The 533,692-nt window shown below is 52.9% G+C and overlaps 173 protein-coding genes and 2 non-coding genes across 175 annotated transcripts; 83 read left to right on the forward strand and 92 right to left on the reverse strand.

Annotated features, from left to right (window-relative positions):
* Positions 1–6,818: 6,818 nt before the first annotated feature.
* Positions 6,819–8,392, reverse strand: J4E78_006439 (uncharacterized protein; the record flags this gene model as incomplete). The annotated part of the gene is made up of 4 exons (XM_049367051.1): positions 6,819–7,390; positions 7,440–7,818; positions 7,867–8,365; positions 8,388–8,392. 4 exons carry the CDS (start codon positions 8,390–8,392, stop codon positions 6,819–6,821), a joined length of 1,455 nt encoding a protein of 484 aa, XP_049220798.1.
* Positions 8,393–9,634: 1,242 nt separating this feature from the next.
* On the forward strand, positions 9,635–11,108 carry J4E78_006440 (uncharacterized protein; the record flags this gene model as incomplete). The annotated part of the gene is made up of 3 exons (XM_049367052.1): positions 9,635–10,127; positions 10,179–10,244; positions 10,294–11,108. The coding sequence occupies 3 exons, from the start codon at positions 9,635–9,637 to the stop codon at positions 11,106–11,108; spliced, it is 1,374 nt and encodes a 457-aa protein (XP_049220799.1).
* Positions 11,109–13,058: 1,950 nt separating this feature from the next.
* Positions 13,059–13,470, reverse strand: J4E78_006441 (uncharacterized protein; the record flags this gene model as incomplete). Its single annotated transcript, XM_049367053.1, has 2 exons — positions 13,059–13,116; positions 13,169–13,470. The coding sequence occupies 2 exons, from the start codon at positions 13,468–13,470 to the stop codon at positions 13,059–13,061; spliced, it is 360 nt and encodes a 119-aa protein (XP_049220800.1).
* A 774-nt stretch (positions 13,471–14,244) lies between these two features.
* J4E78_006442 (uncharacterized protein) lies at positions 14,245–16,151 on the forward strand (the record flags this gene model as incomplete). The annotated part of the gene is made up of 4 exons (XM_049367054.1): positions 14,245–14,565; positions 14,756–15,130; positions 15,182–15,268; positions 15,327–16,151. The coding sequence occupies 4 exons, from the start codon at positions 14,245–14,247 to the stop codon at positions 16,149–16,151; spliced, it is 1,608 nt and encodes a 535-aa protein (XP_049220801.1).
* Positions 16,152–16,582: 431 nt separating this feature from the next.
* J4E78_006443 (uncharacterized protein) lies at positions 16,583–18,340 on the reverse strand (the record flags this gene model as incomplete). The annotated part of the gene is made up of 6 exons (XM_049367055.1): positions 16,583–16,647; positions 16,704–16,820; positions 16,998–17,361; positions 17,564–18,138; positions 18,188–18,245; positions 18,293–18,340. The coding sequence occupies 6 exons, from the start codon at positions 18,338–18,340 to the stop codon at positions 16,583–16,585; spliced, it is 1,227 nt and encodes a 408-aa protein (XP_049220802.1).
* A 730-nt stretch (positions 18,341–19,070) lies between these two features.
* On the forward strand, positions 19,071–21,332 carry J4E78_006444 (uncharacterized protein; the record flags this gene model as incomplete). The annotated part of the gene is made up of 2 exons (XM_049367056.1): positions 19,071–19,170; positions 19,219–21,332. 2 exons carry the CDS (start codon positions 19,071–19,073, stop codon positions 21,330–21,332), a joined length of 2,214 nt encoding a protein of 737 aa, XP_049220803.1.
* A 3,136-nt stretch (positions 21,333–24,468) lies between these two features.
* J4E78_006445 (uncharacterized protein) lies at positions 24,469–25,462 on the reverse strand (the record flags this gene model as incomplete). Its single annotated transcript, XM_049367057.1, has 2 exons — positions 24,469–25,205; positions 25,297–25,462. The coding sequence occupies 2 exons, from the start codon at positions 25,460–25,462 to the stop codon at positions 24,469–24,471; spliced, it is 903 nt and encodes a 300-aa protein (XP_049220804.1).
* Positions 25,463–29,275: 3,813 nt separating this feature from the next.
* On the forward strand, positions 29,276–34,841 carry J4E78_006446 (uncharacterized protein; the record flags this gene model as incomplete). The annotated part of the gene is made up of 4 exons (XM_049367058.1): positions 29,276–29,473; positions 29,525–29,613; positions 29,665–30,605; positions 31,111–34,841. The coding sequence occupies 4 exons, from the start codon at positions 29,276–29,278 to the stop codon at positions 34,839–34,841; spliced, it is 4,959 nt and encodes a 1,652-aa protein (XP_049220805.1).
* Positions 34,842–34,980: 139 nt separating this feature from the next.
* On the reverse strand, positions 34,981–38,283 carry J4E78_006447 (uncharacterized protein; the record flags this gene model as incomplete). Its single annotated transcript, XM_049367059.1, has 3 exons — positions 34,981–37,884; positions 37,944–38,184; positions 38,279–38,283. 3 exons carry the CDS (start codon positions 38,281–38,283, stop codon positions 34,981–34,983), a joined length of 3,150 nt encoding a protein of 1,049 aa, XP_049220806.1.
* Positions 38,284–39,096: 813 nt separating this feature from the next.
* On the reverse strand, positions 39,097–41,739 carry J4E78_006448 (uncharacterized protein; the record flags this gene model as incomplete). Its single annotated transcript, XM_049367060.1, has 1 exon — positions 39,097–41,739. The coding sequence occupies one exon, from the start codon at positions 41,737–41,739 to the stop codon at positions 39,097–39,099; it is 2,643 nt and encodes an 880-aa protein (XP_049220807.1).
* Positions 41,740–41,984: 245 nt separating this feature from the next.
* On the forward strand, positions 41,985–43,081 carry J4E78_006449 (uncharacterized protein; the record flags this gene model as incomplete). The annotated part of the gene is made up of 2 exons (XM_049367061.1): positions 41,985–42,777; positions 42,858–43,081. 2 exons carry the CDS (start codon positions 41,985–41,987, stop codon positions 43,079–43,081), a joined length of 1,017 nt encoding a protein of 338 aa, XP_049220808.1.
* Positions 43,082–43,750: 669 nt separating this feature from the next.
* Positions 43,751–45,619, reverse strand: J4E78_006450 (uncharacterized protein; the record flags this gene model as incomplete). The annotated part of the gene is made up of 2 exons (XM_049367062.1): positions 43,751–45,134; positions 45,183–45,619. The coding sequence occupies 2 exons, from the start codon at positions 45,617–45,619 to the stop codon at positions 43,751–43,753; spliced, it is 1,821 nt and encodes a 606-aa protein (XP_049220809.1).
* Positions 45,620–46,846: 1,227 nt separating this feature from the next.
* J4E78_006451 (uncharacterized protein) lies at positions 46,847–48,493 on the forward strand (the record flags this gene model as incomplete). The annotated part of the gene is made up of 1 exon (XM_049367063.1): positions 46,847–48,493. The coding sequence occupies one exon, from the start codon at positions 46,847–46,849 to the stop codon at positions 48,491–48,493; it is 1,647 nt and encodes a 548-aa protein (XP_049220810.1).
* A 3,527-nt stretch (positions 48,494–52,020) lies between these two features.
* Positions 52,021–52,857, reverse strand: J4E78_006452 (uncharacterized protein; the record flags this gene model as incomplete). The annotated part of the gene is made up of 2 exons (XM_049367064.1): positions 52,021–52,649; positions 52,701–52,857. 2 exons carry the CDS (start codon positions 52,855–52,857, stop codon positions 52,021–52,023), a joined length of 786 nt encoding a protein of 261 aa, XP_049220811.1.
* A 1,795-nt stretch (positions 52,858–54,652) lies between these two features.
* On the reverse strand, positions 54,653–55,663 carry J4E78_006453 (uncharacterized protein; the record flags this gene model as incomplete). Its single annotated transcript, XM_049367065.1, has 1 exon — positions 54,653–55,663. One exon carries the CDS (start codon positions 55,661–55,663, stop codon positions 54,653–54,655), a length of 1,011 nt encoding a protein of 336 aa, XP_049220812.1.
* Positions 55,664–56,559: 896 nt separating this feature from the next.
* Positions 56,560–58,504, reverse strand: J4E78_006454 (uncharacterized protein; the record flags this gene model as incomplete). Its single annotated transcript, XM_049367066.1, has 4 exons — positions 56,560–57,995; positions 58,045–58,265; positions 58,313–58,382; positions 58,432–58,504. The coding sequence occupies 4 exons, from the start codon at positions 58,502–58,504 to the stop codon at positions 56,560–56,562; spliced, it is 1,800 nt and encodes a 599-aa protein (XP_049220813.1).
* Positions 58,505–59,989: 1,485 nt separating this feature from the next.
* Positions 59,990–61,526, reverse strand: J4E78_006455 (uncharacterized protein; the record flags this gene model as incomplete). The annotated part of the gene is made up of 3 exons (XM_049367067.1): positions 59,990–60,796; positions 60,844–60,983; positions 61,034–61,526. 3 exons carry the CDS (start codon positions 61,524–61,526, stop codon positions 59,990–59,992), a joined length of 1,440 nt encoding a protein of 479 aa, XP_049220814.1.
* A 3,619-nt stretch (positions 61,527–65,145) lies between these two features.
* On the reverse strand, positions 65,146–66,405 carry J4E78_006456 (uncharacterized protein; the record flags this gene model as incomplete). The annotated part of the gene is made up of 1 exon (XM_049367068.1): positions 65,146–66,405. One exon carries the CDS (start codon positions 66,403–66,405, stop codon positions 65,146–65,148), a length of 1,260 nt encoding a protein of 419 aa, XP_049220815.1.
* Positions 66,406–70,402: 3,997 nt separating this feature from the next.
* Positions 70,403–73,779, reverse strand: J4E78_006457 (uncharacterized protein; the record flags this gene model as incomplete). The annotated part of the gene is made up of 2 exons (XM_049367069.1): positions 70,403–71,231; positions 71,285–73,779. The coding sequence occupies 2 exons, from the start codon at positions 73,777–73,779 to the stop codon at positions 70,403–70,405; spliced, it is 3,324 nt and encodes a 1,107-aa protein (XP_049220816.1).
* A 583-nt stretch (positions 73,780–74,362) lies between these two features.
* Positions 74,363–77,615, forward strand: J4E78_006458 (uncharacterized protein; the record flags this gene model as incomplete). The annotated part of the gene is made up of 3 exons (XM_049367070.1): positions 74,363–74,689; positions 74,737–77,409; positions 77,466–77,615. The coding sequence occupies 3 exons, from the start codon at positions 74,363–74,365 to the stop codon at positions 77,613–77,615; spliced, it is 3,150 nt and encodes a 1,049-aa protein (XP_049220817.1).
* Positions 77,616–78,296: 681 nt separating this feature from the next.
* On the reverse strand, positions 78,297–79,028 carry J4E78_006459 (uncharacterized protein; the record flags this gene model as incomplete). Its single annotated transcript, XM_049367071.1, has 3 exons — positions 78,297–78,545; positions 78,595–78,829; positions 78,877–79,028. 3 exons carry the CDS (start codon positions 79,026–79,028, stop codon positions 78,297–78,299), a joined length of 636 nt encoding a protein of 211 aa, XP_049220818.1.
* A 130-nt stretch (positions 79,029–79,158) lies between these two features.
* On the forward strand, positions 79,159–82,150 carry J4E78_006460 (uncharacterized protein; the record flags this gene model as incomplete). The annotated part of the gene is made up of 4 exons (XM_049367072.1): positions 79,159–79,162; positions 79,298–80,500; positions 80,868–81,192; positions 81,250–82,150. The coding sequence occupies 4 exons, from the start codon at positions 79,159–79,161 to the stop codon at positions 82,148–82,150; spliced, it is 2,433 nt and encodes an 810-aa protein (XP_049220819.1).
* Positions 82,151–82,574: 424 nt separating this feature from the next.
* On the reverse strand, positions 82,575–83,504 carry J4E78_006461 (uncharacterized protein; the record flags this gene model as incomplete). The annotated part of the gene is made up of 1 exon (XM_049367073.1): positions 82,575–83,504. The coding sequence occupies one exon, from the start codon at positions 83,502–83,504 to the stop codon at positions 82,575–82,577; it is 930 nt and encodes a 309-aa protein (XP_049220820.1).
* A 4,587-nt stretch (positions 83,505–88,091) lies between these two features.
* On the forward strand, positions 88,092–88,755 carry J4E78_006462 (uncharacterized protein; the record flags this gene model as incomplete). The annotated part of the gene is made up of 2 exons (XM_049367074.1): positions 88,092–88,271; positions 88,447–88,755. The coding sequence occupies 2 exons, from the start codon at positions 88,092–88,094 to the stop codon at positions 88,753–88,755; spliced, it is 489 nt and encodes a 162-aa protein (XP_049220821.1).
* Positions 88,756–92,800: 4,045 nt separating this feature from the next.
* On the forward strand, positions 92,801–95,174 carry J4E78_006463 (uncharacterized protein; the record flags this gene model as incomplete). The annotated part of the gene is made up of 6 exons (XM_049367075.1): positions 92,801–92,804; positions 92,924–92,958; positions 93,214–93,345; positions 93,392–93,729; positions 93,783–94,991; positions 95,039–95,174. The coding sequence occupies 6 exons, from the start codon at positions 92,801–92,803 to the stop codon at positions 95,172–95,174; spliced, it is 1,854 nt and encodes a 617-aa protein (XP_049220822.1).
* A 1,642-nt stretch (positions 95,175–96,816) lies between these two features.
* On the reverse strand, positions 96,817–100,992 carry J4E78_006464 (putative NRPS-like protein biosynthetic cluster; the record flags this gene model as incomplete). Its single annotated transcript, XM_049367076.1, has 5 exons — positions 96,817–98,566; positions 99,071–99,398; positions 99,458–100,164; positions 100,212–100,506; positions 100,554–100,992. 5 exons carry the CDS (start codon positions 100,990–100,992, stop codon positions 96,817–96,819), a joined length of 3,519 nt encoding a protein of 1,172 aa, XP_049220823.1.
* Positions 100,993–102,566: 1,574 nt separating this feature from the next.
* J4E78_006465 (uncharacterized protein) lies at positions 102,567–103,949 on the reverse strand (the record flags this gene model as incomplete). The annotated part of the gene is made up of 2 exons (XM_049367077.1): positions 102,567–102,935; positions 102,990–103,949. The coding sequence occupies 2 exons, from the start codon at positions 103,947–103,949 to the stop codon at positions 102,567–102,569; spliced, it is 1,329 nt and encodes a 442-aa protein (XP_049220824.1).
* Positions 103,950–104,581: 632 nt separating this feature from the next.
* J4E78_006466 (uncharacterized protein) lies at positions 104,582–105,823 on the forward strand (the record flags this gene model as incomplete). Its single annotated transcript, XM_049367078.1, has 1 exon — positions 104,582–105,823. The coding sequence occupies one exon, from the start codon at positions 104,582–104,584 to the stop codon at positions 105,821–105,823; it is 1,242 nt and encodes a 413-aa protein (XP_049220825.1).
* A 381-nt stretch (positions 105,824–106,204) lies between these two features.
* On the forward strand, positions 106,205–110,246 carry J4E78_006467 (uncharacterized protein; the record flags this gene model as incomplete). Its single annotated transcript, XM_049367079.1, has 3 exons — positions 106,205–107,153; positions 107,206–107,442; positions 107,497–110,246. The coding sequence occupies 3 exons, from the start codon at positions 106,205–106,207 to the stop codon at positions 110,244–110,246; spliced, it is 3,936 nt and encodes a 1,311-aa protein (XP_049220826.1).
* A 47-nt stretch (positions 110,247–110,293) lies between these two features.
* Positions 110,294–111,053, reverse strand: J4E78_006468 (uncharacterized protein; the record flags this gene model as incomplete). The annotated part of the gene is made up of 2 exons (XM_049367080.1): positions 110,294–110,846; positions 110,905–111,053. The coding sequence occupies 2 exons, from the start codon at positions 111,051–111,053 to the stop codon at positions 110,294–110,296; spliced, it is 702 nt and encodes a 233-aa protein (XP_049220827.1).
* A 1,434-nt stretch (positions 111,054–112,487) lies between these two features.
* NPS6 (NRPS) lies at positions 112,488–118,453 on the forward strand (the record flags this gene model as incomplete). The annotated part of the gene is made up of 2 exons (XM_049367081.1): positions 112,488–112,982; positions 113,030–118,453. The coding sequence occupies 2 exons, from the start codon at positions 112,488–112,490 to the stop codon at positions 118,451–118,453; spliced, it is 5,919 nt and encodes a 1,972-aa protein (XP_049220828.1).
* Positions 118,454–119,947: 1,494 nt separating this feature from the next.
* J4E78_006470 (uncharacterized protein) lies at positions 119,948–121,321 on the forward strand (the record flags this gene model as incomplete). The annotated part of the gene is made up of 1 exon (XM_049367082.1): positions 119,948–121,321. The coding sequence occupies one exon, from the start codon at positions 119,948–119,950 to the stop codon at positions 121,319–121,321; it is 1,374 nt and encodes a 457-aa protein (XP_049220829.1).
* A 452-nt stretch (positions 121,322–121,773) lies between these two features.
* Positions 121,774–122,918, reverse strand: J4E78_006471 (uncharacterized protein; the record flags this gene model as incomplete). Its single annotated transcript, XM_049367083.1, has 2 exons — positions 121,774–122,226; positions 122,286–122,918. The coding sequence occupies 2 exons, from the start codon at positions 122,916–122,918 to the stop codon at positions 121,774–121,776; spliced, it is 1,086 nt and encodes a 361-aa protein (XP_049220830.1).
* Positions 122,919–125,400: 2,482 nt separating this feature from the next.
* On the reverse strand, positions 125,401–126,942 carry J4E78_006472 (uncharacterized protein; the record flags this gene model as incomplete). The annotated part of the gene is made up of 1 exon (XM_049367084.1): positions 125,401–126,942. The coding sequence occupies one exon, from the start codon at positions 126,940–126,942 to the stop codon at positions 125,401–125,403; it is 1,542 nt and encodes a 513-aa protein (XP_049220831.1).
* A 1,223-nt stretch (positions 126,943–128,165) lies between these two features.
* On the forward strand, positions 128,166–129,404 carry J4E78_006473 (uncharacterized protein; the record flags this gene model as incomplete). The annotated part of the gene is made up of 3 exons (XM_049367085.1): positions 128,166–128,720; positions 128,791–129,291; positions 129,339–129,404. The coding sequence occupies 3 exons, from the start codon at positions 128,166–128,168 to the stop codon at positions 129,402–129,404; spliced, it is 1,122 nt and encodes a 373-aa protein (XP_049220832.1).
* Positions 129,405–129,779: 375 nt separating this feature from the next.
* On the forward strand, positions 129,780–130,242 carry J4E78_006474 (uncharacterized protein; the record flags this gene model as incomplete). Its single annotated transcript, XM_049367086.1, has 2 exons — positions 129,780–129,891; positions 129,947–130,242. The coding sequence occupies 2 exons, from the start codon at positions 129,780–129,782 to the stop codon at positions 130,240–130,242; spliced, it is 408 nt and encodes a 135-aa protein (XP_049220833.1).
* Positions 130,243–130,633: 391 nt separating this feature from the next.
* J4E78_006475 (uncharacterized protein) lies at positions 130,634–131,287 on the forward strand (the record flags this gene model as incomplete). The annotated part of the gene is made up of 2 exons (XM_049367087.1): positions 130,634–130,982; positions 131,034–131,287. The coding sequence occupies 2 exons, from the start codon at positions 130,634–130,636 to the stop codon at positions 131,285–131,287; spliced, it is 603 nt and encodes a 200-aa protein (XP_049220834.1).
* A 426-nt stretch (positions 131,288–131,713) lies between these two features.
* Positions 131,714–132,646, reverse strand: J4E78_006476 (uncharacterized protein; the record flags this gene model as incomplete). Its single annotated transcript, XM_049367088.1, has 1 exon — positions 131,714–132,646. One exon carries the CDS (start codon positions 132,644–132,646, stop codon positions 131,714–131,716), a length of 933 nt encoding a protein of 310 aa, XP_049220835.1.
* Positions 132,647–133,401: 755 nt separating this feature from the next.
* CPC2 (cross-pathway control WD-repeat protein cpc2) lies at positions 133,402–134,658 on the forward strand (the record flags this gene model as incomplete). The annotated part of the gene is made up of 4 exons (XM_049367089.1): positions 133,402–133,481; positions 133,540–133,666; positions 133,740–134,057; positions 134,233–134,658. The coding sequence occupies 4 exons, from the start codon at positions 133,402–133,404 to the stop codon at positions 134,656–134,658; spliced, it is 951 nt and encodes a 316-aa protein (XP_049220836.1).
* Positions 134,659–135,011: 353 nt separating this feature from the next.
* Positions 135,012–136,075, reverse strand: J4E78_006478 (putative secondary metabolism biosynthetic enzyme; the record flags this gene model as incomplete). Its single annotated transcript, XM_049367090.1, has 2 exons — positions 135,012–135,750; positions 135,969–136,075. The coding sequence occupies 2 exons, from the start codon at positions 136,073–136,075 to the stop codon at positions 135,012–135,014; spliced, it is 846 nt and encodes a 281-aa protein (XP_049220837.1).
* Positions 136,076–139,088: 3,013 nt separating this feature from the next.
* J4E78_006479 (uncharacterized protein) lies at positions 139,089–141,145 on the reverse strand (the record flags this gene model as incomplete). The annotated part of the gene is made up of 2 exons (XM_049367091.1): positions 139,089–140,922; positions 140,979–141,145. 2 exons carry the CDS (start codon positions 141,143–141,145, stop codon positions 139,089–139,091), a joined length of 2,001 nt encoding a protein of 666 aa, XP_049220838.1.
* A 334-nt stretch (positions 141,146–141,479) lies between these two features.
* On the forward strand, positions 141,480–142,283 carry J4E78_006480 (uncharacterized protein; the record flags this gene model as incomplete). Its single annotated transcript, XM_049367092.1, has 3 exons — positions 141,480–141,564; positions 141,629–141,745; positions 141,793–142,283. 3 exons carry the CDS (start codon positions 141,480–141,482, stop codon positions 142,281–142,283), a joined length of 693 nt encoding a protein of 230 aa, XP_049220839.1.
* Positions 142,284–142,798: 515 nt separating this feature from the next.
* Positions 142,799–144,001, forward strand: J4E78_006481 (uncharacterized protein; the record flags this gene model as incomplete). Its single annotated transcript, XM_049367093.1, has 1 exon — positions 142,799–144,001. The coding sequence occupies one exon, from the start codon at positions 142,799–142,801 to the stop codon at positions 143,999–144,001; it is 1,203 nt and encodes a 400-aa protein (XP_049220840.1).
* A 1,960-nt stretch (positions 144,002–145,961) lies between these two features.
* Positions 145,962–146,786, forward strand: J4E78_006482 (uncharacterized protein; the record flags this gene model as incomplete). Its single annotated transcript, XM_049367094.1, has 1 exon — positions 145,962–146,786. The coding sequence occupies one exon, from the start codon at positions 145,962–145,964 to the stop codon at positions 146,784–146,786; it is 825 nt and encodes a 274-aa protein (XP_049220841.1).
* Positions 146,787–146,986: 200 nt separating this feature from the next.
* J4E78_006483 (uncharacterized protein) lies at positions 146,987–147,910 on the reverse strand (the record flags this gene model as incomplete). The annotated part of the gene is made up of 1 exon (XM_049367095.1): positions 146,987–147,910. One exon carries the CDS (start codon positions 147,908–147,910, stop codon positions 146,987–146,989), a length of 924 nt encoding a protein of 307 aa, XP_049220842.1.
* Positions 147,911–148,716: 806 nt separating this feature from the next.
* J4E78_006484 (uncharacterized protein) lies at positions 148,717–150,651 on the reverse strand (the record flags this gene model as incomplete). The annotated part of the gene is made up of 2 exons (XM_049367096.1): positions 148,717–150,299; positions 150,351–150,651. 2 exons carry the CDS (start codon positions 150,649–150,651, stop codon positions 148,717–148,719), a joined length of 1,884 nt encoding a protein of 627 aa, XP_049220843.1.
* A 5,723-nt stretch (positions 150,652–156,374) lies between these two features.
* J4E78_006485 (uncharacterized protein) lies at positions 156,375–157,752 on the forward strand (the record flags this gene model as incomplete). The annotated part of the gene is made up of 3 exons (XM_049367097.1): positions 156,375–156,725; positions 156,777–156,860; positions 156,910–157,752. 3 exons carry the CDS (start codon positions 156,375–156,377, stop codon positions 157,750–157,752), a joined length of 1,278 nt encoding a protein of 425 aa, XP_049220844.1.
* A 3,558-nt stretch (positions 157,753–161,310) lies between these two features.
* J4E78_006486 (uncharacterized protein) lies at positions 161,311–164,292 on the reverse strand (the record flags this gene model as incomplete). The annotated part of the gene is made up of 1 exon (XM_049367098.1): positions 161,311–164,292. The coding sequence occupies one exon, from the start codon at positions 164,290–164,292 to the stop codon at positions 161,311–161,313; it is 2,982 nt and encodes a 993-aa protein (XP_049220845.1).
* Positions 164,293–164,480: 188 nt separating this feature from the next.
* On the forward strand, positions 164,481–164,959 carry J4E78_006487 (uncharacterized protein; the record flags this gene model as incomplete). The annotated part of the gene is made up of 2 exons (XM_049367099.1): positions 164,481–164,672; positions 164,747–164,959. The coding sequence occupies 2 exons, from the start codon at positions 164,481–164,483 to the stop codon at positions 164,957–164,959; spliced, it is 405 nt and encodes a 134-aa protein (XP_049220846.1).
* Positions 164,960–165,287: 328 nt separating this feature from the next.
* On the reverse strand, positions 165,288–165,947 carry J4E78_006488 (uncharacterized protein; the record flags this gene model as incomplete). Its single annotated transcript, XM_049367100.1, has 1 exon — positions 165,288–165,947. The coding sequence occupies one exon, from the start codon at positions 165,945–165,947 to the stop codon at positions 165,288–165,290; it is 660 nt and encodes a 219-aa protein (XP_049220847.1).
* Positions 165,948–166,828: 881 nt separating this feature from the next.
* J4E78_006489 (uncharacterized protein) lies at positions 166,829–167,489 on the forward strand (the record flags this gene model as incomplete). Its single annotated transcript, XM_049367101.1, has 2 exons — positions 166,829–167,054; positions 167,143–167,489. The coding sequence occupies 2 exons, from the start codon at positions 166,829–166,831 to the stop codon at positions 167,487–167,489; spliced, it is 573 nt and encodes a 190-aa protein (XP_049220848.1).
* Positions 167,490–167,989: 500 nt separating this feature from the next.
* On the reverse strand, positions 167,990–168,688 carry J4E78_006490 (uncharacterized protein; the record flags this gene model as incomplete). Its single annotated transcript, XM_049367102.1, has 2 exons — positions 167,990–168,467; positions 168,519–168,688. The coding sequence occupies 2 exons, from the start codon at positions 168,686–168,688 to the stop codon at positions 167,990–167,992; spliced, it is 648 nt and encodes a 215-aa protein (XP_049220849.1).
* A 482-nt stretch (positions 168,689–169,170) lies between these two features.
* J4E78_006491 (uncharacterized protein) lies at positions 169,171–169,848 on the reverse strand (the record flags this gene model as incomplete). The annotated part of the gene is made up of 2 exons (XM_049367103.1): positions 169,171–169,651; positions 169,700–169,848. 2 exons carry the CDS (start codon positions 169,846–169,848, stop codon positions 169,171–169,173), a joined length of 630 nt encoding a protein of 209 aa, XP_049220850.1.
* Positions 169,849–171,669: 1,821 nt separating this feature from the next.
* On the reverse strand, positions 171,670–173,618 carry J4E78_006492 (uncharacterized protein; the record flags this gene model as incomplete). Its single annotated transcript, XM_049367104.1, has 3 exons — positions 171,670–171,838; positions 171,890–173,070; positions 173,121–173,618. 3 exons carry the CDS (start codon positions 173,616–173,618, stop codon positions 171,670–171,672), a joined length of 1,848 nt encoding a protein of 615 aa, XP_049220851.1.
* Positions 173,619–174,982: 1,364 nt separating this feature from the next.
* Positions 174,983–175,999, forward strand: J4E78_006493 (uncharacterized protein; the record flags this gene model as incomplete). The annotated part of the gene is made up of 3 exons (XM_049367105.1): positions 174,983–175,078; positions 175,130–175,835; positions 175,884–175,999. The coding sequence occupies 3 exons, from the start codon at positions 174,983–174,985 to the stop codon at positions 175,997–175,999; spliced, it is 918 nt and encodes a 305-aa protein (XP_049220852.1).
* Positions 176,000–176,831: 832 nt separating this feature from the next.
* Positions 176,832–180,551, forward strand: PAN2 (poly(A)-specific ribonuclease; the record flags this gene model as incomplete). Its single annotated transcript, XM_049367106.1, has 7 exons — positions 176,832–176,852; positions 176,905–177,012; positions 177,069–177,244; positions 177,306–177,432; positions 177,479–178,074; positions 178,123–178,539; positions 178,589–180,551. The coding sequence occupies 7 exons, from the start codon at positions 176,832–176,834 to the stop codon at positions 180,549–180,551; spliced, it is 3,408 nt and encodes a 1,135-aa protein (XP_049220853.1).
* A 248-nt stretch (positions 180,552–180,799) lies between these two features.
* Positions 180,800–182,170, reverse strand: J4E78_006495 (uncharacterized protein; the record flags this gene model as incomplete). Its single annotated transcript, XM_049367107.1, has 6 exons — positions 180,800–181,183; positions 181,259–181,374; positions 181,429–181,606; positions 181,663–181,822; positions 181,882–181,938; positions 181,989–182,170. The coding sequence occupies 6 exons, from the start codon at positions 182,168–182,170 to the stop codon at positions 180,800–180,802; spliced, it is 1,077 nt and encodes a 358-aa protein (XP_049220854.1).
* Positions 182,171–184,077: 1,907 nt separating this feature from the next.
* Positions 184,078–185,161, forward strand: J4E78_006496 (uncharacterized protein; the record flags this gene model as incomplete). The annotated part of the gene is made up of 2 exons (XM_049367108.1): positions 184,078–184,193; positions 184,252–185,161. The coding sequence occupies 2 exons, from the start codon at positions 184,078–184,080 to the stop codon at positions 185,159–185,161; spliced, it is 1,026 nt and encodes a 341-aa protein (XP_049220855.1).
* Positions 185,162–185,414: 253 nt separating this feature from the next.
* Positions 185,415–187,465, reverse strand: J4E78_006497 (uncharacterized protein; the record flags this gene model as incomplete). Its single annotated transcript, XM_049367109.1, has 5 exons — positions 185,415–185,801; positions 185,854–186,051; positions 186,095–186,122; positions 186,692–186,934; positions 187,029–187,465. 5 exons carry the CDS (start codon positions 187,463–187,465, stop codon positions 185,415–185,417), a joined length of 1,293 nt encoding a protein of 430 aa, XP_049220856.1.
* A 2,765-nt stretch (positions 187,466–190,230) lies between these two features.
* J4E78_006498 (uncharacterized protein) lies at positions 190,231–191,789 on the reverse strand (the record flags this gene model as incomplete). Its single annotated transcript, XM_049367110.1, has 2 exons — positions 190,231–191,546; positions 191,594–191,789. 2 exons carry the CDS (start codon positions 191,787–191,789, stop codon positions 190,231–190,233), a joined length of 1,512 nt encoding a protein of 503 aa, XP_049220857.1.
* A 291-nt stretch (positions 191,790–192,080) lies between these two features.
* Positions 192,081–193,122, forward strand: J4E78_006499 (uncharacterized protein; the record flags this gene model as incomplete). The annotated part of the gene is made up of 2 exons (XM_049367111.1): positions 192,081–192,426; positions 192,482–193,122. 2 exons carry the CDS (start codon positions 192,081–192,083, stop codon positions 193,120–193,122), a joined length of 987 nt encoding a protein of 328 aa, XP_049220858.1.
* A 726-nt stretch (positions 193,123–193,848) lies between these two features.
* On the reverse strand, positions 193,849–196,547 carry J4E78_006500 (uncharacterized protein; the record flags this gene model as incomplete). The annotated part of the gene is made up of 3 exons (XM_049367112.1): positions 193,849–194,939; positions 195,203–196,256; positions 196,539–196,547. The coding sequence occupies 3 exons, from the start codon at positions 196,545–196,547 to the stop codon at positions 193,849–193,851; spliced, it is 2,154 nt and encodes a 717-aa protein (XP_049220859.1).
* Positions 196,548–197,894: 1,347 nt separating this feature from the next.
* Positions 197,895–198,755, reverse strand: J4E78_006501 (uncharacterized protein; the record flags this gene model as incomplete). Its single annotated transcript, XM_049367113.1, has 1 exon — positions 197,895–198,755. The coding sequence occupies one exon, from the start codon at positions 198,753–198,755 to the stop codon at positions 197,895–197,897; it is 861 nt and encodes a 286-aa protein (XP_049220860.1).
* Positions 198,756–199,246: 491 nt separating this feature from the next.
* J4E78_006502 (uncharacterized protein) lies at positions 199,247–201,431 on the reverse strand (the record flags this gene model as incomplete). Its single annotated transcript, XM_049367114.1, has 2 exons — positions 199,247–199,653; positions 200,210–201,431. 2 exons carry the CDS (start codon positions 201,429–201,431, stop codon positions 199,247–199,249), a joined length of 1,629 nt encoding a protein of 542 aa, XP_049220861.1.
* Positions 201,432–202,866: 1,435 nt separating this feature from the next.
* On the forward strand, positions 202,867–202,958 carry J4E78_006503. Its single transcript has one exon. It is a non-coding gene; the product is annotated as a tRNA-Glu (tRNA).
* A 439-nt stretch (positions 202,959–203,397) lies between these two features.
* On the forward strand, positions 203,398–205,258 carry J4E78_006504 (uncharacterized protein; the record flags this gene model as incomplete). Its single annotated transcript, XM_049367115.1, has 3 exons — positions 203,398–203,587; positions 203,636–204,585; positions 204,632–205,258. The coding sequence occupies 3 exons, from the start codon at positions 203,398–203,400 to the stop codon at positions 205,256–205,258; spliced, it is 1,767 nt and encodes a 588-aa protein (XP_049220862.1).
* A 399-nt stretch (positions 205,259–205,657) lies between these two features.
* Positions 205,658–207,280, forward strand: J4E78_006505 (uncharacterized protein; the record flags this gene model as incomplete). The annotated part of the gene is made up of 2 exons (XM_049367116.1): positions 205,658–205,738; positions 205,793–207,280. The coding sequence occupies 2 exons, from the start codon at positions 205,658–205,660 to the stop codon at positions 207,278–207,280; spliced, it is 1,569 nt and encodes a 522-aa protein (XP_049220863.1).
* Positions 207,281–207,834: 554 nt separating this feature from the next.
* On the reverse strand, positions 207,835–209,735 carry J4E78_006506 (uncharacterized protein; the record flags this gene model as incomplete). Its single annotated transcript, XM_049367117.1, has 3 exons — positions 207,835–208,781; positions 208,838–209,451; positions 209,506–209,735. The coding sequence occupies 3 exons, from the start codon at positions 209,733–209,735 to the stop codon at positions 207,835–207,837; spliced, it is 1,791 nt and encodes a 596-aa protein (XP_049220864.1).
* Positions 209,736–212,391: 2,656 nt separating this feature from the next.
* Positions 212,392–213,610, forward strand: J4E78_006507 (uncharacterized protein; the record flags this gene model as incomplete). Its single annotated transcript, XM_049367118.1, has 4 exons — positions 212,392–212,726; positions 212,782–213,065; positions 213,113–213,192; positions 213,248–213,610. The coding sequence occupies 4 exons, from the start codon at positions 212,392–212,394 to the stop codon at positions 213,608–213,610; spliced, it is 1,062 nt and encodes a 353-aa protein (XP_049220865.1).
* A 3,811-nt stretch (positions 213,611–217,421) lies between these two features.
* J4E78_006508 (uncharacterized protein) lies at positions 217,422–218,313 on the reverse strand (the record flags this gene model as incomplete). The annotated part of the gene is made up of 3 exons (XM_049367119.1): positions 217,422–217,571; positions 217,630–217,871; positions 217,950–218,313. 3 exons carry the CDS (start codon positions 218,311–218,313, stop codon positions 217,422–217,424), a joined length of 756 nt encoding a protein of 251 aa, XP_049220866.1.
* Positions 218,314–220,553: 2,240 nt separating this feature from the next.
* On the reverse strand, positions 220,554–222,063 carry J4E78_006509 (uncharacterized protein; the record flags this gene model as incomplete). The annotated part of the gene is made up of 2 exons (XM_049367120.1): positions 220,554–220,690; positions 220,740–222,063. 2 exons carry the CDS (start codon positions 222,061–222,063, stop codon positions 220,554–220,556), a joined length of 1,461 nt encoding a protein of 486 aa, XP_049220867.1.
* Positions 222,064–222,815: 752 nt separating this feature from the next.
* On the reverse strand, positions 222,816–224,303 carry J4E78_006510 (uncharacterized protein; the record flags this gene model as incomplete). The annotated part of the gene is made up of 1 exon (XM_049367121.1): positions 222,816–224,303. The coding sequence occupies one exon, from the start codon at positions 224,301–224,303 to the stop codon at positions 222,816–222,818; it is 1,488 nt and encodes a 495-aa protein (XP_049220868.1).
* A 1,364-nt stretch (positions 224,304–225,667) lies between these two features.
* J4E78_006511 (uncharacterized protein) lies at positions 225,668–226,611 on the reverse strand (the record flags this gene model as incomplete). The annotated part of the gene is made up of 5 exons (XM_049367122.1): positions 225,668–225,816; positions 225,867–225,957; positions 226,007–226,093; positions 226,148–226,501; positions 226,558–226,611. 5 exons carry the CDS (start codon positions 226,609–226,611, stop codon positions 225,668–225,670), a joined length of 735 nt encoding a protein of 244 aa, XP_049220869.1.
* A 1,370-nt stretch (positions 226,612–227,981) lies between these two features.
* On the forward strand, positions 227,982–229,380 carry J4E78_006512 (uncharacterized protein; the record flags this gene model as incomplete). The annotated part of the gene is made up of 2 exons (XM_049367123.1): positions 227,982–229,129; positions 229,182–229,380. 2 exons carry the CDS (start codon positions 227,982–227,984, stop codon positions 229,378–229,380), a joined length of 1,347 nt encoding a protein of 448 aa, XP_049220870.1.
* A 549-nt stretch (positions 229,381–229,929) lies between these two features.
* Positions 229,930–230,518, forward strand: J4E78_006513 (uncharacterized protein; the record flags this gene model as incomplete). Its single annotated transcript, XM_049367124.1, has 2 exons — positions 229,930–230,337; positions 230,369–230,518. 2 exons carry the CDS (start codon positions 229,930–229,932, stop codon positions 230,516–230,518), a joined length of 558 nt encoding a protein of 185 aa, XP_049220871.1.
* Positions 230,519–230,817: 299 nt separating this feature from the next.
* J4E78_006514 (uncharacterized protein) lies at positions 230,818–231,578 on the forward strand (the record flags this gene model as incomplete). The annotated part of the gene is made up of 2 exons (XM_049367125.1): positions 230,818–230,982; positions 231,039–231,578. 2 exons carry the CDS (start codon positions 230,818–230,820, stop codon positions 231,576–231,578), a joined length of 705 nt encoding a protein of 234 aa, XP_049220872.1.
* A 499-nt stretch (positions 231,579–232,077) lies between these two features.
* J4E78_006515 (uncharacterized protein) lies at positions 232,078–232,893 on the forward strand (the record flags this gene model as incomplete). Its single annotated transcript, XM_049367126.1, has 2 exons — positions 232,078–232,287; positions 232,339–232,893. The coding sequence occupies 2 exons, from the start codon at positions 232,078–232,080 to the stop codon at positions 232,891–232,893; spliced, it is 765 nt and encodes a 254-aa protein (XP_049220873.1).
* Positions 232,894–232,966: 73 nt separating this feature from the next.
* J4E78_006516 (uncharacterized protein) lies at positions 232,967–234,152 on the reverse strand (the record flags this gene model as incomplete). The annotated part of the gene is made up of 2 exons (XM_049367127.1): positions 232,967–233,919; positions 234,002–234,152. 2 exons carry the CDS (start codon positions 234,150–234,152, stop codon positions 232,967–232,969), a joined length of 1,104 nt encoding a protein of 367 aa, XP_049220874.1.
* Positions 234,153–237,565: 3,413 nt separating this feature from the next.
* J4E78_006517 (uncharacterized protein) lies at positions 237,566–239,425 on the forward strand (the record flags this gene model as incomplete). The annotated part of the gene is made up of 1 exon (XM_049367128.1): positions 237,566–239,425. One exon carries the CDS (start codon positions 237,566–237,568, stop codon positions 239,423–239,425), a length of 1,860 nt encoding a protein of 619 aa, XP_049220875.1.
* A 589-nt stretch (positions 239,426–240,014) lies between these two features.
* Positions 240,015–240,956, forward strand: J4E78_006518 (uncharacterized protein; the record flags this gene model as incomplete). The annotated part of the gene is made up of 1 exon (XM_049367129.1): positions 240,015–240,956. One exon carries the CDS (start codon positions 240,015–240,017, stop codon positions 240,954–240,956), a length of 942 nt encoding a protein of 313 aa, XP_049220876.1.
* A 72-nt stretch (positions 240,957–241,028) lies between these two features.
* On the reverse strand, positions 241,029–241,787 carry J4E78_006519 (uncharacterized protein; the record flags this gene model as incomplete). The annotated part of the gene is made up of 1 exon (XM_049367130.1): positions 241,029–241,787. One exon carries the CDS (start codon positions 241,785–241,787, stop codon positions 241,029–241,031), a length of 759 nt encoding a protein of 252 aa, XP_049220877.1.
* A 922-nt stretch (positions 241,788–242,709) lies between these two features.
* Positions 242,710–243,427, forward strand: J4E78_006520 (uncharacterized protein; the record flags this gene model as incomplete). The annotated part of the gene is given in 3 exon segments (XM_049367131.1): positions 242,710–242,713; positions 242,728–242,740; positions 242,785–243,427. 3 exon segments carry the CDS (start codon positions 242,710–242,712, stop codon positions 243,425–243,427), a joined length of 660 nt encoding a protein of 219 aa, XP_049220878.1.
* A 625-nt stretch (positions 243,428–244,052) lies between these two features.
* Positions 244,053–245,081, reverse strand: J4E78_006521 (uncharacterized protein; the record flags this gene model as incomplete). The annotated part of the gene is made up of 1 exon (XM_049367132.1): positions 244,053–245,081. One exon carries the CDS (start codon positions 245,079–245,081, stop codon positions 244,053–244,055), a length of 1,029 nt encoding a protein of 342 aa, XP_049220879.1.
* A 348-nt stretch (positions 245,082–245,429) lies between these two features.
* On the reverse strand, positions 245,430–246,122 carry J4E78_006522 (uncharacterized protein; the record flags this gene model as incomplete). The annotated part of the gene is made up of 1 exon (XM_049367133.1): positions 245,430–246,122. One exon carries the CDS (start codon positions 246,120–246,122, stop codon positions 245,430–245,432), a length of 693 nt encoding a protein of 230 aa, XP_049220880.1.
* Positions 246,123–246,914: 792 nt separating this feature from the next.
* J4E78_006523 (uncharacterized protein) lies at positions 246,915–251,903 on the reverse strand (the record flags this gene model as incomplete). The annotated part of the gene is made up of 4 exons (XM_049367134.1): positions 246,915–248,340; positions 249,105–250,962; positions 251,172–251,795; positions 251,900–251,903. The coding sequence occupies 4 exons, from the start codon at positions 251,901–251,903 to the stop codon at positions 246,915–246,917; spliced, it is 3,912 nt and encodes a 1,303-aa protein (XP_049220881.1).
* Positions 251,904–253,510: 1,607 nt separating this feature from the next.
* J4E78_006524 (uncharacterized protein) lies at positions 253,511–254,099 on the reverse strand (the record flags this gene model as incomplete). The annotated part of the gene is made up of 2 exons (XM_049367135.1): positions 253,511–253,600; positions 253,656–254,099. The coding sequence occupies 2 exons, from the start codon at positions 254,097–254,099 to the stop codon at positions 253,511–253,513; spliced, it is 534 nt and encodes a 177-aa protein (XP_049220882.1).
* A 1,452-nt stretch (positions 254,100–255,551) lies between these two features.
* Positions 255,552–255,971, forward strand: J4E78_006525 (uncharacterized protein; the record flags this gene model as incomplete). The annotated part of the gene is made up of 1 exon (XM_049367136.1): positions 255,552–255,971. The coding sequence occupies one exon, from the start codon at positions 255,552–255,554 to the stop codon at positions 255,969–255,971; it is 420 nt and encodes a 139-aa protein (XP_049220883.1).
* An 87-nt stretch (positions 255,972–256,058) lies between these two features.
* On the reverse strand, positions 256,059–256,631 carry J4E78_006526 (uncharacterized protein; the record flags this gene model as incomplete). Its single annotated transcript, XM_049367137.1, has 1 exon — positions 256,059–256,631. The coding sequence occupies one exon, from the start codon at positions 256,629–256,631 to the stop codon at positions 256,059–256,061; it is 573 nt and encodes a 190-aa protein (XP_049220884.1).
* A 180-nt stretch (positions 256,632–256,811) lies between these two features.
* J4E78_006527 (uncharacterized protein) lies at positions 256,812–257,980 on the forward strand (the record flags this gene model as incomplete). The annotated part of the gene is made up of 2 exons (XM_049367138.1): positions 256,812–257,022; positions 257,073–257,980. 2 exons carry the CDS (start codon positions 256,812–256,814, stop codon positions 257,978–257,980), a joined length of 1,119 nt encoding a protein of 372 aa, XP_049220885.1.
* A 675-nt stretch (positions 257,981–258,655) lies between these two features.
* J4E78_006528 (uncharacterized protein) lies at positions 258,656–259,953 on the forward strand (the record flags this gene model as incomplete). The annotated part of the gene is made up of 3 exons (XM_049367139.1): positions 258,656–258,706; positions 258,762–258,974; positions 259,153–259,953. 3 exons carry the CDS (start codon positions 258,656–258,658, stop codon positions 259,951–259,953), a joined length of 1,065 nt encoding a protein of 354 aa, XP_049220886.1.
* A 2,305-nt stretch (positions 259,954–262,258) lies between these two features.
* On the reverse strand, positions 262,259–263,314 carry J4E78_006529 (uncharacterized protein; the record flags this gene model as incomplete). Its single annotated transcript, XM_049367140.1, has 2 exons — positions 262,259–262,914; positions 262,978–263,314. The coding sequence occupies 2 exons, from the start codon at positions 263,312–263,314 to the stop codon at positions 262,259–262,261; spliced, it is 993 nt and encodes a 330-aa protein (XP_049220887.1).
* A 685-nt stretch (positions 263,315–263,999) lies between these two features.
* J4E78_006530 (uncharacterized protein) lies at positions 264,000–268,868 on the reverse strand (the record flags this gene model as incomplete). Its single annotated transcript, XM_049367141.1, has 4 exons — positions 264,000–264,350; positions 264,398–264,977; positions 265,026–268,581; positions 268,670–268,868. 4 exons carry the CDS (start codon positions 268,866–268,868, stop codon positions 264,000–264,002), a joined length of 4,686 nt encoding a protein of 1,561 aa, XP_049220888.1.
* A 487-nt stretch (positions 268,869–269,355) lies between these two features.
* On the forward strand, positions 269,356–270,600 carry J4E78_006531 (uncharacterized protein; the record flags this gene model as incomplete). Its single annotated transcript, XM_049367142.1, has 1 exon — positions 269,356–270,600. The coding sequence occupies one exon, from the start codon at positions 269,356–269,358 to the stop codon at positions 270,598–270,600; it is 1,245 nt and encodes a 414-aa protein (XP_049220889.1).
* Positions 270,601–271,054: 454 nt separating this feature from the next.
* On the reverse strand, positions 271,055–271,414 carry J4E78_006532 (uncharacterized protein; the record flags this gene model as incomplete). The annotated part of the gene is made up of 1 exon (XM_049367143.1): positions 271,055–271,414. The coding sequence occupies one exon, from the start codon at positions 271,412–271,414 to the stop codon at positions 271,055–271,057; it is 360 nt and encodes a 119-aa protein (XP_049220890.1).
* A 212-nt stretch (positions 271,415–271,626) lies between these two features.
* On the forward strand, positions 271,627–273,201 carry J4E78_006533 (uncharacterized protein; the record flags this gene model as incomplete). Its single annotated transcript, XM_049367144.1, has 1 exon — positions 271,627–273,201. One exon carries the CDS (start codon positions 271,627–271,629, stop codon positions 273,199–273,201), a length of 1,575 nt encoding a protein of 524 aa, XP_049220891.1.
* Positions 273,202–273,245: 44 nt separating this feature from the next.
* On the reverse strand, positions 273,246–275,121 carry J4E78_006534 (uncharacterized protein; the record flags this gene model as incomplete). The annotated part of the gene is made up of 5 exons (XM_049367145.1): positions 273,246–273,621; positions 273,692–273,971; positions 274,051–274,240; positions 274,319–274,827; positions 274,992–275,121. 5 exons carry the CDS (start codon positions 275,119–275,121, stop codon positions 273,246–273,248), a joined length of 1,485 nt encoding a protein of 494 aa, XP_049220892.1.
* Positions 275,122–275,543: 422 nt separating this feature from the next.
* J4E78_006535 (uncharacterized protein) lies at positions 275,544–276,581 on the forward strand (the record flags this gene model as incomplete). The annotated part of the gene is made up of 1 exon (XM_049367146.1): positions 275,544–276,581. One exon carries the CDS (start codon positions 275,544–275,546, stop codon positions 276,579–276,581), a length of 1,038 nt encoding a protein of 345 aa, XP_049220893.1.
* Positions 276,582–277,257: 676 nt separating this feature from the next.
* Positions 277,258–278,870, forward strand: J4E78_006536 (uncharacterized protein; the record flags this gene model as incomplete). Its single annotated transcript, XM_049367147.1, has 3 exons — positions 277,258–278,115; positions 278,204–278,652; positions 278,702–278,870. The coding sequence occupies 3 exons, from the start codon at positions 277,258–277,260 to the stop codon at positions 278,868–278,870; spliced, it is 1,476 nt and encodes a 491-aa protein (XP_049220894.1).
* Positions 278,871–284,489: 5,619 nt separating this feature from the next.
* On the reverse strand, positions 284,490–286,529 carry J4E78_006537 (uncharacterized protein; the record flags this gene model as incomplete). The annotated part of the gene is made up of 5 exons (XM_049367148.1): positions 284,490–284,559; positions 284,611–285,293; positions 285,425–285,594; positions 285,644–286,078; positions 286,442–286,529. The coding sequence occupies 5 exons, from the start codon at positions 286,527–286,529 to the stop codon at positions 284,490–284,492; spliced, it is 1,446 nt and encodes a 481-aa protein (XP_049220895.1).
* Positions 286,530–287,681: 1,152 nt separating this feature from the next.
* VPH1 (H(+)-transporting V0 sector ATPase subunit a) lies at positions 287,682–290,377 on the reverse strand (the record flags this gene model as incomplete). Its single annotated transcript, XM_049367149.1, has 3 exons — positions 287,682–288,019; positions 288,072–290,163; positions 290,249–290,377. 3 exons carry the CDS (start codon positions 290,375–290,377, stop codon positions 287,682–287,684), a joined length of 2,559 nt encoding a protein of 852 aa, XP_049220896.1.
* Positions 290,378–291,201: 824 nt separating this feature from the next.
* Positions 291,202–293,313, reverse strand: J4E78_006539 (uncharacterized protein; the record flags this gene model as incomplete). The annotated part of the gene is made up of 2 exons (XM_049367150.1): positions 291,202–292,621; positions 292,676–293,313. 2 exons carry the CDS (start codon positions 293,311–293,313, stop codon positions 291,202–291,204), a joined length of 2,058 nt encoding a protein of 685 aa, XP_049220897.1.
* A 941-nt stretch (positions 293,314–294,254) lies between these two features.
* Positions 294,255–297,563, reverse strand: J4E78_006540 (uncharacterized protein; the record flags this gene model as incomplete). Its single annotated transcript, XM_049367151.1, has 3 exons — positions 294,255–296,740; positions 296,798–297,014; positions 297,066–297,563. The coding sequence occupies 3 exons, from the start codon at positions 297,561–297,563 to the stop codon at positions 294,255–294,257; spliced, it is 3,201 nt and encodes a 1,066-aa protein (XP_049220898.1).
* A 1,082-nt stretch (positions 297,564–298,645) lies between these two features.
* On the forward strand, positions 298,646–301,078 carry J4E78_006541 (uncharacterized protein; the record flags this gene model as incomplete). The annotated part of the gene is made up of 7 exons (XM_049367152.1): positions 298,646–298,676; positions 298,732–298,753; positions 298,800–298,956; positions 299,125–300,495; positions 300,547–300,625; positions 300,675–300,880; positions 300,932–301,078. 7 exons carry the CDS (start codon positions 298,646–298,648, stop codon positions 301,076–301,078), a joined length of 2,013 nt encoding a protein of 670 aa, XP_049220899.1.
* A 1,508-nt stretch (positions 301,079–302,586) lies between these two features.
* On the reverse strand, positions 302,587–304,842 carry J4E78_006542 (uncharacterized protein; the record flags this gene model as incomplete). The annotated part of the gene is made up of 1 exon (XM_049367153.1): positions 302,587–304,842. One exon carries the CDS (start codon positions 304,840–304,842, stop codon positions 302,587–302,589), a length of 2,256 nt encoding a protein of 751 aa, XP_049220900.1.
* Positions 304,843–305,816: 974 nt separating this feature from the next.
* J4E78_006543 (uncharacterized protein) lies at positions 305,817–307,874 on the reverse strand (the record flags this gene model as incomplete). The annotated part of the gene is made up of 4 exons (XM_049367154.1): positions 305,817–305,985; positions 306,035–306,096; positions 306,154–306,926; positions 306,977–307,874. 4 exons carry the CDS (start codon positions 307,872–307,874, stop codon positions 305,817–305,819), a joined length of 1,902 nt encoding a protein of 633 aa, XP_049220901.1.
* A 981-nt stretch (positions 307,875–308,855) lies between these two features.
* On the reverse strand, positions 308,856–310,000 carry J4E78_006544 (uncharacterized protein; the record flags this gene model as incomplete). The annotated part of the gene is made up of 3 exons (XM_049367155.1): positions 308,856–309,293; positions 309,347–309,682; positions 309,734–310,000. The coding sequence occupies 3 exons, from the start codon at positions 309,998–310,000 to the stop codon at positions 308,856–308,858; spliced, it is 1,041 nt and encodes a 346-aa protein (XP_049220902.1).
* Positions 310,001–310,623: 623 nt separating this feature from the next.
* Positions 310,624–311,147, forward strand: J4E78_006545 (uncharacterized protein; the record flags this gene model as incomplete). Its single annotated transcript, XM_049367156.1, has 2 exons — positions 310,624–310,689; positions 310,941–311,147. The coding sequence occupies 2 exons, from the start codon at positions 310,624–310,626 to the stop codon at positions 311,145–311,147; spliced, it is 273 nt and encodes a 90-aa protein (XP_049220903.1).
* A 1,113-nt stretch (positions 311,148–312,260) lies between these two features.
* Positions 312,261–314,082, forward strand: J4E78_006546 (uncharacterized protein; the record flags this gene model as incomplete). Its single annotated transcript, XM_049367157.1, has 3 exons — positions 312,261–312,789; positions 312,836–313,271; positions 313,317–314,082. The coding sequence occupies 3 exons, from the start codon at positions 312,261–312,263 to the stop codon at positions 314,080–314,082; spliced, it is 1,731 nt and encodes a 576-aa protein (XP_049220904.1).
* Positions 314,083–315,944: 1,862 nt separating this feature from the next.
* Positions 315,945–316,691, reverse strand: ERV25 (vesicle coat component; the record flags this gene model as incomplete). Its single annotated transcript, XM_049367158.1, has 2 exons — positions 315,945–316,394; positions 316,482–316,691. 2 exons carry the CDS (start codon positions 316,689–316,691, stop codon positions 315,945–315,947), a joined length of 660 nt encoding a protein of 219 aa, XP_049220905.1.
* Positions 316,692–317,072: 381 nt separating this feature from the next.
* Positions 317,073–318,045, reverse strand: J4E78_006548 (uncharacterized protein; the record flags this gene model as incomplete). Its single annotated transcript, XM_049367159.1, has 3 exons — positions 317,073–317,252; positions 317,317–317,651; positions 317,706–318,045. The coding sequence occupies 3 exons, from the start codon at positions 318,043–318,045 to the stop codon at positions 317,073–317,075; spliced, it is 855 nt and encodes a 284-aa protein (XP_049220906.1).
* Positions 318,046–320,493: 2,448 nt separating this feature from the next.
* Positions 320,494–321,330, reverse strand: J4E78_006549 (uncharacterized protein; the record flags this gene model as incomplete). Its single annotated transcript, XM_049367160.1, has 1 exon — positions 320,494–321,330. The coding sequence occupies one exon, from the start codon at positions 321,328–321,330 to the stop codon at positions 320,494–320,496; it is 837 nt and encodes a 278-aa protein (XP_049220907.1).
* A 263-nt stretch (positions 321,331–321,593) lies between these two features.
* J4E78_006550 (uncharacterized protein) lies at positions 321,594–322,758 on the reverse strand (the record flags this gene model as incomplete). Its single annotated transcript, XM_049367161.1, has 3 exons — positions 321,594–322,324; positions 322,371–322,602; positions 322,753–322,758. The coding sequence occupies 3 exons, from the start codon at positions 322,756–322,758 to the stop codon at positions 321,594–321,596; spliced, it is 969 nt and encodes a 322-aa protein (XP_049220908.1).
* Positions 322,759–323,323: 565 nt separating this feature from the next.
* On the reverse strand, positions 323,324–324,059 carry J4E78_006551 (uncharacterized protein; the record flags this gene model as incomplete). The annotated part of the gene is made up of 3 exons (XM_049367162.1): positions 323,324–323,603; positions 323,651–323,828; positions 323,996–324,059. 3 exons carry the CDS (start codon positions 324,057–324,059, stop codon positions 323,324–323,326), a joined length of 522 nt encoding a protein of 173 aa, XP_049220909.1.
* An 808-nt stretch (positions 324,060–324,867) lies between these two features.
* J4E78_006552 (uncharacterized protein) lies at positions 324,868–326,498 on the forward strand (the record flags this gene model as incomplete). Its single annotated transcript, XM_049367163.1, has 3 exons — positions 324,868–325,003; positions 325,052–325,143; positions 325,188–326,498. 3 exons carry the CDS (start codon positions 324,868–324,870, stop codon positions 326,496–326,498), a joined length of 1,539 nt encoding a protein of 512 aa, XP_049220910.1.
* Positions 326,499–327,077: 579 nt separating this feature from the next.
* J4E78_006553 lies at positions 327,078–327,186 on the reverse strand. The gene has a single exon. It is a non-coding gene; the product is annotated as a tRNA-Glu (tRNA).
* Positions 327,187–327,875: 689 nt separating this feature from the next.
* On the forward strand, positions 327,876–329,293 carry J4E78_006554 (uncharacterized protein; the record flags this gene model as incomplete). Its single annotated transcript, XM_049367164.1, has 3 exons — positions 327,876–327,961; positions 328,013–328,186; positions 328,237–329,293. The coding sequence occupies 3 exons, from the start codon at positions 327,876–327,878 to the stop codon at positions 329,291–329,293; spliced, it is 1,317 nt and encodes a 438-aa protein (XP_049220911.1).
* Positions 329,294–329,563: 270 nt separating this feature from the next.
* Positions 329,564–331,190, forward strand: J4E78_006555 (uncharacterized protein; the record flags this gene model as incomplete). The annotated part of the gene is made up of 5 exons (XM_049367165.1): positions 329,564–329,650; positions 329,705–329,869; positions 329,919–330,207; positions 330,260–330,531; positions 330,579–331,190. The coding sequence occupies 5 exons, from the start codon at positions 329,564–329,566 to the stop codon at positions 331,188–331,190; spliced, it is 1,425 nt and encodes a 474-aa protein (XP_049220912.1).
* A 729-nt stretch (positions 331,191–331,919) lies between these two features.
* Positions 331,920–332,662, forward strand: J4E78_006556 (uncharacterized protein; the record flags this gene model as incomplete). Its single annotated transcript, XM_049367166.1, has 2 exons — positions 331,920–332,036; positions 332,087–332,662. 2 exons carry the CDS (start codon positions 331,920–331,922, stop codon positions 332,660–332,662), a joined length of 693 nt encoding a protein of 230 aa, XP_049220913.1.
* A 416-nt stretch (positions 332,663–333,078) lies between these two features.
* On the reverse strand, positions 333,079–335,611 carry J4E78_006557 (uncharacterized protein; the record flags this gene model as incomplete). Its single annotated transcript, XM_049367167.1, has 4 exons — positions 333,079–333,111; positions 333,162–334,954; positions 335,008–335,243; positions 335,604–335,611. 4 exons carry the CDS (start codon positions 335,609–335,611, stop codon positions 333,079–333,081), a joined length of 2,070 nt encoding a protein of 689 aa, XP_049220914.1.
* A 1,548-nt stretch (positions 335,612–337,159) lies between these two features.
* On the reverse strand, positions 337,160–339,510 carry J4E78_006558 (uncharacterized protein; the record flags this gene model as incomplete). Its single annotated transcript, XM_049367168.1, has 9 exons — positions 337,160–337,270; positions 337,584–337,609; positions 337,663–337,963; positions 338,019–338,210; positions 338,263–338,299; positions 338,463–338,566; positions 338,616–338,795; positions 338,860–339,004; positions 339,068–339,510. The coding sequence occupies 9 exons, from the start codon at positions 339,508–339,510 to the stop codon at positions 337,160–337,162; spliced, it is 1,539 nt and encodes a 512-aa protein (XP_049220915.1).
* Positions 339,511–344,484: 4,974 nt separating this feature from the next.
* On the reverse strand, positions 344,485–345,391 carry J4E78_006559 (uncharacterized protein; the record flags this gene model as incomplete). The annotated part of the gene is made up of 4 exons (XM_049367169.1): positions 344,485–344,618; positions 344,669–345,087; positions 345,135–345,319; positions 345,368–345,391. The coding sequence occupies 4 exons, from the start codon at positions 345,389–345,391 to the stop codon at positions 344,485–344,487; spliced, it is 762 nt and encodes a 253-aa protein (XP_049220916.1).
* A 259-nt stretch (positions 345,392–345,650) lies between these two features.
* On the forward strand, positions 345,651–347,416 carry J4E78_006560 (uncharacterized protein; the record flags this gene model as incomplete). Its single annotated transcript, XM_049367170.1, has 2 exons — positions 345,651–345,729; positions 345,777–347,416. The coding sequence occupies 2 exons, from the start codon at positions 345,651–345,653 to the stop codon at positions 347,414–347,416; spliced, it is 1,719 nt and encodes a 572-aa protein (XP_049220917.1).
* A 4,462-nt stretch (positions 347,417–351,878) lies between these two features.
* J4E78_006561 (uncharacterized protein) lies at positions 351,879–354,599 on the reverse strand (the record flags this gene model as incomplete). The annotated part of the gene is made up of 2 exons (XM_049367171.1): positions 351,879–353,798; positions 353,850–354,599. The coding sequence occupies 2 exons, from the start codon at positions 354,597–354,599 to the stop codon at positions 351,879–351,881; spliced, it is 2,670 nt and encodes an 889-aa protein (XP_049220918.1).
* Positions 354,600–355,260: 661 nt separating this feature from the next.
* On the forward strand, positions 355,261–355,986 carry J4E78_006562 (uncharacterized protein; the record flags this gene model as incomplete). The annotated part of the gene is made up of 1 exon (XM_049367172.1): positions 355,261–355,986. The coding sequence occupies one exon, from the start codon at positions 355,261–355,263 to the stop codon at positions 355,984–355,986; it is 726 nt and encodes a 241-aa protein (XP_049220919.1).
* Positions 355,987–356,421: 435 nt separating this feature from the next.
* Positions 356,422–358,160, forward strand: J4E78_006563 (uncharacterized protein; the record flags this gene model as incomplete). Its single annotated transcript, XM_049367173.1, has 3 exons — positions 356,422–356,536; positions 356,589–356,905; positions 356,967–358,160. 3 exons carry the CDS (start codon positions 356,422–356,424, stop codon positions 358,158–358,160), a joined length of 1,626 nt encoding a protein of 541 aa, XP_049220920.1.
* A 364-nt stretch (positions 358,161–358,524) lies between these two features.
* J4E78_006564 (uncharacterized protein) lies at positions 358,525–359,053 on the reverse strand (the record flags this gene model as incomplete). The annotated part of the gene is made up of 2 exons (XM_049367174.1): positions 358,525–358,683; positions 358,919–359,053. 2 exons carry the CDS (start codon positions 359,051–359,053, stop codon positions 358,525–358,527), a joined length of 294 nt encoding a protein of 97 aa, XP_049220921.1.
* Positions 359,054–360,514: 1,461 nt separating this feature from the next.
* Positions 360,515–362,702, forward strand: J4E78_006565 (uncharacterized protein; the record flags this gene model as incomplete). The annotated part of the gene is made up of 5 exons (XM_049367175.1): positions 360,515–360,521; positions 360,722–360,899; positions 360,955–361,575; positions 361,641–362,492; positions 362,555–362,702. 5 exons carry the CDS (start codon positions 360,515–360,517, stop codon positions 362,700–362,702), a joined length of 1,806 nt encoding a protein of 601 aa, XP_049220922.1.
* A 755-nt stretch (positions 362,703–363,457) lies between these two features.
* J4E78_006566 (uncharacterized protein) lies at positions 363,458–366,106 on the forward strand (the record flags this gene model as incomplete). The annotated part of the gene is made up of 1 exon (XM_049367176.1): positions 363,458–366,106. The coding sequence occupies one exon, from the start codon at positions 363,458–363,460 to the stop codon at positions 366,104–366,106; it is 2,649 nt and encodes an 882-aa protein (XP_049220923.1).
* A 521-nt stretch (positions 366,107–366,627) lies between these two features.
* Positions 366,628–368,506, forward strand: J4E78_006567 (uncharacterized protein; the record flags this gene model as incomplete). Its single annotated transcript, XM_049367177.1, has 4 exons — positions 366,628–366,743; positions 367,014–367,319; positions 367,431–367,438; positions 367,485–368,506. 4 exons carry the CDS (start codon positions 366,628–366,630, stop codon positions 368,504–368,506), a joined length of 1,452 nt encoding a protein of 483 aa, XP_049220924.1.
* Positions 368,507–369,530: 1,024 nt separating this feature from the next.
* J4E78_006568 (uncharacterized protein) lies at positions 369,531–371,368 on the forward strand (the record flags this gene model as incomplete). The annotated part of the gene is made up of 2 exons (XM_049367178.1): positions 369,531–369,666; positions 369,717–371,368. The coding sequence occupies 2 exons, from the start codon at positions 369,531–369,533 to the stop codon at positions 371,366–371,368; spliced, it is 1,788 nt and encodes a 595-aa protein (XP_049220925.1).
* A 381-nt stretch (positions 371,369–371,749) lies between these two features.
* J4E78_006569 (uncharacterized protein) lies at positions 371,750–372,478 on the forward strand (the record flags this gene model as incomplete). The annotated part of the gene is made up of 1 exon (XM_049367179.1): positions 371,750–372,478. One exon carries the CDS (start codon positions 371,750–371,752, stop codon positions 372,476–372,478), a length of 729 nt encoding a protein of 242 aa, XP_049220926.1.
* Positions 372,479–373,391: 913 nt separating this feature from the next.
* On the forward strand, positions 373,392–376,504 carry J4E78_006570 (uncharacterized protein; the record flags this gene model as incomplete). Its single annotated transcript, XM_049367180.1, is given in 4 exon segments — positions 373,392–374,607; positions 374,661–374,908; positions 374,969–375,824; positions 375,843–376,504. 4 exon segments carry the CDS (start codon positions 373,392–373,394, stop codon positions 376,502–376,504), a joined length of 2,982 nt encoding a protein of 993 aa, XP_049220927.1.
* Positions 376,505–380,196: 3,692 nt separating this feature from the next.
* On the reverse strand, positions 380,197–383,604 carry J4E78_006571 (uncharacterized protein; the record flags this gene model as incomplete). The annotated part of the gene is made up of 4 exons (XM_049367181.1): positions 380,197–381,074; positions 381,117–382,835; positions 382,886–383,072; positions 383,119–383,604. 4 exons carry the CDS (start codon positions 383,602–383,604, stop codon positions 380,197–380,199), a joined length of 3,270 nt encoding a protein of 1,089 aa, XP_049220928.1.
* A 4,606-nt stretch (positions 383,605–388,210) lies between these two features.
* Positions 388,211–389,936, forward strand: J4E78_006572 (uncharacterized protein; the record flags this gene model as incomplete). The annotated part of the gene is made up of 3 exons (XM_049367182.1): positions 388,211–388,222; positions 388,273–388,603; positions 388,750–389,936. The coding sequence occupies 3 exons, from the start codon at positions 388,211–388,213 to the stop codon at positions 389,934–389,936; spliced, it is 1,530 nt and encodes a 509-aa protein (XP_049220929.1).
* A 1,368-nt stretch (positions 389,937–391,304) lies between these two features.
* J4E78_006573 (uncharacterized protein) lies at positions 391,305–393,119 on the reverse strand (the record flags this gene model as incomplete). Its single annotated transcript, XM_049367183.1, has 4 exons — positions 391,305–392,030; positions 392,080–392,427; positions 392,483–392,869; positions 392,925–393,119. The coding sequence occupies 4 exons, from the start codon at positions 393,117–393,119 to the stop codon at positions 391,305–391,307; spliced, it is 1,656 nt and encodes a 551-aa protein (XP_049220930.1).
* Positions 393,120–394,217: 1,098 nt separating this feature from the next.
* On the forward strand, positions 394,218–395,475 carry J4E78_006574 (uncharacterized protein; the record flags this gene model as incomplete). Its single annotated transcript, XM_049367184.1, has 6 exons — positions 394,218–394,222; positions 394,283–394,515; positions 394,661–394,740; positions 394,793–394,946; positions 394,995–395,092; positions 395,158–395,475. The coding sequence occupies 6 exons, from the start codon at positions 394,218–394,220 to the stop codon at positions 395,473–395,475; spliced, it is 888 nt and encodes a 295-aa protein (XP_049220931.1).
* An 805-nt stretch (positions 395,476–396,280) lies between these two features.
* J4E78_006575 (uncharacterized protein) lies at positions 396,281–397,243 on the forward strand (the record flags this gene model as incomplete). The annotated part of the gene is made up of 1 exon (XM_049367185.1): positions 396,281–397,243. The coding sequence occupies one exon, from the start codon at positions 396,281–396,283 to the stop codon at positions 397,241–397,243; it is 963 nt and encodes a 320-aa protein (XP_049220932.1).
* A 245-nt stretch (positions 397,244–397,488) lies between these two features.
* J4E78_006576 (uncharacterized protein) lies at positions 397,489–398,940 on the reverse strand (the record flags this gene model as incomplete). Its single annotated transcript, XM_049367186.1, has 1 exon — positions 397,489–398,940. One exon carries the CDS (start codon positions 398,938–398,940, stop codon positions 397,489–397,491), a length of 1,452 nt encoding a protein of 483 aa, XP_049220933.1.
* A 77-nt stretch (positions 398,941–399,017) lies between these two features.
* On the reverse strand, positions 399,018–402,772 carry J4E78_006577 (uncharacterized protein; the record flags this gene model as incomplete). Its single annotated transcript, XM_049367187.1, has 5 exons — positions 399,018–399,189; positions 399,238–400,019; positions 400,075–402,056; positions 402,416–402,695; positions 402,764–402,772. The coding sequence occupies 5 exons, from the start codon at positions 402,770–402,772 to the stop codon at positions 399,018–399,020; spliced, it is 3,225 nt and encodes a 1,074-aa protein (XP_049220934.1).
* Positions 402,773–402,896: 124 nt separating this feature from the next.
* J4E78_006578 (uncharacterized protein) lies at positions 402,897–404,465 on the reverse strand (the record flags this gene model as incomplete). The annotated part of the gene is made up of 4 exons (XM_049367188.1): positions 402,897–403,121; positions 403,170–404,039; positions 404,095–404,202; positions 404,460–404,465. 4 exons carry the CDS (start codon positions 404,463–404,465, stop codon positions 402,897–402,899), a joined length of 1,209 nt encoding a protein of 402 aa, XP_049220935.1.
* A 5,474-nt stretch (positions 404,466–409,939) lies between these two features.
* J4E78_006579 (uncharacterized protein) lies at positions 409,940–413,123 on the reverse strand (the record flags this gene model as incomplete). The annotated part of the gene is made up of 5 exons (XM_049367189.1): positions 409,940–411,363; positions 411,410–411,587; positions 411,637–411,894; positions 411,944–412,495; positions 412,548–413,123. The coding sequence occupies 5 exons, from the start codon at positions 413,121–413,123 to the stop codon at positions 409,940–409,942; spliced, it is 2,988 nt and encodes a 995-aa protein (XP_049220936.1).
* Positions 413,124–415,153: 2,030 nt separating this feature from the next.
* J4E78_006580 (uncharacterized protein) lies at positions 415,154–417,655 on the forward strand (the record flags this gene model as incomplete). The annotated part of the gene is made up of 2 exons (XM_049367190.1): positions 415,154–415,159; positions 415,244–417,655. 2 exons carry the CDS (start codon positions 415,154–415,156, stop codon positions 417,653–417,655), a joined length of 2,418 nt encoding a protein of 805 aa, XP_049220937.1.
* A 2,037-nt stretch (positions 417,656–419,692) lies between these two features.
* On the reverse strand, positions 419,693–421,078 carry J4E78_006581 (uncharacterized protein; the record flags this gene model as incomplete). The annotated part of the gene is made up of 1 exon (XM_049367191.1): positions 419,693–421,078. One exon carries the CDS (start codon positions 421,076–421,078, stop codon positions 419,693–419,695), a length of 1,386 nt encoding a protein of 461 aa, XP_049220938.1.
* Positions 421,079–422,035: 957 nt separating this feature from the next.
* On the forward strand, positions 422,036–422,547 carry J4E78_006582 (uncharacterized protein; the record flags this gene model as incomplete). Its single annotated transcript, XM_049367192.1, has 2 exons — positions 422,036–422,162; positions 422,216–422,547. 2 exons carry the CDS (start codon positions 422,036–422,038, stop codon positions 422,545–422,547), a joined length of 459 nt encoding a protein of 152 aa, XP_049220939.1.
* A 50-nt stretch (positions 422,548–422,597) lies between these two features.
* Positions 422,598–425,015, reverse strand: J4E78_006583 (uncharacterized protein; the record flags this gene model as incomplete). The annotated part of the gene is made up of 1 exon (XM_049367193.1): positions 422,598–425,015. One exon carries the CDS (start codon positions 425,013–425,015, stop codon positions 422,598–422,600), a length of 2,418 nt encoding a protein of 805 aa, XP_049220940.1.
* Positions 425,016–426,464: 1,449 nt separating this feature from the next.
* Positions 426,465–429,642, forward strand: J4E78_006584 (uncharacterized protein; the record flags this gene model as incomplete). The annotated part of the gene is made up of 4 exons (XM_049367194.1): positions 426,465–426,992; positions 427,041–427,518; positions 427,567–427,742; positions 427,798–429,642. The coding sequence occupies 4 exons, from the start codon at positions 426,465–426,467 to the stop codon at positions 429,640–429,642; spliced, it is 3,027 nt and encodes a 1,008-aa protein (XP_049220941.1).
* A 751-nt stretch (positions 429,643–430,393) lies between these two features.
* On the forward strand, positions 430,394–432,049 carry J4E78_006585 (uncharacterized protein; the record flags this gene model as incomplete). Its single annotated transcript, XM_049367195.1, has 1 exon — positions 430,394–432,049. One exon carries the CDS (start codon positions 430,394–430,396, stop codon positions 432,047–432,049), a length of 1,656 nt encoding a protein of 551 aa, XP_049220942.1.
* A 261-nt stretch (positions 432,050–432,310) lies between these two features.
* On the reverse strand, positions 432,311–433,750 carry J4E78_006586 (uncharacterized protein; the record flags this gene model as incomplete). Its single annotated transcript, XM_049367196.1, has 1 exon — positions 432,311–433,750. The coding sequence occupies one exon, from the start codon at positions 433,748–433,750 to the stop codon at positions 432,311–432,313; it is 1,440 nt and encodes a 479-aa protein (XP_049220943.1).
* A 1,268-nt stretch (positions 433,751–435,018) lies between these two features.
* On the reverse strand, positions 435,019–440,824 carry J4E78_006587 (uncharacterized protein; the record flags this gene model as incomplete). Its single annotated transcript, XM_049367197.1, is given in 10 exon segments — positions 435,019–436,847; positions 437,315–437,693; positions 437,705–437,851; positions 437,917–438,165; positions 438,201–438,551; positions 439,104–439,590; positions 439,642–440,087; positions 440,140–440,234; positions 440,547–440,625; positions 440,678–440,824. The coding sequence occupies 10 exon segments, from the start codon at positions 440,822–440,824 to the stop codon at positions 435,019–435,021; spliced, it is 4,209 nt and encodes a 1,402-aa protein (XP_049220944.1).
* A 1,264-nt stretch (positions 440,825–442,088) lies between these two features.
* J4E78_006588 (uncharacterized protein) lies at positions 442,089–442,448 on the forward strand (the record flags this gene model as incomplete). Its single annotated transcript, XM_049367198.1, has 1 exon — positions 442,089–442,448. One exon carries the CDS (start codon positions 442,089–442,091, stop codon positions 442,446–442,448), a length of 360 nt encoding a protein of 119 aa, XP_049220945.1.
* Positions 442,449–446,605: 4,157 nt separating this feature from the next.
* On the forward strand, positions 446,606–447,766 carry J4E78_006589 (uncharacterized protein; the record flags this gene model as incomplete). Its single annotated transcript, XM_049367199.1, has 1 exon — positions 446,606–447,766. One exon carries the CDS (start codon positions 446,606–446,608, stop codon positions 447,764–447,766), a length of 1,161 nt encoding a protein of 386 aa, XP_049220946.1.
* Positions 447,767–448,690: 924 nt separating this feature from the next.
* On the forward strand, positions 448,691–449,854 carry J4E78_006590 (uncharacterized protein; the record flags this gene model as incomplete). Its single annotated transcript, XM_049367200.1, has 1 exon — positions 448,691–449,854. The coding sequence occupies one exon, from the start codon at positions 448,691–448,693 to the stop codon at positions 449,852–449,854; it is 1,164 nt and encodes a 387-aa protein (XP_049220947.1).
* A 5,188-nt stretch (positions 449,855–455,042) lies between these two features.
* Positions 455,043–455,861, reverse strand: J4E78_006591 (uncharacterized protein; the record flags this gene model as incomplete). Its single annotated transcript, XM_049367201.1, has 1 exon — positions 455,043–455,861. The coding sequence occupies one exon, from the start codon at positions 455,859–455,861 to the stop codon at positions 455,043–455,045; it is 819 nt and encodes a 272-aa protein (XP_049220948.1).
* Positions 455,862–458,756: 2,895 nt separating this feature from the next.
* J4E78_006592 (uncharacterized protein) lies at positions 458,757–459,485 on the reverse strand (the record flags this gene model as incomplete). The annotated part of the gene is made up of 1 exon (XM_049367202.1): positions 458,757–459,485. The coding sequence occupies one exon, from the start codon at positions 459,483–459,485 to the stop codon at positions 458,757–458,759; it is 729 nt and encodes a 242-aa protein (XP_049220949.1).
* Positions 459,486–460,992: 1,507 nt separating this feature from the next.
* Positions 460,993–467,473, forward strand: J4E78_006593 (uncharacterized protein; the record flags this gene model as incomplete). Its single annotated transcript, XM_049367203.1, has 5 exons — positions 460,993–461,179; positions 461,368–465,071; positions 465,235–465,462; positions 465,514–467,307; positions 467,360–467,473. 5 exons carry the CDS (start codon positions 460,993–460,995, stop codon positions 467,471–467,473), a joined length of 6,027 nt encoding a protein of 2,008 aa, XP_049220950.1.
* A 1,614-nt stretch (positions 467,474–469,087) lies between these two features.
* Positions 469,088–474,071, reverse strand: J4E78_006594 (uncharacterized protein; the record flags this gene model as incomplete). Its single annotated transcript, XM_049367204.1, has 2 exons — positions 469,088–470,904; positions 470,954–474,071. The coding sequence occupies 2 exons, from the start codon at positions 474,069–474,071 to the stop codon at positions 469,088–469,090; spliced, it is 4,935 nt and encodes a 1,644-aa protein (XP_049220951.1).
* Positions 474,072–476,433: 2,362 nt separating this feature from the next.
* On the forward strand, positions 476,434–479,289 carry ATG13 (autophagy protein 13; the record flags this gene model as incomplete). Its single annotated transcript, XM_049367205.1, has 3 exons — positions 476,434–476,667; positions 476,720–476,815; positions 476,866–479,289. The coding sequence occupies 3 exons, from the start codon at positions 476,434–476,436 to the stop codon at positions 479,287–479,289; spliced, it is 2,754 nt and encodes a 917-aa protein (XP_049220952.1).
* Positions 479,290–479,802: 513 nt separating this feature from the next.
* J4E78_006596 (uncharacterized protein) lies at positions 479,803–481,345 on the reverse strand (the record flags this gene model as incomplete). Its single annotated transcript, XM_049367206.1, has 4 exons — positions 479,803–480,810; positions 480,858–480,919; positions 480,968–481,152; positions 481,206–481,345. The coding sequence occupies 4 exons, from the start codon at positions 481,343–481,345 to the stop codon at positions 479,803–479,805; spliced, it is 1,395 nt and encodes a 464-aa protein (XP_049220953.1).
* Positions 481,346–481,605: 260 nt separating this feature from the next.
* J4E78_006597 (uncharacterized protein) lies at positions 481,606–482,627 on the forward strand (the record flags this gene model as incomplete). The annotated part of the gene is made up of 2 exons (XM_049367207.1): positions 481,606–481,816; positions 481,876–482,627. 2 exons carry the CDS (start codon positions 481,606–481,608, stop codon positions 482,625–482,627), a joined length of 963 nt encoding a protein of 320 aa, XP_049220954.1.
* A 457-nt stretch (positions 482,628–483,084) lies between these two features.
* On the reverse strand, positions 483,085–486,138 carry J4E78_006598 (uncharacterized protein; the record flags this gene model as incomplete). Its single annotated transcript, XM_049367208.1, has 1 exon — positions 483,085–486,138. The coding sequence occupies one exon, from the start codon at positions 486,136–486,138 to the stop codon at positions 483,085–483,087; it is 3,054 nt and encodes a 1,017-aa protein (XP_049220955.1).
* Positions 486,139–487,588: 1,450 nt separating this feature from the next.
* On the forward strand, positions 487,589–490,764 carry J4E78_006599 (uncharacterized protein; the record flags this gene model as incomplete). Its single annotated transcript, XM_049367209.1, has 5 exons — positions 487,589–487,592; positions 487,650–488,501; positions 488,560–488,712; positions 488,825–489,323; positions 489,435–490,764. The coding sequence occupies 5 exons, from the start codon at positions 487,589–487,591 to the stop codon at positions 490,762–490,764; spliced, it is 2,838 nt and encodes a 945-aa protein (XP_049220956.1).
* Positions 490,765–492,908: 2,144 nt separating this feature from the next.
* Positions 492,909–494,428, reverse strand: J4E78_006600 (uncharacterized protein; the record flags this gene model as incomplete). The annotated part of the gene is made up of 2 exons (XM_049367210.1): positions 492,909–493,893; positions 493,977–494,428. 2 exons carry the CDS (start codon positions 494,426–494,428, stop codon positions 492,909–492,911), a joined length of 1,437 nt encoding a protein of 478 aa, XP_049220957.1.
* A 340-nt stretch (positions 494,429–494,768) lies between these two features.
* J4E78_006601 (uncharacterized protein) lies at positions 494,769–495,317 on the reverse strand (the record flags this gene model as incomplete). The annotated part of the gene is made up of 1 exon (XM_049367211.1): positions 494,769–495,317. The coding sequence occupies one exon, from the start codon at positions 495,315–495,317 to the stop codon at positions 494,769–494,771; it is 549 nt and encodes a 182-aa protein (XP_049220958.1).
* Positions 495,318–498,355: 3,038 nt separating this feature from the next.
* Positions 498,356–500,916, forward strand: J4E78_006602 (uncharacterized protein; the record flags this gene model as incomplete). Its single annotated transcript, XM_049367212.1, has 2 exons — positions 498,356–500,765; positions 500,816–500,916. 2 exons carry the CDS (start codon positions 498,356–498,358, stop codon positions 500,914–500,916), a joined length of 2,511 nt encoding a protein of 836 aa, XP_049220959.1.
* Positions 500,917–503,838: 2,922 nt separating this feature from the next.
* J4E78_006603 (uncharacterized protein) lies at positions 503,839–505,018 on the reverse strand (the record flags this gene model as incomplete). Its single annotated transcript, XM_049367213.1, has 3 exons — positions 503,839–504,693; positions 504,773–504,923; positions 504,990–505,018. The coding sequence occupies 3 exons, from the start codon at positions 505,016–505,018 to the stop codon at positions 503,839–503,841; spliced, it is 1,035 nt and encodes a 344-aa protein (XP_049220960.1).
* Positions 505,019–507,777: 2,759 nt separating this feature from the next.
* On the forward strand, positions 507,778–508,179 carry J4E78_006604 (uncharacterized protein; the record flags this gene model as incomplete). Its single annotated transcript, XM_049367214.1, has 1 exon — positions 507,778–508,179. One exon carries the CDS (start codon positions 507,778–507,780, stop codon positions 508,177–508,179), a length of 402 nt encoding a protein of 133 aa, XP_049220961.1.
* Positions 508,180–508,691: 512 nt separating this feature from the next.
* On the forward strand, positions 508,692–509,696 carry J4E78_006605 (uncharacterized protein; the record flags this gene model as incomplete). Its single annotated transcript, XM_049367215.1, has 1 exon — positions 508,692–509,696. One exon carries the CDS (start codon positions 508,692–508,694, stop codon positions 509,694–509,696), a length of 1,005 nt encoding a protein of 334 aa, XP_049220962.1.
* Positions 509,697–510,898: 1,202 nt separating this feature from the next.
* On the forward strand, positions 510,899–512,242 carry MPG1 (mannose-1-phosphate guanyltransferase; the record flags this gene model as incomplete). Its single annotated transcript, XM_049367216.1, has 5 exons — positions 510,899–510,905; positions 510,957–511,000; positions 511,081–511,227; positions 511,282–512,158; positions 512,223–512,242. The coding sequence occupies 5 exons, from the start codon at positions 510,899–510,901 to the stop codon at positions 512,240–512,242; spliced, it is 1,095 nt and encodes a 364-aa protein (XP_049220963.1).
* Positions 512,243–512,724: 482 nt separating this feature from the next.
* Positions 512,725–513,819, reverse strand: J4E78_006607 (uncharacterized protein; the record flags this gene model as incomplete). Its single annotated transcript, XM_049367217.1, has 1 exon — positions 512,725–513,819. The coding sequence occupies one exon, from the start codon at positions 513,817–513,819 to the stop codon at positions 512,725–512,727; it is 1,095 nt and encodes a 364-aa protein (XP_049220964.1).
* Positions 513,820–514,701: 882 nt separating this feature from the next.
* J4E78_006608 (uncharacterized protein) lies at positions 514,702–515,583 on the reverse strand (the record flags this gene model as incomplete). The annotated part of the gene is made up of 2 exons (XM_049367218.1): positions 514,702–514,914; positions 515,482–515,583. The coding sequence occupies 2 exons, from the start codon at positions 515,581–515,583 to the stop codon at positions 514,702–514,704; spliced, it is 315 nt and encodes a 104-aa protein (XP_049220965.1).
* Positions 515,584–518,694: 3,111 nt separating this feature from the next.
* Positions 518,695–519,446, forward strand: J4E78_006609 (uncharacterized protein; the record flags this gene model as incomplete). The annotated part of the gene is made up of 2 exons (XM_049367219.1): positions 518,695–518,719; positions 518,950–519,446. 2 exons carry the CDS (start codon positions 518,695–518,697, stop codon positions 519,444–519,446), a joined length of 522 nt encoding a protein of 173 aa, XP_049220966.1.
* Positions 519,447–520,385: 939 nt separating this feature from the next.
* Positions 520,386–521,004, forward strand: J4E78_006610 (uncharacterized protein; the record flags this gene model as incomplete). Its single annotated transcript, XM_049367220.1, has 1 exon — positions 520,386–521,004. A coding segment is annotated over one exon (619 nt), but the record flags the coding sequence as incomplete, so codon positions are not given.
* A 6,424-nt stretch (positions 521,005–527,428) lies between these two features.
* J4E78_006611 (uncharacterized protein) lies at positions 527,429–527,966 on the forward strand (the record flags this gene model as incomplete). The annotated part of the gene is made up of 2 exons (XM_049367221.1): positions 527,429–527,635; positions 527,867–527,966. Coding segments are annotated over 2 exons (307 nt in total), but the record flags the coding sequence as incomplete, so codon positions are not given.
* A 223-nt stretch (positions 527,967–528,189) lies between these two features.
* J4E78_006612 (uncharacterized protein) lies at positions 528,190–529,923 on the reverse strand (the record flags this gene model as incomplete). The annotated part of the gene is made up of 1 exon (XM_049367222.1): positions 528,190–529,923. One exon carries the CDS (start codon positions 529,921–529,923, stop codon positions 528,190–528,192), a length of 1,734 nt encoding a protein of 577 aa, XP_049220969.1.
* Positions 529,924–530,216: 293 nt separating this feature from the next.
* J4E78_006613 (uncharacterized protein) lies at positions 530,217–532,218 on the reverse strand (the record flags this gene model as incomplete). Its single annotated transcript, XM_049367223.1, has 2 exons — positions 530,217–531,424; positions 531,474–532,218. 2 exons carry the CDS (start codon positions 532,216–532,218, stop codon positions 530,217–530,219), a joined length of 1,953 nt encoding a protein of 650 aa, XP_049220970.1.
* Positions 532,219–533,692: the final 1,474 nt, after the last annotated feature.

Here is a 533,692-nt window from a genome sequence, read left to right on the forward strand (position 1 = left end):
GAAGTTAGACGCTATAGTAGAGTTAACGCTAAAACTTATTTAGTGTTAAAAGCGTAGATAATTCTTTATATTATAGTTTCTACTCTTCTTAGAGTAGATATAAGTAGAATTAGAATAGATAGTATACGCTAGCGCTAGATATATAGAAAGATACTAAATAAAGTTAAGAGAAAAGCTATTTAGCTTTATAAAGAAGAAATCTATATAGTTTTTTTTAAAGCTAGATATATAGATAAGATTTAGTATCTTCTACTATATAATAGCGTAATTCTTAGATTAGATATTCTTAGAATAATACCTCTAGAGGTGCTTCTTAATAGCTTTAGAGAGTATAATATACTAGTACGTTAGGTAAATAATAAGTCTATTAGTTATATTAATTTAGAAAGTATAGTTAAGAAGAAACATACTAATAGATAGATATAAGTAAGAATATAGTAGTAGATTAAGACAAAATAGAATAGAGAAAGAAAGAAAGCTTAAAAAGAGTTTTTATTCTTATATATTTCTAAATCTATAGACTAAATAAATGCGTAAAAGTAGTATTTAGACTAAAAAGATCTACTACTACGTTATACTAAATAAAAACAGCTTACGTTTCTATCTTTATCTAAAGCTTCTAGAGTTTAAGATAAAAATAGTAAAAACTATATAATAGTAACTAAAGAACTAGAAATTATATCTAACGCGCTCTAAAAGAATAAAAATATAAGTAAAGTAGTGTAAGAGACCTACTAATACGTAGAACTAGATAATATAGTCTATTATATTCTTCTAGATATAGTAGAAAGTGTATAGTTATTTATTACGCGTACGCTAGAGAATACTATATAGTAGCTCTATTAGCGCGTTACAAAAAAGCGCTTAGTGTAGTTTATTAACTATGTTTATAATAACCTATAGTTAAATAAAAACGCCTTATCTAATAAGAAAGAGTTAAATTAGCTATTAAAGTAAATAAAAAAAAAAATAATAATAAAGTAAGTTAATTAATAATTAAAGAAATAGTTAGACTATATGCTAGTAGAAACTATTACTAGTATATAAGACTTAGTAGTAGTATAATAGAATAAGATTATATATTTAGACTATAAGATTAAGTACTATAACTTTATAAGATAGTTAGAGAAGATTAGCGTAAGTAAAGTAGCTAAAATAATAAACTACGCAAAGATAGTTATAATAGTAGAAAGTTTAAAAGAATAGAGAGTAGTATTAGAAATATAGAGAAAGGTAGCTAGAAGTAGAAGATAACTATTTATAACTATAAATACTATAGTGCTAGCTCTAGTATATAGAGTAGAGCTATAAATAATATAGAGAATAGACGTTATTTCTAATTTATAGGCTAGTAAGCTTATTCTTTTATAGTAAAAGAGTAAGCGTTCTAAAAGAGCGCTATCTACTAGTAAGATATAAAGTTTTTGCACGCTACTAGTAACTATACGTTATAGCAAAACTATAGAAATTATAAGTAATATATAGTATTAATAGATAATATCTACTCTTTACTTAGAATATAAATAGCTAGAGAATATTTTAAGAAGATAGAGAAAGCTTATAAGTATAAGAGAGTAAAGCGTAGTAATAGTTACTAGAGAATAACTCTTCTATAAGATTAGTAGTAACGTAGATAAAGAGTTAATATAAGTTAAGTATATAGCTAAGTATTATAACTAGAACTAGTACTTAGAATATAGAAAGCGTTAGTAGATACTAAAGTAAAAGTTTAGTTCTAGTATCTTTGCACTACTACTAAAAGCGTTTATTCTAAATTTATTTATAGAGTAAAAGCTAATTCTAAGACTAGAAAACTAGATAGAGATAGTTACCTAATATAATAATAACGTTAGTAGTTTTTATAAAGTAGTAGAACTATTACTTATAAGCTATATATAAAAGAAACTCTCTTCTAAGTAGCTATTTCTTAAGGTAATCTATAAAAGTAACTTAGAAAACTATCTAGTAGAGTTACTAATAAAGCTAGTAGAGAATAGGTTATAGTTTTTTTAAATAGTAGAAGTACGTAATTTAGATAATTATAAGAGCGTAGATAGTATAGATATAGCTAGTAATAGTAATAAAAGTAAAGAGTAGAGTATAGATAGAGACTAAAGAAAGTAACTACGTAATAAAAAGTACTTTATAATATAATATTATACGTAATATACGCTACGTAGAGTAGACTTAAAAACGTAATATATATAAAGAATAAGAAGTAATAGGCTATAATATAAGTACTATTATTAGAACTAGTATAGTGTAGTTAATAAGGCGCTATATAAGCTAGCGCTATAGAATAGACTATAGAAGTTATAGGCTAAAGAATATAGATAGATAACGCTAATAAAACTAGCGTTACTAGTAATAATACATTATAGTATATAGAACTATAAAAGTAAAATAAACCTAACTTAGACTCTAAGCTTTTATTTAAGTAGATAGATTAGACTATCTAAGCCTAGAGTTATCTAAGATAAGAGATAATAGATATAAAATAGCTACTTTATATATCTCTAGAATAGAATAGACTATATATAACGTTATACACCTAGCTTCTTAAGTAGAAGAGAAATTTACTATATTATATAAAAGAAAACCTATATATAATAAGCCTTTTACTAGTACTTTTTTAAGTAGACTATTAGATTATTAGTTACTATTACGTTCTTTATTACGTAGTATAGCTATATCTTAGACGCCTTTTACTTAGATATAGTAGCCTTCTAATATAGCTTTTTAATATAGCCTTTTAGTATAGCTTTTTAGTATATTCTACCTATCTTTTACTAGAACGTAAAAGCCTTTTACTAGAGCCTTACACTATATAGTATTGTTTAGAGCCTTTTTATAGCTTATTATAATATTATTATATAGCCTAACGCTATAATTTAGAAGCCTTTTACTAGTAGAGTAGAGCCTTTTACTATACGCTATACTATTTTAGATCTAGTATAAAATAAACGCTTTAACTAGTTTTTACAGCCTTTAGATATAGAAGTTAAGATTCTAATATAGTTAGAAGTAGATAATAGCTTTTATTCTTACTAAGTACTTAGCTTATATTTTATAATTTTTAGCTTCTTAGTTATCTACTATTTTATTAATATTCTCTTAGGTTAACTTAGTATATTTACTATCTACTTTTCTTCTAAAAGTAATAATAAAATAGTATATAGTACTAATATTAATTTATATATCTATATATTTCTTTATATATATAGTAATAACTATATAAAGGCGCTAGAAAGTAATAAGCTACTTACTTTTAATATTAGACTAAAGTAGACTACTTATAGTCTATTATAAGTAAAGATTCTAAATATTATCTAAAGTAAAAAAGAAAATAAGTATATAGAAGAAATAAATAAGCTAAAAGTACTATATAAGTAAATAACTAACTATCTTAGATAAAAATTAATAGATAATCTTAATAGACTTATTATAGTTATACCTTTTATAATATTAGAGAATAATAGTAATAAGACTATTATAGAGAAATATATTATAAAGTATACTATTAGATAGATTTTTATAGTAAATACTAAGAAGTTTAGTATCTTATACTAGTAATCTACTAGTAAAATAAACTAAGCTAAGAAGTAGGTTAAAAAGACATTAGATAAGATTATAGTACTACTTAATTTAATAAAAGTTAATAAAATTTATAATAAGTACTTTCTAGCTCTATTATATAGTAGCTAAGTACTAGTTTTTAATAAAGTTAGCTTTTACTTTAAGTAGTATAAACTTATAAAAAAAAAAGCTATAGTCTACTATTTTATTTCTAAAATTCTCTATAAGCTACTTCTAGAGTATAGATAGTAGTTAGTTTAATATTAGTATAGAAGCTAATTAGTATAAAAAAGTAAACGCTTTAACCTCTACGTTATAAACTATATTACTAAAGAAATTAAGTATAGTATAGAACTTTTTTAGTATAATCTTTTTACTATTCTAACTAATAAAAATATCTAAGTTATTACTATAATAGAAGTTACTTAGAATATATATAGTATAGATAAGCGTATCTATTAAAGTATTAAACTTTATTATAAAGTAATTCTATATTTACTACTAGAATAATATAGCTAAGACGTAATTTATTTCTTTTATATTAGTATAAAGTACTTTAAGAAAAATAAGCTTATTAATAAACTTAAGCGCTTCTTTCTTTATTATAGTATTATTAAGTACTTTTTTCTTTATTATAGTATTATTAAGTAAGATTTATATTATATTTAAAGTAGACTAAGTAAAATATTTATAAAAATATTAAATACTTATAAGTTAGACTATTTTCTTAAGAGCTATAATATCTATAGTAAAGTTATAGACTTTATATAAGATATACTTCTCTTTAGAAAGAATAAAAAAGCTAGTTATAATAATAAAAGAGAACTTAAATTTATTACTAATATATATTTATATAATAAGAAATAGCTAGAAGTAATAATAAAAGTTTTTTATAAAGTTTAGCGTAGTACGCGTATAGTTTATATATACTATAGAGTAGATACTATAGTAGTTATATAATATAGTAATAATACTATTCTAAGTTTTTTACTAATTAGAGCGTATAGTAAGTTATAAAAGATAAGGCTAGCTATTAATAAGAGTATAGAAAAAGAATATAAAGATCTTTTATAGTAGTAATATATATAATATAAAAAAATTCTAGTAGACTTAAAGTAGATAGAGTAGAATATAATAGATATTTTTTTATATTATCTAGATATATATATACTATAAGACGCGTAAAGTAGTATTCTACTAACTCTAACTCTAACGCTATAGACTATATAGAATATTATTTTACTATCTAGTAAATTATAACTATCTAACTAAGTAGAATAATAGTATATATACTAAGGTACTAGAGCTAATATTTAGAAATAATAAAATAAAAGTCTAGTTATAGAGTATATAAGTACTTTTTAGTCTATCTATAACTTAAGATACTTAAAAAGCTTTACTAACTAAAGTAACACTATCTAGAATTATAGCTATAATTATACTAGAATTATACTAGAATCTTACTTTATAAATTTAAATAGTCTAACTACTAGTAAGATTATTAGTTATATTATTTATATTAAGCTCTCTAGTTAAGTATATTATATTATATTATCTCTTTTTAGAATATTAACTAATTTTATTAACTACGTTAGCTATAAGTGTCTACGCGCTTAATCTATTACTATATCTATTAAGACTAAGATTAAGAGTTAGACTATAAAGAAAGTAAAGATATAACTAGATATATAAGTAGTAGTATAGATAGTATAGATTAATATAATATTATAAAGTTTTATTAGACTTTAGTTTCTTTAAATAAGTATACTACGTTAAGAACTATACTTAGTAGTAACTTTACTATATATAAAATTATTTTCTAGCTTATATAATTTTATTTTTTTAATTACTTTTTAAATCTAACTCTAATTAGTAAAGTTATAATATATTAAAGATATATTATTATAAAAGTAGAATATTACGTAAATCTATATACTATATATACTAGTAGTACTTTTTAGCTAAGTAATCTTTGTATTAATAATTATATATACTATAATAGATAAATATTAGTATTTCTTATAACTTTTATAATAATATTTTAATATTATACTTTTAGCTACTATCTACTAAGAGCTATTAATAATATATAGCTTACTAAATATATTCTAATAATCTTACTATTTATATAAAGTAACTACTAGAATATATATTCTTAACTTTAGATTAACTACTTAATTTATAGTTTTATTTCTTTAGCTCTAGCTTTCTTTTTAGTCTACTTATATTCTTATAGATATATATTAGCTATTTTATAATAATATACGTACTACTACACTAAGATATACTTTAGACTATTATTTTATAACTTAATATTATAACACTAGCTTATAAATAGATAAGATATAAAAAAATATATAGAATATATTACTATAAACTTATTAGATATATATTATAACTTTACTTATAAAGTTTCTAAAGATTATACTTTATTAGTATTCTTTACTTTATTACGCTCTCTAAAGTCTAATTCTCTTACTACTACTTTAGCTAATTTTCTTCTTTCTTTATAATTTTTCTTTTTTATTTTATCTAATTCTATCTTATTTAATTACTAATTACAAAACTTTTTTTAAAATTTTCTATAGAAAGTAAAGTGCTAGTCTACTTTCTTCTTAGTCTTACGCTAATAGTATTCTTTCTTATTCTTAGTATTATAGAATTCTAGATTACTATTCTTTTTAGAAAAGTAGTAGATAGTTTTAGATAGCTATATATTAATAGAGTACTAGTAATAGCTTTTATCTCTAGCTTTAGTATATTTATAAGTACTATACCTATCTAAGTAACTAAGAAATAAAAAGAATATACAAAAGATATAAAGTCTAAGAGCTAGTATACTACTAATAAAGATAAGATAAATATTTATAATAGAGTTTATCTAAAACATTATATATAGATATATAGAAGAATTATTAATTTTAGAGTAAGAGAAAGAAAAATTATAAGAAAGTAGGTAGTTTTCTAGTTCTATCTAGATAACTAGAGTCTCTAACGTAAGCTGCGCTATACTTAGTTATACTAGATAGCTTAGCTGTTTAGACGAATTGTTTATTAATTCCCGCACGGTAAGCAACGCTACCTTAGCCTAACTAATATAGGTTAGTAGATTATCTAAGATAATCTACTATAGATTACAAGTTGTAAATATATATAGGCTGTTGCGGAAGTGCGTATACACTATCTACTGTTTCTCGAGATATGTGCGCAGCAAGGCGAGCGACGCGATGCGACGCGACAGCTCACACCTTCTTCACTATCCAAACCTGCGCCAGGTATGCGTAGCGCGTCAACGCTCTCCGGTTGAACCCGTACTCTGCCTCTTTACTCCGAACCTTCTTGCCCTCGAACGTCAGGTCGCCGCACTCGTCGCCCAGATCCTCGAACTCAAAGCCCATCTCTTCAACAACGTCGACAATCTCCTCCAAGCTCAGCTGCACGAAAGGCCCGGTGCCGTACAGGAGTGGGCCGAAGTTGATCCATTTACCACCGGGCTTCAGTAGCCTCTGGATAGTGTCGAAATAGGCCATGAGGTTGCGCGCCGTGTCGATGAAGAAATGGGTGACGATGATGTCGTAGTGACCTGGTTGATCGTTGAATGCGGTGTTGAAGTCGCCCTCGACGAGCAGAACACCAGGGTTGGGGGCGATGTTGGGCACCGTTACACTCCGGGTCATGTCGGCCTTCGTAGCATGGTGCGACATTCCGTCGATGAATGGGTGTATGGTCACCGCATGCGCATCCTTTTGCGCTTCCATGTACCGGTATCCCACGTTCATGAACATTGACCACTCATTGATCGTGACCTCGAAGCCTGTCACTGCGTCAGTCGCCGCTCTTCTGCTCTTGCGCGCCACACTTACCTCCGAGATTGGCGACATCGTGGCCTAGCCGGCCGACGCCGGAGCCCGGAAGCAGTACCTTGAGCAGTGCGCTCTCGGCTGACTCTGCTTTAATGGCGCTCAAGGTGCTCAGTATGCATGGGAAGGCTTCGTTTCTCTCTTTCAGACCTTCGTCCGCCCAGTCGCGTACGTAATGCTTCAGCGTTTGAGCTGTCGCAAACTTGTCTGCTTGGCGCTTGTCTTGCTCTGCTTGCTTCATGTGCTCGTCCAGTTCTTCCTGGCCGATGCCGTAGAACTTCATGGCGTGAAAGGCTATACTCTTGGAGACCGCTGCATTCACGTAGATCAGCTCTTCGAGTTCATCGAGCTTCTTCGTGTAGGCGATGGTGTTCTCCAATGTCTGCTTTATTGTGAGCGACCGGTATCACAACGCGCACGTGCGACCGACCTTCTTCTGCTTCTTGCTGACGCTCTTGTACATACTCCGCCAGCGATCCAGCTCAGCCATGTGGCGTTCGCGGTACCTCGTATATGCCCACAGCGCTTCGAGTAGCCGGTAACGCGGATGGCTCGTTCCCCATTTACCGCTCTTCTTGTCCATTCTCTTCAGCAGCTGTAGCTTCTCCCGTCGGTGGCGGGGCGAGGCGCCGTTGTCGCTTGGTGGCATCGCACCCATCATCAAGGGATCTTGCGCGGCTTGCGCATTGTCCATAGCGATGCGGACTTCGTCGGCGTTCGGTGTGTTGCTAGTGGCATGGGCTTGGCTTTCTCCGCTAGGTGTTCCAGCATTAGCCAGAGCTACTGAGCTGAGGCCTGCGATGAACAGCAGCAAGGATGACTTCATTTTCCATGCGACCAGGGCACGCGATTGTTCCGGATTGATGGCCAGACGCGGAGTATCGCAATTCGAGTTTTGCGGCTGAGTACCGTGCTGGCGCCAAGCAGGCCTCGATGTCAAGCGTTAGATACCGCATATTGTGGGGTGTAGTTCGCGAAAGCAACAATCCCAAGAAGAGCGTTTTATACCGTCGCGATGCCATGCCCATGACGGAGCGTAGCAAGACGACGACATGGGCTGTCTTCCATGCTCATGCTCGACGGTATGCCTCTCGTAAGAGCTTACAGGCGTGGCGTCGATGAACATGTCGGGGAGCGGCCTCGAACGTAGACTCATTGTCGGTATCAATTGCTGGTGAATGCGATGCCATAGTTGTACGGTTCAAGGGCGCGCCTGCATGCACCGGCGCGGAAGACGCGTAGAAGGTGCACGAGCCATCGCCGGAGCCACCCCTCGAGCTCTCCTTGGCGGGTGACTCAATAACTTTGACACTCTGAAAGAGCAAGCAGCCTTCAGCCATCCTCAAACCAGAGTATTACGACGGTGGATTCATCTGACTTCGTTCACAGCAGGTCGCCTCTTTGAACATTGCTCGACAGCTGCCTACGGTCTCGATCGACAGGAGACTCCTGGAGATAACGTCATCGTACGGAATGCGCATTCCACGACGATCACGCGTCCGCCGCTCGGTCGATACCATACAAGATGTCGACAGTCCACTCTTACTTCTTCGGCCATCAAGCTTCCTCTGTTTCCTTAGTACCTGGACCTCCTTCTTAGAGACGAAGGCGAGGCATGTCGTTGAAGGTTAGAAGATCGACTGCAACCGCCTGTCAGCGCAATGGTCATCACATAACCCAGCGGTTTCCTGTTGGAATACACGCAGCACCAGGCTATCTAGCATACTGAACTGCTAGCTTGCTGTCAGTCCCTCGCTCCAAACCGAATGTTTGCAAAAGCGCCTCATCATTGGTCGCCCTAGTAGTTGTGTCATTCCTCAATTGAGCCAGTAGAAAGGTAAGAGACTCAGATGCGTTTGATCGTGCAGGTCCGAGCCTTGCGCATCAATTCATGGACATAGCCGCATGCTGTCACAACCGAAATTTGGCATCGTTCGCTTGAATGAAGGGAAGCAATCAGATGGTTGCGCATCATCAAACACCACGACGAGATTGTTTGCGCAGTTCCGTGAAGAGGAAAAGACTCATAACAGCACCGAACGTCATACCAGATCCTCGAATGTTAGATTACTGAGTGAAGTGTCGACGCGTTTGGATCCGTGCGGACTCACCTTCACTGCGACTCTCGCTTAGCAAAGCGCGACAACGGCCATAACACTCTGCAACCCGTTCCCCTCCACTCACTCTACTTCCCCCAGATGTCATCCGCACCACCAAAGGAAGCGCCTGTCAACGCTAAAGACATCGACATGGCTCGTCTCAGCGCTAACGCGACACCGAAAACCGATCGCAAGCCGAGCCGCTTCCGCGGACTATTCAGACAGCAGTCCAGCTCGAGCGCATCGTCCAGCCCCGCTACCCTGCAGAAGTCGCCTCCGCCCGTCGCTTCTAGCCCGTTGGCGTCGCCATATGTGCGCCCAGGATACGAACAGATCGGTCTCCTACCCAGCGAGCAGTCTATGCACAGTCTACAGGGATTTGGTGGGACCGAAGTTGGCGATGGTGAGACGATCGGCTCTACAGCAGTTGAAGGTGCCTCTCCAAAACGCCATGCTGAGGAAGCAGGTCGTGATTCCGTGGAATCTGAGGTCGCCAAAAGCCAGGATACCTCTCCACGTACAGCTGGTGATGCAGACAAGCGACGCGGGTTGCCATTGGATTCTTCCCATAAGATCGCGGAGGCCATGGACAGTAAGTGTCTACCCAGGGCGCTTCGATAATACATGCTAACACTGGAAACAGACGCGAACAGCAGTCATGTCAAAGATGCATGGTTCGCGGACTCTGCAGGGCGGCAGATATCGCCTGGTACGTCAAGTTACTCACGATGTCAACGCACTCATTAACAAGCTTGCAGACAGCCCCAGATATCCCCAGCACGGCGGCCCCGTCGAAGACCCCAGTATGGTGCAGTACAAGAGCACCAGCATTAAGCGCACAAACGACTTCCTCAAGACTGCTCGTATATCGCCACAAACCGCACGTTTCATCGAGACCGCCGACGAACACGGTTACTGTTACTCCAAGCTCTTGGATGAAGCCGAACCCAGCCCCCGCAAGTCTTTCGCGTCAAACATCTTCGACGACGACAGTTCGCTGAGTCAGGGCATCCGCGAGTATGTCACTAGCAAGATCGCCGAAGCGCTGGCCGAGCACAACCGGGAGCGTCAAGGCGACGCCGATGCTACGGTCAACAACATAGGCCCGCTGAACCTCATCATCAAGATCGACGCGGCCGGCCTCGCCAAAGCGAACATCTCCAAGCGGTTGGTCGGGGACGATGGAAAGATCGGCGACTTCCCGGAGCGCCTCACTATCGGTCCGTTCGAGATCTCGAATGCGCAGCTTGAACGAGACATTCAATTTGGTGTCATGGCCATGTACGCGATTGCCTTCCTCAGCGCATCTCTTCTAGGACCCAAGACCCTGCTTCTTACTCTCTGGAAATCGGCAATCTTTATTGGGGTCTACGCCGCTCTGTTGCGTCAGTTGTGCTGGACTGAGAAGGTCGAGCGCGACGTGCTGCTGGCGCCTGTGTGCTTTGTGGTTAGTGTGGCTACAGGTATGAGCGAGCAGCTGCTTGAACAGTTGCGCATGATGATGGTTTCGATACTCGCTGAGGCTATCGAACGCGTCGCTCAGAGCTGTGATGTGCAGGTACATAGCGAGTAGATGTCACCAACAGCATGGTGATACTTCATGTGTCGATTGGTAGCGGTAGTAAGCAGATCTAGGCTCCTCAACTAAAGCCGACAGCTACACAAATGATGACACATCATGATCTTTGATGCCCTCGCAGATCGTGATGTAGTGAGGACGCTGGGGAAGTCGCAGGCTGGATGCTGCAGTAGATAACGCCTCCATACACGTCAAAGCTCGACATGCGACCGGGCGCTGCTTCGTTGCGTAGAACATCCCCACTTACATATCTGCGACCTGACGCCCAGCCGTCACCGTATCAGCTTTCCGCTATGACGTGCTTTCTTCTTCGTGAACCAGTGTATCAACAATCCTTTCAAACCAACACGATAGACTGTTCACGAATGGTGCTGTCTCGAACGGCTTCCCCATGCATATATCCGTCGAAATAACAGTCGCCGATGAACTCATAATAGCCTTCAGGCGGCTTTTCCGACTGACAGTCACCACTGAAGTCGATGTCGCCATCGCTCCGGACTCCATCCGCATCTATGGGTTTGAGTGCTTCTCTTTCTTTAGGTTTCAAATGCGCGGGCCGCAGAATGAACGGTACGTTTCCACCGTCTAGAACCCATACCTCGTCCTCGACACGGACGTGCGGATAGCAGAGGCCCTGACCATTGCTTCCGGTCTTGAAGTAACGACGTCCATGTGTTGTGACGGAGATCATGTGGCATACTGTGGCATTGATCGTATCCTCTTTTCCTTCCACCCATGCAAGAAAGTGTTCGAGCCAAGGCATGGTTGCAGGACTATTTGCAGGGCTAGATTTGAGATCCCACGCGTGGCCTTCTCTATCGACTGGAACGTCCAATCCACCAAGCATCGTTCGCCAAAACGCTATGACTGAATTTGGCTGTCTATAGAGATTGCTCTGCATACTGATCTGAGCTAACGTGTCAGACGCACTCGAGTTGAGCGCGGATAACATCCATCTCTTGAAGACATTTTTATGTCTGATGTCAGCATCGTCTGTCGGGGAGATCAAGGTCTGTACGGCTTCGGATACGAAGGTAACTTTGCCTACACGCCTGCCTATGACCCCAAGTCCCACTCGTCTTACCACCTCACCCGACGACCGCGGGGAAGCTTTTAGCAATACAGCGCTCGATCTATAGTCGTCTGAAGCATTGAACACGCCATTATCGAATAGCTTGTACCGATCGAAAACCACATCGACGTCCATACGATCGCAAGGCGCGTCAAAGTCCCGCACCCAGGACGCCAGTTTGCCCGGCGCTGGGCCATATTGAGGGCCTGTCAGACTCTTCAAGAACCCTTGTTCGCGACAAAGCATTGTGTAAGTAGCCTGAAGAAAAACCTCCTCTTTAGACAAAGTGTAATCCGGGGTGAAGAATCGGTCATCAATGACCCCCAACAGCCCGTAGACCTTGTCGCGCGGGTCCTCACACGCCCGAAACCCGTATACTACATGTTGTGTTTGTAGGTCATGTCGCTTGAGCTTGCCGCTGCCATCGCGTTCTCGATCATAATGAAGGCTCCGAGTCATGGTGCAGAAGTCCTTTAGAGCATTGATCATTGTAATAGGCATTTGTGATACGGGGGGATTGCAACATGGCTTCCAGGCATGTTGGTCATAGTATAACCCGCAATCGGTGACCGTCTGAAGCGATGTCGTCCAGGTATCGAAGTACAAAGTGCCTGTCTTTGGTAAGATGGCTTCTTGTACGGTCCACAAGCGTGTCCACCAAGGGCTTCGATAGACAGCGAGGAAGCCTTCGCACAGCAGATTGAAATTGTCATCGGGCTTGTAGACAGCTGTATCGAGAGCCTGGGGATCAAAACATTGCCATTCATAGACATGGCGACCACTTGCCAGCAACCGTACGATTTCGAATGGATCCGCTCCTTTTGAGTCGTCATTCGCTCCATCGCCAAGGCGGCATTGCGAGGCATCGCAGCCTAGCCAAATCCGTACTTGGGCGCATCCGGAATATATCTTGCCCATGAGGGCCACTTGCTGCGACCGCTCTGTCGTATCCAACTGATTGATGCAAACAGCGTCTACCCACAGCGGAATTTCGTTCTCCGGGTCGCGCATATGGCGGAGCGCCTGTTCGAGGTTGGATGTAACTTCAACCGCGACGCCATCGACTTCGATCAGCTTGGTGGCGTTGGGGTCGCCCCAGGTATATGACAGAGCGTCATAATGCGGCTTCTCGTAGAAGCTGACTGGACGCAGGCTACACCGGATAGGCTCCCACGCGTTGCCAGCGTGCAGGCTGAGAATACGCAGGTACTCGCTCGCATGCGGTAAAGGCTTGTAAACAAGGTGGGCGGGGATTGGCTTGGCTTTGTTGGCGTGCACAACCATCGTGGGTGGTTGTTGCCTCAAGCCTCATCAAAGTGGGAGCTTGGAGCAGCTTACCGAGTGCTTCCTTCCGGCTACATCCTGCGTGCCTGCCAGGTCAACACGGAACAGCGAAGCGAGCCAGATCTGAGCCCCCAATTATCTCAGTCATTTCAGGCTCTAATGAACCTTATGCGCTCACCCTTTGCTTAATCGTCCCCTGCCCTGAAAAGTAAACGTCGAGATGCACGCACAAGCTTCCTCTTCCCCAATCTTATCAACCCTCTCGCAGTCGCGATGCCGATCCCATTGTACCCCGCCTCGCCTAACACCTCTGTTCTGCCAAAAGCAGTATCTTTCCCAGTGCGCACGCATCAGCCGACTCCCGTACCCCAGCGACAACAATGCGCAAGGCTAGTTCCCACGATACAGTTCACCCACCTGCAGGCCAATGTGGCGGCCGACTAGCTTAATAAGACGGCAAGTCCGTCCCGCACCACCCGGCAAGCGTACCCCTTGCCTCGTCGCAACGCCAATAGGCCGTGCAGCCAGCAGGAACCTTGGGAGAGCGCCTGCGTTTGACATGTGCGACTGCGACGCGGAAGCGATAAGAACAACATCAACAACTGCATCAACTTAAGGCGCGCATCTGGGACGTTGGGCATCCAGACATTCCGAGCTATTCTTTCGCAGCGGCTTGCAGCGTTATCATTAGCCCAGCCCTTATTCATCATAAGACGGACACCCTCTTATGCGCTGCGCACCGCGCATGGATTGAAGTCGTTCGCAGTACCCAAAATGGCCGACTTATCGCATACCCGAACGAACGACGAGATGCTTAAGAACGCCGCGCATCTTTCCGAAGACGTCCCACCCGAAGACGACGAAGTAAGCGGGTCCTCTAACATGAGAATAGTCGACTTTGGAAGAGATGGTACCGCCGATCCCGAGAATGGAGTAGTGGATGAAGCACATCAACAGCCGCCAAGACGCAAGAGGAGGAGGTTTGGACTGGGAAAGAAGAAAGAGAGTTATAGCCATACGCATTACAAGGTTTACAAGAGACGGTGGCTCGGGCTGGGCCAGTTGGTGTTGTTGAATATTGTTGTTAGTTGGGATGTAAGTTGACACCTGACACCGTCGCCCGTTCCGTTGTTTGCTTCTGCGGGTGTTGCGAAGGGGTCTTCCGTTCCGAACTTTGAGCAAGTCCCTGCGTTGTCGATCGGTGGTGTTGGGACAACATCGCATGAACATCATTGTTGAGCAGGAAGGCACTGCGAGATTTGACTGTAGCTAACACACAACCTAGTGGCTAACATTCGCCCCCATATCAACAACCTCATCGCAATACTTCCACGTCCCGGAATCATCCATCAACTGGCTGTCAACCGCTTTCCTCTTCTCCTTCGCTGCAACATGTCCATTAACGATTTACCTGCTCCACCGCGGCCCCAAACCATCCATCATCGCCGCGTCCATCTTGTTGCTGATCGGCAACTGGATCCGGTATGCGGGTACCAAGACCAATATCTTCCCCGTAGTCATGGTGGGCCAGATCTTGACGGGTTTGGCGCAGCCGTTTGTTCTGGCAGCGCCGACGCGGTATAGTGATATGTGGTTTACTGAAGGAGGAAGGATTGGAGCGACAGCGGTGGCGAGTTTGGCGAATCCTTTTGGAGCGGCGGTAAGTAATGACGCGGGAAGAGGAGAAGGAAAGATGGCTAACAAGACATAGCTTGCGTCTCTCATTAACCCTTTCTTGGGCGATGTGCCAACTACGGTGTTGATAGTCTCAATCATCGCAACCGTAGCATGCCTCCCGGTACGTCTTCTTATACCTCCAGTCAACCTCCACAACATATATGACTAACACCACACAGTCTTTCTTCATCCCCGCAGCACCATCAACACCCCCGTCTGCTTCTTCTGTCATCTCCAAAACGTCAATCATGACCTCCCTGAAGCACATGCTACGCACCCCCGCCTTCTACCTAGTCTTCTTCACATTTGGCGTCTACACCGGCTTCTTCAACGCCTTCACCTCGCTGCTAAACCAGATCCTGTATCCATACGGCTACACCGAAGACGAAGCGGGTATCTGCGGCGCGGTGCTCATCGTTGTCGGACTGGTAGCTTGCGCTATTACCTCACCCATCATAGACCGCACACACGCCTACCTGCTCGGCATCAAGATCCTGTGTCCCGTGCTATCAGCGGCTTATCTAGCGATGATCTGGGCGCCGGAGACGAGGACGATCGTCGCTCCGTATGTGCTCGGTGCAGTCTTAGGCGCATGTTCGTTTTCGCTGCTGCCGATCGCGCTGGAATACTTAGTCGAAATTACGTTTCCGGCCAGCCCGGAGGTTTCCTCTACGATCTGCTGGGTCGGAGGACAAGTCTTCGGCGGCATCTTCATCGTCATCATGAACGAGCTCAAAGACGGAAGACCCGTGGATCTGGACGCTGTACAGGACGCGGGCAGGGATGAGGCGACGGGTGGAAATAGACCACCTGGACATATGCTTTGGGCGTTGGTATTCCAGGCTGTGGTTTGTGCGGTAGTGTTGCCACTGCCGCTTTTGTTGGGTGTGAAGCGACTGGGCCTCGCTAGTAGAGAGGGCAGGCTGAAGAAGGATGTCGATGGCGATAGCGTTGTTGTCGCGGAAGAGGGGTCCGGTGAGGGCGTGCAGGGACACGAGCAATGACTCCTTGGGGACATGGATTCTGGTGATGATTACGAGGATGATGAGGATGATGACGACGACTAGGGTTTCTTTATAAGCTAGGTGTTCTTACCTAGTCTCTTCGGGTTTATCTTGGGAGGGGAACTGGTTTCCTTGGTTCGTCTTTTTCATTATTATTGTAAAAGGGATTCATGTCCGCGTATAACGTATAACCAACACATTACTTTGGTTCATTCATGATGTTGTGCAATGTCTTGATTTGGATCGGGAGATAGAAGTACAGTGATATTCTAAACACGACTCTAATATGTACAGTCATCCACGCATTTGACATGTCTTGATGCTTGCATTCATTCCATTCCGAAAGGGCTACGTTCCTACTACTTGTCGTGTACCAACATTGTATTGGTATTCGCTCGTAGGAGGACGAGGATCGGCGGGGTCGGGTCTGTTTACTTGAGCTGGGCGAAGAGCTTGGGGGCGGCGCATTGGGACGCGCAGTGGGCGAGGTGGAAAACTGGGATTTGTGTTAGAGGCTGTGGACAGGTGATTGGAGGTGGGTTGTTGACGTACATTCTTCAACGCAGTCCTCGCTGGCCTTGCCGTCGTTCTCGATCTGGCCTGTTACCCGTTGGGCGCACTCGTCGTAGTGGTGCTTGGGGCCGTGGCATTCCTTCGACTCGGCGCATTCTGCATGGGATGGTTAGTCACTGTTCCGTCTGCAGTGGCGCTGTGTGTCTGGTATCGGGCCCTGTCGGATACGGTGGGCTTCTTATCGACACGTCCGACCAAAGCCGAAGCGCCCCAGACACGCAATTGATGTCTCAGGCCGCTGAATTGCCATATTCGTAGTCCGGGATAACTCACCCTGCTCAAGCTTCTCCTTTGGGTCGGGCTCCTCCTCGTCCTCTTCCTCCTCCTCAGGCTCATCCTCGTCATCGCCGCTCGGCTTGTGTCCCTGCTCGCCCGAGTCGCCGCCCTTCTTCGCATCCTGCTTGTTGACCTCGGCCTCGTCGCCGCTCTCCTCGTCGGTGCCGGACGCAGGCGTCTGGGTGCTGGTGCCACCTTGGACGGGCGGTTGGCCCTCGGCGTCGGCCGAGGGGTGGGAGAAGGTCTCCCAGACGTCGGAGAAGAAATCGGTGATACCCATTGTGGTGGCTCCGGGGCAATTGGGGGTCCTCGAGTGTGGGTGCGGGTGGTAGCGGAGGTGTTGGGCGATGGGAAACGAGAGCTGCGAGAGGTGTCATGCCGGGATCGCGAAAATGGGCGGTGCACGGGCCAGCGAAATGGTTAGCGGCGTCATGTAATTCTGAGCCATCTCAGTGGTCTCTTCACTTTGCGATATCGTCCGCCGTGTCTTCCTTCAACAATGTTGTTTTCATATTGTAGTAGAGACACGACTAGTTTCTATGCTTCTTGAACGCCTCCTCCACGCTAATTCCGCCGCCCACATTCGCAATCACCCTCTCGTCCGCCTCGATCAGCTTCGGTAGTAGATCGAGCAGTTCGTCTACTTTGCCCTGTGGCACCGCGACCACGCCATTCTCGAACGGGTCGATCATGATGATGTCGCCGGCTTCGACCACCGTCTCGCCAATCTTCACGGGTACATTGTGTGCATGAAACTTAGTCTCGGCCCCCGCGCCGATGACAGACGTCGCTTTGGACCAGATGGGCAGCTGCGTCTGGTTCAGCGCAGTGATGTCCCGCACGCGACCGTCGACTACGATACCCTCTGCACCGAGATGCTGCATGCGAGCCGCCATGATCCCGCCGACGACCGCGCACGACTGCCCTGGAGGCTGGCTGATGACTACAATGGTGCCGCTCTCGGTGTAGTCTGCATATGGTCGGGAGTCTGCGAGATTGGAAGCTGGAATGCTGTCCGCCATCTTGGGAGGGCTCGGGAACGACTTGGTCGCTTTCGGAATCATGAGGAAGGTCGACGCAGGCGCGAGGACCTTTTTAAGCTCAGGCTTGGGAATGCTGGCTGTATGAAGCAGCGGCCCTGACGAGGTCAATGACTGATGTGACACATTGTCTTCAATTGATCGTACTGATATCAGCGAGGAAACCCGCGCCTGGTACGTGTAGCTTCAGTAGGCCATCAGCGAGCTACAAGAGTTTAGCTACGGATCTGGCTATGGAGAGGGTAAGCGTACGTCACATGCTGCGTATTCATATAGCTTCTTCCATCTGGGTGATGCCATTGTCGTGGTTCTGTAGTATTGATCGCGAGACAATGTATATGATCTAGACGTGCAGCGCGGCAAGCTACGAGGCTCTTTACCCCGCCAGCCGAGGTGCGCCGCGACTATGTCTTCTCCAACATGGAACTAAACGACCCCGAGTGTCGCATGCGTGACCCCGGATGTAGACTTCGCAGTCGATCAGACAGTCGAGATTGATCGGTTGCACTTGCTTCCTCTACGTCATCGGCCAATTGCATCAAGCCCTGGGGCGCGTCACGGAAGAAGACATTTCTGTAGCATGCTGCACTTGAACGGACGCGATAACAAAAATGCATAATATCCTACAAGACGACTATGTGATGAGTCGTGGCGGTGAATATGAGCCAGATGGTGGCGCAAGGTCGAGTTCCGCTGTATCGCCAAGCACACGACAGATGCAAGGGTCTCGGAACTTAGATGCATCTCAGCACTGGCCCATTCTGCCACTTTCCATAGACGTGACGAGTAGCTTTCCGTGGCCTCTCGCCGCCACGCCCAATCCACCGCCCACGCGCGCCTATTCCTTTTCGTTCATCTGGTACTAGACATCGTCACTGCGGCCTCTGCGCTGCGCATTCTTCGCCATGGCCCTCCACGCGGCCGGCGCTGCCCAGGTGCGTTTTGCCACGAGTTCCGACATCGCGTCATTGAACCCCTACTGACTGAGATATAGAAGGTCGCTTCTGTCACGTCGCAACTGTCGCCCACCATGTCTACCGTCCTGCGCTCCCCGTGGCACGCCCTGGGCCGCATGCCCACGGCTGCCGGCGTCAGGCAGCTCACTACCGCATCTTCGTCTTCATGTTCAGGTCAGCTGCAATGAGGCACAGTTGGGGCACAACACTGACACTCTGCAGTACCGCACGTCGGACTATGCAATTCCCTCGCCATGACATCGCCCGTCGCTGCCCTCAGGGCCCGCCAGTTCTCTTCCATGTCGCGCACCGGCCCTCTCTCGCACCTCCGCCAGCTGACCAAGCCCGGCATGCTCGGACTCAGCCTCGTACAACAGCGCTCGCTCTTCGGTGGCCCCTCTCAGGAACAACTCGCTCGCCTCGAACAGGCTGCTAATGCCAGCCCTACGAGCGCCTCCGCCCAGGCTTCCTTCTACTCGGCTCTGCTGCGCGGCAACTACCACCAGATCATCATCGACCGGTACAACACAGGACGCTTCGCCACCAACTCTACAATCGACAAGATGTACAACAACGCCTTGGCAAAGACGGGACAGGACGGCGGCGAACACTCAGGGCTCACTGCGAACCAACGTCAGGCGATTACCCAGGCCATCGGCGCAAACGCTGGCGGTGCTCAGGTCGCCAAGACTAGGGGCGGTGCTGGCGTCAAGGCCGACCCCGTCTACGTCGTTGTCGAAGAGTCTCTGATGAATGTCATCTTTAAGTGGGTCCGCTGGATCTGCGGTTTCGCTCTGGCTGCCTACGTCTCCCTGATCCTCATCACTCTCTTCGTCGAGACCAGCGGCGTCCTCAAGAAGGGCGTTGGCGGTAAAGAGAACGCCGAAGTCCGCCCCGAGCAGCAGAACACCCGCTTCAGCGATGTCCACGGTTGCGACGAGGCCAAGGAAGAACTCACCGATGTCGTCGACTTTCTCAAGAACCCAGACAAGTACAACAAACTCGGCGGCAGACTCCCCAAGGGTGTACTCCTCGTTGGCCCCCCTGGTACTGGTAAAACTCTGCTTGCTCGTGCTTGCGCAGGAGAGGCCGGCGTTCCCTTCTTCTACATGTCCGGTTCCGAATTCGACGAAGTCTACGTTGGTGTCGGAGCCAAGCGTGTCCGCGAACTCTTCACTGCTGCTCGAGGCAAGGCGCCTGCCATTGTCTTCATCGACGAACTTGATGCCATAGGCGGAAAGCGTAGGTCGCGCGACGCCAGCTACCACCGCCAGACCCTCAACCAGCTTCTCAACGATCTCGACGGTTTCGACCAAAGCAGTGGTGTCATCTTCATTGCTGCCACCAACCACCCCGAGTCTCTCGATGAAGCCCTGCTTCGCCCCGGACGCTTCGATCGTCATGTCCAGGTTGAACTTCCTGATGTAGGTGGCCGACTGGCTATCCTCAAGTACCACACTCAGAAGATCCGCCTCTCTCCCGATATCGACCTTTCTACCATTGCCCGTGGCACGCCTGGATTCTCCGGTGCAGAGCTGGAGAACGTCGCCAACTCGGCAGCTATCCGTGCTTCCAAAATACAGGCAAAGTTCGTCTCTCTCGACGACTTGGAGTGGGCCAAGGATAAGATCAGTATGGGCGCAGAAAGGAAGAGCCGCTCCGTACCGCTCAAGGACAAGATTCACACCGCCTACCACGAGGGTGGCCATGCGCTCGTCGGTCTCTACAAGCCTGGCTTCAACGATCTGCACAAGGCGACTATTCTTCCCAGAGGTCACGCTGCTGGTATCACCTTTTTCCTTCCGGAAGAAGAGGGCCACCACACTCGCAAACAATACATACGCCAACTGCAGGTCTCTCTGGGCGGCAAGATCGCCGAAGAGCTTGTATATGGTGAGGAGAATGTATCCACCGGAGCTTCTAGCGACATTTCCAACGCAACGAGAATAGCGTACATGATGGTCACTCAGTGCGGTTTCTCGGAGAAGCTTGGCAACGTCGACTACAAATCTAATTACGAGATGGTCGCACCCGAGACCAAGCGAATCATCGACGACGAGGTGCGGAAGTTGATCGATGAGGCAAGAAAGGATGCGAAGGAGCTGCTGCTATCGAAGCGCAAGGAGCTCGACAGATTAGCCGATGCACTTGTGCAGTACGAGACGCTGGACAAGAAGGAGATCATGAAGGTCATCAAGGGCGAGGACCTTCCTGGCCGGCTGAAGGCCTTGCCTGACGCGCCCATCAAAATCCCAGATAACCCACTCCCCACGGCAATAAGACCAAGGGGTGATGGTGGTGACGGCCCAGAACCTCCCGCTCCCATACCTGCGTAGTTAGCGGGATGGGAATGATGGATGTGCATGAAAGCACGTTGTTTACGAGGTGAATGGCGTTCGTTCGACCTCTTCCCTCTCGTTGGAGGGTTTCGCTTCATTGGTCATGTACAATATTAGGAATACTTTAGCTTAGCGAATAGAGCGAGCTATTGACCACGACGCGCCATTGATCGTGGTGAAAGCTGTATGCGGAGATGATGGAAAGAAAGAGGTAGACTGATGATAGTAAGACAGCAACGAGGAATGAGAACAGACACATCAATACAAGGTGCTGCCGATCCAGATGAAGCGGCTAGGTACGCTCTTAGAGGTCTTACACCCCAACCTTTGTGAATTCAACCAGGTAATCGCTAACGCGATGTATTCACTCATGTCACCAGTTTGAAGACCAGCTTCACCTGGCGATGAGCAAATGAGCAGTGGCGTAGTTCTGAGACCATTCCTCTTTAGTTCTGCTCTTCAAGATCGCGAAACAAGAGCAATCCACCATGTACCTCCGAGCTTTAGCAATCACTGCAGCCAACTCAACTTCTTCACGATCACTTCTACGGCTCCAGCCCCGTACTTCTATTCGACCTTGGAATTACAACATGACCAGCTTCCGTAACAATCGGACTACGCCTTCAGCATCGCGCAACATCACCGGCATTGTCGACAAGTACGCGTCACCGGGTTCAGGTTCATCACTACCGGAATACTCGCGGCGGTCGTATGATCCTATTCTAAGCGGTCGTGGACACGGTGATGTCAGCATGTCTTCCTTACCATCACCATCGCCATACCCCCTTTCAAACTCCAGGCGAGCCTACCTCCATCAACATCAAGCAAACTCCACGCATTCAGGCTATCTCGACCGCGCCCAACTTTTCGGTCGTACACCTATTCCTATCCAACAAATCGCACGTCGCGCCCGCCCTCCTTCAACCTCGAACGAACGAAACATACGAAAGCGATCCTCGCGTACCCCTACGGGTGAGTGGGCGGAAGCCGGCCTTCCTGAGCCGCCTATCGAGGCGAGTAGGGTTAGCGCGGGGAATGCTGAGGGTTTGATTTGTACGCCTAGTGGTATAACTACTCTTGATGTTGAGGAGGATACGCCGGGGCGGTTTTCGCCGACAGCCCGGACGCCTACTGGGAGTAAGATAGAGCCTGCTGAAGATGCGTTAAGGGAGCAGTTTGAGAAGGGTAGGGTAGAGCTGGCTAGGGATCTTGCGTGGCGAAGTAGTTCGAATAGGAAGTCGAAGTGGGCTGGGAGGGGTTTTGACACGGAGCGTGAGGGGCATGTGTCTTCTAAGACGCCTTCTGTTGCTTCTAACGAGGAAGAGGAGGAGTTTGGGTATGTGGATCCGGCGAGTGTTAGGGATGTTCTTGCGCGGGTGAACGCGAGGGGGGTAACTGGACGTCCTCAATCGCTCTTCGATGGTTCGCAGCGTATGAGGAACAGCGATGGGCCGAAAGACAGCTATTTCGATGTGGATGTTCCGCGCCGCAATAGGAATACGCTCATCACCGATTCATCGGATGCAGACATGGCTTTGCCAAAACTTCCGGATCGCCGTGTCTTTTCGAAAGTACAGCGATTAGTCGCACCACCGCCGTCCACGAAGACGCCAACTCGTCGAAAGCACCCATCTCCAGCTATCAATCGAACTGAGCTTTCGTTCTCGCCTATCATGACTGCCATCAACGTGGCTCCCCAGCCAACACGCCATGATTTCGATATCACGCCCGTTTCCACCGATCTCTCCTTCAGCTCCTTCAGCTCCATCACAACAACAATATCTCAACCACCTACTCCTCCACGTAACCGCACCGGTCTCACCTTCTCCTAGGCTACAGCGATTATTTACTGCTGCATGGCTATAACAGCATCACACCAAGCGCTCCTTGGACTCGGCGGAGATATTACTGCTATGGACTTGATCGTGGGTCTTTACGGGGCTTTCCTTTTTGGTGTCGCCATATGTGTGGCTCTACAAGTGCTGTTAGGTGCTGGACTGTGGTAGGTGCCGGGGGACGTTCTGTGATGGTGCGGGCGGGGGCGAGGTTTTGTACGTGAGGTTTTTTTGGGAGGGGTTTGAAGATGGAGTTTGAGAGTCTCGCAGTCAAGTATAGGTGCGCATTATGCATGCTTTTTGAATGACGGTATAAAGAAACCTTGGAAGGTTGTTGTTAACTAAGCGACAAGTTGTTTCGACAACTTTAAGGGACATGATGTAGATATGGGGAATGATGCGCACTACGGTATAGTGAGTAGCTATGTAAGGTTCATGTTGATCGTTGATATCATTCCGTACCAAACCAATAGCCTCTCATGATGTGCGTGAATAAATCGATTTGAACATCAAGATGTTCGCGACCATCACTCCACTCCACTCAATAACCCTTCACCAAAATTTCATGCCGGTACCACATCCACATCCCATCCCCGGTCCCCTCTCTCTCCATTCCCAGTCACCCCTGCGGCCTCCTCCTCCCCTCCTCCGCCTCCCGATCCCCCATCAACGACTCATCCGCATCCCCATACTCCATAACACGCCTCCGCGCCTCCCTCGATATCGCGTCGTTCTCTTCCTGCACGCGACGGCGCTCCGCTTCAGCCCGCGCCTCGATAAGATCCTGGACGTAAATCGTGGCGTCGGTGAGTTTGGTGATGATGAAGTTTGCGATTGCTCGCGGGGAGCCGGGGCCGTTGCTGTCCATTGTGTTTTGGAAGGTGTTGTGGGGTGTGTGGGTTGAGTGAGGTATGTGGGATATGGGGGATATGTGAGATATGTGCGATTAAGTGGTGCAGAGAGTAAGATTTTGAGAGATTAGAATGAGGGAAGGCTAGGGATGTATGGTGGTTGTTTTTGTTGCGGCGATGGTAAAGAAGGGAAGAGGTGAATTGTGCCTTCACCTGCTTCCCATGGTACGTGGTGGACCCTTATCCGCCTTCCACGTTGATATGTCTAACCTGCTGATGCGTCGCTTCGCGAAGTTCACTACCGCATTCACATTCCATTCCAGCCTTGGAATGCGCCCGCTGACCTTCACTCGTTGTGCTGTCCGGATTTGGTGCCCACATAAGCGCAGTACTGGCAGGTTGAGACGAGCGTTACCCTTTATTTCTTGTTATACATCCTCTCCGCTCTTAAAACACCATAGCCCCACCATCAACAATGATATCCGTCCCATTAATATACCTCCCCGCATTACTACACAGTAAGACCAACGGCCCCGTAAGCTCCCACGGATGTCCCATCCTCCCCATCGGATTCCTATCATTCCAACTCTTCCTTGCCCTAATCAATCCATCCCCATCATTCAGTATCGTGTCCATATACCCCGGGCTCAGACAATTAACCCTAATACCATAGCTACTCCACTCTGCCGCCAGACTCTTCGCCAGCGACAACAGCGCCGTCTTGGACGAGTTATACGCGCATTGCGGCTGAGGGTAATTCGTGTGATGCGCAGATATACTCGCCGTAAACGTAACACTACCCCCCGTGCCTTGCGCACGGAATTGCTTCGCAACAGCCTGTGCGCACAAGAACGACCCCGTAAGATTGATATCATGGGTGCGCCGCCACTCATCCGCCGCCATCTCAATCGCGTGTGTGCAGCCTACGACGCCGGCGAAACAGCAGAGCATGTCTATGCTGCCCAGCACTTTTACGCTACTTTCTACGGCTGAAGCAATGGCGTTCTCGTCGCGGACGTCGACGGCTTCGGTTATGATGCGTGCGTGAGGGAACTGGGAGTGCAGTTTCTTGACGCTTTCGAAGGCTTGGTCGGGGTTCATGTCCCAGAGGGCGAGTCCGGTGGCGCCGTGTTCGAGGAGGGCGGCTGCGGCTTCGAGGGCGAGGGTGCCGGCGCCACCGGTGACTATAGTCATGGTGGTTAGTAAGATGGTCTTGGTGTGGGGTGTGTGGATGGGGATGAAGAGGGCGAGGTTACCCTAAAGGCGTTCACGTACTGATCGCGTTGCCCTTGACCTGGAACCTATACTGCGCTCTCTCTGCGGTGGAAAGGTTCTCTGGTGGTGGCTTAGGTGCTGTGAGAGGGTTGTCTGCTGTCGACAAGGTCATCTCTGGGAGCTGTCGGTTGACGAGCGCGGCGCGGTCTTCTGCGTCTCCTGCCATTTTGATTGGATATTTCGCGACGATGAATTGAATGAGACTCTGTGGCGTATGATCTGGCGTATTGGGACTTCAAGATGCCGAATCGGCCTTCTTATGGACGCGTTCGGACGACAGAGGTCCATTTGTTCGGATTGTTGGTGGAGCGCGCCCAGCTCGAACATGACGTCGGAAAGGGTCCGCCCCACCAGCTCGTCAGGAAGGTGTGCCGAGCGCGGGGTGAACTGCGACACCACAACCTTCGTTTCCACGGTGTTGATGTGCGACCATCGAGCGTATATCCATGCGCCTCAGCGACTCGCTCGCAGCACTGTTGTGTTCAGACGCAACATTCCCACAAGTCGCGATGTGCGCACCCGATCCGATTTAGCGATTGCACACAGCGCAACATGTGGAGCGACTAACCACTGAAGGGTGAATGCTTTCATCAATATGGTCGCTCAGTACCGGCATTCTTTTTCACACAGAACCGATAGTGGTTGTGAGTGGATTCTAATCACTTCGAGCATGTAACCCACTCAAGTGTGGGAACAGCAGTCACCGCCATTGTTCATCTTGATCAGTTCAACCATGAAATACTCATCGCAACCAACCCCGTCAACCCTCGAAAGGGACTTCGGACCGGAATGGTCCGACCGCCTTCGCACAACCATCCCATCCAACTCAGAGCTGATGATCGTCGAACAAGAAGCATGGAAGGATCAAGCACATATGAGAGATGATACACTAGCCGACCCAAGACCTGTTGACCCATGGAGGCTATTTACTCCACCGGGGACGCCTGGGCAAGAAGAAGGATATTTAAGAGAAGTGGCGGACGATGGGTTTACGCTCGTACAGAAGTACGATGCCACGAGTTGGGCGCTTGTCAAATACGACTACAATTTCGAAGCTTTCGAGAGAGTCAAAGCGCATCGATTGCGCTGTAGTCTGGAAACGCAAAACTTTGCGAAGAAGATTGTGTGGTATGTCTTCTTAGCTGTCCTGGTTCATGGGATTTGGACGCACTGGAATGAGTCGGAGAAGCGCGGCATGTGCGACTGCTATTGCCCGTACTGTATCACAACACACGAATAATATTTGGGTTTGCTGGACGGAGTCGGATGGAATGAGACAATGTCTGCAATGCTTTCCCAAGCATATCATGAGCCGACCGCGATGTCAGAAAGATATGTGGCCTTCTTTACGCATTCTTGTACGTGCTGGTACTTAAGTAGACGATGAAGTCGCTGTGTCCGCGTGAAATAACTTCTTTGATTCACCGTGATGATCCGTCAGTACTGACTTGACAGCAACTCCGTCCCCTACCGCGCAGCGCGCAATGCAGCTAAGATGTGGGGTCTCCACATCGTACCTCCCACTAGCGATAGCCCGATCTGCATCATGAAAACGTACAACCACCCAGCTGACCATCCGCTCCCCGATCATGACCGGCAGGTCCGGGCTTTTTCCACCCATCTACTTGCGACCCTTTCCAATCCCATCCAATGGCAAATGGCTCCGACCTGGTAAAACGCGGTACCAAAAGAGCAAGAACGCGGCACGGGTCAGTACAATCAACCGCACACCACACAAACTACAACAACAACAAAACACTAACCCGCATCCCCCAGCTGCATCAACTGCAAAGTAAAAAGACGCAAATGCGACGAAACGAAACCCACATGCGGTCGCTGCAGCAGCAAGAACGAAAAATGCAACTGGGCTTCTCGCCTCACCTTCCGGGCCGAGAACGCGCTGGGTATCGGGCCATCATCGCTGCATCGCTTGCCAGAACGACCGCCTGCACGGTTTAAGATAAAGGATGTGACGGAGGAGGTTATACGCGACTATCAGAATTACCATCCAGTAGTGGATGATCTTGATGTACCAGACCATTTCGATCATGAGCGGCAGACTCCGACTTCTGGCAACATATCGCCAGCTACAGCCGACGATCAGATACCACAGCATCAAGCTCACACTCACACATATTGGCAGACCAACACCCCTTTCTCGGCTGCAGAAAGTGGTTTGGATACGCTCCAGTCGTCCCAGTATGTCCCTTTACCCACTCCAGGAGACATCGAATCGATTTGGCACAGTCCTGGCACGACTACGTATCTAGACGACAGCGTCTTCCTACCAGGCTCAGCGTATCTCGATGCGCATTCCACGTTCCGGAGCCATTTGATACAGGAAGTGAGATCTAATGTGCCGACGAGGGAGGTTACACCTGATGCTGCGCGTGTTGGACTGGGCTGGGGAGGGGTGCAAGGAAATTATGCTGAAGATGCAGCTAGGCACGTTACGGAAACCTCTCTTGACGCCACTACTGTTAACGAGCCGGATGCCACAAACATCCCACCACCCCAGCTATCCGCAGAGGAAGAGTTTGAACTATGGAAAAACTGGCTCGACGAAGTAGCACCCTGGATCGATAAATTCGACCCAGAGCGGCACTTCCAACGCACCCTACCCATCATGGCGCGCTCACACGACCACTTGCGGTACTCGATGCTCGCGCTCTCAGCCCGCCAAATAGAGCGGAAGAACAACAGTAAACACACCTCGCGCAGTCTAGCGCTCTACCAAACCGCCATTCAACTCGTACTACCACAACTACACACCCGCAGCACGCCGGTAATAGCATCATGCGTTGTGCTATGTGTACTCGAGATGCTGAGTAGTTCGGCGAAAGCGTGGCATCAGCATCTAGATGGATGTGCGCATTTGCTAGAAGCTGTGGGAATTAATGGGTTTAGTGGTGGTGTGGATCAAGCGCTGTTTTGGTGCTTTGCTCGCATGGATGTTTGTGGCGGGCTTATCGCGTCGTCTAAGACGCTGATACCGGTAGAGCATTGGGCTTCATCGGGGATGGGTCTCGATGCCGACGTGGACCGTTTCCGTTCTGTTGGCGACTACAACGTCTACGCGTGCGAAGCCGTGTATCTCATCGCCCAGATCCTCGATTTGCTGTCTTTCCATTCCAACCTAGCCGGTCGCGTGGGCGTCACACCACGCTTGCCCACAGACACAGATACTGCATACACCGCTCGTTGGACAAGACTCTGGCACCACATATCCACATGGTACACCACGCGTCCCGCAGAAATGCTTCCCATATCCACATTCACCCCACCCACCTCCCCCTTCCCACGTCTCCTCTACACCAACCCCGCCGCCATGTCCGGCACCCAACTCCACCACACCGCCTGCATCTTGATGCTACGTCACAAACCTCCCAACACCACCGTTACACCTAAACCAAACTCGATCTTCTGGCACGCGCGTCAGATTTGTGGGATCTCGATCAGCAATGATGATCATGCTGCGTGGACGAATGCGATCCAGCCGCTGTGGATTGCGGGGCAGTGGATGAGCCATGAGAGTGAGCAGAAGGCGATTTTGGGGTTGTTGGAGAAGATTGAGAGACTCTCGGGGTGGAGTACGAAGTGGAGGGCGGAGGATTTGAAGGAGTTTTGGGGGTAGTGGAGAGGGTTGATGTGAGGCTGGAGTTCAGCCTGGTCTTTTGTAGTGCATGTGGTGGCGGTGTTACGCGAAGCCTTGGGTCGTTTGCCGCTGGAGGCGCATTTGGTATCCTCGATGGGTGAGGCTCCCAATCACGTTCGACGAAATTGGAGGCAGAAATTCAGCTTTCGAAGCTTAGTGTCCAGTCGTGAAAGCCTCTCGTGTTCACGGGCTTGGCGGCATCTTCCGGCCCCCCATGTTCAGCCTCGTGGCCTGGTCTATTATGTTAAAAGCTTTGCTGTTGCCAGGTGTTGGGATGGCCTAATTCATATCGGCATAGCCTTGCTGTAATTCGAATCCGCCGAAATGGGCAACAGCTTCGGTTTCCTGAGAGGCGAAAGCGGAAGTGGGTTTCAGTTCAACGTGGTTGAAGCCTGCAAGGCTGAAGATGTAGACCTCGCTCAGGCTTGTAGCCTGACGTTTGGTGCGGATCGTGACCTGATAGCGATTGGCAATGTTACAAGGGGAGCGATGGTGCCGCAGCCTGGTATAGCCGGGATCGGAGTAAGTCCAGGTTGCTGATCGCAGACATTGTACGTGAGCTAACGTCGCTAGATCTGGATCGCGATGGTACTGTTCTTTGTTGTTGTCGCGATATCTCTCATCTTTGTCCTTATCGAGCTCTGGTCCAGAGCAGATGTCTCGTGAGTAGCTCGAAGCGATTGCTGGATAAGGCTAATCGTCAACGCAAATAGTCAATTCAGCAGCGCCTTCGCGAGTCTCAGGGACAAACCCAATAACAAGACTCCCGGAAATCCGAACGCGGATCCGACATGGAAAGACAAAGTGCGCGCAGCTGGCCGAACGTTCGTCTTGGGCGTTGCAGACACCCAGACTATCTTCGTCGGAGCTTTCCTTCTCGGCTTTGCTGGCCGGAGCAAATGTAAGCTGACAAGTTACCACTTTACAGTCGCCGTCAGTCAGATGATGATTGCGCTGTCCGTTCTCACCTTCTCCATCGCTCTGGTACGGACGTACTGGCGTAATCCACTTGCAGCCGCTTTTCGACTAATTCTCTCGGTTGGGGCCTTCATCGGTGTCGGATTGACCATCTTCAGGGAAGCCAACTATGCCCCGTATGACGCGCTCAAGCACTCGAGCCAAGACAGCGCCATCCTCCTCCCAGTAGCATGTATGCTAGAGATGGACCTACGATCAGCAGCAGAAGAGCAAGCACGCCAGAACCAAGCCAATCTCGGTTTCGGAAACGCAAAAGCCTGGCCACCTGAAAGATCCATGTACATAGTCCTCGGCGTCGCTTTCATCGCCGCCCACATCTCAGTCCCCATCCGTTTTGCCGAATCCAAGGACCGCGCGCCAAAGGTGTGGACGGAGAAGCGGGCCTTCGTCACCTTGATCTACTGGATCTTGGTGTTGCTCACACCCATCGTGACGTCGATGTTTTGCTGGTTCCGCGTATACACAATGCGCGAGTGGGTAGCTGGTTCTGGGTGGATGGAGGATCCGAATACGGAGATGATAGTGTGGGATTCGGGACAGTTGATTGCTATGGGCGTGCTTATTACGGTTGTCATGAATGTGCTTACTGAGGCGAAGGAAAGGGAGAAGAAAGACGCGAAGAAAAAGGATGAAACGGATGGAGAGGCTGGACTAGAGTTGCTGCCGACCGCGTATCGTGGGTATGAGTATTAGGGTGCACGCGTCTTGAGATTGGTGGAGTATGGCGAGCGGCTTGGAGCCAGGAAATGTGACGACATGATCGATGATGAACCTATCTCTGCATCGTGTCGGTTTTTGCGCGTCGTTAGAAGTGAGTTTCGTTTGCGCATGAATTGTGACATTGTGTTGGTGATGGTGAAGAGTGGGCGCGTCGCGATTTCAAAGCGCGATGACGGCACCAGAGTGCACGGACTCTCGGAGGTTGCGGCGATGTCGACCACTGTATGGTTGTCTCCATTACCACCACCATCGCCGCCCGAGACACGCAGAACCCGGTCGAAGGCCTTACGTAGCTTGCGCCTTCTATATACGATTCACGACACCGAGTGCACCTCTTTCCCTACGGATGGGCACACCACCACATCGCCCCCAACTGATCGCTGCCTTGGCTGGTGCCGTGTGCTTTCACTATTACCGTTATACAGCGACATATTCACACCTAATCTAATACCCCCCTGCAGACCCACCCACCACCGAGAGCGTCAGACCCTATCTAAACACATTTGCCCTACACATACACCGATTCAACGTCTCGCATTGGCCGCTTCAACGCCCCGCCACCATGTTCACGAGCTTCACCGGCAACACGCGAAAGGCGCGCCAAGTCAACCTCGGCGGCAAGAAGACGAATCCCTTCGGCCCTCCCGGCTCCGGCGCCGGTTCACAAGCCGCCCTCGACCGCGCACAGCAAGAGCGAGCCCAACGGCAGCGGGAACGAGACACGCTCAATGCGGCCAAGCGGATACAGAAAGTATGGCGGGGTCACTCGGCCAGGAGAGATGTGGCTGACGAGCTACGGGGCGCATGGGACCGGGTAGAAGACGCGAACGGCTCTTCGAGGGCGGCGACATATGACACGGAGGAGGAAGCTCTTGCCCAGCTACAACGGCTGCTTCGATTCGCATCGTCACGGAGCGATGATGATCTGCGACGGATACAGCACTATGCATCGCGGCAGATGGAGACAGTTAAGAAGTTGGGCATCACATCCAGCGGGCCATGGCCGTGGGCATACCTAAGGCTGGAGCGCATCCTACTCGTGGCCATAGAGCGGCAGCTTCAGAAGCACGCGCCGATGCAATGGAATCAGGTTGGGGCCTCTCTCACCGTCTTACAGTTCCTCGCCGACCAGATACCCGCCGAAACGTCCCAGAATGCCGAGCATTACTACCGCACTCTTGCACGCGTCGTGGCCACCTTCACCCCAACACTCGAAACGCAGAGCGAAGGATTGGAGATAAGTGACACCATAGTCAGGGCAGCCCTCTCGCCGATGACGCGGGTCACTGGCTACACACTGGATGCTTATGAGGCTTTTGGTATACATTTCCTGACCCTCCCACTATTAGGCTCGGACTCAACGTCACCACCATTACAAAAGTTCCGCGACTCGCTTGCCGACGCCATCAACTACAAACTACTCGCAAACGCATTGGCGACACTTTCCAAGAGGGCAGGACTGCAAAGCAAATCCGAGCTGAAGAACACATCAAGTAGACTACGTTTACTAGGAAACTTTATCTACTTCCACCGCTACGCCCACAACTTCGACACCCCCGAAGCTTATGCTGTTCACAAAGACTTTGTAGCCGTCGTATCGGTTCTGTTGAACTCTTTACCAATCAACATTGTAGATGATGATCATCCAATCGCCGAGCTTTCCGAAGACGACGGTGCCGACCAAGACTCTAGCGCCGTGTCGAATTTCTTGAAAGAGCAAGTCCGCTCCCTGGTACATCAGGAGGGTATTGGAAGTCTGTTGGCCGGATCATCACAGTCAGCGGAAGCTTCAGATGATGAGAAGGTCGAAGAAGCCCGGCAGCTTGCAAACTACGCGCTTGCATTACTTCGCTTTTTCCCTCGTCGCGGTGATGAGATACGAATGTGGCTCTACATCGGCCCATCAGAGGCGTCTGGCAAGAGCGCAAGGAAGCTTCCAGCGATCAAATACTTCTGGGAAGCATCAAAACGATCATCGGTCTTTACCACCATCTTCAGGGACTCAAGGGCAGCTATTGGACTCTTGAAGCCGAAAGCTTCAAATCTGAACAACTCTGACCGCCCAGGGACGTCCGGGCTAACGCAGCATGGCTTCTGGCAGCCAGCACAACAACAACTTGATCGCGACGCAGTCACAACCGACGAATGGCGGGTCATCCTGGTATTCCTTGAACTATATACCTTTGTACTCAAAGTCACCGACGACGAGGAGTTCTTCACCTCGGGGCAGAAAGACATCTACTCGGGCCAGATCCGCGACAGCGGCTTGCCTCTAAGTGAAGTGAAGGATCTGACGACTTTCCTGAAGAATTTGGGCTTCACACTTTACTTCAACGCAGTAGACATTACAACCTCGGAAGAGGACATGGGAGGCAATAACAGAAGTCTTAGCTACTTCAATCCTGGAGTCATGGACAATCAAGCCCAGAAAGAGCATGCTGAGCCATCAATAGGTGGTGTCGCAGGCTTGAGGATAGATTACGTGAAAGGGCTCGTCACTGGACTACTTCGTATGGTATACGAGCGTGACTCGCGACGCAAGTTTCTGCCTTCGGACCACTGGCTCATGGTCTCCCGCTTTGACATGACGGGGTTCATTCCGGCTGTAGTTGAGGAGGAAGAGTCGCGGCACAAGATCCAAGAGGAAGACGCGGAAGATCTTGACGACTTGGAAGAAGAAGAATTTGACGATACACCACAACTCATCGGCACGAGTCGCACACAAACACAACGACGCTTGGAGAAACTACAACGGCAGCAGCGCAAGGCTTCGCGGAGACGGTACCTACAGGCTGTCGCGCCTCGTCTTGAGATCTTGCAGAATATGCCTTTCTTCATACCCTTCACCACACGCGTTCAGATCTTCCGCGAGTTTGTCAAACTAGATATGATCAAGCGACGAGGATCTGCAGATCCTGAGTTCTGGCGGTTCCGGACTATGCAGCAGCCAAACGCACGCAGCCAACTCGAGAAGCACACGGCTAGGATCAGAAGAGAGAACGAGTTCGATGATGCTTTTGAGCAGTTCTATGAACTAGGCCAGGGCTTGAAGGAACCAATTCAAATCACCTTCATGGATCAGTTTGGCGCCCCTGAAGCTGGTATTGATGGTGGTGGTGTTACGAAGGAGTTCCTCACCAGCGTCACCAGCCGAGCGTTCATGCCAACTGAATACATCGACATGTTTGTTGAGAACGACCAACATCTTCTGTATCCCAATCCCGCCGCAGTCGAAGAGCACAAAGAGGCTCTCCGGCAAGCCGGCATACGCGAGGGTTCACAAGAGTACCGTGCGCAGATCACTGAGCTGCTTCAACGCTACGAATTCCTAGGTCGCATCATCGGCAAATGTCTGTACGAAGGTATCCTAGTCGACGTCAACTTCGCACCCTTCTTCCTACGCAAATGGGCACTAACCGGCGGCACGGGCTCCGCGCCCAACGAATCCGGCTACCGCCCCACGCTCAACGACCTCCGCGATCTAGACGAAGAGCTATACCAAGGCCTGCACAAGCTCAAGACCTACCCTGGCGACGTTGAAGACTTCTCCCTCAATTTCACCGTCACCGACACCGTCATCGTCGACCACACGACCTCGCCCAAGAAAACAAAAGCCATAACCAAGGACCTCAAGCCCGACGGCTCAAACACCCCCGTCACCAACCAGAACCGGCTTGTGTATATTAGTTACATGGCGCGCCACCGGCTGCAAAACCAACCCTACGCCCAAACCACGGCTTTCCTCCGCGGCCTCGCCACCATGATCCAACCCTCCTGGCTCTCCATGTTCAACCAATCCGAACTCCAGACCCTCATCTCCGGTACGCGTACGTCCATTGACATCGAAGACCTGCGCCGCAACACCATCTACGGCGGTACGTATGTCATCGGCGACGACGGACTCGAGCACCCGACTATCCAGCTCCTGTGGAAGGTCATGAAGGAGATGAGCGATGATGAGCGCCGTGCGGTGCTGAAGTTTGTGACTAGCACGCCGCGCGCCCCGCTGCTGGGGTTTGGTACGCTGAATCCGAGGTTCAGTATTAGGGATGCGGGGAGGGATCAGGATAGGTTGCCTAGTACGAGTACGTGTGTTAACCTGCTGAAGTTGCCGATGTATGAGGATGAGAGGACGCTGAAGGAGAAGTTGCTGTATAGTGTTTTCTCCGGTGCTGGGTTTGATCTGAGTTAGGGTGTGGGATGGCGGATGGCTAAGGTTGTGGAAGTTGATAGATTTGCATAGCATGGTATTAGGAGAGCGATTATGGAATAGAATCGCATGATGCGTGTATATCATTCGACTACCGTTAGCAGATCCTGCGGCCGCGAAGCTAGAGTTCTCGTGTCGTGTCCAAGCTACTATACGAAATCAATGAACCGTTGCGACTGAAAACAAGCAACGAAAGGACCGCCGCGAACAACATGAACACAAGCCCAAGCCACTTCCGAGTTTTGCTATCGGTCTTCTTCCATTCCGTTGCGAGTATAGTCTGAGCCTTGTCATACTTCGTGTTGAACTCGTCTAGCTCTTGCTGGGTGCTATCGCTCTTTGCGCTTGGTGAATTTGCGGCCACCACTCTATAATGAAACACTCGGAGCAAGTCTCGGACCTCCGAAGCATTTATGTCAGGATGTAGTCGGAGCTCGCGATCATTAAGGAAAGCAAGGCACAAGTCCATTGTGTTGTTCGCGTTCTGAGACCAGTATGATGGTTCGATTTCACTATCCAGGCACAAAACGAACGTCTTCCAGCACCTCCGTAGATCCATGCGTATTACAGCTTCGGCATCCAAATCAAGGATTTGAAGAATTGCAGTGACCGCTTTTGTTCCTGATCCGTCTTTGCGCATAAAATCCGTTGTCAAGTAGTACCGTATGAGTGCACAGGTCAGCGTACTTCGTTGTTGGGGTGTGATGGATTCTTCCCACGAGGCTTTGTCGGCAACATAGAGATAACAGCCAAATTGCATGGCAAGACTCAAGAACGCAGGGTTCCGCTGGTTATCATGACGCTCGTATCTCCCTGTATTGGCATTGGTTTGTTGTTGTTCGGCGAATCGTTCGAATGTCATGTCTCTCGCTGCGGTCCATTCGTCGTCTAACGCTCGCTTTTTGAACTTTGTCGCCTTCGCCCAGTGAAGCCTCATAGTCTTTTCCATATCGTCCAGTAAAGCCGTATAGGGACGAAGGTTACGTTCTTCCAGGAAGCTGGCATACATGAGTCCTTGCCGCAAGTTCGCAAATGAACGGTCGGCGTCCGCTACAACCGCTCTTTCGGAAGGCAATGCCTTCATTTCGAGCAGGCATGCAGCGAGTAGAGTCAGATCGATGTTGAAGTTAGAGCCAGCCTGTGCCTTCAGTAGGGCCCATATCTCATCAGAGCGGCAGAAGTCGATTGCAGTTTTGTGGTGGAACTCGACCCATGCGTCCATCAAAGACGAGCCTCGTTCAGCGATATTGTCTTGGCGTGTGACTTCAAGCAAGCCTTTTGTATGGCCATTGATCCTTCTATCCATCCACGAGCATAGGGATCGTCGCTTGTTTGGCGGCATGATTCGCATTTCCTCGGTGATAGCCTTTTCAGCAGTAGTGTCCTCTTTGTCGGCTAGAGCTAGTTGAAGAAGGCTCATTGGCTCGGAACTTGGTACTTCTTTGCTCCTCAGCATTATGAGAATCATCCGAGCCGTACTCTTTTGCGTTGCCGGGTCTAGCGAGCTGAACATGCGCTTATACATTTCGTGGAGGTCCGGGGGGAGCGAGTCGAGTTTGCGTTGCAACGTAGATGCCGTCTCACCATTTTGTAGTCCTTCTAGAATCGAATTAAGCGATAACACTACCCAGAGAAAAACGCCGGCTGACATGTCGCATAGGCCACGAACCAAGGTTGAGCGGAGCTCTGGATCCAACTCTTCCATGTCCCTTAAACCCCGAGAGTGATCTAGCCTGTCAGAGACGAACTTCATCATGTCTTGATACGTCAGGTCTTGTAGCCGAAGCTGAGGCATGTTTTCGAAGGCGTCATTGAACGCTACTAAGGGTCGGCTCGACAGCACCAGCTTCACGTTGTCGTAGGAAGACAGTGTTTCGAAAACACGAATGAGTTCACCGTGATCTCCAGAGTACTCGTCCAGTCCATCAATGAAAAGGCAAATTCTGAGGCCTTTGGAGTTTCCGACCAGTAGATGAAGAGCTTCTATAAGCTCTGAGAGCGTCCAGGAGAGGCTCAACTCACGTCCTGCGACGATCTCTGTGCAGATTTCGGGAAAGACGGACGGTATGAGCCGTGGACATAGCGAAAGAAGCGTGTGCAGCAGGCCTCGTAACAGACCTTCGTGTGATGATTGCAGGGTATGTCCGGCCGCCCAAAAGAAGAACCTAGCCTGCAGCAACGTAGAACCACCTCTCCACGAGTCGAGAAGTTCAGTGGTTGTAGAGTTTGAGTAAATGTACTTCATCAAGGTAGACTTTCCGCTTCCGGCCTTTCCTGAGATCCAGTACAAACTGTTTCCGCTACGGAGCCACTCCGCGAAGTCGGACCAACGACGGTCTTTTTCGGGTGCTTTAAATATCCACTCGTATGTGTCACGATGAGCTATGGCTGTATCGCTGAATCTGCTTTGTAGGCCACGATAACTGAGCGCGGCTAAGACTTTGGTCGAAAGCGGCGAGAATCGCTCGTTGGAGACCGTTTCCACAGGCTCTGTGTTGGACTGATCTCTGAACGTGATCACACGCTCGATTGAGTTGCCAGGGGCCGAGTCTTCTTGGGCGGCAAGTGCGAAATGTTGGTCGGCGACTGAAAGCGTGGTGCCATCTTCAAGCCCCAGAATCACGCGGAGCACTTTCTCTCTCCTAGTACTTTCGCTCTTGTTTTCAGGATCCGCCCTAAGATCGCGAGGTGACGCCGATGGTTCTGAAGAACTTTGTGTGAACGTCAAGATCTGCACAATGCGATTGCTCGCCGTCTCGAGACTATCAAGGCGCTGAGTCACTTCTGACGAGTGTACATCCGTCTTCGCGTTGAGCAGGGCAAGGAGGCGTAACGAGAGGTCCTGTTGATAACCTTCAAGCCTTCTGACAAGCCCTTCGATTTCTCCTTTCTTCAGGATAGTCCGAAGCGCAATGTGGAAACTTTTCCATGTAGATTGTTTATTCGCTTTTGGGATGAGTTCCTCAAGATATTTGATGATTTCCGTCCCGACTTCAGAGCAACCTGCAATGATGCGGTCAAGCGCCTTCAACAATTAGCATCTTATCTGCGAATGCAGTTACACGAGCTGGATATAGAATGTACCTCATATTCATCTTTGAGCGAGTCTTTACGACCGCTGATTGGTGCACGCAAGCCATTGACCCAGGATTTGAGTTCCTGCGCTCTGTGCTCGATCTCTGAAACGCCGATGGTGGTGCCTTCCTGATGAACATCGTGGCCGAGGAGTACGACTTTGACAGTGAAGTCGATAAATGTCACAATAGACGTCGCGATGGAGACTGCGCTAATGGGATCCATCGGAATGATCAGAACTGATGACGGGCTGAGAGATCGGCGTATTCGCGCAAGGCCGGAGCCAGTCTTTATGTGAACATTACCGCGCGAAATCAAGAGTAAGCACTGGAATCGATGCCAACGCCATGCGGCCAGGCTGAGGTGTCAGGCCCCGGTGGAAGGTGCATTGTGTAGTGATTCCGACCTATCACACTACCGGCACAGAGCTGGCAGCTGAAGTGGCGGGGGCGAAGCTGCAGCTGAGGGCTGAGCAGCGCGCGCACTGCGTCGGCGTGAGTATGCCTACCGTACACCTGGTATCGAGTAAACCAATAATCATTCCTTGAGGAATTTCTGTGAATGCGTGATGATGAAAGTGGGCGATTTGGAGCTCAGAATCGTGGTCGAAGCGAGGGCGCAGCCTGCAGGCGCGACGCGGGACGTCGCCACTGCCCACATCTGACGAGCGACCCACGACTTCCGAAATCGATGTGTATCCATCCAATCAGGTCCTCTCGGGAAAAGAGGATATTCGCCAAAACAAGAGCTTGTTCTCACCTGTAATCGTGCTCGACTCCTCTGTGAAGCCCGATAAAACCCAATGCCATTAGGTACAATACTTTCAAACCAGCACGATAGACTGTTCACGCAATGTACTGTCCCGGACCGCTTCCCGTGCATATCCCCGAGACGCCACCAAAAGAGCGTCGATAGCAACTCTCGGGCTTTGTAACTAGATATGTAGGACTTTAGACTGCAGGTTTGGTTGCCCGATGGCTTTGACCACACCATCGTCTGACGATGTTGGTTGCTTTTGCACAGGATTAACAAATGTACAGTAGAGGTTGCGGAATCGAGTACGTTGTTATCCATAGCGATAGACATATTCTTTATGTTGCCCTTACAGCTGATGACATTGCTATCCAACTCAATCCCATCCATAACCCACCCCGCCACCGCTCTACTCATCATCCCCATCCCCATCCCCATCCATCCCCGGCGGCAACGGCGGAATACTAAAATCCTCCAAACTCGCCCACTGACTACTCCTCCACCCCCCAGCAGCATGCGTCGCTTGCGTCATCCCAAACATAGGACTACTCCACCCCTCACCCTCCGCAGCAACCTTCTCCGGACTGGGGAAGCTACTCGGTATAAACAACGGCGGCGGTTTCCCCGGCGAGATATTCGGCTGAGAACTAGCGATACGATGCGGTGTTGTGTGCGTGCTGGAAAAGTGCTGGGTCCGCTTACGTCTGGGTGTGCGCTGCGTGATCTTATCTACGGTTGTGGCTTGAGAGGGGTGGTAGCCTGATGGTTGGTGGGTTGAATGAGGTGCTGTGTTTTGGTTTTGGGGGAGGCGGGGCGTTTCGTTGTAGCTGAATGCGTCGGGGGCGGCGCGCATGCTTGAGGAGTCGGGGGCTCGGGCGTTTACGTATTGCGAGTAGGAGAACCATTCGTTGTGAAGTTGCTGTTCTGCTTTGCTGGAGTGGGACTGTTGGGTTTCGTGGTCGGGTGAGGGTGAACGAGGGACTTGGATGGATTCGCTGTTTAGATCTGCGGACTGGTGGATGTCTGTTGAGGTGGACTGCGGTACGTGTGCCTTGCTTGATCGTGGAGGAGTTGGGTCTGGCGGTGGGGCGTCTTCTTCTTCTTCCGATGAATCGTCGTTGATGACCATCGGTGTGGATGGGCAGGTTTCTTGAATGAGGTCCTCAATGACTGGAGGGGTGGAGCGGAGCTGCTCTTCTGGTAAAGGTAGTTCTCCTTCACTACTCGTGGTAGCCTCGCTCTTGACTGGCCTCTCTTCATTCGTCGGATTGGACGGGACTGTGGGCAATATCGTTGCGTCGTCGTCCTCGTCATCCTCGTAGTCGTCATCGTCATATCCGGGCTCCTGCTTAACAGCGACGGACTCGGCTACAGTAGAGGACGATCTGCCACTCGACTGCTTTTGCGGGTCGCCAAGTTCGGGAGAAGGTTCTTGGTCACCTCGGAGCTCAGGTAGATCGCCTGATTCTTGTGATGATGCCGAATCCTCCATAGCTTCTTCTTCGTTTGCATCGGCACATGCCTGATCGATCCTGTCAAGTACTGCCTGGGTATCAGCGCCAACGGTCTTCCCAGTCGCAGCTTCACGGCGCCCGGAAGAAGCTTGCGCATCCCCACCTCCGCGACGTCCAACAGCAGGCAGGTCTTCTTCTATGACACCATCATCCTCGTCTTCAGAGTCTTGTATCGTACTCTCAAACTTCCTCAGTGTTGGTGGTGGTATAGGCGTCTTTGAGGGCATCTTAAAAGCAACCTGCTTGCGTTTCGAAGGTGTCTCTGGTGCAAGAATTGGGTTGTCCGAACGCTGCTTGAGAGGGGATCGATGTAGCTTTTGTGGAGAGACTTGGGTCGATAGTGGTGAGTCGGCGGGTGACTGAGAGGAGGGAATCTCGCGAATACGGCGTTTCTCTGGAGTCGATAAAAGGCTGAAGCGGGCTTTTCGGGTCCTGGCCAGTCCTTGCGGCGCATAGAAAGCTTCTTCCGTGTCTGCGACTCTTGGTCTATTTCCTCGTCTCGTCGTGCGGGTCGTTCTTGTGACAGGCGCTTCGATAAATTGCGTCGGTTTGTAGCTGTCTTCGCAGTCGTCGTCCATCTCGTCTTCCACTGACTGCATCACTAACTCCGGGGTGTCTTGAGAATTCGGTGTGGGCTCTTTCTTTATGTGTTCGTCCTCTAGGCTCTGCTCCACATCGTTTCCAGCTTCATTTGCACCGTTGTCCGCTCTAACACGATTCCCCTCCACACGATAAAGCCCCTGTTGGGCAAGGCGCTGCGCAACAGCATCGCCGTAGGTCTGACTAGCCCTGTGTTCGGCCTCGAAATCGCTCAATATCTCGTCTAGATCCTCATCTGACATTATCTCCTGCGGCCGCATGCCTGGTATCATCTGCGTCAACGTGCGCTGCTTCCTGTCGCTCTTTGCTTCGCTTTTGCCACGCCCACCCCAACTCAGTCGCGAGCTCTGTTTTACGGGCTTGAAGCTGGGCTCTTCGTCGTCGGGCAAAGGCTTTCGTCCATCGACCAGTTGTGTCATTGTTGACTGCCGCCGTAATGTGCGCTCTCGGTTGGTCTTGGTGGCTGTCGCATTGCCGTCGTCATCGGATCCGGCTTCGACGCGCCTCGAGCGGCGAGGGTTCTTAAGCGTGGCTGCCGTCCGTCGGCGTTTAAATGTAGGCTGCACCGGTTCGTCCTCTGCATTATCTTCCTGCTGCACCCCATCGCTGTACCGGTTCTTCCCCTTCCTCTTCGTCGTCCTCACAGGCTGCCGTTCTTCTTCCTCGTCCACCTCGGCCTTGATCAGAACGCCTCCGTCTTCCAAATCCTCTTCCAAATCCGTGTCGCTGTCCTCATCCGAGTCAGCGACAACAGGAGTACCCTGCCTCCTCATCTTATCCGGCAGGAAGACCATTTGCCGCTTCCCATCGTGTACCGGAGTCGAGCGCCGGCGCACAGTCTTGCGCTTGTGTGGAAAGAGCACCTGCTGGGGCGCTTTCTTGGAATAGTAGACCTTGTAGTCGGCGTCTTGGTTGCTGGAACGCGTCTTGGGCGTCATGGTGGGTGGGTGGAGCAATCGATAAGTTGGGGCGTTGGAGCGTTGGTCGACGCGACGCGTTGAGGGGACTAGCGCGTCGGCGAAGACGACAGGGGTGTGCGTCATCACCACTTTCGCTCTTGCAGTCTCCGACTCATACGTTGATCGCCAACATCATACGTGAAGCATGCGAACTGTTAACTCGACTCATGCACAACCACAAGTCTCAGTGAACTCACAGACTCGCTACAACATTGCCATGCGCAATGAGCTCACAGCCATCGTACCTCATCATCGGGGCTGGAGTCTTCGGTGTCTCCACCGCCTACCACTTGATCAAAAAGTACCCCGAAGCACATATACAACTAATTGACCGAACACAATACCCCTGCCCTCTTGCCGCATCCTGGGACTGGAACAAAGTCATCCGTGCAGACTATGGCGACCTCTTCTACATGGAAAAGGCGTTGGAAGCCATACAGTACTGGCGACATGACCCCCTCTTCAGGCAATTCTACCACCAGAGCGGTTTGGTCAATATCGACAATACCGACCTGGGTGGAGAGATCTTGAAGAACTATGAGAAGCTTGGAGTTAAGGTTGATGCGGAGATGGCGAGCCCGGAGCGCTTCAAGAAGATGTACGATTCTTTCTACGATAACACCGATTTCTCTGAAGTTGGCGAAGTCTTCGTGAACAGAGACAGTGGGTGGGCTGAAGCTACCAAAGCCTTAACTGCTTACACCGACGCCGCGATCGAGGCAGGAGTCAAGTATACCGCAGCAAACATCGACGTGTTGACCTTCGGTGCTGATGGAGAATGTACTGGGGTTTTAACGAAAGGCGGTGAAAACATCACAGCAGATCGCATCATCTTGGCTACTGGTGCAGGCACAGCCAAACTCATCGCCGACAGTGCCCCGAGCAGAAAAGAGCTACAAGTCGACGGCCGTCTGGTAGCCGGAGCGGTCGTTACTGGTATCGTCAATCTCGACCCAAAGAATGGGCAGCAATACACCGAGATTCCGGTTACAGTACATTCGGTCCTACCAACACGAGGTCAGGCGACGAATATCCATCACCCAAATCGTGCTGACATATCCCAGGGGAGGTAATGCCACTAACAGCGCCCTTGTCAGATCAAGATCCATACACCGTCAAGTTCTGTCGAGACGAGGCCTACAAAAATACTGTCAAACACGAAGCTTCCGGCCAAGAATTCTCGTCTCCACCAAACGAGCCCGGCCAAGCGCAGAAGCAGCCGAACGAAGCTCTTAAGCAGCGGCTTGAACTCGTCAAGAACGGCATACTGGGTGAACCTGGGAAGAACGTCAAGTTTGACGAGTATCGTGTGTGCTGGTAAGTTGCGCGGCGCAACCACCATGACGGACCGGGCTAATAGTATCTAGGGATGCAGTGACACCAAGCCAAGACTTCTTCATCACGCCGCACCCGCATTCTCGAAATCTCTATCTTGCGACAGGCGGCTCTTTCCATGGATGGAAGTTCATGCCTACGATTGGTCGCTACGTCGTGGAGATGCTCGATGGTATTTTAGACCCCTCCCTCGCCAAACGATGGGCATGGGATGGTGAGAACGAAGGTGGCGCTCACGCTCACCTGCTCCCTACGATTGAGCTACGAGACCTGTGAGACGGGCAATGAGATGCTTGGGGACATGCTGCAATGAACGTGTATGTGTATTCTCATTTGGAGTATTAAACATTACGATCTATTCTATCTGAGATAACTAGTCTTTGCACGACGTTCCATGTGAATAGCACGGCGTGCTTTGCCACTCTCACTTCCTCCCCGTCTATTATGCAAATAACCCGCACCATGGTATCTTCAATCCCTGAAACGCCAACCCCAAACAGCAAAATACCGAGCCCTTGTCCTTGCCCCAAGCCCAAATGTCGAACCAACGCAGTCTCTAATCCCACTCCAACGCACCAGCCCAATGACCCCTTCCAACCAACCCATCACCTCACCCAAACCACATCAAATTACCAACCCCCACCCTACCCCCCTCCTACCTCTTCTTCCCCCCACTCCGACTCCTCGTCCTCTCCGTACTAACCGCAACGCTCAGCCCATTCGTACTCGGCCTCTCACTCTCCGACCTTGCCTCAAGCCCCTCACACCAAGCCCTCTCCTGCGCCTTCGTCGCCTGAACCTTACTCAGCGTCTTCTTCAGCGCGCCATACAAATGCTGATTATCGCTCGAATCCAAATCAACCCAGAAGCTATAAATGCTCAAACACTGATGATTCATATTCTTGAACCTGCGTAGAATATATTGCCGCGCACTGAGTTCCGGATCCGATTCATTGCGTGTGTAATCCGGAAACAGTTTTTCCAGCGGTGCGTAGGCCATTTTACTAACAAAACGCGTGAAGTTGTTGAGGATGAGGATGATGGTTGAGTTTGCGAAGCCGGGGCGGTTGACCCATTGTTCGAAGCCTTCGAATTCGTGGACGAGGATGGATTCCGAGGGGCGCTCTGGGCTGGGTTTGTTGTAGAGGGAGACGTCGACGGTGAAGATGACGGCGGTTGCGTCTTCGAGTTGGTGGTACCAGCGCTCTTTGAAGTGTTGCGGGACGTAGCCTTTGATGTTGAAGAGGTGGATGTCGAGCTCGTCCCAGTCGAAGCGTGTCTCGTTGATGCCGCCGCCGGAGCGGGTTAGTCGGATGATGTCGGCTTCGCTGGGGACGTAGTCTTTTTCGGCTATGCGCGGGGCTTCTTGTGCGAAGTACGGCGCGTACTGTGGAAAGTCGATTTCGAAGTTGCGGACGTAGAGTTTGGAGAACTCGGGACACGACCAGATTCGGGTGATGGCCTTGACGGCGTCTGACGATATGCCGTCCTCTCTGGCGTCCAGCTCGTGCAATAAGATCGCGAAGTCGTGGGTCAGTTCGGCAGAGAGTGTAACGCCGGTCTCTGTGAGTAAATTCGTGATGGACGATATGAGCGATCTTACAACTTGGTAAACTGCGGGGCGGTACTTCAATCGTTCTTCCGTCTTATCATAACCTTCGGCGAACTGCACTTTCAGCTGATGCATTATCAGCTCTTTGCCACCCTGTGGATTGCCTACAAGGACCAGCTTAGTTTCGTGCCGAAGGTTAGTTGCTTCCCTCTCCAAAGCACGGTCTATTGCTTCGGACCGGTTGATTGCTGCCATATGCTCGTACTCTTCGTCCGATGGTGTGATTGTTCCATCGAAATCGTTCCGCGCAATCTTCATGTGGAACAATAGTCTCAGCCATTGGATGAATCGCGATAATTGCGCAAGGCTTGTGATGCAAGCGCCGTTTAGTTTCGAGGATTGTGTAAGGGTCCTCAGATTTGCCGCATCTTCCTTTCTGATCTGGCGGTTCTTATGAAGCAGGATCTTTCGCTGCGCTTGGGCGGTACTGGCAGTCATTAACATTGATTGTAAGTAAGGTTGACTAGCAACTTACCATTGACATGCCGCAAGTAACAAGTTCACGGCGTCATTCTGTCGTTGCGCAACCTGTTGCAATCGTTCCATAGATCTACTAGCGACGCTGTATTTTAGTTTGGAAGCGACATCGACAGCACCATGGTCCCGGTAGTCCAGACGCGCATTCAGGGCATCTACATGGCGTACCAGCAGCCCACAAGAATGCGCTAGCACGTCCAAGTCGGACACCAGCTGTGGATGGAGGTCGCTAATAGCATAATTGAGCCAGTCCAGGATGTTACCGAGACTAGACTTCAAGGCCGTTAGTTGCGCGATGAGGTTGATGGAAGAGCCATTGCTATCTCTCCAACGGTTGTGGATCTGTCGCAAGCCGTCAATGTCCTGTCGCAGCTGGTCGCGAATGGTGCCGATGGCGCTAATTAAGGCGAACACCCTTTTCTCATCGTCCGCCATGGCGCAGTAGCGTAGCGTCGCGTCGCGTTGCAGCAAAACAAATGTCGTGGATCGATTGGGCGGCGCCGGATTGCTGAACAAGTGTCTGACTGTCAGGAATCGTTACGACTGACGGCAACGCTCGCGAGACCCCGCGCATTTAGTCAGAAACAGCCAGGATTAAGGTTGGCACTTGCGGATGATTGTCACAAGACAGAACACAACAAGGAAGTCATCAGCGCCGGATCCGCGGAGTTGGATGGACGGCCTGGTTATAGGGATAGCCCCAGGACCCGAGAAGATACCGCGAGCTTGGGGCGCGATGGGGCTGTCTGGCGAGAGTTGCACCGCGATCAACAGGGCGTGCTGACAGTGCGGGATTCCAACAACAACGGCTCGGCCTCGTCGCGAGAACGAGCCATCAGTCGCAGCCGTGATCTCAACGGTGCGATAGCGCGTTTTGATGCCAGGGGAATCGCGGCCAGCGGGTAGTGTGGCGGTCCCTGATGAAGGATGCCGGCTAATTTGGGGCGCGGATGCCGAGCGGCGCAGTTCAACGTCAGGTACAAAAACGATATTGTCTCCTGACTGCACAACCGCTTTGGGTTGAGCTGATATCGTCCGAATTAGGCGTGCAGTATACGAAGAAGAGTCACAAAGTGGCCTTGTTGTCGCCATGATCGATGACTCCCCAGACCTTTCGGCTCGTATGTGGCTAGTGCAAACGCCACCAAGCGAGAACTCTGTCGTCATCGTCCGATGAGACACCTAGGCATTCACTTTTCCGCCCAACAAACATGAGCCCTATAAACGCCACCGTTCCGAACGTGCAATTGTTTTACTAAACTGACACTTTGAATATCAGCATTACATTATCAGTCGTCTAAGCCTTGAGCAAAAGCTAAGGGTTGCGACTGCAGCATGGCGACTATCGACACGCTGCCAAATGAGATCCTCTCGTTGATAACGACTCATCTTGAACGACCGCGAGATCTACTTTACCTCTCTCTGGCGAGCCGCCGATTGAGTGAGTTCGCAAAGCTCGATGGATGGAAAGCTTTGCTTAGAGGCCGCTTTGGCCTAGGTGGACTGGATGCGGACGCCCACAATGCAGTCCACGGCGTGACAACGTTATGCCGGAACTGGGACCGAAGAGGCCTGATCGCGAGATATCTTGAGCCAACGGGAAAGACTATGAGCATGAACACCTGGCAAGCCGAAAGATGGAGGGGTCCGCAGGGTCAAACAATGGGTTATCAACCTAGCATTGACAGCTACGAAGAAACATATGGATCGTGGGGAGAGAGAAGGGAGGTACTGGCGTGGTCCGCTGGTACCCAAATCATTCTCAGGACGAAAGAGGCGGGCGCAAACATCGAGAAGATCAGAAAACGCGAGGAGCGAAAGGATGAGGCGCCCGATCAAACATGGAAGTACGACACTTTCAAACATCTGAATACGTGGTTCACGTACAAGATACCGGACAGCTCGGAAGGTCGCGATGATATCACCAGGGTGAAACTGCTCCGACCACACCAGCGGGATTTGGCCTATGAAGACATCGTCTTTGGGACTGCATCAGGTCAACTGTCGCTACTCAGTGTTAGTCCTGACCTTGCCGAGACGCGGATTCAACATTACAAAACTGGCTCTGATCCCATAGCCGACCTTTCGGTATCATCTTCGAACACACCCATGCTAGCTAGCGCACTAGGAGATGGATCGCTGGCGCTTTATCCTATCCGCCGCGACACCATCTCGGACGAGGCGATCGCCTTCTCTTCAGAAACAAAGTCCATATCGCCAAATGGCAGATTACGGTCATGCGAGTTCCTCTCCGACGACAAATTGGCTGTTGGATCGGGACCCCACGCTGAGCCAATCGAGGTATACCACATTGGACCTGAAGGCTTTTCGTCCGGACCCCTTCGTCGCTTCAACGTTACTAGCGAGAGCGCAACACGCTCACACCTGACATCCATCTACACTATCCTGCCATTACCGAGCACAGCCCACGGTGGCTCAGAAGCAGGCCATACTTTCCTGTCTGGCGGCTATGACGGAATCGTTAGACTGCACGACATGCGTTCACCACGCGGCTTCGAACAGATCTTCTGGGATCCAACCAATGATTCGCCAGTATATGCTCTTGCCGCACATGGGCGAGAACGCTTCGTAGCAGGCGTAGCTCTTCACTCTATGATCAAGGTGTTTGACTTGCGATTATCAGGCTCGCATGCATATCACACCATTTCCTCCCCTAGCCACAAACCGAAACGCAAAGCGGTGTCGCGCGACTCGGCCATCAACGTTATCGTGGATGATAACAAAAGCAAAAGTCTAATTAGGAGTGGCGGCTGGAACCTCTACCTCAAGCCCCGCGACTATTTGTCACGGGCGACGCAAAACTCCCCCGTATACAGTCTTTCCATCCCGTCATCAACGTCACAGAACCTGTACGCCGGTCTTGAAGGGGCCGTTCAAAATCTCACCTTCCACGGCGTCGCTGATACTTACCCGGATCCTATGCTGTCGTACGGCTTGGTCCAAGACTGCTATTACTACCACAAAAAGAGCAACAAAGTTGATGTTCGAGCATCTTATGACAACGACGGAGGGGTTCTGAACCTGGGCATGTACGAACAAGGTACCGAAGACGTGCTGGGGATGCAGCTGTTGATCCAAGGTAGTATGGACTCTAGCGTGGTAAGCAAGGAACGGGCAGATAAGGCGATGGCTAAAGGGCTGGATGAGCGCTGGATCGACTTGAGGGCTGAGCAGGATAGGTGGTCTGCGGGTGAGGAGCCACCGCCACAGGAGGAGCCACCGAATGAGTCGAGAACGGGTGGAAGAAGACGCAGACGAGGTAATAGAGGGGGAGGAAGAGTGGCTTAGAATCTCGTTGCTGTGTAGTTTTCTTGTCTGCTGCTGCAGGTTGCAGCTATCGGACGAATTCGCTGCCAGTTGTCTAGCTAGACTAGTGTAACCGTGCTTGCTACCGCGTGTTCGTCAAACCAACGCTTCTCTAACCGAGAAACTAGTCCAATCCTAACGTACTCCCTCTTCCCATTATTTGTGGGCTGCAGTAAAAGTGCGTCAACATTATCGTATTGTTGATTCCCCACGTATAAACCGAAACAGACCACCGACTTCCATGCGATCTTATCTTGCAACCCCTCATAGGTTAAACCGCTATCAACGGGCGGACATGGTTCAGAAGTGTCGAAGCTGAATCCCGAATCGAGGAACACGAAAATCTTTCTATGATTGCCGTCAACTAAATACGTCGCTAAGCGCATGACGATGTGATCTCCAGGTACCACCCAGCCGCTGAGGCAAAGGGATGCATGTAGAACTGGTCCGTAAGGATTGGACGTGGCTGGCTGGGTTTGGAAACTTTTCAAAGTACATATGTACCGTTCATTCTCAGCCGGGTCGTCAAAATCTATGCCGTGCACGTGTGAGCTCCATGAGAATGTAGGGCCCAGGATATCAACATCCTCGGGGTATTTCCAACGTCTTGTAGCGGGACCTGTGTTAACATACCACCCTAGTTGACACACGATGCGGTGTTCCCAGAGTCCTGCGATGTACTCCCCAGGCTTCAAGTGTTCCATGCATGCTGCCACTCCGGAAAGCGCGGGGAGAGAATCTTGTCCATAGGTAAGTTCCATCTTGCTGTATTCATGCGCTATGTCCATCCATTCCGACGCGAAACTTTCTGTCATCTCTGGGGCAGCTCGCAGGTTTGCAAACATCCAGTATCCTTTGCCAACGCGCCGCACCATCATTTCCTTACTGGCCGCGCCACACTCGCATTCTCGCCCATGCTCGCACTCAAAAAGAATCTCATTTGGCAGGAAATGAATAATTCGACGAGCCAGAAATCTCTCTTGCATGCACCAACCCCGTTGGAATAACGTGTAATCGTTCTTGTTTGTAAAGCGAAGACAGTCGTGGCTTTCAATGAGTCTTGCACTCACTTCACGGCCCTGCTGGCCATTTCGTGCGTATTCCATGACTAGGGGCTCCAATCTTTCGTGCAAAAACCCATCCTTGGAGTCCTCAGTCGCTGTGGCTGACAAGACGACATACGCGTTTGCGTAGATATCTGCCATAAGGGATGCCTCTTTCGCCCATTCTTCATCATCGTCTTGCACAATGCAAATCCGATCAATCCATATGTATTCCAGACCGAGTCCTCTAGCAACCTGAATGGCGTCTTGGAGAGTCTTTGGGAACTCTGAAGTCATCAGCTTCTTGAACCGTGCTTCAACGTTTTCCTTCGTCGTCTCGGACTGCTTGCCTGGTCCCCAACGGTAGGAAAGCGCAGCAAATTTGACTGAGGATTCTGGCGAGCAGAGTCTATAAGATTTCCCGTCATGGCCACAAATGTCAATCAAGCGTGTAGGCCTAGACTCGTGTTTGGGTGAAACATGCTGATGGGTTTTGTCGCAACGATTTATCCACTCCTTTATGACACTCATCGAGGCTATCGAGTCCGCAGACTCGGAAACATCTTTCGCGCATCTGAAAGGGCTCACAAGAGCCTCTGACTCTGTCGCTTGTATCAGCCAGCCCTTCGAATTAAAATCAAGGACGAACCTTTCGAGTACAACTGAACATGAACTCTCTCGCAACCAGCCGTTGAGTGCCCACTGCTGTAGCATATCTGGATATCGGTCTTAAGCCCATGGGAACTCAATTCCATCGAATTCGCATCTTTTGCAAAATGCTGCTGACACTTGCGTAGGATTCCGCAAAAGATGCAGTTTACGTTCAGGTTCTTCACAAGAATAAAGTGTAAGCAGTATTCATCACTGTTTTGGTGGCATACGCCACAACTCAATTCGTATAAAGTATACACTTTGTCGGGCACCAGAGCAAGCTCGTTCGATTTTGCGATGATCTTCTTTTCACTTTTGTCTGGATAAAGTCTTCTGGCGAGGGACCTGACCAAGATTAGTACGCGTTATCAAAGCGTTTCAATCACCTTACAATAACTCTGAACGACTTCGTGGAGACACCTCCATGTCTGACCGTTCCAGAGGTACCACCCCCCAGGCTGAAGAGTCGTCGCTGGAAGACATCTCCGCATCTGAAAGCTCGTCGCGGGAAGACATCGCTGCATTTGAAAGCTGGTCTATGGAAGACATCGCCGCATGGAAAAGCCTGGGTAAGCTATAGTTCCATAGTAGATGTCATGCGTATATGGGAATATTGCCTCAACAGCAGCAGCAGTGCTTCAGTTACTACGCGAAGTTAACACGCACACAGCGAGAGCTAGCTCCCGGGGCCTAGTTGATAGGTCGTCTCCGGAAGACTGGAATACCTGAGATAATGGCGACAACGCTCAGCACCGCTCCTCTGAACTGCCTTGGAATGGAGTGTCGTGCGTCAGTATTGGTGAGCTTGTGCGTAGGCAGAGGAAGGAAGGCTGAACGGGTTCAGCTGATGACGCCCGCGGGCAGGTTGCACAGCCCATCCAAGCTTAGCCGAAAGCGGACTAGGTAGGTACTCCCCACCGACGAGCAGGGCAGAACAGCAAGTGCACATAGACAGTACTCAACTTTTGGCCATTTACACTCGCAGTTGTAACATTTACGCATGGGAGTATCTCCTCTCTCTACTCCAGTTCAATAGGTACTCAAGTACCGATCAAAAGCGTGACCGGTCAGCTGACGTCACGCCTGTCCGCCCCAAACACATACCCTACTCCGTACTTTGCCAAACTTTTCGTTGGTCTCTCAGCCGCAGCATTGCGCGCCTCTAAATCAAAATCCTCTTCCCAATTCAACCCCAGTTCCCCTTCCAACGAAGGCCGTCCACATCGTCGTCACCTCCCAAGGTTCATTCCAACCCGCCCCAACAGTTTTCAGTACAGTCAAGATACCCCTCCATCTCATCCATCTCATCCATCTCACCAACATAGCAGCAAGTAACGCAAGACCGCGTGGCCATGTGTCTCAGATATCGTGATGTGGTGCTACCAGCGTGGCAGTAGTCTTGGCGTAAGCTGTTTTCGCGGCTTCCGCGCGTGAACAATAGCCCGATGGAGTAAGATACTTCGCTTGAAGCGAACTGTGGAGACAGCTGAAGGTTCATTGTATCGTGTTGGTTATTCTCTGTGCGTGGTAGTTTGCCGGTCCGGTGATGACGCGCGTTGTCTCTCATCGGAGTAGAGGCCTCGCGTTGACTGCGCTGGAGGAAAACGTTCAAGCATGGTTTCGCCTGCAATGAGCGTACTAAGCGAGCTATCGCGGATTAAAATTGATGCGTTGTAAACGTTCAGATGTAGACCAGCCTTTCGTAGCTCGAAGGATCGCATCCAAGCGCGTACTGCTAGGTGTTGGTCACGTCAGCTTACTTGCTGTCTCCACCCAAGCCATACGGCCAAAAACGGGGAAAGAGGATCTCGAACCTCAATCTGGAGCAGTCCGCCGGCCCTGGTGATACGGCGAGTACGAGTACGAGGTAGGCAGACTCACGTTGGGGTTGCCAGACGCCTGGCTGTGTGATGCATAGTCTGCGCCATAGCCGTAGACGTCGGTGTTCGGTAGGAAGTCGCGTTGATGATGTGACGGTGATGACGTATGCGGGTGCTGAAACGATGGCTGTGATGGATGGGTGTGGTATCGGTACATAGACGGGCGAGTGGTCGCGGCGGCCTGTGTAGAGTAGTCTAGACTCGACATCCACGCTGGCGGCATGTTCCAAGGTATGCTCGCTGGTGGGGACGGAGAGTAGATGTGCATATTCCAATGAGGCGGGTAAGAAGGATACGCTTGGTCGACTGCGAGGTGATGGGAATCAAGGGATGCGACGGTAGCTGTTAGTATGGCTTCGTTTGCAACTGTGCTGCTTGCGCCGAAAACACGGTTTGACGACATCTGGTAGGGCGACGAACTCGGGCCCGCGATATCGTAGTCTGCGGATAGAGAGCGCGGGTACACTTCGTGCTGCTCAGGCGATGGTTCTGACTCCTGACGGCCCTCTGAGTCGTCCCTGATCAACTGCTGGAGGTATTGGAGCTTTCGTTTGCGCTTCTCTCCTATGTCGAATGTTATTAGTTGTGATCACAACGAGCGACGACTTGACGTACGATAATTCCGTGAAGCAATCCTGTTCTGTTGCTTTCGTATCTCGCTGTTGGGCTTCTTAGGCTTCTTCCCAGGCTCTTCGCTCACTACCGCTCGCTTTGGTCGCGCATCAGGTGTGGAAAGAAGTTGTGACGATGAAGTGGTAGGAGGAGAGTTCATGGCGCCAGCTAGTGTATTCGGTAACCAGAACGATGGGATCAATATCGCCCGAAAGCGTTGGCGAAGGCTTGCTTTTGAGCCGCTGATCAGTTCCTAATTGCAAGACGGCAGGGTTACATCCAAGCCGTAAAGAGAGCTTAGCCTAGACCCTACATCGACGTTGACTAGGTAGAGCCAGGCGACGGCTTCCGCTGCCGTGCTTTTCCTGGGCACTGCTGATTAAACAAAACAAGAATAGCAACAGCCCCAATAGGCGGCGGAGGCAAGTAACGCACTTCACCACTATGCTGCCGTCAACCATGGTCTTGACTTCGCCGCACGGCATTAGGATACGGTCATCCGAGATGCCAAATCCAAAGGGTATTCATTTCGAGGACTTAGTCATAGCTGCCGGTAATGCTGTGCGACAGTTGCGGATTGAGAGCCGCTTGCTCACTGAACCCCAAGATTACTTGTTTCCGCATTGGGCATACTGGACGAACAGTGTAGCGATAAGAGTTTGTGCTTGACAAGAGCTGAACCATCTCGGGACCGTGATCCGATCTGACGTATGTATGGTGGATGCTAAGATGCACGAGAGCAGGCGGAGTAGGCGGAGTAGGCGGTAGAGGCATCTATCTCGTCCCCACCGCCTGCCATATACCCTCCGAAGAAGCTGAATCATCTAAAAAGCTTCATTTTAGCTGAGTTCTTCCAACAAACGTTGGACGCTAGTGTGTCGAGTAGTGTTGGTGGTATGGTGTGCTGTCCCTCATCCGCGCACCGAAAACAGAAGGCGGTTATAACTCTGACGCGCGCTCCGGCCCTCGCTCTGGGGATGAGATTCTACAATTTGTCTTCTCAGACGATTCTCGCAGCTTTGTAACGTCTCGTTGGCGCATGTGACGCGTCACCGCCACAACATCCGCTGGCAAGCCCAAACAAACCTCGGTCCAGCAGCGCATGCGATCTCAGGCGTGCGATGACGAGAGGATTACCAGGTACTTGGCTAGTTAGCACGCTCGAATGTTGAGCTGAGATGGTACTGTACCTGTGGCGCTTCAACGTCGTAAGCTACTAGCCAATAGAGGTAGGAGCTAAGGTGCTGCATAAGCAGTCGCGAGACAAGGCATCTCACGCCGCCTTTTCGAGGGAAAGGGGCGAGCTGTGCATTGACTTACGATAAAATTACAGCATCGAGTGTGGCGGTCGTCTGTCACGTTGCTCTGCCGACTTTTTCAATCCACCTGGGCATGGATAACAGGTCAAGTGACGTGATTTGCCAAGAAGAGGCTGAAAGCGCAATCGCGTCCCTACGAAGAAGGGTATGCGCGTTTGATTCACGCAAGATGGAGCTGCAGTATGATAGAAAAGCTTTACTCAAGATGTACGCTTCTGCTCATAACTGCGAAAGACGAGACAACACGAGTCTCCAGTCCAGCTCGCAAACGCCACGTTCCAACGTATCATCAACACTGCAACTCAAGGTACAGGCTTGTCGTTGAAAACAACGCAGGAAGCGACAACACGTCCTCACTTGAAGACTCCAAGTCGGCGAGAAGGCAGCCTTCCATCATATCATCAACACTGCGACTCAGCGTACAGTCTCGCGGTTCAAGGCTCAAAGCCCGCAAAAAGGGCAACTTCCCCTCAAATCATCAACAGCGTTACACCCTGCGAACATCTCAAATCACGCTCTTAAAAAAAAAAACACAGAGCCACCACATCGACACCACTAATGCCTCTCCGGCATCTGATGCTGCCTCTTAAGATAACTCGCCTGCAACACTGGTCAGCACGCAACATCCTCACATCATCACGTTGTTTCAGAAATGCTCTCTCTCACCTCATCAAGTACAGCCTGTAGCCTGCCTTCTTCGGCGACAACGCGCTTGACGGTATCGCTCACGTTGCCTTCGAGACCGACGTTGCAACCGCGGGGCAGCCATCGGAGTATGTGGAATGCGTTGGCGTATACGCTTGTTGCGCCGGTCACCCGTCCGTCGTCTGGTAGGCTGGCTTGGAGGATGATTTTGAACGTCTTGAGACCCCAGCAGTAGCGCAGGCCCAGGCGGACGAGGTCGGCGAAGCCGTCGAGGATGTCGTGGTGGGAGGGTATGGTGAGGACGACGTGTTTGATGAGGCTGCGCGAGCGCTGGTGGAGGGTGGATAGGGTGTGGATTCCGCTTGTGAGGCTGAGGGTGAAGACGTTGTCGCTGTACAGGACTTGACGCGCCTCCCTGTATATCAACTTGTTCAGCCGCAGGATCTCGGGGACGATGGGGTCGTCTAGCGGGATGCGCTCGGGTCCCTGTCTGGGTCGATGGAAGGCGTAGCCGGGGCCGGGCAGTTCGCGACCGGGCATGTAGGGGGCGTAGAGGTTGTTTCGGCGCGGTGCTGCGAGAAGGTCGTCGCCGTCTTCGGGTTTCTCAGGCGCGCGGTCGGCATGCAGGAGGAGCGGCTCTTCGCGCACGAGCGCCATGTGGTAGATGTGGATGCGCAGTTCGGCGGGAAGCTTCATGAAGGGGAAGAAGTTTGCCGTTGCAGTCTCGGACGTCTCTGAGGTGTCGACTGGAGGTTCGAGCTGCGATTCGGTCAAGGTGCTGGGTTCTGGCGTGAGAAGACCACTGCGCGCTCGCGAGCTTGATGCCACAGCAGCTTGAAGCTTGTTGCCGACCACATCGTCCTCAACTGGGCCACGAGTACGAAGCTTCTTAGGCTCTGGCGCATGCGCTTCCACTTCCTCCTCTTGAATGGCACGCTTTCGGCTACTCATGGCGGATACCGGGCGTGTTTGTCGGTGCATTGCCTCGTCTTCTGAAGCCATGTAGGCTCTTGGGTAAAGCGATGTATCGTAAAGATGGCGATACTAATAATCGTATTTGTTTTGTCTGTATATCAAACGATGGCTGGCTGGCCGTGACGCGTCGAAGTCGCCAAGTACAGTAGCGTGAAGTCTGCTGGCCAAGCGTGAGGTCTAGACAATGCTGACAAGTGCGTGGCATTCGATAACAGCTGGGCAAGAGAAGTGTCAAAAGTGAATACAATGGCAATAAGCCAAAGCGGCGCAAACAATAGCCGGCAAAGAGGTTCGCGACACGGCAAGGTGCAGGTGGACTCGACGCGGAGGTGGATGATTGCGGGGTTGGATAGCGTGTAGAACGGCTGTGGGCCCAGCAAACGTCAGTGCGCATGAAGATTGCGTCACGTGTGCCTATTCTACAATAGCTTCGCGATTCACGGTGAGAGGGCGTAAACGGACAATAGAAGATGGCCGTTACAGTCTCGTTCTGGGCATACACAGCCCAATGAGTTCGTGTTAATTCTACAACAGCTTCCAAGTTTTCACTTCACGGAGAGGAGCGTGAAAAGAGAATAGGGATTAATGATTCCAGTCTCGATCTAGACATTTGCGCGGCACCACAGACGAGCTGCACTATCATGGGTTGAATAGTCTCATCAAGCTATCTACACTAGCCACCGCTGACTCGTTGCGCTCGTCGCTCACCTCTATGCAAACCGCAGTGGTCGGGGGAAATAATAATAAGGGAATCAAAATGACCACGCGTCCCCACCAGCCTCGTCCAAGCTCCTCTCTGCCTTGCCATACGTGAATGCGGGTTTGGGCCTCTGAGGGAGAGGGGATCTGGGGCAGACTTGAGTGCCACGCTTCAGCATCGAAGAATGACCCGAAGCGCCAGCTTTACCCTCTGGACCAGCACACTATAAGTCTATTAGGTTGTTGGCACCAGGCTGACGGGGTTGCTGCTGCTGCTGAGGCTGAGCACCGAATGGATTCGCGCTGCCGTAAGGGTTGGCGCCAAAGCCGCTCGCTGGGCCAGTTGCCGCAGGCATCATGCGGTTTTGCTGCGGCATGCCGGTGAACTGGGAGTTCAAGAACGGGTTGTTACCGGTAGCGTTGGCGTTGACCCGGTTCAAGCCCGCGCCAGCCGAGTTGACAAATGTTCCAGGAGCTGTGTGCTGAGCTGGGATACGCATGTTTCCAACGTTGCCGAAAGTGTCCTGACCTTCGCCTGTTGCAAGAAGCGCGTTGAGTCTGGCAGCGGTCGGGTCCATCTCTTTTTGCGGCGCCTGTGGCTGCTGCTGCTGCTGTGGTTGCGCTGCCGGTGCAGGAGAGAAGGATACGGGGGGGTTAAACGAGGTGTTGTTGAACTGGGTCTGGGTCTTCTGCTCGCTCAATGTGTTCAACGTCGGTTGCGTGAAGGTCTGAGTGGGCTGCGGTCGGTTGAAGGACTGAGCGAATGGGTTGTTGGAGCCAGTGGGCTGCGGCTTGAGCGACTCCTGAGTCTGGTTGCTTGCCCACGGGTTATGACTGCCAGGCTGGAGTGCATTCTGATCTTGCTGCGGTTGTTGCTGCTGTTGCTGACCCATGTCACCAAAGCCTCCACCTCCAAATTGACCATACGGGTTGTTGTTGAACGAGGTTTGCTGAGGTTGGATCGTGTGTTGGGGCTGCATGTATTGCTGCTGTTGTTGCTGAGCGCCGAACTGATCAAAGCCGGTAGGTTGTGGCATTTGGGGCTGCTGCTGGAAACCACCGTAGCCGCCGAACCCATTCTGGAAGCCAGTTTGCTGAGGCTGCATGCCCGTGGGCTGCGAGTATGCGTTGTTGAGAAAGCCAGTGTTCTGAGGCTGCTGCTGGTTCTGGTCCATGAGGTTACCGAACCAGTCCACCTGGCCCTGCTGCTGGTACCCCTGGTTGTTGCCCGTGGGCTGGTAGGCGTTCGGCTGTGCGGTGGTTTCGCCGAAAAGTAGGTCGGCGTTGGTCTGCTCGAGTTCCTTCCGGCGCAGCTCCTCCTCCTCCTTGCTCAACTTGATGGCCTTTTCCAAGTCATCGTCGGTGTCTTCGACTCTGGCCCCACGTTCGCGGCGCTTCTTCTCCTCCTCTGCCTCGTTCTTGCTTGCCTCGAGCGCGAGTCTCAGCTCGAGATCTTCTTCTTCCGTTCTGCGGTTGCGACGCTGTTCGCCGTTGCGCGGGCGCGTGGCTCTCTCCCCGCCATCAGGACCGTGGTGGCCGCCACCGGGGTACTCTTCGATGCCCGTTACCCGCGACTTCCACGATTTCCTGTCGGCTCGCTCGGCGCGCAGGCGCTCTTCGTCCAGGATGAGCGAAGTCAGCTCTTTAGCTGCCATTCGCACTGCGATTGTCTTAGTAAGGCACGAATTCGCAAAGCAGGACGCGCTTACCGTTCTGGCCGACGTCGCGACCGTCCTCGTCGGTGTGCTGGAACTCGCGCAGTGTCTTGATGATGTAGATGTTCTTGCGCGCCCACGTCACGACGAGCTCAGAGCCCTCGTGCAGACAGTAGTCGAGCACCTTCAGCGACTTGAGGACGTGACGCCAGTTCTTGCCGCGGTCGTTCAGGCGCTTGTCGAGCATGTCCATGACCTGATAGAAGTCGGTCGAGCTGGGTAGCGGTCAGCATGGCTCGCGTAGCCTTCGCACTCGTCGTACCTATTGAAGGTGATTTGGGCGATCTCAGCCATGTCAGACCCGACCGGGCCCCATGGGTCGTTGCTGGTCGCTGCGATGGTCAGCTACGCCGTGCATGCAGCTCCTGGGGCACTCCATACCATTGCGGACCTTGACCTCGACCTGGCTGTACCCCTTGGTCACGTTCTTGACCGATCTCGCGATTTTACTCATGGTCGCGACGTAATTTCCGTCTCTCGGTGTGTGGTGTCGTTGGGTCGGAGCTGTCGGGAGGGAAGGGTCGCCAGAGGAGTGGCTGAGGTATAGCGCTGGGCGGATGACGTGCCACTAAGTAGACGGGCGCAAGCAATCAACAGCGCGGTTTGTCGTCGGAATTGATTGCCCAGCGATGGTGAGAGTAGCGAGATATGGCAGCGTGGGTTGTGGCAAGCTGGGGTAAAATGGACATGCAGGAGAGACGTGGATAGACGTAATGCGAGGCTGGTGCGATGACCGCCTGCATAGGACAGGGCCGAGCGACCGAATTCGAGGGTCAAAGCGCGGCGACGACGTCAATGCCGGGCACCACCAGCACCTTCACTTGAGGTCCAACATGGACATTGGTCTTGATATTGTGGCATTCACTCGTGCTAGATACTTGGATATCCTTCTCTGTCGTGAAACAACTGTGCGAGCAGCACGCAGCTATTGCGAATGAGCTGACGAGGCTTCTCTTGTCGCCTGGGCAGATCTTGGATGCAACGGGTAATGCTCGCAATGCGCTGAGCCCAATGAGGCGACTGTAGGGCAGCACACAGAATGCGAAGGCGCTCGTCTCGAGCAACTTGTACGCTTAACTGGGATGCACCCTCAAGCATGTATTATTGTCGAACTTTATCGTCAATTCGAACTTCTGCGAACACCTTCAGGGTATTCAGGTACAGCCGAGCTCTTTCACGTTCCTGCCATGCACGACGGGAGCACAACATCTTTGTACCTACCATAATGGAAATGGAATAGCTTCTCACATATTACGCGTCTCACTTGCATACCGTGGAATGAGTGTATTATAGAGATTTGAATTTTTGGCTCCGCTTGCGCAGAATAGTGGTGTAGTCTAAGAGGCGGATATAAGTCCTTCATTAAATACCAGTCTAGAGAGGTTTACCGGTGCATATGAAAAACAAGACAAAACGGAACAAGCCCGGACGCCCTTGCCCGTCTTGGTGTGTATGAGGCACGCCCAACGCCTGCCATCCCGTCTCGAGAGGGATGGACGAAAACCCATGGAAAAACCGCCGCCAGATAACCACGACCCGGAGATGGGAAGACTTGCAACAAACAGTTATGGGCAAGTCGAAAGAAACAGGAAAACTAACGCGCTCAATGACCCGCTAGCCCATAGGGATGCCAGTAAGAAAATTTTGTGGAACAGGGTATAGGTCCTGCCTGCCGAGAACACCAGAGTAAGGATCGCACCTCATACCAGGGAAAAACTGAACAGGTCTGCAGACTACATTGACCCAAAACCTTGCAAAGGAGGCGACCCAAAGTCAACGTAGGCTCCAGGCTGTTCAGCTTTTCCCTAGGTTAGCGTGATCGCATGTATTAGTTTTACAGTGGGGAAGATTAACCGTGACGCCGCGGTGGAGCTTGCTCAAGCGTTACGTCGGATGTATCTTCCAGGATCTGTGGGAGAACTGCGCCAGGGCCGCAACTCTATTGGACAGCAGGAGCCCACATTCCGTTGCCCATCTCGCGGTGGTTGGGATTGTAGTGGTCCGGCTCAGTGCTGTTGGGACGACGGATGTTGTTTTGCTGGTAGTACATTCCGTTTTGTGCCTGGTACTGGGGCTCTGGGTAGACGTAGCCGTTGTCTTGGGCTCCAGGCGAGGGGAGAGCCTGTTGGCCCGGTGATTGCCAGCCCATGGCGGACATGTGAGGGCTGCCGTTGGCGCTGGTGGTGCCTCCGGACTGGTTGTGGTTTGCAGACGCAGGAGGCTCAAGAATCGGCGGTGGGCCGTAGGCGGTAGGGTGAGAGGTGATCGCTGGGCGAGAGCCGCTCACGTTGGATGTGTATGACTGAGCTGTGAGCGCAGGGGAGGCACGAGGGCTGGGCTGGGGCATCTCATGACGCATGTGAGGAGGGACGTTCATACCGCCCATGTAGGCGTAGTCGGAGCCCTGGCGGTGCAGGCCAGGCATGCCACCAGGAGGCATTCCCTGTGCGGGTGAAAGAGAGAGATTGCGGTCATTGGGCGAAGGAGTGCCGAGCGGCGATGCTGTCTCGGAGTAGTCACCACCGTCGGAGCGACCGGTCCTGCTCGAGGCAGAGGCACGCGATGCGAGCGCAGCAGCAGTGGCGGCAGCGGCCTCTTCGACAGTGCCGGTGTGGTGGTTCTGGTGACGCGTCAAGGTAGTGCGACGCGTAAAAGTCTTCTGGCAGTCGGCGTAAGGGCACTTGTATGGGCGCTTGCCGGAGTGGATGCGACGGTGGCGGGCTAGCGAACTGGAGTCACTGAAAGGCTTTTCGATGTTAGTTGTGAATGCAGTGCAGAACAGAATTTTCGTACCTTTCCGCATCGCTCGCACATGTGCGGCTTCTCACCAGTGTGGACACGTTGGTGAACCGTGAGGGCGGAGCGCTGAATGAACTGCTTGCCGCAGTTGGGGTAGTCGCACACGTGAGGGCGGATACCGCTGTGGATACGTTCTGCATGCTGTCAGTGCTCTGCTTTTGATGTTGGGGCCAAAGCTTCTTACCATGACGTGCGAGGTCACTGCGTCGCGCGAAGCCTTTACCACAGGTCGAGCACGCGAAGGCCTTAGGTGGACCCGTGTCCGACGCGGGGCGCCCACCGTTGTGTTGGTGTTGCACCTGCGCGTCCGCCATCTGCTGCTGTTGCTGCGCGTACGCGTGCTCTGGCGGGTTGGGAATGTAATTACTGTTGTTGAGCATGGGCATGGGCGCCTGCATTTGCGAGGGCGAGGGGTAGCGCAGGCCGTTCATGTGCTGTTGGGGGATCGAGGGATACGAGGGGAGTTGCTGCTGCGGTTGTTGCGACGAGTAGCGCGACGAGTCTGACGGGTGCGGCGACACGCCACGCTCCGAGCCGTTCTCCGACTTGATGTGGCCGCCATTGAGGTAGCTCGGGGGTGCACCGAAGTGCTGGGGCTGCATTGCGTGTTGCATGGTGAGCGCTCCGTTTCCTAGGGATGCTGTTAATCTCTGGTTCAGAATCGTGTCCAACTCCATTCTCCGGTCGGCGGGATGCGCGTGACGGAAAGCGGCAAGGCACTGCAGGCCCGATGAGCAAGAGACGGGACGGTGCGCACCAAATGAGGGTGAGAGCCTGTAAGGATGATGCAAATCAGGCGTCGGGCGAGGACGCAGCAGAGATGGCGTTGGTGAAGCGTCAGGTCGAGTCGTCGAGGGGCCGCGCGTAGGTCAATGCAGCGGATGCACTACTGAAGATGGCGATGTCAGTTGCGAGGTTGAGCGGGCGTCGTGGCAGCAGCGTCAAGGTAAAGGGTGAAAGAAGGGCGCGCCAGAAATTGTCGGTCTGGCAGTCACGCTGGCCACGTCGGAGCAGGAGAAAAGGGGAGTGGAGCGGTGAGAAGGACCTGCAGCGGGAATGCGCGGGCTGCACGGGGCGAAAGGGAATCGTGCAAAGCGGGAGTACGTACCTGAGATAGATATAGACGCGCGAGAGGGCAGGGCAGGGGATGGCGGTGATGGAGGGCGTGGTGTTGGAGAGTCTGCAGGTACTTCTTTCCTCGTTGCGCGTAGTTGCCCAGAAAGTCGTAGGGGCGCTAGAGCAGATTCGGCCTTGGGCGGATCGTCCTAGGCGCTAGTCGACAAAAAGGGACCACGATGTGCAGGCAGCGTCGCTGTCAAAGCGTCTGAAGCCCACCACACTGACACTGCGGTTTATGTAGACGAACGGCTATGCAGACACACGAAACTGCGCGTCTCACCGCAAGCAAACTGGAGATGTGGCGGGGGCGGCGCGGCGGTTCTGGTCCTCTGGCGTCTGGCTGTCCACCTAGACAATGTGGTGACGTGACGTACAAGACACTTTGGGCCGGAGTGCTGATTAGATTGCTTCCGCCCAACAAGAGGGTCGGTATGGTCGGTAACTTTGTCGTGGACTGATGGGGGCGCTGGTCGATCGTGTTCCTCCCTAGGGCCGGCAAAAGAAAAGGTGAATCGTGGCTGCAGCAAAATCAGTTCTGCTCGCTGACTGTGTCTGAGGCTCTAGGTGATTGGTCCTAGCAGTCTGGAGATGTGGTGCGTGTAGAGGGAACGGGCAAGCATTCTTCTGACAGCATGGAGCAGGGCACGTTCAAATACACTCGATCAATGCATCGCAGCGCATCCAGCTGTGGAGCGGCCCTATCCTTGCGTTCATCTCGCGCTCGCGACACTACAGCTTCACCATGACCTTTCCTGTTAGCATGCCGCTGCTAGCTGTCAAGGAGCTGGGGCAGTCCTGCGACCTTGTTTGAGGCGTATGTGGCGCTTTTGTGCACAGATGAGGATCCACAAGCCGACGGTAGTCTCCAACGCCCATGTTGGACCTTACCACGCGACTGGAGTTGATGATGCATCGTGACTTGACAAGCAGCATAGAGTTGCGGCTCCGGCGTTACATGCGGTCGCCACGATACCTCACCCTCCCCTTTCCACTACCGCGCAGATTGGGTCGCAACACCAGGTGCAGCGATTCAGCGGTTCCTGGAGGCTGCTGGGATGTGGGAGCATGGGCCAGATTTGGAAGGCACATAGAAGGCCGCTAGAAGGGAGGGAAGGCACGGTGCATAGCACTTGCTTAGAACGTGCAGCAGGCGACAAGAAGCCACCAGGGGGCCAAAGCACCAGCCGGGTTTGAGACAGCGAAAAAGAAGCATAACGACTGAATAACCAACGTATTGCCTTTGCAGTCCCGCCGCCTATTGGGCCACGCTTGTCCATTTTGTGGAGGTTGGAGACTTGTGAGACACCCGGAGACGCCCCTGACCGCCGCCGAGTCAATCATTCAGGGCGCGAACGCCAGGTCTGCGTGGTCTACACCGCCACCACGAGGCCGTATCCAACGTCGTCGATGTCCATGTCCAACTGCCAACAGGGCGCCTCTGCATCCTTTGCAATGCACGGCATCTTCAAAGGGAATTCAATATCACAAAACCTCCTTCCCGGCAGGTACAGCGTGCCTGCCGCTTCCGCGTCTCTAGCACATCCTCATTAAGGCAAGTCAGGCACGTGGTTCCTCCCTCACTCCCTTTTCCCAGCCAAGCTCTGCCCACCGACATTTGCTGCCTCCTGGCCGTGTTGCGGTGAAGGGGTCCCGCATATCTTCAACTCTTTGCAGCCTGGTCGTCGGTATGCTTCCGCCAGATCCGTCTGTGCTGCGCGTCCCACCTAAAGCCAATGCCCATATTTGCCGGACCCACTCCCAGCCTCGTCGCGTTTCTGTGCCTGACACGAGCGCATCTCCAAAACAGTTGTGCACGGGGCCAGCACATCACAAAAGCATAATTTCTCTACACCGCACTCCCCAGACTCGTTCATAGACGATCGACACCGACAAGCTAAATCTTATTTCTTATTGAGTCATCATCACGCGCACACAACGCGTACTGTGCCATCTACGGCAGCGCTGCCCACAGCTGTTTCACATCCTCACCCGACATGGATTCCTGGGAGCTATTCTTGTCTCCGAATGCACGGGCGCCTCACAATTCCTTGCGCTTTGTGTCATCGCCGCAGAATATGCCACTGGCCCAGCCGGCGGTTGCGGCCCCAGCTCCTTTGACCAACGTTCCGGCGTGCGTGCCAGGATGACTTGTCGCAACCCTGCGCGTAAGGCTCACACATTGCCCGAGCGCCCTTCTGCGCAATTTCTAGAAGACGCTCGCATTGGTCAGGCTCACGGTGCGCTTCACTCGCCCACACCCTGTCTTTTCCAGAAGATTACCCCTTTCGCCGGTTGTGACTCCGAACACGAGCCCGAGAGATGACTCTGCTCAGAACCTGCATGCCGTCATCTCAGTTGGCGCCTGCTTTCTACCCGCCTGGCTACCAGCCACCCAGATTTTGGCCTTCCAACGCCTTGTTTAGCCCCTATGGGCGAATTAGACGTCGGCGGCAGCGCGTACAACTCCGACCTGCATGAAGGTGATAACGGACAACGTTCAAAATTCGGCCCTACCTTGTCGTATGATCCTACCGGCCCTGCTGTACTGGCAGTTGTGAACTATATGCGCCCCTTATGATCACGATCAACATTCAGTTCAATTGGCAAATTACGAAGACAGTTGTTTCTGCTGAGTTGTTCTGCATCCAGATATGGGATCCTGGTAGTATTCGATATTACACGTTCTATTGAAGTAAACAAAGAGATTGCTACGTACCTTTCGGGTGGCGTCAGTATCTGGGGTACAATATATCTAAAACGAGCTTCTTCAAAGACCGTTCTTACATGGTCCCAGGCATGGGAACATTGCCCTGCATCTGGCGCAAGTGTGCGACCTCTGGCCTGACCTGGTGAACGACCAGGACGTCGGAATTGGTCAATGTCCTAGTACCTTACCTTCCCGCTGCCATCTAAGAAGATCTACCATCAAAGCTCCTCGTTCCGCTGCACGTGTCCGTAGGAGCGTTGCAAATGGCATCCTACGGCATGCGCGTTTTGGTGCGCATCCCACATGCCGAATTAGTGGCTTGTACGCCGCTGCACTGACGAAATCCGCTGCGCGACTGGCGCGCGGATGAGCAGAACGGTGTTGGATCTACTAATACGAAATCTGGTATACTAAACAACTAGAAATACGATGAACGCATCACTGAGTCGATCGCTATTCCACCAACAGCCCTAGACCCTCGGTACTCCGCCGGTACCGAATAACTCCATCTTCACCCGTTCGCTAGGCACGCCAGAGCTCTTCAGCTTTGCCTCAACGTCGAGCATGAATCGTGTGGGTCCACAACAGTAGTACTGTGTGTTACCGTTGTCGGTATGCAGGTACTTCCTGTCAATCTTGTCTAGATCTACGCGACCTTTGATAGTGTAGTCACGGCCCTGGACTTCCCCTTCGCCCGGAGTCGACGAGTAATACACTGCATGCACGTTCTCGTTTGCTGCAGCGCATTGGTCAAAGTGCGTCTTGAAGGCTCGTGTCTTTGAGTTGCGTGCGCCTTGGATCCAGGTTATCGGTCGATCTGATTTCTCCGCTGTCAGGGAGTTGAAAATGGAGGTCAAAGCAGTGAGTCCGACGCCTGCTGAGATTAGAACAACGGGTGCGTCTGCATCGACCTCTTTCGTGTCGAAGAAGAATTCTCCGAATGGATGCGACACCTTCACTGCGTCTCCCTGATACTTCGTGTCGTGTAGCAGATTGGAGATGTAGCCCGCATGTGTCATGTGCTTTGGTTCCCCAATCTCAATGCCAGGTTCTTTCTTCACACTGATCCTCAAATACTTCTTTCCCGGCGCATCGCTCAAACTGTACTGTCTCGCCTGCCACACACCGCCTTCCAGCTCGTCCACAAAGACGTTGACCGAGATGTACTGTCCAGGTTTGAAGACCGGTAGCTTCAAATCTGCATCCACTGGCTCGAGGTAAAACGACGTAATCTCCTCACTCTCCTTCTCTTTCTTCGTGATAGTGAAGTCTTTCCAATCAGGCCAATACGACGTCTCTTGATACAACTGATCTTCCTTGCCAATCATGATATTCGCCAACTGCCAGTACGCCGCACCCCACGCCTCCAGAATCTCGGGTGTCGCAGCATCACCCAGCACCGTCTGCATCGTCTCGAGCAGATGCTTACCGACGACATCGTACTGGTCTGCTCGGACAAACAAGCTTGCATGTTTGTGACATATGAGCTCCACTGCTGGACTCAGCTTTCCCAGGTCGTCGATGTTGGCGGCGTATGCGTAGAGGGCTCCTGCGAGGGCTTGTGCTTGATGGCCGGTCGCTTGATGCGTGTTGTTGAAGACGTTTTTCAGCTCGGGGTGTGCGGAGAGTAGGTCATGATAGAATTTTGCTGTTATGGTGTTGCCGTGCTCGGCGAGGACGGGGACCGTGGATTTTATGGTTTGCACTTGTGATGGGGTTAATGCTCCCATTTTTGCCTGTGTTCGATGGGGATTATCTGGGAGGTATGGAATATCGGGTGTAAATTTGGGTATTGGACGTTGTTGTGCTGTTGTGATTTTTCCTGTGAGTATAGTTGAAGCAATCTGCCACAAAAGTTGAAACAACCCAACTGTGTGATATCGACAAATAATTCTCAAGTCCCACGCGACTAAATATCTCTCCCATCCCTTCCCACATACGAACACGCCATCACCCACTCCCTGCAACACCCGCTGAGTTGTGCATCTCCGCGGTGATGCATTTCCTTACAGCAGGCAACCAGGATATATCGAACGATGAGAACAGTCCAAGGGCGCCACGTTGACAAAGCGTGACAAAATCTACGCCGGCTTACAACAATCTCGTAGCATTCGTGCTGTAAGTGCGATCGGATATTACGTATAGCACACGTGTGAGTGATGGATCTGGTCGTATCCGGGCGCCCGCGGCTTTTCCGCTGCACGGCTACAGGGATGACGCGCGCGTGAGGATGTTCAGGTACGAAGTGCGTCAACGCGCGAAAGCTACGATAGGACTAGACTCCGAACTGCGACAACGTTTTCAATCGCGTGTCTAGATTCGTGATGGATATGTCGTAGTAGACCGCTGGAGTAAGCATTCCCGAGGTCGATCCGCCGCAACTTTCTATATCGGGCCTCGATGTTGCAGGCACTCAGTCGTGTCGACCTCCAGCTCCAAGGCTATCCGTACAAGAATCTCACAGTCGCTAATAGCCTCAAGCCTAATAATGCAGTAGCAGTGTTCGGTGACTAAAAGTCACACCATCACCATCCGATGGTTCCTCGCAGCTCGCTATCGAAATGCCGACTTCTTCCGAAGGTAACGCCTCTGCACCTTGATGCAGGCACTCTCTGAGGTAATCAGCCATTTCTGAAAGTCTGCTGATGGGTTGGTAATATCTTATGACGATGTCTGTATATCTGGCTCACGAGTTGGGCCCTGGGGGTTTCTCCGCGGGAGAGCGCGTGCGGATGCCGCGTCTTGGCAAGCTCAAGGGTCAAAAGGCTGTGGTAACTCTGTGGACGCTGCAATCGACGGATTTCGAGAACTTGCCTGAATCAGACTACGCCAAGCAACGCACACAGCATATAACTCCTCTACCAGGTCCGCACACTCTTGTTGCGCACTCTTTAAGGAATCCATCGTTAGCATTCCTGCTCTTTTCCTCAAGATTGCTACAATAGCTGGGGTATTGACTGAGGCTGGCAGGTGCACACGGCAAGCAATCTGTCGTGCGAACGCGACGCGTCACGGTCGCGCAACAACACCTGGGCATTTCCAGCAGTTTTCCAGCGCACTTGCCATCGCGACGTGTCATCTAATGTCGTGGGCAGTTTACCGCAACATGTATTCTTACTCATCGATTGAGAAACCTAGGAATACTGCGACGTGTTGCAACAATCGAATCGCACAGCCTGGAGCATACATGACGGGGACCTTCGCGTTTTTAGAATCGTCCGGACAATCTCCATGGTTTCGTGAGGGTTCCAGACACGGCTCAACCATGCGAACATGTGCGGTGGATTTCCAGACAGGAAGGCGCTCGGCGACATCGAAGTCGGACCATACGGTTTTGGTGTTGCAAAGCTGAAGCAATGATTTCCTTACGGACGGAAGTACAGCAGCGACGCCATTTCATGGAAAGACATCATCGAGATTTTAGAGTCTAGAGTCTGATCTCGCAAAGCAGTCATGGTCGACTGGGTTGCAACTTTACAGACGCCAACGCCCATTATTTATTCGTCTTGTAGTTTTGAGAAAGCAGATCACGAACAGCAGATCGAGAAAGAGATGACAAGTCGTATTGGTGTGCTCAGTTCATAGCGATTCTTCTAATTGCTTTTTGAGAAGGGGAAGCCGCGAACACATGAGAAAAGCGACCAGTCCTTTTAGAAAAGCAGACCGCGGAAGTACGAACAGGTCGTATGGGCTTCCTCAGATCATCCCATTCTCCGAATGACTTTTGCGGAGAAAGAATACAAACACATGAATCCCAGTTGACCTCGTTTAGGAGCGGGAGACTGAGAGAGATGACATGTTTTTGCTCTTCTCTTATTTTCCAGTTCATTCCATTGGTGACAATTGGTTTTCGAGAAGGCGGAACGCAAACACGTCATGTCGCAGATGTGTATTTTCTTTGGAAGTGCAGAATGCGGAAGATATGGTAGGCAATATCGGCGTTCTCAGACCATGACATGTTGTAGTTTTGATTTTTGGAAAAGGACGGGACGCAGGCGAGGACATAAGGTGCAGAAGGTGCAACTTTTGGAAAAGCAGGCCGAGGAAGACAGAACAGCCATGTGGCTGTGTACGTAGCTTTTTGAAACTGAGAAGATACGGATGGTGAGTTGAAGACAAGAAGAAACAAGTCAACGAGGGGGATTATATACACCTCCACCCGCGCTAACACGTGATCTCACGTAGTCTCCCAGTCTCCCAGTTTCGCAGACACCACACTTCATCCTCTGCCCTGTTCTCTGCAGCCATAGCGTAAAACCAAACACCCTAGAAGCCTACATCGACGTTAGATCACCTACTTTGCATGTCTATGTATTGCTGTAGTCTGCAGACCTGTTTAGATTTTTCCTTGCTTGTAGAAGGTGATTGTGAGGATCGGTGCGTCGATCAGTGCATGTCACATGCAGTCTCCGCACTGAGCTGGATGTCTATATAAACCTCATGCTCCTCTCTTCCTCTTTCTTCAACACACCATCACTTCTGTTTCTCCAAAATCATGAATGCCAAAATCATGGCAGATGACCGAAAATTTCCAACGTCATCACCATGTGCGAAAGATTAAAAAAGCATTACGGAGTATTTGATGTGTGCGAGTCTTCCTCGTCTTCTCCCTCCACTTCAATCACCAAAAATGCGCCTTCGACCTGGTTATGATCAATTCCACCGTCTTTTCCAGAAACTTCAGGAGCATGATGGCATGTCTGCAAACCAAGAAAAAACCTTGACCATAGTATTCATATGTGCGGAAGACCAAAACTGGCGACTGCTTCACTTTATGTGTGCGAGTCTTCCGATTTTCCGCCCTCTACTTCAATTACCAAAAAAACAACGTGCAGACGTAATCGACATGTTCGACACCGCCGCCTCTCCTAAAAGAGGCATGGTAGAATCCCATGTCTGAGACGTGGAAACAAAAAAACTCATCAACATCATTACATGTGCAGAGCGCCAAAGTCACCGAAAAAACTCGGTAGATGTCGTGTACATGTGCGAGTCGTTTTCCTGCACTTCACCTACCAAAACCAATTCGAAAACTGTCCATGTTTCTGTCCTCTTCCGGAATCCGAGGTTTCTATCAAAATGTCAATACACAGAGCATATGTTTCCAAAATCTGAACAAGTACCCGATATGTGCGTTTCAAAATGCCAGCAATCCCCCCCGATGAGAAGAGGACTGAAGCCTGAGAGAGTACGTTGACATTGTGCAAAATACGAAACGATATTGATGAAGAAGTTATGAGATTAAATGCGAGATGTATGTGCATGATGACGGGTTGGCGAAAGACAGAAGATCATGGGACAGTTCTTGATCGGTTTTGACACACCAGAGGCAGAGAACGCACCATGAAAGACTAGCTCCACCTTTTTGATAAAACAAAAGAGGAAGGGTGATATGAGAGAGAAAGACAGAAGATACGAGGGGTGTTTATACTCCCCAGGTACCAGTCACGTGCTAAGCCTTGATAATATCAAATCAATCCTCCGTGTTTCGATGAAGTATCAACGAAAGATGATGCCATGTGCGACATGTAAATTTTGGGCAGCGGTCGAAGATCACATGAAGACGTACACACTCACAACAAGTCTTTCGGTCTCAGCTCTCAAAAATCATAAAAGGAATTTTCATGGGCATGTATCAAAACCCAAATACTATTGTACAAAGCTCATATCCTAATCATCCCACCTTTTCCATACCCGATCCATACCACATCCGCCTCAAGCTCCCCTCTAGCGGTAGTCGTTAGAGTTATAGCTCTGCCTATTACCCTGGTATCCACCACCACCTCCACCACCACCACGATGTCCACCGCGTCCACCTCTGCCTCCACGGCCACCCCTATCATCCCTCGGCGGACGGTCATTGTAAGGGTTGTTTCCTTGGTATCCACCACCACCACCACCGCCACCTCCACTACGACCTAGGATCTCGTCTGCGGGGCGGTAGAACCGCTCATCCCTCAACGAGCTGTTGTTGGGTGCGTGGTGTGGCGGAGGGGCACCATGTTGCTGGCCTCCGCCGTTCATCCAAGCTGGACGCTGAGTGACTGGTGGAGGGATGGGAGGTGCGCCGTACGGGGGCGCACCGCCTTGCCAGCCTCCTACACCGGGGGGAGGTACCCATCCAGGAGGTGGGGGAGGGAAGTTGCCTGGGAAAGGAGGCGCGAAGTTGCCGCCGGGAAACGGAGGAGCAAAGTTCTGCGGGGGTGGGGGACCGCCGTATCCACCTTGGTTGCCTCCGTATCCGCCGCGGTTGTTGTCCCAGCCACCACCACCACCTCCACGACCGTTTTGGTAGCCGCCTCGTCCACCGCCGTTGTTGTAGTTGTCGTTGTTGCGACGGTCGTTGTTGTAGCCGCCGCCTCGGTCGTTGTTGTAGTTTCCACGGTAACCTCCACCTCCTCGGCCACGTCCGCCGCGGAAGCCACCGCGTTCGTTGGAGCGACGGACTGATTCGGCTTCACCGGGGCTGAGCGCTGGCTTGGGCATGATGACGCCTTCGAGGAGGGCGGACTTGTGGGCGCGGGTGTTGCTCACGCTGGGCATTTCGTAGTATACTCTGCATATTTGTTAGCACTGTCTCTATGTGACCCCAGTGGATATCGAACGCACCTCATAGACCGATCTTGAGTAATCTCAAACTCCGTGATACCATCTGCATCGAAAGGCGGCACGAGCTGACTGTCCATAACGAAAAGATCGTGCGGCTCAATTTCTCCATGCAGTGCGCGACTCTTGGCGGGATCGATCTTGTACTTCTGCTCTCCCTTGCGGTACAGAGCCTTCTCAACATCGTCGAATAGGCCGCTTTCTTGGGAGAACATGAGTGTCTCCTTGCCAAATTCGTTGCGCTTCCTCTCGTCGTCAGAGAGCTCAGGGTACTTGGTTGCCATGGCATCTAGTAGTCGCTTCGAGTCGATGAAGGGCAAGATGGCAACACCCTGCCAGGCGAACTTCTTTCCGTTCAAATCGATAGGGAAGTCCGGAGGGTAGAAGTCGACGATTGAACTTTGAGGGTCTTCCATAAGTACACGGAAGGGTTCGGGGATGGCGTGATTCGATGCGGCGGGCAAGACACCCATGAGTTGCTCGTAAGGGTGGAACGGTGTGCCCTTTTCGAAGAGCTTGCGGGGATCCATGTCTTCGAGACCGACAAAGTCTGCAGCGAAGGGAGCGTAGTGGTGAGGGAAATACCATGTCCACGATGGGCAACCTTGCATATAGTAGGCCAACACCCAGCAGAGACCCTCCGCGTACTGACGCGCAACCTTGTTACGGAAGGCGATGTCGTTGGGGTCAACGCCGAACTTCTGCTCGTAGTAACGCTCCTCGTAGCCTTCTTCCCAAAGCATGATGGTGTCTTCTACAGTGCCGTCGTCGTTCTTCTTTGGCTCGGCAGCCTGTGCGGGTGGATCGGGGATGACGGGCGTATTGCGACCGGGTGTGCCGTTGTCGGCGTCCTCAACCTCATCTGCCTTGCGCTTTCCAAGGTGAACAGTTTCGGTTCCAGCAGCGGTTCCCGATGCAGGCTCAGAAGCTGAGGTCGGTTCAGGCTCAGGCGCAGCGGTGCCATCGGCCTTGGCCTTCATGAGCTCCTTTAGTCGAGCAGCAGCGCTCTTGTTGGATTGGGCGTCACGGGTGTGCATGATGTCCTTGTGCACATCGCGCACTTCCTTGGACTGTGCATCCTTGGGATCGAAGAATACAATACCTGCGCTGGTATACGTGTCGGTGCTCTCTTTGGCACGCTTGAAGCCAGGTGGGCCGCTTGCTTCAGTTCGTTGGCGCTTGTTGCCGTTTTGCTGTGCTTCGCGCCTAGCCCTGTTTGCTGCCTGGCGATCAGAGACTTCCTTTCGCTTCTTGAAGATGCCAGCCTCTCGAGTCGCTAGGGCGGAGAGAATCTGCTGCACACGACGCATGTCTGGGAAACCATCTTTGGTCACGTAGTCATCCATTTCAGCAGCGAGATCTCGCCAAATGCTGATGAGCAAGTCGATACCCTGATCTCGGATCTCAAGACTAGGCAAATGTGGCAAGAAATCGTTACCGACGAAGAAACACATGAAGACCCAGTCATCGAGAGAGCGTTCTAGATCGTATTTGAACTTGCGCTTTGGCGTCTCCATCTCGACTGCCAGGTATTCGCGCAGAATATTGGTATGCAGCCAGATGAAGGGCTTGAGTTGGTGCTCAGAAGTGGCCCACTCTTCGGCAGCTTCTTCTTCGGTGAGCTTCTTGCCGTCGTCGGGGAATTCACAGTTGTTGCGGATATGTCCTTTGCGGCCACAGCGCGTGCAGACCTTGTCCTTACCCGAGTCGTAGAAGACATCTTCTCTGAGAACACGGAAATAAGGCTCATGGGTGGCAAGACTCAACATGATCAAATCGGCGTCCAAGCCGTAGATAACGTGCGAGGTGTTGGGGTCATGAGTAGGCATAGAACGCTGCGAGCGGATAAAGTTCATGATCTTGTGTTCACCCTCACCAGGCACGGACGCATCAGAGATGATGACCTTCATGTCCTTCCACGAGGGGTCGGTTGTGAATTTGTAGGCACACCAGTATTGAAGACTCTCGGCAAGGAGATGCATGAAGGGTGTACCGGGGGTGATTGCATTGGAGTCCCAGGTCTTTTCGATGACCTCTTCGAGACTGGAGATGTCCTCGCCACGACTAGCCTTTTGCGAGTTGAGCATTTTCTGGAACTCAGCGCGCTCGTCATCCTTCTCCTTTGCCTCTTTGGCGGCGCGGAAACGACGCGAACGCTGCTGGTTCATCTTGGCACGAGGCGCAACACCATCGACTGCCATGTAGAGAAGCTTACGAGGACGGACCATGCCGACACAGCGATCAGTGTATTCAAAGATGGCTATCATCATGTCGGCCTCGGTCTTGGGCGCGGGCTTATCTTCGGGATGCGAGCAAGGATGCACAATGCCGTTCATGTCGAGGTAGAGGTTGTCGAACTCTTCGCCGTTGGGGTTGGGGCCGGTGCGGTCTACAGGAATGACATTGTCGCCGACCTTCTTGGGCAACTCCTCCTGCACACTTGAGACGATCTTGGGGTATTTCTGGCTGAGCCAGCGGAACATGGCTGGGACACCCATGATGGCGGTAGGCGCTCGGTGGCGCGACGTGTGAGGGTGAAGGGTGGCTATAGTGAGACTGTAGCTGGAGGGTAGTAGTGCGAGTGCGATTGCGATGAGTGCGAGAGCACGTGTACTAGTAGTCTGGAGTGTGTGGTAGTGCTGCGACGATGCGCGGTGGAAAGAAAAGACTGCCTGATGGCGATGAAAGCCCTTTCCTCCTCTTGAAGCGCCGGATGCGATATCCAGTGCGGCGATATGAGTGCTAGTGCCGCAATCTCCGTCGGCGCGCGATCACCGAGTGTGCGCACGATGGTTGATGGGAGGTGGTGATGGGGGGAGAGAGGGAGAGGGAGCGGCGATGGAAGACGCGCTCTTTCCTTAGCATCGCGGCCGGGACCCTGGAGGTCGCGGTTTTGCCGACTCGCCGACGCTGCAGGGATGTGGAGGAGCCGCGAGCCCGTGCGCCAAATTATACGTGGAGCTCCACCCACTATGGTTGCGACTGTACTGAGTCGACTACGTTCCTATGGATAGTCATACGTATGACTGAACACTCGCCGTATATTCTACCATGAGGCCATAGCCCTGACAATTCCCCAAGATGATGCGCGTTCTCGAGGCCAATGCGCCTCCGAAGCAGACTGCGACCGACACCATCAGCACGCTTAGTGGGAGGCTGACGAGCGCAAGCCTCCTCGAAGACCGTCGCGCTGCCATCCTCGGCCTCCGGAGCTTCGCCAAACAATATCCCGCCTCGGTCGCTTCGGGCGCGCTCAAAGGGCTCATCGCCTCGCTGACTAAAGATGGCGACGACGTCGACACGCTCAAGGTGGTGCTCGAGACGCTGCTCATGCTCTTTCACCCAGACGAGACCAGTCACGAGGCCTCGGAAGAGCTGGAGTTGCTGCTGGCCGACCAGTTCTCCCAAGTAGGTCCTGTCCTGCTACATATCTACTAGTGCTGAGCTTATGATAGCGGCAAGACAACATCACTCTCTTGCTTGATCTCCTAGACAAGCCCGACTTCTACTCCCGCCTGTACTCGCTGCAACTGATACGCGCCATCTCGCTAGCCCGCCCCCAACGAACCCAGGAATGTGTCCTTACAGCCCCCGGCGGCATCGAGCGCCTGGTAGCCACCTTGGACGACCCCCGCGATGCCATCCGTAACGAAGCCCTCGTCGTCCTTACCGACCTGTCCCGAACCTCTGCCGAACTGCAGAAGCTCTTCGTCTTCGAGGATGCCTTTACCAAGGTCTTCAACATGATACATGCCGATGGCGGGCTCACCCAGGGCGGGGTTGTCGTTCAGGATTGCTTGAGTCTGCTGGCTATCCTCATACGCTTCAACGTGTCAAACCAGACCAACATACGCGAGATGGGCCATGTCGCGAGGTTTGCCGCGCTGCTACCCGGCGGCAACAAGCCGAAGAAGGCACGCGCAAGTGCTGAAGAAGAGGACGATTGGGTCAGTCCGCAGAGCGACAAGAACATCTGGGGGCTGCTCGCCATCATGCGCATGTTCCTCGTCAAAGGCAGCCCGGGCACACTGCAGAACCAGAACGTCTTCCAGCAGCATGGCCTCGTTCGACAACTCTTGAACATCGCCTTCGACCCTGCGACCGCCATGCCCATCAAGATCGAGGCTCTCAACACATGCGCGGATCTGATTAGAGGCAACGCTCGGCTCCAAGAAGGATTCGCTCAAGAGCAGGTCAGGCCCATTGTTGAGCCTCCTACGAATGGCGTCACTTCTCCCAACGGCGTACCTTCCGTGTACGTTATTGAAGCGCTTCTGAACCTGGTCCTTTTTCCGGCGCCCAACGACCTGTTCGACCTGCGCAATGCAGGATGTGAGTGCATCAAGGCCTACTTCTACAACCACAGACAAATACAAGAACACTTCCTTAACCGAGCCATCGGTGGTCACGAAGGCGGCGACGAAACAGCCAATGCTCTTACGATCCTCATGGCCGGGCCACAAGTTCCCCCAACTGGCGACCCATACAGAATTTGGTTTGCCTCGAATCTAATCTACCACCTCATCTTTGACGACTATCAAGCGAAAGACACCCTTATGGGGGTCAAGGAAGGAGATGCAGAGAGTGGTGAAGAGGTCGTCACGTGCATACAAACGCTTACGGCGAATCTCATCGCAAGCCTGCAACTCGGGGAAGATGAGCGCATATCGGTAGCCTATCTAATGCTATTGCTAGGCTGGCTATTTGAGGATGCCGCGGCAGTAGATGATTTCTTGGGAGAAGCCAGCAGTCTGCAAAGCTTGGTACAAGCCGTCCTGACCCCAGGAGAAGACCGAATCATGATTCGCGGTCTTTGTGCTGCACTGCTGGGAGTCGTATACGAATTCTCAACAAGGGACTCGCCTGTGCCACGACGCGAACTACAACCAGTTCTCATGACGAAGCTCGGTCGTGACAAATACCTGGACGCAATAACCGGATTACGACGCCATCCGCTCGTACGAGACTTTGAGGTCTTGCCCCGGACTGCCGGCGGAGGTGGTGCTTTGCCGGACATCTTTTTCGACGAAGCCTTTGTAGACTTTTTAAAAGATAACTTTAGCCGACTATCGCGGGCCATCGATCGCAATCCGAATATCGAACAGCACCAGTCACATGATGGTGTTGACAGAGATGTAGTCGATGCGCTTCGTGGGGAGAGTAATGAGAAGGAGCAAACTATCCAAGAGCTCAAAGCACAACTCATGACTTTGGAGCAGAAGATAGACCAGGAGCAGGCGGAGCACCGCAAGACCCAGCAATCGGCCGAGGAGCAACGCAGCACCTTGAAGCGCATCAACGACAAATTGCACGACGATCTCGACAAGGAAGTTGCAAAGAAGGACCGTGAGCAACGACAAGCTATGCTAGAGATGGAGAACAAGTACAATCTTCAAATCGTTGCGCTCAACAATAAGGTGCAGCAAGCGAGCAAGGACGCCAACCTTGCCATCGCAAAGGTCAGACAAGAGTACGACGAGCAGCTCCACGACGCACATAGAACACGCACTGAATTAGAGCGTCGGTTGGGCGCCTCAGAGAAGGCTCGCCAAGAAGCCATCGAAAACATCCGCAACCTCGAACATACACTCATACAAACCCGCACCGAAGTCGCCACTATCACCGAAACCCTGCGCAACGCACAAACGCACGTCCAAAACAGCGAAGCACAGCTCCAGCTCCTCACCGAAGAAAAAGAGACGCAACTTAGAGAGCTGGAAGATGAGAAAGAGACTCAACTCAAGCAACTCAAAGAAGAGACAGAGAAGTCCAAATCCACACTCGAAGCCCAACTCAAGCAATCCAAATCTGAGAAGGAAGCTCTCCAATCCACCATCGACAAGCTCAAAGCCGAGAACCAAGATCTTAAGACCAAGGCACAAGATTCGACTTGGAAGGTCAAAGAAGCAGAGGAGAAATTGCGTAAAGCTGAAGCCGCCGCCGCCGCTGCTGCAAAGTCAAACCCTCAGAAGGGCAAGGCTGGGGCTGGAGGTGCGAGTGAGAAGGAAGTGAAGGATCTCAAAGAGAAACTGCGTAAAGCGGAAGAAGCAGAGAAGGAGAAGGCGACAGAGCTTGAGGATTTGATTATGGTGCTGGCTGATCTTGAGGAGAAGAGGACGAAAGATAAGGTATGTCGTTTACATTTGTGTGAAGAGTCGATGAGAGATGGGGCTAATGATTGTAGGAACGGCTTAAGGCTCTTGGAGAGGAGGTTTCGGATGCGGATGATGATGAGGATGAGGATGATGAGGATGAGGATGAGGATGAAGAGGATAGTGATGAGGAAGAGGAAGAGGATGATGAGGAGGATGAAGAAGAGGAGAAGAAGAAGTAGAGCGACTCGAATAGACGCGAATGGATCCATCTTCGCCATCAATCGAGAGTCCATCCTTTGGTTTACGAATGTTGATTATTCCTAAAATCCCGCCCAGCACTAACATTCCCCATAAAGGTAGGGCCGCCTCCAGATAAAACAGCACCAGTCCGACTGCTCCCCATTTCCTGTACTCCTCCCTCTCTTCGCGCCGGTTGCCTTTCTCCCTCTCTTTCTAACTCAGATACCCCCATGCCCTCGGGTATATCAGATATTTGCTCTGACCTCACCGAACGCGAGACAAGTGTCCGTTCATCGGAATCAGTTTGCATTTGGGTTGTCGCAGTAGTACTAAGCTCTCTCTTGCTAACCGCCTCAACCCACACCCACAGCTGCCCCCGTACTCTCACATACCCCGGATCTGCCTTTCCACTAAACTTTGTCATATCAGAGTGATTTTGATGGATACTAGCATTAGGATACTCCGGCAAAATCGCCGACTGTCTCGGCACGATATCTCCTATGCCCGCATAACTCAACTCCTCGTAGAAACAGAATATTTCTATCCATTTCCCTTCGTTGCGTCGTCTGTCTTCGAGGAGGGTGTGGAATTCTTGTTGGAGGGTTGACAGCATTTCTGAGCTAGAGATGGGGGTGTGGAGTTAGTGTTTGTCTCGAATGTGGGTTGGATAGGGATGTTACTCACGCTGGTTCCAGCACACCGACGATTTCTCGGTTGGTTTTGAGGACGAGAGAGGAGAGACGGGTTAGTGGGGCTGCCCAGTCTGCTTTTCGTGAGCCGAGGTGGGGGGTTCCCATGAAGGCGATGCCGAAGGTGGAGGTTAGGAGTGCTTTCACGTGCAGTTGGGAGGTTCCGCGTGAGATTAGGAGGGCTTGCTCGACGACTAGGCCACCGAGGCTGTGGGCTACGAAGATTGCTGGACGGTTGCTCTATCGCCAGTTAGCGAACAAGGCAGTTCTAGACTTGTGATTCGCGTACTGTATTTGTTTCTGCTCTTCGCAAAGAAAGGTCTTGCGCGAGAGATTTGCCGTGGTCGCGTACGGTGTTGCCGCCGGCTACGGTGAGGAGCTTGACTACATCTGCGTCGTATCCAAAGGTGAAGATGCGTACGTTTTTGAGGTCATTCGCAAGGAGGTCTTCGGGCCAGAAAATTGTCTTATTGTATGTCCAGGTGATTTCGCGATTACTCGTAAGGCCGTGAAAAAACACGATACTAGAATGGATGTTAGGTGTATTCTGGTGGTGAGGCTAGGCGCCTACTCTACGGTATCAGTCGCTCCTTCCGCTACCGTTTTGAGTCCGTATGCGCCTGCCGTCGAGAACAACTCCTCTGGTGGCTCCTCGGTTTGCTTGTCGCTCGCTGGCCCTTTTTTCTTCTTCCCGCTAGTCTTCAAATGGCGAAATAAACCCATTTCTGGTACCTCCACAGCTTTCGAAGCTATGCGCAACAGGCTCCGAAGGATGAGTCAAGCAAACCGATGGCGGGCCAGCATCTGCATTGCCTCAGCCGCACCTGCAGCTGAGCTGACCAAGCCAGCTGCAATGTGTGCGATACGCAGTCAGCCTGACCCCACCTTGTTAGGACACCCAGAAGAACACCTCCATCCCAGACGTTATCAAGACCAATTCATGGATCGCATGTCGCCGCCAGCCTCTAAATAATTTTCCGGATGGTTGCAAGACCTCAGCCAAGCTCCTTGCGCACGAATGGACCCGCCGGACCGAACCGTGGATAGCGGGGGTGGCGCCGTCTTCCAAGGCGACATTACGGCAGGCAGGGACATCACCATCAACCAGATCACCGAAATACGGCAGGTCGCTGAACATTTGAGCAGTCGTTGCAACGAAACAAACAACTCCCATAAACTTCTCAGTAGCCTAGAGGCTTTGAGTGTATTTGCGAAATACACTGAAGACTATGCAAATACGCTCGACACCAGCGTGTTTTCCAGCGACCTACACTTTGGAAGAGTTTCAGAAGAATGCGCTTCAATACTACGAGAGCTCAAACTACTGGTAGAGACGCTAGAGCAAGGTGAACTTGGAGGATACGAGCTTTCTCCATCTTTTGGCGAAAATGTTCTGGATTTGCGGTCGAGGCTCACAAGTCTGCAATCACATCTTAACGTCGTCAGCAACCGCAAGACACAAAAGGACTACGAGACCATCAAGGAGACGCTCACTCAGCTGGTGAATAGCCTTCAAAATACAGACAAGGCTTTTTCCATTTACAGCTTTGTCACGGCACCATTCATTCGCAGCTTCCCTGCAGCTCCATCCATTCGTAGCTTTGTCACAGCTTCATCCATTGGTAGCTTCGTCACGGCTCCATCTATTCGCAGCTTTACTACGGCTCCAGAAATTACCGATGGCGAACAACAGGTCTGGTTAGAAATAGAGAGATCTCTACGAGCAGCAGGCTTTACTACAGAGTTCGTCGGAAACAACCGTCACCTCATTGTAGCTGCATTGGAGGATACCTTCCTGGAGAATACTGATCCTTGGATTGTCGAAGGAGCCAAATCCAAAGTATCGCCATCCGGATTTACAGCTCCAACATTGCGTCTGTCTGAAGCTTACAATATCGCCGTCACTGAGACTGAAGGGGACGAGGAAACCAACGATGGCGCATCGCTGCGTTCAGTGTTAAACAGACTACTTATCAGTAAGACTGCTCGAGACGAAGAACACAACGATGTCGCATCAGTCCGTTCATTCCTCAGCAGCGAGGAACCCTTCACTAAGACCGAGAGAGAGGAGGAATCCAACGATGGCGCATCTTTCCGTTCAGTGTACAACGATACACTTTCTCAAGCAGACAAATCGGGGACCAAATGGTCGAGATCAGTGGAGGGTGGAACAGGAGAATGTCTACTCACCCTCGGTTTGTACTTCAGCCAGTGTCTCCAGAGCGATCGCTAACATAAGTGTCAGATGGTGGTGGAGTCAAGTCGTGGTCAAGTCTTTTGATTATTAAGGCACTTATGGACGAGGTAATCGCTTGTGAGAACCGGTTCGAGCGACAGTTTACACACTATCCCAGAAATTTTCAGACTTCTGATTTCCGTCCATGTCATTACTTTCACAAGATGTATGGCACATCGACGGGAGGGTAAGTGCTGCCTATGCGATGGTCGACCAGCGCAAGCTTTTGTTGAACCCAATAGTGGTCGATCAGTAGCGACATCTGCTAACAAACGTTGGCAGTATATTAGCCATTGCACTGAGTCGACTTCGTATGACAGTACCAGAGACGATGATTGCTTTCAAATCGATTCTAGAAGCAATGTATGCAAACCCTCGGAAATTGGCACCTCTTGCTGTCAGATATCGTGCTTCGGATCTTGAGGTTACTCTCAGAGTGATGGTTCGACAGCACTGCAAACAGCACGAACGAGCTTCGTGCGATTATGACGAACATTTCAAGTGGCGCTCAACAGGGCTGGATATATATGTAGGTCACGGAGACGGCTCGGACGATTCGGATGACCCAGAAATACGGCGAGGTCGTCCCCCCAAGGAGGCTAAGATCCTTGCTCATGAGCTTCAAACCCCAGAATATCAGCTTTGTCAAACGTGAGTCAGCATCGATACTATGATCGTGAGAAAAGAGCTGATCCACATGCTATCCAGGATATGCCTGACAACGCTCTACTCAGGCCAACAGCACGAGACATCTCTCTTGCGCACGTACAATCATCACTACAACCCTGACACGCTTCCGCCATGGGTTCCCATTTACAACAAAGATCCTCCTGACTTGCGCACATGGCAGACCGGTCGAGCAACTACTGCCGCACCCCTATTTTTCAAGCCGCTGGAAGTAATGGGCCCTAATGGTAGCCTAACCCTCAAAGATGGCGGCATACTTGAGAACAACCCCAGCTTTTGTGCTTATTCTGAAGCCGCCTCGCTTTGGGGCGACGACAGTGAGCCCGCCGTTCTGTTATCCATTGGTGCTGGTCAAACCAGTTCAACCTCCGACGACACGTCTCTCGCGGCGATTATTCCGTTCGGTCTATCTACCCTGAGAAGATACGCGAAAAGAACAGCCGTGCTCAAAAACACTCTCATCAAATACACGGAAGGCCAAAACCGGCACAAAGTGATGCGAACTATCGCTAAGGGTGAACGTGGTTGGTACAAACGCCTCGAAGTCACCCAGGGCCTAGAAAAGATGAGAACTGATGAATGGGAACCCGCGAAACTTATCGGGAAAGCCCCAAATGGAACCCTCTACCACACCCTGTGCCCGACGCTGGATACGATAGGCACTGCTACCAAGGTATATCTGCTACGCCAAGAGCCTGATAAGAGTGTTAACGAATATGCCGCCCCGCGTGAGATGCTGAAGCAGACCGCGGAAAAGTTGGTCCGCATGCGGAGAGCGCGAGAGCTCGAGGCCATGACTCAGGGTGGGGAAAAGCGCGAGCAGTGGGAAGCGTTCATGGGCAAGCACCTTATTGGTGAGCGGGATTTTTTTCCGAAGTACCAAGAGGAGTGGGACTACGCCCTGCTAGGTCGTAAGCATTAGATCAGACATGCGTAGATCAGGCGGGACGTGTACAGGGATCTAGCATTCGGAATCATAACTCTAGCGCTTCCATGAGCACTGACTAGTTACGCCCCATCCAAACCTCGCCAGAAGCGAACTTGCGATCACATGTCCTCGTATCGAGATGGCTGTCAGCAATTAGCGGACACAGGGGCTTGCGAAGTGATGTTTCAGTGCACATACTCACGACTATGATGGGATTGTAGCGGACACTGCCTGCTGCATACTGTGGGCAAAGGTGTTTGGGAAATACACCTGTATTGCGATTATCTACGGTGTTACTCAGCCGCGTCGTGCCTGCGTTATGCCACCAGCACATTCAACAAGAAAAAGTAGCGGAAACTACATATGAATTAGGTATCAGTGACTTGCGTACATGGGGAGGAACCATGAACATGGTAGACTAAATACCTACAGCAGAATCACAATCCGAACCCTCCCACTCCTCACAATCGTCCAAAAACTCCTCCAACACCTTCTCAAATCCTGCCGCATCTTCCCAAAATGGCGCATGCCCGAGCCCAGATAAGCCCAAGCACTCACCCCTCCAGAGCCTTTTCCACTTCACCTCCTCGTCGATATAATCCAGGTTGACAAACTGATCTTCCACTCCGTTCACGACCGCGATCAACACATCAGTGGCCTCCACCACACGCTTTTGATCGCAACCCTTGGGCGGGCTATCCTTCGTTCCAGTCGCGGCATCAGCTATGAAGACTGTTGCGCGCCCATCGGTCCGCTTCGCATCCTCCAACATCCACTTCTCATAGCACTCTTCCTTACCCGCTGCCACACCATGTCTCAAATAAAGCTCAGCCTCCAAATTGACCCAATTCCTGTTCCCCGTGAATGTAAGACCACCAGCCGGCATCTTGAACGCTTGAGCCATCTGCTCGGCGCCACGCGAGGGAGGGGTACCGATAAGCATAAGCCCTTTGACGCTGATCCGAGGAGCATCTTCCACCATGGGAGGATCGTCATGAGCGAGACAAGGAAGCATTTCGATCGCGATGTGACCACCCAGACTCCAGCCCATGAGCACCACAGACTCGATTCTGAGGTGCTGCAAGACACGTATGACGAGGTCGGCGTAGCCGCGATGACAGTACGTAGTCTTGACATCAGGGGCATTGGACGAGCAGCCGTGGCCGGGGAGGTCTAGAGTAACGATGCGCCAGCCCTTGTTGATGGTGGGGGACTCGATGATATGGCGGAATTGTTTGGAGGATGAGGCGTTGCCGTGTAGGAGAAGGAGGGCGGGCTGGTCGTTCTTGAGATTTGAGTCGTAGATGCTGATGAGACCGTGTGAAGTTCTCATAAGGAAAGAAGGCATGGTTGGAATCAGGGATGCGTTCTGAAAGAATATCGTAAAGTGGGAATGCTACGATGGTGGTGAGGATAGTGTTGCTCTCTTTGTTGGTATATATTGCGTAAAGTCGACGTGCTACTAGAAGTGTTTCTGAAGAGACATCCGGATGTGGTCGTCCTAACAAACAGCCACGAACTCACAAATTTATATATTTCTCTCTTGAATACCTATCGCGGCCTGCTTGAGTAGACAAAGCGGCAAAGACATTCTTCCATCGATTCGGTATTCGAATCCGTGTCAAACCGGAATGCGTGCCGCCATGATGTCGTTTAGTGCGTACCAATAACGAGCAAACATGAGCCTAAGACATGAGTGTTGACCGTCCAGAGACGTATCGTGACAACGTATTATTGACGTTGGTGGTCGTGGCAGCAGTACGGCAAACGTGCAAGAGCGGGAAGTTGAGGAGTGATCGGCGATTTTAGCGTCCCGTTCTGTCAGATTACAAAACAAGCCCTGGAGATGCACGTTCCAACGGTGGGGTAGCGTTTTCTGGTACCCAATCGGTACCCAATGGGATCCTCAAACGTGATAGAGCGCTGATCATTGCGATCATCTAGTGGAAAGCTGAGACGCATGGGATTGAGACTTCTGCATGTGTGCGTGCATTAGTCCTGTCAGAATTTCTTGGGAGAGATCTAGGCATACGGCTGCAAAGCCTTCACCAACCCCTCATGCTTGACGATCCAACTATCATCCTTTGGGAACCCTGGCGCGTGACTTACTGAGCCTCCTCAGCCTCCTGCACGATACGCAATAGCATATGTACAGGAACCCGGCATTCCCCAGCATGAAGGGTGGCGGCGTTGCTCCATGAGCCCCTCGAATGGCGAACCCTGCATCTTCAAGCTTCTGATAGTCTTGCGTTGTAAGATGGTGGTAAATCGCTCGCTCGGGATTACCTATCCGCGCGCTACTGATAGCGAGGACGGGACGCCCACAGCTTCGTATTGCCTCATTGCCCCATATCTCCCAAGTCTTGTCAGCCGCATCACGAGCGATATCCGAATCTACCGCAGGCGGAGGGGAAGGATGCCTTGCATCATGATGAGGCTGCGGGATTAGTCCGTGAGCTATGAATCGTCACACCAAGAGCTGTTGAATCCCTCCTAGACACTATACAGGCGCTCGATACGAGGTGGCAGGGCTGAGCCGCGGCTACATGGATCCCCTTCTCGGGAACGGAATGGTGAAGTCTGTATTTCCAATCTACAGCGGCATCTCCAATCTACAGCGGCATCTCCAATCTAAAGTGGCATCTCCGTTCTACAGCGGCATCTAGACAGTAGCGTTAGTATGCAGTTTGGTACGCTAGGTTGCGAGTAGATTTCGGCGGAGTATTCTCCGTGATGCTGTGGGTTCGCGGACTGAAGCCTCACTTGTGCGTGGCTGTGTTAAAGCCGGGATACGACGCGATGTAGTCGGTGGTAGCGGTAAGAACTTCGTCTCAGCTCAAATCTGTTCAGTCGTAACGGAATGAAGGCTGGGAGGCTTTCTTGGGGAGAGTGAAGGAGGATCAAAACCTTTGTCATCTAGATAGACATCTCCCAAACGCGCAGTCGAATCGACCATTGCAACGGTATCTTCTACCTGTGTGATATATTCTTCTCATTTCTTTCCTGTGCAGCTGAGCCGTGCTCTGTACTCAGCAAGACGCTCCATTACCCGAGTACCGTTCCATATCTCTTCACCATCGCTCACTTCACAAGAAGGCAAACCGATCTGCTCGATAGCAAAACTTGCAGCCACGTTACCGTACATAGAAGCTTCATGAATATCTCCTGATGCTTTCCAGCCTGCAATAAACCCGCCTAGATACGTGTTGCCACCACCGGTGGGGTCGATAACCTTGACCGCCGATGGTTCGTAGTATGGGGGTAGCCATACACTTTTAGCTGCATGTTGAGTGGTCAGTGAGCCATGCTCACCTGCTCTCACAATAACGATTCCGCTTCCGCTCGGTCCGATTGCCTTGCTGAACTCTAGTGCATATGTTTCCAGTCGGCCAGGCTGAAAGCCTTCGCAGGGTGAATCCTCGAGCATGGTAGACATTTCTAAGTGATTGGGCGAAAACACATCCACAAGTCTGCAGGCTTTCAGGAATGAAGGTCGGTTCTGGGTGGTGCAAGCTGCTGGAAATGGTTCCCACACTATGAATGGCCGGTTTTTGAACCCGTGTTGCCTGCGAAGCTTTATCAATTCTGGAATCTGTGTTTCGACAACCTCGGGCGGTGCAAGGAGATGAAATGCTTCCGAGCCAAGTAGATTTGTGTTTACGAGATCGATTGGTGATGGCTTCAACGGCTCCGTAGTATAGCGGAACTTCTTCGCTAGGCAATCGTAAGCTGCAAAAGTCTATCACTAGAACAAGGCAGTCACATACGTCCAAATGTATCATCTTCGTACTCAAGAAGCCCTCTGGTGCTCAGTCTGTCCTGCGAGACGTTTACGTGCAGAGTGGTCCGCCAGGACTTTAGCTGTTCTCGCACAGCATCGGGAAAGTCGTAGCCCACAAGAGCCAGACAGCCCACCGTCTTCGATCGCGCAGGGGTCTTGAACAGGCGGCTCCCAAGCGTTGCTGTTTATCGTAAGTTTATCAGCGTTCTAAAAGCGCCACACGTGTAAGATACATACCGTAAGCTCCGGAGCCCCCCGCTACGTCAATCAAAGGCGATCGTTTTGGCAGGTGGATCTCATCAATAACCACCATACCAAGCGACACAGTACCGACAGTCGAATCGTCTTCTACATTTGAGGACCAGGTATCCATGTTGCGCAGTAGGGACATAGGGATAGTCAGTGCTATTCAAGAAAGGAAGGAGTGGACTACGGAAGTGGTGACAGCCGCGCCAATGTGACGCATGGAATGGACTGCGTTCGCGAAATGTGGAGTCATTCAAGGGCGCGCGCCGGGGGTTGACTGCATGCTGACCTATGAAGCCCTAGTGTGCCAATCTCGGCTAGTACACACACAAGTAACCTTGTATCTCCATGCCGAATAGGTTAGTATTTTGGACAAGTCGCAGGGTATTCATGAGGTTGCAGACAGGAATCTGCGCGTGATATCCGTTCTCGGGGGTCCCGGTTCCGCGAGCTTACTCCGTACGGCCAACTCAGCCACATTCTTGTGTGCGCACTTGAGCGTAGGAGACGTTCTGCAGGCAGATGCCACTCAGCCTGACAGCCCCTACACGAGCATTATCGATGCAGAGATTCGCAATGGTTGCGTTAGACCGAAAGGAACCAAAGTGGGTGCGAGTGCTCCAGATGGTGAAATGAGACGTTCTTCCTGGATGATGCTTTCATAGGCACTAGACCACAATAAAACGAGGCTCGCACGCTTACCACCAGTAATCTCGCAAAAACTGGACCAAGCAGTATCTTGAACGGGATGTTGGTTCTATCGACCTTCTTATAGTCTTTGACTGTTCTGGGTCTATGTTGAAGCAGCGCCTGTCGCAACGCAGCAGAGCCGATGGCGATACCGATAACATCAAACGGCGTAGCGAGACGTTCAAGGGCTACTTAGCAATGACACTGGGCAGTTGCCGTGCTTCCGAAAAAACCGTACGATGATCGCAAACGAGTTGGCAATCGTTATTGGTGTGTGCACCCGCGCATAGTGAACAGGTGGCTGCTCTCGCCATAAAAGCGTGCTACGCTGGCCTAGAGAAGCTGGGGCAGGGATCCCGCCCACGCGGGCAGACTGATGCGAGGATATCGAAGCGTGGCGCGAAGATTCTAGTATGCTATTAAAGAGGGTACTCTAATGTTGTCGATGTGGATGGTGAAAAAGGAACAGCCACGCGGATCGGTGTGGCTGGGATTGTGGGAAAAGGAAAGGGTGATGACGTCATTGATCATCATCTTAGAGCGCTGGTGTACCGACCGCGCCGGCAGTTCTCTCCGTTGCGCTTCAACAGATACGTCCTCACGATATCTCGTTGCATTTTATGGAAATCTTTGAGGACCGTTCTCTCTCGCCATGTTGCCCACTTGTTAGGCGCAGACACTCCCAGGCTTTACGAGCTGCTAACGGTGCTTGATTGCATATGCTTGCTGGAAAGCTATTCGTTTTGCCCAGAAAGGGAGAAAGAGATGTTCAAATCAAGCATGCGCAGAGTAAGCTGCTCAGCTGGGACGGCCGATACTTAGGTCTTGGTACTGGAGATGGCGTTGGCACTGCGTCAAGATATGCAGTGCTTTCGACATTGTACTACGGCCTTTGAGGCCTTGTCTTCGACCACCATTGACGTTCAATAGTGCCTTGATACTTGCTGTACAGTCTCATGTGTGGTCGACAGGTCCACTTCTTGCGTTACTTCTCTTTACCATTGCTTCGATCTGCTTCTACCGCTTTCGACTGCGATTCATTCGAGCGTCTTTGTCGCGTTTGTTATGTTGACTTCCTAATCGGTCGATCGTCGCACGCTCACCGCCTTGGCGCGGTGAAAGGTGAAGATGAGGAGCGACGCGTGTTGACCTGGATCTTGTAAACGATTTACAGCTACCTTCCAGTCATGCTCTCTTCTCTTCGACTACCTCAACAACATGGCCGACTCCGAGAAACTCGCTGACTTGTCGGCACGCCTGCGTAGCCTCGCCAACGGCGACGAGAACACCCAGGAAACGTCAAAGAGCCTGCTCCTAGAGGCTGTAGTTGTCTTGGAGCAGTCCTACTCATTAGAGAACTCTTATGTGCTGGTCTTGATCGATGCGCATAGCCATCCAGTAAGTTGCATTACCCATGTATATCGCACCCTGAAGCTGTACGCCGTATTGCGCTTTAACAAAGCATCAAAGATGTCGCGTTGAATACCTCCAGGGTAGAGTACAACTTCCAATAACGACAGTCTTTCTAAGTCCCAGTCATTGTGCCAGACTGCCAATGCTAACTGCTTCTTAGTTCATCAACGAGATCTTCAACAAGTCTTCCAACCAGAACTACCCCGCCTTGGATCGCGATCAACCATACAACATCAGAAATCGCCTGTACGACGCGATTAGGAAACAGCTGATCGAGATCTCCTCAGCTGCGTCACTTCGCACGTCTCGATTGGTGGTTCGCGTCTACGCCAATTCTGCCAAGCTGGAGAATGATCTCCTCTGCCCGCTGCAGCAATTTACTATCCAGTTCTCTTCGATGGACCCTTATTTCGACTTCATCGGAGTTCGGGACGAGGCTATCGTGGAAGTCAAAGTAGCCGGTGAGTGATACCCACAACCCAAGATCTTACAAATCGTACACCAATCATACTATACCCTGGAGGTATACGCTGAGTTGTGTCTTGCCAAAGCGTGCATCGCAATACAACGTATACTTCTGGAGTGGGCCATATCTCACACGAAACAACCAGCTTGGTATGCATATTTCTGACTTTTCTAGATGCCTTTCAAACAGCTCGCCTTGACCCGAACTGTAAGCACGTCTTCTTCGCCGCTTGGAGACGACCTGTGTACCTCGCCATGCTGCGCACAAATCTCAAGAAGGTTACGCTAGTACATGGGAACGGGATGGGCGCAGGTGCGAACTTGGTTCCGCTGCCGTGCGATTCTATCAGCATCCCGGAGGTCTTCGATAAGCCCGCAGGCAAAGATTCGTTCTCATCGCTCGCACCACACTCGATTAGGAAGCGATACCTAGAGAAATTGATCAGCGACAAAGCCTCCCATAATGATGACTTACGCAGTTCCCAATACGTTACTCCTGGCGGCAATGGAAGTGTCCAATTCACCGCATCGAACGCCACCACACACGTACTTCGTCAATTTGGCCAGCTCCCAAGGCACTGCGACGCGCCAGCCCACCATGTACCAATCAACAATCGCGGGCAGCGGGTGGACTACCATATGTCGCGACCCTCCCCTGCCGATAAGCAAGCTTTTACCGAGAAATTTGGGAGCGGGGTGCGGCCTTGCACTGACTTTCATCTCAGGGGCGTGTGTGGCTTCGGGGATGATTGTTTCTTCAGTCACTCAGAGATCAGTGCTCAGATCCGCAAGTTGATAACATACATGGTCAAGAGGAGCCCTTGCAGTATAGGCTGTGCTTGCCGTCGTATCGACTGCATTTATGGTCATGTTTGTCAGGACATGAGGTGTCTCAGTGAGTATTCCGATTCCTGTTCCATGAGGGAGTTTCATGGGGTGATCCCGTGGCCTGTGACTTGGGTAAGTGGTGAGTCTGCTCTACCAAGCCCCGCCGTTGATGCAGATGAGACCATGCTTGAGGAATGAGATGTTACGGTTGCAGAGCCGCTCCGGTTCTGAGAGGCGGTTTCATGGCTGCGTACGACAGATACAGGGGGTTTGCGACGAGTCTGGTCTTGTCACAAGTGGGCTATCTTCTACTATGTAGCCTACAATAGCTGTGAATAAACACATTCAGACGATACGAATACAATTTCGGTGTCCTGACTATCTGTCTTAATCGCAGCTGGTGCATGGTGATCCTGCAATGCGGTCTATGAAGCACATGAGAACTGTTAGCGCGCCACTTTTCACTATGACTTCCTTCCAGTCTCATCACCGCACAGCAAACAGCCTACCTAGTACGTTCTTCGCCCCTTATCCGCACATCAAATCTATTTTGCGTCTCTTGCTTTCTTGTTCAGGCTTAAGAACTAGTAGTCGCCTATTTATACTACGCTCGCAGTCAATATACGATCATCTCGCCGACTAGCAATTACAAGTCCCCGGCTTCTGCCTGAATCTACCCTTATTGAGTCTCGAGAAAGCTTTGGCGCACTGACATGACATAGACCGGAAACCTTCACACAGACCGCTGCCTAAGGGCCATACCCTTGTCCGTTCTTTTCGCCTGCGTATATAAAACCTCTGTCCATCACACTCCTTCCCGAACTATGACCAGTGGCTGTGTACCTAGGTACTTAACCCCTAGACCTAGCGGCAAAATGTCACAACACTCGAGTCGTCAGGATGCTCCCAATGCGGTCGAAGAAGCAGTAAGTTTGGCTCATATAACGTTATTGTATGGCGACACTGACATGCCAAGGAATTGATCTCGGCCACGATCAACGAGTACATTGCTGAGAAGCGCCGCGGATGCGCCACATTCCACGCGAAGACGGTCGGGCTCAAGGTGTCTCCGCGAAAGATCCAACAAGTTTCTTCCGGCTACTATAGCTTCGTCGGCATAAGCCCAAGAACCCCTCACGTCAAGATACGCTATGATCTCTCGTTGTCGAACAAGTCAGACATAGCAGACATATCTCCTCTAGCATGTGTCCAGGTCCGCGGGCGCCGTAGCTGGCGTCCTCTACGTGATTGGGTTGAGGTTCGGTGCAAATGTAAGGGCTTTAGCAACGAGACCGGGCTTGTACGTGCGACGTGAACGTTACTCGAATACCAGGCTGACACGACTCTCAGCTCGTTGACTACCGTATGTTACAGGACCGTCTCCTCGAGTTGCGCAAGATCGACTTCGATGTATGGAGGAAGACCTCGATCGCCGACATGTCCTTGGAGTCGCTTCAAGACGGAACCTTCTTCGCGCGCCATACATCTGGGGAACTTGGCAAGACAAATGCATTACAGATACGCCGACGACCCTCATTGGTTCTTACATGCGGTCCAGTAGCAACCTTATTGAGCGACATAGAGATTGGGCTCTCATATCAATGGGTTTCATTCGGAAACTGGCTCACGGCAAAGCTCGCGACTCTGCCTCCACGTGCTGTTGACAACAGCCAACAGTGCTGGTGGCAGGCGAATGGCCGCGCTTTTAAGTTGTTGGACTTGCCTTTCGAACTTCGCTCGATGATATACAGACAGCTTCTTGGGCTTTACATATGGCCTCACAAAAAGCTAGGATACCAGGAACACCCGTTGCGAAGTCCGTTGAGAATCTTCGGCCAGGCAACGTATACAGCGTACACTAACCGCTGCATGGCATTCGCACGGACTTCTCAGTACTCTCTCGATCCCATCGGAAATGAACGACCTTGGGCGTCGATCAACACCAACATACAGTACATTTGTAAGCAGGTAAGAGCCGAGTTCCGCAAGTTTACTGTAACATCGACTGTGCCGCATTTTCGGGATCCCTGGACGCTCATAGAGGTGTTGCCTAGTTTGCAAGGCAAATGGCTCCGTCGCATCTCTCTCGGTTTTCCAAACTCCATTTACTTCAGGTTTCTGGGCTATGATGACCAACGCCAAGTGGAGTGGTCAGGTCAAGCTTTGATTCGAGTCTTTGGGAGGATCCCGACGCTAGCTCGCCTCCATTTGCATTTCCAGGTTTCTCTCCCCCGATGGATAGAGAGGGTAGGTAACGAAGATCAATTTTTCTCCCACGACCCTTGGGTTCGGTCGTTGCCGAGCCATCCTACTGACCTGATCTCCTGTCAGAAGACACTACTGGATTGGTTCTTCACACTGGCGCTGGAGGACCTTCGACAGATACCATCCGTAACTATGTCCGGACATGTGAAACTCAGCACACGTACTAAGTGGGAGGCAATACTGCATGATGAGCGCAATGGTACGCTTCACGACCTTTCCGCTGAAAGGCTGACAATCATGTCAGATTACTTGCGGCGACCTTTGTAAGTCTTGTTTCCCTCAAGCTTGAGACTGTTGTTGCCGATGTGTGTTCTGACCATCTCTTGCAGTCCTCCTGTGTGCTTCTGCAAGCGCCCGTGCCACTGGTGGAAGGAATTCGGTCCGCCTGCCTACGGCGAGATAGCTAACTTCGAGTTCCCATGGCCTACAGGCCGCATGAATTACGACCCCAAAGTACACGATCGGTTCGTATGCGAAGATTGAGGCACAGAATACTTAGAGGGATAGGCGGTAGAAGGACTGGGATACCTGGAGACAAACATGCTCTTTACGACCCGCGCCGCTGAAGCCTGAGGCGTAGTGAGGTTGCGCGATAGGCTAGACACAACGAAGATATTATCAGTAGAACAGCAGGAGCTCCCTGTCGTGATGTTGGACAGTCAAAGTTGGTGTCGTAAGCTCGGCGTTCTAGTCTTCTCGTGGCGGCTTCCCCTTATTTTCCCCGCATCGCACTAGTGACGTAGCGCGGAGTAGCGTGGCTCGGCAGTTACACAAGTCGTCAAACCTCACTCACGATCACCAAACCATCACTCTTTCGATCAAATTCCCGTGCGGTCAGCTTGACCCTCGCGTGAACTCGCGCAGCGTGGCTGAGCGTGCTTGAAAGACATTTGCCGCCCACTTCATCCGCTGCCGCTCGATCCCGGAACCTGGGTCGAGATTCCAGCGCTGCGAACATGGGTATGTATCGGCGTACCGGGGCTAGACAGAGGCTAATACGTGCTCAAGGCTCATGACTGGACAGCGCGCGCTAATATATGCCGTTCATGATGTGCTATGAACGATGAGACGGCACGCAGGTCCTTCACGTGTGGAAGATGCGGAGAACCTGGCTGTTGGAAATCAGTCTGGGCGATAAGTAGCCAGACGCTCAGCGGAGGATCGGCCGGCCGTTGTCTACACATTCTAGTAGTAACCTTTTGTCTTGGATTCTGCTCCGACTACAATTGCCGGATCACGAGAGGTGCTCACGGTGCTATCCTGCCGACATCTTCACGCGTTCCATGGCAAGCCACGTCTGACTTGCACTCCGGCTGGTTTTCGAAGTCGAATCGCAATAGCACCGACATTCCAGATTGAGTCAGAATAGGCCCGCGAAGTGCGCCTGCTCGTACAACAAGCGATACAAGTACCTCGCTGCGTCCTTGGTCTGAGCACAACCATTGCATCTCACACATCAGTTGCTTTGATCACGATGGAGGCACACGACTATAACGAAGATGTAAGTATCCAAGGAGATTGATACCGCCCGGTGCTAAGAGATGCAGGAACGCCGGCAGCTCGAAGCCGAGCTGCACACAGAGATCCTTCCCGGCACGGAGGTCATGGCAGATGTAGGCTCACACCATTTCGTCAAAGGAGCGCATCGCCAAGTCCTCGTTCCACAACCCAGCGATGATCCCAACGACCCTCTCAATTGGAGTACTGGCTGGAAGATGGCATGCATCATCTCGGCATCAATGGCCACGTTCACGCAAGGATTTGGTCCATTGGCTCTAGCACCAATGTTTCCGGCACTGATCGAAGCTTTCAATACCGATCTGGCGGGTGCAGTCCAATTCACTGGTGTTTGCATCTTGGTACTGGGATTTAGCAACTTCATCTGGTAAGTACCATCAGATCATAATGCAGACGCCAAAGACTAATGGGCAATGCTAGGGTTCCAATCAGTACGTCTTTCGGTCGTCGCCCGGTTTATCTCGCATCCCAACTCATCAACTTCGGTACCTCGATATGGCGCGCCAAGGCCAACTCCTACAACTCCTTCATGGGCGCATGCATCCTCAATGGCATCGGCGCTGGACCGGCTGAGACCATCATGCCCGAGATCATCGCCGACATCTTCTTCTTACATGACCGTGGAAAGTGGAACACTCTCTACTGGGTAGTCTACATGGGCTCGCTGATGGTCGGTCCCATCGTGTCTGGATCGATGACTGAGACGGTCGGCTGGCGCAGCTTCTGGTGGCTCAATACTGGCATCCTCGGCCTTTCATTCTTGATGGTGGTCTTCATGTTCCCAGAAACCAGGTTCAAGCGCGCGTTGCCCGAGCACTTGGGACAGAAGAAACCCAGTTCCCTAGAAGAGAAGACGCGAGCGACTACCCAGGAAGACATCAACCACTCCGACAGCGAGAAAGAGACAAATCCAATCCAGCACATCAACACAGCTAACTCTGTCCTGCCAAACACGGTGGGCCTAGAGATGTCCGAGACAGCTCAGCGAGACCCCTTTCTTGGCCGTGGCAAACCTGGCAAATGGCAGTGGAAGATCTTCCAACCAAACGCCCATCCGTTCCGTTCCATCTTCCTCGACCTTTGGATTCCCTGGAAACTGTTCGCTTTCCCCATTGTCGAATTCGCCGCTTTCGTCGTCAGTTGGTCATGCTCCAGCTTCCTCACCATCAACCTTACACAAAGCCAAGTCCTCGCCCTACCTCCATACAACATGAAGCCCATGACTGTTGGATTTACAAACTTCGCCATCATGATTGGTGCATTCATCGGACTTTTCACTGCTGGTCCGCTCAGCGATTGGGTGTCTGCAAGGAGCACCAGGAAGAACAATGGTATACGTGAGCCGGAGATGCGATTACCAGCCATGATACCGTATGTCGTCATCATGTTCATCGGTAACATCGTGGTCGCGATAGGCTATGAGCGCAAGTGGCCTTGGGAAGCTATCATCGTCATTGGCTACACATGCGCTGGTATACAGGTTGCGGCGCTACCAGGTATCGTCAGTACATATGCTGTTGACTCGTACAAGCCCGTTGCAGGCTCGTTGTTCGTCGCCATCACCGTCAACAAGAATCTTTGGGGCTACGGGTTTGGCAAGTTCATCACGCCGTGGAGTGAAGAGGTTGGGTAAGACGCGTAAATGTGATCATGAAGAGCATTGCTGACTGTGATAGATTTATCTCGCCAATTATGACGAACGCGGCTCTTGTTACGCTCTGGTGCTCGTTCGGTATTCTCTTTTGGTGGAAAGGCAAGACGTTCCGTCGCTGGAGCAAGAACAGCAGCGTCCACCGACTGGGCGCTTTGTAGTGCGCAGTGCACCTCTTTCTCTGCAAGTCTTCCTGGCAGCACCTTCCCTACTCATAACTCTCAGCCTGCAATCACCTGCAATCCTCAACCCTTACTCATCTTCCTTATCCCTCGCTCTCTTACTCCCAGGTTGCGCACTCTTCTTCACATCATCAGCAATCCACTCCGACTCATCTGCCTTGCCCTCCAACTCCTCCCACCCATGCACCTCCATCTCCTCCAGCACCTCGTTATTCTGCCTCAACCACTGCCAATGCAGAAGAACCTGCCACACCCTCTCCAGCAGCGCGATACCACCCAACCCCGCCACCTCTTCATCAGTCAACAGCAGATAATCGTCCAGGGCCGTAACATGATGCTTCATCCTCGCTATGACACCATGCGTCCCATACCCTCCCGCCGGCGCCGCAATCACCGTCGCAATGATATTAGGCAGCCTGGCGCGCCTATGCGGAAACCTCGCAGGGAAACTCACGGGAACCGGATCCGGCGCTGGCACCCCCGTCGGCGGCACCGAAGCAACCGCAACAGGCATCTCGCGACCCGTCGCCCCATGCTCCATCTTCCACTCCCTCAACATATCGTACCGCAGCACCAACCGCATAGCAAGCTGTTTCTTCTTATCATAAAGCCTAGCCATAAGCGCCCTATTCTGCACAATCCCCTCCGGCAGCAACGTCCGCGTGACAAGGAAAAGTACCTCCTCACATAGATACCGGAAACGACCTTGGGGACGGTCTTCAAGCAAGCTGAACAGAGCAGGCCAGTCTGTCTTGTTATCCACAGGTCGGAGTAAAGTATCAATGAGTGGATGCAATCCCTTTGTTCCAAGATTACTGTGAATCCGACCCCAGGCTTGTATCGCATCCAACCCCGCCTCCAGCGTGCCTGCAAACGGATTTGGGACCGTGGGTGCGAAGTGGTAGTGTGCGGATAATTTTGCGGCTGCTGCTTCTTTCCGAGCGGACTTTCCTGGTGTGTCTTGATCCGGGAGCGTGGGCGCGTCGCTGACGGTGCTGTTGGCGCGGACGCCGCGCCCGCTGCGTGTGGGTGGTGGTGGGGGCGTGGGACGCGGTGTGTGGAAGGAGGCTTGGGAGTCGGAGAGTATGCTTTGTGCGCGGTCGACGCGTTGGAAGCTGCGGCCGCGGGCGCGGTTTGGTGTCGCCATTTTGGGTGCGTGGAAGGAGTGGACTGGACTGGACTGCAAGAGCGAGGGAGCGAGTGTGGAGGTGGTGATTGGCGACGGTAGGGTAAGATTTCGAATAGAGTATTTTGGGTGTATGGAATGCTGTGTGTAAGTGAGAGTGCGCGGTATGACGTGTGTGGTTGTTGTAGATTGGGTGGAGGTGAGCGTGAAAGCGCAGTGAAAGAGGATACGATATTTTCTGTCATGATGGTAAAAGGCAGGTGCATGTTTGCGAGGCAATTGGTGTGGCTTGCTGTCTTTCTCCGAAGTCATAAAATGCTCCACAGAGGTTTTACACAAAGAGCATTCTGCGTGGCCTGTACTCGTGTTTGTGTTCATAACAGTTTACAGAACAGACACCATGACGCAGCAGTGTGTTGATACTTTGGAATAGACAGTCCGACTCATAAAGCAACTTTACCGTACTCGCCGCCTGAAACTACTCGCATCGATCACTCAACCCTTAATCGCCTGTTGTTGCATCTTCTCACCACTCTCATTCGCCGGCCCAAGACCCATCTTCGCCGGCCCGCAAAGCTGCACACCATCCTTGCTAAACCTGCTGCCATGAACCGGGCAATCCCAACTCTTCTCAGTCGTATTCCAGCAAACCACGCCCTTAAGATGCGGGCATAGGGCGGAGAACTTGTGGATCTGGCCACCCTCATCCTTGTACACAGCGAGCGGGTTGGTCGGGTTGGTGTTGAGAACACCGCCCTCACCGGGTACGAGGTCTTCGATGTCTTTGATGTCGGACTGAGCGAAGCGCTTGTACTGCGCGTTGATCTGAAGGTCGTGGCTGATCATGCTGGTTGCTGACTTTGCAATGGAAGCGAGACGCTTGGGGTCGTAGGCGGAGATCCAGGAGTTAGGTTGCTCAGTGATCGAGTCTGCGATGAGCTTTCCGGCCAGGACGCCGTGAGTCAGTCCGTTGCCAGAGTCACCGGTGATGATGTAGATGTGCTTGTTTCCTTGGTTCTTGCCGATAAAGGCCATGTGGTCGACGGGCTCGAACACTTGGCCGCTCCACTTATAATCGATTGTGGTGGCTTGGGGGAAGCGAACGCGGGTCCATTCTTCAAGCTCCTTGAAGGGCGCGACAGTGTCGGCTTGGCCAACTTTGTGGTCACCTCCACCCACGACCATGTAGTCATCCTTCTCGTCACACTCGGTGAGACGTATGTACTTGTAGATTTCGGCCGAGTCGTAGATCAGGGCGTCTTCGACTGAACCCTTGGGTACGCGAATAGCAATGCAGTAGGTGCGGAAGTACTCCTCCTCGGCGATAACAGAGAGCTTCTGGAGCGGGACACAGGTAGCCTCGACAGCATCGGCACACTTGATGGTGTTTCCGTCGGCTGTCTTGACATATACATCCTTGTGGCCCATGCCCATGATCTCTACGCCCTTCTCCTGCACGTCGATGCATCGGGTGTTGGTGTAGCACGAGAAATTGGACTGCTGTTTGAGGAAGTCGAGGACACCGACCACGTACTTGGTGGGATGGAACGTCGCCTGCTGAGGGTATATGACGGCATCGCTCTGATCGATGTTGCCCTCCCAACCCTTGAGCTTGAACCCTTCCTTGTATTCCGTGGGGATACCGAGCGCCTTTGCCTTGTCGCCGTCTTCGATGAGAGTCTTGATGTCGCTCGCATGATCCTTTGAGTCTTTGGGGTACTGCGAGAAGTCGTAGCCGGGAAGATGGCGGTACTCGCACTCAATGCCCAGCTGCTTGGAGATCTCGCCGACGCGGTTGAGCGCCCAGGTGTGTGATTCGGCGGCCGCCTTTGCGCCCTTGTCCCCGTGCTTCTTCGCAATCGCGGTATAGCCGTCGTCTAGATCGTTGGCGAGATGGCCGCTGGTACGTCCAGTTTCACCTGAAAGTACCTCTCGGCCTTCGATCAAGACGACGTTCAGGCCACGAGTGACCAGCTCATAGGCAACTGAGACACCAGAGATACCGGCGCCAACAATGCAGACATCCGTCTCGAGGTCTTTGTCCAGCTTGGGGAACTTGGGGATGCTCTTGTACGGCAGATGGTGAATCCAGACAGGGTCCGTCTCTCCGCTCGTGTACATGAAGTGTTGTGGGCTCGAAGTCTTAGCCGTAGCTACTGGCGCGTCGCCGCTCATGGTCGCCATGTTCGCTCGTTGTCCTGCGAAAGCGTATTTCGGTGCTTGCTGTAGGCGGGGCGCGAGTCTGCTATATGAAGCTAGACTTATGGAGTATATTCGTGTGGTGTTTCGTAGGAGAGAGGTACGGAACAGACGAGGGGCAGACAGCGACATGTCTTAACGGCAGGTGGAAGGAGCGTAGGAGTTGCACGTGGAGGTACATGGTGTTGTATATGCCTAAACAGTCAATTATCATGACGGGTTCATGTAATAGCTTGCGCATCATTGGTCCAGTGCGTCGCGTGAGCCAAAACGAAGCATTGGCGATGGTGTAGCATTGACGGTGCCATGACGTCGACTGTGCGACTCCGTGGAGCGTCAGGCTGTGGACGACAGGAACGACTGTCAGCGGGGGAAAGAGTCTCAGCAAGAGGTATGAAATAACTCAGGAAGTGGGTAACGTGTATACAGCCGAAGAGTAGCAATTGCACAAAGACGATGATGAAGTCGCGATAAGAACAATGATGTTTGCGCGAAACCATGACACGCTAAATTTCATCCGCGGCACGTCAGCACGTGACATAGTGCTTACCTCCCCGCCGCAGGCTTCAACAAACCCTCCGCAACATCCTTCAGCACGAACTTCTTGATCTTACCGCTACCCGTCAACGGTACCTCAGCATCGCAATCTTCTCCTAGCCAGAATATATGCACAGGCGCCTTATGTCTGCCCAGCACCTTCCGTACCCAGCCCTGCACCTCAGCCAAATCTGGTTTATCCGTGTTGGGCTCGTGGAGGAGGAAGGCAGCGGGCACTTCGACGTAGCGAGGGTGTGAGACGCCGACGACGATTGCTCGCGCGATGGATGGGTGTGCGACAAGACGTTCCTCGATTTCGAGGGGGTAGATGTTTTCGCCTCCTAATATCTTGTTAGTAGGCAAGTCTCAAGGGTTGCGCTGACGGAAGGGGGACACATACCTCGGATGATGATATCCTTGAACCGACCGGTGATGGTGCAGTATCCATCCACATCTAAAACCGCCTCATCACCTGTGTGTAGCCAAGGCTCGCCATACTCGTCGCGAACAATGAGCTCCGCCGTCTTCTCAGCATTCTCCCAGTACCCGCGACAGACCTGGTATCCCGCAACGCAGAGTTCGCCTCTGACGCCGATGGGCACGACGCGATCCTGATGATCCACGATCTTGACGCGCGCGTGTGGCAGCACCGTTCCGACAGTAGTCAACCGCGCATGCAGCGAGTCAGTCGTATGTGCGTTGAACACCGTGGGACTGGCCTCTGTCAGCCCATACGAGGACGTGAAGTCCGACATGTTGAGCTCGTTGACCATGCGCTCCATCAGCCACTTCGGCACTGGACTTCCCGCTACGATGCCTGTTCTTAGATCGCTGGTCCAGCCCTCCGGCCGTGGCACGTCCATTATAGATTCCATCATAGCCGGTACACCGTGTAGGGCTGTGCAGCGTTCCGCATCGATAGCCTGCATACAGGCAACTGGATCGAATTGTTCTGCCGGGAAGACAATCTTTGCGCCGTGTGTGAGGCAAGCGAGGAGACCGAGGGTGAGGCCGAAGCAGTGGAAGAGAGGTGGAGGGCAGCAGAGGGTGTCGTTCGGTGTGAGGTCCATACGGTCGCCGATGAAGCGGGAGTTGTTGATCAGGTTGCTGTATACATCAGTAAAGACCAGCTGAGATGATATGGTAACACTTACTGGTGTGTCAACATGGCAGCCTTCGGGTTTCCAGTACTACCGCTCGTGAACTGCAGGTTTGCGACATCGTAAGGACTTATTATGCCGTCGAAGATATCTAAGATATGCTCGGGAATGTATTGGGCTTCTTCGATAAGGGAAGAGTAGGAGATGAAGCTGTCGTGTTGGCCGCGTATCAGGCACACAGTCTTGAGGTCTGGTAGTGCGGAGCTGATATCGGGTTGGCTGAGCTTCTCAAGCAACGGACCATTATCGAATCGCGCGATCGTAGGTGTAGTGAACAGTATTCTGCATTCTACCATGGTCAGTCTTTCTCACATGTCATACGTCAAGTCAACTTACTGGTGTGCTTCAGCGCATACTCCATCTCCGTCGCCGTATACGTATTGTTGAGCGTAACGCAGATACCCCCCACTCTCGCACAGGCAAAGAAGAGCGCAATGTACTTCTCGCAGTTCCCGCTCATGATTCCTATTCTATCCCTCGGTCGCACTCCCTCCTTCAGTAAAGCTCTTGCGAGCAAACTTGACTCTTCCCATAGCTTCTTGTACGTCCACCGCGCACCTGTCCAGGGTATGACAACAGCTTCATTGTCAGGATAGCACTCGACTTGCCGCTGGAGCAGTTGCGAGAGTGTTAGTTGGAGTAGTGGTGGATCCAATGGTCCTGCGACGATGGAGAGATTGGGATATGGCGGTAGAATGTAAGGGTCGATTTGAAGTAGTGTTTGGTTCAGACGCTGTAACGCGTCATTCCGCGATTGGTCGTATATCTCCCCCATCTCGATGTGTATGTCTCGCTCCCTCGTTGGCAGCGTGTCGAAGCACAGTGGTCGAATGCGGAAAGCGATCCGAATGCAACCTCCAAACTAAGAGTTCGCAACGGCGGTGGGTATAAGCTGGCGACTAAGCTGATGGAAGGCGTAGAAAGAAAACGATAAAGAAGCAATAGTATACAACACCACCCAAAGGCAATCAACCACTCGACGATGAACCTTCGAAGTAGCAACTTCAGCCATAGCACCCAGCGATAACAAACAGCTCAATGACGGTGCTTCGCCGATGCCTCGGATCTAATCTCACAAACAAGGCACCCCCATCTCGCCCTCCAAACCGTCCGTCTCCGGAGCCCTCGAAACGACGCGTCTGTGGGCCATCACTCACCTTTCGATCGCCTACCCACGCGCATCGCCGGCCTCTCGCTCAGCCCTGCTCCTTCCGGACGCAACGCCGCAGGCCAGTCTAACAGCGGCACCATCAAGTGATGGGCAGAATTTTCCTTACTCACAAGCAGGCAAAGATCGTCGCTCGCAAGTCGCATCGCCCCCGTGAGTGTAGTTCGTTCTCATTGCATGTTGGGACCGATGACAGCAAGCGGCGAAGCCACCATTGTCGGGGTAGTAGACCGACAAGGGTCGGGCGCTCGATCTTGATCTGATAAGATTAAACGGACCACCTATGTACAGCAGCTGCGACATCGGTGGGCCCCTTCCTCGTAAAAGACGCATTGATGCAGAGCAAATTTTTATCAGATCAAAAAGAAATTTTTATCAGATGGAAAGTACGAGTAAGGCGTCCGGCATGGGATGGGGCGCTGCATCAATGTGGAGAGTGGGAAGGATGCTCTAGCGCCTTGTATCCGGCTGGGCAATAACCTCCAGCGGATCAGATAATTTACTGGCCTGCCCCATCAGGCGCCCAAGTGTCATGCCGGTGCATCTGATAATTTTTCATCCACAAATCCACCATCGGCGTAGCGATCTACCAGTTCGAGATTGTAACCCGCGGGGGCCTGTCCTGTCATGTCGCTGCAGTACCGTTACGTGTTGCATCCACACCACATCTCCACATAGTAGTGACCGTCATGCGAGCGCGTGCAAAATGCGGTCGAAGACATCCATGCCTATGCCGCCGTCCACTCGCGGTGCGCACTGGCTTGAGCGCCATGCACCGACGGATCAGATAAAAACATTGCGGCTAATTATCAGATCCGCATGCTGCAGCGAGGAGACCGGGGTGCAGACCGACGTTCATTGGATGGAGCGCAGGTGCGGTCATGTCATATGTGACGTGCGTGCCATGGGTTAGCGTGGGATATACGAATAGCCGGGAGAATTGTAGTGTTTGTAATTTTGCTTGTGAATGCGTATGCGGAAGCTGTCTAATGCATAACACAAATGTTGCAGCCGTCTCCAGGCGAAACCCGGGTTGCGGTATTTGGGGGCGGAAGCTAGTTCCGACGTGATCGGAAAGGGAAATGGCTCACGCATTGAGTTGGAAGATGGACATGTGATATTTACATTAATGGAAGTTGGTATAGCTACATGGTATCGAGAAAGGAGCGCATAATGCGAAATCACAGTTTCGCTCTCGCGCCTGCATCCAGGCTTGGGCGAACCTTTTTCTCGCCGTCCCAAGTGAATGGACTCAGCGTGAAGAACTTCTCCCGGTTGACCATCATCAGCGCACTGCGCTTGTGAGGAAGGTCCATAAGCTTCTCAACGTGGAAACCATGGGCAAAGTCATATGCTAGCACCGTGCTACTCGTTGCTGCTGGTTCGCCGACCAGGTTCCAGGTGCGCGGCTCATCGAGGAACATGTAGTGCATTAGACCGGACCACCACGCTGAGACACGATACGGTCCTCTGAACCGGACGTCTCCGACGAGTGAGTGCCTTCCGCGGTCATAGGGCGAGGATTGGTAGTGGGCGCCCATGTGATCCTCCTGTGACATGTATTAGTTCAATGCTACAATGGATCGAACGAGATCTTGACTTACCATCGCCCAATAAACCTCAAAGTACGCGAATAGTATGTCGTCGAAGGCAGCGAACATGGTGAGGACGTGGGGGTCCTCATGCAGCTTTCGGAGGTATTCACGGTGCTGATCCAGGGTACCGGTTTCGTTCCATCCCGCAGCGACACGTGGGTCGTTTTGCCACTTGTTGAAAAGGCGGAGATGCTCGTCATTGGTGTAGTCGAGAGCCACCATCGTGAAGTGCTCCTTCAGATGTGGTACCCATCGGCTATAGATGATCGAGCCCGGCTCGGGTTTTGGCTCACGAACTGGATGCTGCGTGTGTCGGGGGAGAGCGGGGAACTGTGTTGATGGCGCATTTTGAAACGGAAAAGGAGGATATCGCCTATCGATCGGCTTCCCTGCGGCGTCGAGGTGTGGTGCCCAGACTGGACGAGCACCGAATGGAGATGCCGCGCCCTGCCAGAATGTTCCTCGGAAGAGGAGATGGCCATCATGAGGCGCCGATGCGTTGGAAGCCTTGGGATGCGAATGGAAGAGACCAGTGGCGTATAGCTCTTGGGCTAGTGCTTGAGAGTCCTTCCCTGACAATAGCACGCGGAAGTTCTCAACTAGGGGATGCAGCGAGACCAACGCGTAGGCGATGAGCCAGAGCTGCGGGACAGATGGACGATCTTGGGTCCACGTAACTGTCACATATGGAGATCTTCGAGTGCGTGCCCAAGAACTGTTATCTCCCATCGGCGGTACAGCATCTTGGCTCAAAGTCGCAACGTCGCTGAACGTCACAGTCTCGTTATGTAGAGTTGCGGGTGGAGCGATCCCTTTGCCGGCATCGCTCTGTGACGAGAGCTGAACTTGATAGCTGGCAGATTGGCCTTTAGGTGCCACGTTCGCGACAGTATATGCCGTAAGGTATGGGTGAGGAAGCTTGAGAACGAGCGGTTCCTGCGCGGTATCCGGCTTAGCTTGCTGCGCCATGGCGATGAACAATGACTGATAATGAAGAAGAAGAGACTGAAAATACAGTTGAGCATGCGACAGCAATGGACGAGAAGCTATAACCCGAATGCTTGAAGTCTCTCAAGATGCTCAGGAATACGATGCGTGAATGTTTAACCGAGGTCGTTCCCAATATCCGGTATAGCTTAGGCCACTGCATTACGCAGGCTTAGGTGGATTTGTTACCCATTCTCCGGCAAGAAAAACAGGTCACAGGGTTGTAGTCAAGAGGTGGCGTGAGGAAAGCTCCGATTTGGTGGCTGATCCACCCCATGTGGGCCGCAGTCTAGCTTCCACAAACCCATGCAGGTCGGCGTCAGTGGACGAAAATGCATCGCGCATTTGGTACCGGCGACGCTAACCATTGGTGACATCGTTGTTTCGAGCGTGGGCATCGATATACCTGATGATGGCCAGTGCGCAGGGTCTGCAAATTGTGCTTGAGCTGTGCAATCGTGTTATGTCGCTGTAGTACTATATCTCTTAGCGTTGAAACACCTTCTTGCTGTACAAATCAAGAAAGCGACAATCGATACTTGCTCCAAATTGACCAAACTTCCAAAATGACTTCGACTGAGAGAAGAGCAAGCGACGCAGCGACTGCTGCACCCATGGCGGATTCATCGCCATACTACGACGTTGTCTGTGTCGGCTTTGGCGCAGCTCAACTCGCCACAGCCATCGCGAATCGCGAATCTAAGACGCCGTCCAAAATGCTTTTCGTCGAGCAGAAGAAATCCTTCTCATGGGGATCGACCTCCAACATTTCCAGAACGCGAATGGAGAGCCCCTTCATGTACGACCTGGCGACCCTGCGCAACCCAAGGACTGCTTTCAGCTATGTCAACTATCTGCTCGCTCGTAAGCGTCTCATCGAATTCTCAAACTCGGATCGTCTCAACCCTTTACGAGAAGAGTTTGAAGACTACATGAGGTGGTCCGCCGAGCACTTCAAAGACGAAGTTCGCTATGGCAGCGAAGTCGTTGGTGTAGCGCCCGAAGTTGAGGCAGATGCTGTGCAAAGCTGGAAGGTGGCCGTCAAGGACAGCGCAGGCAAGACATACGTGGTGCGGGCGAGGAGTCTTGTCGCACCCTCCCCATCAAGAGCGAGCAGTCCGGCTGCGCAGCCATTACCGACTGTTGACTTCCTATCCGGGCAGCGGATTATCTCCATGGACGAGTACCCCAGTAGGCGCAACGAACTGCGAGGCGCCAATGAGCCACGACTCAACGTGTCTCTTGTTGGCTCAGGCGAAAAGACTGCCGAGGTGCTGGACGATCTCCTGACGTGCTCGCGTCTGGGAAACATTACCGTCGTGACAGAGGACGAATCGCTGGCCCCTTTGACGGTTCTCGACGACACGAAGCCGTCGCAACCCCAACTTTGCTCGATCTGGGCCAAACCGACTAGCGCGCAGCCAGCCTCCGTCACGGAAGCATCAGAGCTCGTCCAGACGATTTACATGCGCGCGTACGAGAAGCTAATCCAGTCCAAGGGCGAGTTCAGACTGCGCGTCATCATTGGGAAGGACGCTGCTGCCGCGTGCTCACATTCCGACTTCATCATCAGGGATACTGCAGCAAGTCCGCTGTTGAACACAGCATTGTTCCACGGCATTGATTCGCTCATCCTGGGCTGCCGGCCAAAGGGAGAGAGCCTGGAGGAAGTGCAGTTCAAGCGTGGCGCCGTCGCGGAGGGCTGCCGGCTGTGGCTGGTGTCCTCAAAGTCAGAGGGCGGACGTGCATTGGCCAAGGACATTGCCTTGATGGCTGGCGAGATCGTGCGCAAGGCAGCGACAGGGTCATCTGAAGTACGGGATGGCGCCGGACTACAGGTCCAGGCTAGGATATAGAGCGGGATGATGGTGCGCAGCTGTGGGTTCTGGGTTCCAAGGTTTAGGCGCTAGATGATGCAGAATTTTATCTAATCTGATGCAACTTGAGCACAGACCCAATGCAAGTGACTCGGTGACACGTCCTGAAGCCTCCACACACGAACCACACCGGCCCACACTACTTTCCACCACGCATCCTCCTTCACGTGACGCTATGCCTCTTCACGCTCTGCTAGCAGTTGACCCTGCTGCTGCACCATGTCGATCTTGGCCATCGCCTCCTGGCGCGGCCATAGCGCCCGGGGGGTGAACCTCATGCAGGCGTCTTCGCGCAGCTTCACCACTGCATACGGCGCGAGATACTCCTTCTTGAGCTCCTAACCACGTCTCGTAGGCTCAATGCCGTTCAGTAAGCCCTCTGGGGCCTCTATTAAGTGTTTCTTTGGTTTCCTACACCTCCTCTTCTACGCAGACCCGACATGGCTCGACAAGATACTGGTCTTCGTTGGCGCAATAGCTGCCATTGCAGCAGGCGTGCCATTTCCACTCATCGGAATCGTCTTCGGTCAATTGGTCGATGAGATCAATGTTGCGACATGCAACAACCGCGAAGGTAGCTCTAACGGGTCTGAAGAAGCCAACATCACGCCCAAGATCCTGCTGCTCGTCTACATTGCTTGTGGCACTTTCACTTGCATCTACACGCACCTTGTATGCTGGAACTTGGCATCACAGCGCCTAGCTCAACGCATCCGAGACCGTTACCTCCGAAACCTGCTGCGACAGGATATGGCCTTCTTTGACAACCTACAGGCCGGAGAAGTGTCATCTCGACTCAACGGCGACATCCAGTCGATCGAGAGTGGTACTGGCGAAAAGGTTGGCGTGGCACTGACTTGCCTCTCCTTTTGCGTCACGGCCTACATCGTTGGCTTCATCAAGAATGCCGAGATCGCTGGCATGCTCGTCTCTTTAATCCCTGCATTCTTGCTCATGGCTGTGGTTGGCGGTCACTTTTTTGGCAAATATGCTGCCAAGGTCGGCGATTGCTTTGGGTCCGCTAGCGCCATCGCGTCTGAAGCTCTCAGTCATGTAGGCCTCGTACATGCGCTGGGTGCAAATGCCAGGCTCGAAGCAAAGTTCGAGGGCCATTTGAGCGATGCTCGTGAGGCAGGTGTTAAGAAGGCCACGACCGCTGCGGTCCAGGCTGGTCTGCTCTACTTCATCGCCTTCTCGGCCAGCGCCTTAGGTTACTGGCAGGGTAGTCGCAGGATCGCAGACTCTCTCGAGGGCAAAGGCAGTGCGACTATCGGAGAGATCTACACCGTCACGTTCATTCTGCTCGATGGTCAGTACCTTACCGATCGTTTGAGTCTCCCGATGCTAACTTCCGATACTAGGTGCCATCGTTCTCAGTCAGATCGCGCCGATGTTGCCATTGTTCGGCGGAGCGATATCAGCTTTCGAACGCTTGCGCAAAGACATCGAGACTCAACCCACCATCGACAACACCTCGTCGTCCGCGGAGAAGCCTACTCATGTTGATGGGACTGTTGAGTTCCGCAACGTCGCGTTCACGTATAGTTCGAGGCCTGATCATCCCGTGCTGAACGGTATCTCCTTGACATGCGAAGCTGGTACGTCACTTACATGGAACGAAATGGAATACATATGCTGACCAACATACTCAGGTAAACTGACTGCTATCGTGGGTCTTTCCGGAAGCGGCAAGTCCACAGTCGCTAGTCTTATCAGCCGATTCTATGATCCCGAATCTGGCGATGTACTTCTGGACGGCCGCAATGTCAAAGACATCAACATCAAGTCTCTCCGAGGTTTCATCAGTCTCGTCCAGCAAGAACCATCACTTCTTGATCGCTCCATCTTGGAGAACATTGCTCTCGGTCTCGTCAACAGCCCGCCTCATGCCCATCTCGAGAAAACGCTGCTGAGCGGAATCCTCGCTCAAGTTGCGGAAGACGTCAGGGGCGGCCAACATCTTGCTCAAGTCGCCGAGAAAGCTGGTCCTGAAGTTGTAGAGATCGTTCAACTTGTGAAAGATGCTGCGGACCTCGCCGATGTTGCTATCTTTATCGATCGCCTGGAGTTCGGGTTCGCGACCTCGGTTGGCTCGAGTGGCAGTCTCGTCAGTGGTGGACAGAAGCAGCGTATTGCTCTCGCCCGAGCTCTGGTCCGCGACCCTCGTATTCTGATTCTCGACGAAGCCACCGCTGCTCTAGATTCAGCTAGTGAGCAGCGCATCCAAGCTGCTATTGAACGGGCTTCCCGCGGCCGGACAGTGATCTCGATCGCTCATCGATTGTCCACTATCCGAGCTGCAGCGAAGATCATCGTCATGAAGAAGGGTGACATCATCGAACAAGGAACCCACGATCAACTCATGGACTTGGAAGGGTCATACGCAGACATGGTTCACCTCCAAAGCGTCAAATCTGACGACGGTGCGACCAGCTCAAGAACCAGTCTGGACTCCCGCGATGCCGATTCTATCACCAATGAGAAGTTGGCGCTAAGTGCGCAGGAGCCCGATGCTGTACCAGCGAACGACGCCAATGCTGCGGAAGCTGTCGAGCACACTAAGGGTGTCGTCATTGCGGGCTCTATCAGGAAGACAATGCTTCCTTTGACGCGACCGTACCTACTTCTCGTAATGCTGGCTTTCTTGGCAGCACTGGTAGTAGGTGGCCAGTACTGCGGATCGGGTCTCCTGTTCGGTAACATCATGGGCACCATGTCTCCATGCAACACGCCCGAGTATGTTCGTTCTAGAGGTGAACTCCTCTCTGGGATGTGGTTCATGCTTGCCTGTGTCGCCTTCCTGGCCAATTTCACCAGTTGGGCGTCATTTGGTCTCTTGTCGGAACGATTGATCTACAAGGTCCGCAACCTATCTCTACACACGCTACTCCAACAGCCGCTACAATGGCACGAGTCTGAATCAAGAAGCCCGACTGTGCTCCTCGAATTTATCACCAAGGATGGCCAATCGTTAGTGGGCTTCAGCGGCTCCATCATTGGCACACTCTTCTCCGTCGTTGTCAACTTCATAGCCGCCATCATCCTCTCCCACATCCTCGCATGGAGAATCGCAATCGTCTGCCTCGTCGTCGTACCACTTCTCTTGGGCGCCGGTTTCATGCAGTTGCGTGCTATTGGCAAATTCGCCGCAAAGCACGCCGGAGCTTTCAGCTCTTCTATCGGTGTCACCATCGAAGCTGTCTCTAACATTAAGACTGTACATGCACTTTCTATCGAAGAGGAGATTATTTCAACTTACCGGCGATCGCTGAAGGCGCCACGCAAGGAGATGGTGAAGCAGAGCTTCAAGACCAACGTCTGGCTGGCCGTCGCCAACTCTTGTGGTACATTCATTTACGCTTTCGCCTACTGGTGGGGCACTAAGAACATCATCGAAGGCAGGTACACCCAAACTGAGTTCTTCGTCATCCTCATCGCCATGCTTGTCTCCGCACAGCTTTGGGGCCAGCTGTTCACGCTTGCACCTGAGATCTCCAAGGCCAAGAGTGCCATGTCGCGCATTTGCGGACTGATCGAATTGGGCAAGGATACACCTGATGCGGATCGCCGCAGTGACCCCAGTCTCTCGGAAAAGAACCAGGACGATATCGAGGCACTGGCTCAATCGCCAATTCCAGCTACCACGCAAGGTGGTGCTAGGGTAGTCTTCCGAGACGTGGGCTTTTCGTATCCAGCACGTCCTGGTGTGCCGGTTTTGACATCTCTTTCCTTGACCATCCAGCCCGGCCAATTCTGCGCTTTAGTCGGACCGTCTGGTGCAGGTAAAAGCACTGTTCTGGCCCTTCTCGAACGATTCTACTCTCCCTCTTCTGGAAGCATCTCCATCAATGGCCTCGATATATCTCGGCATCACGGCGCGTCATTCCGCGATGACATTGCCTATGTACCCCAAGAGAACATTCTCTTCCAAGGAAGCATTAAGTTCAACATTGGACTAGGAGCAAGACCTGGGCACACACCATCCGACGAAGAGATTCAAGAAGCCTGCAAGTTGGCGAACATACACGACACCATCATCGATCTTCCTCAAGGCTACGACACCGAGTGTGGCTCCAAGGGCAACCAGCTATCTGGCGGTCAGCGTCAACGTTTGTCTATTGCTCGAGCTCTTGTGCGTAAGCCCAAGTTGCTGCTGTTGGACGAGAGTACGAGCGCATTGGATGCGGAGAGTGAGAAGGCCCTGGAGCAAGGCCTCGAACGGGCCGTCAAGGGCCACGGTGTGACTGTCATCGCGATCGCGCATCGACTGAGGACGATTGCTAGAGCTGATGTGATCTTCTTGGTTGAGGCAGGTAAAGTAGTGGACCAAGGACGCCACGAAGAATTGGTTCAGCGCAGTGAGAGCTACCGAGTCAATGCTCTTCACCAGATGCTTGGATAGATTTGTTCGTAATATGTATCTTTATATCACTTTCCACCATGGCAGTTTCACGCCAGCTCCACAGACTTTGGTAGTCTCTTTTCTGCGCCTTCCGGCAGCCAGACGTACAATGGAAGCTCTTGGTCCTCCCTCGCGCCGTTGGTCTTCTCCGGAGTAATGTCTTCCGACTTGTGCACCAGCGTCTCTTTCAATCTTCTGCTTCCCATCTTTTCGTAAAGCTTGACGCCCTGCTTGGAGCTCTCTATGTACATGGGCAACCCAGTCTGCCGGCAAATGTCCATCTCGTACTTGAACAGCAACTCGCCTATGCCCCTCCGTTGGTAGTCTGGGTGCACGGCCATGACGTGGCAGTAAACGTATCTCTCATTAAGCCACAGCTTCTCTCTCGCGTCCCAAAGCGGCTTCACAAGTGCCTCGGCCCGTTCACGTTCCTTGCCCTTCAGCCATCCAATCTCGCCTCTCTTCCAATCACTAGGCGCGATGTACACGTCGAAAAGCGCCATGCCAACGATCTTGTTAGTCTCGGTGTCAACACACTTCAGGGTGTATTGCGTTGCACTGGTCTTCCAGTACTCCGAGACATGGCCGGTGTGAGCCTGTCTTCTCCTAGTCAGTCCACACGTCCGACAGTCAACGCGATACAATGACCGGCACTTACCGAAACTCGGAAGTTGAATCTGTCAAATCTTTCTCGGTAGCCGAAGGAAACAGCGCGCGCGTGATCGGGCTGTCCTTGAAGGCCGCAAAGTGCACATCGTACACCGCGCTAATGTCTGGCACCAGAGCGGGGAGGACTACGAAGCCCATATTGAACGATTCGTCAACTTAGTATAGTGTCGTTTGGATGATCGAGCAGCGGGGAAGGATCTAGACCGCCTGTCAGTCAAGATGTAAACTTAGAAACAAAAGGTTTTGGTAACGTTTGACAGCTGCAGCGACTGTTCGACCCAAAGACATGAACTTGGTAGCATTATCGCCCATTAACCACGCGGATTCAACGATCCACTCTCGATGCCCAGCCTTGCGGTTCAGAGATCGTCAGTCACGCATACAACATACTTTGATACCAAGCAGTTGGAGGACGGGCACCATAGCTGTGCCAATTCCTCGGCTGTCGCTGAAGCACCACCACATGCTTTGCAACGCTAAATTACAGGGCGCAAAACTAGAATGCGAGACCCACATTACGACACGAAAAACCCTCACGCCACCGACAACAACCAGACCTTCTCCATTGAGGCGTACCGGCCGTTCTGCCTGTGCCTCCCCCTCGCATGTGCCGATTAAAGTTATCTGATCCGTCCTTAGCGAAACTTCCCGGCCACGGCGAGGGATGTGCCGTCGTACAACCGGATGACGCCTAGAGCGCCAAATCCGAGAAATACCATGGCGATGCGCATATCCACCTCTTGCCGCGATCAGCGCGGACAAGAGAATTTGCCGTGTCGTTCACGCGTGGGATGGCCGTATCCCGTATGTACAGCGTGCATGCTGCAGGCCGGCCCTTCTCATTGAACCAGCAACATCCCTAACGAATGATGCACGACACTTAAAGCCGGTGGACGCTGTCGATCGATGCAAGCAACGGGCATTGCTGCTGTAATTGGACGCGAGTAGTTCTCCGAACATCGGCCGTTATCAGATGAAAAAAGATCTGCAGCGCCAAAGACGTAACCCTGCATGACTCCTACTCCATCGGGCAATTCCGCGCTTGCATTCGATACCACATCATCAAATTTATCAGATGAAGCCTCATGACGCCGCCTTTCACGCTAGAATTATCTGATCCGCTAAGTGTGGGGATGGGTGTGCAGGGGCGGAGAGGCTTTTCTTTACGGCTAAATCGTGGTACTGCGCCTGATCCCACATTGGTGACATCGCCTCCGTGTTTACGTTAGGCGATGCGCAATACAGCCTGCATCGAGAAAGACACAATGGCGCGATATAGTGGACCCTGTTTCTGCGTCGTAAGAGAAAACTATGACGCCGACGGCTGTCCGACCGAGGATGATGGGTCACTTGAAGCGGTCTGGTGTGCTCGTGCCGGAGATTCATCCTGGCGCGATGTGTGGAGAGTTTAGTTTGTGAGAGAGACGGAAGATCGTGGGTGAACTTGGTGGACTCGCGGCTTTGCACTGCTTGGCTATTGCTACAGAAGTATCCGGGGTCTTCATCGGACTCGGAAACATACACGTCTTCCTCTGCTCCACATCTTCTCCAAAAATATATACCGACCTCGCCATGAAGAGACCACATAGCAGTTTGAGCGGCGACAAGATGCATCTTCGCAACGGCGAGCATGTGTCAAACTTCAGTGGTGCTCCTGAGGAGCATGTTGCGAAGAAGGTGCAAAGCAATGGCGCCTCGAAGACGCACAAGCAGGCCGCAACCCAGAATGGCGACCATGACGTTCTGCATACGAACGGCCACAGCTCGAAAGCCAACGAGATTCGGGCACTAATAGCCAGCGACCTCACCTCGGATGCCGTTGTGGATACTGTTCTGACTGCATGGTCGGTTCTCATACACCGATACCAGCGAGATGTCTTCCATCAGTTCACTTGGGGCGCGGTCGATGGTCGTGATCGGGCTTCGCAAACCATCAACACATCCGATATCAACTTTGCCAGCCACCAAACAGCCGAGAGTTTGAAGTCACAGATCAGCAATGCGCGATCAAAGGACTACGATGCGCACAATGCTACTCTTTTCCTCAACGATGGATCATTACATGAGGTATTAACCAGCCCAAGGATTTCTCTAACACAACTGACATGAGCCAGTGGACTTTTGAAGTATCATTCAGGAGGGAGGGGGGCTCTCTCCATGCCACTTCAAGATGGCAGACAACGACCATGTCTCGCCACCAAGCCGTTTCGCAACTTCATTTCTTTGCTTCGATTCTTGATACCCTATTCAGCAACCCTGATCACAACCTCTCTTCCTTCATGCCTGTTACCGAAGAAGAACTCGATGAGCTCTGGAGTTGGAACTATCCCTTACAGCCAGAGTTGAGGTTCTGCATGCATGAGAAGGTTTCCGAGCAGGCTGCGCTCAATCCGGAGAAGATCGCCATCGAGGCCTGGGACGGCACCTTGACATATCGTCAAGTCGAAGATTATTCTACCGATTTGGCGCAGACTCTACAACTGCTGGACGACTCGCCGCGTCAGATCATTCCGGTACTTTTCGAGAAGTCGCGATGGACTTCGGTTGCAGTGTTGGCTGTCATGAAGGCCGGCGCATGCTTCGCGCTCCTTGACCCAGCACAACCAGAAGGTCGTCTACGAGCAGTAGTGCAGCAAGTCAGTGCAAAGCTCTTCATCTCATCGAAAGCTCAATCTACACTAGCTGCGCGTGTCGCCCCATCGGCGACTATCATCCCCATCTCCGCGTCCAAGTTCGACAAGGTGTACTCGCCAGCTGCTGCGCAGCAACCCAAGACCACTCTCGCACCAGTATCGCCTGACCAGCCGTTGTACATCCAATTTACTAGTGGAAGTACGGGTCTTCCGAAGGGATGCATCATTACGCACAGTCAGTACACGTCTGGTGCGATACCGCGCGCTGACGCTGTGGGCTATCGATCGCATTCTCGCGTGCTGGATTTCGCGAGTTATGCCTTCGACGTGTGTATTGACTCGATGCTCTGCACTCTCGCGCACGGTGCTACGCTCTGCACACCTTCCGATGAGCGTCGCATGAACGATATGAGCGGTGCCATGCGAGACATGCGCGTGACATTCGCTGGCATGACTCCTTCGGTCGCTCGAACGCTGGATGTAGACATCCTTGACCACTTGGATTCCATCGCGCTAGGTGGCGAAGGTGTATCGACTAGCGATGCGATGTCGTGGGGTCAAAGGACCAGGGTCGTCAATGCCTATGGACCATCTGAAGCCACTGTTGGTGCGACTATCAACGACAACGTGGCCGCCAAGCCCTACATCACTATGGGCAAGCGCAAGGGATGTGCAATCTGGCTCACCGAGCCCGAGGATCACAACAAGCTCGTGCCTGTGGGTGCGGTCGGCGAACTGCTCATCGAAGGCCCCATCGTCGGCGACGGGTATCTCAACAACCCGTCAAAGACCAAGGAAGTGTTCATCGAAGATCCAGAGTTCTTGCTCAAAGGTAGCAAGTGCTACCCGGGTCGACATGGACGCATATACAAGACCGGTGATCTAGTACGTTTCGACCCTGATGGCAACGGTGAGCCCATCTTCGTCGGACGACAAGATCAGCAAGTCAAGCTTCGAGGCCAGCGCATTGAGCTAGCCGAGATTGAGTTCAACATGCAGAAGCATCTCCCTGCAGACACTCAGCTCGCTGTTGAAGTCATCAAGCCCAGTGGAGGTGGTGAGCAGACGCTCGTCGCTTTCCTCGTCGAGCAGAAGAAGAACGGCATGCGACATCTCGATGGTAATGTGTTTGGAAGCTTCACCACCAAGTTCCAGTCAGCTCTCAAAGCTATGACCAAGCAACTCGCCATCGATCTTCCCGGCTACATGGTGCCAAGCGCCTACATCCCGCTCTGGAAGATGCCACTACTAGTATCGTGCAAGACAGACCGGAAGCGACTTCGCGAGATCGGTACCTCCGTCACACGCCAAGATCTCAGGCGTTTCAATTCAGTTATCTCTGAGAAGCAAGAGCCTACTACTGAGACGGAGCTCAAGCTTCGTTCATTGTGGGCAAAGCTTCTGGGAGGAGAAGCGGACTTCAGTGCCAACGACAACTTCTTCAGTATGGGCGGAGACTCGCTTCGAGCGATGAGGCTGGTTCCTCTTGCGAGAGAAGCTGGATTGTTGCTGCACGTTCCGGACATCATGCTGAATCCTACGCTGTCGGCCATGGCAGCCAAGGCAACACCGTTGTCGGAAGAAGCAACGAACGACGTACCTGCTTTCTCCCTGATTGGGAAGGATTGGGAAGCGAAGTCGGCACAAGAAGAAACTGCCAAGCTCTGTGGTGTCGAGGTTGACGAAGTCGAGGACGTTCTTCCTTGCACGCCGCTTCAAGAAGGTCTGATGGCCCTCTCGGCCAAGTTCCAGGATGCGTATGTCGCTCAGCGAGTTGCGACTCTTCCATCAGCGACAGCTGAGCGCTTGAAGAAAGCCTTCGATGTCGCAGTTCAGGGCTCGCCCATCTTGCGCACAAGGATCGTTAACGTCTCTGGTCGCGGCCTGTTCCAGGTCGTCCTCAAGGACGGCAAGCTACTGCGCGACCATGGCTCTGATCCAGCAGAGTATCTTCGCCGCGACCGCGAAGAAGCCATGGATCTAGGAACTGCACTGTTCCGCTACGGTCTGGCTCAAGAAGCTGGTAGCGACAAGACTCACTTTGTCATCACGATGCATCACGCTGTTTACGATGGATGGTCGATGCCTCTCGTGTTTGATCGCATCAATCGCGCTTTCAACGGCCTTACAACCGAAAGACCTGTATCTTTCAAGCACTTCATCAAGCATCTCACTAGCCTTGATCCAGCGGTAGCTCGAGACTACTGGAAAGAGCGATTGAACGGCGTCAATCCGCATCAATTTCCTCCTCTACCGCAGAAGGGATATGTCACCCAGGCCGACTCATTGCTCGAGCACTATGTTACCGTCCCAACATCAGCGCACAACAAGCTCACTCTGGCAACAATCATTCGTGGCGCCTGGGCACTGACATCATCTTTGTACATGGGTCATCCCGATGTCGTGTTCGGAGAGACTTTGACTGGTCGTTCCGCGCCCGTACACGCGATTGTGGAGATCGAAGGCCCCATGATCACAACCGTTCCCATTCGCGTCCGACTGAATCTCGACCGACCAATCGCGGAGTACCTACAGGCCGTCCACGCGCAGACCGTGCAGCAAATCCCGCACGAGCACTTGGGATTGCAGAACATCCGTCGACTAAGTAAGGACGCGCGTGTAGCATGCGATCTGCGCACGGGTCTTGTTCTGCATCCCAGGGAGGACGATGACGGCGCTCCTGTCGATATGGAGACTGCCCCTGCCAACACATTCCTTCCCGCTGATGATGCAGAAGCTGCACGTGAAGCACTCAAGTTCAACACATACGCACTCATGCTCGTGTGCACATTGGACGAGAACGGCTTCTTGGTCATGGCCAGCTTCGATTCGAAGTGCATCAGCAAAGACGCGATGGAGAGGGTACTTGTCGTGTTCAATCGCATCATCACGGCTTTCTTGGGTAACCCGGAGAGCAAGCTGGGCGATGTCGCTGTTCTCGATCCCGCTGAAGCACGTGATGCGGAGGCGATGAGGCCGCGAGATGTCATGAGCGACAGTGGTGTAGGCACCTCGCCAATCGACAGCCCGACCCAAGATGCCAAGTCAAAGGCGTCGTCGCCAAACGAGCAGAAGCTGTGCAGTATTCTCAGTCGCATCCTCGGTATGCCAGAGACGGAGATTAAGCCTAGTGACAGCTTCTTTGAACTGGGTGGTGACTCCATCGGTGCAATGCGCCTCGTGTCCGATGCCCGCGCACAAGGCTTGAACCTGACGGTGGCCCAAGTCTTCCAGAGCCAGTCTTTATCCGAGTTGGCGGCTTCGACCGGCAACAAGAAGGAGGAGAAGCTGCTGGATATCCTAAGCCGCATTCTTGGCATGCCCAAGAGCGAGATCAATGGCAGCGACAGCTTCTTCGAGCTAGGAGGCGACTCTATTGGAGCCATGCGTCTCGTCTCTGACGCACGCGCTCAGGGTCTCAACATCACTGTCGCGCAAGTCTTCCAAAGCCAATCTCTTTCCGAGCTTGCTTCGTCCGCGGAGGAAGCAAATGCATCGCAGACTAACGTCAACATCGATGCGCCTTTCGCTGCGCTCGGTAAGGAAGCGTCGCTATACAGTGCCGACCGCATCGGTGCATACCTGCAAGACCAGACATGGCAAATTGCGGATATCTACCCTGCAAGACCGCTCCAACAACTCGCTGTCGAGGGTACCGTCGACTTGCCACGCTACTCACTTCGTTACGAACTCATCAAGTTCGTCACACCAGTCGATCATCAGAAGCTCGAGCAAGCTTGCCAAGAGCTCGTAGCACGCAACGAAGTCCTGCGCACTGTCTTCGTAAAAGACGAAAGCAAGGTACTCGGCGTGGTGCTGTCATCTCTGCGAGTTCCCTACACTGAGATCGCAGTGCCAGACAACGAAGACATTAACACAGTCGCCCAAGCCTTCACGAAGCAAGACATCCAAGCACCCAAGCCGCATGGCTCGTCATTCGTGTCCTTCACCCTCCTCACCAGCGCAAAGACCGGCGCTTCAACCCTCGTCTTCCGCATCTCCCACGCCCAATACGACGAGATCTGTCTTCCCATCCTGTACGAGCAGCTCTCCGCGCTATACGCAGGCACCGACGTACCAGAGACGATACCATTCAGCAAGCACGTCAACCACGTGGTTCTAGACAACATGCCAAAAGCCATCCCTTACTGGCAGAAGCTCCTCTCTGGCTCCCAGATGTCTGTCATGAAGCCCGACATTCCGCTTACACATCGCGGTCCTGCCGATGTTTACATGGAGTTCGATATCTCTGCCCGCCCGGCAAACATCACTATCGGGTCGCTGCCGACGGCTGCATGGGCGCTCGTTCTGTCACAGCGTCTTGGTCTCAAAGACGTCGTCTTTGGTGAGGTCGTCTCGGGAAGAAACATCGGTGCGGCGAACGCTGATCGCATCTTTGGACCGACATGGCAGTACATCCCCTTCCGCGTGCCATTCAAATCCAGTTGGACGTACCTCGACCTGCTGAACTTCGTGCAGCACCAGCACATTACCTCCGCGGCCTACGAGTCCATGGGCTTCACGGAGATTGTGGAGAATTGCACGGATTGGGACGCCAAGAAGGTCAACTGGTTCGATACAGTTGTTCACCAGGCACCTGCTTGGGTCGAAGAACTGCCGTTTGGTAATGGCGTTGAGGCGAAGTTCGAGACGCTGTATCCGCATGGCGAGCCGTTGAGGGAGTGGAAGTGTCAGGCCTTTGTCAAGGATGGAGGAAAGAAGTTGGGTATTGAGATTGTTACTTTTGAGGAGTGGAAGGACGTTGCTAGGGGGGTGTTGAAGGAGGTTGGTGAGGCGCTGGAGTGCTTGATGAAGGGTAAGGCGGGAGAGAAGATCTTCGATGGCGGAGATGCAGTTGTTGAGGAGGGCAAACAGAGCTTGGAGGATTTTGAGGGCGTGATGTAAGTCGCATCTCGGTGTTTGGGTAGGCGATAGTGTGATGGTACCCTTTTCCCATTTACTTCCTTGGAACTTTAATATCTCTTGCTGGGTCGTGATTATGTACGTGACTTGGCTCGATATCGCTCGTTCTTCCTTTGGTTTGCGTACCACGCCTCATCAGTTTCGTAATACCGTTGAGCATCATCCGCCGAGTACAATCACCCTGCACTTTCTTTTACCCAGGGTCGATACAGATATATGTCGTGGCTCAAAGTTCCTTGACTAGTCACCATGCGGATATGAGTTCCTAGTGATGCGATGGTATTCGTCCGCGTAGCGTTACGCACGTGCTTGTCATCGAGTCCAAGTGTGACCAAGTTCATCTCGAATAGCGTCTTCGTGCTACAAGAGTCGGTTTCGAGATAGAGTAGACGGACATGAGAGACTGTGATAGTTACCGGACGTTGTTGACATTTGACCTATGCCTCCTCTCGTTAGGTCAAACCGGCTGGTATCGTACATATACCACGGATGTGTCGTTTGAGAGTTCAATCGACACATCTACCAGTTACTCTCCATTAGTATACGCTGTTGTCTTCCATCGATCGATATACAATCCGCCACCATGAATCTTCTTCTGGCATTCGTCTCTCTCGCCGTCTTTGCAGCAGCGGCCCCTCCACAAGGGCTGAGTAAAAGACAAGGTGCTCTTACCGGTCCTATCCCCGCTCAAGGCCAAGTCGAATGCGATGGCGAACCCGGTCGCACATATTGCTTCGACGAAGTCGTTTGGGGAAAAGGTACATCATCCCTCTCGATACCTCGCCCAATCCACCTCTTTGCACTTTCCTCTTCGTTCCTCAATACTCTCAAAGAATCGCAAGGCTGATCTCCTACAGGCCAAGACTACCAGACGCTCCTTCACAGCTACTGTCAAGGGGAATACGCCCACGACGCTCTGAGCTGCCACGGATGCATGCGCCAGCCGTTCCCAACTGATCTTTGCGACGCTGGGCCAGGAGCTTGGAACTCGGCATTCTATTGTACCGAAGATGGCTACAAATTTTCGCATCGATGCCAAGATTGGTGCAAGAATGGATTGTGTGAATGATTGACGACAGCGTGGCCGATTGGGGTGGTTGAGTGCGCGGAGGGCGGTGGTTGGGAAGAGAAAGCAAGGGACTCTCTCCTTGCCCAGATAGGTTAGCTCGGTTGGCGGTGGACAAAGGCGGGATCTGCGCTCTCTTATAGATCAACCCGGTGCCCGGTATCTTTTGTGCTATGGAAAAATGTATCCCGTCGTTATCCTAAATCTTGTCCATCCCTACCTAGGTATGTGCAGATAGCATTTCGATGTCGGGAAGGGACGCGTCCTGGTCAGGGCACGTGCTTTCGTGGTTAGCGTGATTGCCCAGCATTCCATTATGCCCCGCGTCTGCCTAGCGACCTTGATCACACATCAACCCTCCACATGTCACAGAACGCTCTCGCTCTGCTCTAGTACGCGCATCCAGCACGATGGATGCGGAACTACCACACCTTCCCGCAGAGGTACATCGCCTTATCGCAGCATATGTCGACCGTGAGGATTTACCAAACTATCGGCTCGCAAGCAAACAGTTGTGCGTGATAGGTACCGAAGAACTCTTCAACACGATTGTCTTCCACTACAGTACTGCGAGCGTTGATCGCCTGCAGAAGCTCAGTGCAAATGATCGGCTTCGAAGATGTGTCAAGACCATCTTCTGGGACGACAATTTATGGCATATTTATCGCCTCGAGGGCATGCACGAATGGAAATGGTACTGGGACTTCACAGCAGGTCTTTTCCTGCCCCGACATCGCCGTAGCGACTCACAAGAGCTAGAAAAGCCGTTATATGCTCAGCTTGCGGAGGACCGACGAGAGTGGGAGGCGTATGGTGACAAAGTAAAGGACGAGAGAATCGCAAGACAAAGCATGAGCCAGTTTGAGGCGCTTGGAAACTTTCAGAACTTGCGGTCAATACACATGGTCAATGGCCAGCTCTCGCAGGCCCACCGAGGTGTGAGAAAAGTGGCGCATGCACTACCCCGCGCTTTGCCCGTACCTCCCGTGTTGCGCAGAGGAGAAGGTATCAACGCTTTCTATGCGCTACCAGGGGTTGAGGCTTTCCGGACTATACAGCAGTATTGCAAACCCTCGCTGAGAAAACTCAAGTTGGACAGAGTACAACCTCAGGCTTTCACCTCATGGGAGCCGGGTGAACTGCATTGCTTAACAAGTCTGGACATCACGATATTTGGGTTCTCCGGTGACTGGCGCTTCCAAAGTACTAAATGGACTTTGGAACTACTGATGGAAAACCTGGAGATGTTCATTGCGTGTCTACCAGAGCTCGAAAGTCTCAAAATCGGCCTGGAAAACGGGCAAGCGGAGACCACCGCACCACTTGCGAGCATTCGCCACGTATTTGCTGCTGAAACTACATGGCCTAAATTACGAAAATTATCGTTGTGTGGGTTTTCTGCTACGCCGGAGACTTTGATGTCACTTCTGAGCAGACACAGCTCCACGTTGAAGGATCTCAGGCTACGCGACATTTCCTGGAAGGCGGGCCCAAACGACGCATCAGAACAAAAGCCTGAGGTGCCATTGAGGTCTATTCGGCATTGCGCATGGCCGGGGGTACTGCAAGAGATAGCTGAGTGCTTGTCGCTAAAACGTGCGACTGTGTCGGGAACGCTTGGTGAAAACGGAGATGTGCTTGGATGGCGACTGGACAAGAACGATGAGCTCGCCGCTGATGTTGAGACCTATCTCGTCAGTGGAGGGCAGTGCCCGCTGACGGCTCACAACGCTCACTTTGCGATCGACAACTGCGAACTCCCCCCTATCTCAGTCGCATCCTAGTAGCGATTCATCAAGTACAGAAAAGCTAATTATAATAAGCTTTGAGAAAAGGCTCCCTCTGAAGATCTACACGCCACTGTTCGTCAGGGTCGCGCATAGAACATCGCGTATATTCTTAGGGCGCTTTACAGTAAGAGGCAGTACAAGACAAGTAGCTTTTGGCGATAATCTTCACGTAAGATACAGTCAGAACCCACAAAGATGAGGATATGGGGTCGGTGTCTTACATGCCGTCGTTACTGTTACAATATCGCCTGTTTCAGCCACTTTCATTACATGAAGGGGCCATGCGACCCAATCGTACCAGTCGCACATAGTCTCACAATCGACAGGACGTTCTCATGGATACACATGTCATTCTAATAAAATATTTACAGAAGCGCTAAGAACACGAAAAGGCGTAAACGGGCACTGCCACCCAAGCAACGCTAAGCACAAAAGCCAAACAAGTTCTAGTAGTTGTACTTGTAGCACAGCGTCGTTCCAGTGGTGTCGAGGACATCCCTGACCTTGACATCAGGGCGGATACCGTAGACGTTGATGTTGGTGTCGAGGGTAAGGGCGCGGCCAGATGCGTCGTTGCCGTTGATGGTGTTGACACGAGCACCGTTGGCGTTCTGCCAGATGCGGAAGTTGCGGTCGACGAAAGCGTGGTGGAGCCAGAAGATGGGGTCGGCGGGCGAACCGTACGTGTCTTGCATGACAGCGCCGATACCGTTGTGGCCCCAGGCGTGGGGGCCGCCCTCTGCGCATTGGGCCATGCCGGCGAAGTCGCCGTAGGCGTTGCATTGGTTCACGTAGTCGGAGTTGCAGTATTGGGTCTTGGCGGCATCGCCGTTGCGGGCAAGGCAATGGGGCGTGTTGCCTGAACCGGGGCCAATGTTGATGGCAAGGTTGGCGAATGCCTGCAGAATGTTAGTTGCTTGACTATAGGAGGCGTGTTGGACAATGGGGTTGTACTTACGCCATTGGTTACACAGTTCCCGCCGAGGGCAATGCCTCCGAACCACTTGGCTGAGAAGATGGACGATGCCGAAAAGCGACCGGCGTACTTGGTCTCGTCGAACCAGGGCATGGTTTGGCTGAAGCCACATTCTGAGCGTAGAATGTCCTCGAAGACCCAGGTGTAGTATCGGTGCCAGAGCAAGAATTTGGAGTTTCCGTGCACGTTGGGTGTCAGGGTCTGGTGGAGGGCGACGAGATCCTCATACCGGCTCTTGGCTGCGGGGAACTGGCCTGAGGGAGCGCGGCCCATCAAGCACTTGATGGCATCCACGAATTGTTGCTTGCTGCTGTCGGGGTAAGAGTCCCACTCAACGCGGACGCGGGGGTTGGCGCATGTTGCAGCGGCAGCGAGAGTAGAAACGCGGAAGTTTTGGTTTTGCGCAGCAGGCTCCTCTGGTTGTGTGGCATTGTGCTCCTCGAATATCCGCTTGGCATCCGCGAGAGGAACAGGCTGAACGAACTTTGGTGTCTCGGCGAAGATGTTGAGGGGTAGGGCCTTGATGAGCTTGGTCAGGGGAAGTTCCTGAGGCGATGGAAGCGCAGAAACGCTGGCTACAACAGCCAAGGTGGCGGACAAGATTGAGGTACGCATGATTAAGGTATAAGTATTAAAAAGGTACTAAGATCCCGATTGACAGTAGCAGGAAAGCGAAGGACGACAACCTAAAAGCGAATGCGGTTGCTTGGTGTGATTGTTGAGCGAGCTGTACAAAAAGATCCCGACATGCAGGACGGCCAGTCATCCTTATACCTGGGACCTGCATCTTCCGCCTTACCGCCCGACTATCCACAGCGCGCGCGCCTCGTACTGCAGATCATTCGCAGTGCGCTTGACGAGCCGTCTCACCAGCGACACCTGATGATCGGTCATGGAAATACGAAGCACGCATGTACCGTGGGCGTGAATTCGGCCTAGGCCTGCAACGTAGTATTGGAAAGTAAGTAAGCGTGCGCGAGCTACAGCAGAGGGAACAAATGATAAGTGGGAGGCTATACTGCTTTTGGGCCGTGGCTCATCAAACGCTGGCCGGGCGCCCAGGTCAGGCCAACCTCGGGCTTGACAGTCTACACACGAGGATAATGCTGCTTGCCGTGGGCTCCTGGGCCTGAGCCGACCCCGAGTTGCGCGGAAATTGTCAGCGCGCGCTGACGTGAACGAACTACTGTGGAGCTTGTCGCTTTTCCTGGGCTGCCCACGCTGCGTTCACGAGGCGGACCTGCCGGCTGCCGGAATGCAGGGCCGCCTTGATTGGATGGCGCATCGTGTTTTTCTCTTCGCTTCCAGATGCCGTGCAGCCAAATATAGCTCTCAGGAACGCCCTCGGTATCTAGCAATGTCTAGTAATGCTCCGGTCAACATGGCGTCCGCCAGCGTGCCATACCTACTGTCATGCAGACTGTCACATCGCGCGCGCGGGTGAGTTGTCAATTGAATACGGCAGCGTCATCTCGACTGAAGGATTTGCTAGTATCGCCCTTCGCCCGTTCAGCTGAGATTAGAATGCCACAATCCATTGTGCGACGGCAAGATAGCAGCCGTTGCCGTTGCAAACAAAGTGGCTGTGATTTGAAAGGGGGATCTGCGGCCAGCATGCACTTCCTGTCGCTAAACACCCAACCCCCAGCGCCTCACATAAAGGCGCTCCACACACATGCGGGAATAACCTCGCACAAAGCATCCCGAACAATCCACTATCGCCTTATCACGCAAACTCCCCATCGCAATCTCCTCGCGCACAGGCTTATCGGCCGTCTATTTCGAGTGGCGAGCTCCACTTCGCATCGTGACGCCCCAATGCCTCGTCGTACGAGGTCCAATTCCACAGTACGAAGACAGCATGGTGATGATGTTGGAAAGTGCGAGAGGGCGAAGGAGGAATACGGTCTACCCCGCCAGCTACTCAGCGCTAGCCAGCGCCGACACGAGAAAAACAATAACACTACTGCTCGAGGGCTGAAGAAGGCTGAGCTTAGTACCTGCGAGGCGTGCGAAAAAAACCCATCCCGAGTAAGATTCTTTTCAGCAATCGAAACGGCGAGCCCGGCGTGCCGCGATGCTTCTTTCACCGCCAGACAACTCACCAGTGCAAACCCCAAGCAATGCCGCAACGGGCATGTGCCACATGAGCAAAGAAGAAAAACGTTCAATCTATGTGTAGAACGCATGTTCGCGCTACTATAGGGCCGTGTCTCAGCCTCATGGGACTGTTGTTCGGTTACACATAACCCACTAGCTAGAGCCTACCAGCGTCTCTACCAGCGGCAGCGTCCCCAACGAGGAAAGTCACACGGCTGGGCTGGAGAACATCGGTACTGGTACCGCTCGCGATGCGTGCACGTGGCAAATCGAGCATATGATGCTTTTGTGCTCTCATCAGCAATGTAACCCGCGCTACGCCTCGCAAGCATTCGTAGTCGACCCAGATGGTGTTTTGGAAACCGAGTACGTTCTTACAACTCCGACAGAACAATATTGCCGCCGCGCGGAGATCAGCGGTCTTCCGCGATCTAGGTCTGAGAAGCCGAGAACTGTATATGCTTGTTCGTGCAGGCCTTCTTTTTTCCGTTGCCACGCTTCGATTAGCAGTTTTGGTTGGCGCAGTGATGCTGGGTTTGGGAAGCCGAGTATATACTGCGGCGCATGCTTCTCGATGTTCTTCAACATGGGCCTGTTCCTGCCACGCTGAACTCCGCAGTTTCGGTATGCGATGCATTGTCTCGAAATGGAGTCGTCATCATCTATGAGGTGCGCATTGAGCCTGTAGTGGTCAATTTCATTACGTCTTACAGTCGTAAGACTCGTCGCATTCACCTAAAATGTCAAGTTACACAGCAGGCTATACATTGCTCAATTTGTTCGGACGTTGGTTTTGAAGTGCGTCAATACAAGACATGGTTTACCCGGAGGCCGAAATTGATGACATGAACCTTGCTTCCGATACTTTCGGTGACATGTCGGTTCCCTCCCTTCCGCGTTATGTCGACATCTGCCGCAACCCGCCGTAAGACCTAACAAGTGCATCAGCACTACGGCAATGAGAAGCGCATCTCACCCAGCCCTGGTCATGTCTTAATCAGACTACACGTCGTGTGACCCTGACCGAAAAGTCCTCCATAATCCACATCCCGGCATTGTATATCTTCGCCGCTTCATGCGGATGTACGATCGAGAAATCGAACCTCCTCAGTAGCTCGACAAACACCTTGTTGAATTCCATCAACGCGACGTTCTGGCCCAAGCACTTATATTTCCCGTAGTGGAAGACTAGGTCCACGGTACTGGCCATGTGCGCAAGACGTGCAGGATCTTCCGAAGCGTCCAGCCAACGTTCTGGCCTGAAGAGCTCAGCATCTGGGCCGAAGATATCTGTAGAGTGCTGGATGCTGAGATATGAAGACCCAATCTGCGTGCCTGCGGGGATGAATTTGCCGGCAAGGATATCACCGCCTGCAGGAACGGCTTTGAAGTTCGACCCACTCGCTGGAGGCAGAATGCGCAAGCCCTCTTTGATAGTAGCCTGGAGGTACGGTAGTTGTCGCGCCTCAGCATCCGTAATAGGCGAGGAAATCGTCCCAGCAGCGATGCCGTCGTCGATCTCCGCTTGTAGTCTTCTATAAGAAGACGCATTAGCCAGCGTATGAAGCATAACAGCGCGAATCGTAGACGCCGAAGTATCGCTACCAGCGATAATCTGCAGGAGCGCCTCGCTCGATGCTTCTTCCGGCGTAAGACCATGACGAATAAAAGATCCGAGCATATCGGACTTGGGCTTGGAGTCCTCGGATGCAAACCGCTCCGCGACCGCCTTCCTTGCAACGTTGATGAAAGCCCCGAAGCCGAGCTTGTCGCTCTCTTTGGGAAGCACGCCTCTCAACAGGCGCGAATGTAACAGATTCGCCAGCCAAGGTACGTACGAAAGCGCCATCATGACGGGAACGTATGTCGTGGTGATCTTGATGTAATCGTGGAGATCGACGTCTTGCTTTAGATAACCCATCGGTTTCCCGAATGCCAATGCGCTGATGACGTCCAGGGTGAAGTACTGCGTTTTGAGCGCTAAATCCATGGGCCGGTATTCGGTCGCGGTGGAAATATACTTCCTCTCGATCAAATCGATGAACGCAGCAACCTGTTCATCAACAGTGCCTTCCATAGACTCATTCTCCTTCCCAGAGTAGCCAGGAGCCATCTTATTCCTCAACTTCAAATGCGCCACCTCGTCGCGCATGGAGAAGAGATTGTCGCGTCCAGGCTCCAGCTTCATCGCATCGTACCATGGCCCTCGTGTGTACTCTGATCGCACTGCTGTCGTTCGGCGCACAATGTCTGGGTCGCTGGTGACCAGGTCAGTTGGGCTAACGCGTACCAGCGAGCCATATTTGTCGGTTAGTTCTTTCGTCGCGAAAGGCAGTTGTCCTTTGAGCGATTTCGATATGATCCAGTAGGTGGAGATTGATGCCCAAAAGGGTCCGGGGATGTGCGATAGACGGTACCATTGCAGTGCGACGCGGGTGAGGTATGTCAGCAGTAGTGCGGTTGGTACGCCAATCGCGACGAGGCTGTTGTAATTGATCAGCGTGGGGCTGGCCCCGCCGTCGTCAACGCTACCCGCCATTCTACGACGGAATACACTGAAGGAGGGGGAATACTGTGCGATGCGCATCTCCTCTCGCGACGCATCATATATGTCTTGCCCATTGCATTGCTGGGCGTAAGCATGTTTTGTCGTGCATTATCGCACGGCAGACATCTCTCGCTGCTTGAGTCCCTTCCCGTACTAGCACAGCATGTACAAGGTTCATACCCAACCACTCAGCGCGGCTGCGCAGTTGCCAAACCCGTTGCTATGCCTTCAGATTCTGTATTTAGCGATAATTACAGTGTCGTCGACTCCGCATCTGCTAAGGAAAAGATCTTCGAGCATGTTGACGTCCTCATCACATCGTAGCCAGATGTTCCATTGATTAGAAGCGTTGCTAAGACACCACCCTGACATACAAATATTGGAACTCTCGAAAGATTACCCCGCAGAGCTGAGTTCATACCCCTGGTACCGCGACGATCAAAATCCGCGTCATTGTGCAAAGTGGGGCGGGAACCACCACCTGGGCAGTTCTCCGTGTCGTGGATTGAAACGCTACGAATAATTCCACTAACGATCCCGCGTGCGAAAGGGCAGAATTTCGAAACAAGAACTCTACAGCGTAAGGAAGGATTGCGCCTTCCTAGGTGTTCACAATGATTCTCAGTCTGGCAGGTATGACTTAGGACTTGTAGTATACGTCTTCGTCGTTACTTGTGAAGGTCGATACTCGATCTCTCTACCCAGCGTTAAGTACCGCATACGACTCATTCCTACCATGTTACTGTTGAATCTTGTGATATCATGCCCTTTTCGCGCAAGATTGAAATGTTACGGTCGGGTACGTCGCTAACAGTCAATGCTCCGGTAGTGTACAACATTGGACGTGCTGAAGAATGTAAATTCGACCGCTGGACAGTACCAGCTCAGTCTTAGAGTTTGTTGCCTTATCACAAGGTTCTATTTCGTAGTATGTTTTCTTCTTCACTCGGTTCGAAAGTAGACAGTGCGATATGGCTTCTCTACTGTCGGTCTCACTGTGGTACTTTCACGGTGTACCTGCATCTGCGCAGGCATTGACTCCAGTCTTTCACCAAGTACGAGGAAAGGGCGAAATCACTTGCGCCAGCCTTTGTTCGGTCTGCCAGACTTTGTTCAAACACCAAAGTCTCTCTTGCACACCAGTCATTCTGTTAAGTACTTCCGCACAACCTTTCTCTTCATGCATCATTCGGATAGCGCATCTGAATTTCTCCATGCGAGTTTTCTTTGCACGATCGGCTCGTAAGCCTCGCGTCATCTTCATCGTCGGAGTAGCACTCTTGCTAGCATATGCCTTCGCAAGGAACCTCTACACACTACTAGCGTCCCAACAGCGCTCTCAACCCGACTATGCTTCCGCAAAGAACCGCGCGCCGTACCCGCCCGCAGCCATAGGCAAAAACGTAACTTGGACAGACTACGCATACGTACAATACGTGACAGATCCAAGCTATCTGTGCAACTCTCTCATGATATTCGAGGCCCTCAGGCGACACGGAACAAGAGCAGAACTCCTCATGCTGTACCCGCAGGAATGGGAAGTGCCCGGTGGTGTATTCGAAGATGAGGCTGATGCTACCGACTACGAAGGAAAGCTGCTTGCTCGGGCTCGGGACAGATATGGGGCAAGGTTAAGCCCTATCCAGGTACAGACTTATGAGAACAAGAATGATACGACTTGGCAGAGTAGCTATACGAAGCTGTTGGCATTTAACCAGACTCAGTATAAGCGTGTCATTGCTTTGGACTCTGATGGAACGCTTTTCAATGTAGGTTACTCCCTTTCTCCGAACCACGATAGTGGTGTTTGACACAACGACCCTGGCTAACGATTAGCAGAATATGGATGAACTTTTCTTCCTCCCCACATCTCCAGTTGCGATGCCTCGCGCATACTGGCTCGATCGGTTTTACTTGTCATCCCTACTTGTAGTCATCGAGCCGTCAGTAGAAAGTTGGCAGCGGGTACAGAGCGCGATGGAAAACCACGAGGGCCATGACTACGATATGGAAATCTTGAACAAGGTGTTTGGTGACTCTGCAATAGTGATCCCACCTCGCAGATACGCTCTTTTGACTCAGACGTTTGGCCATGAAGATGCCGAGCGTGAGGCATACCTCGGTTCGCCGTCGGAAGAATGGAATGCAAGAAAACTGTTGGAGGAATCCAAGTTCATCCACTTCTCAGATTGGCCATTGCCGAAGCCTTGGTTGAAAGCGACAGAGAAGCAGATTGCGGAACAACAACCTCCATGCAGATCGGTACCGGAAGGCAAGCCAGATTGTACAGACCAGGAGGCGTGGTTGAAGCTTAGGAACGACTTCTCTGAGCGGCGTCTGGTAAGTTATGATTTGATCTTCCATCCCCTGATACTGACAAATCGTAGCGCATTTGTGGGAGAGCCTATGATACACCGGTCTTGCGCAGCAACGCCCGTTCAGATGGCGATTGATGTGCTGGAAATTGTTTGAGCTAGCGATCGTGCTAATAGGAGCGGGCTCCCTCATGGCGCGAAATACTGATTCTGTGCAATTGATAACCGTATATCATATAAACCTATTGCATTGTGAAAGGTTTCTCGATATCAGGCTGCGCGAGGTCGTCGACTGCTTGGTGGGTGTTGTGGTAGCGAAATTGCGGAGAAGGAGCCGTGGGACCATCCAAGCAACTAACGATAGCTCCCTGCGAGCTTGGTCAGCAGGACTGTATGTGATTACTATATGCGTCATATGCCAATGTTGGTACCTATAAATGCTGCGGTACCACAATGTTACGATACGTGCGAAATCTCCAAAGATTGAATCTATACACATATAGCCGCAAAAAGATGTCGCATCTTCAGTACTACGCGTACCCCGGCAAGGGCGAGTCTGCCAGAGAGAACACCAGATACAGCCAGTCTGTTCGTATCGGCGACCGCATCGAATGTGCAGGCCAAGGTATTCTACATCCATACTTTACATGAGCTCAGCACGCTGATGACTGCGATCGTAGGTGGATGGGATCCGATGACCAGACTCATACCCGCAGACATCGACGCTCAGATCGACCAAGCTTTCCAAAATGTGGAACTTGCTCTGAAGACCGCTGGTGGGAAGGGTTGGTCGCAGGTGTTCCGCGTAAACTCTTACCACATCCCTATGGACAACGAGGCCTTGGGGGCTATGGTGCGAAATTTCAAGAAATGGATGCCGGATCATCAGCCTATCTGGACGTGTGTTGGCGTTGTCAAACTAGGCGAGGATGCTATGAGGGTGGAGATTGAGGTTTCGGCTCATGATCCTAAATAAAGGACGGTGATGGAAGGATCGACGAGAGCATGTTGCACGCGTCCCTTAGGGAGCCGTGGATGGATTCAAAAGGACGATGTTTGTAGCCTATATGGGTGGAGGGCGATCTCTCACATGAGCGTTGGGTTTATGTAAAGAGCCCAATTCGAATTGCAATTAGTTTGCATCGATCCGAGATGGCGTGTAATGCGTGATGTGGAAGGTGCAGACGCTGGGATTGAACACGTGAAAGGGCGACGAGGCTTGCCAAGACCATCGGCGCATCCATCGCCGACGGGATTCTTCCAGTTCTAGCTCTTGCGACGCGCTCCGTACTCCACGCGCAACTTCGCTACCAACTCCATCAATCCCAATATTTCATTTCTGCGCCTAGACGAGCACTTAATACACGATGCCGAAGTTCTTCTGCGACTACTGCGATGTCTACCTCACCCACGACAGTATGAGCGTGCGGAAGGCGCACAACAACGGCCGCAACCACCTCCGCAACGTCCAGGCCTACTACGAGCAGATATCGAGCGACCAGACACAGCAAGTCATCAATAGTATTACCGACGCATACAACACAGAAGGCCAAGCCAACCCGCTGTTCCAACAGAACCTGGCTGGAGGCTTCCCTGGCGGACCTATGGGCGGGATGCCCCCAATGGGAATGCCACCGATGGGTATGCCTGGGTTCCCGCCGCCAGGAATGCCACCCATGGGTGGAATGCCTCCAAATTTCATGGGCCGTGGAGGTCGTAAGTTGCCGCATATTTACCCCACACGATCTTATACTGACAGCGCGACAGCTCCAATGCCACCCAACGGAATGCCACCCTTCCCTCCGCCAAACGGTATGCCCCCGGGCCCTGGCGGTATGCCGCCCTTCCCACCACCGCACATGGGAGGCGGTCCACCTCAAGGAATGCCGCCCTTCCCTTTCCCACCACCAGGACAGGCAGGCTCACCCCCTGGAGGTATGCCGTACCCACCACCGGGTGGTATGGGAATGCCACCTGGAGGTCCTCCTGGCAGATACCCTCCTGGACCACCGGGACGTTAGGAGCGACCTGGTGCACATGGAGGAATGATACCTGCCTTTGGTCACGACAACTACGCAGCTGAGGCCCTTGAGGTGGGAATGAAGAGGAAGAGGCAGAATGATGAAGATATACCCGGAGTTTCCATGAGGGGTGGTGGACGAGAAGGAGGTGGAGCAGCTACAGGCGCGAATGCTATAGTCCCGACACGGATCAAGAGGGTATAGCGCAGGCTGGGGCCATACGCTAGGGGAAGCGAGAGCAGTGAGACGGCTGTGAAGGCACACGGGAACAAGTACGTCCCATCCCCAGGCTGTCGCGATGCTTTTGGCTCACGCTCATGTAGTATTACTTGCCAAAAAGCTCATCAGTAATTACACGTAATGCGGTTTACGAAATCTACATCGAAACTTACAACACGCTCATTGCTTCCAATTCCCGACCACCTTCTATCTATTGAATAGACTTCTGGCAAACGTTTCAACATCCATCATGTCCACGCTCAGCTCGTTATTCACCGTCCTGTCCATACTCCACCACACACCATCCCTAGCGAAAACCAGCCTGTACTTCTTGATACCGTCTTCTGGCGCTGACTCAAGCTCCTTCTTCAAGTGCTCAATACTCCACGTCTCCTGCTCAACCTGCTTCCCGCTCACCCGCTTGACAAGATCAGCCAGCTGCTCGTAACTAATCGTATCACCCGCAATATACAATACACGGTCCCCGGCTTCCACATCCCCCGCTATGACCCTCGCCAACACCCGTCCAATATCATTCACATCCGTCACAGTAACCTTGTGGTCCCAATCCCTCAAACACCTCACCACCACTTTCCCTTCCTCCTCTTTACTCCTATCCACGACCCCCCAAAACTGTTCGAAAAGGAACGACATGAAAATCCCCGTACTAACGACCGTCCACTTGACATTACTCGCTCCAGCCCTCTCCCTCAACAAATTCCTCACATCGCGCTGCGCACCGAACAACGGCATCATCCCCTCTCCATCACCAATGACATCGTAATCAACCCCCCACTGCCAGGGAAAGAACCAAAATTTCCCTTTGCCCTGCTTTTTTCTGATTTTGCCAGCCAATAGGGCTTCCTTAGCGAGTTTGAGGACTGTGCTGGGGTCGGCGCCGAAGCCTGTCGCGGAGATAAGGATGTCGTATGCGGAGAAGGTTTTGGCGAGCGAGAGAGAGGGGGAGGATAGGTCGATGGCTGTGAGGGAGATGTTGGGGGATTGTAGGTGAGTGTATTTGGATGGGGAGCGGATGCCGACTGTGATGTGGGTGTCGGGGAGGGCGGAGAGGTAAGGGAGGAAGGCTTTTCCTAGTTCGCCGGCGCCGAGGAGGAGGATTTGAGTTTGGGGGGAGGTCATTTTGGAGGAATGGTTGATGGTGTGGTATGTGAGTGGTATGAGATGGATGTTATCTTAATGGAAGGAGGTGTAGGATTTCACGTTAGGTAGAGCCTTCTTCTTATATGTACGTGGATATAAGTCATCATGTTAGATCAAGAGCAGGATCAGGTCATCTCTATCACATGCGAGGTATGCAGTCCTATGCTTTTGTACATGCTTCTAGGTGGTGGGGAAGTAGCACGGAGATAAGACTTGAGAGACCGGAGTTAGTCGGCTTTGGATGAAAGTTGTGAAGTCAGGGAAGGAACGAGTAGAACTGTTTTTCCCAGCTTCAATCATACACTGATGAGATGCTTAAGAAGACAAATCAACGTCAATGCTTATGTAATAAAGGCGATAGTATGGCACAAATTGCACAGGTGAGATACGCGCAAGCAAGTTGACCCCTCTATACCTGACTTTAGAGTGAGTTGTTAAGAATCCAAGATCGCGTGGAGTGGCGTCATGCGGTAAAGTACTATCCATTAGGGCTGTATTACTCACTACAGGTACCTTGTTAGTGGCTTGACAATGTCATGTCCAAGTGAGGTCAAATGTCGAGTAAGGGCATCAGTGCTGACGGTCCACGCTAAGCCCAAATGACGCTAGTGGTTCGCCTATCAACCTTGGAATTTTGAAGCCTCCAGCCTTTGTGCGCAGTGCTCTTCGACGAACAACTATTAACACCCGAGTGCGCCTACGTCCATCCCAAGCAGAAGCCACTCATCGCAATCATGGCCGAGCAACTCGTACTCCGTGGCACCCTCGAGGGCCACTCCGGCTGGGTCACCTCCCTGGCTACCTCCCTGGAGAAGTGCGTATACGCGGCAAGAGGGAAAATGCACGAATGCGCAATACTGACACGCGATTAGCCCCAACATGCTCCTGTCCGGATCGCGCGACAAGACTCTGATCATCTGGAACCTGACCCGCGACGAGACCTCCTACGGTTACCCCAAGAGGAGTCTGCACGGTCACTCCCACATTGTCTCCGACTGTGTACGTTCACCACAAAATTGGGCAATTGGCTAGCTAGGAAGCGACGACGGCTGAGCTGACAATTGCTGCACAGGTCATCTCCTCTGACGGCGCCTACGCTCTTTCCTCATCGTGGGACAAGACCCTCCGCCTCTGGGAGCTCTCCACCGGTGTAACCACCCGCCGCTTCGTCGGCCACACCAACGACGTTCTCTCCGTCTCCTTCTCCGCCGACAACCGCCAGATCGTCTCCGGATCGCGCGACCGAACCATCAAGCTCTGGAACACCCTCGGTGACTGCAAGTACACCATCACCGACAAGGGCCACACCGAGTGGGTCTCGTGCGTCCGCTTCTCCCCCAACCCCCAGAACCCCGTCATCGTCTCTGCTGGTTGGGACAAGCTCGTCAAGGTGCGTACATCCGCGTTTACACCAATTCTTCCATTTCCTTGTTTATATGATGAATATCTATGTATTTGCTACTTCAGAGCTTCGGCTATGAGACAATTATCACCTAGTACTGATTTACGCTCCTCACTCGATCTTCTTCAAGCCGCTTGAGATTCGGGAAGCTGACAATATCCAGGTCTGGGAACTCGCTTCCTGCCGCATCCAGACCGACCACATCGGTCACACTGGTTACATCAACACCGTCACCATCTCGCCCGATGGCTCCCTCTGCGCCTCCGGTGGTAAGGACGGAACCACCATGCTGTGGGACCTGAACGAGTCCAAGCACCTCTACTCTCTCTCCGCCGGTGACGAGATCCACGCCCTTGTCTTCTCCCCCAACCGCTACTGGCTGTGCGCTGCCACCGCCTCCAGCATCATCATCTTCGACCTCGAGAAGAAGTCCAAGGTTGACGAGCTCAAGCCTGAGTACATGGAGGTTGGCAAGAAGAGCCGGGAGCCCGAGTGTGTCTCCTTGGCCTGGAGCGCCGACGGCCAGACCCTGTTCGCCGGATACACCGACAACCGTATCCGCTGCTGGGGTGTCATGGCGAGGGGATAAGGTAGTGCATGTTGGGTAGTGCAACGGGGCGTAACGGGAAAATCACGATTCCACATCTTCTGTAGCATGCCATGGGTTATGATTGATGCTCATGCGGGATGGGTTTGGGACTCTTCCGGCATTACCACGTCCAGGCGCTTAGAGTCAATGAAAATTCTCAAGTCCAAAAGTGGTTGCTTGCCATGCGTGGTGGTTTATGTTTTCGTATGTGGGCTATGGAATGTTAAGGTTGCTCACTGAGATGTCCTCCGCGACAAACGAAGTGTCTCGCTGCTCGGATATGGTATGGGATAAAAGTCTTTCATATGATAATCGCATCCCAGGATCTTTCCAACACACATGCGATTGCCTTTCTACAGCTTGCTGAACTTGGGCGATGTCTTCTTCAACCCACTCATCATAGCATCCTTGACATCCGCCGTCTGCAACATAGCCGCATTCCACACAGCCGTGTAGTTCAAGCCCTCACTAATTGGCCTATCCCTGGAGTAATTGATAATCTCCTTGGTCCCCAGCACCGCCACGGGTGACTTTGACGCAATCAACGTTGCCAATTTGGTCGCTTCAGTAACCGCCTCCTGCTTATCCTTGTACACCTTCGACACAAGCCCATGCTGCAGCGCTTCATCCGACCCAAAGATCCGCGCAGACAACGCAATATCCTTAACCCAGGATAGGTTTCCAACAGAATGAGGCAGACGCGATAAAGTACCAATATCAGCCGCAAGCCCTATATCCACCTCCTTCACACTAAACCTCGTCGTCGTCGTACTCACACGGATATCACACGCTAGTGACATATCCAGCGCTAGACCGAAGGACACGCCGTGCAGCACGCAGATAACGGGTTTCTCGCATTTCTCGATGTCGGTGATGCAGGATTGGAATTCTAGGATGTGTCGACGGAGGGCGTTGGCTTTGCGCGCGGAGTCCAGGGTGGAGGCTGAAGGGGATAAGGCGCCACCTTCTGAGGCCGCTTGTACGTCGAGGCCGGCGGTGAAGGCGCGGTCGCCGGCGCCGGTTAGGAGGACGGCGCGGACGGAGGGGTCGTGGGAGAGTTGGCGGAAGAGGGTGGAGAGGTTTAGCCACATGCTTGAGGGCGTTAGTTTGGGATTTTGCGTTTGACATGGCGCAGACGCCGAGGATGAATTGAATATCGATGGTAGAACATGCTCAAGGTAAAACCTTTGGCATAATATCGCAATACCAATGCGTGTCCTTCTCTTTCATGATGACACGTGATACGCGTGGATTCCGGACCCATAAACCCGGACCTTCCGTGAAGCAAAGGAAATGCTGTTTGTACTTACACCTCTTTGAAAGCATTCAGCTTCTCCGGTCTGTTGATTTCAACATGCGCAACATATTCCGCTGGAAAGGAAACGTTGAAGAACTCCTTCTGGTATGCTTCCGCCATTGTTGTTTCGTGATCGCGTGGTCTCGTCCAATTTCCAATGTCCTGTGCCCTTGCTCTTTCTCTTCTCTTATGAAGCTGTTATAAAGTTCCTGGTCCAAAAGCCGAAGTAAACCGTGAGGAATAACGCCGATACGTCCGTAAGATGAGGAGTGAGATGTCGTCGGCTCTGATGATCTGGGCGGGCGAGTCGTTCGGTTGGAGCTTGTGATGATCGAGCCGAGGTAGAACGAAGGCGGCTAGCGGGCTTCCGATCTCGTGGCTAGGTCGGTTTACCTCCAACGGCTGACACGCGGACAGACCGTTAGCATCGAAATGCTACCTTCAGCGACCAGCGATAACAAAGTCCCGGTGAGGCTATGACATCTCAGAAGAAATCAAAGGTCCGCTCGAGGGTGAACTTCAGTGGTAGGATGGCTCACCAACAATACGCTATTGTGCACCACCCTTGCAGTTCTGCAGTACATAGGTATAGTAACATTCATCTTTAGTTGCCATCTGACTTCTAGGAGTTTTGGAGTTTCGACATGGCGATTTTGATTTAAATTTGGAAGGTAAGCCTGCGAGGCTGTATGGCATGCGAGACGACAAGGCTGTGGCTGCCTAGTCATCTGACAATCTTCAGCCTGGTGTGCGCTTGATCTTTAGATTCCATCACAGTCTTCCGTCTCTCATCCTATCTTCAAGAGCTACAGGTTGTTTCTGCCGCTTCTTCATCGTCTGCTAATAGCAATCTTATTCACTTCGTCGCGATTGAACAAGAGGTCATCATGTCAAACATCTTACCGGACGTGTGGGAATGTCCTAATACCTATGGTGGATGTGAGGATACTTTAAATCCCTCATGGCATACTCATTGCCCAATATGTGGCGCTGCCAGGGGTGAGCCTTCTCCAAAAACGAAAGTCGATCGAGTTCCGAGGGAGAGGGTATCATCTTCCGCCCCTGACCTCATTGATACTGACAACATCAACGATGCCACCATGTCAGACTCTAACGTGGGAGACCGGAAATTCACGGCCGGGTCGAGTGAGACGATTGGTTCTTGGTCTCGACTAATCAACACTCATCAAATGCCACCAGATGCTGCCGCGGCGTTTGAATCAGCTACGGAGAACAAAAATAAGCAGTTCGATACCCGCGATCGTCAGGTTTCAGACCCCACGGAGACCGCCGAGAACGCACCCTTGACTCCCCTGGGACATCGAACAACATTGTACGACGAATATGAGCCCGTTCCCCGTGAGTTCTTCGAGCCTCCACTGGAAGCGGGTTGGAAGCGGCTAAGATTTCAATGTGTAAGTGTCGGACTAGGTAAATTTGTGGCGGAACCTCACTGATCTCAGGCGCAGAGCTGTGGTGGTTACTTCTACGACGATTTCCTCGAACAAAGAACTGATGGCATTGCGGCACTGATACACGAGATACGACAGTCTTTACCGAACACAAAGATAACAACTTCTCCTGTTCAAGAAGATTTTCGCGATCTTCTAAGAACTGATCGCATCGCGGCTCTGTTACGAGTGTTACGAGTGTTACGACAGTCTTTACCAAACGTCAAGATAACGGCTATTCTCCATCAAACGGGCCTTGGCATACAACGGATCATTGCTGGCGTCCCGAAGTGGCTACATTGTGTCAGTAGCAGTTTACTTGCGGCACTTTCGTGGAACAATGGAGTTCGTGCGGGCCTTGGCATACAACAAATCATTGCCAGCGTCTCGACGTGGCTACATCGTGTCAGTACCAATTTACTTGCAGCATTCTCACGGAACAATCGAAGTCGTGCGGGGCTACCTCAGCACAATGCCAGTAGTACAACAACGCCAATTGCCGTAGGAATCGCGAGGAGCTTGTATCCATTACATGATCCACTTCTGCTGATGTCATGTGTACATTACACTCGAAATGATATAGAGCTACTCCAAGAAGACGTGGGTGCTATCAGCAATGATCGAGCGCTATTCAAATTTCTAAGATCAAAGATCTGGAAACGACGCGGCCGCTTCCCGTGTGCTCGATTATTTCGTTTCGTCAACGGGATCTTCTTCAGCAAGGTAAGTTTTCATACAACAACGATATTGAATACTTCCATCTGATGTATACATAGTTCCGTGTCAGCATCAATGGGAGCGTGGAGGTCCGCCACCACGATCCATGCTGTCGAAGTGTTCCTCAACAAGCAGGAAGGTGTTGTGAATGTCTTCCCCCGATTGAGAACATTGAACCATTTCCAAATGCAGAGTACCGATGCACTCTCCCCTGTCCACCAGGAACTTGGCCACCGGTGGGACCATCAATGCTATATCATATGCTTAAATGCCCAAATGAGATTGCCGAGGCATCAACGTGGATCTACAACTTGGTACCAAAACGCACTACGGGAGAACTATACGCATACCTTGACCAACCAATCGAGGGATGGGGTTTCTATTTCCAAGAAGGCTGGCACTTTAACCTCATCATTACGATCAGCTTTGCCTTATTCATCGTAGGGAGTCTCATATTTGGGGTATGCTGGTCGGTGCTGAAATCGGATATTCAGGGCGCATTCGGCGTGAGCGCGTACATGGTGACTACCTGCGGGCTGTTCGTTGCTTTCGTTGTGAGCAAGATGGGATAGATAGGCTGGGAAATCTTGCCATGTGATCCCGTTGTACGGCTCATGACCCGCTGGTCCTTGTTCTGAAGGGGCTTACCCGCCGCATGTCTGTAGTGTTCAATTCACATCATTAGCAATATGTCATTCGTACAAGCTACTCGATATGCAACATTCGTGGTTCGATCTCTGCGGAGAAGCCACTGGCTATCGGAGGCAACCACCTACCAAGTGTCTTTGAACACCACGATCAAGAGCCATCATCAGTCTCCACCACGCCAAAATCGATATACAGAAAGTCTAAAATTAATGTATTAGAAAGAACATACATATCCCGCCGCAAGCAGCGCTAACATGCAACATCTACCCAGCCTAAACAAACGAAATCACCCCTTCCGAACTCCTCATCCCGCCCGTCTACCTAGGTCCAAAAGGCCTAGGCCCAATAATCTGCCTCTTCCCCGCTCCAATACCCCCCAGCTTATTCTGATTATCCCCACCCATATATCCATACTGATTAACATCCCAGCTCTGGCCACCCCCAGTCCCCGCATTAGGATCCTTGGCAGCTTCTTGCAGCGCACGCTGCGACTCTTCCCACTCCTTCTGGCGCTCGCGCTCACGCTCCATTTCGCGCTCGAGGAGGGACTTGCTGGCCCAGCCCGCAGCCTTTGTCTTTGTTTGAGCGGCGGCTCGGCGGGCGTCTTCGCCGCGTTGTTCCGAGGTGGATGTGAGCTCCGGTGGGATGTAGGTTTGGGGCTTGGGTGGTGTGGGGGCAGGGTTGGAGGAGAGATAGCGGTCTGTTCGGCTCTGCTTTGTGTATGCGGCTGGGTCGGGGAGGGGTCGCGTGCTTGGTTCGGGTAGAGGACGTGTAGGCAGAGATGGCGCTGCGGGTTCGGGGAGAGGTCGTGCTGGCTGTCTCTGTGTCTGGTCCCATTGCTTGCGGAGATACTCGCGATCGTCTGCTTGCGCCCATGAGACGTTGCTGTCTTGTGGCGAGGGAGCGCGGGGTGGGGGCGCTGGTCGGGCTCGACTCTTGGATCGCTCGCGTGTACGGCTCTTGGACCGCGACCGCACCTTCTTGTCTGACAGGCGTCCTTCTCGCTCTGCCTGGTACTGGCGCTCGCGTTCCTTGGCCTCTTCAAGCTGGCGCTCTAGCTCTCGTATGCGATCGCGCTCAGCGTTGGGCTCTTCGCTGCTTCCTCGTCGGCTACGCGGCGACCTGACCTTTTCAGCCTGGTACTCGCTCAGGTACTGGCCCTTCAGCCTGGCATCGCTTCCAGCGCGCTTTCGTCTCGTCTCGGCGTCGATTCTATCCTGTGCCTCGCGCTCTTCACGTTGGCGTTGCTCCTCCTCCAGCTTCCACTGGCGCTCTTGCTCTTCCCACTCGCGCTTCTGCTGATCCAGTCGCGCCTGCTTGGCTTCTTGCTGTTTGCGTGTCTCCTCTTCCCACTTCTGCTCCTCCTCTATCCGTATGCGCTCTTCTTCGGCTTCGCGTTCGACGCGACGTATGTTCTCGGCCTCCTCAGCCTGCAAACGTAGTCGCTCTTCTTCGGCTGCCCTCTCGCGTCGCAGTCGCTCCTTCTCAGCCAGGTTCGGCACGTGCGGACCTGCGCTCGTGATTTGCCGCCGGCCACCAAATGAGATGCCCTGGTTGCCTTGACTCGCACCGCCCATGTATCCGTACTGATGAATGTTCCATGCCGGTGCTGTGCTGCCTTCGTCTACCTTTTTGCTCCAGCTACTGACTCCGCCTGGAGGTGACTTGGGGAGACCGTTGGATGTGTATGATGTGTCTGAGCCTCCGGTGCGTGCGGCACTAAGCGTCGATGCCGTCCGTTCGGCAGGAGGTCGTGCAAGGGGGTTGAACGTGCTCGAGCCGCTGGTGTTGCTGGCGGTGCTAGGTCCTCTGCTGCGTGGGAAGCCGGGAGACGGTAGTGCAGGACTCGGCATGCCGCCAGTTACCGTCGGGCTCAATGCGCCTGCTCCACCACGCTTTGGGCCGATGGCGTTGGGGAAGTTGGACGGGTTCTTCGCGTTGGCGACACGGCTGAAGGCGCCGAGACACTGCAGCACCTGAGCTGGGTCCTTCGATTCGTAGAGGTCGACGGTGAGGAAGCGGTCATGGGCGGGCATATTCAGCGGTGGCTGTTCACAGGCCCTCAGGAAGTGCGAGATGTTCTCCATCTGTATGAAGGGCATGTTTGACTTCTTGAATCTGACAGGCGTGGGTATGGCGAGGTTGATGAGTCTGGGAGAGTTAGCTACACTGGCCTGGCTACCTGGTAACTGCGGACATCACTGTACCTGCATAATACGGTCCCGTCCTTGAGCGCATCCAGCAGATCTCCCGCAGGCAGGCGCTCTCCGAGTGTGTCTTCTATCCAGCTGCGGACTTCGTTGGCTGCTTGGGGGGTATATCGGTCCATCCGCAGCCTCCGCATGTCCTGGTCCAGCGACGTTACAGACGCCATGGTGGTTGGTTTGGGCGCAAATCAGGCTTGCTGCGGTTGGGCACGAAGGTCGTGAGGGCGGTGATGGGAAGGGTGCACGAGGTGTAGTAGTGAGATAAGATAATGTATATGTCTCTATGTAAGGGCCTCGACTGCTACGTGTGTTGTTGTGGCGTCGGGGTATGCAATGATGGCATGTGTTGTTGTGTGGAGAAACTTGGTGGTGGGGGGAATGCTTGCACATGTGCTAACGTGAACGCACCAGCCACTCGCCCCAACGTCACCGGCCTGCGCGTCAAAGTCGCCTCCAGATATTCGCCCGCTGGAATTTGTTCGCGGCCCAACGAGACTCAGCATGGCGGGCGCACCGGGCCCCATTCGCAAAGCATGGTACCAATGGAAGATGAAGCGCTTCCCCTGGCGAAAGAAGTGGCTTGTGGGTGAGTGCAGGCCTCGACATAGGTCTCTGGCGTATCCTTGCTCCCAAGTAATAACACTTCGTAGGCTTTGATCTCCAGGGCAACACCTTCTGGGAATTCAAGGACGCTCTGCACGCCCTGCGCAACCGACGGATAGCAAAATACAGTCGCAGCACTCACTATGGCGACGTGCAAATATCGCGTTCGTGCCTTCCACATGCAGTGTTTGACCGAGGCTGACTGTGGCAGCGTCATGGATGCAATGGCTGAGACACACGCGCTACGAACCCCCCACCGTCGCCGAACAACACCAGGACATGATGAGGCAGGAGCGTATGAAGCAGCTGGCAGCGCAGGCAGATGCACGATGGGCCGAGAAGCCGTCAGCACTCGATGCGCCGGATAAGCAACAACCCGTGCAGATGTTGCAGTCGCGAGATCCAGACAGCGGCGTCACGCAAATGAATGCCGACCAAGAGATACGCGACAGCATAGAGCCACCGCGGCCACTCGATCAGGAAGCCGCGAGACCAGCGCCAGTAGAGCCTGAAGAACCCGCAGAGCCTCAGCAGATGCCACGCGACCCGCCAGCACCGCCTGCCGAAGACGACGCGCCTGCATTCACGTCCAGAAAGAGAATGAAGAAGGAGCCCAAGGACTCGCCATGGAAGCAGGCGGCTCAGAGTCAGGAATGGCAACCTCAGGGCTGGAGTCCAGCGCCAGCCAAACGACGATCATGACCACGTTCAATAGCGACTGTATAACTACCTGTTTCAATACCTGGCAAACATCAGCAACCTTATGCGATATTCAATGTCACCAAAATACTGCTCTCTGTTCGATCAACCATCTCATATAGTACACTGTCAAGATGATCCTCCGTGGCGCAGGATCTGTCATGCCACGCTTCCCAACCATAGGTCAGATCTCGAGTCGATGCGAGCCTGGTAAAGCCAATTCCTCCGTCAGTCTCCGTCAACATCAATATCTAGCACATATTCACACTCATGCTAACAACACTGTCGCTTACTTATCTACAACGCAGCAGTACCAGAAATTCACCTTAGTGTCTCCGCGTTTCCGCACTATGTCAGGTGTCGAGCACCAACTGTGGTACCGATTCACAAACCGGACTGTAAACCACGCGCAGTGACGAAAATTATACCAACGATGCGCTTAAGCATGAGCTTCGTAACATATATAGAGCTCTCTACCCATGTCTTGACGCCTATTCTTCAAAGCAGTATTCATAATCATGGCACCACTTTCAAGCATCGACGATGACATGACATTCCAAGTCGCTGCACAGAACCTGCCCCCAGAACTACTCCTCATCGTACTAAAGCAATGGCTCGGCCAACAGCGCATCGTAATCGATGGCTCCGCCCATCCCCACTACACACTATCCTACACCAATCCTGAAAACATCGATCCCTTCGCCACCATCTCCAGGACCAGCGATGTCCCACCATTCATTTTCCAAGAATACTTTCGGTCTCGGATCCGCTCCTGGCTGACCGACGCCAAAGACTTCTCCGACCCAACAACATTCTACATGAGCCATCTCCTGATGAGTCTGAAGATGAAGGACCGCATAGGCTGGTACTATCTGCCCAACCAGCCCTGGGATGCCATTTGCCAGGACCCGAAACTCTCCTTGTCGACGAAGTTTCCCGTGATAAACGAGCGTGGTGCGCAATACGCTCGCATGAAGCATCTCTCATCGCTCCACGGACTAGAGAAGATCAAACTCGACTTCACGGCCGAACAATACTTCGCCATGTTCGACGTCGCGGTACCACCCTTCCATTACCGCGACGGCGCAGTCGCCGGCGATAACTTATACCGCGACGAATTCTGCCACGGTGCCGGCCATTTCCTTTTGCACACAAAGGAACTTGAACTCCATTTCGGCAACGCATACAAACAGGCAAACCCCTGGTACGACGTCCAAGAAGCTGCTTGGTGCGAGACAAATCCCGCATGGAACTACGCTGAAGCGAGACTACGCACGCACGTCTGCGATAGTGGATTGGTCATCGACTGGATACTGGAGTATGCTTGGTACAACGGGCATCTTCAACATATCAAGACGATTACTTTAACTGGCGATATCCAGCAATGGGTGAAGGAGAAGTGGTATGATATCTTCAAGCGGCATGCAATGTACCTCGAGGAGTATCCTGGACTGTGTTATCGTATTTTTGCTGTTCATGAGCCTGATCCTATTGATTTGGAAACTATTGGTATAGACGACGAGGACGAGGATGAGCAGGATGAGGCGTGGAGGCCGCAGAATCATTATCCGCCGTCTTGTCGATGTGAAGTGGGGTGTTGGCGATTGCGGGGTGGGAGGGTTGAGGAAGAGCTGGAGGTTAAGTCTTGGGATGATTTTGAGGTGTATGCTGATGAGGTGGTGGGGGATTGGATGAGTGGTGTTGATTTGGGATCGCTTTGACGCCTACATTAACGCTACGCCTTCTTATATGATTCTCACAATCCCAATGTGGCCTGCAGGCCCGTCGAGTTTCTTCGTTGCATGAGATGGTATTACTCATTGATTCAAGCACGTTTTCGCATGCGTTGCATCAACGCAATCAGAATATAATCGTCACGCTGGCTGCGGCGGTGCGTTGCGCACATGAATTTGCATGAGCGTGCATACAAGTTGATATCAGAATCGAAGCCCTAAGTGCGCAATGGTAGACATTACGAGCTCTATCGACCGTCACGCCTAGAATAATGGTCCAGATTGATAGGGGTAACAGCACAGAACGCAAGAATCCTGATCTGACGCAATTACGGAGAAGTGTAAGTAATAATGATGTAGAAGAGAATGAAGATACTCAAAAATCATGCATCATCCTCATGTCGAGCTGGTGACGACCTCGCCGCTACACATCGATCTTGAGAGCATTGAGTCATCACCCTCATCGTATTGCTGCTGCTATCGGACAATCGATGTACAGCGAGGCAGGGATGAACGACGAGGTAAACTAGGTGTCTAATTTAGGTTGTTTAACTTGTAATTTAATAGATGTTTAGTATAGTAGTAAAGGCAGCTATACTATAAGTATAAATCTTATAATACTATAGTTACCTATTTCTAAAGTATAAATTTTCGCGCTAGTAGCGCTTAAATTTCTTTATAATACTTTAAATATTATCTTTATTATAAAAAATATATAGCTAATTTATATACTTACTAATAATCTAACTAGCCTTATATATAAAAAATATATATTAGCTACTTTATTTTAAGACTTAGTCTAGTTATAAAATAAAATACTTAAGTATATTACTACTTATTATAATACTAGCTTACTTAATTAGAAAAAATACTAATAAAAAATAAAAGCTTTAATTTATAAGTAAGCTAAAGCTTAGTTTTTTTTTATATATTTTATAGTAACTACTTTAGTAAAAGTTTATATTTTTATAAAGTAAAAATATAAAGCTCTTACTTACTTTTATAACTTTATAATTATTACTATTAGTAATAATATAATAATTTTTTTAATTAACTTCTAACTAAAAGTACTAAGCGCTTTTAGCTAAAAGCTATATAATAATACTATAAAAAAAATTTTACTAAAATTATAAGCTAAAACTATAAAAAATAGTTTACTATAATAAAGAATAATTAGTTTATAATAGTAGTAGAAATACTTTAGAAGTAGACAAATAATTAGTATAATCTTAATGCCTAACACCTCTACAACGTGATGCCAGACACCCGACGAGGTAAAGCGAATGCAGAACAACCAATATATCCTCGGCCCCCAAGCCACCCGGCTCAGCTCGACCATGACGTCACCGCCCAAACACCTTCGCACTTCGCCGCAACAACAACAAAACCGCAACACGAATCAAAACTCAAACCCAATCAACCTCATATCTTGATCCCCATCGTGCCGACTTCCCCTCTTCCGCACATTCCAATTACTCGCATCACCGATCTACGCGTCGTGGGTCTGGAGTCCGTCGATCTGGCGCCTTGCCATCTTCCCTAGCTGCCGATCAGCATGAGTCGGCAGCCACGGCATCCAGGTCCGCGTCGATGTCAGTCGATTTGACCTGTAGTAGTAGTGATTGACTACGGGTGACTACGTGGGCTACAACTAGCCATGCAGGAACTACGCGGGACTATGCGAGCTACATGACGCTATGCACAGGATCCGAGGCACGATCCAGGGCTCTAAGAGGAGGGTGAGGGGTCAGCGGGATTGGGGGCGTGGTTATTGGACGAGGGGATTATTGGGGATTGCCTGAGTAGTGGATGTGGGAAAGCTTAAGGACGGGATGGGCGTCTGTTGTGGAATGGTTTTGTGTTTACTATCATTTTTTGACTGGGCTCCAACATCCTTCCTTTGTGGAACAGCAGGAAAGATATACAACCTCTTGAATCAATCGGAAACATGCGCTCTACACTCGTCACCACAGTGCTCGTCGGAGCAGGCGTAGTATCAGCAAAAGGCCTCTTAGATCTCCCACTCGACATAGCAAATCTACTCACTTCGCTCGCCCCAGCACCCGCAAGCGACCCCCGATGGACAAACTGGCATCCCGCTTCCAGCGGTGATGTACGCTCCCCCTGCCCCGGCCTCAACGCCCTAGCAAACCACGACTTCATCCACCGCAACGGGCGCAACATGACCATCCCACACCTAATCGCCGGCCTCGCCGCCGGCCTAAACATGGGCGCAGACTTCACCACCGCTATAGGAGCTGCGGGTTTACTCTCCTCTCCAAACCCACTAGGCGGTTCCTTCGACCTCGACGACCTGTCCATGCACAACTTCCCCATTGAGCACGACGCCAGCATGTCGCGCCAAGATGCGTACTTCGCTAACCCGCAGCCCTTCCATAACCCCACGTGGCAGCAATACATCTCCTTCTTTAACGGCAAAGAGCGTACGGATATCCCGACGGCGAGTAAGGCGAAGTACGCGCGCACGACGGATAGCCAGAAGAGGAACCCGGAGTTTGTGTATGGAGCGAGGGAGGCGGTACTGAGTTACGGCGAGAATGCGTTGTATCTTTCCACCATGGGAGACCCGGTTACGGGAAAGGCCAAGCTCGAGTATGTGAAGAGTTTGTTTGAGATGGAGAAGTTGCCGTTTGAGCTGGGGTGGAGGCCGAGTGTGCTGCCGACTACATTGCCCAGTTTGGGGTTGATGATTGTGCAGTTGCAGTCGAGTTCGCCGGAGCCGTTATTGGAGGGCGTTAAGATTGTGGCGTAAGTGTTCTTCTCCCGTGTCTTGTCGAGTGAGATGTATGTGCTAACGGTTGCTGCTAGGGACTCGTACAAAGATGTGTTCTTTGCTATTGTTGGGGGGTCGAATATCTTGGGTAACCTTACCGGAGGTATTAGTGAGGCGCTGGGATTGTAGAGTACGTTGCGTCGGTGTTAGGAGTAGGCTACGAATCGAACCTTGTCCATTCAGCGCCCGAAGCCCATCCTTGTCATCTCATCCGCATAACTGTTAAAATGCGGGCGTTGATGTGCCGCAGGTGCTGGCCACTGTACTGGCAACTGTCTGTAGTAGCCAAATCCTGGCTGCCATGGGATATACTGTTGCTGGTACCGAGCATGATACTCAGGCGTATACATCGGCTGGGCAGCATGGTATTGCGAGTACCCTGGTGGTGGTTGAGGCCGACATTGCTGATACGGAGGTAACTGTTGACCCTGCGACCACTGTGTATACTCCACAGGATACCAATGAACGAAGCTCGGCCGCGTGTAGTTCTGATGTCGTCCCCAAAATGCGTATAGACGTTGTTGCCACTGGGTCTGGTACGTCTCGTAGTTGCCAGGCTGTCCCCACGACCTGTCGGGCGCATCGTGGACAGCTTCGTAGGCAGTATAGGGCGTTGGGTTGTAGTCAACCCGTTCGATTACTTTCTCCAGGTCCGCGGCGATCCGCTGTTCGCGGCGCGGCTTTGGTGCGTGGATGATAGTCTTGCAATCACCGTGCCCATCATCTTCAGCAAGTTCAGACGAAACCTGCGTCGGCAGCGTTGACTGATTCCCAGAGCTCGATCCAGAGTTACCAAAGTAAAGTGAAAAAAGGACGGGATGCTGCGCCCAGTATCGTTTAGTCTTGTCGGTAGTTTCGTCGAAATCTTGCCGTGTATGATCAGTCATGTTGCTGAAATACCTTTCAGCCATACAAGCCGGCGATTCGCGGATCAGCTGCAAGAAGGCTTCGTGCTTCTTGGCTGCCTGAAATTCTGGGCAGTCTTGGTGGTCTGGCTTCTCTGGGTGGATTTGCTCCACAATGACATTGTTATGCTCTTGCATGACAGGCTTGTTGGTAGGAGCAGCCTGGTTGCTCTTGGAAGCTGCAAGCTGAGAGGACATGATGCTGGTGGATGCGTGTTCTGCTTTCGAAAATGTAGGCGCGTGATGTTGGTATGCGCGTGGTTGAGAAAGTGTCTGGTTTGGTGAGTGCACTTGGATGAAGATAGTCTGAAAGTCTTGGAGGGAAGGTGAACAAACAACCACTTTTACTGTGAAATGCGAGAGTTATTATATACATATCTCAATACGAAAACGAAAGCTGCACTAACGCAACTATGGTTGACCTGCGATACATTGGCCAATGCAGGACAGTCATTCATACTGCCACAGTAAGCAAGACTGCCACAGTAAGCAAGACTGCCACAGTAAGCAAGTCTGGCATTATGAGGACGTCTTGTAGCCTAACCTGGGGACAGAGTTGAGAACCAAGGCTGCCGAAAAGAGTGGGTCACCAACCGGAGCGCAAGCTTACAAAGGGCAAGTGACGAGCAGTGTAATCGCGCGGTACAGTCACGAAGAGACTACAGAGAGTAAGTAAAAAGTTGTATTAAATTAGGGAAGGTTCCAGACTTTTCGAACTCTGAAGCACTCGATATCAGTAGCCGAAAGAGAGGAGACAGAGGGGTATCAAGGCTGTGAAGAAACGCCGCACGCTATGCTTGATGTAAAACAAGACCGCAACGAGAACAAGACAAAACCAGTAGTGTAACATAATTTGAAATGCAGCGAGGTCCACAAGCCTGCTTCCGGTCATACCATGACCAAGTTTGAGGAGCGACCTCATCTTCGAGAGGACAAGAGTCCCGAAAGCCCGGAGGACTGTAAGAGTGCTCAATGTGAGATGGCATCCATCTGCAAATGTCTCTTCACTCGCCAATATGTTCACGCTCGCGATGTTTCGCCTCGTAGTCCGCGTTGAACTGACCCAGCAGGCCCGGAGCTTCGTCGCATGTCGCAAACCGAAGGGGCATGCTGTGTCCCAGCTGGTCTGGATCTTGCGCACCATGCGGAATGCCGTACGCCATGTGGAGATTTGTGATCCGGCGCTTGTTGAAATGCTTCACCGAAGCCATCACGATACGCTTCTTTTGGTAGTCGTACCGAGCAGTATTACTCTCCAACGAGGTGTCGGAGTTGCGGCGGTTGGCTGCCTTCTCGTCTTCGCTCAGGTATGAGCTTGCATCTGAACTTGACTCTGACGGTGAGGCAGCACTGATCATGTTGGTGAAGTGGCCTTCGGAGACCACTTGGTCTGCTTGGCAGCCATATCCCAGCAAGACCTCGCCATCGGGACCGCGGGGAAAGATGAGAGAGCAACCTTCGAGCTCCCATGTTATTTCGCTCATTTTTTGGAGCTCGCCCTCTACTTCAGTCATGTCGTCTGCCTCGCCAATAGGCTCCAGTGGCTCGCAGTACGTCTCATCAGCGTTGGAGAGCGTAGTGTGGTGAATAACTGGAGTCTCGATGGATGAGACCCAACCAAGGACGATATCTCGCTTACGCTGGGGAAAGATGTTCTTCATCGCGGCAGCGTCGTTGAAGTGATGCTCTCCTTCGTCATCACTGTATTCGCTGATGATGTCGCAGATGCAGGTATCGTCAACATCAGCAACATGCTTGCTATTACGCATGATGGCGCGCATCTTGGTCTGCAGAAGAAGGATGACTCTGCCCTCGCTATACTCCAGGATTCGGGGGATGTTTATATCCTTGAGAGAAACCTTGCGCAAGGCCTTGTGTTCTTCCTCGGTCTTCGCGACGTCAGGAATTAGATCTTCGATCTTGACCTGCAGCAGGCGACCAGGTTCCAGAAGCGCAGCTGCGTTTAATTCAGCTTGCATCATCTTATCGGCCTCTGGGGGCGCGTCGCGGCTCGCGGCGTGGATAGCAGCGCGAAGCCTCTTCGCGGGTGGTGCTCCTTTATGCTTGTTGACAACAGGGAAGACTTTCCTCAGGAGTATCTCATGCGCAAAGATATCGCTGTCGGGGTAGTCTTCCGAAAGTTCGAGCGCAACGTTGAACCAAGGCCTCAGAAGATAGAACTCTTCGTGCCATGGCGGGACGACCGGGAAGTCGGGGTTCTCGAGGAGCTTGGCCGCGAGAAGGCTGTAGTCCTTTTCCGCGACACGGCCGGCGGGGAAGTCATCCAAGAAGAGGTTGAACTTGTTATGGCGGCTCATCTGGTCAGCTGTGTGAAGCTTGACAGGAGACGAGTGTGTGGGTAGCTCCGGGACATGTAGAGCCCCCATCTCCAGTGCTAGCTCGATCTCGGACGCTACTGCACGAAGGGTCGCGGAGAGGCTATCGTGGGGTATGCGAATTAGGTTCACCAAGATGTGATCCCATGCTTCTCGATCGACCTGGGCCACAAGGGTGGGGGCCACAAGGGTGGTGGATGCGAGGGGAGTCGAACGCAGAAAGCTTGTTGCGCTGAGAATATCCTCCAGTGCTGGCGCTGTCAGTGTCTTGGCCTATGAACTACATTTGAAGATCGGCGTACCTTTCGTCTGCTCCTGCTCCAACTTGAAAGCGATTGTCGCAGCGCTCAACGCTGCCTTGCTCGGGACCGACCAGACTGAACCCAGGCGTCGAAACTTGGCGTAAGGAGACAGTCCAGGAGCGCGGGTTGAGCGAGTGACTGTCTGGCGAAGATATGTCTCCGCAGGGGGTAGAGCGCCAGTGCGACTACCACGCGCGCCAAATAGACCGCTGGGATGCTCGAAGATGGTGTACGCATTGCTGAAGAAGTACGGCGCGGCTGGAAGAGAAAAGCAACTCGCGCGTAGTCCGAGGTGAGCCATGTCGGCGGCTTTGTCGGGTTACAGAGAGTGGTGGGTGTTTTGACGACTCGCGCGAGTGGTGAGACGGTAGAAAACTGTTGTTTGTATATATCAAAGTTCCAAGCGCGTGATCTAGGCGTCACTGGGAACTTTCGCGGTTCTGGGTTAGCGTATCGTAGTGAAGTGTACACTTGAAAGGGGCTCGTGCTTTCTGACGTAGGTCGAAGTAGTGAATCTTGAGCAGAACCTTCAAAGAGTGCACGAAAAGGGTTATGGGTCGCGTGATCATACAATCACGGCTGCAAAGGGCGCGTATACTGGCGCGCAGCCTATGTCAGTCGCAGAATGGACGCGGTCTCTGGAGTAGGAATATGGACTGTGCAGCATATGCTTGCTATCATACAGTCTTTACTTTACCAGAACGATTGAGCTGCTGTTTGCCGTAGATACTTCAGACCTATCGGCTTGCTGACGTTGTTTGTGAAGAGCTACTCTCCCATGGACTCCTTGGAACCAACGGTAGACGCATACAGCGCATAGGTCATGCTCGCGGTAGCCAATCCCTGAAGACGCCGTCGATTATATGGAAGCCTGAAATTCCATGATTGCGACATGTTTAGCGTAAACGTGAAATCTGGCCTTCTTTCAAAGTCAGGTGTATGGGAAACATGTAATCGATCCGAATATTGGTGGTGTTCACCTCGCGGTAGGCAGCAAAGTACCGGCGGAATTCTAAATTCATTTCCAATCATATCCATGCTCTTTACAAAGTTGGCTGTTCGCTCATGATGGCATCTATGAAGACATGGTTTATGTGTCCACCCGAATTTCGAATGGGGAGCGAACGCGATCGGTAGGCATGCTTAAGCTACGAAGGGTTATGGGCTTCTCCCTTGAAGATGCACTCATGAGCGTAGTAGGCAGACGTTGCGCCAGGATGGCAGCTGGGTGTAGGTAGTTGGAAAGACAAGGGGAAGCTACGCTGGGTTGAGGTTTGCCAATGACGTCATGGGCAAGCGCCGGCATCACCCGGCACCCTTGGCCGGTTCAGGGCAGTCGCGACTACCGAACACGTCCTTTACGCTTCTATTGTACCGTACACATGTATTTGTATCGTTGCGACAGCCACATATGGCCTCAATTACTGGAATGCTATGGTCGCAGCGCACCTGCAGGCCCACGTCGGAGACCACGCCGCAGCAACTCACGAAACAAGTCATTATCGCATGTCTAGGTGCACAAGACCACGAAGGGCTTACTGTCTTTTCAGATACAGCATATGGAGATTGCACAGTATTGCCAAACTTTGTCTGCTTGGTCATCTGGTGTTGTCGCTGCCAGGCTGCCACCAGACGCGTTCACAAAGTGCGAAGCGCATCTCCACAACGACCCAATGTGTACGTTGTCACGATATCAGATCCAACAATCGCACAATACCTTCCAGTTGCTTCGTGTCTCACAAAACTTTGTTATTTACCAACACGGTCAGCACTCTCGGCATCGACGCATTCTTTAGACCCCACAGCACTTGCGGAGTACGAGGACGACATGGGTCTACGAGTCCCACAGCGCTTCAGATGTACCACAGCCGCCCCAACTCTACACAGCCTATTGGTGTGAACTTGCAGGTCGGCCCGAAGGCATGTATGCTCAACTCTCGTTTCGCCGCCGATTGATGGTCTAAGTATGCCAGCATGTGGCACAGGTCAGTTAGCCAGCCAATTGACACCACGGAGTTACGCGCGGGGTGCTCAACCTTGCTCAAATATGGCACAACGAGTACAAACAGAGGTAAATCTGCATAACAGCCTTGTTAATGCCTGCATCAGGCTTTTCACATGACGACCCCGCAGGCGCTTGATATGGAATGACATCCAGCCGCATCTCCGGTTTTGAAAGACCTTCTCACATCATCTTCCGCGTACCACTCAATCGAGGCATTCTCTGTCTACCAACGAAATCACTCGCCTTTCAAGATTCTTGAAGAAATGACCCACACCATGGCAAGCGATGCTAGCGCCGGAGCCAGCTTTTCCAGTGGCGCATATTCTCCTGCGGATTCCAAGGCTGCCTCTGGATTCAAATCATACGCAGAGTATGAGGCGAAACTGAAGCAACCACCCAGGCGCAACTGTTGTCCTGAAAGGGACATTTTGTGGTTGGCAAGCTTTGACGGAGACGGTCATTGTCTGAAATGGGATTACTGCGACACACTCGAAAAGGATTCCATTGAGTACAGCTACACACTCGGATATGATTCCACCAAATACTGCAACGCACACGAAAAGGATAGCCTCCATATTCCAAGGAACTTACCCGCCGTAGACGGTAGCGGTGTCAGACCTTACACAGCAATTTTATCCTGCCATGATTTCAGAATGGCACTCCAAACTCCAAATAACAATGTGGCCTACAGGGTAGTCATCATAAGTGCAAAGTATCGCCCTACTTCCTCTCAAACGAAAGACATCCTCGGCCTCGGTCTGGATCTAGGGCCTGAAATATTCGACTATGCGGAGATGTGTATGGGGGATCCATGCAATAGAAGAGAACGACCTTGGTACAAAACCTTTCCAGCTTTACGAATAGGGAGGAACGTCTTGTGTATACTTGAGGATGCGCCAGGAACAGCATCTAAAACAGGTATCTACAATCGTCCAACCGTATGCCACTATGTCAGCTGACTAGTACCACAGCAATCCTGTTCTTAGCAAACACACGCAATTGGCAAGGCTTCGCGACTGAATACTCTACCAGCTTTGTGATGTATCCACTCAAACGACCATCAAGTGCCCCGGAAGGATTCGGCACTGCCGCTGATCTCCCTGACTATGAACATGAGAACACCTGGCTTGTTCAGCGGTTCATCACGTCGGGAATTGGCTCTAATGACTCCTTCGGCAAGGGTAATTTCCTTTACGTTTGCTTAGCTGCACTAATCGAGTTACAACTATCTACAGCACCTTTGCATGTACCTCATATCAGTAGGGATGGCTTGCAGCCTCAGGTGGAACTGGAGTATTACAGACAATACCGAGATTACAGACACGTCAACCTCCCCATTCTGCCTCTCCGTTATGAACTCGCTTCTCCAATTCCAACATGGACTTATTTGAGGATCGACATTGACGCGCGAAGAACTACACTGCGGTGGATAACGCGCTTTTTCCGAAAACATTTCAACTACAGCAACGAAGGCATTCAAGCAGCTTTCGAAGACGCCATGGAATGCTTGACATTTCAACTGCAAGATCTCGAACAATCCGAGTCACAGGTCAGAGATCATCTAGCGGTGGAAGGTACAAAAAAGAGTACTCATATGGCAGAGATGAGCATCCGTGAGAGCAAAAGAGTCATGCTACGTACGACGACATCAATGCGCAGTCCAATGCAAACGCTAACACTTTTGAAGTCACGGCTTTGGCATTTATATTCATACCCATCTCCCTTGCATCTTCAGTGTACGGAATGGTAAGCACCTTGGTTTCTGCTCATGGATATCAACACTAACAACCATTGTAGAATGTGCAGCAGATCAACAGTACTGGCCATTCTATCACAGCCTTTGTGATCACGGCTGTTGCAATGTGTGCATGTTCTGTGACACTGTGGGCGGCTTCCGCTACTTTCCAATCTTACAGAGCCCGTATGCTACATAGGATAGAGTTGTGCCCGCCTGAGTTAATGAACAGATGGCATGAAGAATTAGTAATGAACGGACCGCTTGGACTGATGCGGCGAGAATTCAGGAAACGCGGCTGGTTCGGCTACCCTCAGTACATGGTCATGAAGAGGCCGATATGACTTAGCACCCAGCATAAACACCTCGTAATCACTACTGTAACTCGATAGCGATTTGTCTCTAGTTGTTCGAGAATCATACACCTAATTATCCTCTAGTATTGTGCATCCAGTATTTAACTAACCCTATTGTTTAACAGCTACTACCCACGTTAGAGTTGTATTTCTTCGGTGGAAGTTTAAAGAACGTGGATTATACATTGAGGACATTTCTGCTCTTACTATTGCATTGGAGGACACGCAATTTGGTTCACCTTATCATCGAGCTGCTACGAATCTGCCTGCAGCAGTATGAGTGAGCAGGAGATCACTCCTGCGTGAGTTGGGATACGGTCACTACACGCGTTCGAAACGACGACAAACTATCAAAGACTTCTCAGTATGCTTGACAAGAATCTACAGCTGTGACGGAGGGGTTGTCATTCGATCAGTAGCCGATGGTCCAAGCATGCGGATGAACACGTCTGTCAAATACTATGGGTAGAGTGTCCTCACCGTCTCATTTGTACATCCAAGAAGTGCCGGCATTCGCAAAGTATACATTTGAAGCTACCCATGAGAAGGCTCTTCAGGTTCGAGCGCGAAAGCTGTAAGTTGCGCGGGCATGGAAACAGAGTGGACAATAGATGCATCGCCGCGCAAAGCACTGCAGAGCACGCCCCAGGATATCAGTGATGAGCCGGTGAAGACCTTCAAAAGCCCATTGAAGAACGAAGCCAAAAAACCGCCTGCCAACACTCCAAGAACTCTCCTCACAGCTCCGCCACGGAAAAAGATCAACATGTCAGTCAGCCACGAAGGCGGAGTTCGGGCCATGAGCCTCCGTGGTGTATCCTCGTAGACAGAATTTGGCGCGCCAAGTATCCCTTGCCACGCTGTACATCGTCAACTGTAAGACTCGGGCTTACCTCGTAGAAGCGGTGAGGCTGTTCACATTGAGCGACGAACACGGCGGGCAGTGTTGTTATCAGTGAATTTCGTCCGCGCACTTGGCAGTCCGCGACGTACCGGAGTGAAGCGCTCAAAACGAACTTTTTGATTAGACGGTTTGAATGATCTGCAAGCGGTTGTTTTGACGTGCATGGGCCACTCCAGACTCAGATTGGACTTGGCGGGCAAGCGCGACGGGGTGATGACATCATCAGCTTTGGCTGAAGCGCGCACCGAGGCACACATGTTCAAAACTCATGAGGCTGGTGAGAATGCGATATAGACATTCTGAATCAAGTCTCTGCAGTTTCTGAGACAGCGTGGCGATTAGTGAGGGAAATATGTGACGATATGCTCCACTTCCCCTGGGCAACCTGGCAGCTCCCGAGCTAAACCATGCGCTGGTACCCGCTTGGCGTCTACACAGCCTACCTCACCAACCACCTCGTCATCTCAACCGGCCAGGAAAACAGCAAGCCAGCACTGCCCTCCTCCCCCTCTCGATAACTAACCACTTTCGCCGGGTCCTCGCTGCGAAGACACAACCTCAAAGCATTTGCCAATTCTCCTAGCCTGTCTTCCGCCAATCGCAGGGCGTGCATTCGGCAGCTACCTACCAGACCAGCGAGCTTGGCTTCGACAAGTCATATACTGCTAGCTTTCCCGCGCCGTGCGCATCTGACTCTTCTCCCGAACAGCAATGAGTGAGTAACAATGGCCCTTTTGATTCATTTTCCCGCACGCGGCAGTTAGCCGGCCTTGTCATAGTCGCTTCGCGCAGCCTTGGTATTTGGATCGACCCTACAACACCATCGTTGTTCGGCTTTCCTAACCAAACCTCCATCGCCGCCGACCGACCGACCGGGGCGCAGCACAGCACCATCATCAACCTTCATCGCGCACTCGGCCCACGAATTATATATCGCTAACCTGCGCCCTTGGCAGAAAACATAAAGCAGTCTTTCCACCGTCACGGTCGAGCACAGAGTTATCACCGTCACCAGCAGCAAGCCATGCCCCAGCCCGCCAACGGCCGGCTCCACGATGAGCACACCCCGCTCATCGGGCGCACCCAGAATTATGAAGACGAGTCGCGCGTCAAGACTATGCCCAAGCATGTCTTGCATTTGATCTACGCGACACTCGCCAGCAACTACGTCAACGTCTTCCTCGTCTTCGTGCCGCTCGGCATCATCGCCGGCGCATTGCACTGGAACCCTACCGTCGTCTTCGTCCTCAACTTCATCGCTATTATCCCTCTTGCCGCCCTCCTGAGCTTCGCGACTGAGGAGCTATCCGCCAAGCTTGGTCAAACTCTTGGTGGTTTGATGAATGCGACATTCGGAAATGCTGTCGAACTCATTGTAAGCTTCCGCGCGCATCCATTGCGCTGCAACATTGACTAACCGCAACAGGTCTCTATCGTTGCGCTCAAGCAGGGCGAAATCCGAATTGTCCAAGCCAGCATGCTGGGCAGTATTCTGTCCAACATCCTTCTTGTGAGTCAAGCTACTCCATTACTCATACTTCAGCGCTGACTGTAACCAGGTGCTCGGATGCTGCTTCCTCGCCGCGGGCCTGACTCAACACGAGAGCCGATTCAACGAGACTGTCGCATCTACCATGTCCTCGCTCATGGCCGTCGCATCCGCCTCGCTCATCATTCCCGCCACTCTCTACGCTGTCATGCACGGTGACAACAAGAAGGACAACCTCGAGACTGACAAGAACATCCTGGTCCTCTCCCACGGCACCGCCATCATCCTGCTCATCCTCTACATCCTATACCTCTACTTCCAGCTCTACTCCCACCACAGCCTCTTCGCTGATGTCGAGAACCAGGAGGGTGGCGGTGAGGAGGAGGAGGCTCAGATCTTGTCTCCCGTCGCGGCCGGTGTTGCGCTCGTCATCGTTACCGTCCTCGTCGCTATTTGCGCCGAGTTCCTCGTTGATAGTATCGACTCGATTGTTGAATCCGCGCACATCAGCAAAACATTCGTCGGTTTGGTCTTGATACCCATTGTCGGAAATGCCGCCGAGCACGTCACCGCCGTCATTGTCGCATACAAGGGCAAGATGGACCTCGCTATCAACGTCGCTATCGGATCCTCCATGCAGATCGCTCTCTTCGTTACTCCCTTCCTTGTCATCCTCGGCTGGATCATGGGACAGCCCATGACTCTTCACTTCCAGGGCTTCGAGACAATGATCTTCTTCATCTCCGTCTTGATCGTCAACTACCTTATCCAGGACGGAAAGAGCAACTACCTTGAGGGCGCCATGTGCATTGGTATCTACGCCATAATCGCGCTTGCGTTCTACATCTACCCCGACAACGCAGCTGGCGACATCACCGTCGATGTTGTCAAGCGCTTCTTCGCCGCCACCTAGAGCGTGCAAGCGTGCTAGCTGCAATCGATTCGCGTTCGCTGAGCGGCGCGATGAATCCCATTTCCTTTGTACAATCTATGTTCTGCTCTAATATATCTTGGCACAAGACTACAGAACGGAAGGGCCTCTTTGTTTTCCTATTTGCTACTGCATTTCCTTGGTTCCTTAGTCTCCTTGTACGAGTATCTGTGGGGCGGTGCAGCTGTTCTTGGCGTTTTATCTACTTGTGGCAGTGCATCGGAACGATCGGCTGCCGAAAAGTGGAGTGTGGCTTGACGATCGAATGTGGTCTGAGCTTGGCAGGGACCTCATGTTGGTAAGGTGGAAGGAAGTGGTGGATTTGTATATGTAGGATCAAATGAACTGTCAAGAAATGTTCAGATGTTCTTATTGTCGTGGATACTCACGTTCTCAGGATGAGCTATTCAAACAACACCCCGCCTTCCAACCTCACCATCAATCTCATCTCACCACCGCCCCCTCACCGTCCCGCCTTAGCAAACTCCCCCCAAGCCGCCGCCCAAACAAGATACCACGTTCTACTCGCCCCACCATCAATCCACCTCTCATCCCAAAACCCATCAATCCCATCCCTGAAAAAGCTATAACTCGCTCTCGGATCAATCAACGCGAGATTCGCATACAAAATCCCGCGCCACCCGCCTTCTACATTGGCCCGCCCTTCCGTGAAGAACGTATCCCATTCCTCTCTTACGAACCCGCGGGGCCGGATGAGCGAGGTACACGGCGAAATGGGGACGATGTGGATGCCGTGGATGAGGGAGGTTTCGAGACCGAAGTACGCTGTTCGGATATGTTAGTGACATGACTTGAGACTCTGGGTGTGTGTATATGTGTGGGTGTGGTGATGGGCCTTACAGCAACAGCAAAAGGTACTATGACGGGCATACGTACTCGCGTGATCGATTTTATTCTCAAACAGGATGCCTGCGACTTTGTTCTGCGTGTAGCGGTTTGGGTGGTTTGTGTTGTTGGAGCGGATGTACATGTAGGAATTGAAGCAGCGGGCTTGGATGGCGAGTTGGAGGTTTCCTGATTTCTCTGTCAGTCCACCCATCATACAGTCACCCTCCTTTGTCTTAATAGGCTGGGACGGGATGCATACCCCTCTTCTCCATATTAGCATCCCCACTAACCCTCCCCCACATCTTAACCGCATAGCAAGAAAACGCATCTTCCCCCGTACTCTCCATGTCCTTCCCATCCGCACTCTCAAACAAGCCCTTCGCCCAACTATGTCCATGCCACCAGTCAAACGCGCGTTGAAAAGGGTAGTCCCGGCCATTGTAATCACTCTCCGCATAATCCTTCACCAACATATTCGTCCACGCCTTATTATCCCCCTGGTTCAACCACTCCGGATCCAAATACCCAATCACAGCGGCCGTGTAGACAAAGTATGCATAGTGGAAGTGATGGTCGTTGTAATACGTATTCCCGAAATCAGCATTCGGATCCGTGAAGCCAGCGGCGGAAACGACGCCTTTCCAGCTGTCGTCGTAGTAAAGCGGATTACGCTGTTGGTTTTCCACATACCGCGCAAATTCTTGTTTCAACTTGTCGAGGCCCGCGTTTGCGATGGCTTCGTGGTTCAACACATCTTTGATGACCCAGACGATGGTTGCGAATTTCGAGAGAGCTTTGCCGGCGAAGTACATGGAGTCTTGTGGTATGCGTTCGGTCATTGCGCGCCGGAGGTCGCGCTCTGCGACGGCGGCGATGAAGGCGAGGACTTCGGGGGGATAACGCACTTTGGCGTTTGCGCTCATGGTGGGGTTCCAGGGGCCGAAGTGCATGGTTAGGGGGATGGCGGGTTCGATGAAGGTGAGCTTTTCGGCCCAGATGGCTGTTGCTATGCCTTTGGTTGTGGTGCGCAGGCGTAGGTTGGTTATTTGGTTTCGCATTTCGGGGTCGAGCGATTGGATGTGGTGCGGTAGGGCGAACATGAGTAAGGGTGAGTGACCGATCTTCGTGTATCGGAATGTGTAGATGCCTTTGCCGTCGGGTACTACGGCGGTGAGTCTGGCTTCGCATACGAAGGCTCCGCAGGTGCGGTCGTACATGGCTTCTCCTTCTGCGCCGAGTGGGTTCTTTGCTACTTGGATGGTGCCTTTGAAGGCTGGAGGGCCGACGAGCGTGTTGGCATTGATTCTGGCGAACTTGGTGGCGTCGTAGTCGAGGCTCGCTACCGGATTGATGTACATGGCCCAACACGCTCCGTCCTTGTCTTTCAGACGATACTTGACTGTGCGGCCCATGATGATTGGTCCAACTACGTCTACGAAGCCGCGACCCCCAGTCTGTATCATGGGCGTTGCATCTCGATAGCCAGCTGTGACGAAGCTCATGCCTTGAACGACAGGGAAGATGATTTTAGGTTCTTTAGGTGTGGAATGCGCGTTGAGGTTGATGTTGACGGAGAAAGGGAGATGAGTGTCTGTGGTAAGAGTTGTCCGAGCATCGAGTTCGACGGCGCTGAGGATGAGATGCTGCTTGTGTAGCGGGTTGATATAGCCCTTCGCAGGATGCCCTGGCTCGAAGACCAAATCCTTCTCCTCAATATGGCTCACGCACATGCCCCATGTTTGCACCGTTCCCACATCCGATGCCGACTTGCCCCACCATATCGAGTAGGGATGTGTCCAAATAGGCTGGTTCTGCTGACCCAGAAAGGCATTGGCGTAAAACTTGTTCGTGTGCAGAGTCGTCTTGTCGTCATCTTCCACCCCCGTTCTAGGGACTGGGTGATGACGACCAATCGGTATTTGCGGAAGAATGCTGTCTTGCTGTATAGGCGTGAAGATGTTATCGGGAGGTATCTCGTCGGGAACGGCCGAGCCGCTGTAGCCTAGCGAGGTCTTGATGCCTTTACGCGTCTCGCGCAATGTTCCGAACCAACTATCCTTCTTGCTAGATTTCGAAGACTTCGACACAGGTCGGGGGTCGCCGACGCGAGATTGCGATGGTCCCATCGACGCTATCTTAGGATTCTGGAAAGGGAGCTACGTGAGCCGGATGCTCGATGTGAACTGCGTGTCAGTCTTCTCCGTGTATGCTCGTAGGCGTGATAGTGACCGTGTATCAATACAGTTGATAGACAAGTAGGTGGGTAGTGGTGATATCGGTTTAGGTTTTAGGATGCGGTCTGCAGGCTGCGAAAGATCCATGGTCTGGTGTTACTGTCGCGATGGGCGCAGTGAGGGTTGGGAAGTGACGCCTGGCCAGTTTGCTCAATACCACGAGGTTTGCGCATTTGCGCGGTCAAACGGTCGCACCACGGCGGCATTGCGAAGGAATGTACGATGTATCACTGAGTGGAAAGAAGAAAGACAAGGGAACAATGACGTGCAGTGGTGGATTGTAACATGTGACTCTGTAAGGAAAGGTGTAAGGAGGGGAAGTCACGGTGTAAGTGGAAGGAGGAGCTTTTCCACGTGGCTTGCAGAGGTGACTGCCAGCACATGACAGACAAGTAAGATTGAAAATTTGATCCGCTTCCATTGCAAGACAAGCGAACCTTTGCCTAATACCGTCCGCCTATACGAGCGGTTTCCGCAGTGGCGCAATAACACCCTGCTTAACAATAACCCTCGGTCTTGTAGCATCTTGATGTGTCTTCTTCGTGACCCACTCCTTGCCCTTGGGCACGCGCAAACTCCTCTCATACTGTTCCCTGTTCTCGAACGGGAACGGTAGCTGGCTAGCCATATACTTGACGTTAGGCTTCTGCCTCTTTTCATTGATGATGACCTTGTCCATTTTCCGGTCCTTCCGCCTATCGGCATCGATACCGGGCTTCTTGGTGACTGTTTTGGCGCCGAGGTTACGCTTCTTCTCGGCCTTGGACATGCCGTCGCCGGTCCAGGAGCCCCATCCGGGAAGGATAGAAACTTCTTCTGTTGCTTCTTCATCTGCGATGGTGGCTTTCTTTTCGGCGTCGAAATCAGCTTCGACGTCATCGCCGGCGAAACCCTTTGCTGTGAGAGCTTGGTTGCGCATGACGACGTCAAGATCGATACCCTCGTCTTCGATGCCTTGCTCGTCCATGTCCTCATCTTCTTGACCACCAATGACAGTCGCCCAACCATCGTCATCGGCCGTGGTGACGCGTTGCTTCAAGAAGTCGTCGACCTTGGTTTCTTGAGGTTTGGCCGCTTGCTTTGACTTCTTTTGAGACTTGGCTTTGGGCGTAGGCTTAGGAGCGACGGCCTTAGCTTGCGTAGCGGTGGTCGTGCTACTTGTGGCTGGGAAGAGCTCAGGCTCTGTTGTGGCTTTCTTCTCCTTCTTCGCCTTGGTCAAGAAAGGGTTGGACTCTCCGCTGCCGTTCTCTACGGGTGCGGCAGCCTTGCGCTCTTTGCGGGCACCATTCGAGAGACCGCTCAAGCCGTTCTTTTTGGCGGGCTTCCGAGATGATGCTGTGTCCGCAGCAGACTCTTTGCCTTCCGCATCCGGGTTGGCTTCGTTCTCTGCGTCGGAGCCTTCGTGCTCCTCGAACTCACTGCGATTGATCTGTATGGCTGGAGCTGCGACGTCGGTGTTAGGACCGTATCTTCTCCGCCCTGCCTTGGTAGCATTCTCATCGATTTCAGCGTTATCGCTGTCTTCACCTGCAAGCTCGCGTCTTAGGGCCTCAACAGCTTCGTCGTTCTGTGCGCGTTTCGCAGCCTCGGACTTCTGCATAAAGGCCATCTGACCCAGCTTAGACTCCTTAGTCGAGAAGGGGTTCGACTTGAGCTTGCCGAGAGATCTTTGTAGTGCGTCGTTGTCCGATTGATCGTCATCGTCGTCGCTCTCTTCCTCCTCGCTCGGCACATCAGATGCTTCCTCATCGTCATCGCGCACGGTCTTGCCCTCAACGCGACGACGAAGCTCCTCGTTCCGTCTTGCCATCTCAGTCACACCGTCGAGTGCGTCCTGGTCCCAGTTCGCCCTTCCAGTGGCTTTGATACCCTTGGCCCACTTGCTCTCGCGATGTTTAGCACCCATGCGTTCCTCAGCTCTCCGGCGATCGTTATATTCGCGCTCTTCTTCAGACAGATCAACGCCATCGGCCTTGAGTTGCTCACGTTCCTTCTCCAGCAGCTTCTCGCGCTCCCTGCGGTGTACTCGCCGATAAGACTTGCTCTTGATCTTCTTGATGCGCTTGGCGCGAACCTCTTCACGGAACAACAGCTCTCGTTGCATTCGCAGTTCAGCGCGTCGCCTGAGGACCTCCTCGACTGGAAGTTTGTTCGTTTGGAGCTCTTCCCACTTCTGTATCTTTTCCTCGTCTTCCTTGCCGTTCGACAGCCCGCTCTGCTGGAGGATGGACTGAATCGTGCTTTCGAGATCGTTCGTAGGTGCAGCGGTCGTTGTAGGTAGAAGTGTCTTCTCTCCCATGTCGCCTCCGGTAGGGTTCTGGAGAGGGAACATCAAATGTTCGGCGCGGCGGTTTTGCTTGATCGTGTCGGTCCACCTCTCAAGAGTCTCGTTCGCTTTGGCGTTGGCCGCGGCGCGGTCGAGCTTGTCTTGCTGTCGCTTCGGCAGAGGCGCGTCTAGTTTCCTAGCAATGTCGTTTCGTTTTGAGGATTTGTCGTCTTGCAGTAGCTTGAGAGCCTTCTTCTTCTCCGCGTCGGCGACCTTGGGCTTGAAGCTGAGGAGGTCGACTTTGCGGGAGACACCAAACTCGTCTGGTGCAGCCGACTCATGGACATCTACTCTCCTGCCCTTGGGTTTGTCATCCTCCCGCGAAGCCAACGAAGAGATCAAGTTCTGCAATTGCGCCTGGCGGTCATCCTCATCTTCTTCGTCGGACGAGAGGTCGGATGCGCCATCTGCTGCGGGGTCTTCGCCTTCGCTTGGTTCCGAGTCGCTATCGTCGAATGCGGAGGCCTTCTTCTTCTTCTTCTCTTTTTCCCTTCGCTCCTCAGCCTCATCCTCCTCGTATTGATCCAAGGCGGTAGCCAGATCGATAGCATCTTCGCCAAGATCGTCCTCGTCTTCCTCCTCTCCATCTGCACTGTCGCCCTCGTCGAGATCGATGTCGCCATCCTCGTCCATCATGTCTTGCTCTCGTTTCGACTTCTTTGCCTTTCCCTTGTGGTTCTTGGAACTGCCTCTGAACGTGTAGCCTTCGAAGCGTTCTTCGTCGCTCTCGCCGAACGCCTCGTCCGAGTCAATGCTCTCGTCATCGTCGTCGTCTTCAACGTGGCCCATCTGCCAGGTGTTGCCCTCGGAGTCGCTTCCTTCGTCGTAGCTCTCGTCACCAGACTTCTTCTTGCGCCGCTTGGGCCCATCTTCCTCGTCCTCATCCTCGTCGTCCTCTTCGTCGTCATCGCGCGCTCGCTTCCGGTTGAAGGCGGGGTCGAATTCGCCTAAGCGGTTCTTGCGCACTTTCGCATCGTCGGGGTTCTCGTACTGGGCGATGGAGAAGGCGTCGAGGGCGCGCTTCTGCGCTTTCTTGGGGTTTCGCGACTTCGCATTGCCTTTGCTTGAAGCGCCGCCGCTTTGAATGGAGCTGCGTGCTACTCGGGGCGGCATATTGGCGTTGTGGTTGAGAGGCAAGGCGGCGGAGCGACCTGCAGAACTTCTGGGTTTGCACTTTTTTGACGCACGGGCCACGCCCACCTCCGCTCCAAACTCCGCAAACGCCTCGAAGATTCATGGCGACAATCATCGACGTCGTCGCATCGCTCGCTATAACGGCAGGGTTCAGCTAAATCGCCGCCATGCAGCCCACAGCCTCGCTCCAGAAGATGCTGCGGCGCCTGCCGCTTTCACCCAAACAGGCCGGCAAAGAATACTACAAGGGAAACCGCGTGGGATCCATGGGCACAATCAACCGATACGGAAACTTCACACCCGACTGGAGCAAGATACGGACATATGTGTACCCACTTCACGGCACACATAACATCGAGGTGCGTACGATCATTTGTTTGGCTTGCGACAGCTGGGAAGACACTGTAGAGATCCAATGCTAACATCTGCATAGTTGACACCCTTCGTAGACTCCAGTCTAGAAAAGGTGCGAGGACTCGACGTCGGCAAGGCGGAAAACTACGAAAAGCGATTCACCGGCGAAGACTACCTGAGGGCGTGGAAGCTGGCCGGTGGACACGATCTCGTGGAGACAGGGAGGGAAGCGGTAGCCTCAGGCAGGAACATACCGACACCATTCGAGGAGAGACCTGCAACGAAGTCGTGAAGACGGCCGAGGAGGACTTAGAGCGACTACGATATCTCGGGACCGATGTTGAAAGGGAAACGACATGAAGAAGCGTTGGAACACACCACGATGCTGTGGGGAAAACCTAGTGCCTGCGAAACATTGCGGCGAACACACACGTAGCGGGACGTTCCGCATGGAGTTGCTACAGCGCCGTGTATGAAGGCGTCGAGGGAGCATAGCGTACGTAAAAGCCAGGCGGCCATGATGTTGTATATACTGTACATTACTTGGGTATCATATGCTCCCATCTGACCATATCACTTACACATCACATCATATCACCACACCCCTCATCACCCCCTCCTCAACCTTCTCTCCTAACACCAAAGAAGTAATTCCCCCACTGCTGACTCCCCGCCACCTCCTTCCACCCCAACCCAGGCACATACACAACACCCATACACTTGACATTCCCCCAACCCGGTTGTTTCGCAAACCAACTCCTCAACTCCTCTTCGTTGACGTATTTACTCCACTCATGCGTCCCCTTGGGCACAATGCCCAAAACATCCTCTGCAACCACATTCGTAACTACCCAGCTCGTCCACGTCCGCGCGATGGTGCTCATTATCAACCAGCCACCAGGCTTCACATGCGGGAGGACGTGTTCGAGGAACGGACCTGGCGCGTTTACGTGCTCGATTACTTCGAACAGCGTGACGATGTCGAAGGCTTCTGTGTCTGTTTTCGGACGCGGTAGATCTTCGATGGAGGTATTGACGTATGAAAGTTTACCCGGCGAGGTAAGTGTAGGATCGCGCCTCTTGTGCGCTTCGGCGATGGAGAGGACTTGTGGTGTGGGATCTATTGCTGTGACAGATGTGGTGGTTGGTAGACGCGCGGCTGATTCAGCGAAGATGCCGCCGCCGCAGCCAATGTCTAGATATCGTAGTTTCTCAGACGGGTTGGGTGGGGACGTCGAAGAGCGGCATGAGGTTATGAAGTCGTGGCGGAGCGGGTTCATGAGGTGGAGGAGGCGGGAGGGGCCGTGGGGGTCCCACCATGATGATGCGAGCGCGTTGAAGTGCGATACTTCTGTTGGGTCGACGGTGGAGGTGGAGGTTGGTGTTGGGTTATGGTGTTTGGGGGCGGTGGTGGATATGCATCGCGAGCTTGCTGGAGGTATTCGGCATGGGGATTGTTTGGTTGCTGTTCGACATGATGAGGTTTGTGGTAGTCCTCTCCGTATTGAGCGCAATGCTCTAGCTGTGGATTGTGGTTTCATAGCGACAATCGAAGCTTGTTCGTGCCAGTGAGACGCGGTGCACGTTGATGTCACCAAAACTTTGGATCTGCGGCCTCGGCCATCATCAATTCTTAGTCATCCTTTATCGATAAAGTGATCCGACAACCCATCATGTTCATGCTTCATTTCATCTTTGATAATGTCCGACGATGGCTTGCTATTTTCTTGTCAAGTCTATCAGATTGACGATAGGTCCAAGCCTACCACTTTTTGACTTTGTTCGGCACATCCCCTGCTCATACAGCCAGGCGCACTTCATCTTCTAATCATCGATCGTCACCGTCGTCGGAGATGAACATGACGTACATGATGCAATAATTGGTAACGGCAAAACGAATTCCTGAATGACGAAAATTTGTCAAACAACGTCAGCATGTAGAGCTAAAGGTCATTCGCTGATGCACATGTGTGTCGCGCTTACCTGGCAGACTTCGCCTGGATGAGGTCTTGTCAAGTCTAACCTATCTAGGATGAAAGGCGCGTCTGTATACAGCAAGCATACTTAAAGTCGCGCCATCACAACTTCAAACTTCATACCCAATCCGCTCTTCTCACTTGCAACTTTTCTCAAGAGCACTACTCTATTCGAAGCATCCAACATGTCTCATGGAGTATGGACACCAGAAAACTTTGGCTGGATTGCCGTCCCAAGGAACCGTTCCAACATCCCATCTGCTCAAGATGTTGCTGCAATGAACAATGAGTTCTACTCAGACCCCATGGACGCCTGGCCCGTGACCGATGTGACAGACAAGGCACGCAAGTATGCACAGGAGCATCTAACCAAGGAGACCTACAATCACAGCATGAGAGTATTCTGCTACGGTACGTACTACTCAACACCAGCCTTCCCCACCATCACGGTGTCCGCGCCACATGTGAATTCTACAGAACCACTAACACCGCATGACAGGCATCTACATCATCCAACACTACTTCCCAGAATACCATTCCAGTGCCTTCTTCGAAACCTGGGCACTGACCTGCCTATTCCACGACATCGGCACGACCGATGAAAACATGTCGAACACGCACATGTCCTTCGAATTCCAAGGCGGCCTCCTCGCTTTGACCAAGTTGCAGGAGTTCGGCGCGCACAAAATCCAAGCAGAGAGCGTTGCCGAGGCCATCATCCGCCACCAGGATCCCGGTGAGACGGGCACGGTTAGTGCAATGGTGCAGATGATACAGATTGCTACTGAGTTCGGTAAGCCATACTCCTGCTGTTGTTTGTACGCTCAATTGACTGACATTACTTAGACAACATGGGACTACAACCGCATCTCATAGGCCGGGAGGTTATCGAACAGGTAACGGCACAACTGCCTCGGTTGGGCTGGTCGGGATGTTTCTCAAGCACCATTCTGAAGGAGATTAGATTGAAGCCTTGGTGCCATACTACGGCGTTGGAGAATTTTGCTGAGTCTGTGGCGGGGAACGAGCTTATGAGACCTTTTGAATGAGTGAGGGTGAACAAGAGCAACTCCTGAGTGCATAGCTCATAATTTATTGCGAATGACAGCTCAAATCTACGGCGCTGGCTGGTTCGGGTAATTGTTCTGCGAGGGTTGTTTTAGTTATCAAATAAGACGGGTAGCAAGCTCAAAAATACTATCAGCATTGATGAAGTCCCATCTCTACCCGAACACAGCTTTCCCTAGCGATATTAGAGTGCACGTCTAACAAGTCATCACACCAACAGCGCAAGAACCAGCGCTGCGTCGTTCTCACTGGACCCTACACACGTCTCTCGAGACACCTCAAGGAACAGCAGTGCTGGAAGCCGCATCAATGATGGCAGCCAACTCAGGTTGCTCGATTTCCCTTGCGTACTCTGCTGCTGTCTGACCGCGGATGTCACGATAAGATGTGTCTGCGCCATGTCTCAGCAGAACTTCCAGCTGATCTTCCTTGACCCAATGAACGGCGTGACACAATGGTGAACCCCATCTCTCTGTGGGATAGTTGATGTCTGCGCCTTGTTCAATCAGTAGTTCTAGAGTCGCCGTGCCTCTAGACCAGTCGTGATCACTGATAGCGGCAAACATCGCTAAAGGGTCCATATCAGCCCCATGAGACAACAGCATCTTAGCCGGAGAGGGATCAGAGAGCTTGACCGCCGCAATTAGCGGAGTGGAGCGCTCGGCACTGAAGCCGGGTTTTCGCTTGGCCTCTGCGTTTGGGTTCGCGTCATGTGCGAGTAGCCAACGGAGTAACGTTTCGTTCTCAACGGCTGCTCTGATTTCAGATGAGTGAAGGGGCTAGAAATTTGGCACAGCATACACTTACTCAAGTGCTGTGGGTCCATATTCCGTGGAATTGACGTCCCAACCGTTTTCGACCATCAACTGAAGCACGGCAGGATCCCCTCGATCGATAGCCGCGTAGAAAGACTCTTCCGTTATCTCAGCACCCCATTTGACGAGGCCATCAATTGTTTCCATAGATGCTTCCGACATGGCAAATATAAGGCATCTATCCAACTCCCCTTGTTCAAGAGGTGGATGTTGCGATAACTCGTTGTTTAATCTGGTCAAGTCGTCAGATCGGATGATCTCTCGCAGATGGTTAGACAATGGTGGCCACATATTTCGCGAATGGCTTCGTGATAGCACAGCTGCGTCTACAGTGATGTTGGTCGGTATGATGATGGACTGCATGAAATCAGAGGCGTGGTTGCATCTCTATGTATATCAGCAAGTGGTACCTAAGTATTGCGGCGTAGCAGCGCTTCGCGTGGCGTCGCTTCCAGGATTGCTCACAAAGGTGCGTCATGCATCCAACAACAACCGTAATCATCCCCAGATAATCCCAATAGAGTCGAACCCCGGATAGCCTTATGAAACAGTGATCTTAACTCAATAGCAGCTATTCCGATTGCCGTACACCATCGAGGTATCTTTGCACCCTACCTAGGTAGCGACTTAATGAATGTAGTCATCTAATCCTCCTGCCTAGCCTCCGCCTCCTCCAAGATCTTGACCAACTCCGGCTGCTTTTTCGCCTTCGCAAACATCGCGGGCGTATCCTCACTCAACCTAGACCCTCTCCTCGGATCAGCCCCATTCTCCAATAGATATACCAGCTTCTCCTTTGCGCCCCAATTGACAGCATGGTGGAGTGGAGTCGCCCAGAGACTCGCCACATAGTTTACATCGGCACCACGCTCTACCAAAGCGATCGTAGTAGCCATACCGTTTGCTTGACCCCTGACCCCAATAGCATGGAAAAGTGCCAGCGGATCCATCTCAGCCCCGTAAGCTAGTAGCAATTTGAGAGGCGCGTCATCATCAAACTCTGCTGCGGCAGCGAGTGGTGTGCAAGGCTGTAGACAGGACGCGCCTCGCCTCACAGATTTGGTGTTCGTATTGGCGCCGTGATCCAAAAACCAACGCAGTAAACGTTCATTGTCCAGAACGAGCCTGAAATTGATTAGCTATGGCCAGACTGATGCTGAATAGTTTACTCACTGCACAGCGGGTAGTTCGAACTCCGTAGAATCGACATCCCAGCCATAGTCGATGAGTTTCTGGAACACGGCGGTTTCCTTCCTTTCAAAAGCTTCGAGGAAGGCTAGGAATGAGAGTGTGGCTCCATGTTTGAGTAGAGTATCGATCATCCCTATGGTGCCACTGGGCATGGATAGTAGGAGGCACTCTTGTAAGATATCGTAGCTGGGTGGAGGGTGACTTTCCAGCCACGCTCCAATCCCATCGACATCGTCAGAGCTGAGGGCGTTTTGTATGGCCACAGGTGGACTGATCATTTTGTGGTCAAGAACAGTCGTCCCATGATCGCATCCAAATTAATATCTGCCAGTATTCCTTCAGCTCCAGAAATGTGAGTCATCATCAATTCAACCACGCCGTACACCTGCATACCTGTCCTGCTTCCACTAGGCTGCCACCTTGGCAAAGCCTTCTCGTGATCAGCTTCCAGCCTTACTGAATCTATGTAAGACTGCCGCGTGAACAACTTTACTCGTTCTTTCTTGAACTCAACCCAATATGCAATCATATTCTTCTTCAGACCCTCTATCCCTCGAACTCGTTTCCCTAATCCGGGCCAACGATGTTCCAGGCCTCCACGCCAAATTCTCCAAGCGCGGCCGCCCTAAGAAAGATACGCGAGCCATCACTGAAGAAGATAAAGTGTACTGTCTCCAAGTAGCCATGCCAGAGGCTTCTCTAGAGGTCATCGATACACTCATCGGGTATGGAGCGTATCTGAATTGGAAGTCTTTTAGAGATGCGCTTGAGAGGGGCGATGGTGAGACGGAGTTACTAGATTTGATGCTGAAGAGAGGGTGGACGCTGGGAGGACTATGGTATGGAACAAGTGTAGTTGAGTAGGTGTATTCCTGAAAATGTTGCAGCACGCTTTTGTTACTTGATGCCGTTGCTGAGAGCCCTTTCTCTCATTCCCTTCATCTCTTCTTTATCAATATCTGCGCTTACAAGATATGCCGGGCAAGACGACAGGCCCATTTGACTCACAGGCAGAGACATTGAACTCTTCTCAAAGAAGCTTAATGCTTGAAAACCGAAGGCTTACGCTGACAACCATACAGATCAGCCATCCGGCACGAAAACACTCTCCGCTGGCTTCTCGTCCATGGCGCAAACCCGAACATAACGTCAAATCCCAGACTGGTAGGTTCCTGCGCCGATCGCACAACCCCTTTAGCAAGAGCTGCTGGATCTGGACGAGTAAACGCCATGGAGATACTGCTCGACCACGGTGCAACGCTAGATCCCAACGCCATACATCGCGCGATCAAAGGGCAAAAGACAGAGATGTCAGCCCTGAGGTTCCTCATCGCGCGAGGCTTGGATGTAAATCGAAGTAACCTCAAGAGAAGCACGCTTCTAAACCAAGCAGTGTATCACAGGAACGTGGAAGCGGTCAAGGTCTTGTTGGAGGCAGGTGCTAATCCCAACATTGTGACATCTGGTTCCACAGCTGCGGACTATGCACGGAAAATAGGCCGGGTGGCTGCAGCAGAGGTTCTGGAGGCGGCAATGCCGAGGAGGAGTAGGAGACTTAGAGGGGTGAGACCACTTGCGTAATGCTGAGAGGGGCTGTACAGTAGAAGGAAGATGCGGGATGGACAGCTGTCATATGTAAGCAGTAGCGTCATAAAGTACTTCATTGAATACAAGGCTATAAAGGAAGCTGGGGTTGTGACCGTAGCACCATCCAACAATCGACCCTACGATTTGCACACGAACAGTGTATTCCACAGCCGTTAACCATTTTCGTCGTTTCGCCATTTCGAACGCCGATATGCCCACCCTTCCAAATATCATGATATCGTTGCAAGGTTGCTAAGTGCATGCTCAACGAGTGACTGGCCGTGCCAACATGAGAAAATAAATGGACCCAAAAGAAGCCAAACATGTACGCCTTAATCGTCATCCCATGCAGATGTGCGCCGTGTTCATCCGAGAAGTTTGTCCTTGGGTAGACGCTTGAGGGCTGCCTCAACGTCCTTGTGATCAACGACCACACCGCTCTCAGAACAGCGTGCTTTAGCGCGGAGCTCTGAGCAGAGATTGTCGATGTCGATCGTGCCATCCTTGAAGTCTGGGCGACTTGAGAGCTTGTCCCTGTGTGGTGTTAGCGTATCAGTTCTCATGCGATTACAGGGTTGTACTGACCATATCTTGTGACAGTTGAGCAGCGAGTTGACATCCTCGCCAGGGACCACCTCGTCCTCACCATCTTGTATGCGCTCAATTTCTTCAAGAGGATTCGTCTTCTGCACAGCAGGTGTGTCGCCGAAGTGGAAGGGGCTACCGTAACCAGTGTTGAGGAAAGCATCATTGAAGAAGCCACCAGTAAAGTCGCCGTCACCCACAATCGCATTCTGGGTATCGCGGTACTCTCCGAAGAGGGTCGGGTCGAATTGGCCGCCGTTTTGGTTTGCAAAGTAATCGATGCCGTTGACGGCAGGTGTGGGGGATTTGGCGGCTAAGACTGCAGGAGAAGGTTTGTCGTCAGATTGGGACATCGCACGAGGCATGGGATTACGAGGGTTGCCGCAGGCCATGTTGAGCTTTTCGCAGAAGAGAACCTCACCTTCGGAGTTTCCATGACACACATAACCGTCTTTGATCGTGTCCAACTGCTGATTGGGCGAGGTATGACTTGGCTCTGGTGATGTCCCGCAGGAGGAGTCTTGGTTGGTAGGCGATGTGGAGGAGTTGGACGGCGAGTCTGAATGGCTTGACGAGCCACTGTTGAACTGGAAGACACGCGATTGCGAACGAGTGGAGTTCTCCGTGTTACTGCGTGAGGGTTCGTTGTTCGCTTTGTTGTTGTTGTCGAATCCGAAAAAGCCGTTGAGACTGCCGGAACGTTGCGCACTTCCTGGGCCCATGGCGCCAGGGGAGTCTGTGAGCGAGCCATTGGCCCTGCTGGTAGGGCTAAGGGCGCGTCCGGTGCTGTTTTGGCGACCAGATGCATTCGACGAAACCGACGTGTTCTTGTTCTTTGCTAATGGACCGTTGTCTAGTAGCTGAGCGCCAGGAAGTCCGCCAAAACGCGGGAACTCGAAGGAGAAGTTGTTGTTGTTGCTATTGTTGTTCAGCATAGAGCTGAAGCCTCCAGCAAGAGCGGGAGTTCGAGACACTCCGGTGCTGTTAAGCGATAGTCGCTTCCGGTATTCGCGAAGTTCCGTTTGCAGCCGTTGCACTTGTGCTCGCAAGAGACCGTTCTCGTGGTTCGTGGCATCGGAAGCCTTCTCAAGTTCCTGTACCTTGGTCTCGAGGTCTTTCAGATGCTTTTCTTTGCGTTCTCGGAACGCTCGTTGGGCCGCGCGATTCTGGGCTTTCCGCTTCTATGCCTGCTGTCAGTTGGGCCAACGTGAGCATGCTCCATGAAACCTACAGTCGTGGGCTCCGAGGTCAATGGTTTGCGACCTGGCTTCTTGGCTTGCTTATCTTCGCCTTCCCTGCGCTTGCCGCCGCCCTCATCATCGTCATCATCACCGTCATCCGGACTCTTCCGCTTTTCGCTCGAATCGCCGGGGGTATCTCCAGGCAGTGAGCCGATCATGTCGCCGTCTGCGTTGTCGAAATCGAAGCCATTATCGCCGTCCAGGTAGTCGACAAAGGGGCTCTCTTCCATACTTCCGCCGTTGAAGCCGTTCGCGGGTGTTTGTTGTTGAGGCGACGTGAAGTATGCGGGATCGAGGCTGTCAAGAGGATACTGGAATTGGGAATTGTTCATAGACTGCTTGTTGTTGGAGCCGCTGTCTAGGCCGGCGGAAAAGATGTCGTTAGGGTTCTGGTTGTTCGAGGCCAGGGCCGCGAGGAGGAGATCCTGCTGCGTCGCATCCAGGTAGAAGGGCGCACCATTCTGGAAATCGTTGGTAGTTCCAGCCATTGCAACTAGTGTCGCGAGGTAGAAGGTGGTTGGCGTTGTGTATAGCTCCGAGGAGAGCTTGCGGGTTGCTTACCGCAGCTGCGCAGCGTAGCGGAAGTTCGGAGGGGCTGGCTATCGGTCAACCACGTGCGATAACCGTTTTCGCCACCCGGACACCGCAAAATGTGGAGGAGCGGGCGCGTTGGGGTTCTGAGAGGTGGTATGAATGACGCAAGATGTTTGGGGTTGATCTGGGTAGCTCGTTCAGCGGGCGGAGGCGGGCCAGTAAGCCGACGAAGGTTTCGCGGGTATGGGACGGCTTGTGCAGAGGGCAGAGCGCTCTGTGAGTGCAGCGCACTTGACGACGGCTGCAGAGGGGTATGCGAAGTCTTTTGTCAAGAAATGGGCAGTTTGAGCGAAAGGTGGTCAGATGGTGAAGGAGCAATGGTGCAAGAAGTCAATTCGCAGCCTCACAGCCTGGAAGCCAGATCCAATGCGGCACCTGGGTACCCTAGCTGGTTGGTTCGGGCGACTTTTCGGAGCAACGCCGTTAAGCCTGTCAAAAAGCGGCCGACAACAGGTGAACGGATGATCAGCGTCAGTGATAGGTTGCGGCCGAGAGTGTGACTGTTCTCGCAGAAGCACGGCGTCAGAGAAGGGCGCAGCAGACGGCAGGCTCAGCATGCGCTTCCTGGTCTGATTGATAAGCACAAAGCTTGGTGGGGTAGGGGAGAACGCCATCGAAGACCACCACACCGGACGCTGATCACCGCGTCCGGTGCCTGGTCCTGCAGCAGATTTGAGTCTCGCCAGATTCTCGAGTGCTGTCTGCTGGAAGGAGACTGGCTGGTTATAACAGAATGGGGGTTTTCGCTGCCACTACGCTCATTGGCGTCATGCGTCATGCTGAATAAGAGTTGCCAGTGCGTCTCTCGCTGTCTACTTCCGAAGACGGCGCTTTTCTGGAAAGAAGAATACTAATCATCTCGCTGCGTACTTGCGAGGTCCCTGCAACTCGGCCATAGTTGATCATGGATACTATCTGTCATAAACGTCGGTGAAGCAGCGTAGACTGGTGCCAAGCATGAAGATGCGGCAGGAACGATCAAATGCAATGGCTGCATCTGCAGACGTTAGGTGACGTGAGCAGTGAGTTTGGGTGACGGTGGTGACGGCCCCAGTGCCATTCGACCTTCACGCACGCTTGTCTCACTTATAGGGCTGAAGCGCGGAGAAAAAAAGGGTCTAGGCTGTGTGGGGCGGCGCCAAGCCCAGCGGCTGCCTGCCGGGCGTCACTGCTGGTCGCGACATCCTTACTTGTACGCGACTGTGAACATTCCAACCCACCACAACATCGCAACCACAAGTCAACCAGCGACTGCAACATGGCGGACAACACCAAGCAGATCAAGAGCGCCATCAACGCCAAGAAGCAGGCAATCGCCGTAGAAGAGCAAGGACGTGCAGAATGGGCAGGCCAGGTGAGCTGCGCACCACGGAGCTATCGCATTGACCCAACTGACATTGTATAGCTTCGGGAGATGGAGACGTTGATCGCGACGGTCGGAGAGACTGAAGAAACAGGAGCCATGCGTGCGGAAATCGTGGGTCGTGTCGCCGAGCACGACACCAAACTCGAGGTCCTGCGATCCGAACTCGCCGCTCTCGAGGCCCAGCTTCCTGAGGACGCCGCTGAACCTGCCGGTCCCAAGTTCGATATTGAGAAGCACCCAGTCCTGCGCAAGACCATGGAGAAGCAAGAGCCCGAGAAGGCCATCGTATTGAACATTGGCGACATCTGCGAGGCGCAGTGGACTGACAGGTCCTGGTACAAAGCCAAGATCCAGAGTAAACTCGGCGCCGCCTCAGCCCCCAAGTACCTTGTTCGTTTCATCGAGTACGACGACACCCTGACCGTCGATGGCTCCGCCGTACGCCCTCTGCCGAACAAGCGCAAGCGCGACGCCGAGCCTGCGTTCGCCGCAACCCCGTCTGCGCCCGTTGTCTCGAGTGCCCACGTCATCTCCGGAGCTGCTAGCATGAACCCGAGTGCGCAGGCTGCCAAGAGCGCCGGAGCTGCCCAGGACGGAGAAGAGCGGAAGGCTAGTCGCATCGCCAACAAGGGCATCCTCAAGAAGAGGCAGTCAAACTGGGCCGACTTCCAGAACAAAGGCAAGAAGAAGGGCGTTGTCAAGAAGGAGTCCATGTTCCGTACCAGTACCGAGGCTGGCAGTCGAGGTGAGTAAATCTAGCAATCTTCCAGTGTTTCATCGCTAACCCTCACAGTCGGCTTTACGGGCTCTGGCAAGGGCATGACCGAAACCCACAAGCGTCAGCGTTATGACCACAAGGCCGACGCCGACCAGGACGAGGAGTACTCTGGCGACCGCAAAGGCTTCTAGACCTCCAAGGCGAGGTCGACGAATTCTCCGTGGTACGTACAAGTGTGATCGAAAACATTTGATACTCTGAATCCCTTGCTTACGTTGCCCTCGGGCCAACTTCAGACCTAGATATACCTCAGCTACATGGAGTGATCCACTGTTGATCGAGAAGCGAAGCTTTGGCTTTGTATAAGAGGATGGAGCTGACCTGATGCAGGAGTTCGCACTCGTCCCAACTTGTCACGACTACTCGATTGAGTCCACACGAAGACCACGACATTTGCATCTTTCGGTATGACTCTTCGGTACACACTCTCGTCTGTTGAGCCAACTCACTAAGCACGACGACTCGATAGGCGTTCGATACCCACTTCATCTGACATCACTGGTCACGCATGGCTAGGACCAGTTACATTGTCAGGTAAGATACATGCACTTTTACTTTCTCCTTTCGTGCGTGCGTACAATAGCCACTACTATTGTGCGTACCATCATCTGCGGCCAGGTCTTTTACGTAGTCGGTCGGACAAATAGCGTTTGGGGACTGTTCATAGGAATCAAATATTCAAGTTCAAGATCTCTTGCCACCGTGCCATAGCCATGAACAATAAGTGTAGACTCGTGTTCTACGCGAAGGACGTTGAGTTGCCGAGCACCTTCCAAGGCGGTGGTCGCGGCTTTGTTCCCGGATGCCCCGCGGTCCCACCAGCACACATCCTCGCGTCTTCTAGCTCCGGCCTCACCCCACGCCTCGACGGTCCAACTACCGCGACGCGTCCGTCAACCACGAAGCGCAAGGCATGTCGGGACTGCTCCCTAGAGCTCCTGGACTGCAACACGCGACTTCAGCATGGAGGCGGACTGGGACGAGGTAGGTAGCCGACGGCATGCCAATCACGCCTACCGTACTGACCACTGCGCAGCTAGCCATCGCTCAATTGCCGCCCCCAGGACCACACCTACCCGCTGTACCCATATCGACGTTCGCTTTCGACACAACACAAGAACTGCTATGGACAGGAAACAACCATGTGAGTACGTTCACACGCGACCCGTGCCAGGTGCCGTGCGACTGACATCTTCGCAGGGGCGCGTCACGTCTTTCTACGGCCCTCACCTCGAACGCTACACCTCGTACCGCGGACATGCGCCTCCCGATGGCCCCGTCAAGCAATTCCTCTTCACCGAGAAGGGGATTCTCTCCATCTCTAAACAAAGCGTCCACTATTCCCACCGCCGCGGACTCACACAATGGCATCTGACGTATGTTGGTTGCGGAAGGGGAAAGAGCGCACAAGGGCAGCGGCTGACCATCAGCGTATAGGAGCGCCGAGTTCAAGGACATGACATGCATGAACTTCACCTCCAAAGGCACGCGCGAGATCCTCGTCGCAGGATGCCAGGCGCAAATGTTCAAAGTAGACGTGGAGAAGGGCATCATCACACACACGGTATATCGCATGCCTTCATTAATTACCCTGAACTAACCAATCGAAGCTCCCTAACGAAGCTCAATACACCATCATGAAGCGTGCTGGACAGTACCTTTGCGCCGCCACGAAGACCGGTAGCATCCACATCTTGGACTCAAATTCGCTTGCCGTCATCAAGGTGTTCGAAGGTCATACTGGTAGCATCAACGACATGGACGCAAAGGGCGATTTCCTTGCAACATGCGGATGGTCTCCACGACAACAATATGCATATATGCTGGACCCATTCACCAATGTCTTCTCTTTGAAGACGCTGAAACAGCTACCTCCCATCCCATTCCACACAGGTGCAGCCTATGTGCGCATGCATCCCCGTATGTCTACTACAGCTTTCATCGCCTCTCAGAACGGCCAGATGCAGGTCATCGATCTCATGAACCCCGACTCGGCCAACCTCCGGCAACTGAACTTCTACGATTCGTTCCTCACTGGCTTTGAGATGGCACCTTCTGGCGAGGCTATTGCACTAGCAGACTCCAACTCGCACATACATCTTTGGGGCTCTCCGACCAAAGTACACTTCCCAGAATACAGCAACCCAACAGAGACTGCAGATCATAATGTTCCACCGCCCCCACAGATGGATTGGAACCCTGACACGTAGGTCTTACCGATTTTCAAACTTGACGTATTGCTTACTCTGCCCAGACCCCTGAGTACTGTTGGTATGCCATATTACAAGGAACAGCTGCTTTCGAGTTGGCCTAGTCATCTAGTTTTCGAAGTCGGTGCCCCTCCGCCTAAGATTGATAGCACGATACTCGGCAACATGACGCGCGCCGAGATTGGATTCTACGCCAAAAACCCCAATACGAAGCGCAGAAACCAAGCCGAAGCAACACGGCAGGTGGATAGAGTGAGCGAATCGCTGTCTGCCCCCAAGTTTCTAAGTGAGAAAGCTCGGGCATCGCAGTCCTTCGCCGAGCCAGATGCCCGGATAACAGAGACTATGGAGACTTTGACCGACCTGCATCTCGACGATGTTACACGCAAAGATGTTCCAGCCATGTATGGAAACGTGGAGATCAAGTACAGCAAGTTCGGTGTTGATGACTTCGACTTTGCGTATGTCAATCCAACAATATCATTTGCCCACGCACTGACACGGTACCAGCTACTACAACCAGACACCCTACTCTGGTCTAGAGACTCACATTACCAACTCTTACGCCAATTCACTTCTGCAACTCTTCCGATTTACGCCGCTGCTACGAAATCTTGCTCTGCAACACACTGCTTCGCCATGCCTCTTTGAGTCTTGCCTTCTTTGCGAACTGGGGTTTCTCATCGATATGCTCGAAAAAGCGGCTGGGCTCAATTGTCAAGCATCTAACTTCTTGAAGACCTTCAGTGGTCTTTCGAATGCAGTCTCACTAAATCTGCTTGAAGAGTTTGCTCCCAACGTTGCACTTACCACTATGATCCAGAACCTCAACCGCTTTCTGTTGGACAAGATTTCCGAAGAATTCCGACAAATGCTTCCAGGGCACACTGGGCCTTCAGCCATGGATCAAGTACTGGAAACCCAAGCAAAAGCGAGCATGAGATGTGCACAGTGCAATAACGAAACCATCCGTGGAGGCAAGAACTTCGTCAATGAGCTCGTATATCCTGCGAAGCAGGTGATGAGGAACACGAGAATAGCACGCCCGACCTTCTCACAGATCTTGAAGGCCAGCGTCGAGCGGCAAGATCAAACTCGGGGTTGGTGTACAAAGTGCAACCGTTATCAGCAGATGGTACAGCGGAAGACGATACAGTCAGTACCGGGAGTGCTGATGCTTAACGCTGCCATACAAAGTCATGAATCCAAGTTGTTGTGGTCGACGCCTAATTGGCTTCCGCAAGAGATCGGGATCATAGTAGATCAAGGTCAATTCTACTGTTTCGAAGGCCAAGACCTGAAGCTACACCTGCAACGCGGAGTACATCAGATCATGGTCTATGAACTTGTTGGAGTTGTCGCGGATATCAACAGCGGCGAGCGTCAGAAGCCTCACCTGGTAGCGACCATCAACACCGCACCTTCGTCACGAGAAGAGGATTTGGAGGACAGATGGCATCTCTTCAACGACTTTCTAGTGAGGCCAATTCCCAAAGAGGAGGCTCTACGCTTTGATACAAGTTGGAAGCTTCCGTCTGTCCTGACCTTCCAGCTAAAGTCTGCCCGTAACAAGATTGACGATTCGTGGAAACAAAACCTTGACACTTCCATTCTGTACAGGTGGTGGTCGTCTAACCCAACTCCTCCCGAGGAGAAATTTAAGCTGCTTCAGCACTCATCAGAAGAGCCTCGCCCTGGCTACCCAGTCGCCATCGATGCCGAGTTCATCCGCCTTCAAGCTGAAGAGATCGAAATGAAGGCTGATGGCACGCGCCAGACCATTCGTCCTGATCGTAAGGGCCTAGCTCGTGTCTCTGTATGTCGTGGCGAGGGAGAGCAGGCAGGCCTTCCCTTCATCGATGACTACATTGCTGTAACCGAACAAGTGGTCGACTACCTCACCGAATGGTCTGGTATATCTCCGGGCGACCTCAGCCGCGAAACCTCTCCACACGCACCGGTATCCCTGAAACACGCCTACAAGAAGTTATGGCTGCTACTCAATCTAGGATGTGTCTTCGTCGGCCACTCACTTGCCAACGACTTCCGCACCATCAACATCCACGTCCCCAAGAACCAAGTCGTCGACACAAGCAACCTATGGTTCAAGCCAGACTTCAAGCGAAAACTTAACTTGAAGTTCCTGGCTTGGTGTGTACTAAAAGAGAGCATCCAAGAGGATACGCACGATTCGATCGAGGATGCGACGACGGCGCTGAAGCTGTGGAGAAAATGGCAGGAGTTTGATGATGCGGGCGTGTTGGAACAGATGTTGAATGACGTCTATGCTAAGGGCAGTCTGGTGGGATTCAAGGCGCCAGGTAGTGGAGGGAGAGCTGTTGGGAATGGAGGGCAGGGACATAGGGCTGTGAGTGGTAGCTATGGTGGAGAAGTACCGGATCCGTTGACGACACCGAAAAAGGGCGGCAGTCAGTTTGGTAGTATGGGCTTCCGCAGTCCGCTCAGGCGCTGATATATGACTTTGTGTGTAGGTAGAGACGAAATCATACTATTGGGAAATTAAATATCACTCCACCAAAGTTTCCACGTTCTGCCGTTCATCTCTTGGTCTTGTAATCGCTTTTACTGCACGATGGAATGTTGATCCGGAGCAGGGCAATGAATTGATTTACTTCTATATTTTCAGCGGACCACAGTCCATGCTTTGGATCATGGGGCAGAGTCAACACCAACTAATATCCACTCTCCGTATTACACCGATCATGCACCTCGCCAATACGCTGGATCATTCCTGTCTTCCCCATTCTGTCTCTCCTTCTCCTCTTCTTCAATAACTCTGACATCAATGGTCTTCCTTATGCCCTCCTCACCCAGAATGCTTTCTTCGCTCGTGTTCCTCGCATGAGTTTTGCTCGCTCTCTTTCCTGTTGATAGCACCGAGAACAACTCCATCTGATCGCGAGAAGCTTTCCGTCGTCGATTGTAAGCAGGCCTTCCACTGCCAACTGTGGGATAGTCGCTGGCGGGTCGAACGTAGGGGGACGAAGAGGATGAAGAGAAGACCTTGTTGAAGAGGGGTCGGTAGGCAGGCGCGGAGGCGGAGATCATGGCTACGTTCACTTCGATCTGGGAGAGGAGGAGGATCTGAGGGGGTGTGTCAGTTGACAGTGACTAGAAAATTTCTACTAGAGAAAGACGTATGATAACGAGGAGACTTACGAAGATGTCATCGTATGGAATATCTTTGGATACGGCGAAGACGTAGAGTGCGTAGAGGCGCATGATAGAAGCTATCACTGCGATGCCTCCTACCATGAAAATGCCCATAAGCGCGACTGTGCTATCTTGTTAGAGTCGCATCTCTGTAGGTTGATATGAGGTATACGTACAGCGCTTTCGTGGGTGCATGTTGAGTTGCTTGAAGACTTTGAACGGCATTATCAAGATGACTATGTCGGTGATGATGTTTACGGATGCCATAGCGAAGTACGTCCTTGGCATATCATTGCAGCCTTCTGGGAACTTGGCCGACCAGGCTCGGGAGGGCTTGGTGCCACATTCGAAAGCCTGTTCTTCGCAGTCAGTGGAACTGAAGGTAAAGAGTAACTTCGTCGTAAGCGCACGTTGATGAAAGTAACAGTGATGGTCTGTATGATGATAAAGCCTGCAGCATAGTATATCCAGCGTCGAAAGCTATGGTGCGTGAAGATCCGGTGGTACAGTGCTAAGATGCTGGCTTTCACGCAGAATAGCGCCCATGGGTAGACCAATTGGTATGCATACCTAGTTGTGTGTGGAATCAGCAAGGCCATTCAGACTGTAGTAGAGTGAGCTTGACTCACCAGTGTTTGAGAGTGGGTATCAAGAAGTGGTCGAAGTTGAGATCTTTAGATTGCCGTCTGAACGTGTTAGCTAGCAATCTTCTTCGTGATAGTGGACTAAGACTTACCCGGTACCATAGCTGACTTGAAAACCGTTCATGATGCCCAAGCCAATGGCTACTATCAGGGCGACGAGCATGAAGTAGTCGTCCAACCCCACACAACGTACGAGTATAGCTCGGCAGTACAATCTGAGCGAAACTGCGATCAAAGAGAAGAAGAGCAATACGCCGGTCGTGATGAGCATCATTGGCTGACGCGAGCCATTATCGCTGGTGATGTAAACACCGTCGCCTGCCATGGTATTGGTCTACATGCACGTGTATGCCGGAGTTGTACTGGGAGAAAGCATTGCCGGTGCGTGGGTATAAGACATAGTGATCAACCACGCCGCACACAGCATTGTTCATTGAGCATCTTCCCAGTAGGATGGCACGGCGGATGGTCAGATCAGATCGAAGACGAACGGAAGCCTACAAATCGCTGTAGCCAATCGCGCGCGGTCAACATGTGGCTTGCATTGATGTGTTTGTAACCGAGCGAGGCAGCACGTGGAAATTGTCATTTCGTGGATCTCCGATTACCACTTGAAGGGTTCGACCAAGCGCCACTGGAGATGAAAGTTCTTGTGCAAGGGGGATTGGTGAAATGCCTGTCTTGCGAATCCTCCGGATGTACATGTTCTTGGCGCTGCCCAGGTGGCGTAGGTACTGACCTGGACGCCCCAATCAATGCCGTGGTCAGGCATACCAAATGCCAAACGTAGTTCAGAGTGCAATGAATCGTGCTGCTACGCGTGTAGACAAAGTCCAGTGGTGTTAATGTTGCGCGCTGTTTACAATCATCAAAGTAGGATGGGACCTCGGGGAAGAAGAGAAGATCTGCCAAGCCGGCTCGAACGCCTTGGCACGCTTTTCGGCTGCGCGAACCGAATCAATCTCTCCAAAACTCGATCCTTCTCCTTCCCCGTCTATAGCGCAACAACAGATACCAGGCCAGGTCTGCCAAGAAAAAACGGGTGTACTATCTAAAGACGCAAATGCGGCGCAGGTCATATCGGTACCTGTTCGTGCAGTACACTACTAGCACTCGTCCCGTCTGCTGCCGTGTCTCCCGGATTTCCCATCAATCATTGCTCCGGCCATCAACTTCCCGAAGCGTTGCTGTCCAGGCTATAGCCGCATGTGAGATAAGTGGCCACTCAGAGGACGCGCGACTACGGGAGCGGACCATGCCCGAGTGTTGTTATCAGTTAAACTGATAGTTGGACATCGCTCTTTTACACCCGCTGTATAGCGCCTACTGACACAACAACATGTACTATGCCTTTCAATTAACTTCTACGGCAGCCGCAGACATGGGAGTTCTGTTCTGTCGCGTCTTTAACAGCGGCACACTCGGAGAAAATTGCCGGGAAAAACATCAACCCTGGAGTAGGCAAGAGCTCCGATGCTGCATATCATCCTGCAGGATGCTTTCGCTCTCAATCCTTACGCCCACCGGCTGCATGCGCCCAAGTTGCTCCCGTCCCTGCAAACATCAAGCACTGGGAGATGGTTATGCCTATGCCTGAAGCCAAACACACACTCGGCAACGAACAACACAGTGACATGAACACATCAGTTCAGGTCCCGCCTCTTGCAACACTTACCTAATCAGAATAAAACCACGTCTTCTGCTGGGTGCAAAACTGCAAACATGGGGCTTCGGACTACTTCCTCTCACCTTCGACAAGTCGACTTGATTCAGCCTCCCCGTGCTTAGCGAGTCATGTACGCGGTCGCTTCCTGAGTATCGGTATTTAATTTGCATTTTCTGGACTCAACATTTGCTATGCCACATAGGCGCATATAGACCCTGAATCACCATGCATGCGTAGAGCATCCTAGACCCGGAACTCTCACCAGAACCCAACAGTTCGTACCCAAGTACAGGTCCGAATTCGCTGCCCTTGTGGCCGCCTTGCAGCGTCGTACGTTAGTGCCTCGTTCTTCTCGGGGCAGACCGAGGCTTAGATGCACGTTGAGCGCCGCTGGTGGACTGATAGAGGGCTACATAAAAGCTTGAGACCCATCGTTATTTGGGTGAGTAGGTCGCTACAATTCACCTTGCCTTCAGTCATCGATCTCGAACGCCACGGCATATACATTAGTCGTCATGGTCAAACTACAGCTCCTTGTTTCATCGCTCTGCTTGGCGTCACTGTCAACTGCAGCAGCGCTTCCTCCAACCAATTCTGCCGTGTGCAAGAACCCTATCAAGCGACAGGAATGGTAAGACGGACCCACATTGGCACACGGTAGAATCTCGCTAATCATGGTGACATCACAGGAGACAGCTGTCTATCCCACAGAGACGGAACTATATCGACGCTGTTCTATGTTTGACAACAAAGAAAGCCGTGTCAGGGATCCCTGGCGCCCTAAATCGATTCGACGATCATCAGGCCGTCCACGTCAATCAAGCCGACCACATCCATTTCGTAGGACACTTCATCCTATGGCATCGTTACTTCGTCGCAACATACGAGAAGGCTCTCCGTGAAGAATGTGGTTATGCTGGCGCTCATCCCTACTGGAACTACTCCTTGGACGCAGAGCCTCACAACCCTACTTCTACCCGCGTTTACGACTCCGAGATATTCTCTCCCGATACCGGTTTCGGCGGCAATGGCAACAAGGTTGAGCCCCTCCCTGGACAAAACGAGTTCGGCATGGAGGGCGGTACGGGTGGTGGTTGCGTTCAAACCGGTCCTTTTGTCGCCTCCAAGTTCACCGTCAACTACCCCGGCCCAGCAGACTGTCTCCGACGCGACTTCATACCCGCTCTCATGAACACCTGGGCAGACCCCAAACTCGTAACAAAGCAACTCGAAGCACCGGATTACACCACCTTTGACCGCTTGATGCAAGGTGACACAACGTCTGGCGCTCCCAACATCCACGGAAGTGGCCATTTCGGTGTCGGTGGTGCGTTGGGCCAGGCTGGCAACGCTGCAAACTCGCCTGCTGAACCCCTTTTCTACTTGCACCACGCCAATCTAGATCGCATCTTCTGGGAGTGGCAGCAACTGGATTTGAAGACTCGTCTCAACCAGGTTGGTGGACCGATCATTCCGTTCGACTACAGCGGTCAGAACGTTACGCTAGACTACACGATCAATATTGGAAAGCTGGCGGGTGACAGGAAACTGAAAGAGCTTCTGGATACCACAGCAGGGCCGTTTTGCTACACTTATTAAGAGTGTTGGGAATGGACGTTCTCGTCTTAGCTTGCATGAGTAATGATATACATAATAATAATACTGCCAACAATCCGACCACCTCCTGTGTGAGCCGTCTATCATCTATTTACCGCATGGCGTCGGCTCTAGGAACCGTCTCGCCCCCCGGCTTGAATCTTCCTCTCCCCGTTCCGAATGTTCCAAGATTTTTGATCGCATTTCGCCAACGTCCATCCATTATGCGTACCCACTGCTAGTTCAGCAAGAGTGACTATGAGCTTGGTTGCAGCTTGTTGATGGCTCTCCGCCTCCAGTTCCCACTCTTGTATCGCTTCTTGAGCTGTGGACTCGCCATAAGTACCATGCTAAGAATGGTCTCAAAGATCTCCTTGGTGCCTTGGTGTCGTATTGAAGAGCACTCAAAGTACTTCAATACGCCAATGCTCTTTGCCAGTGCTTCGCCCTGCGGCGAGGTCAGTACTGCCATACGGCATATAGATGCAACGTTTCCCGCGCTCACCTGCTTCGTAGTTATGGGTGTCAGGTTTTGTTTACTGAGCTCTTCGATGGTTTTGGGATCATGTCGCAAGTCCTCTTTGAAGCCCAGTAAGAACACTGGGTCTGTTTTCCGTTTGTATTGACTGATCTCGGGGAACCACTACATACGATTAGCATTGCAATTTGCGGACTTTATGGTCGTATACACCCACTTTATCCTTAACATTCCCCAGCGAGTCTGGGTAGTCTATGGAGAAACATATGCAAAATATGTCGGTTTGCGCATAGCTTGTCGGTCGAACACGGTCGAAGTCACTCTGACCTGCTGTGTCCCATAAAGTACACTTGAAGTCGACTCCGTCTACGTGAAAGTCTGCGATGTAGTTCTCGAAGATCGTTGGAACGTAGACCTAGAATGATTAGCAGAGATATAGTTGTTGCAGTATTTCTTACCTCTGAGAAGATGCCTTTGGATGTAGAGCTACAAAAATGTTAGTCACACAACATCATAGTAGTGCTTTGTAAGCTACTTGCAGTAGAAAGCACGTCTTTCCAGACGCCCCGTCTCCCACGAACGTCCACTTCATCATAACTTGACCACCACCCAATATCTTTAAATCGTCCTTGCACAGCGGGCCGGTCTTGCGACTGGTTGTTTTCGACCTTGACCGTGGCGAAAGCAGTTGCGACAGCGAGAAGTTGCGACGTTTCTTGGTGGGTGTATCTTTCACTGTATCCTCGTCACCTGACAAATCCTCTCGAGAGTCAAGATCTGCCAGTCGACCCAGTTCTGGGCTGGAGATCGTGGGTGATGCAAAGGTGAGGCTACCTGTGCTTGTCTGCCGAGGTTGTACATGGATAGGGCTGGGGCAGGGTCGTCTGGTTATTGTTGGAGTTGATGGCGTTGTGGTAGGTTGTGAGGCCGAAGGGCTTTCTGTGCCGCTAGAATTCAGATCTGGTGAGCGCATTAAGGTATCAGAGGAGCGCGCCTGCTCATTCTGGAGTGACGATACCCAATTCAATGTTAGGTTACTTGGCGCAGAGTCGTACGATAACCAATGAAACTCAGACACGACATCGGAAGTTGCTGCAGACTCGTTTATGGTATCATCGTCTCCGAGTGCTGTCGAGGCAGATGCGACTACGGTCTCCGCTGTCCTGGCGCATCTTTTCAGATGGCTTATGCTCGCGTTATCAGTACTCTGCCGCTCAACAAGTATTGTTTCCAGCGCTGTGAGCTTGACTTCGAGGTTGGTGGCAAGTCGACCAAGATCTTCGTGAAGGTCGTATGACCTGTCTAGTATCTCTGTTGTATTCTGTGCGACAGTACACTGTTGGAAGCTTCGTGGTGTTAGACGGAAGTGATGGCATGGGCTGACTAACTCACAAGATCACGGACTGGAAGGAAAGCTGCAGAGCGTCTCTGTAGGCTTGGATCTCTTGTCTGTACATGATGATTTGATCATTGGCTTCTTTGAGGCGCAGTGCTCGTCGTGCAGAGTCTAGATATCTCACCTCTTTATTGACCAATACGAGTAGCGATTCTAGCTTTTGCAGGCTCTCGCATCCGTCGCCAAGGGTTGTTTGTAACGCGGACCAGTGTGAACCGATATGACCGGTCAGAGGCGCCCTGCTGTCCAAATCTTCGAACCCATCCTCGATCAGATCGAGTACAGTCTTGAGAGCTTTGAGATCAGCTAGCATCGCATTGACGTTGTTAGTTGCTTCTGCAGCGCCACTCCGCAGCTTCTTGAGCTCGATGCCCGCTTTGGATGCTAGGGTAGTTAATGTAACAACTCCCAAGGTTATCGAGAAAGGATCCATAATTGAGAATGAGATATGAAAATCGCGACGAAACAAGGCAGGGGCTTACAGAAGACAGCTGTTACGAAACGTCACTGATCTCGAAAGGCTGACCGCGGGGTAAGCAACTCGCAGCACTGGGCTGAAGGACCGCGATGTGCAGCGCCACGGGCAGTGCATCCCCAATTAGAATGCTGTTGCGTAGAGGCGCAGCAACATCGCATCCCACGCAGAATGCGATCTTCCACAATCCGACGTAAATCTACTACGGTGAACTGTCTCGCGCTGGAAAACCCGTTGAGCGTATGAAAATGTCTACATCGCCTTTCGCTGTATCTAGCTTGCAGATCAGTCTGGCGCTTGGCCTTGGTGCTTACTGTTGCAACCAGAATATCTGATATGAATACCTCTTAAGCTTCAACAGAATGAGATGGTGAGACTATCGTAACGGTGATTTTTGTTGAAGTCTGCGTTGTTGGTGAAGCCGCGACTTCCAGGAGATCGCGAGACAAGCGCGGGGGCACGCTGACAACTCCAGGCTAGCGTCAAGCCTCGCAAACCTAGGGAAGGAAGTCTCACGAACCCTACATTGCCATCTGGTCTCAATGCCAGCTCTCACTAGCGATATGCCTTGGCTTCTGCTTCCGCTGGCACACGTATATCCGGCTGATTGTCTACTCTTGAAATCGCACCTCCGAACAGCCTGACAGCACTCATCCCTGCAATGCCACTTGTGAACACGAGCATTGGTTGATCGACCAATCCCAGGGTACAAAGCGACACCCCTGTGTAGGCGCGAATGCAACATCCAGCTATGCCCAACTCTCACGAATATAAGCCTCTTAGCGAGCGCTACATCCGGCTTCTCAAACTTCCCGAGACCGCGCAGCCTAGCCAAGAGCCTGATATCGTTGAAGTATCTTTGGAAGCTGCGCCTCCATACGAAACTATTTCCTATGTATGGGGCGAGCAAGAGAAATCTTGCGTTTTTGAGTTGGGATCAGGGAAGTCGGTCCTCATCACACCTACATTGCGCACTACACTTACGCGAATTTGTCCTCATTGCCAAACAGGCTACCTTTGGGTCGATCAGGTACGGCAATACACTACAGAGCAGATGGAGGTGCCGTACTGACTCTATCGTGACATCCATAGTTATGTGTCGACCAAACAAGCATCCCCGACCGCAATCAACAAGTCGCTCTCATGGGCGAAATCTACAACCGATGCCAACGCGTCTTAATCTGGCTCGGGCAAGAAGTACAAGACACCGAATCCCTGTCGCATTATTTCGAAAACAGCTCATTCGCAGCACCCCAGCTCCAAGCCTCGTTATCATTTTCGTCAACAAACAGTCATGTACCACCCGACCAGAAAGACCTCATCTTCCCCCTTCCCCGCCAACAATCCTTCGTACGATCTCTACTATCACTACCCTGGTTCAGCAGAGCCTGGGTCGTCCAAGAAGCCGTTCTACCACCCAAAGCCACCTGCTTCCTCGCCTCCTCCACCTTTCCCATCGACGAGCTCTGGGCCGTTATCCGGCGCTTCAGAAGCTCAGAAGACCGCATAGCATCCGCGGATTACGTCGGGCTACGACAGTTACAAGGCTACCTCGTGCTGAGCGAGATCATGCGCCTGAGAGACCAACGGATGGACGTCACAGGTGAAAGCAGTGGTGGTGAAGAAAAACCTTCTTTCTACCACTCGCTCTCTCTGTTTGCGCCGAGGTGTAGGACTACGAATAAGCATGATATTGTCTATGCGTTTCTGGGGCTGCAACATAAATCGCAGATAATTATCTTGCCTGATTACCATATTGATTGGAATGAGGTTCCTGTTATGGTTACCAGGTCCATCATCGAAGAGACCGAGAGTTTGGATCTCTTTGGTGTATTACACCGGCGCGACGACGACGCGACTCGGTGGTTAAATCTTCCATCGTGGGTTCCAGATTGGTCGCGACGGTTGAAAGCAGAGGCGTTTGTGTTTCCGAAATATCACACGTACTTCGACGCCGCGCGCGGGATGCGGCATAAGCCGGAGAAACGAGATGGTATCTCTTCATCTTATTTGATCGTCAGAGGGAAGATAATCAGTGAGGTTACGCATACACTACCCTTCACCCAGATTGACAGAGAACCAGCGACAAGCCGACATCAATGGCCCGTACATTCCTATCTCAACATCGCGCGCTTGGTAGATGTTCTCCGAGAAATTTGGCCAGAGGGACGTACTACACCATCCAGAGAGCACATATTAAAAACGTGTTTAGCAGATGGCTCATTCGTGTTCAACCGAACAAGATCAGACCACAACCGCAACGGAATGTCTACCGCCGACATAAAAGTTTTGCTACAGACATACGAGTACCTGCATGCACTTGCTGCACTCCAGGATACTCAGCCATGTAAACCCACCAAATCATGGAAGATCAAAGCGACTCAACTCCGTGATCATGCTCGCGTAGCTTGGGGCCGACAGGTTATCGTAGGACGCGATTGGAGACTTGGGCTTGCACATCATTCGGTCTGCGAGGGCGACTTGGTATGTGTCGTCCACGGCTCGAAAGTACCTCTTGTGCTCCGTCGTCTTGCAAATGGTTATTATCGCTTGATGGGCCAGTGCTATTTGGAGGGCACTATGCGCGGCGAAGAAGTAACTTGGGATGAGGCGAGTGCAGAAGAATTCGTACTTGTGTAAGCGTTACTGCCCCTTGTTGTCACTAAGCAAATGGCAAAGCACGTTCCATCACATAAGACAAAAGCGGATATCACGATTCCCATTTACAACTTCGTCTCCGTCCCCCTCAACGCCTCTATATCGACGACTTCCTTGACCGCCTCGGTGGTGAGGACGTACGGACTCTCATCGTCTACACAAACGCTATCTTCAATTCTCATGCCTATACCGCGCGCCCATTTGGGCCACCGCTCTTCATTGGGGACGTAGATACCGGGCTCAACGGTAACACACATGCCCTTTTCAAATTTCCTACTCCGGCTCAGACCAGGGGAGTCGTGCACATCAAGGCCAACGTAGTGACCCACGTGATGTGGAAAGAGGGTTTGGATAGCATCGGCATCCATGTCGAAGCCGAGATCCTTTAGACCGGCGGCTAGGGAGTTGGAAGCTGTATGGTGTAGTTTGTCGAGGGTGAAATTTGAATCTGTGCGGCAGAGGGAGATGCAGGATCTTTGTACCGCGAGCAGGAGGGTGTAGAGATCGCGTTGGGCGGGGCTGAACTTGCCGGATACAGGCCATGTGCGTGTTATATCCGTGACGTAGCCGCCGTACTGGGCGCCCGCGTCGACGAGGACGAGTTCTTTGGGGTTGAGCAGCATGTCGTTGGAGACGTAGTGGATGGTGTTTGCGTTGATGCCACCGGCTACGACGGGGACGTATGCCGGGCCGTCGCAGTCATCTTGCTTGAACCAATAGTCGAGGAAGGAATCCAGGTCTTTCTCCGTGGTGAAGGACTGTCGCATAGCGTCTGTGATGGCGCGGCCCGAGTGCTGGCCTGCACGGCGCATGTTTGTGATTTCGGCTTCGGATTTGATGAGGCGGAGTTCATTGACGAGGGGGCGGAGGGGTCGTACGCTTGCGGATGCGTCGCGGAAGACATTGAAGATACCGCCTGTGCGTGAGGGCTCTGCGCCGGCCAGGTACCGTGAGAGCAGGTTTTTGGATACTCGGGATTGGGGGAGGTCGGTGTATATGGCTTGCGCGCGGTTGACTATGTCGGGGAGCAGGCGAGGTAGATCGTCGATGCTGCCGCTCACGTCGGCGTTGAAGACGTCTTCTGCAGCCTCAACGCCTGATCGTGGGCCCTCCCAGGCTTCCACCTTGGGGTCCTTGGGCCGGACGTACAGATGGAATGTGTGCTCCCCATCTCCGTGTTTCTCTATTATAGCCACCGCATCCTGCTCTCTAAACCCCGTCAAGTACAGGAAGTCAGGGTCCTGGTGGAACTTGTAGAAGACGGCGCCGGACGCATATTTCAGGTCGTTTGCAGCGAGGATGGCGGTCGAGTTCGGGGGCAGTTCTTTGGCGAGGGCGGCGCGGCGTTGGTGGTACTCGAGTGCCGTGATACCGGGGGTGACTGCAGCATGTTAGTAGAGGGTAAGACGTTGCTCGGGCGGTCATCACCTTCCCCAGCCTTGAGTAGGTGTGGATGCGTCTCATGGAGCGGTTGGCCAAATCGGAGTTCAGCGGCGGGCACAGCAGCGGCCGCATACGCCCTCGTGCCGCCGACTCTGGGCTGCACCCGCCCGACGCGTCTCGCAGCATCGCACCGGTAGGGCACGCGTGCAGCCGGTCGCAGCCATCTCAGGGCAAAAGTCATGGTCGTTGGCGGAGGTTTGGCTCGGGCGAATCAAGCTTCGGCGGAAGAGGCATCGGTTTCCCGGCCTGGTGGGCGCTAGGCCGCTGGTGGGGGAGAGCCTGACGTACCTTGCAGGTGCCACTACCGCCGCAGCTTCCCCCCTCCCCGCAAACACCTCCAGGCCCCCGTTTCTGCCTGTCGGACAGACAACGCACACATGACACGCCCGGCCGCTTATCTTCCTCCTCTTCGCACGCCCAGTCTGCGAAGAAGACCACCACCGCCGTGACGCTGCCCAACATCATCCGCAGAATGGCCTCGTCGGCCGCCCAACCCAGCGTCGTTCCGCCCAAGGACCTCGAGAGCTTCCAGCAACACCTGACCAAGTCGACGCGTATTCTCGCGCTTCTCGGTGCGGGGCTATCAGCCTCTTCTGGACTACCCACTTTCCGAGGTGCTGGGGGTATGTGGAGGACGCATGACGCGACCTCACTAGCGACTCCCCAGGCCTTTGAGCGCGATCCAGGACTCGTGTGGCAATTCTACAGCTACCGACGGCACATGGCCCTCAAAGCCAAGCCCAATCCCGCCCACTACGCCCTTGCCGAACTGGCGAAGAAGAAGGAGCAATTTATCACGCTGAGCCAGAACGTCGATGGTGAGTCTCCACCGCAGACCCCTAGCAGTCGCATAGCTAACACTCCCACTCCCAGGCCTATCACCGCGCGCTCAACACCCTGCCGACCAACTCAAACTCCTGCACGGCTCCCTCTTCGACCTCAAGTGCTCAGACTTCTTCTGCAACTACTCGGAGCGGAACAACTACACCGACCCAATCGTACCTGCTCTCGCCATTCCCACCGACGAGTCCGACCCAACCACAAACGCTGCCCTTGCCGCCCGCGAACTAGACATTTCAGACATCAATGTCGAGATCCCAGAACTCGACTACAAGCACCTCCCTCACTGCCCCGAATGCAAGAACGGCCTGCTACGTCCGGGTGTAGTCTGGTTTGGCGAAATACTGCCTAAGAAGGTTATGGAGGATGTTGACGCGTTTATCGAGGACGAAGAGGATATTGATCTCATCATGGTCATTGGAACGAGTGCGAAGGTATATCCTGCAGCCGGATATGTGGATCTTGCGCGCAGCAAGGGGGCGAGGGTTGCCATTATCAACATGGACGCCAATGATGTTCCTGCGGGAGGGCTGTACGATGGGGACTGGTTCTTCCAAGGCGATGCAGCGCAGATTGTGCCCGAATTGCTGAAGAGCGTCATTGGAGAGATTGATACAGAAAACATGGGAGATGCTGCGGGAGGAGCTGGCTTGAGACCTGTCAGACTGTCTTGAGGTTCTGTGCTGGATTTGCCCTGTTGGATGTTAGCAAGACTGAAGTAATGCAATGGGGCTAGACTATAGGGGTTTACCTAGGTAGTCTCCTGCTAGTGCATCCCTACAGCATGAAACAACTGTCACGTGAACATTGTCAGTATGCCTCCATGTGAAAATTCCCCGTTGTTGCATCAAAGGAGATGCATTGGTCATGAACCAATACTGCTTTTTATTACTATCCTGCTATTACTGTTCCGTGGACGGTATACTATGTACTTGCGTAGTACACCTCTTCCTAATCCCGCGGACGCGTCAATGCGATGCAGGCCGATAATATGACACGCACAAGCGAATGCTGATGCTATTATACAACATCCTTGCTGCTTAATCGCTGTTCGAGATAGTATTTGGGTATAACACGCGTAAGTCATGTTGCGGTAGCGACGAGTGTTGGACCTCATCCGGCAGAGACATTCAACGTGGCTGCTTTGTCCGTATCCAGTTGTGCCGTTCTTAGCCGGTCGTGTTCTAGAATGCGAACTTATCCCGTTTCCAACTTTTGGCCCCGATTATGACGAGGTGGGGTTCCTTTAGAGAATACGTTGTGGTAAAGCGGCCGCTAGCGTAGAATTGAATACCGATGCCGCAAGGGTAACGATAGTGTCCCGGGTTCACCACCAATCGCATCATTGTGTGTGCAGTCGGTGCTGCAGTAGTTTTGCCGCGAAAGGTACTCCCCCGTCCTCATAACATGTGAAAGTGGTAGTTGCCGAAGTTGTCCATTTCATAACGGAACAAGGCTTCAGCTGGTTGGTCGTTGTCCGGCCATGGTAGATATTGCGGGTCGACCTTTGCTGGTGCTGGTTGTTGTAGCACCATGATGACCTCGTCTGGGAAGGCGTCCGCTATATCGGCCCAGACGTACGGTTTTGACGTCTTGACTATCGAATATACGACCTGGTAGGCGCGGGACGCTAACATGTTTGTGTCGCACATGCTGCGGAGTGAGGTGACGAGTTGCCGTGTGCTGTGCACAGACGCTTGTAGTGTGTCGCGGAAGTGATCGGGGCAGGATATGGCTATCATGAGAACGGCGAGTGATTGCATGACTGTCATGAATTGGTCAGTAGGTGACTTGGGAATTTGGTGTGTCAACATACTGTTGTGGACAATTGTCCACCAGGGCCCTTTTTCATATAGACTCCTGACATTAGGCTCGTTTGCCAACAGCGATGCGACATCCCGTGCTGCTTGTACGCACGACTCTGCCACAGACTGATCGAGCGAATTGAAGTCATCGGTTCCGGCTTGGAAACAGCGTTCAATACGGCGGAGTGAGGGACGAGTCGTCAGAACCTTCAGTCTGTAGTACTGAAGTTTGAGCAAGAAGACGTCGCGTTGTTGCATGCGAGCTGAGTTCCTATCTTCTGAATGGACTTGGGGAATGTATTCAAATGCCCACTTGTCAAGGTGTTCGCATAGAGATATGGTCATTTGTTGGAGGTAGTCCCATGATGGCGCTGATCTACGTTGTGTGTAGAGATTGGAGATGATTTGCTGGGTCAGGAGGTTCAGGTGGATATCCGCATCGAGAAAGTCGAGATTGGACACAGGTACGCTTTGGGTCTGATCGCTATTCACGGCACTGGGCAGTGGAGTTGTGATGTCTTCGTTGGGTATAATGCTGGGCCGGCCCGTAATCGAACTCAGCATGCTCTCGAGTGCATGTAGACTCCACCAGGTGCAGACCATGCTCTGCCTTCGGGCGGCCGAGACAGATTGATCATCTTGTTGCACGTGAAGGCCGAGCGAGAAGGCCGATCGCATCGCCATGCCTACCATTACCCAAGCCCTGACATAGGATTAGCATGCAAGCACATCGATGGGAAGCCAGGGACGAAGAGAGGATAGACTAGCTAGTCACGAGCAAAGATGTTCCGCATACGTACCGATTCACATGGCCAGCAGTCATGTAGTAAATCGCAAACAGTCCAGCAGCCTAAAACGTTTAGCATAGTCAAACAGAATCAGCGGCTCAGACTTGCCTGCGTTGTGAGCAGATCCGGAGTCGTTAGGACAACGATTGTGTCATTCATACTAAGCAATTGAAAGGCACGCGATAAGTAGACGATGTGGTCCAGCTCGTCGGCTCGCCACTCAGCCTGAATGAGATGTGAAAACTTGGCGCCTATTGCAAAAACAAGGTTTACCAGCGCAAACCATTTCTCCGGGCAATGTATCGCCTGCCCGTTCCGAACCAAGGTGTAGTACTGTTGCAGTTGGTGCTCTATAGTTGGGGGGAGGATGGGAAAGGAGCCTTGGATGGTCTGGGTGAAGCACTGGAATAGCAGTACTGCAGTATGTTCTGGTGGCAACTCAAAGGGATTCCCACAGTCTGTGAGCTTGATGCCTTCGTCATCGAGATAGTAGTTGGTGAGAGCGATGTGTTCGAGCGGGGTCGCGGCAAGGGAGGTGGGTGACGCAGTGAAAGTAGGCGAGGGTGGCTGAGAGAGTGGCGCATTGGTGTCAGGTGGGCCAAGCAGAACGGTATCGAGAGCTTGTACTCTGCTCCTGAGCGTCTGTAGCCACTGTACTTCGGAGATCTGGCCCAAGAAGCCTGCTTCGACTACATTGGGCAGTTCGCCACCGTCTTCGTCGCCAGAGTCTTCCGGGACTATTCCGTCCATACGAGGAAGGGGCGACTGATCCGACGTAGGCGAGGTTTCTGCTCCGAGCGGCACATAGCTAGAGGACGGGGCAAAGGGGTGCATGCGCGAGTGCTGAGAGAATGGTTGAGGGGCGGATGCTCGCGAAGAAGAGGATATGGAGACGGGCGACCCGACCTCGTCATCTGACTTGGCGGTATTAGTTTGAGCAGTGGTATCCGGGCTGGCAGGTCCTGTACTCACATCCTGGAGGGCATCTTCAATTCGACGTCGGTCATCGTCGCTGACGCGCAAGCTGAGGTCTTTGAGGACGGAGACGAGGGCGTGGTTGCGGTCTTTGGCACTGGCGGAGTCAATTTCAGAACTTGGAATCAGGTCGTTCAACTGACGTCGCCAGCCGGTCTTTCCTGGGGCGCTCGTATACACATGTCTTGTCGGTCTTGTCGCAGTAGTTGCAGCGGGGGAGGCCGCCGCTACACTTGATCTCTAGCGTGTGTTAGAGGTCGAGAGAAAGTGAATGATGTTGGAAAAGACAATGGCAACGCACTCCGCTTGTGACAGTTGCGACATGCCCGCTGGACTCTGTCCCTCTGGCGCGACTTGGGCGTGGTGGGTGGCGGGGCGCGTCGGGGTGGTAAGCGTGGAATGGCGACCTTGAACTGCGACCCGTAGGGACCGGCCGAGGGGTGACCAGCCGGAGGGGGTCCAGGTCGCCTGTCGTCTTGCATCGGGCCGCTCGCGAAAACTCACGCTGCGTGGTAAGGGAACAAGAGTCATCTCAGCGCATCTCGCATCGTGTTTATGAAAATAACCGCCTGCGTCATGGGAATCAAAGATTGGGGATGAACGCTGCGCCTTGGCGGGAGCGACCTCGTAGTGATTGGCTTCGGTGCACAAGTCCGCATGGCCAATACTCATCGTGCCCGCGCATTTGCCCTGGTTCTGCTGCGTGCGCCGCCATTGCAGGGGCGCGCCACGGGGCGAGTGTCGAGACGAAGGTTCCGCCGCGCCCCATATAGTGACTTCCTCGACCACGGGCGCGGGCAGAGAAGTAGACGGCGTCGACGTTGACTCCAGATCCGCAGGCGCTAGCCCTCGGGCCCCTCTGCCGGTCGTCCCCTCCGCCGTTCAGCGGCATCCCGCCGTCGCTGGCCACTCGCACACTGCATCACAGCAATTTCCCATGCGCGACCAGACAGGTCGACATGGAATTTGCCTCGAATGCGATCCTGCCGGCACTTCACTTTGTCACCTTAGCACAAAAGCAAACCTTGGGACACGTGCCCGCTATCAGTGGTCCGAGCTAGCCCCGCCATCCTCAAAATTTCGATTCGAGTTCCGCCGAGAAGAATTACTGCTCTCGCTCTAGACATCTCGCTGCTTGTAAGCGAGGAACCCAAGATTGGGGCGCTGGCGTGTTTTCTTTTGCCGTATCAACGCCTCCAGATCGCCGTCCTGTCGTCCTCGTCGTCCTTCTATGTACCTCTGCAGTGCCATCGCACAAATAACCCGAGTCATGCACTATGCTGTATAACCTTATCGTGACCGGGCAGCATATGGTGTATCTCCTAGACTGCACCTTGTTAGTGAGCCACGTCTTGAACAAACACGCGCATCACCATACTCCCACCTAAGGATATAACCCGATCTTTTGTGGATCAAGTCATCTCAAACCACCGGACAGCACCCGCCAATCATCGCAGCTGCCAAATTTGGGTTGTCCCTCGGTTGCCCGGCTGCGGCCTAGCGCCGCTAAGGCACATGCAACCTTTAGCTTTACACATCCATAAATCCTCCCGACTGCGAATGCGAATATAGTCTTGCATGGCTAGGAACAAGCCCATGGCGCTTCTGCGCGATATAACCACTTTGATCTGCGCTTTGTGCCAACGCAGCACAGTAGTACCACGGGTGTGTGCAAGCATGGTTTCATTTCGCCGGCCTGCAGGTGCATCCCTTGCTATAGCACAGGTCGCCACCCAGACCAAGGGTCGTGTTCCGAAGGCCACCCGGCACATGTACTTTCGCAAGCAAGAAATACGAAACACGACTGATTATAGTTCAGCCTCAATCTCGGTCCCACTGGTCCCTTGATAATCCACTCTTATATCCACCGCCGTCCGCTCAGGCATGCTCGAGCCACACCCCGCCAACCCCGCCACCTCTTTCTCCACTATCCAGCCTCTCCGCGGAGCCTTCAAACTTTCTGGCCTTCGCGTCTGTTATTAGGACTACGTCGCCATACCAGAATCCCCTATCTTTAACGCGTTCCTGCTCCTCCTCGTTCTTTGGCAAGCGCAGTATAATCTTCGCACCGGTGTCACGAGTCTCCACTTCATGCACGCGCCTGAGCTTGAATTCAAATCCTCCATCAACTTTCTCTCCAGCACTACCGATGACGGCGTCGTAGGTTTTTCTAGTCTCATCTAGCAGGGCCTGGTCGCGCACGATGATAGTAAGTCGGCTGACCCCAATCGCGCCGCATGGATGAGTCGTCTTCGGATCGTCGATTGGAACGCGGACACCCCGAGGAGTAATATCGTGACAGAAGAATGGCACCCTGCCCCTAACACTCTGTCCACCTTTCTCTCCCTTGGGGAAGGTGACAGCCCAGGCTACATCGACTCCATCAGCCCTCTTTCTCCCACCCTTGATCGGCTTTGAGTGACTTTCTATCACCGCCTCGTAGTTCTTCTCGGGCGAAAGCGAGTTGGTCAGACACCAGTCCTTCCAGCCTACGAAGTCGGCGTCGGGGCCCCACCAATGCTCAGGCGCGAGGGAAGGGTTGACGAAGGAGATGAGTTCGATGTAGCACCCATCTGCGAGAAGAATCAAGACGTTTGATGTCGCGCCGTCAGCGTGGAAGCCTCCTGGGGTAAGTGCGAAGTTGTCCGAGAAGAATGGAGGGACTTCGGGCAGTTGCGTTGTTGGGTTGGCGGGGACGAAGAGGATTAGGTGGTCCAGGCTTTGCTGTGACGTGGCCATTGCGGCAGTTGTATCTTGGGGACTGACTTGGTTGTGACCTCAGATTATCTCACGGTGAGTTAGTTACTACCTGGAGAGCTCAGTACCAAGTGTTCGTGGACGTGGAGTCATTGCGCCCAGGCTTGTCCGGAAAGGGAGCGGCTACGGGAAGCGACAGGGATGCATGAGGGGTAGCTCCTGCCAACACTGCTCGTCGCGTGAGTAATCAGGCACTTGTTCACGTTCATCTTATTAGATTGAGCTTGAATACTCTGAAAGATCTGAATTTGGCGATTACCTCTACGAACGACCACAGTATGACTTGACTTTGCTGGTATCGCAGTGACTTTCGCGCGACCTCGAAAGAACGTGCACTCGACAGTGAAGCAGCGGCAAGCAATACATGTGCACGTCGTTTCGTGCATCACCATCTACCGCACGACCATGTCGAACAAATGCAAGACAGCGTCAATCATGAAAGCGACGGATGCTAGCCGATACGCCAACCCAAACTATCGATTCAAGACAACATCCCCCGTCCAACCTTCAATCCCATCCTCATCCTCATCCCACCTCCCCATCCACAACTTCTCACACTCCCTCCCCAACCTCACCAAAACAACCTGTTCCTTCCCACATTCATAGCTCTTTTCATCCTCAAACAATTCCCGTATACTGACACTACAGTCCAGCATCGGCCCTTTGTTGTTGCCGTATTTGTAGCCTGACATAGGCAGGATGGCGATGTTGAGCAACGCGCGGGATTCGGGCGAGAGTTGGCGTTGCGGGATTATTGCGGCGAGTTGGGGGTTCTTGAAGATGTGGACTGCGTTGTAGATCTCGGAGAAGGCGGAGACGGCCCATGGTGGGAGGGAGGGGAAGTGTTGGCGGAGGGTGGAGAGGGTTAATGGTGGGACGGCTTTTGATGTGGTTTTTGGTCTGATAGGCAGTGTGAGTGGTGTAGACATCGGCGCAGGTGCTCGGGTAGGCCGTGATCTAATAGGGAGTGTGATTGGTTGAGACATTGCTGCGGGTATTGGGATGCTGGGACTTTATGGCGAGGTTTCTCTTGTCTTGGGTACTGGGCGGTTTGGCTGATGCTTGCTTCAATCTTGACATTCTGATTGCCCTCTTATAGAGATGAAGATGTATGCTCTGTCCGCTATGTTGTCTAGGGTGAGACATGTGTCTTTCGTTATGAACAAGACATTGTCCTAAGGTGAACTTGAGACTTATGTGAGGTGTATAGGCCAACGTCTGAGATGATCGGTAGCTAAGTATGTATATACTAGCATCATATTTCTCCTCGAGGTGCCGTCGACAAGGGTTCAACACTGTAATGCCGGGGTACCAAGGCGGTACTCAGGAGGTACTCCACGTTCCTGGCATCGTTCGGTGCACTCGTAATAACCCGTTGTATACAGCTGGCAACTGTTTTAGAGTGCAGAAAACAGAATAACACTGTTTGTATCCACGTTGCCGAAAGGCGTCATCTAATCTTGCAGTCAAGATAATCGCCAGGCCGCTCAGTCTGTAGATGTGAAGGGGCACGTCTCTGGTGTGATTCTCAGTTCTCCGATATCGCAGTGTCTTTTGAGTGGGCTCTTTCTTGAGCGCCTCGGCTTCGTTGGCTCTGTTCTTCCTCTCTCTTTCTCTTTCTGTGGCGGTCACGAGAGCTAGGGATGGAGGGGGCTGAGAGATTGTCGACTTGCTCTGGGTTGGGCTTCTTCCGCTCTTCTCATGCGTTCTCGCTGCTCGGGCTTCGAAGTACCCTGCTTTGGTGTCTACGCCGCTCAATGCCGCAGCAATGTTCAAAGCTGCGTCATACTGTCGACCGACTGCCGTGGTTCGGTTCCTTAGTAGATATTCCGGATGCCAGGCGTACACGACGACGAACAGAATCTTTTGGGCGTTGTTGCGCACTATGCCCATGAGCGTCGTGCTGCCGCATGATAGTCGAACTGTGATATTCTCCACGTTGTGTCGCTCATGGAAGCGCTTTCTGTTAAAGGCGCCAAATACTAGTAGGACCTTCTTCGACAGCGACTGACATCTGTAGGCAAATTCGTCATGCAGTTGTTTCACCTCCTCTTTCCACCCGTCGGCAACATTCGCGAGGTGACGTACGGACGCCGCGCTCAGACGGCGGAAGTACGCTTCAAACCAATAGGTGTTGCTCGCCACGAAGCCCTTCTCGATGAGGATTCGGATGCAACAGTTGGTTGCGTCTAGCGTCTGACCGTCGTTGAGATGCTTTGTCGTGAACGTTGGGTAGTGCAGCTGCAGATGCAACAGGGACGTCGCATATCCTGACGGTGAGACGATATGGGATTCTACCATGCCGCTTCGCCTCGCCTCTTCCTTCTTGAATGATTGGAATAAGCCGGGCATGTTGAAGGTATCCTGTCCGTACTCCAGGTCATACTCAGTCTCTTCTAGGAACTCCCGCGCCCCGCAGGTCATCATGGCTAGAGCTTGCAGCACTTCTGCCCGCACTGCAGCGAGTCTGGCTTCCGAAGGAACGTTGATGCATGCGGTGTTCTCAGTATCCATGTGCGTCGCCCATGCAGCTATTTCATCTGGAGTCATGTCGTTCGTGTCGAGATAGTCGCCGTCATCGAGCAAAATCGCGCCATGCTCTCCACCAGCCCAAGTGTCCTTAACGTTATATGTCCGGGTTACATCTTGCACCAGCATAACGCGGTCATCATCGTCTACCCATACGTCTAAATGCTGAGTCGTGCTCGCGTCGTTAATAATGGCTGCTGCCTCGTTGGTGACATGTGTCTAACTAGTTGTTGCCTCCTTCCTAACGGTGATACCCTTAGGCAACGGGATTCTGGATTCTTAGCTCAAGTCGAACGCTGACTCGCTAGTCGTGCTCGGGTCGCTCGTGGCGGCTGCTCCCTTATTGGCCGTTGTGTTCTTACTAGCAGCTGCCTGCTTGCCGACGCCTGCATCCTGAAGTAGCAGAATCTTAGATGCTCGACCCCAGGCGAAGGCTGCTTGCTTCGTCGGCCTCGTGTCCTTAGCTTTCGGTGCCCGCTTCCTACTAATAGTTAGCGGTTATTAGTAACGATCATAGGAAAGCGCATCTTACCTTTTTGGCTGTAGATCTTCTGCTAGCTGTACACCTTGTCTACTAAAAGACAGTGTAGCCTGTCTCTTACAGTCGCTAGCAGTTAATATACCTTAGCGCTTAAATTAAGACTTACTTATAGACTATAGAATAAAGATGTAAAGAACAAAGCTTAAGCACAACTACACTTACTGTTAGGCTGTTGATGTGCCGCCATCCTCCTAGCAAGCAGGCGCGTTGGGGGCGTATCCTGTTGGAGCAGAACGCGACTTCCCTTACTTGGGCGGGCACAGAATCCAGCAGGCGCGCGCCCCATTCTTGTTGGACAGCCCACCTGCTCTCTCATGATCCTTCCGCAGTCGCTTCGAACGACATGCTAAGTCGCGAAACTCGTAAGAGTGTCGCGTCCGGCCTCGTAAGATTGGCTAATGCGCTTTCTTCGAAGTAAGTCATGGCGGCACCACCTTAGAGGCACTGCTCGCTCAACTTCTTACGAACTAAATAGAGCAGGTGTAATGAAGGACGTAAGGTAAGTGCATGTTCCCTAATCCAATATACACCTCCACCTTCGAACATGCAATGCGATACGAAAGATGTCGATCAATGGCAAAAAGGTGTGTTACTCTGGGTCGAGGGCAAGTGGTGATGATTCTCAAATGCGGGCGGAACACTGAAGTTTGCCGAGCACTCCGACGAAACCTGCAAGCACCGAGCCTCCGGCGAACGCCGCTTCAATGATCTTCGTTTCAAGTCGGCTGAAAGAAAGCTGCGCAATATATTGCTCGTGTTATGTGCCATTGTCGGAACTCCACTTGAAGGACTGTTTGATTCTAATGTCTCTTGCTGCATGATGACTGGCTGTATGGCAGCCTGCGACAGTGTCTGTAGACCTATCTCTAGGATACTAGACCCTGAGCTTGCTAGTGCATCTAGCGCATGTCCTGGACCTGTCTGTGAGTGGGCACATAGCCCCGTTGGCGTTGGTGCCTTGTGATCACTGTGCAAACTTTTGCTACGATATAAACGATGGTTTTGCCCGACATTCCATCAAAGTCCGGTATGGTGTATCGGCTAGCATCCGTCGCTTTCATGAGTCAATTGTGTCAGCTTCCGACGAGAGCCGGGTTCGATTCCCGGTACCGGAAAAAAATGATCTTTTTTGCATCTATTATCTTTTTTACAACATCATCTTTTTGCCCGCGTCTCAAAACTTAATCTAGTCAGATGCTACATTGATGTAAGTGACCTGCAGCTTTTTTGTTTGTTCATATCTGTCATAAGGCTTGAGTCTACGCATCTTGAGACGGACACTGACGGTACCGGAAAAAAACGTTCTTTTTCGCCAATTCTTCTTTTTGCCCGCAGCTCAAAACTCAAGATAATTGAATGCCATACTGCCTTTAATGTGAGAGTAACTTCCAGCTCTTTTTTTGTATGTTCACATCTGTTGTAAGGCAGCTTGAGACAGACGCTGAGGCCATGTAGTGATGCCATCGCCTGCCACGTGAAAGCGCGCTTCGGCGCGGGCGCGTCTGGCCTTGCAGCAACTCCCCCACACTAGCACCTCAGCACAACTATCGCGTTATGGCGAAACTCGCAACACCAGCTTCTGGCTCCAAAACGTCGAACTCTTCCGCACCTACCAATGGACATGCGCGATCCGCTGCACTCGAAGCTGTGAGCGCGCGACCACGGCACAAGCAACGCCGGCCTACCAAGCAAGCGTCTTACGAGCTCACCAACCATGCCAAAGCCTACCTCGAGGGCGGCCAATGTATGCGACACCACCAGCCATGAATCATCACGCTTACACTGACTCCAGATGCCAGCGGCTATGACTTCCTCTACAGCCTCCTCGCCGCGGGCACAAGCATATCGAGACCCGCGCAGCCATACATAGGCTTTCTCGCACCGCCGGCATACATCGCCTTCGCCTCTTCCATGGTCGCCGACCCCAGATTCACCACCAAAGCGCAATCGCGAGACGCCGCCCGAGGCTCCAATGCTGCGCTGCGATACCTGCAATGCGTCAACACAACGATAGACGACCCCGCATACCCAACGATAAGGAAAGCCTTCATGTTCCCAAGAGAACGCAACAGGAGGAGCGCGCCCAGCTACAGGGCTAGTGCTAGTCTATCACCCCAACTGAGTAGCGACATCAAGCGAATAGCGAGCGAGGCTGCCAACGAGAAGAGCCTGTGGTATCGCGCAGACGACTTCTGGCATGCTGTGGGATGGGCGTTCAATTGCGCGATAAAGCACAAGAAACGGTGGAGTCGGTGGAAACTGTGGCTGAGGGTCATGCTCGACTTCCTCGAAGCCGATTGGGATGTCTGCGTCAAGCAAAGCAACCAAGAGGGAGCGAGCGACGAGACAACCCTCCAGCAGAGTCTCCTCTGGTACTACATAGCCGGCGACGAGACAGCCATGAATCGCGCAAAGAGGCGCCGCATCATCAGAGCTGTACTTGCAACAGCGACACTCGACTCGCTCAAAGACTACCCCGAAGTTTGGGAGAGGGAGACAGCAGAGCCGAGACGTAAAAGAAATGAAGACCAGCCAGTGGGTGAGGTTGACTTCGAGACTGGGGAGTTGGCGGATTATGGTAGCGACGAAGATATGCAGGACGCATCGGACGACGGCGGGGATGAGAGTGGCGACGACACATCTTCGGAAACCAGCGATAGAGGGATTAGGAACGTGCACGACGCGATAGAGCGCCTTGGCGGACAGGACGCGATCGAGCTGCGGCAGCGTCTCATAGCACTCGTAGGTACCTTTTTGGTCGGAGTCGACGACAACTAACAACAAACAGCTCGCCGAAGTGGCCGTAGAGCTACCGGAACTCTTCACCCGGATATATGACCTCTGCGACAACATCTTGGAAGAGTTCAGTCAGGTCCCGACCATGACCTTTCAGGTGCTTTTGTCTACGATGAAGCTACCCGACGACATTCGAGTCGCCTTCACCGCGAACCTTCTACATGGTATGATAGCCAGCAAGCCACCGAGCTTCTTTCTCCGAGACCCTATTCAACAGGATTTCGAAAAGACTCTTCTTCCACTGAAAGGAACAACGCAAAGCTTTGCAGCAAACACCAAGATTTCACTCATACTGGAACAGTTGTTCATGCACATGATGAAGAACAATGCTCTTGCTCCTAATCAAGCTCTTCGCAAAGCTATGGAGGCTGGTATTCAAGCGCGACGTAGTGTATATGGCACTGGTAAAGGCAAGAGAGGCAACGCTGAGGAAGAAGAGCAAGCGAAGAAGCTGCTACAGGAAAGCTCGGACAGGCTGTTGGGATTGCTTGAGGTATTGGAGATGGCTCATGGTAAAACTCCGCAGTCGACAAGAGTGAAGGAATCCGCACTGCTCTCTTTTGGCTCGGGTTCGTCGCTTTCTCCTGCGCCTGATAGCGAGACCGAGCCTGAAGACTGAAGAGGAAATTAATGGTATTTCCTCAGGAATCTCGAGGCCGCTTGCTATCAACCAAGAAGCAGCAAACTGGACGACACTGAGGTTTGGGCACTCAGTCCCGCCTCGTTTGCGCTACCACGTTTTCGATACCCAAACAACCACACAATGAAATACTGGCGTATTCGTTTTCAACCGCGGCGCAACACCATTTAATTACGAGCTTTCATCTCCCTCGGTACCCCGTGCACGGTCGCACTGGCCCCATGTCTGTCTTTATTTCGTCGGATATGCAAAACTAACAATTTACTGACACCCATTGGTACACTCGTTTGCGGAGCACGGCCCCCACCTGCTTTACTTTCGGTACCAGCTTCTCGACAAGTACACCAATACCCGTACAATCCACCGAGCAAAGCCGCAATGGCTCCTAAACCTCCGCCCAAGTCCAGACCCACGCAGATCGCTGCGATGAAGGAACGAAGAACATTGCGCACTCTGATCGTACGCTAGCTTGAGGATCATGCGTAAAAGTGGCTATGCTGACAGCGAGTCTAGACCGACACTATTACCGAGATTGAGACGTACATCAAGGACCAGCAACAAAAGAGTCTGAGGTTCAGGTTGAACTCGATAGGACTGCGAGTCGAGCGCTCAACAGCTTCCACGTCATCATCGACTCCCATACGACTCATCCAACCTGGGGCAGAGGATATACTCCTCGGTGTACGGAGACAGTCTTTGAAGTCTACACTGCTCGCGGAGCAAACACCACACCCGCAGATCAATCAAGAAGACGAGTGGCTCACGTTGCAAGAATGGTTGACTCGATGCTATGGAATTGCCTCTCATCTGGAAGATGAACCTGACGATTCAAAGAAAGAGTCTCTAAAGCACGCAGTGGCAGCGTGCATCCGTCATCGGCACCGCACCGACTTCGAATTCTGGAAAAAGACGGCCAATGTTAACGTATGTTTGAACCTATTAGAGCAGGACATATCCTCATATAGCAAGCATGACCTTACAGACCACCCTCTGGGGGGCCCTTCCAGGAAAAAAGCCGACCGCCACGAGTCAGAGTCCGCAGAGCCTCCAAGACTTACTCATGAAATCGCTCTGGAGATTGATGTACACCCCCGTTGGATACCGTTTCTCACTTGGATGGCCGAAGATCTTGAGTCACTCAACCCCGCTCCTCTTACAATGGCCGACTGGTGGAAGTCCAACGGCCAAGCTTTCCAGTTCCTCGACCTTCCCGAAGAACTCCGATCCCTCGTATACGATCAAGCCATCGGCCCCTACATATGTTTATCGCTGAGCAAGGGCGACTCCGACGGAAACCAGCAAGTCAGATTGTCGCGCCCCAAGCGCCGCTGCATAGACACACATCGCTTTGGGAAAGTGACTGTTGACGAAAGCGAATACCAAGTTCATCCCAACACACTTGCTCTCACCTGTCAGCAAATCTGCCACGAAGTCAAAAAGGCCACATGGGAGCGCACGACCGCATTGCTGAACGGGTATCATCATCCTTCTATATGTCCCACTTATCCTCACGTTTTCATCCCCTACCATGCTATGCGTCGTATCGAGCTCAACCTCTCCACGTCAGATTACTTCCGCTTCCTTGGCCTAAAGTGCGAACGCCATCAGGGTTTCGTCGAATTGGACAACGAGATGACCCCCGCAATCGCCCAACTGCGCGAGATACCGACGCTCTTCCATCTGCATCTCCACTTCACCACCCGTCCGCCTATACGGATTGGTCCTGGTAATACGTGGAGGTCATTGGACCCTTGGCTTAATATCGCAGGAAACAGGGGTACCAAAGTAGTCTCGTGTCAGAAAGTCTTCGTTCACTGGTTCTTCACACTCGCGTGGGCGGACATCAGACATATACCCCGAGTCACGTTCTCTGGTCATGTCAAGAGACGGATACGAATGATGTGGGAGTTCAACTTTGCTCTTAGTACTCTAGACAAACGGAGTGATTCCAAGGCTGGATCAATCGCACGGATACAGGCTACGCCGTGGCAAAGACTGTAGGTAACCCACCCTGAAAAATGGTGTTGACGTTGCTAACGACTCACGTAGGCCCCCGGTATGCAAGTGCGAAATACCTTGCGATTGGTGGAACGTCCGGGGCCCGTATCTTGAGGGCCAGGATCCGAATTTTCAGCCTGGTGCTAAGGATGTTTATGATTACGACTTCGATCCTGAGGAATTCGATCGATTCGATTGCATGGACTGGGATCATCCGCGACCGTCATATTGGCGTTGTCAATAGGTATCGGAGGGAGGTGCGGCTTCAGCGTATGTACACACTCAGGTTATGCATCTTGCGCAACGCTCATTTGTTAGCATGCTTTGGAGGGACACAAGCAGAGCTCAATGGGATGATTAGCGCTCATTCATTCCAATACACCACATGTGGAGCAGCGAAGAAGATCAGGATGCGTGAGAAGCATGAAGATATAAACGATAGTATTATATTACATCACCATGGCGATGTGGGTATATAGAGTAATGAGCCTGCCAATGAGAACACGCTCCTTGCAGCCGACTGCGCTGAGCACATCATACAGCGAACAATGTACCGCTCAGAAGACGTTACCCTTGGTCTGCTTGCCGTTCTCCTCCTCAAGCTTCTTGACGTTGATGTTCTTCCAAATGTAGATGCTAGCCAAGCACAGCGGTACAAAGCACGCACCAGTGATGACCATCTTGCGTTGCACATCGGCATAAGCACCAACAACGGCATCGCGCTCTGGCGTACCATCGAGGAACGATTGCTGCAAGGTGATGTTTCCGAAAATCGCCCTGTACTCGGGCTTGCTTTCCTCGGGCAGACGCATGAGTAGCTGTCCAGGGAGGATGTTGTTCCACATTCCACCGGCGATGGCATATCCGATGGATGAACCGAAGCTGCCAAAGAGACCCCAAACGGCGTTGACGACGGCGATTTCTTGGTGAGTGACGGGAACCATGACGGCGAGCTGGGCGCAGGTTGCGAAGAAAGCCGTACCGAGACCGACGAGTACTTGAGTGAAGGCGAGAACACCGGGGTTGGTGGAAGGGTTTCGGAAGGGGATCAGGAGAGCAGTACCGAGGAGAACGATGGGTACACCAGTGTAGGCCGTCCACTTGAAGTTACCGGATTTGTGGATCCACCATGCGATGAGCGGACTGAATGTCGACGAGGTAAGCGAGAAAGCGTTGAGGATATATCCAGCGTGGGGAATGCTTTGCCTGTGTACGACGAGCAAGTAGGAGTAGAAGTATCCGTTCCAGCAGAAGACGGACAGGAACATGACGCAGTAGAGCAGGCAGGATCCAATGATGGTACCGTTCTTGAGGTACTTCCAGGGCAAGAACTGGACGGGCGCAAACTTGGCTTCCCAGATGTAGAAGACGGGGAAGAGGCAGAGTCCGAGGACGATGCAGGCGATGATATACGGGGTGTTCCAGCCTTGGGGCGCGTAGGCGACGAGACTGAAAGGCAGAACAAAGAGACTCCACGCGCACATGATGAGGACGATGCCAAGGACTGGATCGCGCGTTAGTAGCTATACGGGTAAATCTTGAGATGAGTGTGTAGCTTACTGTCGAATTGTACGGCGTAGTACCACAGCGATTGGAGGAAGTTACGATCCGACTTTACGTTCTTGACGAGACCAGCCTTCCTGGCCTTGCGGTACATGAACATCATGAGCACCAACGCGGGAGCGCAGCAACCGACGAAGATGATGATGAATGCACCGAAAGCCCATCGCCAGCTGTTCTGGTAGTAGAACATGTCGGCGATCACGGGTGCGGCGAAAGTGCTTGCGATACGAGGAGTTCCGTTGAGGGTAAAGATGATCATGCGGTTCGTCAGGCTGGTGCAATCCGCGGCCATGATGTCGGCAACGAATAAAACACCAATGTGACCAGCCCAGTAGAGGACATGACCGGCGATGTACGTCTGGACGTTGGTGCAGGCGGCTTTCATAGCCATACCGGCGACGACGACGAGCAGCATGAAGAAGAAACCCTCCACGCGACCAAATATATCGATGACCTTGGCAATGACGAGAGGAAGACAGCCACCGAGCGCAGTTGCCATTACGCTTCCGACGTTCAGGAGACCGTGTGTACCGAATGCCGAAGTGATAAAGGGGTTGAGCGCGGCGTCAATGCCATTCTGCAGGAAAGCGACGAATTCGATAAGGTAAATGCTACATGAGCAGGTCAGTCTTTGAATCTCGCGGTTTGAATGATATTAGACATACAAGACCAGCATCGTAATCAAGGTCTTCGTGCTCCAAATCTCAGTGATAGCGCGCACCCGCTGAACACCGTTCTGGAAGGTTTCCGATTCGACAGACTTGGTCTCTCCATCGCTGCCAGTCTCGTGGGCATTGAAAGCCTGGTCGCCATTCTTCTCCATGTCGATATCTCTTGAGGGACGACCAAAGCCCTCTACAGGTCGCACGGCGTCAGTCGCAGCCAGGTTCGACATGGCAAAACAAGGATGCCGGAAAAGTGCCGGGCAAGGCAGGGTATGAAATTGGGATGCAGGTGAGCGACGATCGTAAGACAGGCAGCGCTGCCATACTTAAGTATACCCTCGGCCCACTCTCCGAAGACCGGACAGGGAATGTCAGCGCAGTTACAGCGTCTGAAAAATTTGCCATGTGTATCCCACCCGGTGGCTTGGGATCATCTCCCACCGTCCAGGTATCTCGTATGCCCAGAGAGCATTAGGCGCGGCTAGATGATCAGATAAGTGCTAGATGATCAGATAAGATCCAATCTCGCTGTGAGCTGATTGCTGGCTCCTCTTGGCTGTGCCGCAACTCTGCATTGCCAAGGTCTTGGCCCGGAGTGTCAGTGGCGGATGGAGCTCCCGGCTCATCGAAACGAGCAGTGTGCGCCGAAGCTTCAATTCCGTGCGGGACCAACCTGAGGGTCTCGCCTTGTGGATGGAACCGTACGAGGAAGAGCATCCTCGTTGAGCAAGCGCGTCGTGGTTGCATGATCCAGTTTCGCGCCGTTCCTGGCGTCTTCTAGCTGGTGGCACTAGCAGTCAGCGTGGGAACTCCATTGTGAAGAGGCCCGACTGTTCACGAGCATGAGAAGAAACTTCTTCGCGCCCAAATCTTTGTTTGTGGCTGTTTTAATGGAGACATGTGGCTTTGGTAGTGCTGTTGCTGGATCATGAGGTGGATGTTGTTGGGAAAGAGCTCATCCCCAATTGCACGCGAACTGCCCCTCATGACAGCTAGGAAGCGGCGCTAGCCGGTCTTGCTGGTCACGATGACATCTAATCTTATCAGATCATCGCATCTAGCTCGGCTGAAGCGGCCATTTGACAGGAACTGGCCACCTTCCGCGTTAGACGGTGGGGCATGGAATGAAGAGTCGGGTCCTGCAGGGTCGTGAGGGGCCGTTGTGGTATTGGAGACGCAGCCACTATCACCAATGCCCCACTGTCTCCTGGTCGCCACGATGTTCTGTCGCTTCCCTCTCCTAATCTTTCGTGGCGTCCGAGAATGCGCTGAAAGTGGTACAGTCTGGAAGAAGTGTTTTCCTTCAAAACTGTGGGTATTCGTATGAGGGGTTTTCAGGTACATGGCAGGGGCGACGAGCGCGTTGAAGCCGCGTCATGACTTTGGTCGACCCGTACGGACATGACTCCGCTGCACAGCACATGTACAGCCATTGGGATATAGGTCGCACGATATACTTCTTTACTTAGAACTCGTCGACAGGAACAACCCCATACAGGCTATCTATAGCACGCAAGTTGTCAGAGGTCAAAGCAATGCATGCCTGACACCGATTCCGCGACCTCAGCACACGCAATTGCTGAGTTATGCGAATGTAGGAGCTGCTGTCATGCGAAGAGCAGACACAACGTTTGCAGCTGCTTAGGTCAAGATAAACATTCTCTCATATATTTGGTACGCCGTTGTACATACAGCTTACCTGACCTCCGCACTTTTATGCACCTAGATACCTAGGAATGCTCTTTCCATGTGATAGCATCGGGAGGAAACGGGTTCAGTTGTATTGAAGGGTTGATGCTAGTGGAACCCATCCCACGGCAGTACGGTACATACAGTCTCCAAAAGCGATTGCTTCTAGTTTGCAATAGGCAATGTAGTAATCTATTTTCTGTTGGATGTTTCGTGGATGATGGCGAGTTACGGAGTGACCTCGGAACGCGGGATCGGAACTGGCAGAGACGAGGGGGTCCGCTCACGTGTTGCTTCCAAGGCTGCCCAGGTGGCTAGCTTGAACTTTGAGGGCAACACAGACGCGCCAGCTCTCCTTCACTCTTCCACGGCATCTAATGCTTTACCAGCATTCCTCGGGGACTGCGATTAGATCATGACTCGGGGTATCCCGTGTCACGACCTCGAATCTTCGCGCGAGAACAGCGAAAGACCCACCACGCTCTGTACAACGATCTGTCTCGCAACTGGGTCCATCAACTTCAACTTGCCAAACTAAACGAACCGCAAGCTGCAGCCGAAAAAAACTATACTCATCAATGTGCACCTTCATCGTACGGTTTGTCAATCCAGATTAGGGGCAACGATCACGTCGCCTCATCTCTAGTAACGTTGTTGTCGCACACTGGATCTCAAACCTGCTTCACATGCAGCACAGACGCGCTACCGATGATGGTGAACACATTTCGAGGTTGGCTACCAACTACTTCCGCTTTATCCATTTCGTGTCTTTTACAGTGCGCCGCATTCCGTTATAGTCGAAATGTGGTCGGCATGAAGCAGAAAGAGTTGGATTGCTGCGATATGGGCAGCCTTTGTGTCACATTGGGAGAATCGTAGTAGTTCCAAAACCGGCCCCTGTTTGTCCAGTCTCTACCTCGAGAGCACAAAAAGTACAACGGAGAGGACTTGGTACAGTCACGCTTCACGTCGCCGTTCTGAGGAATGTGCTCGCATTCCTCGGGCGTAGATACGTCATCGTAAAACTCTACTCTTCATCCGACGACTACTAGCTCGCAGTCGAGTGTTTGCTCACCTGCACGTACCACAATTGCGCGTGGTGGAGTTTTCTTGGCCTCCAGGCTGCGATTTGCTCTTCTCCCGACCGCGTTATAAGTGCTTCCACCTCTGCCCACAACGAGTTGGCTATCCGCGAAAATGTTTCTGTTCTACCTTCTAGAATTCGCCGCCCTTGCGGTCGCAGTCGCTATCAATGACCCAGTCCCCAACTATGGTCCCTTCTGCGGCACTCCCTCGCCCGTGTTCGAAAATGGTACTAAAGTAACTGATTGGGCGGAGTACTTCGCGGAACTTGAGACGATGTCTGGTCAGAACGGTCAAGGTGCTACCGATGCCTGGGGCTCGAGCCCTGGACCAATTCGTTGGCCACGCGACTCAACCAACAACGTCGTTATCCCATACTGCTTCACACAGGAGTGGGATCGCCACAATATCCGCCACATCACGGAGAGTGGTATGGCTAAGTGGGTTGAGTAAGCAAATGCACATCTATAATGGGATGCGATGAGTGTCTAGCTGACCGTCTAGGTATCTTGGCGGCGCTGCGGGTAAAGACTCCGGCCACGCTATCAGCTTCAAAGAGCGTTTGACCAGCGATGGAAAGCCATTGTACTGTGCACCCGTCAAGAAATACCGAGATGGCTGGAACGCAGGTATACCTCATGACACTGTGGCCATCGAATTCACCGACGGCGCTGGCTGGGGCGCCGCTGTGGGCCTGACGCAGAACGGAAAGCCCTGGCAGAATCTGGTTCGCCTCGCCGATGGCTTTACGCTCGGTGGTGTTCTACACGAGCTTGGTCACGTACTGGGTAAGACATCACCAGCGACCGCAGACGTCGATACTAACAATCACAAGGCATGGCGCATGAACACAACCGCAACGACCGCGAAAAATACATCAAAGTACAATACAAGCAGCTTGCCGACTGGGAAGACGTAAGCAACAACCACTACCACTGGAGCATACCGCATATTAACATCATGAACCCAGTGCTGGCACCGCGCCCGTCAAGCGGAAGGCGACCGCATCACCGAAGACGGCCTCTGCCTATCCATGTACCGCGCTCTGAAGTACCAATGTACCTGCGTCGCCTTCATCAAGAACTTTGTGGAGCCCGGCTGGCCCATCCAAGCTGCCTCTGGCTACGACCTCGCGAGCGTCATGCACTATCCTAGCCGCAACGGCTATGCAAAGCCAGAGTGCAACGACAATGGTGTAGACTGTCCTATCCAGGCGTACCTCGACTGGAATGACCATGGCGAGGGTCTTGGGCTGTTGGAACGCGCCACGAAGCCGAGCGAGATGGACATCATTTGGGTTAAGCAGAATTACCCTTGGAATGTGGATGCTTGAGTGTTGGGTGTAAGACCGGTCACCTTCGACGCGTTTAGAGTTTGATAGGATGGTGCAAGATGGCTAGACTAATCGTCGCATCGACACCTCTTGATGGGGTGTTTAAACTGGGACATCTAATAGAAAGCAATACATTACCGGTCACGAAATCGCAACATGCAAAAGGGCCATAGGGCAAGAGTATACCGTTCTTGTTAGAATATCGAACGGCCGTTTCGTCGTCCGTGAATCCAGCGTGCACATTACCGGACCGTCGCTCGCCAGAGTGCATCCATCAGTCAGCTTGCAGAGCCGCATCGAGGCTGTGCACCTGCCTACCCTCAACAAGACGTCCGCAGTCCGCAGCAACCGTTCACTCGGATCTCTTTCGTGTCGCAAGGATATCAGTGGCTTGCGCAGCCATATGAAAAAGTTTTTCACTTCGTTTGTGTTTCAAAATCTGTCCGGTGCTCTGTCGCGCTGACCGGTCATGCAGCACCCTCTTCTGAAGACAAGGATTGTTGCATATATGGAGTGAAGAACGCATGGATTCGAGCTGACAGACATTCGGCGAATGAGAAGGAGGAACGTGCAAATGATGCAGCGATCGAGTGGATTCGTCGGTGTTCCTGGAGCTGTCTTGTGTAAACGGTCAGCAGGGATCGTGGGATGCATAGTATTACACATCAAAGCCTGCGACGGATAGGCTTTGACCATCGTACATGCGCTGAATAAACACGGAGCGAATGAAAGCGAGAAACGTGCAAGAAATGGAGGGTGCTGCATACCTTGGTTTTGTCTTGGACCAGAGCTTCCTCGCACCTGCTGCCGCCTGGACCATGGCCGCATCGCGATTCGGACACCGGACATATGACGACCCTGGGTTGATATTGCCGTATATGCGACAACTTTGCGATGATACAACAGACCCTCCTACGTCACTGGCGCTTGAAGCGCTTTGTTATACTTGCCCTGGGTCAGTGATGAAGGAGCCGACTCGGCCGAGGCGTTGTTCGCGAAAAGGCTGACTGCAGTGCATTCGGTAGCTCAAATATGGTACAGCGATCTACAGCTTTGTACCACGTCGATAACACAGGACGCAGGATGCAGGCGGATGGTTGCACCTTCTCAATTTGTAATGCAGGGAAAGAGAAGGCTTGGTCAGATCTTGCTGAGCAATTCTCCCACAGGCCGGCTCGACTACACACGCAGACAATCGACGGTCACATGTCTCTGCTCATGCCCATGGAGGTGGTTACCATTCCAACTCGCTTGATAAGCGATTGGAAGGATTACGCATACTGCCGTGCGCAATGCCCAAGCGTCGACATGAATGACAAACCCTCGCCATACCATTTCATGCTACTGGCTCGATGAAAGTCGGAAAGGTTTCGGTCGAGTAGCATTACCAATGTTGAAGGCATTTGCATGCCGTAACACGACGCGTACCCAACTGTTGGCTTTTGGGGGCCGCATGCGAATGCGACAGCGTGAAGTCACGTCGCAACCATTTGGCCCGTGCCATCGAATAGGCTTTTTGACATCCCAAGAGTTCCCCCGGTTAGGCCTGGGCCCACTGCTACTCCAGGAACGCTGTGGCACATCTTACACCGATCAGCAAACTCTGTTCCTCTTATGGTCTGGCTTGTGGCTAGTGCGGTGAGCCTTACAGCCTGCGCTACTCGCGCCCAGCATCTACGTATACCTCATTCGATGAGACGGAATGGCATTTCATCCGCCGATCGGGACGAGTGCCTTTTGTCTCTGGAATCCTGACTCGGCTGCGCGTGCAGATTGCACACGATGACCAAGAAAGACCCAGAAGCTGCAGAATGATGATGTTACACGGTCAAAGTACGAGAAAAAAAGAAAGTATGAGCATGGGTTGCTTGAGCAAGTGGCCCCTGCTGTCAGTCAGCCATGCCTGGGCGTTGCTTGTCCCTACTGAGGTGTGTACGTGCTGTCAAATTCACTCACCACGCTTGGCGCGCTTGCGTGTACCCAACTTCTGGCTTGAAGTCGCGCAAAGCGAGATGGTCAGACGCCGTGATAGCAATGGGGGCGGATGAAGCAGACTTCGTGGGCCGGCCCTGACTAGTGACGCTGTCAGACGCACGCTGAGAGCCTCGAGTCGCTGGCCCAGCGGCAAGCGCGGGGCTGGAGCTCTTCTCCAGGGCCCACGCGTTCTCTGCTCGATCACCCATTAACGTACGTGCTATGCACATCAAAGGAGTTCCAAGGTTGCGACGCGCAGCAGCCGACGATGTCAAGATTCAGCCCCCCGATCTCGTGCGTTTCTCCTGCAGCGCCCGGCCGGTGAAGTTTTGAAACGGGCTGCCAGACGGTCGCAACACGCGGCTCGGCAACATCACCACGCCCGGCCCTCGCCCACGCCTATCAGGAGTCGCAACCCTCTCGCTTCTGCCAAACTACCCAATCTCCGTGCAGGGCTCACAGCCATCGCAGCTGAGATGAGTTCCCCTTTGTAGCAACCATGACGCTTTTGCCGGTGGTCAGCTTGGCGAACCTACCCCAGGACGAAGTCTTGGCCATGGTTAACTCCTCGATCGGGAAAGGCCATATGCCTTGGTCGTGAGGCTTCAACGTGGTCGTGAGGACGGCCACTGTGACAGTCATAAGTGTGCCATGGACGCGTATGCGCAATACCTTCTTGCTCATTTCTGCGGATATACTGACTTGCTCACTTGTCAACCCCATTCTCACCTTGCACATCAATACTATATAGTCGCCTTGTACATCGAAACCTCTCTCGATAGCTATTTCACCTTGATACTCCATCCCAAGAAGAGACTACATAAACTCGAATACTCAACACATTTTCACTTGGACATCGTTCATCCATCCACCTCACTACTCGACTACCGCCCAACTTCTTGACCTTGACGCCCAACCACATCCAAAACCCATACGATATACGCGCCACCGTGGACCATGTCTCGCAACAGTAAGTCAGCTTACCGTCCCGTCTACACCTCCGACATCTTTCCTTCTCCGACACCACCGGCAGCGCTGCGCCTCGGCTCAGCCCACCATACCCCATGCGGTCTAGCGTACCGATACATTCGCACCAACTCCTGATGCATTTCCCAACTTTCTCGATCTCTCAGCTGACCCACCCGTTCCCAGCCTATCCCTACGCCGTCAAGCTCCCGTTCCGGCGCTCCCTCGCTTCCATCGGCATCCCGAGTCATCGCGACGCGCTTGCCGTCTATTTCCACTGGGTGCGGCAGCGTTATTATCGCGCGCAAAATGTGATGGGCGATGAGCTGGCCTCGTCTGTGAGATCGGTAGTTGGTTCATGCGATGCATCGCGCATGGATGACTACGAGCTTGCGGAGACTCGGTCGAGGGTTCAGAGGGATACCGAGAGGTTCAGGGTCGACCTCTTGAGCATCGGTGCGGGCTTTGAAGGTGAGGTCGTCGCGCCGGCATATCCTGGTGAGATTGACGTGCGGGGCTGAGGGCACAGCCCTGGAGGCTTGGGAAGCAAAATGAGGGGCACGATGGGCGCAACGGACACTCACATGGGCATGGCGAATCGGCGTTTTGGAAGCGCTAATACCGGCAGCGATGGTCATTCGCATTTGGGTCATGAGTTACGCTTTGCCAGTCTGTACAACACTTTGACGAATTTTGGATGGATAGAGAAAGGATGACAGGCATAACCTCTTTGTAGTAGTAAGCGAATTGGATTACAAGTATTTCTCAGATATTACATTTGCTTGACCTTACATCTGCTTAGCGTCAACGACTGAGACAGTACTTTCGAGTAGTCACGTAACGCGCTACGAGGTATGCGACACTTCATTGCTTAGTTGATAGCAATAGAGTACGCCGTCGTAGTCATCTTCGCATTGCTTCCAGTGAACACCTCCGTGCCCGCCTGCACGACCTGCAAGTACAAACTACTCGTGAAACCACTGCTTCCGTAATTTGCCAACAAATACTGGAAGAAAAGATTCTGCGTCAATGCGTTAGTCTTTTCATTCTTTCCATGAGATCTTAGCAATGCAGCTTACCAAGTCGGCGCTGAAGTTCGTCGCCCGGCCGCCACGAGCAACAAAACTGTATACCTTGACCGAACCGTTGAGACCGTACGCGAGGTCGAAGATCTGACCGCCAATAATGACGGTCGCGATGGGCGTAAAGGGATACCCGTTCGAAGACAAGGGTGATACGCCGCCGTAGACACCGAGCCAGACCATGACTTCGAAGAGGTTGGTTCCGCTAGCTGATGAGCCGAGGAAGGTGTCGTAGGCCACTGCGGATGGCACATCAAGGTTAGCTCACGGATCGTAACAATGAAGAGAGTGCATGATAAGAGGCACGAGAAGCATACCATTAACCCTCAAATCGGTTCCAGTGTAACTCCACTTCCATGTCGTCGGCATACTTGTGTAAGTACCGATTTGCTTCTTCGTAAAGCCCGTCTCGACGTTCGTGTAGCTTTTGACTTGGTTGGGCGTGCCAGACCATGACCATGTTGTTGACCAGGCTAGGCCAGCTGTACTGCTATAGCTATCGATTTGAGAGCATTGAGAGCCTGTTCCGGAGGAGAAGCCCCAGCCGTTGGTGTAGAGCGTGTATGGGCCTGAAGACTGTGATTGGTATTGGCCACACTGAGCGGCGCGGGGTAGGAGGGTAGCGGGTGCGGCGAGCGCACTTGAAGAGAGGAGAAGAAGAGCGGCAGCGGAAAACAACATGCTGAGCGATGGATGTGAGTCGGAGCTGTGGTGAGTTGTTGATGGATGGGGTGGACATGAAGCAGGTGCGGGTGCCTTATGTACCTTTCTAGGTGCTCTGATCGTCCATCTCTTATGGCTTCGCCTCCACATCCTACAAGCGACTACTCCTCTTCGCAACAACTTGTCACATTTGGATGCTCCGCCCTTCCGTTTACCTGTCTTCTACTAGTCGTTCTCGCGCATGACCCACAATCCGACATCGCAGACACGCGTAAATCTTTCCATGAGCCAGCAACCAACCATACTCATCAACGCTTCCTTCACTCTCGCTGAAGTCCGCAAGCCACCGAATAATCTTATACCCACCGGATACCATCTTTCCATCGAAGAGGAAGTTCTGAAAGCGAGTGTAAGCCATAGTCATGCACGACATCAACCGGCCCAATCATCAGCGGTCAGGGTCCACCAATATAGCTCGCATGCTGCACGCGCGGGACGAACCACGATTCAAGGATCGAGACCGGACTTGGATAACCTGGTTTTGGGGACGGAGGTGCTACGGATGCGGACCGAAAGACCAACGGATGACATGCAGAGGAAGGTCGAGAAGCATGCATGCATAGGTGGCGTGAACGTTGTGGATGACTTGGAGTATTGAATTCCGGGTTGCCCTATCAGATGGTGTGATCGAAGGAGGGGGTAGAAAGAGCGTTCTAGCGCTGTTAGAAAATGGGTGAGGGATCGTGCTCTAGCTTCCTCTTTGACATCGCAAGCGCTGTGGAGCTAAAGTGATGACCGCGCTCTACATTCACACTGTGCAGAAGGACATCTGAGCTACGGGTGTGATCAGCCCTCCCAGACCCTGTGATGCGCCGATAGTCGCCACTCTCTCCGAGCGTGTGAAGCAGCATCCCCTCTACCTCATGGCTGTGGCGGTACCGCGAAGAGATCAGCGCAGTGCGGAGAGGTCTCGTGAACAAGTCCAGCCCAGCTCGAAGAAGGTGAATGACACGCAAGTCTCGCCGAAGATACGAGGACACAAGCCACTCGCGCATGCGCTCGAACGGAACACCATTGTCTAGCTCTTTCGTACGCTGCGCCGCAGCATGTTTGCTGGCCGCACTAAACCAGGAAGGCTAAGCTCTTCCCCAAGGCTGCAACTTGGAGCTTGTTGATCCTCGGCGCGTCTGAAATCAGGATAAAACATACCATTGCAAACAAGTTGGAGAGAGTGAGGGCTGTATCCTTTCTTGAGCTTTACGCTGTGCAATTTTGAGTGCTCCGTCATCTCCAATGTTACCGGCATGTGCCAGGGCGACGATGCGAGCATTCTGAAGGAGACCAGCGTCGCATACCGAAAGCTGAATTATGACGACACAAGCTTAGAAGATGCCGTAGACAGAGCCGCGAAAGCATAGAAGAGATTGCCCAGGCTATCGCCCACATCGTCAAGGCTGAGAAGATAAGGTGTTCGGACGCGCCTAGAAGAGTTCCTCCCAGAGATTGAAGAGATCGCAGAAAGCAGTGGTTTCTTACTTTTAGAATACACTACGGCAGGGCAGGTCCGCCCAAGCTAGAAGATGTGAGTTGCACACTTGCTGCGCTGCATCCCATGAGCTGCGTACTTCTCACGGCATCACCATAGATTGCCGAGCGTGAAATTGACTTGCGCACAGCCACGATCACGACTGAGCCACTCTCTGGTGTGGACATGCCTTCGAACAACAATGTAAATCCATCTCGTTGCACAGCGAACAAGTGCAGGGCAGCCTCGTGCGGCGCGCGCTGGTGAGAACGAATTTGATGCAGGGTGACAAACTGCTTTTGCGCGTCGCGTAACGCGACAGATTTTTGATATGTCGGCGTCGGGGTGTATATCGGGTCGCAAGTTTAGCCATCGAAGTAGATGAGCGGAGGACGCGTCAAGACTCATGAGGAGGTGTTCGCGTCGGGGGCCGCGGCTTCTCGAATGGCACGTGATCGGTTCCGCCGGCTAACCATCCAGAGGCTACCTAGGTAGATCATGACGTAGCTCATCACCAAATCCAATCCACGGATCCATGGATGGTCTGCTGTCCAAACACCACTCGCCCGCAACAATGCACGCAAGACCTGCACGACCCCGAAACCATACAGTCACAGGAGCGGAGATGTGATCGGTATCTGCGCGTTATAAATGCTCATTGTTGCTAATCCTCTACTCATGGGCCGCGCGTCCTCCTCGGTATGCGGCAACCCCAGGTCAGATACATGTCGCCTCAGTCCTCGAAATCCCAATACGCTTTATCCAGCTCCGCCTGTATGCCCTCGATCAACCTCATTTCGTGCGGCTGGACCCGGAACAAGCGCGGTCCACCTACACATGGGTTGGAGCATTCGCATGCAAGCGAGGCATCTAACAGGGGGTCAGTACGTATTCCACATGCCTTTATAGGACTACTTACTGTTCGTTATGGCGATCTGAAGATCCTGTTCGAGAATGCGTATACCGGCAGTATGATCATTGCGCTTGTCGTTCAGTAACCCAGTCCAGTAATTCCGGGTGGAATCTTTGATGCAACCGCTCATTGTATACTTGATTCCTTTTGTATTCCTAAGAGCGACAAGACCATTCCAGGCGGTGATGAAAAATATGTCAATCCACTTCTTTTGGCATGGATGAAGCGGTTTCCAAGGGCAGTTGGCAAGCTCATGTTCAGGACCAATGAAGCGAAAATCGATGATATCGAGGTTTCCTAACCCAGCCATAGAAATGACATTAATTGGAACAACGCCCCTCTGAAGCGGTTGTCCCAGTTGCGGACAAATGCCCCCGAATGCCAAGAACTCAGTTGCAGACATCTCGAGTTGAAGCCTCTTCAGGAAGTTATCAGGCGTTACTATTCGCCTGAGTTGGCGCCAGATCTTTTCAGGTGACGCGGCGGGCCCAATGCCATCACCACGCGTACGGATTGTTGTGAATCGCTTCACCGTGTCGCGATTGGCGACTTGGGTGGCCTCATCCTTTACCTGGCGACTGACGCGCATGATCTCCATATTCGGGCGCTGTATATTGGGATCTCGATTGCGCCCTACGCGTTCGGGATTATCGTACGACAGGCCATACCCAAGCACAAGCTTCTCCCCGCCACCATGCTGTGTAACGACATCCGGAACAACGACTGGCCCGATGACGTGTAGGTAGATGGCTTCGCGCATCTCTAGAGGTAAGTCCAGCAGCCGGAAAGCTTGCCCCGTACCTTCCCACCACAAGCGCTGCTCCTCGTACTGCGATTCCGGGAGCCTCATCGCCCACATGTCGTCTTCGGCAGTGCAGTACGTATCGCGGATCCATGCAGCTGCGTTGCGCTTAGTTTTCTTAATCCTGCCAAACTCGGTGATGATCATGTCTTCAGCAACACATTTCGCGGATGGGGTATCGATCACAACGGTACGGGTGTAGCCGTCCGACCTCAGCGGCTCGGTGAAGGTATACCAGTCACTATGGACACTTGTATCGTGCCGAGCGATAGCACGTACTGCTTCGATATCTTCGGCATTGGCCTGAGATACTACGAGTAGCTCGTTCTGATGCTTGTGACAGTGACTGTGCTGTGACAAGAACGAGAAGTTGGACCTGCGCTCTTCTTGTATGAACTCATGGAGAGCGGCGATGAGGTCGGAAGGCTGCGGTTCAGGTGTAATGACTTCACTCCCGTGTTGTCTCTTCGGCCCAACGCCGTCATTCCGAGCAGATTCGTCGTCACTATCGCGTTGTCTTTTCGGCATGATATCGTCGGTTGCGTGTGTGAGGTTGGACGCAAGGCGAAGTGTAGAGAGCGTAGATGTTATGTCCTCCATAGTATGAATGGTTGCGACCGTGGCCGTGAGTGAAATGACTGTTGCGTATTCCGGAGGTGAGCGGTTTCTAGGTATACGTACCAAAGTTTATCACCTGAGCAGGTGCGCAGCAGCACGTCTGGGCTGCGTCATCCGCGGCACTAGTCTCTATTCGTACTAGTGCGCAAACACTACCGTGAAAGCCCTGGAGTGAAAATACAAAGGAGCGCTGTTTGTATAGTGGAGTGAAAGGGAAAGCCCGCGCATCATTCTTCTCAGTGGTTCCCTACTTGTGATGTCTTCTGTAGATAGTGTCTTTCCCACTGATCTACTCCGCACAATATTAGCCAGGGTAATCAAAATATCGGCGCCGCCTCGGGCGGGAGAAGGAAAGTCTTGAGGTGCCTTGCTGTATACATCAGTCTAAGATCCAAAGATCGATCATATTTGAAGGCAATGCAGACTTCTGGAAGGAAGATATTCAGTGTTTTCCCTGGGTGGGATGGCGCGGCGCAGGTGGAGCACATCCATTTCTGGATGGCATCGATGAGACGCAAACACTGTGGGCATGAGAAAAGATGATTGAATATGTGAAATTTGATTTGACATCGCTATGCTGATGCTAGACTCATAAGTCGTAATAAGCGAAGCGCCTATACAAGGGCTTCTTGGTATATATACATGTTCTCGTCATCCCCAAACTATGCGTAAGACTGAGCAGAGCATGTGAAGGGACTTCGTACAGCACCAGAGTTGTACTGTGTGATGATATCCTCGACGGAGGCGTAGGTACCGGCACCAAGAACAACCAGTCCAATGACGAAGACAATGGAGTTGAGGATGCTCAAGGAGATGTTCTTGGCGTTTGCGTTCCACTTGCCCTCCTTGACGAGCTGGAACCAGAAGAGTGCGGGCCAGTAGAATGTGAATCCGGAGATGAAGAGGGAGGAGATGAGACCGAGGAGGGCGTTGAAGAAGGGAATGGCCTCGGCGATGATCCATCCGATGACGGTGACAACGGTGATGAGTCCGACCCAGACACCCCAGCCCTTGACGTCCTTGACGAAGCGGATTGGCGAAGTGGGGAAGATGCGGTCCATGATGTAGCGGCAGACGACGGTGCCGTTAATGGATCCGGAGATGAAGATAACGGGAAGGGCGATACCGAAGGCAATGCGGGAGACGGTGTTTCCGGCAGAGAGAAGAGCAGGCGACTTGACCTCCTGGCCGACGAAAGCGTAGATGAGAGCACCAGTCATGGTGTAGATGAAGATCTCAATCAGACCGAGGGCCCAGATGGACTTGACGTAGTCCTTGGGGGTGTGCATCTCCGACATGAAAGAGAATTGGCAGACGGCGAAGGAGTAGGCGAAGATGATGTTGGTGGTCGCCAGGAAAGCCTCGTAGAACGAAGTTCCGGGTTGAGGCCACGCGGACCAGTTGACTGCGCTCAATCCACCGGGAGCATCGTGCGCTTGGATACCAGTTGCGATGATGGTGAGCAAGATGGCGGCGATGATACTAATAAAGTCGATGTAGCCCAAGAAAGCGAAGTCGTGAAACGTGGGTGGCAGAGCAAGAACCAGCAAGATGATCATAGATACTACACCCCATACGAGCGCGCATGTGGTGTAGTTTCCGATGATGTTGATAAAGGCAATTGTTCCGGTAAGCGCGTGCGATCCAACCAGCAAGATGAGGAAGAGCGCGAACATGACACCAGTGAGTTCCTTTCCGAATTTGCCCCAGATGATTTCGACGGCATCCGAGTAGTGGTTGACATGCGGGTAGCGCATCTTGACCTGACCGACAACGTAGGATGTGTAGATTGCGACGAGTCCAAGACCGACGCACATAATGACACCGGGAACCATTCCGAGGGTTGCGAACGCGCTAGGAATACTGAGAGAACCAAGCGCAATAGCTTCGACAATCAAGCAGACTGTGAGTTGCTTCCAGCCGAGACGGTGGAACTTCTCCGATCCCTCCTGGACGGTGGCAGTCTTGTCGACGGGCATCATGAGCTCGGGGTCGCTCTTCTTTCCCTCAGACGAAAGGTCGTCCAGACGGTAGGTCGGCGGTGCAGCAGCGTAGTGCCGCGCGGGAACGCCAGTGTTGACGCCGTTGGAGGCGTATTGTGGCTCAGGGTTGCCCGTCGTGAGCCCGTGGGCGTGCGGTACTTCCTGCATCTTGGAAAATGCAAATATGAATTTTTCAAAAATAACGGTGGGGTGGAGTCGTGGTCAAGTCGGAAGCTGGAGGGCACTCGCGACCTTTTGGTGTTTGGCGCCTGCTGACGAGCTAGTTTGGCCGGTACCCAAGAACAGCAGTAGCAGTGTAGGTCACAAGTCCAGTCGTCGGAATCGGGAAGACGGCTGCGCGTGATATCGACTGTCTGTGACGTACCGTGGGACCGGTGAGAAGGTAGTGTGAACTAGCAGCGGCACGCAGGAATAACCGTTTCTAAGGCCAGCGGCTGCTCTTGTTTCTTATATCAACACGTCTTATCTCTCCGCATGTTCTGCATGTGTAATAGAATGTTCCAAGCGGCCTTCCCCCGCGCGCTCCCAGCATGCTGGGCGACCGATGTTGACCGAAAGCTTGCTATCGAGGGCCTTAGCGAACTTCGGTCTATTGCTCGCATCGTACCAGAGCTTGGTGCGTGCAGCCAGCAGCGTTGCCCTTTAGTGGCGTCGTTAATGACGCGGTCCACATGGTGTGTCGCAGTTGACGTAAAATTTTCTCTTTTTTACGTGTTTTAGTGGTGAGTTTGGGGACGTGCTTGATGTGACATCGCCTGGATCCGTGCTAGGTGACATCAGAGCGAACCATGCATGCGGTTCTGGAGATAAGAGAGCTGCGGTGCTCACGCGACAACCTGTAAGCTGGGGATAAGCGTCTGCACTGGATGGTGACGACGACAGAGGCGTCGCGTAGGGCTGGTTTGGCTGCATGGGGGCGGCGACAAGCCTTTAGGGCCGCGCCATCCCGGGCCTCGGCGGGGCTTGATAGATTAACCGAACAGGTACCGGGGCGCAAAACTCTGACTAAGGCTGCTCCGATGCGTCCCGTCAACTACACCCAGCGCGGTAATGCACGACGCACCGCTCGGTGATTTGGTCTGGCCGCACTGCAGCTTGGCTGCTCGAAGGGTCATAGCAGGCGCGGCGTGACCGTGGCTTATCTTTGATCCAGGGTTTTGTGGAGTGCATTGCCGAACTTTGCGCCGCCCAATGATATGGGGGGTGAATGTGATTGCTTGGACATGGCTACCGTCTACCCCAGGATCCCAAAAGCCTCAGGGGGCACCGGGCACCGTGGGATGTTGCGCCATCATGGCGCGCTTGCCGAACAGCCGTGGTACTCCAGATTAGGAGCGAAGGGAGAATCCGTCGATCAAAGGGCGCAAATGTACTCGGGCAAGTTACTACAGAAACACATCGGGTATTGGCTATTCGTGGACCCTCCGGCTCTTGGACAACGGACGGAACGGCATGCCACAGCCGTTGTCGGAAGCTACCTGAGGCCGCGGACTATGTACACTACTACTCAACTACGCCGCCGTCTTGAGAAACTCATCCACTACATGCGGGTCCTTCTCGACCTCTTGGGCACCTCTGCTTCGCCTGCTCTCCCAAGTCTCTCCCACGTGGGCGTCTTCCGCTGTCGACTCAGGTGTAAAGGTAAACACGCGATGTTCACCTATAGTAGAGTTAGCCCATGCTGCAGACTAAATATAGAGATATACCGACAATTCTTCCACGCTGTGCCCACCATGGGGTCTTCGACTTCCCAGTCCTCGGTGAGGAAGTGTGCAAATGCGCCATGAGTGACGACCAGGACCTGTTCCATTAGCAAACCGCTGTTAAGAGGAAACTAACGGCAGCTTTACCTGCGCTTCGGGCCTTTGGTACAGCCAGTTCCTGAGATCAGAAGCGCGCTTCGAGATGGCGCGCTTCTCGTACGCCCAATAGTCTTCCTGCGAGGCGTTAGTAAGCATGCATGCTGATGTCAAACCGGGAGATCGACTAACCTTGGAGTTCCAGCCCGCTGTCACCGCTGATGCATCAACTTTGCTGATGTCAAAGTCAAGCTCCCCCTCTGCGAATAGGTTCGGTAGGAATGCGTGCACATCATCTGCAGTATCTGCAATTCCGACATCACATCCAATATTGCTGACCTCTTGCAAGGCTGGCAACAGCACGAACGGCACCTCTTTCCGCGCGAGCACGGGGCCAAAACTCAGTGACGCGGTCTGGATCGTTCGTCGTAGCGGCGACGCAAATACTATGTCTATTTCCTCATGATGTCGAAATGCCGAGCTAAGCGCGCGACATTGCTCTTTGCCTTTTTCCGTCAGCACAGCGTCGCGAATGCTGTAATTGCGCTGCCGCCAGTCAGTACTATTAATTTCGAGGTTCTTCTTCTCAATCTGGGACATACGGTCGCGTTGTGTTCTCCCTGCGCATGGCGTACGATATGAACCTTGGGAGACATCGTGGTGTTGGTTGAGAGTTGCTGAGTCTTCATTCTACGCTCGATGGTGGGGCTTGCCGAAGGAGCCACTAAAGTGCTATCGTGCAGTGGCGAATCTGAGATTGATGCGTGAAAACTTGGTCTTAATAGAGCTCCTCACATGTTTCTGTGTTCAGTTCCAGCAGTGATATTGAATTGAGATCTTGCCTTCTGCTGCGTAACAGCTCTGCGCTGTGTTCGTACTTGTATCCAAAGATACTTCGAGTCTGACTCGGAAGGTTAGCCGAGACAGCCAGCGCTAACCATTCCAGGAAATGCATCTCGCAAGCAGCCTCTACATTGGAAGAACAGGTGTAGGACCGTGAATCCTTCGTCGGTAGTGAATATCCAGAACTGAAACCGAGTAAGGCCTCCAGGCTAAACGTTTGACATCTTCGACACGTTGCCGATGATGCAACCGGCTAGTCCAGCTCTGCGGTCAGCCCCTGGCTTACTCCATGTCTCTTGCCATCACCAGCTCTTTCTCTCTTATCGTGTTATCGCAGCGCATGCGTATTACTGGAAGTGACTTTTTGGGAGTCATGAATACCTATTGATGAGTGAGTGATGCCCATACCTGTAAGAGACTGGTTGGAGAGCGTGGAGCACGATCAAATAAAACTGCCGCAGCAAATGGGTCGAACATGTAGAGAACAAATCCGTTCGTGTTGAACTGCTGCCATTGGTATGCGCGAATGTGCGCCGCTACTATTGACAAGCACGCGCGTGATGTATGGTTTTGAGTGTTGGAAGTGAGCTGTATTATTCGGAAGGAGCGATGACACTCGAGCTTTAGTTAGCGACTTTCCACGACCGATGTGCCACCATGCCTCTACGCCATCGCGACGTACTCTTTAAGATGGTCTCAACCACTAAATTGCATTCTCGAGGCGATGCAATTGATGTGACATTCAAGTGCAACGCGTAAACCTTGTTAGCGACGGTCGTCCTTGCACCTGCCGCGACACTGAATACTCGCGACGTCGCGACGCGAACGCCGGTCTCCAAGCAAGCTTCGCGCATCCCGCATCGACTGCGATCATTGCCAAAGCCCAACCGGGGCTCCAGAATGTCACTTGTCAAAGCAGCGCAACTTTGAACAGAATAGGGCTCATTCGCACGCGCCCGCTTTTGTGTTGATACGTCATGTTCGGAACGCGTTGTACCTGGGCATCGTGAGTTCCTTCCCGATCGCGCGAGCCAATGCACGTTTTCGGGCAAGCTGGGGGCATCGGATCCGCAAAAGACCCCGCAGCGCTAGCGCAAGCAGTCTCATCTACCATCCAGGAAGCCTCACCATTATCCTGGACATCATTGAGAGCTTTACGACGTTTGATCACTATTCGTTCAATATGGCAAGCAGTGAGCCTACAGTACTTATCATAGGCGCTGGTACCTTTGGCGCGTCTACTGCCTATCATTTGGGCAAACAATACAAAGATCCATCGCGGATTACTATCGTCGACCGTTGGGATAGCAATACATCCCTAAAGCAAAAGCAAGCGGCAGCCATCGACACCAATCGCATTATTCGTACCGACTACGACTCACATCTTTACTGCAATCTCGCCAACGAAGCCATTCATTTTTGGTTCTGGAGTATAGCAGTGCAGGGTCATTTCCACAAGACTGGCTGGGTCGTGCTAGACAAAAAAGATGGTACTTTTGGTGATGCGATAAGGAAGACATTCGTTGAGAGAGGGGGTGACTACACGCGCGATCTAGAACCACAAGAGCTGGACAAGTACGCGGTAACAAAGGGCATCAAGAGCGAAGAATATGGAAAGGGCTACTTCAATCGCGAAGCGGGTTGGTGCGACGCAGAAAAAGCAACGCAAAGCTTCACGAAAGTTGCACTGGAGCTGGGCGTCAAGAGGGTCACTGGAGACGTGCAGGAGTTATTACTGAGCGCCGACCAACGTAGGCTAGCGGGTGTAAAGCTGAGAGATGGTCAAGTTTTGAAAGCCGACAAGGTCGTGTTGGCAGCAGGAGCATGGACCAGCTCTCTGATGTCGCCGATCGAGGATGCTTTGAAGATACAGGAACAAGACCGCATCGAGCGCCAGATCACCGCTGTAGGACGGGTGTCTGCTTACTATACGTTGAACGAACAAGACACCCAGAGCATGATTGACGAAACAGTTCCTGTGATCGTCATTGGTGGAGAGGTCGACATTATCCCACCCTCGCAACCAAATCGGACGCTGAAAATTAATGACATCAAGACTGAAGTCATCAACACGGTTACCACCCCTTCTGGCCACAAAATCACTATGCCATCTCGAAGGAACCAGAATGACGTCCCTGAGAGGCTGAAGCGTGAGAGCGCACAGATCATGCATAACGCCATGCCGGATTGGACACGCAGCAAACGACCAGATCGATGGCGAATTTGCTACGACGCCGTTACACCAACTGAAGACTGGCTAATGTGTCGACATCCACATGAAAAGCTCGCCAACTTGTACCTCGCCGTTGGCGGTAGCTTTCACTCGTACAAGTAAGTAACTTTACCTTTCGTTTCACGCACGCAATGCTAATCATCCCCTCAGATTCCTCCCCGTCGCCGGCGCATACATGTGCAACGTACTAAGCGGCAAGGGCAACGGCGAAGAGAAAGATACGGCCTGGAAGTGGAAAAGCGCCGAAGAACTGTCATGTCGCAAGGGTAAAGAGTTTGGTGAAAGCCCCAGAGATTGCGATAAGAAAGAGTTGAGTGAATATGATGAGGGCGCAGCATCAAAGTTATGATCGTTAAGAAGAATTGCAATCAAGTTTTTCAGCATCATACGTCGCGAACGACCGAGGCCTCGTGCACCACGCTATATGATCTTGTGCATTCGCCATCATTAATGATAACGATTGAATCCTTCGTCTCTTGGTCTCTCTCATTCATACGAGGGTCGTATTATCCTGGTCTCACTGGCGATGCGATGATCGTGAGTGGCTCGCCATATTTACCATGTCTCGACCGCCCGCTTGCTTCACTCGCGCTCCATTTGCCTTCGAAGAACAAGCAACTGCTGGTGGAATGTTGATATAATGAAGCTTGGGTCGCTTTCATTCGGTTCGCAGCCTTTCTTATTGACATGAGTGAAAGAGGATTGAATGTCGCCTTAGTGGCGCGATCCCGTATAGAACTCTCAAGGCGCATATATACGCAGCCACTCTAGTATGGAAGTGCTCACACTGCCACTCAACAGCAGCGCAGTCACCCAACTCGCAGTCACACAAGACTACGCAATTCTCTCTCTAACGTGTCACACCATCCTCCAACGTATAGTTTGAGACATGTCTTCAATGGAGCATCCTCCCGCCAACAACGACAACAGTGCTGAAGAGAGCACCATCACCAAGCCCAGTGAAGACACGTTTAGAAGCTTACTCAACGCCGACAACGACGTCACCGTAGACGAAGAGATCGCCGAAGATCAAGAAATGGAAGACAGCTGGGTGTTCGTAGAAGCCGACTACCATTCCTACAGCGATGTCGCATCTTCTGTCGCCGAAGGCTCGAGTTCGAGCTGTGAGCTCCCAGAGCGTGAAGAAGAAGAAGATGCACACTCCAAGAGTGACGCTGACAAGTTGGAAGCGCAGAATGGTGGTGTCAGGAAGGGATTTGACAAGGAACCGACGAAGAAAGAGACTTCCAATGGTGAAGGAAGTAGTGGCAAGAACGACGCAGAAGATCTGCCAGACGTCGTGAAGGTAAGTCAAAATTCGATAACCGGGCATCAAGTTGCTGATGAGGACAGACTGTGTTGTCACTGTTCCTACGCTCGATCTACGGGATCGATTTTGCAAGATTGAGCAAAGAATCGTGGCGGAGAAAGCCCGGCATGCGAGACGAATAGCAGATAACCGAATTCAGGAGGAGCGGGAGGACTGAGTCTGGCGTAGGCTATCATGTATTGTTTTTCGCCGGCTCCCTAAAGTGGCGAGCCCGGACGGAGGCACAACCTAACGTCATGGTTCAAAAGGGTAGTTCACGGGAGAGAAAGCTCAATAATATACTGTATATCGCATCATCTTGGCATTGAATTGCGCCCCATGCACTGACCTACTTCCTGCCATATACCAAAGCGATGGCCGGCCTAGGAAGAACACTGGACTCTCTACCCCCTGTAGTAACTCAACCCTGCTGATACATACAGACTTTACAGACGTCTCATCACGAGGGTGACCATCATGCCGCGCCCAGGAAAACCTCACATGAACGACGATAACAGTCAAGAAGACTTCACCCAGCTCGTCGACGGAAAGAAAGTCGTAGCCCTATCCAATGATACACTGCCGAGGCACCCTGATGGCAGCTACGTGTTCGTTCGTGACGAGACTGCTAAAACCATCGAAGTAAGCATACAAGCCCCCTTCAAATCTCAATCATGCATACTAACGCTTCCGCGCAGGACAAAAGCGCACAAGACATCATTGCCTACTACGCCAAAATCCTCGCCATAGAAACCAAATCCAAACCCCATCCAAGCCTGACATCGAATGCAATCATCGACGGCCTCGACACCCTTCGCATCTGCTCCGAGATCTTCTCCGATAATCCTACTAAGCCTTCTTTCGTCGCAGAATACTTGCACATGCTAGCGCCGCAACACCAACTCAGTCTCTCCATCGTTCTTTCCATCATACTCGATACAGACGACTGGATGAATCTCGAGCGTGAGGTTGTTAGGGACGAGGAGTTCGAGATCTCGGTGGTCATTTGGGCGCTGAAGCTTGGGCCTGAGGGGCTAATGCTGGGGAGGGTGGAGGGGAAAAGCGAGATGCAGATTTTGTTGGGGGCGGAGGAGGCGTGGATTGTGGTGAATGAGGGTAAAGTAGAGTATGAAGAGAAGAAGATGGAGTTGAGGCGGGTTGCTGCGGAGGTGACGATGTGGGGGAGGGGCGCGGCTGGGATGTTTGCTAAGAAGGGTCGAACTGAAGACGACGACTGAAGGGTCGATGGGACTTCAAGGCCAGGGCAAATATGTGCTTCTTGGCACTGGTCATGTTTGGTCTCCGGGCTTGATGTTTGCCTCAGCCGAGGAGGCGTGTAGGATCGAGTTTTACCTTGGTTTGGAAGTCAGCTTGCGTACAAATAGTTGCTATAGCTTGTAGCCAACAAGGATATCCCCCACCATATATTCTTCGAGTACGCTTGATGGCGTTATTCCGCTGTGCCCTGAATGGCCGTACAGATGAGTGCCTGATCTGGTTATCTGCACATTGCGAGAGAGTGCGATGCAGACATTCACCACACTCTTCTCCTTCTGGAAGAAAGCCCCAAGTCCACGGACCTATTCCAGACCCACTTGTTTAATGGAATTCCATAGCTGTATGCTCCTCCTCTTGTGCTATATAACACGTCAGACCCACAGCTCCGCGCCTTGATTCGAAACGCACCACAACTTCTTTATAAAGCATAGTACCAACTAATCCACAATCGCGACGAATATGCCTGCTTCCAACATTCCAGAGACTGCTGGTAGCATCAGTAGCAAGGGCCCTATGAATCTCGTCGACGACGTTGAAGACACGGACGACTTCGTCCTCGTATCCCCTGGCGACTACCCAGAGGCATCCGCACCATCCTCTACGGCTGCGAAAGATGTCTGGACCGAGATCATCAAGATCACCCGCACTGAGGATAGTCTCTTCGAGAAGGTTAGCACTACTCTCTTTGGACGTTCAAGCCTTCCAACTGACATGATACAGGGCGAAAAGCACGTCACCGCCGTCGAGACCTGCCGGTACCACCTCCGCCCGTCCGACTGCCGTCAGACTTGTAACAGCACATTTAAGTGCGACGCCTGCCTATCACTGATCGCCGGGCTCGAGACTCTCGCCAACTGCGCCTGGGAATGGTCCAACGAGAGCAAGCCTTTCCAAGACAATATAAGCAACATCATGCACTGTCTGCACCGCCTCCCCTTTCATTTCCAGGAAGGTCTCTACAGTGTCATTGAAGCTGTAATGGACCACGAAGAGAACTGGCCTACGGCGGACCGAGAGAACTGCGAGCTGTGGGGGTTTAAGATCTCTGCTGCTTTATGGTTGCTTCGCCTGGGTGTTCACGGTCTGGCTTGGGCGCTGGCGGAGGGGAAGGAGTGGCGTCTTGTGCTGGCCGAGACGGAGCGGTCGTGGTATGAGGGGCTTGTCGTTGCTGACGAGTACGAGGAGGCTGTCGAGGAGACTGAACGCTTTACTAGGGCTTTTCGTAAGTGGGGTGCGAGTGTTGATGCTGAGCGGCGCGCTCGGTCTTCCGCTTAGTCCATCACGAGGTAGCGAATAGCAAGTGTTGAATTATAATATATTCTTACTCACAACGCACCAATAACATCATCTACTCCTTCACCTTGATGACTACCTTTCCAAAGTGACCTCCGCTGAACAGATACTTGATCGCTTGATCAGCCTCTTCAAACTTCCAAACACGGTCGACCACTGGCTTAATCTTCTTCTCGTCGTAGAACTTGAGCATTCTTTCAAGTTCAGTCCTAGGGCCGTTCACAATGCCCTTGAGTGTAACATTCCTCTTCAGGCACAGCAAGTTCGTGTTTGTCCTGTCGCCAGCCTCATCTTGCTTGCCAGATAGGTAGCCAATGCAAGAGATCAATCCGCCGAAGCGTACACATTCGAACGACTTGCGAAGTGTCTGCGCGCCACCGACTTCGATGATGATGTCAGCGCCCTCGTCGGAGGTAGCAGAAAGGACTGCGTTCTCCCAGTCTGGAGTGTTGCGGTAGTTGATGGTTGTCTTCGCGCCAAGCTTGGATGCGCGCTGGAGCTTCTCGTCGGAGGAAGATGTGATGATAGCATCTGCGCCTGCTGCGGATGCGATCTGGGCTGCAGAGATGCTTACACCGCCAGTACCCTGGCACAGGATCTTTTCGCCCGGTCCGATGATCTCGCCATTTGGTCGCATACAATTCAAGCTCATCCACGCGGTTACAGCTGCGATTGGCAAGCAAGCCGCTTCGTCATCGGATAGATAATCTGGTATCTTGACAACGCCATACGTGGGGAAGACACGGTATTGCGTCAACACTCCAGGCGCAGGTCCGCCCAAGCCACCTGCAATGTCTGAGGCCTTGATTTGGCCGCTGAGATGTTTCGGCGCAAATGTACTGATGACCCGGTCGCCTTCCTTGAGCTGGAAAGCTGGGTTCTTGTAGGGGTCTGAAGTGTTGTTGGAGACTGGACCAACCGCAACAACTACACCGCACATGTCGCTACATGGGACAATAGCGGGGGGATGCTCTACGGACTTGTGGTGGTTGTAGAGGCCCATGGCGACTGTCCACGTATTTAGCGTTGTTCAAATGGCAGTCTGGACCCTGCCACAAAAGTAGGTGTGACCACATCCCACTGTACGTACCTTCGGTATCCCTGTAGTTCAGACTCACGGAATGGACTTCAACCAACACCTCGTCTTCGCCAGGGGCCGGGCATTCCGCCTCGCCCATCCTGAGCTTATCGAGCCCGTCCTGGCCCGTGAGCCATTGCTTGATCTTTTGTGGAGGCGTCATCGCGAGATCTTGAACTGAAAGTTGAAACAGAGTCGAAAGCTTTGGGGTTGCCGAATCTAAGGTTTACAGTTGACGTAGATGTCGTGCTTTTAACGTCCTTGGTTTTGCGCTGGGAAAACAGTCCAGAAATTTCGCTCAGCCAGTCTCGGCGGTCTTGGGAGAAGGGTGGGGTGGGCATCCCGGGCAGTATCGTCTACTTAAGGCCTGGATTTGCTATGTAAGCTGCAAGAAATGCAGATGGTGGATCTCGAGCAGCGGGCAGAAAACCGCCGAAAGGTGTGGGGATGGGCATTATTTCTATGTGTCGTTGCGATGACGATAGGGTGCTCACGGCTGGTCATCGAGGTGTTCGTGAGGAGCGTCACCGCATTGGCCGTCTTCGCCCGATGAGCCGAGGTAGGCAGGGTGTTGTCGGAAAGCGCGAGCCGATGCCAGCCTACAACACCAAGACATCTCTCACGAGATTCAGGAGCGCATGGAAGAAGCCACCGACAACTTCTATCTTCAATGTTTGCACATCGCGCACGGTGCTGTCTGCTAGGGTGAAACCTGGATCTTGCCAGATGATGCAGCATCCCTGATGACGCGCTACGATCGATCGACCCCGGAAAGCGGGAAGTCTCAGGGGTACCGTCTGGAACAAGGCCATGACGATGCTGGTGACCACTAGATCGAAAGATAACATGCGATCGGGAAAGATGACATGCGATCGTTCCGGAACGTCTTATTTTATTATTGTATTGAAACTGCGCACGGCTCGTGGGGTTCAGGTACGATATTGGAGCTGCCACGCGACTTAGCGCGTGTGGGATGGGAAGAGAGCATGACGACATGCGATACTGTGATATAAACGCGACGCGACCCTCTGGAAAGTAGGCCAGCATCTCTTCCATAGCTACACATCGCATCAACATCCTCAACATCTTCGACATCTTCACTCCTTCGACAACATGAGGCCCCAGCTATACTACTCTGCGAGCCAGGAGGCCGTCCCTCCACCACTCAACAACTTCTTGAGCCCCGAGTTTGCGCCAGCCCTCACTGTGATGGAGCAGTTCGAAGCGGACCTTTTGCGCATGGACGAAGAGCACCTCCAACATCGCGAGCGAGCTGTACCCGAAGTCCCCTCACCATCCCCATTCCCTGACGATGGACTACCAAGCGACTCCACTCTATTCGGCAGAGTGAGGACATTGTACCGGCGGTTCTCCAGCTTCTCCCAACGCAGCAGCAGCCGTGCGAGCGACGCCAGTCTCTGAAAACAAAACATGATATCGTCATGCAGGTACAAGCGTTCGCATAGTCGCACGCACTAGTCGCTGTCCTGTCCCCATCGACCCGGGCCGCCCTTCAAAGCCATGCGCTATGGCCACCACAATCTCATTCCCGGATCGAACAAGCATCGACAGGCAGCATCAACCATACGAAATCGCATCATGAATGCGCTCAGCCCGGCAAGCCTCAACTCAAAGGCAGATGCACAGATTGCACACCGAGCTACCGCCAACCCGCGACCCGTGTCATGACATGGACCATTGAAACCGCCAGCCGCCGCCGCTAGTCGGCTGTCCCGCGGTGTCGATATCGATCGCGGGTTGGGAACCCGAGGCCCGCGTGGAAGCGCGGTTGGTTGAGAGGAAGGTCAATGACGTTGACACAGTCGATCTGTCTCGTCACGATTGACACACCTGCTTCAGTGCAGGCAATCTCCTTATTGGCTATCAAGGAGTGATAGTCGGGTGTCGGGCTGGTCCTGATACATCCCGCTCTACTCTTGCGCCCAGCATGGGCCTGGCTAATCGCCACGCCATTCGGAGAGCTCAACATGGCGTGAAGTGGAGATTGAGAACTTTGAGGTAGCTGTTGATTTCTAATAGTGTTCGCACCGCTTAGGATGCATAGGTTGTTGACTGGATGTGTTCAGTGTTATAATGTCTAATTACCATTTCAATTCCAACCTAGTCGGCATCTTCTGATACCTCTTGGGACGCCGTCGCAATCACTTCACCCTTCACTCTTGATTCCGCGATGCGAGATAGATTACCGTTCTGGTCGAATGCTATGATCGGCTGCTCGAGCGAGCGTATTGCGCCTTTCGGCCCATGAAGACGTGATGATCGTGACGTGCTATGTGAGCGCATCGACATCAGGCAACTCCGCCGATTGCCGTGAGCGTCTAGTAATAGTCAGGTTCGATGGGATAGTGTTGAACACAATGTACGCAAAGCCCGACAAATGCTAAATCAGTGTGAAGACTTTTAATACACCTCAACATCAAAGTGATTGAACTAGCTGAGGCTCGAAGCTGTCGTGATCGCGAGCTAGCTGTCATTACGTATGCCAAGGCGCTAGGACAATCTTATCGATTGGCAAACTTCCCGACGTCCCGTCCCCTTTCCTGTCCACAGCTGTCTCTGTGGTCACATTTGTCGACTACAGCTTTCTCATGTAGACCAAGCGGTTCAATTACATGCGCTGCTACGAATTAGACGATTAAAAATCTGTGGTTATGCAAAGTTTCACCTTTTTACCAAGTTGTCATCCCCCAACCTCATGTCCTGCACGGCAGCAGCATATACACTTCCGTTATCGTACGGCCATTTGCGTTTCTTACCAGCTCTCCATTAATACGTCAGTTCTGAGCCAAAGGTATGATAGCGCGCTTCAATGCTTCGCTGCGAGACGTGGGTAAAGTTCGAGCATGGTCGCTTGCGCGAGGAAGCAGAAAGCGAGATCACAGGATTCACGAGCCAAGATTTTGCGATATAGTTCATTGATCCACACAATGACTCTACTACCCGGCTTCAATACTCTTCACGAGAAACTGAACCGACTGGTTGTGGTACATCGAAAGCCCCAGATCGCGGGAGATGTGCGCAGCATTCACCTCGTGCAACAGCGGAGCGCGACCATTCCCTCGCGTTGCCTTAGCAATGCGGTATCGGAGGCACCGCCAAGCGATGAGCTTTCACATGGTCACGTCGCTATGTGGCATTGTGCGTTAGGCACTCTAGGTCAGTCACATGTACTTGGCTGAGAAGGTTTCTTGCTCGCAAATTACGTGGACACTATCCGCATAGTGAAGGGAAGCGACCGAGATGACCACATCATTCGAAAGACGTCGATAGAAGGACCTAGTTGAGCGCGCGCGAGGAGAAATTGTCATACCCTTTTACCTTTGTCCGCCTGGGACATTGTCGGGTGGGCTTGCTTACACTGTTGCTGGCTTTGTTGATCCGCGCACAACTTTCGTTCACTTTCAAAGGACACCAAACGCGCAAGATGTATTTCTACACTGTGCGATCTAGATGTCAAAGCGCCCTCCTCACGCCCCAGAACGACCTTTCACGCGTAGCCTTACAATGGCCGCGCCCCGTCCTCCTACTTATTGCGCCCCGTCTCCCACTGCAATTATGTCTTCCCAATCCAGACGCGCGTCAACTCTCTACCATTGCGCCATTCCCACCCCGCAAAGCAAGGTTTTCGCTCCCTCCTCTGCCACTCGACTCAACGACTCTACACGCGACCCCATCCAATTGCTCTTGGAACCTATCTGTGCTTTCGATACAACTACTCCACCACCTGGCTCGACCCAACACACCGATACGCAACTGCCTCATCCCGACATGTCAAAGCAGCCCGCCGATTCGAAGCTCGGGCAGAGTGTGACTCCCAAAACGCCGAGGAAAGCGAAGAAGGCTGTTAGTTTTGAAGCGGCGTCTGCGAGTGCGAACGACGAATCCAGTGCCTCTGATGCTGCCGCGCCCATCGAAGAGCAGGAAGGAGGACCCACAGATGAGGACGAGTCAGAATCAGAAGAGGCCGCTCCTACCCCGAAACCCAGGAAGGGCGCAAAAGCCGCTACCCCGAAGAAGCCCAGGAAGACCGCAACACCTAAGGAACCCGCCGCCACGGAGCCAAAGGCCAAGCCAAAAAAGCCGCCCGTCGGAGAAGGCTTCGATTCTTACACCCACAGTATAGTCGTTCCTCCGAAGGACCAATGGAGCAAGTTCTGGGGTGCAAAGCCTGTGTCAGGTGATCCTCGGCCCAGTCCTAAACAGCCTTCCGCCCGCGAGAGCATGGGTCAGACTGAGCCTCCCATGTGGGAGAATCGTGGCTTCCGGTACAAGCGCGGTTCGCGCGACACAAAGCACAATTTCCAGGTTGAGCCGGACAACATTGATCAGCTCCCTCAGGATAAGAACCAAGAAGACTTACTTGCCATCCCACTCATGGACATGCGGTTGAAGGATAAGAACGAACTTACATCCCACAAGAGAGAGCCGGTCATCTACTGCTATAACAAGGTACCAAAAGACTGGAATGACAAGCAAACCGTCAAGGCTCTTAACGACCGCCGTTACCAGGGTATTGATCGCGTGACCATTGATCCACCGTGGTCGGAAATCGAGCGAGAATATCTGGCTTCCCTCATGCGGGACAATCCCGACGCATCCATTTGGGAGTTGACTGAGCTTCACAACGATCGCTTCAAGGGCAAGGACTTCAGGGAAGCCACTCCTTTCGGGAAACTCTCTGATGGTCGGACAGTAGAGAGCACTCGCTACCAGTACACATCGTACAAACCATGCTACGATCGTGGCGAAGACCCACCGAATGTAAGATGGCGCGGCGACCCTTCGCCTGAAGCCAAGGCACTCGAAGCGTCGGGGCGCTTGGTGGCCGCCTTTGGGAAGCCGGACAAGGCTCTACTAAAGGAGTACGACAACACCCACGACGGCAACGATGGCGACGACGAGGGTGGTAAGCCTAAGAAGCCAGCCAAGAAGAAGCCGTTGAACAAGAAGAAGTCGCAGGCTGCCGTGGAGGAATCGGAAAGTGAAGATGCGTTCGGTAGCCCTCTGGTTCGCAAGCGCCATGGTTCGGAAGACTCTGGAGACCAAGAGCGGCCTGCTAAGAAGTCGAAGACCAAGGTATTTCCCCCATATGCTGAGCAGCCCGCGCTTGACGAGGACGAAGAGGATCTTCTTGTTCTGGCCGGCGCCTACAATGATGACGATGGTGATGATTCTTCATCGGTGATATTCGAAGACGACGATGCTGAGCAAGACGAAGAGATGGGACAGGAAGACTGTGACGACGCCGAACAGCAGATGGTCTCAGCCGCGCTCGAAGACTCCGCAGCTGAGGCTGCTCAAGGTCGTCTAATCGAACAGACTGCGATCGAACAGACTACGATCGTTGAAGAAACTCATGCTACTCGTCAGATTGTGGTTGACGAGAACTATAGCGACGAGGAAGAGGCAGAGTAGGTGGAAGGTTCCATGGAGACATCAAGTCGTTCAGCGCAGCAACCGCTTTCCACGTGCATGGACATACGGTGGCCTATGGGTACTGAGCTGGTCTTTGTATTTTTGTAATGTTATATAAGTGCGCATTAGATGGCGCAGTGTCATTGGGGGTTGGACGTTATGTGGAGTCGTCGATCTCCTCGTGGAGTAGTACTAATGCGATTTTGGTTTCTGCTTGTTCCAACATTCAATAACTAACAAACCCGCAATTGCTGCTGTTCTGCTTGTTCCGCTTCCGCGTTTTCTTTTTTTCAGCGTTGGCTGGTCGTCGCGAGAAGTATGCATCTTCTTCTAGCGCCCGCCACATCATGCTAACGGCTTCCACTCCGCGCTTAGCTGATTGGCCAGACTTCGGACAAAATCCGGGTGCGTGATGTAACGCGCAGCGCTCAACAGCTGGTTACACTCCGCGACTAGTGACACTCCGGAGTCGTCCACACTCCGCAACTTTGTACAAAAGGAAGATACCTCGATCGATTAACATGCATCATCAGCCTGCACTGAAACAACGCCCTCCAACTCAATCATCTTTATTTGCACCTTCCTGATCATGGCTTCTTCATTCCTAGTCGTCGGCGCCACAGGCAACACTGGCCGCAGCGTTGTTGAGACCCTTTCGAACCTCATCAAATCCAGCAAGACATTCTCCAATTATCGCATCCTCGCCATTACACGATCTGCAAACAGCTCCTCGGCCAAAGCACTCGCCAAATTCCCCCATGTCGAAATTATCGAATACAACTGGGTCGAGATGACCGCGGAGTGGCTACGCGAACACAATGTCGCCCGCGCATTCATAGCTTCACACAACGAGCCCAACCAATTCGCCGAGGAATCGACATTCCACCTTGCAGCCCGTGACGCTGGCGTCAAGTACGTTGTGCGCATCTCCACAACAGCCGCGAATGTGAAGCCAGACTGCCCTGCCTACTACCCGCGTACGCACTGGGCCATTGAAGCCATGCTGGACTCACCCGCATATCAAAGTATGCACTGGACATCACTGCAGCCAAACGTGTTCACCACTTTCTGGCTTATGCCCGCTGCTGAGCTGATCAAGGCTGTTCGTAACGGCGGAAAGCAACACACATTGCGCACGATGGCGAGCGCTGATGGACCAGTCGGCGTTATCGATCCCCATGACGTTGGTGTCTTTGCTGCGCATCTCCTACTCCAGGAAGACACCTCTGCGCACAACAAGCGCAGGTATGTCCTCAACGGCCCGGAGGATATCACGGGCGATGAGGTTGTAGCGATGGTCGAGAAGCACATCGGCACCAAAGTTGAGGACGTCAAGTTCAAGGATCTGTCTTTCGTAGACGACATGGTCGCTGCGTCGAACCAGGCAAAGAACGTGATAGGTTCTATCAAGCGTGCTCCGCAATCGGCGTGGAATGGCGAGGCGAAGGCGGAAACGACAAGCAAGGAGGTGCTGGAGATCGCAGCGCCGAAGAGGACGCCTGCTGATGTTATGAAGATGTTGTTGGCGTAAAATACGTGGCAATTAGACTCCAATGAATTAGCATTATTACTACACTAGTTCAAAATGCTCTCCGCCTATTGATCATAGTTGTTGATCACCCTGCAACTTCTCGTAATGCTCGTGACACGCAGTTATTCGCTTGCTTTTCCACCAATCCAGAGCGCCAGATGACACTCGGAAGATGCCCCAAACAGCGATGAAGTTGGCTTGTCGTACGACCCTGGACAGTACCCAGAGGTTCAAGTAGACGCCCCATATAGTCTTTGTATTGAAGAAGACATTGAAGTTTCCGATCATTTGCATGGCCAGGCGACCATTCGCAGGGGTCGGATTCACCGTGCTGTTGATCGCGTAATTAAAGCATCCGCCGACTAAGTGGAATGGTAGGCTGTCGAAGAGGAGCACACGTAGGATGTAGGACACCGTTGATGCGAATGATTCTTCAGACTCTTTGTTGTTTCCTTCGTTGACAGATCCCAAATGCCAATATACGCTTTGATGTCTCGAGACATTAAATGTGCGATCGGCGTCAGCGACCCAAGAACGCCATGAAGATTTATCGGATTTCTGGAAAGCTTTCGTAGCGTAGTATTGTCGGTGATATTCCAGCTCCGAAAGGGCAAAGAAGGCAAGCGCAAACTGTACAGCGCGGTGCTGAAGTCCAGTCTCCTCAAAGTTTGGTTCGGCAGTCTTGCCAATAGCCGTCGCGGCTCTGTCGAGGTACATGAGTACAACCGTAGTAATGACGCAGTATGTCTGGGACGCAGTCGTATCGGCCGGGCCAAATCGTGTTCCGAAAGCGACAACAAGGCCGATGTATGGCGCGCTACCCCATATCATGACTGTGGGAGTAGACGTCTGCGTGATGAGGCTGGAAAGATAGACTGCAAACATGCAAAGCGAGACTTGCACGGCGTAGCGACTGGCTGAGACGCACTTCCATCTGCGGTCTGCCATGGCTCTGGTAAGTGAAGGCATGAATAAGAGGTTGTCGTACAACTATGTTGCCCGTAATGAAATTTGCGTTTAACCGATATTTTTTGGGGGTACGTGGGAGAAAACGTCGGAAAAGATGGAGGCTTGAGAAGACTTTGGCGGTACCATGGTAACTTCGCCCCATAGTGCCACACACTGAAGCAGACCCTTGCGAAAAAAAGCCCTGGATGTCCCTTTGAGCTCTTCGTATATTGGTTGCGTCTGAAATGCGATGGCTGTGAGTGGCTCGCTAGGGGTTGCTACCTACGAGTCATCGTTAGCATTGCAACTCTTGGTACTCCAATGAAGCAGCCTGAATTCCAAAATTCCGCATCTTCGACTCTCTATAAATGTAGTGCTGGCCCCATCTTCGGTCAGACTGTGCAGCCATGGCTTCCTTACTCACCCTGCCCCGAGAGCTTCGCGATGAGATCGTCGATCTCCTGCTACTTACGCACAACCCGCAGCCGGCGGATGTATCCGAATCCGACGTTTACGATATATATCATCGATCTTCGCCCACCGTCTTTCCTCGGCCCATAAAGCACCACGCTGCTGGCCTCTGTCAGGCCTCACGTCAACTTCGTACCGAGGTGCTTCAGCGCTCATCTTCGCTTCAACTGGGGTTACGATATGCCCTCCGGATAATTATTCATAGACCTGAAACTCGTGAACGTGGTTTATTTCTGGAGCCTCGCCTGCGATGGATTGACACACCCGTTGCCGATGCCAACAACCTCGACAAGTTCAATATCTCATTTGAGTTGAACGACTTGTTGGCCTGGGGATGGGTCCAGACTTCCAGGGAGTTTGGGACAGTTGGTCGCCTATTGAATGATGCTCTTTGCGCAGTCATGTACAGGTATGGACGCGCCGGCCGCAATGCAACGATCAACAAAGTCAATATCGAAGTCACCGTTAAAGAAAGTCAAGCCTTTGTGTCCCGTGGTGGAGGACTCAAAGGCGACAACGCTTTGGAGAAGTTGGAACGGATTCTTTCTGATGGCGGACAACAATTCGCGAACTTCTGCATAGCAATGGCTATCAAGTACAGCTGTCTCGGAGTTATAGATCTGGTGAGGAATACGGACACGGAACCCGTGACACTTCTTCCAAGTAGCAGGAACAAGTTCTGGCAACGAATTGGTAGCATTTCATTGCAGGCTGGCACTGTAGTTCGCAAGAAGACGTGGTACATCGATCGTAAACTCATAGATCGCATGGTAGATGTCGAAGACCCCAAGTACCACAAGTTCATTGCAGAGATACTGCTGCAGAGAGGTCGTAATGGCTTGGATCAAGATTCGATGCTCGCGAATGATCACTACGAGGATCCTGAAACGGTCGTCCTATCGGGGAGTCGTGACCGGAATAATCATCGACACGCGATTGGTGTTCGCATACACAAGACTAAGCAAGGCTGGAGCGATGCGCAACCATTGTGTATCGTGGCTTGGAAAGAAGCGGTGAGAGGAGAATGTTTTCGAGAGGAGTGGAAAGCTTGAAGGGGTACTAAAGATAGGATTAAGGAGACAGAGATGGCAAATAATAGAAAATGGAGAGGCGGCGGGAATGCCATCTTGGGGCTGCGCTGGTGCTGTCGGAGGGTGGGATTGGAGTTGCTGTCGCGTCGCGGACGCGTCGGAAACACAGAATAGTGATGATGTCATAGCGTGCTGCAAACTTGTCCTCATTTCCTCTCCAGCCTTCGCCCACGCCTACCACCCGCGTATCTCATCATTCATCGCTCGCCGCCCTAACAAACCGCTCTTCCAACGGCTGACGACACTGCCGTAAAGCCACAGGTGATTTTACAGGAAGGCTGAATTGCAGACATTTCATTCACTCATCCGATTGTCACACAGGGCCTGCTACTGGAACCGCAAGCCGGTAAACACCACGAAGCCGGAAGGCTTCTGCAAAACTCCAGATGCACTATGAGCGCCTCGCTATTCTCATCTCCATTGTACCTTACGTCAGGCTTGATGCGCCGCCGATATTTCAACTGCCCGTTTTGTCCTTCACTTATATTCGCCCTCAATCCAAACTTTCTTTATCGATGTGGTTGAAGCGGCTTAGGGGCCTGCTCTGCCGACATCCGTGGATACAACATTCTCGATATGATGGCGCTTACTTTGAGCGCTTCTTGGATGCCCGACCTGCTCCTTCCTCACCCACTGCTGCGGCCTTCCGAGCGCGTTTTCCGCATGCCTTCGCATCTTCTCCCTCCCCTTCCTTGTTACCACCCTTCTGCTTCTTGGGCTCCGAAGCCGCAGCTAGTTTCTTCGCTGTGTTCCTTGCCGCGCGAGCCGCGGCTGTGATCTTCTTCTTCTCCGGATCATGGAGATGGCATCGCCAGCTCGCACGATCCTTCTCTTCAATATCTAGACTTCTTCGCTGACAGGCTGTTCCGTCATTGTTGGTGCCTGTACATCTAGCGCGGACCTGGCCCTGCGCGAAGCCTCCAGGCTCTGCTTGTTCTTCCTCATCGGTCGCTCCGGAGTTCATGTCGTTGTCCGCGGCAGATGTGTCGTCCTCGCCCATCAGTTCCTGGTCTGATGTGTTCGCCGGGTCGTCGACAGGTCCAGATTTGGTCACGAGGTGGGCGCTACCATCGGTGTCGACGTTTCGTGTGATTTCGGGTTGTGTAGTATCTCCGTTGAACTCGGGAAACTGCTTGCGAGCAGCGTCTTCGAGGAACGACCAAAGCGCGGGGTACAACTTTGGGTTGTATAGGTATGTATCGAAGCCCATTCGCTCGCGTATTTCGCGGTACTCCCGAAGCATGGCCGGTGACACTTTGACGTCGTGGAACTTCTTGTCGAATGTAGCTTTCATCTTCGTCGCTTGAAGAGCCCACATGACCCATCCAGATAGCTCGTCCCGCTTGGCAGTGAAGGTGTTGATGCTTTTTACCACACCGCTGCCTGTCTCTTCTAGAGAGTCACTGGTTGCGGCGTCCGGAAGAGCGAAGTACTGACAGTATCCAACATACTGAGAAATGTCGTTGATCGAATGAAAGGGTGCGGCAGGTAGGTGCGCGACGGCAAGGAGCAGTTCGCTATGCAGTTGGATGTATAGACATTCGTCCCTGCTCCAGTCTCCTAGCGCAACACGCGTGACCGCAGGTTCATCGGCAGTTCTGCCATTGACGGCCATGGCGCGCTATTTGCGGTGTGGTACTTTGAGATAGAGAACCGAGAGCGAGTCGCAGGGTGGTATTGAGGCCGAGATTTGGCGGGGAGGAGGGCTCGTTAGCATGTACATTGCCTTACAAAACAGCGCGCTGTTCTGCAATGTAAGGTCGACGTTATAATACCGTCACGCAGGCGATAGACTGTATTTTCTATGGGGTACACATCGCAGTAATGGGCGTTGTGCGCTAGTCCGATCAAGGTATAGCTAAAGAGTTTTGATCAAATACAGCCATGATTTTGCAATATTCACTCCGCTAAAAGGCTGCGTAGCTGCTACTGATGCTTTTTCATGTCTTCCGACTACTCTGATTTACCCCTCCTGAGTACCTTCCTCTTGTACACCACCTACATCTTCCCCTGCAGCTTGTCCCTGACCAACGTCGAATTTCATCAAAATGGCGTCCACAACGGCGGTGTCGTTTGAATTGTCACGACATTCCTCCAGTATGACAGCATTCGATACGACCAGCTCGTCCGACCCCTCGTCTTCTAAGCGATACCGCAAGGCCTCCGCACGGTTGAGAGGACCAGCCCTGTCAAGAGCGCTTCTATACTTGTCTTCGACGCGCTTGTCCGTTAAGTTCTTCTTGACCCACTTGAGCACGTTTTGTTCGTCGACCAGGTGGCAATCTCCTAGATCACGTCTCAACTCAGCCAGTAACTTCTTCGCCCGACGTATCTCGGGATGCGCCTTGTGAAACTGCCGTTGGTACTCAGCCTTCACCTGAGCATCATCCCAGTAATTCTCGTCAATCCACCGTTTGATAACGTCTACCGTAACATCCGGGAATTTGCCGATCTCTCTTCTGCATTGCTGATGTACCGAACGGGCGAGTGGACGAAACCGGTTATAGTCGTCGACCTGGCTGCAATACTTTCTCTTGATCAACCATGTCGTTTCGCCTTTGTCCATGCATTCCTGCGTTGTTGCGACCTTCCATATTGGCAGGTTCCCTAACTCTTTCCTTAGTTTTGTCGTCAATATCTTCGCTGCGTCGCTCATGATTTCTCGTTAGACCGACTTCTTACTGCTAGATTTGGTCGTGCGCGCAGCTATTAAGAATGCTGGGGTTTGCTAGGGTTAATCATTCGCAGCTTCCCCTACTTTCCACGTGAACCTACCCGCCTGATCCAGCGACCTAAAGGAAATGATCTCAGAACCTTCCAAACACTTCTTCGGAACACATCTCAGCATGTGACAAGATACACTGAACAGAGAGGTAGAATTCCGTATCGAACAATCACGAGCTGTACGTCTTTCCATGGGCCATGTACCGAGTACCGTGTCTTGCCCACCTGAGTAACCCTTCGTCCCATTCCCCGCACAGTCCGCTTCTCAGCCTGCGCTAACTAACACAGGCCAACAATAAGATACAGAGAGGAATACGCATCGCTCGAAAGCATCGGATATAGTGCAACGTGAACAACCAACCAACTCATGTTGCGCTGTCCTGCCGCTCTATTAATACAAGAGGCCAGTAAGATACGAGATTAGTCGTCCCGTATATCTTCTTCAGTCTACAACGATATCAGCGAAGCTTTTTCTCATGGAAGAGCTCGTAGACATACTGTGTGCACCTTTGACCAGAGCTGTCCTGGCCGAACTGGCGCACTCTTCTTCGGCGGTGGCGGTGGCGGCGGCGGTCTCCATGGTTCAGGCGGTACATATGAGTCGTCATGATCAAAGCCTTTCAGACCTTTCGGACGACATCCCAGTGAGCACGAAGCAGGGCACGAGCATATCGGTGGCCTGTCACGGTTGGTCAGTCCAAGGAGCGTCAGAAACCGGAGGAATTCACACTTGCCGATGCACAGGGCGCTGTTCTTCTAACAGCTCATAAGCCTCCATAGCAGGGTCGTATCCGTGAGTCTTGAAGCTCTCTTTCCGCAAGTAGTACTCATTGCTTAGGATGTGTTCCCATTTCGATTTTGTGCAGGTCTTGATACAGCCTGCGAGCTGAACATTCGGGATGTGCTTGAGGTATGGAAAGGCGAAGATCAGCGCCCACTCGACCATGATCTTATGACACGGAAACTTCAGTATAAGTGGCGGGCGATTGGGAAAAGAATACCAAGGGTTTGAATACGGGACGTATGGTGATCCAAATACGATTTCGAGGTGCTTAAGGGTAGCGATTCCTTGCAGCAAACGAGCTTTTGGTACAAGCGGCGGCAATCGAAGGACGGGGTGAATGTCAATCCCGAAAAATCGGAAGCATTCTTTTGTACTCATGGAGAGTTGGATATGAGTGAGCCAGCGATAGTTAGATGGGGCAATTGGTGCTTCTAGCACCTTCTCCAGCCATAATCCATCCGCGAAGTGCTTTGTTGTACCCTCCCACGCCGCTTTCAGGGCCTCATCGTAGATCTGTTTGCTGGCTCGAAGGATGGCATAGTTGGGTGGATCTGGCCGGGAAGCCGGTGGGACTTCAGGCCAATGATATACAGGCATGTTCCCGTTCTTGGCTCCCAGAAACACTACAGGTCCTGACACATTCGGATTTTCTCTGGCGACGGGATAGATATTGCCACTCAAGACTTGCCGGAGAATTTCGCAACGTATTTCGGCAGGCAAAGTCATGATGGGGAAGTTCTGACCGTTCGAAGCCCACCACCCGCGCTGAAGCTGCCAACCAGCTTCACCCAAGCTATTCCGAGAATTGACCAGGGACAGAAGCCACGTCTTCAGCGGCATGCCGGGTTTAGGTCCGTTCATGTCGTCTTTCTTTCGTACCAGAATGGTGTCCGCGGTCAAACGGCGACAGCCTCTAGACAGTGTTGCCTCAACAGCCATCGGAAACTCTCGACCCTTTTCCTTGAAAGCGTACAGCTTGATCGAGTACTCCTCTAGATGGCGGGGCCATAGGGGAGGACTCATCGTCAAGTGTGACACTTCCAGACCAATGCGCCAAAAGAGCATATATTGCTTGTTCAGCTCGGTGATCGTCTTCTTGATGACTTGCAGCATCTGATCGTTCTTCTGCGGTGGCAGTACTCTCATCTTCCACTTGTACTGATCTGAGGTAAGATACAACTTCGATGACGGAGGGGGCGATAGGCAGACGGAGAACATGCGACTCGGGTCATCGCGGAGTCGGTAGATGCGACCAATGAGTTTGTCGTCGAAGTGTTCGTCGAAGTATTCATCGCAGCCGTACATTTTGTCGGAGAAGCGAATCGTGATGTACTGGAGAAGGTAGTGTGCGGCGGACTCGTCTGTCCTGTAAGCGGTTGCGCGCTAAACATGGACTTCTCAAGTACTCGTATACCAGAAGAGGGGGGACAAGAAAGTACGATCGAGGAGTTGACTATTTGACAAGGGAAAAAATAGGCGCCAGGCATTAATTACGAGACGGCGTATATACGAAAGACCGCACTGACCTCCGTGGTAACAATGAAGGTAACGAGGAGCCTAACGTCTCTCCACATGCGGACAAGCACCGCACTACATTGATCGTGTAGCAGATGAGGTGCGTCTTTCGGGGCACTAGATTGCGGAACGTGATATTTCCTGAAATGACATCGCGCTGCGATAGAAGTTTCGAGTCGTTGTGTTGCTCGCCGTCGAGACTTGATTGTGATTGAAAGTGGGCGCAGCACTCCCCTCTTCATCACGTAGGCCTCGATAGTCCTTGTGGTAAGCCATGTAGCAACTCACTCCCGTCGCATCGTTCAGAGCCTCCTACGCCACAGCTCAATCAACGCGTTCGGTGACCGTCTCATTCTCTAATCGTGCGATGATGTTTTGAGCCCTCGTACTGAACGTAACGAGCCGCGTTGGATGTTGTCGATGCAATTGAAAACGCCTGCGATTGCTCCATGTGGGCGATTTTGTGGTAGCGAACACCACGCCCAGAGTATCGCTGCCAAATACCCACTTTATGGAAAGAGCATAGTCTGCATACTCAGAGAATGAGGTCGATTGAGCGTTTGGCAGGCGCAGTAGTAGTTTTTTCTGGTACCGGCGGTCTAGTAAATGCAGAACTTCTCCGATATGCTACCTTTCTCTTCCCATTCCCTAAGAATGCGGCCCTCGTTGACGTCGTAAACATAGCATTCTCCCACAAGTCTCCAGAGGCCATCGCTCGCAGGTCTGAGGACGAAAGGTACAGCAGAGCCGTGTAGTACGACAACAACATCGCCTGGGAGTATATTATCGGGCCCTTGACCTAGCATTTCTGTGCTGGTAATGAAAAGGGTGTGACCATCATTATCACGCCGGCATGTTTCGGAAAACTTATCGGCATTTGGTGTGAATGAAGAGCGTTGATCATCCTGATTCGATTCTACTGGTACATGCCGGTACATGTCTTGCGTAAAATCTCTGTTCATAAACGCGTGGTAATTGTCCAGAAGGTTTTCCATGCGATAAGAGGGCAGCGGTAGATATTTAGACTGATTTCCAAATGTACAGGCAAGGCATGGCTCTCTGTATACATGAGCCAAGGAGCCTAGCAAGGCTTGTAGGCGTACAGGTCCGCAAGAGTCATCCTTAATGTATGTCATGTCCGCATGTTCGTCGACCACCCGGAGTACAGTATCGACTCTGAGACCTGCGATATTGATACAGTGATTCCCACTCCTCATGGTGTCCGATATATCAGTGAGGTTCGATTTTTCCTTAATTCGGGCAAAGCCTCCGAGATCTTGAAACATGTGGTTTCCTGACGGCTTCCAGTCTGGCACCCACGATGGCCAATCTTGGGTTGGTCCAGGTCTATGTCCGGCCCAGGAAAGCACTCTGAGATCGTGCCACTCGCAAAGTAGCTTAACTGCCACTCTGCGATAGCATTCCAGAATATCGATGTTGTAATCGGGATCAACGAGTAGTTGACCCTTTGTAGAGTCACATTCGACTGTCTCTAGTCCGAGTAGACCATAGATTCTATCTTTTGGCTCACTAAAAGTAAAGAACCTGGTCATGTAGCTCAGGGTGAACCAAGATTGCCGATAATAACCGATACGATGTGACATGCGCAGGTCAAAGAGGTGTCGAAAACTCAGCGTCGCACGTGTTAACCTGTGGAAACGGAGGCTCATGCAAACGCTAGACACAACGTTCAGCCGCCGTAAGTCGATTTCAGCGTGCCCCCAGAATACCGACACCGAGGTGCCTAATGCCACCTCCTGAACCACCCATCCTCGACTAAACCAGGGTGAGGAGCACATATGCCGCAAAGCGTCCGTCGCAGCATCAGCGATCTCCGTTGGCTCATCTCCGCTGACGCTGGTCACTGCGACACCACGCCATTGGTAGAGCTCCGAACTCTGGTAGTATGCACGATCTTCTAAGTCTCCCCATTTGCCATTGGGATCTTCTTTGCACGCAAACTGGCACATAACGTTTAGGGAATTTTGAACTACTTGATTGTCTTCATGTTGCAACCATACAAGCACGCGAACAGCTCTTCTGTAGATGAAGCTCATCAGCCGGACCTGGTAGGTTTTCTCGTCGTGGTCGACCTGGTTTATGCAGAGCGCATCGGCCCAGAGCGTTCGCGTATTATCGGCATATCGAAAGCGCTGCAAGGCTTCGAAAAGGTTGCGTGTTGTGCTAACGGCGCATCCATTACATGTCACGGTCTTGCGATCGGTAGGGTCGCCCCAGGCATAGGAAATTGCTTCGTAGTGGAGTTCGTCGTCATCTAGATCAACCGTCCTTAAGAAGCAATTGACAGGCTCGTCCCAGCTGCCAGGAGCCAAGTCGAGGACTCGAATGTGGCGATCTTGTGTTATGCGGTCGTACTGAAGCGTGTCGAGGGTCGTGGAGGGGCTCCCAGCATCGAGCGCTTCATCTGAGTGCTTGTCCGGAGGAGTCGGGGAAACAGTGGCATCTTCCATGACTTTGTGGGATAGCTATTTCGAAATGCGATATCGATCGGATTGAGATTGTCCGTAGCTGGTGAAAGTCTGGACGAAAGCTTGTGAGGTGGGATTAGGCAGAGACACCATGATGATGCAGGCGACGTGCTGCGCCGCACAAACCCCGCATCCACTCAGCTACGTCAACCTGCTGGCCGGGCCTCGGGGCCTTGATTTCATATCAACGCACCGCTATTCAGCATAACCTCTTCCTTCCGCCGTCGAGCCTCAAGCTTCTTTTCCCTCTGCGCAAGGTATGCCTCCTTCGCCAGCCGTCGCTCCTCTTTCTTGACTTTGTATTCCGCCTGCAGTCGCTCATTATCCTGTTCTTTCTTCTTTTCCGCTTTGATCGCATGCTTGATCTTCTTGTGCTCGGCTGACGTTATACGCCATGGTCGCGACAAGACTGCCTGCTTGAACGCAGCGGTCTCAGCCCAAGCCTGTGCTTCTTCGTTGGTCGTTTTGACAACAGAAATGCGCTGCAGGTCCAGTTGCTTTGCGCCCCTGAATTCGGATATGAGGCATTTGGCCTTGACGACTGTGCCGATGTCTAGGGTTTCGCCGTCCACGACGACGTCGAAGATGCCGAATTGACTGACGATATTCAAGTTCTTGATCTTCGTGTCTGAGGATGTATCGACGGGGTTCTTCTCAGCGGGAGGTAATCGTACGATCTTGAGTTCGATAGTCGCGCCGCTTCCGTCGTCGATGGTGAGAGCCGTGTACTTGAGGTTGATGTCGTCGATAGCTACAACGACGCCGACAATGCGGACATAGCGGATAGGGTGATTAAGATGAAAATAAATGCGCTGGGCTGTTCATGTGTCAGCAATAGTCGTAGCACTCGTTAAGATGGCTGCTACCTTGGAAGTCTTTCTCAGACCGAAGAGCTTGCACATCTGCCGCAGTGAGCTTCACCCATATATTGTATGTAGGTGATGCTCTGAAACAATAGGCGGGATATAGCCGATAAGGACGCGGTGGCGGATCCGTTGACATGTCATATTGTGTTGCTGATGCACAAGGTGGGATGAGAACAAAGAACGCGACGCGTCCCATCGCCACTGCTCTACGCTGTCACGTGGCCTTTGATGCCAAGCTGACTAACCCAATCCTCTCGCATCGGAAGATCGGCGCTTTGCGTTCACTATCTGCATGCACCTCACCACGCGATGCCATCCGATGCAGCCGCTCCCAAGAACTGTGGCTTGATCGCATTGCAGGGAACAATCAAGGCCTTCACTCTAGCAAACTGTATCTCTAACCCTTCGCCCCGCTGCCAGCAAATGCATCGTATAGAGGATGGGCAGCAAGCATGCTACCAGGTCCACCCGGCCACCTGTAGCCCCATCACACCTCAACACCGCCGTTTTGCCATCATGCCCGACAATGGTCTATCGCAAAAAGCAGCCAAGTGGGACCACTCTACCGCGAACTAGACCTCGGTGCCGTCGAGGCTACCAATAGTGCGACTCCCCGCTAAGCCGGCATGAAGCTGTCCATGACGAGCTAGCCCAACCTGCAGCAAGCTTGGAGCTATTCCCAGCTCTCGATTGAGAGCTTCCAAGGTATTCCGGTCAGACTTAAGGGCAGGGTAGCAGCCCGGTATGCGCCCGACGACTGCTGATTTTGATCTCTCATCTTTTCGAGGCTGTGCCTTTTCGTCGCATACTAACCCCGCAGCTTTTTCTTCGCTTTCTAAACGTTCGTTGTCGCACACCTTCGTTGTATCCGGCTTCTTTCTCTGACAGTCTCGGCGACTTTCAACGCGATGAGATCATTTGCGCCATGGAGCCTCGTCGCTGCGACATTGACATTATGTGTCGCGGAACCGATCGCAAAGCCTGAGGCTATACCACAGCAGATCTCGAACAATGCGCCGTTCTCTGGCGCTGTGTACATTGTAAACCCAGACGGACAGCAAGTCGTAGCGCAAGACGCAAATTGGTGTCCTTCGTCAGCTTCAGTAAGCTGCAGCAATGTCAACCAACCGAGTTGGTGAGTAGGAATCCTGAGAGATGGCGTGACTCTTGCTGATCAAACCCAGGTGCTGTCCATCAGGCTACACATGCGCCGTTCCTGGCAACTCGAATGGACTGATCGGCTGCTGCCCAAGCGGAAACCAATGCGGAGGCGCAGTAAACGTCGCACAAGTCACGACCGTAACGGTATACCCCCAGCAGCAAACGGCTGTCGTGTACGCTCAACCACCTCCTCAAACGACCGTATACCACAACCCGGACCAGGTACAAGGCGGCTTCTGCGCTACAATCACGATGGATGGGCCCGATCTGCCAAGAGCGGAGCAAGGAGGTTGCGGCACAATATTGATTGTTGCAGGAGCACCGAGTCTGAAAGTGCTAGGTGTAGGCGCCGGCGCAGTTGCGCTCTTCCTGCACATAGCGCTCGGAAGGATGTTCAACGGCGCGTTATGAGACACAATACATGTTGTAATGACTTTACGAATTACGAGTTTACGCAGTACGATATTGTACGCGGCGCTAGATCACTCGATACATAACGATAAAACTACTGGTTTCCCCTCTTCGCATCCTCCTCGTCGTTCTTTGGTACACCGACGAACTTGGGTACGGTGACAGCGTTCAAGTGTCGGAAAGCCTGTACAGATCATTAGCATGCTACTAAGATTGAACAAAACATGTGTGTAACTTACGTTCGCAATACTGCTATCCGGCAACTTGCCATCCCACTTATCCTCGACCTTCTTAATCTTGCCCTGCTCATCCAAATGAATAGCAACAACACTCTGAATCAACTGCTCCTTGTTCAACCCCTTGATCACATATCTTGTCCTCAGGTCCATCAAAATCGGGTTCCCCGCATCCTTAACCTGGTGGTTGAGTCTCTCAATCTCGCTAAAAGCACTCTGCAGTCCGTACCATTGCGCAGAGTACTTCTCGCGGCCTTCAGCGATGGTGATGGGGTCCGTGAAGGTGGCGTCGTCGCGCCAGAGTTGCAGTTTGGGAAGCGAGGGGCGGCCGGCGAAGAGGTCGAGGACGGAGCCTACGATGGTGTTTTGTTGCTCTGAGAGGGTGACGCCGGGGGCGGTTTGGACGTTTTTGGTCTCGATCTTGAGGTTTGAGGGGTTTGTTGACATTTTGGCGGTTGTGATTCTTGATACCTGGGACGAAAAGGCTGGTTTGGTGAAGGCACGGAGTGTTTGGTTGTAAGTTTGTGTTGCGAATGGGCGGAGGTAAGATGTCATTGTAAGAAGTTTTGTGAGAGTGTATTGGATGGACGGGTTATTATAGGTAATGTATTCGGTGGCTATGTACTGCCCACGAGGCGTTTTGTTATTCTAGGCTTTATCCAATTGCATGTTTTTGGCACGCGTCATCATGAGAAAGGTGGTACAAAACGGTCAGGGTTACGCAATTCGCGTGGTAATCGATGGAGGGGATGGCATTTTGGTCGATGCGAATAAGTCATGACGCAATGGTGGTCCTAGGTGAGATTCGCGGGCGATCCCTTCGCGCGTCGGGGGTCGAGGTACGCGAGCCCTTGCCTAGGTAGCGGGGTAGGGCTAGGTTGTCCCGAGAGCCGGTTGTGAACGTAGACGTAGATGTTGAACTAGATTTATATTCTGCTTGATAGTCAAGAACCATTTCAGCAGAGGAGATGGTTGGTGTTGCGGGCTCTTTAGCGCAATCCGAATCGGGTAACTTTCGAAAGCCGTCGATTGCGGGTGCCTGGACAATTACCACGCGCCGTCTGAGCTTCCCAACAACCTCGAAATCGACCATGCCCCCTCCAAGTGTGCCATCAACAAAGCCAGCACACATACATATCAGGTATCAAACGGTACAACGCAGCGGAAGCTGGGATCCTTCCTGCTGCTCTCAATCCCGAACCGACTTTGGGGTCTTCAAGGCGTCGAGAACAGCCAACGTCGCCTAGCCCATCACATCAAGGGTTTCTCATAGATGAGGACCTCATGCGATATCTAGATGGGCCTCAACTTCGCCCGTCTGTTTACTAAAGCTGCGCTGTGCTTGCCACCGGTATGAATACGTCGTCGGGTCATTGTTGACAGGGATCCTCAGCTGCACCTTCCAAGAGATGGGAACCTTTCGTCCCAATAACATTTGGCCCGAAAGCTGGTGGAACACTTCACGAAAGGTAGTCTCCTTCTAGAAAGACTTATGAGATGGGCGACTAACCAGGTGCGCAAAGTCGGTGAGAATGGTACAGCCTGCTGAGGCGTGAAACCTGTCCGCCAGCGTACACTTGTTATCCCCTTGTCTTGCGTCTCTGTTGGTAATACACCCTATCACCAAAGCTATTCTTCTATCGTTTCTCATTCAGCTACCCCTTTGGTCCTGCGTTCTACTCCCATGCGACAGAGCGAAAGATGACTTTGCTCCTCAGACGAGTACCTGAAGTTACCGGCGGGCCTTCGACGGCGGCAAGTCTCCAGAATCGACTCGTGTCTGGACAAATGGGGCTGTTGAATGGCAGGACCAGCGCATTGGAGCCACCTGTTACCTTGAGGACGCAAACCTGGAGTGATGAGACATCGGGGCAGAGTGCGCCGTTTGAAGACGTGCCAATGACCTCAAATAACGAAACGACTGCGAAACCTCCAAGATCAGAGCCGGCTACAAAGCGAGAAAGCAGATTCGCGTCCCTCTTTATTGCGCTACTGGCTGTCAGTCCTATGGCTATCGAATACGATGCAGCCGATCAGCAGACTATGGAGGCAGCACAGGAGGCATCTGTAAGCGCTCCGCAACCGGAATCTTCTAAGAAGACAGAAGCTCAGCCAGGGAGTGGGGTCAAATCATCGGAGATTCGCAAGACCAGATGGAAGCGATTCAAGTACGAACTGGGGCTGAAGATGAGGATTAGCGGCAGACGGAAGGCAAAGGATCGGTGGAAGTGCTCGCAGGCGGAGGATGTAGAGCTGGAGGTTTTGAGGTCAGAAGAGCGGTACATCTATACGGATATGGAGAGGCAGAACAGTAGCTAAAGTCAATGGAGTGTAGATTACGCCCTGAGCGCTCCTTTTTGTGCGTTGGATTCTATACGTCTTCCATATCATTTCCAGATCAGATAGTTATTGTTCATGGCCCGCAGTAGCAACACTCAATATTCTCTCTTCCAGCCCTGGAACATGAACACATTCAATCCCATGCTCCTCTAGCTTCTTCCGTCCCGCATTCTCGCCTACAAATTTCTCCGGCTCTTTGACGCCAAGATACACCTTCTTGATCTTCTGCTCTCCATCTTTCCCTCTCGTTCGAATGAGCCGATCCGCGCATGGAAGGTTACCACTAAGCCGAAGATTACAAGGTTCCATGGTCGTGTAGATGACGGTGTTTGATGGTAATGCTTCCCCAACTCTTTCCTCAGGCAAGCCGTGTGCTTGAGCAAGCTTCAAAAGACAACATTGCTCCGCATGCGTGTTTCCTTCGCATTCTAGAGTGTAGCCGCGCGAAAGGATGTTCCCGGTATCTGCGTCGACTAAGAGGGCGCCAACACGGAAATTTGAAGGTTTCGGTGGTGATTCTTGGGCTTGGTCAAGGGCCAGGCGCATGTATTGGAGGTGGTCGTTGGGGTCTGGGCCTTTTGCTGGGGGTACCGGGCCGTCCCATGTTCGCACAGGGCCTGTGTCGTAGTCGACTTGCATGTTGGTGAGGAAGGAAAGTGAAGGTGATGTAATTGGCGTTCTGGGCGGCGGTGATTGGGGAAAAGTGGGTCAGGCGCGCTAGCTCCGTTAAGTCCGGGCTCACGGTCGCGTCGCGTTCTCACGCAGGCGTCGACCGTCAGTAGTCACACAACCTCCATATCCATAACACAACACTACAAGATGGCACGAAGACAGAGAAAAGAACCGTCTCCCGAGGAATCTGCGGAGGATGACTTTGTAAACAACAATGAGAGCGAAGGCGAGAACGACATGGACGAAGAAGATGGTCCGCCCAGCATCAACCCGTATGAGGTTCTTGGACTCGAGACAGAAGCCACTGCCGACGATGTGAAGAAGGCATATCGCAAGATGGCGCTCAAATGCCATCCAGGTCAGTGCCCTTACTACACATTGTGGAATGCATTGCTGAACTATGACCAGACAAGGCTGCACCCGACGAGAAGGAAGCCGCCAACAAGGCCTTCCAAGAGATCGCATTCGCATACGCCGTACTCTCCGACGATCGCCGACGCAGGCGCTACGACCTTACTGGCAGCACAGCCGAGACAATGGAGGACGACGATGACTTCAACTGGCTGAAGTTTTATCGCGAGCAGTTCGAGAATGTCGTCAATGAGGAGGCTATCAACAACGTCGCGAATGAATACAAGGGCAGCGAGGAGGAGCGTCGCGATCTGGTGAAAGCGTTCAAGAAGGTCAAGGGGAACCTGAACAAGGTGTACGACCTGGTCATGCTATCAGACATCCTCGAGGACGACGATCGGTTCAGGAAGATCCTAGACGAGGAGATCGAGAACGGCACAGTCAGCTCATACCCCGTGTACGAAGCCGAGACAGACGAGACGCGTCAAAAAGCCAAGGACGCTGAAAAGAAGAGGCGTGAAGACTTCGACAAGAAGCAGGCCCAGAAAGAAGAATCGGGGGCCACAAATGGCAAGGCCAAAGCCAAGGCGAAACCGAAAGGCAAGAAGAGCGGCGAAGACGACATGGCAGGTCTAGCGGCTCTGATCCAGCAGCGCCAGAAGTCACGAGCAGGCAACTTCTTTGATTCGCTGGAAGCGAAGTACGCGCCCAAGTCACGAGGCTCAAAGCGCTCGACACCCATGGAGGAGCCATCGGAAGAGGCTTTTGAAGCTAATCGCAAGAAGCAGAAGAAGAGTAGTAGTTCAAAAAAGAAGGCTAAGGATGAGAGTGAAGATGAGGAGATGGATCTCGACGGAGAGGAGGACATTGGTGACTCTGAGGAGGAGGAAGAGGAGGCACCTGCGCCAAAGAAGTCGAAAGCGAAGCCTAAAGCACGCGCGACCCGGGCACGTGGGCGGGCTTAGCATTGCGGATGGAGTCCTTGAGTTGGCATGGGAAGCTCCTGCGTACCACCACAAGAGAGTGGCGTTTTGGGTAATATACCATGGGAGTTTGCATAGCACAGAGTCGGGAGCTTTGAATAAAGTCTGCTTCATCGGGGCATCGTTTGGTGTACTTCTTGACCCTCGCTAATCATATCGAAAGGCTCTTTCAGACCATTCCATGTCTTCATACTCTCTTCATCATCTGAACTACGCGACAGCAGAATGCCGTGATCCAGTGCAATCGCAAGCTGATGCCGTCTTCTCAGGTCTACGTTTGCCTCTCCTTCCTCGTTCTTATCATCAAGACATCATAGCGTTCGCTCCCTCACCTCGACATGTAATGGTTACCTTGAGTTGCTGGAAACGACCTCAAGCAAACAGCTTATATTGCCTTTGAGGCTATTGAGACGTCAAGGCGGCTTCACGTCTTCTCCCTTTGTGGGCACCTGATGTGGGGTTGTCTCACTAGTCAACACTCACCCTCACATTCACCACGCGTTTCCACGCTTGACATCAGACTATTTCACCTCGCCTTTCTTGTTCAAACTGTCTCTCGCAAACAACAGGCTCATCACGCCAACCTTTCACGCCCTCTACGCGTCTTACCAAGTTTCCCACCATTCTCTTTAACTACAGCACCATCGTGCCGAAAAGATGCCGGGTCTCACTATGGCTATCAACCCAAAGGCCCCTACAGCGAGGAAAGTGAGTTGAGCTTTCATAGCATGAACAACCACAAGCAGGATACTAACGATGACAGAGCCCCATCACTCCCACACCAGGCCCCAAAGTCCCCGCAAAGTCCCAGCAGCAGCGCAAAACATCCGTTTCCCAAGCCGTTCCAAAACTTCAGCAGCAGCGCAAAGACTCGAATGCGCAAAGCTCGCCCAAGGTCGTTGTTCAGCAGCAGCGTAAAATCTCTGCTGCGAAGCCGACGGTTATGGTGGACAATAAGAGGAAGATCAAGGCCGAGGTGAGATGAACCGCCACCTCATTCAAGAAAAAAACTGAACAGGTCTGCAGACTACGTTGACCTAAAACCTTGCCAAGTAGGGGACCCAACGTCAACGTAGGCTCCAGGCTGTTCAGTTTTTCCCTAGGTTGGCGTGCCGCCAGGGATGTTCTCAGGAGCGAGACTGACAATAATGTAGGGAATTTCACCGAAGATGGCTGATGTCCAGATCAAGTCCTTAGGAGCGGACAAGCGTACTACTCAGGCAGAGACCAGAGACGAGTCCCTGCCGAAGAAGCAGAAGATCGAGGAGGTGAAGAACGAAGTACATGACACGGAATACCTAGGTGACTACATGCTAACACTATCCCAGATCTCCCATTACGCCGCAGTCACATCGCCGGGAAAGTTCACTTCCACTACACTCAACAAGCAACAGCCATCCGCGCCACTGTCTTCCACCGCCCAATCAGCTCAGTCCTCTCAGCTGATGAAGAACCTCCTCCGCCACGTCCTCCAAACCCAGCCCACGCTGCTCCCCTTCGTCCCCTCAATGCCCATAACATCCACTCACATCGACAACATAGCACACACGATGTGGCAAATCGCGTTCAAACACGTCGTCATGCTCCAACGCGCCTGCCAGTACAGCGCCATGTTCTCGCCGCTCAAATTAGCAGCGCTGGCTAAGTTGAACTTCCTGCCTAGCTGGTGGTTCTTCAGAGACTTGGTGGTTGAGGGTTTGCCGGAACTGATCAAGGATGTGGATGGGAAGGGAGAAGAGAAGGGGCGCGGGGTGGTGATTGATGATGGGGAGATGCAGGGTGCTTGGAATGAGGCTATTAAGTGGTGTGGGAATGTTATTGCGCGGAGGGAGCGTGTTGCCACGCCGATGGTTACGGAGGAGGAGAGGGTGGGAATTGAAGCTAAGATGGCAGAGCAGGAGGAGGAGTTGATGCGAGAGAGCAAAATGGCGGACGATGACGAGGGTGTTGAGTGAGGGGAGTGAGGCAGAGATGGCGCTACTCGGTAAAAGCCCAAGCGGTTCATAATGGACTCACTGGGTACGACAGCAGGCTTTTGATGATCGGAAAGACAAAACTTGATGGCAGCGAACAAGCTTTCGCATGAAGGCAAGATGGCAAAGGGCACTCGAATCAGGAAGCCATCATCTGAAAATTCATATTATCTCAAACTCAACACGCATCTTTTACGCCCTCTCGAATCAAATAAACAAAACGTTGCGCCTTAGAGGTCTACATTGCTCCGATTCATGCACATCTGTCTCAGACCAATATAGACTGCAGCACATCTGTTCACTCTCCCCTAGTACGAGCTACTTACATGCCTTCATGCGTGCAGCAACGGCTCCGTCTCACCATCATCACCCCCATCTTCTGCCTTGCAATTCCGCATCACCTCCCAAAGCAACCCGGCCTGTACGCCCGCAAACACCACATAACCAACAGCAAGCCAGCCCGAATAATTATACCACCCACCCCACCACCCGAAAAACCCATCGTACCACTCCCACCGCGAAGGCACCTCGACGCTTGACCCCCATACTATACCCATAACGCCAAATAACACCGCCTGCATCGCAAGCCCGACTCTACTCAGCGCCTCCTTCCGATCCTCCTGTCCATTATCCTCCCGATCCTGGTCCTCTTCGTCTTCTTTTTCTGCTTGGACGGCTCTCGCCTGCCAGAAGAACGAAGCGATGCCCAAACCAACGACAATCCAATTAATGCAGAGGATGTGTGCGCAATGCCATGCCCAGGCGAACATGATGTGGGTAAACCAGTCAATGTCGTTGGCGTAGAAGGCATCGATGAAGATGGGAAAGATTAGTACGAAGAAATATGTTGCGTAGACTCTTATGGCGGAAGCTGTTGAGACGTCGCGATAAGAGGAGGGATAGTGGAGGTGTAGGACTGATCTTTGCGGGCGGGGGTAGTTAGTCTTTCTATGGCCTGCAGGTAGCATTGGGAAGGGAGAAGAGTGGACATACAAGATAAGCCAATACAGCAGTACTAGAACCATTTGCGCGAGATCGATCCAATTCCCCACTGTTACGGGTTCGCGGTGAAAACCTTTGTCTTCTCGGATAGAATCTACGATGTAGAAGAATGTAAAGGCGAATTGTGAGGTTGCTGAGATGAGGTTGAATAGCAGGTAATTTGTTGATATGCCCAAACTGTTCTTTCTGCTGATAGTGCGATAGAGCTGTGGTATGAAGGAGGCCAGAGTGAATGCCAGGAAGACGCTGGGTACTGTCAATATAGTATACAGAGTACTTGCGGAATACATACATGCGAAGCCAGTTTGGTAGGTTTAAGAATGGCATCTTGCAAGAATATAATGCGATTTCTAGTACTGCAGTAGTATGGCGACTTGTGAATGTCTACCGCAACATATTGAGCAACTAGAGACTTCGCTATCCAAAAGATTCTCAAGCATCTTGCTTGTATACAAGTACAACGCTGATGCCTAGCACATCTAAGACATCCAGGCCTGCAACGCTGATCGCGGGGGCGGCACAGTGCATTAGCGCTGCGCACCCCCTTGCTTGCCAGCAAAACCTCCGACCACACACTCGACCCTAGTCCTTCCACATCCCAAACCAAAAATCCGAAAGATGCCCCGGCCCATCTACCTCATCGTATTCAACTCCCCTCTCTTCCCCGCGCACTGGGGCTTCTGGATCCCACACCTCTCGTCTAGCGACCCTCAAACCGGGACCTATCTCAACGCAACCGGCGACGCTGCTAGTGGCTTCAGCATAGAATTCGAACGCAACTATGAACTTGGTGCTGATGGCCGGCGGCATCAACTCATCTCTTTGGGGGATGTTGCGGATGAACATGTTGTCGATATAATGGGTGACGGGAAGTGGTCTGCTGATCAAGTCGCGAGGGATAGGCTTGAGGAGATCGTGTTGGGTGTGAAGCCGCCGGGGCCGAGTTTGGTTGCTGCGGATAGTAAGGTGAGGTTTTCGATGTGTAAGCAATTTATGGAATGGCTGATTGACTGGATGTGGTAGGTACCAAGAAAGAAGGTGGAGATAAAGAACTGTCAGACTTGGATACGCGATGCGGTTGCAGCGCTGGTGGAAGCAGAAATCATGGACGAAGACGCTTTGCAAATAGTAGACAAAGCGCCGAAAAACTGAGGGAGAAAGGTCGTTGCAATCATATTCTACGCCTTTGCTCGACTTCCACTTTCCCCATACTCATCCCTCCCCAGCAGCCGTTCCTCCTGACACGTCCAGAAAAGTTCCATCTTCCAAACCCCCCTCCATCAACCTACCAAACTTTCGGCACAAACATCGGCGTCTCCCTCTTCCACTTCTGATAATCCTTCCTCTCCCCATACCTCTTATCATACTTATCCTCACTCAACGGCACCCCACTAACCTTGAGCAACAAAAAGCTCACAAAAGCCGGACTAGCCGCACACATACCCGCCACAAGCACCTGTCCACCAACGCCCCCACTCAACCCCAACGCCGCCTGCGCAGGCTGCCTAACCAGCAACCCCGCCGCCGCAATCGCAATCCCACTCCACAGCGTCGCCTCGCCGAAGTAATTCGGATGCCGGGATTTACTCCACAGGCCGTGAGTTAGGAATTCTTCGGAGTGTTTCTTTTGCTTTTTGCCTTGGACCCAGGTGTCTTTTTGGCGGTCGGCGACGACCTCGAAGGTTAGGCCGAAGACGAAGATGGCGAGGCCGAGGATGTCTGTTAAGTAGGGTTTTGAGGATACGGCTTGCCCGAGGAGTGAGGTTGCGTAGGCGGAGCGTGGAACGGAGTTCACCAGGATAACGGGGAGAGTGCAGAGAGACACCCATGTTGCCTGAGCGAAGAAGGCGACGAGGAATTTGGGCGGGGAGGTCCGGATGGAGTCGAAACGAGAGTCTTTTCCTTCGTCGCTGGATATGCGTTTGTAGAGGTAGGAACCCACTGTTTCATCACCATTAGCACCTCAACTCTCCTGCAATCCAACCATTTCGCGCGGAAACGTACATCTTGTAGCCCAAATCCCCACCGCAGCGCTCAAAAGCGCCTGTCTCCACCACCACGTGCCCTGTCCCAGGCCCTGGGCGCTGAAATACTCGGTTATACCGCCGGTGATGGTGCCTGCGGCTCTGGCGCGCATGTAGGGCAGGACTAAGCTGAGCGCTGTGCAGGACAGGTATGTGAAGCTGCCGGAGAGGTCATAGTACCGTTCTGTCTGCGCCGCGATGGAGGGAACGGCGACAGCAGCTTGGATACCGTATGCGAGCGCAACAGAGGGAACGAGAGTACGCAGAAGCGGGTTCTTGAACGCAGTCGCGCGAAGGAGAGTTTGCAGGAGCGTCATATTGCCGCAAAGCTTCGAAATCAGAAATGCGGTTGAGGAAACTTCGGCGCAGCCCAACATATACAGTCAATCGGAGACCGGGAGGATCTTCAGGAACTCTTAAGCACCTCAATGCATTGAATGCCTAGCTGATCCAACCCAACAAACACAATCATCGGCGGTTCATCCGGCGCATACCGTTGTTGCAAAGCGCCTGGCGATCTAGACTCGTAGTCAGGATCGATGCCGTCATTCCTCGCTTACCCTCCACTTGTGACTGGGGTCCGACGGTAAGCTTCCGGATAGCGCGCAGGGCTCGGTGCGTTCGGACGCCGGCGGGCGTCGCATTCAGGATACGAGATCTTGCTTACGTGCATAAGGATGCGTGTTGACGTACTGCATTGAGATCTAGATTTACAGGAAATGCATGGAGTATGATGGATTTTGAGAAAGCCCGAAGGCATAACGATACGCTCGCAATCACTCGCCCCACTCCAAAACACCATGCAAGCCGCGTACCTAACCCAGCACCCAGCACCCAGCCATACAGCCCCCAACACCAACTCAACCATCATAGACGCGTCAATGCAAAACACTCCAATACACAAATCCTAGTAACACAACAACAAACACCAGCAACACAGCGATACAATTGACACTACACGACAAACCCGAGAAGATGCCGACTCCCACTTTTCCGAAGACTCTATCTCCTGAACGCGGCTTCGACCTCCTTAGTACCCCAATCAATCTCCACCTCCCCACTATATACATCTTGATTGATAGTCGTCATGCGCTCTGATACCTTGTTGTATGTCTTCTCGCATTCCTTGAGAACCTTGAAGACGAGGTCGCGGCTGATAGTCGGGTCGTCGGCGTCGCCAAAGTGCTTGTCGACGCGCTTCTTGAGGGCTTCAATGCCTTTGCGAAGTTCCTTGGCGTCGTGGGAGTGGACTAGTTTCTTGAAGACTGAGCGCGAATGGGAGGAGCGTTGGGCAATGGCTTGGGCGCTTGCGCCGGGTTGGGAGAGGAGGGTTTCGGTTGATTCGATGAATTCCTGGATCATGTTAGATTGAGAGGTTTAAGATGAGGTTGTTTACTTACCAGAAGCTTGCCCAGTGGCCTCCGGATGACGGCGTCGACATACAGACTCATGTGCTCGCTGTACTCATCTTGAGCCTTGCCCTTCCAGATTTCAAGGACATTGACAGAACGGGCATCAACCTCCTCCATGTAGTGGTTCATGTTCTCGATGAGTAAGATGTGGTAGTTGAGCGCCTCCTTGTCTTCAGGATCACCCTGTCCTTGGGAAGCCATGACGGTGGGCGACTCCTTGGCGATGACCTTCAAGCTCTCGAACATAGCCTTGTTGATTCTTTGGTACGCTTCGTCGACCATGTCGCGGATTTCCAACTTGTCTCCGTATTCTGAAGCAGGCGGCAACATGTTCTCGATCGCGACAGAGAAGTGTGGGAATGTTTTCATGAAAGAGATGACTCCCTTGCGCTTCTTGATCTTGACCTTCGTGTCTTCAATGGCCCTTATCTGCTCGTCCAAGAAGCGGCTGAACAGCCCTTGCAAACGTTCGTGTATCTTTCGCAGGTTCCTTGTCAAGAAGTCCTGGTCCGTCTCTGCGATATCGAGCAACTTCCGGTCGACAGCACAAAGAATGCCTACACCTTGCCTACGAATAGTCAGTAAGCGAGCAATGTATAATATGAAGATGACTTACAGAGGATCGGCTTTGGTAGCCCAGTCCACAAGGCTCTGAATCTCAGAGGGCCAGAAGGAAAAGATCTCCTCCATGACACCAGTGACATGTTTTGCCATGGCTCGGTCCGCCTCGAACTGCTTGCGGATCCAGAGGTTGGGGCCACGACGCGCTTCAGGGGGCGCGGCTTGCACGGCCTCGGGGAAGTCAAGCGAGTCGGTTGAAGTAGCATGGAAGAATTCAGTAATGAAGTTCTGCTCCGTCAAAAGGACCGGACCGGTGTCTTCTAGGATCCTAGCGAAGACGTTGAATGCGTGGAATTTGCCATCTTGAGCCGCTGGCTTTGCCTTGCCATCTTTGTCACCAGACGCTGATCTCAGGCCACGAGCTAGGGTCTGACTTCGCTTAACGGTCAGCTTCCTTGCCGTACCTAATGTGGAGGTAGTTTCCGGCTCTTTCTCCTGTGCGGTAAAAAGCAGTTCTTGCTCCTCGCCAGTGGGCTTTCTTGCGAACCGTCTCCATGCTAGGATATTATCCCGAACCTCTTGTTGATACACCTGCGCTGCTTGAGTCTGATACATGCGTAGTAGTGAGTCCCATGCTGCCCTGTCAATTTCTTTCGCGAACAGCATGATTGGGCTCAACATCCACAACTCGTTTCGACCTGCGTCATGCGCTTCTACGTTTCTCTTCAGAGATGGCTCAGATCCCTGATCATCGAGTCTCGAAAGTGCGTCTTTCGTCGACAAGAAGGCTGCGCCGAATGTGATTTCCATATGTTTCTTGAGCCTCTCGAGGAACATGGATCCCTCATTGAGGTACCTGTCTCGTTTCTCTTGCAGAGCTTGCATCGTTGCCAAATCGCTATTCCCAAATCCTGGTCCACTGCTGATCGTGCCTTGTCGAGCTCCGGCGACGAAAGAAGGGTCGATTGTAATGAGTGCCTTGTAAAGCAGAACCAAAGAAAACTCAATATCTTTGAGTCCATTGATCTTGCCTATAGGAGCGCGTCTCAATGACTCCAGCTGATCTGATGTGATCGAGATAGTGTCGACTAGCTGCTGAAGTTCGTGCTGCAGTAGCCGCTGGTTCGCAGTCTGCACTTGCAGACCCTGACTCTGTGCTTCGATGAAAGCGATATCATCGTTCAAGCTGCTCAGCTCAACGTTGTATAGGGTTAACAGACCCTCAAGCTCGTCGCACTCAGCGATCGCGCGGTCCAGCATGCGCTCAACAGCCTCTACGCGATCGTCCTTCTGCTCCAGGTGATTTAGCCAGCTCCCTGCCTCCACGCGGGCGATTTCACGTTTGATGTCGTTCTCCAGAGACTCGATGTGCTTGGCGGACAGCTCGTTATTTCCCCATCCCAGCTCAGTCAGCAGACTCTCAAATTCCAATCCCCGTTCATCAATGATGTTCGGATCTATACCAAGCTTGGATATGTTGACAATCTGTTGGTTGGACCGGCGCTTCTTTCGGCGCACCTCGGGCTCAGGCTCAATGTTCCTGGACGCTGCTTTTTCTGGAGGTGGCGGAGCAGGCTGTTCTTCAACTTCTTGGACAGCGCCAGCCATAGTGCGATCACCTGGACCAGAGACTGTAACTGACGGAACCACCTCGGTACTAACGCGCAGTCGCTCTTTAGATGACCTGTCTGGTATGGATTTGGAGGGCTCCTCGAGTTTCTGCTCGACTTCTTCTTGGGGGGCTTCTTTTGGTGTTTCTTTTGGTGTTGGCCGCTGGGGCACAAACACTGCGCTGACGCCGTCTGCTTCATCGGTTGTTTTCGTCTCCTTGTTGAAGAGCTTTGCAGCAGCTCCGCCAGCACGAGGCTTGAATGCGCCTGCCGCCGCCGCTGCCTTGCGGAACTTGGTCGCCGCATTATCGTTAAGCAGCGGCTTCTTGACCATTGGCCCAAGGCCAGGGCGTTCTTGATCCTCAGGCATTGAATTGGTGCGTTCTAGCGGTTCTGGCTCAGGTGCTGTTGGTGGTGTTGCAGGCGCCGCTACTTCCTCAGCTTGTGGTGCTGCTGGTATTGGCGCAGTCGGAATTTGTGGAAGGGGTGATGTGGGAGGAGGCGTAGGCTGTGGTGGTCGAGAAGGCAGTGGGTCTGCGGGAGGCGCGATGTTTTCCTGAGAAACGGGCTTCAGTCTCTCGGGTATCTCCTGAGGTCGTCTCCGCGGCGGTACTTCCAGTGGTGGAGCAGGCGAGCCTGAAGGCGTATGGAATGTTGAGCGTGGCTCTGCGCCTTGGCTATCGACACTTCGTTGTGACATCTGTGACGGCCGGGGCTCCATGAGTGGCCTTCTCCTTTGGGGCGGTTCTTCTGGCGGCATGTCGTCGTTTCGTGTGAAGTTTGAACTGGTGTTGCTCTGTGCTGTACCTGGTCGACCAGCGCTTTGGGCTGTTCCAGGCCTGAGACCCCTGGGCGACGGATCTCTCCTAGGCGAGGGGTACCCGTTCTGTCTGCGTGGATCTGGCGGCGCAATACCTGGAGGCGCGCCGTCCAATGATGGTTCGTCAAGGGATCTTTCCGACCGTTGCGATTGCGCATCCTCACGTGGCGGCCCGCGCCCTGGACTTAAGCTTGCTGGGAAGTTGCCTGAATCCGGTGTCCGTGGCCGACCAGCGAATTCAGAATTCGAAGATTGTGGGGTCAAATTGCGAGACGCAAACTGTGGTGGGATAGGGCTTTGTCCCTGGCCAGGACGAGGTCGCATACTATCGCCGCTAGGCCGAGAGCGAATGCTTGGGTCCATTGACCGCTTTTGGCGAAGGTCGGGCATAGATGGCGCGACCGAAACTGAATTCGGCATAAATGGCGGAGGCCTACGGGCGTCATCCCCAGTACTCGGTCTACCCAAGTCGTCTGGTCGTCCTGGTCTTCTAGGTGGCCCCCCTAGCTCTCCAGGAGGTCTCCGGAAGTTTGGATTTGGGCCAGGTGGAAGGGCTCTCCCGTCAGATATAGGCGGAGATTCGCCAGGTCTTCTCGGTGGTGGTCCAGGTGACTTTGGAGGCATTGGTCTTTGATCTGGTGGCCCGGGTCGCTTCTGGGACGGACTTTGACCACCCTGACCACTGGCTGCGGCGGCTCGGCCTTCTGGTGTCGCGAGATGCGGCTGTCCGTTGGTCAGACTATTCAGCTCTGTCACGCTGAATCCTGTCAGGATAGGAAAGTCTCCTTTAGTGTACTTGTTGTAGATCTTAACCATACTTCCAATAAAGAACTCCTTCTCCTTTGCCGTGCCCGCTTCCCAGTAGTAAGGCTTGCCTATGGTCACAGTGAAGCCTTTTTCCCCAGCCCATAGCTTCCGCTGAGCCTCCTCTTCGCTGGTAGGATTGAGATGGGTGTAATTCTCGACAGCAGTGAGTTCCTCCATAGGCCAAGATTTTCCAATGGAGAAGGACCCGTTGGCGTTCTCCCTGGCTTTGTGCAGCTTCACCCTGCCTGTGTTGCGCACTGATATCATGATGATGCGCGCCTTCTTGTTCGACGGGGCCGAGCTCGGTGGTGGGGGGGACTGCGGGTAGCCGCCATCTTCTTGGACGCGGATGTGGGTGATATAAGATTCCTGGACTTTGGTTTGTCAGTCGATGCTATAGCACGTAGAGGTGTATGCCACGCATATATCCCAACATGCGCGGGCACTGATGTAGACACGTACGCTGGCCCTGGTCATCCGTCTTGGAGAAGCAGCTTTCGGTGATTCTCTTCCGCTCGTCGTCGAATCGTTCTGCGCGCGACATGCCAGAGGGCGTGGAGCTGGAGGCAGAAGGCGCCCCCCTCGAGCTGCCAGGTGGGCGGCCGGCAGGAGCTCGAGGGTCCCCCGCTCCGTTGGTGTAGTTGCGTGGCCTCCCCTCCATTCTGCTGTACGGCTATCTGCAAGGCCGATGGGGTAGTTGAAGGCGTGGGTGGATGATGCGCCGATTACTGCCGCCGGGCGCTAGCGAGAGGTCCTCCAGGAGCTGCCATGAATCGCGAAAGGTGGTAATGAGTCTTGCGATGGCCGGGCGATGCGACGTCGACGGGTGGAGCGGCGGTGAGGGGCAATCGGGGTGCTCAATGCGGTAGTCCCGGAACAAGTGCTGCCAAGTGCGCCGTTCGAGGGAAGAATGTGGGCGGCGAGTGAAAGAGGCAATGGGGTGGTGTGCGGAGAGGGACGTCTGGCGTCGTGTACTCCATATGAGACGGCAGGCGCGCGGGACAGGGATCACGTTTAGAGCTTAGCGCAGCCGGGGCGCTGAACCATTCCGCCTACCGTACTTTTTTTCTTGCGCGACGTCTGCTACCTTTCACGCCAGCACCACCATTCCACCGCCGCAATCCACGAAACACGACACGTACCGCGCAATGGCTACCGGGAAGGCTTCAAAGAAGTCTAGCGGTGACAAGAAGCAGAAGGCTGCGTCGACGGAAATTCCGCAGCTTGAGCTAGTAAAGAAGTTCCTCAAGAAGAAGGGCGAGAAGGACGCTGTCACCAAAATTGAAGAGGAATTTCACGGATGGTGTGCGTCGCCCATGAGCGACAACGATTCTGAGGCTAGCGACGATGAGGAAAGCGCATCCAGCAACGACTCAAGCAGCGAGTCTGAGGCCGAGGCAAAGCCAAAGAAGGCCAAGAAGACTGCTGGAAAGAAGGCAGCTGCGAAGGACGATGCTTCCAGCTCATCGAGTTCCTCCGACTCTAGCTCCGACTCTTCCAGCTCCAGCTCAGATTCCGAATCCGAATCTGAGAAGGAAAGCGCGCCGGCGAAACCCAAAGCGAAGAAGGCCAAATCCGTGTCTTCATCCTCTGCTTCCTCCTCCAGCGACTCGAGCGACTCCGATAGCAGCTCTGAAGAAGAGCCCGCCAACGTCCCGCTTCCTGACTCCGACTCGTCCGATGCCTCCAGCGACTCTTCGTCCAGCGACTCAGACAGCGATTCCTCGAGCTACAGCAGCTCCGACTCAGAAGCCGAGAAGAAGAAGGACAAGAAGGTGAAGAAGAGCAAGAAGGCTGCTTCGGTCTCATCATCGTCTGCTTCGAGCGACTCGGACTCTTCAGATTCTAGCGACTCCAGCGACTCTAGCTCCTCTGACAGCGACTCTGACGAAGAGCCAGCCAAGACGAAGAAGGCCAAGAAGAGCGGAAAGAAGGCTGCCACACCCTCGTCCTCAAGCGATTCTAGCTCCTCCGACAGCTCTTCGGACAGCTCCTCAGACAGCTCCTCCGACTCCGACAGCGACGACGAGAAGAAACCCGCTGCGCTCGAGCGCAAGGCCTCTGGCAGCGACTCGTCTCAGACTCTGCCAGCAACATCCCCCGAGCCAAAGAACAACAAGCGCAAGGCCGGCTCTCCTTCACAAGACGCTCCCAAGTCAAAGCGAAGCCACGTCGAGAACCGATTCCAGCGCATCAAGCCCGACGTCGTAGTCGACCCTAACCTCGCAAGCAACGCCTACGTTTCCTACGACTACGCCGACCGCGCGCACGCCAAGTTGATCGTCACCAAGGGCAAGGGCTTCACCAAGGAGAAAAATAAGGGAAAGAGGGGCTCCTACAGGGGTGGCATGATTGACACCTCTGGCGGCAAGGGCTTCAAGTTTGAGGACTGAGCGTCACAACCGGATATAGATGGGAGACGATTCGCAAAGCATTTTCACGAGTAGAACGAGGATATGCGCCTTGGCGTGTAAGAGTACGGCGAACACGGAGTTATGTATACCAAAAGCAGCATAGCCTTAATTGGCGACACTAGTACGAGACTTTGGTCGACTGAGGGTCGGATTACTGTGTTGAAAGTTTGAGTTTATAGATTTGTACAGTTCTAATCGTACATTGCATATGCACATTTTTAGTTCATCCATATGTGCTAGTCCGTCTCAGTGTTCTTCATTTCATCCGAGAAGACTCCGGTTTCGTGTCGCGATGCCGGTGATCCTCTATTGCATGATCCATATCTTGTAGACTCTAGCAGCGCGTCATCCCTCCAGCCATCATGCCCTCCAATGTCTGAAATCGCACCTCGCACACTTCCACCTCACTCCTACCAATCGCCGTCCCCCATCCTCAAGCCTTCTCCCCACCCTCCTCCTCAAACTCCACCGGTAAATTCATACCCACCCTCCTCGCGCTCAATCTAACCCTCTCCTCTTCCGTCATACCCATGCCCGGATTATACCGCTCCAGCAGCGTTGAATGCATCCGTTGCGCCTGCACATATTGTATGAATTGCTCCGCCTGTTGTAATTGACTTGTCGCGTTGGCATTGGGGTTCGATTGCGAGAGTGTCGAGCGGATGCGCTGTTGCAGTTTTGAAGGTGCGGAGAGCTTTTGGTGTTGAGTGCGGGTTAATTGGGGGGTGGAGGGGAGTTCGCGGAGGAGGCGTCGGTAGATGGAGAGGATTTGGGGGGTCGCGGGTTGTGCCATTGTGGGTGGTGGAGGTGTTTAGATTGATTCAGGAGATTGAATGATCGGAAGGAGCCCTAGGGACCGTAGTACTCGAAATGTGGTAGTCTGTTGGTGATGTTGGACAAGTTCACCACACGGAAGTGCTGCGGCGAAAAGATGCGGAAGAGCTTGGACCAGTCGTGAACTTCACATCCACCATCACTGTTTCTCCGTCTTTTTGCACGAACGCAATGAACAACTTACCGCCAAGTTCACGATACGTATGCCGCAGTTGCATACAACGGCTGTCGCGCCCACAGTCTAAAACCGTCACGCGATCGCAAGTGCGCCTACAGTCCACCGATGCATCTCAAGATGATGCGCCCAACGCGAGGTTACGGATACGGAAGCACTGGAATGGCGATGCGGTAGCGAAGTTCAGGCCGACTGCGCCAACACGCAGTATACTTCATATGAGCAAGACGGAAAATAAGCTGCGCGTAGAATTGACGGACGAGCAAAAACCCTCCGCGCAGGACCTTGAACGAGTAGCGGATGAACCACGCCCTCTTACGATGCGAGAGAGACGGCAACAAAACAGAGATGCGCCCATGACCACCGCACAAATGCGAGCAATGCGTGAGAGCCGAAGACACAAGAGAGAGTTGGAGATGGAACAATTAAAAGAAGAAGGGAAAGACATGGAACTAGCGCAAATGAACGCACCACATAAACCTCTTATCAAAAAGCCAAAGAGCGTTGTCATTCGCAAATGGGAGACAAATTTCCCCGCTGGTCGCAAGAAATCGTTCGGAGACGAGCTAGTACCCTCTCCGCCATCAGCGCCCTTAGGCAGACGGCCAAAGTCGGAGACAACACCAGATTCAGCGCCTGAGACGCCCATCACTTCGCTGTCGCTCAATCTCAACAAATTGCAAGACTTCAATTGGTACTGGGATACCTTTCCGCCAACTGTCGCACAGAAAACGACTGCAAACCACTTCTTCACCACCCACGGCCGCAACGCGAAGTTACTACGGAGCATAGCTCAATTCCGTCTCTTCCCCGAGTCTGACGTGCCGGAAGTAGCTTTCGTCGGTCGTTCCAACGTTGGCAAGAGCTCGCTGCTGAACGCTGTCGTAAACGCTGATATCAAGGCACTACTAGCGCGTACCTCTTCCACGCCCGGCTTCACGAAAACAATGAACCTCTACGGTCTCGGCGCTGGCAACGGCGTGACCATCAAGAAACAAGGCCAAGATCGCGAAAAGATCGTCGGTCTCGGTGGTCTAACCATCGTTGACATGCCCGGCTACGGCGAAGGTTCACTCGCATCCTGGGGTACGGAAATCATGAAGTACATTACCAACCGCAAGCAACTCCGCCGCGTATTCCTCTTGATTGACGCCGAACATGGTATCAAAGATAAAGACCGTTCCCTGCTCGCTTCACTGCGCCTAGCGGGTGTAAGTCACCAAGTCATCCTTTCCAAGCTAGATAAACTATACATCCCCGCTGCCAAAGAGATCAAACGCCACGATGGAAAAGTGCTGCATCGCTTGTCGCCAAAAGGTAGCCCCGAAGAACTCAGAAAAGCGATGGAGAAGTTTAAGTACGATATCCAGCCGCCGGTCGGAGGCGGTGCGCTAGGAGAGATTCTAGGTGTGAGTGCGGAGACGCTGGTCGAAGGGAAGAGGTTGGGTGTTGATCACGTGCGGTTCGCTGTGTTGAAGGCTGCGGGGTTGGATCAGAAGTTTAGAAGGGAGAGGAAGATGCAAGAGGAGAGAGCTGACAAAAGGGCACTCGAGTCGGGCGACTTCGAATAAGCCAGACTTAGAATTAACACTCCGTTCTCCAACACAAACAAATTTTACAACCTCGCCTTGACCCCCTTCCCTGGAATCTCCGGCAACCCTCCCTCCAAATCCCTCGGAATCAAATGTTCCACATCCCCTAGATTGAGATACCGCGGATGGCACTGCTCCAACGACGTTATACCCAACAACCTCATCGTCGTTTCCAACTCATCTTTCATAATATCGATGAAGTGCTCCACACCTTCTTGTCCATACGTCAGTGAATACAAGAAAGGCCGACCCATTCCAACAGCTTTAGCCCCTAGACACAGCGCTTTTACTATGTCGGTTCCGCGCCGGATACCGCAGTCGAGGTAGACTTCTAGGCTGGAAAAGACTTCGGGGGCGTGGCGCCGGATTTCGAGGAGGGTTAGGAGGGAGGGTGGGGAACTGTTGTTCTCTATTAGTAAGCCGCTCTATCATTTTGTGGATTTGAAAAGGGGAGGTTGAGGGGACATACGTATCCAAATTCCTCCCACCATGGTTCGTTATCACTATACCATCCAACCCGTATTTCACAGCTAGCATCGCGTCATCAACTGTCTGCACTCCTTTCGCTACGATGGGTAGTTTTGTTGCCTTCCGCAGCCAGGCGATGTCATCCCAGTTGAATGTGTCGTCTATGTATGTGCCCATAGTGCGACCGAGACCACCGCCTTTCTTGTCGTTTGTGGCTGCGGCGCCGCTGATGGCGGCTTTGGCAAAGGTTGCGGATTCGACTTTTACGCGCTCGTCGCCTTCTGTAGTACGGGGTTAGCAACAGTCTCCGGGCGCTGGAGATGCAGAGAGGGGGGCTTGGTAGGGTGGGATGGGGCATACCTCGTTTTCCCTGTACGGGCCCATCAATGGTGAACCACACGCCCTTGATCCCATTCTTCTCCGCGTCTTTGAGAAGAGCTTCAGATGCTTTCCGGTCTTTGTTGACGTAGAGTTGGAAGAAGAAGGGTATGGAGTCTTTCTTCACACTGCCGGTAATTTCTTGCATGGTAAACGACGCATTCGTAGAGATCTGGCAGCTCGCGTTAGCACATCATCTTTCCCACATTCCCGTCTTTCGGCTCATAAACCAAGGAATGAATCAACATACACACTGTGCAACCCCCCTCCCCTCACACCCCCTCGCCAACGCCCTCTCCCCCTCCGGATGCGCCAACCTCGCCATCGCAGCCGGACTAACAAAGAACGGCAACTCCACACTCTGCCCTAACATCTTCGTCCTCGTATCAACATGCCGGATATTCCTCAACAATCGTGGTCGAAACCAAATCCGATCAAACATGCTCTTGTTCGCATCCCGCGTCACGAGATTTGTCGCGCCGCTGGAGTAGAACGCCCATGCCTTTTTGCCAAGGACTTTCTCGGCGACGGCTTCGAAGTCGTAGCTGTTTATCAAGCTGGTTAGGGGTGGCTTTGAGGCGATTGATAGGGCGGGCTGGGCGGATTCTGTTGGGGGTGGTTTTAGGAGGTCGTAGGAGGATGTTGAGGAGGAGACTTTGCCGATGCGTTTGCCTGGAGCGAGAGTCTTGGATATCAAAGTGGGTGAGTGGACTGAGTTGTAGGCTAGGGAGGCGTCGAGGCCGGCGTGTTTGGTTATTACTGGGTTGTTGTCAGCGGTGGTTTTCCCAGAAAGATGCAATCTGGACCTGGCTGTCTTGTGGTGAGAACCCCAAGAAGGGATTGGCAACAAAGTTTAGTTTTTCTGCATTCCTCCAAACACGACACGACCCTGAACTTCAGTAAAAGACACTGAATGCACTCACTCTCATCGCCACCAGGATGGCTCGGTATGAACTCTGTTATGTCCCAAATCACATCATCTACCACTATCCAACAGTCGTGTTCACTGGCATGCTTCTTGATCTCTTCTACTGAGACGGCTCTGTCTGCCATGTTGTCAACAACTTGGCGCTACAGTAGATCGTAGGGATTGAATCATGCTAAAAACGCAAGTAGTTCCAAACGTTTGTAATGTTCGCGAGGCTGTCAATTGGCGCGGCAGCCACCTCGCTAGTCGATCTGCCGACGTGACTGCGGAGAAGTGGGCCCGGCGAAACTCCGATGGCTCGCTGGCAGCGACGAGCATCTAACAACCGCAACCGCGGCCGACACCACTAACACTGGCAAGCACCTAATGATTACGGATACAGTGAGCCGTGTGGAGAAGGTGTCGCGAGCAATATGCCTGCATTGCAAGGACGAATAGTCGGCCGAGGCACCGCTCCGATGGTTGCGGAGCGCGATTCGTATATGAGTAAAGTTTGTATGGCAGAGCCGCATGCCATCTCACACTACCCCAGTTCATCAAGAACACAATGCGTATTCTTATCACAGGCGCCGCCGGCTTCATCGGTCAACTCGTGGCGAAGAAGTTGCTCGACGACGAGAAGGCAGCGCATTCCCTCATCCTCACCGACATCATCGAACCACCCATCCCATCAAATGCGCAATCCTCAGCACGAGCACAAGCCATCAAGGCAGACTTATGTACAGAAGCAGATGCTGTCGTTACTAAAGACATAGAAGCCGTCTATGTCTTCCACGGCATCATGTCCTCAGGCGCAGAAGCCGATTTCGAGCTGGGTATGAAAGCAAACTTCGACGCGACTCGCGCACTCCTCGAATCTATCCGGAAAACAAGCCCAGGAGCGAGAGTTATATACGCATCAAGTCAGGCAGTATACAACAACTCTGTCACATTACCTGTCACGGAATCTCAGATGCCAACACCAGAGACAAGCTACGGCGCGGAGAAGATGATGTGCGAGTACCTCATCACCGAATACACACGACGCGGCTTCATCGATGGCATCTCGCTTCGCTTCCCCACTGTCTCGGTACGGCCTGGGAAGCCCACCGCGGCGGCGAGTTCGTTCATCAGCGGTATGATCCGCGAGCCGATGAATGGTATCAAATGTGTCATTCCATTAGAGGACAAGCAATGGCGGCATTGGCTATGCTCTCCCCGGATATTAGTCCAAAACCTCGTCTACGCAGCTACGGATTTCGAAATCAACCGCCTCGCCAAGTTTGATCGCTGCCTCAACTTCCCTGGTATCGGCGTCTCGGTGCAGGATATGATGGACTCTCTTGCGAGAGTAGGAGGTAGCGATAAGCTTGACCTGCTTGAGATGAAGGACGAACCTACGTGCAAGAAGATTCTATACTCATGGCCTGCTGAGTTCGATAACACTAAGGCTCTGGACCTTGGGTTCGTGAGAGATACCGGATTCGATCAAATTGTTCGGGATTATGTGGAGGCTTTTGCACCGAAACAAAGTGTGAAGGGAACCGGGCAGGCGAGCCAGAAGATTGAGAGTGTGCAAGTCAATACTGTAGAAGTCGCCGCATGATATACAAAACCACGATCCATTTGAAAGATTAACACAGCCGCTGTGTCACCATTTCTACCAGCGCTCTCTTGTGATGTCCAAACCATCGCGTGGAAACTATTACGTCTGCAAGAATACATGCCAGTCGTCTTTCTTTCGCGTTTCAATGATCGAGCTACTTTTGTCCTACACAAACTATCTTGTTCTGTGTTGACACCCATATCGTATGCAGTACAGCCTTGCGCACTGTCGGTGACTGAATGCACATGCTGCCCGTCGACACGTTCCATCACGACCTTGTTCGGCTGTACATAAAGCACCGTGATCGGCGCATCCCCGGTCTTCCCCCCTCATCATCCTGATCATTGCCAACTCGCTCAGATACCGATGGTTCAGCATGCAAGCATCATTTCAGTAAGTCTCGGCCAAGATGCCGTGATCACCAGGCCATGACACCTGCTATGCATGTGCGACTTGCATGGACGACCTTACCCGGCCGGGAGACATAGCTAGATGCGGGAACCCCCGCATCTCATCCCACACTAAGCTAGCCAACACCAGCAGGTAAGACGACGACGTGACGATATGGATCCGGGGTAGGAGTATAAAATGCAGTTTACCCCAGGTTCGTGGGGTAGCGTCAATCTGACTTCACTCTCAACCGTCACGACCACAGAGCCTCGTCCAATCCATCACGATGGACGTCGAAAAGCACTCTCTGGAGAAGGATGTAGCGTGCGAATACATCGAAGCTACAAATGAATCTCGCAACTCCGTCCCCGAGATCCTGCGAAACCACACACCCGAGCAGCTCATCGCTCTTGAGAAGAAACTCGTACGAAAGATTGACTTTCGAGCTCTACCCATCTTGATCGTCCTCTTCTTGCTCAATGTGCTCGACCGAAACGCCATCGCCAACGCACGCCTCGGAGGTCTAGAAGCTACGCTCGGTATCGATGATGTCGAGTATCAGACTGCCGTCATGGTGTTGTGGGCTGGTTACATCTCCATGATGATTCCGTCGAACATGCTGCTCTCCATCTTCAAGCCCAGGCTATACCTACCGACAGTTGTCATTATCTGGGGTATTGTTTCCGGCGCTACAGGATTCGTTCAGAATCACGCCGGTCTAGTCGCCTTGAGATTCCTGGTCGGTGTAACGGAAGCACCGTACTTTCCTGGGTGTATCTTCTTCCTTTCGTGCTGGTACACGCGGAAAGAGCTACCGAGTCGTATCGCCACTTTCTACTCCGGGTACACGCTGTCCTCGGCCTTTGGCGGATTGATTGCCGCTGGCATTGTCGACGGCATGGAAGGTCTTGGTGGCTACCCGAGTTGGCGCTGGATCTTCATACTTGAGGGGGCTCTAACAATCGTTATGGCTTTTGCTGGATACGCACTTCTTCCCAACTACCCATCGAATACCTCGTTCCTATCGGCTGAAGAGACTGCTATGGCGCAGTGGCGACTTGACCGCGAAAATGATGGTGTGGCAGATGAAGTGAATGAATCTGTCTTCGTTGGACTGAAGCAGGCTTTCTCTGATCCGAAAGTGGTACGTATCTCTCTCATCTTGTCATTGCGTGTCGAGAATCAAAATCTGTAAGCCAGTACGCGTTGCTAACGTCGAGTGCCATTTCTAGCCATTACTCGTCTTCATCCAGACATGCGCCGTCGTATCCATGAGCTTCACCTACTTCTTCCCATCCATTGTCCAGACACTTGGCTTTCCCCGCGTCGAGACTCTCTTGCTTACAGCACCACCCTATTTCCTGGCCTTCATCTTCTCGGTCGCGAATTCGTGGCACTCTGGGCGCTCCGGCGAGCACTGCTTCCACATCGTTGCTGCGTGCGTCATCTCCGCGGTTGGCCAGATCATCTCCATGTCAACATACCAGACTGGTCCTCGCTACTTTGCCATGTTCTTACAAGCTATGGGATCTTTCTCCGCTTTTCAGCTCATCTTGCCTTGGGTTTCTGCAACGGTCGCACGGCCAAAAGCGAAGAGGGCTGTTACGTTGGCACTGGCGACGGCTGTGTCGAATGCGACGAACATCGCCACTGCTTACCTATATCCCGCATGGAGCGCACCGTAAGTCTAAAGTCTATGATCGATGAAAAGCTGCTGACTGAACCTGTAGTCTTTATCGCATGGGATGTATTGTATTGACGGTAGCGCTCCTTTGCTGCGCAACTGCGTCACTCATACTGCGCTTCTGGCTGCAGAAGTTGAACCGCAAGTCTGACCAGGCGGTCGGCTTGGAGGGTGTCGCTAATGGGCCCGGTCTTCTTTTCCGCTATACTTTGTGAAGAGACTGTAGGCACAGCCACTCGTCGCATGCCGTAGCTGCCTTTGACATGAACATAAAATTCGCATTTATCTTGACATTACGCTATCGCATGAGTGCTCGTAAGCCTTTCCTATTCCTGAGTTCCCATGCGCTGTGATTAACTATGGTGTTTCTATTGAGCACATCAGTATGTCTGCCTTCCACGATGAGCTCTCTTTCTAACCTTTTCTTCCCAAAGCTGGTTGATTCATGTATGTTGCTCAATATCTGTTCACCTGCACTTCATTCCCCTCTTCTTGAATCTGTACCGTCTAGTTCCACCGGTGGTCCAGGTATGATATGCACACTCGTCGATCCAGCCTCAACTGGAGCCGACGGTGCTTCCGTCTCAGCCCTCCAATGGCCACTCAAAAAGCGTTTTGATCCGTTCGCATCACCATCCATCTCCGATACCCCAATCTCGCCCGAGGACTCCTGCTCTGGTTGCTGTGCATCTTGCTTCTGTTGTCGTTGTTGTTTCCGCCTCCGCAATAGGAATAAGAAGAACACGACGCCTAGTATAACGACGATACCCACCCCAACACCAATACCAGCTTTGGCACCTGGACTTAAGCCGGAGTTCGTATTTTGTGATGTGATGGGCGGAGACGAAGTCGATGGTCCGGAGTCTGCATCTTGCGAGGTAACGGATGGTAGTGAAGAGGACGCTGCGGAGCCGTCGAATGAAACACCAATCACCGCTGCAATAGAAGATGCATAGTCCTTCGGGAACAGGGCGAGGTCGCTAGACTGCCAGAAGACGACGGTTGGTTTCGCTCGAGCCGTACCTGTTGTCAACACCGTCTTACTGTTCATAGTAGTAGTAAAGCATGGGCTAGAGCTGCAGATCTGCACAGTGGTGTCGATCAGCGAGACGACGGATGTTCCTCCAACCGCAACGTCGTTGGTTGTAGTGGTGGTGAATCGGCTAAGTACAGTTGTCGTCCCCGAAAAGGTTTTCTCGCAGAACCAGCCTTCGCGTTCCACAAAACGATAAGACATATCGCTAATTTGCATTTATGTAAGCGCGTGTCTGCACGGTGGGAGTTTTGGAACCTTTGAGGGTATAATTAGCGTACCTGGGACAACAGTATGCTAACCAATAGACATAGTCCAAGCGAATCTCATCTATCTCAGCGGGTTGTTGACTATCCCCACAAACTCCTGGGCTGTACAGCGGCGTCGTCTGCTCCTGCCGATACGGATTGCATTCATAGTAATAGGATTCGGCAACAGCATCGGTATAGTATTGAAAGACGGCCCTTCCGCTGTAGATTGCAGATGAACTGGTATCGTCGTAGATCCAGCGCGTTGAACATTCTCCTGGGGGCGTAAAGACGGTCAATAGCGGGGGCAAATTCGTTGGAGCAGTTTGGTATCTCCAATCAGACTTTGGTATGGTTGAAACAGTCGCCATATGGTCGGTATCTCGAAGGCATAATAAGTCGACGCTGATTTCAGGGAAGAACGGATCTTAAAGAACTCCGCCTGCGGCACAGAACTTTGATCCAGATGTGGAGAGGTGACAGGCATCGAATTGCGAGGTTGATTGGTAGAGTTGCTACGCCGCATAATGCGGCGTAGTCCTTCGGCGCCGATATGTGCATATCACGCAGCGGCTACAGCGGCATATGTACTTCACACACCCAATACTATGGCAGAGTACCTGCAGCCTTGTTGTATGCAGGATGGGCACACAATCAACAGTGAGCCAGGGAAATGACGGCCATCGCTGGATTGCGACCTTCGTTAGCGCGACAAATTGATCATAGCGTCCCTCTCTTTTCCATATCCTCAACGGTCTCTCTCCCGCTGCGTGCTATCCAACTCCACCGGCGACCGCGGCACCACACCTCCCGTCCCAGCTTCGACGGGCACCGACCTTCCATCCGCCTCAGCCCTCCATTTAGTATCCACAGGGTGCATGAACCCTTGCGAGTTTCCATCCATCTCCGCCTCGTTCGGCTGCTGAAGACGTTTTCTCTGCTGCTTTTTCCTTCGCCTCAAGAACAAGAGGCTGACGACACCGATAATAACGAATAGGCCTATCCCAACGGCTATGCCCGCTATAGCGCCAGGACTTAAGCCATCATCTTTTGAGTCCGGAGATGGATCTGCAGTCGTATTGTTGCCTCCAAATGTAGTGTCAACCAGGGACGCGAGTGACGAAGCATAATCGGTAGGAAAGTTCGACAAATCCTTCTCTTCCCAATACACCCCGAAGGGAGTAGCAAAAGCCATACCAGAAGATAACACAGTCGGCCTCTGCAGCGTCGTCTGATCTGCGCAAGTCTGGGAACCCCCTGACCTTGTACAAAACCTCGTTGCTGTGTCAATGCCAGAGACGATTTGAGTCCTATCCCACTGGTCTATAATTGTCGTCGTGAAATTTGCGAGCGCAGTCCTAGGAGTCGAAAATTCGCCTTCGCAGTCCTGTCCAAGAACTGTCATGGACATTCCCCTGGTGGATACGTAAGCCCGGGTTTAGAGATTCGGATTCAGCCGTGGGCAAACAACCTGTCGCAACACCATCCTTTCCACCTTCGCGAGCTGCCAAAGCGCTGCTCCTCGATACCAGCTATCGTTTGTTGGCTTGTACATATTCCCGGGCTGTAATAAGGCTGATCTATCGGCTGGAGGAAAGGGCGGCAAGACTTCCAGTAGTTCGCTGATAGAAGGCTTGCGATACTCGTCCGACCACCCGGGTTTCCGTTCGTGGATTGCCAGACAAGATTATTGTCTCCGCTTCGGATGTTGGTGGTATTGAAAGGATTTTGTACCCATTGGGTCGCGCATCCCGGGCTAGGATCATATCTGGTTGTCAGAGGGGGAGGATCGCCGGATGGGCCTGAACTGCTCCAGTCCGCAAGGTCCGTAGCAACGGCTATGTTGGAAACCACCATGCTTGATGTTGATGGGAAGTCGAACGGAGCGTAAGAACAAACGTTTCAGGAGAAAGGGCTTGGGAACACGGGAACTATGAACTCGAAGTCGAGCGCATAGTAGTTGAGACATCGGCGACTTGAAGGTTGCGGGGCGGCCACCAATCTTCCGACATGGCTGACCGGTGGCCCGCCTGCAGCCACCAGATGAACGGCGACCTCTCATAACCAGCCTACTAACACAAGCAAGCCTTGTCAGGCGGAGCGGACCCTATCAGCGGTGTCGCGCTGTCCCGCCCGAAGCCACAGAGTAACACCTAACAGCCCTGCCGCATCACAAGGCTGGCCCCCACACCGTATCGGAAACCGGTAACAAGCTGCGAGATCATCTCGATCATTGGCCGTAGGAGCATGGGTGCGACTGAACGCCGAACTGGACGCCTTATTCTCTTTACCCACATCATAGAGCAGGCCCATCCAGGTAAGGTCGATGGTAGATGGGAGCACGACAGATGTTAGAAGTGACGATGCAGGGGGAAGGAGATGCGCATTCCGGAAATAGAGTGGATATTGACTAGTGCCAAACGGAAGAGAAGTAGCCAATCAACGAAGCACAGCCGCAATTGCCCAAGATTCAGCAGCGTGCAGCAGTGGCTAGGCAATCGCATGAGGCTGAGGGGTCTTACACTTCCAGGCTGCTCTGTCAATAGAATCTAGCCCGAATCTCTCCAGGCTGTGCACCAAGAAGACCTCCAGAAGTCAATAACCATTGCGAAACAAGACCGGGCCCCAGTTTGAATGAAATGCGTATTCTTTCCTTGGTAAGGTGTCGCATCTGCGGTCCATCAATTCTCGTTCGTGCAAATTGTTGTAAGATCTTCCTCGCGTTCGTTTCCAAGATGTCGATCTGCATGGTGTATGCTTCGTCCTTCCATCCCGATACCCAGATATGCGATTATTGATCCCGTTCCCTCTGCGTACCATCCAACTCCACGGGCGGCCCTGGAATAATCCTCACGCTTGTCGATCCAGCTTCCACCGGCTCTGAAGTCCCGTCTGTCTCAGCTCTCCATTTTCCACCCATGAAGCGCTTCAACCCTCTTGAACTTCCTTCCATCTCCGGCACGTCTGGATGTTGTAGAAGTTGTCGTTGCTTTTGTCGTCGCCAAAGGTACAGCAGGACAACGATGCTGAATATGACCAACGCGCCAATTCCGATGGCTATACCGGCTATAGCTCCGGGGTTCAGACTGGAGCCTTTGTTGTTAACGTCAGTAGTGGGGCGTTCTGGCTCTGGAATTGCAGTGTGAGGTTGAGTCGTAGTGTTGGATTGAGTTGCAGCTGTGAAAGGGACTTTAATCCTTGAAGCGAGCGACGACGCGTACTCGTCAGGAAATCTGGTCAGATCGCTGCTTTGCCAATATACCCACAATGGTGATGCAATTGCGGAACCGGATAGGACCTCAGTCGGTGGGTGCCGAAAAGTTGTGAAATCCACGATCCCGCCAACCCCTCCAAGCTCGCTCCCACCCGAGCATATCGACGCTGTCAGATCCAGAGCAAATACTGTAAGGTTCCCAGAGTCACAGAGACGCCGCGAGGAGCTCACGGTAGTGGTGAAAGATGTGTAGGCCTCCAAAGGAGATGTGAAAGACTTTGCGCACCAATCGCTCGACCCGAGTAATGTCATACCCCTGGGTGATATGTAAGCCGATTTTGTGCTTCGTAGTCTTCGAACGGGGATAACAACCTGTCGCAGCAGATTCCTTCCCATACCACCGAACTTGGAAGATGCCATTCGGTTATTTCAACAAAGTCCTGACCAGACGCACATACTCCGGGACTATATCCTGCGTTTAACTGGGTATACGGATTACAACGTGCGAAATAGTCGGTTTGCAGGCCACCGTTAATGACGTCCCACCCACTCCAAATCGTTCCTGGCAAATCACTTATCCACTGAGTTGAACATCCGGGTGGAGCCTTAAATTCTGTTGTTAGTGGAGCAAGTTTGGCCCTGTCTGACCCAAGAGAGTCCACTTCACTCGGATCCGTGACAGTAGTTGTGTAAATTCTGCTCATACTTGATGTTGGAAATGACGAAACGCAGGAAACCAAATAAGTTCAAGACAACGGAAGGTACAGAGAAAAGAGCTAGAAGGCTGAACAATGTAAGGAAATGACCAGAACGTTCCTGGGCGGGCACCGCCAATCCCCAAAGCTGACCGGCTAAAGCCCTTTACATAGATTCCCACCAACTGTGACGCAGTATCGGAACCAAACCATCGGGACTGCTAATGTATCTACGATGGAAGAAGAAGAAATGATCGATGTTAAAGGGGCGAAGTCATGCAGTACCACCCCTCTAACCTCAACGATTCGTGTTGAGCTATAATGCTGACCCCCACATAGCTCCCGAATAGGCAGGGCTAAAGTAAGCCAACACCCGACCACAAGGACTATCTCGTTCTTTCGATTTGTTGCTGCCAAAAAAGATGTTCTTATGAGTGTTGACCGGATTGCGGGTTGCGGTGTTGATCAAGATCAAAAGAAAGAAAAGGAAACCCCACCAAAGTACCAAAGTAGCAGATTAGCAGATTAGCAGCACGCATACTGACAAGATAAGTGCAAAGTGAAGACGGTAAGTTGTATTCGAGTCGGCATCGACTTCCTAATCCACACATCATCATTTCACGCACGTCGCCCTCAGCTCCCATCTAGTTAGGCGCACCAGTACCACGTGGCCTGTGCGCTACGGCGCGATGCCTCTGCGGCTCTTCCCTGTACCTATCGATTGTTAGCATAATCTCGCAATCCTACGTCTCGATGTCGACTTACTTCTTAACAATCCTCTCAATAGAGTCCAGTCCCTTCTCCAGAACATCCATCCTAGGTCCATAGCTCAACCTGACAAAGTGATGGCACGGCGAATCAAACAGATCCCTACGACGGCTAGGGTTCAAGTCGAAGAAAATACCAGGCACCACAATGACCTTCTCCTCGAGACAAGCCTGGAAGAAGTTCAAACCGTCGTTGATACCCTCGGGCAAGTTCGACAGGTCGAGCCACAGGTAGAAAGTCGAGTTGGGCATGTACGGGAACTTGAAGCCGATTTCCTGGAGACGGCCAATGACGAAGTCGCGCTTGGTGCGGAAGTGCATTTGCAGGGCGCGCATCTCGTTGCGGACGCGGGGTGGTGAGAGCATCTCTACGGCGGCTTCTTGGAAGGGCACGTTGCAGCCACCGTCGAGGTAGGAACCGCAGGAGCCGATGGCTTGGATGAATTCTTTGGGGCCGATGACCCACGCTACTCGCCATCCGGGGAGGCGGAATCGCTTGGTCAGTCCGTCGATGATGAGGACGTCGTCCTCGTCTACGTCTTCGACGTTGTCGGCGGCCGAAATGACGGTGCCGTCGCAGTTGGTGGTGTAGTTGTATCCGCAGTAGAATTCGTCCATGATCAGGGTTGCGCGGTCTCGGCAGATGTTCTGGATTTGTGCAAGTTCGGGGTTGGTGACCATCTGTTAAGCTGTTAGCATGCATAGTAAGATTTGTAAACACTGTCTTAGCCGCTGCGTAGGTGGATGAATGAGGTCCGCTTTCGCAAAATGATTATACGCAGCTAAATTATAAGAAAGGATCTTGAACGTACCTGACCAGTTGGGTTCCTCGGGTTCGATGTAAGGATAACAGAAGTACCGCGAGCGATCTCCTCCGCAATCTTGTCAGGAGACATATGGTATTGGTCGGCCTCGCCCAGGGGAACGGGAATAGCAGCGATGTTACGGAAGAGCGACAACATCTCGTTATACGCAGTGTAGTCTAATCTCGTTAGCACCAACCATAACCCGCGATTCCAATCTAAACATACCAGGAATGAAGAAACCCAAGTAGCAGTTACCCAACACAGCAGCAATACGGATCAAACCCGCACGTCCACCAGGCACAATACACACATTCTCCCATGTGTACTGGCTCTTGCGCCACTTGCGGTGGTGCTCATTGTATAGTGTCGCGACCGCCTCTCTCAGCGGCCTAATACCAGCAGTTGGGCCGTACTCTCTGCCATGGGCACTGATATCGACCTCCTTCGGCCTCTCAAAGCAGCCTTTGATGCTATCGTCGACTTCAGGCGCACCCTGACCTAGGTTCGCCCATTCTTCCGGGTGCTCGAGGAAACCGTGCTTGTAGGCTTGTTCGGATGTCCAGACGACACCTGTGGAGGCGCGCGTGGCGTCGAGACCGGCGTGTGGCTTGTGGCCCTCGTGCGACTGGCGGAATTGGCGATGGATGGAGGATCCGAGTTCTATGATGTGTTAGCACTTGTGACCTTCAATACATCCTCCCAGTTTGTAAAGACCTGATTCGTGTCTAGTATGCGACATGGCTGCAAGGAACGACGCAGGGAACGAGGTGCGATAAGAAAAGCGGCTAAAGAGACAACGGCACCTCCAACAAGACTCTCCAAAAAAGCGCGCAAAAGTTGGAGAAAGACCGATAGGAACCTCAAGCGGTAATATCGGAATGCCTAAGCTCCCCAAACCCCCATCTTAAGCAGCGCGGCGCCCCCAATTTTCTCAGATCCACTTCCATTGGGTTGTACACCTCAGGAATGACGTAGTAGCCAACAGCAATCGGGAAGAGACAAAACGGGTAGATAGATACGTACCACTCTCGCTAGGATCCTTGGAACTCGAAAAGCGCCTCTGCGAGAACGCGCCCTTGAGATGACTGACTTTGTCTGCCGAGAAAGACATCGTGTGTGTAAAGTTTGGTGGTTGTGCGAAATCAAGCTTTTGCCTAGCTTTCGATGATGGAGGGGTGGGTGCGCAGATCTTCGTAGTGGGGTGGGTGGAAGGAAAGACGGCAGTCGAAAAGAGGTTCACGATATCGACGGAACAGAGGGAGCATTCAAGAAATGAGGGGCTCAAGGATAGATAACTTGGGTATGTAGGGTAGGTAAGGCGCATCGGCCCTTTATAACTCGCCGTACGAAGTAAACACGCGTGTCGTGGTGGCCCTCTCGCACGCCAGGTAGGGCATCCACCCACAAACGCATGCATGCACGCATCCACAACTGCACATGTGCTCGCTCTATTCGTAGCTAGCCCAATACCGTATGTAACATTCCTTCTTCCGCGTCCTGCTTCAGCCACCGGGGATAACACAGACACGCCTTTGCGACGTTGCTCAGACAATTCCTAATCCCTAATCAATTGCCTCACGGAGATGGAGGCTTACGTCTCGGATCGGCGCGTGCCTTTAGCCTCTAGATCACACAGGTCCTCCATCCTGGGTTCACTTGTCCTTCACCGCTTGACGGTATACGTAGCGTACGGTAGTTAGTGCTGCCGACCGCGTCGAGGCCGATGTAAGAACTTAGTCCATGCCACATGGGACGGATATGCAGGTCGGCATTGGCGTGGAGAAGACGCCTGCCAGCCATGCAGAGCCCTCCCGATGTGTGGCCAAACAACCCCCTGTCGGCTTACGCCTCAGCACCGCCAGATGTCACAGCTGCAGCTGCAAATGTCATCAACCGATATGAGGCTTGTAACACTGGTCGCTGATCCGCAGTTCCGTGGCGCCCAAGGGGAATAATGCCTCAACCCAGCCACAGTTGCAGCCCTACGATCGTGGGCCCACTCATGTTTCCTGTCCGCGGTCCTGGCAGTCGGTTCATTGACGACCCGAATATTTCCGATACATCTTCGTTCTGAGAAACCACGCAAAAAAGACTTGAGACGAGTTTCAGCTTACGAACAACACAAGTGATAACGGAGTAAAAATATCCATTCCTATATACAGACAATGCACAATTACTCTCATCATATTCCTACAGCAGCACCACCTGACCAACTGAAACCCAAACACAAGGAAAACGACATTGCACAAAACAAAACAGCAAACTACTCTACAGGCTCATCCTCAAGCAACTGCTTAAAGCTAAACGGCTCAAACGCAACACCGTCACCGATGAAATGCTTACTCATAGCCTCGACCCAGTGCAGACGCAGCGAATGCAACATGGCACTCGTACCCTCCATGACACACAGCACAGCGACGGTGAGTGCGAACCAAAAGTAAAAGACAAAGACCATGATGAAGGCGCCGCCGACGCCGGTGAAGGCGAAGGCGTTCTTCATGGTCATTTCCCAGAGGACGATGGAGAGACGTTGGTGGGCAAGGGAGAGGGCCCAGAGACGGAGGTACGAGGCTGTGTGGGAGACGCAGTTGAGGCAGAATTCTGAGAAAGTTGTTAGTGAATGTCGTTCAAGGTTCAAATGGAGGGAACTTACCGATGGTGTGAATGACTTGGTGGATCATGACTTCACTGAACTCAAACTCCTCATGCTCTTCGCCGTGGCCAATGTCCTGGGTGATCATGGCAATGCCGTCGTCGTCATCTCCGTAGCTATCACGCCCGTTGGCATGACCGTTCTCATCATCGTCGTCGAGCGCGCTGACTCGCGAGTTTTCGCCGATGCCGCGGTAGCCCATTGCGCGAGCCTTGTTGTGCTCGTATCGAAGGTAGAACGGCTTGAGGAAGAGCAGAACGGGAACGCAAGCAAGCGCCAACAAGAGGAGAACCACTTGAATGCCTGCTTGATGAGGGTAGAGCGGCTGGGTGCCAGCCTCGAGTGTACCGGGACTCAAGAACATGTAGATCAACATGTTGAGCAGACTGGGCGGGCTCTCGCCACGCGCAGGCCAGTCGATGCACCATTTGTACACAATGGTAAAGGCGAGGTAACCGAAGATGGACTGGAAGAAGATCATACCGGGAACGAAGTTACCCCAGATGTCAATCTTGGTCTTGAAGTAGCGAGCGTTGACAAGCGACCACATCAGGGAGAAGGTCATGTGGGTCCAACCGAGCAAGATACTGAGCTTCATCTTGTAACTGTTGGAGAACAGCAGATCATTCTCGGTGTCGTGCCAGCGGTAGTCCAGACCGAAGGGGTAGGTGTAACCTTCCACACGGCTCGAGGTTGGGCCCTTGCCGTCGTTGTCCCACACCCACATAGACTTGAACCAGGGCAGTCCGAGAGAGAAAGCGTCGCAGTAGAGAAGACCGGTGTAGATGGAGAAGAGACCCATCATGAAGACAATGTAACGACCGTAGAACATCATGGAGAACAACTCATCGAGCTTGCTGCGCTCAAGTCGCTTCTCGAAGTAAATCATGGCGCAAGCTGCGAGAAGCATAATGACACCGTGTCCGGCATCACCGAACATGACAGCGAACATGAAGGGGAACGTAACGATGGCTGGCAGCGCAGGGTTGACCTCGCGGTACTTGATCGTTCCGTAGGCATCGATGATGGTCTGGAAACCCACCGTGAACCTGTTCGACTTGAAGTATGTCGGTGGCGTCTTGGTGGTCTTGATCTGGTTGACAATGGTGGGTACTGACAGGCCAGCACGCTCGTTGACATCTGAGAGAGTCGACTTGATCAGACCGAGGGAGTTGGTAGGAGCCCATGCCTCAGCAATGAGCGTCTTGCGCTGGTGGTCGTAGGAGAATTTGTTCAGCGTCTCATAGGTAGCCTTCTCTTTCTTGATGACGACCATCCAAGCTGCGAGGTTGCGTCCTATCGCGGTCAACTCGGCATCGAGGGTGGACTTTGTGTTCTTCAGGACGCTAGCCAGGTCACTCAGGCGGGTGTTGACTTCGCGAATCTGGTCGCGGCGTAGTTCGCTGTTCTCGTCCACGCTGTAGAGGTCGGCACCGAGCGACTCTGAGATCTTGCGGATCTTTGCGATGATCTCCTTGCCGTGCGCGAAGATGATGAAGACGTTCTTGTTGGTTTCCTCGTTGTTCTCCGGGTTGATGATGGCCTCGGGGATCTCCGACTGATTCATGTACAAGTTACCGCGGAGAGTACGCCACAGGATGCGCTCGAACGCGGCAATGCGTTCGCGGGGAATGACACCAGCGACGAAACCGATGTTCATGACGGTGAAGGAGCGCTCGGCACCCGTGTCACCCTGTCCGTTCTGTTCAACATCCTGGAGCAGCGGCGCGTCGTCATCATCAACAGATTCCCTAATCTGCTCAGTCTGGCCACGGGCCCGGTCGAAGAAGCCACCAGCCTCTCTCAACACCCATCGCCACTCTGTGAGCTCCACCTCGCGCTTCTTCAGGGTCTCGTAGCTCTCGTTCAACGAAGAGATTCTCTGCTCCAGGCTCTGGCTCTTGTCCGCGAGCTCGTCGATCTCGGAGGCGGAAGGCGCCGTGAAGGGGTTGTTGAAGTCGTAGATGGAGCGCATCGAGATGTCCGACTTCTCCATCTGGGCGCGAAAGTAGCGGAGCTGGCGTTCCACGTTATCGAGGCGGCGAATCTCCTGGGTGAAAGTACGTTGGAAGGCGGTCGTATCGGCGTTGAGCTAGCACATCTTGTCAGCTTCCCATGCCATCACATCCGTCCCAGAGCTGCCAGAGAAGCTCCAGAACACGTCTGCCTGTGCTCACATCTCTAAAGTCCATGACACCAAGCTCTCCGAGGCCTGAGACGACCTCGCGGCCAATCTCGTTGGCGATGTACAGCTGGGTCAAGGACATGTCCGCGGAGCGGAACATGGTGTCCTTGTTGGGCGCCATGATGGCGGATCGGGAGACAAGACTTCGGGGGAGGTGTGCTTGTCCCGGAATTCGATGGGGGCGGGTTATGCGAGATGGAGGTTGATGGAGCGAGAGCTGCCTCGAACGCCTGCGCGATGATGATGCGGCGAACCCAGTGCCAGCTCTTAGCGTCTTGACGCGCCAAGCCCCGCTACTGCATCCATGCCAACCACACCCATTCACCATCTAAAAGCAATTCACAAGCAATACAAGCAATACAGTGAGGTCTGATGCTGTTCGCCATCGCGAGATCGTGGTGGTGAAACCAATATTTATTTATCTAAGTAGTTGACGAGCAACAAAGCCTTGCTCAGGCATTCGCCTACTTGACGTCCCTATAACCCCGATACATTGCTGCTTGCCATAATGCAAGAAGCCAGGCGAAGACCGGAATATCAAATGACGAGGAATCAAAGTTTAGCTTTATTAGGACAGAGTAGAAATATCCAGACTAAGAAGGATACAGCCACCGAACGCAAGACGCAGAACACCATGCAAACGTAAGCAGATCATCTCTTGTGTAAAAGAGCCACATCGTAAGCAGCTGAGAAAAGACCGATACCCGCCAGTACATTTGATAATATGAATGTTTTTGTGTCGCTTGCTGTCGTGACCGAGGGAAAGAACCAAGTTACGCTGTCGAATGTGCTTCGCCTAGAACACCAAATATCCCAATCGAAAGCCAGATGCGCCATGCTCGACTGCAAGGAAGGAACTGTATAGTTGGACGTAACATGTCGAAATGCAAAACCGATAATCAGAGCGATTGTGAGATGGGACATGGGTGGCAAGGATCTAGTCGTCTATTGTTGCGGATAGAATGTCGCGGGCTGCATTTGCTGTGGGTAGTAATAGGCGCCGTCCGGACCAGGTGTCATCATGCCTCCCATCCCAGGAACGGCATAGCTAGGCTGAGCGTAGTTCTCCACCGGCGGCGCGGGGTAAAGCGAGGCGGAATCCACGTAGTATGTCATGCCGTTTTGCTCGTAAGCCACCATGTTGGGAGGACCAGCCGGGGCTGGTGGAGCCGCAGGAGGAGGAGGAGGAGGAGCAGAAACCGGCATGACGTAGCCGGGCTGTTGAGCGCCAGGAACGAACATTGGCACCATGCCGGCAGGGGCCATGTATTGGGGCTGTGCGCCGTTTTGAGGATAGTAGTATCCCTGTGACACGAAGGCTTGTGGCTGGAAACCAGGCTGCGCGTAAGGCTGGAATGCGGGAGCGTGGATGGCTCGTTCGGGAATGTTGGGTGTGCCGGTTGACACTTGGCTTGGGTACGAAGGGTGACGTCCATGCTGATAGTATGGCTGCTCGACCGCAGGAGCAGCTCCATTGATGTGCGCGGGAACTTGCTGATGGAAGGGCTGCTGCTCTTGTTGTTGCGGGGGGTTGAAGCTCATAGATGCAGGCGATTCGATACCAGCAACAGAGACAGTCTTCTGCGGGCGGGGCTGGTGCATCGGAAGTGAGCCCTGCCAGTTCTCCCGGTATGTAGGCTTCTGTGGAAGAGGGTAAGGTGGCTGCACAGCGCCGTTCGTGGGCGAGATCATGGACGGTCCATTGGGCATCCGAGGGCCACCAGGCGGGAGGCGCACGACAGGACGACTGGGATCAACAAAGCCACCGTTACGTGACATGATGGAACCAGCCGGAGAGACGAGACTGTCCCGACCCATCTCGCGGGCAATAGACGACCGCCTGCTCATGGCTACACTTGGCGAGTATACACTGCCTCCGTACGCGCTTGTCCGTCTGCTTGAGAAGCCTCCGCCAAAGGATCCAAATCGACCGCGACCCCGGCCAAAGCCTTGTTGGTTCGGTCGTAGGGCCCTTGGGATGAAGATGAACGAGCGCTCTGTGGTGGGGAAGATGTAGCGCGGTGGAGCCGGAGGTAGGGATATGCGGACTGGCTTGTCGCGGCGGAGGGGTGGCCGGTGGTTGGGCAGACGAGTGTGCGACTTTATGGGGACGTTCTGGAAGTGTATGGGGCCCTTCATGTTGGGCAGGAAGACGCGTACCATGGCATTGTGCGTATGCGTCGTGGTGGAGAAGTTGCGAGCTGGCGGTGGCTTCTGGCTAGGGCCTGGCGGCACTCTCGATGCGAACATGGGGCCATTAGAAGGATGGTGTCCGGCGTGAGCGTGAGAGCCGGGCGCGTTGACGGTCTCGTGAAGATCGTGCTGCCAGGGGGAATCCGTGGCTTCCTGTGGCTGCGGCCGCATGCTAGAACATGTGTTAGTTGAATGTCTGCTTCATACTCTCCGGGTCTGTACGTACTTGGCAGGGGAAAAGGGCCCGCCGATGGGAGCACCCCGCCCACGCCCACGGCCTGCGGGCCTGAAGCCATTCTGACCAGGAGCATGCCGTGAGTCGTGCATGAAGAAGGCGCCGCGGTTAGGGATGAAGGCGGGATCCGAGTCGCGCTTCTTCTTGTACTCCTCATGCTCCCGCCGCCGCCGCTCCGCCAGCGTCTCTGCCCGCGATTGCGGCGCACCAACGGCGGGTGCGGCTTCCACTGCTGCCACGCCCGTCTCGAAGTCGACCACTTCCGCGTCCTTTCCGTCCTCGCCAATCTTCAAGCCATTCATCATGATCTCCGTCTCCTTCATGGTGGAAAAGGCCACATCGGAGCGGGCGATGGGCGGCGAGGGTTGGCGATTGCTTGCATCCTGCCGGGCCTTTGCATCACGCGCCCCGTTTGCTTTCCGTTTGGGCTTTCCTTGTGTGAGGGAGGGCGCGCTGTCGACTTCGCTCAGGTCGCTGTTGTCGGCGTCGGCGTCTTCGTCGACGTCGCTCAGCAGGGAAGCGTCGCTCTGCGAGTCGTCGGCAAGGGTTGCCACCGACTGGCTCTCATCCTCGTCATCTGTCCGCCTGCGACGCGCGATGTTGGTGGTCCTCTTGCGGGCGGGAGCCATGATTGCGGGGTCTGGGTAGTGGCGGACGATGGAGGCGCGATGTCGTGGGCGTGGGGTGGTCGTGGATCGGCTCGTGTACGGCGGAGCGATGACTCGGCAGCGGAGAAGGTCCGGGAAGAAGAGGCCAGCGACGTGGAGAGCGCCGAGGGTGCGGGTCGAGAGAGTGCAGCGGGTGCAGCGATTGCGGTCGTGATGGGCGAGGGCGAGTGTTGGACGGAGGGCTGGATTCGGATCGGCCAAGGTTGGATGATGTCTGATGCCTGTGAAAAGATATGACGGAGCTTGCCGTTGCGGGAAAGCCTGGTCAGCGCGGAACCGGTTGATGCGCGCTACTCCACAACAACACGTCTCGGAACCAGAACAAGGGCGATGATCAGGCACAAAATGATGCGGAAAAGACAATCATCAAAAGGAGGGCGCCGAGTGCTTCCGTCGTTTACCACGTGATTGCTTTTCTCAAACATGCAGCCTTGAAACTGTTTGGGCCATAGCTGCAGGTTCCAGGCTGCGAGCGAACGCTATCGACTCCACGCCTGCAGCTGAACATTTAGTCTACTCCCCAAGGGCGCGTCATCACTCTAGGTAGCACTGCGAAGTCAAGTAACAGGTCAATAAAATGCAAGTATGTTTGAATAGAATTAGGATGCTATCCATCTGCACAATTACTATCATCCGACACATACCGCTCCTAGCCCATCCATGTCTCCGTAGAGATGCATCCCACCCATATCCATAACTATCCCTATTTACGCCCTTCAAATGCTGCGCTACTAACAAACGCCTGTGAATGCTCCGACCTGCGCGCGTGGGCAGGCCAACCGCCCGGGGTATGCATGCATATGCTCGAATGACAACTAGGAAAACATGAAGAAGAAAGGAAAGCGCTTGTTATACAGATCCACCATATTCCTCCAAGAGACACCGCAGCTTTTGCCACGAGATCATTGCCCGATCATCTTGGGGTCATGAATGTAGGTGCAGTTTTCGCCTTTGTTGCAGAGACCCTTGGCAAAGAACTTGCATGCCAGGACCTTGTGAGGCTTGTGATCTCCCCGATTCTTGGGCCGCTTTCCCTGGTTACGATCGTTGTTGCCGTTGCCATTGCCCTCATCGCGCTGCCGCTTGGTGCCACCATTCGTCTGCTGGTTGTACTGCGGCTGCATCTGGGGTTGGTAGGTGGACGCATCCTGCATCTGTGGAGTCCATGCTGCAGCTTCAGGCTGCTGAGGCTGGGGTGGGAAAGCGAATGGGAATGGTGGGAAGCCGGTTGGGAGCGGTGGTGGTGGAGGAAGAGCGCCGCCTGTTGCTGCCTGCATATTGGCAATGAGTGCAGCAATATCCAGGGGCATGCCTGGCTGCTGTGGCGGTGGCTGCATCGGGAAAGACACAGGTGGGGGCTGAGGAGGGGCTTGGCCATTGCTGATGGAGTTGAGTATGGTCTGAAGGCCGGCGGGGTCGAATGGAGCGGCTGTTGACGGAGGAGGTGGGGTGTAAGCCTGTTCGACAGGAGCCGGAGTAGCGGCAGGCGGTTGACTGGTTCCGGAAAGCTGTTTGATTATGTTCTCCAATTGACTAAAGTCGGGTACACCTGCAGACATTGGCGCTTGTGGGCACCTGTTCTTTACTATATCGGGCGGAGTACCGAAAGTGACCACGGTGCCAGTCGATGTGTTGTCTTGCCCTTGTTCCACCGGCTCTTGGGGTGACGGTGGGATGTCGTCAGGACTTGAGTAGTAGACCATCAATGTACCGTTCTCGCGCTGTACGTTGGCCTCCTTTTCAGGGCACGACGGCTCCTTCTCTCCGCCACCATAAGGCGCGTAATTGCGCTGGCGCTCGTCTTGAGGCACCACGCTGAAGTCGACTTGAGACGGCGGGGGCCATGATCGGCTGTCGAAATCCATCTCCTCATCATCGTCGTCGAGATCAAGCTCCTTGTGCTGCTTGAACATGTGTCCTTCTCCACCGAGGTCACCGGCGTCCCGAACAAGATTGTCGCCCTTGTTGTCCATCTCTTCGTCATCCGCCTCGTGATCAAAGTACTTGACCTCCACCAGTGACGTCTCAGGCCGCCACGTAACGCGAAGATGTCTTCGAGCTTCCTTCCGTAGACGCTTCGCCTTCTCTTCCTGTGTTTCCGCTGGAACTGGCTTCTCGGATTTGACTGGCGCAGCTTCTGGCTCTTTTGATTTCTGGAGTGAGGCCATCGTTTGAGCAAACGAAAATGCGGGCTTCGATGTCGTCGTCGCCGCTGGTTTCTTGTCTTTTGGCGCGGGGACAGCAGCCTTAGGCGCAGCAGTCTTCGCGGGAGCTGGTGCAGGCGCCGACTTCTTACTTGCTGCGTTGAGCGAGGCAAAGATGCCGGAGGGCTTGTTCGTAACTTGACTAACACGGGTCTTGACGGGAGCAGGCGCCGGTGCCGCCCTCTCGCCAGGTCGCTTCTGTGCTGTTGTGTTGGAAGCAGTGGTTGCAGACCTCGAAGCCAAAGTGGACGCGAGATCCTTCTTGGCAGCGTTCGCAGGAGCGTCGAGTGCCTTTGGTTTCTTCGTCAAAGGGTTCTCGGTCGACGATCGGCTCGCAGCATCTGGTGCAGGTCGTTTGATGCCCTTGTTTTCTGTGGGCTCGCTTCGTGGCGGCGAGCTTGCCTTGGCCTTTTTGGAATTTGCGGAAGCACCATCTATGATTTGTTGTATGAAAGCTTTGTGCTTGTCATTTGCGTGTTTCTTCATCGAAACAAGTGCCTTTCCAAGCCTAGTCTCCTCAAGGAGCTCAGAAGTTAAGGTACCACATCGAGAGAGCACTTCGTATATGACCGCAGACAAAGGCCCATCGTAGTCCTTAATTTTGAACCGGTTTGCCAGAAACTGATAGCACATATACAAGAAAGGCTTAATCAGTCCCAATTGATATAGCACATCGGGATGAGAGTGCTCAAGCGCAGCTTGAAGGGCAGACTTGAGCAGGTCACGCTGACTGGTCACCCGGCTTTTCAGCACGGGCAGCTCACCTAGCTTCTTCTGTTCCTCCGCTTCCGTCACAGCTTTGCTGTCGGCTCGCCACCGCTTATGGATTGTGTCGAGTACTTCCCATACCTCTCGCATGCTGTTTTTGATCTTGTCAGAGCTAGGCGAAGACGAAGAAGGATGCCATGTAGCTTTGACGACATCATAACGAACAGCCGCATCAGGATCATCTGGTCTTGTCTCTGGAATGGGCATCTCCTCTTCTTCTGAAGAGTCACTATCGTAATCCGATGAGTCGGTAGTACTTTCACTATCGCTCGCCTGCCTCGTAGGCTTCTTTGTGGATTTGAAGGCTCTCGACTGAGACTTGGCAGCCGAAAGACTCGCACGAAGCTTCTTGCTATCTGCACCAGCCTTCTTCAGGTCTTTGAGCGATTGTCGGGGCACATAGACGGGGAGCGCAGCTGTGTGGATGTTAGAAGATGCTTTAAACGCAATGTTTGTAGTATATTCAGGCTTACTTCTATTGGTCGCGAGATGAAAAGGTTCGTTGCCCAATGTCACAAACTTGTTCAAAGGAGTAGAATTGGTAGCTTTTGCTAGTGCAGCCTGGTCAAGAACGTAGAGACCCCCCGACTTCCTTCCCTTTGGCATGTCATATTCAGGCACGGGTACTGGCTTTGCGAACGTAGCAGATGCACGCTGCTGAGCAAAGTTGTCTGCCAAGGTCTTCGGTGCCTTTAGAGAATTAGCATTGGATAGATGACAGGAGGCAATGGTGAGGCTTACTTGATAAGGAGATGCAGTAGGGTGGGCTTGTTGCAGCGAGGGCGTGTTGTGCTGCAGAGCTTGTGGTGTCACGGTACTTGCATGGCCCTGGGGAGTTTGAGTTCGCATGGGCATTGGATATGGCGACTGTTGCTGCTGTCGGATAGCATTGGGATCCATGCCCAGCGATGGGTCGACATTCGATTGTTGTCCGTAACCGCCCAAGGAGCTTTGCTGGCCGAATTGTCCGTACTGATACGGCGACGCGGTGCGAAGACCATGTGATTGAGTGGTGTATGCTTGGCTGCTGCCGCTAAAGGGTTGTTGTGCGTAAGTCCCATGGTGCCAGCTTTGGGCTGGGGTATTAGATGGCAGCGCCGAGTGTTGATGTAACTGGGCATCCCATGATGGGGTGCCGTAGCGGTCGACACCAGGGAAGAGGTGCTGATATGACGGGTCGGTGTAGACGTTCTGGCCTTGCAAAGGCACCTGGTCACTCGGCACGTGATTAGACGCCATGTTGTGGCTGGTGAAGAGGATTTTCTTGGCTGGCCAAAGTGTCAGCTGTCAGCTGCAACTGCAGGGGTGTGATTGGCGGATGACGCACAAGTGTCTGAAACCAGCGAACGGAATGAATTAGGCGACTATGCAGCAGCACTAGGCGCGAAATGGACTGGCGCAGAGTCACAAGTGTGAAGGGTTGCCGATTCGGGGATGGGAGAAAAGGTCGATAAAACTTCCGGTTCGGGCGGTAGTGCTGTTGTGCTGTCTGAAGGCCGTCGCAGGTCGCAGGCCCTCGGATGTGGTGGGAGATGCAACAGACCTGGCTCACAAGGCAGTACTCGTGTCCCGACGCCCGCGATGCCGTGTCGCCCAGTCCACGGTGCGTACAGTAGATACGGCTTTTATGGAGATGGCACTTTGCCTCGCGTATTATGCGATGAGGAGCCCACTGCTGGGCGCGTCACTTGACGTACGTTTGCGCGCACCAGAGCACAGCACGTGTTGTATGTCTGCGACAGCGACAGCGGCGAGCAGTTCTCTCCGGCCAGACAAGACTCCCTGATGCGCAGCGCGTCGAATCGAAGATGGAGCTGTATTAGTAGCAGAAATCGAAGATGATTGTCACTCTGCCCTCCACAACGCAAGCCTTCCTCACAAACGCCGCCGCCAGCCTGAGCGCGCACTTCCCCCAAAGCAAGGACCCGAAGGTTGAATCTAGCCTCAGAATCAGATGCCCTTATTAGGTGGGCGAGAGTTCACTGAGAAGTAGCATGAGTATCAAGAGGGAAGAAGGGGACGATTTGTTGTCGTGGGCGAGGTGAGTTGAAGAGCGAGGGAGCGCAGCGAAGGGGCGAGCCCGTTTTCAAAGGTCGCCTGGCCGCCAAGTAGCGCGACGCGCTAGCCCCCAGTGGGGCGGCGGGCAAGCTCGAGCTGCATCACCAAAGGCCGGGACAGCAACCGTGGAAGGAGCGCGGGCAGGCAAACGCGCCACAGTATCTTCTTTGTGATCTCTGGTCTTCGCGTACGTCTCACGCTCTTTCATGTCCCCTCTGCGCATGCGCTTAATTTAACAAGAGGCGGGTGCCAGCACGGAAACAATGGCTCTCTCACTGCGGGATCGCCAGATTGGTATGCGATGCGACTTTCTTTGAGACGCTGGAACAGCACTGACAGCACGTGATAGCTGCAATCAAGCGCATACTGAAGTGAGTGCTGAAACCGCTTCAACGACGGCACCGCTGACCCAGAAAGCCTCAATGCCCCCATCCACGATGTGGACGCTCCCGAAGACGCCGCCAGCGCGACCGCAAATACCTCCGATATCGAATGGAAGGTCCTGGTCCTCGATACACAGGCGAGGAATGTGATATCGGCAGTTCTACGCATGAACGACCTGAGGGCAGCTGGGGTAAGACCAACTCCTGAGCACCCCATTCACGATGAAGTCTGAAGACCGTGGAGCCTACATCGACTCAAAAAAGAGCAAATATGAAGGCTCAGCGTCAATGTAGGCTCCACGGTGTTCAGATTTTCCTATGAGGTGTTGGTATACGAATCATATACTGAGAACACACAGGTCACTGTACACTTCAACCTGGCCTCCAAGCGCAGCCCCATACCCGACACGCCAGGCGTGTACCTGATCGCCCCCACCGCCGAGAACCTTGCGCTAGTCACCAAGGACCTCAACGACAGCCTGTACACTCCGATATACCTCAACTTCCTCTCAAGCGTCCCCCGAACACTCCTGGAAGACTGGGGTAGTCAGATTGCTGCGTCGCCAGGAGCTGCCGAGAACATTGCCCAGCTGTACGACCAGTATCTCAACTTTGTCACCCTAGACAGCGACCAGTTCTCCCTGAACATCGAAGATGCGTACCGAAAGATCAACAGCCCGAAGACGTCGGATCAGGAGCTGGACGAGCTGATCGACCGCATTGTCTCAGGCCTCTTCTCCGTCGTCGTCACCATGGCCGTCGTACCCATCATACGATGCCCAACTGGAGGCGCTGCTTCTGATATCGCTGCAAAGCTCGATCGAAAACTGCGCGACCACATCCTCAACAGCAAGGAGAACCTCTTCTCCGCCAACACAGCGTCTCGCCCCGTCCTCATCATTGTCGACCGCAACATCGACCTCAACCCCATGTTCAGCCACTCCTGGATATACCAAAGTCTTGTCTACGACGTGCTAGACTTTTCTCTCAACAAAGTCACCGTTACTGTGCCAAATGACAAGGAGAAGCCAGAGAGTGGTTCCAAGAAGCAGACGTACGATTTGACTGCGAGTGACTACTTCTGGAAACGCAACGCGGCGCAGCCGTTCCCTCAAGTAGCGGAAGACGTTACAAACGAATGGACCAAGTACACAGCAGACGCGGAAAAGATCACGAAAACCACAGGTTCCAACTCTCTTGACGATGTAGAGACCCAGTTCGCAGCCCACCTCAAAGGGGCCATATCCATGCTCCCCGAGCTTCGTGATCGCAAGGCTACCATTGAGAGTCACATGAGTATGCTAGAGTCTGTTATGGATGGTATCAAGCAGAGGAAGCTGGATGAATTCTTCCAGCTTGAAGAAGAGCTTGGAAAGGCCACCAAAGCAACAATAATGGAGATTATCAAAGCCGCAGATAAAGGAAACGACCCCTACGACAAGCTGCGCCTGTTCCTACAGTGGTATCTTACCACCTCTGACGACCTATCGCGCAACGAGCTCGACAGCTTCACACAAGCTCTGGAACAAGCTGGATGCGATACAACAGCCGTCGCATACGTCAAGACAGTCCGACAGATCACGCGCATGACAATGCTCAGCTCCGCGCCTGCACAACCTGCCCAGACGACGTCATCGAACCTTTTCGGCGGCTTCTCGAGTCTCGGTAGTCGTGTTACCGACAAGTTCAAGGAAGCCGGTCTCGGAACACCTAATCTGGAAGGTGTATTGGTAGGTTCATAGACCTTTATATGAGACAATAACTAATGTGGCATCCTCTAGTCGGGTATCAAGAGTTACTTGCCAGCCAACAAAGATCTGACTCTCACCAAAGTCGTGGAGGCCATTTCCGATCCTCAAAGTGAGCGACACCTCTAGACATATCAGAAATTGTGCTAATGTTTATCTAGACGCGACTTCCAGTGCGCTCAACAAGATCGAATCGTGGCTTTACTTCGATCCCCGGTCAGCGAACGCGCGTGGAACCATACCGCCAGCCAGTCAATCACGCAACCAAGGCACTGTCTCACGTGGTATTGAAGCCTCTTTCGGACAAAGACGGCAGGGCTACACAGAAGCCCTCGTCTTCCCAGTGGGAGGCGGCAGTATGGACGAGGTGAGTAGCCAATTACACATGCATCCAAGACATGTTCTAACATCTCCATAGTTTGGCAACCTCCAGGCATGGTCGCAAAGGACCAGCGCTGCGGGTGCTGGTCAGCAAAGAAGAGTGGTGTATGGGTCCACGAATCTATACTCCGCACGTGACTTCATCGTCAACGAGCTTGCGCCTTTGGGTGCCGAGAGCACCTGAGCTAAACTGGGGCTCTGAAGTCTACATTAGCTTGAGACCACGAATTCTACAGAATCCAAAGGCAATGTAGCCATAATGACTATTTTCAAATATTGATATCGTGTCATGCTTCACAAAAAAACATTTTGAGGTTGAAGTATACATCAGCTCCAGACGTATCGGCTTGTCAATATTTAGCATCATGTATGCTGCAACATGCGACACGACCTCTGGCCACCCTCGGTGCCCTTCATCACATCACGCCCCTACCTATAGACAAACCCTCACTCGGCGTTCAGCATAACAACCTCGGTCCACCGTCGTGACGCTCAACACCACGCCAAAAGAAACGCCCTCAACTACAAAACGACCTGAAACATCGCTCTGCATGTTTCCAGCTACCTGGATTGCAAGATACTGATGTTTGATCGACCGGATAGTACTCACGAGAGCCACGCCAGCCACGCCAGCCCTATGATCCTCCAAGCATGCGAAGTCACATCTGCATAACGCCAACACGACCAATCGCATCCCAGCTTCACAACACCACCACCAATCGCATCACCGCATCCCAACATCCCAACCACCACCGCACCCATAATTCTTTTCTTTTTCTCGACTTTGTGATGTGACCTCATCTCACAATCATGCACAGAAGCCCTCTCAGCCTGCATAGAAGGATCTGAAACGCCCCTAGCGTATATCTCGTATCGTGAATCTACTGAATCGTAAAACACACATCAACAAGCATACCTGTCAAGGGCATGCATATCGTGGCTTACGCAGCCTTGCGTATCCTGGTTGAAGGATTCGGTCCGTCAACCGAGTGCTGAGGCAGACGCTGGCGGATGGAGGGAAAAGTAAACATGGTGGGGTAGAGACGTTTCGAGATAACGGGTTTGGGGAAAAAGCAATGTGGGGGTGAGAGATCGTGACGGGGGTCGGTGTGGTTTGGAGGGGGCTGTTTGATGGGCGGCGGGGGTGGCATGCAGATGTTGCGAAGAGGGAAGTGGGTATGTGGGAATAGGGGTGCAGATGTGGTGACGAGGGTCGGAGGATCGTGGTGGGTGTTGAGTCGTGTTTGTGGTGTGGGTACACCTTTGCTGACGAGTACGTAGGTGAGCAGGGGTGGGATGCGAGCGATGGATGCATGATGTGACGCGTGGAAGAGCTTTTCTTGGTTGATGTGCAGCATGGAGGGATTGGCGTGGGACGAGCAGTAGCCGATCGTGAGCATGCATGTGGTGAAGGATATGTGAAGTCAACTCAACTGCAGTGGGAGACATCGTGACAGAAGGTCGGAACATGCAGATAATCTGATAATATACAATACATTCATAGCGGCTCGATGAGCCGCAGCACATCAATCTAAAGGGCTCGCGCCCCAAAAAAGTCTATCTATCACATCAATCTAAAGTGTCATCAAGCCATCCCATCCGTCTATACAGTCTATCCGAGGTATAACCCAAAACCAAGTGCCCAGTAAAACGCCGAAAAGAAAGAAAGAAAAGATGCTACAGCACCAGGTATCAGCGACGCAAGGGACCGTAAACCCTGTGATTCCTGACGTCCACAGCGCCACTGCCTGCTAGTCTCGTAGCGAAGTTGATGTCTCCGAAGATGGCGCCTTTGGACTGTAGTGTCCAGCTGACTGTCGGTTTGGGGCTGCCAGTGAAAGGGTTCATGCTGGTCAAGATCCAACCGCGGGCTAATGGAGAGTACTCAGTCCCTTTGACGACTTCGGGAACGGCGATGAGGAGCGTCTTGGAGTGTTCGAAGGGGGCGAAGATGATGGCTTTGCCGCTCGAGAGCGGTGTGCCGGTGTAGTCGTATGTTGATAAAGGCGAAGAGGGCGCGGAGATGATTAAAGGGCCGTGTGTGCGCTCTGAAGCGCCTGAGGGCCAGGGTATTCCCGATGTGATTAGTTTAGAGAGGAAGTGGACGAGGGATGAGAAGGCCGCTCGGCCTTCGGTAAGAAGCATGTAGTTCTGTAAGATGAGATGGGGGTTCAGCAGCATCTCGATGGTGTATGGCTCCAGTCTGGGCTCGTTCGGCTCCTGGGGGCTTGTCGAGACTTCTAGTAGCCATTGTGAGCCGCAGCTCAGTACGCAAGCCAGTGTTTGGATGAAGATATTGCGTAAAGCTGGTGTTCGTGGATGGTGGGGTGCATGTGAGAAGTTCCACAATCCTGTCCCTGGTATCTGGTATTGGACACAGAGATCGATGATTGTACGCGCTCGCACAACATGTGCGGGAAAAGACGGGCTGGGTTGTGTTCGGTGTGGTAGATCAAGGAAGATGAGATCTAGCTGCGCATACTCGGCTCTGCCGTCTGAGGCTTGAACAATCTGACTTGCTTGGCTTGAGAAGCGTGGGGGTGGGGGCCGGGCCGCGTTGGTGTCCAGGGAGGTTGGACGGCACAGCCATGAGACTGACCCGTCGTGTAGTTGAAGTGGTGTGCCAGTTGTACAAAGTGCAACAGGATCTCGCGCCGCGATACCGACGAGTAGTAGTGACCGAAGGCATTCGTCTTCGATGTTCGGTCTTGAGAACGGACCTGGAGGAGCCAGTGCTAGAGGTAGGCCTGAAGCGTTCAAAGCGATAGCGGTTTTGTCCCGGTTTGCGTCAAGCCTCCGCATGTACTCGGGTAATCTTGGATTACCACCGGCTCTCATGCGAAAGGTTTCCGCAACCAATGACGTAAACGATTGCATTGTTGGAGATTGATCGTGTGGAGTATCCGGTCTCTGCAATGTGCCTTGTCCATGTGCACTTAGTGTATCGAGCTCCTGGAAGAACGCGAGAAGCGAACGGATCTTCATCGAGACTGGGTGTGTGAAGGTTGTGAGCTCACTAGCAAGGACCAGTAAGTGAGTGAAGAACTCTCCGGTAAATCGTACGATTGTCTGGACCTCATCCTCGTAGTGCCGTAAGCAAGGTACCAAGAAAACGTGGCTTCGTCCCATCTTCATCTCGTGGGCGCACCAAGCGCGATCAAACCACTCAGAGCTGAGTATTCGTTCCAGGAAAGTCTTGAGGGGGCTGAACTGCTCCATGAGAGGCGGAGTAAGTCCTGCATTTGGTTGCTGGCCCGAAGGCACCTGGGAGTAGCTGTATTGCTCGACGTAGTAGCGTAGGAATTGTTCCTCCTCTGGCGTGATGGCAATGTCGTCTATTGCCACTACGACCGCTCTTGCATTCTTGTAAACGACATCGATAGCACCAGCAACCCCTGTCCTCTCGCTCTCATCCTCTTGTTCAAGGCAAACTTGGTCGAACCACAACCCTTCGCCCTTGTTCTTTTCTCTGATGACAGCCTCGAATAATGCCGCACCAGTCGGTAGCGGGAACTGCTCGATTTCCTTCTGCCATCCAAAAGGAAGGTCTCCGACCGGTGTGACTACTCTTCTCGGCGCGTTCAGTGTGAAAGATTTCCGGCAGTAGCTGAGTGCGATATACGACTCTTCCTCGCCGCGGAACTCGACGTCGTTGATCAACCGGAAGGGGAAAGTGGCCTCCAGGTGGTCCTTGGGAACAAACTCCTTAGTGAGTGCCGGTGCTAGACGGCTGATATTGGCCAAGAGGGTAGTCGCATTGATGTTGGTGGTGAACGACGGCGCGGTCCATCTGTGCTGATTGATCAAACTCTCTCGTGCACCAGATTTGACACTCCGTGTAGTAAGACTCGAAGTATCCAGCTCGTCTTCGTCGATGTCCAGGAAGTTGCACTGTCCGAAACGAGAGTAGTACTGAAATGATGTTGACAAAGCCATGGGAAAATACATTATCCAGCGAGCTTGAAAGGAAGACTGTTGGTGTTCGATGATGTGACTGGCCTCTTGTACAAGGCACCCAGACCTTTTTGACTACGATGGCCTCGCTCTCCCTTCATGACCCATGATCCCTCCTTCTGCACCCAAGAGCGCCGGCGCAAAGCCGTGCTCTGGTCTTGGGGCCAGCGGTAGACAAGCTGAGAGGACGGTGCCATGCATGAACGTTTTCCGTCAGCCCACTGGCGCCACAAGCGGGCCCTCGCGCACCTGCTACCGCATTGCGTATTTGCGGGGTATGATGAAGGCTTGGCTGGCTGTTGACGATACGTTAGGATGCATAAGGCGTAGTTGGGTATAGTAAAGTTTGAGCGATCCAGATGTTCGGGTACAATTACGGGTCCGCACGGTCCTCGCAGGTGCAAAGCAGGTGACGTCGCAATCTTTCGGAAGGGGCAGTCGCGACTGCAAAAGAAAAAACACGAGCTGAAACATGCAGACTCATGGATTTGTTCCGGTAAACGCCTGGTTGCGGACTCGACATGCCGCGCTAGAAGTTCTAGAAGGAAAAAAGCAATATGGTATGCATCGTCCTGCAATTTCACACGGTACGTAATTTTCCGGACAAACTTGTTCTAGCGAAGAGTGATCATGATGCAGCAGACATACGAAGTCGAACGGTCAAGTCATGGAGAGGCTAAGCCCTACCATGGATCGTCCCAGCGCGGAAGGATGCTGAAGCATGCTGTGCCTGAGCACGATCTGGATATAAATAGACTCGCGGCACGAGATTGACTCCCCGATCTGTGTAGAGATACATGTGTTGTGAGAAACAGAACCCAGACTCCAGCCATTACCAAGCCAGGCACGTGATGCTGCCGGCCAAACCGCTCACGTTTTGGAAACTCAAATCTCAGGCTTGCGATGGCAGCCACCCGCCGGACCAAAACACCCCCCAAAACGCGAATTGACAAATTTCCAAACGGGCATCAATCGATCTTTGCATTTGCGAGCCTGTCATTGGAGCCTGCGATCACGTTCGACATCCGAACGTTCTGCCGTTTGTATTTGCTGTGTTTCCGGAGCCGTTTCCGTGCAACCATGACTGGTACCGACGACTTGGTTACAAGGTAGTTACTGAACGATCCGAGAAGAACACTGCCGTAGTTAGAAATTGCGCGCGTAATATTTGTAAAGATCAGCTCACCCTTTCAACGCGTTGCGGCCTCGCGACCCCAGGATCACCAGGGTAGGTTCCAAGAAGTCAATCTATTCAACGACTGTCAGCAAACCGCTCCAATACTAGATGCCAGATCAAAATCTTACCACTTCAGTAATCATGTGCTTGGGGCTCTTGCAGTGAAACACCTCAACGACGGCACGCACTTGCAGCCGGGTCTTCCTTAGCAGCTTGACGCACCGGTCCGACACCTCTACGCATGCCTGGTACCTGTCTTTCTCCGCCTTTCCCATATTTTTCACGTTGGCCTCGGTAGCCATTATGGAGCTGGATAGCGCGGAGAAGCCAGGTCTTGTGGCTGGCAACCCGTCATGGTTCGACAGCGTCCGTTTGAGATGATCAGATTCCTGCCGTCCGGTAGTACCTTGACTGATAGGTGCACCTGAAGCATCCGTGGTTGCGACTCCAGTTTCCTCATCGACGGCATAGACGGCGAGTAGAGTGTCGCCATCTCGCAAAACGGTGCCGATGGTCCACTCCAAAGCATAGGCTGCTTCGTCACTTAAATCAGTAGACACCAGATACACACGCTGTCTTCTCAATCCGTTCTTCGCGTCTTCAGCAAACTGAACGTAGTCGCCCCGGATTATTTGTCGAACACAGCGGTGGGCCTCTGGGCTGGATTGGATAGGTGAGATGTTCAGCGAAAGCTGCTGGGCTGATTTGATCTCGGCAAGCTCATCCTCGTGGTCTGAATGAACTGGGGTCGAAAGACCAGACCCGCCCTGGTCAAAACTGGTATGGGGATGTACCACTCCCGACGAAGCCTTCCTCGATATCCTCTCCCCGTTGGGGCCAGTAATGTTTATGTTGGGGTCTAGTAATGATCGTACTTTGTAGGAAACGGCGACATCTCGCCCTGTGTGGAGTTAGTGAGATGTACAAGTCGATCTTGTTTGCAACACTTACGCTCTTGCTCGGCAGCAGCCAGCAGGCTCTTAGCAGTGATGACTTCTCTGCCCATGCTGTCGGTACCTCCAGACGACTTTCTCGACCGCTGCCTGCCTCGTTTTCTCTCCTTGGTTTTGTTCCACCCATCTTCCCAATCTGAACTATCCGAAGCATTGTCACTACTCTCGACAGCAGCACTATCTTCGCCGTCGTCGTCTGTCGCCAGGCGCACGCCCCCACCGGGCGCAGTGGCAGTGCCCTTGACGGGATCAACACCCTTGCGATTCGGTAGTGAGGCCAATCCGCCCTCAGACTGCGCCAAAGCAGAGTCGTTCAGTTTGCGATATGCCTTGTCCATGTCAATGCGCTTGCCCGAGTCTGTGACGAAAGTGTTGTTCGATGTTGGTGCGGCTGGCGTCGGGTTGGCCATGCGCGTTACTGGGGAGGCAGATCGGCCTGGCCCCGGAGAGCCAGACTTGGATCTGCCCAAAGGCCCACTCGCGGAGTTGTGCCTGTCCCTGGAATTGCCCAGGAAGCCGCTGGAGTTGCCATAGACGGAGGACATGGCACGCGGCTTCGCAGCGGCATCCAGCTTGCCACCCTGCGAGACTCGCTTAGGCATGGCATGTGCGTCGATGGAGGGCAGCATTTCGAACTTGTACGCCGATTCGGGGTTCACGCGACGCGGTGACGAGGGCATGGCGAAGGGGATACCAGTGCTGCCTCGGCTGGAGCTCCTACGCTGGGCCGGCGAGTCGACGTCCAGCATGCTGCGAATGGGCGAGGCAGCGGAGCCAGGACTTTGCGCGCGCGCAGCTGGGCTCTCTGCGCGTCGTGCGCCGGGCTTTTGGTTGCCTTCGAGAATCTTGACGACCTCTCTCATTTCCTCGTCAATAGCAGCTTCGAGTGACGCCATGGTGGCGGTGTGCAACTGGACGAGAAGACACGGAGTCGCGTGTGGAGTGCGGGCTGTGGAGTTTGTGGAGCAAGTGAGTGAGGCTGGCGGCTGGTCGAAGTGGAAGTTTGGTAGTGGAACGCGGTCGTGCTCGCGGGGTAGCAGAAGTGATTAAGGTATCAATTGGCGTCGCGCTATGGCATCATAGGCGGTGCTGTGTGCTGTCGGGTGAAGGGGCTACAAATAGCAGCGATGCAGTCCCGAGCGCAGTCGTCTGGAAAGATGTGGGGTGAGCGCGTGATGGGATGGACTAATAGCAGCGGTGGGGTAGCAATTCCAAAGACTGTAGCAGCTGGCAGTAGCTGAAAGCGATGGCGGGCCGAACCGTAGTATACAGTGTAGCTAACCGCTGTCGGAGAACAAGTTGTTCCCTAGCAGGTTGATGGAGGCGGACGACATGTGGAAGTCAAAGCGCGAGCAGCAGACGGTGAAGCTATGCACGAACAGTCAGCGCGCGTCGATGGTCGCGGGTGCTCTTGGTCCAGGCGATGCGAAGTGGGCATGAAACCCCTCCCTCAACATCTGGCGATTTGGCAGCGCTTGGCAGGCGAAGATCACCAGAGACTGCCACGCCGCTGACGCAGGGACGAGTGGCTGCTTTGATATGGATAGGCAGCAACGCGTGGATATTGAAAGCCTTTGCGATAGGTTCTTCTTAGTCTTGGTTTATCAAGGCGCACGCATATCTGAGCAGTTCAACAGCAGCGCGCATCTTTCATATGATGCTTGGCGATTAGTGAAGCAGCCCAGGGTGTGGCTGTGCTGCGTTGGCAGTCGCTCCATCCATGGATTCTCATGTGGAGCTTCCTGCGATCTAGCCAAAAGAACAATGAAAGTTACCTCATCATTCCCGAATCAACCGACGTAAGGCGAAAAGAGATGCATACGAGTGCAGGCATCAATAAATATATTATACATGGAGGCTCCCTAACTAACAGCAGTCTACCTCTTCCTGGGCAGAACAATGTTAGCTCGTGCAGCAACACCAAGCTTGTGGATAGCATTGCGCCTGTCCCAGATGCCGCTCGTGCCCTGTACTACAGCAATGAGCTCCTGCGCAATACGCTGGGCAAAGCTGCTTTTTCCACTGCCCATATTTCTTCGCTTAGAAGCGGCGGCCAGGATCCACTGGATAGCTGAACGTCGCCGTTGCCTTTGACCCAGCGGAACCGGGATCTGAAGGGCAACACCACCTCCAGCAGCGCCACGCTGACTTCGGATACGCATCAGAGGCGAGACAGAGTCAATGGCGAGAGTGAGGTAAAGCACAGGGTTGAGGGGTAGATGCGATGGTGGTGGCGCGCCAGGAAGCAGAGGTCGTGCTGGGTTAATAGTGGGAACCGGTGATGTCCGAAGGTGTTGCAGGATCAGCGCCATGTTCTGCAATTCAAGTCAGTTGTTTGTAGGCTGTGATTCAAGGCTGGCTGACCTACTCGCTCCGCAACGCTCTTCTTGCCGTGTCGCATGAGCAGATTGGTGACCTGGTCGACTACGGGGTCGTGGCGATGCTTGACATGGCCGTCCTTGGGCAGCGGCAGAGTGGGCATCTCATACTTGAGTCCTGGGGTCGTTGGTGCTTTTGAGGCAGCCTGGAAGTCTACGAGACCCATGTCCACGCCGCTGTTCCCACTAGGCTGTGTCGTCATCGTCGAATAGGGCCGCGAGCCCTTGGGTGCCATGTTTGGTGTCGTCTTGGGCTTTTGCGAGTTGAGCTTGTCCTGCATCACCTTGGGCAGGTTCTGTTGCGCCTCTTTGTCTCCCTTGACTACCTAGTACACTGTCAGCCTTCGCCTTGCCATGTTTGCTGTGGATGACCCCACATCTTCAATTGGCGTGCCCTGGTTGAGGTCGGGCCCGTCCTCTCCCATTGTCTTGGCCATCGAGGCTGCTTCTTCCGAGACATGTTCAATCGGCTTTGCGTCCTCTCGCTTCGATCGGTCGGCGGCGGGAGGCTTGGTTTGATCCGAGTAGAGGCGGCATTGCGACGGCGCCATTCGAAGCGCTGACCGAGCAGGCCATTGAGCCTGAGGCCTTGGCCGGAACGCGATCGAGCGCGTGATCGCGGGGACGTTTAATCGTGGCGGCATTGTGATGTGTTGTGGAGTTGGCTTGGTGATGTTCTTGCAAAGTGACGCCGAATATTCAAGCCGATGTCGCGCTACAGCGTCCGTGCGCAGTTTGCCTTTACCCCAGATCAACCCAACGTGTTCGGCAACTCACCACCATAATTTGATGTTGCCGGATCTAAGATGCAACGCATGCGCCTACGCCTAAAACATCCCCTGGAGACCTTCAATATCTTATACTGTGCAGTAATTCGCTGTATAATACAGCGTATGCCTTCAGAGTGCAGTTTGGGTTCCGACTTCTGCCGAACGAGCTGATTCGTAGAGAGCGTTACACAAGGGAGAAAAGAACCGGTGAGACGAAAGTCGTGGCCATTTGTAGCTGGGCTTCCGGTTGAGCCTATCACGAACGAGCTCTGGTCTCAGTTGCCTGTCACTCCATTGCTCTTGTAGCAGTTACGATCTCGTCACAAATATCTTACGCTTTGTCTCTTCCAGTCCCTATCACTCAAGTCACTTGTATCAATTCGATCCATTACCATGCATATACAAGAATATCTTTTCAACGGTATCTATACCTCTGTAGTCGCCACGCATATATCAAAATCAGTCAAAACACAGAAATCAAGCTAACACACGCAGCAATGGCCAGTTCCGGCAGCCCAATGCCCAAGTCACCAAGCTCGAGAACGATATGGACAGAAGAGGCGGTTGATCGAATACCTTTTAAGTATGCCGCCTTTCTCAGCAGCCAATATTGCCACCGACTGGAACAAGAACCTTCCAAGGTTGCGTCTCTAGCCAAGTTGAAACTCGACTTGGAATACACTGTTATATACAATCCCAAAGGTAGTGATCGTTTTCCTCCGCCAACAGATAACGAGGAAATCGGTCTGGCCAATGCTCGTCTGGGGAACACGTATCAGATTACCGTCGAAGAAGTTGACACTGTATAGTTAAGCAGGTCTCGGACTTCTTCAAGAAAGTCAAGGTCGAGACAAATCACACCAAAGACCACAACAGCCGCAACAAGGAGAATAAAGGAACCGAATGCAAGGTGCACAACATCATCGGTTTCATCGTATACGGAAAGAATAGTACAAACGTCACATTCGAAAAGGTCGTCGATGGAAGGGCCACCCATCCAGCCGTTCCACACTACTTCTAGCAGGAATCCGGTATCAAGCTTAATTTTCCGCAAGCACTGCTGGTCGACCATGGCAATGCCGATGGGCCAATCAAGCTGCCCGTTGAACTGCCCAAAGTTGTTCCTGGGCAGCCGGTCTGCCGTCTCGTTGCTCCGCTGCAGACGGCCGTCATGATCAAATTTCAGACTTGTTGGATATGAGGTAGCCGGAGGAAGTCGGTGTGTTTTGTATTAGCTTAACTTCAATGTAGAAGTTATCGATTAGCTCCAGGCTGTCGGATGGTTTTGGCCGGAAAACATTCCAAGTCGATGTATACACCTTGCATCCTTGAGATCGCATTGCTTTTGCCTCCATTTGCGCGTCTATTTCAGCTGTCCCCACCTGTGCCCATCTAGAACTGGCGACAGGTTTGTTTCTTGCTTGACTGCACTCTTCCTTTGCATTGATCGTCGGACATTGCTCATTGGTCACTGCCACCTTAGATGGAGCTAGTACCCAGTATGGTGCATATCATGTAAGTCAGTCGCTCGCCCCCGTCCCGCAGTGTTGCTCCACAGCGATGACAGCCAATCGGAGGACAGCAACTCCGCAATGCGCACCCTCCGCGATGAGTGATGTTGGACTCTACTCGAAAGCTTGAGGACGCAAAGACCAAGGGCTTACTGCTTAATGTTATCGTCACCACTCGGACGGGCATGGTGGGCTGCAAGGGTACGGAATGCGTGCTGCAGGGCGTCACGGGGTCGCGGTCGCGCTTTCCCCGCACTAGCCCGGATGGACCACAGCCAATCAAGACTCAGCTCCCAGCCACTCCGTTTCACCCCACTGCAGCCCTGGACAGCACACGGGCGATTAGATGCGCTCGCATAGGCGGGCTAGCTTATCGGCGGTATACGGGGACTCTCTGTGGGCTCCTCCACCATGATCGCATTCCCTCTCGACTCTGTCTTGACCAAAGCGCTAGGCACCCACCACCTGCACCGTTCCTGCCTATTCACGCGTCACAAGGGTACTCCCATGTGCCCGCCAGAGCCTCGACACGCCCGTAGTACCGCATAGCTGAGACGGCGAACCAGCCTTCCCATTCCGCCCATTCCTCCCATTCCTCCGCCACCAGCGACTGCGCGCAAACCATGATGGACACAACCGATCGCGGGAGCTTATACGAGCACGACATCCCGTCGCTGAGCGCGTCGCTCGAAGCCTTCGACCCGGAGCGCAGCATGCACTCGGCCTACAGCGGCCGCTCCAACATGCATTCGTCGCGCTGGAGCGTGCCCCAGGACGAGGTAGACAGTGAAACCGAGTCGGACGGGCCGTGGGCGCCACCAGCATGGCAGAAGTCGCAATCTAGCAATCACTGGTACAGAAAGTCGCTGCTCGGTGAAAGCGCCATGCGCAACAGCCCGTCCAAGTCGCCGTTTGAGTACCGCACCGATCGCGACGTCACACCCTCGCGCATACCACTGCCCGAGTCGCCCTACAAGCAAACACCGCGCACCAGCCCCGAACCCATTCCCGAGGAGGAGCAGAGATACATGTCGACCAACATCGCGTCGCGACTACAGAGCCCGGAGGAGGAGCCGCAACCGAGCGCGGGCGCATTGGCGGGGACCGAGTCGACGTTGTCGCAACACGACGACGGAGGGCCAGTCGAGGGCTGTAAGTAGTGAGACCCAATGCGCGCTGTGTATACTGACAGCCATAGTCATGCGCTTTGCGTACAGAGGAGAAGCTAAGTTCCGCACAGCGCCCATCGAAGACACAATCACCACTTTCGCGAGTGGCCTTCACATCTTTACGAGGTCAAGAGCCAACCTCATCTTTACTGTCGCCACTCTTTTAATGTCTTACCTATTGCTGCATCCCTGGCAAGCCAGTCTTATTCCTGATGTCGCAAACGTCGCCAGCATGGCGAAACAGTTTGAGCCTTTGCTATACGCTTCAGAGAGTGTCATTCCACGGTCGCGCGAGCTCGCAGACGCCAGTATCGCCGTGCAAGACCTGGGAGAGAGCGTCCGCGCAACTAACATGTCTGCGTCGCCTGTTATCATCGATCAGCTAGACGACCTAGGCGATAGTCTTAGGATCCTATCCGAGAAGATTACCAGCTTCTTTACCAACGTAGATGGCGACATGGACTCGTAGGTATAGCCTTCTTGACCTCGTACACCTACTGATAACTGTAGCATCCTCATTACTATGGAATGGGCCAAGCGAGAGCTAGCAAGTATTCAAGGTCCAAAGGTTGGCATGATTGACACAGTCATCGACAATGTCCACGGCGGCCTCAACGCGATTGGCCTGCTTGAGCGCAACGGCGAGGCTACAGCCGTTGGCCGTGTTGTCAACGATATCCTTGGACACACTACACAACAGCGGTCGAAAGCTACCCTGCAGCGCACGTTCGACTACCTCCTAACCACACTCGAGGAGAACATTGCAAATGAGCTCGCGCGCGCAGACGTCCTCTTCCAACTCTTCGAGAGTGTAGACCGCCAATTCCACAACCTCCACCGCTCCGTCGCCAAAGAAGAAGACTCGCTCGCAAACCGCAAAGACGAGTTCCTCGCTTCCATGTGGCGCACCTCCATCAACAACAAGATGAAGATTAAAAAGTACGAGAAGAATCTCAAGCTACTCAAAGACGTGCGCGCATCAACCCTCATCAACAAATCCGAGCTCAAAGTGCATATCCAAATTATCCATTCCGTCAGAGACCAGCTAGACAAAGCACGCAAGAACCTCATCAGTCCTCTCATCCGCGCTGCGCAGAGCAACAGCTTTGGTTTGGACCAGCAGTTGAACGACCTGACGGGTACATATGGGTTTTTGAAGACTCTCAGAGACGACCAGAAGAAGAAGGTTCGACAGCAAATGTGGGGCGAGCCCAAGAAGCGCATTGCCATTACTGCTGGTGGCAAAGAAGAGGAGATTGAGGGGGACAGCGAGTAACTCACCTGCTTACCTCTAAACTCTCTCTTTCTTCCTCCTTTTTGAATACTGTTTTCCGGCGTTCAAATGCATAGCTTACCTCTCTTGCTTGGTTACTACTGCTACTGCTGCTTCTTTCTTGATCGTTCTAGCATGGCGACTTGGTTAGATAAAGGAGCGGTGTCCTGCTTATACTTATCGCGGCGTCTGACTGATGAGATATGTATCCTGGCGTATTGGATATATCATATGTACGGCATTGTTGCCTTAGAGCTTTTGGAGGGAACATGGATGGGATGAATGGAGGCGTTTGTGTTATCAACAGCTTTGTACAAGCATTACCACTACTACCACATACTAACATCAATCTAAACATAAATACTATTATGCTTGCGCCGTTGTCGAGAACGCGACTTGGACTGTGGTACGCTAGAGCTCTGTACAGTAGCTTACATGTCGATACAGGTGCGGACTGGTTCCGCTTGTCTCATAGTACCCAGGTACCTAGCGAACGTCAGCCGCCCCATGCTTATTACGGCACAGTATGCTTAGGCAGCCAGACCATATCTCTACATACATGTTATATAGCTACCTCACTGCACCGCGCAACAGCCCTCTCAGGGCCTCGACTTGAACCATTCCACAGAAAATACACTGCACGTAGCATAACTCGAGACTGCATCCCCCTTTCCATCACCTCTTCTCTGGTCTCCATTCAAGCACTCAACATATACCACGCAACGCTGCAAATCCAGCCGAGATGCCCAGGCGTTCCTATCGCTCTAAACCCGTCCCGTCCCCTACAGTCCTAGACCCTCCTCCCCCAGGAACCCAACCTGTCATCCGCCCAGGGCCCTCCGCAGTAACCTACCACATCCCCGTCTCCCCTCCCTCTCCCACTCAATCCACCTCCAAAACCACAATCTCCCTGCCCCGCTACTCAAAATGGACATCAGGCCTCCACTTCCACACCCTTCACACAGAACACTTACACCTCGTCCGCGGCTCCATCTTCGTGTACCTAGACGGGCAAACCAGGATACTGAGCGCTGCAGCCGGTGGCGAGGTAGCCGTTTACGGCAGTTACAAGACTGAACCCGGACTAGTCATCCAGATCCCCAAGTACGCACGGCATAACTGGGGTAGAGCGAGAGAGTATCTGGCGAAACACAGACCATCGTGTGTCACACCACGCTTTCCGGCGGATATCGACGCCGAGGTTGTGGTGGAGGAATGGACGGATCCGGTGGATGGGGCGAAAGCGCTTTTCTTCTGGAATTTGAATGGCGTTATTCAGGCACCGTCTAACACGACACTGCCTCCGCTTCAGCATTTTGCGCGATGGGTGCTGGGGCGTTGGTGGGTAGAGTTTCAGCTGTGGAATGTGTTTTGGGAGTTGGATAATTGGCCTGTGGTGCTGGGATTGAGGAATATGTTGGGGGAGGGGAGGGACTGGTGGCCGTTGCCGATTGACGTTTATCTAAGGGTTAGAGATAGATTGCCGGAGCTGTCTTGGTTGGGGCGGTGGAATAGGAAGGTGGAGGGGTGGTTGGAATGGGTTATTATACTGGTTTTGTTGGGGTTGGTGAGAGGCGTAGGATGGGTAGTAGGTGTTAGGGCTGTGGAGAAGGAAAGGACGCCAGTGGCGTTGTGGGAAGATTACCAGCAAAGGGGAAGTAGGAGTTGAGACATGGGCTTCGAAGGCGTCTTGGACGATTGTAAACATGTTTTGAAATCTGGATATGTCCTACCAACGCCGCTCCAGTCGTGTGTGAAGTATGCAGGCCATAACGCTCCGTACTCGTATCCATGCCATCCGTACCTGACGTCTCTTTCTTAACCAAAACGACCATATTCCAAGTCTTCCTCTCCACTCCACATCTCTAGATGAGATGCTTGCTTCTGAAGTAGGCGCGGAGGTACACAACCTGCCAAGCCCCCAATCCAACCAACATACCCATCGTGCCCAGCGCAAACCACTTGACCCTCTCATTGGTGCTCTCATTGGTATCACGCAGCTTCTGCTCACGACTCCTCAGGTAATCCATCTCGGTGACAATCTCGCCAACCGTCTCCTCGATCCGCCTGAGTTCAGCTTCTACGGGCTTCAGCTTGTCGACGGCTTGGATGGCGTTCCAGTCCTTGGCGTCGGCGCCAATGTCAATGTCGAGCTCAACGTGGCGGGGTGCGATGTTCTTGGACGAGCCGGACGAGGTGAAGATGTTCTCGAAACATACGTCGAAGGCTGAGTCGGCGTGCGAGGTGAAGGCGTAGCGGTTCTCGCCCACTACGTCTTTGGGGCGGTGGTAGTCGTTGCCCATTGCGTCGCGGATCTTTTTGTCGCTGTCAGTAACGTCTTCTCACAGTACAATGCTCGCATGATGCTGGTTTGTTGACATGGCGCTGGAATTGCAACGTACATGCATATCCACTCTCTGTCCATCTCCGCGGTATCCATCCAGAATCGCCGTGACAACCACCAACTGGTCTTTGGCAACAAAGTTCCTAACGCATCGCTCGTACTTGGCCGAGTCGTGTGGTGCGACCGGGTGGAGGTCGAATTTCAGGGCCGCGGCGAGGGGGAGGATTGCCAGCAGCACGCAGCTGAGAAGACGTGCTAACCGGTCCATGCTGGATTGGGGATGTGTGGAGAGCTGCAGCGCTTGCGGACTCGAGTTGTTGCCCTCTTGGTGGCTCCGCGAATTGTACAGCTGTCGCAAGACCGCGCGGAAGGACAGATGGTCCGATTGTAAGCTAGCGCGGAGTGGGGAAGGCGCGTGCGGACCCTGAACCAGAACAGCGACTGGGAGGAGCGTGTCTCGCCATCACTCTTCCAGCTTCGATATGTTGAGACGACCACATATTCGCGCTAACTTGACAGAAGTCTGATGATGCAGTTTTAGAAAGCTTATCGCAACTAGACTATTTCGTAACGGCGTTAACCCATATCAACGCCAACCCGTCGCTGAGAACGCTCAAAAGACATATCCTACAGTACGACAACAGCCTTCTTACCAAGCGGTAGTACCGCCATCCAGCTTCAGATCGTGCCCAGTCATGTAGCTGCTGGCCTTGCTCAACATGAACAGTCCCGCAGCCTTGTACTCCTCAGGAGTGCTGAGCCTGCCCAACATGCTGTTGTTCTCCCATTCCTCGCGGCTGGCCTCGCCCTTGTCGAAGTTGGCTTGCACCTAAAGATGAGTGTACGAAGTCAGTATTTGTCTCACATACAGTTCGTAAATGGATATTACTAACCATCGGTGTAACGATATGACCCGGACTCAGAGAGTTTACTCGGATACCGCCTGAGCCATCTGGATTCTTCCTTCCCCACTCCATGGCCAAGTTCCGTGCCAGCTGCACCACCGCCGCCTTGGATGAGTTGTAAACGGGCGCGATGAAGCCTCGGTTGGCAATGGTACCACTCATGCTTGCGACCAGGCAGATCGAGCCTTGGATCTTGTATTCCATCATCTGACGGGCGCATTCTCGAGCTGCTAGGAACACGCCAGTGTAGTTGACATCGAGCATCTTTGCGATGTCTTCCTTCTTGAAATCGAGCGCGGGTGTGACTTGCTGGATGCCGGCAGCTGGAGAAGGGCTGGTCAGTATGCGGCTTTCAGTATGTCTGTAAATCCTCTTACCTGCAATGAGACCATCGAGCCGTTGGTGCTCCGACGCAATACCGCCGATGCACTTCCGCATCGCCTGCTCGTCTGTAACGTCCACCCTATGGTACTGCAGACTCGCACCGATGTTGCTCTTGAGACGGCCCTGAGCCTCTTGGAATGCTTGAGGGGGTTCCGGTAACCGATCGAGACAATGCACCTTGCCGCCAGCCTCCACGAGACCTTCAGCCATGCAGAGTCCTAATCCACGACCTCCACCTGTTGATACGTTAACACGGGTTACAAAAGCATATTGTTGCTCTAGAGATGGGAGGAGGACGGCATGCTGCACCTGTAACCACGAACACTTTTCCATCGAGGTCGAATTGGCTAAAACGCTTCTCTCCAACAGTCTCATGTTTTTCGTATGGAACTTGAGGATAGGTTGCGTCTTGGTGTGAAGCGAGACCTCGACGCTGAAGAGGGGTCGTGCAAGGCTGAAGTCGAAACGCAGGTGGCGCTGGGCGCGCGAAACGTCGAAGCAACATTCTCGAAGACCGAAAAGCTGCCATGACTGATGTTGTGTGTTTGCAGACTGACAGTCGAAAGTAAGAAGACAAGACGAGAGGAAACACAATGTTGAGCGACAAGCCAGGGCGCTCCTGTGCTGACATGTATATGTCACACAGGCATGATGTAATTGCAGCTCATACGCGTACCTCCCCTTCCTTCACCTTGGCTGACCGACAAAGCATCGTGACTTCCGCGGCGACCCAGCCGCACGATTCGTTGAGACCCTAGATGAACGCCGCTGCAGACGAGCAGGGCAAAAGCTTGATGCTAGGCGCGTGACCGAGACACGGCATAAGATTTAGTAACGATTAGCTTACTGGGCTTGCCACACAGACGTACGAGCATCAATCTCACGATGTTGGCACCTGCAGGCACGGCTGGCCTGCGTGGTCTGAGTGGGTCGCGCCTGTTCCCAACCGGTATCCGGAATGCGGGGCTGTGGAGACACAGGGCTGGGTGGTAGTTGTGGTGATTGGTCGCGGATAGTGTCGCCAACACGCCAGAGGTACATCATTCTGAGCGAACATGGGAATTTTGTGCCTTGATGCGTTATCTAAGATGGAGAAGTTTTCATTTTCCCATGATAAGAGCCTGACTGCGCAGCATGCACGGCCGTGGTAGTGGTCGCAGTGGAGAAAATACTCCACTTTGCCATGGGATTCACGTCAGGCTTTCGCAGCGGTCCTTGCATTGCAGGATTCACTTTTCACGATAGAATGTCCTGGACAGCTCGAGAAGCGATCACATCGTGATTTGGTTGACCGGGCTTACTCAGTTGAGAAGCACACGTACTTGCACAATGCAACACAACGCGCTACACAAATCATACCGTTGCTATCTAAGCAAGCTTGACCTGAACCTACGGGTTGCTAGATACATGAGTATGACGGTGTAATAATGAATGGTTGGAGGCAAAACGCGCCATTTTTGCGCAATCCGCAAAGCTTTTAATCAAATATTGCAGTGTTTCTAGGCAGTGATAAAGCTTTTAACTATGAGGCACGAACGCTTTCTGCATCCATCACATGCGGCGTGTGTGCAAATACTCATTGCATCTATTCTGGCAGATTAGTGTTTGCGGACCAAGTGACAGTTCCAAGAACTTCTCTAGTCGAGATGGCTATTCTCTCGTTACACCCATGTTTCTGCCGCTTATCTTATGGTTGATACCACGATGTGATTCTACACACTCTGATGTTTTGTCTGAGCAAATTTCCATTTTTTGGAGGGATGAGAACCTCTTTGGATCCTAGGAGGCCGATCAAATGCCACGGAACCTGAATCGATGCTCATGATACTGTACATGCTTTTACGGCGCACAGTTGGTCTTGAAATTGTAAACATTCTCGCATGCTGTGCTTCAGTGTTGCACTTTCTTATGATTTCATATTGCTGCTACCCCATGACTGTTCTCAAGTGCGATCACTAAATTGACAACGCAGGCTCTAGACATCCAGATCATGAATGCGGTGTTGAGGCTCTATATCGAGTGCATCGGAAAGTTTCTTGGGGTCCTAAGTGTGTCGAGCAAAAACGAGTCGCGGTGGAAACATGAAAATGCAATATCCAATATTCTTGGGTCAAATCCGAGGGGCAAGATAGTGAGACTAGTGGACTAAGGTGGGGTAGATGCAGCATGTCTCGCTTCGGAACGCTAATGCGCCAATTCTCGGCGCAGCCCCTTTATTTCAAAACTCGCAATATAAACCTACCAAAATCACAACCTTCCATCAATCATCTCTTCAAGAGATCCATCGGCCTGATGGTCTAGTGGTATGATTCCTGCTTTGGGAAATCACGTGACCGTGATAAGCCTATTCTGCAGGAGGCCCCGGGTGTAAGTTCACCCATTAAGATTCGAAACCGAATGCAAACTAATAGCGTCTAGTCGAATCCCGGTCAGGCCCCAACTTCTTTTTTTGCAGCATTCTACGCATGAGGAGATCAGGTATGAGTTGCGTGTGTGACTCACGTCTTTCTGTTTCATTTTATTTTATTTTTTTATTTTTTAATTGCGCTGGTCTGGGAACGCCAAATGGAGCGGTTGAGCAACACGTTATATTATCGCAACGCAAACACACTGTAATAATTGTACGCAGCTGTATACCTTTATTCTTCGCGGATTCAATATCAACTAAGAAAGGATTAAGGAAAGCACACATACGAGTGGGTTGCATGTGACGTTTGATCGCTGTGGCTATTGTCGCAGCCTGGCTGCCGCGCAGAAGAGCAACAAGTTCACGAAGTTACTTTACCAATACCTACTTGTCACCAACTTCAACCCCTCATCTCCAAATTCGCGAATACCCCTCTCCTCCACCCGCGTCCTCGTTCGAAACGTCTTCTCAACCTCCCCAGTCTTCAAATTCACACCCTCATGTTCATACCGCTCTCTCTTTATCAAGCATCCTTCTATCGCCCACTTCGGCACCGCTTCCTCAAACCTAACACCCTTCTCCTCTAGCATCATACTAACAAGATCCTTCGTCTTCTTCCCATTCATCTCCTTAGTCGAATACATAGTCCTCGCAAAAGCAGAAACAGAATTCCTCACAGCATCATTGCGACAGCGCCAAATAAGGTTATTAAGCGCCTCTGCTATGTCAGGCACAGGGGAGAACCTCGCATCGAAATGTGCCGTCCCAAGCACTTCTTCCACGTCGCCTTTAACCTCCGGCTCAGGCATCGTCTTCAGAGCATCAGTGAGATGCTTGTTGAATTTCACGGAGCAGTAGCTAGCACTTAGACTACATAGCTTTTGTACTCGCTCGTTGAAACTTTGCACGCCTTCTGGGAAGACTAGGGTGATCTCGTCGGATTGCGTGTACGCGACTGTGGCTCGGGGGAAGAAATGGAGGAGATCGGCGCAGGTCGATATTATTGCGGTGTGTATGCGCTCGTCAAATGGACGCGCGAAATGGGAGGTAAAGCGTGAGAAGCCATGACCATCCAGGCGGAGAATGATTGGTTTGTCGAGTGGGAGGGTTTGGTCGAAGTGTGCTTCGTATGATTTCATGCGCGCTGCGAGTGATAAGGGTTTATCGGCGCGCGGTGTTCGTGGTGTCTCGACGTCATTGCGGTCTGACATGGTTTCGGTATTGGTGTTGAGAATCTTGTAGGTTGGCTGTATTGGCTGTTGGAATGTAAGACTACGCCTACCTTCACCCTAGATTAACGATGACTCATCAGCCTCACGTGTTTTCACTTCGGTTACTTCATTAGGGTCGTTATAGTGGTTACGTCACGATGAAGGACGGATTGGAGGGTATTCTCTGAAGTGGCATTATCCCCCACAGTATTATGTACATCATAAAAGCTTCATGCTCAGCCATCCCAATAATTATTCCCAGCTTAAGGCAAGCACGAAAGGATCGGCTTGAGCTTGTTGATGATCTCAGTCTGAACCGCAGCATCGTTCATAGTCGTCTTGTCGTTTGCATCGCCAGGGCTAATGGTAACGTAGCAATCGCTTCCTCGGATCAAGATGACATCCGCCTCCCACGGCAGGCGCGTGCTACCGCACCATTCTGCATCGCGAGCGCTCAGGAGACCGGTGTTGATGCGAGTAAAGATGTACTTGAACTGGCTGGGGTCGCTGCACTTGGTTTCGGATACAGCGGGGAAGTTGACATTCAGGAAGGAGTTTGCTGGGAGGTATGGCTTTCCAGAATTGATGATGGTCGTGGTAACGTTCAAAGCCAGGTCAGCATAGACCTTGCTGTGGAAAGGAGTAGGTGCGTTCCATGCAGTAGGATCTCCTGTCACGCCAGAGAAGGCGATGGCTGGGATCTGAGCCGTCTTTGCCGCGAATGCAGCGGCGCCGACTGTGCCGGAGAAGGGAACCTGAACAGCAACATTGCTGCCGACGTTCGGTCCGGTCAGGGCAAGTTCAGGCTTTGCGCCGTTCCAGAGCTTGGGAGCCGTGACATCGATTCCCTCCTTGATCGAAGTGACCGGGAACGAGTTGACGTAGTTTAGGCGAGGGTCTGTCGCGTTTGCGCCGGTTGGCGGGCTTCCTCCCGGGCAGGACGCATGAATGCAACCGTCTGAATCAACGGTTTTCGGGGGTGCGTCGGAAGATCCTGATATAAGTCAGCATGTGTATATGGCCATGACTCGACTACCAACCTCTGCCAGACTGGTTCTCAGCGGGACCAGACAGTACGACTTCGTGACCAGCAGAGTTCAAGACGTCAAAGAAGGTGCGAAGGTTTGCCTCTGACCAGCCGTCATCGTTTGACTGAACGATGCGAACGGCTTGAGCGAAAGGAACTGCCGCAGCGAGTAGTAGGAAGGATCGCATCTTGAATAACGAATGGAAGACGACGAAGCGAATGTGTTTGACGGAGCGACCTGAGACCTATGCAAGCAAACAGCGCGCACCTAACGTTTATAACAACACCCTTCTCCCGACCTATCCTTACGCCAGCCACAGAGTCCCCAGTCTTGATCCACCGCTAATGTTCCAAGCATTATGCGAGCCGAACGGGCGAACAGAGGTCAGGAACACAGCCATGGCACACGCCGCAGTCTAGTCACAACGTGCGGGTAGCAGCGATCTGATTGCTCCTCGCATAAATGACCATGGTAGTGACATGCTGCAAACATCGGCTTTGAGGCTGTGAGTGGTTCTTGACCTCCGAAACGGAGACACTCCCAAGCCTTTGGGGGTGTCGCCCCTAGCGCCTCGGCTGCAGCCACTCAAATGGGCAGGAGCGCCCGGTAGTCTTTCGCACGTGTGAGGAGCTTGAGGTGTCATTCACGGATTTTGATATGCAAGTAGTTTGGTTCATGATATGTCATATATCCGTCTATCGATTTTCAAGGAACCGTTCCTCACACTGACCACATGGATGTCATCCCGCGCATGTAATCAAACGGCCCGTTCCTCGAAGAACTATGCTTCCATTATTGAATACTGAATCGTTCGGACCGCTGCGCATGAAGGTTCATGCGGCATGTCGACATGTGAAAGTATCCGGAACCCGTGGTATCAATGTCTCCTAATTGCCAGAACGCCTTATCCAAATGCTCTATATTTCTCTGCACTTCGCCAGATCCTTAAGATCTCCATCTCTCGCTCATACGATATGAGCAGGCTTCACCGGCTGCTGGTAGTAGTCGGTCGCAGCACCGCTCTGGTATGGCGGAAGATACTGGTTGTTCATCTCAGCAGGTTGCGTCTGCGAGTGGTATGCGGTATTTTGGTATTCGGGTGCGCTGTTATACGGAGATGATTCCTGAGCAGGTACGGAACCCCCGAATGGGTTGTGCGCCGGTGCGTACTGGCCTCGTTTGGCCTCTGCCTTCGCGCGACGATAACCGATGACCGAGTAGATGAAGAGACCGAAGTAGCTGAGGCTGCGATGTGTTAGTACTGCAAACGACCTCCTGAACTCTGAACGTACAATACAAAGACGCCGAATCCAAGCCCGAGGGGGCTACCGCCCTTGCCAATATCCGCAAACTCCATGATCAAGGCGACGCCCCAGAACGCAGTCTGGAACGAGTTCATGGTGAGGAAAGTGCCGGGTTTCAGCGCATCGCGAAGGAAGAGCAGGATGGCGAGAATGTCGATGAGGAGCACTATACAGCTGAAGAGTATAATGACAATGAGCAATCTACTGGCTGTAAGCTTTGTGTCTGCGCTGTTGATGGTGCGATTTACGAGACTGAGGGTTGGATAACGTCTTCCAATTCTTTCACATTGCTCAGCGAAATGCCTACTGCTCCAATGATCAAGAGCATGATACATATTCGCACCACCCAGAAGGGCACGAGAACGCGCTTCTGCCAAAATACCGGTCGTTGCGCCATGGTGAATCGTGCCGCTGGTGACTATCGTTGCTTGTCGGTGGCTAGGTGCAATGTTTGCGCAACAAAAAGAGGAAACCAGGATATAAGTCTCTGTTTGCAGGGCTGAGCGCGAGATACACCGATATTTCGGGAACTCGCGTTGACTGGGCTGTGATGCGTACGCTCAGGGGAACGCCTTGCGGCGCCGTGATGAAACACGCGTTCGGCCCTGTACATCTTCATCTCCCTCTTTTAGCAGCCGCGCCGTTTGGGGCCGGTGTTGCAGCATTGCCTCTATGCGTGGTTGATGATGGAAGTGTTGGATGCGTGTTAAAAGTGATCAAATTGGTGTGATATAATGGCACTCGCTGCCCTGATGAAGAAGCAAAACGGCTGTCACGAGTTTCAGGGTCTGTGGAGATGGGCCGTTAGGCGATGCTGGTAGCCTCGTACGCGGTAATAGCGCGGTGGTCGCAGCGTTGTGGCTGAGGCAGTCAGGCAACGATAGACTCCAGCACCCGATCAACAGTCGTGAGTAACGTGCATCTGCATGCTGAGTTGTGCACAAGTTAGCCTGTCTTGCGTGTAAGCATCATGCTTCGATGCACGTCGATCGAATGTGGAAGGTATGGAGGCGGGCACTTTCCGCGCCAGCCATCTGATCGGAGTGGGGCTGCCACGAGACCCATGCACGCGTTGTTCCCGCCCGATAAGCGCGATAACGAGCGACACCTTGATGGGCAGCCAGAGCTTCCCCAGATTACAACACATAGCTATCTCTTGATCGAGAGCTGTACGATAGTCCGCAAGTTCTGTCCCCATCTTCATCATGGGCAACAATCAGTCACGACCGTCCGATGCTGCTGTTAATGAGAAGTTGATGGAGCGACTCCAGGCGCTCCACATGAAGGATGAACGACCCATGAACGAGAAGGATGGATTTGTCGTTGTTGGCGGAGAGGCTCGTACGTTACATGACGTTGAGAATGGTATATCAAGTCTAACTGTCAAAGCACCTCGATACACCCCCGGCGTCAAGTACCAACAAGATGTATCTGCCGCGTCAGTGTCAGAGTGGGAGAAGGAGCTCATGGAAGACCCAAAGGTACTACACACAGCTCTTATACTATCTCCTACTTACCTCTGTAGAACCGCCTCGCTCTCGCAGCTCTTAGCTCCAACTCTGCCAACGCCGTGCTCTCATCTCGCTCCGCTGTCATCGCAGACACCCAGAAGTTCAACATCAAGATTCCCTTCGAGGGCTCGCCCGTCACAAACCAAGCCTCATCCGGAAGATGCTGGCTCTTCGCATCGACCAACGTCTTTCGCGTCGCAATCATGAAGAAGTACAAGCTGTCCGAGTTCCAGCTGTCGCAGGCATACCTCTTCTACTGGGACAAGATTGAGAAGGCAAACTACTTCCTCGAAAGCATACTGGATACGAAGGGCGAGGAGATTGACAGCCGGATCGTGCAGGCGCTAATGTCCAGCCCTGTCGGTGATGGTGGCCAGTGGGATATGGTGGCCAACCTCGTGCAGAAGTATGGTCTTGTACCCCACTCGCTGTACCCGGACTCATTCAACGCATCCAACTCATCCACCATGGACCGTCTGATTACCACCAAGTTGCGCGAAGATGCCGTCCGTCTGCGTGCTATCGCATCCAGCAACGCATCGCCAGACGCGATCAAGGCTACTATTGCTGGAGAGAAGGAGAAGATGCTGCGTGAAATTCACCTAATCCTGACACTGATGCTAGGACCTCCCCCGTGCTCTACCAAGCCGTTCACCTGGGAGTACTACGACAAGGACGGCAACTTCTGCACCGTCAAGACGCGACCCACTGCTTTTGCTAAAGAACTGTCCGACAACAAGACCGTCCGCGCGCTGTCTGGAACGGACGTGCACTCGCTCTTCTCGCTTGTCAACGACCCGCGCAACCCCTACAACCGCCTGCTCAGCGTGAAGCGACTTGGCAACGTCTGGAACGGCCGACCAGTGACGTATGTGAACGTCGACATGAAGACTATCAAAGACGCCTGCATCGCCATGCTAAAGAAAGGCATGCCCGTCTTCTTCGGCTCGGATGTAGGCAAGTACTCCGATTCCACCAAGGGAATCATGGACACGGACCTTTTCGAGTACGAGCTCGGCTTCAACATCAAGCTCGGCATGTCCAAGGCGGAGCGTCTGCATACTGGCGAGAGCCAAATGACGCATGCCATGGTGCTGACGGCTGTACATGTTGTTGATGGCAAGCCTGTACGCTGGAGGGTGGAGAACTCGTGGAGTGAGCGTGCAGGCGACAAGGGCTACTTTGTCATGAGCGATGCTTGGATGGATCAGTTCGTGTACCAGGCGGTCGTTGATCCTAGTGTTGTCAGCTCGACGGTTAAGAAGGTGCTCGAGCAGAAGCCGAAGATGCTGGAACTTTGGGACCCGATGGGCGCGTTGGCGTGAGTGCGATGTAGATTATGATACCTTTGATGAATTGATTGATGCTGTGAGAGAAGCTGATGGATATAAAATTGGATGCGAGTCTGACATGGAATGAAGTGCCCGTCTTTCGTTGATCAAAGGGTGCGCAGTGCAGGCAGACAAGTGTGGTAGCAATTTGGGTGGATGCTTCACCAACGAGGTTTGCCGGAGCTTCGACCCAGCAGTGGCTAATTACTTTCTATCTAGTTGGGGAGGGTCAAGCAAAGTGTTGAGACTCAGCGAGATAGTCGCATTCCGGATGTTAGGCAGTAGATAAGGTGGCCTGTTGGATATCACTGTCGTCGTCGGTTCAACATGGCCAAACGGCACTTTCACTTCTTCAACCGAACAGTAATCGACCACTATTCTTTCCCAATACACTAGTAATTAGCTAGAGTAAGAGAAAGGCGCTCTGAACGTCTGGGTGAGTGTTGAGAGTGATAGGCTTGTGTGGGTGGTGGGTGGGTACGTTGAGTTGGCAAAAATGATTCTATTTAAACCAAACACATCTAGTATGTTTCTAGATTGTTCAGATAGTGTAGAATAGCAAAAAGAAACTGCTTCCGACACCGGGAATCGAACCCGGGCCTTGCCGGCACTGCGCTGCTGTGAGGCTGCGAGCTTACTCTGCGATGAGAGCGGCAAATCCTAGCCACTAGACCATATCGGAAATTGATGGAAGAAGAACAAGATAAAAACAATATAAAGAAAGGCGTTTGCACTTGACGTGGTTGAGAAACAAGTTTGAAAAGATACGAGTCAGGAAATCGGGTAGGGAAAATTTGGACCAAGATCGACTGAATCAAATCAAGCCCATGTATTACAGACCCACAAAGACTCGAGGCTAGACTATCTGTACTCGTGATCTATTCTATTAGACGCCCTAGGTGCATACTACATTATATGTGGTTTGCGAAGCCACTGTTGACGCATGGCCGAGGAGGTCCTCAAGACACTTTCGGATTACGCAGGATATCTAGTACCGTACTGAAGTACACCAGGCATCTCTATTGTATTCTGATCGAAATCTGAACAGCTTGCGAAGACCTCCTGGCTTGAGAGCTCGTACCACAGTTCATGTATTATCTCATTCGACCAACAGCTTTGACTGTATACTCGCCCACCGGACGCAAATAGTTCACCCGAAAATGAAAATCATTACCTGCGCCGAAGAGCAGCTCCTATGAACTAGCATCGATGTTCCTCAATCAAGATAGTTCTCCGATGATGTGATGACTCCCGACATCGCCGCGTCTCGCCCCGCGAAACAAAAAGTTCCCCGCGAACACCAACTTCGACTGGACATAGCGGTCCTCGACTCCAACCCCCAATTCCTTTTATCCGCCCACAACATACACAATGGTCGCAAAGAACACGGCATTCGATCTGCAGAAATGCGCGCGATCCAATATTCTCGCCTTGGAGCCGTACCGATGCGCGCGCGAGTAGGTGAATATCCATGACTCTTACCGCGGTACCCAGCTCACGACGCGTAGCGATTACAAAGATGACGGCACCAACATCCTCCTCGACGCGAACGAGAACGCATACGGGCCGGGACTACAATTGAATGGCGAGGGCAAGCTGCCTGGCGCAAATGTCAATGGCACTTCCGACTCATCTTCCGCGATTGATGTCGATTTGCTTGGCCTAAACCGATACCCAGATCCGTATGCACACCGCGACCGCTTGCATCGCACACGCTGACGACGTACCACAGCCACCAAGAAGAACTTAAGCAACTCCTCTGCAACCTCCGAAACACCCACACCCACACCTCCAAGAACATAACACCCGCCAACCTCTTCGTTGGTGTCGGCTCAGACGAAGCGATCGATGCCCTGATCCGCGCCTTCTGCGTCCCCGGCAAGGAGAAGATCCTGACATGTCCGCCCACATACGGCATGTACAGCGTTTCCGCGCAAGTCAACGACGTTGCGCTCGCCAAGATTCCCCTGCAAACACCAAGCTTCGATCTCGATGTACCCGCGATATTGAAGGCCATGGATGAGGACAAGAGCATAAAGTTGGCGTACCTGTGCTCGCCAGGCAACCCGACCGGAAAGCTACTCAAGAAGGAGGACGTACAAAAGATACTAGAACACCCATGGAACGGTGTCGTAGTGGTGGACGAGGCATACATCGACTTCGCGCCCGATGGAACTAGTCTGGCAGAGTGGGTCGCCGAATGGCCCAACCTTGTAGTCATGCAGACGCTCTCGAAAGCCTTCGGTCTTGCAGGCATTCGATTAGGTGCCGCCTTCGCAGACCCAGCCATCGCGCAAATCCTCAACAACATGAAGGCACCCTACAACATTCCCAACCCAACGAGTCAGATCGCGCGCGCCGCCCTGAGCCCGAAGCACCTGCAAGTCATGCAAAGCCACAAGGACCTCATCGTCAAGCAGCGCGACAGGCTGATAGAAGAGCTGCCCAAGATCCCTGGTATCGGAAGCCTCCACGGCGGTGTGGAGTCGAACTTCTTGCTCTACCAGATACTCGATGCGCCGGCGGACCAGGGCGGCAAGCCATCGAACGAGACGGCATTGGCGGTGTATGAGGGCTTGGCGGAAGAGAAGGGCGTGGTAGTAAGGTTCAGAGGCAAGGAGCATGGATGTCTGGGCTGCTTGAGGATAACGGTGGGTACGGAGAAGGAGGTAGATCGCTTCTTGCAGGAGATCAAGCAAGTGATTGAGGGTATCCACAAGAGCTCTGGCAAGCTGGGAAAGAAGGGGGAGCAAAGGAGGGAGAAGGAGGCTAATGACGTGGTTGCATAAAGCATGAGCAGGTAATAGAACTGTACATCAAGAGACGGTATCATCGAAGCAATACGACATCTTCCAGCTGTTGAGGTAAAGGTAGCTCCTCGATAACCGCCCCACTCTGACTCCACGGCTTTCTTGTTATAAGTACCTTATTCTCTTGCTAACTCCCTCTCTCACTTTCTATTTGTGATCTACTACCCATAGCTGCTGATCCTAGGTCACGGCCAACCACTCTACCATTTGACTTTCTCTTTGTTGGTCAGCTAAACTGTCGGATACACTATGGCAGATGAAATCGATACGGCGAACCTAGAGGCCGAGTTCCAAGCATTGAAGGTCAAGGGCAAGCTTTTGCAGAGAACACTAGCTGTAAGTTATTGACGAGCGACTCTTGTCACGCAAACTATGTTGACTTTAGTTCAGGATGTATCTTCGGACTATGGAGCTTTCATGAAGCAGTACAATGAGGCGAACGACCGCATATTCACTAAGAGCACTAAGCTGCAAGACACAACAAGAGACGTCAATGGTGGAGCACAAAGCAAGAACCCCATCGTCTTGATGCTGATCGATGCATCAAGCCACAAGGTACGCTATGGTAGTCTCATGTTGGACGGTTTCTAACGATAGTGTTTAGTTTTGCGATGAGTTGCTAAAGAAAAGAGGCCCAGGAGGTGCTGAAGCAGCGATTCTTCTGCGCAATGCACTCAACGATAGGATCGCGGCTAGGTTTCCAGACATTGCACGAAACAAGTACTGCCTGGTCATCCGAATCTTCGCCGATCTAAAGACGTTGTCGCTCAACTCAGGTGCGAATGGCAAGATCATGTCTCTTGCACCGTTCTTCACGGAGTTCGAAAAGGTTGGGGCTTTCTTCGATCTCGTCGTCACAGCTGACGACATTGGCGTCAAAAACAAGATCTGTGGTCAGTTGAACATTGTTCTTAACTTATTCATGCAAAATCTAATCTTCTCCAGATAACCTCAAGCTGTATATGGGGAGTGAGCAATGCAAGCACGTGTTCCTGGCTGCTGCTGAATCACCTCGATACTACCAAACCCTCCAGATCTATCGAAAGGAGACTTCAAAGATCACTTTAGTCTTTGGAAGTGGTCTGGACGGCGGCCTGCGGAAGATGGGTCTACTTCTGGTGCCATTTCCGAAGGTGTTTGCGCCACCGGAGGGTTTCAAGCCGCAGGCTATCAGCGGTGCTACGTTTGTGGAGAAAAGCGAGATCAAAACCGACGACGTACGCGCTCTCACACTGTAATCGGATTCCTGCTAACACGATCATAGTTCTTGAAGTCTTCAGTCGCTGTCGTTGCCAACGAGAATCTGAAGGATGTTGGCTACACTGAGAAGGCCTTATGGTCACCCCTGTTCTCGTCCAAACTTCCAGCATGCTATATCGGCGGTCGCATCCCAATCAACAGCGCAAAGCAGCGGATCGACATCTACGTACGAGAACCAACAGCTAGAGAGCTCGAGGTGTACGAAGCGCGTTCCAGGGTTCAGGAACACCTCTGCGTCGACCACTTCTTGCGCAACAAGTGCGAAAATGTCAACTGCGAGTTCTATCACGGTACCCTCGAACCGGAAGCACACTATGTTCTACAGCACATAACCCTGGGTACTCCGTGCTCGAAGGGTAGTGTCTGCCGTGTTGCAAACTGTGCTTATGGTCACATTTGCCAACGGGGCGAGTGTGGTCATGCGGGAAACAGGGTTGAGGGATGTCGCTTGCCGGGCTCGATGCATGGGCTGGATACGAAAGTCTCTGAGTGGGTTTCTCCGGATGAACACATCATGCGTCCTCGCGCACCCGCTCACGACAGTACCACGTCAGCTACCGGAGCTTCCACAGGTGGTGGTGTGGCTCTCTCCATCGATGAGGATCTCCTTGGATAGAGTTGGCCTCTCCGTGCACGCATGCCATATGCAAGTCAATTGGATGGTTAGAAGGAAGCTCAAATATAGGAAGGTTGCTGAGCACGTCAGGAGATCGAAGTGGGTAGACTGGAAAATTCTTGAAAATTGATATACAGGTATAGAGATGCGAGCTCATAGTCGAATAATAAAAATGAAGGATCTGAAGCTTTACCACGCCTTGGTGATGTCTGGAGAGTACGGATGGATGTACCCATTGCTGCCGAGCTTTGAGAAAGTGCTTTCTTCACCAATACCTTCATCTGATATTTTTTCCAAGCAGTGCCGTAGATGAACGCAGGCTCATCATTGTAAAGATGCGCTGCCTTTTGATTCGTCGAAGCAGATGCCATGATGCGCGTGTTAGGTGACAAGCAGCAGGACCTGGAGCAGGTAGCTGTCGACTTACGATTCGGTGTGGGAGGTATATATCTGAGAAGCATATCGCCTGTTACTGAACAAGCTAATGTAGTTGCCGTTTACATGTCCACGTCAGAAGCTACGATGCAAGGTACCACGACGCTGACTAAGCCAACGGTGACGCTTGCTATCTGACATGAGCCCCACCAATGTTCCGATCGGACCTCCATCATCCCGACCAGAAAGTGCTCGAAGTACCACGCTCAACACTCCCTCTCCACCAAATACTCACTTTCTGATCTCTATACTCCAATTCCAACCTACATCGACCCTACAAATATAACAAACACCATGGTCCGACCAGACAAACCGCGCGACCCCATCGCCGGTCCCGAAACACCACAACCACCCTTCCCAATAAAGCTCCGAGGTCCCGTAGTAAAAGGCTTTGGACGCGGAAGCAAAGAAGTACGAACCATTCCGACCTCTGAACCGTCACCCCAAACTAACTTAACCAGCTAGGTATCCCCACCGCCAACATCCCGCTCTCCGGCCTCAGCATAGGCGGCCACGACGAACTCGAATCGGGCATCTACTACGGCTGGTGCACCCTCGACACAACCACAATCCCCACATCCACAACCGCCTCCAGCGTCCCCAGCGCCACAGACGATACATCCGTCCCCTCGCAATCCTCATCCCACGCCGTCCTCGACCTCGAATACTCCTCAGAAACGCCCACGCCCTCCACAATCTACCCCACCGTCCTCTCCATCGGCTACAACCCGTACTACAAGAACAGCCAACGCAGCATCGAAATTCACATCTTACACAGCTTCGAGAAGGACTTTTATGGCGCGCAGCTCAGCCTCATGATACTGGGGTTTATACGGCCGGAGTACGATTATGTGAGTAAGGAGGCGTTGGTGGAGGACATTAGGGAGGATATTAGGGTTGCGCAGAGGAGTTTGGGGAGGGAGGGATATGAGGTTTGGAAGAGGGATGAGTGGTTGAAGGGTGGGGAGGATGTTAAGGTGAATTGGAATCAGGAGGGGCAGAAGGATGGGGTGGGGATTGCGCAGATGATTAATTAGGGTGTGATGGAGGGGATGGAGAGAAGAGAAGGTCTCACGATGCGCGTAACGAGGGATGTTATGAATGAACGAAACATTATTATCATACTGTTGTTCTAGCCGTGGAAAGCATTGGTATCGCGCCTTTGGTGGCAGCTCGTCTACTCCGTTTACGCCTCAATGTACGCCCTCGAACACCTGAAACGAATAACAAGAAATAGCATACCAAGCACTACCTTCCATGATGCGCACGTCTCGTGAGACGACTATGGTATCCATGCATATGCGCCAATATTCCCAGCAAACCAGAACCATAAAAGCACTTTTTTACTGCCGCCATGACATGATCGTAGAAACTCGAAGTCCATCATCCGTATTCAGGCAATCCGTCGTTGGGAATGCAACAAGAGCTGCGTTCTTGTTCATACTTATCCCGCTCACTGCAGCCCTTTGTCAAGGACAGGCATCACCTAAAACCGATTAGCACTTGACCCGTACACGATACCAGGATTAAACTTACACTCATACAAACAAGCACAGGCATATCAAACATATCGCGCTTGATATGCCACCAGATCATACAATCAACCATACCATTCTTCGCGCCGAGCCGTTGCATAGCACTCTCGCCCTCCACCTTGACAAGCGGATCGACCTTAACATCAGCACCGGCATTCGCATTCTTCATTTCCTGGATGCGATCCATGTCTGCCTTGGTCTGGTATCTGAGCATGTTGACGCGTTGAGAAGCGTAGCCGTGGGGGTCCTGGTAACACAGTTCAGAGAAGTGCTGGAGGAATTCAAGGGCGGACTTGGGGTCCATGAGCTCGATGATGTTGACGCTTGGTGTGGTCTCGGAGTCTTGCGCCGTGAGGTTGGGTGTGGTGTTTTGGGTTGAGCCCGTGTCGCTTTCGCTTGTGTCGCGGTTCGTGCCCGTGTTGACGTTGAGATTGGGCTCGTGGCCGAGGAGAACTTGGTCTTTCCAACCCGTGAGAATGGTGAACTCCTTGTTGATACCGACAATCTCGCCTGAGCGACGACAGATCAAGAATGGTGTACCGACTTCCGCGAAGTGATCTTGCAGTGTCATAACCTGACGCTGGAGACCCATTTCCTGATGGATCAGGTCATCTCTGTTCAACTCTTCCCGCACTTGTAGTAACACCGGTCGGTAGTTTTGAAGGTACTGTTGTGCCTTGGCGACCCAAGGCCTCGAGTAGTTCTTGTCGATCAGCTGATAAAGCCGGTGGTAGCCCTTGACGTAATCGTATGGCTTGGTAACTCCTTGGTAGATGCTCTTGGTGTCGCGTTGACGCTTGCGAACGCCATTCGAGTGTATTGGTTGAAGTGCTGTGGTCGAAGGTCTGTTTTCGTGTTGTGATCGACTAACAGCCGGCGAACGCTGCGCATGCGTTCGGTTTGTGTTGGCGAAAAACGCTGCGGTCGCCAGTGGATTGTCACCCTCGAAGGTAGACGCATCCGTAGAGGCTGGACTTGCTGTATGGCTAGCAGGCCCTTGGCCGATGACGAATGCGTGAGGACCGCTGAGGCTGTCGTTTCGAAGACTATGGTGATCGTGGCCAGCGGTGTTTGGCGTGTGAACGTGCATGCTCCCTTGCCGCGAATGTGCGTCTTGCCACTCGCCTGCTGGGAGTCCGTTCGCATTGTATGCCATAGCGGTTGCCGCGTTGTTCTGGTCCGCGTAAGTTGAGGGCATCTGTGCATTGTACATGTTCACAGCGCCGTTCATGTTCATCATCGCGTTATCATGGGGTGCGTCCACCGCGCCTGATGACATGTGACCAAGCATGCCAAATTCCAGGGCTCCGTAATGGTTTCCGAAATTGAGGCTCGAGATGTCGAAATTGAACAGTGCGGGGTCACTTGGGTCGAACAAAGGTCCAAACTGCTGCAATTGGCCCTGCTGATTTTGAGACATGGGGTTTGGTGCGTTTTGTACTGGGCCGTGGTGTGTCTGGTTGAACGGAGGTGATATTGGCGACTGCTGATTGCTGAAGGCGTGACCGTCTTGAGCCACCGGCATTTGCCCTGGTATCGAATTGGGCGGGTAGAATGCCGCGGGCTGGGCTTGATTGTACATGTTGCTCTGCGGAGAGACCGAGACTGGTTGTGTGTCGTGACTCGGTATCGGTGTTGGGCGGTTGCCGTTCATATACGGGTAGTGGCCGCCCACACCAGGCATGAGCGCTCCATCTGGCGCATCGTGGAGATACTTGGCCTTTTTGCGGACGCCGTCCATGCAATGATCTTGGAGACCGCGCTTGATACAGCGATTGCATGGTCTCTCGTCGCCTAGAAGCTGTCAGTCCCGCCATTGAATGCAATGACTCACAATCAATACTCACCACATGTTAGATGGGCTCGCTGGCAGGCAAAGCACGCTCTCCGCGCCTTCTTCCTCCGCGGTCTTAGAGGGTCTTTTGCATTGGGCTTTCCATTGGTAGGCTTCTGGCTGGAATCACCGTCGCCAGACTGGCGGTCTGTAGTCTGTTCAGCAGCCATGTCGTCGTCCAAGTCGCTCCTGTACTCGGGCGAAGGAGAGGCATCTTGGGCGTCTGGGGTGGTCATGATATCCCCTCTACTGGCGCAGGCACTCGGCCAAGCACGGACGGTCGCTGCGGTGGACGGAGGCGCTGGGGAGAGAGCCTAGTGCTGCGTGTAGCCGTCAATGGTGATCTTGGGGTGTTCCCAGCAAAACGGTTCAGCCAATGTGTCTGGGGTGCACGGCTTGAGGCGTTCCAGCTGCGTGTTTTAGAGTGCGATCACGCGTGCGCTGGCTGCTTGAACGGGCGCTGCCGTGGCACTCTGACAGGTCCAATGACGAGCTATGCAGGGGACCCAGAGAGTGAAGGGCTCTCAATCCGGCGGACAGGTATGGGACAGAGCTATTGTGGTACGGGGCCGGGGTCCATGTAATCGAGGGAGCATTCCAGGAGCACACAGAACCATGTTTGATAGCGAGATGCTACCGAGACGCGCTGCCCATGCTGCTGGGAGTCGAGTGTGGTTCTACAAGCGGTGCCGGGGTTCGTTCAGTGAGCCCGCGGGAGGTGAGAGCAGCAGCGTGGCAGTCACGGGTGCGGCGTCGCGTCGAGCGCGGAAGGCGCGACACGATAGGGCAGTGGGGTGATACAGCGCGTGCAGTCACGGTCAGCGCTGGGGCAGGTGCGATGGGCGATAGCGATGTCGATGGCGATGGGCGATGGGAGGTGATCGTCTGGGGAGGCCGGCTACGAGTCGCGACGGAGCGCGCGGTCGAGGCGATGGAGGCGCTGCTGGGCTTGACGAGCGGCCAGGGCACTTGCAGCGCTGTGTGCAGTTGAGAGTGGGCTCGCGGCGTCGGGCGCTGGTCGTGTGCGGTATATTGGAGCTCGCTGCAAGATGCGCGCAGATGCGATTCCCCGCAATTGGCTGTTCGAGGTTTGCTGGAAGGTGCAGCCCACGCAGCTGCCTCGGTCCCTGTCGACCGGTAAGCCGCTTGCTTGGCCGGCCGCTAGCCCGCAGTCACGCACTTCTGCTTCACTATTTGACGTCGCTAGCCCTTCAGCCACTCTGGGGCTGCTGTCTGCCACATGATCGTCGTCAATACATAGGTGGATCGTGGTCAGTCCATCTTTGCAGATTGGGCACCCTGCTGCAGACGGCCCTGCCCAGTCACTCGCAATTCCCACCGCGACACCTCATGCCACACAGCGCATCCCCAAAAAGCAAGCAGCCGGCATGCCCAACGTGCCTCAAACTCGGCTATGAGGCATGCATGCAGTGTGGGATGCGAGGCCTTGGCATTGGTTCTCACTGGCGTATCCCCAGCCTATGGGCGCGCTCGTATCACCAACTATCATCACTCGCTACGCTTCGCGAGCGCTGTGTGCCCTCACTGTCTCCCTCACCGTGTCTCTGGCCTGCCGACCACGTTTCCTCGCACGCCGGTGCACCGCCCCCGGCAACGGTACCATCCGCAGCCGCTTTCGTCTCTTGCGCATCCGTTGTCCCTCGAGCTGGCGTGGCCGCCCTCGTGGCGCTCATGTTCCGTCGCACAAGGGCCCGGCCAGCCTGCTTCATGTGGTCTCACGTGTGGGCGCAAATTCCTTGATTCAATAAAATTCTTTCGCATCAAACTGCCGTGTCACTCGCTATTATTAGTCCTCTTCCAGTCAAGTCTGCCACATGCCCTCGCGTCGCTTCCATGCCCACTATGCTGATGCATATCGACTGCCTCCCCTGAGCCGCTTGCCATATCGAAAGAACAAGATTGGAAATCTGCAACAATATACGTTAGTGGTTCCCACGACCATTCTCTTGGGTCTCTTACGGTGCCATGGCCAGCGCAAGGAACGCAAGTAGAGTAGTTGCCCACTGGTAGCCGAGATCTTTTCCAAATCAGTGACCGCTCTTTCATCATGGTGTGCGTCCTAGGAACTTACTGTTGTACATCTGAACACCAAATAGTCTATGTCGTTTATTAGTAATGAAGTCTGCCCCAACGTTGGTGCTAGCTTACGGGAAAGCCGCAGCAAAGTACGACCGCGCGAAGCTGTTGGCCGCGAGAGCCGATGCAGCGTAGACAGGGTACTGTTCGGCGAGGTCACTATCTCTGTACCCAAGAGCCTGGTCCGACTTCGGTGCGTGGTGGGACTTACAGCTTCCACCAAGAATGTAAAGACCCCTGAATAGACCCAGATGACACTACGTCACGGAATACGGTCAGTGAGCTGTTCATCGACGACACCTGAAGCGTCTGAAAGAAGAAAACCTACCCAAGGCCAAATACTGCTGAAAAGATAATTGGAACTGCAGTGTCATGGTCAGTTGTTATTGCGACTGGACAATATGCACGATGATGTCGTACCTATCCAGTGAACCTGCGGAAGCCGGGATGTTAGCCATGGAATCTTCCATGCCAGTAAAAATCTAAACTTACTGAGGAGTATGTCGTCCACCCAAACCCTGCATACGTGTGATTAGAAGCTTGTTCGAGGCGAGGCCATGCAGCGGCTTACCAAAGAGTGCGACAGGGACGACCCAGGCCCCAACAATAGTCGAAGGGAGCCGAAACTCAGGTTCCGAACCTCCGGGCTCGCCTCCTTGCTCCTCGCGTTGCCGCACGAGCCTGCCGTATATTCTTCTCCAGAAAGGGTCTGTGGAGACACCCGCGAGCATGCCAACCAACAGACCCAAGAATGCGAGTCCAACCTGCGAGATGCTGAAGCCATGGTTGTTGCCGAATACGAGAGGAAAGGCGCCAAAGAAGAGGTACAGGATACCCAACAAGATTGCCGACAAGATGCAAAGACTCAAGCACTGGATCACAACAGTCAGTCCACCAGTCACGGCCTCACTAAGCGCGGAGACCCACCATAGGCTCGAAGAAGAGAAGTTGAAACGGGCGGATGCATGACCACAGCACAGTTTTGGCGATAGATCTGTCCATCTTCTCAATGGGCGCTATCCACTCTGGGTTGCCGGTTTCTTTTCGCAGTCGAATCGCCTTTCGACGGAGCAAAACGGGGTGGTACGTCTCAGGCACGAAAAGAACGATTAGGCAAAGCTGCGAGACTAGCATTAGTCTCTGGTACACATGGTGTGCAGCACAACCTTACCTGAACTCCAGACCAGATGATGAGAACATAGAAACACCTGATTGCGTGTCAACACAAATCGCCGATTTCTCCGCAAGAGCTGATCGACGGCACGCTCGATACGAGTATCAGGGGTAGATGCTGCCAGCTCGGCCAACGCCATCGCAGCTGCAGGTGCAGTGTCGCAAGGTGGGGATAGTGGGCCTGGAATAAGCACTTACCATCTCCATGTAGTGTTTTCCACGATGAAGCCTCCTATCAGAGGGCCTACCTCTGGCCCAACGAACGGGCTGGCTGTGTAGACCATCATAGGTGCAGATAGCTCCTACACTTACGTCAGATATAGACGGCTAGCGAGCATCGAATGTACTGACGTGTTTCCCGAACATGTCACCGACAGTCCCTCCCGCAACACTGAGGAAGGCTGAGCCAGCTAGGCCGTCCAAGAAGCGCGCAACCAACATTGTCTGGATGTTCTGTGCCACGGCGCATGGTATCATCCAGATGAGGAAGAATGTGAATGAGCAGATATAGATTGGCCTTCGACCGTAGAACTGGATCATGTTAGTCGATCACGGGTACGGCGAAGTGCCGTTAATTCCCGGCAGCTGTACGCACCTCCGAGAGTGGACTTAGGATCATCGGTCCTGCGCCGAGTCCCGCAACAAACATAGATAGACCAAGCGTGCACACTAGGCGTGAGGCCCCAAACTCAGGCTCCAGCTGACTATACGTCGACGTATATAGCGATGAGGTGCATGTCCTACATTTAGCAATCGTTAGTTTGTGCGCGTGCAACAGTTCGTATATGGAGTTGATGACGTACACGCATAGTGAACTACTGGCGCATATTAACACGATGAGCCATCTTCGTAGTTTTCCCATGCTGCGTGGATTCTCTGGGTCGGCGTCACCATCCCAGGTCACGAGGTACGGTTGCTCTGTTATAGGGCCGGGTCGGGAGTTGCTTGGGCCTTTGGCATTGGCTTCTGCGTCGAGGCATGTGTAGCCATCTCCTCCAGCTCTCGAGTGATGCGATCTGACAGTCTTCAGACTCCTTCCGTCTTGCGAACGCCTGCTTTGACTGCGGCCTCTTTCAGCTGTTGCGTCATTCTCCTTTGTTGGAGACTGCATAGCTCCGTCATGACCATCAGCTTTCTCTTCGTCAATGTCGGCAGCAGATACTCCTCTCTTCTCGTACTCGCTTGACGCGCTGTCTTCATGTTGTTCGTGCGCGGAGCCTAGGCTCGTTCTCTCCTTCGACTCCATTCTGATGAGTCTCGCCGTCGCTCTGGGTGTTGGAATGAAACGCAAGGTCCGACGAGTACCAGAATCACCAACGACACGCCAATCTTTCAGAAACTGCTCCACTCTAGAAACGACTAGTTGCCGCTCGGATATAACTCGCTAAGGTTCTCAAAGAACCCCTGATGACAAACCCTGGTTATGCGACGCGATGCAGGTCCAACAGGCGAAGGAATGAAGTGGGAAAACCGCGGCAAGAAGGGATACTGTATACTAGAAGCAGACATCGCGCTTCGACTAAGCTTTCAAACCGCGCCGCGGCGATCGGCCCAAAGGCTCTGGGGCCACTCGTGCGCAGAGTGGGGTGGCGTCTTCCTGCCATAACGGCGCCAGTCTGTCTAGATTGCTGGGGTGCGTATGTGCGTCATCCGGCTAAGACATCTGCTAGGGTTCTGACATGAACATGTTGATCAGCATGCTGGTATGTAATGCGGATTTAACGCGCGAGAGCGCCGACGATGATTTCCATGGCAGACGTACACATCGATCTGGAGATACAACACCGTCGTCTTTCGTGAGCGGCCTTCCGACGGTACTTCCGACAGTGCTTCCGACGGTGCGATTCATGTCTTCGCCCTTGAATTGCCGCGATCGGCGCAAGACCTGCCGATGCAAAAGACTAGCGGGCCGTAATTAGCAAAACCATCCGTTCGGAAAAGCATTTGCCCTGGTCCCTGGAAACTGCTATGTGATAATGTCTTTCCACCTCATGTTCCTCATTCCAGAAGTCCGCACAAGGACACATACCATACCTTCGCGTTGTAATCAGTTGCAGCCACCGATCGTGTTGGAGTTGTTGTGCAACTAGCTCGCAAGGGCGCATCTGCCCACCACGATTGCCACTAACTCCAATCCCCGAGACCACGAGGCATCTTGTTCTGGCTTTGAAAGCAGAACGCAAGATATACGCTTTGTAAAATTTCATCTGCTTATCTAGGTGTGGTGTTTTCAGTGTAGAGATGACATCAGATGTAAGCTTCTGACATACATATTCGGACTGCCGCAATAACGGCACCACGTGGGAAATGCACTAGGGGAGATGACGGGCGTTAGCAAAGAAAAAAAAAACATGGAGCCCTTCTTCCAGACGTTTCTAGGTAGCGCCTTGAGCGCGCAAATTATACGCGAGTACGCCGCCGACGGGATGGCTGATGCATGTCTCTCTGGATTTGTCGTGATGGTGATGTGGTGGGAAAGGCGTTGCGCATTCGATACATGTGTAATAGTCCGCCTGATTGATATCAGGTAAGACGTCAAAGCTTGGTCACTGATGCAGTTCGCCTCACAGTGGCTCTTTTCATTGATCGGTCTTAGGACAGAACATGCCTGCATTGAATGGAAAGCTGAACATGACGAGTTGAGCGATGCGGCGGTGATGATTTGCTCGGGCTTTTCGAATCGGAACTATGCGAATTAAAACTACATCCATACGTCATGTTAATGATACACTATCACAAGGCTGGAGTTTTGAAGGGGATCTCGTGGTTTCTAGCTATACCTAAGAGGTTCATGAGCTGGTTGTGCATCCATGACATCAAGCAGATAGAGCAGTGTCTATCCATGCAAGTCAGGTTAGACGATGTTCCTCATTATATTTTCTACTAACATGCATGACGTGCACTGAGTTTACCGACCGTGATTGTGATCACTCTTGTTCGATGGAATATCTGGTGCTCGTTCTAGTGATGCGCAGTTGAGATGTACATAGCGATGCACAATAGAAGACACTCCACAGCATGTAATCATATAAGCAGAATGTTAGCTAGACGATATCTTCAAAACGTTGCCTTCCACAAGAATGCGTGAACTCTAGAACGTGTATCATAGCTAGCAACTCATGCATTGCCAATCCATAGATCGTGACAATCAAACTCCATGATGCTGCCCTATTCCTGCCATACGACCATACTCCCCTTCCCCATACCCCGAATCGTGCCTTCATCGTGAACCACTCCTGCCACGAACCATCAGGCCTTTCTTCCCCAACGCGTGCCACTTGCCATCCGAAGAGCCCCCATGCCATCTAAACGAGCAGCCACCCTCAGTGCCACAGCAAGCGCATCTGAACACTGGCAAGAAGCCCGCCGTCCCATGGCCCCCTACAAAACCCCGTCTTCGCCCCCAACACCACCTTTTCTCTTTCATCCCACTTGCATTCGTTTTCGCCCTTTCCTTTCCTTTCCTTGCACAGTGCACGGTGACATGCTAACATGAGGGCTCCCGAGGGATAGCATGAGGGCTACTGAGGGTTATTGAGGGCTACTGAGGGATACCACCCGCTCCTTGGCCTTCGGGGTCCTTGGACCTTCGGGTACTCGGGCTTTCGGGGCCTGAAATAGGATATCTCCGCTACGATGCTCTTCCATAGCATACGTGGTCATCTGGGTCGGGAAGATCAAACAGCCCTTTGCCAGCGTGAGCCCAGAGTGTCTTCGGATGCATTGACGGTGTCTCTTCACTGTGTGACTCTGCTTGGGCAACATTTCTTGCATGTTTCAGATTAGTGCGAGAGCGCGAAATGGCAACTTTCTTCCTCCTCTTTGTGATGTTGTGATATGGTGACGTGAATACAACCCCTTGCCTTTGCCCTTGCCTTTGCCTTTGCCTTTGCCTTTGCCTTTGCCTTTGCCTTTGCCTTTGCCTTTGCCTTTGCTGCTGTTTTCGGGGTCTGCAGATGTTGTGTGTTCGTGACTGACGGTTCTGTTGGTTGGGTTATCGCTCCTGAAGGCAACGATGACGCATGCGGTACGTATGGCCGCCGCCGCCAAGGCGACCTCGGGATGCAACAAGAAGGTGAGCATAATGAATATGGATTGGATGCTAAGATTTTGGCGCGTGATAACTTTTCGATGAGTATGACATAGCCCATTGGAGTGCGTAGTATGTAGAAGTAAATGCTGTATATGGCGGACGATTTGACTGGGTCGTCGCTTTGCGCCATCGCAATGCCAACCGAAAGAGTGGATTGTTACCAAGATAGAGTACCACGGTCCATATTACAGATACGATGCATTTGAGCATTCATACCATGGTCGTACCGCCCCACACCCAGCGTTCAGGAATATAAAAAGCCCTTGCATCCCCGCCTTCACCTTTTCTCCATGCGCAAAACTGTTTTCCTATCAAATGGAGTTATCCTATCCTTCGGTGGCAGAACACCGAAAAAAATCTTCCTTCTGTCAAACGCCCATATGCCTGAGCAGCTACAGCCACCAAGAAACACACTACTCAAAGCCCCTTTCTTACTTGGTTAGAATGCGTGGTTCTGGATTAGTGTCCTTGAGGGACTCGAACTCAACAGGCCGACAGTTCATCGGAGGCGGTGATGATAACGACAGATGGACAGGCATCTCTCCAAGGAGGGGATCCACAAGTCCGAAACTGAAAATATCTGAGCCTCAAAACTAAATGGTTGGGAAGTTGGGAGGGTGATGGGCGGGCGGGGTTTCATGGTGGGCGCGGCGAAGCTGGGGACGGGTGGGATTTGGGTTGCGGGTTGCTGCATACATGCTGTTGAAAGTTGATAAGTTGCTACGGCATTAGACAATGTATACCTCACCCTCAAGAAATATTCTTGAACAACGTTCTTACAAAGTGCAATACGAAATGCAGTAAATCACTCACAAGAAGTGTCATAGCAAGGAAAACAGTTCATTTGATCCAATCTCGTTATAACCACCGCGTCCAGCGCGTATATCCTAGTAATAAGGACCCGGAGTAGGTTCCCAGTAATGGCTATCTAAACATTCCTCGCGACCGCACGCCTCATAGCCATGCGTCATGATCCGATTGAAGGTGCCGCGGCGCTGGAAGCAGTGTCTGCACAGCGCGTTCCTCTGCCAGTCGTCGCCATGGGGGTTCTTGTATATGGAGATGTCGTGTCTGAGTTCGTCGCTCGTATCCATCAAGTGTAGTGGTCTCAGGTAGCTGGGGGTCTCAGGGGGTTCAGGGGACCCTGACGTATACCTTCGCGTGTCGTGTCGTTCAGGTGTTCCTGACCGAGGTATTGTAGGCGCCAGGGTTCGTTTTGGTGAGTCGCTCCGCAGCTTTTTGGCCTGATGTTGTCGCCGGGCTGTCTCTTGGCTTCTCCCTCGCTTGCGTGCTTCGCAATGTCAGCGCCTGGGTATGGTCAAAATTTGGATGTACGTACGACACGTGACCCAGGAACTCTGATCTGAAGGCACAGTTGAGTCCGTCAGCGCTGAGCTCGGAACCGTCGTCTCAGTTGAAGCTGAAGTGACTGCCGAAGTCGGAGGCTCAGCAGGTGAAGGCATGGACGATATATCAGAGTCGCAGAAGAGAAGTGGCGACTTGGAGGGGTCGATATCCTCCCCAGTGGCATCTGGCTGAGTTATGAAGCGCGAAAGTGGGATCTGTAGGCTCCTGAGTGTTGGTCGGGGCGGTCTTGGCGTATCCTTTGTAGGGCCATCTTGTGACCTGATTTCGTCGAGGAGCAGGCGTAGGAAGGATGTCGACGGCGCGGCACCGCTTGGGGACTTGAGGGTGGGCCGTAGGACGGGTGTAGGCATGTTGATGCTCACAGAGTGCGATAGGCGATGAAGCTGGTAATGGAGCTAATGGTAGCGCAATAAGATTGGGACGGGACTGGATGATGTGAGGCGAGGGAGACGCATGGCGGAGGAATTGAAGTTGTCGAGTTGATGTCGTGCGTGGGGAAGGTGTCAAGGAAACAACAGAAGAGGCAGCTACAATGCCGTCACATGCGACTGCCCCGTACAGCGCCGGAGACTTCCATTGGATGCACGTGTCAGCGAGAGAGAAACTACGTCGGGTCTAGACAGCAAACGGGTCATGATGAAGTGAGATTCGCTACGAGATGCCACATAGCTCTCACCTGATATGGTATACTACAAGCCTCGTCTATCATGCAGAGGCCGTTCCGTTGCGCCTGTTCATATCGTGCATTGGTCGTGTTGCTCATGTCTCGGACATCTCGGTGTCCTCAGCCTTGGCCAGGCCGTGCTCCTTCAGCAGGGCATCGATCTCGTCCGCTCCCCACAGGTGGTGGTAGATCTTGCCCTCCTTTGTCCTTCCTACTGTCGCAAATTCAACTATGCATTGTTAGTACTCTCCCGGAATGATAGTGAGATGATGAACGTACTCTTCTCGCTGCTCAGCTTAGTCGAGTCCATGGTCTTGCTGAGCACCTTGACTGCAAGCCCGCACGCTTCCTTCAAATCGCACTCCTCCTTGTAGTCCTGCTTCAACAAGCTCTGTGCAGAAGCGTTGTTCGCGCCGACACTGGTCGCCTTCCAGCCGCCGTAGTTGCCACTGGGGTTACTCTGGTAGAGCTGGAACTGGCGCTGGGGGTCCCATCCTGCGTAGATGAATGACACACCGAACGGTCGGAGACCTCCGTGCTGCGTGTAACCCTGCTTGAGATCGCATAAGCGGCGGACAAGCTGCTCGCACGGAATGTCTTCGTTGTAGGTGAGGAGGTAGCGTTGGGCGTTTTGGCGGGCGTAGTTGATGAGGATGTTGGCGTCGGCGGTCATTCCTGCTACAGCGCAGATCATGTTACTGGAAGCACATTAGTCATGGTATTATGATGTTGGCGGTCCACGCACTCGTTCAAGATGTACAGCTTCTCGGCCGATGTGTCTTGCTCCAACAACTTGCTGGTGACCTTCCTCTCTGCGGCGAGCACGATGCCATCCTGGGCCAAGATGCCTAGCGCTGTTCCGGCGTGCGAGATGGCCTCGAGGGCATATTCGACTTGGTAGAGGCGACCTTCGGGGGAGAAGATGGTTGTCTATGCACCGTTAGCTGGGTTCTGGCGGTGTTTGCGGGTATATCGTACCCTGGAGTCGTATCTCCGTGACATGATGGCGGTCTACTCTGGCGGTCTGGGTGGTATTGGAAGTGTAGACAGCGGTGGGCGAGAGAGAGGGCGGCGGGGAAGTCGGGGCGTGGGCTGGTGTTGATGAGAGCTCCAGGCACAAGCTCCTACGCAGCGCGTCGGCGATTCAGGCTGCTTGGCGCCGACCAGTTTTTGGATCGCGCGCGCAACACCAACTTTCCCATCACCAACTCTTTTCGCAAGAGTTGAATAGCTTCAATTCCTAGCTGCACGCGACATCACAATGTCGGACATACCGGTGCGACCGCCTGCACCAGCTGCACCGCTTCCTCCAGGCTGGACGGAGCACAAGGCGCCCTCAGGTAGCTATAGCTCCTACTTGCGTCATATGCTTCCGCTAACATTACAGGCCACTCGTACTACTACAATGCCGAATTAAATAAGTCGACCTATACGCGACCTGTTGCAGAGGTTCCGCAATACCACAATCCGACGCCGCCACCCGCACCCGCACCCTACAACGCGCCTTCGAATTACGGCCTTGGCCACGATAGTCAGACAGCGCAAACTGCCTCTCAGCCTCAGCCTTCAATCAACGACTTCATCTTCGCGAGCGCGCCGAAGCAATTCCCCAAACATGGCGGGGCGCACCAACAAGCAAGAGGTGGGCATCGTGGAGGGATGCGCGGAGGGCAGAACAGCGTCAACGACCGAAGAAGAGACCGCGATGATAGGCCAAAGCATCGCCAGGACATACCAAACTGCGCGCCATGGGTTCTGGTCAAGACAAAGTTCGGACGACGTTTTGTGTGGAACAAGGACACGAATGAAAGTTTCTGGAAGTTCCCGCCAAATGTCATGACTGCCGTTATCGAGTTCGATCGGAAGGAGCGCGAAAAGAAGGAACGCAGGGAACGGGGCGAGCCAAGCGATGTGGAAGAGGAGAACGATGCTATGGCCGAGATCGAGGCGGAGCTCGCAGAAGCGGAAGAGGAGGTGGAAATAGTCGAAGTGGACGGTGAGGAGGGTATGGAGAACGATGAGGAGTATGAAGAGGTGGAAGTCACGGACGATGAGGGCGAGGCGTCAGGGCATGCACAGAAACGACAGCGCACCGAAGAGCCATCTGGAGACCCACAACCCGAGGAAGATGACGATCTTGCATGGCAACTGGCACAAATGGAGGAGATGGAGATGGACCAGGGCTACGACGATCAATTCGACGAGGAGGAGCCTGCTTTGTCCGAAGAAGACTGCAAAGCGCTGTTCAAGGAGCTCCTCGAGGATACGAAAGTCAGCCCATTCGCACCCTGGGACAAGATTATAGAGGACGGTGTGTTATTTGACGACGACCGATACAAGGCTTTACCGAATATGGCAGCGCGCAAAGAATGCTTCAACGAATGGTCGCGAGATAAAGCCCAGTTTCTCAAGGAAGAGAAGGCCCGGCAAGCGAAACGAGACCCCCGGATACCGTACTTGGCCTTCCTCGACAAACATGCCACACCAAAGCTCTACTGGCCAGAGTTTCGCCGGAAATACAAGAAAGAACCTGAGCTAAAGGATACCAAGCTCCCAGACAAAGACAAAGAGAAGCTATACCGCGATCACATCAAGCGTCTAGCTATGCGATCTTCCGACCTGAAATCCGATCTATCAGCGCTCCTACGGGCTCAGCCTCTCGCTCTCCTCAACCGCTCCACAACCCTCGATACTCTACCCTCCGCCGTACTAAGCGACCTCTGCTACATTTCTCTCCCACCATCAACACGCGAAGGCCTCATCAACACATACATCTCCACACTACCACCCGCACCCGAAGGCGTCGTCTACTCCGCCGAAGAAGAAGCAGAACGCGCGAAGAAGTGGGCCGAGCGCGAACGGCGCGAGAAAGCGCTTGCAGACCGTGAGAGGCGTGTTCGTGAGGAGAAGAGAAAGCAAGAGCGCGATCTAGCCTACGGGAAAGGCAGGTTACGCGAAGAAGAAGCGGAGATTGAGCGAGCGATGAATGTAGGGAAAGAGGGCTTGAAGAGTTATCTGAAAGAGTAGATACCCATGCACAATACATACATTGAACTTCAACTTACATCGATGTTATCAAGATAAAACTTGCATATTGGCGTCTCTCAGAATTTGGTTCCGCGGTCACTGTACCGGTGGTACGCATTACGATCTCCCTCTTCATCATACGTCCGCTTATTCTCACCGCCACACCCTCACCCACAACCCGCACGCCCATGCACATCCCCCAACGCCTATAAATAACCCCCACATCCCCTCTCCTTCTCTTCTCCAACTACTCTTCCCATCACCCCAGACCCAACATACAACTCGTAAGAGATGTATGCAACTGATAATCGGACTCATCCTACCCCTTGTCCCCCCTACAAGAGTAGTCCCGGAAAAGCGTTGAATGCGACATAACCCCTACAGGTGGTTTAGTCGTCTTCAATACTTGACGGGATATGAAAGGGTTTGATGGAAAATATACTTCTACGAAGCATTTCTTCATCAGATCCTTTTCGGTCTGGGTGTGAGCGAGGCGGTGATGAAAAGGACAATGAACAAATCATCCTGATCAGTTACTGATTCAGAATAGGTAACGGTTGTTCTATATACATTTCTGAGCCTCAGGTTGGAGTTGGGGGTGATGTTGGTGCTGGTGGTGGCACGATGGTTATTTGATCGTTAGTATGTTTGTAGTTCAATAGAAGACTTGCAAAATTGTCCGAAAAAGTTATTTGGATGTTCGCTTTTGAGTTTCAAGATACACTATCACTCAGTACTTTAGCTTTTCGAGCGTGTTACTTGGGACTGGCAACGTCGATACCGTCAATTCATTCTTCAGAAATATCGGTCTTGGTGTCGGGCTGAGTGGAGTGTGTGGGGACGGCAGAGATCGGGTGAGATGAGATGAGATGAGATGCAGGTGGGACCTGAGTGGAGGTTGCATGTATCCACGGCGTTACTTAGTCTTGGCTTATGCTCGTGTTTACGAGATGTATCTCGCTTTCGTGAGTTGGTCTTAGTGTTCTCGTTCTCGCGTTCTACGGCATCACTGCTTACCGCGATGGGAAGTTATCTTGGATCCTATCGATCACAGCCTCTCGTTCTGTTTCTCATTCTCATTCGGAGTCACGGTTCCAATCAAAGTTCTCGCTTTCGGATCCTTCCCACGTCTCCCCCGTACTCATAACCAAACCTTCCTTGGCGATATCAACCTTACATCCATGATCGCTCGATCGCCGGAGGGGACAATAACTCTCTATCACCAATCTTGGCTTTCGAACTGCCCAACTATAGTAATTCCACGCCCATCCATCGATTCCAGCATCGGATTCGCATCCTTCGCCGTGGGTAACCCCTGTATCCACCGACACGTTACCGACAAGAAAAATAAGTAATCATCCGAATCCCACGCCATAGCCTCATTCTCCACACCTTAACCTACTGTGCCTAACCTCTAAACCTCCCCAAACAAGTAATCCATCGATCACAGCACCGCATTCGCATTCCCTTCCGCCAAAAACCACATCTTCGTATCCGGAGTTGAGATAAAGGAAGGAGTAGCGTACCAGTGCGTTGGTTTGTTCGCGAGTCTCGTGTGGTAGGAGCGGGTATCTTACAAAGAACCGTGCCCAGGCTCGCTTTCGCTTTGGTTCCCGATTACTGATTACATGAGGACTACGCTAAGGGAAGGTGCCGCGCAACATCGGTGTGTGCGGTTGTTCGCGGTCGGTGGTTTTGCTTTAGCTGCGTTGTTTCTTGTGCGAAATGACTGCATGCGGTAGTTGTTGGAGGAGGTGTTGATGATAGTCTCGCGTTCGCGTTGAGGGGTTCTGCTCGAGCAGTGCGTATGGGGGTGCTAGTGGGTGTAGTGTAGGTTGGAATAACGGCTCATGACGATGACGCGAGGGCCCTGAATCTCGGTCTCGTTCTTATTCTTTTTCTCATTCTGTTTCTGCCATGTCCTGGAAGTCTGACGCGGTTCGTTATGTCTCCCCCGATTCTTGCGCAAATGATGAGGCCTTCCCTAAACATCTCCAAGAGGATGGATACGTGGATACGTGGATACTTGGATCCGCAGGCACTCGAGCTGAGCGCTACAAGCCGAGCGGCGTCGAAGGAGTCTAGATGCGATATTGATCTTCCGCTATTTGCGTCTTAACCCGCTTCCCTGCATGCGAAGTGCGAAGTACGATGCGTAAACTGTATGGTGCTGCGTTGGCATCGCACATGTCAACATACGCCTGCCGGTCACTCTCCCGTGCGTGGGACACCGGCGAGACGCTTGCGAGCCAATCGCAATCCTGGCCCTAGGACGGCTTTCCCCGTTAGGCAACTACTGAGAGACTATCGATCGCGGCAGGAAGGGCACTGCGGGGCTCCCAGCCCTGTGGAACCAATTGCAACGTCGTCAACAGGGATAGCTGCCGCATCGGGTAATTCGCGCGAGCGGTCGTAGATCACGGCAAGCTTGGCAGATAGGGCAGTCAACTGGTGTGGAGCCGCTACTGGCCTACAGGGCCAATCGCAAGTGCGAGGCAGGGCTGGCGACCCCGTTGGGAAGGTTTGCAAAAAACTGTCGATTCTACCCACAGGAAGGGCACTGGCCCTGTGGAGCCAATGACGGCCGCCAGACAGGGCTGGGTTACTCGGATAGGCAGGTTTGTGAGGGAGCTGTGGATCGCGGTGGCCGCGAGATTAGGTTGCCTTTCTTCTGTACCCCTGCTATGAAGTATTGGTCTCACCGTGCAATGTTCTGAACCAGCGAGCTGCAGGTGAAAAGATACTTCATGTAGAAAGTTCACGGTTGGCCATCGATTACAGACAGATGCCCGCATAAAATTCTCCATGCACTGCTTCACTTCCGGTCTTCTGTACCTCCCTGTACCTCCTTGTCCGCTTCAGGCCATCGAGCTGCAGCTGCGAAGATACTTCATCAGGAAAGTCTTTGGCTCGCCATCGATTACAGCGTGACACTATGTAAGTCGAGGTCGACGTGCATGCATGAGTACCTAGGTAGGTATGCCAAGTCCCCTCATCTGCTGTGCCCTCCTAATACCACCTTGCCTATCCCAGACCAGCGAGCTAGAGATTGGAATCTACTGTATCTAGCAGGTTCCTCGTTAACCGTTGATTCCCAGAGTGTGACACCGCGTTTTCAACACTTTTTGTACTTCCTCAACACATTCAACACACCATTGCGAGTAATGTTAAAGCCGCGTGTCGATGACTGCGTTCCACATTGCCGGTTGACGGAACACCGCAGTAGTCACTAACACAACATGTGCGATCGTCATTACTCCGCCGATTCTACTCAACACAGCAATTCCCAGGTGAAGTGTTGATTGTAGTTCCTGCAGTTCGACCATATTCGTTATGTATCCCCACGTCAATAGTCACGCAACAGTTACACAGCGTCTGCCCTCCCCGTCCCTACCCCGCCAATTCTACTGTATTCAGCAACTTTTAAGTAAACTGTTGATCGTAGCTCCTCCTGCGAGCCATGCACAGCCGGCATATTTAGGCATCAATCTACCTAGTCAAAGCGACAGTTACACAGCATACATGCGCGCACCTCCGTTGCATCACACGTTACACCCCGTGCCAACACACTCAATATACCGGAAGCAGTAACTTGGGGCAAAGGTATGGATCTATGGATGTGGCATGGACACAACCCGCATATGCGCCATTCCGGTGCCAAGAAGCTCAACGCACTGTATCGAGTAGGTTGGGGGAAGAGTGTAGATTGTAGGTGCATGAGAAGACATCGGGGATGCGGAAATGCACCTTATGCGCTCTTCTGCATGCTGCGTCATGGTCACAAAGAGGGGTGATTTGCGCATTCCTGTGTACCCAGGTAGGTAGGTGTAGGTATGATGCCTGTGTGTGTGGGTGTCTGCTTGCAGATATGCCGGTGAACGGGGCGAGGATTAAGGTTCGTCACCGATGAGAGTGTAAGTCGGACAAGGGTAGACGAAGGAGGGGTTGTTGCATTACTACATATAGTAAGAAAAGTCGAATAGACCAGAAAACCGTGGATTATAGCGAACTGTCAATCTCGCTTACCGCATGGCCTCAAGAGATCACCTGGGGAGAAAAGGCTTAGCTGGAGGCCTGACACTGCATAGCATGCACCACCACCATCAGCTAGCCAGGTTACACAAAGCAGTGCGAGGAGGCATCATTTTGAACGAAACAGTATGTGTATTTTGAACAGAAAGAAGCAATGAGCGTACACGTAAGCAATGAGGTAAATGGATGGCAGAAACCGTCTCTGCCTCATCGCATGGGACAAACAGGGTACACCACATGTGGGTATCAAATACAGGAGAAAGAGAGCGCCGCCCACACTTCCGCATCCCGGCCTCGCCCTGCCTTGCTACAAGAAACCCTGTACATCCATCCAAGCGCCCCAAAACACCGAACCTGAAAAGCATCGCTCCTCCTCTCGAATTCAGCGCATGTGAATGCGCAAAGAGGCCAGCGCACCTGATACCCTTACCTACGGGGCCCCAGATGGTTGTGCCTGCTGTTGGCCATTCGACTCGGTCTTTGAGCGGAGGTGGTTCGTAAGCACTGTGATGTTGTCGCGCGCTTCCGGTACCGTTTCGACGATATGCCTCAGGTTGATCATCTGCAGTTCTGAGACTACAGAGTTTTGGGACAAACTAGATCCCAAGATCGTAACAATGACTGGCGCATCGATGTATGGACCGAGAATTTCAAGTGCCTTGGGGATCTGGTGGTGTGGCGGGCCGTTGACGGGTGGCGTGGGTTGTTGGACTGGGACCATGTTTGCAGGCGGTGCGGCGAAAGGATTGCCGTATTGGCCTGATGGGTAGGCAGCACTGACAGGCGAGAACTGAGGTGCGTGAGGGTTGCTAAGCGGCGATGGGCCGTTGTTGAGAACAGGCGGGGCGACTTGACCAGTTGCAATCTCTTGTTCTGGGTATCGCTCGAAATGTTGGGTAGGTGGAAGCTGAGGCTTGATCTCGGGAAGCTTGGCAACCATGGCTAGGATTAACATGTGTTCCTTGCGAGGGGTCTCGATAGTGCAGTACTCGAGCATGTCGATGAAAGGAGGGAGGTTGCTGCCGCCCTCCTCAATGGGGATGACGTAGAGGTCGCGCAGGATGTCGTTGTCTTCGACAGGTACTACTCCCCATCTGCCCCGTGAGTGGAAGTACTCATACAGATGGTCCATGATGGTGCGTCCATCCGTTGTAACAGGGCTGACGGCCAGGATGGAAACTTCATGGCTCTCGGTGTGGCCAATGTTCTGGATATAGTCGTTTCCCTTTGCGCTTTCGATGCGACCTTGGATCGCCACAGTGTTGGTCAGCAGCTTCTCCCACGGCACGATCTGACCGAAGTCACCACCAGCGACGAATCTAGCGACCGCATCGAAAGGCTCCATTGACTGCATGTTGATGGAGCCCTGCCAGCAAACAGTCGGGTCCGAGGAGTATCCTGACATCTCAACATCATTGTCTTCGTCTTTGAGCAAACGGTCGACGTCGGCGTCATCAACTGCAGCCGGAGGCTTGTCTTGCATGTGCATTGAGCTTTGGCGACGCTGAAGGAAGGCCTGCTGATCATGCTGTGGCGATCGAACTTTGTCAAAGACGGAGTTGATGTCGAAGTTGGCTGATGCTCGTCGTGCGTGCTCAGACTGGGCGGTGTCAATCTCTGTAGGTCTTCGTGATGCACCGGCGGGACTCTCTGGAGGGCGTGTTCCGGATGGTGACTGCATCGCAGTGTCCTCGGTGATGCTCTCTCGTTCGCGGAGTGTGGGCTGCTTAAAGTCGTCATGGTCGTTCTCGAAGTTGTCTTCGCCGACAATCTCCTCGCCCTTGTGAGTCTTGCGTAGTCGCGGTCCGGCCTCCTCAGTCAGGATCATCTGCTTCTCGGCCGCTTCGCGCATGGCTGCGTATTCACGTTGCTTGTCCTCGCTCGCCATCTCTTCAGCCTCCATACTGACCAGATCATCAGCTTTCAAGCTTCCAGAGAGGAGGCGATCCACAAGCACCGTGTTCTTCTTGACATTGAACATGATGGTACGAATCTTGGTGAAGTATGGCGAAGACGATCCAGTAGGTTCGCCGTAGAGGTTGAAAGCGGCATGGCTCATTTCGAGAGTGTACTTGGTGGCGAGGGATTTGGCAGTCTGGCCATCCGGTATGCGGAATCCCCTGGTCTCCGAGGCGGTGCTGATCAACGGTGCGAGAGTGTCCCGAAGCTTCTCTGCCACGGCCTTTTGGTTTTGGGGGAGCGAGTCGATGTCGCCGACTGGGGCTGACTGGGGGGTAGGCTTGCTCTCGTGGTGGCTGGACTTTCTGCGCTTCTTGCTCGCGTTGGCCTTTTCAGTGGCAGGCTCATGGCGACGCTTCTCGCCAAGTGGCGATTGTGGCTGACTCGTCTCCTGTTTACAAGTGTGAGTGTGCGACAGTTTGTTTAGTGTACAACGACATACCTTTGACTCTGCATGTCCGTTGGAGGCCTCTGGTGTAGGCACAGTGACGGGAGCAGGCGTGGGCGTGGGAGCCTCAGCCGGGGCCTGAGCGGTTTGTGAGGGCGTGGCCGACTGTTGAGGCGTGCTGGCCTTCTCGGAGACGGCCTCCTGCTTGACGTCGCTGGGGCGGGGTTTGGGCTTAGAGCCCTTCTTGCGTGCCCACGGTCTCTCTCCACGCGCCATGGCAGCGAGCAGCTCGGTGTGGTCTTCGGGCTTGCATTGCTCGCAGTAGTAGTTCTTGCCCTCCCAGAAGTCGCCCTCGGGGAGGCCCAGGCACTTGTTGTGTTGCCAGGCTTCGCAGCTGTCGCAGCAGATCATCTGGCGTCCGCGGATGTCGCGCTGGTCGCCGCAGACGCAGCGGATGATGGCGTCCTCCTCTTCCTCATCTTGCTGGGAGGACTGCGTCGACTGCGCGCGCTGTGACTGGGCCTTTGCTTGTCCCTTCTTGCTTTGCGCCTGTCCCTTCTTCTCCGGAACTGGTGGCGCCTTGGCCTTGGGAGCGGGGGAGGGCTCGTCGAGGGAATCGGCGTTCTTGGTGTGGTGGCCTTTGTTGGCGCGCCCGGAGCGGCGGATCTCGTCTGCGGTGGCAATATCAGCATCAGTGTGAGGGTTGGGGATGGGCGTGCGCGTGGTGGTGCGGGTGCCATGAGGGGCGCGACTCAGTGGCTTGATGCGACGGATGCGCGTAGATGGTGTCTGCTTACCGGCCATGGTGTCGGACACGGGTGATGGGCTCAATATAGACGATACCACGAGTGCAGCTTATGCTATTGCGGAACAAGATTCAAAAAGTCTCTACGGAAGCCCCAATCCTGCCTTACGCGCGTCGCACTGCGGACAGACGGACACCAAGTATGGAGCCGCCTCTAACTAGTAAACGAGCGCGAGCGAGCGCTCCTGCCCAACTGCACAGACAGAAGGCGCGATGCGTTGTGCGACTGCCGGTTATGAGTCGCAACTGCCTCTTGCGCGTACCTGCCGAATGCGGAGCCGGTGCCGCGCGGTGCGTGGGCGCAAAAGAGATGTCAGCCGCGAGGGATGGAAGCTCAATGCATGCGCTGGGTCGTGAGCGCACTAGAAGATAGCAGTGGGCGGGCGCGGGTTGCCAGTGGGAGTCGCAATGTGTCGTGTGGTGTCGGACTGAGTGGTGTCAGTGAGGAGGTGGAGCTTTGACACAGCGTTTTGCCGACGCCTTGGCTGCCGTAATCCTGGCCACTAGCGAGCTGTGGACCCTTTGCGCGGCTGGCGTCAGAGCTACTGGGAGCAGCGCCAGCCAGTCTCAACAAGAACAAGAACACTGGCGGAATCGCAGACTATAGGCACATACACGACGACCCATATTTCCAAAAGAGCAAGAACCACCTGCACCATCATGGCCGACGCACGAGCTCTTTTGCGACAACAGCGCGCAGCACGGCAGCAGGCGCAAAAGCCCCAAAAGCAATCGGCAGCTCCTGCGACGGCACCCGCGTCGAAAAAGCGCAAGGCTACAGACGAGACCGTGGAGGAGAGGAAACGCACGCGAACCGAGGAAGAGGCTGGCGTACCAGCGGGCTTCTTCGATGCTGGAGCTGCACAAGATGGAGAAGAAGCCGCGCCGGCAGCAGACCAGAAAAGCGCGCCAACACCAGATACCCAGCCTCCAGAGGCACCCAAGGCGCCTGAGCCCCAACTCGATCCCACAGCCCAAGCAGAGCTCGATGCCTTCTTGAACGAGATGAACGCCGAGAAGCCCATGCCACCACCACCCACGAGATCCGCCTACTCGGGCGCTGTCATCGAGGCCGCGCCCATGACAGCCGCCCAGATCGCCGCACAAGCACGAGAAGACCAGAGTGCACAACGCGCAAGGAGGGACGAGGAGATGGAGGGCGAGAAAGAGGATGCTGCGCGGGCGCTTGAAGACGAATTCGAGGAGATGGAAGGCCTTGAAGAGAGGGTGAAGCGACTACGGGAACAGAGGGAAGCATTGCGATCCACGTCTGGAGCACCAGTCAAGGCAGAGAGCGTTGCGCCAGCGCCTCAAACCATCGAAGAAGATGGCGAGAGCGAGTCCGACGACGAAGACTGGGACGACTGGAGGTTCCGTCCCGCTTGATTTTCATAACTGCATTGCATATAACAGGCTTTCTGGTGGTCAGCGCATGTACTATATTGTAGCATTACACCATTGTGATACCCGGGGAGGCGTTTCCAAGCAGCGATGCGTTCAGTCCAAGCAGGGTTGTCCTTGTCATACAAATACGACATCACATAGAGACAATTACCTATCTTGCTTTTCCAACACTTCGAACGACTTGCAGCCCAAACCAAACCCCTGACATGTGAGATGGCGGTATCGAGTGCCAAGGCGAGCGTCATTGGTGAGAAACCAAACGCTTCAGGCACGAATGAGACAACCTAACCCCACTCACCCACTTCCACCCTCGACTGACACGTGCCCTCGCGAGTTACTGCTCTCTCTTAGACACACGCGTTCAAATACGACTCGGCACCCCCAACACGAACTCCGCACACGGCATCCTACCCCACAATGTCGCGACGGCCCAACCCTGCCGCTGATCGGGCGGAACAGAATCGCGCCACGCTCAAGAACTTGGTGAAGCTTGAGGGCAACAAGACATGCTCCGACTGCAAGAGGAACAAACGTGAGTTATCGAAGATCTACGTATAATGCGCCTTTACTGACAGCTACTGCAGACCCACGATGGGCCAGCTGGAACTTGGGCGTCTTCATCTGCATTCGGTGCTCGGGCATCCACCGTGGCATGGGAACACATATCAGCAAAGTGAAGTCGGTCGACCTCGATACCTGGACCGACGAGCAACTCCAGAGCGTGCTGAAATGGGGCAATGCGCGAGCGAACAAGTACTGGGAGTCGAAACTGGCGCCTGGCCATGTGCCGTCCGAGGCAAAGATTGAGAACTTCATTCGCACAAAGTACGAGTCGAAGCGATGGGTCATGGAGGGACCTATGCCCGATCCCTCGACTCTGGAGGCGGACGATGACGATATCGTGAGTGGGCCAGGCCGGGACAGCAAGACATTAGCACAAGATGGTAACTAACAAAGTATAGCCATTGAAGAAGGTTCAGGAGAAGGTCCAAATAGAACGCTCCGCATCGCAACGCCTAGCTCAGAGCTCCAGCCAGCCTCCCCCTCCCCCGCGACAAGCACAGCCGCCGCCAACCATCGACCTTTTCGGCGACGACCCCGTTCCTCAGCGACCGAGCACCGGACCCCCGATCGCAGCCAGAGGGCCTCCCAAGGCAGAGACAGCCCCACCGAAACAGAACAAGGCAGGCGATTCATTGTTGGGATTGGACTTCCTCGGCGGGTCGTCTTCTGCGGCACCATCTCGTCCATCCAGCACAGGTCCTGCTGCAGCGGCGCCGTCGAGACCAGATCTCAAGCAGTCCATCTTATCGCTATACGCTTCCAAGCCTGCCGCATCACCCCAGCCCCAGCAACATGCACGTCAAGACTCATTCGGCGGACTGGCGTCGCCCCAAGGCCAGCAATCGCCCCAACAGTCGGCCTTTGGTGGCATGAACGATGCCTTTAGCAGTCTGTCTTTCAACCCTGCTCCGGCGGCTAAACCCTCACCTTTCTCCGGCCTCGACAGCTTCTCTAGCGCAAAGTCACCGCCTTCAACATCTTCCTCCAACATGTTTGGTGGTGGCGGCAACTTCTTCGATTCCAAGCCTGCTTCCCAGACCCAATCGCAAAGCCGCACAATGAGTCCGTCGGGTGGAATGGCTGACTTCAGTGCTTTCTCTTCCCCCGCTCCATCCAAGCCTGCAGCTCCCGCAGCAAGCGGCATGAACGATCTTCTGGACCTGTCTATGCCGTCTGCACCGGCGCCTGCACCAAGGGTCACTTCCCCACCACTCGCATCGCCACAAGCGAGCTCAGCTTTCAACCTGTCTTCACCAGCACCAGCACCCGCCCCCAAAGCTGCCCCTGCCCCTGCGACCGTTAACTACTCAGGATTCTCGAACATGGACGCTTGGGGTAGCAATGACGTCTGGGGTTCTTCTGCTCCGAGCCAGCCCGCAGCTCCATCCACGGCATCGCACGCTCAGCCTACGACCCCCGGCTGGGGCGCACCACAAGTAACCCAAGACGACGATTTCGGTGGTTGGAGCAGTGCCGCACCTACCACATCCACGCAGACGACTACTACAACTCACACCACGACCACTCAAAGTAAGCCTGCAGGAGGATTCGGTGGTGGTAGCGATGATCTCTTCTCGAATGTTTGGGAATAGAAGTGGTGTGTTGGATCGGTGTTTGCATGCTACACGTACTTTAATCCGTATCCTTCGGAGCGTGAAACAAGATGCGGCTCTGGACGGAGTGTAATGTACATAGTATGATGTTTATAGACCGCTGAATCGAAACCACAATAGACATGCTCCCAAAACGCCAGATATGCATACGGCGCCTGCCGTTCCCGCCTGTAACACATCATTCCTGTGACCCTATCCCAGGACTTTTATCAGTATCCCCATCGTGGTCGCCTGCGCTCCCAACCTCATGTCCTCTCTCTAGCCTTTTGTCGTGATGTTGCACCCCGACCATCCTGGAACAAGTTCCTGTATAAACTCCCATCTTCACCCACTCTATCTTTTCTCAAAAGATCAAATGCCAAATCCAATACAACATCACCACCGTCCCTATTATTATCCCCGCCAACTTCAGAATCGCGACCTTGTTCCCCGATGAAGCCATGCGTGTGAGGCGTGTGGCGGAGCCTTTTAGTGATGTGCCGAAGGAGGAGAAAGTGTCGCTCTAGAGGATGAGATGTTAGCGGGCGTGTAGTGGGTGTTGAAAGTCGAGATAGAGGCGGCTTGTTGGACCATTGCTAGGAAGGATGAAGGGGTATTGCAGGGACATGTGGGGGTGGAACTCCGTGAAGCGCGTGCTCCTTGTTGGAATGTTCATGAGGATATAGGTTTCTGAGGGAATAGAAGTGATGTGAGGGAAGACGTTGCATGGGTGCACAGGAGATGCGCGGATAACGTACTGTGCTGTCGATAACATGTTGGTCGCGCGCATTATCGTAGATGTCTATTGTTACGCCCCGAAGCGCAGATACCTTCGAGGCAAGTTCATCGAGGCGGGAATTGTTTTGTTGTTCGCGCTCGTAGGCTTGCGACATTGTTGCGGGTTATCGGGGGCGCCTGGTCTTCGTTCCAGGTGTCTTTTGGGGTTGCGATGGCTGTTGTCGAAGTATGTGCGGTCGCGTCGATACGGGGGGTGTAATGCCTTCTTCACGGGCTTGCTGGGTGCTGAGTGTGTCTTTGAGGCGGTTCGACCGTCTGGCAACCTTCATACGCGACTTGCCATGAGTGACGTTCGGGCGCCAAGGGACCCTGAAGGAATGGGGCTAGCGTCAATGGGCGGGTTCACGCGTGCCCACGCGGGTCTGGGGAAGCTGCGCTCCGCCCATTCTGCAACTCCCAAACCTCTGCATGCTTTCTGCTGTCATCTTCTTTCGTCTTGCCCGTTATCATGGCCTTGCAAGTACATCGACCACGCCGATGATCACTCACTACCTAGCGCGTCATGCAAGTGCCTAAGGGCAGCAACAGCAAAGTACTTCGACACCCCTTGCGCAGCACCCATCGCCATCGGAGAACAGCGTACCCAGGTACTGTCATGTAGCACTACATCCAACGACAAAGCATCATGAAGATCAACATTCTGGAAGATACGGCTAAAGCCAGCTTCCGTTTATGATTCGCGCGTCCCTGCACGCCGCGGTCTCCAAGCGTGAGAGATGTACACACGACAACCCGGTGAAGGCTGCTTCTCTGCATTGCTTTCAACTCGAAACACTGCGGGGTCACTCACTCGCTGCAGTGTTCTGAAATTATGTGCCATGCATCTACTGCGCCGCAAAACGCTGCATCGCTTGCCAGGGGAACAACAACCATTACAGCGACGCCTTCCAGCTACCTGCTGCGGGGTAGGTGTGATGGGTTGCTCAGCCTATATCTTTTAGAGGGCTTAGATACTTGGGCTCCGTGGATGTGTATGCCCATAAATAGTATACGGATACTATCTGCGCCAGCCTTGCTTATCTCCCCACGAGTTCGGTCTCTTCATGGGGGCCATCATGATGGGGCCGAGACATTTCCGCATACCGGCGCTGCTTGATCGTATCTGCGAGGTCCAAGCCGCAAGGCTGAGGTTGAGAGCGCAGTCTGAGTACATTCGCAGTCTCACCACAACGGCGAGATGCATACACTTCTCGTACTCGATCCTTGGCTTTGGATCTGCCTTCTCTCTACTCCCCTCAGTACTCCAACAACACCCCGTCCACCATCCCTACCACTCACAGTCCTCCCCTAATCTACCGGGGAATGTATCGTAGCCTGCATGTCTTATTACCGGGAGACACACACAAAGCACAAAGTAGGTCACGATTACCGTCGCAGATGTACCAGAGCCTAGTTCATGTAAGTCCGAAGGATGCTCTTCCTTACAGCATCGCCGGATCTGGCATGGTGCTGGTGGCGAAGCAGTGTACTGAAGCATTTTCGGTTGCATCCCGCATATTCGGCCCCCGGTTGTGCTACGCCGCAAAGCCTCGTGCCGTTTGATGGTACATACCCGGATGTACTGTGGTGGGGTGAGGAGGGTGGTGTATAAGTGAGTAGGTTTGGTCTCGTCTGAAGTGTAGCAAGTCTCTGGCTTTTGGCTTTCGTCTTGGGTCGGTTCATACGCAAATTTCTTTCCGACTTTGCCTATCTTCCTTCGGGCACGATGGCATTCTTTCGTACCCTTTTTCTGGCTTATGCCATTGCGTGTGTCCACGCCGCAGTCACACCACTCGACTCTTCAGTACAGGTCCGCCATGCTCCGGGCCACTCTGCGGAAGATACATACCACGCTATCAAGCGAGGCTTAGCTTTAGCTAGCTTAGAGAATCGGGAGGCTTCTTTCAAAGCTGAGCCGATAAGCATAGCAAGAAGTTGGAGCGGTGCCACTTTGTTGTCGGTGTAAGTACACATACAGGGTGCTTCTCATGTCGATGGACGCTGATCATTCCTCCAGGCAAGCCGGAACCAATCAGGCTGGGGACCACCAAAACGGTACCGGGGTGATTGAAGCTGGCATAGAAGTCACCTGTCGAAAGTGCTACGTAAAGGGAGTTGCTACTGCCGAGCTTACGATTGACGGCGACTTCGACGCGGAGACGCTCCTCAACAGCACCGCCGACTCAGTCAAGACAAGTGTTCAGAACCTCACAAGCGACTTCAAAGACTATCTAGTCAAGTCGATAGAAGAGGTCGAAAATACTTTCGACATGAGTGACGGGATCGACGCATCTGACTTCGACTTCGACTTCCCCACATTCAATCTTACATTTGACCTTGACGTTCCGCCCATCGAGGATGCTAACTTACACTTCCAATTCGATGACATGGAGCTATACCTGGAGATTGGAACCACTCTGAGCGCCGGTGCGACATACGAAATTACCCTCTTCGCCACACAAACTCCCGTCGGGATGAAGATAGGACAATACCTAATGCTTGGCGCAGTCGTTACTGTTGATCTGATATTGGCTGTAGAAGGTGCTATCGACATCAGTACCGGATTCCACATCAAGCTTGACGATGGCGTTGCTATTGATCTTCCATTGTTCGGGAACGAAGTCGCCGATATGACTGTGTAAGTTCCAGCTCTCACACCTGACCACATCTTCGATGTATTTGCAAGATATTAACTACATTCAGCAACGGCGGTCAATTCGAGTTCCTACCTGTCACTCTCGAAAGCGCAAGCATATCTATGTCGGCAGCTCTTCGTGTTGGTGCTCACTGCGGTCTTGAGGTCATTCCACCCGACCCACCAGCCTTCAACGTCTTCAACATGAACTTTGGACCTCCAGCAGTAGAAGCCGGCATTGAAGTCGCCGTCTTCGCAAACATAGCTGAGTTCAACACCAACATCACCTACGCTGCAGATGACGAAGACTGCAAACTGAAAGTCCTGCAAGAATACAACTTTGCTGTAGGCGCCATCGCTGGAGCCTCAGTCGCTGTTGAATTCCTCAACGAGACAAAGACATGGGGTCCTGTAGCAGAACTATCTACTGCCATCTTCACGACCACGTTGGTGGAGGTATGTGGTATTCAAGGCAAGCCTACTCCGGCACCCACCATCACACCTGGACCGGAGAGACGTGAGGATCTCACCGAAACGGTGATAAGTACCGAAATCACCAGAAGCGGTGTCAGCTGCGCTATTCCCGGGCCTGCCAACTGCCCCAACTCGAAGCAAGTCTCAACTACTACGAAGTTCAGCTCCACTATTACAACGTCAGTAGCATCAGGCGTTGAAGCGACATGGCCTGTCGAAGCATCCGATACCGTCGAAGAAACCATTGCATTCGGCACACAAGCGAAGACTATGAGAGCTGTGTCCGGCAAACCAACACCATACGTTGCTTCACCTGACGAAGATGGTAATGACGATGTACACAATCTTGTCAATGGCTCGACCGCAGGTGTCAGTAACAAAGTCATCATCGGTGTCTGCGTCGGTCTAATTTTGCCCATCCTGATTGCCATCATCGGAGCTGTTATGTAAGTCTGACCTTTCCCGAAAGCTCTTGCACCGTCTCAAAGACTGACTTATTGCGACACAGCTTCTTCCGTAGGCGCAAGCGGTATGCTGCCGTGGGCGGACCTGCGGCACCCATGGTCGCTGAGCCTTACACCGGCCACACCGACTATAAGGACCGGATTGAGGAGTCGAAGTATTCTAACGTTGGTGTTTCGGAGATGCGCCTTTGATTTCCTCTCTCTCAGTGCTGTTCACAATTTCCTTTCGGTCCTGTCCAATGATGCGATGAGTCTTTCCTTTTCTCGTTAAGTTCGGGTACTCGGTCGGCGTCTCACCTGTCTCTTTATCTTTTGCACAGTCACCAACCGATTTAAAAATCACGGCTATATACCTTAGACTTCAACTCATTTCATTGCTCGCACGAGCCCCCAGCGTGAAGCTGTTCGCTGACCCCGCTTGCGGGACCGTGCGGAGATAGCAAGCGGACCGATGACCTTATCCGGCTTAGCTCGCGACGTCACTACCACCGAAGCTCACCACTGAACCACCGTGATTTTCATCCTCCGCAACTTATCCGGAAGCTTCACCATGGCAAGTGGATCCATTCTGTGCAAAGACAGTTTAAGCCGACGGCCAAGTATCGCCGAGACAGCCACCCCGCACGCTGCATGGCGGGGAAGTACCTCTGTAGGCTAATGTCCTGCGAAAAAACGTTCTACGGGCAGCGGTTTATGTACTGCCCAGACGGGCCGACCATTGTGTTTCTTCCGTCTATGACGAAGTGTGTGCATGGGACGGAGGGAAATGACCCGTAGTGTGCTCTATCGCATCGTATGGTTCTGCTCGGGTACAAAGTAGCTGTGTATCTACCGGTTTCGCCGTTCACGCTTATCACTCATTCTTAGTGACAGCATCGGTGCCATCAACCATCAGATGAGCTAGTTCTGAAGTTGGTATATTCCCCAACATATCACCACCCACCAGGATGACGGGTTCATTGCGAGCGCTGTACAACTCGTACAGCATCCTACTCCTTGGCTTCTTATTCTCAATCTGCTTCGACTCCGCAGCCGCTCATGTGGTGTCTAAGCCACGATCTACAACATCAGGCCGTCAACGCACTTCGCTAAATGCAGACTGGCGATTTGAGCGATTCACCTCGGATCCAGATGGCTTGAGCTACGAGGGCTTGAAGCCGTGGATGTTACCTTGCGCGAACGACTTCATCACTGGAGCAAAGTACGAGAGACCATCTGGTGCCGCTCCCGGCGCCAATGTCAGCTATGTTCAGTCGAGCTTCGACGATGCCGCATGGGAAGCTGTCTCGCTCCCGCATGACTGGGCTATCTCCGGCACATTCGACGCCCCGGGCGTTGAGGGAGGTCAAGGTCGTTTGCCGATCAATGGAATCGGATGGTACCGCCGCACACTCTCCATGGATGCGGAAGTCCTCCAATCTGGCAAATCCGTCTTTCTGGATGTCGATGGAGCTATGTCGTATGCTGCGGTATGGCTGAATGGTCACCTCGTTGGTGGATGGCCATACGGCTACAACTCTTTCCGTCTGGATCTTACTCCTTACACGAAAGCTGGAGAGAACACACTCGCTATTCGCCTGGACAACAAGCTCGACTCATCGCGCTGGTACCCGGGCGCTGGTATCTACCGTAATGTTTGGCTTGTCACTGTCAACCCAGTGCATGTTGGACATTGGGGAACCTACGTCACTACTCCTAGCATCTCGGAGGCGGAAGCTACTGTCGAGATGGTCCTTGATCTGGAAAACAAGGGTAACAGCAGTCAACATGTTGAAGTTGTCACCGAAGTCTTCGAGCGTGATGCAATGACGAAACAAGCTACTGGTGAGGCTGTCGCGAAATTTGCTGCAGCGAACGCGGACGTTGCAGGCCATTCTAAACAAGCGGTGCATGGCTCGGTCACAGTTCCAAACCCAAAGCTTTGGGGACCACCACCTAGCCAAAAGCCTAACGAGTACGTTGCTATCTCCACCATATCAGTCGGCGGAGAGGCTATGGACACCTATGAAACGGTATTTGGTATTCGCTCGGTCACGTACGACCCAAACCAAGGTGTTCTCATCAACGGCGAACGTATCTACGTTCAGGGATCTTGCAACCACCATGACCTGGGCGCTCTTGGAGCAGCTTTCAACACCAGGGCTGCGGAACGTCAGATCGAAATCCTACAAGAGATGGGCAATAACGCTCTTCGCACGTCTCACAACCCGCCTGCCCCCGAGTTCCTTGATCTCGCCGATCGATACGGTCTCATGGTCATGGATGAGATCTTCGATACTTGGAATTTTCCCAAAGTGGAGAACGACTTCCATCGTATCTTCCAAGAATGGCACGAGCCTGACCTCCGATCGTTCATTCGCCGTGATCGCAACCACCCCTCCATCATCTCATGGAGTGTTGGCAACGAGCTTCCCGAACAAAGGAACTCTACTGGTACTGAGACTTGCAGAACACTCCAAGACATAGCTCACGAAGAAGACCCTACCCGCCAAGTGACCATCGGTATGAACAACGCTAACGCCACTACTGGAATAGCAGCCGTTATCGACATCGTCGGTCTGAACTACCAAGGTGAAGGCAAAGGAGACTCCTGGGTGAGCACCTTCCCCAGTTTCAAACAAGAATTCCCCGAGAAGATGATCTGGAGCACCGAATCTGCATCAGCACTCAGCACTCGCGGCAAATACCTCTTCCCCATCACCGCAAACAAGAGCGCCATCGTAGGCGGCGGACCAGGGGAAGGCGGTGACCCAGAGAACAACATTGTGTCTTCATACGATCTCTACGCACCTGAATGGGCCGCTTCACCCGATAAAGTGTTCGAACAGCAAGACAGGCATCCATACGTCGCTGGTGAATTCGTCTGGACTGGATTTGACTACATCGGTGAACCCACACCCTACGACAACTCAAGCCGCAGTTCTTACTTTGGCATTATCGACCTGGCTGGTTTCAAGAAAGATCGCTTCTACCTCTACCAAGCACGCTGGAGACCAGATCTACCCATGGCCCACATCCTCCCCCATTGGACGTGGCCCGAAGATCGCATCGGCGACGTCACACCCGTACATGTTCACACTTCTGGTGACGAAGCAGAACTCTTCGTCAACGGTATCTCCGCAGGCCGTCAGTCAAGGGGAAAGTACGACTACAGACTCCGTTGGGATGGTGTGAAGTACCGCCCCGGCAACATCAGCGTCGTTGCATACAAGGACGGCAAAGAATGGGCCACGGCATCTCAGTTCACAGCAGGCTCTGCTGCGTCGCTCAACGTGACTGCTGATCGCACGACAATCACTGGCGACGGCTATGACCTTTCATTCATCACTGTTTCCGTGCACGATGAGAACGGTATCTTGGTTCCAATGGCGGATGATGAGATTAGCTTTGAGATCTCGTCTGGCCCAGGTGTTGTCGTTGCTACGGATAACGGTGATCCGACAGACATGAGCCCGTTCCCGGGGACGAAGAGGAAGGCGTTTGGTGGAATGGCGCTGGCTATTGTGAGGAGTGAGGTCGGCGCTAGTGGAGAGATTGTTGTTGAGGCAAAGGCGGAGGGGTTGACTGGTGGAAAGGTTACTCTTACTGCTAATTAGCTGTAATGTGTGATGCATGAGAGCGATTAATCTGAATGAATTTACATGATATTCGTTACCATCATCAGTGCATCTTGAGCTTGAGTGCAGGACGTGATGACTATCGCTTTGCCCTGGCAAGTCTACGTTAGACGAGTGTGTTCACGAATCGACATCTTTGAGCCAATGTGTGAGTGTTGATAAGCTTCCAGCGCATCGGGTGTTGCGATCTGATGCTCTAGCGCGTCTGCAACGTAGACGCGACTTTGAGAACGCAGTGCATGTCGACTCTGTCGTCGCAAAACGAGATGCAGATAATGGCGTATACTTCCAACACTAATTTCATCCCATCTCTGTCGAGAAAGAGAGAATTTTCTCGTTGCCATAGGAAACTCGCGCGTCCGCGCCCGCAACCCACACAAGTAATATTTTGATCCCACCCGACTTCTGCTTCCTCACCACATCCACACATTCGAGTAAGCCCCCTACCCTTTACACTTCCTCTCATACTCAGACACTTACATCGCCACAGACTAGTCACAATGCAAATTGCCACTACTCAGAAAGTCGTGAATGCGCTCTCTCCTGCCCGCCGCGTCCCCGACATGCGCCGCGCCGCAGTTAACACTAATGTCACCGCCAACCCGGTCAGGCCGCTGTACCAGCGGCTCCATCGACCAACTTCTTCAAGGACAAGGCTAGCTGTCACTCCGGTGGCGGCGAAGCAAACTAAGCCAACACCTCGTGTGTTGGCGTCAAGGACAATTACCACCGCTTCGGCGCCAAGGGTACCCAAGATACTTGCTAGAGCTCGAGCTGACTATAAGCAGAATGCGGATAGCAAGATTGGTAAGACGCGTATCCCGAGGCCAACGATTACGGCGGTGAAAGAGGCTAGTATACGGAGGCAGTCGAGGCTTTGGGCGAGGATGACGAGTGTGGTTATTCGGCGTAAGATTACGGTACTCGCTGCCGAGACCACTACGGAGGCGGAGGATGATGAGGAAGAGTTATATGAGGAGGTCGAGAAGCCTACGATGGAGTTTGAAGAGCCGGCGTCGGAGATCGATGAGCCCGCGGACGACGACATGGACAACACTTCGCTCATGTTCAACGACAACAGCTTCGATGACTCCGTCAGCCCCGAGCAGCAGACTTCGGCCATGAACCTCTTCGGACGGAAGATGGTCAGCATGAAGCGGCTCGGTATGGGGCTGCGCACTAACCGGGACTGGTTCGTTGGACTGTCTCGCTGCCCTGACTACACCGGTGATTCGGTTGGTCTAGAGCGCGTGCGATCAAGGACTACGGTGACGACTGAGTCTCATCTGACACAGGACGCCAGTGAAGGAGGTAAGTTCATTGAGTTCGAATTGTTTTCGCAACTAACGGCTTTCAGTTTTAGCTTTTGTCGAAAGGCCACATTCGGCGAAGGCTCCAGCTTCACGGCTGCCTGTTGTCAAGCCAAAATCTGTTGTTGTCTCCGAGAAGACTACGAAACGACAGATGACTACTTCGAAGACAACGTCAACATCATCATCGAATCGCGACGCCACGGCGTTAAAGCCACGCAAGCCGGTCGCTCCGGTGGTAGCTCTGCGCAAGACTCCGAACAAGCCAACCACTGTTGCCAAGTCGCTCCCGAAGCGGAACTTGGCTCCAGTTTCGTTGTCGAAGCGCAGAGTCAGCCGTGCGAACACGAAGAGGTCTGCAAGGAAGCCAGATGCACAGGCATCACGCAAGGCCAAGACTGTACTGAAGTCTGCCATGCGCAAGCCCAACTCCCAGGCCGTCAAGAAGCACGTTTACTACGTTGAGGGACCCATCGCGCCACGCTTCTACGACGTAGAAGAGACCGTCAAGCAGTCCGCTACTGCAGTTGATGGGTCCACAGCGTCCTTTTCCTGGGAGCCACCGACGGGCCTTCTCCACTCTCAGCCACCCTCGCCAGGCAGAGGTGCAACTCAACTCTTTGAAGGCTCCAACAGTGGCGCTCTGACCATCAAGCGACGCTTCCTCAACCGCTACGCCAGCGTCCAGCGGTACGAGGCGCGCCGCCGCCAAGAAGCGTTGGCTCGCAGCGAGCGACCAGCGCTGGGTCAGCTTGACTACGGCAACGCAGACTTCAGGATCGCCTTGCAGGCCTCCAATGTCATCACCGCAGATGACATTGGCATGATGCAGGATCTGAGCAACATCGGCAAGGCTGGCAAGTTGTGGTGCGGTAATCGGGCGATGGAAACACCGGTGCTGGTTTTCGGGTCGTTCAAGGAGCCGTTCGAAGATGCGGCTATCCCGGCGAAGGGTGTCAAGGCGTACAAGAAGCCTTTGCGATGGCCGACCACTGGGGTTGAGTCACGGTTAGAGAAGTTTGCGGACGAGCACCTGAAATGTCTTCAGGGTGCCGATTTGGTGATCTGAGAGACAGGTCTATTGGAGGTAAGAGACTTCTAAAGCGGTTCTACGTTCTTCGCTAACGACGACTATCAAGGCTTTGGTTACGGACGAGAAAGGAGCGCTATTCAAGAGATAGAATGAGATGATGGGAAGATTGATGGAGGTCCGGTAAGATAAGTGGGTTTACGCTAACGATCACCAGCCCGTAACAAAGCCGGGGCGTCCTTTTCGACAGGGCGGGGCGAGTGGTGGGACCCCGCATTTATCGCGAACGCTTTTACGACTTGGAAACCGATGCAGTGGGACGCGAGCGTCTTGGAGGAGGTGCGGCAGGCTCGCACAGGTGTGATGACGGTGTTGTTGGGTTTGATGTTGGAGGATTGCGTTTGGGCGATTTTCACATTTTGTATACCGTTCTTATTTGCTTACTACTCATTCTTCTTTTCGTCGTAGCGCAATGTACTATACATGTCCATCTTCCCCTACGTACGAACCTGTTCTGAAGTCCGGGGCTTCCAGGATCCAGGTCTTGGGGATTTCGGAGTTGGCATGCCGTATCTGGCCCGTTACCGGTATCGTCATCACCGTCATTGGTCCGCCCGTTTTCCCGTTAGTATGAACTCGACTATGGATAGCTCGGCTCCCAGGGAACTGTAGTCGCTTCTCTAAGCGCCTATTCAATTGGTTATTCTACTTCCCAAGCCCACGTGTTGACGGCAATGTCATCGAATTCATGCAGAAGGCAACGCCGAGTTCCAGGTCTCCGTGCAACGTTCCTGCGTCCTGTAAGCCCACGTCGCACGTGTGTTGCTCATTGGTGAATTGTTATCAGGTACAGCAAGGCGCCAAACCTCAAGAGGCAGTTGCCGAGAATTGAGCACGGCCACCGCCAAGGTCGCCAAGGCTGAAATGCCGTGACTGCAGCTACTGAGGCGGCGGCGTCCGCTTTGTTTGCGTGGTACAAATAGTGACAGGCTGCCAGAGAGGTGGCTTACTGTCGTGCTCGCGCCTCTTCTCACCAACTCCACCAAGCCCAGTCGGAGTGAGGATGAAGTTCGCCACTGGATCTAGCGCGTCACTTATCGCCGTCTCGGCGCTGACGGCGATCGCTCAAGCAGAAGACGCGCTGTACAGCAAGCGTATGGTGAAGCGAGGTATCGATGCGGATGGAAACTACAACATCTGTAAGTCAACACGCGGTGACTCCGACATTGCTTCTGCTCACGTGATTCAGCATTCTTCCACATTAACGACGTGCATGCCCATCTTGATGAGTTCAGTTCTTCAGGAACCGACTGCACCAGGCCCGAGCGCGGCTGCTATGGTGGTTACGCGCGTGTGAAGACCGTCATCGAGGAGCAACGCCCCAACTACGAGGACAGTCTTTTCTTGAACGCCGGTGATGAGTTCCAGGGCACTCTGTTCTACGGCTACTACGGCGGCGAGAAGATTGCGGAGACTCTGAACCAGCTCGGATTCGATGCCATGACTCTCGGCAACCACGAGTTTGATGGCGGTGATGCGGCGCTCGGAGAATTCCTGGTCAACCTCACATTCCCCATCGTCAGCGCGAACGTGCATTCCGAAGACGAGAACGTCAACAAGACTGTCAAGCCATACACCATCTTCGAGGAGCACGGCTTGGCGCTGATCGGTGTCACTGCAGAGGAGACTGGTAGTCTCAGCAACGCCGATGTTACCACCGTCTTCTCTAACACCGTTGAGGCCGTCCAAGGCGCCATCGATGAGATCAAGGCCACTACCAACATCACCAGGATTGCTGCTCTCACTCACATTGGCTACGACAAAGACCAGGAGCTGGCCAAGGCTACCACTGGTCTCCAGCTCATCATGGGCGGCCACAGCCACACCCTCCTCGGTGACATGGAAGACGCCGAGGGCAAATACCCAACCATTGTTGAGAACCAAGATGGCGATGAGGTCTTCATTGTTACTGCCTACCGCTGGGGCGAGTACCTCGGCTACATCGATGTCACATACGATCCTCAGGGCAAGATTCTCGCTTATCATGGCGCTCCGATTCACCTCACCAACACTACTGAACAGGATGAGGACCTTCAAGAGCAGATTGAGGAGTGGCGCATTCCCTTCGAGGAGTTCGCTGCTGAGGTGCTTGGGACCAGCGAAGTAGAGCTCGACCAGACGACCTGCCAACAACAAGAGTGTCTGCTCGGTGACTTCATGGCTGATGCTATGCTCGCCTACCGCAAGAACAACACCGATGACGTCGACTTTGCTCTCATCAACGCTGGTGGTATCCGTGCCACCATTGATCAGGGTGACATCACCCGCGGCGAAGTCTTGACCTCGTTCCCCTTTGGTAATGCTATCGTTCAGGTCAAAATCGATGGCAAGACCCTCTGGGAGTCGTTGGAGGGTATCGTGACTGGTGTCAACGTCGGCAATGGCAGGGAAGTCACCTCCTTCTTCCAGGTCAGCACAGGCATCAAGGTCGAATACAACCCCGAGAACGCGAACAACTCCAAGCTTGTCTCTGTCATCATCGGCGACGAGCCTCTCAACAACGACACTACCTACCAGATGGTCACTCTTGACTTCATCGCTGGTGGCGGTGACAACTTCTTCGAGCCATCAACCGACTTCATCACCCTGGACACTCAGGATGAGGTACTCACTTCGTACATCTTGAGCCAGACACCAGTAACCATCGAGCTCGATGGACGTATCGAGGAGGTCGACGGCCAGAGGGAGGACACTCCCGGAGCTGGTAACGGTACCAGCAACGGCACTTCACCCACGACTGGTGCACCGCCTCAGCAGACTGAGAACGCAGCTGCACGTCTTGGTCAAGGCGCCGTTGGCGTCAGCGTCTTTGGTGTTCTTTCCGGTCTGTTCATGCTATGAGCTTGAAGCGATCCAGAGGCACGGCGCTGACGATGCGACGTGAATGATATAATAAACCCATTAATGAAATATTTACCCTCATCAGATGCGTCGCGTTTTCACTCTTGTCAAATCGTTCTCATCCTTCGTCAACTATTCGCTATCAGTGTCCTAATACGGCGGGCGACATGCTTGCGCGTAGTATAGATAACTGATGCGAGAGCATCGGAAAGTATAGTCTCGCTCCGGTGAGATCAACATCGAAGTGAATGACAGAGTCAGTAGGTCGTGTGCAAAGCACCTTCTGGCTACATAAGCTTTTGGCTGCTTTACCTAATCACATTCGTCAACAGAAACGCCTATCCAACTCAACTCCAAACGTCGCACTATACTCATCAAAGTATGCCTAAACGCGACAAGAAAAGCGAACCCAGAGTTGTCGTGGGGCGTCTGAGCGGAGTGAACGACATAAGGATCGGCACTCCCGCACATCCACCTTCCTTCTTGCCACCCAATACCACTCCAGTCGCGAAACGCGAACCTAGCATCACTGAATACACATTTGAGCAATATCAAGCTGCCAACCTCAACGATGACGAGAAACACGCCGTCATCGGCAAGCTCCGCGGTGAGCTGCCCATTATTGATCGCGATGAGGTCGACGATGTACTCCTACGGTCCATGGGACAGCAGCTTGAATTAGCGGTCTTTCCGACTTGCAAGATGATGCATGTCGATCCGGCAGCGGTCAAGCGTATGCTAGATGACCAGTTCCGCAAGGCGTACGGAGCGGAGGTTGAGGCTAGCGTGTTGGGAAAACTAGGACTTTGTCGGGTTGAGGATGCAGAAATGGTAGTAGCTGGGGAGAGGATACGTATCAGTACTAAGAAGAAGGGTAAGAAGCAGAAAGTAGGGAAGGGTGAGGAGATGGCGGTAGCGGTTGAGGAAGACGCCGTTGCGAATGCACCATCTCCGCCGAACAAAGAGGTTAAGACGGCGCCAAAAAGCATTGAGGATGATATCAAGGCCCATATTGCACGAAGAAAAAGAGCGAAGCGTGGGGTCAGGATGGTGACGCTGCGGTCGGTAGCTGTGTCGCAGAAATGGGAAGAGTTGAGTAGTAATTCGTGAACTGGTGTGCATGATCAGCAGCACATGCCGCTACTGCCATAGAAGGCTGCTTAATAACATATCGTAATACTAGACACCAGCAAGCGTATTAATCGCCCAACGTCGGAGTCCGTGATGCTAAAGAGCCGTAGTGAGTGTTACGTGGCGGACTTGAGAGGTAGGAGTCGGGCCTCATCATGGCGAATTCACGCGTAACTGGATTCAATAGTTTAAAGATGAGTCTCTGTTTGACCACGCAGCTTCGCGCGAACGCGAGTCCTTCGAAAAGCCGAGCTAGACGCGTGACGTCATGGAGTGCTTAGTCATCCTCGACCGCGGCGCGGGACGCGTTCTCGGCGCCTCCAGGGCTGTTTCCTCAACATCACTGCAACAGCCCAACAACTTGCTAGCTACCGTACCCGCGATTACGGCATTCCGATGCTTCATCATGACTACGAAAGATCGTGTTGTGAAAACCGGATGCTACCCCGATCAACGTCTGCACCTCACGCAAGGAAAAGAATTTAAACACGCCTGCGGCCTACATTAAGACAAAAACATGCATAATGGGTAACCTAACGTTAATGTAGGCTTTAGGATGTCGAGATTTCCCCTCATCCAGGTGGAGGCGTCATATCCTCATTACGATGCATCCAAGACTTTCGACTGGTCATGCTCTACCGGATAGCTTGCTAGACATGTCACGTCTCATAATGTATGTCGATTGTCACACATTGATTTTCGGCGGCAACGAGCTCGTGAGCAATAGCGCAAATCCAGTCTCTACGGTCTGTAATGTAACGCGTGGTCATGAGGCTCGGGCAAGCAAACCTAGAGTTCCTCTCGCAATAACTATAAGTACTGCTCAGAACGCCCTCTAAACCCACACCATAACAGTTCATTCGCATTCATTCCTGATACCCTCAGAAACAGAATGGTAGATCCTTCAGATGAAAAAAATGTTCCCAACATCGAACCCGTTCCCTGGATCGTCCAACCCCCAAGCAAGACCGCTATCTGTCACGTCGACTACCCCTTGGGAGATACAGCGGAGCTCTATGTCGTCCCGATCACTGTCAGCAGACAGAACAAGACCGAACAGTCAAACCCCATCATAAGCCAGAAACTGCGACGCAAGGCCATTACTGAGTACCTCACGCTGCATGACTTCCACGACCGCTGTGCACTTAAACTCTGGGCTCAGAAGAAAGTCGCCGCACAAGAAAACGCCGATAATTTAGTCTGGCCTATCGACGAGCTCGTGTTTTTCGCATCCGACCAAGTTCGTGTGGATAGTCTCCCGGACGAGGCGAAGCAAGGCACTATCCTGAAGAACACACTCGCGACAATCAAGGCATCCGATGGTACACCAAGAAAAGAGGCTATCCGTTGCGCACTCGACTTTGCCCAGGGAAAGAAACTATCAGCAGAAGGCACCGACTGCACGGGATACTGGAAAAAGGTAGAGCTTCTTGTGCGCAAGTTTGGCCCCACCATGCCCTCCAAGGACGATAGCCGTGCAACGGGATTCAAGATGGGTACTTTACTCCAAGAGGCCATCAAACGGACGCACGAGAAAGAAGCTACCCCCGCCCGATTCCCGAACTTTCAGACTACCATCAAAGGAGCTGAGCAACTCAAGATTCTGTTTCGCACAACGTTGAAGCTCGATCCTGACCACCGAAAGCTTCGCGCCGAGGTCGATCTTGTTCCTGGCATCAAGGGTGCCATGGATCTACATGATCTCATCGCGAGAACCTTTGGTCCCGGCTCACTAGATGTGGGCAACACTCAGCTCTTCCAGAACGTCCGGACGATGCTGATAGGTCTTGCCGTCGTCCGCAAATACGAACCGGGGTCTCAACCAGGCTCCAGCTCATTGGGTCAAGCGACTGGTATGTCACACGACAGCGGATCCATGGAGTACAGTCCCTCAAGCAAAGGCAAGCGTGCTGCTTTATCGCCCATGTCTACTTCTCAAAGAAACTCACGTGCAACAACAAGAGTCGGCTTGGGAGGCAGTAGCAATGCAGAACGCCCCACTCCGAGCTTCCCAGAGTCCGTCATTGTTGATTTGCAGCCGGCGTCTCGAGTTCCGGCCTTCTGGAAGGATGGCGAGAGATGGACGGTTACTCAGTATCTCTTCAAGAGTAAGTGACGCGACTTTGATCAAGACATGGTTCCGACTGACACATCATTGTAGCATACCCCCAACTGAAGGAAACTAAGCTCCCCGGATCGCCGCTCGCCAATATCGGGAAAGACACCTGGGTGCCACTCGAATTCCTCAAGACGGCCGGGGAGGCAGCTTCAGTACAGCAGGTTCCAGCTGTAGGCCACCTGATAGCTTCGCTAAAAGGACATCGAGCGAAATATGACCTAGCTGAAAATGAGGGGCGCTTGGTCGAATTCCTCAACGATCAAATGAATGGCATGCGAAGGCGCCACGAGGTAAGTCAACATCGAGATGTTGCCTATAGAAAGAAAGATGAAGTGCTAACGCATTAGTAGGGTATGAAGCTACTCGTGGATAAAGACATCGGAGAGATGAACTCGCTCAGGTTCCCATCGAACGAGACAAAACGCGTCGATCGCAACCCTGTGGAGGGACCTGAGACTGGCGCCACGATCAAATGCGGCATCATCTATGTTCGACCCAATGGAATGCGCTCCACAGACTTCGAAAGCTTCGCGAAGTCGCTTGTCACTCGACTGGACGCTCATGCGGCACTCAACCAGGAGCAGCAGATTCTCGCGTTAGATTTGTCACACACGAGCCCTATCGCCTGCATTCCTGACGTCAAGTCGCTCCTGGTACTGCGTGAAGACACTATCGAGGAGATAAGAGCGTTCTACGACAGCAAAGTTGACACCATCATCGCCGTGGTAGATGAGCGGGGTCGAAACAAGCAAGAGGTTCGTTACATTCGAGCAGAACTACAAAAGTTCGGCAACAGAAAGCTTGGCGCAGTCGTGCTTTGTGTCAATAGAAAGCACCTCGAGCCTGGAGCCGACCAAACAACAGGACTTCCTGCGCCTCTTCCTCTCGGTATCTTGCAGAAGCTGAACGCCCTGCAAGGCGACCCCAATTTTGTCCCCGAGAAGCTGCTCAATTTGGAGACAGCAAACAAGAGATTGATGATTGTAGGGGCTCACATTTCACACTCTGGATCCGCTGCCGCCGCTAGTTGCCCCTCAGTCGCCGCGCTTGTTGGTAGTGTTGACGAAGCACTGATACATTACACGACTAGTGCCCGATTACAGACGACATTGAAGGTTACTTCCTGGAAGAAAGACTGGGGAACCTCCGAATTGAAGTACGAAGTCGAATCGCAGATCCTTGATCTTAGCAGCATGATGCGCGAACGTATCTAGGCTTGGAAAGGGAAGCAAGGGGCTACGAACGCGCCACATATCGTGTTCTACCGCCATAGCAATCAGTCCAACAGCGAAGACGTTGTGCAGAGAGAAATCGCTGCAATTGAAGCTGCATGCAAGGTATTCACTTGGGACGATGGCAATACGACCACCTTCGACTATGTGCTGGTCAACAGGAACGCCCACGTCTTTTCGTCATACCGCAATAACCCCAGCGAAGAATTCTCCCCGAACGCCGCGCATGAGTTCAACATCGCTGACAGTGCTGGGCAAGCTGGATACAAGTACCAATACTACGTGTGGGACACGCCTGGCAAACTCCTCACCGGTGAGCAATGCAAGATTCTCACACGCCATCTCAACTCGAACTTCCAGCAGAAGAACGCTGAACTCGCTATCGCACTTCCGGTTCATTACGCACAGAAGCTCGCCAAGCGAACGTACGACTACTTTCTTTTCGCTACCACAAACCAGTACGACCAGCTTTCGAGCGTGCAGCGACGATTGGAATTCTCCGACGAAAAGACATACCAGAACGATCAAAAGATGGCAGATATGATGAACGAGTATCTGCTTGCTTACGGCAAAGTTGAAGCGCGCGTGAAAACGCAGCCAGGTCGAAAGAACCCTTGGATGTCACAGCTTGACGACAAGATGTTCTACCTCTAGTTGTCTGGCTAATCTTCACAGCTAGTAGCCAGGGCAGCTTTTTTGACCTCGTTCTTGGCTCTCCTTCTTTTCGCCACCATCTTTTTCGACTCTTCGTCACCTTCAAACCCCCCTTATTTCCTATGTTCGCGCATTCACCGCCTCACTCGCTCCCCCTGCACCTGCCCCGTCCTGCCCACCTCTCCTTTCATTTCCTTTGTTCCTTGTTCTTTGCGATCTCTTACCGCCCCACCCCCCTTTCCCTGCCCACACCATGCCCGTTTTCCTTTGACCGTCTCGATCCCTGTCTTGCGTTCTGATTTCCGCGCTGCTTTCACTTTTGATCTCCCACGAGGTCTCTAGTTAGTCACTCATTTAGAAAGAATACCAGTCACTCCTTTGAAAGCACATTTGTCTTGCCATGATCTGAGTTATTGAGAGCCCCGCAATAGCCGACGTTGGCACTTGCACCTTATACAAGGGAAAGATTGAACAGGTTTGCAGACTACATCAAGATAAGTACATGCAAAGTGGGTGTGTTAACATCGATGTAGACCCTGGGGTGTTCACATTTCCCCTAGTTTGACGTGCGTGTGAGAGCTTTTGTGCGCCAGAATATGGCGTCATCATGCATGATATTGTCATGAATTAATCTAAGACCATGTCGAATGTCAAGGAAGTGGAGACGGTGCGTGCGCAGTGCTTCGGTCTTTGCGACGGCGCTAATAGTTAATTTCAATTGACAATTGAGTTGACTTGATGATCTCAAATAACAACGAAAGAAGCTTATGCAAGTACAATCCTCTTCCACTTCATCGGCCTGCGACACGACTTGAACACGCCTTCTCGCTGGAGATAGCCAGATCCAATCCTCTCGGCGACATCCCCGTTCCACTCAATCATGAGGACTCTGTACCTCTGAGAAGGAACGTAAGAAGCACTCTCCCGCCGTTCATAGCTCAAATCCCCCTCTTCGGAGATAACGATGAACTCGCGACATGATAGAGCCGCCTCCACTTCCTCTAAGTTGACCCCAGCATCGTATTCGCACTTTCCGACAATATTGCCCTCCGAATCTAGCATGTTGCCGTCCCCGCCCCCCATAACAGGCTGTTCACGCGGTGGATGATCCCGAACCTCGTAATAAACCGATACTGTCCAGAAATGTAGTACCGATGGAAACCCCGCAGTGCCGTCTGAGCGCTCGTAGCATAGCTTAGTTGGTAGGGAGTTGCGTGGGAGTCCTGGAAATCTCGCCTCGTGGGCTTCTCTGGCCAGATCGACATCCTTGCCATACTCATCGCCGCCATGTAGCCATCGGGGTTGGGCGTCAGCACTCGCGTTGTCGCAGACATAATACACTATCCACGTCGCATGCTTGAGGCAAAGTTGAATAAGTTCCATCTCCGATGCCTTATGCACCCATTCTCGATGCCCGTCATTCGGATATCGCTTTGCGTCGCCATACATATGTAGATAGTCAATCTCTTCGCTGCAATATAACTGAAGACCACTCCAGCCTGCCCAGGTCCAACTTGGGAAGCACTTGCGTCGCTCCAAGGTGCCGCCCTTCCAGAATAAGGCGTGATTGAAGTAAGCAAGCGGTAGGCCCTCATAACAGCTTCCAACACCAATTCGTTTCACCACGCCAGCGAAGGCATTCAGTATGTCCTCTTCTTTGGTGATCTTGAGTTTTGAGTACCTTGCCAGTGCCCACCGGTAATTTGTATGGGGAAGATGCCCATGTAGACGTCGCTTGAGAGAGAATGTAAACTCACTCTTGTTGTTAGAGACCACAAGTCTATCTGATGAATTGGGAACGCAATCGTCGGGGCCATCTTCAGTATAACTAGCTTCATCGCATAAGAAGTATACCTGATCGTTTGGGGCAAAGATAAGCAACCTAGATGCCAGCTGGAATTCTTGGAAACTGATATGCGTGAGTGAGTGTTCTTCGTGCATTGACATGATGCTTTACATACGTCCATGCCCTCTCGCAATACTTAGTCTCTCTAAATAAGTGCTCGATATCAAAATGTGCCAGGAGGGTCACCTCCGACGATATCGCGCGAGTGATTTGCTTACAGTAGCGTTCTATACTCACACCGCGAAGCGGATCGTCTGCGCTACTGCAAGTCCCCGCAACGATAGTAAGAAGCGACCCTGCGTAGATGTTGTCCATGTTGGAAATGGTAGCCTGCCTCGCAGCGGCGTCGTCGGAAACGATACACAGAGCATCCACCCACAGGTATCTCTCGCCGATCTTCTCTACTAAGATCATAGCATCGCGTATAGTCTTGGGAATGGTGGGAGAGGATAGACTAGACTCGCGGGAGAGGTCCAGGAAGTTGTCCTTTTTTAGCTGCACCTGAGTGGCATTTCCCCACACATAACTCAGGGCTATATATCGGCAATTCTTCGGGGCAGGGACGATGCGTTGGCTTACGACGTCGATGACAAGAACGTTCTCGACGGATATGTCGCTTTCCAATTTTGATCTCTCTCGGCAATGCGAGTGTTCGCTCTCGCAACGGGTGATCCAATGTTGGATGTGCTCAAAATCCAGAAACGATGGACCCTGCGGAAGGATGCGACTGAAGTAAGGGTACCTTAGAAGATCTTTAGTGGCTGGTCGGATCCCCGCTCCCCATTCATAGATTCTGTCCAGACCATGGATTTCCAGTGCGATGCAAGGTTGAAATTTGGATTTGGTATTCCCCGCTATAGGCGTACGAGAATTGACCAGGCAGGTTCGTGCACCCCGATCGTCGACAACAGAGGGTATCTTGTAGGCAATAGTCGCTTCGATCAACTCTGCGATGAGCTGACATAGGTCGCATTCCGATGGCCTTATGTATACATTGCATTTGTGCGACCACGGCGGCTCCTCGAGATCCGCTGGAGGAAGGAACTTTGCGGGGTTTATATTGAGTTTAACGCACTCGTCGCAAAACCTCATGATGATATATAGAGTAAAAGGATGTAGAAGGAACGATGGTGATGCCTCTGAACAGCAATGAGGGGCAATTTCGACCCCACCAAATTCCAGGCATGAGGCACAGCAATACGCCTACAGCAGCTCTAACTCTATCCACACATGATGGACAGGGCATGCGTAGCCGCCTCGGGCGGCTATGAAAGCTAAGACCAAGAAACGACAATAACGTCTGGAAATGGTTCAGCTGCTGAAGGGGAAGGCATCGCGAACGCTGACGAAGGCATCCTGAGTCTACGACGACATGAAGAGAACCGGTAGTGAGATATTGCCAGCCAACAAGAAACAACTAGAGGTAAGATTCGATGGAGGGTGCATTGTTGAATGGTGTGAAGATTTGTCGCGGATGAGGAAAGCACGAAGGCCACAGTGAGGCTGCGGCGGATGCTGCTAAGCCTCGCGCTATGACATCACCGACCCCTTTCACTCGTGCCACGAATCCATCGAGAAAGTACGGGCATGGCATTTGTTATGCACGCACGAGTTGAGTATATCAGGATATATAAATGAGAGACATGGAGAGCATGTATATTTGCAGTCAAACACTGCGGATCAAATTGCTGCGCTATTCAACTCCACGTGACTTCTAAAGACCATGCCCACCATCGACGAATCAACAACAAAAGTCTAGCCAAAGCGTTATCAATATAAAAGCTACCAAACTCCAAATAGTACGTTCTCATCTTGATCGAACCTCGATAATACGCTCCCATCTCGCTCAGCTCAATGTCCCCTGGCGACTCCTCTCCACGCCTGCCGGCGCCGTGCCAATTTTGCTCACGAGCTCCGCTTCATCGGCCCGATTCAATTTAGAGTCAAGCGCATCATCCAGACCAGTATTCCTCTTGCGCATCGGACTCGTCGCATCTGCCGCACTATCATCAACATCGAGTTCCTTTTCCTTGCGTCTGCTCGCACCCATGCTTGCTACACTTGCATCGTCGCCATCGGACTTCTTCTTGGTCTCGCCCTCACTGTTTTGCACTTCGATGGTGACATCGGTGTTGTCTCTGCTGAAGACGCGGAGACCGACGACGCACACAGCGTTCCAGGGGTCGCGCTCGAATTCATCTTCCTCTTCGACGTAGGGGTAGCGCGTGTTGTTGTAGCAGATATAGCGCTGGCGTTCAGAGAACATGCGTGGAATGTTGTCTTCATCGTCAGAGAGATCTGAGTCGAGCGAGCAGGGGCCATCGAGATCAGAATCCCACGAGTCGTCGGACATGTCGTCGGGCGAGTGCATTCCGTGCTGAGCGCGGTGGGAGTACTCGCTAGCACTTCGTCCGCGAGTGACCTGAATACCGGGTCGGATACCCGGGATGGGGGTGAGTGTAGCCCGGCGAACCCCAGTTGATGGTCGGTGCTCAGGACGCGGACTGTATGCCCTTTGACCGGGCGTTCCAGGGCGAAACTCATCAGTCAGCGGCGTGGGCATAGGCGTGGGCAGTGGCGTGGGAATAGGCGAATCCGTCATCTGGCCTTCGTTGTATCCGTCCCGACCTTGGTATGCGCCAGGAAAGTCTGTGTTGTAGCCGCCGCGACCCTGAAGCTCCCCAGGCATGTTTTGATTGTAACCTCCGCGACCCTGGAGTTCTCCTGGCATGTTCTGGTTGTACCCCCCTCTGCCTTGCAGCTCACCAGGCATATTCTGGTTGTACCCTCCTCTACCCTGGAGCTCTCCAGGCATATTTTGATTGTAGCCTCCGCGCCCTTGAAAGCCTTGACTATGGGTCGCAGGAGAAGGTTGGGGACTGTGGTGGTAACCACCACGTCCTTGAAGGATTGCAGCTTCAGAGATCGCAGAGCCAGTGCTGTCGCGGTTGTAGCCGCCACGACCCTGCAATGCTCCGGGAAGCGATGCATTGTAGCCATCACGACCTTTGTTGTATCCGCTCCGGCCGCCAAAACCGCCACCTGGACTAGCCGAGCGCTCACGGAGTGGGTCAAGGCTCGATGCACGATGGTGCCTGGAGACTGCTTGGTGAACAGGCTTGGCGTCTTCGTCGCCGGAAGTGCGGTTGTCTTCCTCGACATTTATTCCAAGACCAGACAGGCTTTCGAGCTTCCTCTCGACTTCTGCCATGTCGCCAGATCGATTGAGTTTGCGCGTCTCTTTCGCAGCTTTCTTCAGGTCACGCAGCTCAGCCTTTTGGCGTAATCTCTTACGGCGTTGATGAGCTTGCTTCATCTCGGCCTTCTTGTGCTCAACTCTCTCCTCTTTGTGACGTTTGGCCTTGTCTTCTTCTTGCTCCCTGAAGTGTCCTTTGGCATGCGCGAGATCGTAAGACAGCCCGATCGAGAGCAGTTTCTCGCGCCGTTTGGTACAGGTCATCCGAATGACTTCATCAGGTGTCGGATTGTCAGGAATTCTGGTCGCTTTGATCTTGAGCAGGACGGTGTAATTACCAGGCTCAAGATCCAGCTCGGTAGAGACAGAGCGCGTCATGTAGTACGTGCCGTTGCTGCGAACGATGTACTCTTCTTCGTCGTCTTTGTGGAGCCGGAACTGTAGGTTAAACTCATATTGACCTTCCAGACCTTGGTAGTAGCGATCATCAAGCTGGCTAAGCACGATGACTACGGGGCCGCCCTTCGCGAGATGTATCTTGAATTTGGTGTCGAGGTAGTCGACGCTCCACGGAACGTTGACACTTGTCCACTGCTGAGAAACCGTCCATTCCGGACCGAACAGTCGTGTACGGTCAAAATGCTGGTAGGTACGCAGAAGGTCCTTGTACGAGATCCAGAAGACACCGTCGTCCCCGAATTTGTGGTCTAGCTTCTTCATCCATTCTGGAGTCCATTCTTCTGAACCGTCGCTCCAGCGACCAGTCCACTCGGTGCGGCCCCAGGGGTTCCGAAGCTTCAGCAGGCGCTGGCCATCGATCTCGCGTGCTTCCATGACGGAGTATGCATGTTTCTCTTGGATACCTTTGCGAGCGCCGTAGATACCGCCCATCTGGCCACATCCGAAGAGAAACGTCTTATTGACATTCATGAGCTCTTCGTGCCAGAACTTGTCCTTATCCAAGATGTCGGTTGCAAAGATTTCAGACGTAACGCCTCCAGTCAGGTCCTCGATACCTTCGCCTACAAAGCCGCCATTAATGGCACTGTAGTCGCCGTGTGCTTTGGCAAAAGCCTTTTCCAGCAGTGGCAGCCATGTTTCATTGGCATCGCTGCATTGCGCGAAGTACAGGGCCCTGGAACCGGTTTGCATGACAGTCCGGTACTCATCTTCGGGGCTTTTCCGGTTCTGAAGTTCCAACCAGTGGGAGCGCTCAAGTTTTGCTTCGTCAAAGTCCTCCTTGATGAGATATAGCTTGTCGTCGATGACCTCGGATATCCATTCGCCATCTGAGATAAGTCAGCTTGTGAGCTACCCGACCATATAGTCATGTCTTTACCTCTGTGGAAGACAAATCCGTACACGCCGACCTGCTCATCGCGCGCAACGCACACCCGCTGTATCAATTCTTCCTTGTTCGAGATCGTCGCTAGTGCCGACATGAACCAGCAGTCACCGTCGTTGCCCTGTCGTACATCGTTCGCGGTGGCGCCTTCGATGAAAAATCGTGGTTCATCGAAGATGTCCTGTGACGAGTTAGGCATGCGACGATAGTGTGGTGGTAATACATACCTCGACTCTCTTAACCGACAAAGGATGGAAGTCGGCGTTCTCTTCATTGAGCCCAGTCAAGCAGTCGGCGGGAGTGTCTGGAATAAGCTGCGACCGTTTGAAGTCGGCCTCTATATCGAAATGTGGATCTCGATACTTTTGGTTCAGTCGTCGGCATTCTTTGACGATCTTTGCGACCTTTCTGGTGCAGGCTTCCTTGGCCTCCTCGTAGGATGCAAGCGCATTGACCCCAGGTATGGAACCTCTCGGCGCATGTGCGGCGGCACGTTTCGCATACAGATTGTCGGGTAAGATTGTAAAGATCTTACCGGGGTGTTTGGTCGTAAATTTGTTCCAGAACTCGTCGATGTTCCTCTGAGGAGCTTGTTTTCTGACCGGCAAGCGTGGCCGTGGGGCAGGAGCAGGCGTCTCTTGAACCATGCTGGGCGCCCTAGAATGTGGAGTGGTGATGTTGATGAAGTCGTTGTGAGTACCATTCGATGCCATTGTCAATTCTGTGCCGCGGCCCAAATGCTCAGGGGCTGGCTATGCTTCTTGGGGCGTACGGCGTCCATTGGGGGCTCAGTCGTTAATAAATGATTTGGGATGACGATGGAATTCTCAGCCCCCAACGAAGCTTCATACAGCTGCCATGTATGGTGTGGTATTTCGAGAGCCTGTAAGAAAAGAAGTGGGTCAGTCAGACACGAGGCGTTGCTCGGCGCTGCCGCAGGGCCCCCGCTCGCCATGCCGCTGCGAATCAGCTTGCCGCGGAGCTTCCGAACCCATGCTCGCGGCCGTCATCAAGCGGAGAGGCAGATACAACGGCGATCGGCTGCAGCTGCACTGGCTTGCATCTTCAGCTGCAGACAGGGACTGACGACGAGTTAGAGTGTTGGGTTGGGACGCGACGCAGTAGGGAGGCTCTCGTTCTCTGGAAACGGCTCAGACGGCCAATGCGCGCAACTAGATTAGCCTGGGGGCGGCCGGCTAGCCTATTCAAGCTGACTACGGGTGGAAGCCTGACCGACTTCTTGTCTTGTCATATTACCAGTAAACGGTCATCTGGTGATGGTTTGGAGGTGAGCAACTTCTTCGCCGAATCTGCCTGCATATGGTGGTGGTGCTACGACGCCTCTCACATCTTGGTACCATCACCGTGCGGCGTTAGCGATGGTCTGATCAAGCGTTTCTTTGCAGACTGACAGGAGTAGCACCCAAGACATGTGAAACGTTCCATGTGCGTGTTCAGCTCATGGGATGATAATTTTGGAGCTGTATACCTACACCTATGGGTCGTTCTGCATCCCGGTTCAGTCTACAGGAAGGGCAATGGACACGGGCGCAACACCAGCGAGGTTCGAGAACAGATTGATGCCGTACTAGGATCCACGCGAGGATGGAATCTGGCTAGAATGATTTCAGTGGGTGTTTGTGTATCTCTGCGCGCCCGAGGTGTGTGCCGACTCTCCATTGATAGGCAACTTTCCCCCGCGAGCGTGGGACATGCATCAGGTATCTCGGTTCCGAGCCGCCGGGCATGTCTCATTGCGTCCATGGTGCTGGAAACGACGCTGACTAACGCGCGCACAGTGCCTGCATAGGTGCTGTAACGATCAGCAAGGCTCACAATGAGTCGACAGGAGTAGCGGTAATGGCTGCGCGCTCGTCGAGCCGATGTCTCGATAGGGGAAAACGGCAGACGTAGCTCCCGGATGAAACAGTATCACCAACAATTGTCAGGTTTCCATGTCAGCCCTAGCACACAGCCCTACGAGCGATGCTGCGAGCGTCCTGCGATTTTGCAGGGATGCGATCTCACCGTAATTTCGACGCGCACAGCCAATCGCGTCGCGAAGCCACACCTGGTGTATGGACAACGATAAATTCCCTTGCGTCGGACACAAGGGCGACCGTCCAATCGCGAGTACGCTACTTGAGAGAACCAACCTCTTTCAATAAATCTATCGTGACGTCCGGGGATGCACAACTACGTAGGCTGACACTTTTTCCAGTAAACCATAAGGAGATACAAACTGCTGGCCAACTCGGGCCTTGACGCGACACTTGACGCTGTGACAATGCGAGGTCAGCTCGGGGTATGCAACACAGCTGGCGGATTGAGCGGTAAACACATCCCCTGAGTGTTGAGAACGTGTCGACCCCCGAAGGTTTAGCGAAGAACCCGATACCGATTTGGAATGTGAAGTAGCGTCAGGCTGAGTGCAAGGCTGAAGTGTTGAGATGTGGTGTGAGGCTTGGAACGTGTGCCGAACTCGGGATCCCAGCGCTAGCCGAAAGCACGGACGAAGGCTTTAGCTCGATGCCGTCATCATTCCTTTGCTTGATGCGCGTTCAGCCATCCCAACCTCTTTACTCTGACAACATCACAAGTAGACGACATGGAACAGTATCGCCCAGTATCATGTCGGGTGGCCCAGACCCAAGCCTGCATTCCGCAGTACTCGACTCCGACTTCCGCTGCAATTTGTCCGCCACCCTTCAGATACCAGCGAGAGGTCGTTCAAACCCCTCTTCAGCCATTCACGAGCATCTACGGCAGTATCGACGATATTGCTTAGGAGGCCTCAATTGACTAGAAACGTCGAGAAATCGGGGTTCGATGTATCATGCGATGTCCACCAAGTCGTCCAGACCCGAAAAACAACGCCTTATCGCTGCTTGAATACAGATCACAGATACCCACCTCGCTTCTCGGTTGCCCAACTATCAATATTTCGCCGTATGTAGTCATAATCATTGAACACGCTGATGCTATCCAGATTCACATCGCCTACCATCAGCTTGCTCCTCTTACGGCTGTGATGGTGTGGTCTCGAGCTCATCCTATCACATGATTGGCTTCCCGCTGAATCTGAGCTTCCAATCGAAGATCCAGATGCTATGGAAGCAGTCTCTGACCCGAACCCGCCGTCAGAGTCTAGCTCCAGTACTGGCCATGGCTCGTATCTTCGGTAGTTTTCCAACCACCGAGTGATCTTTCCGCGGTCGACATTGGCTATCAACTTTTCAACGTCTTGCGCGATCAAGTACTCCTGAACCTTCTCATCGCATTTCAGATCGTAATCATTTTCCGCATACGGGTCGATTCCAGCTCCCCAGGCCTCCACCCTTGCGTTTGCCAATGCTTCTTCCGCTTCCTGAATCGTCTTTATACGTTCGCGTGTGCGCTGAAGAAACTGCGGGCCATATTCGTCCTTCAGTTCCTCCAAGTCGCGGCCAGGGTTGTCGTGGCAGTAGTAGGCCAGTAAAGGCCCGTGATTCCCTCGGGCCTCGTCGTACTGCTGTCTCGCATACTGGAGCCTCGCTTCGAAACCGGCAAGATATTCCATCCATTCATTCCTGAATACGGCCGCTTCATTTTGCGTTGATCCTCCGGTGTAGTTCAATTCACGAGAAGAGCTTTCGGTATTGGTATCTTCACCGTTATACACGTCATCGTCCCCGTAATATCGTGAGCGAATTCTGTGGTGGTACCTATAGTCATTTGCTCCCCAGTGCCTCTCTCCGTCATCTTGTACAACTCCAGCTTCTTCCAAGATGATTTGGTTGTAATGATCAAGATCCCACAAGCTAGTCCACCAGAAGTATTCTGCGTCTTTGAGTCTGCTTTTCAGCCGCCGTTCCCGGGTCTTGATAGCTCGATAGCGGAGTTGTGCGCGTCGGACATTTTTTCTCGCGTCTATCAGATGTGCTCGCTCCTGGAAATGTGGAAGATATGCAAAACCCAATTCTTTGTTTAGCTCCCTGAGATCTGTTATCGCACGTTGGTAGTCTTTCCAAGCGGGTTGCGCGTCTTTGCTCGTGATATCCAGCTCCGCATCAATCCGCTTCTTCGTTTTACGATACCCACGACCTTCAACAACCGCGTTCCGTATCGCTTCAAGCAGTCGACGGGCGAGTACGAGGCACAGAACGTTCTTCTTTCCGTCAAAAGTCCGAGCCAAAACGGAGACTCCAGACGTGAAAATGTGAGTATTTGGCGCGGTTTGACAGACGTGCCATTCATCGTATCCTGGACCGAGATCTGCGCAATCCTTGCAGGACGATAAGCCGCAATAAGCGGCGTGGTCATTGCCTGGATAGCAACGCTGGCAGCCCTCCAATTCGCACTGGCAAAAAAGATTACCATCTCCATCTCTAAGAACAGACCATAACCCACTCGCTCCCTCACTGCTGTCATCTGACGGCTCCGATCGGATACCTTTATCGAACAAGACAAGCGCGTTTTGTTGCGGCAAGTCTTCGTTCTCGCCTGCTAGCAGAGGATGTGGGTCATCATCTACTATATGAGGTTTGCCTGACTTTTGCAAAGGCTCCGCGCGGTGTGAAGGTGGATCCGTTTCGTCCCGAAAATCGTGCTTGTCGTCTCGGTCAAGTCGAGCTTGCTTCTCGTCGCCTTGCATTCGCTTGGTAAGATGGCTGCTCCTCTTTTGTGCAGGTCCCCGTCTCTTCAAAAAGTAGGTGATGCTCTTCCGTATGATGGGACGAGACATTCTGGGCGTGTGGTCTACCATGGGTGCAGACTACTAAACAACTTTCGACCGTTTGTTAATGAAACCCAAGGCAAGAGGTGAGCAGGCTGTGGAAGTGACTGGATCAAAGCCACAAGGGCGTTTGATAGACAAAGCCTTTCATGTTTGACGCCTCAAAGACACGATAATCCAGGTTCTCGACATTGTGTCATGATCGATTAGTCAGTCGGGACATGTCTCTCCATCATAATCTAAACAAATTTATGCATATTCCAGTAGGTGACGAGAACGGGATTGTATTGAAGCGTTGGACGAGCGCAACATAGCAGAGCAAGGGGAGGGTTGAGCTTTCACTCCCTACCTATGCCAAGATAAGGACCACGTCCGAGCACGCACGTTCAATTCTACACGGATCGCCAGCCTAATGAAAGTAAGAAACCATGGCCTGTTCACTCGCCATACGACCTGTGACGGATCTTCGCCGGGCATTTACACCCTTGCATGGTTCTCAACCAAGACCCAGCAACCGCCACGCCAGCCCGCCCCCTCCAAGCTGATCACCTAATCTGGAACCTCGGGTTGGGGAGAATTCCATAAACCAAACATGGCGAGGAGAGATGATCAACGAAGTATGATAGGTTCTACACTGCTTAATAGCTGCATTTCTGACGACAAACAGGGCCAGGTCAACGTGACAACCGAAGATATCGTACCAATGATGACCGTCGGCGGCGGCAGGACTTGGGTCAGGGTCGCGGTCATATTAGAGGAGATCCTGACCTCTGGACCCCCACGTATGATCGACGGCACAATCGACAGCGATCCCCTTCCCCGAACCGTAGGCAACGTGACCATACTCGGTCTGTATCTCCGGTACCACGCGGTCGGAGTTTTAGGCGCGAACAAGATCAGCGGCGCCCGAGTCCGGAGTATCGAGGTCGTCGAGACCCTACCCCGATCGCAAATCAGAGGAGACAGACTGATCAGCGGAACTCTCCGGATGCCGCGCAGTTTGATCTCTCCGTCGAGCTCGATACTGCATACACACGTGGTACCCATCGATACGAGCGGGATTCACGCGAGCGCGCATCAACTTACCCGCTGAATGGTGCTTCTTCACGGGTCCAAGATGCGGCATCTGAGACACCCCCAGCAGGTGTTAATGAGTTCAACAATCGCGTGGTGAACACGGATGAGAACCACACACTCCAACTAGCTCACGACCGTGCTAGATATCATCCACCGCCGTCTTTGCGCAACAATGACCCACCGAATTTCGACGACATCGAGGAAGTAATCGCTGCCAGCAAATTCGTTCTTTTCAAAAAGCCTGACTGTAATAAACCAGTAGTAGGTTTCAACGTCGTTTACGAGGGCGAAGACGAAAAGACAGATCTCATTGACTCCAACTCTGTACAAGTCGGTGACATCTGGGAAATTCATGAGATGGGCCCAACCGGCAACCGAGACGCGTTCTTAGGCGACGGCAAGACCACGCCTTCATCGGGAGGTCTCCACAGCTCAAAGACCACCAGGGTCGTGGTTACTGGCGGGACTGGCGAGAGGCGGACTGGATTCAGAATCACCAGCTGTAACAACACGCTCCAAGAAAAGATTAAGAAATCGGGCGAGGTGTCGAGATATTTCTTGATCCATGTGGAAGGTCGACCACCGCCTTCAAACACAGCCGGACTTCCGACTCTTCGCGTTTCTTCCAGCGCATACTGGATGGCATTTTCTGCAATGGATACCGAGAATATCGTCACCTTCCGGCCGGATAATGTCATGCGCTCCATAGGAAGGGCTCACATCGCTGATGTGCAGAGGGCTGTGCAGCAGAGGAGTCAGCAAGACATTATAGGAGTGTCAACTTTGGCTCAAACATTCCAAGCGACGAATCCGTACGGGCGGTTTCCTCCCTCTAGCTCATTGTCAAATTCGGCAGTCGCCAATCCTACACCACCGGGTGTGCAGCCAGCACAGCCCCAGACGGCTCACCCGAACTTCAATCCGCCCACTGGCCCGCGCGCAGAGTTTAGACGGTCTGATCGGTTACGGACTCAACCCCCGCCAGATTATCGTGATACAGGACGTCGGCAGGGTGCGACGGGGCCAGCATCACAGCCCGCTCCACAGACCATCACGCATCCACCTCCAGCTCGTCCGACTCTTCCATCCGGGGACCAAGCAGTCCAGGATCTTCGAGGCGCTACGAATGGCCGTAGCCCTGCGCAGCGGTCCACGGAAACCGGTCAGCCTCGTACAAACGGCACAGACACCAAGCGCAAGAGAGACGATTCGGAAGACGGGCCTCGCAAGAATCGCCGGCGCGGCTCCATTTAATGTTTCGTCCACACGGTCATCTGCATCTTTTCCACGCCTCCTGCCTATACCCTGGGGTAGTATCGATTGAGGTACCTTCGCACCGGGTTAGCGTTTTAACGCGCGCTTTGGCGTTCTCCGGTCATGTCTCCATTCTTTCCTTGGTTCATGTTGTTTCAGATTCGATTGCCTCATTCTACCCCCTTCCTGTCACCATTCATCGATAGATAATGGTTCTTTTAAGAGCATTTGTTCACTATGTTCCCATCGATGAAATAATGTCGCATCTTGTCGAAGATGTCTTAGTTGATAATTCTCTCAATCCAATTTTGAGTTCTCACTTTGCGCCCCTCATTGCTCATCAAAGCATAGAGACAAAGAATTAAACAAAGCTGTGTCCAATTCTGTTCAGCTTCCAGATCGTACCCTTGCACAAGATTCCGTCGACCTCTCCGCCGCGTGTATCCAGCCCTCCATCATCTTCCCATCATCGTCGCCCTGGAGTCTCCACAACGCCCCCTCTCCGATAGCAACAATGAACTCATTCATCTCACACAACCATTGCGGGCTCTCCTTCAGCCAAGTGATTATCCAGCTCGCCAAAAGTGCGAGTACATTGTATCCCAGTGACGCAAGTCCTGATATGACCCACTCATACCGCTGCAACACGAAAGCGCGTAGCTCGTAAAACGCGGCCGTGGTGAAGGAGGCGACCTCCGGGAAGTGCGCACAGACAAGGGTGCATATGATGTCGAGAGTGATGCGCGAGAAAATGTGTGCGTTGACGAGCAGGTTGACGAAGAGCTTGAATGTAGGCTCGTGGAGTAGGATGGCGATGAGGAGTGCGAAGAGGATGATCTTACGGAACGTAAAGGCCATACTCGCGAGTCCAGCGTTGACGCAGCTATCGGTAAAACGACGGCTTGTCGAGACTGCGGGTGTTGATGATGCCGCTTGGAGGAGACGCTAGTCCTGATCTGGTTACGCGCCTTGGCAGGTAGGCTGAAGGGAAGGTAGAAGAGTCAACACTTGGAGGTTCCACGAGCTGCAGATCGCTAAGAGAACGACTACAAATGCTCAGCACGGACCTGGAATCCAGCTGTACCCGTCAGAGTTTCCGTCGATCTAGCGTGAATGTGACGGTCATGTGACAGGTTGTACTTTCACCGCATCGCACACAAATCGTCAGTTCGAAGATGGATAAGATCGCATACGCTTTGAACGCGAAGCAACGACAAGGTAAAGTTCTGAGTGCTCAGATATCCTTTTGTTACAGTTCTTCCACCCACACTTCACCCGTAGAGGCAGCTACCGCTTGGTTTCCCCGTCCGTCGTCTGCGCAGTGCAAGACAACTAAGAGCCACTACCACGCGTCAATAACGGCTCGTTTTAGAGCTCATGATCAATTGCAACTGGTACGTACGGAGTATTCGGGTTCGGCGCGCCTTTGACAAGCTTGAAGCCACCCGGTTGCAGGTATTGGAAGACCTGTTTCGGATCGTACTTCTTGGATATCTTCATCAGCCGTTGCTTGTTCTTCGCTCCGTAGCTGCCGATGGGGTCTTGGTATTCGGATGCGTAGTTCAGATACACAAAGTCGTTGTCCAGGTTCCTCCGCTTCGCTTCCGCTTTCACAAGCTTGATGATATTGGCAATCACACTGTGAAACTTGGGCTCGTCTTCCTTGTTGTTCCAGGCAGCGTTAAAGTTGAGCACGAAGTATGGGCCATTTGCTGGATCGATGCCTAGAGCATTTCCACCGTTCTTTTGCATGGCCTTGGTCGCGCTTTCGGTGATGGGCTGGATAGCCATGATGAGCAGGATCTTCTCAACGTCGGCGACGGTGGATTCTTGCTTATAGAACGTATCGACTATGAACTCGAGCAGTGATCTGTCCATCTTCAGACTAATGCCCCACCAGGTCTGGAAAGCACCAGGAGCAGGAGCACCCTGATTGAGGAGATCGGCCATGCCGGACATCGGGCGAAGGCCAGTCGTGTCATCGATGGCAGTGATATTACCCCAACTCGAGAAGACAGGCGCGTTCGCAATAGGCTTGGCGTAGTGGAGGTTGGCGAAAGCGACCTTGCCGATCCCGGGCGCGCTGGCGAATGTCTGGACACATCAGCTTTCCGCACATGAGGAGTGAATTCAGCGTACCTACCACTATCTGGGCGGCATCTTCATCCTTGACAGACTCAGAGACTGTGAACTGGTGAATCGCATCAAGCACCGCAGGGTATGCATCTTCGAGATACACCCGTTGGCCTCCCCACATCTGGCCAAGAGGAAAGGCATCAAGCTTGAAGTTTGTAACAATTCCGAAGTTGTTGCCGCCTCCTCTCAATGCCCAGTATAGGTCGGGATAAGCGGTTGCACTGACGTTGATCGCGATACCAGAAGCCGTGACTAATTCGAAACTCGCCACGTTGTCACAAGCCCAACCGCGCTTGCTCGCGAAGTGAGAAATGCCGCCTCCGAGAATGAGGCCAGGCACGCCAACGGGAGCCATCTAGTTCTGCGATCAGTAACGAAACCATGAAGTTGGCGCAGATGCGTAGACTTACACGTCCTCCTGCGACACTCAGACCGTCTTTCTCGACAGCATTGTAGACGTCTATCCATCGGAGTCCAGGACCAATGTCGACCGTCTGCTTGTCGGAGGCAACGACAGCCTGCTTGAAGGTTTCAAGCGACACAGTGATTCCATCTTCGATGCTAGATGCACCAGCCCACGCAGCATGGCCACCGCCTTTTACGGCGAAGGGGCATTGGTACAATCTAGCCGCAAGCACCAATGTTGAGACCTCGATTGTCTTCGTGGGTTTAAACACACAAGAAGGTCGTACTAAACCTTGTTGAGCAGACCAGTATCCTCCGGTGAAGTTACTGTATGTGGTTGCTCCTTCAGCCAAGACCTTGTCGGTGCCGAAGAGTATCGTCAACGCGGTACACTAGGGTCTGTCAGCTTGCGCAATCCTAACTTCGTGATATTGTGACAAAACTTACAGCATGTGAGCATTGCGCATTTGAGACACGGGCATTGAGTGCATTCGCAGGTTCTGGCAGAGCCGAGACATCGATGCCGAGGTTTTCGAGAGCCGCAGTGATGTTGAAGTCTTGCGGCTCAAAAGCAGCGCCGCTGGCTTGTGCTCCCACACCGGCTGCAAGAGCTGCAATGGAAACAAGACATGTGACCTTCATCGCTGCTGATAGCTGCAATCAATTCTGCGAGCAGTTCACTTGGCAGCGCGTTCGTGAGCAATAACCTGCGCGTTTGGGTCCCAAGGGCGCGTCGAAGTCTGGGGGGCCCGGGGCTCTCTCACTTGGGGGCTCTTTTAACAGCATACCAGTGCGCCGCATCCTTCTGCACCTCGCTTGGCTGTAAGCATCTAATTTGAGGTACGTCTGCAATGATTGGCGCAATGCTAAGCCTCCTGCAAGAAGACGGTTGGATCCTGCGGGATTGTGGCGATGTCGTGAGCGAAGCCTTGCCGTGTCCTGCACGGAATGGGCACCTGGCATGGGCTATCACCTATACCTAATCCAGCCTAGTGTGGTCCAGGGGAAGTCGCGTCTCGCAATCCGTCGCCGCTATGGAGTTTACATCGACCAGCAGCCTATAGCACTTTCAAGGCCACAACAACATTCATTCCGAAAAGGAGATGAATCAAAGTCGAACAGCGATGCGCTCTGGTAGCAGAAGGATGCTCGGAACGGGGATGACTGTGCCGGCCGAGCGGCAGAGGCGGGACGACCCTGGAAATGAGAACCTTACTCTCGGTAACATCGCCCCTACCAGAATGTGAACGATACTGCAGGTACTTCCAGGCCCCGCTGGACGACATCCTCAAGTGGCTCGATACGAGACTTTCAAAGCGGTGCGCTATCGAATGTTACCGACGAGGCGACCATGAGCTCTACAGCTTTTGTTAGACTGGTCGCACGATGGCAGTGCGCGTTAGGTTGCGCAACTGGGTTGTGCAATACCGGTCTTCGTGAGATATGCAGTAATACAGACCCACGTCGTAAAGTACCTTGTACGGCAGATCAGTCCTATCAAGGTAGACAGGCGCTTACGGGAATACTCATCTTGTGGCTCCGCTTCGCAAGCGGTCAGATATCAAATACTTGATCTGATGTATCCATATGTTCCTGCTGGTGCTATTGATGTAGACTTCTCGCTACTTCATCGATCGCTTCACACCTGGGCACCCAAATACCTGACGACATACATTACTGGAACGCTTCACCGCGTCGGATGTTCGACAACACACTTCCGATATACCCAGACCCGATACCATGACGTCCCAACAGCTTGCAGATGTCACATGGGACAAGAATGCACCCCCAGCGACCATGAGCAGACGCGAACTGGAAGGCATCAACACCGCTATGCTGACTCTAACGTCTTTGGTCTTCGTCGCGCGTATTGCCATTCGATTATCCAAGCGAAGAGCATTCGAGCTGCAAGACTTCTTTTGCTGTCTATCTTATCTGTTCTATGTCGCAATGCTCGTCATGTTCTTCAAGGAGAACGACCCGCTTTATCGAGCCGAGCGTGTTCAGAGAGGCGAGGCGCCGTTGTATCCAGGGCTCCGTGCGTACAACCATCTTTCCATACTCAGACAAAGCGGCATGCTGACAGTCTCCAGTTCACGATGCAGGAATGGTCTATCGATGGCTGACGGCTGGTCAATTGTTGTACTATTCGTCTCTGACAGCAGTAAAGCTATCCCTATTAGCCCTATACCGACTTCTGTTGAACAAAGCCTCGCCAAAGTATAACATCATGTGGTGGACGATCTTGGCCTTTTGTGTTTTGGTAAGTACGAAGCATGACCATCGTTTAGCGCTCATTACTAACACTCAAACAGTCGTATGTGGGAAGTGCTATGACAACCATCTTCGTCTGCGACGACCAAAAAGCGAAGTACAACTACGGTATGTGCGCAGAACCGAATGAGCAGAAAAGAGCACAGTTTAGCCTATGGTTTGCGTACGCAGTAGATGTAGCTGGTGATCTCGCAGGTTCGTATGCCAGTCCCATCGATTACAGGACCTCACTGACAAGTGCAGTAATGTTCCTTCCGTTTCGCATGACCTGGAACCTTCGGCTACCCAGGGCTCAAAAGCTCGGCATCTTCGTCCTCTTCGGAAGTGGTTGGATATGTATTGTATGTACCACCCGCTACTACCCGCATTCTTCAATGACCATACTAACATGATGTCTTACTTTCAGGTCTTTGCGACCCTCCGTGTCGTTCAAGTCAGCGTCAAAGATGGTCTGCCAAAGATACCGGACCCAAAGTGGTTGCAAATGTGGACCGTCATCGAGACTTCGATGGCAGTCATTATTGGCTGCGCTCCAGCCTTCAATGCTCTTCGTCGTCGCTCTGAACACCACAACGTTGAGATAACGTCAGTTCGTCTTGATATGGAGACTGCAGGTGGCGGACAGACATTGCGGGCGGAACCTTACATGCGAGTGCTGCGAACGAACGAGCAAGGGAGTGAAGAAGCACTGCATCCACGCAGCACGCCTGGACTGGCGTTTTAGGTTGGAAACTTTTCCCCGATCATCACTGTCAGCATGTCACATAAGGGGCTACTATCAAGAACGTGTGTTTTACAAGTGGTCTTCGTCGTGTCCATCGGGCTATGAGCCAAAAATTACGCATACAACTCCAGCCTTGAATGCAGAAAGTTCGCGTTTCGCGTGTTTGTTTTCTGGAAGTGAAAGCGAAACTATTTCTAATGCTGCGATGACGTCAGTCGAAGGCGCGCAGTCACCATAGACACCCTTCGCGATTTGTGATCTCTCAGTCAGAGACAATTGTTCCAGACTGCTTGAGTCTCTTGGTCTTGTCTTATCCTACGTTCACATTTTCCGAAACAGGACTACAATAGCCAGTGTTGGTGGTTGCGCGGCGTCATCAACAAGTGTAAACAACAACGCGTACACTGCGCGCCCTCACACTCTTTCACCCACGCGTTTTTCTTGAAAACTCTTTCAGTCACCACTCACCATCGCGCAATCTTGCAAGCTTGGCTCTACGTTGCATCTTGTCTCTCATTCTGACTTCCCTGGCTCTTCTTCACAACCATCCAAACCACACAACACAACACCGGTTCGACCATTTGAGAGTAACCTACGCGAGATAAACGACTGAGAATTCTCCATCGCGTCACTATCTCGCTAAGTTACGTTCTGGTGCCAAAGTAGACGGCAAAGTGTCCAATTCTTCCACTAAACGTACCGCTTCCGTCCGTCAGCTCCCACAACGAACAAGATGCCTACCTTGCGCAAAGGGATCAGCGGCGCTTCCGGAATCCACGTCTCGATTCATGACCCAAGCCAGAAAATGAAGCTCGAGCCCCAGTCACACCCTTCCGTCATCTCCATCACCACACAGAAGCGTAAACGCTGCGCGGAGGAGCAGACCAACCCAGCCCTCACAGTACCAGCCAAGAAGCTCAAAACATCAACAACATGCGCCCCGGCCATCACCACAAAGGCTGCTATTACCACCAGCAGCAAGACACCCGGCTCAAAGTCCACGCTCGTCCCCCGCGGCCCGCGCAAAAAAGCCACCCTCGGCGTCAAAGACGAATCCCTCCTCCTTATGATCTGCGACAGCAACACCACCCCGCGCAAAATAACCGAACTCCACTTCCGCAAGATCCCGCACTCTCTCATCGACTGGCACAACCCCCACCACATCTCCCAGATAAACGCGTGGCGCAACCAAATCTACGGGCGCGCGGGCCTAAAAGCCCGCTCCGTCAGTCTCTGGTACGAAGCTGAGGAGCTGTGGTTCGAGCTCTACTTCCAGCTCTCCATTGTGGAAGCAAGGAAGCGCGGGATCATGCTGCCGGGGAGCAGGCAGGTGAGGGACGTGTTTAATAAGACGTTTGTGGGGAGGGTGATTAAAGGGAGGGGTGGAGAGGATTTGCCGCCGAGGGTAGAGAGGGAGGGGAATGCGTTTGCGTCGAAGTTTAATCGTATGTTTCCGGCATTGAGGGCGAGGTTGAATGGGTGTGTGGTTGGGAGGTCGGGGGATGTGTTTGTGCCGGTTATTACGTTTGGGATGGTGGAGAGATATAGGGTGCTGAAGGTGAATTTGGCAAGGATGGGGATCGAGGCTGAGTCTGAGTATGCGGATGGGTTGGAGGAGTGGCAGTGGTTTCTGTCGCATCTGCCAGATGTCGGGATGGAGGCTGTTGTCGAGGAGGAGGAGGTCAGGGAGATGGAGGCGAAAGAGCTCGATGCTGTTGCTGCTTTGGTCAGCCTTGCCAACTCGCCGGTTGACTCTAGGTGTGACTAGAGTGCGTGTTGCGTGCACTGTTTAAGTTGAACATCTTGACCGTTGCTAAGGTTATGTGTACTTCTGGCTCAACATCCTTTCGTAGAATGGAAGACAACCTCACAGTATGAATAAACAGACAAGGGACAAAGCGAGCTGAAGGGACGAGGCCATTGCTAGTGCCTAAATTTCGCCAGATTCTCGCCAACCCACACATGTTCACGTTGCCTATCCATTGCACCGCAGTGACTCCAGATGTAGCACCTCTAGTCATCAACAAGTTCCACGATGTCGCCGAACTCTTGGAACAGCCACGGCTCTAGGTCCTTGAAAGCTTCCGGTATCGGCTTCTCCTCGACCCGTGAGACAACGGCCGGCTCATCGCCGAACATGTTCAAGATGTCTGCTACCTCTTCGTCGACACACGCGTCTTGTTGGTCGCCGGCTGTATGCAGCTCGCGTGGCGTAGCCGTCCGTTGTTGTATATCTGGCGACGTGAATACCTTTGCGGGTATGGCGTTTGCAATCTCGAGTTCGGCACTTTCTTCGCTGTCAAAGAAAGGCGACCGAGAGGACTTGATTTGTGCTTTGCGAGGATAATCGGGGTGACTGAACTCCGGCTTTTGCGGAACGTGATCTTCGGAATTGATCAAACTAGAGTTCATCTGCTTGTTACTTTCTCCGTAACCCATATAGTCATCGTCGATGACGTTTTCGAAGGGCTGCATGATATTAGCGTCGCTTTCACGAATCTCTTGGAGATTTTGAGAATCTGCAAGCCCAATGAAAGCCTCTCGAAGGACGGAGTCATCGTCTTCAAAGGCGTCAGATTCGTGAGAGGCTACAGGAGCTGCAAGCTCGTAGTCCATGTAATCTTCCGGCTGTTGTGTGTCACCAAGTGGATTTTGTTGCGCAGACTGATGCTGAGGATGATCAAAGTCGGCTGATGGCTCGTCAAACTGAAATTCACCGTAATCGCTAGAAGCCGAATGTGGCTCAGCGGTGGGAGGGCCCATAAAGTCAAGGCTATGCTCGCCACCTTGGGAGTAGCAATAGGCTGGCTTCTTGTATATGACGGAATGGAGAGACGAAGGTAGCTCTTTACCCTGGGTAGTCTTGTGCAGCTGATGCAGGCCACGGTAGTCCCTAGGTCCGTTGGTGCCATAGTCGGCTTTCTGCTTCTTTTCTTGCTGCGTGAGATCGAGCTCGTCAATCGGCGCAGAGACCTTCCTCTTAGATGCTGTGAGCTGAAGCTTGGTTTGCTTCTCTTTGCCTTTTGGCGGCGGTGGTCTCTGTGTCAGCTCAGGCCGATCTTCGCACGCTGGAACGCGTTTGGCGACAGCTTTCTTCTTTGATGGTTTATCCATACCAGTCTTGCAACACTGGTGCTTGCATGCACTTCGATCTTTGCATGGATGATTGCAGGCCCACTTTCCATTAGCTAGCTGTACTGGCTCTGGATCGTCTTGTTCAGCAGTAGTATCAATCGGTCGTTTGCTCTTTCCGTCATCCTTCTTCTTGGTCACTTTGTTCTTCGCAGTATTCTTCCGTGTGATGGAATCGATAGGGTCGGCGTAGTTCTCGATGTGATCAAAGTCAAGATCACGGAAGGAAGCGTTGACAAGAGTATCATCATCCACATCACCATCTCCATAGTCATCGCTGGTGGTGGACACCTTTCGGATTGGTCTTGCAGTATCCGTGCGTCGCTTTGACATATTGGACTGATGTGATGTTGGCCGCTCTGTTTCCAAACGCTTTGGGGTTGGAAACATAAAGGCAGCGACCTGGGGCTTCACGGCGGCGGCACGCATACTGCCAGCTTGTAACAGTCAGCCTTAGCTCTCATAATCGAGCCACAATACATGCCTATGCCATCACACATGACGTAGCAGTTGATTGACTGGTCGGAGTTTGTCAAGAGCGCTGGGAATGTGAGGCTTTGGCCAGACCCAAGTTTTGGGCCACTGCGACAAAGATTAGTACAGCGCAGTACCGAGATCGTAATTACCCACCTGATGCGAGCAAAATGCACCTTGCGGCCATTGGAAGTGTCCACTAAAAGGCACACGTATATGAGTTTGTTGTTGAAGCGCTGGGGCGGCTGCTCGTTGATGAAGCCAATGTCTGCCTTAATCTGGATTTTGACTCCGTCATGGGTTTTGATTGCCTGAAAAGCCATTAGAACATGCACTTCAAGGAAAGATCGCAGACTCACGGTTGAAGGTTGAGCATTTAGTGAGACGCGAAGCTTCGGAAACGATCGGACTTTCTCGAGCACGTCGAGGCCAAAAGGGGGATTTCGACCCACGAGTGCTTCGATCCGGTAAGGCTCGCAACCTTCAAGATCCTCCATGGACTTCAGCCCGGCGTTGACGAGCTTCCTGACAGCGACGTTGCCGATGCTTCCAATTTGCTTCATTTGGAGAGGGCTATCGTCCCAGATTCTGGCGCCTAAGCTTCTCTCGAGCATAAGAGCACTGTGGATACTGATGGAGTCACCTAAGGCGATCTGGCAGTCGATGATGCATCGAATTAGACTGCCAATATTCTTGAAGATAATCTGTGTCTCTGTCGTATATTGAGAACGATGCTTGCCGGCCTCGCCTTCCCAGGAGATATCGGCAGACCCAAGAACGGATTGTACGATGAGAGATACCTTCTGCGATGGTAGATCAAGGTTGACAGGGATAGCCCAGCGGATCGAAGCGGACTTGTTGAGCAGCTTGTAGAACGCCTTTTCACCTTGACGAAAGCGTATTGTAGAGTACTCAACAGCTTGAGCGATGGCGGAGAGCTGTGTATGAATGTCAGCAAGGTCCTCCAAGTAGCGCCAAGGTTGTGTAACTTACAATCTCCGATGGAGTGGACCGCAGCCCGAGTTCCATGAAGACTTTCATAGTCTCGAAATGTACGTAGTACCGTGCCATGGCATGGCCAAACTCGGTACATCGGAAGTACTCTTGCCCTGACACAAGATTGGTCTCGCGCAACAGTGTGATGTCGCGGAAGCATATGTCGTCAACTTGCTCCTCGATGCTTTGACCACTTCGAGCGCCGTCCAATTTGTAGTAACTGGGATTCTGCTGAAGTCGGACGTAAAGGAATGTACCTCTTAGCCACTTCCTAGCTGACTCTAGGTCGCTAATAGTTCCAAGTCCAATCTCGGCGTTCATGTGATCTACCAGATTGAGATGGAGTTTGCTCTCTATAAGATCCTGGCCTGTGACCAACATTTCGTACCGTCGGACTTTCGCCTGCCTGGTCATAATCACTGCTACAGCTGAGTCATCGTACTGAGGTCGTCCCGCGCGACCCAGCATCTGCATCATCTCCAGGTCCGAGTACTCCTGCATTCCCTCCGCACCCCAGGCCATGGTATTCTTGATGATGACGAGATGGCAGGGTAGGTTGACTCCGACCGCGAGCGTGGATGTGCAGCAGATGACACTGATCTCGCCAGCGATAAAACCTTTTTCGATCTTGGTTCGATCATCGAGATCAAGTCCGGCGTGATGAAAGGCTACACCGGAAGACACGGTATCTCGAAGCTCCTTGTTCAGCAGCAGGGGTGGCTTAGACGGCGGCTTCCACATGCGATCTCGGTCTGATGCTGAGACCCACCAGTTTGCTATCAGCTTTGCCGTGCTGACTGTGGAGTTTCGGGTTGCGCAAAAGACCATGAGAGGCTTGCGCTGGGAGTGAGAAGCAATGGCCTCAGGGATCTTAGCATCGAGCACTTTTTCAAAGCCGAACTCGTTGCTAGAGTTGTACGCAAAGCCACGAACGTGCTTGCGCAGTTTGACTGGTCGGAACTCTTCACCAAACTTCTCATTGGCGGCTGGGATGTCTGGTTCCGACGAGTTCTTTCCTAACCATGCCGCAATGTCATGGAAGTTGGGCACTGTAGCTGATAATGCCACAAAGCGCACATCTGTGCCAATAGACTTCATCCGCGAAACGACCGTCTCAAGCGTAGCACCACGATCTTCCTTGAGTATATGCACCTCATCGATAAGAAAGACGCGGATGAGTCTCATCAGTTTCTCGTGGTCTTTCCACTTCCTGGTCATGCTGTCCCACTTCTCGGGTGTCGTTATGATGATGTTGGCGCTCTGTACGTTGCGTAGATCCCCAAGGTCGCTGTCGCCGGTCAGCTCGGCGCATTTGAGGCCTAACCTGTTGAACTTGGCTTCCCAGTCACGTTGGCGTTCTGCACACAAAGCCTTGGTCGGCGCTTGATAGACCACTTTGTACTGGCCGGTCGCGTTGGTGGTAACAGCTCGACAGATAGCGAGCTCGAGAATGACGGTCTTCCCACTGCCAGTAGGGGATGCAAGGACGAAGTTGTCGTCGGTCCTGAAAACTTGGTCGAAACACTTGGACTGTACGGCGTTGAAGGTCGGATAAGGAAATACCGTTCGAAGACGATCGGGCAGAGTAGTGACAGGGACCAGGCGGATACCTTGGCACATGGGCGCAGCGCTAGACACATCTTCTGGGTACGTCTGCGGCTCCGGGGGAGCTTGTCGATGATGCGGAGGATTGAGGTTGCCTCTGTGCTGTGCGGCGGATGTGCGTTGCTGGCTAGCATGTGGTCGAAAAATGGGCAGTGTAGCCTTTCCATGGGAGCGCTCATGTTGTTGTCGGTACTCTTCAGCAACAACATGGCTGTCGCCTTCGAACGGTGGGGCCTGTGAGCCGTGTTGAGGTCCGAAATCAGTGACTTGCTCGGCACGCCGCTGACTTGCCCTGAGTGCTGGACTAGAAGACGGGCCGAGCGGCATGTCGGAACTAGACTCTTGAAGCGGAGCGGCATTGTAGGCAAAGCGGCCTGGACGGTGATCAGCATGGCCACAACCACCAACGGCAGAGGTGCTTTCGACTCACTCATTTGACCTCGCATAGCCTGCTCAGGACGCAGATGGTACTCTGCTTCTTAGTCAGCAGATGCGTCTCTGCAGTCCAGGCTAAAGTACCTTCTTCATGGTACATGTCTTGATCACGAGCCTGGTAAGACGGCTGCGATTGGGTAGGCGCCGCATGACTGTAGTGCGTGGAAGGGCCTGGTGCAAGTGACAACCTCTTTGTGCCTTGTGCAGCTTGCCGCTGAAAGTCGGCATATGGTTGTCGAAGCACTCTGTCATCTGCAAGTGTGAGCGAAGAAGTTGTGGAAGCGAGGGGACCACATACCGAATGAATCGAGTTGCTGACCTCGGTCGTACATGCTATCGTCCTCAACCACGTCATACTGGGGGTCGTCATATTGAGTGGCGCGATAGCGATCCCGAGGTGCGACTGATCTTCCAGGCTGCTTGAACTGAGGCCGAAGCATGTCGTACTGCGACGTGCGGCGGGGAGCGCCGAACTGCTCGTAGCCATCATGCGGATAGTGGTCGTCGTCCATGACTGCTATACGCAGCTTGATCAGAGGCTCTTTGACGGTGGAGACGTGGCGGGATAAGTTCAGAATCTAGAGTGGGGCGTTAAGTGAGAGTTGAGATGAGAGGGAAGTGACGATGGAGGAAGTCGCGGCCTGACGTGCCACATCCGGATTTGGCGGAGTCACTCAACGGCAATCCTCGATCAAGGAAAGTAGTAAGCGCTTAGATCTCTGTGAGTTATGCATGCAGATCATCGGCGTCTCGATCAATGGTCCCTAAATTACTAAAGCTCAAGCATCTCGCTTATGGGAATGCCGTTCTATAGAGGGCGACTCCGGTGCTGCTTTTGGAGCAGCCTCATACACTGATGACCTCCGCGGCTTGTTGGTATCGATGGTGCGATCCACCGTAGTCTTCTCGAAGTCGGCAATCCTGACTGGCAGCGATTGCGAGCCCCGCTCAGGCTTGGTGTAAAGATAGGTCGCGAACAGTACGACGCATGTGCCTAGGAAGAACTGCCGATGGTCAGCATCATGAGCCTCACTATGGCACTAGAGACTTACTGATCGCGTGACCCTGAAGTCAAAGAAGTATACGCTTGCAATGCAACTAACCAAGATGGAGATCGATGTCGCAAAGTTCTTGGCGATATTATCGGCATAGTTGATGACGAGCGCAACCACAATGCCACCAGCTGCTTGAAGACCAATAGCCGTCCACACCACCCAGTTGTAGCCGACGAAGAATCCAGTCTTCGCTATGATCTCCCCATCCTTCCATATCACGCCCAGGAACAACGACGGAAAGAGCGACCAGAAACAGAGCTGGCAGTTGCGGACCCAGAGCGGCGTCTGCTTGGCGCTTGTTGAGTCCTTCAAGATCTTCTCAAAGGTAACTCCAGCTAGGCCTGAAAGCGCGCAGGAGATCAGGACAGCCATGAGCCCAACCCGGTAATTCATGTGGGGTATCTGGGCTGCACGATCCTCGTGTATGCCCTCGTATGACCCAGACCGTCTCCCTAGCCGCCCTGCGACATTCTCACCAAGGTCGTGTAGCTGCTCCAGCGTCTTGGTCCATGGCTTTGCACCAGATGCTTGTGGTGGTGACGGCGCAGTCGCTTGCGGTACTTGTATAATAGAGACGCCGATGATGAGAAGCAAAAGCGATAGCCATTTGCGCGCCGAGAGTGTTCTGCCCAGCATCAACACACTGAAGATAGCCGTCGTCAGGATCTTGAGCTGGTATGTGACCTGAAACGTCGCGGCGTCCAAGTTACTGACAGCGATGTATTGGAGAGAGTTCTGTATCGTGTATAGCACGGCGGGTATCGCAAGCTTCCAGCTTTCGTTCGTAAAGATCGCGGTCATCAGGGTACGGAAGAGTGTGGGGATCGTCGTGTTCGAAGGAAGGTTGCCCGACATTTCGTGTAATGCCTAGGACGATCGTGAGCCTGAAAGCCGTTCATCCCTCTCAACCCGAGTTCCGTACCATAGTCAAGCTTATAGCGAGCTTGATGACCTCGTTCAAGAAGACGCTTGTGCTTGCGTGGTATCGTTGCTCTCCAGTCAGAGGCATTATCCTGGAGTAATGCATAACCTGGGGTCGCGTCAGCCACTTTCACTCCCCGCTTGCTTCTCCACGGTATTCGCATGTTCTGTGTGCTCTTCGATCGCGTTGGGGTAATGCTTCGCGGTGGATGGCAATCGTACCAGGATGAGGGCAGAGTTTTGAAATATAAGCTGTGTAGGGATTAGCTTCTGCGTAAACAATGAGTGCGACGAAGATTGGCTTACTGTCACGAGAGAAACATGCTTCATGGGCACCCCGCCCAGAGTTCCTGAAGCCGACCTGACAACCATGGTGGGCTTCGCTCTCTTAGATGTGCTGGAATGATGGGGGTTCGCTAGATGCGCATGGTGAATATTATATCCGGTAGCGATAGGGTGTACGTAGAATTACAGTGAATGTAAGGTCAAACCGGTGCAGGGCAAACGAGACATGTAGACTGGGTCCATCTTGAGTGCTGTCAGCTGGAGATGGGGCGCGGCTTCCGCTGCTCGAGCATCCGGCGCGATGAGCAGGGATACTTAGCGCCGACGATCGCGCTTGGCATTCAGGCCAATTTCCGATGACGCGCATCTCGACGCGTCACGGACATTCTCACCCTCACGACCACCACGACACTCAATTACTTGCCATATATGTGAGACGTTCAGCACAGGTATCTTGAAAGCGCTGCCAAAAAGAATGGCGGTTTCAGCAGTGCACTACGCGTTTCCGGGTATTCTGAGTATTGACCGTGGTGTAGGATTTGCTCACGCATCGCCGTTAGCTTTGCCATTCCGAGTACGCTGGGTACTTAGTGATCTGATATAAAAGGCTGCAACTTGCCATGAAGGGCTATGATTGCTGTATCGCGGTATAGCACTTTGGACTGAGGCTGCCTCTGGGATGGTCGAATTTTGTCGAACCGAGGCCTGGCAAGGCTTCTGTCTATGTGCCCGGGCGCCTTGTTCACAATCAACATCTCGTCCTCGTGCATATGGTCTCATGAATGACTACAGATATCGCGTTTTCGTCTCGAGCGGGCGTAGATATACGACTGCGACCGTCATTGGACCCATGGATTTCCGGTGAGAGCTACAGCGCCACCTCATGGCGTTTTCACAAGCATAGCGCCAATCACACACAACACCAACGTTCCACGCATGAGCTCTCCCTATCATTCGCTCACAGCACAGAGTGCTGACATGGAACACAGCGGTCGCCGGTGCTTATCGATGCAGCCACTGGCATACTTCTGCTGGACTTAAGTTGGAGCGCGAAGCATGTTCCGTGATTTCATCCGATCTCACTCATCATCAACCGCTCCAAGATAACGTCAAACCCACAGTGCCCACAGCATCTGATCCGTTTCGTCTCTCACAACTACCGCCGCCTCCGCTACATGAACATACTCAAGCTCGTTAAGACCACTAAATTGTCAGATCGTACATTCCATCAACTGAACTCCTGCGTCGTCGTTCGAACTCCCGGCTACAGGTCCGACAATCTCGCATCCTCCGTCTGGTTTACGTTCATCTGAAGCCTCGGCCCTTTCGCTTCTGCATTATCATGCTTCCATACCGATATTCAGCTCTTCCGCTTCCCGAAGCAGGCAAATACACAAGGCTTCTGAGACTGAGTCCTGGCGACTATTCAGATGACCTTCACGTGGAGCTGGAGCAAGTGCTTTTGGATGACACATCCAAGTACGAAGCTTTATCCTACGTCTGGGGCTCGACAGCCGATCCGGTTCCCGTTCTTGTCGGTTCTTCCCGAAAACGCACCATCTCGGTGACGCAAAACTTGGCGACAGCATTACAGCATCTCAGAGACGCGAACGAAATTCGAATATTGTGGGCAGATGCAGTGTGCATCAATCAGAACGATATGAAGGAACGAAGCCGCCAGGTCACTTTGATGAGCGATATCTACCGAGGAGCATGTCAAGTTGTTGTCTGGCTTGGGCCCGAAGAAGATGACTCCTTCCATGCCTTCAACGCGATGCACTTGATCGGTTCGATCATCGATGTGGATTGGATCAATCTTTCATTCAAACCTAAGGTGGCGGTCAACGATCCATCTTCTGGTGTGCTAGAAGGACCGCGGAAATACCGGCTTCGAGACAAGGAAGCCCATGCTGTCAATTGTCTCTTGCGTCGACAGTGGTTTGAACGTCTCTGGACTCGGCAGGAGATCGGGCTGGCCACTCAAGCAATCATTTGTTGTGGTAGACTCTCCATGCCTTGGCATCTATTTAAGGATGCTATCTTCTTCATCTACAGTGAAGGTAGCAGCCTGATGAATGGAGCACTTGGAAATCAGCTGGAAAGTTTCATCTTCCATTTAACACGGGTGCACAAAATCTGCCAAAAACGGGTATATTTTTTCCAACGTTTGCGAGGAGACCTTGCCCATGTTGCGTGCGCAGACCTTCGAGACAAGATATATGGCGTGTTAAGCCTGCTTCATCCAAGCCAACAGAACATAGGCATTGTTCCGGATTATAATCGGGATGTAGCTCTTGTCTACCGAGACACTACTACACGATTCATAAATCACGCGAGAAATCTATCCATACTCATCCAGTGTGAGCTACAAGACACTCCTCCCCATATGCCAACATGGGTCCCAGACTGGTCAACTGACCTAAAAGCGGAACTAATTAACGGATCGAGCGATGCAAGCGCTAATACCGAGTCGATTGCAACTAGCAAAGCAGAAGGGATGTTGAGTGTCGCTGGTGCGGCTGCCGCGATGATAGAAGATGTACAACCTCTGCATCTCCGCGAAAGTGAAGACGATTTTCAAACCACGCTAATGGCTCTTTGGAAGATGGTCATATCCAATCTGGCAATTTCAAATGACATCGAAATCCCTCAGTTGTCTGCGGTGTGTGAAATTGTTTGTTGCGGCATGTTCCGCCATTCCACTATCCCGGTCCGAAAAAACTATCCAGAATTTGAGCTCGTCGTGCAGATGCTCAAGTCTATATTGACAACCAACTCCCCATTACTCGAAGATCTGGACTTCATTTCTCATTGGAACAGATACGAAGGCTTCGTCAGACATATGTGTCACAACCGGTCCTTCTTTGTCACGACAGAAGGCTCAGTTGGCCTCGCTCCACTATCCGCCAGACCGGGTGATATAGTTTGTGTCCTTTTGGGCTGCCGTTCTCCCATCCTACTTCGTCAGACCGGACCTGAATCCTATCAAGTTGTTGGCCAGTCATACATGTCGGGAATGAACGCCGGAGAGGCACTGTTGGGACCTCTACCCAAGCACCTATGGCCAATCCATTACTATGACGAGGACGCAAAGGGATACAAATTTGCCTTTTGGAATGAGCGCACAGAAAATGTACAGTTCCAAGATCCCAGACTGGATAAATTGCTCCTCAACCCCGGCTTTCAAGTCCATGATCGTGGTCACAACAACTTTCCAACAATCGAGACAAGTGTGGAGGCACCCAGAAACGCCGGTATCGCGGCTCAATACTTTGATCTTGTCTAGTCAATTGCGATCTTCTTAAACTGTACGTAGAACACGTCACTGAGACTGCGATGACGCAGAGCGAGCAGCGAGCCTCTCACAATCTCCGTAATACAAACTCATCACCTCCACACAAAACTACTCTTGAATGAGGGACATCGCAATCATCAGAGACGAGTCAAACACTCCTCTCTGACTCGTTCAGATGGATAGAGTCTTATGCGTAATGTTGCGGTACATCAGTCAAGTTTTGTGTAGCTTTTCAACCTTCTTCAGCGCTGTAGTTTCGTCCTTGCAATTGATGTCAGCAAGTAGTTGTGTGGCAATACACCCAGCTTCTGCACGTGTACTCGCTCGCATATGCGATATCAAGACATGTTACTTTGGTTTGTTCGCATTTACCGTATAGGTGGGGCTTCCTGTCATGTTGATCCCAAATCGTCAGTTTACTGATGACATTGACCACGGCTGTCGCTCTTGAGTGCTTTTTGGAATCATGTATCCTCGAAAATCATGAATAACGTTCTGTTTCTATCGTACTATCTAGGAGAACAACGTATCCAATAATCGCATGCACATCTCCCACCCCAATCCTCGCCCTCTCCTCCCCACTCGTAAATCTGTCCAACTCAAGCTCCTCTCGTCCCTTCTCTTCAAACCCCAACCTCCCATACAACCCCCTCGCCTTATTCTCCTCCCCGGTCTCCAGATACACAATCACACCCCTCTCATCAGCCAATTCCAGTATATGACCGATTAGTTGCGCAGCTAACCCCCGTCCCCGATGCCCCGGATGCGTCGCCAAATTTTCGAGAAGGAAATGAGGAGCACCTTGTAATATGCGCTCGCGTAAAACCCTGAGACGCGTCGTGAATTCCAGGATGAGAGCTGTGTTGCAAGATGCGGGGAGGGAGTTCAAGTATATCTCTTCATCAAACGCTTCTCTCTCTTCTCGTTCTTGCCCCGTTTCCGTTTCTTCTCTTGACTCCTCACCGTCTCCCACGGATATAGAAGGAGGTACACTCCACTGCGCGACACTGACGACATCCTCACTTTCCTCTTCACGCGCAACCATAAACAGCATACGTTTCTCTGCTATCTGCTGCGCGATGCGAGGCGTCATTGCCTTAGCCAGGTCACGTGGTTCCACGTTGCCGAATTGGAGGCGCGAAAAGGGGGATTGCCATGATAGTGCGAAGAGGGAGGATATCGCCGAAGCGTCTGAGGGGAGCGCGTTTGAGATTGCGTAGGGAGGAGGCATTGGGAGAGGGTGTTGCTGGGTGTGGATACTGATGTTGAGATGAGGGTTTGCGGGTGAGGTAATGGATGGATAGATGTTCGGCGTGCCAAGATATCGGTCGGTGCTCGGAGTGGGAGCGGAGTTCGAGATTTGACGAGATGAGCCACCTCATACCAGGGAAAAACTGAACACCCAGGAGCCTACGTCGCTATTAGGCTATCTGCTTTACACGTTTTTATCTTAATGTAGGCCCTAGGGTGTTCAGTTTTTTCCTTAAATGGGGTGGAGCTAGGCAGGGACGACCTCGAGAAGACACGATGTGACGATGAGCGGAAGTCATGAATCGAATGCGGCATAAAGTCTTTCGAGAACTTCAAACAATCGTATTTCAACACCTGCAACCCCTCAGCACGATAATCTAAAGGTACCAACGACTTAGTCCTAGACCGAAGACCAAGACGTCAAATGAAAGACAAAAAAGTTCAAATTCTCAAGAAACTGAAAGCATTCATTACATCATTCAATCATACCACAACCCAAGCCCACCCACCCTATAGTCTTCAAGTCGAAGAAAGTAAGAGAGAAAAAAGATGAGCCGGCACCGCCTACGAAGCAGCTGAAGAAAACCGGAAGCTCGTGGTATAGATAAAACATGTCTTTCAGAGTATAACAAGGCGCGGCACGAGATCACGCTCGTCTGTTGTGAAGAACAAACGCACGCAGGACAGAACCAGCTGATTTCCTCCAACCAGCTCTGCATCCCGCAAATGTGTGTTAGGGTAGGATGATGCGATAGTGGCGTTCGTTCGGTCGGTAGAAGAGAGAAGAGCAAAAAAGAGGTATTTGTGAAGCCAGCCTCCCTCCACATACAGACACAAACCCAAATTTCGCCGGGGCAAGAAGGGTATGTTTGCCCCTAGGATATATCATGGAACGGGAAGAGAGAGTAAAAGAGCAAGCGGTGTATGCCGAGCACGCCGTGGAAGAACGCCTGAATCAATGCCCCAAATGGTGTAGTAGCGCCCGTGATGCCGAAAAGCAGTGTAATAACAGAATTTACCGTTGGCAGAAAAGTTCAATCTCGCCGAGGCCGCCGCCGGGGTTGAGATTGCTTTGCTGCTCTTTCCAATTCTCAAACGCCTCTTGTACGTCGTCGTCGCATTGAATGCTGACGTATGTGTTGTCGCTGTCCAGGTACTTTAGCTTGACTTGGCCGGAGCCAAGTGAGACGGATGTCGATCGCTGGAGCTTGGCATCGATGCGATCTTTGAGCGACTGGTAGCTGATGTTGGTGCTGACGACCAGAACCATCGAGCTTCCGGCTGATGGGCAGTGCACCTTGACTTTGAGTTGTGTCGGTATGCTCGAGTCTTGGCCAAGCGGTGGCGACATGTTTCGTGAATCCATAGATGCGGGTGTCAAAGTGCCCTGGCTTCGCTCAAACGATGATGCGGGCGTCATTGTACGTATTGGGTAGTTCGGATCGCGGCGCATGGCATTGTTGTGGTACTCGTTGTTCGCGTTGGCCAACTCCGCGGCGGTTCGTTGCTGTATCAAGCGGTCTCTTTGGATCGCTGGTGACTGGGTTGCAGCGCGTGGCGGTGGGTTGTTGGGCGAGTTACTGTTACTTCGGTTGACAATCGCGGCATTGTAGGCGTAGTGGGTAGGGAAAGGTGGCACATCTGGTACTGGCTGTGACGGCGGCGCTCTTCGTGTTTGTCCTTGGAGATGTGAGTTGATGTCAGGGCTACTAGCTGCCCGCAATCTACCTTGCTGTGAAAGAGTGGAATTGGCCGGAAGTGACGGGCGTTGCATCGCACGGCCTTGGGGGTGTTGAACGTTCTCGCCCCTGGATCCGTGGCGCGACTGAGCAGGAGCAGTGTGGCGGTTATTCTCATCGTGAGAATATCCGTTTGGTGGAGCTTGACGGGGAAAGGGGAATGTGCCGTTCGACGACGAGCTTGTGCGGGCATTGGAGTGTGTTGACATGGGAGTTTGCATTGGTGTTTCTGCCGTAGGTGAGAAGTAGGATTCATTGTTGGAGGCATTCTGTATCTGCTGGGTGCGCAGGGTTAGTGCTGGCTGACCGTTGTAGCCCATAGGAAAACGTGGAGGCGGTACCCTTGAGTCTCCATCTGGAGGGCCGCTTTCACCAGTCGTTGACCGCGAACGCAACGAGGGCGTGGAACTGTTTTGTCTGTAAGGATAGCCTGTGACGGGGTCAATATCCTCGTCGCCATCTTCATCGTCGTCTTCCTGGTAGGGGTTTTCGAGCACTTGATCGCGCATGTACGCGAACTGGGTATCTGATGGCTTGGAGGCTGTGGTGCTGGCACTGGTGCGCGCCTGGTCCTTCCACACGCGGCGCTGGGTATCGACCTGCATGGCCCACTTTTTCATGGTTTCCTCGGAGGTGAATTTGATGATGAAGTTTTCGATTCCAGGGTCGCCCTTCCAGAAGATCTGACATGTGTAGGAGCCTGAATGGTCAGTGGGGATGGGGGGAATCGGAGGTGGTGGACATACCTGGCTTCTGTAGGGAGATGGTCTCTGTGACGTTTTGCATGAAGATGCGGCCTTTGAGTTGTAGTTTGGGCTTTCCGTCTTTAGTGACCAGGGTTCGCGTGGACATTTTGTTCTTTGGCTTGTTGACGTTGATCTCTTTGCAGCAGAGTAGTATCATTTCGAAGAGGTAAATCTTGTACTGTAGGGTATTAGCAATGTACGCAGAGTTTGGTGGTGGTTGTGCCTACCTCGCGCTCTTCGTTCTTGGAAGTCATGCTCTCGCCTTTCAGCACCGTGTACTGGCCGTGCAGAAGCAGGTCTCCGAAACCTTCAATTCGGTGGCCCTTCCAGTCCTCTACAAGCGTTTTGAGCTCCTCGACCGCTTCGACGCGTTCTTCCCGAGCAATCGCATCGTTGGTGCCTGCGAGCACGGAGGAGGCTGCTTCGATGCCCTTGGAGATGTCTTCGCGTCGTCCTTCGTCTAGATCGCCCTTGTCTCGGAGTTGCTGCAGTGCGTTAGAGATGGGATTCTGGGCTAGTTTTTGGAGATCATACCTGAAGTAGGAGGGGGTATTTGGTAAGTCGTTGGAAGGGCTTCAGCAGGAAAGACGCGAGGAGAGTCGGCGATTCCACCATCTGTCGCATCTCTGCCGGCCCGCCCGTCTCCTTCAGCTTGTCGAATTCGCGCATGGCGATCTGCTCGCACTTCTTCTGGTTCGCGATATACGGCTCGTAGACCTTGAAGGCATCCTTGTACAGCACGAAAAGGTTGCCCCAATTTTGCTCGTCCGGGTGCTGTGCATTGGTCTGCTCGACGCGGATGAGGAAGCGGCGCTGGAAGTCGAGGAGGGCGTTGAGGTTGAGGAAGATGTCGTGGACCTGGTCGCCGCTGATGACGCCCTTCTCTTCGACCAGCTTCTTGAACTCCTGCAGCAGCTCCAGATGCTGCACGTAGGTGCGCTCCGTCTTGACCAGCTCGTCGATGATGTGCTCGCGCTGGGTGCGCTTGGTAACGACGCCGCCGACATTCTCGAGGGTCTCGGCAACGCCAGCGATCTTGCCCTGGGCGACCAGCTCGTCGAGCACTTTGTTGACCACGTTGGTGACCTGGGGAAGTGTTAGCGCGGGCCTACCCCACAGTCTCGTCGTGCGGGCTCACCTTCACAAAACCAGTTGTGTCGTCACCGTACAGGTCGCCGAGGATGAAGCAGCTCTCCTGGGGGATGCCCAGCTCGGCGACGCAGCTCTGGATGAACTTGTAGCAGGCCATCTTCTCGTTCTTCTTGAGGCTCTTCTCGTCCTGCTTGGAGCTGGGGATGCTCAGCAGCGTGCGGGGCCCCAGGGCGTTGTACAGCTCCATGAGCGGGTAGCCGCGGCGGAAGGTGCGCCAGAGCAGCGTGACGGGGTCGGCATCGTCGTCGGCCTTGCCCTCCTCCTCGGCGATCCAGCGGTCGAAGCCCGGGATGAAGCGCAGGCGCATCTGCAGCGTCAGGCAGCGCTGGAACAGCGAGGTGTCCTTGTCGGCCCGCTTGTTGAGGACATTGTCGCTGGCTTCGACGGGCCCGCCATTGACGGGCGTGGAGGACGTGGGAAAGGCGGGCGGGGGGTGGAAGAGGGTGCTGCTGCTGGTGGCCTGGGTGCTCTGCGTGTCGCGCGCGCTGCTGTGCGAGTAGCTCGAGTAGGTGCTCTGGAAGCTCTGGTGCGACATGAGGGCAGGCGGCCCGGTCGAGGTCATCCGGGCGTGTGCAGTGTGCTGTGAGGGCGACTTGGGGGGTGGATGGGAGACGGCAAAGGTGGTATGGGCTCTCACCAGACCCGAGTGAAACGATAGTCCGCCCTCCATGCTGCTTTCATCGATCTCCTTGCGCTCGCGCTAGCACCTAGGCGGTCAGGGTCGCTGCTGCTAACTGAACAGGGCGGCGATGTGGAGCGTGCGGCGACAGGAGCAAAATCACCGCCGGCCTGCATTCGGGTCGCGATAATCTCTTATTGCTGGAGATGGGCGATAATCGTGTAATCTCGCAGGACGTCTCGCATGAGGTGTCGGGCGGCGCACGCCTAAAGGGGTTCACGGCTCGTCGTTTCACCCGCCCATGTAGGCGTTGCAGCCGGCACGTGACTGCGACTACAAAACTCAATACACGCCCGTCACTGGCATCTGCTGGCTGTCCCAGACAGGCTGGCAGCTGTCCGTTGGGCGCTGCTTGTGCCAACGACGCTGTTTGCAGCACGGCTCGGTGACACCCCACAGCCATGCGGCGCGTCGCCGTTCCACTCATTTCCAGTGCCAGTCCTTTGATCACGACCGAGTCTGCGATATATGACAGCTGACTCACAACGGCGCCTCGCTCATGACTTGCGATGACTTGCAAGGTTAGCAATGTGAATGCACGCGCGTGCCTATCACATCATCTCCAGCATCTGCCGCCTGCGGTTCGTCATGTCGGCACAGGCGCTGCCTTGGGCCGCGATCGCCCCTCTGCCTGCCCGTCGCGGACCCATTTCTCCAGCCTTGCTAGCCCCAAGTACACCACGCGGCTCATGCGAGTATTGCTAGAGAGCGGCAGTCGAGCGGTGTGAGAAAGCAATTCCCATTCTGTGGCCATGAGGTTGCCGGGAAGGCCATGGGAGGCTGGATACGCGCCCGTTCTCACATGCCGTCCGACGGGCACACAGTATTGGTCCACCTCAGGCGAACGCGAGAGCAGGTGATGTTCCCGATCGGCGCTTGAACGCCCGCAGCTACCTGGGCGATATAATAAAAGCTTCAAGACAGCCGTCAGACATCCACGTGAAGTTGTCACATCTGTCAGGCATCGTCAGGCATCCTCAAACAGCGTTAACAGCACAAATTCCCCCACGATGTCCCAACAGTAAAACTCAAACAGGCGATTGCGCAACCGTTGACTAATCGCTGCTTCACGTAGACGGCACACCTTCACATGAAAGCAACGACATCGGGGAATTGTTGCATTTCTTCTAGCCCGCATCCTTCAACTTCTAGTGCATCAGACCGTTAAGCGGGCATCTAGCGTCCCTCTCCTGGTGTGTCTCAGATGCAGCGACTTGGCCGCACGAGTAGTAGTCCGCATGCCCTAGGCAGCTCGGCTAGCGGCAGATCTGGAGTGAATGGGCGCGGGTGCACGGGCGTGTGTCGCGGGAAGCCATGACATGCTGCACCTGGGCATCTCGAGGCTCTGCGAAAGTGGGAGAGCCATCGCGAAGTTGACATTTCCATCCTTGACTTGACCTCACCCCGCCGTGATAAGCCGAACGCGCATCGCACCCCGTACCTCGCCACCCGTCGCTTTCCGCATCGCCAGTACCGTGATTACCAAGAGCGCCAGGCAGCACCAACCTCACCACCCTGCCAGCGCATGTTGAGACAGCATAACACAATCCTCTCACCGCAGTCCAGCGCGCTGCAAACGGCCGCAGCATCACTTTTCAGCTAGCGACCTTTGTCTCCACTCACCCACATCCTCGCGTGCACCACCATGGCAGGCCCTCTAGGCAACCCCAACGCCCAATTTTCGGGCCCGCCCTACATGCATCCTTTCCGCCCCGCCTCTGCCATGAGCGCAAACCGCTTCGACGAAGGCTACTCCGAGGACACAAGGAGCCAGAATGAGGGCGACATGGCTATGCGCAGCGACGTGCGCTTGACCGACGCCGAGATGGACGCCGACTCGCCGTTTGCCCTGCCCGACTGGGTTATGAACCTGAGCGAGAACGAACGCAGTGGTAAGTACATATCACGAGAGCATGCGCGTCTGCGCTGACATCATATAAGAATTCGCATACGCCATACTACGCTCGCTGCGGACCTCCTCGATAGCCGGTATCGTCGAGAAGCTCAACCCACTCCTCCATCTCGACCCTGTCATGTACCTTCCACCCGAGATCACCTTCCAGATCCTCTCATATCTCAACCCCGAGACGCTATTACGCGCGTCGACACTGTCCCGCTCGTGGAGAGAACGCGTGCTCGACAGCCCCTTATGGAAATTGCTTTTCAGGCTAGAGGGCTGGAACTCCAACTTCCCACAGGTGCGCGCATACGAGGAGGCGCAAAGACAGAAGCGCGCAGAGTTTAAGGAGAAGGAGCGGAAGACGCGACACAGAGCCGCCGAAGACACCGATTACGGCAAACCATCCCACAAGAAGCGCGTGCGAGAACGGCAGTTGTTTGGTGACGGGGCCGCGTTGGAAAATGGCACACAAAACATATCAGAGCCAATGGCCGTTAGTGGCTCAGCGGGCAACGCTTGGGGCGAACAACACGGTGCTGTAGAGGCTGATGACAGCCCATCCGTCAGGTCTGAGGATAAGATGGAGGGCATCTCCTTCCACGGTGCATCGCCTACAGCCTCGCCCACCGACGTGGCACGCCGAGAAAGAAGACAAGGCGCGGTCACCGAAGAGGCGTCACAGGCGAGCACCTCCGCGGAGACCAACGGGCCTCCGATACACCCCTCGTTGCTGCTTCCAGGCCCAGAAGCAAGGATCAACTGGCAATATCTCTACAAGCAAAAGAGGAGGTTAGAAGAAAATTGGAGCACTGGCCGTTATTCCAACTTCCAGCTACCACACCCTAACCACCCCGAGGAAGCTCATACCGAGTGCGTGTATACCATACAGTATTCTGGGAAGTTCCTAGTGAGCGGCAGCAGGGATAAGAGCATCAGGGTCTGGAACCTGGACACTCAGCGCCTTGTACACCCGCCACTCGTCGGCCACGCAGCGTCCGTGCTGTGCTTACAGTTCGACGAGCGCCCCGAGCAAGACATTGTAGTCTCTGGTGGCAGCGACTGCAGAGTGATTCTGTGGAAGTTCTCCACAGGACGCATCATCAAGGAAATCGAAAAGGCGCATTCCGAGTCGGTCCTGAATCTCAGGTTTGACGATCGCTACCTAGTCACTTGCTCGAAAGACAAGACGATCAAAGTATGGAATCGCAAGGAGATGCTGCCCACGGACGACACCTACCCTTCATCCACCATGAAGTCGGGCGCTCGCTTCCCCTCTTACATTATCAACATGCAGGAACACGTCGAGAGCCAACACCTCCATTTCAAACCCCTCCTTCCGTACAGCCTGATCATGACTTTGGAAGGACACGGTGCTGCAGTCAATGCCATCCAGATTCTTGATGGTCAAATCGTGTCTGCATCTGGAGATAGGAGTGTCAAATGCTGGGACGTCCGCACTGGTGCATGCACGCGAACCTTCTCGGGCCATACAAAGGGTATTGCATGTGTTCAGTTCGACGGACGACGCATCGTTAGTGGCAGCTCGGACGAAAGTGTACGCATCTTCGACCGCGCAACTGGGGCAGAAGTAGCCTGCTTGAACGGCCACAGTAATCTTGTGCGCACCGTGCAAGCTCAGTTTGGCGACCTTCCTGGCAACGAGGAGGAGCTCGAAGCCGAAGCGCGGTCAATTGATCAGAACTACTTCGCAGCCCAGGCCAGTGGCCAGCTCACTGGTCAGAACCTCAGCCGAGAACAGCGACGCGCTCGTAACGCCGGTTCTCGTGACCCGTCGAAGGTATTCGCCTACGGGGCCAAACTACCACCCGGCGGCGGCGGTAGCAAATGGGCGCGCATAGTCTCTGGCTCGTATGACGAGACAGTCATCATATGGAAGCGAGGCCCAGACGGAGCATGGGAGAAGTCTCAAACCCTCCTCCAAAACGACGCCGTCCGAGCAGCCGGTGGCCGCCCCCGAAGACCTGTCAACCACGCAGCCAACGCAAACCACCCTGCCCAACCCCCCAATCAACAAGCAACCCCACAAACAGCTGCACAACAAAACAACTTCCAAGCCCTCGCACAGCAAGCACAAGCCCAAGCCCAAGCAGCCCAAACCCTCGCCCAACAAGCCCACGCACTCCACGCAGCATCCCAAGCAATGCATGGCCCTACCGCCGCCGCCGCCAATGCACCCGCAAACACAGCAGCCACCGCCAACCCAGCTCCCACGGCGAACAACCCTCCCACCGCAAACGCCGCACCAGTACAGCAAGGTGCCGCCGGCCCTGCGAACGCTGCACCACACCACCACCACCATCATCATCATCACCAGCCTCACCCTCTCGCCGCGCCTCTCACCAACAACGGCACTAACTCACGTGTCTTCAAACTGCAGTTCGATGCCAGGAGGATTATCTGTTGTAGTCAGGATCCGACCATCGTGGGGTGGGATTTCGCGAATGGGGATAGGGATATTATGCTTGCTAGTCAGTTCTTTGGGGACTCTTACTAGGTGTAGGAGAGGGTCTGGTGCTTTGAGTGGTATTCTGGTGCTTCTCGAATGTGTTTGGGTGAAGTTGGTGGCGATAGGGGTTATTTGTATGATGATTTATGTATATAGGGGCATGTTTGCATCGCATTGGGTGGTGGATTCGGTTTTGGTGGGTTGTTTGTAGCGCCCTCATACAGGTTAATGATATATCAGACCAACTATACTTGTTCAATTTCCGAGAGTTCTGGCGGTACAGTGAGGGTATCTGATCGTTCCCTACCGTATCGTCGACTTCCCATCTAGCGACTACTCTCGAGGCAAGCTACCCCTATAGTCGCACGCAAGACAGTCATGGACTATGGGCACCTCCCAGGCCGACACGTCGCTGGCTAGGGTATGCATGTTGTCTGGTTCGCGCTGCGGTTCAAGAAATATGGTTGCCTTGCACAGGTGACTTTACAGATGGGACGGTTGGCCACGCTGTGTTCTGAGCCAATCATCACTGCAGGTCATGCATGTGAAGGATGAGTTTGATTGGCCCAGTATACGCCAAAACGCCATAGAGTGGCTGAGCTTGCTGAAGCCTTCAGTTGAAGTTCTTAAGTATTCGACCGCGCCCTCACAATCTGCGACCTGCAACTTCAAGAACCAACTTGCCTTTTGTGACGAACGGTCGACTGGGTTTATACCTAGTTTTGGGCCTTCGAAAATGTCATACAGGACGCGGTCCTGGGTTTGGGCTTCCAGCCTCAGCTCCCTCCCATTCCGCCTTAACAAGTTGCTATTCTGGCTACCCTCTAACTGGAATTTATCGTTCGGTCTCTGGCTACGATATACCGTTGACGGTCCAGGAGCTCCTCCCTCCATGGCTTCAGTGCGTTTGCCCGGATCGAAACTCGAGCTTCCGCTGACTTGCACAGAGCGGAAACAAGTATGTACATTGGCCATTGGAAGAGGAAAGACAGTTCCGCTTGCTCGAGCTACATCCTGGGAATCCTGGAGACGCTATCAAAACTACGTTGGTTACAAGAGATGTTCGAGACAAGCCTTCATACGAAGCAGTATCTTATTGTTGGGGACCCGCGCCGCACAGAGACGCCATCATCCTAGTCAATGGTTACGATCACAAAGTAGGCAAGAGCCTTTATAATGCTCTTAACAGTTTCCGAAGACCACAATCAATTAGAGTACTTTGGGTCGATGCACTATGCATCAACCAAGAGGACGTAGAGGAAAAGATGCATCAAGTTCGGATGATAGGCGAGATCTACACAAACGCAGCTAGTGTCCTCGTGTACCTAGGCCAACCCACCGAACAGACTGAAACAGATATGCACAACCTGCAGTCTTTCCTGGAACCCTATACGCAAAGGGAAGATGCGCCCTGGTTCCACATCCCGATACCAGAGCTGGAACGAAGCATAAGTAGAATCCTGACCAGGGTTTGGTTCGAAAGGATGTGGACAGTTCAAGAGGCAGTCCTAGCGCGCCACATAGTGTTGCAGTGCGGCCCATACCGGATTCAGTGGACGACTGACTTACGTACCCTGAGGTCGTTAGTGTTTCGCGTCAAGTCTGCCATCGTATCTCCGCTCTACAACCTTCACAAACGACATGCGGAGGAACTCGATTGGACACCTTTGCTATACATGCTTGAATATCAAATGAGGCAGGCTGCACGCGGGGAACATGTGGTGTTGCAGCGGAACCTTCTCGATGTGGCTTTTGACTTCCGACATCGGCATTGTATGGACCCGCGCGATAGGTACTACGCTATCCTTGCCATCATCGAGAATGAACGCGGGGGGTCATTTGGTTTCCATGCCGACTATACAATGAGTGCGGAAGAGGTGTATGAGCGTTTCCGGGCTGCGGTTCAGCAGATCAGTGAGATAGAAGATGTTCCGCTTGCATGAACGTGCGGGTTGTAAATGTGAGGGTGCTTTCCAGGACAACATAGATTCCATTGAATTTTAGAAGTAAGGTCTGTCTGCCAGATTGATCAATCACAACTGCAACGAGTTAAGAATGCTCTATATTCCACCCAGTACATGGCACTCAAACCCTCTTGCGCAATTTCCCCGTAACTGTGAGCCTCGCAATGAGAACGCATAGTGCCGATACAGTCGCTGTTCCGCCTGCGTAGAAGATGGCAGGGCGATACACATCAATGTTCTGACCCGACGCGGCGTCTCGTCTACCGCCAGCGGCCTCTAACAAGTAACCAGCGATTGGCGCACCCATCAGATACCCCACACTCCAACCAGTGACCGACATACTCATAGCTACGGCAGCTCTTCCAGGGCCAAAGATACCAGCAACTACCGTTGGCTGGGTGGTAAAGTACGCGCCGTTCGCAACACCGTTCAGGATGGCGAATAGGACGAGTGGACCGAGGGTATTTGAGACTGGCCAGATTGCAAGCATGCTTACGGCGTTGAGCACCATGACGATAACGAAGGTATTGAGTGGGCCGAACTTATCGCACAATGGACCTGCGATGAACCGGCCGATGGCGTTGCAGGCGTTAAAAGCAGCGACGAGCGCAGCACCAGTATTAGAACTGAGACCAATCGACTGCGCAAACAGTGGTAGATAGTACGGCGGGACGAACAGCGCAAAGACACCAATGGCGCTTGCAACGAACGTAGCAATGAAGGTAAGAGACCGGAACATGGAGAGGTCGACAAAAGGTATGTTCCTAAGCGGCACACGATCCTTTACCATCCACGCAGCCGGAAGACCAATAGCCCAGGTAAGCAGACCCTGTATGCGGAAAGTCCACTCGATCCCGACTTTTTCGTACAGGGCGTTCAACGCAACCGCCATGACGCAGCCACCTATTCCGCCGCCCAGCTTGATAAGACCGTTTGCGAGACCGAGACGAGCGCTGAAGTACTGTACGGGAACTGTGTTGCAGACAGTCCAGTTGAGCGACATACCAATGCCGCCAATGACGCTGTACGTGCCGAACAGACCAGGCAGATTGGACGTGCAGAAGCTTGCTCCGATCAACCCCAAGCCCATGAGGAAGACACCGAGGAGGATTGTTGCTCGGCCGCCTATCAATCTCATGAGACGGACGGCTCCTAGTCCGTACAAAGCGCCGCCTGCGAGTCCCAGGGAACCGACGTAGGAGAGTGTGGATGGAGGCACGTCTTTCAGCGTTGAATCGAGCAATGCGGCTTGTAGTACGCCCCAGCAGTTTATGATGGCGTTGTTGCAGAAACTTGTTGTTGAGGAGCCTGCGACTACTATCCATCCGTATCCGCCGTCTGGTACTGCGGTGACGGAGTAGGCTGCGTTGTCTGGTGTGTCGTCATGGATGTGACTCAAAGATGCTGAGTTGGAGGGACCAGGTAACGATTTGCTTGACGGTGGTTGTAAAGTGGCAGCGTAACTGGTTAGTTCAATGCGATCTTCTGTGATGGTAGTAGTAGACATCTTGATGCTATTTTCCTCGAGTCGCAACGGGAGGGCAGACGCGGACAAACTTATTCGTGTCTTGCAAAGGGCGCGTTTACACGCCTTAGACGCCAGAGTGACTGGTACTCAATGTAGCCATGCAGGTAAGCGCAGCATGCCGTGGGCCGATTTGCCCTCGCTTCGTGCAGAAGGGGCTTTTCCGATGGAAAGGGAAATGAGACCTACAGCGTAAGGACTTCTCAATCACGAGCAACGATGGACTTCCGGACGTGTTCATGTGTGTACCTTTAGGAAATCATTGTGCTGATGCGTCTATTGCGGCCCATACCTCCAGAGCATGTATTACTTCCCAAGGTCTGCTTCTCTCGGGCTGTTGTCGCATCGCACATACGAAGCTGCCATTGCTGCATCTACCTGTTCAATTGCTCAAGGTGACCGTGAGATATGAAAGGACGGATCAGTAAACGACTGCTTTCCGACGCACAATTACGTTGGATGGTAGTCTGTCCCAGATTGCTGAAGAGCAAAGCGGGGAAGCTGCGGAGGTGCGCTAGTGCGTGATTAGTTACTTAAGCTCCCCAGGGTCCAAGGGTCCACGAGCTATCGACTGTCTAGCAGTCTGGCACTTACCACACGCTTTCGAGTCCTACACGTCTCATGCTCATTCAAACTCCAGACTATCGGCATGCGTAGTCGTTCTGCCTGATCTCTCGGTGCTTCCCAAGCTTTGCAAGTCGCGAGGCCAAGTTTCCTCCCTCAACTGCCCGGTTTTCCAGGCTAGGCGCGCTCGGTGCCCACTCGCTGAGACGCGACACGCCTCATCCAACATCGCATCCTTGATCAGTCCACGTCATGGCACATGGCACAATCCATACACAGCATATAGAGCTGTAGCATACCAGATTGCTTGCTAACTCTTCACACCTATTAACACAAAGCTTATTTACTGCATAACCTACAGTCACAGCATTCACAATGGCAACAGAAGACACCGTCGACCTGAGCGCAGCGCACGCACCCCAACAGGCATCCCTCGAAGCATTCACCTCCATTCTCGACACCGTGAAAAGCGAACTCCTAAAACTCCGTCGCGACCATGACAGTAAACCCACCCTGTTCCATCGACTCTCCTCAACCCTCTAACAACCCCTCTAGAGCACGAACCCGAATACTTCCGCGCCGTCTCCCACCTCTCCGACAGCGACCTCGCATCATTCACCGCCGACGACCTCGAATCCGTTCGCGTAGCCGTAACAGCATACGGTCTGCATCTCTTCGGCAAAGTCAAACTACCCGCTTTAGACAACGGATACATTCACATTCGCATCTTTGGATCCGCGAAAGACGGGACAGATGGAAGTAGTCGTGATGAGAGGGAGTATAGTTTGCACAGTATACATACGGAGGAGGTGCTTAAGGAGGATGGAGACAGGGTTTATAGAGCGGTATTCGGGAAGGAGGATGAGTTGGAGTGGTTTGAGACTTGATTGTTATACTAGGTATATCTAGATAACGAATTGGGGACTTCGGAAGGTATCTACAAGTCCTGCAGGCCTAAATCCTCATTCACCTGCAAGATGCGTTCGTGAACCATGTTAAGGGTCATCTTGCCAAACTCCTTGAACGCCTTGTCGTCTACTTGCCCGTTCAGCATCTCAAGCTCATGGCGGTAGGCTTGGCGAAGACCAAACATCTTTGCAATCTCATTGTTGATGCTCTTCAGATTATCATCTCTGCTCTCTCGTCGCTTGTTTGCTTCACCCAGCCAGTATTCTTGAGCGCCTGGCATGCGACTCATGGTTTCGTACACGGGGATCATTTCGATATCTGAGCGATATAGGTTGACAAGCCGATTGAAGCGGAAATCGTTGTCGGGATGGAAGTACTCCTTAATGCCGATGTAGGCTTTCATGGTGTTGACAAAAGCATGCCAATTCGCGAACAGCGCCTCGATCTTGCTCAATGCCGACGGGGAAGAGAAATCACCTTCTTTGGTGATTTCGGCACCAATACTATCGAGGTTTCCCGCGAGTTCGACGAAAGCGGAAGGGGCGCAGTTGCCTGCATTTGCGTTCAGCCATTCGGCCTCGCATGCATTGATGGCGGCAGTCAGCTCTCTGATTCTACCAGAGCAATCTTCTGAGACGACCTTTTGTGGCCTTTTCGTCTCAAGCTCCTTTGGAGCGACCATGGGGGCCTCCTGCACTGCGTGCTCTTGACCGATCCTGGCGACTACGTCGCCGTCAACGGAGGAAGAAGTGATAGGCTCCAAGCTATTGTCGGCGGCAACCTCATCAATCTGCTCAGGGCTTTTGAGGTCTTGAACCTCTGAAGTCTGGCTGGCGACAACATCACCAGCCGAAAGAGACCCATTTACGGCCATGTCGCCCCCTAGGGGTGCCGTGAAATCGGATGCTCCAGTCCAGTTTCCAGGGTCGAAGCCAGACGGGATGATAGGTACAGCGACGCTGCTTTGAGAAGGCTCGAAGGTGAAAGCGAAAGCCGATGCTATCGGAGATGCTGGAACGGAAGAGCTATGATGAGAACTGACACCATCCATGGTGTTTTCACTTTCATCTTCATCATCGCTTTCGTGAGGCTGTGGCGAGCGAGGCGATATGATCTCAGAATCGTCGCTTTCGGAAGACTTGTCAGATATGTCGTTGTCTCCAGCGTCGTCTGCAGAATCATCTGATAGCTCTTCGTTACCCCCAGCAAGATCCCAGAGCTCGTCGGCAGTATTTGAGTCAAGACCATGGTCTTCAGAGGTGTCGTTAGGGTTGTACTGCGTTTCAGTTTGGTCATCGTCAGACTCGTCGTCTGAACCAACGTCGACGCCACCATCACTATCGTCGGTCTCAATGGAGGGACAAGCATCTTCACTATCTTCGTGAGGATCGGAGGGCTCCGCCGATGCTTTGACTCCTGTCGGCGATTCAGTCTGCTTACCAGACGTAGCACTGTGCGCCTGAAGCTGTTGGACGTGATCAAGGAAGAGCTGTCGGCCGGTTCGACTGCCTTCAGGGTCGCCTTCAGACGAATCCCAGTACGTTTTCCAGTCGTCTAAGTCTTCCAGTGCCTCATCGATATCCTCGTTGTATGAAGTGTCGCAGTCTTCGTGCTCGAGCGACAAAGTCCAAATTTCGGACTCCCACGATGATGCAAGCGCGACGACGTCGAGGTTCGTTGTATCATTCGCAGATCGCAGTAACTCGCAGATGCCTCGGATATGGCTTCGGAAGCCTCGACGGTTGTCTTTGCGCAACTGCGCCTCTGGTGAGAGGTCTTCTTGGTGATTGTCGGCATTAAGTATGGCCTCGGTGGCTTCGGTGGCGGAGTCGGATTGAGTATATACATAGCTGAGGCTGGCTGGAGTGTCCGCAGAATGTGGTCCAGATGCGATGCTCTCGTTCTCCAACATGTCGTAGCTTAATCTGTCCATCTCCCAAACGAACCATTCTTCACCTGCCCAATAACTTCCATCATCGACTGGCCAAGCCTCAGACCACTTCTTGTCGCACTTGGTCAGGAGTCGCAAGGTTGATCTGACCTCATCGTCATACTTCTTTCCATCAGAGCTCTGCATCGATCGGGTCCAGATGTCGGACTCCCATTGCTTAGCGAAGACCTCGGGCTCGCGTTGCATGATCGCGGCGTTAGGTGAACTGAGCTTCCTGAACCTGGAGAGTTTGGCGGCCAGCAGCTTGGTAGCTTCCTCGCGGAGGTTTTTGGTCTCCTCGGTCCATACACGCTCTTTTGTGGCTTCCACACTTGGAGCATCTGCTGTCACATTTGTGTCGGGTGGGCGCATGCCCGCAGTCAGACTGGGGTCGTAAATTCTTTTCCTTGCGCGAAGCGGTTTTGGAATGAAGCCAGGCTTGGGACAGTTTGTTGCATCTGGCTGGGCAGAGGCGGAATCTGTACTGCGAGACGAGTTATTCAGTTGAGACAACATGGTAGTGCTTTGGAGGCGGAGAGTTGTGGAAAGGTCGCTGAGATGAGCTGCAGGTTGCTTCTGTATTGAGCCTTTCGCGTGTAGTATTGGGTGACGAGAAATGGAGAAACGAGGGGCGGGGTATTTGCGTGAATCTAGGCGGAGTTGCAAGTTGCGATGAGCTGTAAGAGGTCGCAGTGGTTGAGTGGGAGCCTATTGTTCCAGGCTCAACAATAAGAGCGGGCATAGCGACCGACGAGTGGATGGTGGTGGTATGTGCGCAATGAATTTGAAGTGAAAGTGAAAGCAAAGACCTGCTTCTGCTCCCCAACACAGCGACCATGTGTAAGACCATGTAGTCGACGATACCGGGGAAATGGGCACCTGGACAACGGCTATGAGAGACTCATGAGGTGTTTGATAAGAAATACAGAGAACAGGCGGCGATGGCCGCACATACTACCTTGGGCAGATGTGAAGACAAACATTGTTTCCAGTGTCCATAGTATTCGACTCGCGACGCTACCACGCCCGAAGTCCTGTTCCTTGCCATGTTGCCACTCTTGAGGTGCCGTGTACAAGTTGTATAGCTGGCCACGTCAGAGCATACGAATACTGGCTTATGGTGAGCATTCAAGGCTCCGTAAGCCTTCTAAGAGTCCATGGAGGCCGTTGCTGGAGGTTGGCATGACCAGAAGCTGACATCCGGGTCTAGGGGGTTGTCTTGGATGGCGTCCGACACACGCGCTTGACATTTCGGCCGCAATGTCCATTAGGCTACAACGAGCTAGTCCTCCATGATGGAGAGGCCCCGGCGATTGAGAAGTGACATCTTGGCTCCTTACAACGGCAGTTCGAAGGTGAGAAGACGAGGCGCGGCGTTGTGAAGAAATGAAGTAGACATCTGCCGGAGGACGTGAAGTTTGGGAAATTAGTGGGCCAGATCGCAGCCAATGGGACGCGTCGGAAGCGCTGTCGCCCCGCCTCCCATTCTTTCTTCACGAGCTTTGCCACTTCGACTATGCTCAACCGATCGCAGCGCAATTCCAAGCAACGACAGTACAAAGGCGTTTGCTTGTGTGCTGAGCAAACAGTATGACAATGGATTCTGAAAATGCAGCTAAGGCATCTCATCGACCGATTGCTTCGGCCCGGAGGAAGGCGCCAGGCCGGGATACATTGCGACTAGCAGTTTTCCGAGCTGAACACGACAAACAGATGCAAACAACCCATCCTCGCCATATCAGTGCTTCTTCGAGATACCATCGGCTGTCGCGATCGTCGCCGCAGTTCTAATCCCTCGCGGTCGCCACAATCCTCACGATCGAGCATCTGGACCAGTCTGGAACGTTACACCCGGCGCGCCCCTCTGACAGCCCTTAGCTCCCGCAGTGTATCACACCTCTGCAAAACACTCTGCGCGACCTCTGCTTTCAATGCTGGGCAGTAATTCAACATACAGATATCTCGATGCATCTCATGGGCGGCCAGCGCGTTGCCTTCTTCCCGAAGGCAGATGCGGCCGTCCTCGCATCGAGGCATGCTGCGCCGGCATCGTCCGAGCGCCCGACCACCACCGCGCCAATACTTGATCTTGAGAATGCCGACAAACCCCTTGAGCCATGGACTGCGGAACAAGTCACGTCGGTGTATCCCAGCGATGGCGACATCTGGACACCAGCACCAATACCTGCCAAAACACTATGTCCACCTCAGTGCTCTTCGGATCGCTATCTCTTCCCAGTCTTGACCCGGAATGAGAGGCTGAGGCTGACATTGCTATACTACTATACTCGCGGGGCGCTTGAAGATGTAGAGTTGATGTCTCGCCTACAGGAGAAGGTTCATCTTGCGCATGAGACAGTAGGATGGGAGTTTGTCATTGCCGGCCTTCTCAGCCACAGTACTTATACTCGGATGGTCACAGTGAACCTTCCTCTCGCGATATTACCACGTCGCGAGAGTACCTGCGCGCACACCATCAACCAACCACCAGGCGTAAGTCGGCACTCCTCTTTGTCACCGGACCACTACTGATATCTACAGACTGTCTTTGCGCTGCAGAATATGGCCGAAGATTGGCGCTTCGAGAAGTCACCGCATGTTGAACAGGGTGGCTTGCGCGCATATGCCGGTGTACCGCTGAGATTTGATACTGAATTTGGGGAGCACGTGGCTTTCGGCTCCCTTTGTGTCGCTTCTAATTCCCCGCAAGAGCCTCTCTCGCCATCGGTACAGCAGGCTCTTGCTAGGCTTGCTGACTGGATTGTTACGGATATAGTGCACAGTGCAAGAGCTCGCCGTCAAAAGGAACGTAGGCGGATGCTGGAACTGCTCTCTCAAGCTCAGCAGCAATGCGACAACCACCACAATATGGAGGAAGTGATCCCTAGAATGCTCGAGGATGTTTATCTTAATACGCAGGTGAGCATTCATCAGACCACGGACAGCCACATAACCTTCGCTGGTGGTACGAGATTTCGCACGTCAGAGCTGGAGCAAGGTCTTTGGGAAGACACAGCTTGTGAGTCATTTTGATAGATGCGAATATGACGTGTGCTGACTTTCGCAGATTTCGACTACGCCATCGAGAACCTCAATCATTTGGACATGACTGCGCCTCGGCCTGTACGGGCTATCGCGGCACAGTGCACTAGTCAGCGTGCAGCGATGTTTCTAGTAGTAGCCAGTAACGACCTCAAGATGGTCTTTGACGATATAGATTCTTGGTTCGTGCATATGTGTGCGGTAAGCAATGCTTGGCTCATCTTGGGGGATTTTGCTGACACCTCGTGACTTTTAGACAATACTATGTCGATATTGGCAAGGCCGCGCACTCCAGGAGGCGCTCAGCGCAAAGGAAACGTTCCTTCGCGGCATTACGCATCAGCTCCGAACTCCTATACATGGCATTCTTGGCTCTGTCGAACTTCTCACTGAAGAGCTAAAAGCTCGAAACGTGGTCCCTTCAACAGCCGCCTCATCACCCACTGCCAGCCCAGACATTGAACAGCTGGACCCATACACCTACATTAAGACCATCAAAACTTCTGCAAGAGAGCTGATCTCAACGGTGAATAATCTCATCAAGTTGAATCAGTGGGCAGATATTGCACAGGCAGAACGCGTTCTCACCATGCATACCGTCTCTGAGATTGAAGATGCTTTGCTGAAGGAAACCCTGCTAGGACTATCGGACGATCTTTCTACGCGGCCATCTATTGTAATACAACACCATCTACCGCCGAGTTGCGACCTGCTTGCTATCGACAAGCGGGTGTTTTTGGACTGTATTCAGCCGCTTATGGTCAACGCCGCTCAAAATGCTGCTGGCGGTATGGTAGCAGTGACTATATCAATTGAGGAGGGCTGCCAGTCCCTCGTCGTCGACGTCGAACATAGTGGACGTAAAACACCCAAAGGGAATTACGACCGCGTGTTTGACGTACACGAACAGATCGATCTTAGCGGTACTGAGTCTGCTCTTGGTTTGACGCTGGCGAGTAAGGCGGCGACACTGTTGGGTGGTGAGATTAAGATGGTAACTTCACCCTACGGTGCAGGCTCGCACATCAGAGCGACGTTCAACGAGCCCGTCTGCGCAAGCTCATTCCCTGCGTCCCGTACAGTGAAGGATAGATTCAGTGAGCTTCCGCAGACCTTCCATCATCTTACGTCCAAGTCAGCAACGTCGTCTCTCGGCGACTACTTCACACAGTATCTTTCAAGCGCCGGTTGGACAGCGTCCAACACATCTAAGGGTGCTTTTGTAGTTGTCGACTACACACCCAATCTAGCGGAGCTCTACCGACACACGTCGAACATCGATGCTGACCAGGTCGCGATATGTCTTGTTCCAGAATGCGCATGCTTTCTCGACTTCCATACTGAACGTGTGCGACGGCAGGGTAATGTTGTATACGTTCAAGGTCCCTTTTTGTCGGAAACATTTGAACAAGCGTTGAAGCACGCGGATGCAATCTCGGCCGAATTCCGCGCCTCTGCTCTGGAAAAGGAGTCGCGTGCGACCGGTGGCATCGTTATCGAGCCAGTCAGTCAAGCTTCTACACTGGACTCCAACGAGCGCCCGCAACTCCCATCTGAGCGAGGTTCAATATTCCCCGACAAGCTTCAGAATGAACTAGTACAGTCGGTACGGACCTTGCGCATCGAAACTAAGCCTCCGGCTTCCACGAAGGAGACCTCAACATCGAGCAAACCCCTGACACTCCTTGTTGATGACAATGCTGTCAATCTTCGTCTATTGGAGATGTACTGCAGTCGTCGTGGCATCCCATTCCGAAGTGCGAAGGATGGCCAGCAGGCAGTCAACATCTTTTCCGAAGCTCTCGTACCCAAGTACGACCCACTGCTCCGACAAAATCTGCCCATCCAACCATTCGGGCTCATCCTCATGGATCTTCAGATGCCGGTTTGCGATGGTATCGATGCAACACGACAGATACGGCGATTGGAGAAGCAGCATGGGTATAAACGGAGTGTCTTGTTCATTGTCACTGGTCAGGACTCCTCGAACGATCGCAAGGCCGCAGACGATGCCGGCGCAGACGAGTTCCTGACGAAGCCGGTAGGGCCCAAGGTTCTTGACCAGTGGGTAAAGAAGTGGTATCCCGATATCGACATATGAAGGATTGACTACCTTCGAGTTCCCAAACTCATTATCCGAGGATTCGTGTACAGCACATTTACGAGATGCCATACGCCAAGGCTGTGCCGATCGCTACATCCGCACCGAAAGTCATTCGCGTACAGAGTTCACGCAGGATGATGCATTAGTTCCCAGGGCCGGTACGGTGTGGATGTCGTATTGTCTGCGCATTGTCGAGCGCCTCGAAATCACACACCGAAACGCTTGACCAGAGTCACTTGTGTAGTCAGGAAGATCGATAGTGGCACAAGCTGGGTCAGCTCCGTGACACGCAACCTTTTGTCATCACAAGCTAGCGAGACGAGATATGGTTGCCGATTGGTAGTGCCACCAAGCGATAACAGCTTTCGGGTCGCATCAGACGCCGACTGTACGCTTGCTAGGACTTGATTGTACTCTGAAGGTTGAAGCATGCAGCATCCCAAGTATGATGCAATTGTCAGAGGAGGACTGTACGTATGTAGTAGATTGCGCGACGCATTTCGTCATCACCGATCAGGCCTGCTGACGCCAAGCGATTATGTCATCCACATGTGATGCCAGATCACGCAGCATATCTCCACGCCAGTGACGCCCATATAACCTACCTCAACCATTGTATATCTTGATCCTTCCTAGAACCCATCATTCATGCTGTCTCCAAGATTACCGTCGACAGTTTGACAATACTCAGCTGCATTGGCCCGTCCGCTCGCAGTTTAGGCGCCAGCCTCCCTAACTCATTTCCAAGATGGCGCTGTCATGGCTATCCTACTCATGCATAGCCATCCTTCTCGCAACCGTATACATCAGAAAACGACTCAGCGTCCGCACGTCCCAAATAGAACGCGATGCTGAAGCCGAGAAACCTGGCCGTCTCAGGCTCGACGACGGCCTAACAGCGTCTGGACGGCAACTGAAAGCCAAGCTCGTCGCAGCCATTCCCCACATTGTCATCACGCCCGACAAGGCAACGGAAATTAAAGAGTCAATGAATGCGTATTGGGACCAGAAAGCATGTGAGGTGCCGCCTGCATGTGTGGTGCGACCCCGCAATGTGTGGGAGCTAGCCCAGGCGGTCAAGATTCTCAAACGCGAATTCGATTTAAGGGTTGATCGAGCAAAGGAAACGGGAGAAGAGGTGGAATCGATCTTTGCTATTCGAGGTGGTGGTCATTCTGCTGTTGCTGGTGCGTCGGGCATCAAAGGTGGGGTTCTCATCGACTTGTCGCTTTTCAAACAAGTCGTTCCTGCTACAGATGGGCGAAGTGTGGTCATTGGCGCGGGCTGCAAGTGGATTGATGTGTACTCAGAACTAGAGAAAGAGGGTCTCGCAGTTGCTGGTGGGAGAAATTCTGCTGTTGGTGTGTCTGGCCTCACGCTCGGCGGTGGTCTCTCGTTCTTCTCGCCGCAATACGGGTTCGTGTGCAGCAACGTCCTCGAATACGAGGTCGTTTTAGCAGATGGACAGATCGTGACTGCCTCGAAGTACGATAAACCTGATCTTTGGCGTGCACTCAAGGGCGGAGGAAACAACTTCGGCGTCGTGACAAGTTTCACGGTCCGTAGTTTCGCTGCGAAGAACGTGTGGAGCGGATTCATTTATCTCCTTCCATGGAAAGCCCCTGCTGTGCTCACAGCATTCCATGATACCGTCGCGAGGACACTGGCCGGTGAGCTAGACCAACGCTTCAACCCCTACGCTGCGGGCCCGTTGGCATGCTTCACGTACCTCCAATCCGTTGGCATCCAAGCAATCTCTGTGCACCTCGTTCACACCGCACCCGACACGAAAGAAAAAGGCTGGCCGGAATGCTGGCGTAGCTCTGGGTTCCATAAGATTGGGCGCGTGTGGAGTACGTTCAAGATCCGCAGTCTAGTCGGTGCGACAGACGAACTCAGTGTTTTGAACCCGCCCGGACGACGACAGGAATTTGCGACTACGACGATCAAGAACGATAAGCGGACTTTGGATGCGGCGCATAAAGCGTATCGCGATGCGATACCGAAGATCAAGAAACATGGTGTTCAGGGCATGAATTGGACGCTTGTCCTTCAGCCATGTCTGCCTTCTTGGGCGCGGAAGGGCGATGCAAATCCGCTGGGCCTCAACGAAGGATCTGGTGAGCCGCTTGTGAATGTACAATTCACAGTGAACTGGGCATTGGAACAGCATGATGAGGTGGTGAGAGCTATCACTAGAGAGGCGATCGAGCAGATTGATGCTTTTGCCACTGAGCATGGGACGAGTCATCGGTATCGCTACTTGAACTACTGTGCAGCATGGCAAAAGCCATTCGAGAGCTACGGAGAGGAGAATTGGAGATTCTTGAAGGATGTTAGTGGAGACGTTGATCCTGAGGGATTATTTCAGCGTGGTTGTGGAGGTGGCTTCAAGTTAGGGTAGTGAGATCATCTCGCCTCATCGTCATGTATTATGGGGAGTGGGCAAGTGGTTCGGAACAATATAAGATTACTACACGTGCTACAACGGCCGTCTGAAAGAGTCATCATCTGTCATCAACCCTCGTATACTCGTCAACGCCGTCCGCTCTAGGAACACTTCCTCTGAGCCGCTCATGCTACCCCATCCCCACATTATTTATGTCTGAAACGCCATAACACCCCTATTGCAATCGAACTCTCGCTATGCACTCAAGCAACTCAACTAGTCAAGGCCGGCGGCGATCGCGGCAAGCGCCCAGTCCATGAAACCGGCGTTGGTGTCAAGGATGTTGGTGTTGAACTCGGGCAGAGTGGGGTAGAAGTTGGTGCTGTATCCGAACTCCATGGTGAAGCCGTGGATCTTGTTAGCGCCAGACTTGGCGTATGTGCGGCTAGCAGCGTAGTCGTCCGAGGCACCAGAGGTGGCGTAAAGACCGACTGATTGCATGGATGTGTAGTCACGGCCGCCGACTGCTCGCATCGCAGCCGCCGTCTTGGCAGCAACGTTCTTGATGTTTGTCGCATCAGCTGAGGGAATGTACTCTTTGTACGTGGAGTCGCCAAGACGACCTCTCTTTCCGTCATACGCGCTGTTGAGGAAGTTCATGGTGGTGCTGGTGCTCTGAAGCTCATCATCGCCCCAGTTGTACAGGATGTCGCCAGTAGCGGAGTGGATGTCCATGAACCACCTGATCTTTGGGAATGAGTCGTAGATGCTGACGTGGTTCTTGGTCTCAGGCTCTGATGCAGCAGCTGAACCGTAAAAGGCCTCGGAGCTCGGCGAGGTGGAAGCAGGGGATGTGGAGGGGTCGAAGTACTTCTTGAAGTTCCAGAGGAAGTCAAAGTTGCGGTTGATGTCTACACCGACGGAGGCACCGCTAGTGCCAGACCGGGTGTTGCGGTTCTTGCGCCATAGTGATCCTGAAGACTGGTCGTATGCAACACCGTCTGGGTTGACGAGTGGGAAGAAGACGATGCCGGCGGCAAGGACGCTCTTGACTTGAGCATTGGTGTATGATTTGCTACCGTACTTCAGACCGCTTCCAGCCTTGTTCGCGGCGAGGAGATCTGAGATCCAGTAGATGAGCTGATCAGGGCCTCCGCGTTCGCGTGCGTGCATTCCAGCGGAGAGATAAAGGCGGTACTTGGACTTGTCTGTGCCAGCGCCAACGTATCCGGCGGTTTGCGTAGCGCCATTGAAGGTCTTGTATGGCAGAGTGACGGTGCTGATACCGTATCCGCTGACGAGTCCCTTGATGGCAGAGTTGATCTCGGTGGGATTCATGATGCTGCTCATGGTCGATCCCGTAGCCTTGGTGCCAAGACCAGACGGTGTGACTGAACCGCCCGACCAACGGTCGCCAGTGCCGATCGGTGCGGTGGCAGCCCTCTTGCTGAGGTCACGACGGTGTAGGCTGATCTCTGCATGGTTCTCGTACTCTTTGGAAAGATACGCGATTTGGTCCTCGGTCAGCAGGGCGTGGAGCTCGAAATGGCCTTCTTTCGATGGCACCGCCTTGGGTCTGCAGCCGAGATCGTATGTGCCATTGTTGACGATGTCGAGAAAGTGTGCTGGAGAAGGCGCATTGAAATGAACAGGCAGAAGGCTACCGAGTACGGTAGTGCTCTGGAGTATCAGAGCTGCGGCAAGAGCGTACTTCATCTTGAGTCTGCTTGGGGTGAAGAATATGGGGAACGTTAGAATGAAGTTGCCGGTGCTCTACAGTATGTCGTGAAACAACGTTGTTTTTATACATTCCTTCCATTCTGGTGTAACGATCGACCTTCTCCTAATGGCCGGCAGGTGATACTCTAGCATAAACGTGTCGGAGGTGCCATGGTGTCGCCTGCCGCTGATTGGCCGGCTTCGCGAATTACGCCGGGCGCTAACTTGATCTCCTTCTGCTTTCGTCCTGTCTCCGCTGAAACTCCAGATGCACCTGCCCGGGAGGATCAAGTAGATCCAGAGATGCATGGGCAATGAGAGGACCTGCCCTGGGTGATGTGCAGCACTAGATAAGATAGATTAACTGGCCCTGAAAAGCAAGCCCTTCGGGACAAAGTTTAAAGCTGGATGGCCGGACGCTATCGTGAAGCGGTGATTTCCATCTGGGCATTCCAGGGGAAGCAGGTGGCAGGACAAGACGGCTTCACCGAGCATACGGGTGGCCATAGGAGTGACGCTGTGTGGCTATACTGGGTTGCGCCATACTGGGTCGCTTCGGTAATCGATGGGTGTGCGCTCGCACGAAACATCCACGAGGTATCGCGCAATCGTCGGAGTCTGAACACTGATGGCTGAGAAAGGTTGCAAGTCACAAACGTGCAACTTGCGTTTGGTGGTGCGGATACTCAAGCCTCGGGCGATGCGGCCGGGGTATCCGCCGCCAAGAGGGCCACGTGCCTGAGTCTAAGCAGGGGCAGATTGTCCGGCCTCTACGTCACCGTCACGCCAAACAACTCAACATGCTACATGCGACACGCGACATGGGTGACAGACTCTCCCTCTGCAGATATCAGTCGATTGATGAAGAAAGATGCACGACACGCCTGTGACCTTGGTATGCTTTTTACGCGTGTTGGCAAAAAGCAGCTCCGCCGGGGACAATCACACTTTCGCCACCCTATCATGCTTCAAGAATCGAAGATTGCGCCATAAGCCGGAAAACGCCGCCTCTCCATGTCGAACACGATTTCCAGTGTGAATCGCTTGTTGCTGATGACCAGCACAGCTTCTGCGTTATTCCCACCCTACTCATACGTGCACTTATCACAGATCAGACCACATCAATCATGGGAGTAAACGAATGGAGGTGATCAAGCAACGATGCGACTCCATTACACACGCGACCAACGCGCGACCCGGGATGATTAATCGATGCGAATCCGCTCATCAATTCAGCTATGCCTAGGTAGCTAATCAGAACCTTTCTAGGTACCGTTGGCCGGTTGGTGATACTCCACGCCGTCGATCGTCGTGGTCAACGTTCCGTTTGCTTCGAGTATGTTCTTCATTACATCGATCCTTAAATGGAACCCGTCTGGGCCAGTCTTCTTGCTTCCAGTCGCAGCTCCCGTCTGCGAGATGTCAGAGTACCAATCAAGCTTCTGGTCCCACACATTCGGAGTCGAAACCGTCAGCTCAACGTCCTCCCAGCCGTTGATGACGTGCTCGCCGTCATTGCAGAAGTTGGTGTAGTTGGCGGCGACACGCTTGATGGAGTCTGCCTGTGAATGTGCCGTGTCTCCGATGAGATTCACTTTGGCAAACCCAGAGATCTTGCCATGGAGTGTATAGTTGCCTGGCTTTAGTGTGGGTCGCGAAGGGATTTTAGCTCCTGATGGGAACGGCATCGCCCACGGTATGCGACTAGGCACATTATAAACTGGGACTGGACGCGCAGGCTTACGATCGACCATGTGAGCGAGCATGACACGATACTCACGCCCACCTGGCGCAGTGGAGATTGGACACTGCAGCGGATTGGTGCCACCACAAGCTGGGGATGTAACGATGGCCTGCCAGTACACAATCCGCGTGCTGTCCAAAGAGAAAGCCGGGTCCGCTCGGCCGTTCCAGTTCGGATCGTCAAAGCCTGCTTCGCTACCATCGCCTTCTCCGTTGACCTGCTGCCCGTAGTACGACTCACGATCCCCATAACGATCTATCAAGATTGGTTGGAAGAAGCGACGTGGACCATTGTTGCGTGTAGATGCGGCCACAGCAACGGCAACAATGTCGATGAGAGGCGGAATACCTCGCATACCGGACATCCACATTTGGCGTTTGCTGGCACGCGTATCCTGAGTGACGAACCACTGGTTATCGGCAGAGAAGGCAATAGGATCAGCGTAATCAGGGTGACTGGTCAGACGGCGAACAACCCCAGTCTCGATGTGAACCGCATATAGATCGATATTTGTCGACTCGGTCGGCGCACCGATATAGAGTATTTCATCGCCTGAACCACTGAAACCCCGCAGTTCGCCAATTATGATTGACTCGGAGTGAAGCTTCAGCTCCTCACCATCAGCCGTTATGAAAGCTCCGCGCTTTGGATCCACGAGCAAGTCGACATCGACCAGTTCATACCGAGGCGCACCAGGGCCCGAACCTGAGGGCTTCGCATTGAACTCCAGGCGCCCGAAGTAGGAATATTGCCCAGCGTCGTTGGTGAACGAGCTCCAACCAATATGGACATCGTCGGGATGCACACGCAGCTCACGCGGACTGCCACCCGACCAGTGAATTGGATATATGTGGGTTTTGTCAGGCGTACATTCGTCGCTAGCCATCTGCTCCCCGTTGCAGTCGAGGATGTTGTGGCCCCAGATTGCTTTGTCGCCACTTCTGAAGACATGGGGATAGTCCCGTTGTGGATCCAGTTCTCTTGCGTTCTCAGTCGGTACCCCACACGTTAGGCACTTCCATGCATCGCCATTGCTGAAGGTTGAGCTATCAACTTTGATGAGGATGAGCTGGACCCCATCGTAGATGCTCGCCGGGTCGGGAGCCGCGGGAGCTCCAACGAATGTTACCGTGACGATAACATTCCGGCCGTCCGGAGTGAAGTCTCCAGCTTGAAACTTCTCGGTAAGCTCTCTCGCGATGCACCCGGTTTGATTAGGACATGCGCCAGGGTCTTGGCTTGGAGAAACTGGAGGTAAAGGTAGTTCGACGATGTCAAATTTCTCGGGCTTCGGAGGCTTTGGAACGTGTAGCGAGGTGTTGAGAACAGCTTGTTGGTTGTTGTTCCTGGCTGGAAGGTCGTGATTGCTTTGATGCGACGGGGGCAGGCTTGCGCCGAGGGCAGCTGCAGCTGTGTATAAGTGCAGCAATGCCATTCTGTAAACTGTAGCCTTGGCCATGGGAACAGCTTGGGATTGAAGGCATCATGGTGGGTCATGCAGCAGTCGTTTTATAGATGATGGAGGATGAAGCTTGCGGTAGCGCACCTCAATACGCCGGATACGCGATACGCGTACTGTGAGCTTTGACCCCCGCCGCCTTCTTATTGGCCGCGCGTGCTCAGGTGGCCTTCGATCGTAACACCACGCCATACAGCAACGAATCTGAAGAGGTGCTCGGGAGTCTACTTTTACACAAAACAAAGAGTTTTGGGTTGTTTCAAGGTGATATAGCCCTCTGGGCTATTCGCCGAGAGCTGCGCAGAACAAGGCCGAGGCGACTGAGTTCGCACGGTAAACGGACTGGATGTTCGCAAACGCGGCAACCTCTGTAAATCTGGCCATGGGGAGGATCGAAGTGTTGTAACAGCCTCCTTCCTGACACCCAAAGCACGACATCCTTTCCCCTCGTAATCCCAATAGGATACAAAATGACTGACATCCCTGGGAGACTTGCATGGCTTGAGCTTCAAATCATCGTCCGTACCAGCTTCCGGTCGCAGTACTCTTGCATCCAAGAACTGGACTATGAATTTGTCAACTTCGCAGTCGCGCATGGTCTTCAGATTAGGCTCATTCTCTCGGTAGTGCTCCAAATATGCCGCTGCGTATGCGACTGTCGCGCTGATTGCTTTGGGGGTAAGCTTCCGTAAAGACGCCAGCTTAGCTGCCCAAAGCTCATTGGCGTCGACCCGATCCTGTCAGATACTCCAGGACTGGTTGGTAGCTGCGGTGTCGTGTTCCGGCAAAGCTTCTTCTTGTATCCGATAGCGACGTCTCTAACTGCATGGTTCAATAAGAACCATGCAGGCTCCGTCTTGTTCAGCTGCTTTGTCTCGTACAGGGTCAATACGCCCTATTACAAAAAGCGGTTAGCACAAATTGGAAGATTGACGTAGACAGGAAAGTCGGAGAGCTCACCCTGACATCGCGCCATCGGATCTTGGCTTCCTTCTCAGCTGCAAAGACTGTCGCGTTCGGCAGCCATACCATGTCTGGCTGGCGAACTAGCATCCCCGTGTACGTCCGATATAGCGGCTTCTGATCCTTTGACCAGGAGACATACACCGGCTTCCGAACGTCAGGTCCATCCGATGCCTTCTCTTTCTTGCCGTGCTTTTTGGTCAGATAACCGACTTGTACACCCGTCAGCGCGATTTGACGAAGCTTCTGCTCCAGCTTATGAGCGGGTCACTGATGTCGACTTCGTCGTCTTTTGCCTCTTGTTCGGCGATTAGCTCTTCCCACAAGCTAGGGGTTTCGGGATCCCGCAGTATGGTGTCCATTGTGGTAGCTCGCGACGTGTAAGAGAAATTTCCCGTGTTGTATGAAGCTACCGCTTCCCAGACATCCTCTAGTCGCGCGATGTGACCGTCAAGTGAGGTATAGAATTTCTCTCTCTGCTTGGCTTTCCTGCTAGCGAGGTCTTCATATTTATCCCAGAACTGTCTGGCGTGCGTGATGGCGGCTATGGCGGATTTGACATCGTCATCGGGAATGCCGTCTCCATGGGGCCAGTCTTCGGCCTCAGCTGGAGGGGCTGGGGGCCCAGAGCGCTCGTAAATTTCTTGCATCGTTGGGAGTCTGGGTGCGGGAGGATGAAAGAAAGAGTGAAGGTGCAGCGTTGGTGGATATGCCCGCAAACCCAATCGGGGTAAAGGACGTGCACGCGCCCTGTTGGGGCAATCCACGCTAGCTCGGGGTCACCAGAGCCCACCTGGGCGCAGCAATTGCAGTGATCATTTGGACTGGGCGGCACCAACCTCGAGTGCTGCAGGAGATGGCCCATCGATCCGGGCGCCCAGTCATAAGAAAGCCGCGATGGGCCTCAATACTATCGCGGCAAGCAATTCGTTGGGATATGAAACAGTGTCTGCGCAGTAGGCATGAGCTGTTATGTTGCAAGACGTATCACGTTACAAGCACAAAAGTAGGATACTCATCATGATACTGATTTAGCTATGGACGCAAGAGAAAACACAGTCATTAGCTGCAATGACCGAGCCGAGAAAGAGACAAGAGCTACAGCTGCAGACGTGACGAGAAGTAGCTTATTTGGACTGAGAGTGTGAGTGGAATTCATCATGTTATGTAGGGGAGAAACTTACAGCGTGAGACCAGAAGTGGTCGAAGTAGACCTTGGAAGGATGCTCTGCCTTAAGCTCGGCAGGTGCAGCTAGCCGATATGGCATTCCCGCCTTATTGTTGTCCTCGAAGCGACCTGGCAAGTTCGCAGCTTTGCCGTCGGTCTTGCGCACAAGCTCCCAAAGCTGAGCAGCTCGCTCCCGTAGTTTAAGCTTGGTTTCCTCCGAAGGGGGCGAGGAGAGCAGGACCACAGCTTCGTGGAAAGCTTCGGCACGTGTAAGCTTGTCGGAGAGTGGCGCGGGAGGCCGAGAGGTCGTGGCAGAAGCAGCTGAGCTTGGTTCTCCAACAAGCCGCCGAAGCGGTTGCAGCTTATTGTTCCACTTGGCTCCGCGGAGGAAGCCCTGCCAGAAGTAGGCTCGTCGGTGACCTGCAGCGACTTCTTGCACAGCCTGGGAGATGGCGGCAGCCTCGATCGAAAGGTCAAGCTTGGCCTGGAGCTCGCCGCGCATTCTGTAAGACGAAGTTAGTACAAGTGTCAAGTACGGCACGACAGAGACTTACCTCTCTTGCGCACACGCGCTACTAAGCGCAGCACGTCGACTTGCGGAAAGCTCCACATGCCCCTCGGCAGCTTCCTTGAATCTAAGCTTTGCCTCCCTCTCCAACTCCAGCCCAAGAGTTAGCTGCTCGACCTGGGGATGCAGAGCTCGGTTCTTCTCAAGCTGAAGAACTGTCTCGTGGAGCTCGAACAAAAACTCAGCTTGAGCTTCCTGATACTGCTTGAGAAATGCGGCATGTGTTCGCTGTAAGCTCGCGAACTCGGCCTGATCCTTGTCCTTGATGTCGAGGAGCTTCGTGACCAGAGGCGCAGCTCGCTCATCCGTTTCCAAGAAGAAGGAAAGCTGTTCTTCATTCATGTCGCGGATCAGCTCGATCAGCTCAAAGGTGTCGAGCCTGACTGACACGCCGCATTGGGGTCTCGTACCCCGGAATATATCGGGCACACTCTGCGTAGCTTGGGAAGCAGCTAGTGTACTCCGGAGGCCGAAGTTCACAAACTCGCTTCAGATAGGAAGTCAAAGCTGGGTTGTATCGCTCCATGGCGGCGAATTGAAGCTCGGTAGGGTGGATGTGCGAAAGGTCGCACATGTGTCCTATCGTGTGTTAACACATGATACAGAAATGACTCATCTAGAAGGACTTACCTCGAACACAACCACGTGCGCTTCGGAAGAAGCTATAGCAAAGCTTGAGCTTTGCATTTCCCAAAGGTCCAAGGGCTTGAAAAGCTTCCCACATGTTGCTGCGTGAAGCCTTTCTTCGCCGTAAGTGAAGTATTAGAGCTTCGCTAGAAGCTTCTCGCTGAGTGACAGCTATCGTTTGATGAGGAGAAGCTATTGGCGTAGGAGCCATTGATGGCGTAGCTCCAGTAGCTGAAGCAGGCCTATGGTCGAGCTTGAGGTGACCGCCGGCAACAAGCGCCTCAGTGTAATCTCCAAAGAACATCTCCGCAGCTGCGCAATGTTGATATTCCCAGGCGTGGAACTAGTTGTAGTCGTTAGCATGTCGTGAGTTCAGGTAGATCACACGAGCTTACGTTCAGATCGGTAGCGTGATCCACGATCAGCTTCAGAAGTCGCCTTGGAGATGGAGGTTTGACCGTGAACGGCAGTCCAGCTAGCAGCTCTTCGTCGAGCTGTGCAGCTGCATTGTCGACCAACTTCTGTAGACGTGGGAAGGCCATTGTGGGAATTCGAAGCGGGTTTGAGAAAGACGAGAGATTTTCGGGAATTGCGTAGTGTGGGTGATTAAGTGAGAGACTGGCGAAGAGATTTCGGGAACAACAACAACAATGCCAAGACATACAAACGGCAGTCACGTTGACCCACCATTACTCATCACCATACCACTAGCAATCATTTCAAAGATGCTTGCAAAAGGGGATAGCACATTTTATCCTCCTGGCCCCGCTAGTATGCTCGCGCCTCCCAGAAGTGACTGCGTCGTATCCCTCACGGCTCTTTCACTTCCACTGGCCAGCACTCGGGGCAACGAATTGTCAGATGATGGAGGTTGATCTCTTATTCCAAGGCTTGAAGACCCTGGAGAGAGTGACATTGTGTCAGGGCTCTTTGATGCAGCAAACGCACCTGCGTACCGGCGCCCGTGTAAGTCAGGATGCCGTACCTAGCTGTTTAGTTGTAATGTTGATTGGAATGTACCCAGGCAGGCAATAGCTGGAACTGACAAATTACCGCTCATAACAGAAGGGTCTACGCATTCTGAATTTAAGAAGCTGTGCGCATGCGTTTTTTCCGGTGCTGGCGCTGATGGCAAGCTCGCTTTCATAAGCCTTCTGCCTCTGGGTCCAACTAGGGATGGAGTCATGAGTCGCCTTATGACTGTGAGCTACCGAACCGTCATATTCTATTTATTGAAACACTATGTCTCTTTACTTTGTATTCGGGGTTCGCGTGCGTGGCTTTGTGTGGTGATGTTGGCCGTGACTCAGAAGAGCAACGAGGCGAACCGCTGTTTTGGGTGGCGCTGCGCCCTTTTGCTGACTCCGACGTCGAAACAGTACCTTTAATATTCGAGGCGTAGTCTTCGCGCACCAATGATAGCCCTCCGTCGAGAGCGCATCTGAGCTCGTCTGAAGTTGCGGTACCGTGAGCGGTTGGCTGTTCAGATAATAGGTCGTCATCGCAGAGTGCGCGTTATGATCGCATACATGGATCGCAATCCAATATAGTCTTAGAATGACAAGCGCATTCTAAGACTCACAGGAGCTGGTGTTCTTCCGCACGCACATATAAAGTGACTCGTCCCGTCCAACGTTGCATGACGAATCTACTACCTGGACGAGAGACCCTGTTCAACACCAACACAAAGACTTCGCTTCTCCGACAAGACCAACAAGACAATCCAAAGGTCACAAGAAGTTGCTACGGTTGTCAAATTTTTCTCTCAACACCACTCATCGACCCACAAGCTACCGCGTCATCTCAATGTCTACCACCACCAACAAGGCCGAACAAGCCGTCTCTTACGCCGCCTTGATCCTCGCCGACGAAGGCATCGCCATCACCCCCGAGAAGCTGCAAGCACTACTCAAAGCCGCCGGCATCGAGGACGTCGAGCCTATCTGGACCACGCTCTTCAGCAACGCTTTCAAGGACAAGAACGTCAAGGATATCATCCTCACCGCGACCACGGCCACATCATCCGGTCGTGGTACCGCTTCCGACATCAAGGACGATGGAAAGACAACTGGGGAGGATGACAACGATGAGAAGGACGGAGAGGAAGGTATCGATATCGACGCGGACTCGGATGATGGGTCTGCATTTGGGGATTTGTTCGGCTAAGCAGCCAGCGGTACAGGGTAGGAGACTACGGAAGAAGGGAGAGGAGCAATATCGTCTTTCTGGTTGGACTAGGAGGAGGGCGAGAGTTTTGAGATGCTACGTTAGTTGCGCAACAAACAAGAGCATCTTTCTCTCGCAAAATCTGCTACCTGCTTCATGTGCATCTGACTGGCCCTGGGGCGCGCAGCGTAAGATGCTGTTCGGCTTGATCCGTAATGTTCAAAATGAGCTGAATGCTGCCTGCTGACACTCCAATGGCTTAACGCCGCAACCTGCATACATGCTTCCGTCCTGGTCTCGAAGCACTGCGACTGTAAAGCTGTGAAGTAATCATGCCGTATCAAGCATCTGCGGACGTGGCGCTTTACTTGGCCAATATAGCTGGTTGCTGTGAGGAGATCTGCTGAGCTTCGAGTTTGAGGGTGAAGATGCGCGCTTCCTTCGCGCAGTCGGCAATGCGCTCAGACCTGCCGCTGATCATACATCGAACTGATTCAGATACCCTAATGCCAGGACACCGGAACGAGTAGTAAGCATTCAACATGAAAGCACTTCGCAACAAGGAAGAATGTTCGGTATATGGACGTCAAGCGACCTGTGCAAATCGTATGTTTTTCGTAAGAGATGCGAGTAAGTTGTGTGTTTGAACATTCATCCTAGGCCTTGCCGCAGTGCGACGTGATGTGGTTCTAGAGTCCCCGAGCTAAGACCGACCAAATATTAAGCTTTTGATTGCGACAACCCGCGACCCCTGCTCGATCTGCAGCCATCTGAATCGGAACCCACGCCCAAGGAATTGGTGAGAACTCTCACCCCGCAAGAGCTTGCTGACAGTCAGCTCGGGTCCGTACATTTGGGTCAAGACACCCAAACTGGACGGGCCGCTGTGGCGGCTGTAGACAGAAGGTTTCTGTAATACAATTGCGCCATGATGAGCTTTTTGGCTTCCAGGGTGATGAGCAAAAGTGCTGTGGCGTGTCGAAGTAGTGCCGCCGGCCTGTGCATAAGATGTGCACGCGATCGAGGAGCGCACTGTGATTCGGTTCGGCGCATTCCGAGACAGCAGGCTAAAGTAACATACGACTGGTAGGTGACATCTGTAGTATTCTGATATCAAATAAAGCGCACCGGTTCTTTTCTGGATCGGTCGACCTTGAGGTCAAACACGTCGGGTCGCTGATATCCACCAACTACATCATGGTATTGTTTGCCCTCGATGCAGTCGTCAAGATTCATGTCGGCATACAATATGTCTTCTTGATCTTGCAATGCGGATACATATTCCCTCTCCGCACCGTTGTAGGTGAAGCTAGGCAACGGCGCGCCGGTAGGGTCCAGGAAGAAGGTCGCAGCTCGAGGCATAGTGTGTAGGGTCTCGGCTACCACATCCGCCTGACTTGCACCCTCGATGATCGTTCTGATAGCATCTTCACCAAGGTGGCCTGAGCATGCTACACCGAAACATTTTGCTTCAAAGCAATGTGCTGCAGCACGGGTCTTGTTTGCGGCTAAGTTGTCATAGTTTTTTCCACGCGCAGCGCTTGGACTCGACTGCAAACTGCTATCGTCGGCGGTTTGCTCGGCGGTTTGCGCTGTGTGACGCGAAGTTCTTGTCGGCCATATCGTCGGCCAAGTTGATATATGAATTTGCTCTGCTTGCGCGATCAAAGAGTACCTTGCAAGTGCATTAGTGTTTTCGCCACAGATTAACGCGCCGATACGCCCGTATTGCGTGTTAGCAACACGAAGCCCATAGCCGTCACCGCTACTCCATGTGAGTTTTTCGAAGAAAGTCGGGACCAGCTTTCGATGGTGAACTAGGACTTCGCCTTCGGTTCCAATGAAGATGTTCGAATTGTACAAGCAGCCGTTGCTGTGTCGCGACCTTTCGCTGAAGCCGATGCTCACTAGGATGTTATTCGACCGAGCCGCTTCGCGCAATGCCTCCATTTCATCGCCATCAGCATAGATAGATTCTTGTACCATACGCTGGAATAGGGAGTGATTTTCAGTAGGGGGCCGTAGAGAACTCCAGATCGGAAAGGCAGAGATGTAGGTTTCCGGAAAGACCACGAGGTTGGCCTTGTTGGATGCCGCTTGTCTGATGAAGGATAGGGCTTTATCTGTTGTTTTGCGTGCATTGAGAAAGACAGGTGACGCGTGACAAGCCGCAACGCGTAAGCTGCTTGCCGACGGAAGGCTTCTTCTGTTTGTGCTCGTGTCTGTGAGTGAACAAAGAGGACAGTGTTGATGGTAGGCATAACCCCGCGTTTGCGGCACGAGTTCCCCGCACCTCTTGGAACCACGCAACCAGTTCATGTTGTCCTTACGAGCTTTGCAGGCTCAACGGTATTCAGTAATTGAGCTTGCTGCATCGCTGGAGTGTTGCATGATCTCTGGTCGTCTCTCGGTTCCCAAAGCGGCTGTCACTACGCCAAGAGGAGGCATCGTTTCACGGACGGAATTTACGCAAAGCGTTGCCTTCACGAAGCCCCCTAATTTCGTACGCTCAGAAGAGAAAGCCTCATCAGCCAAGCCATGGTCGATGTCCTATTAAGAGGCATCGCATGCGATGCTGTGCAGGGAGCGAGCAAGGGAAGACGGAGATGCGACCTGGGCGCAATCGGATTTGCCCGGTTCCCTGGCGGATGGGGCTGACACCCGTTCTTCCAACTATGAATGTGGAGTAAAATCGATACACAGCGTTGACCTGGGATGTTCGCCGTCGGTGGATAGACAGATGTGAGCAGGAACCCGTGGCCCGGTGGACGAGAGCCTTGGCCGTTTCGCGCTAACCCACTAGCGTATTCAGGCTGTAAATTATCTGGGCCACTGTTCACTCCTTCATCGTTCCTCAGTATCATGTATAATCCACACACGTCTGTTCGCGCGAGAAAAGATTCTTCAGTAGGCGGTTAGGGGACGTGTGACTGTGCCGACATTGAAAGACCTGCATTACAGCCCACTGGAGTACAGGCGTAGCTTCGGAGCGGCGATCGGATGCGGTAGCACCGTAAGTACAACATCAATCGCAGAGAGTAGCCAATTTCCTGAGATAACGAGCATTTTTCAGGAAGTCCGGTATGCACATGGCCCGATGCAGCATGTGTGTACGATCGATGTTGCGACCTCGGGCCAAGGACAGCAATTAGCCGCCTTGCCACAACGCCCGACCAGAGCACACATGACACATGATCTTGATCATCGTTACGTTGCCGTATTGATGAATCATCTCATTTTGATCTCAACATGATCCATTTGAAGTTCGCCAGGAAGCAAAAGGTTGTGATAACTCAGTATAGTCGTAATCCTGATGGGGGGATAACGACGTTGGCTGCATCATTCATTCATCATTAATCGGCCAGAGCATAGCCCGTCGCTATATCGCCATCGGTGACCGATGTAAGGCTTAGTGAAGCAGCGGAATCAAGGCGCTGCTTGCTTTGTCACCAAGCTGAGAAGTTGGAAGGCGTTTCAGCCTAGCTCGTGGGATAAGTGACGTTCCAGGTCCGGCAATGTGCCGAGCAACCTGGGAATCCCACGGCAGTGACCGAAGCCACCTTCCACGTTTCGAGCTGGTTCCGGTACCTCAATTTCAGGAACTGTGCAGCCATTATCAATCTACTGACCAATCAAGCTACCGCGACGGCACCGATTGATGTGAAATTCCGCTGTGGGTCACCCGCGTGCCTGGACTGACAATCCTGACATGAACCACATCGGTCCGATGCAGCTTTCTGTGCCCTGTGCGTCCAATTCATGCTAAACAACAACCCAGTCGCGACCGCCTCTGGAGCGCTTGGCAACACAGCGGGACGTAGTGGTGCTCCACTTTAGACGTTTTGACAGGATTGTTTATCAGATGAAGGGACTTCGCGGCCCTTCTCCGATGACGCAAATGGTTTCGAAACCCAAGTTGGCAAGTAGCGCCATGTCAAGTCCAGTTTGGCACAGATGGTGTGCAGGCAAGGGTTAGATGGCATGCAAGATCTTGTGCCCAGAGTGACTTGCATGCCGAGTAGGCACAGCACTGCCTGTTCCATGTCTCCCAGGCTTGACTGAGGGGGTATAAGAGTCTTGGGATCTTCCACTCATCCCATCTATCACCCAAAGTCGATCTTTCCTGCTCTTAGATACCCCAACAGTACTCGCTCAAGATGCGTTACTCACTCCTTGCTTTCGCTACTTGCGCTCTGGCAGCACGCCCTTTCCTCAACGAACCCGATACTGGTATCGACGACCAGTTGGCTGGATTCGTCGCTAATGACACCCTACCTCCTCTCAAGTCTTTGGTCGGTCTGCCAGACTTCCAATGGGTCGGCCGCCAGCACATGAACACCTCCGCCTACACATACTACCGCAACGGAGCGGCTGGCGAATGGTCATACCGCAACAACCTCGAAGTCTTCTCCCGCTACCGATTGAGGCCTCGCGTCCTCCGCGACATCACCAACATCCAAGCCTCCATGCCCACGACTATTCTCGGCCACAACTTTTCAGCGCCCTTCTTCATCTCCCCATGTGCACGCGGTGGATATGCCAACGAGGATGGTGAGCTTGGGCTCGTCAAGGGTGCCGGCGAAGGCGACATCCTCTACATGACCTCGCTCTACTCGTCCAAGAGCTTGGAAGACATCTACGCCGCTCGCCCCAACGGTTCAGAGCAGGTCTTGTTCCAACAAGTCTACCTTGACGGTGACATGAACGACACCCAGGTCCTCTTCAAGAGGATCGAGGATCTCGGCGCGAAGGCTATTGTCCTGACTGTCGACTCTCCCGGTGATGGTGTCAGGCACCGTGCTGCCCGCTACGGTGTCGGTTCTGCCGACGTCAACCTGAGTCTCCTGACATGGGATCTGTACCAGCAGCTGTCCAACATGACCTCCCTACCCATCATCCCCAAGGGTATCCAGACCGTCGAAGACGCTCGCGAGGCCGTCAAGCAGGGCGTAAAGGCCATCTTCCTCTCCAACCACGGCGGCCGTCAAACCGACACTTCGCCCTCCTCCCTTGAAGTCGCCCTAGAGATCTACAACGAGGACCCTGAGATCTTCCAACAGATCGAGGTCTACGCTGACGGAGGTATCCGCTACGGAACCGATGTTCTCAAGCTCCTCTCCCTCGGTGTAAAGGCTGTCGGTCTCGGAAGGCCCTTCATGTACGCCAACATCTACGGCGCTGAGGGTGTCGCAAGGGCGACAGAGATGCTCAAGTACGAGCTCATCAATGACGCGGCGAACATTGGTGTAACCGACCTCAAGAAGATCGGCCCAGAGTTCGTGAACTGGAAGACTCCCGCTGTAAGCTTCAGCGTATAGACGGTGACGTCACCAGTTCTTGCTGCGCAGGAGCTCAAAAATTCCCTTCTCTTCAACTAGATGTACATACTTTTAGCGAACAGTTTATCAAGACTTTCTTCTACTTCAAACATGCCTTCGAGTTCTGTACAATCCATGATCGCGACTACACAGATTATACAAACCTATGGACGATAAGGCTTGCCGCTGTCGCGGCGGCTGGAAGGTGTATCAAAGTAAGCATAGTTTGTTCGGCGGCATCGTCAGTATTGTCGCAACAACTCCACCTGGTCACACGTGTGAAGCGTCAAGGAGGCTACTTTCTACGCGTCGAGGTCACGCGTTCAAAAAGCAAGCCCGTAGCCTCCTAGGGTCAAACACGCTAGTGTCTTAGCGTGTTGCGTGCCTTCCCGAGGCCCAGTCTCACCACTTTTGGTTCCATCCCAACCCTCATCGTCAGTCGCCTGCAACTATTGAGTAGAGAGCGTCAGATATTGTCCGATAAATCTTCGTGGTTTGCTCAGCGACAACAAGCGCAAAATTTTCGCGACACCACCATAGCCCGTTCACCATTCGCAGGCCCATTCGGACCCTTATCGCGCGCCTTATCGGCCACGTGTAGGGCGCATCTCAGCAGTCTATTCCCATGAAAATGCGCTGCCTCCTTAGCCCTACATACGCAATGACATACTCAATCAGACATCGGTTAGGTAATGAAGACACTCGCGCTAGACATTGAAAGGCAGGTGTACGCCGGACGCGACAGCGTTCTACACTAACAATATTTCCTCGCGCTCCATTTATGTCTTCCACAATTAGGCCTCAACCTTGACGCAGTCCTCCTCTCAAACTCTAGAACAAACGGCGCCATCAGCATAGTATCTCGGATCTTCGCCGCTCTCGTCCCAGTCGATTTCCACAGAACATAGCAGACTCAGCCAAGTCATGGTACATGCCACGGAGGATACGAATGAGAACCCACAACATGCGACGAAACTCTTGACGCAGAGCGCTGTTATCAAGGATGGAGCGAATACCTCATCTGAGAATGACGTAGTCATCAGCTACCGCGGCGGCATCGTTGAGAATAGACACAACGTACACGCGGCCATTGTCGACGCTTCTGGCAGACTACTCTACACAATTGGCGACTACCAAAGAATGACCCTTGCGCGATCATCAACGAAACCAATACAGACCCTTGCGATCTTGGAAACAGGCGCTGCGGAGACTTTCGAATACGATGACGCAGATGTAGCGCTCATGTGCGCTTCGCATAGTAGTGAACCTCGACATATCGAACGAGCACAAGCGATGCTGGAGAAGACGGGAGAGAAAGAGGAGATCCTTACATGTGGTGGACACCCCGCTCAGAACGCTGCTGTCAATCGCGCATGGATCAGAGAAGACTTTACACCGACTGCTATCTACAACAATTGCTCTGGAAAACATGTAGGTATGGTAGCAGGTGCGGTGTGTCTGGGCGCTACGGCTCACGACTACTACTTACATGAGCATGCCATGCAGCAGCGCGTGTACCGAGCTGTTGAGGACATAAGCGGGCTTACTAAGAAAGAGGTGCTATGGACTGTCGACGGATGCAATCTTCCAACACCAGCGATGCCTCTTCCGAACCTCGCGCTCATGTTTGCCAGGCTTGCGGATGCCGCTGACCTTTCCGATGGTCCCTCGAAAGAGGCCCTGGATCAGAGAACACAACATCTAGCTCGGATTCACAAGTGCATGGCCAGCTACCCTGGACTGGTTGCTGGCGAAGGTCGCTTCGACACAGCGCTCATGACGCCTTATAACGGACAAGTCGTTGGCAAGATCGGAGCAGATGCCTGTTATGCAGTAGCAGTTCGTGCTTCACCCGACGCTGATCTGGCTGGGATGAATCACGGTGCTATGGGAATCGCCGTCAAGGTTGAAGACGGCAACCTCGATGTTCTGTATGCTGCCGTCATGGAGATTCTGGAACAGCTGAACATCGGTTCAAGCGAAGTGAGGCAGTCGTTGGACGGTTGGCGATATCCAAAGATTGTCAATACTGCAGGTGTTGTCACGGGCGGCTACGAGCATTGCTTCAAAGTACGAAGTGTGGTGTAGTAACAATCTTACAGAACAGTATCGACGCATATATTACCAATCCTCTATAGCCCTCTGAACCGAGCTGCCGCAACATACCACCTATAAAAACCGAAACGGTGTGTTGACTAACCTCGTAGATATCAAGAGTTGGACGGCCTAGAAAGGAAACATCCCATCAGACCCGCCGTGAAAGGTATCAGATGTACAAGAAGATCATCTAGCCTCATACCCAAAGGAGCAAAGCTAGCCATCTTCAAGAGTATGGAACCCACCTCTTTGCAGAACACGAAGATCGTCATACCATCCCTCACCCATGTACGAACATCTCGGCACATCTCCAAGTACAGTCTTTGCCCTTTCCTTTTCTCCAGTGGAAGGGTTTCGAAGCCGGCTAATATGCTGGGTCCATCGCCCGAAAGTCCGGTTCTCTTGCGGAACTCGACGAGTGTTCTCATGCATGCTAACCATCTGTCCAGAGCCACTTTACACTTTTCGTACTCATTGTTCAGCGCATCTTTTAGCTCCTCGGAGTATTGCACAGCTGTACTTTTGATGCGCTCCATAGTGTTCTGCATGTGTGCGATCTCATGACGTCCAGCGTTTTGTGATTCGAGAAGAACAAGTAGCTGGATTCCCAGCTCTCCGCGATCAAGAAGCGGCTGGTTTGCCATCGAGCCTAGACTTTGAACAGCATTCTCATTCCTGACTTGATCGTCGACTATCGCTGGCGTTACAGGACGGAGGGTTGTGCGAGGTTGATTCGTACGGCGTGAGCTCGATGCTGGTTGTGTTATCGTTGGCGCCTTCTTCGCGTTGCTTCGTACAGTCCGTGCGGCTGCGTTCTTCATCCCTACCAGCTCGCTTCGCTGCGGCTTCCTCTTGACCGTTCTTGTGGTTTTGGCACTCCAGGGCTTCCTTGGAGATGCCACAACAGCTACACGTTGGGTAGTGGATCGTTCTGGAGTTCGAACTGGATTCTGAGATGCTCCTGATGATTGCAGCTGACGTAGGGAAACAGTATTGACTTTCTCTGCGTGTTTGGTTTTCCTTGAAGCGCCAGCCTCGTAATCAGGGCTCAATTCATCAATATCATCACTGGATGATAACGTAGGGCTGCGAAGAAGCTCATCGCGATTCACGCGGACTGCTGCCACGAAGCTTGAAGGTCTCGTTGACGCTTTCACGCGTGCTTTGTAAGCTTTGTTCTTTCCACTGGCTTCGACCTTTCGACAGGCGCGCTGGACGATCCACGCAGAGACTTGCAATCGTATTCTATGTCGAGTGAACTTAGTACCTCGCGCTTGAAAACAATTTTGTTGGCGGACTGACTTACTTGCGTTGATCACTTCGATTTTCGTAGATCAGATGCCTTGGATACGTGCTCTCTGCAATCTTGGTACGAGTCTTGACTTTCGAAGACTTCTGGACTCTGAAGGTATCGTTGACTTTGAACTTCTTGCTGACTCTGCTAGGGGTATCGACACGTGTAACGAAAGGTCCTTTAACACCATTGTTCCAGACATGATGGCCGAATTGTTCTAGGCAATCTCTTGAGATTTCCTCCAGACAGATGCGTCGATCTCGAAGAGCATCGCGTATGGCGTTTCTTGTCTTGTATCGCGTCGCAATAGACTCGACAATGGGCTTCGTCGAATCCCAGAAGCGTTGAACATCAGGTACTGACTTGAAGTCTGGTATGCCGGACTTGCCAGGATCCTTGGCTAAATTGATGAGCCCAAGACGTGACAGATATACAACAGCGTGTATTCCCCCCTTGGTGCATTCCTCGATCAAGCTCAGGGAATCATCATCTGGTGGCATAACCCCAGGATCAGTGAGTTCTGTTACTGTTAATTAGTCAATGTCTTCTTTCTCAGAATGCATATAGGGGATATTGTGCGCACCTTCGAAGTAGAATCGAAGTCGTAGAGACTACAGGGCGTTGATAGCGTCTGAAAGTGATTGCTTCGATGTGATGAACACAGTAAGCGCAATACAGAGGCTACCGAAGAAGGACGAGGTTATTCTGCAGTGCCGTGCTGCGAGACTCCCCATGTGGTATGCAGAGAGGGCATCCTAATGCTTTACTTATAACAACACAGCAACATCTACATACCAGAGTATGTTTTGTGCCCAGAAAGATGATGATTTCGGCAGCCAAGCGCAGGACTATTTCGCCGAATCGCCGGAAGGATTCATACCTGGAGAAGAATCTACTCCTCGCATACTATGACTCATTTACCTGGTGGTTTCCCGGAATCGGGTACGCTATGCCAGAACAGCTACTGTGGTTCTACCAGTAGAGAAGCTTGGACGACACTCGCAGCTCCTATTCTGAGGATGTAATTTCGGGGAACGTCGCCTCGTGCCAGATTGCTTCCATGATCGGCGACCAAGGACCTTCATAGCTCTACACAAAGTCAGCCCATTGGCTGAAATGATGTTGAGATGATGTTGAGCTGCAAGACGTCCAAGTACGTTAGGCAACAGGCCAAGATCTGGTCTGAGAGCGTCCCTTGCGGATTTCGAGCGGAGCGGAGATTACGTCCTACCCACTCCAGATTCCCTGCTGTTCTTCAACGGGAGGAGCGGTGCTCGTTCCCCAGCGAATCGTTGCTGATCACCCAGTGCCTTATCAGACGGTTGTAGCAAAACCGTTGCCGCAGGCCGTGCGTTCGGGATCTCATAGGCTGTAAGCCAGCCATACCTTGAAGGAAATCATACATCTTTCGTGGGAAATACGAGGAATGAAAGCTTGGCCACACTAATGTTTCAAAGATTGTGTCACAGCAAGAAACTGGCGCTCTCGATGAGTCCGTCTGGTCTCGGGAATAAAGAACTGCCTAGGCTGGCGTTGCCGATGACCCTCCGCAGCGTAGGCAATGGTGCTGACAAGACCAAACCCCTGGGAATAGAAAAGTAAAGGAAGATAGACACCGTGATTCAAAGGGTGGCTGCAATAGTTCTCATGCGCAGACTGATGGTTTGTGGCTTGTCGAGCCGAGACTGCATGGCACGTGAGTCCGAATCGCACACGTTAGCGAGTGATTGGCAATAAGAGAAAGTGCTGAGTACCATTATCGGTGAAGCTTTGGGGATTTTGCGTCGCTTCTACCTGGGAGCGTGCATGCACTGCATATTGTCTAGTGGCTGATACACGAACACTGACGCTAACTCGATTCATCTGTAGAGGCAACCGCGCCGCATTGCTGCCAGCATCTTTATCCTGCCGGTGAAGGACCTGGCAATAACTAGCGACCCCTTACGCCCCTTTCTTGCGGCGGAACGCACCGCGTACGTTCCTATTCAATTTCCTGGGTCGGAGGCGCACACCACAGGGGCCGGGAAGAAATAAGGAGTCCAGGAGCCGGACCCCCTAGTCTATGGCGTCGCCTTAGCCGACGTTCCGACAATTGTAGGTCCGAGGCAGGGGTCATATGTTCCGATCCCTAGTGAAGATCGGCCCGGAGGACATTTCGGACGTCTGTCAAAATGCAGCGTTGACTTGATCGAGTAGAAAGAGTAGGTTAAAAACGTACAGTTACTTCCATAACGCCATGTACTGATTTCCTTCCAACGAAAAAAACAGATCAACAAACTCCTGACCCTTGTGTAACCTACAATAACAGAGATGGAACATGCGCGAAAGCCCTAATTGAACCCCACACCCAGAAAAGTCAACATGCTGACCTATTCAGTCCCCAGAGACTGATCTCGCGATGCGTTCTTTGTATAAACAGCAGAACGCATGCCATATAGAAGAGTTCGGTTTCTTGGTAAGGACGATCCCGTATTCTCACGCATGCACGCTGAAGGATCCAGCAAGACACGAGCGTTTTGATGCTGTGAGGAATACGTTAGCTAGTTCTCAGACCCATTGTTACAATACTGACTCGACGCGATCTTGATCGTCTTCGTACAAGAGGTAATCGGGGCGAACATAGTCCTGGTTCAGTTCGTCGATGTCGTTGGCGCATGTCTTGAAGGAACTATTGTGGTTCCATAACCAGGGACCATGCTCCTTCAGGAGCGGCTCTATGCTCGCATCGAGAAAGGTAGGCTGTGAACATATCGTCTCACATAAATCTCCCACGGAGAGATACGTGTCGACGATTTGATCCACAATCTCTTTAGTCGCTTTGTTGAGGTCGCTGGCTATGCCCTCGTATCTAGGGCGTCCTCGTTTGGTTGCGCCTTTGTTACCTACAGAGGGTTGTCGGAGACCCAAAGGCTCGGTGTAATGATGAACTCGGGCTGTTTTGAAGGTAGCTTCGAGTAGTCTTCCCAATGTTTCGGGTGCTTTGAGGGTCGCCATGTGAGAACCCGCATTGAGAGTCGGCATTTGGAGCCAAAACAGGTGGCGAATGATGAAACTGGAAGAACGTCAGTCAAGATATCAGACAGTGGACGCGTTGCTTTTAGCGCACGAAAGCGTCACATCTCCCAATAAAGCACCCACGAATTCGTAAAGATCGCTTACCTGTCGGAGTTTTGCGAGTCTGCACAAACAGAGAGGTGCTGGGTCGGAGATTTTAGGTACAAGCTGGATTATGCAACAAGAACTCAGCTTTGAGAGAGTAGATGATTCAAGTATGCAGACGAACCTTGAGCCCTCACTGTCCTCCACAGCAACTCTCAGCACGAACAGCGTGGCTCAGAGACATATGCCGTCCCGGGCTTGTCTCAGTGACCATTGTTGTTCGAGCGAGACCCGGCTCGCTGCCACTGGAATGTTCTGGCTTTCCACAAAGCTTGTGGCCACGCATTGTGAGTCAGACATGCCAGGTGGGCAGATGAGTTCTCGTTGGCGCCAAAAGGTCTCAGCCGAATCAGTGGGTCTCATTCGCCGACATCATTAATGACACATCGGCCGGGATTCCGGGATATCTTCTTCGCGAGGCCCTGCATGCAGTCCGGTTTCGTGTTGTGCTGTTTGGTGCAAGTCGGGTGGAGTGGAAGCCGCGAAGACGGCACCAGCCTGCAGCAATACTTAGCGCGAACGCGTGACGTTATCGAAGTTGCAAACAATGGTGTTGTGAAGTTGACTATAATTGGATTGCCGTTAATCAACTACCTCCTCCCTGCTAACTTTCAGCCAAAAGTGCCCAGTCGTCCTCCATGACATCAATGAACGTCCGCCCATCTTGTCAACGCCCAGAACAGCAAACAAACAAAACTTTCTAGGACCGCTTTTGCGCCACCCACCTTATTCAGAGCTGTCTAGCTTGTCTGTGATCGCCAGCAGCTCATTCTGAATGTCCGCCCCTTGCTTGACTTTGACCTTCTTCGCCTCTGGTCCAGCGCTAATCCCAGCGGCCTCAGCGTTCCGATTAGTAGTGAAACCTGCATATACTGCAGCCATGTCACCGGGAATAGGTCTAGGTCGCTTCCGCATGGCTGCTGCTGGGATGTCGAAGTACGGTGAGCCCTGGACAGCCCTGTCGGTGATGCTCAGTGGCTTGATGTTACCGTCTATAGGACCAGGGACGTAGGGACTAGGCTTGAGCATAGCCGGCATGGTACCGCTGAGCGAAATTTGGGTGCTAGCCTCGATTCTCTTTGCTTGCGCATCCTCTGCTGCTCTCTTCACGCGCCAGTTAGGGGTATATTCTGGCGAGGCGGGGCGACCACAGAACTCATATTCGGCTGTCTTGTTGCGAAGAAGTGGACCCCTGGCGAATACCGTGGTAGAGTTTTCGAGATATGCTGGCCGGCCACGATTCGGCCTGCTGGCTTTGATGTTGCCCAGATTATCAAAATCGTAGGGCCAGAATGTGCTGAGCTCCTTCGCAGTATACGTTTGGGAGTTGTAGACGGCGTAGCAGGCTTTGTCGTCGAGGTATACATACCTTAGGGGCTCCCTTCTGCCATAGATAATGGGACGTGGTACCTTCCCCATGTACATCTTCCAGGTTGGATGACCGCGGACTGTAGTCTTCGACCGCATAACGAAGGCCTTGTTGGAGTCGCCATTGCCATCGCCATGGTGCCAAAGGATTCGCATTCGTTTGCCGTCGGAGACCATTGTATTCTCCCGACCGGGGGTTGCTGCTGCAATGTATCCAGATTTGACCATGATGTATCCGTCTGAGTGTTATTTTACCTTACCTTCCAGAAAATTTGACGTATGCAGGCGGATACAGGGGTTTGCGGGAGCTGGGGATTGTAGGGCTGCTTATTTGATGCCTGGAATTATGAATGGAAAAGAAAGGGGGACTTACCACTGAAATGAATGAATGATGATGATGATGATGATGATGATGATGAAGGGAAGCTCGGTTAGAACGATATGGGGGAGGGAAGAGGAGTCGTGCACTGAGGGAGGAGTATTATATAGAACTTCAAGAGCTCTGCTGCCAGCGAAGGCGGAAGCCAGTAATCACGTGGCAAGTGAGACGTACCTTGAAATCCACCATGATCCACTACCACGAGGTTTAGACAAGAGGAATGATGGGTGTTGATAAGATGCCGCGCTATATAATCAGGGTCTCCAGCAAGACAGCTCGTAGCTATCGGACATTCCACACAACAAACTAAATGTTCGATGACCTGCGATCAACGAGACTACCATTAGCTTGTCCTAAAGGCGTGTGCCGTCCTTCGTGGAGATGTCCCGCGACGTTTTAGATATGTACTTGTAATTGATGTCGAATACTTGACGAAATTGCGAGAATACGAATCCATTAATGCTCGACATGAACAGGATAAGAGGACGACACTGTACAGTGACAAGAGCTTTACTTGAAGAGCGTTGATCTATAGCAACATGGCTCAAATTCGCGGAAATCCATGGATTGTAGGAGCTCAGAGTCGTGTTACGAGTGCATCTGGACGAAAACAGTGTAATTGCGTTCTTGCGGCATCTCGTCGATGGTCCGTGACGATGATGATGATGGTGCGGTCGAGTCGGACCTTCCTGGCGGATTGATGTCAACGATGTTGGCTCGGGCCAATCAAAGACGCCAAGAAAACGGTAGGTCATCCAGATCGAACTTCACGACCGCCACCACTCGCATCGCCAGACCCAACGCTCGCTGGACCCCCGAGCATCAATTGCGCGAGACAACACACATACGGCAATCACGATGCTCGCACGACACGCACCTGCCTCATCGGCGCTCAGCGCGGCCGCCCACCGAACGCTGCCCGCGGCTTCGGCAGCTACTCGCCTTTCGGCCGCCCCCCAGAACCGCACACAGAAGAGGACGCTCGCGACGGTCCAGGATGCGCCACCAAAGAGGACATATGGCGGCTTGAAGGACCAGGACAGGATCTTCCAGAACTTGTACGGACACCACGGCGCGGATCTGAAGAGCGCGCAGAAGTACGGTGATTGGCACAAGACGAAGGAGATCCTGCTCAAGGGTCACGAATGGGTGTGTAGAGGCTATCGTACACGGCATACGAATCAAGGCTGACGGATATAGATCATCTCTGAGATCAAGGCTTCTGGTCTCCGTGGCCGAGGTGGTGCTGGTTTCCCCTCTGGTCTGAAATGGGTAGGCAACGTCAAGATCTGTTACCGCGACCTCTGCTAATGGATGCAGTCATTCATGAACTTCAAAGATTGGGACAAGGACAGCAAGCCCCGCTACTTGGTCGTCAACGCCGATGAGGGTGAGCCCGGAACCTGCAAGGACCGCGAGATTATGCGCAAGGACCCCCACAAGCTCATCGAGGGCTGCCTCGTCGCTGGCCGTGCCATGAACGCTACCGCTGCCTACATCTACATCCGAGGAGAATTCTACCACGAAGCCACCGTACTCCAGCGCGCCATCCAGGAGGCATACCAAGCCGGTCTCATCGGCAAGAACGCCTGCGGTTCCGGATACGACTTTGATGTCTACATCCACCGAGGAATGGGCGCCTACGTCTGTGGTGAGGAGACCTCCCTCATCGAGTCGCTGGAGGGCAAGCCCGGAAAGCCCCGCTTGAAGCCTCCGTTCCCCGCTGCCGTTGGTCTTTTCGGATGCCCTTCCACTGTCGCCAACGTCGAGACTATCGCGGTCGCACCCACAATTTGCCGACGAGGAGGCAGCTGGTTCGCCGGCTTCGGTCGTGAGCGCAACCAGGGTACCAAACTATTCGCCATCTCCGGTCACGTCAACCACCCTTGCACTGTAGAGGAGGAGATGTCCATCCCTCTCCGCGAGCTCATCGACAAGCACTGCGGTGGTGTCCGTGGTGGCTGGGACAACCTGAAGGCCATCATTCCCGGTGGTTCTTCGACCCCCGTTCTGCCCAAGCACATCTGCGACGACCAACTGATGGACTTTGACGCGCTCAAGGACTCGCAGTCTGGTTTCGGTACCGCCGCTGTCATCGTCATGGATCAGTCCACAGATATCGTCCGCGCCATCACCCGTCTTGCTAAGTTCTACCACCACGAGTCCTGCGGGCAGTGCACACCCTGCCGTGAGGGATCAAAGTGGACTCACCAGATTATGGACCGCTTCTCCAAGGGCCAGGGTCGTGAGCGTGAGATCGACATGCTCCAGGAGTTGACCAAGCAGGTCGAGGGTCACACCATCTGCGCGTTGGGCGAGGCCTTCGCATGGCCGCTCCAGGGTCTCATCAGGCATTTCAGGCCAGAGCTTGAGGCTAGGATGCAGGACTACGGATTGAAGAACGGTGGTCAGGCGCTGGCAGGTGGATGGGCACATGATTCCGCCAAGAAGGGTCTTCTTGTCTCGCCCGGCCAGTAGAGGAAGAGCTGGGAGATTTGTACTATGCATATTCCGTGTGTTTGAATTTTGATTTCGGCGTGCAATTACTTTGAAGAGCTGAGCTGTAAATAGTTTCTCGGCGCAAATAAAGCAAGATTGAAATTGACTCGCATGACATCCTTTCTCGCAGTCATCACAGCAACGCCCGAAACGCCTTGCAAACGAAAGTAACAGTATTTCCCTCGCCCTCGCTCTCAGGTCCCCATGCAAATCTGGATAAACTCCTCCCTCGAAATCGCGTTATCGTTGTCCATGTCGAACTCCTCAATCATAGCCACTAATTCATCATGCGACAGCGCCTCACCCAACTCCCTCGCAACACGTGTAAGATCCTGCAGGGTAATCGTCCCCTTCCCGCCCTCGTCAAATAGCTCAAAAGCCCTAAGAATCTCATCTCTCGGATCACGACTCAAGATCCTCTGCGCCATGAGCGTCTGGAACGCCTGAAAGCTCAGCAACTGTCTTCCAGGCGCCGCATACTGCTGCTGTTGTTGCTGTCTCGAACTCTGCTTCCCACCCTGCTGGCCCCCTTGCGTCCCATACTGCTGCAGAATGCCCAGAATCTCCTGCTTGGGCAAATCAAACCCGAGTGCTTTCATCGCCACTTTGAGCTCGTGGTAGTCGATGTAGCCGTCCTTGTCGAGATCGAAGAGGTTGAAGGCTTCGCCGATTTCTTCTCGTTGTTCTTCTGTGAGTTCCGCGAGAGAGGCGGCGCCGGAGGCTTCCATGCGTTGGGCGGTTTCGCGCGCGGCGCGCTCGCGTTCTAGGCGCTCGGATTCGAGGCGTTGGGCGTTTTTGGGGTTGGGTGGGAAGGCCGGTGTGCTGCTGAAGGTGGGTTGCGGTTGGGTGGGTTGTTGGGGTGGTGCGGTGCGGTTTAGACCGTAGCGTGGGCCAGGGCCGAGAGGGTTGGAGGATGTCGCCATGGGGAGGGAGGTGGTGGTGGTTGAGGATGGGTGTTGTGGGATTGGTGGGGTGCGCGAGGTGGTGGTGGACTTGCGCGCGCGGTCTGTTGGGCGAGATATAGGCCCAAAGAATATTGCGAGGGTTCACGAAGGCTGCAAATGTATCTCGTTGAGTTGCGACAATTCTTCTCGCTATTTGGAGATTCTCGATGTGGACGAAGATGCGCAGTTGTTTGGGACGCGAGGCGCGTCGGGCGTGCGAGCTTAGCTGCAGCTCTAGCGCGATTTGGCCTGGCAGTGGGGAATTGAGTTGTGTAGGGCTGACAGAGGCCCTGGCATACGATTACGATGTAAATTCTGGTGAATATCAAGTTTAGTATCTGTTCATCGATTCTTCTTCCGAAAGCGGTCTCAGCAACTTCCTGCGTTTGATCTGTTCAATGAACAAACAAGACGGCTCGATTACTGCCACGAATCTCCATGCAGCTGATCGAACCACCGAGGCAGTTAGAGCGCAAGCAATATGCATTGCATGTAAGCTACCCACATTCGACTGCCTATCGGACCTTCAATCTTCACATGATCTGAAAGACGCCTGCCTTATCGACCAACCCTGCACTTGGAATGACGCAGTGGAGCGGCTGAGAGGAGGGCGTGAAGTAAGGGAGCGTAACGTCTCACCAGGCGCAAAAACAAGTCCTTTGTCTGGCACACCTTCGTCCCAGCCAGAATCACAGTCATCCATCTCTGGCTAGACCGGTCTCTTCCTTGCAATGTGAGTCCGGTTGCGCGAGGATTTGTTGCCAAGGCTGTCTTCAGTCACCAGGCAGCCGTAGGTAGCAACAGGTATCCATCAGGCATCTTTTCGCACAAGTCGCGCCCAGAAAGCGTGTCGTATTATTCGTCAATCGCTGTCTCGCTTTGTCATGCGTGCAGCGGCTGCAGCCGTATCGAAGAGTCTTTTGCTGGCAATCGTGTTTAGGAGAGGCACACGTGACGCCCGGTGACGGGTTAGCGCAATTTTGACGTGCCTTCCTCCTAAGTGCAACCTCACCTTTGCTTGTCCCTCCAAACTCTCGCGCCCGTCGCTCTTTCCCTTCCATGACGGCCATTTCACTACTTAATCAGTGCCGCGCCTGATCTTCTTACTAATTCCACTCTTTACTCTTTTGCTCCTCGCAGCAAACCCCCACCGCGCCTTGTTCTCGTCCGCCCATTCCTTGGCGCGTTTTCCGCGAAGCTCTCATCAACACCTGCCTCTCTAAGAGCTGCAGCGCCTCGAATCTATCAACCGCCCAACAACCTCACGACGCTACAGCGCATTGCTAGCCAACTAGCCACCAGCACACGCGCAACCCGTCGGACACGCTCAAAATGTCCTTCGGCGGTGGTTTCGGGGGCTTTGGCTCCAACAACAACAACCAGTCCACTGGCTTCGGTGGATTTGGCTCAACCAACAACAACACATCGACTGGTATGTACAGACTCTTGCTTGAATTCTTGGATCCCTTTACGCGCAACCGCTTCGATGCGCCCTGCGACATCGCCACGGCCTCCTCGACGAACCGTGTCTAACTTGCCCTCCGCCTCAGGCTTCGGCTCAAACGCGAACACCGGGACGAGCATATTCGGCGGCGGCGCAAACAACACGGGCAGTACAATGTTCGGTGGTGGCGGCAACAACGCCAGCTCGAGCTCGCCTTTCGGCGGCTCAGGTACGTGGACCGGTTGCGCTTCACTATCGCGTCGCTATTTGGGTCACTCCGCGTTTTGCGAGATCGCTATTTGAAGTGCTACAGGGTCGCCAACAACGCTACGTGTTCCGGTGCTCCATCGCGATAGCCTCGACCTTCACGCGGATCCATTTTTCACGACCCGGACCAAAGACTAACTTTCCCTACAGGAGGCTTCGGCGCTAACACGGCACCCAAAACCACTTTCGGTTCGCAACCCTTCGGCAGCTCGACAACAGGTGGCGGTCTCTTTGGCGGTGGAGGTGCTTCAGGTGGCAGCGCGTTCGGCGGCGGCGGCGGCGGCTTCGGAGCGTCGAACAACACCACCTCAGCTTTCGGCGCCAGCAACACAAACACTGGAGGTGGTCTCTTTGGCCAGGCCAAGCCGGCGACGGGCTTCGGCGCTTCAACAACAACTAGCGGAGGTCTATTCGGAGGCGGCAACACCAGCAGCGGCTTCGGATCTACCAACGCAAATACCACAACGGGCGGTTTTGGTTCCAGCACTACTGGCGGTTTTGGTGCAGGCAACGCCCCACCTCCAAACAACGGTACCGCCAGCACTCCGTTCCAGGCATTCCAGGAGAAGGATGGCACAGGCAACGCGCAGTCGCAGTACCAAACCATCACCTTCCAGCAACCGTACACCAACTACTCCCTCGAGGAGCTACGAGTAGCCGACTACAACCAGGGCAGGCGGTATGGTAACCAAAACGGCCAAGCTGGAGCGTTCGGACAGAGCACTGGTTTCGGCGGATTTGGTAGCAACAACAACACCACCGCTTCTACCGGCGGTTTCGGTGCAGCGGCCAATACTGGCGGCAGCTTGTTCGGCGGCGGCAACACCAACACCGGTACCACATCAGCATTCGGTCAGAGCACCGGTTCTGCGTTCGGAGCAAACAACAACACTGCAAGCGGCGGTCTTTTTGGTCAGAACAAGCCTGCCACTGGTGGACTATTCGGCTCAAACAACAACACCACAACTGGAACCACTGGTGGCCTCTTCGGAGGTGGCGCTCCTGCGACAAACAACACTACAGGTGGGTTTGGGTCTGGAGGCGGCGGTTTCGGTGCATCCACAAACACTGGTGGTGGTCTGTTTGGTCAGAACAAGCCTGCGACTGGCGGCGGTCTCTTCGGAGGCGGTGCCGCGACCAACACCACCTCAACACCTTTCGGAGGTGGTGCCACGAACACTGGTGGCGCGTTTGGTCAATCGAACACCACCGGCGGTGGTCTCTTTGGCCAATCCAACAACCAGGCCTCGTCTACCCCCGCGTTCGGAGCCAACAACACCGCTACAAACACCGGCGGAGGGCTCTTCGGCAACAGCACGGGTGGAGGCTTTGGACAGAACAACCAGGCTCCTGCTCAGAACAACACCTCTGGAGGTCTCTTCGGCGGTGGCGGTGGTGGCTTCGGTCAAAATAACAACAACCAGCAAAAGCCCGGTGGCCTCTTCGGCGGTGCAAGCACTGGTAACACGGGCGGCGGCGGCCTCTTTGGTCAAGCCAACCAGAGTCAGCCAGCTTCTGGCGGCTTGTTCGGCGGTGCTGCTGCTAACAACAACACCAACAACACTGGAGGTGGTTTGTTCGGGCAGAAGCCTGCTACTGGCGGCAGTTCTCTATTCGGCGGCAACAATGCTAACACTGGATCATCTGGTGGAGGCTTGTTCGGCGGTCTTGGAAATAATAACAACACTCAGCAGAACACAGGAGGTGGTCTCTTTGGTGGTGGTCAGAACAACAACCAACAAAAGCCTGGCGGGTTGTTTGGCGGCTCTACATCGAACCAAAACACTGGGGGCGGTCTCTTTGGCGGTGGAATGGGACAGCAGAACAACCAGCAACAGGGTCTTGGTGGCTCACTCTTCTCGAACCAGAATCAGCAACAGGAGCAGCCGAGCCTCAGCAACAGCTTGTTCGGGGCTTCGGGAAGCTCTCTTTTGAACACGTCGATGAACACCAACCCTTACGGCAACGACGCCCTCTTCGCTGGCCTTGCTACCCCAACACAGAGCCCTGGCCCAATCGCCACCCCCTTGTCGAGCAGTCAGAAGAACAAGAAGAACGCCATACTTCCTCAGCACAAGCTCAACCCGGCTGCTTCGACACGTCTTCTCACACCGCAAAACAAGAGGGGCGGTTATGGATTCTCATACTCCACATACGGCACTCCAGTTGGTGGTGCGAGTCAGAACGGTGGCCAACTCGGCGGCAGCCTGTTTGCGAGCGGCAGTTTGTCTCGATCCCTGGGTAAGAGCCTTTCTACGAGCAACCTCCGGAACAGCTTCACACCCGAGACGAACAGCATACTGGCACCAGGTGCTTTCTCCAACACGGGACGCAACTTCGGTAACGGCAGTCTCAAGCGACTCAACATCAACCGTTCAATCGCAAACCGGGCCCCACTGTTTGACGAGCCTTCACAGAAGCGCGTCAGCTTTGCTGGTGGTGAGAGCCCGAACGGTGGTACGAACGGAGAGACTGCGCTGGTCGTCAGGCAAGATGAGGAAGATGCTTCTCCCCGGTCCAACAAGGACACCAACGGCGAACCGACTCGCCCAGCAATGCAGCAAGTCAATGGAACGGAACTCGCCCGCGTTTCAGAGGAGCACGTACTTACCCCCAAGTCCTCTGCATCCATCAACGTTCAACCGGGCCAGGACCCCAAGCCAGGCGAGTACTGGTCAAGCCCCTCGCTGGATCAGCTGAGGAGGATGAGCAAGCAGGACCTCAAGAGCGTACCCGACTTCATTGTCGGTCGTCACAACATTGGTCAAATCAAGTTCAACCACGGCAAGCCTGTCGATCTGTCCGAAGTCGATCTTGACAGATTGTTCGGTGACATTGTACAGCTCAATGCTCGCAACGCTACCGTGTACGGAGAGAGCTGTACATGCCTGCCAAAGCCACCGCTAGGCAGCGCCCTGAACCAGCCTTCCGAGATTGTCCTTGGTAACTCCTGGCCTCGTAACAGGGCTGGCAAGAAGGATGTCAAGCATCTTGAGCGTCTCAAGCGAGTGGCTGGCACTACTTTCATCAAGTACAACCAGTCCACTGGTGAATGGACCTTCTCTGTTCCTCACTTCTCGTCTTACGGTCTGGACTACGACGACTACAGTGAAGACGAAGGCGAGGACGAAGATGCGTCAAGCGATCTCAGCGACGTCCCTGACACTCCCGCTGAGCAGCAGCACCGCTCGAGCCAGATGACCAGTACGCCCCAAGACGACTCCTTCATGAGCCCACAGTCGCAGTCTAGCCCTGACGACACATTTGACTTCAAGAAGGGAATGCGCAGCAGCCGTACTAGCGTGCCTGGTGGCTTCGGCGATGAGACGGCGTATGTGGATGTCGAAGATATGGAGGACACCCATGGCGAGTCTTTTTTAGGGCAGCGCTCCGTGGGTTCGCTTGATGGGCAGCACGATGCTGACTACTCTGAAGAGAGCGAATCGGAATTGGCACGCGACCAGAGCATGGCGGACTCTGTGTCAGGACCAGTTCGAACCACGGAGCAAGACACCGCTAAGGAAGACCCATTCAAGAGCACTTTGAAGCCAAAGTCGATCTTGAAGCCCAGCCAGCTCATGAAGCCCGGAGCAGGCACACCTACAAAGGCGCAACCGGTATTCGATGACGATTGGGCAAACCAACTCCAGCGCACCATCAGCCCAAAGAAGCAGGATCGATTTGCTCTCCGCGAAAGCCAGGGCAACGTACTACGAGAACACGAAGCGCAGCCTACGAAACTATCGCAGTCTTTTGGTGCGCGACAGATGACTACTGCCATGGATTTAATGGATTCTCTCTTCGGTGAGACCGAGAAGCAACAGCTTCCCAAGCGTGGTGGACATGGTATTGAGGTTTGCACTCCCCTTCCTATTGGCGTTTGTATTCATGGGGCGTAATCTGTGGCGGGTTTCCTACGTGGTTCTCCTTCATAGATTGACGCTAGGACCTTACGTCCGCCCGTGTATGTAGTCACAAATTGATATGGGGCAAGATTGCTGAAACTCTTGTCTCTAGTTACCCTATTCCAAGCGACCCAAAACCGCCTCCGATCTCGACGAACTTGCCGATGCCGACAAAGAGTTCCACGGTTGCAGCAAACCCCACTTCAGCGAAACCAACGTCCTGATCTACGGCAACAAGGGTCCCTCGCACCTCGAAGGTGGTGTCTTCGCAACCGCTCAAGACCCACTCGTCGATGCTACAAAGGATATGCGCTTCGTCAAGATGCCTACCTTTACTGATGTAAGTTTTGGTCTATGACTATGGCTATGATGTTGTTACTGATCATTGTAGTGTGCATCGGAAACTCTGTCGCTTCAGAAACAGTACACGAAGATCTCCAGAACCCAAGGCGTACCTTCAGCAAGACTCGTGACTGATCCCGCCCCAGTCGAGTTCTCCAGCATGGCAAAGGCCGTCGCGCTCGACACGCCAGCTGGTGTTCATGAACAACAGGCTTGGCAGCTACTCTCGCTTCTGTTCGACGATGCCGACACGATTCCAGCCGATGTGCCAGAGGAGAACGTCAACACCTACCGGAAGGAGAAGTTGTCTGATTTCTGGAAGCTCCTCGTCTGGGAAGATGCGCAGAAGCATGCCCAGCAAGCTGCCTCGCCTGAAGAGCGCGCGATCGCCCACCTCAGTTGCAACAACGTTGCCGAAGCTTGCCATACATTGCTGGACGGGCTCGACCTCCGGTTAGCCACGATGGTCGCGCAGATTGGTGGTGATGAAACGATGCGCCAGAGCATGGTAGCTCAGATCGAAGAGTGGCGGCGTCTGGATATGCTTTCCGAGATGGAGGACGCCCACCGTGCCCTCTACGAACTCCTAGCCGGCAACTGCAGCAAGTCCGAGGGCAAAGCGGGATCAGGCAAAGAAAACCGTGCTTCTACCTTTAACGTCTCGAGCCGGTTTGCCCTTGACTGGCGACGGGCCTTTGGTCTTCGTCTGTGGTACGGTACGATGATTGACGAACCTATCGAGATGGCTGTCGCGCAGTTTGCGGACGCCGTTAGAGACGGTAACGAAGACGTCAAACCAGTTCCCTGGTTCATTCAAGACAATGCCGACATGGGCTGGAAAGATCCGGATGCTGAGCACCGAGAGGATCTGCTCTGGGGCGTCCTCAAGCTCTATGCGGCAGAGAAGATGAGTCTTCCTGCAAATGTCGAGGACGTTCTCGCTCCCGAAAACGTGTCCGGCAACCCCTTCAACGCCCGTCTTTCATTCCAGCTCTTCCAGCTCTTCAAGTCTAGGCAAGAGGATGATGCTGAGGCTGATGAGCGCAAGGTCGCTATGCCTACCGCTCGCGGTCAAGACGAAGAAGATGACGATTTCCGCCGGTCACTGCAGTCATGGTCCGCACCTGGCGCTGCAGAAGATGTGCAGGCAGCGAATCCACTTGTCGAGTTGGGTGATAAGATCACTCTCACATACGCGGCTTCGCTACATACACCAGAGCACTGGACCACTGCGATCTGGGTATACACACATCTGTCTTCTCCAGCGACGCGGGAGCACTACATCCGCTCGCTCGTCAACCAGTTCTCAAGCTCCTATACCTTGGAGGAAGGCGATGCCACTTATAAATACCTCACAATCGATCTCCAGGTACCTGCAACATGGCTTCACGCTGCCGCAGCACTACAGGCGAAGTCAGGCGGCGATGCCTTACGCGAGGCGACCCATCTCATCAAGGCCGACGAGCTTGAAGAGGCACATGAAGTGCTCTGTCGAAAGGTCGGTCCTGAAGCTATCGTCTCTCGCGACTACGATGCCCTTCGTGAGCTCATGGGCGGCTTTGTGTCCACGTCGCCACCTGATCGCCCTAAGGAAGCCCTACAAGGCTGGGCCCAAGGTGGTCAGATCTACTTCGACTACATTGAGTTGATCGACCTGACTGGTCAACGCTCAAACTACCGCGTCGACGAGGAGCTCGACAACCGTGTCAAAGAGCTTCTTACCAAGCTACAGCGCGCACTGGAGATTGCGGGACGCGACAGGCTAGGTACATGTGGTCTGGAAGAGCGTGTGGCGCTCATGGAGATTGCCGGTACCGTTGCCAACCTTATTTCAAAGACTCAGGTAAGAGACCTTTTTTCATTTTCATGCGGCGTTTAAACTAACAATCATACAGCAATCAAACCGCAACGCCATCCTAAAGCTCCCTCTCACCGAGGACCTATGGCTCAAGCACTCGATCGACCTCAGCACGAGCTACTACCGCAACGTCATGGTCACTAGTCGATAGATCCGGTATGAACATGAACTCCTATCAGGTGGATACGGTTGGTACGACAGCGAGCGATCAGACTTGCGTGATCTGCTCGAGCAGGAATGGTTGACTGGTATAATTAACCCAGACCTCATGGCGTATTGAAGTTTGGGTTATAACTGAATCGACTTTTCGCGAATGAAGCATGCATGTTGGGGTATTGATTAGGCTGGGGAGGAAAAGCGTCTTCACTTCGATCATGTGTATAATAGGTTTTTGAGTGTGGAAAATGAGTTTAATGCATTGGTTATGTTATTTCTTGGCGTGTTTGTTTTGGTGCTGATACTGAGCTTTGTGGTACCTTTCAAGTGCACCGATCGAACACATGGATTTGGAGCTTGAGCTTTTGTTGTGGAAATGCGCAACTCAAGTTCTCAGACATGAAAGTTGCCTCCGGACTTTTCGAAATAAGGGTGTTCAAGTATAAAGGGTTGTGAGGAATGAAACAGGGAGGTAGCAGAACACGGCTTATATATCTCTGCGCTTAGTGATTCTGAATTTGATTGAGCTGGTGTTACCGATGTAAGCGGCAAGCACATATGCAGGCCTTCCTACCTATGTAGCTAGCTCGTGCAAGTATAAAATCCCACCCACGACCCCCAAGCTTCCTGAAATTCCTTCTACGGCCTCCAAAAGACACATCCACTTCATCGATGGTCTGAGAAGCTCTTGTCATCCTATTCTGCCTATCTTCCTCCTTCCTCCCTCCATCTACCAATGCAACAACAAAAGCACAATACGACCGATTGCATGAGGCCCATCTGTCTCTCTTCTCTCGGTCTCTACTTCCAAAAAAAAGTGCATGGTAGCGGATGATGGCTTCTCGTTCGACGAAAGAGCTTCGACTACTTTTTATGGTCAGCTCTCGGGTCGTTCTAAAAAGAATATACTTCTCTGAGACATGAGAAGATCTGGACTGTCTTCTTGTGAAAGAAAAAAACGCAACACGGAGATAACATGTTTAAGCTGCTGAGAAATCTTCGTTCTCAATCTGCTAGGCTATGTTTAAAGGCTTCTCGAAACCGCTGCCTCCTTCACTCTTCAACTACATTCAAGAAAATCTTCTTTTCAAAAGAGTGCGGGTCGCGACCATGGTGTCTGCCTTCCTGTGCTTTCAAAACCATCGCCAAAGCCGCTCATGAGAAAGACTTCTGCCTTATCTCCACATTTTCCAAAACCAGCAGATCCAAGACCGATGCTCTGTTCACCTGCCTGCTTGCCGTCTGAAAAGGACTGTACTGTCGTTCATGTCCGAGTGATGCTACACCATGGCACATAACCGAAAAAAAGATTATACAGACTGTCATGAGAAAGAAAAACCCCGAACAGATCTACAGACTACATCAAGACAAAAACCTGCAAAGTGGGTGACCTAACGTTAACGTAGACTCCAGAGTGTTCGGGGTTTCCCTAGGTTGGCGTGGAGGGGGCTACCTGAGGCCGCGAACAGTGCAGCAGGGTTTGAAACTTTAATCGCAAATAGCCATGTGACGAGCTCTTTTAAAAATCTAAAACGGCTGTGAATGGTATGATGTAAATATACAGATTTATCAAAATGCTAGATGCTATATACAATGACAGCCCCCGGCCTCACGTCCGCGAAACAGAAGCCTGAGCCTGCGTTGCAGATGGAGCGGTGCCATCTCTCGGTGGCCCTTGAGCACGCCCACCGCGTGCACCACCTCGACCGCCGCGACCGATTTTACCACGGCCGCCTCTAGCCGCATTATCGCGACCAGGTGCGCGAGCACCAGCATCCTGTTTCGGACCCGCCTTTGGTGGCGCATTATCCTTCGCTGCAGGCCCAGCACTGCCATCGCCTTTCCCTTTCGCACCACCAGCATCATCACCGCCGTCCTTCTTATCCTTCTCCTTCGCCTTGCCACCTCGACCACCACGACCCTTGCCCCGTACACGCCCCGCACCTTTTGAGAGTTTATCGACGAGTTTCTTGGTTTGTTCCTCTTCTTCAATAACACGTCTGCTCTCTTGGTCCCACCATTGTTGAAATTCTTGTTCTTGTTGGATCTCTTGTAGACTGCGCTTGGCTGCCGCGTCGCGGATCGACGTCTTTTCTGCTTCTTGCAGGGAGAGGATTTCCATCATGCTGAGGTGTTGGCTGGGTGAGGTTGAGGAGTGTTGTGGGAGGGGGATGTGGCGGACTGATCGGGGGGTTGGAATGGGGTCGGTTGAGACGGACATGCCTCGTTCGGAAGCAGCAGGGCGGGGTTGGGAGGGCGAAGCAGCTCCATTTGCATCTTGGCTCTGCGAGGCGGTTCGCTTGTCCTTTTGCTTTGATCCAGCGCCCTTCTTTGCAACGGTCTGTCGCATGGTAAGCTGAGGGGTGCTTGATGCGCGAGAAGGCTGAGGCGAGGGCTTCGAAGGCGGCGACGGCGCCACCACTGGGACTACGACAGGACTGTTACTCGGTTTCCGATGTGCAGCTGCTGTCCAAGGAGAGACAGCTGGTGGGACAGGCTCTGGCTTTGCGACAGGTGTGCCGAGTTGCTGTGCTTGCAAAAGACGTTTACGCTCTTTCTGACTCAACTTAGCACTGGCAGCCTTCGCGACTCGCTCGCTCTCGCCTCGTGAAAGACCGAGCGACAGGTTCGATGGTGTAGCCGAAGAGTCTTGAGCCATGATGTCTTTGAGATCTAGCTTAGGACCTGCGAGCGGTGTGGTACCCCACGGCTGGCCGGGTACTCTTGTCTCCTTGACAGCTGGCGGAGGAAGAGGACTGACAGACTTCAGTGGTATGTCTCCTTCCTTATCAAACGTATGTGGTGATGGTCGTGGAATCGTGCCCCAGGGTGTCTCAGGAGATCCGACTGGCGTTTCCACCGCCTTCTCCTCCCCAATCTGCTCTGTGAACCGCGGAGGCTTGATCTTCTTTGGCACATCGTCATCGTCTTCCCCATCTGACATCTCAAACATGAGGTCCTGAGTGGAAGCTTGACCCTTCAGTGCTGGCGAAAGCACTGGACTCTTAGCTTCTTTCGATACTCTTCTTCGGTTGCGCTGACGAAGCGGGGAAGCTGCCACTTCACCCAGGCTCTGAGCTCTGAAGGAGGACGAGAGGTTGTCACCATCCGCATACTTATTCGACAATACTATCGCATCGACCTTGGCGCGCTTGCCTCGCTCTATCCTTTCGGCAAGCTCGGGATAACGGTCAAAGAGAAGAGCCTCAGCTCGTCCACTTCTTGCAAAGGGTAGGTAAGCGAGCTGGTTTTCATGGGCAACCTGGTTGAGCTCCAGCAGCAAGTCCTCGTCCAGTTCGTCTAGTGAGCCATTCTGCATGACTGCTTCCAAACTCAAGCACACGTACTCAAGGGCTGCGTCCTTGAACTCAGCAACTGAGCTAGGTGCAACTGCTGACAAGAGAGAACAGACGTTTCGAGCATTGACTGGCATACAATTAGCGAGTGTATAAAAAGACCAAACGTGAATACATACCATAGCGACCTATCAGTCTTTGACAAATCTGTGACAGACGGTCCAACATCAGTTCATTGGCTACAGACATGACGTCCATAACATGATCGAGCAGCTCGTCGAGCGCTAACAAGTCGTTCAGATCCTCACTCGTGACATCCTCGAAAATCTCCTCGCCAGCGTCGGTGTAGAGGTGCCGAACGATGAGCTCAAAAAGACGCGTCTCAACATGCGTCAAATCGATGTGGATCAGTGCAGACTCTTCCGTCCGCCTTCCCGCAAGCCACTGACCACCAGCACGTCCTCTGAACAAGCCCTCGAAGAAAGGACAACGCTGGCAAATCACATCCGAATGCAGGAGCATCTCGCCATCAGCAAGGTCAACGATGACGTCACCGCTCTCGAAGAAGGACTGCTCCTTGATGGCGAGCTCCATATCCATATGCAACGATCTCCGTGGTTTGACCATTTGACGGACAGCAGGCTCGAGCTGTCGCATTTCGAGACGAGAAGCGACCTTCATCAGTTCTGTTCGTACCGAGCGATACCTGTGCGCCAAGGAAGGATAGTGCCGAGTAACGTTCCAGAAGTCTACCACGGAGTCGGTGTAAGCGTAGAGGACCAAATTGAAAATGGTGAGGAAATCGAGACCCTGGAAGAGTAACAGGACTCTGCCGCCCTGTGCGCGGACAGTGAGTAAATCAGGCACCACGTATTCGGCGCCCCTGACACGAAAGTCGAGCAGAGCATCCCGCAGTATACGGCTACGCCCAGTCAAGATGAACTCGTGAACAGGTATCCGGACATCGGACAAGGTCGATCCGACTTCCATATTGTATGTCCGATCTTGGGTCATCGACGAGCCTCGCAAAATGTCAGTCATCTCCGCTTCCAGGTCCTTTGATTTCAAGACACGCTTGCGGAGACCTTGCGCTTCTGAAGCTCGAGTCCAGAATCTTGGTGTCGGCTCTTCATCGTCTGACGTCTCCTCATAGTTTGTCAATTCGTGGAAAGAGAGCAAAGGTGCAAGGTCGTCCCAAAGCCCGGCCTCATCCACACCTATCTGGTTTCTGGTGACGTCGCAATCCTTGCGAATCGCGGCGTACGCACCAAATGCGGAGGCACGGACAGCAATAACCCGGGTCAAGCCCGAGACACGCTGGAACTTGTAGTCTTTTGGCTTGGATTCTACAGCGGCAGTGATGCTTGCGTTCTTGATCGTCGCGCGTTTCGTACGTCTCCAGACGCTACCGACTTCAGTAGTCAGAATGATGGAACCGTCCTGATCGACATCGACATCTCTTGCTGCCATATGGCTCTTCTTCGACGACCAGATGCGGAACGGTGCAGAAAGTGCTCCTCTGATCTGTTTCGGGTTGGTGGTCGATGTGCCGGCGTCCTGGGCACCCTCTGAACGTCGACTGACTGCAACTGTGAAGACCTCACCAGAAGTAGATAGCGCACAAATGGTGTCACCACCTGATGTGATCTTGCTGATCCTGTTTGGTGCAGTATCATACTTGGTAGTCAACCAGCTCTCCTTGAGGAAGTTACTAGTGAACCCGTCCAAGGGAAAGCTGAGTTTCGCATATCCGTAATTGGCAAATACCCAGACTTCGCGACTCTCCAACAAACACACTGTAGCCCCGTCGATAGCCGAAACTGAGTGAATTGGGCTGGAGAACAGTGCTGCCGCAATTTTCCTGGGAACGACCTGCATCTCAAGCGACCGTGCATCCGAATCGACAATACCGAGTTGGCCCTCATTCTTGCCAAAGGTGTACAGCGAGGTCGCAGTATGAACGACTGAGTGTATTCGGGATGCCGAGATGCCGGTAACAACATCTCGCTTCAACGGTCCAAAGATCTGACGGGGAATAGTCGATATCGGGTCATCGTCTTTTACGGCGGGCTTCGGCAGCGCGTACCCTAATTGTCCGTACGCGTTGTTACCCCAGGAGTAAATCTCGCCTTCTTCGGTAATGGCCAAAGTGTGGTTCTGCCCCAACGCGACAGCAGCCACCTTCTTCTGACCTAGTCCGCCGCTTTCAATGCAGGTAAATTGATATCTCGTCGTTTCATTACCCGTGCCTAAGCGACCACCTGGACCGTGGCCACACATGTACAGATTGGAAACTGGGTCAGTGGTCAAGACGGCGGTGTGCAGTTTCGACATTCGTACGTCTTGGATGACTATTGGAGTATTCCGGATGTGAGTAGGAAGATCTACAGTACTGCGCGCTTGGAGAAGCCCAGAATCCTGCATTGGTGCGCCTGTCGCAGCCCAATACTGATTTTGGCGCTCGCGATGCTCCCTATAAAAACGCTGAAGGAGATGATCTGGGCGGCGCAGAGTGATGCGTTCCGGGTACTGACGGTCATCTTCATCACCAAAACCAAGCGTGACGTTCTTGTTGCTGCCAAAGGTATACACTTCATCTCCCTCGAGAAGTACGGGCGGTGCGATCAACTTCTTGCGCATCTCGTCATCCACATCGCCACTGTCACCGTGAGCCATCTCATCGTCTGAGTCAGAATCGAAAGCAGGCGCCTCTTCGGGTCGCAAAGTCCGGTCCTTGATGGTCATGGAGAATAAATCCAAAGGACCGTATCCTTCCTTGTCTTTGATCTTGACCAAGCCCCGCGCGTGCTGATTGAACCCGCTAGACCCTTGGCCAAGGATATCCTGCGCATCGCGGTTCAAAATGAGACGCGCAATGGCAATGTTGCCAAAGTAAAAGGCCCTATGGAGCGCAGTCCAGCCGTTCTCCGCATCTTGTATATACACGTCGGTCCAGGGATGTTCTAGCAGCGCTTGCGCAAACTCTACTGCGCTTTCGGCGGTGGACGAGGCTGAATGGTGCAGGATAGTCATTCCTGCAGCATCGCGACTGTTGATGTCGAATCGACTCAAGTTCGCAGCCGCGCCCATTCCCATCTTGCGGCCCTTGGCACTCGTTATTGGTGATGCATTGTAGCTACCCGGACTTCCGTTCACTGCAGTGGCAAACCCTCCGCCCTGCCAGCCAGTGAAGCTTTTCTGTGTTGCGGATCGGTGCGTATGCGTGGGGGTTGCGAGGACATGTCGAAAGTTGTCGACATCATCTTCGAGGTAGTATTTCCAGAGATAGCCGCTCATGTGCCGGTAGGAGGAAGGAGCGATCCGAAGCTTTTACGAGTAGCACCTGGCCTCAACCTCAGGGGGTCAAAGCGTGTTTAAAGGCGCTGGCTGTAAAGCTGAGGACGACTCCGGATAGGGGGACCGAACGCGACGGGTCGGCGGGATGTGTGGCAGATGTAGTCGTTGGTGGAGGTAAGACGTGTACGTGTATCGGTATGTGGGTGGGAATGCGCGGGGGACGAGGAAGGGGCAAGGTGGCAAGTCGTCCGAAAGCGATTGCTGGTGGTTAGATTGAGCCTGCAAGAGGTGCGATGTGGCAAAAGTCGAAGATGGATTGCGACAAGCTTGCTGGGCAATGTGTGCGTTTGTGTTGGTTGTGGAAGGCGCAAGTGGCGGGGCGCGAAACGGGAGTGGGTTAAGGTGCTAGGTATCTATGACGAAACTACCGAGGCGATTGATTGTAGGGGAGTCGCTGAGTCGCGAGAGTGAAATGAGTCAGAATGAGACTGCTGTACTTCCGCAAGCTTCTGGCAGGCGCGATGGAGGGGTCAGTTATAGGCGGCAGTCGCGAATACCTATTCGGAGGTGCACTGCGGGCGCGTTGTGGGATGGCCATCTCGAAGCCATGGGGTTCCAGCCAATGGGGTACGCCCTCCTCTCCACAAGCTGTGCTCGGAGGTCGACATTGCTTGCAACGTAAGCTCCTAGAGTGACTACAGTGGTTTGTGACTATGGCATCCAAGTCATGAGATGTCCGACCTCGGCTATGACATGTCGATGAGGACGCAGAGCTGTGGAGAGGTTCAGTGTTGCGCGCGATGAAGGCGCGAGCACGACTATACTATATACCATGCACGGTTACTCCACACTGACTGGCGGTCAACCTGCCCTATATGACAGACTTCAAATCGGCGCTTGTAGTCACTGGAAGGGCCTCTTAGGCTTTGGGTGCACTTGGAGGGCAAGACTTGATTGTAAAAGAAACGTGAACCGCTGCAGGGCGGGAGCTAGCCTCTGGAAGCTACTCGGACCTAGCGATGAGTTCACGACCAGGGAGCTACGAAGAAGGTCCGAAGACACGGCGTCAATCACATCATCGAGCATGAGGTGATAGCACGTCTTGATAGCCACGCGTTCATGGGTGCCTTCGAAGGACACGCCAAGGCCAGGCCGTGGATATCAAAAGCAAGTGATGATGCTTTGCAGTGCATATGCAGCTGAACAGCCACAGGAGGTGCTCTTGCATGCATCGACACGTCTGTTCGACATGGGTCGTAGGCAGCGAAGAGACGAGTCTGCGCAGATGGACGTTCTGCGCAGACGTTGACATGCAAGCTAAACCTTGTGAGCGATAGATGAAGTGCCTGTTCCTGGCTCGCCGGCCATGACATGATGAAATCGGCACAGCGCGTCTCACCGGCAACGCGGTAGCACAGACGATAAAGCAGATCTTGTATGACCGGTCAGAGGCCAGAGGCTGTGAATAGGCAAGGGAGGCGTCGAACGGTGGTGCATAGCCGGGCTCGCTAACCAATGAGGCAGTCTGTGCCAGGATAGCCGTCCACGTCGACTGGAGGGCGAGGGTGAAAGCGCATGCGCAGGCCACGATGGTGGTGGTGGATGATGGCGTGGCCGCGGTCTCGATGTCGGAGGAGTGGTCCCAGCTCCCTGAGCCCGCCGAAGCTTCCACAACGAGTCACGCCAGTCACGGCTTGGACACTGCACACCTCCATCTTCCCCGGATTTGGCCCAAGTCAGATAGATTCCCTCATTGAGCACCTGCTGCTAGCTCCCTGCAGCTCCCGATAGCTTTATCTTGCCCGCCCGACTACTGCGCGGCTGCTGCGTCGTTTATCTCGTGCGCGAGCTTAGCTATCTTCCGCCCTCGTCATTCCACCACGGCCGCGTGACTGACTCCCGGCGCATGCGTCCCAACCCTCTCTGACTCTTCATACGCCATCCGCCGTCCGCCTGCCCTGCCTGATTGCCTGCCTCTGTCCAGGACGCCGCCGTAGCAGTTGTCGTCCCAACAGCTGCAGCCACCCTCACTGCGCCCTTCTACCTCCCAGCCGGGTGCTCAGCTTAACTCCGCTCATTGCCCCAGGCACGCATTCAACACAGCGCCAGCACCCTGCATATCATGGCTGCTGCCTGAGCCCTACCCGCCTGTTGAACCATCCCCCGCGTGCCCAAGTCTTCTGAGAGACATATCTGACGGCTCCTACGCGAACCTGACCCTGGCTGCACTCGTGATGGCTACGCGCATTCACCCTCGCCTGTTTCCGCCGCAACCATAACCGTCCTACTTCACTCGCCCGAGTCCCTCGCTGCCAGTCACGACACGCTCTCTTCCCGTCCGTACCTGCAGGAGGCCGCCGCCATGCACCCATACTCGCGCCCCTCGCCGCGGACAGCCTCGCCTGCCAGCAACCTCCAGACCAACCCCACACGAACCAACAACCAGCGGCATAACAGCCAGGACATGACGGCATACTCGACTACGCCGCCTTACAGCGACCGCGGTGCTGAAGAGTCGGAAGGCGAGATGATGTCGAGGGGAGAGCCCGCCTCCGAGTCGAGGGGGCAATACCACAAGGTCAACCAAGTCATCCAGGTACTTATCTTCCCCTCCCATCTGTGGCTGGACGCATACTCACTCCCACCAGAACTTCTTCACCAAATCAGCCCTCGCCATCGTATCTTCTCGCGTAACACTGCCTCCAGCATACAACAAGGATGGCAAGATGAAGCACAACAAATGGGTATGTGCTGCCTATCCCGCAACTCCACATTCCTCACTGACAGGCCATAGTTCAATGTCGTCCTCCCAGATAGCGATGTGCTTCAGCGCCAACTCACCGAGTGGAAACTCATGGATGCCGTGAACGGCCAGCATCCCTCACTATGCATCGACATCTACCTGGACATACAAGGCCTCGGCCACAACCAGTCGCTCGTCATACACGATGATGATGGAAAGAAGTGGGACGTCGCTGCGGCTCTCAGCTCTGCAGATGCGACCTCCCGATCGTCAGGCCGCACTGGCAAATCCACACAGGTTGTGCTCGAGCGTTGGAGGGTACACGTCGGAGACAAGAGCTTGGTGCAGCCTTCGGAGCTGAGCGAACCGCTTCCCAACGTGTACAAGAAGGCCGTCGTCACTTTCCGATCGCTGTTCGCTTACCTGCGCTTCATGCCTGCGTTCAGATACAACAAGGTGCTCGCCAAGCAACCCGCAAACTCACCCTCACTGAAGCTCAACTACCGCGTTTCGAATGGGGATTTTAAGAGCCCCAACTTCGACACCCTGAATCTGCCGCTCTACCCAACCGACCCAAACGAAAGGATCACAGACATAAACGACATCGAGCCCACCAACTCGCCTGTAGGCCCTCTGAGTGTGACAGTCGAGTATCGCACCAACTGCGAGTTCAGCGTAGAAGACTCAGAGTCTCTTCTGAGTTCGCAGTTCCAGGGCCTGGACGACACTTATTTCGAGCAAAAGACACGCCAACTACCTGGATCACTTCCTGTAAATAAGATGAATGCGCAAGAAAGCCCAGATATTGGACAAGCCTACGGCAGCCTTTCAACGTTCCACCAAGTTGGTCCGCCAACAGGAACAAGCCCCATCTCAGCTCTTCGCGCTGCACGGGATATGCCGTCATCTTCACCCATGGAGTCACCACCACAGAAGCTGCCACCCAACCATCGCACCGCTCAAGGCTCCAAGTCATCCTTACGCTCTGTAGATACGCCGTCATACCAGCGACGAACCTCAGTCTCTTTCCAGCCCTTCAAGGCTGGCTCACTCTCATCCTCGCCAGCCCTCGGTGTGCCCCCATCTCCTACCAGCTCAGTAGGAAGGCCCGGCAGCTCCCTTGGTCGAACCGCTACCCCCAACCCACTCACTCAACCGCGTAACCGAACGTCACTGACTGCCCTCCCTCAAACGGCGCTTCGGACGCCTTCATTACCCAACGACAATGTCATCACATCTTCTGCATCAAGTTCGCCAAAGCCTGCGCCCATCAGTCGCTACAGCAGTAGCTTCGGTCATAGGAGGAGCAAGTTTTCCACAGGCGGCGGCAGCAAAACAGAGGATGACAACCTCAGTAGTGGGAAAGGAAGCCTCTCGTCGTCAGCGCAACGCGGGTCTGACACCATGAATGAGGGAACAGGCGGCAGTTCAGGCGAAGTGAAGACGGACGATGAGAACATTTCCGACTTCCTGAAGCTTCTTGAATCGAAGAAGGATCTGAAGAGCTTCACTCGGAGCGACCAATCCGCAAAGGCAGCCACCATGCACAAGACTACTGCTCAGCTGTCCAAGTATCAGCGGATGCGCGAGTCACATACAGGCCTTGCTGAATCGGTTTCTTCTTCCACCATGCTTCATCGCACACCATCATCCTCCAGCCGACATCTATCTAGTGTCCCCGCGATGATTGCCGGCACGTCAGTATCGACAGCGTCTTCACCTGGCAAGCCAATCTCACCCCATACTCCGCACACACCAGCCATCCCGTCCCGTCTCAGCGCAAATAGCATTGCTGAATACGACCAACCTACACGCAGTCGAAGCCGACCTGGTCGAAGGACGCGCGAGCACGATGTAGTCAACGTCGAAGAGCAGAGCGAGAGCGAAGACCAAAACATGAACGCCATTGCCATTCCAACTTCACCACGGCCGTGGCACTACACCCGCCGATCAAGTTCCGTCTCGCAGCAAAATCGAACACTACCTGACGACGAGCCCGACGTGTTCGGCGTCCGATCGGCCAGTCTACCATCGGAGGAGGTTGATCGCGCTAACGATCTGCATCGTCTGACCAGCGCAGGTCTTACGTCTAGTGGACTATTCGCGCAAACGGAGCTACTAGCTAGTGGCAATCGCGATAGCCAGACTGCTGATAACGATTCTCGCGACGACTTGCCCCGGCCGTCGTCCACTTCCAACATGGCCAAACGCGGCACCCAGGCTGGTGCGCGTGGTCGAGGCGGATTCTTCTCGCATAGCTCTTCCACCAGCCTCAGCACTGGCGGTACGAGCTCGACTGAACGTCAAAGTCGCTACAACTTTAACAGCCGCGCTGCTACGAATGTCGACGACGACGAACCTCTGCTCTTCCAGATGAGCGAGATTGGTGCCGGGGGCTCCCGACGCAGTCTTGAGGAAGCACGAGGCGGCACCAGTACAGGCAGCGGCGGAAAGCGTGGATCGTACTTTCGCTGAGCATTTTACTTTCAAAACAAACACGTCAAGCTTTTGCACTTCTCGATCTCTATTACAATCCTTTCCAATGGCGTTTCCGGGGCATGGAGTCTGGGATATCCTTCTATCATCCCTTTAGCGTTTTACATACGTTGTTGCGCATTTCCAACTTTTCGTTCTTTTCTCACTTATCAGATTGAGTACCCATGGCGGAATGGATGGACCCGGCGTTAAACAAATGGGTGTTTGTTTTCTTTTTGCAAACGGCCTGGAAGGACATCTAACTCTCATGTAAGGAGTGGATCTTTATCTATGATTGTCATCAGTGTTTGATGCTCGGCGGGCGCGGAGTTTCTGGGATGGAACGGATAGGCATGGATGGGTATGGGTATGGATACGGTTTATCAGGGTAGCGCAGACGTCTTGATTGGATCGTCTGCAGTTTGAATGAATATGTTATCACTCCGCTCATTTTGTACTCGACTTTACATTCCCCGGCGACGCAGTAGTGATGTATGTAAGCAGAGGTACTCTCTACTTCACCTTCTTCCCCTCCAACAAATCATCCAACCCCTTCAGTCCTCCCTCAAACCCATCAAGATCATACTCCTTGGGATACCTCACAAGCACGTCCTTCAACTCCTGCACATGCTCCCTCTGCTCAGCCGTCAACTCCTCCCAAACCCCCTCAAACGCATTCCGGATACTAGGTTTCTTCTCCTTCTCCGCCTGTTCAAATGCACTCAACACCTCTTTCCTCGTCGCACTCCTCAACTCCTTCTCTTGGGCATCATCCCAGAGTTCGCGTCCTTCAAGCCACTTTCTAAGCCGGGTAATGGGGTTATCGCGGCGCTTCCAGTCCTCGACCTCGACGCGTTGGCGGTACGCGAAGGAGTCGTCGGATGTACTGTGGTGGCCTACGCGGTATGCCATCATTTCTATCAAGACGGGGCGCCCGCCGTCGTGGAGAGCCAGGCGGCGCGCTTCGGCTGTGGCGCGTCGCACGGCGAAGATGTCGTTGCCGTCTACGCGGAGAGTGGCGATGCCGTAGCCTGCACCGCGGGAGGCGATGCCGTCGCCTCGGTATTGGTCTGATGTTGGCGTAGAGATGGCGTACCCGTTGTTGCGGCAGATGAAGATGCAGGGGACTTGGCGGGTCGCAGCGATGTTAAGGGCGGCATGGAAGTCTCCTTCGCTGGCTGCACCCTCGCCGAAGTAACACACCGCGACGCGTGGCTCTGTCTCAGGGTTCTGCACATTCTGCATTTTGAGGGCGTAGGCGGCGCCTGCTGCGTGGGGGATTTGCGTTGCGAGGGTTGAACTGATGGTGTGGATGTTGAGCTCCTTGCTGCCGTAGTGGACGGGCATGTTGCGGCCTAGACCGTTGTCTTTGGCATTGGCGAAGAGCTGGTTCATGAAGGAGGAGAGGGTGAAGCCGCGTTGGAGGTAGACGCCTGATTCGCGGTATTGGCAGAAGATTACGTCGGCGGGGGAGAGGGCGCTCGCGGAGCCGATGGCTATGCCTTCTTCGCCGGCGGAGACCTTGTTCTGTTAGTATGAAATTGGGAGGTGTTTGGTGTTTGAAGTACCATGTAGAAGGATAGTCTTCCTTGCCGTTGCGCTTCAAACATCAGTAGATCCATTATGCTCACTGTGGCCTGTCAATGGAATGTCTACACGCAGCAACAGCCTCACTAACGCTTAACCATGTTCTTGTATAACGACAGAGCTTCTTCATCTGTAGTCTCCACCCCAATCTCCTTGTCTATGATCTCTCCATACTGGTTCATGACACGGTACGTGGATATAGCCGGGGCCTGAGCTGGTTGCATGAATTCCATAGTATTCGTGAACTCGCTGTTCAGCGCACCAGGAAACAACACTCTGAGCACAATGTCAATCTCCCATCCCAACGCAATCCATACGCAAAAACTCACCTCTCAGCCGTAGGCGTCGAAGCAACACCCCTACATGACTGCAACGGCGTGCCGACAACCTTCCTCGACCCATGAAGCCCTCCCTGGAGGCCCGAAAGCCTCTGCAACCGCAATATCCGCGAAGTATACCGGAACGACATGATTGGCAATTCTACATCCTCGAAACTAAAGCGCGGGCGGGGGACAGCGGTATATCAATAATTCTGGGGAAGCATGCGCCTGGGGTAGGCGGCAAGCGTCGGCGTAGTCGACGTCAACCGCGGTCAAACAATGGCGGGCGGGCGCTAGCAAACTTCCGGTTGGTACGGCTGGCTGGGGCTAGATGCGCGTGTCATGGCGCATGAGTTCGAGAAAGTCGCCCGCCAAGCCTTGTCGAACAACAACCACGACCAGCGCAAACATGCAGACGAGCCGACAGAGGATAGGACGGCAATTGCTGGGCGGCAGGAAGAGCAGGGTGGCTAGGGAGCCGTACAGATGTTTCTCGTGCTCCATCCGACAAGCGCAGCAGAGCACGCCGCCACCGAAGTCGCCGCAGAATGGCGGCAGCGGCCAGCAAACGACGCATTTTGGGTTCGAGACGATATCTGAAGCGTTGAAGGAGCAGAGGGGTATGTCAATTCACCCATACCAACCCCCACATGCCCAATACTAACGGTAAACTGCACAGTCGGCGCAGTATTCTCATCCGTAGCCTCCTCCTACGACTCCATGAACGACTTCATGTCCCTCGGCATCCACCGCCTCTGGAAAGACCACTTCGTGCGAAACCTAAACCCGGGCCTCAATCCCCTCACCTCTCCCTCTACTGCCCAACAAGGCATGTCCATCCTCGACATCGCCGGTGGCACCGGCGACATCGCCTTCCGCATGCTCGACCACGCCTCTACCATAAACCACGATCCCCACACCCGCGTCGTCGTCGCAGACATAAACCCCGATATGTTAGCTGAAGGCCGGAAGCGGTCGTTGCAAACACCGTACGCGCGGTCTCCACGATTGGATTTCGTCGAAGCGAATGCTGAGAAATTGGACATGATACCCGACGCATCCGTCGACCTCTACACCGTCGCCTTTGGCATCCGCAACTTCACACACAAAGAAATCGCGCTGAAAGAGGCTTTCCGCGTTTTGAAACCCGGCGGCGTATTCGCGTGTCTCGAGTTCAGCAAAGTCAACAACCCAGTCTTTGATGCCGTGTATCAGCGCTGGAGTTTCGGTGCTATACCTCTGATAGGACAGGTGGTTGCCGGGGACAGGGAGAGCTATCAGTATCTTGTGGAGAGTATAGCGAGGTTCCCGAGTCAGGAGGAGTTCAGCAATATGATTAGGGAGGCGGGTTTTTTGGTGCCGGGCAAGGGGTGGGAGGATTTGACTATGGGGATAGCGGCTATTCATAAGGGGGTTAAGCCGAAGGTTTAGGAGAGTGAAGACTTCGTTGGGGTGGTGTAGTGTTATGTCTGTATGAATACACGAGTTGACAAGATGATCACTATCTTGAGGCTCTGATCATGTCAGTTTCGCTGGTGTGCCATTATCCAAACTCATCCGTCTTTTTGACATTGTCTGTTGTGACCATAACATCTTCGTTACGGTATAAGACAAGTAATTGGCCACGGCGTCAATTAGTAGCACCAACTCCAACACTCACTTCCCCAATCCATTCCATCACACCGCAACACCGTTCCACCAGACCATCAAGGTACCTGAACACGCGAAGCGGTATACATCGGATAGCTGCCCTGTCCGACGTGTCAAAAGCTGTGCAAGGTGATGCACAGACACGTCACATTCATTCAGTGTAGTGTTGTACTAGAAATTCATTGGCATTAGACTGCTCCAATCTAATCCTTCGCCGAAGCGATTGACATAATGGTGACTATGTAGCATCGACCAGCCAGTCGGGATCAGCGTCTTCGTCTTCGGGGTCTTCCATCATGAGGGAGCCGGTTTCTGATGGGGATGAGGAGGGTGGAGAGGGCATTTCGGTGTCGGTAGTAGGTTTCGGGTCAAGGTCATCGGACTGCTCCGGGGGTGTAGGCTCTTCGAGATTTTCCAACTGCGCGTCGGTGGTGGGTTCTGCTTCTGGTATGGAACCTCCGGCGGTTTCTGCAGTTTCGTCAAGCTGCGAAGGCCCGGCATTGGCGTCTTTGGTAGTAGTGGAGGGGCCTGCTTCGTCTGGAGAGCCGTCACGAACGAAGCCTCCACCTTCTTCATCATCCTCCGAAGAGTAGATTTGACCATAGCTACTCCTACGCCGAGGGAGAAGTTGTTGCGAGTCTAGGATGGAACTTTCGAAGCTTTGATGTCGGTTTAGACTGATAGGCGCCGGACGGTCGGGTTCTTCTGAGATGAAACCGCCACCTCCATCGCCATCGTCTCCTTTATCATCCTCAGGCAGGAACCCGCCATCTCCGTAATCTTGCTCAGGCGGTTGGTAGCCACCCGCTGAGGGTTTTGCAACATCACCCTCATCAGGGAAGAAGCCTCCGGCCATCTCCTGTGCCGCTAACTCTCTGTCCTCTTTACTAATCTCATCTTGAACATCAATGGCCGGGCCTTTCTCGCCATCAATCTCGATAGCGTTGACGCGTTGTGCGATACGAAGGCCAAGGAAGAAACGCCTCCACAAGCGCAGAGACTCAACCCTTCGCGCTTCGGCTTCAGCTTCTTCTTGTTGGTGCTCCATTCCATCAATGACTGCCTGGACAGCATCTGCGTACTCTTGTGCAACCACGACACCCTGAACGATTGCTGTACCATGGCGACCCTTGAAGGAAAAGCCAGTGACAGCATCGGCATAGTCTACCCCAACGATACGCGCTGCTTTCGATGCGAGCTTGTGTCGGATGTGCGTACCGCCGGGCGGGCACATGGACGGGACATAGAGGTCAAGATTACCATAGGCATTGCGTGGCACGCGTCCACGGACGACGGGAGGAGGAATGTAGAGCTCGGTCTGGAATTTTGCAAAGAGTCCCGCACCGACCTCGTCGACTTGCTCATCAACATCCATGTCTGCTCCAATCGAAGATCTTCTTCCTTTCTTGGGCTTGGCGCGCTTGAGTGGCTGCTCGCCAACTTTGACGTCTCGTCCCATACGATACCACTTGTCGGCTGTCCGGACTAGATGAACATTTGTACGACGGTAGATGGGTTCCATCTTTGGGTTCATGGCACTGCCGCAGTTGACCTTGCCGACCTGGTTCAAGGGATGTATCACTTCGTTATGCCTGAGATGACGCTCAAGAACGTAAACTGGGTGGCCTCTGAAGTCTTGCACGTTCTTTGGAATACCTTCGGCAGCTTCTTTGCGAGCCAAAGTAGCGTCTTCCATCTGGTCTCTGTCGAGAGTGGTTCCACGCTGGAAGAATTGCATCGCCCGTTTCCACCATCTATCGCCATCAGGGGTAATTTCGACACGGTATTTCCGCGTCTTGGCATTGTACGCTTTCGCGTATCTTCGGGTGACGTCTTTGGCACTATAGTCTTCATCGAACGCTATCGCATAGGAGAGGATGTTCTGAGCAAAGTTAAGCGGTGGCTCTAGCTTCTCAGGCGAGTTGACGGTGAACGTAGAGTGTGTATCGATTGGTATCCACTTCTGGTAAGAAGGGTTGAGTACCTCCACCCAATACACTGGATACGGCGTGTGATAGGCTTTCTGTTTCTTGGGTGTTACACCTGTCTTGTTCAGAACAGCATGTCGCTCCCCCATCACACGCTCGAGTCTAGATAATTTCTTGTTACGCGGGCCCTGTGACTTGGGTTTCGTTGGACTGGGCTCTGCCGGCTTGTTGTACGGATCAACAACTATCGTGTTTTTCTGGGCGCTGGTCTTCTGCGGGGTGGCACGTTCGGCTGCAGAAGCAAAAGGTAGTGGCTGTAGCGAGCAAACAAGCCTAACCTCAATACCGATGCCACGAAGAAGAGCGCAAAACAGTTGCGTTCCGACGTCTTGAGACCCTTGTAGAGTATGCGCTGCGGTGCGAAATTCATCCTTGTCCATAGGGTCGTCAAGGTCGTCGAAGTCGGAGAAGGGTCGGATGGCGGCTTCGGCTTCAGCCCATCTAGGCTTGTACATGCCTTGAGCCGTGATTCTGAACCGTTTTGACCACAGTACCTTTAGCTCGTTCAACCCATCTATAAATTGCTTCGAGGCCGAGTACTGCGACAAGTCGGGGTTAGGTACCAGGTTGGACAGGGTCTTGGAGGGCACGATCTTGCGTAGCGTGCTTTGTACCCTCCTATCGTTGCACCAGGCATTTCTGCGATGGACGTGGTAGAGCAGACAGAGAATGTGCATCTTGTGGATATCCAAACGTCGCTTCTTGTCCACCGAGGTTATGGCCCGCCGACGCACCTTCCTCCTTGTCCCAGTGTCCTCTGTCTTTTTGGCTCCCATAGTGATGTTGATGTCGCCAATCTTGGGTGCAGCCTCAACGCCTTCGTCGGGGTCATCGCTCTCGTCGCCGTCGGCAAGCGCGTCCTCCCACTCCATATCGCTGTCATCTGACTCGTCCGAGTCGATGATAGTCTGGCGCACTCGCTCGTTCGTACGCGGTTCCTCGTCAGTGACGGATTGGGCCTGAGCGATGGGTCGCGATCGCGTGTGCGACGGCATCTCGGATTGTGATGCAGCATCTTCGGCTTGGGACGGTACGGGTAGTGGCGACTTCGGGGCATCGGTCAGCGATCGCCGTCGTCGTACGGGCTCAATACGGTGTTCCGGGCTTGGTTGTCGTCGTGGAGGCGCCGTTTTTCTCTTCTTGAGCGGCGGCTCGTCTGTGCGCGTGGCCTGCTCTTCGCGCAGCATTTCCTGGAATACGGCTGGAACGCCTGCATCCTCCTGTTCCTTCTTGGCCCTCCGCGTTGACCGTCTTGGAGTAGCCGACTCCGCCGCCTTAGGCGCCCTCCCTCGCGCGCCTGCCATGTCTGCTGTCACCGGTAGAGTTGGCGCAAAGTGTGGGGATTCGATTGTGTCGCTTGCGGTTGAGAGCTACACAGCGCAACAGCAACCTTCATGGCTGCAATAAGCAGAGAGTATGTTGCGTGCAGATACCGCGATTCGTGAGTGTACTGCGTTGCGGCGGCCTGCTTGGAATGCTTCAGTGAAGGCTGACCGTGATGACGCAATCGTCCAAAAGCGCGCTATCACGTGTTTGGCGACCTAGCCTCCCGAGGTCAAGCCTAACCCTGGAAGGTCGTACAGGTATCTACATCACGCTCGACAAAGTCACCTCAAGATGCATCGCAAGGTCACTTCCACGCTCGGCCTCACACAAGGAAGAAACGGAACAGGTCTGCAGCCTACATTGAGGTAGAGACACGCCAGGCAGGTCATCTAGCGTCAACGTAGGCTCTGGGGTGTTCAGGTCTTTCCTTGCATGAGGTGGCTCCATGAAATGGCACTTCCCATGCTAAACCTAGTATCTGGGACATGTAGTACAGACCGGCAGCGTCCATGGCTTTCGAGGTTGGTACCCGGATACTATGGACGTTACTACCGCGCGTAACACAGGAGACTGTCGCTCTTCCCTACCCAACATACTTCCTCGGTCGCACCTGTATGCTTTGTGGAAGGCGTGTCACAGCTGTCAGTATGGATCTGGCATCTGGGACAGCTTGATAACCAGCCCATATCTATGGTCATTGATCGAGTAGGCTCGTACTTCCGAGCTGTACCCACGAAATCATGCCCTGGAGGTATTCAGCGCGGCTTTACACTTCTACAGGATACAAGACAGTGCCTACCTTCAGAGTCGCTTTTATATGAGGCGGGCCTGGCAACACGCTCCTTCGCATTACAAGGTTCTGCCTACTTGACCTTACCTCGTTGCTACCCTCAACAGGACTTGCGCCTACTACATCTACGTGACCGGATGTTTCGTTGTCTCCCATCCTGGTGGAGTTACCGGACGCATCAACATCATCAGAACCATTAGCATTATCAGCTTCACCGACATCAGTAGCAACACCAGAAGCATCTATCACTATTACAGCAACTCATCATGGCCATGTCTATGAAGCCCACCGAGAATGGCATTCCACGCGCTCATATTCTGGGTCTTCCATTCACGGTTGACCGAAGCTCTCCGAAGCTGCCTACGGTCGAGCCACAGCCTGTTGCATACCCGCCGCGAGCACCGGAATATACAGGCTCTCAGTACTCTGAGGCGGTGGAGGAGATAAAGGTTCCTGCGCCAGATTCAGTCCATCTCCCAAAGAAGCCACATCACCGTCCATTTGGCGCGATTTCCAGCTGCTGCTCGACCAGTCGACCTCACACACATCCTGCGACGGCAACGGTACATGCACACGGCGATGCGCATAACGAAGAAGAAGTCCCAGCCTTGGAGAGCCCACATACCCAATCTCACGCCATGGGTATTTGCTGCTCGGGGTCTCCCCGTCCAAGTGAGGACTCTTCGCTAAAGCATCTAGGTGACGTTGCGATCTCGAGCGAACAAGAGGACGTTGAGCTTGGCCCTTCAAATTTTGAGCGAGTCGTTCTCCGAATCGATGGTCTCAAGTGCGGATGCTGCGAATCAGGGCTTTCGCGGGCGGTTGGCCGCATCCCTGCCGTTAAGAATTTTCAAGTGAACACTGTCTTAGCTCGGGTCGAGCTAGAGTTGGATACCAATCGGCTGTCCGTTGACAGGATTATCGAGCTACTGGAAACGAGGACTGGATACAAATTCGAGGAGCAGGTGGCGGTTTCTGGTCAGGTTTTAGAGTTCATCATTACCGATCCCAGGCGTTTGCAGCATGCCGTCCAACCACGCGGCGTCACACGTGTCGAGGCCCCCGAACGAGCACCATGGCGTCCTTTCGGCTTGTTGAGTGGGCGCAAGGGCTTAACGCAGAAGAAGATGGCCGACGTCAACGGGGATCCCGGTGCCAAGGACAGCCCTCGCGGAACCTCGAAGCTACGTATACCACCGACCAAGATATATTACGACGCGAACATCATCGGCGCCCGAGACGTCTACGAACACTACCTCAAATACGATCCCGATCTAACTCTAGCACCTCTAGTGGCAGATCCAGGGCTTGATCTTGGAGCCAAGCAGACCAGAAGAGCCCTGAAATGGTTCCTTCCCACACTGGCTCTCACACTCCCCGTCCTCATCTTCGCATGGGCCCCACTTAACCATGAGAATCCCAATTTCGCCCACATCTCATTGGCTCTGGCAACCCTCGTACAGCTAATCGCCTTCTACCAATTCGTCCCGAGCGCCTTGAGATCCCTCTATCACTCTCACGTATTAGAGATGGACTTCTTGGTGACATTCAGTAGGCCAGATTCAAACTCCATCCTCAAATTACGTTTGCTAACCACATACTTCCATAGGTACCACGATGGCGTACGTTTTCAGCGTCGTATCCTACAAGTACCAACTTGATGGTAGGCCACTAGAAACTGGATCGTTCTTCGAGACGTCTACGCTGTTGGTCTCGCTTCTCTTGCTGGGCCGCTTCATCAACGAATACGCCCGTTATCGAGGTAAGTGGAAGGATATATTATTACCCAGGAGCCTACATCGCCTTTAGATATTTTTATGATGAGTTTTACTACCGATGTAGTCTCCAGGGCACATTCTAATCTTTTCTTGCAGCTGCGAAGTCGGTATCCTTCAGATCGCTGCAAGTCGACCAGGCAATCCTTGTGCAGCAGACAACGACGTCGTGGGCCAACGCAATCACGAGTAAAATCGACAGCAGACTACTACAGTACGGTGACTACTTCTGCACACCACCGCACACCAGGATCGTGACAGACGGCGTGGTCGTATACGGAGGCTCCGACGTCGACGAATCAATGATGACGGGTGAGTTCAAGCCGAACGCGAAGGGACTCGACTCGGAAGTCTTCGCAGGCACCAACAACGGAGACGGTCAGCTCATCGTGAGCTTAACGAAGCTGCCTCACGAGAACTCGGTCCAGCAGATTGCCACCCTGGTCGAAGACGCTGAATTGACGAAGCCGCGAGCACAAGCACTCGCTGATCGGGTCGCTGGTTGGTTCGTCCCCGCGATGGCTTCCATTGGGCTCACGGTCTTCCTCATTTGGCTATTCGTTGAGCGATACCACAACACAAAATCCTGGAGGGTACGGTATCCGCCCCGCGTATATTTTGAATTTTTAGCTAACTATTTACCAGTATGCGTCCGCCAGGCTCTACTCCGCGGAGGCAGTTTCAGATCAGCGTACTGACGTACTAGCAGAAGCGCGGTACTCACTGCCATTACCTATGCCATCGCCACCCTCATCGTCTCATGTCCATGCGCCATCGGTCTTGCCGTACCCATGGTCGTCTTAATTGCAGGTGGTGTGGCCGCACGGCACGGAATCATCTTTCGGGATCCCCAGAAGCTCGAGATCGCACGCAACGTCACCGATGTCATCTTCGACAAGACCGGTACCATTACCACAGGAAGGCTTGAGATCATTGGTCTCCCTATGCATCGCAACACGGACCACACACTCATGAAGGGGCTGTTACTAGGCCTTGTGAAGGACATCAAGCACCCTGTATCTATCGCGATCACCCAGTATCTGGAACGAGATATACTCGCCCACAAGAACTTCGAACCTCTTCAGGTCAACAACATCACCAGTATTCCTGGTAAAGGCGTCCAAGGCAATTGTGCGAAAACTGGGTTGGAGATTCGTGCAGGTAACGCAGAATGGCTTCACATCAACGTCATTGGACAAGGAAAGAACACAGCATGCTACTTCACCTACGGTGGCGACCTTCGCATGAGCTTAGAACTCCTGGATCAACCCCGGCCTGAAGCAATAATGGTAATCAAAGAACTCCACGCTCGAGGAATAAACGTACACATGCTCAGTGGCGACAACGACGGGGCTGTCAGCGACGTGGCGACAACCCTATATATCGACGAGGCGAATACAAAGGCTCGATGCACACCCGAAGGAAAGATGCAATACATCCGTGATCTCCAGGACTCGCGCAGGAAATCCATCGTCATGTTCCTCGGTGACGGAACGAACGACTCTGCAGCGCTCAAACAAGCCGACGTAGGCGTGCACCTCAATGATGGTTCCGACGTTGCAAAATCCGCAGCCGATGTCGTCCTCATCACCACCCGTCTACACGACGTTCTCATCCTACTTGATATCTCGCATGCGGCGTACCGACGTATCTGCTGGAACTTCAGTTGGTCGGCATTCTACAATTTCTTCGCCATCATCCTTGCTGCCGGCGCATTCGTCAAGCTCCAGGCCAACATGAGGATTACACCGCAGTGGGCGGGTCTGGGCGAGCTCATCAGTGTCCTACCGGTGGTTCTTATCGCATTCCAGATGCGCTTCCGCAACTATGGGAAACCGTACGGAGCGATGGAGAGGACGTATCAGAAGGTTGAGGCGCCGAAGCGCGAGCAGCGACGTAGTCGCCAGAGTGCTAGTTCGGCGAGTGCTGGGTGTTGTGAAATGCCCACGTCGACTTTGGCACATGTTGACGCTATTACGGGTATGAGTGAGAAGCGTGGGCTTGGGAAGATGGCGTATTGGCTTTCTTCGAGACGATGATTATCTTACTTGTTTTGCGTTTGGAGTTCTGTTGGGGGTGTAGGGTGAATGGGAAGCGCGTAATTCATCGTTCTTGTCTCCTCCTCATGCCTATTCGCGCTACTTTCTACGTGCACCACTCTATTGATTCCTGGAAATGAGCCCTGGAGTATACATCGCACTTTACCACGACATATCACAGACTGAACAGTGTATACCTTTAGGGTCGGTGGTGACACAAAACAAGTGAGTTCATGTTATCTGTGACACGCTGACGCTAAAGCCGCCGCTGCCTGCCCATTCCACAGTCATGCTTTCCTGTTCTCAACACTGAAATCTAAGACACCTCCCAACTAATCGGGGCTCTCACACACAACCAACAAGCTTAGGCGAAGCGCCGAGGAACCGACAGTAGCCCCAAGATGCGATGCGGATAAGATTCAAGTGAAGGATCAATGGTGCTGAGGACGACCAAGCCGGCTGAATTTGCTCCAAAGTGCTTCACAGCATAGAGGCGTTTTCTCGGCACGTTGGGTGGTGTAGCGGCAGTTGCACAAATCTTGATCGGTACAGTCTTTGTCTTGAGGCAGGTTGGCTTCTATTGGTTGGCGTAAATGGTCCCGCGAAGGTTTCTGGTCGAGTCTAGGTAAAGCTGGGTGGAATGTACGGTTCGCTACCCAGATACCGCTCTCATTCCCCACACCTTCTCCGCGCCCATTACAGCGCGTTTGCATGGCTTCAACGGATAGGATGAACGCAATGATAGGCCAGCTAGATGACGAAAGAGGGGGGTGTAGAGAAACAGTGGCGCATATTGTGAGAGCGTTTGCGCACGCGGCGCTCATGTGCGACTTCAGTCAGCCGGAGAAGAGGATATGCGACGGCTGCGGTCATTGAAGCCTACCTTGGTTCACATCCCTTATTCAAGTCCCTTCTCTTACATACTTGGTATATAACCTTGCCGTGGGATATCCGGCCAAGGCTTGTCATACACTTGGTGCTGGGCATACAGAGATATAGGTATAGACTTACCAGCCGCTTATCCGACTTAGCAATGGCGACTTACATTGGTACGTGCTCTTGCTTCAGTTTCGCTGTGAATTTTCAGGATTCTCTACGCAAAAGATGCGGATGCGCAAAAAGCACCAAGAGATGTCGCAATCCTGGGGGCTACCCCAGACTTTATACATCCCCTGACTGATCCACACCCCGGTCGCATCACCCCAGATGTTCCGCACAAGGATTCCATCATGCACACATCACACCACTTTACTAACCTCCCAACGCAGAACCCCTCGCGCACCTCCTCACCGGCAACGCAACCTACCGCACCGACACAACAGCCCTCGACCCCAACGCCTTCACACTTCTCGCCCAAGGTCAAGCTCCCGACATTCTGTGGATTGGCTGCGCAGACAGTCGCATACCCGAAACCACTGTATGTCACTGCAAGCCTGGTGAGATCTTCGTGCACCGCAATATAGCGAATACGGTGCATCCAGATGATCTTTCAGCGGCGAGTGTAGTAGAATATGCGGTTGTGCATTTGAAAGTCAACAAAGTAGTTGTTTGCGGGCACACGAAGTGTGGCGGGGCGAACGCGGCTTTGGGAGACGACGATTTGGGCGGTGTTTTGAATAAGTGGCTGGGGCCTGTTCGAGAGTAAGTTTACCATTTTGATTACTCCCTTCTCTGCGAGCATGTGGGGAGGGGATCTGGTGGGGCGAACGCGTGTTCGCAGGATCAGTATCCTGGAATTGAAAAGCTACCGTACTAACAACACCGACAGACTCCGTCGTAAACACAAAGTCGAGTTGGAGGGCCTTCCCAACGATGATGCGAGGGCGGCGCGTGTTGCGGAGCTAAATGTTCAACAGTCGATTGAAGTGCTGAAACAGCATCCGGCTATTAAGAGAGCGGTTGTGGAGCGTGGGCTGTCGCTTCATGGGCTTATCTATGATATTGGTGCGGGACAGTTGAAGATTTTGGAGGAGGTGGGCGGGAGGAAGATGAATGGGCATTAGACTTAACCTTGAAGGATTGAGGGTAGGCGTTTGGATGATACAGAATTATTGCGGCAGTCATGGTCATGACTGCTTTCATAGAGGTTTCGGTTTCGGTTCTATAGCGTTTGAGGATTATCATAGGTATTCGGACTGACATGCTTAAAAGCCCTCCTTCTCCTCAAAGTACTTCCTCGTCTCATACACCGACATGAAGGGAATAACGAACACAGGATGTACCGCCCTCACCGCATCACCCTCATCCCACACCTTGTCCTCACCGTCATAACGACCCTCCATCTTCCAATGGAAAGGTGCGCCAAAGGTACCCGTACCAAGAGTCTTGTTTACATTCTCATCGTAGGCGTACTTATGTTGTACCGCACTCAGCCCAGCCAGGTTGTAGCAAGTGTGGTATGCGTCTGCGCCTTTGCCCGGCTTATCTCTCAGTCCACCCTTGTTTTCTTGACACGCAGCTAAGATGTAACGACCAAGTGCGCCGCGGTTCCATAGTCCTCTCGTGGTCGCAGCTTCGGCAATGGACCAACAGCCGCCGATCCAGTGGGAATAGCAGCCGTCGACGAGCTTATTTGTGCGGCCATTATATCCACCTTCTGGTGTGCATTGGCGCGATGATAGCCAGTAGATCAGCATGTTGACGTCTAGGTACTTGTGAAGCGTCTCTTTTGGTGGGCCGAGGATGGCGAGACTGCCTAGTCCACAGAATGCGTAGGCCCCGTGAGCTTCGTTGCCTGGAGCTGCGGAGATGCCGCCATCCCAGGACTGGCATTTGGAGATCCAGTCACCCAGGCCGTCTGTGAAGGTGGTGAAGCCTTGTTTTCGTACTGGTGCATCGGGTGGTAGCTCGAGAGGGAGGTTGAGGAGAGATAGTACGACTAGGGCGCAATAGGCACCGCGGATATCTTCTTCGCCGCCTGCGCACATGGTGAAGCCTCCGTCTGCTTGCTTCATCCGACCCAAGAAGTGCCATAGTGTTTTGCGATTGATCGTCTCATATGATTCCTTTCCGCCGACCGTGGCGAGTGATAGCACTGAAGCGTATGTACAGGCAAGGTGAGCGTATTGTCCATAGCCACCTCCAAATCCTCCGTCCGGATGTTGGGCCAGGGAGGCGGTGTGTGGTGTTCTATGTGCTATCAGAACATGTACGGTTGTAGTCATGTATTGGACTTTTGTTTGCAAAGGGTTGTTCAAGTTGGAAAGACCTACGTTCTGTTGTAGTCGGATATATCAGACCCCAGTGCGGTCAGACCCTGCAGAGACCAGTAGATAATCCATGGTCGCGCAGCATCCAATGCGGCAGCGCGTGCCGGCCAGTCATCAAGTTGTCCTTCTAAGAAGTAGGCGTGCTTTCGTCGCTGCAAGCTCGGTATGCCAGAAGCGTTGAGTGGGAAATTGTTGGGGTTGCCTTCCAAGAAAGGCAATATGGCCTTGGACGTTTCATCATCCGCTTCCGATGTGTCCGTTACGAGTGAATCTCTGATTGGTATCCTTATACTCTCCAGATAACCGATGTTTGCTTGCTCTTCCATAGTAGCGGTTCCCATATCTTCGTAATCGCTGTCCAGCTCTTCGTCTGAAAGCTCTTCAATTCGTTCTGATCCGGGAATAATCTCCTCTAAGCGGGAAGCAGGAGCTGAGGGACGTAGTGGAAGAGCCATCTTTTGTACGTGCACTTCGCGGCGTCTCAATATTGAGCGGTACACGACTGGGCATCCGTGAGTGGCTGGCGCGTATGATGACTTTTAGCAAGGGTTGCTTAGTATTGTTCGAGTGCAGGTGCAGCGTCCAGATATGGTATGGGTATCACGGTACGCGCTCGCATAGTGTGGCCAACATTACGTGAGTTAATGACTGCTCTTTGTCTGTTGCAAATGCTACGCAGGTACAGGAAAGAAAGAGTGGAGCACGTGGGGAGTGATCAGATTGAGTGCTAGCTGGCTTGGCGACATCTGCTATCGATAGGGAACCATCGCATCTTGTTCTTCATCGACACATAACTCAATCCGAAGAACGCACGCCAGCCATCCCAGCAAGTTCCTCGCCGACCGCCTCGCCCGCAAGCTTCAGTGGCTTCGACTCCTGCAGAACAAACAGCATGCGCGTCCAGTCGGTCTTGCTGTGGTTGATCCACTGATGCATCGTTCCACGCTGAATCGCAACGTCACCCCGCTTCATCAACCGCTTCTCGCCGCTGTCTAGTAGACATTCGACCTCGCCCTCGAGCACGCAGCCGTAGTCCAAGCTCACAGTCCGGTGCATCGTGCACGCTGTGTCTGGGGGGATGTCGACGTGACGGAGGACTGTGCCACCGGAGACGACGAGGCCTGGGGCGTCCTTGAGATAATTGCCGTATACATCGAGATCTTGGTCGTCGTTCATATCGACCGGGAAGCCTTTGGTGGTGAAGCTGAGGGCGAAGGCGATGCCGTCGTCGTTGGCTTTCATCTTGCTTTCCTCGTTGAAGGCTTTGCTGAAGACGGCTTTGCCTTTATCATCATGGGCCGTGATGTAGCGGTGGATCTTGGGCAGCGCGCCGATGTGTGCCATGGTTGAGGTCTTTTGGAGTGTTGTGAAGTTTGCTCGTTCGTGATGATTGAGCGGTGTCGAAGATGAATCTGGCAATCACAACACTTGACTAAGTCGCGCCTTCTATCTCGCCAGAATGGAAGTGACAATTGACATGCCCCACGAGAGTCTCAGATATACTGCTTCACTCTCTGTCTGCGTTACACGAGGTACGGGAGATGCGCGTGGAGCCGAAGGCCGGCTGCGGATCCACATATCCAACTTCCCGTACTCCGCCATCTACGGCTCTTCAGTAGGCGTCATTGCATCAACAATAGCCTGAGTTGTAAAGTCTCGTCTCTCTGCAGTTCAGGGTTCGGTATGTATAAGGTGTGCTATATTGCCGCCACATCGTTTATACGCAACAAGTTTCGGCACCTGCAAAGCCAGTCAGCTGGCCAAGTAATGAACACGGACAGCTGGGAAGGACCGGCTGCATCACATCGATATAGACATACGTACCTTTTCGTTTTCTTCCGGTATGGTCTTGATTCTCTCAAACTTGAGATATGTCAGGTCGACCACCTCGCAGTGCACGCCTGAACTTTAGTTAACTAATCCGCGTTCAGTATCATATCTTCATCGCAAGCTCTTGGTATGCATCTGGCTGTATGTAGATATCCGTCTTGGCCTAAGTAACAATGTAACCCAAGCAAAGATCGCTACACAGCGCCGTCAGTGATACCAGTGGGACATGGTTCAGTGACAGGCAGCACAAACGTATCTACAACAGGTGAACTACGCCTGGATAAGACCGTTCGCGCTGTGTCGATGTAGGCCAGTCGTTTGGCCCTGGGCTCATGCTGAGCTGACATCACAGGATTTTCTGGACTATAGTTCAGATGCGCAATTACTGCCCTTACACAGGGTGAGAACTTTGCATGACCTAGTCAGCAAAGTTTTGTCGAATGAAAGCTTGAATGGTGTTGTAATGGCCGACAGGCCGTGACGTTCTTCTATCAGGTGAACCAAACTCTGGCTGCCGTGTGTACGGAAAGAGCGCTCCAGCACACCGCGACTTCCTTCACATCACAAACGGAGCAAAACTTTGTCGCAATCGCTGCTTTTCTCTCATTACATCGCCACTTCTTCTTGTGCTCACCACCAATTCTCTCAACCCCTGCTCTCATTCCATTTGTTTCTACTGCATGGCGCTACTTGCGTGGTCTTACACCCGTCACCACTTCTAGTGCTACTCCATACTCACGAGACGGGGAAGAATGCATCCCACAAAGTACCCAAATGCCTCATCCAATCTCCCCAACTGTCAAAGCTAAGGAGATCAACCGGTCACTCTCCTATCGAGTGCGGGGATGTTCCCCAACCTGTCGCCTTTCCCTTTCGTACTCTGCGCAAGTCGCAAGTCAAACCCAGTCAATAGGAAGACAACGTTGCTCGCGTCATACGGAGACCCAACATGCGGCCGCCTCGCCTATGGTACGCCCTGAGAATGTTGGACAAAGAAACGTCAGCAAGGCCGTACAGTAGCACAACGCTATCCACTCCCCATGACTTCGGATGATGGTGGCTTGCGTGGCTACTGACCTGTTAAATTGTGGGTGCGACACTGCAGAACCACGCAGATCTTGCCGAAAACGTGGAAGCATCTCTAAGACTTGGGAAGCAGTCAACTACAGTATACTTCAAACGAAAGTAAAACGAAACAGATGGCAGAGATGGTCACGAGCACTATGACGAATCTCGGCATGCCACAGCAAGAGTGATACCAATGTAATACGCCTACCAGTAAGACCAGGGGCGCTATCCTGTCAAGCTGTCGCTGCTCAAACGGCGATATGCGGGCAAGGCATGACAGGATGCACAATACTTGAAACGGCTGCCATGGACGAGAATCCGGATGCAAGACACGGCGCTCAGTAGTACGATCGGAAGCGATGTTACGCAGAAGGCGCTCGGCATGCCAGGGTAACGATGAGCGCTTGCCAACGCGAGGAACCGCCGGCGAGTGGGCACCGCGCGTGGAGGCAGGTATGGCGCTCATGCTGCGGATGGCCGAGGACTCTGGAATGTATGATGACGGCGGGACAAGTTGCGAGGCATCCTCGGACGTGTCGGTGAGTCTGGACGTCGACGGCGAAGTGCCGTTATAGAATCGCAGACCGGGCCATGCCAGTGAGGCAAATACGGACAGCCCTGGTCCATGGTAGTATCCGCGACTTTGCCCACCATTTGTCGCAGTCTATATTCTTAGATCCACCGACGGGCGCCAGTAGCGCAGGCCGGTTCGCCTGGCTGCATGTTGAACAGCTCGTTCGAGAGGTGAAGGTGGACGATCCAGCACGGGCATGAGGGGTGGATATAGCCCACAGCGTCGAGTATAGGCTGTCTTTGCTTGTTGCGGCATCCCCAACGCTCCCCTCCACACCCTGATGCTACCTACCGGACCCCGAGTCTAACGCTTATCGGCACTATCGCAGGAGGGGTCATTGTGCTCGATAGGCGACAGCTGATCCGAGAGAAGAGCGATATTGCGACACACTGGCCTGCATCGCCGTCTCACTGGCTGCTGCAGGGTGAGGCGTCAGCTTGCGTGGGTTCAGTTAGCCAGAGGACAGCCAGACCGAGAGGCGGAGCTGGCTAAGGACACCTGTGGAGCGTCTCGGCGGGCGAACACAATTCGGTTCTGTCGTCGCTCAACGATCTGCTCACTAGAGGCGCCTCTCCACGATAGTTGAGCACCCTCTCGCTACCCGCACACCACCCAACGCGCCCGTCTAGGAACCCTCGTGCACGTCGGCGCTGGTCAGGGTTTTCTTTGACCTCGATTGCGAATCGCGCGGTCCGCTGCAGCGCTTCTGGCGCTATCCTAACCAAGTGTAGGACTAGACGAGCCATTGGTGTGTGGGGCTGGGACTTGCATACAAAAAGCGGTGTACGCGTCTTGGCATCATCCTCCTACACTCTGGTCGGCCCATCGCCCGCCCGCTTACCTTCACCGCTTACTATCAGCTCGAAGAGGCTGAGAACACTCGAACCCCATTTTCACTCTCCGTGCAAACATGGAGAACCAACACATCGACTTTGACGGGGCCATTTACGGCGTGGACGGTGCCTTTGATCCTTCCTTCGACCCGAACCGACAAACCTACAACTTCTCCCAAACGTGGCCGCTGCCAATCTCACCCGGCACGATGACACAGCAACAACAGCAGCACGATGGTAGCCAGCAGCAGCAACAGCAGCACTCGCACCACCAGCACCAGCACCCGCATCAGCAGCGCCGTATCAACAATGCAGCCGCGTCTACCGCGCACAACTCGCACCCGAGCACGACGAGCATGGCACCTCTCCACATGGGTCTCGGCTTTCCCGCGGCCATGCAACCGATGAACCCCATGTTGGCCACTTGGATGAACATCAACACGGATGGCTTTGGGCAGGATAGCTACGGGCAGGGCTCAATGGGAATGGGCACGGAATTCAGCACATACGGAGGGCCTCTGCAGACGTCGCCTGTCGAGTTCGGCATCAACCCGCACATGATGAACTCCATGTCCATGGCGCCCATGAACTTCATGACCACAACCAGCATGGACGGGCTACCCACCCTGACTACTGCGCCCTTTACAATGCAAACAATGAACGACTTCCAGCAAGAGTTCACTCACCTCGGCAGCGCGCCCGCCGAATACACCGCTCACTCAAATCCCAGCGTTGGCACTGGCTCACCTGGTGAGAACTGGATGGAGATCCGTTCGCTCTCAAGCAGCGACAACGGCTGGGTCGACGTCGGCCTCGGCCACGGTCACCGCAACTCGTACGACTACTCAGATAGCTCTGCCATCATCTTCAACCCAGCCCAGTCACTCCACATCCGCACCGGCTCGAATTCGTCAAACTCGAACCACTCCGACGTGCCACCGTCAGCCCATTCCTTCAGCAGTTTCGAGGAGATACAGTTCCCCATGCACTCTCCTCAATCAGAGAACAACTTGGAGCTTGTGCACTCGCATAGCCACTCCCACTCCCACTCCCACTCTGACAGCTGTAATCACACCCACGGGCTCCCGATGAGCGATCACGACTTCGCCAGCTACATCTCGCCTACCCAGTCCGTCAGCCCGCCCATGGCACGCGTCGAGCCCATTGTCATAAAACAATCCTCGTCAAATACCGCGTCGCCAACCTCGTCAGCCGTCAGCTCACCGCCGGCTCGTCGCAGGAAATCACCCGCAACCGCGACCGCGACAGGATCGAAGCCTGCCAAGACCATCGTCAAGAAGACACCCGCCCACACCACCAAGAAGGACGCCACGGGCGAGAAGCGCGTCGGCAGGAGAAGGGGACCTCTCAGGCCTGATCAGCGACAGCAGGCTCACGAGATCCGCAAGCTTCGTGCATGCCTGAGGTGTAAGTTCCTCAAGAAGACTTGTGACAAGGGCGACCCGTGCGCTGGTTGCCAGCCATCCCACGCGCGTCTCTGGCAGGTCCCGTGCACGCGTATCGACATCAAGGATATTGCCTACTTCATGAAGGACTGGAAGGCCGACTACGAGCGCCATGTCAGCCTTGGCTTCTCCATCGGCAACATCAAGGGCTTCTCGACATCGGAGCGTCTGATCTACGTTACCCACGGCTACGGCCACTACCTCCCCATCATGGCACGCGATGTCTACGTCCGTGATGAGAAGTGCTTCGGCGTTGACTGGCACGAGACCCTCAACGGTCTCCACTTCGAGATCAACACCGCCAAGTTGTCCGCTGGTATGGAGGGCATCTCCCGCGCTATGCTCTCCGACTACCTTGACCGCCACATCGACGGCGGTTTCGAGCAGTTCGTTGATGAGTACTTTGAGGGTACCTACTTCGTCACCGAGTTGTTGAAGACGGCCTACCGCTTCTACACTCGCGAGAAGCTTCCCGTCATCCGCAAGGCGCTCAAGCTTGTCCTCGCCTACAACCTGACTCTCCACGTCACCATGATCGAGGGTCTCGGCGATGAGGACAACACGCCTGGTAAGGTCGAGGACCAACAGTCTAAGTTCTCTGGCAAGACCATCGCACCTGTCATGATCAACTTCCAGGTCAAGTGTGCTCTTGCCGACATGTGGCGTGAGCTGCAGAAGGACGTTCTTGAGGAGCTCTCTTCGCTCTACCAGTCGGTCTACAGTGGCGACAAGCTGAAGAACTGGCCCACCATCTTCATGCTCGCTGCCATCCTCCTCGCTGTCTGGGAGTTGATTCAGTTCGACTGCAACTACCGCGTTCCTGACGTTGGTGCCGTCAACAAGTTCTGCGGTGAGATGGAGGGTACACCTGTTGGTGTCATTGTTGGTCTCTTCTCGGCCATCTCGCAGAAGCTTCCTTCCTTCACTGAGTGGGATTCGAGGAAACACCACCACCTCCTTGCCTCCAACCCTGCGGTCTGCGATGCCATGACCGAGGTCCGCGCGCACGTCACTAAATATGGTAAGTCTGACGTCCCTGCTACTGTCTACACACACTAACGAACATTACAGAAACGTACCTCCGTTCAAGAAGTGACTGCAAGTTCGACCGTACCGACTTCGACTCATTGTCGAACAAGTTCCTCTCGAAGCTTGTCATCAGGGCCAACTAAGCCCTACCATAATCTAATCACCAGGCTGCACATACTCTTCACGACCAATTGTTTACGCGCGACTCATCCACCGACAACCCTCTCAGCAGCCTGCTTTCACGGCACAACCCATATAAATAGAACGACCCACGACTCATGTGTCCGATGTTTGCACGCATAACGGCTGATGACCCGACCTAAAATGATGAACGACCTGTCCTGCATTTCCTGCGATTCCCCGGTGTCCTATGGATGCCAAGTTAGCCCGCGATCTCACGATTACAAGCAGCTTCTGGCTCATCCTAACCCTCCCAACTACATCACGCTCACTACCCGGCGACACCGGAAACCAATATTCTTTCACCACCACAAATGAATTCATACGACTTTTATTGACCTTCTGAACGGAGACGGCTGCACGTATGATCTACGACAACGATCACGACTACTTGATTTTACAACACGAGCAAGCGAGGCAGAGCCGCGGACCGCTGGTCCTGTGTGTTCTTTGAACTGTTTATTTTTTCCTGTTTCCTTTTTAGTTGTTCCTTGCAACATTGTTGGAGGGGTCCCTGGTATGGTGTCGCACTCCAACACTCCTGTGTTGTTGACGTTCAACACCGTGTTATCAACCTCTCAGCAAGCAGAACAAAGTCACCTTTTCATCTTCTTGACGATTGTGTTACTGGCATAGCGAGCGAGCAGGCTTTCTTTCTTTCCTTGAGGCTTCGAACATACTCCTCCGGCCCTTTCGGCACTTGTTGCCGAAAGCTGTGAGTGAGGCGGATTTCTTTTTTAACTACTGAAAACAGAGTATGTATCTATCCATCATTGTCTTTATCGGGTGTATTTTGCTAGGCTATAGCAAAATCAAAACATGGGAATTATCAATATCGGTATTATCACTATTGCCTTCACATCTACACTGCTCTACATCGTGACTCGTACGTGAAGTTTTCTGAGCAAGGGTTGGTGTGACTCAGTCGCACCGACTCCCCAGCCACTTCTACACCGCAACGGCAAAAGACTTTACAAAACCAACCCCCAATCTCCGTGCCTGCATTACCATCGCCAACCCCTCGCCACCCCACTTACCCAAAACAGCCAGAACGACAGGAACACGCCTTCCTACTGCAACTTGTGTTTCACGTTCAATGCAGCCCATGAAATCGCCGGACTGCATTTCCGGCAAAACTCCGGCTTGGTCTCGCTCGCGGGAAAAAAAAGACTGGCTGCACCACACCGCCTTTCCCGCCCCTCGCTTCCGACACTACCCGCATACGCACTATCTGTTAGGATGAGAGTCCTCTGCCTCACGCTCAAACGCTCGAAAGAAGAGCGAGGAACAGGTTTGTTAATTTTGGCCCTTTGGAATGATCTACCCGGCCCCTTCCTTGTCGATCACGATCACGCCCGCTGACTAGCCGATCCGTCGCGACAACGGGTCATGAGCGTGCTTAGGCGAGAGTTTGGAGGACGGGATGGGCCTGTCTTCTTGCTGTACAGCGTGCAAGCGTGTGTGGTAGTATAGAAACAGGCGTATGCTTGCGATCACTGTGTGTGTAAAGTAGAGTTTAGACCTTGAAGGGCTAGATTTCTGGTAGTTACCATCTTACTGCGGGGTTAGAGCGTGTGTGGCGTTGTGTAAGTGTGTAAAGGCGGGTTCCCACATTCACCGGAAAGGGAACGCATGGTGATCTCATTTTTGGCTGGGTTCGACGTACGCGCGGTTTCGAGTCTGAGGGACCGGGTTTCGTAGCCGATTGTTCTTGGATGCGTGAGAACGTACGGGAATTAGTTCGACGTTGGGATTACGAGTATCCGTACTGATGTGATATGGTTAGCTATATCTCAACGTTTCATGCACGGATCTCGGTACACTATCTTGAGCTTGATCACCTCGCTACCTCTTTCTTGACATAGTTGCGCCGTCGAGGATTCTAGAAGGGAGTTTTCCCTGCGCCTTTTCTACCCGCCCATACCAAATTCCTCTTACCTAGGTACCCAGCTACCACAAACACCCCCGACCCCCAATTTCCCAAACTTCCATCTACCAGACACCATCCTCCCGCTAGAAGCAGCTAGAAACTTCGCCACCTATGGGGCTAGCCCTACAGCCCAGCTCGAGAAAAAGCAACCCACTGATGCGTTGTACAAACAACGCCCGCCAGACCGGCGTGGTGGCGCATGCAAGGTAATGTATCATGTACGCACTCCGGATGTACATACATTGGTCTCAACGGTTTTCCGAGGGGCTCGTCTCGAGATGAGTTAGCGGTGGGGGATGATTGGTAAGTGTGTGATGGGAGACCAGTGGTGAACTAGTGGCGCGAACGCGGTGTGGTAGGTAGGGCGAGTAGGTCAGGTGAGGGCAGTGAGGTATGGGATTTGTAATGCCGATGGGGATGAAGATGGAAAGGTGTTGGGGAAGTTTTGGGGGAATTGGGGTTGCTTTTGGTGTCGTTGAACGGGGGAATTGGAACTGCTTTTTGCGTCGTTGGACGAGCGTCTGGAGGGGCGGTGTGTCCAACATCAACATAGAGACGAAGGCGGATTGTGATGTCCATTCTTGTTGATGCTGAGAACTTGGGACTGGGGTTGTTGAGTAGATTTTGAGCGGATGACAGATAATACGCCCTCGTGAGTGAAAGTTGCCGATCAGGTTGTGGTAAAAGTAACGTCGGCCGAGACATTGGGCGATCTCAAGAAATCGCTGCTCATACTTTGATGCAACTCTCACGTCCTGAAAAGCCACAGGGTGCAAAGGAGAAAACCAAGAGGCGCTCCGCAGGCTACCTTGATGCAACAATAAACGACGACGAAACTGTAAGGCATTGTAGACTTTTAGGTGTCTATCTATTTCCTTGAAGGGGTGAACCAGATAGACTCTTTGATAGTGACTGCATGTCGTTTCCCTCAAACCACGATATCTAACACTATCATCTAAAAGCCTTGCCTGGCCTTCGGCACATAAACCTCCTCCAGATACTTTGCATCCTCATCACTGAGCTTGAAGTTGCTGTTCTTGACAGTTTCATCAATCCTCTCCTTAGAACTCAACCCAATGATAGGGCAAACTCCCTTCTTAATCGTCCACGCGGTCGCTATACACGCCATGCTAACGTTGTTCTTCTTCGCCACCTCTTCCACACGCTCGATGATCTTCTTGTCAATGGCGTCTTCGCGACCGTGCACAAGCATTTCAAGGAACTTGTCCGTCTCAGCGCGCTTGGAGGAGCGGTCGCTCCAAGGCCGAGTGAGAGCCCCACGAGCGATCGGGGACCAAGGGATGAGGCCGACTCCAGTGTCTTGACAGTACGGAATCATCTCGCGCTCCTCCTCGCGGTAGATGAGGTTGTAGTAGTTCTGCATGGAGATGAATTTGTGCCATCCGTTGCGGTCGGCGATGTTTTGAAGCGTCTGAAACTCCCACGCTGCCATCGAAGACGCGCCTATATAACGAACCCATCCGCGTTCGATCACGTCGTTGAGCGCTTTCATGATCTCTTCTCGGGGCGTACCGCGGTCCAACCGATGAATCTGAAGCACGTCGATGTAGGTGCCGAGGCGCTCGACGCTCTTCTCGACCGCGTCGAAGATGTGCTTGCGGCTGAGGCCGACTTGGTTGACCATCTCGCCGTCATTGGTGGACACGGATGCAATACCCAGGCTGGGGTCTTCCTCGACGACGCCGAAGTAGCATTTGGAGAGGAGGACGACTTTGTTGCGCGGGATGTTGTATTGCTTCAGCGCCTTTGCGATGATCTTCTCAGAGTGGCCGTGGGAGTAGATATCAGCCTGTCGTGTGTTAGTTCTGCATGCTTCACAAATTTATCGGTATCTCAGTAGTATGAAGCCAAGAACTGTGTGGGCTTACCGTATCCCAGGTGTTGATGCCACTTTTGTATGCATGCTCGAGAAGCGGCAAGCTCTCAGCTTCGTCCAGGACCCACGGCTGCCACTTCGAACTACCGAAGCTCATGGCACCCAGAATGACTTTGGACACCTTGAGGCCGGACTTGCCCAAGCTGTACTCCAGTCAGCGTTGTTATTGCCGTAGCTGGTCCTCAGCCCAGCAATGGAGGTATTCGTACTTGACGTATTGCATCTTCTGGTCTGCCATTGTTGCAATCGCTTGTGTTTTCGAGGAGCGTATCGTTCGTAGTGTGTAGCTCCGAAGCTGTTGTTCCGCACGGCGGGGCGATAGCTATATGTTGGTGGTTGTCGCGGAGATGGTGGCGGAAGTAGCTGGAAAGGCCGCAGGTTTAGTCAGATTAGACTTTAGGAGCTGTAAAATGGGTCCGAAGGTACTCTCTCCTCTTTGAAGATGTGGATTTGGTGCGACGTGCCACTGTAGTTCATGGAGTTAGCGGAAATAATGTTGGTCGATGGCGTCAGAAGTGGGGTCAACGGAAAGAAGCCGCGGTACATGAGCGTCGTGGCAGCAGCGCATGCTCTCGGCGTCGCAATGAAGCCGTTGGTGTTGCTGAGTACCAAGATGGCGACGGCGACAGCGACAGCTACGTCGATGGCAAATGGATGTGTCGCAAAAACGAAAAGCTACAAGGGAACCACATAAGACAAGTATTGAGAAACTCTCAGCGCCCGTAGGCATGCTTGATGCATTGTTCAGGCTTTAACAGCCGTCGTGTAAACTATGAATAAGACCAGATCTCCCGCAGGCAGATCATCCCATGAACGCCCTGTCCCAGATATCATCGTGAACCGTCAATCATCAACCACCTACTGTCCGCCACGCAGACGAAGCACCAAGTGGAGAGTAGACTCCTTCTGGATGTTGTAGTCTGAGAGCGTCCGGCCGTCTTCCAACTGCTTACCAGCGAAGATAAGACGCTGTTGGTCAGGAGGAATACCCTCCTTGTCCTGAATCTTGGACTTTACGTTGTCAATCGTATCGCTGGACTCGACTTCCAATGTGATGGTCTTTCCAGTAAGAGTCTTGACGAAGATCTGCATACCACCACGGAGACGAAGCACCAAGTGAAGCGTGGACTCCTTTTGGATGTTGTAATCGGAGAGAGTACGGCCGTCTTCCAGCTGCTTACCAGCGAAGATAAGACGCTGCTGATCCGGAGGGATACCCTCCTTGTCCTGAATCTTCGACTTGACGTTGTCGATGGTGTCGCTGGATTCCACCTCAAGGGTGATGGTCTTTCCGGTCAGGGTCTTGACGAAGATCTGCATACCACCGCGCAGGCGCAGGACAAGATGCAGGGTGGACTCCTTCTGAATGTTGTAGTCGGACAGGGTGCGGCCATCCTCGAGTTGCTTTCCGGCGAAGATGAGGCGTTGTTGATCCGGAGGGATGCCCTCCTTGTCTTGGATCTTCGACTTGACGTTGTCGATGGTGTCGGAGGACTCAACCTCAAGGGTGATGGTCTTGCCGGTGACTGGAGAGAGTTAGTAAGGGTGTTGGGTCATGGACAGCGACGTGGCAACTTACGGGTCTTGACGAAGATCTGCATACCTCCACGAAGGCGGAGGACGAGATGCAGGGTCGATTCCTTCTGGATGTTGTAGTCGGACAGGGTGCGACCATCCTCAAGCTGCTTGCCGGCGAAGATCAAGCGCTGTTGGTCCGGGGGAATGCCCTCCTTGTCCTGGATCTTGCTCTTGACATTGTCGATGGTGTCGGAGCTCTCGACTTCGAGCGTGATGGTCTTGCCGGTGACTGTGAGCGTGTTAGCAGCTGAGGCGCAGAGACATGGCGGTGGCGGTGACTACTTACGGGTCTTTACGAAGATCTGCATGTTTGCGGTGTGCTGTGTCTCGGTGTGGATGTGGTGTTGGTTGGGTAGAACAGCTTATGAGTGGGCTGCAGGAGTGTGAGAGTGGTGTGAGAAGAAGGAAGAGAGGGGACAGGCTGGTTTATATGCAGGCAGGCTGAGGCAGTGAGTGAGTAATGATGCGGCGAGAGCCCGTGCGCCAATCAGCAGCTGCGCACGGGAACATTCCGGCTGCTTCCACACACCGCAGGCAACGGGCCATTACTTGACCTCGCTGTTTGCCATCACTCGGCTTGTCTCTTCACGACGGTGCCCAATCCATTGTCTATTACCTCCTCACTGTGCTCCATCACCTTCGTGGCCGCCCTTCACTGCTACACCGCGCAGGTTCCCCGCTGGCCCACCGCCCGTTATCGCCTGGAGCCTGGACCAGCATGCGCCCGACATGTGACGTAGACGCCACCAAGGCAGCTGCGCCCTTGCCTCTGCAGTCCTCAACCGGCGCCTCCACGGCCGAAGACAGTCCATGACACTCGCCATCCAGATCTTGATCAAACTCTGCATCCCGAGTCTTCACCTATCGCGTGGGCAGAGGCCGGCATGGGACACCAGAGTATGGATGCGCGATACGACGTTGCGATTACGGACCCGCTTACTCGCAGCACCCCGCATACCCGGCATGGGTCCGCCGAGCGATTCACCTTCCTGGCTTTCAAGTGGCGAGCATCGTCTAGCAAGCTTTAAATCGCGTAGAGAAGATTTCGGCGATGCAAGACTGTTGCGCAGCCATCGCGTAGGTCCCGTGGCGCGCGACCTTCCTCTTTGTGAAGGCGCGCTTTTGGCTGGTAGACCATATCAATTTTGAGATGCGACAACGCATAGCTACGACACTGTTTCGAATAACGTCGCATCATCTCGACGACAATACCGACGGTAAGTATCGAAAACGCCGCCCAGGCAAGCATCGACAATGAGAAATGTGATGTCACAATGGCGTCGCGGGGTAGGCTCTGCCTTGAACGTGGCGCCATCATCTTGGCCGGCTCACTATTGCAACACCACAGTGACTTAGGAACCGCGAACACATCACCCGATACCAATTCCAGTCATCGCGACATTCGAAATCACTATGACGATGCCAAAGCTCACGAACCCGTCCTTGACCGCTACGATATGCTCGCTCGAACACAAAGCCTGGGCAGCGCTATGCAGTTCCGGCGCCGAACTCGTCCCGCTTCTCTCCAGCAATCCCGTCATGATCTTCCCGAGCGACCTCATCCTGACCTGTGTATCGTCCCCAACAGTCCACAACATGCTTCAAGGCCCCGACTTCAAGCCCTGGAAGTCATACAAACTCAGCCACGATGAAGTCGTTATACTGGGCAAGGACAGCGCGCTGATCTACTACCGCGTAGAGGCGACAAGGGACAACGAGACGTTCAGGGCCATCTGCTCGAGCGCATGGGTGCTGGAAAGTGCTTCAGAGGGCGTGTCAGGCGATTGGAAGATGGCGCACCACCAGCAGACGCTGATCTAGGGACCTGTGTTGCTCAGATACCGTGTTTTAGGCCGTGGAGTCTGGGAGTCCTTGATACCCGTGGACAGTTCTCATAGACTGCAGGCAGCTGATCGCTGTAGAAGCGAGAACTGTGGGTCTCAGAATACGAGCAAGCATACATTGCGGCGGTTGAACGCTCTGGCCTGCTACATATACTTAATTATACTGCGGTTCAATACTTCGAAGCCTACGACTCAATGCATCTCCACCTCAAATCACGAGGTTTGGGGTACTCCCGTCCTATAAACCTAAACGCGATAGCTTGAGGCATCTCCACATAGCGCGGGCGCATCACTAGTGGCCGTCGAGTGACGTATGTGATCTTCCGAAGTTCCGTACAACATTTCAAGGGGCAGCTCATGAAAGTACTCACATCACCAGCCACGTTCCCGTTTTCGATGAGGATTGGTGTTCTCAGGCAGCTGGGTCAATCTTTGTCATCATCGCCGTCTAACGGGATCACATCAGCAGCATCACCACGTTTCAGCACAATGGCAGTTACCTACGCAGCCGCAGTCAGCACACCCAACGGCGGGGTTCGGCAGCCTCAAATCCAAGCCCGAGCCTGTTCAGACCCAGACCTCCGCGCATCCTTTGAAGCAACGCAAGTACAGCAAAAAGAGCAGACAAAGAAACCCCAACGACCCGGCGCAGGAATCCGTGCCAAAACGAGTTTCCGCGGCTGGTCAACCAAAAAGGAAGGCAAGACCAGTCCTAAGCAGGCCAACAATGAGCCATACGTCGTGGAAGAAAGCCGACCTTCAGGACACTATCCCCGACAAGAGCATAGACCGAACACCGCGAGTCAAGACGAACAAGTCTACGTCCTCACGCTCAAACTCACAGATTCCCTAGCCAAACCCATGGACGACATGCGAAACCAGTACTTCCCCAAACACCTCAACCGCACAGGCGCGCATCTCACGCTCTTCCACGCACTCCCACATTCACACATGGAAGCGCTAGAACAAGGCCTCGCACAAGTATCGGGGAGCATCCAGCCCTTCGATGTCTCAACCGGCAAGCCCTTCCGGATGCGCAAAGGCGTAGGCATCAACGTCGACTCAGGCTACACAAAGATGAAGAACGTCCACGCCGACTTACAAACCCAATGGTCTGAATTCCTAAGCGAGCAAGACGCAGGTGGCTTCCGCCCCCACTGGACCGTCATGAACAAAGTCGACGAAGAGACAAAAGTGGACAGCGCGTTCGCGACGATACGCCAGGAGCTGAGTGAGAGGAACCAGGAGGGTCGCGCCGTGGGTCTGGATCTGTGGAGGTATGAGCGTGGGAATTGGATTTTCGCAAAGGAGTTTGTGTTTGGTGAGGGTCTGGTCAAGACGCCGACGAAGACGGGGAGCCCGCGGAATCAAGGGCAGCGTTTGTCGCCCGAGCAGAGTCCTACGGATGGGCCCGGGAGGAGACCGGGCATGTTTAAGCGGGGGAGTAGTGTGGGGGATGCGTTGAGGTCGATGAGCTTTCGGAAGAGGAGTTGAGATAATACACGAGTCTGTAGGATGTGAGATTGGTTACGAAGTTGTGTATAGTACGTGTTCTGGGCGTTTGTACGGGGAGTTTGTATATTACATGATTCAGAACCAGCGTTCAGCCAATGCATGCGGAGAAGAAATGGTCTGGTTCCAACATGCCATGTCCATGGTTCGCGATGACCGAGGGGAGTCCCGCTGGCGACCGAAGAACATCGTGGAGACTAGATCAAAATAACGGCAGAAGCGCAGTTCTATTTTATCTACCCGTATTCAAGACTGCGTAAGCGCATTGGACGCATGATTGTGGCAATCTCGCCACCAACATACGACGCGCGTCGCATGAACGCTGATTGAAGCGGAGCGAACATCGTGAGTGTGGCTGTGAGGGGCCGGATAGAGGTACCATGGATCTGCAAATCCAAAACGTCGTGCATTGATGATTGATCAGGTGCACCATGAGCGACGTGACAGATACATTGGCGTTTGTCAAAGGCTTGGTAGTGTTCTCGGTCAGCCACAGCTAGCCACATGTCGGCGGTACCAGGGGCGCGGATAGCTTTCAGGGTCCCGACGTGGGGACCGAGGCGTGATCAGAAGATTCTGAGATGACCACGCCGCCCAATTCACAGCTTCACGGGCACGTGGTGCAATTCGCTCTGGAAAAGAGAGAACAGAGCGGTGACCAGCGTCACGTACCCAATTCGCAGAAATGAGACGAGCTGATTGTTCCCTCGTGATGGAATACGAACTCAGCCTATTAGCAGTCACAACACGAAGCTACGCCCCGAATTAGAAGCGGATAGGGCGAGCGATCAGGAACAGGGCCCATCTGGCCAGGCCACGATCACGATAGCGGTTAGGGAGTGGTTTAACGAGGCGTAGCGGGACTCGGGGGTTGCGCATGTGGTGGGTGAAAGAAAGGGGAACCGGCGCCGGTGTGAGCTAGAACATTTCCAGGGAAAGCATTAGCTCCGCTAATTGTGGACGCGGGTGCTTCGACGCATATAACCTACAGCTGGCCTCATCACCAACAAGCTCCCTTGCTCTTTGCCCTGCGCTTTCACTCGACCGTGCGACTCTTTTCTTCTTCTATACCCGGCAATTACTGCCTGCTTGTGCTGTGTTGAAGACTTGACTGTTTTCTTCCGTTCCTCCCTGCGACAAAGTTCCTAGTACCTGCGCCTTTACACAACTACACCACCACCAATATGAAAGGTACGCCTGGCCAATTGCGACTCTGTTGTACGTAGCTAATAGCCTATGCAGCCATCATTCTCGTCGGAGGGTTCGGTACCCGTCTGAGGCCTCTCGTAAGCCCTCCTCCCCGCGCAGCCCTCGCTCGAGAGCCCCGCGATGCCAAAAGTAACGGCAATGCTAACGCCAATTGCAGACCCTCACCTACCCCAAGCCGCTCGTCGAGTTCGCGAACAAGCCCATGATCCAGCACCAGATCGAGGCCCTCGCCGCTGCTGGCGTCACAGATGTTGTCCTCGCCGTCAACTACCGCCCCGAGATCATGGCCGAGGCGCTCAAGACAGTGAGTATACCCGCCCCTCCGCAAACGGGAGCACACAAATAACCGGCTGTGCAGTACGAGAAGCAATACAACGTGACCATCACATTCTCCGTCGAGACCGAGCCCCTCGGCACCGCCGGCCCCCTCAAGCTCGCCGAGAACGTCCTGGGCAAGGACGACTCGCCCTTCTTCGTCCTCAACGCCGACGTCACCTGCGACTACCCCTTCAAGCAGCTCGCCGAGTTCCACAAGCAACACGGCGATGAAGGCACCATCGTCGTCACCAAAGTCGAAGAGCCCTCCAAATACGGTGTCGTAGTCCACAAGCCCGGCCACGCCTCCAAGATCGACCGTTTCGTCGAGAAGCCCGTCGAGTTCGTCGGCAACCGCATCAACGCCGGTATCTACATCATGAACACCAGCGTGCTCAAGCGCATCGAGCTGCGCCCTACATCCATCGAGCAAGAGACTTTCCCCGCGATTGTCAAGGACGGCCTGCTCCACTCCTTCGACCTCGAGGGCTTCTGGATGGACGTCGGTCAGCCCAAGGACTTCCTGTCGGGAACATGCCTCTACCTCTCTTCGCTCGCGCGCAAGAACTCCAAGCTGCTGACCCCCGCTTCGGAACCCTACGTCTACGGCGGCAACGTGCTCATCGACGAGTCTGCCAAGATAGGAAAAAACTGCCGCATCGGTCCCAACGTGACCATCGGCCCCAATGTCGTCATCGGCGACGGTGTGCGTCTCCAGCGCTGTGTGCTGCTCAAGAACAGCCGCGTCAAGGACCACGCTTGGGTCAAGAGCTCGATTGTCGGCTGGAACAGCACCGTGGGCAAGTGGGCGCGTCTCGAGAACGTGACTGTGCTTGGTGATGATGTTACGATTGGGGATGAGGTTTACGTTAATGGTGGTTCGGTTCTGCCGCACAAGTCTATTAAGCAGAACGTTGACAGTAAGTTTGCCTTCACACCCCACATCCTCTCACTATTTGAATCACAGTTACTGACGCTATTCAGCTCCTTCGATTATCATGTAAACGCACCCACGAGATACCCGGTCGAACAAAATGTCGACGCAAATCTTCTACACACTTTTTTTTTAATAACGTGTATCTTTCTTGTATATTTCTGCATACACTCCGGCTGGCATATAGAACTGCGTGGTAGTAGTTGTGCATTTTCTACGGAGGCGTCTCTACAAGCACTCTACATCTCCCCTCTTCAGCATGGGGGAGTGCGTTCACGATACGAAAAAGCGTCTGGTTTGGTACGGATGGATGGGATGCTTTGGGTTGGGTTTAGCGATGGGATATAAGCAAGGTTGTGCTTCGGCATGCTGCCTTTTCTCAAGAGGAAACGGGGAAGAATGGGGATGAAGATGGACATGGAGATGGAAACGGAGATCATGTGTGCATGTACTGTACTGCAGGTATGAATACCAAAATCTGAAAACAAAGCTTTGCATTTGAAGATTGCGTACAATTACACGTTGATTATCGTTACGATCACCTACCTTACCTCACTTATCAGACTTGTGCTTCCCACAATTATAGTCATCTCCCTCCTTCACATTCTTCACATTCTTCTCATTCTTACACGGCTCGCCCTTGGTCGTTCTTCCACTACACTTAACTTTCTCCATACCCTCACCCTTCTTTGCCTTACCGCCTTTCGGCGTGTTCTTTGTCGGTTTTTTGGGAGGGGCTTTGGTGGGTTTCGGCTTTGTGCCTTCCTTTTTCCCGTTGTCGTTCTTCTTCTTTCTCGGCTTCTTCCCCGTCTCAACTACTGCTGGTTCAGATGGAGCATCAGACTCGTCGTCATCATCATCCCCTTTCTCCGGTGTCGCAAACCGTGTCTTCTTCCGCGGCGGCGCCTTGCGCCTATTCTTCTCTTCCTCCTCGCGTTTTCGTTTCTTTGATGCGGCTACCGCGCGGGCTACAGCAGCATCTGGGGCATCCTCCTCCATGCCCGTCTCTGCATCTGTGTGTCCTGGTCTCGGAGCTATACCGACTGGCATACCCTTCTCCTTCGGCTTATTCGCAGGTGGACCGGGAGACGGAGGAGGTGGAGTGGGACTTTTTGGACCTAGTGGCGAGGACGCTGCTGAGTCTACTACTACTACTGCGTCTGCTCCAGCCCGTTCTGATCTAAACGAATATACGGTGCCCGTCGAGGATGGCGTTCTGAATATGCGGTCTACGGGCTCTTCGACGATAATGATGGTGTCGGGGGCAACGACACCGCTGGTCTGCGGTCCTGCTTCGTTTTCACCATCGTTTCCGTGTGGTTCTTCGTCGGCATCCCAATTTATATCATCTGAAAGTGGATCAAGTTCGGGTTCGGGTTCGTCGGTGTCGGACTCTGTGGGTGAGCCCGGCGGTGGCCAGGTGTATCCCACGACTCCTGGCGCTGCTTCTGCTTCTTGGGTTGGCTCTGCCTTTTGGACTGGCTCTACATCTTGGGTTGCGGCTACTTGTTGGGTTGCGGCTGCTTCCTGCTTGACCTTTGGCTTGTAGTCTTCTGGTTCTGGCTCTGAGCTACTGGAGGAGGAGGCGGGGGAGTCATACGTTGGTAGGCCCGGTACGGATGGTGCTTGACGCTTTTTTTGTGACATGGTTCCTGTGCTGAAATTTCGGCGGGCGCCTGTTTAGGAGTTAAGGTAGAATTGGAAAGGTTTTCCGGTTTTGTTGATGTTATCGTGCTGGTGAGTTTAGTGTTTGAGTTTATGTCGAAGACTATTGCGTGCCCATGAGGTCGTTCAGATTTGCTATCTAGGTAAATAGGGATGTGGTTGAGTGCAATTCCACTCTTATGAGTAGCCGGAGATGACCACGATACACGGGTATCTTTTGTTGGACAGTAAAGATGTTGTCTCTTTCATCTGGTGAAAGAAGCGGAATCAATTTGATTGTGACATTGTATACTGGCTTTGGTCATTGTAAGTCGGCATAAAATACTCTTTGTGGTTATGGCTTTGTTTCTGTGCTTGGTGAGCAGCTTCAGCAGATGTTTCACTCATGGTTGACATGTCTTGTGCGTGGCAGTAGATGATCTTCATCAAAGACTATCTGAAATCAAGATTTCAGACTATTGACTTTGCCTGGAAGTCAGGCAGTTATCTTAACCCGAAGTTTCGGGCGAGACGGTAGAAGAACTCAAGCTCGTACTGTTCGGTTTGCACGTAAACCATCGGAGTTGTCTTAGACAAAGATGTTGGACCAGACAAAGAAGGGCCGAGTAATGAGACTGCAGCTAGGTCTGATGCGATCAATCCCAGTCATCACGTTCTTTGCTTTGTCGATACGTATGTCTGGTCGAGCAAGACTCTTATTTTCCCTACTCGGCTGATGTTGTCGTGGATAATTGCGTAGGCATAGGCGCTATCTTTCGTCATTTCTGGCACCATCATCACAACAGAAAACAAAGTTTGCCATGTGTTTCTCTTTCGATTCCATGTATTCCACTACAGCGCTCAACACCCCACATCCCAACCCCTCTATGCCATATCCGAGTAGAGGACGAGCGGTGGCGAGTTGACCTTCGGCTTAAAGTGCGCCTTGATCTTAGCATGTGCCTCATCCTGGTTGTCGTAGTAGTCCATATCCTCCTTAGACTCGAATATGCAACGCGCCAGCATCGTGTAGCCCTGGCTGCGCGGGTCGTCATAGGTGGCATTGGCTTGTGCAAGCTGGATGTACGTCTTGCCGTCCTGCACAAAAACACAATGACGTTAGCATGCATCCTCTCGATAAGCAGCAACAAACAACAAACGGCGGACGACGATAGCCTCGGAAGTCAGTCGGTGCGGAGGCTGTCGGTATATCTCTAGCGTCAGTCTGTCCATCGTGAGGCTTCAATGGATCCAAGGCGGCCGATATGTGCGTCGTGACTCGGAGTTGATTCCGCGCGCTGGTGTCGCCCGCTTGCTGCAGCCTCGTCACCCCCACCCCATTTCTCCTAGCCGCGGCAATATTTCCAGCGATTACCCGCCAGGGACATTGCTCCGCGCGCGCGAAGAGGAGGGTTGACGCCATTATCCGCTCTCTTCTTATCGAGACAGCAAGATGGAAATAGCCCGAGGGCGATTAGAATAAATCTGGGGTCCCGACGTGATGAGATGGTCCGTCGTGCAGGGGACGGGCGGTATGCACTGCACGTTCGATGGATATGTGCTGGCCGTAACTCGGCTGAGAGAGCGGGTATGTATGGAGATCTGAAACGGGAATGGGAGGACTTGGAGGGAATGTTGGCGAGTCAAGAGAGGGCTTCGACGTACCTTTTTCGCGTCTTGGGCGAGAGTGTTGTACATCTGGATGGCTTCTTTGACCATGTCCTGGTCGGGGATCTTGAACATGGTGAGGCGGACGATCTTAGGCATCTTGACGGTTGTCGGTTCTGGTGATTGGAGAGAAGCTGTAGTGGTGGTTTGTATGATTCAGCTCGTTGTATGAATGTGTGTATATTATGTATGAGGCTGTCAAGTTGGTATATCTAGGTACTCTGTCGGACTCCGGAGTAGGCGGAGAGCCATTCGAAACGTCAACGTCAACGTCGGTTCCCCTACGCTTTGCACAGCGTATTGTTCAAGACGTAGTACATACTCCATCTACGGTCTAATTACATTTGCTTTTTGCGGATGCCGTAGTCTGGCCGTTGACCCCGCGTACGGCGCCTGTACGACGGGTAGTCTGTTTGTGAGCTGACAGCGATTACGTAGCCTGTCTGCTACGAGACGGCGAGGCGTACATTCTCGATGCGCAATCCATGCCTGTCTCGATAGTCTGAAACGTGTCACTAGAGAGGGAATGTCGGTTTGAATCGTGGGGTAACTGATGCTACTGACAGTAGACGACAGACACCGCTATCCGATGCCGGTGAAGGATGGCAGTCATATGCTGTTAGACGTCACACATGGAGCGTGGAAAGAGCTGGCCAGAGCCTTTACCGCATCCTCGAGTTGTGTAAGGGTGAATGGACCCTGAGGGGCTGCAATCTGCAATGTCGAGTTTCGGAGGGTCGGGACGGTGCGTTGTGTCCCTCATCGAGCATCGGTAATGGACGCGAAACCCGGCCCCTCTAGATTGATTACCCTGCACCACACCCGGCTGCAGCACCACCTCTCACCACGCGAGGCTGAACAGGAGGGTGAGGGTGCTCTTGGTTGGAAAAGCGCTCGAACATGTGGGTCTTCAGTAGCCTATTGATGGAATCAGGCCGATTCGAAGACGACATACCTATCCACGACAGGACGCCTCCAGGGCCGACAACTCTGCGGTCCAAATGGCGGCCCTCTCACGCAGTCGAGTAGGTCAAAGAACAGCCTTCTTTGCTAATGCGTAGTGTCAAGAATTGATGCGCAGAAAGAGGGGCGCATGGTTGACAGCGCTGGCTTCTTCACCGCCTGTTTTGCAGCTTGGGGCGGGTGGCCGTGCTGGCGCGCTCGCGTCATCCACAGATCTCCCGCGCGTGCGACATAGTTCTGAGGCTCGTTCACTCATCTCCGCGCTGATTCTGCTGGCCTTGGACGCGCTCGTCTGGACTTCAAACGCTATTCTTTGTCCAATATATCAGTGGCTGTTCCTTGCGCTTCGTTGCCGCTATTCACAAGCGCCATCGTCCCGCTCCATGTATCAACCACCATCTTGGATCGGCGCCAGACAGAAGCGGTCCTTACTGGGACCTGGGACCTAGCCATGCACCGCTGCCTGTCGTGAACCGCGCCGGCCTATCGAATCGTCCGAATTTTGCTTCCGCTCCACGACGACTTGCTCTGTGCACCCTCAACCTTTGTACTGCTGCTATCCACTTCGCGGCAGGTCAATTGTCGAGTACGCTCTGCAGCCGCCCGACGCATGATCCCTTTGTGTCGATTCGAAAATTTCCTCCCAAAGCTCCAGACCCGTTCGTGCTGAGCTTGGCATCCTGCTATCTTCAATGTCTTGACTTCGGCAAAGTGGGGACTGCTTGATGCCCTACCATCAGCCTTGAACATGGGGATCCCAGGGTCTGTGAACTCTTCATCTCTGTCTCTCTCGATTGACCGGGATCGCGTGCGCGAGAACGCCTGGCCCCTCCAGCTGTCCTCTCCTCGTCAATCATCGCCTGTCAAACCGTACTCCACTACGTCTCGCGAACGTGCTTGAGCGCCATCAGACAGTCTCCGCAATGCCAATTTATGCCTGCATGCACACGGCTTACAGCTAACAGCCGTTGACCCTTTCCCTATTCGAGCTGCAGGCGCGTTTCCCAGTAGCGATATTCAGAGGACCGTGCTTTCTGCATGTATGCGTTGGCAGTGACGCTTGATGCTTTCTGGTAACACCAACCCCAGGTATCTCCTCGAACCCTCGAACGCATCAATCAACTCGTCTCGCTCGCCCCTGGGGCTGTCGGGTAGCTCCATGCTATGCCTGTTGTGACGCGTTCTCGCTTCGAGCCACTATGCTTTGCATTGTCTTGCAGTCACACAATCGTGTCCAACTCCTCTCCAGTCGCGACTCTGGCGGTTGGTACCCTAGCCGATTAGCAGTCCCATTTTTTTGCTGCACGTCTGGTCTGGTCTCTGATTCCTTTCAGACCCTGCCTCCCAAACCATACGCCGATATCACGCATTCTGTTGCCAAGATTTCAGGGTATCGGTACACTTGACAAAGGGTGCAGAGTCTGACGTATTTGCGTTCTCCCCTCACTTTGCATATTGCATTAGTGGGCCCAGTGCATCCGGGAGATACGAGCAAAGAGTGCTGTTAGGATGCACGTCTGCCACCTCGTTGTTTATGCGCCCATCCTAGGCGTCTAAACCTGCACAATGCCGATCGAGACATGTCCAGCCTTGGGAAAACGGGTTACAGCAATTGTGTCCGATCGCCAGCCGTTTTTTCACTGCGCTACTGCGTGCAGCACGGTGGCAAGAGCGAACCGGTCAGGCTGTACCTTTTGAGGTTTGAGTCTCTTACTAGCTAAAATTCTGGAACCTTTACCGTTGGCTACCTTCTCGCCAGCACATACTATGGGTCTCCCTCATTCAGAGCCGCAACAAGACCCGCAGATTATCCATTTCCACAAGCCCAATTGCCCCTCCGTTTTTACTGGTGGGCGAGACGCGCTTGGATACATGCTACACTCGCCTGCTGCAATATATTCCTCCATCCCACAGTAGGCACATATGCTTCCCCCATCCCCGTCCGACTGACTGCAAGCCGCTCCCTCTACCTTGCTCTTCATACATCAACGCTTTTCATCTCTTTTGTACAGCTGTCAATGCTTTATTGGCAACTGTCACCCACACCCTAAAAGCATTTACTGTCGTACAACCACTGCCACGGATACCTTCTCGGCCTACTATCGTCGCCACCAACGAACGCTTGCCAGTTCAGCAATACTCCGCAGCAGTAGTCTTGCCCTCAGACTGACAGCTCACCATCGAAGCGCCATCAGTCGTTCCAATCGCTCCATTACACGTCAATAATCCTTTTCGACCACCTCCAACATGTTCTACGTTATGTACCTGACAGGTTAGTGCTAGAACTGTTCCTTTTCTTTTTAGACAGCTGGTACCACATAGCCGGATCTAGTTGTGCCAAATGAGGTCTTGACGACATGGCAATTGGTGCAAGACTCATGGGTGATAGCCCTGTCTAGTGTAGGGGATCCACACAACGGGGTGGAAGACCAGGTCTAAGACTTGACAGCACGGTAGCAGATTCAATTTGTGTGTGTACTGGTTGCTGACCCTCGGATATAGGTCTTTGCCAAAGGCGCCACTGGCCTGACCCACTTTTCCAAACCTACCGAACACGCTACGGTTACGGATCAACAGTCAGAGTAAACAACCGAGAGTACTCCACGGATGTTGAATACGAAAGCGAGGAGCTCGCCAAGAATGCCGCCGCCACCCGAGCCTACATGATCTGCCGCAACTTCTCGGTAAACGATGGAATGTACCCAGGACAACGGCCCGGCCAGGGCGCACAAGGACTGCCAACACCGATAGGAGCGGGCCGACGCAATACTTCCTCATCCAACGACTACGACAGCTCCAGTACCACCAGTGGCGGCACCAGCCCAAGGAGCTCCGACTGTGGTCTCGATGCTGCACAGGCAGCCGCGGCAGGAGGACGACGACCCAGCAAGGCTTCTGTCGCGCCATCAACTACCTCGGCATGCTACTGCGGTCGCGGATATGTTCGTGCTTACGAGAGATGCTCAGGATGTCTCCAAGAGGCGGGATACAGGGTGTAAGATATCGATAGACTTCGCTTCCCTCGACGGGACCCACACCAAGCAACAACGAAACCAAAACCTTACGACGACCGCATCGAACCAAAAGACTTGAAGAGCTCGAGCTCAGCGATACCACGATTCCTACGACTCTGCATCCCTTACGGCCTTGCTACGAGCTTATCCTTATCCAGTACTGCGGTGATATCTTATCGGGCCCGGACGCCTTGTTCCTACCCCATCGAAACGAGCTGGGCTATGTAACGACCACCATACCCACGCCCATTTTCCTTACCCTGATCTTGCTCTTCTTCCCCAGCGGGGCTGCATAGCGACGGCATTGAAGCGTTTTTAGCGAAAAACCTATTCCTCTTATTGCTTTTAGGATCGGCAACCACCCTTCCCTTGATCCTGGGTTGGCTTCTTCAATTTCGCGCTCACGAAATTGCTCTCATATATTACGATGATGACCTTTTCCTTGGTGTTTCCTTTGGCACTCGCCTGTTTTGTCTGATGATTGAGCCAAAGAAGAAAGATGTATGAAAGAAGATCACATGATGATGTTGGCCACGCGGCTATATAACGATGATGCTTATGATGGTTATGAAATTATATACCTTGTTCCACTATTGCGTCGGTTCTGTTGGCTCGAATGATTAAAATGAATTTCCGCCCCCAAATCCACGACCTATACACGTCCAGCACAGCCCCACGAGGTCACTCGGGTGATTGGCTCGCTTCTCTGCCCCCAGCTTATCGGATATCCAGATGCCATCACAGCCAACAACATCAGGAAGGAGCAAACAGTCCGTGCCACCGTTGACGTCAATTATAGGGGGAAATAAATGAGAGGAAAGCGACGCGTAATCCGCGAAGTTCAGCAGCCTCTCCCGGTAACGATGTTGAGCCATGCACCCAACGCGAGCCGTCGCAAACTGCTAGCAAGTTCAGCGCCCAAGCATGTATTCCCAGCTCGACGCGTCCCGGAAAGAAATACGTCTACTCCATGTTCACCCGGGGGCCTGGGATGATGATATCGAATGCCACCTCGAGACTGCCTCGCTGAACGACAACCCAAAATTCTACGCGATCTCGTATGTTTGGGGCGACCCAACGATAACGTTACCCATCAGGATCGATGGCGAGACGCTGGAGATAACACAGAATCTGCGCAATGGGCTGCAACGATTGCGGAGAACGGATGAGGCCTTGATCATCTACGCAGATGCAGCCTGCATCAACCAGTCAGACCTCAACGAGCGTTCTGAACAAGTACAGCTTATGGGCGAAATATATAGTTTGGCGGAAGAAACGTTCATCTGGCTCGGCTACGGACGCAGCCCGCGAGCACCCTTCAAACGGCCGGCCACCGTCGACTGGACTGGAGATGAAAGAGACGTCACAACCGTGGATGCCTACTTCAAGCAGAGCAAGATCCGAGATGGTGGAAGAGAAGAGCAAAAGGAGGCAGAGGACGTACTCGGCTTCTTCGTTTACATACGAATCTGTGGCATGGACAAGCACGTAGGCGAAATCCCCTTCTTCACTGTAGAGAACGGGCGGCTGCTTCGCAAGGAGGGTTGGTCAGCAGTCATTCGAGCTACGAAGACGTGGATTTCCAATCCATGGTGGTATCGAATCTGGGTTGTACAAGAGACGGTGCTTGCTCGACGGGCCACGGTGGTTTACTGCAACAATACCATGCCATGGGATACGCTCATAGAGGCAGTTCAGTCAATAACCAGACACTCTAAAGGCTGTTGCAGAAGCCTTAGCTTATCGCTGCCGACAAACGGCAGGTTGGCTTGGAGTCAATTGTCATTCGCTGTGCACACCGGCGCGGTAGCCCTCCAGAAGCTTAGACAGCGAGGCAAAAGACTGTGTCTGAGTCAAGTTATGCGTCTAGTACACCTGCACGAAGCGACGAATATCAGAGACAATGTGTTCGGTGTACTAGGCCTCGTCACAGACTGGCAAGGTACACCGCCCATTATCCCTGACTACAGTCTCTCCCCGAAAGAAGTCTTCATTCAAGCGACCATCAGGGATATACGCGGTACCCATTCGTTGGATGCATTGATGGGTAGAACCATGGCCGGCGTATCTGGCATACCATCTTGGGTCGTGGAAATCAGCCCGAAAACACCAACACAGTACGCAGTCGCACAACTCAAACTACACCGCTCAGCACTATATTCAGCGGCGAGCGGAACGGCAGCCCATATCGAGAGAAGGAAAGATGTACTCACGGTAGACGCTTTCGAGCCACGCCAGACAATATCACAAGTCTCACAGATATTACATACGGAGAGACTTACATGGAAAAGCATCATCGACACTCTTGAGACATGCTATCGCATGATCGAGGCCGAGAAGAAAAACGTCTTCCGCGCTTTGGCAAATCAGTCGTTGGAAGAAGCGCTCTGGCGTATCTTGACGACTGACTGCTGGGAACCGCTTCCGTCGAACCACGCGGCTTCCTTCAACGACTCTTCGCGAGGAAACAAATCACAGAGATTCGGCAACACAAATGTCTCGCGCTTGGGACGGAACTTGCAGACGTGGTGTCAGGCTCGAGCCACTAATCCTGATGTTGTGGGAAGCCTACATGGCGACGATCTTAGCGACGATCGCTTTTTCTATGAGTCGTGGTTTACTTCGGGTTTTGATCGGAGGTTCTTTATCACGACGGATGGTTACATGGGTGTAGGTCCGCCGGAGATGCTGCCCGGTGACTCTGTTACTATCTTGTTGGGAGGACGCGTACCGTTCTGCCTCCGAGCAGCTGAGGATGGGACTAAAGGTCACTATACGCTCGTCGGAGATACGTATGTGCATGGCTTGATGGATGGAGAAGGCGTTCCGGCGAATTGGAAGGAGCATGTCGTTAAGATACACCTCCATTGAAAAGACTTCAATTTAAACAAGTTTGCCCTCCGACACGTAAACTTTTCCTGCAGTTGTAAAGTGCACGACACCTAGGATGTGTTGAGATAGAGTGCAACATACTGACAGTGAATAGTCGAAGAATTTGAAAACAACATGGACCCTGTTGAAGTGACGTGTAATAAACATACCAACACTCGACTCATCAGTCGAAGCGGTATCATGAAAATGCCCAGATATCTAAGCTTACACTCCCCTGCGTACAAATGTAGTAAACTCCAAACAATACCGTGTCGCTCATACAGAAGAAAGCGGAAACAGCCTTTTGCAACCTCACCAACGCCACGCAGCAAGGGCTTTACAAACACATACTACTACATCTAACCACCACCTTCAGCGATGGCCTTGAGTAGACCGCCGACATAGTTCCGAAGAGTAAGATTATGGCTTGCTGTGAAGGCGATCTGGTCCCGCAGCGGAGCAAAGATGCGGGGGACCCACCCAGCGTTCTTGGCTTCTTCTTCCTCCTTTTCTTCGTTCTCTCGTCTTTGTTCCGCCGCTGCGTCGCTGAGACGTGGCTTCTTACCGCCAGCTGTGGCTCGTCTGGCGGCTTCGGGGCTTCCTTCACTGGCGCTAAATGTCCGCTTATGGGCTGGAGAGGATGGTGAGGTAATGTCGGTGACAGTGGTTGGTGGTGGGATCTTGTTGAGCTGGCGAGCAAGGTTGCGAAGGACGAGGACAGAGGACAGGGGAAGGCCGGCGGCATCATTGGTATCGTCGGTTGCCGTGTTGTAGTAGCGGAAGTTGGGTGCTGATTGTGCTCCTGCTGCATCCTCTCGGCCACCGTATCTGCTTGCAGAGCTGGTCGATGAACTTTGGTGTCGCCCACCCATACCCAAACTACCTAGCCCGACCGGTTGTCCGAATTGCGGCTGAAAGTTCTCATGTCGTGCTTGTGCGGAAGAAGTCAAGGGCCGTGACTCTGAAGGCGTGCGGTTGTGTTTCGCGTGGATAGCCTGCTTGATACTTGTATCAGGCAAATGCGTCTTGACATGCTGTCCAGCCTCGAACGCGGATTCCGTGCCGTCAGGCGAGAATCGAGTGCAGCCGCCCCAGTGACAGTAGTATTTCGTCGCTTCTGGGGTGTCGCCGTTCTCGATATTGACAATGTCCTTGATGTCCAGCTTTGGCTCAAGCAGCCACTGTCCGGTTTCCTGATCGCGAGGAACTTGGAGATGGACACTGACAACGTGTTCCCACATGGAGCGTGCTCCGGAAGCAAACTCGCCGCACTCGATATTGGCGGTCGAATGTTTGGAGTCGGCATGGCCGTTCAGGAGGCTCGGTGGATGCCAGCAGCAGCGCATGTACGGCCTCTTGGTGCTTGGGTCGACTGGTACGGATCGTGGCCGTATGCCTCTTATGGTATACTTTGGCTGTCCACCCACGGTCAACACCTGAGCGGAGGCGCCACCGAACGTCGTTGACACATTCGTGATGAAGTCCTTAGCTGGCATCAGCGCCTTGAACGAAGCCGGATTATTCGTCATGTGTTCTGAGAAGGCTGCGTTGTAGGCCGACCAGAGCTGGATCTGAGTAATCTCGCCAGTAGCATCCTCTTCGAAACACGTCTTGAGCCATTGCGAGCTACGCTCTGGCTCATCAAGCGTCACGAGATGATCTATGATTGCAGACGAAAGCTTAGGGGCATTCTCTGGAGGTGCAGAGGTCTTTGCCGTCTTGGCGGCACTCCTTCGTTCTTCGTATGCAATAGCACCGTACTGTAGCAAGCGTACCAGTTGCTTTGCCACTCCCTCAATGTCAACTTCGTGTACAAGCGTCTCAACGTTATCGGGGAAACCAGTGAAGAGATAGAGGAAGTCCAGGCATGCTATGCGCAGATCCTCGTCTTCTACTAGCAGCCAGTCGCAGATTGACTTGAGGGTCTTGACTGGCACGTCAGAGAGCTTGTTTGTAGCCTCCAGGTTCATTGCTATCCGAGCGAGTGCTCTCAGCGAAGTGATAATGCGGCCACGGTCGTCGGAATCCACTTGGGCGAGCAAAGAGCGATACAGCGGGCTTTGCGAGTCCAGTATCCAGTACTTTGTTAGCTGCTCGGCAATCTCTAGGGCGTAATGCTGTAGCTCCACGATAGTGGAGTGGCGGGGCAGATTGAGTGCGATAACGATCATGTCTTGGATGGATGGCACAGAGGCCGCGAAGATAGCATTCTCTTTCAGCATGACCATGTTCCGGATGATGAGCGCAGCCTCGTTGATCATGGTGAGGGCCTTTGCGGATTGCTCGGGTAGGAGGTTGTCGTGCATGTCGAGTGGGCGGAGAGATTTGATGCGCTGCAACAGGTCGCGGGTGCCCGTCAGTCCGTTCAAGGTTTGCGGCTGAGTAAAGTCCTCTTCGACGTATGAGATGTCCCAGTTCACATCGAAGAACAATGTGGACACGTCAATGACCTTGGCGATGAGTGCATCTGCGAGCCCCGGGAACTGATCGAATCGGTACTTGTCTCCTCGCTCGTGCGAGATCTTGACCAGGTGGTGCAGCGCGTATGCCTCCTCCTCGGGCTCCTTTGATCGTAGCGCGTTCAAAGCGCGGATGTATATGCTGGGCCCTGAGAAGCCAGTACCGGGCAGCATCATGCCCTTGAGCGGCACCGGCCTGTTCTTCTTGTTGAGAATGTACTTCTTGCGCGACTGTATGTAGGTATCGAGCGAGTTGGACGGGGTAACGACGGGCTTCATGGTGGCTGGTACGGCGGTTCGTGGCTCGTAGTTCGCGATTGTCATGGCTGCTCCGCTGGTGCCGTAGCCGTTGGCTTGCGCCGAAGTCAGATGGCCTGTCGATTGGCGCGTCTGTCGGGTTGAAGACTCGGGCTGGAAGAGCACTCGCTGCGGCGGCGCATGGCGGAGGGATCTGGTCGACCGCCCAAGGCTACCGGGCTCGTCCACGTCCATCTTGTCGTCTTTGGGTGTCTTCTCAACGTCGTCTTCGGAGTCGGAGTCCTCCTCTCCCCTTAATCGTTCAGCCTCTCTATTACTGGTGGGGAAGAAGTTGTCGACAGTCCGGTTGAGCAGGTCTCCACCCTTTGCAGATACGTTCTCGAGGATTTCGGGCGGCGGGGGTTCGCGCTTGTGAACGGTGGATATTTCGTAGGCGCTAGAGCAGGCGTCAGCAGTGGTAGGCGCAAAGTTGTCTTTCACCATTCACGTACGCAAGGTTCTTGTAGTAGGCCGTCTTCACCAAAAAGGCCTGGGTGGTGATGCTGGGGCTCTTGGGCAGGAACTCAGTCGCGATTTTGCGCCACGCAAGCTTGTTGTTTTTGGTATCTGAAACCCTATCGTACCCTCCCTCTTCATTAACGCGTTTGTAGAGTCGCAACAGGTCAATGTGCCGGCTCCCGACTTTGGGTTCGCGATCCAGGACAGTGCTACACGTCGGGTCAATATGCGCTCATTGCGGCGAGACAAAGAACAAAACCCACCCGCGCTTTTCGTGGTATTCGGCCAAGGTGTTCAGGAAGTCTTCATGTTCTTGGGTGCGCTCGACAGATTGTTCCTCTGGTTTGTTTGGGGCCATGGTGCGGCTGTCGCATTTACTCGGGACTGCTCGGGCACGGGGCGCGACGCATGCGTGGATTCAGCTGTGTGCCAGGCGCAATGGTGGATCTGCTCGTGAATGCGCGGCGCGCGTCGTTCGCGATGATGGATGGGCGAACACCAGAACTCTAGACTGCACCAGGTCCCTCGCGTTGATTCGCACGGACCACATCATGTGACTGGGTCGCCGGTCGCGACTTCCTTCGACCATCTCTCACATCCTCAACACCTGAGCGCGCGACCTTGACGTGTCTCTAAGACAACACGTTTCATCGCACACATGCTATCAGATGAACGATTATTGATCTCCACTAACCAACAACCTTGCTAACCATCATGCTATCCCTTCCGCTTCAGACTCTGTCAACAGCACGAGACACGGACGCCACCGAGCAGAGGTTCAACTGGCAGAAAGAGACCAATGACCTCACATTGATCATCGACAGCTATGGTGCGCGCGGAGGTCTTCAGCTCATGAAACTGTGTCAAGGCTCGCAGGTTCGGGTACGACGCATGCATGACTGATTACCCACCCATTCAGATTGGAAACCCGCTTCCAATGATGTGCTAGCTAACCGTTGGATGACAGCAAACCATCGAAATTGAGAGACTGATCAACCAAGGCAATCACATTACGCGTCTGAGTGAAGAGCGCGGAGTGCAGGTGCAGCCCGACCACCTACACATATCCGCCATTGTGCGCTGCCCTCTGCTCGCTATCAAATGGCAAGTGGCCAACGACAAGATCAGGCGCATCCAGATGAGGTTCAAGTCGGACAAAGACTTCGATACCGCGTTCAGCCACCTCCTTCATCTCGGTCTCTACATGGGCGGCCAAAAGGCTGTCCCGTCTCAGCCAAGGTCTACGGCTCAGCCACCATCTCCGGCGCGAGGAGGATCGTCTTCCCGGCCAAGATTGACTGCTGTTGCATACTCTCAGCTGCCTAATATGAGCTCTGCCATAGGTGGACCATCATGTCCTCCTTCACGACTGGCGGAGATCTCTAGTCGACCGTCCACTAGCTACGACGTCTCTGCTTCCTTGAATCATGAACTACCCACAGCATCATACACCCGTCCAGTTTCTGCCAACACAGGCTATACTAGAGAGGCGGGTGGTGTGCCGGCACCATTCTCAGGTCCTCTTGCTCCTCCAGTATTGTTCACTCGTCCTACCTCAGCAACCTCGGATATCTTAGGACGCTCGCATGTTGACTCTTCATATACGTCAGATCAGCACATGTCGGACCTTCAAGATACTCATCGTATGTCTACGGAGCGACCGGATACTGCTATGCTCTTCAACCGCCCTGGTAGTGCAAACCGTCCCGGTACTGCGGATCGCCCTGGTAGCACTGAGATACTACCACCGAGACGCGAGCTTCCTTTCCCACGCTTATCTTCGCCGCGCTCCTCTGGCAGCGACAGCGTGCGGCCCTCTACTGGCACAATGGGGCCCCCTCCTCTACCAGCGCACGTAGCCAGTAACCGACCTGGTTCCAGCCGAAGCGCAACCAGCAAGGAGATCGAACTCCCACCTCTGCCCCAACCCACTGTCATCAGCAAGACCGCACGTGGAAAGCAACCAATGCAACAGCCTCCTCGCACACCGAACCAAGATCAGTACATTCCTGCACGCGCAAAGACATCTCCACATGGCGGCATCGAGAATCAGTCACCGTTAACATCGTCTCCAATCTCCTCTCCGCTGTCTTTCAATCGGTCAAGCTTCAGTGCCTTGCCGACACCGCAACCTCTCGGTGAACGGAGTAATGCTGCACAGAATCTTCATCATAACATGTCATATAGTGTTTTCGATACCCCACCTACGTCTGTTACTGGTCACCGTGGTGTGAGCGTGTCAAATCCAGGTGCTACTGTGAGTGTGAATGAAAACGACCAGCTGGCGACATATGCGATGCAGTCTGACGAGGGACGCAGAGCAGCGCTCAACGAGTTCGTCTACCGCCACCTGGAAAGCGACGACTTCCTCACGCTGGTCCAAGACATGGAGGCGACTTGGGCGAGAGTTGTGATGTGAATGCAATGAAAGGACCGCTGGCGATGGAGATCTAGCAATGACTATGTGAAGGAAGGAGAATCTCGTCGAGACTGTTCAAGAGGACGTAGTGAAGAGTATGGAAAAGGGCGCGACGGTATCTCATAAGCATCAACACGTTCTGTTGTTTCAAACGCTTTCGTAGTTCCGAGATAGTAATACTGTCAACAGATGATGAGAATCGAAGCCCTCGTCTTGCATCTACTCAATGCCTACTCCCCTGCTCACCAACAACATACCCCCTCGCAATTCCACTCCTTCCCTCTTCCATCTTAGCCGCCCTTTTCCTACCAGCCCCCTCTTCTCCATCTTCCGCGTCCCGGTAATCCGTACCCAGGCCCTGCCACGTCCTATTCGAGCGCAAATACTCTGCACCAGGCGACGCGACGCCCCCCACAGCCGCAATATCGCCATTCGCCCGTTTCGTCAGCGCCGAACTAGACGACGACGTCGTTGCATTGCCGTTAACGGTTTTCGTCGCGCCGCTCGAGCGCATAGGTCTTGCATGCGAAACATAGCGCCCAGTCCTGAGGTCAAATTCCGGAGGCGCAGATTCCTCTTCAGAATCGTAATCGCCATTTGCATTTGCTTCTCCGTCCTGCCCACTGCCCACCTCTTCCTGTGCTTCCTCTGTGCTTTCTTTCACATCCCCCTCCCCCTCATCCAAAACCTTCTGAAAGTCGCCCTCCCACCTCCCCGTCCAAACCCTTTCCTCATCCCCCATCAACGCCACCTTGAGCTCCCACGGCGTGATCATCGGCCGCCAAAACTCCCTGCTCTCAATCAAACTACTCTCCCAACACCCTATCACCACCCACCCCCCGACCTCACTGAAATTAGCCACCTTGGCTGCATTCACTTTGCCCACGACAAAGGTGTAATATTTCTTGCCTGCAGCCGTGATCTGCCGTTGGACGTGCGAAAGGATGTGCATGTAGTTCTTTACGGAGAGTGTATTGATCAAGATGCCGAAGATGGGGGTTGTGGAGAGGGAGGTCAGGAGGGCGTAGCGGCGCATGAGGGTTTGGTGGGTGCGGGCTAGGGAGGCGGTGGGTGGGGTGGTGGAGGGGGTGTCTGTGGGATAGATGTGTATTGAGGCGACGCGCGAGGAGAGGGTGAGGAGGAGGGACGTTGGGGGGTCGGAGATGTGGAAGAGGGCGTAGTCGTGAAGGGCTTCGTCTGTTTCTGTTGTGTTCGGTGGTATCGTTCGGTTTGGAAGCGGCGACGATGGGTTGTGTACGATTTCGGTGGCGTGGATGTGTGTGTAGCCGGCGTCTTGGAGGCGTGTGTGGAGCGTGGGGATGTAGTGCGAGTATGGTATGTCGGCCATGAGGATGATCTTTGCGTCTTTTTCTGGATATGTTTCTTGGAATGTTGCGATTACGGGGTCGAGATCTAGCGGTCGCTCAGTAAAGACGTATACGACTGGTAGTCTTGAAGGAGGCGAGAGACATGAGCGCCCGTAATGCACGACGACATCCGCATCAACGTGCTCTGCTGCAACTTCGTCTACACAGCATGCGCCGTATGATGTGTCACCCAGTATAAACAGACTCTCGTCTTTGCTCTCTTCTTCACTTATCGCCGCCTTCTCCAAGCCCGCGCTGATTTCTTCCACGCCTGTTGTCCCATTTGTGTGTCCATTCTCCTTTTGCACCCCGTCCCGCGCCTTCCTCGCCTTACCCAGCCCCCGACTCAGCTGCTCATACACTCTCGGCGCATCAGTAAGCATGTGATCCGGGAACTGCAACGCGATCCTCTTCCACCTCCCCTCGCGGATCTCCTTAACCGTCCGCTCGATCTCATAGGTGAGCGTGATCTGCTCATCGGAAAGTCTGGGTAGACTCGACGTGTCTACAGCGGGAGTGGGATCTTCGAAGATGTGCGTGTCAGGCGTAGAGAGTACGGGCGCGCCTGCGAGCGACTGAACGGCGGCCATTGTGTGTGGTGATTGCAGAAGAATGGCGTTGAGTGCGTGAGGCGTGGCGGGGTTGTAACTTTTTTTGACGGGCGCGCAACTGGCGGGGCACGCCTCGGTGATGCAGGGACGGGCGGCGCCGAAGAGCCGCAATGCATGGCATGGTAATATCGCACGTGTGATAGGTGAATGGCAATAAAACGTTCGGTATACGTGTATTGACTCAATTACTATCTACAAAAGAGATGTGGTATCATATTTCAACCCGCGCTGAATCCAATCCCTATGTCGCCAAAAGCAAACTAGAAAATATCTCACATCATCAGGTATCCAGACACGGCCGCTGCCAGAGCAAGACCGAGAACGTTGGGCACGAACTTTCCTACACCGCTGTCGTCGTCGCCGTTGTTTGTAGTGGCGAGCTGACCGACGATCAGCTCGGGAGTGTATGGCTGCGATGTCTCGACTGTGGTGCCGTTCCAGCAGTAGTCAGTGAAGCACTGCTGGCACACTTGTGGGATAGCCTCGCCGTTGCGCTCCAGACTCCTAGAGAGGATAGCGCATCCGACGCAAGTAGGCCAGTTTGAAGCACCCTCGCGTGTGGAGTTTGCCTGGGTGACGACGTCGTAGCCGTTCTCGATCATGCCGTTGCGCTCGCTGATGCTGTAGTCGAGCTTGTTGAAGGTGGAGGTGTTGGACCAGAAGACGTAGGGGGCGTTGGGGAGGTAGACGACGAGAGGAGGGATGTTGTCGCCCTCAGTAACGTTGCTGCTGTTGCAACCGAAGAAAGCGGGGCGGCTGTTGAAACCTAGGGCAACGAAAGTGTCCTGGCCGGGGATGTAAGGGAACGAAGTCCTGTTCATGAGAGTGCCGCTTGCACGCTCGTAGGTTGCGACCAGAGAAGTACCGTTGGGCCAGTTCTGCGACGGGTCGTCCTCCTCGACGGTGTCGCCAGAGGAGTCGATAGCAAAGACGACATCGACCTGGCGTACGGGCTGAATGACCGGGTTGAAGGGGATGTTCTGGCCATCCTCACCACCGTCAACGAGAGTAAGACGCTCCCTGTCAGCACTGGGGTTCGTCTCGTTGTGGTAACGGAAGAAAGGGTTGGGCGAGTAGTCGGCGATATCGTCACCATCTTCACCGATACCCTTGAGGATGTTCGATACAAAGTTCACCAGGATCTGAGGTACATCCTGGATGGTGTTTAGTGTGAGGAAGATCTGGTTGAACAAGGAGCTGCTGGTTCCCATGACGAATCCCAGGTTGTCGAATCCCTCAACACAGCCCTGATCTTGGGCAAGTTCACCCTCGCTGAAGTTGGAGCCGATGTACTTTAGAGGAGCAAAGCCGTAGGTTGTAGGGTCGAATGAGCCCATTTCGAACGGGTTGAACTCGAAATTGGTGGCGTTCAAAGAGATGATTAAGTCTCCGGGCGAACGCTCATCTGCGACGAGGATAGGCATCGGTGCGTTTCCGGATGAGAAGTCTTGGTCGTCCTGGATGGAAGAGAAGGTGTAGGCTATTGGGGTTAGCTTGAGGACTTAAAAAGGATCTGGGGGTAAACATACCTGGGGCTCCATCGCTGGCGTTGATGAGTTGGAAAGAAAGACCGCGGCCGTAAACATCGGTAATCGACGTGTTGAAGTCACCAGCCGGCGAATCACTCTTCTCCTTGACCGTGCTGACCAAGTTGTCGTAGTACTGCGCAGTCGAGAGCAGCTGGATTCCCTTCGTGGGAGGTCCCTTGAATAGCGAGTTCTGGAATTGCCAAATCGCCGAGTCCTCACCCTTGTTGATGATTGCTTCAACTGAGGTAAAGTTGTTGGCGTAGATGCTGCCAATCATCCAGCCTCCTCCTGATAGTGCGGAAACATATGTGGATGCCTGCAAGATTCCTCCCAAATGTCCTGCACTCGTCGAGTTTGTTGTCCGACTGTCAAACGCCGCTAGAGCACCCGCACCGTTCAGCAGGGCCCGGTATCCTCCACCAGAGAACGAGATCGCGATGTTCGGTAGGGCGGTGGTATTGTCGCGGTGGTTGCTGATGTATTGTCCAACGTCGAAGCCCTCAATGTTGACGCGTTCGAGGAACTCGCGCATAGGATCGATTGTGTTCGGCCTCCTCTTCTGGAGCCATTCTGTCTCTTGCTGGGAGAGTCTGTCGGCGGATCGAATGCTCGGGCGCGTGGACGGGCAGTTGACTTCGGCGGGCGCGTAGCCGTTGGGAGCCTGGGGCGAGGCACGCTTCAGTATATCCAAGCCATTGGGAGGTACGACTCTAGCTTCCCGAGGAACAAGTGCAGATGCTGTCATGCGTCAGTTGGGTCCCTGCAGGAACACAAGGAGGCGCATCACTTACAGGTCGCTAAACTAGTCAATGCCGAAGCAGACAACACAGAAGAATACTTCATCCTAACGAATGGATGCAAAGAAAGGAGGGGTGAGAAGGCTGAGAAGACGCGAAATGAATCGCGAACAAATGCGGAATCATGGCAATGTTAAATGATGCGCTCCATGCTGACGGGAGGCTGCGGAATGACCCACACTGCACAGGCGGCTATGCTCCTGGCTCCAACGCACCAAACGCCCGGAAGAGCTAGGAGGATCTGACCTCATAGGCGTGCTACTAGGCGTGCCACTTGTCGTGGCTGAAGGCCCTGACGATCAAACTTTATTTTTAGTCCCATCTCTTCTCGTCGATGTTTTGTCCGTGTTTGGTTTGTAGAGTGCTGTCGCATGCCCGCCTGAATCATCAGGCCCTCAGCCATCATCGGTCCTTGACAGATCTTCTTCGTTTGCAGCAGTTAATAGCTGACACCGCCTTTCTGCGGTAAGGCTCTGGTCAGCGGGCACCGTTGTGGCGCGTCATCTCCCGTGAGTGGCTGGCGCTCATTTCGAAACAATACGCTTTCGGCACTCGGCAAGCTGCCGGTACGAAGGGTACGAAAAGAACCTTGATACGACCCTGTCATCCTGGCACTGAGTGTGGTGTGTTACTTTCTCCATGTTTGAGATGTCGAGACAAGCGTTTGGCGCAAAGTAAGTATCGCTGCCCTGTTGTTATGCAATAAACAATGTCGTCATCTTCGTTAGGCCCTGATCGCAACTATTGCCGTGCATAGCGCGTCGCGTCCTCGACGTTAGGCAGCCTGCGTACGGGCATTTCATTCGACCGAATTTCCAGACACTACCTGAAGAGTGTGTTATCCTTCACCACAGCGTATGCGCCATGCGCAGCGAGGGGTAGCTTCGCGAATAGTTCTGTTCCGAGGCTCCGGACTCCGCCATGACGATCAACGGGCGACACATAACGTCGCGGCGGTGCTATGGCCTCGCGCTACACAACGAATCGCGACGGTGCATAGTACCAGGCTATGAGCTAGATGCATGTATGGAGATGAAAGTATTGTTGACGCGGCCTGCAGGAGATGTCGCTGAGCGTAATCGTATACGCGGTACGAAAAGAGACGCTCTCGGCAGTCGTGCCCCGCGGCTTCCACCCGAGATCGCTTCAACGGCAACTGCGTACTGCCATGTTGAGAGCACGCCACCTCCGCCTTACAAATCGTTCGTTCGTCCGAACCTAAGCCTCTGCCTCCACGTCTCCTTCCAGCTCATGGATACTGTGGCGATGGTCCGCCATCGACTACTCAGCAACACAGAGGCACTGCTAACGGGTGGCTTACTCGCTGAGAACCAGTGTGAGGAGAACCATGATTCATGCACATCGAGCACAACGACAATGAAGAAGAGCATGCGCCTTGACTCACACTGGACCCTGGTCATG

Source organism: Alternaria triticimaculans (genome assembly GCF_023758025.1).
Source record: "Alternaria triticimaculans strain BMP 0046 chromosome Unknown scaffold_9, whole genome shotgun sequence".
NCBI classification, from domain to species: domain Eukaryota; kingdom Fungi; phylum Ascomycota; class Dothideomycetes; order Pleosporales; family Pleosporaceae; genus Alternaria; species Alternaria triticimaculans.